General features: G+C 38.6%; 1 protein-coding gene across 1 annotated transcript; it reads left to right on the top strand.

Annotated features, from left to right (window-relative positions):
• Positions 1-151,568: 151,568 nt before the first annotated feature.
• PDLIM5 (PDZ and LIM domain 5) lies at positions 151,569-391,005 on the top strand. Its single transcript, XM_052641597.1, has 18 exons — positions 151,569-151,686; positions 155,049-155,186; positions 221,532-221,683; positions 281,104-281,146; positions 282,769-283,187; positions 290,207-290,221; positions 292,783-292,800; positions 293,110-293,282; positions 293,642-293,678; positions 315,571-315,687; positions 317,924-318,064; positions 318,798-318,929; positions 327,299-327,483; positions 355,629-355,803; positions 366,578-366,758; positions 370,765-370,885; positions 388,835-388,950; positions 390,916-391,005. The coding sequence occupies exons 2-18, from the start codon at positions 155,091-155,093 to the stop codon at positions 391,003-391,005; spliced, it is 2,211 nt and encodes a 736-aa protein (XP_052497557.1). The 5' UTR covers positions 151,569-151,686; positions 155,049-155,090.
• The last annotated feature ends 119,959 nt before the right edge of the window (positions 391,006-510,964 follow it).

The raw sequence follows: 510,964 nt of genomic DNA, 5'->3' as shown, positions 1-510,964 counted from the left end.
GGGTACGTGCAAGAGGCATGTAAACCAGCATGTCAATTTGTCATGCTGTGATTCCACCCCCTCACCCCACCCCCGCCCGTTGCTTTTTCCTGAAGGAAGGGAAGACTAGGGGAAATACTGCTCTCTTCTCTTACTGCATCCATGCTGCTGAGTTCTATTGTGTTGCTTCGACATACAAACAGACGCCATATTGGGGACTTCTGTTGGGATGGGATGATGGTGAGCATATTTCTTTATTCCCTCTGCAGGGGAGCTAAGAAGAAAGACACAAATGTTTCTTATATTTCAGGAAGTTTGCTAAAACAGGCTATATTGGTTAAATGGAGGTCGTCGTAATTTTGTGAGTTTTTTATGATTTGTACAATTTCATTTCTATTAGCTATAAACATTTAGTAATTTTAACCACTAATAGTAGAATGTATTGCAATCTTATAGTGATTAGGCAACTGAAACACATTTTCATTTGAAGTTCCATTCTTCCACTTATTTTCTGTGTGCCTTTGGGTGAGTTAACATAGTAGTATCTCCAAATTTCAAAGTCCACTTTTTATAAATAGAGATACTAATATAGATTTGGAGATTTAATGCAGTAACACATGTAAAGCGTTTAGCACAAAGCTAGACACTGAAGTTTTAGCTGTTAATAGCTTTGAATTCATTCTACTCAAGAATAAACACCATGATTACAGCACACAAAAATTTAATTAAATAGAAATAATAAATAGCATTTATTTATTTAAAGTACTGAGCTTAAAGAGTTTATTCTCTACTAAGGAAGTCTTTCAGAGATATGAATGGAATATTAGATAAAAAGTTGGCTGAATTTGGAATGCAAAGTTCCATCTGAAATCACTTCACATAAAAGATAAAACATAGATCATAAAAATCTAGATTGTCTAGCTCATGTCTTGAGTCCATGTGATCTCAAGTGTCTCTCTGTGGGGATGCTGATGGGGAACGACGGTCTGCTTGTTTATCTAGACGCCTTCTGGATCCAGGAAACAGTGATGGCAATTCCTAGCATATCTATCTCTCTAGGCCCAGGTTTTTTCATACCTTGGTGCTGTGGAGGTGGCACTCCTTGTAAGAGACAGAGTCACCGTAACAGTCCGTGTCCTGTCCACCTCCATTAGCTAGTCGAGTCCCCACCCAGGTGAAATGTGGCGCATACCACACATCAGCATGTGAGGGAATGTTCCCTAAAGAATTCACTAGAGTAAACTAATGAAAATTCCAAGGTTTACAGCCCCAGATTCCTTTGGGATGAAATATGCATATAGGATATCCACATTTGGGGCACTAAATGAAGTGCCCATCAGAACAGTGAGGTTGTTTTTCAAGTTTCTTGGAAATATCGAGCTCAGAAATAGTGGAAAATACATGAGAACAAAAAAATAGTGGATAAAAATGTAAAGTAATACATATCCTTCTGAAAAAAATTTTACATAATTAAAATAAAGGGTCCACTTTTATGCAGGATACAAAATGTAATTGTTAGGATTCCTTCGTCTATTTGTTTAAAATCTCAAAAAAACAAAAATAGCTTTTAGAGTGGAACTGTTGTTCTTAATTGGAGGTTTTATTTGAAAAGCATTTCTTGTTGGGGTCCTTTAATTGGACCAGAAGCTGGTGATCCAGAGTAAACGATAAGAAAGTGAAAGAAGGAAAGAGGCTAATATTCCCTGGGTTACGCAGCCAGCTTCTGCCCTCCAGGGAATCAGCCAGAAATAGAGAGAAGGACACGGGGACCCAAGTCTCTGGTGGAACAAGGGTGCTCTATTGAATTCTGTGTGAGTATATATACTGTATTACAAGGTAGCTTCTTCAGATAAAGATCAAAAGACCAGGTTTTACAAGTTACCAAGGAAACAAGGAGCAATAGAGGCCATAAGGCCAAAAGGCAATCCATATCAAAAGAGGGTCATAAATAATCCCTTTCTCCATATGGAAAGGCTAATTTAGGAAATCCTATGCAAGCATCCAGTTTCTATGATCTCAGTCCTGGGAGTGGCTTGCCACTCCTCTCCTCCTGACAGTAACTGATAAGGAACAGAGGGCTCAAGCAAGATAGGAAACAGCACACAGGAATCCTAAACATTCAACATTCTCTGACAATTTCCTGCTGTTTAATTGATTTTTATGCTATTGGTCAGTGCTCCTGAGGAAATTATGAACTTATAAACATTATCTGTGTATATAGATTCATATTTGTCCATAGGATCAACATTTTAAATTAAATATAATCTTTACTCATTTGGTCAAATGCCACATAATTCTACATGAAAATGAGGAGGTTGTTAATTCTGCAAAATCAAACTATTTTACATTGTATTTAATTCAAGTAAAGAAGACATTTAAAAATTCCTAGCATGAATTGGTAGCTGTCTATATTTCTCTGCAAATATATCTTTACATCTAAAATTTGGCACAGGCCCATGGACATCTGACAAATGCTTATCTTGCTTTCAAGAACATGCTTTCAACAGTCATAACTCATTAATGAAGCTTTACTTTAACATCACATTTCTGTAGTTACTTGCATAGTTATATTTTCTACCAAGCAAAAGTCTGGTTTCTTAATTTTTACAGTTATAAAAATAAGACTTTTATTTTTTAAGATATATGTGCACATTTTACAACAGAAAACCAGTAAGTACTAAAGATAAAAACTGTTGGAAGCATACACTGACTCTAAAAATCCTTTCTATATCTTATAAGCTTTTGCAGAAAAAGTATCAAAAGGAATTCCAAGTAAATGTTTTCATGGCCAATGAAAACATAAGGAAATATACAATAAAATCTAAAATAGAAGAACATATTTTTTCCCTGATAGCATTTAGCAGTATATCTGTAACAATATACTGTTGATATGCGAGAAGAGATACCCCGTGTCCAAGGCCAGGGCGGCGGCCGGGAGGAGCTACCCCACGCTCGAGGTCAGGGGCGGGGGCCGAGAGGAGCAACCCCACGTCCAAGGAGTGGTGTCCGCGGGCATGGAAGGGCCTAAAGGAGCTACTCCGCGTTCAAGTCAGGAGGGGTGGCAATGAGGAGATACCCATCGCCCAAGGTAAGGAGCAGTGGCTGTGCTTTGCTGGAGCAGCCGTGAAGAGATAACCCACGTCTAAGGTAAGAGAAACCCAAGTGAGATGGTAGGTGTTGCAAGAGGGCATCAGAGGGCAGACACACTGTAACCATACTCAGAGAAAACTAGTCAAATGAATCACACTAGGACCGCAGCCTTGTCTAACTCAATGAAGCTAAGCCATGCCTGTGGGGCCACCTAAGACGGGCAGGTCATGGTGGAGAGGTCTGATAGAATGTGGTCCACTGGAGAAGGGAATGGCAAACCACTTCAGTATTCTTGCCTTGAGAACCCCATGAACAGTAAGAAAAGGCAAAATGGTAGGATCCTGAAAGAGGAACTCCCCAGGTCAGTAAGTGCCCAATATACTACTGGAGATCAGTGGAGAAATAACTCCAGAAAGAATGAAGGGATGGAGCCAAAGCAAAAACAATACCCAGTTGTGGATATGACTGGTGATAGAAGCAAGATCCGATGCTGTAAAAAGCAATATTACATAGGAACCTGGAATGTCAGGTCCATGAATCAAGGCAAATCGGAAGTGGTCAAACAAGAGATGGCAAGAGTGAACGTTGACATTCGAGGATTCAGCGAACTAAAATAGATTGGAATGGGTGAATTTAACTCAGATGATTATTATATCTACTACCGTGGGCAAGAATCCCTTAGAAGAAATGGAGTAGCCATCATGGTCAACAAAAGAGTCCGAAATGCAGTACTTGGATGCAATCTAAAAACTGATAGAATGATCTCTGTTCGTTTCCAAGGCAAACCATTCAATATCACAGTAATCCAAGTCTATGCCCCAACCAGTAACACTGAAGAAGCTGAAGTTGAACAGTTCTATGAAGACCTACAAGACCTTTTAGAACTAACACCCCAAAAGATGTCCTTTTCATTATAGGGGAATGGAATGCAAAAGTAGGAAGTCAAGAACACCTGGAATAACAGGTAAATTTGACCTTGGAATGCGGAATGAAGCAGGGCAAAGACTAATAGAGTTTTGCCAAGAAAATGCACTGGTCATAGCAAACACCCTCTTCCAACAACACAAGAGAAGACTCTACACATGGACATCACCAGATGGTCAACACCGAAATCAGATTGATTATATTCTTTGGAGCCAAAGATGGAGAAGCTCTATACAGTCAGCAAAAACAAGACCAGGAGCTGACTGTGGCTCAGATCATGAACTCCTTATTACCAAAATCAGACTGAAATTGAAGAAAGTAGGGAAAACCGCTAGACCATTCAGATATGACCTAAATCAAATCCCTTATGATTATACTGTGAAAGTGAGAAATAGATTTAAGGGCCTACATCTGATAGATAGAGTGCCTGATGAACTATGGAATGAGGTTCGTGACATTGTACAGGAGACAGGGATCAAGACCATCCCCAAGGAAAAGAAATACAAAAAAGCAAAATGGCTGTCTGGAGAGGCCTTACAAATAGCTGTGAAAAGAAGAGAGGCGAAAAGCAAAGGAGAAAAGGAAAGATATAAGCATCTGAATGCAGAGTTCCAAAGAATAGCAAGAAGAGATAAGAAAGCCTTCCTCAGTGATCAATGCAAAGAAATAGTGGAAAATAACAGAATGGGAAAGACTAGAGATCCCTTCAAGAAAATTAGAGGTACCAAGGGAACATTTCATGCAAAGATGGGCTCGATAAAGGACAGAAATGGTCTGGACCTAACAGAAGCAGAAGATATTAAGAAGAGGTGGCAAGAATACACAGAAGAATTGTACATAAAAGATCTTCATGACCAAGATAACCACGATGGTATGATCACTCACCTAGAGCCAGACATCCTGGAATGTGAAGTCAAGTGGGCCTTAGAAAGCATCACTAAGAACAAAGCTAGTGGAGGTGATGGAATTCCAGTTGAGCTATTTCAAATCCTGAAAGATGATGCTGTGAAAGTGCTGCACTCAATATGCCAGCAAATTAGGAAAACTCAGCAGTGGCACAGGACTGGAAAAGGTCAGTTTTCATTCCAATCCCAAAGAAAGGCAATGCCAAAGAATGCTCAAACTACTGCACAATTGCACTCATCTCACATGCTAGTAAAGTAATGCTCAGAATTCTCCAAGCCAGGCTTCAGCAATACAAGAACCATGAACTTCCAGATGTTCAAGCTGGTTTTAGAAAAGACAGAGGAACCAGAGATCAAATTGCCAACAACCACTGGATCATGGAAAAAGCAAGAGAGTTCCAGAAAAACATCTATTTCTGCTTTGTTGACTATGCCAAAGCCTTTGACTGTGTGGATCACAAGAAACCGTGGAAGATTCTGAAAGAGATGGGAATACCAGACCACCTGACCTGCCTCTTGAGAAACCTGTATGCAGGTCAGGAAGCAACAGTTAAAACTGGACATGGAACAACAGACTGGTTCCAAATAGGAAAAGGAGTACATCAAGGCTGTATATTGTCCCTCTGCTTATTTAACTTATATGCAGAGTACATCATGAGAAACGCTGGGCTGGAAGAACCACAAGCTGGAATCAAGATTGCCGGGAGAAATATCAATCACCTCAGATATGCAGATGACACCACCCTTATGGCAGAAAGTGAATAGGAGCTAAAAAGCCTCTTGATGAAAGTGAAAGAGGAGAGTGAAAAAGTTGGCTTAAAGCTCAACATTCAGAAAACCAAGATCATGGCATCCGGTCCCATCACTTCATGGGAAATAGATGGGGAAACAGTGGAACCAGTGTCAAACTTTATTTTTTTGGGCTCCAAAATCACTGCAGATGGTGATTGCAGCCATGAAATTAAAAGACGCTTACTCCTTGGAAGAAAAGTTATGACCAACCTAGATAGCGTATTGAGAAGCAGAGACATTACTTTGTCAACAAAGGTCTGTCTAGTCAAGGCTATGGTTTTTCCAGTGGTCATGTATGGATGTGAGAGTTGGACTGTGAAGAAAGCTGAGCACTGAAGAATTGATGCTTTTGAACTGTGGTGTTGGAGAAGACTCTTGAGAGTCCCTTGGACTGCAAGGAGATCCAACCAGTCCATTCTGAAGGAGATCAGCCCTGGGTGTTCTTTGGAAGGAATGATGCTAAAGCTGAAACTCCAATACTTTGGACACCTGATGTGAAGAGTTGACTCATTGGGAAAGACTCTGATGCTGGGAGGGATTGGGGGCAGGAGGAGAAGGGGACGACCGAGGATGAGATGGCTGGATGGCATCACTGACTCGATGGTCGTAAGTCTGAGTGAACTCCGGGTGTTGGTGATGGACAGGGAGGCCTGGCGTGCTGTGATTATGGGGTCGCAAAGAGTCGGACATGACTGAGCGACTGAACTGAACTGAACTGTAACAATAATCTCACTTTGCTAAAGCCTTTATTTCATAAGGATAATGAACTAAAAGGATGAACTTAAAACACATCCCTCCCCCCCCTCCCCCCACCCCCACCAAGGGATGCAGTGAGGATCAAGTTCAGGGTAGAGAAGGTGATGGAAGGGAGTGAATGGTTGTTTAGTGAGCCAACCACTTCCTATCTGAATGCCCCTAGGCAAGTTAGTGTTTCTGGCTTTACTTTCCTTATCTGTAAGATGGTGATGAAAATACTGTGTGTAAAGTACCAATGAGATCAAACCAGTTAATCTTAACTCACCCCTGAATACTCATTGGAATTATTGATGCTGAAGTTGAACTCCAACACTTTGTTTGGCCACCTGCTGTGAACAGCTAACTTATTGAGAAAGACCCTGATGCTGGGAAAGATTGAGGGCAGGAGAAGAAGAGGGTGACAGAGAATGAGATGGATGGTGTCACCGATTCCATGGACAAGAACTTGGGCAAACTCTGGGAGATGGTGAGGGACAGGGAAGCCAGGTGTGCCAGGTGTGCTACATGGGATTGCAAAGAGTTGGACGTGACTTGGTTACTGAACAATAAAAGTACCACCAATACAGTGCTCAGTGCATGGTATTTACTGAAAAAAAAAGAAAAGAAAAAGGAGGAGGGTGAGAATAGTTAAGAGAGAGGGATGGTTCCCCCTAGCAGTGGGGAAGAGTCCGGCTTTGTGTGATTCAACTGGCCTCAAATCCTCCAGATCGTGTTCTTTGGTAAAACCTATTCTGCTACAGGGACATAAAAAGTGAAAGTTATATAAAAAGAAGATACAAAGTTAGAATCAAGAGTGAGAGAAACTTTGCCTAGACCAAATGAACAGAAATGAAATGCAGTGAGCAGGATCTGGAATTCTGCTGGCAGCATTGGGCAGCCTAGACCTTAGCTTTTTTCAGAAAGAAAAAGTGAATGATTAGTCATTCAGTTGTGGCCAACTCTTTGTGACCCCATGGACTGTAGCCAGCCAGACTCCTCTATCCATGGAATTCTCCAGGCAAGAATACTGGAGTGGATTGCCATGCCCTCCTCCAGGGGATCTTCCCCTCAAGGGATCGAACCCAGGTCTCCTGCATTGCAGGCAGATTCTTTACCATTTACCACTGGGAAAGCCCCCAGGATATTTTTCAGAATAAAAGGGAATAAAATCCTCTACACAGGATGGGAGGTTGGAGGAACCTGCTTGAAACATAGGTAAGGAGTGGAAAGGAAGAGACAAAATTGTCCTTCTTTGCAAGCAAATGATTACCCATATTCAAAATCCAAGAGACTCTAGAGGTAAACCTGATCCTAAACTTCAAATGGAAATTCAAAGGACTAAAATAGTCCCCTAAAATTTACGAGAATAGAGGCGAGAACTTGACCTACCAGATAGCAAGACATATAAAAAGCCGTGTAACTACGGTAATGTGATGTTTGTTCAGGACTAGATATAGGGAGATGCATAGAGTCTGGAGACAGAACCTCAGATATATGACAGACAAGATATTACAGTGGGCTTCATAACAGGAGTAGGCTAAAATGTTTGGGAGACAAAAGAGGAAAGATACACCTAATTAGACCCTGACTTCACATGATACATAGAAATAACACCCAGGTGTCTTATAGACTTGAATATGATTTAATGGGCCTGTGCAAATCCAGTGTCATGCTGGTCACTTATTTCCTGTTAGCTTCGTCTCTGAGCCCTGTCATAGTCATTCTGCGTTAGGGGAAGCTGCATTTATTTCCTGAAATGATTTAGAAACAAGAAGGAAAACGTTTGATCATCCTTAAGGGTCTCCTGTACACCTAGAAACTAACCGCTACTTTTCTCCCACTCCGCACCAAGTCATGAGAAATTCCTGATTCGGCAGATAAACAAAAAGCTTACTTCAGCTTCTTTTTTAAAAATAAGATATAAAGATTCTTAAAGAACACAGGGGTGGATGACTAACTAATACCCTGGATAGGTATTAGTTACCCACATAAAAACTCATATGAATGTAGCCATTAGGTGCAAAGAAAATACAGCTTTTGCTATTTGCTAAACTTGTTTAGAAATTAAATACTTTACATAGAAAATAGTAGTGCTTTTGAAAAATTCTACACAGGGTATTTCTTTCTCCTAGGTTGGTAGCTCTTTTTTACTTTATGTAACACTGATACATTTCAGCCGAATGACAACAAAATAACAGAAATGTTTAATCCCAGAAGCAATTTTCATGCAGTCATTGAAAATACAAACTATCTTTATAAACCCATTTAATTTTAACTAAGTCTTTATTCTAATCTGTATATTGCTGTAAGAGTACAGTAAAACAGAGTCTCAAAAATTCTAATGTCTCTGCTAGAAAAATGACATCCAAATTCAACTCTCCGGCAAAGGAGGCTAAGATTCAAGTATTTTGTTAAGCACTTTAAAGATTTAAACAGATTATTTGAAAATGGGATAGAATTTGGAGAGTAATTTTGATGGATTGTCGCTTACAAATAAAGAATTAACAATTTTACAGTTCAATCTGAAAACAGGGCATAAGACAGACATGTATAGAATATGACAGTAATTAAAATAAGCCTAAAATGGAGAGTGAAGATTATAGCATTTCTAATCTCTGTACAGTTCAGTCATATCACTTACTTGGGCTGTGTCTCTGTGGAGTTTCTAGTATCTTCTATGCTCTTGTATGATTGCATTTGGGTTTATATGATGAGTAAGATCAAGCCACAGTGATCGAGATCATCGGTCACAAGCCAATGAGAGAAGTGACTTACTTCCATCTAAGTCTCTTCCTTCATTTGTTAGATGAAATGTGCCCGCCTAAAAGTTATTCTTGGCATTTTATAGGATCTCTTGTATAAATAGCCCGAGTTATTTGCATACAGTTAGTAAAGTCAAAGTTATAGGTGTCTATTGCTACATGTTCATTTATTTTTGTCTTTTTTTTTTAATAACAAAAGAAAAAGAATCATAGGTCTGAAGAGAAAAAGAAAATTTGAGAGAGAGTAAACCCTCTTTACAGATATATACACAACTTGCTCCTTACCTCACTAGCTCTCCTTGGTGAGTCCTCCACTAGTCCTTGGCTGACCACCTCCTCCCCAGAACCCTCCTCAAACAACCTCATCCTTTACCTACTCATCACAGTGTCTGACAACACAGTGTATTTAATCTGTTTGTATTCATCCTCCCCCAGTGCTATGTAAGCTCCATGAACAGCATGTCATTGTGTTAGTTTACTGTTGTGTCCTCAGTATCCCACAGGAGTGCACACCATAAGCACTGATGTGCATTTGATGGATGAATGTCCCAGTGTATATTTCCCCACAAGTCATTTTTTAATTTTTTTAATTTTTTTCAAGTCATTTGTTTAAAGAGGCTCTCTAAATTCTCATTGCTCGTAGTATATTTCACTTGCACTGTTATAAGGGCTGAAACTAAATCCCCCTAACCAAGGTCCTTGACTGAGTTTGTAATTAATCTCTTGGTTTAAAACTGTATTCCACTTCTTGTCCCCTCTGACCTCAATATTGTCCTAACAGAACACTCACCAACCAGAGTCAGATGATTTAAGATTGCTGTTGTTGATAATATTTTCAATATACCAAGATGGCTGTTATCACTATCATAGTTCAGTTCAGTTCAGTCGCTCAGTCGTGTCTGACTCTTTGCATCGCCATGGACTGCAGCATGCCAGGCTTCCCTGTCCATCACCAACTCCCAGAGCTTACTCAAACTCATGTCCATTGAGTCGGTGATGCCATCCAGCTATCTCATCCTCTGTCATCCTTTTCTCCCACCTTCAATCTTTCCCAGCATCAGGGTGTTTTCAAATGAGTCAGTTCTTTGCATCAGGTGGCCAAAGTATTGGAGTTTCAGCTTCAGCACCAGTCCTTCCAATGAATATCCAAGACTGATTTCCTGAATATTAGGATGGACTGACTGGATCTCCTTGCTCTCCAAGGGACTCTCAAGAGTCTTCTCCACAACACAGTTCAAAAGCATCAGTTCTTCAGTGCTCAACTTTCTTTGTAGTCCAACTCTCACATCCATACATGACTACTGGAAAAACCATAGCTTTGTTGTAAAAGCTATGTTTACAACCGAAACTTTGTTGGCAAAGTAATGTCTCTGCTTTTGAATATGCTATCTAGGTTGGTCATAACTTTTCTTCCAAGGAGCAAATATCTTTTAATTTCATGGCTGCAGTCACCATCTGCAGCAATTTTGGAGCCCCCAAAAGTAAAGTCTGTCACTGTTTCCACTGTTTCCCCATCTATTTGCCATGAAATGATGGGACTGGATGCCATGATTTTAGTTTTCTGAATGTTGAGCTTTAAGCCAACTTTTTCACTCTCCTCTTTCACTTTCATCAAGAGACTCTTTAGTTCTTCTTCACGCTCTGCCATAAGTGTGGTGTCATCTTCGTATCTGAGGTTATTGATATTTCTCCCAGCAATCTTGATTCCATCTTGTGCTGCATCCAATCCAGCATTTCTCATGATGTACTCTGAATATAAGTTAAATAAGCTATCGTAATTAATCCACAAATCCAGGTTGTTTCTCAAAGGCAAGGTGAGCTAACAGACCCCCAAGCATGGACCACTTGGCCAGAGACATCCTGTGACTCCCAAAACTACAGTTAAGAAACGTCACAGGAGTGTCACCAACCAATAATTAATCCCAGCTTTTTGGTTCTTTCCCCTAAAAAATAAAAGCCTAACGAAAGACCAAGCTGGAGTAGATCTGAGGCTTGCCTCCCACTCCCTTGCTTGATGTCCTGCAATAAAGCCTTCCTTTCCTGCAAACTCCCACTGTCAGAGTTTGGCTTTCCATGCTGTGTGTACATGAGCCGTTCGCTTGGTTTCAGGATCATTTTGTTTAAAGTAAAACTGGAGGGAAAGATTTCCCTATGGCAACTACAAATTGGCAATTGCCATCTACAGCTACAGGGATTAAGTCATGTGCTGCTTCTGGAGGTGACTTTCAACTCTCCCCTGAAAGGAACTCAAGCTGGAGAGCAGAAACAAGGCACTTTCTTCTCTGGGAATACTGGAAGGACAGGTCTTCAGATAGATTCTTTTTATCTCCTCATATCCGGAAAAGCACTAACATCCTTCTTGGCAGTGACTACTCCTTGTGAATAGCAGTAACGTTCACAAGACTAGCAGAAAGTTTCTGCAAAAAATATGTGCTTGATCACATGTACTCTCCCTTCATCAAAATCACACATATGCTGACCTTCCCCCTCTACCTCTTTGGAGTAATTTCCTAGAGCTATCTGTGTCTCCCAGATTATAATCCTCATTTTGCCCCAAATAAAACTTCACTCACAACTCTCACATATACATTTTTTTTAAGTCCCCACCTATGTCTTGTTGATGAATCTTAAACAGATTAGTAACAAATGCCTAAATGTTTTAGAAATTTATTTTTTCAGTCTTTAGCTCAGAAATTAATTCCAGCTACAATATTAGAACAGCTCAGTGAAAAGGTACAGTGAAATAAATACCTGTCAGGATATTATTGAACCTGAAGATTATCCATGAAACATATTAATGACAGTCTAGTTTTTAACTTTCAGAAGGCAACAATAGCAACCTATCAATCATTTAACATTTCCTATTTCTAACTGCTTTAAACTTTGAAAAGTGTTTTAATATCCATTTATTATAAACATATAAATGAAAATATATATATATATATATATGTGCATGCATGCTTAGTCATGTCCAACTATTTGTGAACTCATAGACTGTGACCTGCCAATATATATTAACCTACAAAAAGTCTAATTAAGAAGACACAAGTACAGGACTTCTCTGGTGGTCCAGGGGTTAAGGATCCTCATTTCCATGCAGGGGTTGCCAGTTTGATCCCTTGTTGGGTAACTAAGATCTCACATGCTTCAGGGCAGCTAAGCCTGTGCACCATACCTAGAGAAGAAGCCACATGCCACAAATGAAGAGCCCATGCATAGCAGGCAAAGACCCAGTGCAGCCCCCCCGACCAAAAAAACACACACACACACACGCAAGTACAGCCCGTTACTGCCAAAATGATATATGTCACTCAAAATCAAGTGCAAATGGAATGGAAGCAGTCCAAAATCAACACATTGCATTAATTACCTTTCACTGAGTTTTAGCTTACATTTTTAAAAAATCTTTTTGTCCTCACCTTGATTATTTTTAATCCCCATTTCAGAGATAAAGAAACAGAGATGCAGGTGGATTAGATAAATTGGCCAGGAATTTGGAATGGGACAAGCTAGAATGAAAGCCTAGGCCTTCTGATGACACATTTAATATTCTTTCCCTACATAATGCTTCAGTAGAAAAAAAAATTAAACATGCAAAAATGATAACACTTTGCTCATTTTCTGGAACGATTTTTTGCTTTACAACCCATTCTGCTTGGCTGGCTTGGCTGGCAGAGAACAAATCATCAGTCAGGGGAGGGGTAGCCATTTGCTCCTTGGTCACTGATCAACACAAGCTGTCGTAGAGGTGGCCCGCTGCCTTTGTGTGTGTAGCATTCATACTAGCGGCTCCCTGCTGCTTCTCTGCCTCCTTATCCTCATTCTGCCCAAATGTGACAGTTTAGTCACTTACAATGCCACCTGAGGTTCCGGCTGCCCACCAACCAACACAACTATCCCTTCAATGTGGTCTTGCCACCTCCTGGGCAGCACAACAGGACCCTAGTGCCCTTCTGCTCAGGAACCACAGGTTTCCCCCCCTCTCTTCTGTCCCCAACCCAGGTGTGAATACTGCAAAATCTCCTACTACCAACTGTAGGGCTTGGGCAAGTTATTAACCTGTCCGTGCCTCAACCCCTTTGTCTTTAGATGAAAATTCACTCCAACAAATATTTATTGAGTACTTAATCTCTGCCAAGTGCTCTTCTGGGTAATAAGAGAGAAAGCGGTAAACAAAAGAAGACAAAAATCATCACCGTTGCAGAGCATTCTTATGATAGTAGTAGTAACTCCCTCATAGGGTTTTGAAAGCATTTAATGAGTACATAGTGCTTCCAAAAGTGCCTGATGTACAGTTAGAGATCTGTGAGTATTAGCAGTTGTTAATATCATTAGCAAGAGTCTGAAGAGGGGATCACTCTCCTTCAAGAGTCTATGCTGACGAATTCTTGCATTCTCTGTAGTTAGGTTTTGGAACTAAGAGCCGGGATAGAAAAGCAGTTGCAGGGCAACTTTTATTTTTCATGTTGCTTCATCCTCTCCTGAGGAGAATGAACACAAAGTCAACTCTCTGTCTGAATAGAGGGAAGGGAAATGTGAGAAACGCAAGATGAAAACCCTGTGTGGATCACGATCGCACAGCTCCCTGCCCCCAGCGGGGTGATTATTTCTTGATGCCAGGTGCCCGTTATGGACACCCTGAGCATCTAGATTGGACTGCATGAGTAACTGTGAATAACTGTGGCAATTTGTTACACTTTGTCCACACAATCATTAGAAGGACTATTATAATTTGACTGTATCTTCCTTTCCTCTATTACTCCCAAGTTGGGAGCCAACTGACAAAATTATCAAGTTCCTAACTGCTGTTCAAAACCCAGTGTTAACTCAGTCCAATTTTTCCTTGTTTTCCTCATCCTCCAGCCTGCACAGTAGTGTGGTCTTTCAAGGCACTGAGGAGACTTCTGGTCTGGAGCCCTGGTGTTGGAATTTCAGCTCACCTGCTTTCCAGCTCTGGAATCTTAAGCAGATCCTCACCCTCTCTCAGCGTGTTTCCTCTTCTGTAAAACAAATGGTGATGATAAAAAGTCATTCTTATCAGAGTAGAAAAGATTAAACAGGTTAATATATTCAAGTAACTCTGCATTGCTTAGCAAGTGGTTACTGGTTGGTAAGTTTGAGTGATTATTACATATTTCTTCAATAATGGAAAAATAAATATAATATTATAAAAATAGCTCACATGTTAGTTCCTTCTTATTTTTTTTATTTTGGTAAAGGGGAAGTGGTCAGTCAAACCCATTTCTACTTTTCTAGCTGCACTGTTGATGGAAAAAGAAGGAAGTCTCCAGGAGAACCCACAGAGCTTCCTTCTCTACTTCTAAAGCTTTCTGGTATATTTTACTTAATCAAACAATTTCCTTTTCATAGTCAGTTATTTGAGAATCTGAAAACATCTAAAACTGAAGTATTTAAACCTAGGATTAAGAAAGCAGGAAATGAAGAATATGTTTCTTTTTCTGCTCCTAACCTATTTGGGTAATTGAAATGTGCTTGCAAATTTTTAGTATCTGTGTTTTCCCAGATTTCAACAGGGACAGCACTATTTTTCTTACCTGATGCTTCAGTTACTGTGAAGAATAATACAGTAATTATCACCAAGAATGTGAGTAAATGTTTTTCTACCTAGACTTTTGGCTGAAAGAGGATTCCCAGATATAAGAAAATAATATAAATAGATAATATTTGTTGATTCCTTCCTGTGGGCCAGGCATTGAACAAAGGGCTTGCCGTGTATTGTCTCATGCAATGCCCACAAAGTGACATCATAACTAATTACATAACTTGAGTGTGGTTACATTACTGACAAAGGCTTGTCATGAAAGCATTTCTAGATGTAAAATTCCTTAAATATTTGAATCTTATTCATGAGGTTTCGTGTTTACTCTTCTATCAAGAATGAGGAAAATAGACATCAAAACCGAGTAAGTTAACTTGTTTTTCAAGAATTTTCCAGATTCAATTACTGTCCCCTGCGTATCATCACAACATACACTATAGGAGGAAAGGCCATGCATTAAACCCCACCTCTGCCTTCACCCTGTCCTGTTTCCATCTCCTCTAAGAATGTCAGTCCTAGGAAAAGAAGAGTTAGCCGTGTGACCTCCAAATTCACTTTCTGCTCTATTATTCAACGACATAATTTTCCCTGAAGACATTTCCTCTGTCTTGCATAAACAGCAAGTCCAAAGGGACAAAGTTCATGGACTGTAGATTACAATGGCACAAGCTATTTGTCCTCAAATTTAGCAACATAGACAAGATACTCAGATCAAAGGAAGGTCACCCTCTCTGATAATCCCAGGTCACAGGATGGGAAGGACTGCCTCTTTAGAGGCACTGAAGTAATACACACAGGAGTGTAATTTAGAAAGAATGTTTTGGTGAGAGTAAACCCTTTTCTAGAAGTTAGTATGCAGCAAGCAACCCAAGCTGTATCTATTAAAATGATTTGTATATTTGAATTTTTAAAATATATTTTGAAAACATATTAATGCAAAGAAGTGTGTTTTTCCCGTGAAATTTAGCAAAATGAAATTTTGGAAAAGAATGCATCCAAAAATTTCCAGGACTCTGTAACAAACTGACTAATAATAGCAAACGCTGGTATTTGTGCTAATCAGTTACCTAGTACTAATGTTTTAATTTGTCAAATTCTCAAAGCAGCAGAGCCAATATTTTAGCACATTTTAGTTAATGTGCTTTCAGAGTCTTTGTTATTAATCACTACAATAGATGGCCTCATAAATATATCACTAGGCTGAATTAAATAATAAAACTATATGATAAATATATTTCTATATTATTATTTAATATAAATATAAATCTGTTTCTAATATATTTATATTTATATTAATTAAATAAATTTTATAAATATTTATGTGTATCTTACTTATGCATTTGTTTGTTATTTATGGTTTGTTTGTTATTTATATTTCTTACTCTACCAGGCTTCTGTCATTTGCTGACACTGTTTCTTAGGATTATTTAACTATACATTAACCTGGCCATACATATCAAACAAATTTCTGATCTAAATTCTTTCTCCTAAGCTTTTTTTTTTTTTACCATTTCATTCTAGAAACTGATTTTGCATGCCTTTGTATCAAGCGTGTAGGATTTCTAGCAGAATCTTTCAGACTGGCTTGCATTGCAAATAGGAAATTGCTTAGAACAAAGGAAATCTTGGTTTTGCTGACACAACTAACATCTGCTGTCCTGTCCCTACAAAGGAAACAGAATTCTCCAGTGAAAGGAGAATTCTAAGTGATGACTACAGAAATTAGATGAAGCTTCAATTCTTGGAACATAGACTTATACAAGAATATGAAAATAAACACCATTGCTATAAGCAAAGGAACAATGGTTTTCATCTACAGCAAATTAACAGATCCAGAAAACAATGAATAAAGTTATGCTAAAAATTATTTTTCTGGTCTCCAAAATAGTTTTGCTACATAAGTACTTCAGTCCTTCATGAGCTGGAGCCATATGGAGAGAAAACATCATTGTTTTCATCAAGTTGCTAAATGCTGAGACCTAGCCCACGAAGCAGAGAAGGCAACCCACTCCAGTACTCTTGCCTGGAAAATCCCATGGATGGAGGAGCCTGTAGGCTGTAGTCCATGGGGTCGCTAAGAGTCAGACATGATTGAGTGACTTCACTTTCACTTTTCACTTTCATGCATTGGAGAAGGAAATGACAACCCACTCCAGTGTTCTTGCAAGGAGAATCCCAGGGACGGGGGAGCCTGGTGGGCTGCCGTCTATGGGGTTGCATAGAGTCGGACACGACTGAAGTGACTTAGCAGCAACAGCAGCAGCCCATGAAGGCTGGAAATGGTATGTTTCCTGGCAGTATGTACGTCTTGTTAATATAAATAGTTTCAATAGCTTGTAGCAAGTTACAGGCTTCAATTAGCATGAACCACTGTAGTCTAGAGGAAAAGATCCCGAATTGTCTCTAAAGCCTGGGGTTTGTAAGAATTTTTATAAAGGGCTTCCCAGGTAGCTCAGTGGTAAAGAATCTGCCCGCCAAGCAAAAGATGTGGGTTCAGTCCTGGGTCAGGAAGATCCCCTGGAGAAGGACATGGTAGTCCACTCCAGTATTCTTGTCTGGGAAATCACAGGACAGAGGAGCCTGTTGGGCTGCTGTCCATGGAGTCACAAAGATTCAGACACAACTTAGCGACTAAATAACAACAATATAAATGGTAAAAAAAAAAAAAAAGGACATCTGTAGATTGGTGTCGCAACCAAAAGAAGATAAAAAGTGTAATTCTGAGAAGAATTGAATTCTTCCTAAATATTATACGGTCCCTATGGCCCATGTAAGAATGTCAGACACCACTATGCTGTGATCACAATGTTTTTGTCTAATTGCTTGTGGGAGTGGTTTTGACCATTTGGCTATTCACGTCCTTCCTCAAAATCCATCTGTTTTCCTCTCAAATTTCTATTCCTTTCAAAGAGGGCAAGCCTCAATCAAACACTTCTGTTTAATCAAGAAAAAAAGCATAAAGAAATGAGTAATTAACATGAGATTATCATCCAGTTAACATTTACACAACCAAAATGTTGGAGAAGGAAATGACAACCCACTCCAGTACTCTTGCCTGGAAAATCCTGTGGACAGAAGAGCCTGGTAGGCTACAGTCGATGGGGTTGCAAAGAGTCAGACACAACTGAGCGACTTCACTTCACTCACTTCACTTCATACTTTATCACTGGAGAAGGAAATGACAATCCACTCCAGTATTCTTGCCTGGAGAATCTCATGGACAGAGAAGCCTGCCAGGCCATGGTCCATGGGGTCGCAGAGAGTCGGACACGACTGAAGTGACTGAGCATGCACCCATGCAACCAACTTATATTGAACACTAGTACCAGCACCATGAGATTTCTCTTAGAAAGATACTTTTTTATAACACGTGCTTTTGGGTGTCTCATAAACATTGTAAAAGAAAAAACTTCGTAAGACAATTTTCAGTTTTCCATCACTCTTAGATAAAAAAGATGCTTTGATAGACAGGTGCAAATATTCTCTTTGCCATGCAAATTTATCCTCCTACTGCTTATGCTATTTGTTAAAAGGACCCAGTTTTCTATAACTGATGCAACACTTGGAAAGAGGATTTGCCAAACAACTGATAATAATTTTGTGATTTGTTTGGCAAGTAGTATTTTCAGTATGCTCTAATAAATTTATATGTTGTTTTTTTAGTGGTTCATGAAATATTGAGTGACCTAATTCCATTTCCCGAAAGACTGGACTAAGGAGCAGATTTTAGGTTAATGGAGACTTGCTAATTGCAGGCGTTTGGTAAGGCTCAATTTGAATAGAGAAGCTTTCTTTTCTATAAATAAATAGAAATTCATATGAAACTATTTGTTATATTGACTTAAACTTCAATAGGCTGCTATGTTTTCGTAAGTGTTCAGAATCAAATCTTTGTCTTTTATATCTTTGAATGTAGCGGTGCTTATACCTCAATTTTAACGTTCTCCTTGTTTTCCAGTTTAAAAGAGCAGATAAGAAATAAGTGCTCCGACCACAGCAAAGTCTCTTCAGTTACACAGCTCAAGCAAAATGGGGCTCAGATGAATATCAGCTACCAAGATTAAGTCGCTGTTCATGGTTCATTCTTTCAGTTTTAGAAAACACCAAGTATTATAGTCTTTTTTAAAAAAGAAAAATCAAAGTCATCTTTTATCTTTTACTGAAGTCACCGGCAACTTTTAACACCCTATGAATTTCTCAAAGTGAAGTTTGAACTTAAAGCCAGTTGACTGTTAAATTTTAGTTCTTACTCTGTATCCTATGCATTAAGCCCTATTTATAAATTCAAAGAATAAGGATAGAAAAACTCCTAAAAATGTGCTTTAAAAAAAAAAAAACAATAAGTGTTCCACTACCATCGTAAAAGAAAGAAAATACTTTTTAAAAAAGTGTTGAAGCTTTTTTGTGCATTATCTTGAAAGTTGTATAATGGATAGGCTCAAATTAAATGTATGGATTGATCTCCTTTTCAGGAACTGAAAAATCACAATTCTTATACATCCTTTACTTGGAGTTTTTAAAATTGTTTTCTCTTTTTCATTATTCACATCTTTAGTTTGAATCCTATGTTTCAATTTCCATACTTGTTCTTTCAAGCAGCTGGTTAAGCATGACATAATAGCAACATATGTTTGTATCCCCATACCACACTAAATGACGGTGTAAGTATACAAAAGGTGTATTCAGAAAGGACAAAGAGATGAAGGGAGTCAAGCATACAGAAAACATTTCAAAAAAGATTTTGGCAGACAAAAAGTAAGTTGGAGGAGTGGCACTTGATTAAATCCATTTCGTAGCTCAGTCAGTAAAGAATCAGCCTGCAATGCAGGAGACATGGGTTCAATGCTGGGTAGGGAAGATCCCCTGGAGAAGAAAATGGCAACCCACTCCAGTATTCTTGCCTGGAAAATCCCATGGACAGAGGAGCTTGGTGAGCTACATTTTATGGGGTCGCAAGAGTCAGATACAACTTAGTGACTAAACCACCACCACCAGTCATAGTTACGAACCAAGTTTCCTAAGGGTGGGGAGGAGGACATATACTGAAAAGACATCATCCCAGTAAAACTGAAGAACCCGTAAGGCACTAGGAACACAGAACCCACAGAAGTGTACTTGAGATTCAGGGCAGAAAAAAAGGAGATTGGTCAAAAGTCAGCAGGGAAAGCATTAGATTGCTAGTTGCCTTATTCTTTCTCAACCACCAGTGCCCATCAACCAACCCTTCTATCTTTAAAAAAAAAAAAGAAAAGGAGGGGAAAAAATGTGGGGAAACAGAGACTGTGCAAGGTACGAGATATAAAATCAAGTATTCTAAGTATTAAATTATTTTCTTATATATAACTTTGGAAAATAATTTCCAAAAAATTAAAGTGAGAATATTGCAATCAACTGGAGTATTTAGTATGTTTCTTTCATGATAGCAATAGTTGTAGGGCTGTTTAAGGCACATGGCAGACCTGTAATGGAGATCTTATTAGACCTATTATGGAGATAAGAAAATTAAGCCTTACAGGAATTAAGGAAGCAATTTATCCAAGGTCAAACAGCTATTAGGTAGTGGTCCTAGTACTCAGACTCAGTGCTGTTGATTATAACCCTTATGCTCATACTGCTATCCCTAAATTCTTCGAAAAATTTTGATTTACAATCACTCTGAACAAAGGGAAGACTGTTTGGGATAAGGAAATAAATTTAGTGGATTGTCCCCTATAAATTTTGTTGTTGATGCTGTTTAGTCACTAAGTAATTAGAAGTTCCAAATTTGCCACCAGGGAAGCCCTCCTGCAAATTTAGAACTTCTAATTGCTTAGTTGTTTAATTAGATTGATGAACTTGAAATGTTAGGTGAAGGTGGTGAAGTCACTCAGTCGTGTCCAACTCTTGCGACCCCATGGACTTCTCCAGGCTTCTCTGTCCATGGGATTCTCCAGGCAAGCATACTGGAGTGGGTTACCATATCCTTCTCCAGGGGATCTTCCTGACCCATGGATTGAACCCGGGTCTCCCGCATTGGAGGCAGACGCTTTAACCTCTGAGCCACCAGGTTAAGACTGGTATAAATACTTTTAAGTATTATGTTTTCTCTGAAGCAGCAAATAAACAAAATGAAATTTAGAAATGAAAATTAAACTGAACAACGTGAGTCAATCCTACCCATAGTTTCTTATCTTTTTTTCTGTTAGTCATTTCCTCTGACGCTTGTTTTCTCTCTGCCTAGTGAGTTCTAAACTCATCCTCTGATGGAAATTTTCCTGTGGTGAACAGTTGAGACCAAAGTACCTAATGTGATTTATACCCATTTAAATATTAGCTTAATATTTTTTTTTTGCATTCTCTACCAACCTCTGTCAGGTTGCTCACATATCAATTTGCATGTTCACATATTGATTCTGCACAGGAAGAGTTGGGCAGACCATCCTCCAGGAGAGCTGAGCTGAGGTGGGGTATGGAGAATTGAGTAGAGTAGGCGAAAACGTGGATTTGTGGGCTGATCTGGAAGGAAACTCTTTACAGCATATCTTTTGTCCATCTGCTTCATCCAGCATTTTTAGGCAGGCTGAATAAAATGAAAAGTCTATCCAGAATAATAGTAAACATGGGGGAAATCTGTGTGGTAAAATGCTTTGTGAAGATCATATGCTAATGGAGGAGAGGCAGTGCAGTGCAGTTCTGCCTACCTGGCATAAGTCAGGTGAGGTTACGGATGAGCTGAGGCCCTTGACCTTGTTCCACCCTCCTTAGCTTGTTCACAGCAACAGGGAAGCTGTTCCTCCACCAACCCACTGCATGCTTGCCCAACTGGGAAGACCTCAAAATTATGAGCCTGGTTGGATTACCTCAGGTCATTTTGTACTGGAAACTTCAGGACAATGCTCAATCATCAATTACACTGGACATCTTTTCCTTCCACTCCAATTTCATAATGTCTGCTAAACAGACTTCTGATAAAGTATATCTTCAAGTACTAAGGTTTGCAAGCTCTGGGTAAAAGGCTGTAAAAGTCAACCTTTTCAAAGACCTACAAATGAAACACCAAAAGCTTGTTAAAATGAATTGCCTGATAACCTTTCTCTTTACATTTTTTTCGGCTTTAACTGTATTTTTAATCTCACTTTTTCCTTCCTGTAGAGATTTTTTTTTAATGTTTCACAGTAAAAGCACATTTTGGTGCATAAAACAAATTCATGGTGGTGGTGGAAATTTGTTACTTTATTGGTAAATTTAATATACTCTGTCACTGTGCAAAATTTGTGGTTTTATGCCATGGATGAAATGATCAATTTAGCTACTCTGCCATGTATATAGTGATAATATTTTGAGGCAAAAGGAAAAGACCAAAAATTTTTCTTCAATTTGTTTGGCTATTTTTCTTTGCTCCAGTAGTAAATATTTCGTACATAATTTTTTGCATCATCTCTTTGTTAATTTTTAGTAGAGGAATTGTTGAGTAACTGGTTATGTGCATTTTAAGTGATAATACCAATTGTAGACTGATATCTAGAAAAGTTGCACAAACTAATTCTCCAGTTAATAGGACTTTATGCTAATTATTTTATTCTTTTTCACTCTTATGAGTAAAAACATCTCATAGCTATTATTGTTTTGTTTTTCACTTTTAAATCTTTTTCTTTTTGTAAAATGAAACACATGTACAGAAAACCACACAGAAAAATATGGGCATCTGAGTGCATTATTATAAGGTAATGCATGCACATGCAGTTACTCAGTCATGTTCAACTCTTTGCAACCCCATGGACACTCCATAGCACGCAAGGCTCTTCTGTCCATGGGATTTTCCAGGCAAGGACCCTGGACTGTGTTGCCATTTCCTCCTCTAGGAGATCTTCCTGACCCAGGGATCAAACCCTGACTCCTGCATCTCCAGGATTGGCAGGTGAATTCTTTACCACTGAGCCATCTAGGAGGCCTTTTATAAGGTAAATGTGATCCTAACCTTTTCATACTGTTCATGGAGTTCTTAAGGCAAGAATACTGAAGTGGTTTGCCATTCCCTTCTCCAGTGGACCTCATTTTGTCATAACTCTCCACTATGACCCGTCCATCTTGGGTGGCCCTACACAAAATGGCTCACAGTTTCTCACAAGGCCATGTGATCAGATTGGTTAGTTTTCTGTGGCTGTTGTTTTCATTCTGTCTGCCCTTTGATAGAGAAGAGTAAGAGGCTTATGGAAGCTCCCTGATGGGAGAGACTGAGGGGGAAACTGGGTCTTATGCTGATGGGTAGGACCATGTTCAGTAAATCTTTAATCTAACTTTCTATTTAGGGGCAGGGCTATATTCCCTCCCTGTTGTTTGACTTGAGGCCAAACTATGGTGGAGATAATGAAGATAATGGTGACCTCTTTCAAAAGGTCCCATGCGGGCACTTCAATAAGTCCCATGCAAAAGCAAAGGAAACTATAAGGAAGGTGAAAAGACAAACCCTCAGAATGGGAGAAAATAATAGCAAATGAAACAACTGACAAAGGATTAATTCCCCGAATATACAAGCAGCTCATACAACTCAATACCAGAAAAACAAATAGCCCAATCAAAAAGTGCCAAAAAAAATACCTAGACAGACATTTCTTCAAAGAAGTCATAATAGATGGCTAACAAACATGAAAAGATGCTCAACATTGCTCATTATTAGAGAAACGCAAATCAAAACTACAATGAGATATCATCTCACACCAGTCAGAATGGCCCTCATCAAAAAGTCTACAAAAAAAAAAATACTGGAAAGGGTGTGGAGAAAAGGGAACACTCTTGCACTGTGGGTGGGAATGTAAATTGATACAGCCATTGTGGAAGATAGTTTGGAGATTCCTTAAAAAACTAGGAATAAAACCACCATAAGACCCAGCAATCCCACTCCTAGGCATATACCCCGAGGAAAGAAAAATTGAAAGAGAAACATGTATCCCATTGTTCAATGCAGCACTATTTACAATAGCTAGACCATGGAAGCAACCTAGATGTCCATCGACAGATGAATGGATAAAGAAGTTGTGGTGCATATACACAATAGAATACTACTCAACCATAAAAAGGAACACATTTGAGTCAGTTCTAATGAGGTGGATGAACCTAGAACCTATTATACAGAGTGAAGTGAGTCAGAAAGAGAAAGATAAATACTATATTCTAACACATATATATGGAGTCTAGAAAAATGGTACTGAAGAATTTACTTATAGGGCAACAAGGGAGAAACAGATGTAGAGAATAGACTTATGAACATGGGGAGAGGGGAGGTGAGGGTGACATGTATGGAAAGAGTAACATGGAAACTTACATTACCATATGTAAAATAGATAGCCAATTGGAATTTGCTGTATAAACTCAAACAGGGGCTCTGTATCAACCTAGAGGGGTGGGATGGGGAGGGAGATGGGAGGAAGTTTCAAAAGGGAGGGAATATATATATACCTATGGCTGATTCATGTTGAGGTTTGACAGAAAACAGCAAAATTCTGTAAAGCAATTCTCCTTCAATAAAAAATAAATTAGAAAAAAAAGGAAGGTCCCATGCAGGCACCGCTGCACTCAGTACCCCCAACCCTGCAGCAGGCTACTGCCGACCCACACCTCTGCCAGAGACTACTGGACACTCACGGGCAAGTCTGGGTCAGTCTCTTGTGGGGTCACTGCTCCTTTCTCCTGGTGCATACAAGGTTTTGTTTGTGCCCTCCAAGAGTCTGTTTCCCCAGTCCTATGTAAGTTCTGTGGTGGGGTTAATGGCCACCTCCTCTAAGAGGGCTTATGCCATACCCAGGTCTGCTGCACCCAGAGCCCCTGCCCCTGCAGCAGTCCACTGCTGACCCGTACCTCTTCAGGAGACACTCAAACACAGTTCTGTCTCAGTCTCTGTGGGGTCTCTGAGCCCTGGGGGCGGGGGGTGGGGGGGGGCACAAGGTTTGTTAGAGCCCTGTGAGCGTCTCTGGCGAGGATGGGGTTTGACTCTAAACAGAATTTCTCCCCTCCTACCATCTTGCTGGGGCTTCTCCTTTGCCCTTGGATGTGGGTATCTTTTATTGGTGGTATCCAAAATTCTCCTGTCGACAGTTGTTCAGCAGTGAATTGTAATTTTGGAGTTCTTGCAGGAGAAGATGAGTGCATGTCTTTCTACTCCACCGTCTCCTATGTCCAGACACATGATCCAAGGGTGCTTTTGTCAGATCTGGCACCCCCACGCCAACTCCTCTGACTCATTTGAAAAGACCATGATGCTGAGCATGATTGAAGGTGGGAGGAGAAGGGGATGACAGAGGACGGGATAGTTGGGTGGCATCACCAACTCTATTGACATGAGTTTAATAAGCTCTGGGAGTTGGTGATGGACAAGGGAAGCCTGGCGTGCTGCAGTCCATGGGATTGCAAACAGTTGGACACCACTGAGTGACTGAACTGAACTGAACTGATCCTAAGTACTAAGTACACATCAAGTAATAGAACTTTATCAGTCATCTCCTGAAATTCCCCCTCAGTGTACTCATTCCCTTCAAAAGTAACCACTATCCTTACTTTTTAAACTAATCCATCTTTGCTTATGTTTGTGGCTTTATTATCCAATGAGGCATGTCTAAGAACTATCACGTAGCCTTGCCCATTTTAAAAAATTGACTTTTTTTGTTTCAATTTTATTTTACTTATGTTTTATTGAAATAGTTGGTTTATAACATTATATAGGTTTCATGCGGGCAATATTATATTTCTACCTGTATACACTGCAGCATGCTCACCATCAAAAATTTAGTTTCCACCCATTACCATACAGTTGATCCCGTTTACCTATTTTTCCCTCCTCTCAACCCCTTTTCCACTGGTAAATACTACTCTATTCTCTGTATCCAGATGTTTGTGTTTGGTTTGCCTTATTCATTTATACTACACATATAAGTGGCATCATACATACAGTATTTGTCTTTCTTCATCTGACTTACTTCACTTGACATAATAATCAAGATCCATTCATGTTGCTAAAAATGGCAAAATTTCATCTTTTTTATGACTGAGTAGAATTCCACTGTATATATGTACCACATTTTCTTCACTCTTTTCATCAATTGATTGACACTTAGATTGTTTCCATATCTTGGACTATTGTAAAGAATTCTATAATGAACATAGAGGTGCTTATATCTTTTCAAACTGATGTTTTTATTTTCTTCAGATAAACACTCAGAAGTAGAATAGATGGTTCATACAGTAGTTTGTATTTTTAATTTTTTAAGAATCTCCATAATGTTTTCCACTGTGGCTACACCAGTTCATACTCCCACCAACAGTGTTTCAGGGTCTCACTTTTTCTCCATCCTCTCCAAATTTGTTATTCCTTGCTTTTTTATAATAGCCAATAGGCATGAGGTGATATCTCACTGTGGTTTTGGTTTGCATTTCCCTAATGATTAGCAATATTGAACATCTTTCACGTGCCTGTTGGCCACCTATATGTCTTCTTTAGAAAAATATCTATTCAGGTCTCCTGCCCAATTAAAGTTTCTTCTGTTGCTGTTGAGTTTATGAGTTCTTTATATATTTCGGATATTAACCCCTTATTGGAAATGTAACTTGCAAATATCTTCTCTTTTTTGGTGATTTGTCTTTTGGTTTTGTTGATGGTTTTCTTTGATGTGCAGAAGATTTTTGTGTTCCTCTGCTCCTGTGCTCTTCCACATATGAACGCATATGAATGTAGCTGTTAAGTACAAAAGAAAATAAAGCTTTTGATATTTGCTAAACTTGTGCTCCTGTGTTCTGCCATAAGATCATGCCCTGCATAGCCAGTGGTCCCAGAGTGAAAACACAGAAAGCCTAAAGCAGAGCTACTCCAGCTGCCCTGTAGACTTGTGAATGAGGATCCTAAAATGCTGTTTTAAGCCTCTGAGAATTTGTTATGCAGCATTATGGCAGCACTAGCTGACTAATACAGTGCTGTGAGGTTTTTCTCTAAATATCAATGTGATCCTGTCTGCAAATTACAAGAGGGGAAGAAATTTTAAAATAAAATAACATGTAGAAAATAGACTGCTTTTTTTCAATAAACGTATTCCAGGAGCATTTTGCCCATAAATAGTTGCCAAAGTTGGCAAGAGAAATAACAGCTTCCAATAAACCAGCCAATGAAGCAGAGTGCACAAGAGGTAAAGTCAGAATAATTAATATTTCTTCAAGAAATATCTAATAGTTACTATATTAGGGTCTATCAAGAAACAGAACCAATAGGGTTCATATATATACATATATATGTATGTATGTATTTAAAGAGATTTATTAGAAGCAGTTGGCTCATTCGATTATACATGTCTGCAAAGTCCAAGATCTTCAGGGTGGGCTGGCAGGCTAGAGACCCAGGAGAGCTGATGCTGCAATTCCAGTTCAGAGGCCACCTGTTGGAGAACCAGGAAGAGCCAGTGCTGCACATGAAGTCCAAAGGCCACCTGCTGGAGAATTCTCTTTTGCTCAAGAAAGCTGGTCTTTTTTTTATTAGACTTTTCCACTGATTGAATGAACCCAACATACTATGTAAGGCAAACTACTTAAAGTTTACCAACATAAATGTTAATCTCATCCAAAACCTCTCAGCTTCACAGAAACCCAGAATAATGTTTATCCAAATATCTAGGCATCCTGTTGCCCAGTTAAACTGACACATAAAATTAACCATTACAGTCATTTTGAGATTAATATTGACCATACAGCTAAACTTGGCATTTTGAGATCAACATGAATCCAGTGTAACCAGGGTAAACAGCAAGACTAGTCAGATACAAGTACATTGAAGTCATCCAGAAAAGAGACAGAGCCAGTCAGAGTCCAATCAGGAGGCCTCACACCAGTTATTTTAACAGAGAGAACTTAATAAAAATATTTGTTAGTGGTTGAGGAACTGAAAAGGCAAAAATATTACCTTAAAATACCATGGAGTTAGCATATGCAGGAAGTAGTTACCACTTCTGGCCTGGAGGAATAAAGGGAAAGAGGTTATTTAAACATAGAAGCTTGAAGCAAATGCCCATGTTGCTGAAACTCAGACCCTTAAACTCACAGAGCTGGAACATACCAGATCTCTAAGTGAGGGGATAGGGGAGGGGGATACCAGGGGTTAGCACTAGGGTTAGTGTTCTTGAGGGGGCACAGTGAGGTTGGGGCTGTGAGTGTTAAAAAAAAAACTGGGGCCTGGAATCAATGGCTACTACTGGAATGTACTTCCACTTTGAGGGTGAAGTGTTGCTACAGGACACTCAGAGATACAGCCAACAAGAAGAAACAGGAAAGAATAAGTCTCTCCTTCCTTTTCCAGCTGAGGTCTGCCTCTAGCACCCTGTCTTGGCAGAGCCGAATAGACCGCTAGCAAGCCAAGGAGAAAGGTGATTCAACCAACACCAGTCCACTTCCAGCCTAGTAAAGAAAGGTAGATTTGTGGCTGGAAGACATTAGCTTAATAACAGGGCACAGAGTTCCTAATGGCTGTGACCTCCAAAGTGGGGTAGATGCATCCAGGGAGATGAAAAGACAATCCATTAGGAAATGGAAAGAAATCTATTTGTATTTTATATTCTGAAAAAATAAGAAAGAAAAAACAAGCTTTGTTAATTGTAAACCGCAGATTGATAGTGAAAGTTATGTTTGAGAACATTAATATGGAGGAAGATGAAAACAAAAAATTTAGCTAAGAGGGAAAAACCTAAATAAAACATCAGGAAGGAAACTTGTCTGGCTAAAATGCAGCGTACTTATACTTACTTGTGCAGTGGCAAGGAAGAGGACCTAATAGCAGTAACTAAGAATCTTTTTATACAAGTAAGACATGTTTGTACTAGTGGACTCTAAAAGAAAATGAAATAGGCTTTGTGGATTCCTAGTGCCAATAGTAACATTAAGCTTGTATGAAAGAAGGACCCTCCCTATTTGTTTGTGGGATGTCACATGGCTCTAGTGCTCAGAAAACTGAAATATACACTATGCATTGGCCAGACCCAAGATTTTTCAAACACAGAAGCATGAGGACAAGCTCTTTTGTCAAGGGCACCACCATGCCTGCATTCTCCCATTGTTAACCACAGCAATGAGAATAAAGAGACACTCTCTCAAGTTGCTTATGCCACAGACAGCAGCAACACGAAAGCTAGCTCAGAAGACCTGGAGTGGATTTTTTCTTATACACAAATGAGACACATTTTAAGGACATCTACAAAAAACTGCAGGAGATACATGGAGAGGGAGACTAACAAAATGGTCAGACAGGCGACGCACTGAGCATCTTACATTTTCATAATTAATGCTTATGTGACTCATTTGTACCCTTATGTTGGTGGAATCAAGAGACGTGTGTTGGCGGGGGGAGGATTTATTCTTCCATTCTAGAAATATTTCTTGAGTGCCTTCTGTGTGACCGGCACTCTTCCAGAAATCAGTGGTACAGGAATGAACAAGATCAATAGATCCCATCCCTCAAGAATTACAGACCTAAGGGACCCTCTAATACAGCAGTGGCCTGGAATGTCAATTTCCTGATACACTTAAGCTCTGTAGATGTTAGAGTTCATGTTATCTAAGAATTTTCAATCTCTATGAACTTGCCCCCAAATTAGATTCAGAGTCAAGATACTCTCACCAAATCTACAACCAATTCAGTGATATTATAATGTTTGTCCCAAGCTAAGCTCAAAGCACAAAGCTTTTCTCCAACTCAAGGAATCTTATATTAACTTTATTAATTCTACTGTATGCAGGTCAGGAAGCAACAGTTAGAACTGGACATGGAACAACAGACTGGTTCCAAATAGGAAAAGGAGTACGTCAAGGCTGTATATTGACACCCTGCTTATTTAATTTATATGCAGAATACATCATGAGAAGTACTGGGCTGGAGGAAGCACGGCTGGAATCAAGATTGCCAGGGGAAATATCAATAACCTCAGATATGCAGATGACACCACTCTTAAGGCAGAAAGCAAAGAAGAACTAAAGAGCCTCTTGATGAAAGTGAAAGAGGAGAGTAAAAAAGTTGGCTTAAAGCTCAACATTCAGAAAATGAAGATCATGGGATCTGGTCCCATCACTTCATGACAAATAGATGGGGAAACAGTGGAAACAGTGACTGACTTTATTTTTCTGGGCTCCAAAATCAGTGCAGATGGTGATTGCAGCCATGAAATTAAAAGACGCTTGCTCCTTGGAAGGAGCATAAAAAGCAGAGACATTACTTTGTCAACAAAGGTCGATCTAGTCAAGGCTATGGTTTTTCCAGTATGTATGGATGTGAGAGTTGAACTACTAAAAAAGCTGAGTGCCGAAGAATTGATGCTTTGGAACTGTGGTGTTGGAGAAGACTCTTGAGAGTCCCTTGGACAGCAAGGAGATCCAACCAGTGCATTCTAAAGGAGATCAGTCCTGGGTGTCCATTGGAAGAACTGATGTTGAAGCTGAAACTCCAATACTTTGGCCACCTGATGCAAAGAGCTGACTCATTTGAAAGACCCTGATGCTGGGAAAGATTGAGGGCAGGAGGAGAAGGGGACGACGGAGGATGAGATGATTGGATGGTATCACCGATTCAATGGACATGAGTTTGGGTGAACTCTGGGAGTTGGTGATGGACAGGGAGGCCTGGAGTGCTGCAGTTCATGGGGCTGCAAAGAGTTGGATATGACTGAGCAACTGAACTAAACTGAACTGAACTCTACACATAATACGTAGTGACCGGCTATCATCATGAAATGAAAGATGTGATTATCTAGGTTGGTAATAGAGATGGAGACTGAATTCTTCACATTAAGCCATTGGTTTCTCTTTTTCTCAGTTTCTTCAGATGTAGCTTTAAAAAATAGGACCACTATGATAGCAGGTCTAAAAATTATTCAATAAAGTGGAATAGTGATCACTCATGTGCATAATTGAGATAACTATTTTTACACCATGGAATTCTTACACTGCTTGATGTTGGATGAAAATATAATCCAAGGTAACATTCTGCTCATCAGGACAGCTTTACATTTATCCCCAGTAGGGCTGTTTCAAGGATTAGAAAACTAAAGACCAGAATTAGCAAATGAACAAATTGAACTTGTAGGTAAACTCATATGCACATTCTTTTAAGGACCTATGAAGTAATCAAAAGTTTCTTTTAAAAAAATTTTAGGGAATCCATTTGTAAAAGCCATACCTGTATGTATTCTAAAGCTACTCATCCTTTAAAATGATGAAAACTTTCTGAAGATGGATGGTGTTGAGGTTGCTCAACAATGTGAATGTACTTAAGCCACAGAACTGTACACTTAAACGCTGCTAAAATGGTAAATTTTATGTATATATACTTTAATGTAATAAGAAATACTTTAAAAATTCCTCCTGAATAAAACCAAAGTTGAAAATATTCTCCAAACTGAGTCTGAACTTTCATCACATGTTATTTGGTTTGACTCTTGAGTGACTACTATACCCGGAGTTCTTAGGTTCCTGCCAAAGTCTTTCTGTGTGTCTTTGGCTTGGTTTTGAAGGATAACATTTATTGGCTACATAAAATATAACTCATGTCCTTACTGATTAATTAAAATAAATGAATAAATACATTGTCCAAATTGAGCTCAGTTTTGAGTTTAAAGTTATAGCCTTAGCTCCAAGAAAATGCCTATTGCCTTTCTAGCATATGTATTCAATCTTTACGTTTATATTTGCCAAACAATTCCTCCAGAGATACCATGTGACTACTTTTAATTGAAACACGTTGGAGCTCTTTATCTGGTGTCCAAATCTTACATAAATATATTTGTATGGAAAACTGTTTAACGATTCAATATCCATATTCAGGCCAAGGTATGTACACAGCTCAAATGATTTTCAGTTCTAGTTCATTGGGATCAATGCTCAACACAGAGTTGATGGTCCTATGAACCAGGAGATTATTGTCAAATACATAGTGCATAATTCTTAAACCAACTAGCTATATGTTTTTAATATAAAACTGCTGACTCCAATCTTTATCTGTCTCCAGAATGTTGTTTTCTAAGATTTTTTCATGGTAGGCCATAAGGTATTCTACAGAGAGTCTAGGTTAATATATTGCTGAAAGTTTTTGGTTTGACTTTGTTCTTATTTGAATAATTTTGTTATGAACAATTTTTTTCATATAAATTTATTTATTTTAATTGGAGGCTAATTAAAATATTGTATTGGTTTTGCCATACATCAACATGAATCCACCACGGGTGCTGAAACGTATAATATCGTATATGAAATGAATCACCAGTCCAGATTTGATGCATGATACAGGGTGCTTGGGGCTGGTGCACTGGGATGACCCAGAGGGATGGTACAGGGAGGGAAGAGGGACAGGGGTTCAGGATGCGGAACATGTTATGAACAATTTAATACAATTCTAGTTGGTTATAGATATTTTTATTAATGTAAATGTATGTTTAATTCTTATTATAATAAACTGATTACTTCCAACTAAATTTGAAAAGCTTGTTGCAGAAGTAATGTTTCAATTCTCCATCAGTAATACTAATCTGAAGGGTCCCCTTTTTTTCCAGTTATACTCTTCTCTAGTGTAGCTTATGGCAAACATACAACTTGTGGCATGCTATGCAGAATGCCACTACTAATGATGATTGTGGTCAATATTTCAATCAGATTGAACCTGTGTCTCCTGCATCTCCTGCCCTGGCAGGCGGATTCTTTACTGCTGAGCCACCAGAAAAATCCCAGGACTACCTAATGATCTCCTATTAAATAGATTAATTCTTCAGAATACCAAGTTTGGCTTTTTGTTTTGAAATGCAGAGTCTGTATTTTGTGGTTTGATTAAGTTACTGTCCTTTATTTCCTCTTAACATCTATAGCTTGGGCTTCCCAGGGGGCTCAGTGATAAAGAATTCACACACCAATGCAGAAGATGCAGGACACGCAGTTTCAATCTCTGGTTTGGGAAGATGCCCTGGACCAGGAAATGGCAACCCACTCCAGTATTCTTGTCTGGAGAATTCCATGGACAGAGGAGCCTGGCAGGCTACTGTCCATGGGGTCTCAAAAGAATCGGACATGACTTAGTGACTAAAACAACAACAAATAACTACAGTTTACATAAATGATTGGCACCAAGAATTTTATAAGCACTTCGTATGAATTAATTTATTTAATCCTCACAATATCACTATAAGAGTATGTTTTATTATTATTATACCTATTTGATAAATAAAGAAAATGAAGCTCAGAACTTCTCTATATTCTTACAGCTAATAGTTGAAAGAGTCAGAATTTGAATCCAGGAAGCCTGTCTTTAAAAGCATTGCTTTTAATCCCTAAATTATAACATAAGCACATCCTGTTAAATTTCCTGCCTGCATCTAGCTTCCTTTCTTGACTTTACCTCTTTGTACCTTATGCTCATACATTATAAGAGTCATGGTTGGTTTTTTTTGGTTTCGTTTTGGCCTTTACAATACTTATTTTAGTTAGTGAAAATTGTTTGCAAAGGGCAGACGAGTGTCCTTGATTCCACTGTTTTGCTTTGAGTTGCTGGGTCTTGGTCTTATCGATTGTGACTGGCAATCAATAAGGATTGCCCAAGTGGCTTTGTAATATGAAAATCGACTTTTTCAGAAATGAATAAGGTAAAAGATATCACAAATGGATTTTTAAAGGATTCTCTGTGGAATTATTGTGACCCCATGTAAATAAAACCTAGATGAACACCTTAATAAAGACAATAAAAGCTGGCATCCAGCATCATTCATAATTTGTCAATGGTGAGGTGAGAGTTGATAGCAAGGCTGAGAGTAGAGGCTACTACTTCTGACTTCCCATTTAGTGCTCTTTTCATTCTGACCACAAGAATTCAGTCTAACTGTGGGTACAGGAAAGTAAAAAGAAAGTTACAAGATGGGGAATGTGTTAGAGGTGAGCACATGGAAAATGGAATCCAAATGGAGAGACTCGAAAATGTTTCCCAAAGGAAATGATATAGAACTTTAGAGTTGACCTGGCAAAGGGAAGAGGGAATGTTCTGAGCAGTGACAACAGTGATATATAAAAATATTAGGTGTGGCTTCCCTGATAGCTCAGTTGGTAAAGAATCCACCTACAATGCAGGAGACCCCGGTTCAATTCCAGGGTCAGGAAGATCTTCTGGAGAGGGATAGGCTACCCACTCCAGTATTCTTGGGCTTCCCTTGTGGCTCAGCTGGTAAAAAATCAACCTGCAATGCAGGAGACCTGGGTTTGATCCCTGGGTTGGGAAGATCCCCTGGAGAAGGGAGAGGCCACCCACTCCAGTATTCTGGCCTGAAGAATTCCGTGGACTGCATAGTCCATGGGGTTGCAAAGAGTCAGACATGACTGAGCGACTTTCACTTTCAGGTCTGTGAAAGTGGAAGACTTGTTCAGAGATGTCTGGGTAAGCTAAAGTGTGGGAAAGAGGAGGCTAGTTAAAGAAAGGAGAGAAGGTAAGTGTCCACTATGCCATACTAAAGAATTAACATCCTAGCCAAACTTTTGGGGATGGCATTGAAGGATTTTATACAAACAAGTGTTATGATTAGATTTGCATTTTAGAAAGAATACCCTGGCAGGAACATCTAATTGACTTGGGAGTGGGGAGAAAAGACTGTAAAGACTCTTGGCAGGATGCAAAGAGACAAGAGGAACCTTGTGATGCAATAGAGAGAGAAAAGCAAATTCCAGAGACAATGGTGAGAAAATAGTGATACTTTCAAAAACACATGCCATATGTGTCTGTTGTATGACACCAAGTCAAAAATGCAAAATGAGGAACACCCTAGGAGGGTTGCCTCGGAGAGGTGAGTTGGCTGGAACATCTCAGTAGAGACATGTAGTTGATATATGGCCCTTTGTCCCTGGGGCTCCGAGGTCAAAAGAGAGCTAAATTGTGATGATGTCCAATCATCCACTCATTAAATGTCTAGTGAGCCTTTACAAATGCCAGATACTGTGATAGGCTCTGGAATTCAGAGGGGTTTTAAATCAAGCCCATCTTCATCTCCCAGGTATTTTGTTTATGGAGAAGACGAGGGACTTGAGAGGAGTTCAGGGAAGGAAAGAATGATGTCATTGTGTCCAGAGCATAGTAGTCAGTTCTCTCTAGGATAAGTTGATTTGGTGTAGTGTTGTGAAGCTGTGTTTCCTTTTCTCTTTTGCCTCTCGCTTCTCTTCTATTCACAGCTATTTGTAAGGCCTCCTCAGACAGCCATTTTCCCTTTTTGCATTTCTTTTCCTTGGGGATGGTCTTGATCCCTGCCTTCTGGACAATGTCACGAACTTCCATCCAAGTTCTTCAGGCATTCTATCTATCAGATCTATTCCCTTGAATCTATTTGTCACTTCCATTATATAATAATAAGGGATTTGATGTAGGTCATACCTGAATGGTCTAGTGGTTTTCCCTACTTTCTCCAATTTAAGTCTGAATTTTGCAATAAGGAGTTCACGATCGGAGCCACAGTCAGCTCCCAGTCTTGTTTTTGTTGACTGTATAGAACTTCTCCATCTTTGGCTGCAAAGAATATAATCAATCTGATTTCGGTGTTGACCATCTGGTGATGTCCATGTGTAGAGTCTTCTCTTGTGTTGTTGGAAGAGGGTGTTTGCTATGACCAGTGCATTTTCTTGGCAAAACTCTATTAGCCTTTGCCCTGCTTCCTTCTGTATTACAAGGCCAAATTTGCCTGTTACTCCAGGTATTTCTTGACTTCCTACTTTTGCATTCCAGTCCCCTATAATGAAAAGGACATCTTTTTGGGGTGTTAGTTCTAGAAGGTCTTTCAGGTCTTCCTAGAACTGTTCAACTTCAGCTTCTTCAGCATTGCTGGTCAGGGCATAGACTTGGATTACTGTGATATTGAATGGTCTGCCTTGGAAACGAACAGAGATCATTCTGTCGTTTTTGAGACTGCATCCAAGTACTGCATTTCGGACTCTTTTGCTGACCATTATGGCTACTCCATTTCTTCTAAGGGATTCTTGCCCACAGTAGTAGATATAATGGTCATCTGAGTTAAATTCACCTATTCCAGTCCATTTTAGTTTGCTGATTCCTAAAATGTCAGTGTTCACTCTTGCCATCTCCTGTTTGACCACTTCCAATTTGCCTTGATTCATGGACCTAACATTCCAGGTTCCTATGCAATATTGCTCTTTACAGCATTGGACTTTACTTCCATCACCAGTTACATCCACAACTGGGTGTTGTTTTTGCTTTGGTTCCATCTCTCCATTCCTTCTGGAGTTATTTATCCACTGATCTCCAGTAGCCTTTTGGGCACCTACCGACCTGGAGGGTTCATCTGTCAGTGCCCTATCTTTTTGCCTTTTCATACTGTTCATGGGGTTCTCAAGGCAAGAATACTGAAGTGGTTTGCCATTCCCTTCTCCAGGAGACCACGTTTTATCAGAACTCTCCACCATGACCCATCTCTCTTGGGTAGCCCTGCATGGCATGGCTCACAGTTTCACTGAGTTAGACAAGGCTGTGGTCCATGTGATCAGATCGGTTAGTTTTCTGTGATTGTGGTTCTCATTCTGTCTGCCCTCTGATAGCGAAGGATAAGAGGCTTATGGAAGCGTCCTGATGGGAGAGACTGACTGAGGGGGAAATTGGGTCTTACTCTGATGGATGGGGCCATGTTCAGTGAATCTTTAATCCAATTTTCTGTTGATGGGTGCAGCTGTATTCTCTCCCTGTTATTTACCTGGGGCCAACTATGGTAGAAGAAATGAAGATAATGGTGACTTCCTTCAAAAGGTCCCATGCATTCACTGCTGCACTCAGTGCCCCCAGCCCTGCAACCGGAGACACCTGGACACTAATAGGCAAGTCTGGGGCAGTCTCTCGTGGGATCACTGCTCCTTTCTCCTGGGTCCTGGAGTGCATGAGATTCTGTTTGTGCCTGCCAATAGTCTGTTTCCCAGTCCTGTGTAAGTTCTGGTGGCTCTATGGTGGGCTTAATGGTGATCTCCTCCAAGAAGGCTTATGCCATACCCAGGTCTGCTGCACCCAGAGCCCGTGCCCCTGAGGCAGTCCATTGCTGACCCGTATCTCCACAGGAGATATTCAAACACAGTTCTGTCTCAGTGTCTGTGTGGTCTCTGGGTCCTGGTGTGCACAGGGTTTGTTTGAGCCCTCTGAACCTTTCTGATGGGTATGGGGTTTGATTCTAAATGCAATTTTGCCCCTCCTACCATCTTGCTGGGGTTTCTCCTTTGGTCTTGGATGTGGGATATTTCCTCACAATCGCTGCCACTCCTGCTCCCGCTCCCATGCAGTGCAGCTGAAAGGCAAAGGAGAAAAGGAAAGATATAAGCATCTGAATGCAAAATTCCAAAGAATAGCAAGGAGAGATAAGAAAGCCTTCCTCAGTGATCAATGCAAAGAAATAGAGGAAAACAATAGAATGGGAAAGACTAGAGATCTCTTCAAGAAAATTAGAGACACCAAGGGAACATTTCATGCAAAGATAGGCACAATAAAGGACGGAAATGGTATGGACCTAACAGAAGCAGAAGATATTAAGAAGAGGTGGCAAGAATACACAGAAGAACTGTACAAAAAAGATCTTCATGACCCAGATAATCATGATGGTGTGATCACTCATCTAGAGCCAGACATCTTGGAATGTGAAGTCAAGTGGGCCTTAGGAAGCACCACTACAAACAAAACTAGTGAAGGTGATGGAATTCCAGTTGAGCTGTTTCAAATCCTAAAAGATAATGCTGTACTCAATATGCCAGCAAATTTGGAAAACTCAGCAGTGGCTACAGGACTGGAAAAGGTCAGTTTTCATTCCAATCCCAAAGAAAGGCAATGCCAAAGAATGCTCAAACTACCACACAGTTGCACTCATCCCACACACTAGTAAAGTAATGCTCAAAATTCTCCAAACCAGGCTTCAGCAATACATGAACCATGAACTTCCAGATGTTCAAACTGGTTTTAGAAAAGGCAGAGGAACCAGAGACCAAATTGCCAACATCCACTGGATCATTGAAAAAGCTAGAGTTCCAGGAAAAAAAAAAAAAAAAAAAGCCAAAGCCTTTGACTGTGTGGATCACAATAAGCTGTGGAAGATTCTGAGAGAGATGGGAATACCAGACCACCTGATCTGCCTCCTGAGAAATCTGTATGCAGGTCAGGAAGCAATAGTTAGAACGGGACATGGAACAATAGACTGGTTCCAAATAGGGAAAGGAGTACATCAAGGCTGTATATTGTCACTCTGCTTATTTAACTTATATACAGAGCACATCATGAGAAACACTGGGCTGGAAGAAGCACAAGCTGGAATCAAGATTGCTGGGAGAAATATCAATAACCTCAGATATGCAGATGACACTATCCTTATGGCAAAAAACAAAGAACTAAAGAGCCTCTTGATAAAAGTGAATGAGAAGAGTGAAAAGATTGGCTTATACATTCAGAAAACTAAGATCATGGCATCTGATCCCATCACTTTATGACAAATAGATGGGGTAACAGTGGAAACAGTGACAGACTTTATTTTGGGGGCTCCAAAATCACTGCAGATGGTGACTGCAACCATGAAATTAAAAGGCACTTACTCCTTGGAAGAAAAGTTATAACCAACCTAGACAGCATATTAAAAAGCTGAGATATTACTTTGCCAACAAAGGTCCATCTAGTCAAAGCTATGGTTTTTCCAGTAGTGATGTATAGATGTGAGAGTTGGACTGTAAAGGAAGCTGAGTGCCGAAGAATTGATGCTTTTGAATTGTGGTGTTGGAAAAGATGCTAGAGAGTCTCTTGGACAGCAAGGAGATCCAACCAGTCCATCCTAAAGGGAATCAATTCTGAATATTCATTGAAAGGACTGATACTGAAGCTGAAATGCCAATGCTTTGGCCACCTGATGCGAAGAACTGACTCATTTGAAAAGACCCTGATGCTGGGAAAGATTGAAGGCAGGAGGAGAAGGGTACGACAGAGGATGGAATGGTTGGATGGCATCACTGACTCAATGGACATAAGTTTGAGTAAACTCTGGGAGTTGGTGATGGACAGGGAGGCCTGGCATGCTGCATTCCATGGGGTCACAGAGAGTCAGACTTGGCTGAGCGACTGAACTGAACTGTGAAGCCATTCTCAGTCCTTAAAAAAAGAATGTGCATAGATGGCAAAGCACTAACTTGCTCAGAAGCTTTCTTTGGCAATGAGTAATGCTCATTTTGGGTTTGGATAAATTCATGGTGAGTTTATCCAAACTACTGGAGAAGGAAATGGCAACCCACTGCAGTATTCTTGCCTGGAAAATCCCATGGACAGAGGAGCCTGGAAGTCTCCTCTGTCCATGGGGTCGCAAAGAGTCGGACACGACTGAGTGACTTCACTTATCCAAACTACTGTTTCAGGAATAATAACAGTATTGACTATCTACTGCATAAGTGAAACAATCCAATTGTCTCGGTATTTCAAATGTATTTTCTCAGTTAATCTTCCCAATGACCCCAGAAAGTTAGTTTACACATGACAGAATCAAAGCACAGAAAAAGTCACTTGCCCAAGGTTACCGATTAGAAAATGACTGATCCAGAATTCAGGCATGCAGATTCTGTGGCTGCTTATAGGAGAAATAAGTGGCTTTAGCAACATGGATGGACCTAGGGAGTGTCATACTGAGTGAAGTCAGTCAGACAAAGAAGGAGAAATATTACATGGCATCCCTTATATGTGGGATCTAAAAAGAAATGATACAAATGAATTTACTTGCAAAACAGACTCACTGACTTTGAGAACAGGCTTATGGTTGCCAGCAAGGAAGGGAGAGAGAACGAGGGATGGGATAGCTAAAGAGTTTGGGATAAGCATGTACACACGGCTATATTCAAAATAGATAACCAATAAGGACCTCCTGAATAGCACATGAAACTGCTCAATGTTATGTGGCAGCCTGGATAGGAGGAGGGTTTGGGGGAGAATGGATACAAATATATGTATGACTGAGTCCCTTCACTATTTGCCCGAAACTATCACAACATTGTTTGTTAATTGGCTATACCCCAATGCAAAATAAAAAGGCTTTTAAAAAATAAAAAATAAGTGGCTTTAGAATAGATAACAAAATGCTTTTCTATCATTATGTCTTAATGTTCACTTTTATTACTTTCCTCTTTAAAAAATTATTATGGGATTAATTTTTTTGCAGATGGTTATTATGGTTTTGGCTGGATAAGCACACCATACCCCCTCCTTTTATTCATGTGGACTGCCAGAATTTGGTAAAGTCCTTACGTCCTCATGTCTGCATGGAGAACTTATAGGATCTCTCTAACAAGAAATACCGTTTACAAAGATAATCAACTTTTTATGAAGAATTGGTTAAAAGATATCAATCCTCTGGATTCAGAAGACCAGTGAATCCAATGAAGAATATATAAAAAGAAATACACTTCCTTAGAACATTCTGGCTGAGAAAAATATCATAATGAAAAAGTTCTCATTCATTAAAGAAATATCATTGAGCACTTCCTCCTGGGTAAGTACTGTGCTAGGCTCGAGAGATAAAAACACAAATAAAATATGATCTGTCCACATGCTAGGAGGAAATAATGATTAAAGCATTCACCTCTGGATCCCAATAAAGAAAACCCACTCATAGAACACACAGAGAGCACAATCCTTAAATGGTGAAATTTGGGGGGGGGGGGGGGAATCATACTTACGTTACTTAGCTAATGCATACAATAATCACTTCGTTTTATTTCCAAAATAAGGGCCATTATTAGATCCTTAAAAGCTTTTTAAATTTTTTATCATTGATTTTCTGGGTAGTTCAGAAATCTTGTTTATAGGTTCAGTCTTTTGTATAACACACCCTTAGCTTTTAGACCCTGCATCTACATGTTTGAGTGTACTTAATTGATTGAGAATCGTTGACATTGTGTGTGTGTGCATTCTGGAAAGTAAATTATCTTCTTAATTTCCTTGGTTGTGCTTGCTTTTGTTCATTCTTAGCCCTTCAAAATCCTTAATGACTAACCAAGAATGTGACCACCCTCATTGTTACCCTATTAAACATGTTTACTCAAGCCAAGACCTCTTTCACTGGCCCCTTTTTCTTTTATCTTTTTTAAAGAAATCAATTTTAGAGGCATTTCCTTTTAGTATCTTTATTTTCTCTTATCTCTCCACCTCGAACTCTTCTATCAATTTTGGCTTTTCTCCCAGAGAAAAGACAGAGATCTTTAGCAACACACATGGTCTCTGAGCACCATGGCAATAAAAGCAAAGCAACCTTCCATCTCTCCTGGGGAAAGGAGCATCATAATGTGGAAGGGGGACCAACACTGTGATGCTGAACATGTATTTATTTACCTTACTGTGATTCTGTGAGGACAAATATGGTAAACTTCTCCTTAATCTACTGACTTGTGGTGGTTTAATCACTAAGTCATGACTGACTCTAGCGATCCCATGGACTGTAGCCTGCCAGCTCCTCTATCCATGGAATTCTCCAGGCAAGAATACTGGAGTCAGTTGCCATTTCCTTTGCCAGAGGATCTTCCTGACCCAAGAATCGAACCCAGGTCTCCTGCTTTGCAGGAAGATTCTTGACCAACTAAGCTATGAGGGAAAACTAGCTTCACCGTCTCATAGGTTAAACAAAGTACATCATTTTGTTCGTACAGTAATCTTTTTATATGTCTTAGGTTCATAATTGACCACGTGACTCTGCGCACTTAGTGTGGCAATTTTATTGTATTTTGATATCTTTCTTCTGAGAACTATAAACTGAATAATATTTACCTAACTTAACTCCCCAAAGACAGAAAATAGTTTATAAAAACTATAAAATCCTAAAGTGAAAGTGAAGTCAGTCAGTCATGTCCGACTCTTTGTGACCCCATGGACTGCAGCCCACCAGGCTCCTCCATCCATGGGATTTTCCAGGCAAGAGTACTGGAGTGGGTTGCCATTTCCTTCTCCAGAGGATCTTCCCGACCGAGGGATTGAACCCGGGTCTCCCACACTGTAGGCAGACGCTTTTACCGTCTGAGCCACCAGGGAAGTCCTAACTGGTTCATAAAACATTCCACCTTCACCTTTCTTGAAGTTAACATCTTTAAAATGCCTATGTGTTGATATTTTCAGAGGTGGAGGTAACTGTGAGTTAAAAAGAGGAGGGCATGGAAGACAAATGCATTTACCCTTTGTTTTCTCTTCCCAGCACCACCTGTGAGATGGCACAACCATAACAGCCCCTGGTCCTGGCAATGCAGCTCTACTGCACGTGAGAGCTATGCCCTGCTCATAAATAACTGGTACCAACAAACCAGAACTGTGTATGATCCTATGAAAGGCATGTCTAGACTTCTGAGAACTAGTAAGACAGAAGTCAAAGTCCCGCTGTAAAAGTGTGACTCAAGAGACATCCTCAGACTTATGTCAGCTCTTGATGCTAAACCTATTGACCTCAGTTTCTGTACCTGTGAGATGAGAAAGGCACTAACTAGACCCTGCTTTCTAGAGTTGTAAGGATTAGATGATGCAAGTAAAAGCACGTAAGTCAGTGCCTGGCATAAGGTAAATACTCTGTAAATTAGCACTGGCCACTATTAGCTGCAACGGCCTTACTTTCTGGCTTGCAAGAACTATATGAATGACAGGTTACTGCTTCTGTCTGACTAAATAGTGCCAGGCAGTTTAAGATCTCTGCATTTCCTCAGAGGAGAAAAAATTGAGAATCTCCTGACTTAAAGTACTTCAAAAGGAACAGTAACAGGAAATCTTATAAATGAATGTGAAACATAGTACATAGAAACAAAAAAAAAAAATTACTAAATTTTCTGTAAGGAGTTTCATTCTCTTAGTCTGGACCACAGTACACTGGCAAAAGCAATTATAATATGAAAGTGAAATTAATATTCAATTAATTTACTCTGTTCCAGACTTGCTGACCATCAATTTTTTTAAGTTCTGTTTGAACAAGCTGGTCAACTGTTTTTGGCCATGACTGTGAAGTGCAATTAATTTTTCAACATAAATTATTTGGGGGTCATGATTTTTCAAACACGGTTAGAGAAGTTACTTCATTAACATAACATAACTGATAGAAAAGACCCTGATGCCAGGAAAGATTGAAGGTGGTGTTATGCCTAGTGTCTGAGTCCCCAAAACTGAGAGAATAAGACATCCACAGCAATGCAAAAGCATAAAGGGGTTTATTGCTAGCTCAACCTAGGGCTCAAGTCTCATCCAGCACAGTGGAGTCTTGACGGAGCCCTGAGCTCTGAATCACATCTACTTTTATATAGACGGTTTTTTGTTCCTGTAACAGCATAGCTGATTGGTTAAACCGTACGCGTGCACGGGACTTTTAAACATCACATCCCTATCCTGATTGGCTCAGGTCTGGCGCGGGCGGGGGGGCTACAGGGATTTTTTTCTGATTGGTCGAGCTACACCGCCTGTGGGAGTTCCCAGTGCCTCAGCTTTCCTAGAGACTAAACCTCAGGCCTAGCCTGCCCCTTAGAGCCTGTCCTGGCTTCAGTTTGGTCCTAACATTTTCCCCTGTCTTCAGCTACATAGAGGAATATTTTTTTTATTTTGGGGCAGGGCCTGATACTGTTGCCTCAGTACTATCAGTTGGACGGTATTGACGCGGTCTTTTACAAAGGCAACAAGCTTAGTTATTATGCAGGGACCAAAAGTAAGTATTAATAGTAGCACTATTAGAGGGCCCACCAGGGTGGAAATTAGCATTGTTAACCACAGGGACTGTTGGAACCAGGACTCAAATCAATTTTGAGACATTTTTTTCTTTTTGATTTAGCCCTTCTCTTATCTTGGCCAGGGACTCCCTGATTACCCCTGAGTGATTCACATAAAAACAACGTTCTTCCCCTAACACAGCACATAGGCCCCCTGAGAGACTTCATTATCAAGATACTTTTTGGGAACTGGGGTGGAGGTCTCTTTTTTCTGTAACTTCTTCCTGCTGTGCATGGGCGTAGGCCTGCCTAGCAGAGCAGAAGTCTCTCTACCTAATCTAAGTTGGGGGTTTTTACATCTGAAACCAGCTTTTACCCTTGTAGTTGCAGCAATTTAGTTGGCCCCTCTCACAGATGAAATAGACAAGGGCCAAACAAGAGACCTAACAGGATGGTCATCTCTGGTCCCCGGAAACAGAAGGCAACATTTGGGGTGAGGGTTACAGGGTTTGTGACCCCTTTTGATTGGTTGGTGGTGAGGCAAGAGAGCAGTGCTCCAAGAATCTTGTGTTTAGTCTGAAGTTACCATCTTCTACCTGGGTGGGGGCTCAAAGACATTGTTATGCATATTTTTTTGAGTAAGAACCAGGACTCTGTCTGGAGGCTGTACCAAACTTTGATTGTTTCTGTTTTTGTATCTCCTCCCTTCCCTGATTAGCAATTGTTTTAATCCATGCTTTGGAATTTAGGGAAGGCCAAGGAGGCTGAACAAAGTCTATATCTTACAGATAAGAAATGGAGAACACAGAGCAGATCTGTACTCCAGAGCCCCACAGAGTCCTGCTCAGTTTTAATTTTAGGGAACTAGGCAACAATGACTATGATAACTTTCTGTCAAAATGGGGCATAGGACTGCCCCAGCTTGGAGCAATACAAGCTCTAATCTGAAAGTACACCCATAGCATCACCTAGTTATTTTTCAGGATATCTGAACCGTTGCTACTCTATTTTGACTTTTAATTGTAAATTTTTTTAATAGCCAAAGCAGATTTTACCGTTAATGACATCAGTGTTTCTCTAGATATGAGAAGATGCAAGAATTGGGACTCATAAAATCTTCTCCTGAAAAGATCTAACTATCTGATGGCCTGTTCTGCCAGTTTTTCCCAGAGCGCAGAGTGTCTCATTCCTGATTTTCACCCTGAACTTTTTTCAGGGGAGTTGAGAGTCAGCAGTTGCAGCGGCCATGATTTAATTTTTGTAGATGCAGATAGCAAGTGTCAGTCTTCAGTTGGCAGAGCCCCTTTTTGCTCATAAACTTGACCATGATTATGAGGGGGGGAGGCACTTCATGACCATTTTATCCCATGGTGCTGAGAATGTCCATTCTCAGGTTTGGCAAAGATTTTGTTGACAGGCCACTCAATGTGCTATTACTGGATTAGGCCATAAAACAGTATCTACAATTCTCTGGACCACTTGTCTTATTAGCTTTTTGGTCCAGGAAAATATTTCCTCTTGTTTTTTGCCATATCTAGAGTTACACTGTTACCATTATCGATCTTATATGGGACTATATATTATTCTATTAGAGGCCTCATACACACATATGACAGTGTAAGAAACAGCAATTTTGTAAGACAGGGGAAATACAAATAACATAGCCAGCAGTATTAGTAAAGTCACAAGTAAGACTTATGTTAAGAACTTCCATTAGATGTAGCCCAGTATATCCTCAGGTCATCTGACTTAGTCTGTCCTGTAGAATCTTTATCTTCCAGGGAAATTATATATTGGCACCATCTATAAGGCACATAGCCCAGTTTTTTAGTGTTACTAGACTGATTGTCATTAGTATGATTTACTTATTTATTTATTTTTTTTTAACAGAGGAGACTTTAAATCTAAATTATTATAGCCTGGTATTATCTATATAAATCTATCCCATAATTGTGGGAGATTTTTCCCTTCTTTGTGGAAACTTTTCTTGTTCTGATTGAGCTTGGGTAGTAGAAAAAAGCTCAAATTTATAGCCAGAGTCAGAGCAGGCATTATTAATTGGCCCAGTGAGGGGATCTTATCTAGTAATACCATAGTGACCTGAATATGACTATAATTTTTAAGTAAATTTTCTCAGGGCCAGCCAGTTAGAGTCTGGTAGTAGAGAAATTTACCAAGGTAACCCAGAACTAGACACAGGTAATTGGCCACAAACCCAACAATTGGATTGATTTTTAAAACTATTATAGGATCAGGCCTATGATAGAAAAGCATTTGACTTATATGCAAAGGTCTAAGAAGTCAAGAAAACATAAATGATCATACGAATCAGGTCCAGCATCTCGGGGAAGCTGTCTACCTCTGATGTCGTCGTCTTCTCATCCTGGTGTAGTGTAGTTTTTTCTGATAAAAAAGTCTTTCTATCCATGTTGGAGACAGTCTCTTAAATTATGTCTTTTTCTAGTCTTGGTTGCAGGTCATGAGGCATCTGATCTTTATCTGAAGATAGATTACTGAGATAAGCTTTAGAAACAAACTTAGGGTGTTTTTCAAGAATTTAATTAAATTTTACATCAATATCACATAACATCAAAGAACTATCTAAGAGATGAGTCTTACTAGATGCAGACCTCCATTAACAAACTGGGATTTAACGTTTTGAAATATCTTTTTCTCCTCATAGTTACCTTTATTTTTATCAAATATAACCAAATTAAGGCTAGTTTATTTGCAAAATAGGTCTGTTTTTACTGATTTTGGTCTGATGATTTTTATCACCATAACTGATTATAGGCTTTTTATTTTGCTGAAATATTTATAGAGTCTCAGACTGAACTTTTACAATAAAACAGGGCTGGGAAACTCACACCAAAGGCTTATCACAGATTCTGCCTAACAAATCTAGGTGAATTTTTCCCTTTTTAAGGTCTCAAAATTTTTTTGAGATTTTTGTATCCGTGAGATAACCTTCCTAACTCATTTGATGAACTTACTGGAAACCTAAGAACTTCTAATTTTTAGAGGAGTCAGAAAATATAATTGTTTTGTTTATAATGTTTAATTTTACCAAAGTATTGTCATAATTAGTTTGAGAGGAAGATTTTTTTCTACTCCCTGAAAACATAAGATTTAAACCCATAATTTTTCAGATAGAAACCATAAAAGTTATAAGCATATTTACTGGTTTATTTAGCCCTTTTGCTAACTTTTGTGAAGTCATCAGGTTTTTCATTAAAATACCAGGACATATCAGAATGTTAAAAACTCCATATAATTTTTAGGATATCTGTATTAGTTAATTTATCATACATTATAACGTGAGCAGATTTATTACTCATTTGATAATCTTTTCCATGTAATTTAACCAACCAAATAAACACAGTTTAATATCTCTCCTTGGGATGTTCCAGGGGCCCTCTGAAGCACCCCAAAGTTAGCTAGAGATATAAAAGCTCATATCTCATTTATATTTTTAGAAGTTTCTTCACTTGAGGTAATTTCCTTGTTGACAAACTTGTAACAGATATAATATTTAACTTATATTAATCTTAGGTACAATGAAAATATTTTACTTAACGTTAATTATTTTAAGACATGTCTATATTAGATAGGTCAACAAACAAACATTAATATCAGGTAGTTAACATTGAATATTTCCCAGTTCACATGAACCTGGAATTTATTGTTTAATTTAGAATTACTTGATTTGTAAGCGCTTATCCCCTTTTTCTTTAAGCCAAATAAATAGAGCTCATATACATATTAACAAAAATATTACCAAGACATATTTAGACAGACACAGTGCAAGATCTAGCTTTAAGTCTTTTTTTTTTTTCCTTTTTCCTCAGTGTCAGGAGTTGGAGATGGTCTAGATAAGTGTTCCTGAGAGCCCTGCTCTCAAGGCACAGGGAAAGAAAATCAAGTTCTAACAAAATGGCGGCAGTCTAAACCACATGGTGGCCAGACAAAGCAAAATTTCTTTCTCCAGGGGATCTTCTCGACCCAGAGATCGAACCCAGGTCTCCCATATTGCAGGCAGACGCTTTAACCTCAGCTCCACCACAGAAGCCCTTAAATACAAAAATATAGTCTCTCAGGAAACCTCCTCTAGAGACACAGAACTTCAGATCTAAGTACTAACATCAAAGATTTTAAGGGAGGAAAGGAAGCCAGGTTGAAAGAAGAAGGGGGAGGAGGCAGGAGAGGGGGGCAAAAGGGGTGGCCTTATAAACTTCTCCTGCCACCTACAGATACCCAGGCATTACAGGACTTTTCCCTGGGCCTCCAGAGAAGGGAGGACTGGAACTCGGCCCTACCAGAAATCAGAACCAGAATTCGAGTTTTTTGCCAAGAGGAGGTGATCAGTCTCCAATCCTCAGCTCAGGCTGAAGGCCCTTCGACCAGATTCTTGCATCCAGGACCAGGGGAGGGACTAGAAAAACAGGGAAGGATAGGAAGGGTTAAGGAGAGGAAAGAGAGAGGGAAGGGGAGAGAGGTCAATAAAGTCTCTTGTTCTTTACCAGTCAGGGCACTCTGGCCAGTTGTCCACGTCAGGAGGAGACCAGGGATAAAAGGGTCCTGGTTGCGGCCACTGGGTCTGGTCCATTGGCAGGCAAGCTGGCCCCTGAGTACCCCAAGTGGTCAGGATGTCAGTCTCAGCTTTTTCACCAATAACGATAGATTTTGCACCCTAGATTTGAAATCAGAAAAATGGTCAGTCATAAGGGACAAAGGAGTAGAAGTCGCTTGCCTCATGATTACAGAGAAGAACACAGGAGACAAAATGAGCACACAGAGAGCAGAGACAATGCCGGCACTCACACAGACATGACAAACAGATAACAAATACACATCAGCTGAGAACACGGCACCAGGTCTTCCTGGGCCCCCCTGAAACTTTTTTTCCCTCAAGGTAATCTTACCAACAAGGCGTCCACAGAGCCAGCCGCCTCCCCAGCACGATGCCAGGCCTTGGCCTTACGCTGGTCTTAACCAGAGAACAGAGCCAGCCGCCTCCCCAGCATGATGCCGGGCCTCGGCCTTATGCTGGTCTTAACCAGAACTAACACCGGTGTTTAGATATCTCTCCTCCTAGTGAGGAAACCCCTTCTGCCGGGAGAGTGTTATTCTTCCCAGTTAACGGGATCCCTGACGAGCCTTAAACCTCGCATCCCTTTCCGGATTGGCTCAGGTCTGGTGCGGGCGGGGGGCTACAGGGATTTTTTTCTGATTGGTCGAGCTACACCGCCTGTGGGAGTTCCCAGTGCCTCAGCTTTCCTAGAGACTAAACCTCAGGCCTAGCCTGCCCCTTAGAGCCTGTCCTGGCTTCAGTTTGGTCCTAACAGTGGGAGGAGAAGGGGACAACAGAGGATGAGATGTTTGGATGGCATCATCAACTTGATGGACATGAGTTTGAGTAAGCTCTGGAGTTGGTGATGGACCGGGAATCCTGGCATGCAGTCCGTGGGGTTGCAAAGAGTCAGACACAACTGAGCAACTGAACTGAACTGACTGAACCGGTGATAATTCCAACTGCCAATCAGACTTTTTAGGTTTGTTAGAATTACCATCAAGCTATATTTGAAGACACAGAGAAAGCTGTGCTAAGCATTAAGTTAGCTCATTAGAAACCAGTCTTCCTGCCTCCAGTATTGCTCCTTCAGATTCATTGTAAATTTTACAATTAATCTTTATAAATAGTAATATAATCACATTACTCTTTGGCTCAAAACGTTTAGGAGTTCTTTATTGTCTACAAAAAGGTAAAACAATTTACTATAGCAGTGATCTCCAAGATTTTTTCACAATTAACTATGCCTAAAGAGGGGCTTCGCAGGTGGTGCTACTGGTAAAGAACCTGCCTGTCTATGCAAAAGATAGATGTAAGGGATGAGGGTTCAATCCCTGGGTTGGGGAGATCCCCTAGAGGAGGGCATGGCAACCCACTCCAGTAGTCTTGCCTGGAGAATCCCAGGGACAGAGGAGCCTGGTGGGCTACAGTCCATAGGGTGGCAAAGAGTGGGACATGACTGAAGCAACTTAGCACCCACGCACACATGCCTAAAGAGAATTAAGCATGTAAATATGTATTTCCTCCATATAAAACTACCTAAATATAATTATCTAATATCTTAAAATATAATTATCTCTTAGCATGCAGTTTATGGCTAATCATAATAGCTTAAATTCATGTCTCAAATATGCTTACTGATTGTTTGACTAATTTTATTAGACTACCTCTTCCTCTCGTATCCAATTAGATTATTGTTTGCTTTTTACTCCCTAACATAGTTGTCAAAGAAGGGCAGGAGAAGAGCCAACTGTGTAACTTTCTTTTTGTCTGCCCACTCTTGCATTTTAATATTTTTTTTTAATTTATAGTTCCTTTTAGGAGAATCTTTTAATTTAGAATAGTCTAAAGTATATAATCCATCAGTTTACATAAACATGCATACAATGTACAACATGCAAAAACTTTAAGATCTGGTCTCTGAGGTAAAATACCCAACCTTGACTTTTATTTCTGGAAATATGGCAGTGTTAGGCTCAGAGAAACCCTTCTTGGTAGGACAAACCTCACAATATTGTATAAAATATTTTTCAAAAAGGACTACTGATTAATGCCGTCAGAGGAATGAAGTACTCTTCAGAGGCCAAAAACAACAAGAAGGTGGGAAGTGAGCCCTGGGTTTTAATGGACTCATGAGGTAAAGAGACAAAACTGGGGTCCTGACAGGGTAGATATTTAGATCTGAGAACTTGGCATGAAATCTGGACACTTAAAAGACAATATTCTAATTAGGTGACATAGGAAAAATTAACCCTACTCACAGAGAGATGTACCTGGCACATTCAGTTCTAACAATTCTTAATCTTTAGCCTACACTCATCTTTGTACCCCCAACACACTCTCAAAAAATGTTGCTTTAGAGCAATTCCAGGTAGTTGTGCTCTCTGAAGGAAAGGAAATTAAACTTAGTTGTCAAAGAAATCTCACATGTAAAACTCCAAGGAAAATCGGCTCACAATAAAACAAATAGTAAATACACATGAAAACAAGGTACTGTGAATGAGAGTCAAAGAAACAACAAACCACTGTTCTCACTTCTTAAAAGCTACAGATATTAGAATTGATAATAAAGGAGAATTAAAATAAGTATGTTTCAAGATATAAAATAATTCAAACTTTGATGAAAGAACACATGATTACCAAAGTTGATTAAGCAAATTTGTGAAAAGTATCAAAATAAATTTCAAAAAATGAAAAATACACTATTGACATTAGAAACTCAATGTTTTGGGTACATGGCAGACTGGAAATGGCTGAAATAAAATGAGTAAACTGGGAGATGGTAGTGCTAAAAAAATTACAAAAATGTAAACTAGAGACACACCAATATAAAGGGAAAAGATCAGGAATGTGGAAGATAGAGAAAACCCTAAACACATTTAATGAAGGTTCCACACACAAAAAATATAGAGAGAATAGAGGGATCTTAGAGATGATGGCTGAAAATTTTTCCAGAAATTATATAAGATATCAATCCTCAGGATTCAGAAGGTCAATGAATCCAATGAAGAATACTATTAATAAAAAGAAATACACTCCCTGAAAGCATGGTAGTGAAATTTCAGAATACCAAAGGCAAGCTCTTAAAAGTAACCAGAATATCTTAACATACAGATCCTCTGAGTCCTCAGCTACAATAATGGAAGCCAGATGACAGTGAAGTTACATTTGGCTCTTTTCAACTAAGTTAATACTCTGCCCTTATGCAGCATTTGAAAGTTTGTCATAATCACTGAAGTGTGACTGGCAAGTTACTTGTCTTGTGCCTCAATTTTCTTGTTATTTGGGATTGAGACTATTTGTCTCATCAGATTATTGTGATGATTGTGTGTGTTAAATGTATAGAAACCACCTCATAACAAAGCTTGGCACATAGTAAGTGCAATGGAAGTATAACTATTGTAGCACCCTGGAGCTAATATCCTGTAATGCAAAAGGGAATTAAGACAATGAAGAACTGCCTGACCCAAATTTCTAAGAAAGTCCTCCATTGAAAAACACTGAAAACCAATCCAACTTCTTCTTAACACTAGCCCCATTATTTTCTTCATCTCACCTTCCAAAATCCTATGTTCTGGCTCCTCTTTGAATTCACTTATTCACCCAACAAATAGTTACAGAAAGCAATACTTAGGAGACTAGAACTAATCTATGTATTGTCTTATGATTATATATTGGGCTTCTCAGGTGGCACTAGTGGTAAAGAACCCGCCTGCCAATAGAGGTAGATGCTGTGACAAGAGTTTGATCCCTGGATGGGAATGCCCCTGGAGAAGGGCATGGTAACCTACTCCATTCTTGCCTGGAGAATCCCGTGGACAGAGGAGCCTGGCAGGCTACAGTCCATGGGGTCGCAAAGAGTTGGTTGTGGATTGAAGTGACTTAGCACCCATGCATGCATCATTACATATCACTGCAAATTCCCTGTGTGGCAAGGACTGACTGCTAAGTTGCTTCAGTCGTGTCCAACTCTTTGCAACCTCCTAGACAGTAGTCTACCAGTCTCCTCTCTCAATGGCATTCTCCAGGCAATAATAAAGAATTAGGTTAACATTTCCTTCTCCAGGGGAACTTCCCCACCCAGGGATCAAACCGGAGTCTCCTGTGTCTCCTGCATTGGCAGGCAGTTTCTGCTAACAGTCTTCCCTGTGGCTTAGTGGTAAAGAGTCTGCCTGCCAATGCAGGAGACCCATGTTAGATCCCTGGGTTGGGGAAGATCCCCTGGAGAAGAACATGGCAACCGGCTCCAGTATTCTTGCCTGGAAAATTCCAAGGACAGAGGAACCTGGCGGGCTAGAGCCTAGGGGTCTGAAAGAGTCAGACACAAATTAGTGACTCAGTTCAGTTCAGTCCCTCAGTTGTGTCTGACTCTTTGTGACCCCAAGAATTGCAGCATGCCAGGCCTCCCTGTCCATCACCAACTCCCGGAGTTCACTCAGATTCACATCCATCGAGTCAGTGATGCCATCCAGCCATCTCATCCTCTGTCGTCCCCTTTTCCTCCTGCCCACAATCCCTCCCAGCATCAAAGTCTTTTCCAATGAGTCAACTCTTCGCATGAGGTGGCCAAAGTACTGGAGTTTCAGCTTTAGCATCATATCATTCCTTCCAAAGAAATCCCAGGGTTGATGTCCTTCAGAATGGACTGGTTGGATCTCCTTGCAGTCCAAGGGACTCTCAAGAGTCTTCTCCAACACCACAGTTCAAAAGCATCAATTCTTCGGCGCTCAGCTTTCTTCACAGTCCAACTCTCACATCCCTACATGACTACTGGAAAAACCATAGCCTTGACCAGACAGACCTTAGTCGGCCAAGTAATGTCTCTGCTTTTGAATATGCTATCTAGGTTGGTCATAACTTCTCTTCCAAGGAGTAAGCGTGTTTTAATTTCATGGCTGCAGTCACCATCTGCAGTGATTTTGGAGCCCAAAAAATAAAGTCTGACACTGTTTCCATTGTTTCCCCATCTATTTCCCATGAAGTGATGGGACCAGATGCCACGATCTTTGTTTTCTAAATGTTGAGTTTTAAGCCAACATTTTCACTCTCCTCTTTCACTTTCATCAAGAGGCTTTTTAGTTCCTCTTCACTTTCCGCCATAAGGGTGGTGTCATCTGCATATCTGAGGTTATTGATATTTCTCCCAGCAATCTTGATTCCAGCTTGTGCTTCTTCCAGTCCAGCGTTTCTCATGATGTACTCTGCATAGAAGTTAAATAAGCAGGGTGACAATATACAGCCTTGATGTACTCCTTTTCCTATTTGGAACCAGTCTGTTGACCCATGTCCAGTTCTAACTGTTGTTTCCTGACCTGCATACAGGTTTCTCAAGAGGCAGGTCAGGTGGTCTGGCATTCCCATCTCTCTCAGAATTTTCCATAGTTTATTGTGATCCACACAGTCAAAGGCTTTGGCATCATCAATAAAGCAGAAATAGATGTTTTTCTGGAACTCTCTTGCTTTTTCCATGATCCAGCAGATGTTGGCAATTTGATCTCTTATTCCTCTGCCTTTTCTAAAACCGGCTTGAACATCAGGGAGTTCATGGTTCACATATTGCTGAAGCCTGGTTTGGATAATTTTGAGCATTACTTTACTAGCATGTGAGATGAGTGCAATTGTGCAGTAGTTTGAGCATTCTTTGGCATTGCCTTTCTTTGGGATTGGAATGAAAACTGATCTTTTCCAGTCCTGTGGCCACTGCTGAGTTTTCCAAATTTGCTGGCATATTAAGTGCAGCACTTTCACAGCATCATCTTTCAGGATTTGAAATAGCTCAACTGGAATGCCATCACCTCCACTAGCTTTGTTCGTAGTGATGCTTTCTAAGGCCCACTTGACTTCACTTTCCAGGATGTCTGGCTCTAGGTGAGTGATCACACCATCGTGATTATCCGGGTCGTGAAGATCATTTTTGTACAGTTCTTCTGTGTATTCTTGCCACCTCTTCTTAATATCTTCTGCTTCTGTTAGGTCCATACCATTTCTGTCCTTTATCGAGCCAGTGAATAAACAACAACAAATATGTTAAATGTAGAGGTAGTAAAATATCACTTTGTAAATATCTTTTTGCTCAAATTCATAGGAAGTACTGTCTTGGGGAATGTTGTGTGTTAAAATGTAACAGGGTGCAGCCAAGCACAGCCCTTATCACCGGGCTGTGGCTGTGCTCCGTTATCCCCCACACCCTTAACAGGCAGCAGTTACCAAAAGGCAATTAGTGCTCAGCCATTGGTCCATGCCACCATGGCCCCTCCCCCAAGCGACCCACTGGCAATGAGTGACCATTAGTGTTTGATTTTCAGTCAAGTATCAGTGGAGTGCGGAATGGCGGTCCTCAAGTGGAGAGTCAGGTAAGAGGTGAATCTTGGCCTTCTCCCCCGAGGCCCTCCAGCTTACCTGGCCTTGTGTCAGCAGGTGAGCTGGAGGACCCAGGGAACAGGCTGGGGGCTGTGTCCCTCAGGGCTCCAGAACCCTTACGGAAGCCACCCACTGGCTGGGCCGCTGCCTTGAGGCAGGAGTGAACCTCTCCCCCATCCTTGTCTCTGTGACCTAATAGCAGCTGTCAGTCGCCTGGGTAGCAGTCTGCAGGACCTAGCCGCCCACCCCTCCATTGCTTGGGTGGCTTGAGGAGCCTGAGGACCAGTTGGGTTGGGCTTCTTGCTCCCTCAGTGATGACAGCTAGGCAGGTCTGGGGACCTGGCCCTGAGGGATCCACTAGCTGAGATCTGCCTCCTCTTAGCCCTGACCGGGGAACTCTGAGGGGAAAGATTGTGCCTTGGGACCCTTCCATTTCTTTTCAGAAGAGTAACCTTCAGAGAGTAACCTTCATTTGGTAGAGAGGTACAGGAGCATTGTTATCTGACCATGCTGCTGCTGCTGCTGCTAAGTCGCTTCAGTCGTGTCCAACTCTGTGCGACCCTATACCCGACCTCAAAAACAAAGGATCTGACACCAGAAAGTGCAACAACTCCGCACACCCCTCCCTCACCTTTCCTAGCAAAGGGCTTTGCTGAAAGCTTTCGGGGAGTTTGGGGTTTTTAAGGCATCTCCTTGCAGGGCCCTGTAATAAACCTTTCTCAGTTTCAAATTGATATTTTGGTACTCTTTGGCCTCACTGTGCATTGGGCACATGGACTTGAGTTTCAATAACAAAACCACCTCTGTGAACAGTGTACTATTGTCAAGTACTTGTTCAGTGGTTTGAAGGAGGTGGGAGGGAAAGAATTACAAAAGGTAATATGCTAACATGCTCGTACCTGGACATTTTCAGACAAAACCAGTTTTTGTATGTTATGTGCATTGTATTTTGCTGTGTATATAGTGTACATACAGAGAAGGCACTGGCACTCCACTCCAGTACTCTTGCCTGGAAAATCCCATTGACGGAGGAGACTGGTAGGCTGCAGTCCATGGGGTCGCTAAGAGTTGGACACGACTGAGCGACTTCACTTTCGGTTTTCACTTTCATGCATTGAAGAAGGAAATGGCAACCCACTCCAGTGTTCTTGCCTGGAGACTCCCAGGGACAGGGGAGCCTGGTGGGCTGCCGTCTATGGGGTCACACAGAGTCAGATATGACTGAAGCGACTTAGCAGCAGCAGCATAGTGTACATAATGGACAAATGAGTCCAAACTTTGTAACATCTAGTCTCTAGATGTTAAAGAGACTGTTAGGGTATGAAAAAGTGGTAAAATTAGCACATTTTGTACACATTGTGTTGAAATTCATAGGAAAGTTTGTCTTCTGTAAATGACTTTTGGATGTGAATTTGTTCAACCACCTCTAAGCATTACACATGCCTATTCTGTCTATTGTAGAGAGAAACAAGTGAGGGAAGTAGTTCAGGCCAAAATGGTCATATTTAGTAGATACCTCAGATTTCAACCATTGTTGTTGTTATTTCCTTACTAAGTCATGTCTGATTCTTTGCAAGTCCAGGAACTGTAGCCCACCAGGGTCCTCTGTCCATAGGATTCTCCAGGAAAGAACACTGGAGTGAGTTACTATTTCCTTCTCCAGGGAATCTTCCCAACCCAGAGATCAAACCTGTGTCTCCTGCATCACAGGCAGATTCTTTAATGCTGAGCCACCAAGGACACCCATAACCATTGTTACATGTGTGCAAATTTATTTAACAGTGTTTTGTACATATTGGACAAGTAAGTTCTTGTGAAATATCTAGCCTTTCTAGATATTTAAAAGTGCTTGATGTATTTAAAAGTAGAAGTAGCAAAATAATGCTTCTTGTAAATAGCTTTTAAAAATGAATGAGAGGGATATCCCTTGTGGTCCAGTGGTTAAGACTCTGTGCTTACAGTACAGGGACTGCAGGTTTGATTTCTGGTTGGGGGACCAAGACCCCATATGCTGTGTGGCCAGAAAGAGAAAAAAAAAAGTTGAGAAATATTTTCTTTGGAAATGGAATAATTAAACCTCCTCTCTGAACAATATACTCTGTATTTGTTCATTGGGCTGAGGGAGGTGGGAGGGAAGATTGCAAAAGAGATTTTACTAGTGTGAACTAGAACATTTCAGCTAATCCATTAGTCTATATGTTGCATATATTTCCTTTAACTTTACTGTATATGTTATGTATATATTGGACAAATAGGTCCTGATTTCATAATATTTAGTCTCTAGATATTAAAGAGGTTGCCAGTGTATGACAAAAGTAATTGGCAAGCTAACACATTTTGTATACTTTGTGTTAAAATTCAATGAAAGGCCATCTCCAAAAAGGACATTTGGAAGTGAAATTGTAAATCATATCTAAGTGACACATGTACCTGTACTTGCCCACTGTTGGATGGATAGCAAAGAGGAGGAACTGGGAAAAATGAAGGGTTCTAAACTAGAATATCCCTTTGTAGAAGACACTTTCAGATATAACCATTGTTACATGTATGTAGTTTATTCAACTACTCTATATATAGTGGACAAACAAGTCCTTATTTGAAACTTCTAGTCTTTCTAGATGTTTACAAATACACAAAATATGTTAAAAGTAGAGGTGGTGAAATAACATGTTTTCTAGATAAATCCTTTTCTTTTTAAAAAAATTAATTAATTTTAATTGGAGGCTAATTACTTTACAATATTGTGGTGGTTTTTGCCATACATGCACATGAATCAGCCATGGGTGTACATGTGTTCCCCATCCTGAACCCCCCTCTCACCTCCCTCCCCATCCCATCCCTCAGGGTCATCTCAATGCACCAGCCCTGAGAACCCTGTCTCATGCATCGAACCTGGACTGGCAATCTGTTTCACATATGATAATATACATGTTTCAATGCTATTCTCTCAAATCATCCCACCCTCGCCTTCTCCCACAGAGTCCAAAAGTCTGTTCTTTACATCTGTATCTCTTTTGCTGTCTCACACATAAGGTTATCATTACCATCTTTCTAAATTCCATATATATGTGTTAATATACTGTATTGGTGTTTTTCTTTCTGACTTACTTCACTCTGCATAATAGGCTACAGTTTCATCTACCTCATTAGAACTGATTCAAATGCATTCTTTTTAATAGCTGAGTAATACTCCATTGTGTATATGTACCACAGCTTTCTTATCCACTTGTCTGCCGATGGATATCTAGGTTGCTTCCATGTCCTGGCTATTGTAAACAGTGCTGCGATGAACATTGGGGTACATGTGTCTCTTTCAGTTCTGGTTTCCTTGCTGTGTATGCCCAGCAGTGGGATTGCTGGGTCATAAGGCAGTTCTATTGCCAGTTTTTTAAGGAATCTCCACACTGTTCTCCATCGTGGCTGTACTAGTTTGCATTCCCACCAACAGTGTAAGAGGGTTCCCTTTTCTCCACACCCTCTCCAGCATTTGTTGTTTGTAGACTTTTTCATAGCAGCCATTCTGAATGATGTGAGTTGGTACCTCATTGTGGTTTTGATTTGCATTTCTCTGATAATGAGTGATGTTGAGCATCTTTTCATGTGTTTGTTAGCCATCCGTATGTCTTCTTTGGAGAAATGTCTGTATAGTTCTTTGGCCCATTTTTTTATTGTAGTGTTTATTTTTCTGGAATAGAGCTTCAGGAGCTGCTTGTTTATTTTAGAGATTAATTCTTTGTCAGTTGCTTCATTTGCTATTATTTTTTCCCATTCTGAAGGCTGTCTTTTCACCTTGTTTATAGTTTTCTTCACTGCACAAAAGCTTTTAAGTTTAATTAGGTCCCTTTTGTTTATTTTTGCTTTTATTTCCTTTACTCTGGGAGGTGGGTCATAGAGGATTCTGCTGTGATTTATGATGGGAAGCATTTTGCCTATGTTTTCTTCTAGGAGTTTTATAGTTTCTGTCCTTACATTTAGATCTTTAATCCATTTTGAGTTTATTTTTGTGTGTGATGTTAGAAAGTGTTCTAGTTTCATTCTTTTACAAGTAGTTGACCAGTTTTCCCAGCACCACTTGTTAAAGAGATTGTCTTTTCTCCATTGTATATTCTTGCCTCCTTTGTCAAAGATAAGGTGTCCATAGGTGCATGGATTTATCTCTGGGCTTTCTATTTTGTTCCGTTGACCTATATTTCTGTTTTGTGCCAGTACCACACTGTGTTGATGACTGTAGCTTTGTAGTATAGTCTGAAGTCAGGCAGGTTGATTCCTCCAGTTCCATTCTTCTTTCTCAAGATTGCTTTGGCTATTCGAGGTTTTTTGTATTTCTGTACAAATTGTGAAATTCTTTGTACTAGTTCTGTGAAAAATACCGCTGGTAGCTTGATAGGGATTGCATTGAATCTATAGATTGCTTTGGGTAGTATACTCATTTTCACTATATTGATTCTTCTGATCCATGAACATGGTATATTTCTCCATCTATTTGTATCATCTTTGATTTCTTTCATCACTGTTTTATAGTTTCCTATATATAGGTTTTGTTTCTTTAGGTAGATTTATTCCTGAGTATTTTATTCTTTTCGTTGCAGTGGTGAATGGAATTGTTTCCTTAATTTCTCTTTCTGTTTTCTCATTGTTAGTGTATAGGAATGCAAGGGATTTCTGTGTTAATTTTATATCCTGCAACTTTACTATATTCATTGATTAGCTCTATTAATTTTCTGGTGAAGTCTTTAGGGTTTTCTATGTAGAGGATCATGTCATCTGCAAACAGTGAGTGTTTTACTTCTTCTTTTCCAATCTGGATTCCTTTTATTTCTTTTTCTTTTCTGATTGCTATGGCTAAAACTTCCAAAACTATGTTGAATAGTAGTGGTGAGAGTGGGCACCCTTGTCTTGTTCCTGACTTAAGGGGAATTTTTCACCATTGACAATAATGTTTGCTGTGGGTTTGTCATATATAGCTTTTATTATGTTGAGGTATGTCCCTTCTATGCCTGCTTTCTGGAGGGTTTTTATCATAAATGGGGCTTCTCTTGTAGCTCAGCTGGTAAAGTAGCCGCCTGCAAGGTGGGAGACCAGGGTTCGATCCCTGAGTTGGGAAGATCCCCTGGAGAAGGGAAAGGGTACCCACTCCAGTATTCTGGCCTGGAGAATTCCATGCACTGTATAGTCCATGGGGTCACAAAGAGTCAGACACGACTGAGTGACTTTCACTTCACTTTATTGTAAATGGATGTTGAATTTTGCCAGAGGCTTCGTTTGCATCTGTTGAGATAATCATATGGTTTTTATCTTTCAATTTGTTAATGTGGTGTATCACATTGATTGATTTGTGAATATTGAAGAATCCTTGCATCCCTGGATAAAGCATACTTGGTCATGGTATATGACCTTTTTAATATGTTTTTGGATTCTGTTTGCTAGAATTTGGTTAAGGAATTTTGCATCTATGTTCATCAGTGATATTGGCCTGTAGTTTTCTTTTTTTGTGTCATCTTTGTCAGGTTTTGGTATTAGGGTGATGCTGGCCTCATAGAATGAGTTTGGAAGTTTACCTTCCTCTGCAATTTTCTGGAAGAGTTTGAGTAGGATAGGTGTTAGCTCTTCTCTAAATTTTTGGTAGAATTCAGCTGTGTTCAGTAGAGTTCTGTCCTGGGCTTTTGTTTGCTGGAAGATTTCTGATTACAGTTTCTATTTCCGTGCTTGTGATGGATCTGTTAAGATTTTCTGTTTCATCCTGGTTCAGTTTTGGAAAGTTATATTTTTCTAAGAATTTGTCCATTTCTTCCAAGTTGTCCATTTTATTGGCATATCGTTGCTGATAGTAGTCTCTTATGATCCTTTGTATTTCTGTGCTGTCTGTTGTGATTTCTCCATTTTCATTTCTAATTTTGTTGATGAATCTGGCTAATGATTTTATTTATCTTCTCAAAGAACCAGCTTTTAGCTTTATTGATTTTGGCTATGGTCTCCTGTGTTTCTTTTGCATTTATTTCTGCCCTAATTCTTGTGATTTCTTTCCTTCTGCTAACCCTGGGGTTCTTCATTTCTTCTTTTTCTAGTTGCTTTAGGTGTAGAGTTAGGTTATTTATTTGATTTTTCTCTTGTTTTTTGAGGTAAGCTTGTATTGCTATGAACCTTCTCCCTAGAACTGCTTTTACTGAACCCCATAGGTTTTGGGTTGTTGTGTTTTCACTTTCATTCATTTCTATGCACATTTTGATTTCTTTTTTAATTTCTTCTGTGATTTTTGGTTATTCAGAAGTATGTTGTTTAGCCTCCATATGTTTGTATTTTTCATAATTTTTTCCTGTAGTTGACATCTAATCTTACCACATTGTGATCAGAAAAGATGCTTGAGATGATTTCAGTTTTTTGAATTTACCAAGGCTAGATTATGGCCCAGGATGTGATCTATCCTGGAGAAGGTTCCGTGTGCACTTGAGAAAAAGGTGAAATTTATTGTTTTGGAATGAAATGTCTTATAGATATCAATTAGGTCTAACTGGTTCATTGTATCATTTAGAACTTGTGCTTCTTTGCTAATTTTCTGTGTAGTTGATCTATCCATAGGTGTGAGTGGGGTATTAAAGTCTCCCACTATTATTGTGTTGTTGTTAATTTCACCTTTCTTACTTGTTAGTATTTGCCTTACATATTACAGTGCTCCTACATTGGGTGCATATATATCTATAATTGTTATATCTTCTTCTTGGATTGATCCTTTGATTATTATGTAGTGTCCTTCTTTGTCTCTTTTCTTGGCCTTTATTTCAAAGTCTATTTTACCTGATATGAGTATTGCTACTCTTGCTTTCTTTTGGTCTCCATTTGTGTGAAATATACTTTTCCAGCCCTACATTTTCAGTCAGTATGTGTCCCTTGTTTTGAGATGGGTCTCTTGTAAAGAGCATATATAGGGGTCTTATTTTTGTATCCATTCAGTCAGTCTTTGTCATTTGGTTGGGCCATTCAACCCATTTACATTTAAGGTAATTATTGATAAGTATGATCCCATTGCCATTTACTTTGATGTTTTGGGTTCGAGTTTATAAACGTTTTCTGTGTTTCCTGTCTAGAGAAGATCCTGTAGCATTTGTTGAAGATCTGGTTTGGTGGTGCTAAATTCTCTCAGCTTTTGCTTGTCTGTAAAGCTTTTGATTTCTCCTTCATATTTGAATGAATCCTTGCTGGGTACAGTAATCTGGGTTGTAGGTTTTTCTCTTTCATCACTTTAAGTATGTCCTGCCATTCCCTTCTGGTCTCAGGAGTTTCTATTGAAAGATCAGCTGTTATCTTTATGGGAATCCCCCTGTGTCTTATTTGATGTTTTTCCCTTGCTGCTTTTAATGTTTGTTCTTTGTGTTTGATCTTTGTTAATTTGATTAATATGTGTCTTGGGGTGTTTCACCTTGGATTTATCCTGTTTGGGACTCTCAAGTTTTCTTGGACTTGGGTGGCTATTTCCTTCCCCGTTTTAGGGAAGTTTTCAACTATTATCTCCTCAAGTATTTTCTTATGGCCTTTCTTTTTGTCTTCTTCTTCTGGGACTCCTATGATTCGAATGTTGGGGTGTTTGACATTGTCCCAGAGGTCTCTGAGGTTGTCCTCATTTCTTTTAATTATTTTTTCCTCTCTGCATTTATTTCCACCATTCTATCTTCTACCTCACTTATCCTATCTTCTCCCTCAGTCATTCTACTGTTGGTTCCCTCCAGAGTGCTTTTGATCTCAGTTATTGCTTTATTCATTAACCCTTTTTAATTTCTTCTAGGTCCTTGTTAAACTTTCCTTGCATCTTCTCAATCCTTGTCTCCAGACTATTTATCTGTAACTCCAGTTTGTTTTCAAGATTTTGGATCATTTTTACTATCATTATTCTGAATTCTCTTTCAGGTAGACTCCCTATCTCCTCCTCTTTTGTTTGGTTTGGTGGGCATTTATCCTGTTCCTTTACCTGCTGACTATTTTTCTGCCTTTTCATCTTGTTTATATTGTTGTGTTTGGAGTGGCCTTTCTGTATTCTGACAGTTTGTGATTCCTCTTTATTGTGGAGATTCCTCCCTGTGGGTGGGGTTGGACAAGTGGCTTGTCAAAGTTTCCTGGTTAGGGAAGCTTGTGTTGGTGTTCTGGTGGGTGGAGCTGGATTGCTTCTCTTTGGAGTGCAATGAAGTGTCCAGTAGTGAGTTTTGAGGTGTCCATGGGTTTGGTGTGACTTTTGGCTGCCTGTGTTTTAATGCTCAGGGTTATGTTCCTGCGTTGTTGGAGAATTAGCTTGGTATGTCTTGCTCTGAAACTTGTTGGCTCTTGGGTGGAGTTTGGTTTCAGTGTAGATATGCAGGCTTTTGGATGACCTCTTGTCAATTAATGTTCCTTGAAGTCAGGAGTTTTCTGGTGTCCTCAAGTTTTGGATTTAAGCCTCCTGCCTCTGGCTTTCAGTCTTATTCTTACAGTAACTTCAAGACTTCTCCATCCATACAGCACTGATGATAAAACATCTAGGTTAATGGTGAAAAGATTCTTCACAGTGAGGGACACTCAGAGAGGTTCACAGAGTTACATGGAGAAGAGGGAAGAGGGAGATAGAGGTGACCAGAAGGAGAAGTGGGGGAATCAAAAGGGGAGAGCGCAATCTAGCCAGTAATCAATTCCCTATGTGCTCTCCACAGGCTGTAACACTCAGAGAGGTTCATGGAGTTACATAGAGAAGAGGGAGAGAGGAGATAGAGGTGACCAGGAGGAGAGGAGGGGGAGTCAATAGGAAAGAGACCAATCTAGCCAGTAATCAGTTCCCTAAGTGTTCTCCACAGCCCAGAACACCCAAAGAGATTCACAGAGTTAAGTAGAGAAGAGAAGGAGGTGAGAGGAGATAGAGGTGACCTGGGGGAGAAAAAGGAGAGTCAAAAGGGGAGAGAAAAATCAAGCCAGTAATCACACTCCTAGGTAAAAATGGGTACTGATGATTGGATTCTTAAGGTACAAAATTGATAATAAATACCAAAAAGCAAAGATTAAAAGTCTAGAGTAGTGGTTAGACTCTCAAAAATACAATATTAAAAAAAAAAATTGAAAAAATTATAAAATATATATATATGAAATTTGCTTTAAAAATAGGGTCTTTTTTTCCAAGGTAATAGTAGGTCTTAAAAATGAAAATTAAAGGCATAAAAAGAAATATTAAAAAAAATTTTTAATGATAATAGTAAAATATATCTAGGAATTTCTCTGGAGCTGTTGAAGGCAGTGTAGGGTCATTTCAGTTTCAGATAGTTCCTTGTTTCAGCTTATACTTCTTCTCAAGGTCTATAGGCCCCTTCCAATGTAGTCAGTGCTAACTACAGGGTTTTAGTCTGGTGTCCCTGTCACTTCCAGAGTGGTTCCTTCTTCTTTGTTTATCTTGGCTCCCTCTGTTTGCAAGTCTCTTCAGTGTCTAATTTCTGCCCTAACACAAGGGGGTGAACGGTGGTCACTTATTTAGGCTCACTTGTTCAATTGTGCTGTGCGGAGGGAGGAACACTGCAAACAAATATCATTGGCGTGTGTGGGGAGTGCTCGCAATGTCTGGGCCACACTGGGTTTGCCCCCGCTCATGGCGTGTGTGCTTTCCTGGTCTGCATTGCTCAGGCTCCAGGTTTCTGTGCAGGGGAACTTTCTAAAGCAGGCCCTGGGTTGTGTGCACTTCCCAGGTCTAATCCACTCAGGTTCAGGTTCTGGAGTACTCCACAAAGGCATAGACTTGGTTGGCCCTCGTTTTGTGCCCTTCCCAGGTCCGAGCAGTTCAGGCGACCAGGTGCTTGGTGAGCACACTCTCCCCAGGTAGGCAGGGCGTCTTATCACCTCCCCTGTCCCAGCCGCTCGGTTTCCTTGGTGCGCTGTGAGAGCACTGTCTCAGGTGTGCCACGTGTCTCCTCTGGGGAGCTGATCTCTGGCTGCGACCCTCCTGGCATATGTCAACCGTCCAGGATCCCAGAAATACTTGGTTAGCAACTGGGAGCCTGCTTGCAGTTTGGTGGAGGATGCAGTCTCTGGTGCCAAGATTGCCCCTTGCCTTCCGGCTCTGGCTGTTATCCGCCTGCCTCTCTGCCTCCGGTGGGGGGAGGGGCCAGTCCACAGCCGGCTAGCTCTCCTCTGGTATTCGCTCAGTCCTGTGTTCTGTGAGTGGGTCAGGTTGTCCCTTAGAGCTTTTCAAGGGAAATTTCTCTCTCTTCTCTCTCTCTCTCTCTCTCTTTTTTTTTTCCTCTCTCTGACTATCCCAGTTTGGGTTGCAATCTCACACTGTCCTCAGATTGTCCTCTAAACTCCCTCAGATTGTCCTCAGGGCATTCAGGCCTGGTCCCTACCCTAAGCACGCAGCCCAAGCCTCCCTGTTTAAGCCCCTGCTTGCTGCTGCTGGACCCGAGCGACTGGGCTACTTCTCTGTTGGGAGTTGCAATTAGATGCGTAATCTATTGGGGTTTTTTTCCACTCCTGGTTATGTTGCCCTCTGAGATTCCAAAACTCCCCACAGACCTGCCAGTGAGAGGGTTTCCTGGTGTTTGGAAACTTCTCCTCCTTCACGACTCCCTCCCCAGGATGGGTCTCTGTCCCTAACTCTTCTCTCTTTCTTTTTATCTTTTATATTTTGTCCTACCTCCTTTCGAAGAGAATGGGCTGCCTTTCCGGGTGCCTGGTGTCCTCTGCCAGCGTTCAGAAGTTGTTTTGTGGAATTTGCTCAGTGTTCAAATGATCTTTTGATGAATTTGTGGGGGAGAAAATGGTCTCCCTGTCCTACTCCTTCATCATCTTCGATAAATCCTTTTAAAATTCTAAAAGACAGGAAATAGTCTTTTAAAAATAGAATGATCAAAATGATCAAACCACATCTCTGAGCAGTACTCATTATTTTATTTGTGCTGGTTCAGGGAGAAAGGAAAAAGTACAAAGGGCTTTATTCCAGTATGTTTGTAGTTGGCAAAATTAACCATTGTCCCGTATATCGCTGCATTTTGTTTTACTTAGCTGTGTGTGCTGCTGCTGCGAAGTTACTTCAGTCATGTCCTGTGTGACCCCATAAATGGCAGCCCACCAGGCTCCCCCATCCCTGGGATTCTCCAGGCAAGAAGACTGGAGTGGGTTGCCATTTCCTTCTCCAGTGCATGAAAGTGAAAAGTGAAAGTGAAGTCGTGTCCGATTCTTCGCGACCTCAGGGGCTTGCAGCCTACCAGGCTCCTCAGTCCATGGGATTTTCCAGGCAAGAGTACTGGAGTGGGTTGCCATTGCCTTCTCCGTTAGCTGTGTACATAGTGTACAAAAAGGACAATCATCCAAATTTACAGCATCTAGTCTTTCTAGATGTGAAAGAGATCGTGCCAGTGTGTGACAAAAATAGCAAACAAATACATTGTGTACACTCTGTATTAAAATTCATAGGAAAGACTTATGAAAACTGGAGGAAATGAAATTGATAAAGTCCCCCTCCAAGTGTTATAGATGCATATTACGTTTGTCCACTGGGTTGATGATAGAGAAGGGAAAGTGTTCTCGCCAGAGTGCTCCTGTTTAGAAGACACTCTGAGTTTATCGCTCTTGTGTGCTGTTTATTCAGTGTTACTAGGTGCATATATAGTGTACAAACTTAAATCCTTATTTGAAACATCTAGCCTTTCTAGATATGTAAAAGTACACAAACTATGTTGAAAGTAGAGAGTTAAACTAACAACTTCTAAGTGTTTTTTCTAATAATTCATAGGAATGGTTTTATTTGAGAAACTGAATTGTTAAATTTGAGTCTTGGAGAGTAAGTTGGCTGGTCACCTGGTGGTGGGGGAGGAGAAGGGAACAGGAAAGAAAGTGAAAAAAGAAGGGTTCTGTGTCCATCAGTATTTAGACAAGTTCAGATTTTCTAACCATTTTTCTACTGGTGTGTTTTAGTTAAAATTGTTGTGTAGTAAAGAATGAGCAAGTCCTAATGCCCAAAGTATATTTAAAGTAGAGATAGTAAAATAATCCCTTACTGTCGTTTTGTTGGTTTTTAGGAAAGGCTGTGTCTTGAAGTATCTGTACATCTTGGAGCTAGAAATTTACTTAGTTGCTGAAATGCTGGAGAAGAGGTAAGAAGGGTGAAGGGAAGGGCTCTTAGCTAATATCTCCATATCTAGAAGACAGTTTTAGGCTATAACCATAGTTCTGTATGTGTGTTTTAGTAAAGTACCTATATTTTTTGTGGACAAAGTTCATTCTTTATTTTGCAGGATCTAAGCTTTCTAAATGTCCTGAGGTGAAACTGTGTGAGAAAAAATAGAGCTAGTGAATTAACCAATTTGTAAATATTTTTGTTATAATTTCTAAAAAAAAGAAAAAGCAGCGTCTTGGACGTGGAATTTTTAAATTGTGTCTGACAAATGTACGTCAGAACTTATTCATTAGGTTGACAGCAGAGAGGGAGAAGGAAGTATGAAAGTTGGGATATATGTGGAAATGTTCATATTTATATTTTGATGATAACCATTGATGTGTGTGCATCTCTCAGCTATACTATAGGAATACATTTTTAAGTAATTCAGTGAAACCATACCTCCTTGCTAATACTTTAATAGTTTAGATCAGATAATGAATCCCCCGAGAAGCATTATACTTTGTGTACTCTATTGCTTCATGTCTCATTTTTTAATTGAACATTAAGGGAACATAACATTTTAATCATAATGATGCCAATATCTTTATCTAGAGACCTGTTGCTATTTATGTCTTTTCTGAAACTTTTGTTGCCAAGAAAGGCAGGATTACATTTTTTTTCCTTCCAGATAGAGTTGGTATAGTATATTCTAGCTTTTCAAAATTCTTGCTTCTCAGAGCTTTGGGACTTTGAAATGGTAAATATTCATGATGTTGAAAAAGCATGATACATAGCTGTATGATCTTAATGACTTAAAAATGCATGTATAGCTGTATAAATACACATGAGAGCTAGGAGGACGCAACAAATGGTATCCTGCTTGTGATTATGGTGACTTTGTTTCTTACTTCTTCTGTTTTTTGGTTTCCTATTGTGCACATATTAAGAAATAAATGATATTTTGTTGTTGTTCAGTCACTGAGTCCTGTCCAACTCCTTGCAATCCCATGAACTGCCACATGCCAGGCTTCCCTGTCCTTCACCGTCTCTCTGAGCGAGCTCAGAGAGTCACTGCCCATTGACTCAATGCCCATTGAGTCAGCGATGCCATCAACCATCTCATACTCTTTCACCCCCTTCTCTTGCCCTCAATCTTTCCCAGCATCAGGGTCTTTTCCAATGAGTTGGCTCATCACATCAGGTGGCCAAAATATTGAAGCTTCAGCATCAGTCCTTCCAATGAATATTCAGGGTTGATTTCCTTTAGGATTGACTGGTTTGATCTTGCTGTCCAAGGGACTCTCAAGAGTCTTTCAAGCACCACAGTTTGAAAGCATCAGTTCTCTGGTGCTCAGCCTTCTTTATGGCCCAACACTCACATCCGTACATGACTACTGGAAAAACCATAGCGCTGTCTATACAGACCTTTGTAGTCAAAGTGATGTCTCTGCTTTTTAATATGCTGTCTAGGTTTGCCATTGATTTTTCTTCCAAGGAGCAAGCGTCTTTTAATTTCACGGCTGTAGTCACTGTCTGCAGTGATTTTTGGAGCCCCCAAAATAAAATCTATCACTGTGTCCACTTTTCCCCCATCTATTTGCCATGAAGAAGTGTTATTTTAAAAACTTTTTTAAAAGAACCTATTTTATAGCACAGAGAACTCTAGTAAGTGCTCTGTGGTAACCCAAATGGGAAGGAAATTCAAAAGAGAGGGGATATATGTACACCTCTAGCTGATTCACTTTGCTGTACAGTAGAAACTAACACAACATTGTAATGCAACTATACTCCAATAAAAATTTTTAAAGAGAGACAGAGAGAAGTAAGCTTAGAATAGAGAACAGTGCCTGGTATATATAGGTCTGTATAAATATTTGTTAAGACAATGAAGGAAGGAAAGAAATAATGTACAAGATAACTTAACCATTTCTCATTTTATCTGAAGTGATTATTCTAATCCATCTACAACTCTTAATTTTACTAGTTATGCTCCTTTTTGGGCTTAAAGAGACTTTTTTCTGCCTCTTATTTATTTTACTCATAGTCTAAGGAAATACAAGACCACTTAGTAATAATATGTTGGCTATTCAGGTACTGTTCAAAATGGAGTGAAGTAATATGGCGTATATTTCAGTGGAACATTTGAAACTGTTCCTCAGACATCTCCTTTTGGCGTTTCACCATTGGAATTAGCATAAAAGCTATTTGGCAGAATAGGATGGAGGCCCTATATGATGCCAGAGATCTTAGACTTGGCAATGGACACCCTGCAGCCAGATGAGCCTGGTAGTGGAACAGGGAGAAGGACAAGTCAGACTATTGGAGAGTGGCTTCCTTTCTTGCTTAGCCCTCACCCATCTCTTGCCATAGACTCTGTAGGGGAGTGGTGCTGGGAGAATAGGCAGGAAGAACCTGGCCTCAAGGAAATGCAGGTGGGAGGGTCAAGAGAGAGCAGGAAAAGGTCTCAAGATCAACAGCTGGAAGGAAACGAGAATATCTCTCAGCATTTTAAGGCAAGTTGTCCTACACAAACCACTATTTTTAAGTTAAGCTTAAATACTTTGAGGACCTGCTGTACATGTTTTAATGCTAATACATATGATTAAATGTTTTTAATGTAAGTTTTACAGTTAAATTGGTTCTAAGAAAGAGAAAATAAACCAAGCCCTTAAGTTTATATTAAATCGGTTTACATTAGAAAACCATGTATTCATTTATTGTTATTTTTCTTAGTTTCTCCAAGATTCCTTTGAAAATAAGCACTGTTGTAAGCACATGGGTTTATCCAGGGAGACAGTTAGAAACCTAGTTTTAAACATATGGCAAAACAAATACATAAGAGTATTTGAAAATGCATTTTTCCAATCACAAATATTCTTGCCAATGCTTGGGAAAATACAAAAGAAATTTTTATAGCTCTCTGGTGGTGCTTTAAGACAAGAAAATACTTAAAATTATTTTTCTCCTCAGCACTTTATTTACAACCTTTATTCTTTTCTATAAAGGAAAACATTTTTATGAGACGGTAGCTTTTTACTGAAGAAATATCTTTTCTTATATATCACACTATTCAAATAAACCTACGTTCTGCTTTTTAAGTGCTCTTCAGCTCAGTCCATTTCAGTTTAGTCGCTCAGTTGTGTCCGACTCTTTGTGACACCATGAATCGCAACACGCCAGGCCTCCCTGTCCATCACCAACACCCAGAGTTCACTCAGACTCACGCCCATCGAGTCTGTGATGCCATCCAGCCATCTCATCCTCTGTTGTCCCCTTCTCCTCCTGCCCCCAATCCCTCCCAGCATCAGAGTCTCTTCCAATGGGTCAACTTTTCTCATGAGGTGGCCAAAGTACTGGAGCTTCAGCTTTAGCATCATTCCTTCCAAAGAAATCCCAGGGTTGATCTCCTTCAGAATGGACTGGTTGGATCTCCTTGCAGTCCCAGGGACTCTCAAGAGTCTTCTCCACAGTTCACCACAGTTCAAAAGCATCAATTCTTTGGCGCTCAGCCCTCTTCACAGTCCAACTCTCACATCCATACATGACCACTGGAAAAACCATAGCCTTGACTAGACGGACCTTAGTCAGCAAAGTAATGTCTCTGCTTTTGAATATGCTATTTAGGTTGGTCATCACTTTTCTTCCAAGGAGTAAGCATCTTTTAATTTCATGGCTGCAATCACCATCTGCAATGATTTTAGAGCCCCCCAAAACAAAATCTGACACTGTTTCCACTGTTTCCCCATCTATTTCCCATGAAGTGATGGGACTGGATGCCATGATCTTCATTTTCTGAATGTCGAGCTTTAAGCCAACATTTTTGCTTTCCTCTTTCACTTTCATCAAGAGGCTTTTTAGTTCCTCTTCACTTTCTGCCATAAGGGTGGTGTCATCTGCATATCTGAGGTTATTGATATTTCTCCTGGCAATCTTGAATCCAGCTTGTGTTTCTTCCAGTCCAGCGTTTCTCATGATGTACTCTGCATATAAGTTAAATAAGCAGGGGGACAATATACAGCCTTGATGTACTCTTTTCCTATTTGGAACCAGTCTGTTGTTCCATGTCCAGTTCTAACTGTGGCTTCCTCACCTGCATACAGATTTCTCAAGAGGCAGGTCAGGTGGTCTGGTATTCCCATCTCTTTCAGAATTGTCCACAGTTTATTGTGATCCACACAGTCAAAGGCTTTGGCATAGTCAACAAAGCAGAAATAGATGTTTTTCTGGAACTCTCTTGCTTTTTCGATGATCCAGCAAATGTTGGCAAGTTGATCTCTGGTTCCTCTGCCTTTTCTAAAATCAGTTTGAACATCAGGAAGTTCACGGTTCACGTATTGCTGAAGCCTGGCTTGGACAATTTTGAGCATTACTTTACTAGCATGTGAGATGAGTGCAACTGCGCGGTAGTTTGAGCATTCTTTGGCATTGCCTTTCTTTGGGATTGGAATGAAAACTGACCTTTTTCAGTCCTGTGGCCACTGCTGAGTTTTCCTAATTTGCTGGCATATTGAGTGCAGCACTTTCACAGCATCATCTTTCAGGATTTGAAATAGCTCAACTCGAATTCCATCACCTCCATTAGCTTTGTTCGTAGTGATGCTCTCTAAGGCCCACTTGACTTCACATTCCAGGATGTCTGGCTCTAGATGAGTAGTCACACCATCGTGATTATCTGGGTCATGAATCTCTTTTTTGTACAGTTCTGTGTATTCTTGCCACCTCTTCTTAATATCTTCTGCTTCTGTTAGGTCCATACCATTTTTGTCCTTTATCGAGCCCATCTTTGAATGAAATGTTCCCTTGGTATCTCTAATTTTCTTGGAGAGATCTCTAGTCTTTCCCATTCTGTTCTTTTCTTCTATTTGTTTGTATTGATCTCTGAAGAAGGCTTTCTTATCTCTTCTTGCTATTCTCTGGAACTCTGCATTCAGATGCTTATATCTTTCCTTTTCTCCTTTGTTTTTCACCTCTCTTCTTTTCACAGCTATTTGTAAGGCCTCCCCAGACAGCCATTTTGCTTTTTTGCCTTTCTTTTCCATGGGAATGGTCTTGATCCCTGTCTCCTTTACAATGTCACGAACCTCATTCCATAGTTCATCAGGCACTCTATCTATCAGATCTAGGCCCTTAAATCTATTTCTCACTTCCACTGTATAATCATAAGGGATTTGATGTAGATCATACCTGAATGGTCTAGCGTTTTTCCCCACTTTCTTCAATTTAAGTCTGAATTTGGCAATAAGGAGTTCATTATCTGAGCCACAGTCAGCTCCTCATCTTGTTTTTGCTGACTGTATAGAGCTTCTCCATCTTTGGCTCCAAAGAATATAATCAAGCTGATTTCGGTGTTGACCATCTGATGATGTCCCTCTGTAGAGTCTTCTCTTGTGTTGTTGGAAGAGGGTGTCTGCTATGACCAGTGCATTTTCTTGGCAAAACTCTATTAGTCTTTGCCCTGCTTCATTCCGCATTCCAAGGCCAAATTTGCCTGTTACTCCAGGTGTTTCTTGACTTCCTACTTTTGCATTCCAGTCCCCTATGATGAAAAGGACATCTTTTTTGGGTGTTAGTTCTAAAAGGTCTTGTAGGTCTTCATAGAACCGTTCAACTTCAGCTTCTTCAGCATTACTGGTTGGGGCATAGACTTGGATTACTGTGATATTGAATGGTCTGCCTTGGAAATGAACAGAGATCATTCTGTCGTTTTTGAGACTGCATCCAAGTACTGCATTTCAGACTCTTTTGCTGACCATTATGGCTACTCCATTTCTTCTGAGGGATTCCTTCCCGCAGTAGTAGATATAATGGTCATCTGAGTTAAATTCACCCAATCCAGTCCATTTTAGTTCCCTGATTCCTAGAACGTCAACGTTCACTCTTGCCATCTCTTGTTTGACTACTTCCAATTTGCCTTGATTCATGGACCTGACATTCCAGGTTCCTATGCAATATTGCTCTTTACAGCATTGGACCTTGCTTCTATCACCAGTCACATCCACAGCTGGGTATTGTTTTTGCTTTGGCTCCATCCCTTCATTCTTTCTGGAGTTATTTCTCCACTGATCTCCAGTAGTGTGTTAGGTACCTACTGACCTGGGGAAGTTCCTCTTTCAGTATCCTATCATTTTGCCATTTCATACTCTTACGTGCTCTTAGTATCAAAGTAATCTTTATAATTTTCCTGGGAACTCTTGACAAAACACTTTTTTTTTAATGGTAAGAGATGCTGGGGATTGAAAATAAAACACTTTATAATATAAAGATCTTTAAATATGTCATAGAATTGTGTTTTTACAAATTTCATATTGTCTTTTTCTGAACTGAAAGCTTCAGATCAAGTTTACAAGGAGCCCATGTGCTCACCACCACATTTTAGGATATAGAGAGATTTCTTTATAAATCTTTCAGAATCCTTGGTTTTAGAATTATGAATATAGATGATGTACTTCAAGACTGACCATTGGAGAATGAGGCTTCCTTGAAGCAAGGTAATAGAAGGTGGGCAAGAGTTAGATTAGAACAATGACATTCAATTTCTAACCCACATGACAGACCATAGGAGGTTTTGAAATTAAGTAAGGAGTCTATCAAACTCAAACTTTATTGAGAATAAAATGTCTTGCAAACATATATATTAACAATTCTCAGATTTGTGTAGATGCTCTTAAAAGTAGTAAAATGTCCTAGTGTTGCTGAACTCATGGTGATTCTTGCCATAATCTGCCCCCATCAGTTACTTTGAAGTGAAATGTGCATTTAGACCCTTACCAGACCCTCCTAGAGGAGGAATTGTTTTGGGTGAGGATAGAGATGTCCTGGCATACCCAGAAGTCTCTGTTTTAATTGAAGCAAATAGTCTCTGCTAGATATTCTCCATTTATCAGTGAGAGTTGTCATCCTTTCCTTCTACAGAGCAACATCACCTTGGTAATAGCTGCAGAAGTTGAGTTCTCAGTCAAGTTATAGATTGGTGGTTCAGCTCTACCCATGGATAAGCTTCCCTGATGGTGATTATCTATATCACTTAAATTCTAAATGGCCTTGCTTTAGTCTGTGTCATAAGCTCTAACAACCTGTTGGGATACCCAAGCACTTCAGTTTGTACTAATGCCTATGTTGATGTTTGCTTGAACTGTATTTGAGGACTGTTGAAGCCTACAGGCTTTCCTGGAAGAGTAAATCTGTGTTGTCAGCCATTACTGCTGGGGCAAGTTTCTTTGAATCTGTCCTGCTCTGAAAGATGGGTTTATTGCCATCCTTGATTTAATGTCCAGCCAAGCAAGTGCCATACAGTGTCATAAAAGTTCAAGAATAAACATCCAATGAAAATGTTATCTAAAGGGTAATATAGTTATCCACTTAGAAAAAGAAGGTCCTTTCCTTTCTGGAGAGCTCCAATTTGTCTTCTGTTTCATTTGTCCTCTGCTTTAATTGAACTAAGCATTCATCTTGAATATATTACACTGTAACAGGTTGTTTTTTTTTTTGCCAGATGGAATATTAATGAATCAAATTGTTTAAATTTTCAGTAATCTGTATCGGTAATCTGAAAACTAGGGCAAAGGAAGACTTCTTATGTGGGAGTGAACACAGAAAGTTTTTAAGGGCATCAATTTCCTTATTCTCAACTTTCATATGTATTTTTCCTTAAAAGTGATCTGCCTCAAGGAATCATGCCAATTTTCCTCTCCCACTTTCCCTGTCACAGTGTAAAAGTGAGGTGAACAGTTCAGCCATACTGAATTTTGCTATGTACATTGTGCCAGGGTGTAAAAATCTCTGACAGTGCCAAATACAGGAAAGGCCCAAAATATTGCTGTCAATGAAGCCTCATTTGAGCAAAGCACCATAAATCCATAGTAGAAATTTATATATCCTGGTTTTATACATATTTCTATGCATGGTGTTAGAAACCGTGGTTTGGCCCATGTTGGAATGTTCTGAATTTATATATATTGTAGAGTAGGAGTAGATGACTTTTTTGTTTAATGATAATTCCTTTTCTCTCCCCTAGTTATAGGCAACAAAAGTATATTTCCTCGGAGGAGCAGTACAGTGAAAAAATAAAAAAAGAGTATCAGTAATGCATACCAAAGGTGCCAGCACCTTATTTCATCCAGCCAGTGAATTCATTTTTTTTCTTTTTTTTTAAAAAACTTTTCTCCTCCAACGATCTTGTGCTTCAGCCTACTTTAGCCGTTAACTTTCAGGATCATAGACTAGACCTTGTCATTTCCGGTAACAGCAATGTCTCCACAGTCTCCTGCCACCATAGAAGTTCACCCACCAGTAAATGTAACCAGATAGCCTGCTTTCTCATCTGATAGTACTGATGGCTATCATGCTATTGTGGAAAACCAATTCTTCCACTTGGACATAGCTCCTATCCTCTGTCTCCCTACTCAAGATCTGAAACTATTAATAGCAATTCCACCCCTTTCCACATCATCAATTTTTCACACGCCACAAAAAAATCTAATCATTATCCAAACAGATTAAGGCTTTTTTCCTTTCTTCAAAATATACACTTACAACTTCACTTACTCTGAAAACCACTATTCTTTTTTTTTTTTTTTTTTTTTGCTCTTGTTTCTAATAAAACTCCTCAAAAATTGTTTATACTCGCTTCCCCTGATTCCTCTTCTCCAATTCTCTCCTTAACCTATGAAGTGCCACAAAGTTAGGTGTCACTCAACATTATACCAAAAGCTTATTATAAAGTTCATTAATGGCTTTCACAGTTACTGAATCCAGTGATCAGTTCTGCTTCATTTTCCTTGATCTATCAGCAGGATTTAAAATGGTAGTTGGTTAATCTTTCTTCCTTAATATAAGTTTTCCTCTTGGCTAAATACAGTCTTGTTGTTCTCTCTCTCACTGCTCTCTCTTTTCCAGTCTCCTTTGTTTTCTCTTCTTCCTTCACTCCAACCTCTAAATGTTGGTCTGTCATGTGGTCCAGTCTCTGATCTTCAGCTGTTCTCAATACACACCCTTTGTGATCTCATTCAACTTCATGGCCTTAAATAACATAGTCCATCATATTACCAAGGACTCTTGATTGTCCATTGCCATTCTCTCCTGAACTCCAGACATGCCTACAAATTTTATGTTGTACATATTTATTTATATCGAACTCCAAGCCATCCTCTACTCCTTCCTTTCTCTCATGTTGCACATTCAATGCATCTAGCGATCTCGTGACTGCCTTCTAACAAGTGCATGATCAGATCACTTCTCAGTAGCCTTTTCTGAGACACCATCATTTGCCACTTCAGTTGTTCAATAGCCTTCTTAGAAGTCTCCCCACTTCTACCTTTGCTGTTAGTCTATTCTCAACAAAGTAACCAGAATGATCCTTTAACATTTTTTTAAATTTATTTATCTACTTTAATTGGAGGACAATCACTTCACAGCACTGTGGTGGCCACCACCACACATCAACACGTGATCCTTTAAAAATTTTTGTATCTTAATGAGATGATGGGTGTTCTCTAAATTTACTGTGATAACTACTTCCTGACGTATGTAAGTCAAATTATTATGTAGTACACCTTAAATATATACAGAGCTGTATGTCAATTGTATCTCAGTAAAATAGGAAGAAACACTGTAGTTTAGGTCATGTTATTCCTGTCTTAAAACCCTCTAATGCCCTCTCCCTTCATCTTAACCCAGAGCTAAAACCAAAGTCCTTATAAAGGCTGCAAAGTCCCTTCAGGATCTGGCCTCCAATTGCTTGAATTCCTCTACTACTATCTTTGCTCTCACTCCTTACCATATTCCAGAAACACTGGCACCCTTGAACCTGCCCAGCAAGCTCCTATATTAGGGTCTACGCATAAGCTGTTTCCTTTGTCTAGAATGATTTTCCCCTCTTTCAGTGCATTGTTCAAATCTTCTTAATATTACCAGCTTCCTAATGTTTCCCTTTACTTTTGTGTTCCTGGCCTCCATTTTTCTGTTTTTTGCATAACACACATCACCTTCATATGTACTGTTTAATTTTGTTGTTATGTTTACTGTCTGTTTCTAAACTGTCAGCTCCTTTGAAGGCAGGAACTTGGGTTCTTGTTTACTGATGGATTGTAAAAACATAGAACACCTGTCTATAGAACCTGCTCAAAAAATATTTGTTGAATAAATAAATAGAAATCCTTTAGGGGATGTGCAAGCAAACAACTTTTAAAACCATTGCTATGAATGATTTTCTATTTCATAATAGAGCTATAAGTCCAAATGAGACATGTCTGAATGAGAATCTTGTAACCTCAAATTATGATTTCATGTTTTAATAAGTCAACAGTGTTAAGTTTGAAAACTGTTTTAAGTCATTTTGTGAAATGTAGGTCTGAATGAACTAAGAGACACAGACTATTTTTCAACTCAGAGCAATGAGAAACTGTTACCTAATTCACGATCACCTTAAAACAGAACATTCTCTGTAAGTCTGCCTTTGGAATAGAACAGAGAACTTCCATGGAAAGTCTCATATTCTGTGGTAACATGTTTTTTAAAGACAAAATTAAGAATTGATTTATTGCCTTGATTTTAAAATACCTGTCTGTGGTATTTTTTTATTAATTGTAAATTCTGTCAATAAGAGCCAATGCAGCGCCTGTCTTTCTAAAAAAGAAAGAGGCTCTTTAGAAATTATAAAGTTAAGAGATTTTTGCCTCTTCTTTCCAAATGCTCCTTAGAAACTGTAAGTTTAAAAAGTTCAACATTCCTTCCCTCCAACGAGCTAAATCTAATCATTGAAAAATCAATTGGCAAACACCTTAGGAACAAAAGAATAATAAGCAGCACGATTTTGTGAAAAAAATAGCCTGCGGGACCAGTCTAACTCTTTTGCAGACAAGGAGGACAGAACTAGTTAGAATAGGTATAATTTATCTTGACTTGAATAGGATCACTGAGAGAATGGAAATTATGACCCCAGGAAAATACAATCTGGCATGAATGTCAACTCCTTTCAGTGATTTTTCTAGTCAGATTATAAATGTGTTTTCTGCACGTACTGCTTTTCGTGGTTATGGTAAGAATTTTGTTGACAACAGCTTGTAGCCGCGGTTTGGTGGCACACAGCAGGAGTGAGATGCTCCAACAAAACCCTGCACAACAGGCCAGCATCACCAAAGCCAAATGGCTAAAGCTCACAGTGGGCCATTTCAGATCTGTCTACAGAAGGCAAAGAAAATCATGCTTGAGGAGCAAACTCAGTGCAGCTGTGATGCAGATAACCCCCTAAACGGAATGTGTGCATGTGTTGCTCCCGCAGATTGCCTAACTATTATTTTTGTCTGATGGAAATATTTTCCTAGGGAAAATAAGAATAGTTCTCAAAGGTACCACTAACCTAGAAGCTATATATTTTATAGTATTTATGTCAAATCTAGTTGTTGTTTTTTCATATTTTATTTGATGATCACCTTTTTAATGAAATATAGAGCATATATTTAAAATCATTAATAATTTGAATAATAATAATAAGACATTTGCCATGAAAATAAGATATTTTGTCCTAACCAGAAAAAATGGAATTCCATTTAAAGATTCATATTCATAAAGTGACCCAAATACAGAAGAAGAAAAAATACACTATATTTAAGAATGTATGGCATAGCTAAAAAGAAGATAGTAATCATAGAGAACACAGTGACTAATGATGTATTAGAATTGCATATTATTTTTAAGTGGATACAATACAGGATCTTAAGGGCTTAGTTGTAACAGAGAAAAGACATTGCTCCCAACCTCTGGCACATATATTAAAGTGTCTTGTACACATGAAAAACTTTGAATTCACAGACATGAATTAAAATGATTAAAGATCTGCCAACAGGTGATATGAGGACAGATTAAATGAATGGAATCATTATGCAGTAGAAGGGAAGACTGTGGAATGACCTCAGCCCTCTAATTTATAAAGGAATATTATGCAGATGGTGAGCAGCTGTTATCCATCTCACTGAGGGCTGAATCAGAGGAAATGGGTCTAAATTTTGGCTTGTGGGATTTAGGTTAAACATGAAGAATAGTTTCCTGACTGCAAAGGCTGTAAAGTGCTGAACAAATTCCTGAGAGGCATTATAGAGTCTCCTTCCTTGGATATCTCTTAAGAATGTGAAGTGTTTTGCCATCTTCCTGCAGTGAGTGCAGTGAGAGTCTGCAGAGAATGTTAAAGAACTCAAAATCCTTTATGAGTTAATACAATTAGATGTATGTTTCCACCCAAGCAGATATCCATGTGTTTTTGTTGCAGGGGGAAGTTTTCATTTTTGTTTTGTTTTGCTTTTTGAGAAGTAATGTCTTAGTAGTTGAGAATTTTACTCACACCAGTACATTTTTCTCGTTTCCCTCTACTTCATTTAAAATATATGTGGCTCCTTTTCACTGATGTCAAAAAACAATTCAGCCTTTTAAGACCTTCTAGACAATTAAATACTGCCTTATTCATCACTCAAAAGGAGATATTATAAGATCTGACAGTTTTTACCCCAATATTTTTATCACCCTATAGCCGGAGCACTATTTCAAGGAGACCCTAGATCAGTTTATTTTCAGATAGTAAATCTATTGGTTTGGCAAAAAAAATGTTGAAAATCCCAAATGAACTTTTTGGCTAATCCAATATTTCAACTGCCAACCAAACAGGACTGAAAGTGACCACAGTATTCTAAGAACAATGGTGTTTTATCTTCATTTTCATGTATTTAAGCCTTTATTTTTCATTCAAAAGAAAAAATAAAAACAGTTTTATGTCCCTGGCATAAGAACTTAGCTCTGACCATCTGCTCTTATAGGAGTAAATCAGACAAGGTAAGCATGAGCCTTATTGTTCATGTATGTACACACAGAGAAAATTAAACATGTAATGTCCAATTCCAAATTTCCTAATGAGACAATATACATTGGCTATAGTTGTCACTGTTTTTACAAATGAGTTTTTATATAATTTATGCCTGGTAGGCTGCAGTCCATGGGGTCTCGAAGAGTTGGACACGACTGAGCAACTTCACTTTCACTTTTCACTTTCATGCATTGGAGAAGGAAATGGCAACCCACTCCAGTGTTCTTGCCTGGAGAATCCCAGGGACGGAGGAGCCTGGTGGGCTGCCGTCTATGGGGTCGCACAGAGTCGGACACGACTGAAGCGACTTAGCAGCAGCAGCAGCGGCATGCCATTAATGACGGACAATTTTTGCCTCTGTAAAAATCTCATGGTTAATATTGGCTAGTAGAACTTTCCATACCTATTACCTTATTAATGTCTTTGAGAACCTAGTAAGTTCCTATTTTATTAAGTGTACTCCAAGTAAGTCAAATAAATCACCCAAAGTCACATGGTTGGTAATTGGAGAAGTCAGAACTACATCTCAGAAACTCTGAATTTACCTGGAACTCCTTGTCTCAGAGAATATATTCTCTACCCATTAAATTTTACAAAACTTACGCTACTTCTTTCTTCCTCTTCCCTCCTTTTCCTTGCCTCTCTTTCCAATCAGAAGACCACAGTATCAATTCTGTCATAATCCCGCCAAAGATACCCGAGTTTAATTACTAGGAAAGACTTTTTATATGCAGGATATTTTACAACATAACAGGATTTTTACAACATAACTTAATATTCAAAAGTGCCCATGCCATGAAAGTCGAGGAAAAATCAGGGGTAGCTCCAGATTAAATTTTATTATTTATTTGGCTGTGCTGGGTCTTCATTGTTGCGCACAGGTTTTTGCTAGTTGCGGCTCGTGGGCTCTAAAATACAGGCTTACTATCTGTACCTAACAGGCTTAGTTGCCCTGAGGTGAGTGGAATCTTCCCAGACCCAGGGATTGAACCCATGTCTCTTGCATTGGCAAGTGGATTCTTAACCACTAGACCAGCAGGGAAGTCCCCAGATTGAAAGAAACTAGAGAGATACAATAACCAATATAATGTACGATTCTGGGCTGCATGTTTTGCTATTAATGGCATTATTAAGTTAAAGTGTTTAGATATCTGAAGGGGGAAAGAGGCTCTTTGTGAATATAGATATACCACTAGCGCTCAATTATATTTCCTCAGAGATATCTAAATGCCTCTGTTATATGTCACAAGTGGGAGTCAGAATTTAATACAATGTGTATAATATCTATTCTTTTCATGAAAGTTTATATAGTTAATGGCCTTGGGAGATAGAAGTAGGGTTTCTTCTGGAGCAAAGAAGAAGGCATGTTTTCTGCTCATTAAAAAAGATTCAGGTTGTTTTCCTGAAACACAACCCATGGCATACGCAGGTGTCATCTGACCCTCTTTGACTAGTCCTGTAAAAATTGAGGCTCGGGGACCAGCACAAAACCTGCTAATTCTCTGGCTACTGTTACAGACGTGAACAATACACTGTCCTTCATCTCTGATCCAGCGTCTGTGTCTTCTACCAGCATGAAACTGTTAGGTTAACTTGCAAAGTAGGGAAAATCTCATACCCTTCGCAGCTTTTTAACCTCCTCTGCACCTGTATAAGCTGATTTGTTGTTAACCACTATCAACCATGCCACACAAAACAACAGAGGGGAGGAAGAGAGGGAAAAATGTAATTGGTTATGTATACACACAATATAAACATGATAAGACAAGATGAAATATGGATGACTACTACAACTTCCCATTTCTGCAACTGACCAATGGACAAAACTTATAAGGTTTTTTCCCAATATTCATTTTACATTCTTCTTTCCCTTGGTTGCATTCAGTTGGTCTAAGTTCTTTATTAATCAAATGTGATGACTCAATAATATATTGTGGTCTATTTATACAATGGAATACATGCCTCAAAATTCATGAACCTCACAGATATAAATGTTAATAATAAAGGAAGTCACAGAAGAATGAATATAGTATGGTATCATTTATACCAAACTAAGCATTATATTTTTACTACTGTACAGTACATAGAACTCTGCTCAGCGTTATGTGGTAGCCTGGATGGCAGGCGAGTTTGGGGGAGAATACATACATGTATACGGTATGGCTGAGTCCCCTTGCTGTTCACCTGAAACTGTCACAACATTGTTAATTGACTATACCCCAATACAAAATAAAAAGTTAAAAAAATATTTTAGGGGTAGTGTATATGAAGCAAAACTCTAGTGACAAGAAAGGAATTGACAAAAATTATAAACATGCAAATCAGAATGTCATTACCTTTGGCAAAATGGAACCTTCACATAAGCTTCACGAAACAGATAATGTTCTATTTGGTGGAATAGGTAGTATGCATAGATATTTATTTTATAGTATATGTATCTGTTGGACAAGTGAGTAATATTCAAAGCCTTTCTTTCTGCCCCTAGCTACAGAAAATCAAGGTAAACCAATAGCTTCTTTTAATGTTCTTGCCATTTTCTTCCCCTCTTCTCTCTTTGACTACATTAATAAATACATAAAATTAAATCTAAAAATAATACAGTGGCTTCCCTCGTGGCCCAATGGTTAAGAACCTGCCTTTCAATGCAAGGAACATTGGTTTGATCCCTGGTACAGGAAGATCCTGCCTGCCACAGAGCCGCTGAGCCCATGTTCCACAACTACTGAGACCAAGCCCTGGAGCCCACAGGCTGCCACTACTCAGCCCACCAGGCTGTAACTACTGAGGTCCACACACCTAGAGCCTGTGCTCCATAACAAGAGAAACCACTGCAATAAGCCTGCACACCAGTTGTGGAGAGAGCAGCCCCCACTAGCGGCAACAAAAACCCAATGCAGCCAATAAATACATAATTTTTTTTTTAAGCAACAAGTCCAAGCCAACTTCTCAATATAGATCTGGAGCACATTTGTTATCTCCTTGAAAGAACTGTTGATCTATTTCAGTGTTTTACTTGTTTGTCCCTTCATGGGTAACTTCTTCACCAGGTAGTAAACAGCTTTCAGATGATCACTATTAATGTATAAACAAAATAAGTAGAAATGACAGGAAGCTATCTTGGGGTAACCATTAAAATATAAATAGAATAAGTAGTGATGACAGGAACTTGGGTCCAAATCCTAGATTGTCCTCACCGTTTGTATTTTTGTTTCCTTCTTCCTCTTTTTGACACAGAGCCACCTGCTGGCGGTAGGGTGCTAGTTAACCCTGAACTATACGACAATGCACTTGGATTCCCGCGCGCAGGAAAAGGAAAGTTGATGAGGCTTTACCTCAAACAGTTCTATGAATTGTACCAATATATAATTGTGCCAATATTAATGATACTGAAATTGGTAATATTAAAACGTGCCATGTATTTGAGGAAAGGGTATTTGTTTAAGCTGAGAAAGATGAGATCAAATTGAAATGTTGATGAGAAAACCTCATTAAGAGTAGTGGTTGAAGACACAGGTGAAGAGGGAGAATCCATTCTGTAAGGTTCTTTTATTTAAAAAATTCTTTTTTATTTTGGCTGCACTGGGTCTTCGCTGCTGCAGCCTTTCTCTAGTTGCGGACAGCAGGGGCTACTCTAGCTGTGGTGCTCAGGCTTCTCATTGCAGGGGCTTCCCTTGCTATGGAGCACAGGCTCTAAGCGCATAGGATTCAGTAGTTGTGGCACAGGGGTTTAGTTGCACCACAGTGAAAGGTTGTTGCTGAACCACAAAAAGACGCCGGGATTCTTGGCCTCTAGGAGAGAAGAATTCAATTCGGGGCCAGAGACGAGGCTTGATCGCTCAGAGCTTTTGTGTAATAAAGTTTTATTAAAGTATAAAGGAGCTAGAGAAAGCTTCTGACATAGGCATCAGAAGGGGGCAGAAAGAGTGCCCCTCTGCTAGTGTTGGCCATGGAGTTATATACTCTCTGATTAGTTATCCTTCTTTCTTTTCTTTGAAGTCGCTCAGTCGTGTCCGACTCTTTGCGACCCGTGGACTGTAGCCCACCAGACTCCTCAATCCATGGGATTCTCCAGGCAAGAATACTGGAGTGGGTTGCCATTTCCTTCTCCAGGGGATCTTCCCGACCCAGGGATCGAACCCAGGTCTCCCGCATTGCAGGCAGACACTTTAACCTCTGAGCCACCCTATTACAGTGAATCAAAAGGATGTCTGGAGGTTGTAAAGACCTCACTAGACCTAGTCCCATAATTTACATTTTAAGATAACAGGATTAGCCAGAAGGTTTTTTCCAAAGACTGTCCTCAAGCAGGATACATTGTTGTTGTATAACCCTAAGGAATGTAGAGGAAAAAAATGTTTGTCCTTTCTTCCTCCTTGAGAATTCCAGACCCCTCTCTCCTTGGGGACCCCTGGACTTCTTATCAACCTGCCTAGGAATTGTCTCTCTCAACAGCATGTGGAATCTTCCCAAACCAGGGATCAAACCCATGTCACCTGCATTCCTATCCACTGTACCACCAGGAGAGTCCCTGTAAGGTGTTTGAAAGGCAAGAAAAGACAGATTCTTGGACACAGATGGGAAAATGGCCAAGAGGAGAGAAAAAAAGTCTCCTCAGATGCACCAGGAAAAATGCAGACAGGGAGAGGGGCAAGAGTTGTGCAGTAACAGGGAGTTGACTGTTTTCATACTAGGAGGTGAAGATGGGATAATAGGCATTTAGGAGACTGAGAAATGTGAAATAGTTAAGCAAACATGAAAGCAAGTTGCTTAGAGAAACGCGCTAGGATTTCTGGGCCATTCTGAGAGCCCAGTTGAAGTTGGTGATCACAAATTTCTGGTGGTACTATTTTCCCCCCCTACAATTGTTCTGTTTTACAGATAAATATATGGAAAAAGTAAAGAGTTGGATCACACCAGAAGGATTTTTTGCCAGGCAGAAGAGATAAGACAGTTTATGGCATTGGCAAAATTGATAATTCTTAAAATTATCAACCATGGAAAGTAAACTGAATGGGAAGGAAATGAAGCCTAGAGGGACTGGTCTCTTATTGGAGAGTCCAAAGACATCAAGGAATTGCCAAGGTGGAAGTAATTTAAGCAGCAAGTCAGAAATATGAGAGATGGGGTTGTGGTTGCTCAAAATCTAAGTCATTGATTTGGAATATCAATGATTTTGTTGATTAAAAGATTCAGTGTGACCGTGGGAAGAGGTACTTGAGGTGGAGTAGAAAAGGCCATAGAGATGAGGAGGGTAAGGAAATGAAAGGCCAGAGTCTTGAAAGAACACTGAATATTAAAGCCACCTACAATGATGGCAGGAACTGGAACCGAGAAAAGAATGTGAGTCTGATGCCAAAGTGTTTGATGAACAATGGAGAATGGTCAAGAGACAGATAACAGTGACAAAACGATCAGGTCATAAGTGTGTATGCCTCAAAGGAGTAAGGTTACTGTGAGACAGGGGGTGGATAATGATCTTGAAGATGTAATGAGAAGACAGGACTCAAATCTTACCTCAGTAAAGTTTATAAGGACTGGAAGAATCACACCCGCTGCTCCACTGGGCTGCTAGGGAACACTGGAGTTGCAATAAGTCAGGTGGAGACAATGCTTGGAGAAAAAGGGTCTGTGCTAATGACAGAGCGGCAGTTTCAGGGTTGCATAATAGCAGAGGTAGGAGATGACGATGGAATGAAGGGCAAATAACTTACCGTCAATCGTCTGCTTAGAGTTCTCATCTTTCCTGAAGGAGTTTCTCAGATTGCAGAACTAAATTGAGACTGTTTCTATTAAACATTTACTGTTACTGAAATAAGAATGTATTGCTCTCTAGACACTAGTTAGTTCACATGAAACACAGAAGTCCAGCAAGTCTAGACTACAGTTTCCTTATTTATACAATGGACATAATTATTATCCCACAGATTAGTCATCACGTAACAGAATATAATGCCTTCCTTGGTGGCTCAGTGTGTAAAGAGACCACTTGCAATGAAGGAGATGCAGGTTTGATCCCTGGGTTGGGAGGATCCCCTGGAGAAGGATATGGCAACCTGCTCCAGTATTCTTCCTAGGAAATCCATGGACAGAAGAGCCTGGGCTACAGTCAATGGAGTCACAAGAATCAGACATGACTTAGTAACTGAACCACCACCACCATACATACCCACAAATATAGCATCATTAAAAATAATTGTTCAGTTGCCAAGTTGTGTCTGATTCTTTGTTACCCCATGGACAGCAGCATGCCAGGCTTTCCTGTACTACACTACCTTCTGGAGTTTGCTCAAGTTCATGTCCACTGATTTGGTGATGCTAGTCAACCATCTCATCCTCTGCCCCCTTCTCCTTTTGCCTTCAATCTTTCCCAGCATCAAGGTCTTTTCCAGTGAGTCAGCTCTTCACATCAGGTGGCCAAAGTATTGGATTCAGCCTCAGCCTCAGTCCTTCCAATGAATATTCAGGATTGATTTCCTTTAGGATGGACTGGTTGGATCTCCTTGCAGTCCAAGGGACTCTCAAGAGTCTTCTCCAGCACCACAGTTCAAAAGCCTCAATTCTTTGGCCCTCAGCCTTCTTTTTTTTTTTTTAATTTTCATACTGTATTGGTTTTGCCATACATTGACATGAATCCGCCACAGGTGTACATGAGTTCCCAACCCTGAACCCCCCTCCCACCTTCCTCCCCATATCATCCCTCTGGGTCATGCCAGTGCACCAGCCCCAAGCATCCTGTATCCTGTATCAAACCTAGACTAGCGATCCATTTCTTACATGATAGTATACATGTTTCAATGCCATTCTCCCAAATCATCCCACCCTCTCCCTGTCCCACAGAGTCCAAAAGTCTGTTCTTTACATCTGTGTCTCTTTTGCTGTCTCGCATACAGGGTCATCATTACCGTCTTTCTAAATTCCATATATATGTGTTAGTATACTGTATTGGTGTTTTTCTTTCTGGCTTACTTCACTCTGTATAATAGGCTCCAGTTTCATCCACCTCATTAGAACTGATTCAAATGTATTCTTTTTAATGGCTGAGTAATACTCCATTGTGTATATGTACCACAGCTTTCTTATCCATTCATCTGCTGATGGACATCTAGGTTGCTTCCATGTCCTGGCTATTATAAACAGTGCTGTGATGAACATTGGGGTACATGTGTCTCTTTCAATTCTGGTTTCCTCGGTGTGTATGCCCAGCAGTGGGATTGCTGGGTCATAAGACAGTTCTATCTCCAGTTTTTTAAGGAATCTCCACACTGGTCTCCATAGTGGCTGTACTAGTTTGCATTCCCACCAACAGTGTAAGAGGGTTCCCTTTTCTCCACACCCTCTCCAGCATGTATTGCTTGTAGACTTTTGGATCACAGCCATTCTGACTGGTGTGAAATGGTACCTCATTGTGGTCTTGATTTGCATTTCTCTGATAATGAGTGATGTTGAGCATCTTTTCATGTGTCTGTTAGCCATCTGTATGTCTTCTTTGGAGAAATGTCTATTTAGTTGGCCCTCAGCCTTCTTCATGGTCCAATTCTCCCATCCATACATGACCACTGGAAAACTACATCTTTGACTGTAAAGACCTCTGTTGGCAAAGTGATATCTTTGCTTTTCAGTATGCTATCTGGGTGTGTCATAGCTTTCTTCCAAGAAGCGTCTTCTAATTTCATGACTGCAGTCACCATCTGCACTAATTTTGGAGCCCAAGAAAAGAAACTCTTGTCACTGCTTCTACATTTTCCCCTTCTATTTGCCATGAAATGAGGGGACTGGATGCCATGATCTTAGTTTTTTAAATTTCGAAAGCCAGCTTTTTCACTCTCCTCTTTCACTTTGCAAAATCAATTAACATTTTGCAAAAATAATGCATAAAAAGAATATAAAATGAAAAAACTCAAGGCAAGAAAAAGTAGGATAGTGAGATGAAGGCAAGGATGAAGCTAATTACTGGAAATCTTAAGTTCTTACTCAAATGCTGGAGTTCATCTACAAAATTCCTTGATTTTCTAGAAGTAAATAGGATGAATTCAAAATACAGTGTCCATGAAATTTGAATATTCTGGTTGATCAGGTCAAGTACAACTTTTCCTAGCACTGTCTCTCACAAGATCTTCTTAAACAGAATATTCATGTAGTTAGAACTTTAAACAATATCCTATCAATCAATGCCATGACAGGAAAACTTTGTATATGATGTTACCGTCACATAAGAATTGATTACTAGAAATTAAGTTGCTCCCACAATATAAAGAGAAATACTTTGTTATGGAACTCAAGCCTTTAGATTAGCTTTCCTTAGTTATGAGGAAATTATTTTTAGCTTTTTTATAAAAATAGATTTTTAACTTTGAGAAGGAAAGAAATGTGTATAAAAGAATTGAAGAGGTAGATTGAAGGAGTGAGAAGGCTACAACACAGTTAAACAATCTCTCATATGGGATTTAAACTTTTCAAAAAACTCATCATTATTTAAAACTAGGAAGTATCCTTCTGAAATTGCATTACATATATAATCTTGTTTAGTCCCCACTAGTGAACGCCTATAGGGATCACACGAATATTACCTGCTGTTGATTCTCTGTCTCTGCTTTCCTGCACATTTTGCAGACTGTTAGCCTGGACAGAAATTTTAACACCCCAGAACTGGCTTGCTTACAATATTAGATCTCTTTTCCCAGTACCATTTACTTAATCAGGTTCCTCTGATGCTCTGTTCAGCACACACTAATCTGCCTCTTCCTGATGTAGTAAAAGACCAGCTTCTGAAGTAAGAGAGCAGGGAAATTGTATGGTACATTCCTGTGTGTGTTGTGTATTGTGTGTGCATGTGTCTACACTGTAGCTGTCTAGCTCATAGGAAGGAGGAGTTCAATATAGTAAATAATTGAATTTTAATCTTTAAAGAAATGGAAGTGGTTGAAGACATTTTATTCCTGGTTTAGGAAAACACCTGCATAAATATCTTTGCTGTTTTCTAATTACACAGAAAATTATTGTGTATGAAAATCTACTAATCTTCACCTAATTGTGCTCACTTATGGCTAACCAGAAAATCTTAGAGGCATATATAGAAATATTACAATTGATTGATAGAAATGCTGCCTTAGATCGTTACTAGGAAAAAAACTTATTTGAGAATCAGAAGATTTGGGTTCTAATGAAAGTTTATCTTAATATTTCTGAATCTGTCTCCTTATCTATAAAATAGAACTTATGCTGATTACTTTTGTCAATAGAATTGTTGTTAAAATCAAAACACAAAAATAATTTGCAAGTTATGTTATGAAGCCTAAATAAAAGGCATAAGGAAAAGCAGTGCTAATAATGCATTTTCTAAAGCACTTGTCTTTAGGACATTAAAATTTACTTCACTAGTAGAAAAAAGATGAAACAAATTCATTGTAATTAGTTACAAAATAGAACGAAGAAATCAAGAAAATATAAACAGATTTAAATACTAGAAATTGTTTCAATTCTCTATCCATTTATAATATCTGTCTAGCTACTTAAGACTTACATTCACTCAACAAATATTTATGGAATAGTTACTATTTGAAACTCCAGGGATTGGTAGTTTGAAGTTTGCCCCTCATACCTACAAACAAAAGTTTTACAGAGACATAGTTAAAGAAACATATTACAACCATGTGGCTGCATGAGGTCCAAAGCTTAATCTTCATAAAACCAACAAATGCCTTTCTTCAATGCATTACATTAGCTTTTCACGCCTGTAGTTTGTGGTTAGTAACAAGAGAAGTATGAATCAATATCAGACTCCTGAATTTACAGCTTTTGGATCATGTTGTGATCCTTATAGTTAGCATCACTTGGCATTTCTTCAGTGTTATGAGTTCCAGTTATATTTATTATAAAGGTTTATGAAAGTCTTCCATTCTTAAACTTAAGTTTAAAAATTCCTTTCTGATGTCTGAATATCCAAGTATTATCTGTATGTTAGCTAAGATTTAGTCTGGAAAACAGCGATTTTATTTTGAATAACAATGGATAATAAATTTATTCTCTTTTCCAAAATGTTATGTAGGTTCATGCTTCGAAGAAAGATTTTTGGTATTAAAAACAGTAAGGAGATTGGCATTACCATTTAAAACCTACAGCTTCCCTTTTGGGCTTAAGCTACATTTGGAGAAAAGAAACTATAAAATAGAAAATCATTGAGGTTTTGCTATAGTTACTCAGTTGCTAAGTCATGTCTGACTCTTTGTGACCCCATGAACTGCACCATGCCAGGCTTCCCTGTACTTCACTATCTCCTGGAGTTTGCTCAAACATATTCATTGAGTCAGTGATGCCATCCAACCATCTTATCCATTGTCACTCCCTTCTCCTGCCCTCAATCTTTTCCATAATCAGGGTCTTTTCCAATGAGTAAGCTTTTTGTATTGGGTGGCCAAAATATTGGAGCTTCAACTTCGCCATCAGTCCATCCAATGAATATTCAGGATTGAGGTTTAGTTATATCATATTACTGGAAAAACATGAAACATATAAGTCTAACTTTGGGCATATTATACTCTATTTTCATAAACCTAGTATTATTTTTATTGTTTAAATAATCTCAATGATCCATCATTTATATACATACACACACACATATATATATAAGTAATAGAGTTCTAGTCAACAGCATTCACATTTTCATATTCCACAGTAACAAAATAGCTGAATGGTTTTGACTAAATACACTTCTACTGAATATAAAAATAGATATAAAGTTTAATTTGTATTTCTCTGTCATTTGAAACAAAGTCTGTTATGAAAATATTCAAGCAGCTATGTTTTCTATGACCATAAAGATGGAGCTAGCATCTGCTGATCCTTACCTGGTATACCTAATATTACATGTAACATTTTGGATAGAAGACATAGAAATAACATTTTCTTATATTCCAGGCACTAACTTTTCCCTTTAATGAACACCCACTCCAGTACTCTTGCCTGGAAAATTCCATGGATGTAGGAGCCTGGTGAGCTACAGTCCATGGGATCGCAAAGAGTCAGACATGACTGAGCAACTTCGCTTTTCTTGCTCCTAAAAGACACGCTTGATCAGGAGATGTGCTGACTTAGCTGTCTCTGGTCTACATCTTGCTATTTGTCTTACGGTTTTGGTGACCCTTCCCAGTCTTCTGGTTTAATGTTGGCAATGGACACAATTTTTCTTTTGATTACATCAGGGCCTTTATAAGGAACGTTGCTGCTGCTGCTTAGACACTTCAGTCATGTCCAACTCTGTGCAACCCTACGGACTGCAGCCAGCCAGGCTCCTCTGTCCATGGGATTCTCTAGGCAAGAATACTGGAGTGGGTCACCGTGCCCTCCTCCAGAGGATCTTCCTGACCCAGGGATCGAACCCAGGTCTCCTGCATTGCAGGCAGATTCTTTACCACTGAGCCACCACGGAAGCTCTCATAAGGATATTCTGCATCTAATCTATCATTCTCTTGGAACCCAAGAAGATACAGTTGTTTTAAATATGCCTTTAAGAAGAGTTATTTTTTCAAGACACTGATTATATTTCTCTTTTGGGCGTTTTCTACTAAATAAAATAATGAGTATGCCTTATACTTTCAAAACAAGTGTTGCATTTCTATAAAATAGAATTAAATAAAACTTTACATGTAAATTGAACTAATTTATTTTTCTAATTATCCCTATTAATGGCTTGGCTTGTCCCTCAAAATATAAAGCTTTTGTAGAAAAATCTAATAAAAAAGAAGTGGCAGTAAAAATTTTGAAAAGATTTATTAAAATAGCAATAAGATGATACAGACTCTACTTAGTGAGTACTTTGTATAGAATTAGATGAGCATAAATAAGAAACTAGAAAGGCTGCACATTTGCTTCATTATGCTAAAGTGATTGGAAATTTTATTTCTTGCTTCTCTTTAGGGAAAGTAATTTATTATTTTCCACATATTTACATTTCAAAAAGTGGAAATTATGTATCACTAGAATATAATTGGCTTTATCCTGCATAAGATATCAAACCCATAGGAGTCTGCAATATGTATTCTTTACTTGCCAGTACATGCTTGTCTATGACATATTCAAGAAATATTTGTTATATGAATGAATGAAAAACATAATCCAGAGACCAACTTGACCTTTTAAAGATTTATATAATTGAGATGAATAGAACACATATTCTTTAATTTATAGGATGGCATTCTAAGCCCTGAAGAATGTAAACAGATTTAAAGAGGATAATAGATAACCTCTTTCTTCTTAAGTAATATAAAATATTAAAACTGAACAATTAATGATCCAGGCTGCAAGGAGGAAAAAAATTCCCTGAATAACAGATACAAGGATGTGCTAATTTTCATTTTTGTTGTTGTTGTTGTTTAGTCGCTAAGTCATGTCTGACTCTTTTGCAACCTCATGGACTGTAACCTGCCAGTCTCCTCTGTCCGTGGGATTTCCCAGGAAGAGTACTGGAGGGGGTTGCTGTTTTCCGCTCCAGGGGGTCTTCCTGACTCAGGGATCAATCCACGTCTCCTGCATTGGCAAGCGGATTCTTTACCACTGAGCCAACAGGGAAGCCCCAATTTTCATTTATTTAGAGGTTTGCAATTATTTAGAAGTTTCTATTTAGTAAGTAAGAGAAGATAATTTGCCTTTGCCAGTTTCTAAGTATATATATGATTGGTTAGTTGAAAGTGATAAGCAAGGAGAAGAGAAGTTAGTGAAGAGCCCACTCCTCATTCATTAAGTTTATATACAAGCCTAGAACTTAAGACTTTCACTTAAACCCTAACTAACATAAGCCCCATCTGTCATTTCTGGTTGTTGTCTCTGTTCTGTTCTATAAATAGGAAGAAACTAGGACATACCTCATCACTTCCAACCAGTGACAGGATGGAGTGCTAAGCAATGGAGCTAAACCAGGGGTAGTTAAGTATGTGGTATCTGGGCTCAGTCAGAAAAGGTAAAATGTATTTTTAAATAACGAGCATTATGACCCAATTATCTCATTTATACAAGGGGAACAAATCACAAAACCATATAAGAAGCTGGATTTTTGAGCATTTCAAGATAAATTGTTTTTCTCCTCTACTGCAATTCAAGTTATAGGATAAATATTTTTAAAATAAAAATGAGAAACTATTTTTTTTTCTTAAGGGAGCTTTCCTCTTTGTTTAATGACTCTGATTTATTCTTTACATGCATTGGATTTGTCTATGTTAAAGAAATTCTCATGTCAGTAGGTCTTGATCATGATTTTGTTAACAGATACTAAGTAATGATTCCAGTACTTTTAGGGTCATTTACTTTTGCACTTAAGCATACTGTGTAGATGGAGAATGAACAAGGAGATTATATCTTGGCTGTGGACTTATCTTCCATCAGTAATGAAAAGTTAGAGCATACTTTCAAAAACAATTCTATTTCAACCAGAGTTTTCCCTCTTTGATTCTTACTTAACCAATACTTTGGTTAACGGCCAATGTGTTTATCTCTTATTCCCAAAATTGTCAATTGCAGCAAAGCTCAACATTCCTATGTTTTAATTCAATGCTTCTATTTAAGAGTATCTAGGGAAAAGGCCACTATTTTTAACTAAGCCCAATCCAGAAGCAACATAAAATGAGTTTGACTTTTAAGCTATACTTCTTACTAAAATCAATAATTTGGAAAAAAATGTTTAAATCATTGCCTAAAATGCCTAAAGAAAATATTCACCCTCTTAAAGCATTTGGAACTAAGCATTTGGAGTTTAATTTCAGATTGTTTTGCTTGTTGTCATTTATATTTCAATAAAACAGTATCTTTAACAATTTGTAAATAAAGATTGAAGTTCCTCTTTTTAAAATTTCCCTTAAATAATAAATATATCAAATAAGTCTGCAGCATTCCAGAAGTTTTCCAGAAAATGAAGGTTTTTCTTATTTGTACATATACACAAGAGTAAAGAAGTCAAAGAATTTCAGATAAATTTTAACTGGGGTCATTGTGTTAAATTCCTAGGGATTCCATGGTTTAGTCTGCAGAGAAAAAGACTCTGAACATTTAGGAAATCAGTAAATGGTTTGAGTTTCAGTTCTGGATCACCTACCCAAAGGAAAAAAAAATTTAGTGTAATCTCTCCTCTTTTATCATTTATTAATTGCAAACAGCTCTTCACTGCAGCGAGACATACTCTTAGAGTGGAATGGTAGGAATATCTCTACACTACTTCTAGGAATAATATTGGAAAGCACTTGTTTTTAGAATCTACTGGTAAATTTTGTATTTGTTACAAGATCTGGTAAGCCTTAAAATCCCCAAGTTTATTTCTGGCCACTCAGTCTACAGCATTCACTGAGCATGGCCTGCTGTTTCTTCTCCAATCCTTCATCACATACTAAAGAACAAATTCCTTAGGATAATGAATGATGACAGCAGAGGTGATAGAGTGACTGTCAGCTTATTCTTAGTGTCCAACAGACCTTCCATTTTAAACAATAGTGACTTACATCTTATATAAGTAAAAATGTTTACTTGGTGAGCAGTAGCTCTTACCTCTTTTTTTCTTACTTTTTATTTTGAATAAAAATTCCAAACATATAAAAAGGTATAAGAGTAGTATAATGAATCCCATTTTACCCTTCACCTAAGACTCACCAGATTCTTGGCAACTTGCCATACTCTGTTTTCTCTGTCTCTCTGTCTCATCCCCTTCTTGCTTCTCTCTACATATATACTTTTTAGTACTGGTAAATTTAGTACCAGTATTTTTACTGAATCATTCTCTTATATAACCATAATGTAATTATAAAATTGAGGACATTTTGCCTTGATAAATTGCTATCATCAAATATGTAATCCATATTGAGATTTTGCCAATTGTCTCAGTAACATTCTTTATAGAAATTTTAAAAAAATCTAAATTCCAATCCAAGATTACACTTCTCATGAATTTTGTATTTTAAAACATTTATCCTACCTAAAATTAGAAAATGCAAGTGATGTTGTTTGTAAGGACTGGTAATTTCATCCTTATGGTACCAACAAAACAATATTAAAATTATTAAGGGAAAATTTTAATCAAATTGTCTATGCAATATCAATTAGCTAAAATACTGAAGATTTCAGAAAAGACTTCATGGTTCTTGCTGTCAAGTAATTCACAGTATAGATGCTGCAGAAGATCTAATACTCAACTAAAAATGGACTGATAAAGAACTATTGTATCCAGCAGCTTTTGCTTCAACACAAGCTACCCTTAAAAGTAATGATTTAGGACAACAATCTTTTTTTTTTTTTTTTAACTAGCAGTTCCGTGAGTTGGCAGTGCCTATTGGCCAGTTCTTCTGTTGGTTTCGCTTGGGTTCAATCACGCAGCTGCAACAGGTTGGTTGGGTTGGTTAGGGGCTGGTGGCTCTAGGGCAGTCACACTCATATGTCTGGCAGTTGATACTGGCTTTCGGTTGGTATTGACCCTGAAACAGGGAGCAAGGATGACTGGGGCCACATGTCTCCACCAAGATAGCTTAAGCTCGCTCACATGGTTGGTCTTGGGATTCCAAAGAGCACCAAGAGAAGGCAAGCCCCAATGCACAACATTTTTCAAATCTTTTCTTTCATTGCCCTTGCTGACTGCCTCTTTGGCCAAATTATGTCAAATGACTAAGTCCAGGGTTATTATATGACAGTCTCTCCAAGGCCATGGATACAAAGAGGCATGGATAAATCAGGGTCATCCCTGCAAAATCTATCCCAAAAGTATAAAATTTGATTAGAGTGAAATTGATAAACAATAGTTGGATCTCCTTGCAGTCCAAGGGACTCTCAAGAGTCTTCTCCAACACCACAGTTCAAAAGCATCAATTCTTCGGCACTCAGCCTTCTTCACAGTTCAACTCTCACATCCATACATGACCACTGGAAAAACCATAGCCTCGACTAGATGGACCTTTGTTGGCAAAGTAATGTCTCTGCTTTTGAATATGCTATCTAGGTTGGTCATAACTTTTCTTCCAAGGAGTAAGCGTCTTTTAATTTCATGGCTAGAGTCACCATCTGCAGTGATTTTGGAGCCCAAAAAAATGAAGTCTGACACTGTTTCCACTGTTTCCCCATCTATTTCCCATGAAGTGGTGGGACCAGATGCCATGATCTTTGTTTTCTGAATGTTGAGCTTTAAGCCAACTTTTTCGCTCTCCTCTTTCACTTTCATCAAGAGGCTTTTTAGTTCCTCTTCACTTTCTGCCATAAGGGTTGTGTCATCTGCATATCTGAGGTTATTGATATTTCTCCCAGCAATCTTGATTCCAGCTTGTGTTTCTTCCAGTCCAGCGTTTGGGCAGGAGGAGAAGGAGATGACAGAGGATGAGATGGCTGGATGACATCACTGACTCAATGGACGTGAGTCTGAGTGAACTCCGGGAGTTGGTGATGGACTGGGAGGCCAGACGTGCTGCAGTTCACAGGGTCGCAAAGAGTCGGACACAACTGAGCAACTGAACTGAACTGAACTGATGAACAATATTATGGAATAAGTTTTATTTTGTAATTGCCTTATTATTTTAAATGTACTAAATGTCAGTCAAAATGTACCATAGGAATTATGATACAAAATTATTATGGTTAGAATAGTTTAAGAAGATGTCAAGGATAGAATGACTTGTAATGTCTCTCAAAGAATGGAAAAGAATTCGATACATAGGGAGAAATTTATGGACAAAGGGTTTGGAGTGGGTAAATGAGAAATATAACAAAGCTGTAGAACTTACAAAGAACATGACATATTTGTCAGATAGTGAAGGAACAAACTTGAGTAGATGGCCCATCAGAAAAAATAGAAAATAAAACCTAGGTGAATTCAGCATATACTATGAATGGGAGCATTGAAAGCCATAATTTAGAATTGTTGTAGTTCCATAACATCAATAATATTTTAAGAAGAAACGTTTAGTAACAAATTAAGATGGGTGAGGTCAGGGTGTGCTATAAAAATGAGATACACTTTTATTATAATAATCCAAATTAGAGGCTTCCCTGGTGGCTCAGTGATAAAGACTCCACCTGCCAGTGTAGGAGACACAGATCGGATTCCTGATTCAGGAAGATCCCACATACTGCAGAGCAGCTAAGCCCCTGAACCACAGCTATTGAGCCTATGCCCTTGAGCCCGCAAGCTGCAACTGCTGAGCCTGTGCCACAGCTACTGGAGCCCACATGCCCGAGAGCCTGTGCACCACAAGAAGGGAGGCCCCCACGAGGAGAGGCCTATGCACCGCAACTTCAGAAAGGCCCACCAGGCAACAAGGACCTAGCAAAGCCCAAAGAAAATGAATTATAAAAATAATCCAAATTAAAGTAATGACATTGAGAATAAAGAGACTGGGACAAATCTCGGAGACTTGTTAAATGAGAAGAAAGAAAGGTATGAATTTGAGACATATTTCATATAGAAAACAGTGGGATTTTTAAGCTTAGGTTTAGACTCAATATCTCTTTCCTTTCCCATTCCCCTTTCTTCTATACTGTAGTCTTACATATATTTAAAATGAGCTAAAATATAATCTTTAATATTTTGCCCCACTTTGTCCAGCTGTTCTCAGTACAACTTCCAAAGTTTCCTGTTGACAACTCTGTGATTAAGTTGACATCATTAAACTTTGATATCCAGAAAAGAGCACAATATCTCATATATACCTTCCCAGGACAGAGAACAATATTGATATGAAAATCAAACTTTATATTAATGCAATTAATGTCTTCATTGGTTATTTTTCCTGTGATATCATATGATCTGTTCATACTTATCCTATAAAATCAACTAAGTTCTTCAGAAATTTTATATGAGAGCATTCAAAGTCATGTTATCTTCTAAATCAATATTTTTACAGGTATGCTAAAAAATAGTCTTAATTAAAAAAACTTTATGCCTGTTACAATTTAAAAGAGACTCATTCTACACATTGACAAACTTTAAAAAATCCTTAGGAATAATTTTTAACTATAAGAGTACCTTTCATCAGTATTATCTGACTGCTTTTACATAGTGCTGTAACATGTGGGTCCACAATCAAATGCAATGCTGAGTATAAATTATATCCTTTTACTTATGTGATAGGAATTTACTGAACATGGTTATAGAAACATTTATTAAGTGAAGAGGAACTAAAAAGCCTCTTGATGATGGTGAAAGAGGAGAGTTAAAAAACTGGCTTAAAACTCAACATTCAAAAAACAAAGATCATGGCATCCAGTCCCATCACTTCCTGGCAAATTGAAATGGAAAAAGTGGAAGCAGTGACAGATTTTATTTTCCTAGGCTCCAAAATCACTGCATTCATGAAGTTAAAAGATGCTTGCTCCTTGGAAGAAAAGCTATGACGAACCTAGGCAACATATTAAAAAGCAGTCACATCACTTGCTGACAAAGGTCTGTATAGTCAAAGCTATGGTTTTCCAGTAGTCATATATGGAATGTGAGAGTTGGATCTTAAAGAAGGCTGAAGAATTGATGCTTTAGAATTGTGATGCTGGGGAGGACCCTTGAGAATCTTTTGTCCAGCAAAGAGATCAAACCAGTCCGAAAGGAAATCAGTCCTGAATATTCATTGGAAGGACTGATGCTGAAGCTGAAGCTCCAATACTTTGGCCACCTGACATGAAGAACTGACTCACTGGAAAAGACCCTGATGCTGGGAAAGATTGAAGGCAGAAGGAGAAGGGGATGACAAGATGAGATGGTTAGACAGCATCACCAACTCAATGGACATGAATTTGAGCTCGCCCCAGGAGATAGAGGAAGACCGAAGATCCTGGCCTGCTGCAGTCCACAGGGTTGCAAACAGTCGGACATGACTTAGTGACTGAACAGCAACAACAATAAGACCTCCACTTCTGTTCTTAGCAACTTTATCCCTAGAGAGCAAGGAATCTGAAATCAGCAAGTATAAATGTACTAGGAGGTTGTATGTTTTCTGGATACTCATGCACGAGACAATGTGCTCACTACTAAGTATGGCATTAGGGTGACAATTAGTCCTATATTGTCCTTTTATTGACCTGGAAGAGTGAAAACTATTGACAATGGCTTACCAGCCTTTTGTCTTCTTACAAGCAAAGCAACAATTTAATATAACGGTTTAAGAACATGTTTAAATAGAGACACAGCTAGGACTGTGTCCTCATTCTCTCCCATCACACATAAACCTGTGTCAATTTTTGTAACACTGGCATCCTCTCCATTATAACTTTCTTTTAAAAAATTTTGCTAAAAGTTGAAAATCTTCTCAGTGACCAGTGAGTCAAGTATGTAAGATCACAGAATTGCTTTTCTAGTAAATAAAACATTATTACTCTTTGGCTTTATTGTAAAAAAAAAAAAAAAAATTCATGTTTGTACATCAGTATCAGTTCAGTCACTCAGTGTTTGACTCTTTGCGACCCCACGGACTGCAGCAAGCCAGGCTTCCCTGTCCATCACCAACTCCTGGAGGTTGCTCAAACTGACATCCATCGAGTTGGTGATGCCATCCAACCATCTCATCCTCTCTTGCCCTCTTCTCCTCCTGCCTTCAATCTTTCCCAGCATCAGGGTCATTTCTAATGTGTCAGTTCTTTGCATCAGGTGGCCAAAGTATTGGAGCTTCAGCTTCAGCATCAGTCCTTCCAATGAATATTTAGGATATGATTTCCTTTAGGATTGACTGGTTGGATCTCCTTGCAGTCCAAAGGACTCTCAAGAGTCTTCTCCAACACCACAATTCAAAGGCATCTATTCTTCAGCACTCAGCTTTCTTTATGGCACTCAGCTTTCTTTCTATGTGTTTGTTTTATCCTCTCCTATATTAAACGTTTCTTCAGGGTAAGGATTATCTCATACTTTTTTATGAATAATTTTTTTGTGTGTAAATGGTTTTGTAGTAGATATTCAAGAAATGTTTTTTGTTAAATGCAAAAATTTATGACAGCAACAGCAAAACCCAACTATATGTAGATGAATATATACGTGTGCCTTTAACCTGGGGAGATAAAATCTCTTAGGATTTGAAGATGAGAATGGTAATAGATTGCAAACTTCTGTTTTCTATCTTTCTGTTGTGGGTTTTTTTTTTTTTTTTTTGAGGTGCTCTGATTGACTAAGACGAAACTGGAAACTTCTTAGCAAAGTGTCTAGGGTACTTGAGGTGAGAGAGAGCGAGAACCACTAACCACTAGAGGGCGGTAGCCACCTCGCTTGCCATAACTAGCTTCACTGGAGCCTCTTAAAGCTGTGTGTGGTGTGTGTGCCCAGTGGCTCAGTTATGTTTGACTCTCTGCAACCCTATGGACTATAGCCTAGGCTCCTCTGTCTATGGAATTTTTAAGGCAAGAATACTGGAGTGGGTTGCCATTTCCTTCTCCAGGGGATCTTCCTGACCCAGAGACTGAACCTGCGTCTCCTACGTCTCCTGCTTTGGCAGGCGGATGCTTTACCATTGTGCCACCTAGAAAACCCCAACTCTTATACTTATAGCAGTTTAATATTGCTTCTAGCTAGTACTTTATCATTTTTTACCTCTTACAGCAAATAGGTGTTATCTAGTTTCACTAACTTTAAAGTACCAGTGATTTAGAGGTATATAATACCTGGAATCTGTTGTTTTTGTTATTATTTGGCCCAATAACTTAGAAATAGGGTGGCATCTTGGATTTGGGAGAGAAATCACTTCTTACACTAAGCTTTATTCTTACAAGTAAAATTTAGTCTGTGGCGTGTAGAATGCTGGTTAAGGTTGCTTTTTCTCAAGGTATGCTTTGCTCTTTTTTTTATCTTACAGGCAGCTGCAGCAAGAAACCTCCTTTGCCAAAAATATCTCTCCACCAGCCTGTCTACCTGAAATCCATTAAGACTGGATCCTAACCTTTTCACAGTGAAGGTCCTTTACAAGCAAAATTTCATTGACCTCTATGTGATACTTCTTAAACTCTTAAGATCAGTAGACTAAACAAATATATACATATGTTGTTGGTGGTGTTTGGTTGCTAAGTCATGTCCATTGCTGTTGTGACCTCCTGGATGGTAGCCCACCAGGCTCCTCTGTGCAAGGCATTTCCCAGGCATGAATACTGGAGTGGGCTGCCATCTCCTTCTCCAGGGGATCTTCCTGACCCAAGCATTGAACCATGTCTCCTGCATTGGCAGGTGGTTTTTTACCTCTTAGCCACTAATGTTGTTAATACCTTTTGACAAATTAAGATTATATTAGCCACAATAGTGGCTAATAGTACATTTAACAGATAGCAGTACAAATACATAAAACATATTATTTAATCAGCCAACGGCTAAGACTCTTTGCCTAAACAAGTTCATGAACCTCTCGAAGGAAATTCACAGTGTATCCCTCACCTACAGCATAAAGTCTGTAGGTCTGAAAGAAAAGAATCATTGAATTTATGTGTTATCCTGCCAAACCTCCACTTTTAAGCTGGAATATCATATTTTCTGGTTAGAATTTTTTTAACCTTATCAACTCTTGGAAATGGACAATGTGTATCTTCCTCTATACAATTAAGAAATTCCACAATTCCTGGCATTCATCAGTTAAGACACCTGACATAAGTGTGTCTGTAGCTCCCTACATGTGTTCTCCCTGTGAAGATTTGTTAGGATTAAAGTTTTTAAAATATCAATGGCATTTTGATCTCTCAAAGACGTCAGTTCCAAATACAGTTTGTTTGTATGACCCAAGCAACTTTTTTTGGTGTCCTACTGAGTACATAGCCTGCATTCTGAGCTCAACTGTCTTGTGAGTTTTGACATCATAGATGAGGTATCTCCTGGCAGTGTGAAAAGAGTATCTGGCACCACGTGGCTAGCCCTGCAGACTGCCAAGGTTCTCCAGCTCATGTTAGCTGACAGTGAAACGCCACCAGTCATTTCTGGCAAAAGTCAAATTACATCTTTTATAAAAGTAGCTCACTGAACACTGCTTTTGTTTCTCATTGAAATCTCTTACTCAAAGGACATTTTAATCAAATCAATTATGTAATCACACATTTATGTTTGTTTAATTATCATCAGAGAAAGGAGCCAAGTATAATAAAGATCATATATGGTACTCAATTAAAGAAAACAAACTTACTCAAACAATAGCAGTCAATTCCTACTACAATGATGAAGCCATCATATAATATCTGTGAAGTCGCTCAGTCGTGTCTGACTCTTTGCGACCCCATGGACTGTAGCCTATCAGGCTCCTCTGTCCATGGGATTTTCCAGGCAAGAGTGCTGGAGTGGATTGCCATTTCCTTCTCCAGGGGATCTTCCTGACCCAAGAATCGAAATCCGGTCTCCCGCATTGCAGGCAGACGCTTTACCATCTGAGCCACCAGGGAATATAATATGAAGAGCTTAATTATACTTTTCTATGCCTCAAGGTTATTTTACTGTAAAACAGAAGTGATTATTCTTACTCTTGTCAAATATTCTTACTGTTGTCAAATATAGAGGAAGGGGTCTATGTGTTAAAACCTAAGAGAGAAAGAAGCTTGTTCAAAACTATGACAGTGTTTTCCTCCATTTTCAAAAGCCCTCTTTGGAGACAGTAACCACAGTCTTTCACATGTGGTAGTGTACTTAGTCAGACAATTCTGGGGTGCACATGCATTTGTGGGCCCTTGGCAATAGATAGGACATTCTGGAATTTGAGGCCGATAGGTTGGGAAATACTGATCCCGGATGACCTTCATTTCTGAGGTCCAAAGAGATTAACCAATTTGTACAAAATGACACAATTAACTAAAGCTAGAGCTATAGAGCTAAAATACAAATCTTTCTATCTTTGTCTCATGCAATTTCCACCATCCTGGAGCTACAGAGGAAAGTAAAGTTATGAAAGAAGATTCCTCTGGTAATTCAGAGATCTGTATTTTCAGACAAATCTACCAGCCAAGAGCACTACTATAGTTTTTATCTGGAAACTCAGAAGGGTGCTCAGGAAACTTATAAATAGAATGGTTACAAATGGTTTGATGTCGGCCTTAAGACATAAATAATATTTAGCAGGTGTCAAACCAAAGCCTTGTTCCATTTGATATTTTCATCAGTGACCTAGATAAGACATTGGCAATCCAGACAGCCAAAATCTCTCAAAGGAATTTTACATGTTAGGAAGCCTTCTAGTGTCTCCTGCCCACAAATTGTTACTTCTCTTCTCCCATAATCAATTCCCATTTCACTCCCATGGCTCAACTGATCTCACCTAGGGGTTAAATTGTTTAATTAATTACTACCAAACTATGAACAACTACTATAACAGCTCTTCTAAATGTCTTGCTGCTGCTGCTGCTGCTGCTGCTGCTAAGTCGCTTCAGTCGTGTCCGACTCAGACCCCATAGACGGCAGCCCAACAGGCTCCCCCGTCCCTGGGATTCTCCAGGCAAGAACACTGGAGTGGGTTGCCATTTCCAGCATTCTAATAGTAGTAGTGGGTAGAGATAAACACCTCTGTGCTGTGTACTGGCTAGAACATTTCTTCTTGCCAAATATAACCATAATTCCTCTAAACTTAACGTTTTTGGAAAATTCTTGAAAAATTCCAGATCAGAACACTTTCTCTTGTTGAGGCTGAACTAGACTTCTAAACCCTTCTTAATGTGATTCTCCATAGCAAGTGATCAATGGCCATGATAAACACAGGCAAGGAAAATTAGTTGCCATTTCTGAGCTATATAATGTGAGTATATTCCTGGTAGAGAATGGTATTTTATACTTGTCTAAAACCCCCACCCCTATAGCTCATTGTATTTTTTATTTTATTTTACTTTACAATACTGTATTGGTTTTGCCATACATTGACATGAATCTGCCATGGGTACACATGAGTTCCCAATCCTGAACCCCCCTCCCCTTATAGTTTATTTTAAAAATAAATTCTTTTGTTTGTTTGTTTTGTTTATGCTCTCCAGTTCTTGTTACTTACAGTGCTGAAGATTAAAGAAAAATAACATGGCAGCAGCTTTGATTTATATTAAAGAGAAAGCAGATCCTTCTTCAGGGCCACTGAGATCTAAAAATTATTCCTGGAAGTAACCAAAATACTTGCAGTGGTGTGAAATCATGTAAAGTGAAGTTTTAGCCATATATAGTGCATTCCTAATGAATACGCTATTAATACTATTTTTTTAGATGACACCAATTTGAGGGGAAATAATCCACAAACAAGTGTTTACAAATGAGGCTACTTAGGAGCAACCACAAGTATCTGACAGGTCATTAAAGTAAACTATCTCATACAGAGTTTGCTGTTAAAAATATTTCAGTGATGTATTTTTACAGGCAGGCGAGGGAAAATGTCCATAAATAGCACTAGGAAGTTCAGCCAAGAACTTAAGTTGCCAACCAAAGTATTAAATTGACCATCATTAGAAATATTTCAAATTTAGTTAATACTTAAAAGGCAAACGTAGTAAGAAACTGAATTATTGTAGTTTTTAAGTTTGTGGCATTACCTGGTCTGTTACGTTGTATTTTTCTAATTTTTCCATTTTCCCCCGATTTTCACATCATATGATTTTCTTCATCCCAAATTCTATTTTCATTCAGTTCTGAATTAGTTGCTTTATTTCTTTTCTGTTCCAAAGTATAGATTTTTTTTTTTTTAAACCTTATGCCACCAACTTTCCCTTCTGCATTTCAAATCTTCACTGGCAGTCAATTTCTTTTTAAGGAAAAACTCTTAAAGGGGTGTGGTGGTTTAGGAGGCAGAACTTCACCTTTCTGACACTGGCAATCCATATCAATAAGATGCCCTTCATCCTGACTCCCCTGAGTGTCAAAGCTGTTGGCATCTGACCATGAACTATGACTTGGCTGCTATGATCTCTATTCTAACTCAGGTTTGTGAAGTTTCACAATTTTTTCCCTTGAGAACAGCCAATGCTGAGCTGGCACAATACAAGCAAGCACAGATCTTTGAAGAGCACACTACTTAAGTCCATATAAGGAATGCGGTCCTTGGTTACGGCAGCTCCCCCCAATTCAGTAGCAACCATGGGAGCGAGGGAGAGGCTTTGGAACCTCTCTCTGAGAGCCTTCTCTCACGTCAGTTTGAGAAAAAGCTAGAAGGAAACATCTCAGACATTTCTGACAACATTTCTGAAAGACAGTCTGATTCATGGTGACTTCTAAACTTACTAAAAATGAGAAACATTTATATACACAAAAGAACCATTTAATTGAACAGTTACCTGCCTGGCTATAAATTTACAAATTAGAAAGTTTCTTCAATCAAAATCTTAGGTGTTTCAGCTCCCTCCTGTGATGAATTTAGAAGAATCACTTTATTATCCCTTCATTAATGCCTGGGCTTGCAAATGAAACAACAGACAAAAGAAAAGAGTGGAAGCTCAGAATCAGGATCAGGGCTTCACTTGAACCAGCTTCCTAGGCTTTTTGATTTTTAAAAGCTACTTCATATGGATTTTCTTTAGACACAGACAGTATTTCCCCATGTCTAAAACTGTACATTCTTGTCCTCACTAACGAATCTTCAACATATTAAACTTGCAGCTTCTAGCTTACATTTCTCCGGGAGGAGGTGTGCCTCCACCCTCACATTTCTTTCCTAGTTACTTAGCTAACAATTTTAGGGAATACGTTGAATTTTAATGTAAAAACACCCTTCTCCAAATTCTTCCTACAAATAACTGGGGTCGTTTCTTCTGATGCTCTACCACTGAAAGCTACAATAGAGGTTAAGTGTTGACCAAAGGCCCCTTTTCCTGTTTTCCTCACAGTTATCGATGTTTCTAATTCTTCCTGGGAATTTCAGTGTAAACAACAAAGAGTTTGCAGGGATTTTCATAACATGTTCCTTGAAACCTTGGAGTCGCATAAACATCTCTAGGCTTATGTAGAGGGATGCAGAATGATCACAGCTGGATTTAATTTATTTTCCTTTTTTTTTTTTTTCCCCCTGTAGCCTAACTTAACAGGATTGAGGTTTAGGGACATGGAAAATGAGCCTTATGATTTGGCAACACTGCTCAAATGACTGAAACTCGGTTGAAGAAGACCATTTCACGACTCACTGCCAGTTGTTTTGGGACACAGTTGCTATCTTAGAGTGAGTTACGTGAATCTTTAAAACACAGTAAGGACAAGTAACTGGTTTGCTTTTGGCAAAGCTTAATCATTTATTACAGATGACAGAAGTGAAACTAGTGAGGCTCCTCAGTGTTGCTTCTGTTCTTTATGTTTGCCTTTGGCAAGTATATCAAAGGTTAATTTTAACTAATCCTTTGGAATTTTAATTGCCCTTAAAGGTACTACCAGTTGATAAGAAAATGGTACTGTCGGTTGTGAATGCAGCTTGTTTCACACGCAAAACACGCCTGGCAAACAATACTGGGAACTGAGCCAAGAAATGTCACTTCTCTCACTTTATGCTTCCATAATAAGTCTCCATCCCCAAATGCTTTCCCTGGTTCCATCCTCTGACTAATCCACCCACTCCAAGTCTTTCCTGTTTACACTGTGGAAGAATGGTATTTTTAAAAAACACGCCTTAGCAAAACAACCCAACAGAGCTTTGCACATAGGGACACATAATAAATGTCATTTTGAAAATCTTTTGGAATGGATATTCTTTTATGAATGTCATAGATCATGGAAAGAAATAACTCAAAGCTAAACCCAGCAACTGACTCTCCATGATGAAATTGCTCCTCTCAGAGATCTGGAACTCGAGTGTAAGATTTAAACTCTTGAAGATTTTACCTTAACTAACACACAGGTTACTGAATCCTAGGTTACACTGAAGCACTACCAGCACTTCAGAAAAGTTGGTCTTGATTCGTCAGAACATTTGACTTAGTTTGTGGAATTGATCCTCCCCCAATCTGGGTTACTGAACTCCCTAGGAGACATTATTAGGCATGAGCAGGAGTTTATAAAAAGTAACTATTCACTCACAGAGTAGTTGTCAATCATTTCCTTTATTAAAAAAAAAAAAGAACTGCCTTCAACTAAGAAGTCCAGAAATATCTTTATGTGATAGTACCTGAAAAAGAGTCAATTTAGAGTTAATTTTACTTTCTTCCCTTTGTGGAAATTTCAGAAACCATTATACCTTTTTAAAACCATCATGTAGGTCTTCATAAATCAGGACTGGTTTGGATGTTTCTTTAGAGGCATTGATATGATTGTTTTCATTTTCTCCCTACGGAGGAAGCAGTCTTCATCCTGTGGTTTCAGCAAACATTTAGAGAGACTCAAATAACTTGTCTTGTTCTCCATATCCAGCTTAACTCCAGTACAGCAAGATATTACCATCTCTGAAGCAAGCTGACCTTGGCAAACACACACTTGGTTGTATTAGTGTCAGTACCCACCCAATCGAATACTCCATCATCATATTTGATAGTTCCATGACTGTCCTGATGTTATTCCATAACGAGACCTCAAAGTAACTGTCCCAGTTGGATTTTGCCTCTCTTACCTTTGTGGTTGCCACAGTCTGTTGGTTCTCTTTATAGGCATCTCTTTGACTGGGAGCAGTTACTTTTACAAGCCTTCGTAATTCACCACTTAACTATTATAATCTCTTGACCCTCAGCTTCTCTCCCCTTTAATTACCCTGGATGCTACTTGTCTCATAGTAATATGTAAGAAAACAATTTCATATATTAAGTAATTAGCATCAACTAACCTTTGTTCCCTTTGTTCTTACTCTCTGACACTCAAACATCAGGGGCCAGGGGTTGGCTGGTAAGGTCTGAGCACTTCTGTTTCATCCCAGGCTGCTCATCCCAGAGAAGGAGCCATAGGAGGAAAATGGTCTCTGGGGTCACGCCAGAGGTGGTTCACTCAATAGCATGAATCAATAGCACAGACCAGTGACAGTGCTGGGACAGGAGGGAGCATCACCAGGAGCCTGCTCAAAGAAACGAGGGGACAGATGCAATCAGAGTAAGGTCTCAAAACTTGAGCTCAGGCTCCAGCGAAATCAAACAGTAGGATGAAACAAGGGGTGAACCAAAAGCAGAAAAAGGTCGGGTGAAGTTTAAAAGAACAGCCAGCTACCCATATTAATATCCTGCACTTTATAGCAATGCTAGACTTTGGGTCACTGCCGCCCACTTACCCAGGATACTTACCCCAAGGAATTTTGTTCTTCTCCCCACCTCTTTCTTTCCCCCCTCTCCCTCCTCTTTATTATGCTGATCTACCCACTTGTCTGCCTTTTTTTTTTCAACTTTCTGTTTGCTTTACTCATTCTCCTTACTGTACATAAACAAACCCAAAATTCAGTTTTGCCAACAGGTTAGCTCTTCTGAGATGGAGAGGAGGAGAGAAGGGTGGGAATCCTTGTTCCCCTCTAATACCATGAGGAATTCTTGTCCCCACTCTACTATGATAATGTCTAGGATTATTTTCTATCTCTTTATTAATTTATTAAGTCACATTTATTAACTCATTTCAATTGGGATAATATTATTTGAAAAAAATGAACATATTTTACTCTTCTTACTTTTCTTTGTGTTCTCTTGATGGCAGTTAATAACTACTCCATGCTGGTTAATCAATATATGTATAAGATATATTCATATTATGATTGTGTTAAAACCTTTTAACATAAGTTTTATTATATGTGCCACTTAGAAAAATGGGTGAAGCAAGTGAAAACTATGGGTTTGTGTATGAAACTGAAAAAAATCAAGTAGAAAAGGAAAAATATGCAAAGCAATGATTTTTAAGAATTTTGTTTCAGTGAATTTTGTGTAATATAGTGTATTATTGGTGAGCTCCTACTATGTGCTAATTATTCTTCTAGGTATTTTACATGTGAAATCTCATTTCATTTAATCTTTACAACAATAAAAACAGTACAAGTAAGGACTTAAGTTATTATCCCTAATTTGCTCATCAAAAATCAGAAGCACTTAGCATTGGCTTGTCCAGGGTCACCCAGGGAATAAGTTTGGAGACAGGATTCTGACACAGGCACTTTGACACTTAGACCATGTTATAACTTTCCATGGGACCATAATCACGTGAACATTCCTTTTTGATAAACACACCCACACACACACCTTAATAGTTCTGTTTGTCTGAGGAACCCTGATTAACACAATACTGCATCTATGTGTTTCTGTGAAGAACTGAGGTTCTTTTTTGAGATCCTTGGATTTTCTCATGAGGAAACTATTTCATAATTATTCCTTTAAAGTGTAAAGACATTATTTACATTACCTTTATGATATAACTTAATGCTTGAGATGAAAGGTCTTAGATGTTCACAGAAACAATGTCTTTGAACTTCAGTTTTCAAGTTGTCAACCTCAATACTTAGCAGTTGAGCAATGGATATTCACGTTTCAATTTAGTCACATAATGTACACTCTGGAAACCCAATTTTAGTACTTATCTGTTGTGACCTAAATCTACTAAAATAAAGAAATAATTTAGTGTCTTTAGCTGCCAATATACACAGTCCATTTTAAAAGGAAAAGTTCTCTTTTCATTCACTATGTCCTTCCTCTAAAATGGTTCATCTATTTGTCTGTATTTTGAGTTTGCTCCTTGTCCCAAATGGAAATATTGTGCTCAGTTTTTTCCTTCTTGTGCAAGTCTCAACTATTCCCACCCACTTTGCAGTTTTTATTTCCAGGCTTGATTGCCGCATGATATTTGTAGTTAGTTTTTCAAATTAGATATCTTTTACTTGGGAGTTGTGCATTCATGCAGATACTTAATCAAAAATACAATCTCAGAAATGCAATTGTACCGGTAATTGATCAATACAATACAAGTGGAAATAGCATCTCCAATTTCAACAACCTACGATTCATTTCTTTTTGTAGTTATTTCAAGGTAATCAGCTTCTACTGATAAGGAAGCTTTGACATGGAATTTGCTTTTCCATGGTGAGCGTTCTGAAGTCCAAATTAAATAAAAGACATGTTATTTCCTTTACATTATGGCCCATTAAAGATTGCTGTTTGGAACATAATGACTAGATAAACCCCAACCAAAAAATTTAAAAATGGAACTCTTCAAGATTTTAAGATAATATATTTATGGTTTCCTAAAGTTATTTCTCTAAAATAATAGTTGATTTGGTCGATCTCTAAAACAACAATTGAATGGATCTTTTGAACTGTGGTGCTGGAGAAGACCCTTGAGAGTCCCTTGGACTGCAAGGATATCAAACCAGTCAATCCTAAAGGAAACCAGTCCTGAATATTCATTGGAAAGACTGATGCTGAAGCTGAAACTCCAATACTTTGGCCACCTGATGCGAAGAACTGACTCATTGGAAAAGACCCTGATGCTGGGAAAGATTGAGGCAGGAGGAAAAGGGGGTGACAGAGGATGAGATGGTTGGATGGCACCACTGACTCAATAGACATGAGTTTGAGCAAGCTCCGAGAGTTGGTGATGGACAGGGAAGCCTGGTGTCCTGCAATCCATGGGGTCTCAAAGACATGAACATGACTGAAAGACTGAACTGAACTAAAAACTATAATACTCATAAATAGGGAAACTCATTAGCTTTGTTTACTCTCATTTTTGTGTTTTTTAAATGAAATAAAATAGATTTTAAAACATTTAGATCTCCTCCTCTCATAACAGAAGGTATTCAAAGTGAAAGAATTTCTTGACAGTATAAAGTAGAGGTTAAAACAATTAGACTCAGTCAATAGAATTATTTTAATTTCTTTAATGCCTAAAAATGTAGAAAGAAATAAAATCTTGTTTCTATGCTGCTAAATAGCAACATCCAGGGTGGTTGATCCCATCTTGGACTGGTGAGTTTTTTTAATCTTATACTCACTTGTCTGAACTACCTTATAAAATTGTAAACATATGCAACTGTTTAATTGATAGTTGAAAATAGATGAGCTCTATTTCAATAAAAATATAATTATTAAAATTTTAAAAATCTACTTAATTGCTAATTTATATGAATGAGTCCACAGTTATTTGGGGAAGGGATATCTTATTCAGCCTTACTAATTATCATGTACTACAAAGGAATCCAAATTACATAATTTTCTATTGTTACTAGTTGATTAATTTAGCATTTCAGTCTCTCCATATGGGAGTTGCAGAAAATTTGAGTTCAATATCTAGGATATAATTTTCAGTGTGCTCTTTCTTTCTTTCTGTAATATACTTCTGTAACATATATATATGACAAAATGTATATATTTGTATATGTTATATATGTAATATATATAATAAATATATTTCTGTAATATATATCCATGTGATTCCTTTATAATTTATTCATATTCTCTCATTTTCTCCCTCCAACCTCTTTCCTCCCAACCCCTGAAAGGAAAAAAGTCACATCCTGAACTTAACCTTATCTACAAAGCATATCTTTTCAAAACTGTGTTTTCCTTCTGGTGTGATATGTTTACTTTATAACCTATGTAACTAAGTTGTTTTTCACTTGCAAGTCCCAAGGAATAGTTAGATAAAAACTTATAACAACATTTAAAAGCACTTATGTGCATGTATGTGTGTGCCAAGTATAAGGCTGTAATTTTTCTTCTAAGTTGTCTTCTGTGGTGTTCAGTATGAGTAAGAAAGTGGCTTACAAATTACTCTAGTTCATTAGCTTAGAACTTGATGTCTCTTCTAGTTACTGAGGAATGGATCCAATATTGAAAATGAAATGAGCCTTTTACTATGTAATTAAGAGAAACACACAGATGCTTGATATTACAAAAGCAGTTTTTAAATGTGGGACCAGAGGCCTAGACACAAAGCTCAATTGGTGAGAGAGTTTAGAAAAATATTAGGACCGCTTAACTCTAATTTGGAGTTTTCAAACATCCCATAGGATTTTAATCTTAAACACGAGGTGCATTGGCATACCATTTGTAAGATAAGACACATTAGTAGTAATGTAACTTAAAGGGGGAGGCACAGAAAAAAACACTCTTCTCTCTGGTTATCTCTTCTCTGACAAGATTAGGAGGGCCTTTGGGGACTTAAATTATCCTCTGCCTTGAACCACAAGACAGATTGCAAACCACAGGATTATGAATATATATGAATTTTCCTGTTTATTTTAAAATTGATAATACCTAGGGGTTTCTATGGAAAGGAAGATTTTATTTCTTTACATTATTAATGATTCATCTAAAATTAACCCTGTTATAATTTGTGTAGAAAATATTCTTGTATATCTTCAGTAAGTAATGATTAATAAAAACATTTTAAACTACAATTGTTCTTTGTATGTGCTAAGTCATTATAGATGTGCCTGACTCTTTGGGACCCCATGGACTGTAGCTCACCAGGCACCTCTGTCCATGGGATTCTGCAGGCAAGAATACTGGAGCGGATCTTCCCCACCCAGGGATCGAATTTGTGTCTCCTACATCTCCTGCATTGGCAAGTGGGTTCTTTACCATGAGCGCAACCTGGGAAGCCCACAATTACTCAAGTGATGGCATGTCTGAGGTATAATAGATCGCTTTTTAAGCAAGATAAATTCTCCCCAAAACCAGTATCTAACATGAGGGGTTTTGTTTTTATTTTCTTGCTCACATAAAGTCAAAACAGGAATTTCTGAGGTGAATAACTTTACTGCAAGTGCTAATTCGGTTCCTTCCTTCCTGTGGCTTTGCCATCTTCCATATGTGACTTTCAGGGACACTCCAATAGATGGAAAAACACAGTGGGTTGTGTATGGGAGGTTTGCATGACCTGGGCCTAGTAGTGGTACTTACCTCTTCCTCTCATTTTCTACTGGTAAACAGTCACATGTAACTTGAAGGAGGCTGAGAAATAGTCTAACCATGTGATCAGAAAAAAGAGGAAAGACCAGGTTTGGTGCTATGGCTTGGTATTCTGGAGATGAGCACTATAGAAATGTAAACAGCTATTCGGTAATGAAAAACTATTAACCACTTGCACGGTTAAGTCACCATTATCCTTTTCTTAAAAATTTTTATTGGAGTATAGTTGATTTAAAGTCTTCTGTTAGTTTCTACCGTATAGAAAAGTGAATCAGATTATTTTACCCTGTAGACCATTACAGAGTATTGAGAAGAGTTCCCTGTGCTGTGCAGTAGGTCCTTATCAGTTATCTGTTTTATGTTTTATAGCAGCATGTATATATCAATCCCAGTCTCCCAGCTTATCCCTCTCTCCCCTTTCCCTCCTGTAACCATAAGTCACCATTATCTTTGATTCTCTTTACTTATTCTTGTTAATGCTCTCATCTTTTGCAGCACTTAATTTTTGCTTTTTAAACACTAAGAGGGAACCACATACTAATTTCAAAATAATGAAATGCACAAGGACCATGCATATGTGTGCAGGTTTATATATTTGAGCTTTTCAGAGTTTCACAAAGAGTATAAAGACCTGTTTTGTATTTTATCTGTGTAGGTTTTATTTTATAGCCATAAAAGGATGCATGGGATTTAGGCTTCTTAATGTGATGGAGTAACGGGGACCAAACTTACTTTCCATCTTAACTAAGAAATGAACACTCTATATGAAACAATGTCTTTCAACATTGGACAACTGGCAGAGTAACATTGTCATCTTTGATAGTGGAAAACAAACAAAGAGAGCTCTATAACTGCCTCAGACTAAGGTCTGAAAGAATTTTCCAAACCATAGCACAGGGAATGAAACCCAAGGAGAGCTCAGAGTTCTCAATTCATCGAAGAGACAGGGATTAGAGTTCTGGGAGGTCAAGGCAGTTAAATTTACAAGACAGAAGTCAGCTGCACAGAGGAAGAGAAAGCTCCAGAGATATGCAGAAAGCTTTCCTGAACTTTTTGGCTGGGTACTGATCTGCACATGTGTGAGAGATACTACTTACTCATAGCTTGGGACAGAACCATCAGGAGGCAGCAAACTAAATAATTCCTGTGATTTAGACAGAGTTGGGTACAGTTTGTGTTCCCACCAGCCAGAGCAGAAAAACCTTTTAATATATAGACACTGGAGAGAGTGATTGGAAACATATCACCTTAGGCATAGAACACACACTAAAAGCTGCTCTAGACACACCCTAACAAGGTTTTAAAGCAAGCTAGAAAGGATTAAATTAATTCCCAGTAATTTAACCGAGTCTCAGAGCAAATTACTATTTAAAAGAATTCAACTACATTTAACTCCCATCAATGTAAAATTCTTAGTGTTCAGAATTCAATAAAAAATTACTAGGCATGCAAAGAGGCAGGAAAAGGGACCTATAACCAGACCTATAACCAGGAGAAGATTCAGTCAATAGAAACAGGCCAGAAATAAGAGAGATGATGGAATTAGGAGATAAGAAAATTAAAATATATTTTCTATATGTTCAAGGAGGTAAAAGAAAACATGAACATGATGCAGAGAGAAGTGTGGGAAATTTTTAAAGATCCACATAAAATTTCTAGAGGCAAAATATATAATATATGAGTAGAAATTTTACTAGATGTGATTAAAAAGAAATTAGACCCTGCAGGGAAATATTTGCGAACTTGAAGACGCAGCAATAGAAATTACCCAAAATGACAAACACAGAGGGAAAAAAGATCAGAAAATAATGAACAGAGCAACATGACAGGAAGGACAGTATCAAGTGTTCTGACATACATGTATGTAGAGTGCCGGAGTGGGTAGAGAAGCACAAAAAACTGAAGGAGCAAGGGCTGAGAAATTTCCATAGTTCATTAAAATATAAGCGCATGGATTGAAGGATATAAACAAAACCCAAGTAAAATAAACACGAAGAAAACCACTCCAAAACACATCATAAATGCCTAGATGACAAGACTGATGAAGATAAAAATCTTAAAGGCAGCCTGAGAGAGAGGAGGGAAAAAAAGAAAATTCAGGATGACAAAAAAAGGACTACAGAAACTTATTGTCAGAAACTATGCAAACCAGAGGACATGGAACAACATCTTTAAAATACTGAAAAAGGAAAAAACAAAACCCTGCCAACCTGGGATTGATATTCAGTGAAAGCCTCTTTCAAAAATAAAGGTGAAATGCAGACAAATAAAAACTTAAAATTCATTATCAGTAGACCTACTCTACAAAAAAAATGTTACAGAACAAAGGAAAAATAATACCAGATGGAAATGTGGACCCACACAAAAAATAAAGATACTCAGACATGGGCAAAAAATGTGAAATTATAAAAAAATATATTTTTCTTATATTTTAAAATCCCTTTTGAAGACTATTGACTGTTTAAAGCAAAAAATAATAATAGTGCATTCTAGAGTGTATAATATATACAAAAGTAAGGTATATGACAAAAATAGCACAGAAGGGGAGGGGAAATGGAAGAATATTATTAATTACTTATGTGTGAAGGATATATTATTATTGGAAGAGCACTGTGATAAGTTTTAAAATATGCATATTATAGATACTTGGAGAAGCCATGAGGAAATAAAGCAGAAAGCTTAGGCTAATAAACCAGTAGATCAGTACAGTTATTTGCTCAGTCGTGTCTGACTCTTTGAGACCTCATAGACTGCAGCACGCCAGGCCTCCCTGTCCTTCACCAACTCCCAGAGTTTACTCATACTCATGCCCATTGAGTAGGTGATAACATCCAACCATCTCATCCTCTGTCATCCCCTTCTCCTCCTGCCCCCAATCCCTCCCAGCATCTGGTCCTTTCAAATAAGTCAGCTCTTCACAAGAGGTGACCAAAGTATTGGAGTTTCAACTTCAACATCAGTCCTTCCAGTGAACACCCAGGACTGATCGCCTTTAGGATGGACTGGTTGGATCTCCTTGCAGTCCAGGGGACTCTCAAGAGTCTTCTCCAACACCACAGTTCAAAAGCATCAATTCTTCGGCACTCAGCTTTCTTCACAGTCCAACTCTCACATCCGTACGTGACTACTGGAAAAACCATAGCCTTGACTAGATGGACCTTTGTTGGCGAAGTAATGTCTCTGCTTTTTAATATGCTAAGTTGATCATAACTTTCCTCCCAAGGAGTAAGCGTCTTTTAATTTCATGGCTGCAGTCACCATCTGCAGTGATTTTGGAGCCCCCCAAACCAAATAAAGTCTGCCTCTGTTTCCACTGTTTCTCCATCTACTTGCCATGAAGTGATGGGACTGGGTGCCATGATCTTTGTTTTCTGAATGTTGAGCTTTAAACCAAGTTTTTCACTCTCTTCTTTCACTTTCATCAAGAGGCTCTTTAGTTCTTCTTCCCTTTCTGCCATAAGGGTGGTGTCATCTGCATATCTGAGGTTATTGATATTTCTCCCGGCAAACTTGATTTCAGGTTATGCTTCATCCAGCCCACTGCTTCTCATGATGTTCTCTGCATATAAGTTAAATAAGCAGGGTGACAATATACAGCCTTGACGTACTCCTTTTCCTATTTGAAACCAGTCTGTTGTTCCATATCCAGTTCTGACTGTTGCTTCCTGACCTGCATACAGGTTTCTCAAGAGGCAGGTCAGGTGGTCTGGTATTCTCAACTCTTTCAGAATTTTCCACAGTTATTGTGATCCACACAGTCAAAGGCTTTGGCATAGTCAATAAAGCAGAAATAGATGTTTTTCTGGAACTCTCTTGCTTTTTCAGTGATCCAGTGGATGTTGGCAATTTGATCTCTGGTTCTTCTGCCTTTTCTAAAACCAGCTTAAAACATCTGGAAGTTCATAGTTCACGTATTGTTGAAGCCTGGCTTGGTGAATTTTGAGCATTACTTTGCTTTCGTGTGACATGAGTGCAATTGTGTGGTAGTTTGAGCATTCTTTGGCATTCTTTGGCATTCTTTGTGATTGGAATGAAAACTGACTTTTTTCAGTCCCTTGGCCACTGCTGAGTTTTCCAAATTTGCTGGCTTATTGAGTTCAGCACTTTCACAGCATCATCTTTTAGGATTTGAAATAACTGGAATTCCATCACCTCCACTAGCTTTGTTCGTAATAATGCCTCCTAAGGCCCACTTGAGGCATCACATTCCAGGATGTCTGGCTCTATGTTAGTGATCACACCATCGTGATTATCTTGGTTGTGAAGATCTTTTTTGTACAATTCTTCTGTGTATTTTTGCCACCTCCTCTTAATATCTTCTGCTTCTGTTAGGTCCATATTATTTCTGTCCTGTATTGTGCCCATCTTTGCATGAAATGTTCCCTTGGTATCTCTAATTTTCTTGAAGAGATCTCTGGTCTTTCCCACTCTATTGTTTCCCTTTATTTCTTTTTTTTTTTCTTTTTTATCTTTTTATTTTTTTATTTTAATTTTAAAATCTTTAATTCTTACATGTGTTCCCAAACATGAACCCCCCTCCCACCTCCCTCCCCATAACATCTCTGTGGGTCATCCCCATGCACCAGCCCCAAGCATGCTGTATCCTGCATCAGACATAGACTGGCGATTCAATTCTTACATGATAGTATACATGATAGAATGCCATTCTCCCAAATCATCCCACCCTCTCCCTCTCCCTCTGAGTCCAAAAGTCTGTTATACACAGCTGTGTCTTTTTTCCTGTCTTGCATACAGGGTCATCATTGCCATCTTTCTAAATACCGTATATATGTGTTAGTATACTATATTGGTGTTTTTCTTTCTGGCTTACTTCACTCTGTATAATCGGCTCCAGTTTCATCCATCTCATCAGAACTGAATCAAATGAATTCTTTTTAACGGCTGAGTAATACTCCACTGTGTATATGTACCACTGCTTTCCTATCCATTCATCTGCTGATGGACATCTAGGTTGTTTCCATGTCCTGGCTATTATAAACAGTGCTGGGATGAACATTGGGGTACATGTGTCTCTTTCAATTCTGGTTTCCTCGGTGTGTATGCCCAGCAGTGGGATTGCTGGGTCATAAGGTAGTTCTATTTGCAATTTTTTAAGGAATCTCCACACTGTTCTCCATCGTGGCTGTACTGGTTTGCATTCCCACCAACAGTGTAGGAGGGTTCCCTTTTCTCCACACCCTCTCCAGCATTTATTGCTTGCAGATTTTTGGATCACAGCCATTCTGACTGGTGTGAAGTGGTACTTCATTGTGGTTTTGATTTGCATTTCTCTAATAATGAGTGATGTTGAGCATCTTTTCATGTGTTTGTTAGCCATCCGTATGTCTTCTTTGGAGAAATGTCTATTTAGTTCTTTGGCCCATTTTTTGATTGGGTCGTTTATTTTTCTGGAATTGAGCTGCATAAGTTGCTTGTATATTTTTGAGATTAGTTGTTTGTCAGTTGCTTCATTTGCTATTATTTTCTCCCATTCAGAAGGCTGTCTTTTCACCTTGCTTATAGTTTCCTTTGTTGTGCAGAAGCTTTTAATTTTAATTAGATCCCATTTGTTTAGTTTTGCTTTTATTTCCAGAATTCTGGGAGGTGGATCATAGAAGATCCTGCTGTGATTTATGTCTGAGAGTGTTTTGCCTATGTTCTCCTCTAGGAGTTTTATAGTTTCTGGTCTTACATTTAGATCTTTAATCCATTTTGAGTTTATTTTTGTGTGCGGTGTTAGAAAGTGATCTAGTTTCATTCTTTTACAAGTGGTTGACCAGTTTTCCCAACACCACTTGTTAAAGAGATTGTCTTTACTCCATTGTATATTCTTGCCTCCTTTGTCAAAGATAAGGTGTCCATAGGTGCATGGATTTATCTCTGGGCTTTCTATTTTGTTCCATTGATCTATATTTCTGTCTTTGTGCCAGTACCATACTGTCTTGATAACTGTGGCTTTGTAGTAGAGCCTGAAGTCAGGCAAGTTGATTCCTCCAGTTCCATTCTTCTTTCTCAAGATTGCTTTGGCAATTCGAGGTTTTTTGTATTTCGATACAAATCTTGAAATTATTTGTTCTAGTTCTGTGAAAAATATGGCTGGTAGCTTGATAGGGATTGCATTGAATTTGTAAATTGCTTTGGGTGGTATACTCATTTTCACTATATTGATTCTTCTGACCCATGAACATGGTATATTTCTTTGCATTGATTGCTGAGGAAGGCTTTCTTATCTTTCCTTGCTATTCTTTGGAACTCTGCATTCAAATGGGTATATCTTTCCTTTTCTCCTTTGCTTTTTGCTTCTCTTCCTTTCACAGCTATTTGTAAGGCCTTCCCAGACAGCCAGTTTGCTTTTTTGCATTTCTTTTTCTCAGGGATGGTCTTGCTCCCTGTCTCCTGTACAATGTCATGAACCTCTGTTGATAGTTCATCAGGCACTCTCTTTATCATATATAGTCCCTTAAATCTATTTCTCACTTCCACTGTATAGTCATAAGGGATTTGATTTAGGTCATACCTGAACAGCCTAGTGGTTTTCCCTACTTTCTTTAATTTAAGGCCAAATTTAGCAATAAGGAGTTCATGATCTGAGCCACAGTCAGCTCCTGGTCTTGTTTTTGCTGACTGTATAGAGCTTCTCCATCTTTGGCTACAAAGAATATAATCAATCTGATTTTGGTGTTGACCATCTGGTGATGTCCACGTGCGAGTTTTCGCTTGTGTTGTTGGAAGAGGGTGTTTGCTCTGAGCAGTGCATTTTCTTGGCAAAACTCTATTAGCCTTTGCTTTGCTTCATTCTGTACTCCAGGACCAAATTTGCCTGTTACTCCAGGTGTTTCTTGACTTCCTACTTTTGCATTCTAGTCCCCTATAATAAAAAAGACATCTTTTGGGGGGTGTTAGTCCTAGAAGGCCTTGTAGGTCTTCATAGAACTGTTCAGCTTCAGCTTCTTCAGCATTGCTGGTCTGGGCATAGACTTGGATTACTGTGATATTGAATGCTTTGCCTTGGAAATGAACAGAGATCATTCTGTCATTTTTGAGATTGCATCCAAGTACTGCATTTCAGACTCTTTTGTTGACTATGATGGCTACTCCATTTCTTCTAAGGGATTCTTGCCCACAGTAGTAGATATAATGGTCATGTGAGTTAAATTCACCCATTCCAGTCCATTTTAGTTCACTGATTCCTAAAATGTTGATGTTAACTCTTGCCATCTCCTGTTTGACCACTCCCAGTTTGCCTTGATTCATGGACCTAACATTCCAGGTTCCTATGCAATATTGCTTTTTACAGCATCGGACCTTGCTTCCATCACCAGTTACACCCACATCTGGGTGTTGTTTTTGTTTTGGTTCCATCTCTCCATTCTTTCTGGAGTTATTTCTCCATTGATCTCCAGTAGCATATTGGGCACCCACTGACCTGGGAAGTTCATCTTTCAGTGTTCTATCTTTTTGCCTTTTCATACTGTTCATGGAGTTATCAAACCAGTAGTCAGGACAAAATCGAATGCTAAAAATAATTACTCCAAAAGGGTTCAGAATAAGGACAGAGGATGGGGTGAAAGAGCTGGAAACACATGGGCAAAATAAAAAATAAATAGTAAGGTGTAGATTAGTAATAGTAGATTTAAATCCAACTCTCAGCAACCCTACATTTTGGTATCTACCCAAATGAAATAAAAGACATGTGCACACAAAAATTTGTAAGCACCTTTTTATAAGTTTATATAAGCTAAACAACTCAAATACTCATGAACTTGTGAATGAATGAATAGAACATAGTATATCCATATAACGAGATACAGCAATAAAAAGGAGCAAATGACTTAAATCATGCAAAGACATGGATGAATCTTAATATATTATGCTAAGAGAAAGAAGTCATCCACAAAAACACTATACTCTGTATGATTCCATTTATATGAAGTTCTAGAAAAGGCAAAAATATAGTAACAGAAAGCAGACTAGTGGTTGCCAGAAGCTGGAAGGTCAGGAAGAGGAATGACCGCAAAAGGGTGAACCTTTTGGACAGTGCTGGAGTTGATTACAGCTTGACTGTGATGAAGATTTCACAACTGTGTACATTTGTCAAGGCTTGTTGAATTGTACTTTCAAAATTGTCCCTCAATAAAGCTGACATTAAAGTGAATTAATGATTTGATGATCTCATTTTAAAAATAGCAAGTTGACATTATAAGTGAGCTAGTGAATGCCCTTGAAATAAGACCCCACTGTGGAGAGAAGGATAATTCATTGGAAGAATGTGAGGGGTGAAGATCAGTAGAATAGCCCATATTCCAGGAATCCTGGGACTGAGTTTATTAATAGAGACTCTAATCCTTTCTCTATAGGAGTCTGTTAAAATCAACCTGAGAGCTTTGGCTACTTTCTTATCTAAACAGAAAGAATGACTTCATGACAGCTACTATTCTAACTGATTTCATGTCAGAAGCATCAGGTAATATGGCAAGTTGGAAAACTCTTGTATTTGCTACCTAGCTTCAAAGAACAAACAAACAGGCTTCATTTGACTAATCGAGGCCAACTGGTTTTGGTCTTAAGCAGGCACTGGATTAGGACAGATGACAAATGCTTTTGAGATAGATGCGTATAAGCCATTTTAGAGCCTGAGGCAGGGCATATCATGCTACAAGTAGAGCAGCATAAGGCATAGCTGGGGAAAGAAAGCAAACTTTAAACTAAGAGCAAGTTGATGTTGATGCCAAATGTCACATTAGAAGAGAGGGCCAAAGATGCACCTGTCTGCTTCTAAGGCTCATTAAAGATTTTGGAGGTTGGATAGTTTAAAAATCTCTCTAAGCAGCTAAATGCTATTGATTTTTCATTCTGTTTACTATATAATCTCTCTTTTAACTACTTAATTCTTACTGATATATTCAAACTTTTAAAATAAAAGTAATACATGAACAAGATTTTTTTAAAGACTTGAACAAGCATAGAAATGCATTTTTTAAAAAATGGAAGCATCTCTTCCCAATACCCAAGTCTATTCCCTTCTAGAAACATAAGTAATGTTAAAATCTCCTAATTTTTGTGTAAATCTGATCTTTATGCTGTGGCACTTAGGAGTTTGAGATTTCTTTTTTTCTAATACTTATACATATTTATATCATCAGTCTAACTCTGATTTTCCCTTAAAAACCTTTGATCTTCCATTTACCTTGATCTGACTCTACACCTCAGTTAACAGTCTCCTCATTCAAGGCAAAAATATAAGATTCCTCTTTATTCCTTTTTATCTTAAATATTACACTCCAGGTACTTCCCTGGTGGTTCAGTGGTTAAGACTTCATGCTTAACAATGCAGAGGCCATAGGTTTGATGCAAGAGTACTGGAGTGGGTTGATCCCTGTCAGGGAACTAAAATTCGGCATGCTGAAAAATATGGCCTAAATAAAAAATCACATTACATATTTAAGCCACTAGCAAATATCTTCATATCCACTTCTAAGTTATTGCAGTCTTTCACAACTTCTTACTACATCTTACCACATCTAGATTCAAGCCATCATCCTCTCCTAACTAGTTTCCCTGAGTCTACTTTTACCTTTTAAATTCTGGGCGATTTATGGAATTATGTCCTACCCTATTAGAAACCCTCCAATGACATTCTGGACACTGGAATGAAATCTAGACTTCGTGGGCTACAAAGCCTGCTAACTTGCCTTTGGCTCCTTCCCTGATCTCACCTGTCTCCCTCTAATACACTTCACTCCCATAAAACCTGCTTCCTTGCTGATTTGAAAACAAATTCAATGCATTTTGTTCTCAAGATCTTTTTGTTTGTTTTCTGCCTTTAATTTTACCTGAAATGCTCTTCCTCATATATTTGTGTGGCTCATTCAACATTCTGCTTAAATATCACTCCTTCCAAAAGCTCTTATCCTGAAACACCATCCCATTCCATCATGTCATTACTCAATTATCCTCACCTGCTTTATCAGTCTTTATGGCATTTATCGCCACTTGAAATACTGTATGTACCTATTTTATTGCCTTTCAGACACACTAAAATATTAACTCTAGAGGGAAACAGACTTAGTTTTTTTTTTCAGATTTTATTTTATTTTTTTACTTTAAAATATGGTATTGGTTTTGCCATACAACAACATGAATCTGCCACAGGTGTATATGTGTTCCCAATCCTGAACCCCCCTCCCACCTCCCTCCCCATATCATCTCTCTGGGTCATGCCAGTGCACCAGCCCCAAGCATCCTGTATCCTGCATCGAACCTAGATTGGTGATTCATTTCTTATATGATATTATACGTTTCAATGCCATTCTCCCAAATCATCCCACCCTCGCCCTCTCCCGCAGAGTCCAAAAGACTGTTCTATACATCTGTGTCTCTTTTGCTGTCTCACATACAGGGTTATCATTACCATCTTTTTAAATTCCGTATATATGTGTTAGTATACTGTATTGGTGTTTTTCTTTCTGGCTCACTTCACTCTATATAATAGGCTCCAGTTTCATCCACCTCATTAGAACTGATTCACATGTATTCTTTTTAATGGCTGGGTAATACTCCATTGTGTATATGTACCACAGCTTTCTTATCCATTTGTCTGCTGATGGACATCTAGGTTGCTTCCATGTCCTGGCTGTTATAAACAGTGCTGTGATGAACATTGGGGTACACGTGTCTCTTTCAATTCTGATTTCCTTGGTGTGTAAGCCAAGCAGTGGGATTGCTGGGTCATAAGGCAGTTCAATTTCCAGTTTTTTAAGGAATCTCCACACTGGTCTCCATCGTGGCTGTACTAGTTTGCATTCCCACCAACAGTGTAAGAGGGTTCCCTTTTCTCCACACCCTCTCCAGCATTTATTGCTTGTAGACTTTTGGATCACAGCCATTCTGACTGGCATGAGATGGTGCCTCATTGTGGTTTTGATTTGCATTTCTCTGATAATGAGTGATGTTGAGCATCTTTTCGTCTTTGTTAGCCATCTGTATGTCTTCTTTGGAGAAATGTCTATTTAGTTCTTTGGCCCATTTTTTGATTGGGTCGTTTATTTTTCTGGAATTGAGCTGCATAAGTTGCTTGTATATTTTTGAGATTAGTTGTTTGTCAGTTGCTTCATTTGCTATTATTTTCTTCCATTCAGAAGGCTGTCTTTTCACCTTGCTTATAGTTTCCTTTGTTGTGCAGAAGCTTTTAATTTTAATTAGATCCCATTTGTTTAGTTTTGCTTTTATTTCCAATATTCTGGGAGGTGGGTCATAGAGGATCCTGCTGTGATGTATGTCGGAGAGGGTTTGTCTATGTTCTCCTCTAGGAGTTTTATAGTTTCTGGTCTTACGTTTAGATCTTTAATCCCTTTTGAGTTTATTTTTGTGTATGGTGTTAGAAAGTGTTCTAGTTTCATTCTTTTACAAGTAGTTGACCAGTTTTCCCAGCACCACTTGTTAAAGAGATTGTCTTTAATCCACTGTGTATTCTTGCCTCCTTTGTCAAAGATAAGGTGTCCATAGGTGCATGGATTTATCTCTGGGCTTTCTATTTTGTTCCATTGATCTATATTTCTGTCTTTGTGCCAGTACCATACTGTCTTGATAACTGTGGCTTTGTAGTAGAGCCTGAAGTCAGGCAGATTGATTCCTCCCATTCCATTCTTCTTTCTCAAGATTGCTTTGGCTATTTGAGGGTTTTTGTATTTCCATACAAATTGTGAGATTATTTGTTCTAGCCCTGTGAAAAATACCGCTGGTAGCTTGGTAGGGATTGCATTGAATCTGTAGATTGCCTTGGGTAGTATACTCATTTGCACTATATTGATTCTTCCGATCCATGAACATGGTATATTTCTCCATCTATTAGTGTCCTCTTTGATTTCTTTCACCAGTGTTTTATAGTTTTCTATATATAGGTCTTTAGTTTCTTTAGGTAGATATATTCCTAAGTATTTTATTCTTTTCATTGCAATGGTGAATGGAATTGTTTCCTTAATTTCTCTTGCTATTTTCTCATTATTAGCGTATAGGAATGCAAGGGATTTCTGTGTCTTGATTTTATATCCTGCAACTTTACTATATTCATTGATTAGCTCTAGTAATTTTCTGGTGGAGTCTTAAGGGTTTTCTATGTAGAGGATCATGTCATCTGCAAACTGTGAGAGTTTTACTTCTTCTTTTCCAATTTGGATTCCTTTTATTTCTTTTTCTGCTCTGATTGCTGTGGCCAAAACTTCCAGAACTATGTTGAATAGTAGTGGTGAAAGTGGGCACACTTGTCTTGTTCCTGACTTTAGGGGAAATGCTTTCAATTTTTCACCATTGAGGATAATGTTTGCGGTGGGTTTGTCATATATAGCTTTTATTATGTTGAGGTATGTTCCTTCTATTCCTGCTTTCTGAAGAGTTTTTATCATAAATGGATGTTGAATTTTGTCAAAGGCCTTCTCTGCATCTATTGAGATAATCATATGGCTTTTATTTTTCAATTTGTTAATGTGGTGTATTACATTGATTGATTTGCAGATATTGAAGAATCCTTGCATCCCTGCAATAAAGCCCACTTGGTCATGGTGTATGATCTTTTTAAAGTGTTGTTGGATTCTGATTGCTAGAATTTTGTTGAGGATTTTTGCATCTATGTCCATCAGTGATATTGGCCTGTAGTTTTCTTTTTTTGTGGCATCTTTATCAGGTTTTGGTATTAGGGTGATGGTGGCCTCATAGAATGAGTTTGGAAGTTTACCTTCCACTGCAATTTTCTGGAAGAGTTTGAGTAGGATAGGTGTTAGCTCTTCTCGAAATTTTTGGTAGAATTCAGCTGTGAAGCCATTTGGACCTGGGCTTTTGTTTGCTGGAAGATTTCTGATTACAGTTTCAATTTCCGTGCTTGTGATGGGTCTGTTAAGATTTTCTATTTCTTCCTGGTTCACTTTTGGGACGTTGTACTTTTCTAAGAATTTGTCCATTTCTTCCATGTTGTCCATTTAATTGGCATATAATTGGTGATAGTAGTCTCTTATGATCCTTTGTATTTCTGTGTTGTCTGTTGTGATCTCTCCATTTTTATTTCTAATTTTATTGATTTGATTTTTCTCCCTTTGTTTCTTGATGAGTCTGGCTAATGGTTTGTCAATTTTATTTATCCTTTCAAAGAACCAGCTTTTGGCTTTGTTGATTTTTGCTATGGTCTCTTTTGTTTCTTTTGCATTTATTTCTGCCCTAATTTTTAAGATTTCTTTCCTTCTACTAACCCTGGGGTTCTCCATTTCTTCCTTCTCTAGTTGCTTTAGGTGTAGAGTTAGGTTATTTATTTGACTTTTTTCTTGTTTCTTGAGGTATGCCTGTATTGCTATGAACTCTCCCCTTAGCACTGCTTTTACAGTGTCCCACAGGTTTTGGGTTGTTGTGTTTTCATTTTCATTCATTTCTATGCATATTTTGATTTCTTTTTTGATTTCTTCTGTGATCTGTTGGTTATTCAGAAGCGTGTTGTTCAGCCTCCATATGTTGGAAATTTTAATAGTTTTTCTCCTGTAATTGAGATCTAATCTTATTGCATTATGGTCAGAAAAGATGCTTGGAATGATTTCAGTTTTTTTGAATTTACCAAGGCTAAATTTATGGCCCGGGATGTGATCTATCCTGGAGAATGTTCCGTGAGCACTTGAGAAAAAGGTGAAATTCATTGTTTTGGGGTGAAATGTCCTATATATATCAATTAGATCTAACTGGTCTATTGTATCATTTAAAGTTTGTGTTTCTTTGTTAATTTTCTGTTTAGTTGATCTATCAATAGGTGTGAGTGGGTTATTAAAGTCTCCCACTATTATTGTGTTATTGTTAATTTCCCCTTTCATACTTGTTAGCATTTGTCTTACATATTGTGGAGCTCCTATGTTGGTGCATATATATTTATAATTGTTATATCTTCTTGGATTGATCCTTTGATCATTATGTAGTGGCCTTCTTTGTCTCTTTTCACAGCCTTTGTTTTAAAGTCTATTTTATCTGATATGAATATAGCTACTCCAGCTTTCTTTTGGTCTCCATTTGCGTGGAATATCTTTTTCCAGCCCTTCACTTTCAGTCTGTATGTGTCCCTTGTTTTGAGGTGGGTCTTTTGTAGACAACATATATAGGGGTCTTGTTTTTTTATCCATTCAGCCAGTCTTTGTCTTTTGGTTGGGGCATTCAACCCATTTATGTTTAAGGTAATTATTGATAATTATGACCTTGTTGCCATTTACTTTATTGTTTTGGGTTTGGGTTTATACACCCTTTTTGTGTTTCCTGTCTAGAGAATATCCTTTAGCATTTGTTGGATAGCTGGTTTGGTGGTGCTGAATTCTCTCAGCTTTTGCTTGTCTGTAAAGCTTTTGATTTCTCTTTCTAATTTGAATGGGATCCTTGCTGGGTACAGTAATCTGGGCTGTAGGTTATTTTCTTTCATCACTTTAAGTATGTCTTGCCATTCCCTCCTGGCCTGAAGAGTTTCTATTGAAAGATCAGCTGTTATCCTTTTGGGAAAGCCCTTGTGTGTTATTTGTTGTTTTTCCCTTGCTGCTTTTAATATTTGTTCTTTGAGTTTGATCTTTGTTAATTTGATTAATATGTGTCTTGGGGTGTTTTGCCTTGGGTTTATCCTGTTTGGGACTCTGTAGGTTTCTTGAACTTGGGTGATTATTTCCTTCCCCATTTTAGGGAAGTTTTCAACTATTATCTCTTCAAGTATTTTCTCGTGGTCTTTCTTTTTGTCTTCTTCTTCTGGGACTCCTATGATTCGAATGTTGGAGAGTTTAATATTGTCCTGGAGGTCTCTGAAACTGTCCTCATTTCTTTTAATTCGTTTTTCTTTTTTCCTCTCTGATTCAATTATTTCTACCATTCTATCTTCTATTTCACTAATCCTATCTTCTGCCCCCATTATTCTACTATTTGTTGCCTCCAGAGTGATTTTGATCTCATTTATTGCATTATTCATTATATATTGACTCTTTTTTATTTCTTCTAGGTCCTTGTTAAACCTTTATTGCATCTTCTCAATCCTTGTCTCTAGGCTATTTATCTGTGATTCCATTTTTATTTCAAGATTTTGGATCATTTTCACTATCATTATTCAGAATTCTTTATCAGGTAGATTTCTTATCTCTTCCTCTTTTGTTTGGTTTGGTGGGCATTTCTCCTGTTCCTTTACCTGCTGGGTATCCTCTGTCTCTTCATCTTGTTTATATTGCTGCGTTTGGGGTGGCCTTTCTGTATTCTGGCAGTTTGTGGAGTTCTCTTTATTGTGGAGTTTCCTCACTGTGGGTGGGGTTGTATCAGTGGCTTGTCAAGGTTTCTTGGTTAGGGAAGCTTGTGTCGGTGTTCTAGTGGGTGGAGCTGGATTTCTTCTCTCTGAAGTGCAATGAAGTGTCCAGTAATGAGTTATGAGATTTCAATAGCTTTGGAGTTACTTTGGGCAGCCTGTATATTGAAGCTCAGGGCTGTGTTCCTGTGTTGCTGGAGAATTTGCACGGTATGTCTTGCTCTGAAACTTGTCGGCCCTTGGGTGGTGCTTGGTTTCAGTGTAGGTATGGAGGCTTTTGATGAGCTGCTATTGATTAATGTTCCCTGGAGTCAGGAGTTCTCTGATGTTCTTAGGATTTGGACTTAAGCCTCCTGCTTCTGGTTTTCAGTCTTATTTTTACAGTAGTCTCAAGACTTCTCCTTCTATACAGCACCATTGATAAAACATAAAAGATGAAAAGTTTCCACAGTGAGGGACACCCAGAGAGGTTCACAGAGTTTCATGGAGAAGAGAAGAGGGAGGAGGGAGTTAGAGGTGACCTGAATGAGATGAGGTGGAATTAAAAGAGGAGGGAGCAAGCTAGCCAGTAATCATTTCTTTATGTGTGCTGCACAGTCTGGACCACTCAGAAATGTTCATGGAGTTATACAGAGAAGAGAAGAGGGAGGAAGGAGACAGAGGTGGCCAGGAGGATAAAAGGGGGGAATGAAAAGGAGAGAGACAGATCCAGCCTGTAATCAGTTCCCTAAGTGTTCTTCACTGTCTGGAACATGCAGAAATTCACAAAGTTGGGTAGAGAAGAGAAGGGTAGGGAGGAGATAGAGGCGACCTGGTGGAGAAAAAGGAGAGTCCAAAGGAGGAGAGAGCAGTCAAACCAGTAATCTCGCTCCCAAGTGAAAATGGGTACTGAAGATTGGGTTTTTAAAGGTACAAAATTGATAACAAATACCAAAAAGCAAAGATTAAAAATCTAGAGTAGAGGTTGAATTTTCAAAAATACAATGTTAAAGAAAAGAAGAAGAAGAAGAAAAAAAAGTCACAAAAGTTATTTTAAAATATATATATGTATGAAGTTTGCTTTAAAAATAGGGTCTTTTTTTTTGAAAAGTAATAGTAGGTTATAAAAATGAAAGTTAAAGGAGTAATAGAGAACTTAAAATGTTTAAAAAGTCTAAAAAAAGGAAAAAAAAAAGAATGATCGTAAAAATAGTACAGATATATCTAGGACTTTCTCTGGTGTTGTTGTGAGCAGTGTGGGGTCAGTTCATTTTCGGATAGTTCCTTGGTCCGGCTTATATTTCTCAAGATCTATAGGCCCCTTCCTATGTAGTTGGTACTAACTACAGGGTTTTAATGTATTGCACCTGTCACTTCCAAGGCGGTTCCCTCTGTTTAGCTTTTTCTGTTTGCTGGTCTCTTCAGTGTCTGATTTCCACCCTGACACAAGGGGGGCGGTAGGGGGCACTTTTTTAGGCTCACTTGTTCAGTTGCGCTGTGGGGAGGGAGGGACACTGCAAACAAATAACACTGGCATGTGCTCGCAGTGTCTCACCACACTGGGCCTGCCCCCGCTCACAGCGCACACAGCCCAGGCTCTAGGTTGCTCCGCTGGGGACCTTCTGAGGCCGGCCCTGGGCTGCATGCACCTCCCTTGTCTAAGCCGCTCAGGCTCAGGCACTCAGGTAGTCCTCAGAGGCTCAGACTTGGTTGGGCCTGTGTTTTGTGCCCTTCCCAGGTCCGAGTAGCTCAGGTGTTTGGCGAGCGCTGTTACTACAACTTATCGCCTCTCCCGTCCCTGCTGCTCAGTTTTCTGGGTGTACAACTGGTGCACCTTCTTGGGTGGATGGTGACTGTCCAGAACCCCAAGAAGTCTTAGTTAGCAAAGAAGCCTGCTTGCAGTTTGGTAGATAATGTCTCTCTGGGGCTGTGATTGCCCCCTTCCGGCGCTTCCGGCTCTGGCTGCCTGTCACCAGAGGGGGATGGTCTGCAGCCGGCTAATTCTGTTCTGTCCTTTGTTCTGTGCACGGTCCTGGTAGTGTCTTGTGTTAGAGCTTTTCACGTGGTAGCTATCTGACAGTCTGGTTTGCTAGCCCAAGTTAGTTAGCTCTGGTTACCCTCGGGGCATTTGGGCTGATCCTTAAAAAGCAATGCAGCCTGCACCTCCCTGCCCAGCCCCCGCTTGCTAGTGGCGGATGCAGGCATCTGCGCTGCTTCTCCACTGGGGGAGTTACCATTGGGCTTGTAATCTGGTGGTTTTAATTATTTATTTATTTTTCCTCCCTGTTATGTTGCCCTCTGTGCTTCCAAGGCTCACCACAGACTCGGCAGTGAGAGTGTTTCCTGGTGTTTGGAAACTTCTCTCTTTTTAAGACTCTCTTCCCGGGATGGAGCTCCGTCCCTACCTCTTTTGTCTCTTTTTTTGTCTTTTGTATTTTTTCTACCTCCTTTCAAAGACAATGGGCTGCTTTTCTAGGTGCCTGATGTCCTCTGCCGGCATTCAGAAGTTGTTTTGTAGAATTTACTCAGCGTTTAAAGGTTCTTTTGATGAATTTGTGGGGGAGAAAGTGGTCTCCCTGTCCTATTCCTCCGCCATCTTAGGACCACCCCTTAGTTTGTTTTTAATAATAGTTACATCCCTCCAGAGAATGATGTCTGTCATAGAACCAACAATAAATGTTTTTTGAATGGATGAATGAACCCTCAGCATTTTAGCTATCTAGATAGTTTTATGAAGTGCTTCCTGCTTCATTAATCTATAATAGTCATTACTGTGATCACCAAGCACAGATCAATTCAAAGTATCTGTCGTATTTTTTTTTTCTATCTGAAAGGCAAAAAAAAAAAAAAAGAATCAAGTCCTTTGCTGGCTTTTTTTTTTTAAATATATGATCAATAATCAGACACATTAGACTGGAGATTAGTTACATCTTCAGAATCTTTGCTTCCAGATAAAGAAAAAATTTAGAAATAGTGTTAATATTTGTGTATTTCAGAGACTAGTTATTTGATCTTTTCTTGTAGAACTACATCTCATTTCTCAGGAAATCTCAACAGATGTCACCCAGTGAAGACTGGATCCATCAGCATTAATCATACATTCATTTGCTGTAGACACTATTTTGGCTTTCACAAGTCTTCAGGGTTGCAGTGTTCTATATTAAGCTGTATCACTCTGATCCAGCTGATTCTGGAATACTGCCAACATGAGGGATATCTTCAGAGGCCTTTTAAATTAATTATTTATTTGGCTGCACCAGGTATTAGTTGTGGCATGCAGGATCTCTTAGTAGTGGCATGCAAACTCTTAGTTTTGGCATGTAGGATCTAGTTCCCTGACCAGGGATCAAACCTAGGTAGGCCCCCTGCCCTGGGAGCACAGAGTCTCAGCCAACTGCACCACCAGGGAAGTCCCTTCAAAGGCCTTTTAAAAATTTCAGAGTAGAACTGTGTTCTCTAAGAGTACATGTTCTTTATGATGGAGGTGATGATCTTTCCCAGCTTTGAACAATCTTGTTAATATATGGTTTTCATGTATTTATATCTATAAGAGTACAAAACACAGCTAAGAAAGAAAAATTTGAACCACTATTCTCTCAGTTTAAACAAATGAGATATGAGAGTCAAAGCACCCACAATTTGCTCCCTCAGAATATGTATTAATGACAACTTAATCCATTTCTCTGGTCCCATCATACATTAGGGACTTCCTTGGTGGCTCAGATGGTAAAGCGTCTGCCTACAATGCAGGAGACCTGGGTTCAATCCCTGGGTCGGGAAGATCTCCTGGAGAAGGAAATGGCAACCCACTCCAGATTTCTTGCATGGAAAATCCCATGGATGAAGGAACCTGGTAGGCTACAGTCCATGGGGTTGCAAAGAGTCAGACACGACTGAGTGACATCACTTTCACTTTCATCATACATTTGACAGGAGAGTATCTAGTAATCAAGTAAAAAAAGCCAGTTAAGGGGAAAATTTTACTCTGTTCATGGTTTCCAGTGAAACATAGATTACATTAAAATAAATATAGAGTATCAGTCTAAAATATCACTGTCTGCCTTAATGAAAACATGTCTTGATTTGAATGTTGTCTGTAGGTTTCACACACTCCAGTGGTCCTCAATAAGGAAAACAATGTAAGTCTCAAATATGCTAGTAATTTAATCTAGTAATCAGTTATTGACATAAATCTATAATAGTTGAAACCCCCAGGAAGTGACTAGAACAGAAAGAATGGACTCACCAAAAACTAGATTGTAAAACTTGAGTTTAAAATGTGATGAAATCTGTCTAAAGTGCTGAAGGTGATGGTACTAATGGGAAAAAAGGGGGACATAGTTGAAAAATTCATGGGGATTCTTCATAATAGGCTTAAAATTTAGTTAAAACATACCAGAATATTTTCCAGATATAATTGTTATGGTCTTCCCAGGTGGCGCTACTGGTAAAGAACCAGCCTGCCAATGCAGGAGACATAAGAGATGCAGGTTTGATTCCTGAGTTGGGAAGATCGTCTGGAAAAGGAAATGGCAGCCTACTCCAGTATTCTTGCCTGGAGAATCCCATGGACAGATAAGACTGGTGGGCTACAGTCCATAGGGTAGCAAAGAGTCAGACACAACTGAAGAGACTTAGCACATATACATGCATATATAGTTGTTATATTTGTGGAATTGTCAATTGATCCAAATAATAATAGGTTTTATTAGAGCTATTTACTTCTTTAGTCCTCTCATTTGTAATGAGGTCAGCTTGGATGTCTTCTTTAATCCATCTTTCTCTTAGTAGCAACATATGCAGACTGTTCTTTAACTGGGAAAAGATTCTAGGGTTTTGATGAAACCGTAATAAAACTAAGGGCATCTCCCTGAGCTAAGCATGCAATAGGCACTCAGTGAATCAGATTTTCTTTCATCTTTATATGCCATCTTGTCTAATTTCTAAAATGATGCTTGCTTTCAGGTTTGGATTGTGTATTGTATTGACTTATATTATTTAATAGTTGCTAGACAGGACTATGAAATAAATAAAACATATAGAAAAGCTTTTACCTTTGAGTATCTGTTACTGCACATACAGCCTTCATTAAGAACTTGTTTATAATTTTCAAGGGAAATAAAAGGAAAAATGTGAGTTGTGGAGTGGTAGAGTTGTAATTAAAGGATTGTTGGCAGTGTTATTTTGGAGAACAAAAGTAATTCCAAATCAAAAATAAGGAATAATTTCATACAGAAAAACCCTCTTGCTACTTTCCACTATCGAGCACATTACCTCTCTCTCAACAAGATTATACTTGTTGATATCCTTTGATATCAAGATTTTATCTCAAGGGATCTCACAGTTTACAAAGATCAAGTAGTGGGTACCACTTGGAATTCTTGGACAGATCCCCAAGAAAGGAATCAGTCTGAAGGATAAAGAAAACTTTGATTGTATTTACTATTGTTTATTTAGGAACCTATGAGCAAATATGAAATCTGCTTCTTCTGTGTAAATGTAATTGCACTATAAACTAATTTGTATAAACCAATCACCACTGATGTATTTTGATACGTAACCGTGAAAAAATACACTACACGGGACTTGCCTGGCTGTCCAGTGGTTGCGATTCTGCACTACCAATGCAACAGGCAATCCCTGGTTGAGGAACTAAGATCCCACATACCTTGCTTCATGATGAAGAAAATATAAAACAAAACACAACACTTTCCTTGGTTCCTAATTGCCTCCTTGGTTCTCCTTATAACCTCATACCCTGTTACTTTTTTCCTATCCTTGCACTCTCAGGAAAAAACAAAAAGGAAAAATATTTATTTTTTTGAAGAAATTCAGATACCAATTTATTTCTTGTGAGGAGTTTTTACTTTACCTTTTAATTAAAGAAATGGATTGAGGGTGGACAGGAACATTAGTGCTCTAAGTCTGAGGGAGTTAGGACATCAATTATGGAATCACACATACCTGGATCGGAATCCCTTTTCTACTATTTACAAACATTTACCATAGGTAAATGACTTAACCTCTCTGAGCCTTGGATTTTTCATCTATAAAGTGGAGAAAATAATAGCATCAGAAAGTAATAACATGGGGCTAAGAGAATTAAATGATGTAATAAATATAAAAACTCTTGGCACAAGGCATATTGTATTACATGATAAATGCTAGTTAGCAGTTTTTCTGTTATCCACAATGGTTCCTATTCTTTTCTTCCTTACCAACATCTTATGGCAAAAATTTTCAAATATATAGAAAAACTGAAAAAATTTTACAGTGAACACCCATATATGTTCCACCTTTATGCTGCAATTAATATTTAACTATACTTGCTCTATCACATATCTATTTATTTCTCCAGGCTTCTATCCATTTAGCAATCCATCTGTTCTGGTTACTGTGGCATAATAAACTCTCTAAAGTTTAGTGACTTACAGAAACAGTCATTTTATTATACTCATGGATTTTGTGAGTTAGGAATTCAGATAGGGCATTGTGGGGGTGGCCTGTCATTGCTCTACCATGTCTGAGGCCTCAGCTAGGAAGGCTTGATGGCTGGAGGCTGAAATCATCTGGAAGTACCTTCACTTACAAGTCTGGGGGTTGCCAGCATCAGATATATTTCTTTTTATTGAAGTATATTTGATTTACAATATTGTTTTAGTTTCTTGTGTACAGCAAAGTGACTCAGATATATATATATAAAACTGAATCATTTTTCATATTCTTTTCCATTGTGGCTTATTATAGGATATTAATGTAGTTTCCCTATGCTATACAGTAGGATATTGTTGCTCATCCATTTTACACATAATAGCTCACCTCTGCTAACCCCCAAATAAACTGGAAAATTCTGAAAGAGATGGGAATACCAGACCACCTAACCTGCCTCTTGAGAAACCTATATGCAGGTCAGGAAGCAACAGTTAGAACTGGACATGGAACAACAGACTGGTTCCAAATAGGAAAAGGAGTACGTCAAGGCTGTATATTGTCACCCTGCTTATTTAACTTCTATGCAGAGTACATCATGAGAAACGCTGGGCTGGAAGAAGCACAAGCTGGAATCCAGATTGCCGGGAGAAATCTCAACAACCTCAGATATGCAGATGACACCACCCTTATGGCAGAAAATGAAGAGGAACTAAAAAGCCTCTTGATGAAAGTGAGAGAGGAGAGTGAAAAAGTTGGCTTAAAGCTCAACATTCAGAAAACGAAGATCACGGCATCTGGTCCCATCACTTCATGGGAAATAGATGGGGAAACAGTGGAAACAGTCTCAGACTTTATTTTGGGGGGCTCCAAAATAACTGTGGATGGTGACTGCAGCCACGAAACTAAAAGATGCTTACTCCTTGGAAGGAAAGTTATGACCAACCTAGATAGCATATTGAAAAGCAGAGACATTACTTGGCCAACAAAGGTCCGTCTAGTCAAGGCTATGGTTTTCCCAGTGGTCACATATGGATGTGAAAGTTGGACTGTGAAGAAAGCTGAATGCCGAAGAACTGATGCTTTTGAACTGTAATGTTGAGAAGACTCTTGAGAGTCCCTTGGACTGCAAGGAGATCCAACTAGTCCATCCTAAATGAGTTCAGTCCTGGGTGTTCTTTGGAAGGACTGATGTTGAAGCTGAAACTCCAATACTTTGGCCACCTCATGCGAAGAGTTGACTCACTGGAAAAGACTTTGATGCTGAGAGGGATTGGGGGCAGGAGGAGAAGGGGACGACAGAGGATGAGATGGCTGGATGGCATCACTGACTTGATGGACATGAGTTTGAGTGAACTCCGGGAGTTGGTGATGGAAAGGGAGGCCTGGCGTGTTGCAATTCCTGGTGTCGCAAAGAGTCGGACACGACTGAGTGACTGAACTGAACTGAACTGAACCCCCAAATCCAAATCCTTCCCATGCCCATTGGCAACCACAAGTCTGTTCTGTGTCTGTGAGCCTGTTTCATAAATGAGTTCATTTATGTCATATTTTAGATTCCATGTATAATCAATATCATATGGTGTTTGTCTTTCTCTTTTTGACATACTTCACTTAGTATGATAATCTCTAGGCCGTTCATGTGGCTGCAAACAGCATTATTTCATTTTTTTTATTATGGCTAAGCAGTATTCCATCGTATATGTATACCACATCTCTCAGATACCATATTGAGTAGTTATCTATGTAATACATGGGCATGTGAATGAAATATTTGGAATCTTTTAGACTTATAGACATAAAAGCCAACGTTCTACAATTAGGATTTGTTAAATGAGAATCAAAGTGGAAAAATCTGACAATAAATAATAATTAGGGGAAGTGGGCATTTCCCTTCCCCACCTCCCCCTGGTGCTGGTATAATGTTAATGAAAAAACAAGAGATAAATCAACTATATTTAAATAACAAACAAACAAACAAACAAAAAACAGAAGGAGAAATTAGTCTTTGGAAAAAAAGGATAATATTTTCTTTGCATTTTTATTTCCTAAATTCATATATCAGCAAACTTCAACCACTAGCTGGGTAGCCTTGGACAAGACACTTAATCTTTCTAAACTTTTGAGTCCTCATGAGAAGTGGTTTAAAATTGTTGCTACCTCATACGGTTATTGTGAGAATATGCACACAAAACACTTAACCTAGTGCATTGTGAACAGTAGCACAGAAGAAAGAGTACATTATTATGTGTTATTCTTCTTAAGTTAGATAAGCAAAACGTCATGCAGTTATTCAGAGAAACACACTTTTCCCCTTTCTATTGCTCTATCCCATGAGAGAAATTCACTTACTATATAAATATTTATTGAACACCTACTCTGTGCCAATCCCTGTGATAGGTGCTGGGGATATATTAGTGCTTAAGGCAAATTCTACCCTCATGGTGCTTATGGTCTGGAAGGCAACAGTGACACTAAGAAGTGATTACTCAAATTACTGTGTAACTACTGTCATAACAAGGGCTGTAAGGGGAAAGTGCGGAAGCTTTACCCTTTTTTTTTTAAACTTTACTGTATAAAGTATTTATTTACTGTATAAATGCAGTATGCAGGGGTGGATAACTTACTCTGAAGAGTCAGAGGCTGACCCAGGAAAGTGACTTCTACGGTGAGATCTAGTCAACAAGACAGATTTGTAGGTTTGGCACTCACAGGAAACAGTGAAGTCATTCAAATGTATAAGTAAAGTCACAAAAAGATCTCAGTTCAGCTGAAGATTTTTTATTTAAAAGTGATAGAAATTTCCTGAGGCTTCTTACAGTTAGAAACGATTATTATGGGATACTACTAGATTATTAGACTCAATATAAATATTAAGAACATTTAGTAAAATACATTTAAGTGGATTAATGTGTTACAAAGTCAGGTGTTGTGTACTAAAAAGCTAGAATTTTAAAAATCAACCTTGCTAAACTTCAAGTTTCTAAGATGCAGTATGGCAGTGGATAAGGTTTTATTTGCCTTGAGGAGTTATTTTATTTGTTTGTATTTTTAGGCATCGTGAAGTGGAAAGAACTTTGACGTCAGGAGGCCTGGGTTTTATTTCTGACATTTGCTCACTGGGGAGCCATAGGCAAGGCATTTAAACTACAGTTTCCTTTTTTGTAAAAGGAGATATTAGTTACAGAAGCATGACGGAAGCTTAGCAGAGGAGCACTGCTAGCCCAGGAGACGACGTGTTGGTATGGATTGGGGTCAAAAGGTTCCTGAAACCCTGTTCTTCTTTCACCTAAACACATGTTTGCTCCTTTTTTTCTGGCTTTGTGACAGGAAAGGGTCAGGTGTCTCATTACCTTAAGATTGAAAGGAAAAAGAGAGATAAGATTAGCAGCTTTTGGTAACAGTATTGGAACGAATAACTAATAAGAGCAAAAGTTAAGAGTAAAGAGAACATGAAGGGAATTGAAAAATGATCACTGCAGCTACATGGGAGTCTTTTAACTTCTGAGTGGTGCTTGGAGTAGAAATAATCACACTACCATGAGAACCAACCAAACTATTCTTATTCTCTCAGAATGTTTTCTTCTCCATCTTGCTCTTCTTCCTAAGCAACTTTCTGCCTTCCCCCATCCTACATTTTCTTCTTCAGTTTCCTTATCACTTCTTTGTTCTCTTTGCTTTCTCTCTTATACTCTTTTCCCTACTCCTTCTTCTTTCCCCTATTGTTTCATCCCACAAAAACATAATCATTAATGAAAACTCAGTGAAGCAAAAATGCATTTCAGTAAAAACTTTAAAAATTATAATCAGTTGTTATAACTGCATGAAAGTGAAAGTGTTAGTCGTGCAGTTGTGTTAGACTCTGTGACTCCATAGACTGTAGCCCACTAGGCTCCTCTGTCCATGGAGTTCTCCAGGCTGGAATACTGGAGTGGGTTGCCATGCACTCTTCCAGGGGATCTTCCTGACCCAGGGGTGGAACCTGGGTGTCCCACATGGCAGGCAGATTCTTTACCATGAGTCACCAGGTGAGCCGTTACCACTGCCTAGTACAACAGCAAACTTGTCAAACAAGTAACATTGAAAGGTCATTCCTCAAGTAGCCCACCCAGTACACCAGCAAGTCTCCATTTGAAACATAGTATCCTCGCACTCAGAGCTTCCCAGGTGACTCAGTGGTAAAGAAGTGGTGGAGGAGATGCAGGAGGAGACACAGGAGATGCAGTTCAGCAATGCAGCAATGCAGGAGACACAGGAGATGCAGTTCAGTCCCTGGGGTGGGAAGATCTCCTGGAGGAGAACATGGCAACTAGTTTCAGGAAATCCTATAGACAGAGGAGCCTGGCAGGGGTTGGGGGAGGCTACAGTCCATGGGGTCACAAAGAGTGAGACACAACTTAGTGACTGAGCACGCAGGCGTCCTCCCAGTCACATGGTGGCACTTACACGTTTTTTAAGGGAACAAAATGTGATGAGTAAGCATTGCATTTATGCCCAATGTGTAGGCCTCTCTGAGCTGAATATATTATGCTCTGATATTGTCAGATAATGTTATTGTCATTTTGCAGGTGGGCCCTTCAAAGAAATTATTTGTCAATCCAATCCAAAGAGTGGTTATAGTTATATAGATAAAATAAACACAGGCAAACAAATCTGACGGGAAAAAAAAAAGAATAGATTGCCTTAAATTTTTTGGAACTCACCAGGGTATTTTTTATCTTCAAAAACCAAGAAGCAAATTATTTTTGGTGAAATAATTTATATACAATATTATGTTTATTGATACATAAAAGTAACCAAATGTCATTATTTTGAAAATGGTACTGCTACAGCCCAGAAAATTCCTCAGCATCTCCACCATTTATTACTACAGAGTCTACTAGCCAACCGTTTTGGAACAGATTGGCAGAGAAGGAAACTGCTCTTTTTAAATACCAGAGTCCTCACAGGTACATTGGCGTGCTCTCCAATATTATTCTTTGGGCTGGAGTTGATTTTGAAAAATTCTTGTGAGTATATAGATAGGCTGTTTGATCGAGTCAAATTCTTCCAGATTACTTAGAGTTGGGTTAGAAAGGAAGCCACTTAGAACAAATGAAAGAAGTCCAAAATTTCTGGCTCTGTTAACTAAAGTGTCTCATTTGTTACTTAATATGAGAGAGAGAGCTAAAGAGACAAAAATTCCAAACGGGGAGCTCTTAAAATCATTTCGATTCTCAACCCTTTGATAAGGAGGAGTTAAGGTAGTAATAATAAACTTGTAGCATGTGCATGCACAAAGGAGAAACAGAGAGTATGTTTTATTGCTCTTAGAAATAAATATTACGAGAATCAGCATGCTTGCATAAAGATGAGAAAAAAATTTTGTGTGTGTGTTTGAGTTGAAAACGTAAGCAGAACTTTCATTCTTAAGCGAACCATCCTCTAGAGACTGGATTATAGGATAGTTTTTCTTTAACAATCCCAGAAAAAGCCAGAATCCTTTCTTTGGAAGCTGGAAAAACAGGAAAAATCTGTATTTGTGTTTTGCCAGTAGTGAAGTCTAAATGACCTGAGGGATGGTAGATAGCTCACCCAGGAGTCAATAGTTTTCAAGTAGACTGCTTCCTAAACGTCAGGAAGACCTTAATTTAAAATGTTCCTCAAGTAGGTAAAATAGAAGCTTAGAAATTGGTATCTTCAGAGTGAAGTGTTTTAGTAATGGGGAAAAAGTGGAAATGAAACACTTAAATGAGGAAAAGTTTGAAGGCAAACCCTTGTTAGTTACTCTCCCACCCTGTGCTGGGGAGGATGTGTTACTAGCATCCTAACTGACCCACTGAAGTAGTCCCCAGCAAAAGTCCATCTGGTTACTCCAATAGGGTGAGTTTCTCTTTAACTTCATCCACCTCATCTTACTCTGATCCTATTCTTGTTTGCAAATTTCTAACCTAAATTTTATTTTTTCAGTTAGACTTTTCTGGAAGTGAAATGCCCTGAACCTTTCAGATTGCTTCACAAATATCCTTTATTTTAAACTGATAAATTGAAATCTGTGTTTTTCATTAGCTTCTAGTGAGCTTTAGTATTAGCATGAATGTTTCCTGAAAGTCTGTTCATTCTTTTGCTGTGCTCGTTTCTCAGTCGTATCTGAACCTTTGTGGCCTTATGGACTGTAGCCTGCCAGGCTGCTCTGTCTGTGGGATTTTCCAGGGAAGAATACTGGAGTGGGTTGACATTTCCTACTCCAGAGGGTCTTTTTGATCCAGGGATCCAACTCACATCTCTTACGTCTCCTGCATTGGCAGGTGGTTTCTTTACCTCTAGTGCCACCTGGGAAGCCCTATATTCATTCTGCTGTTGGTCTAATAAAAGTGAATTTCTGAACATGCTTGGCTTTCATTGATGGCGATCTCATAAAGATGTATTTACCCTGAGAATTTAAATCTGAAAAAACCTGCCAATTGTTTTCTAACTCTTTAAGAGCAACATAGATGAACTAAAACCCACATTCCTTCACTGAACCTGGAAAATAGTTTGTGAAATCTTGCCACCGGCTTCCCCCGTGGCTCAGTGATTAAAAAAACAATCTGCCTGCAATGCAGAAGACCCGAGTTCAGTCCCTAGATCAGGAAGATCCCCAGAGGAGGAAATGGCTACCACTGTAGTATTCTTGCCCGGCGAATCCCATGGACAGAGAAGCCTGGTGGCCTACAGTCTACAGGGTCGCAAAGAGTCAGACATGACTGAAGCAACTGAGCATGCAGGCATGTCATGTATAAAACTTATTTTTTGTTTAAAATTATGAGTTAAACTTTAAAATTACATTATTGATGATGATCATTGAGGCTGGGTAATGGATCCACTGGGAGTTCATTAACTTATCCTTTCTATTTTGTGTATATTTAAAAATTCTTCGATAAATATTAAAACAGAAACAAGCAAAAAGACATCTCAGGAGATTTAAAATTCATCTTCAAAGAACTTTCTGGAATTGAGGTAATGTGATTTGTTCACTGCCTGGATTTCCAGTGTATTTGTCTCCACAACAAGCCGAACTCGAGCTCAGGTTGCTGGGGCAATGCTATCAGGTGTCTACCAGCTCAGCCTCTGCCGCTCCTTTGCCAGAAGGTACTATATTTGGATCTATGTGTAACACTTGACACTTTGGCTCAAGTTGTAATGAATCAACTCATTTCTTTTCTAAGAGGGTTTGGAGACTTGTTTGCTCCTGCTGAACATATTGAAATATCTGTGAAATCGTCAAGATTTTGATTTTCCTAGGCATGATTCTGCTTTGTTTTAAAATAATAGACATCCTTCTTGTACTCTAAGGCTTCGTGTTCCCTTATATACCAACAGGATCTCTTGTTCAAAATTGATACATGTCTTTGTCTTTACCAGAAACACATAAGTGTTTCAGAGACTAAGTTCTGAAATAATGACACTAATTATTATGGTGAATATATGAATTATATGTAATTCATATATCATGTAATATATCAATTTAGTATAAAATTTAAAATATTATAAATTTAATAAACAGTATAAATAATATATTTTAAAAGAATTATAAAATTATATTAAATATAACAATAAGGCTATAAGAAGTTTTCAAGTAATCTGACCAGATAGAAAACTAGAAATGCCTTATTTATTTCTCTTTAAGATTTAATCCTACATAGAAAGGCTTATCAACCTATTACATTTCATTAAAGGAAATATTCAGTTGATGTTCATTTGAAAATTTTGCCTCATTTATCTCACTGATGTATTCATTTTGCCTATGTTTTTGTAGTACTTTTTGTCATATTACTTTAATAATACAATATGTTGTCTTTGTTTAAAAAAATTAGCAATATTTTCCTTTAATGTTTTATGTAGCTTTGATTAAGACTATTCTTTTAAAATTGATTAAGATGTATTTATATCAAATTTGGAAAACTCAGCAGTGGGCGCAGGACTGGAAAAGGTCAGTTTTCATTTCAGGCCCAAAGAAAAGCAATGCCAAAGAATGTTCAGACTACAACACAATCGCACTCATCTCGCATGCTAGTAAAGTAATCCTCAAAATTCTCCAACCCAGGCTTCAGCAATACATGAACTGTGAACTTCCAGATGTTCAAGCTGGTTTTAGAAAAGGCAGAGGAACAAGAGATCAAATTCTCAACATCCACTGGATCATTGAAAAAGCAAGAGAGTTCCAAAAAACATCTATTTCTGCTTTATTGACTATGCCAAAGCCTTTGACTGTGTGGATCACAATAAACTATAGAAAATTCTGAAAGAGATGGGAATACCAGACTACCTGACCTGACTCTTGAGAAACCTGTATGCAGGTCAAGAAGCAACAGTTAGAACTGGACATGGAACAACACACCGGTTCCAAATATAAAAAGGAGCACATCAAGGCTGTATATTGTCACCCTGCGTATTTAACTTATATGCAGAGTACATCATGAGAAGCTCTGGGCTGGATGAAGCACAAGCTGGAATCAAGATCTCTGGGAGAAATATCAATAACCTCAGATATGCAGATGACACCACCCTTATGGCAGAAAGGGAAGAAGAACTAAAGACCCTCTTGATGAAAGTGAAAGAGGAGAGTGAAAAAGTTAGCTTAAAGCTCCACATTCAGAAAACTAAAATCATGGCATTTGGTCCCACCACTTCATGGCAAATAGATTGGGAAACAATAGAAACAGCGGCTGACTTTATTTTGGGGGGAGTCCAAAATCACTGCAGATGGTGACTGCAGCCATGAAATTAAAATACGCTTACTCCTTGGAAGGAAAGTTATGACCAACCTAGACAGCATATTTAAAAAGCAGAGACATTACTTTGCTAACAAAGGTCTGCCTAGTCAAGGCTGTTGTTTTCCCAGTGGTCATGTATGGATGTGAGATTTGGACTGTGAAGAAAGCTGAGCACCAAAGAATTGATGCTTTTAAACTGTGGTGTTGGAGAAGACTCTTGAGAGTCTCTTGGACTGCAAGGAGATCCAACCAGTCCATCCTAAAGGCGGTCAGTCCTGAGTGTTCATTGTAAGGACTGATAGTGAAGCTGAAACTCCAATACTTTTGGCTACCTGATGTGAAGAGCTGACTCGTTTGAAAAGACCCTGATGCTGGGAAAGATTGAAGGCAGGAGGAGAAGGGGACGACAGAGGATGAGATGGCTGGATGCCATCACCGACTCAATGGACATGAGTTTGGGTGGACTCCGGGAGTTGGTGATGGACAGGGAGGACTGGCGTTCCGCAATCCATGGGGTCGCAAAGAGTCAGACATGACTGAGCGACTGAAATGAACTGAACTAATATCAAATACCTTGGTTAAATAAAAAATTAAATATTAAAAATATCTAAAAGTTTTGCTTTATCTAAACCAAATCTGTGAATATTTTGTTTTTCAGATTTAATTTGGATGTTTGAATTTGTATTGATGGTATAACCATATACATGTTCTCAAATTTTCCTTCCAAGTAGATTTTCATAGAGAAGACCAAATATTCTGATGTGATTATAATTTGATTTTTTTCTCTATTTTTCACATACAGAAAGATATATTATTATTTTGAGGCCCTTTTCTGTAGGGAAAGCTATGAAATAGAAATAATGGTTTCAGACTAAAATATTTGAAGAACATTTTTCCTATGATCAAATTTAAAGTTTTATCTCTTAATCCTGAAGTTTTTTATTTCAATCTTTCTATTTTATTTTAGCTTATTCACCTAATTCTCAGTTATACAAAGACATATAAATCATCAAGTTTACAATTGAATTAGACCCATATTGAGCTGAATCGGACTTGCTTGAAAAGATATTTTCAGAGATACAAATTATCACAATATATTCTGTAAAAGTACCCACTTATTTTAGTTAAGTACATGTGCTCTATAGCCAAAGTTTTGGTCTCAAAATTCAGCTCTGCTCTGAGGATGAAATATGTAAAAAGGATTCAGAAGAATATCTGGCCACTGAAAGTGAAAGTTGCTCAGTCATGTTCGACTCTTTGTGACCCCAAGGCTTCGCCAGGCCAGAATACTGGAGGAGGTAGCCTTTCCCTTCTCCAGGGGATTTTCCCAACTCAGGGATTGAACCCAGGCTTCCCACATTTCAGGCAGATTCTTTACCTGCTGAGCCACCAGGGAAGCCCAAGAATACTGGAGTGGGTGGACTATCCCTTCTCCAGGGGATCTTCCCAACCCAGGAATTGAACCTTGGTCTCCTGCACTGCAGGCAGATTCTTTACCTGCTGAGCTATGAGGGAAGCCCATATAGCTGCTGCTGCTGCGAAGTCACTTCAGTCGTGTCCGACGCTGTGCAACCCCATAGACGGCAGCCCACCAGGCTCCCCGTCCCTGGGATTCTCCAGGCAAGAACACTGGAGTGGGTTGCCATTTCCTTCTCCAATGCATGAAAGTGAAAAGTGAAAGTGAAGTCGCTCAGTCGTGTCTGACTCTTCGAGACCCCATGGACTGCAAGCCCACCAGGCTCCTCCTACTAGTAAGTATTTTATAAGTAAGAATTATTACTCATGATTTAAATATTTTGGAAAGACATTTGGTCCTGGAGAAGGAAATGACAACCCACTGCAGTATTTTTGCCTGGTAAATCGCATGGACAGAGGAGCCTCGAGGGCTATAGACCGCGGGGTCACAAAGAGTCTCAGTGACTAAACAACAACCTGTACAAAAAAAAAAGAAAAGACGTTTGTTATGTATATATAACAAATGTATGTGGCAATGTTATGTGTATTAACACAATGTTTCTATAATTATAACAATTTGTATAAACAATGCGTATTAATGTATGTCAGTGTTATGTATAATAATGTATATAAAAATCATTACTCTTAATTTCAGTTTATTATAGAAGCGTTAGTTGGTCTGCTGCTGCTAAGTCGCTTCAGTCGTGTCCGGCTCTGTGCGACCCCATAGACGGCAGCCCACCAGGCTCCCCGTCCCTGGGATTCTCCAGGCAAGAACACTGGAGTGGGTCAGTCATGTCCAAATTTTTTCCACCCCATGGACTGTTGCCCACCAGGCTCCTCTGTCCATGGGATTCTCCAGGCAAGAACACTGGAGTGGGTAGCCATTCCCTTCCCCAGGGTTGAACCTGGGTCTCCAGCACTGCAGGCAGATTCTTTACCAACTGAGCCACTAGGAAAGCCTTTAATATAAATGTAAAATGTTTTCAGAAAAGAATTTAAAAGTACAAAAGTGAATATGAGTAAAATAAAATTATAAAGAGTTTCACTACTCAGAGGTAACCATTGATAGCATTCACATCTAGACTTTTTCTGTAAATTTTAAAATGTAAATTTAATGTCTAAGGTAATAATGCTCAAGTAAAAATGGATGGATTTTGTTATCAAAAAACTACAGTTATTTTGCTAAAGTTTTTCAATTGTGAGAAGGAGCAGGCATCAAACTTTGGCTAAAGAATAATTTAAAAATATGCTGTCATATGAAATAATGAGATTATGAAAATATTTAAAGATTCCATTTTCACATCTCATAGATTAAAAAAATACATCTTGTTCGCTTTCTTCGTTAGTTAACCTTTTCACAGCTGGCAGAAAATGGCTTTGAGGAATTTCCTAGAATTAGTTTAACGAAATTAAATGCCAATAAATGTATGCACATTACATGCTGACTGAATTTGATGTGATGTGTACTACATCTTCGGTAGAATTAAGTATAGTTTTGGTTTATGTTATTGATCCATATTTGTTTCCTCATATGTTTCTATATCTTAAAAATAATTCTAAGCTATAATCAGATTTTTGATGAATTGATTCATCATTCTTAGTACAGCATCTCTTACACTTTGGCTAGGAATGACATGCCTTAATACATTCCACTATGACTACACATGTGGATATCTTCCAATGAAAATATTACTTTCTTTGCTTTTCCCAGAGTATGTAAATGAATTTTAAAAACATTTAGTAGAGGTACTGTCTTTTGGGTGGAGAGATTTTACTGTAAATAAAGTTTGTTAGAGATTTTCCCCAAGGATCTCTCCAATCCAAATACCATTTGCTTAAATGACCTTATTTGTACACTAGTCTTGTTAATAATTATGTCTTCATAGCTCTACCATTGATGGAGCGACACATGGAAAAGCCTGAGAAATTCTAAACCCAGATAATGTGAAAAACTGCTTAATGGCTAAGTAAAGATTACATTGGTGGATTGGGACAAAACTATACTTAAAGAAATTGAGATTTATAAACCAATTAAATTTAAATTAATTTGAGGCTAATATAAGCTTATATTTTATGGTGAACTTGGTCAATTCATGTAGTTTTATAAAAACATATATGAGTTGCCTTATTCTCACTGCTGCTGCTAAGTCACCTCAGTCATGTCCGACTCTGTGCTACCTCATAGACAGCAGCCCACCAGACTCCTCCATCCATGGGAGTTTCCAGGCAAGAGTACTGGAGTGGGTTGCCATTGTCTTCTCCGCTTATTCTCACTATGTATATATTAAATGTTCTCTAAAAATCTGAAATTTAGAAAATTTAAAGAAAAAAATTAACAGCCTCATAATCCCATCTTCTAAAGATAACCAATGTATATACTTCACTATATATACATAGATGAGATCTTGATTTAATAAGTATTTTATTTGTGATAAATAATTGTGATTGTTACTAGCTCTTTTACTGATTACAAAGTTGACAATATACAAATAAAATATTAATTTCCAGATTTTAAGTGACTGTGAGTCATCACACATATTAATCTAATGGGAATGCTTCTAAAAAACAGAAAATGCCTAATTCAAAAAGTCATCAATTAAATCCCAAAACCAAATCTAGTATTTTCCCCCAAATGAGTTTGCTTTTAAAATCACTTATATCAGCAGAATATGGGACATGGTAAATGGTCAAGAAATAAGCATGCATAGCATTTTAATGATTTATCCAGGGTGAGTGATGATAGAAATCACCAGCAAGATATCAGTCAGGACCCTGAGACAAAACAGATTGTACCCTCAAAGGTATTTAATTTAAAATAATTTAACAAAGGGGCTCTGTTTAGAGGTGTAAACATACTGTATTCTCCAAAAATGACCTAATATATTTTATAAATAAAATCTAAATTTTCTTTCTTCACATTTTCCTTAACTTTTTTAGTATAAAACTGTGAGATGTTTATACATGGATAGCTGACCATTTTAAAATTTCTCTCTTTTTGGTTTCCTAACACACTGCGTTTTAATTGTTTTTACATGAATGTAAATTTGGAAACAGGGAAATGAGGCAACAAGGTCTTGCCTCCCAGGCTGGGGAGATTGCTTTCTTGGCACTGCCAACTAATTGGGAAGCTATGCTCCAGGCCCATTTCTTACTTTCTTGACTTTCTTCAAATAATGTTTTCTTCAGACACCAAGTTTCTTTTGTTGTTGTTGTTCTTTTTAATTCTGGCTGCATAGGATCTTGGTTGCGCTATGTGGGCTCTCTTAGTTGCAGCACGCAAGATTAGTTGCTCTATGGCACATGGGATCTTACTTCCCTGGGGCTGCTGCTGCTGCTGAGTCGCTTCAGTCGTGTCCGACTCTGTGCGACCCCATAGATGGCAGCCCACCAGGCTCCGCCGTCCCTGGGATTCTCCAGGCAAGAACACTGGAGTGGGTTGCCATTTCCTTCTCCAATGCATGAAAATGAAAAGTGAAAGCAAAGTCGCTCAGTCCTGTCCGACTTTTTGCGACTCCATGCCAGGGATCAAGCCTGCACCGCCTGCTTTGGATGGCAGATTCTTAACCACTGGACCACCAGGGACATCCCCAGACATGAAGTTTTTCCAGTGATTGACCTACATGTTTTTTTCTCATTTATCTCCAAATCACATATTGGTTTATCTTTCTGACTACTCCAGACTCCTCAAAGAATTGATTTTCTCTGGGCAAAACCTCAGACTAGCTAAACCTGGATCTGATCATGAGGACTATTCCTCCCCTTTTGAAATCTCAAACTTGGAGCTCCTGAGTACTTTTTTTAGTATCCTTACTATCTATTCTTCTTACTGATACCCCTCACTGACCAATTGGATCTTTTTTGCTTACTTCAAATTGTCAGTGAAATGCATAGTCACTTCACAAACTTGGCCACTCTTCCTTCATTAATCAGTATGTTATTAATACTACCCCCCCCAAACCCAGACTTGAAACTTGGGAGCTATTTTTAAAAAGTTTAAACTTCTTTATAACATCTTCCTCAAGCACACGTTTACTCAGTTACCTAAGCTTCATGGACATTAGGGTTCTTAGAGTCCTTCTCATCCATTAACTTCTTTCCACTCTCTGTGGCTGTTTTAGTTCTGGCCCTTCTCCCAGGACTCTGCAGTAAGCTTTAGAATGACAGTATGCCTCTCTCCCTAGATTACCAAATGTTTCTTTAGGTATTAGAATAGTTAATACTTCTTCTCCATCCCAGATTTTAAACATTAAATACTCATACCTATGAGTGGTTTATTTACCTTTCAGAATTAGGACTTAGAAGATATTGACTTAGAGTAATATAGGAACTTTTTAAATACTGGCACTTTATAGTTTATTGGGTGTAAAAACTCATCATGGCCATGCCATCTTGTAATTTAAAGTTTCTGTTATTTTTGAAGTACTGCAAGAGGAATTCTGAGTCATATATTGGATAATTAAAATGTTAGAGCAAACATTTATACATGGAGGTAAATACTGTGTTGAGATGGAATATTCTTAAAAACTCTTCCTGCTAAATTAATCTTTTGATCTAATTTCCTTTTCTAATTTTAGCTTTTTGTGTACTGGTTTTGAAAGAGTGAGGCTGTTAATATGGGTTTTTTTTTTTTTTTTGTGGTGAGTGCTTTGTTGCTTAGCCCATAGTGTTAATGCGGTTAAGGACATTGGTCTGATTTCCCAATGGTTCAGTAATCTTCCTGTAGTCTGTAGTCACGGACTGTCCTCCAAACCATGACCAACCATTTCATAGATATTAGTCATGAGGGAGACAGAAAAGGGGAATCAGGATGGCTCAGTGTCAATTCATTCTAAAACAAATTAAGGCACATGCCCTACCAGACGCATGGTTCAGAAGTTTTGCCTTCTCTTATTTAAAAGTAATTCAGCCTTTATTCAGGGTTTCCCAGGTGGCGCTACCATAATTTGCTACGGATTACGCCTCTATGGCCCTCAACAGTGTTAGTTGCTATAGTTTTCCATCTTCTTTCTCTGGTCTTTATGTTGGATGGTTTACTGAATTTACTGAGATGCAGTGTGTTGAGATGAAAAGGATGTAGTTTTTCGAGTCAGACCCCTCTGCTCTACTTCTATCACTAATTAGTTGTATGCCCTTGGTTAAATTTCTGAATCTCCAACTTCCTATTTCTTTCTTTGAAAAAAATAACTATATGGTTATAAGAATTAAATAATATACATAAGTCAAGAAATAGTATATGCATAATAAATGCTAAAGTTCTCTATTTATCTTTTGTGATACATAAAATCTAATCAGCCAGGAAAGTTTTATATGGTTACCAGTTATTTAATACTTTCTTGGTGCCAAGCATGCCATATATATATATATGTGTGTGTGTGTGTGTGTGTGTGTGTAGTTTATATATGTGTGTATGTAGTTTATATATATAATATTTATATGTAGTTATATATATATAATCTCTACTTCTCATGATAACTTCAAAAGGTAATTTATAATTATTTCTTTTAAATGAAGAAACTGAGATGAGTTGCTATCTGGGGTGCATGGTTATCACCAAAGCACAGTTTACAGTAAATTGTGGGTACAGAGATATTTCTAGGGAAGTGATTTTTAAGTATTATAGTTGAATGACTACCTAGATATGGAAAAAAAAACATCCAGGTAATTATTTCACAAAAAATTTTTTGTTGGTGAAAAAAGCAGACTCTTGGGGCCCATTGGCAAGGATCCTGGGTCTGGAGGCCAGGAAGTTACAGTTTTAACAAGCTGCCTGTGCCATTTTGATGCAGTTGGCACTTTGGAGAACACTTGGATAAATATCAGCCTATGTATTCTACTTGAATTTTCCCCAACACCCCAGACTTTAAACTGTGGCAGGAGGAGGAAGAGGATTCAGAGGTAGGCTATCATCCATAGGCTAACACTGATTTGCATAGGTAGGTAACACTCCCAGCTCTTCACCACCTCAAGATGCTTATCTTCTAGCGATACCTCTACACATTGTCTGCATTTCTTGATGTCTTTAGTCAACCTGGTTTCATTCAGGATCAAATTAATTGTATTAGCAGCAAACAGATGAGGAGGAGCAGAGAGAGGACCCTTACAGGGTAATTCTAGCCATTACCCTGTGGAAGTGTTACCAGCCGCAATCTCTTGAAACCTCAGTTTTCTTGACTATAAATGGGATGACATTTGTCTTATAAAGTTAGAAGAATTATTAAGTGTAGTAAGAGTTATTACATTAAGTGTAGTAAAAATTTTTACACTGCCTAGCGTATGGGAGGTGTTTGTAAGTGGCAGCTATTGTTACTATTTATTTTTTTATATATTTTGGGAAGGAGATGTCAAACATGACAACAAATATTAAAGCACTCTGTAAACCAGTTCACACTAGCATACCGTTACCTCCACTATAATCTTTCAGAGAATGTGATGAAAACTATGGACTAGTGCTGTCCAATGAAAATATAATAATGTCAGTCAACATTGGTAATGCAAAATATCTTAGTATCCACATTAAAAAACAGCAAAATTAAGTTTAATTGTATGTTTAACAAATATAAAAATTTTACTTCAACATGTAATCAACATAAAATTATTAATGACATTTTATATTATCTTTGTCATAATAAGTCTTCAAAATCCATTTCCATTGTAGCACAATTTGGACACGACGTTTTCAGTGATAAAGAGAAATGTACTCCTATCCAAACACTAAAGTTGTTTTTAACGGAGGCATGTTACCCTACTTCAGTTTTTAAATTTAAATTAAACTTACATAAAACAAAAAATTCAGTGCTTCAGTCGCAGTAAATAAATTTCAAATGTTCAGTAGCTACATGTGATAAGTGGTTACCGGTTTGGACAGAGCAGTTTGGGGTGTTCTCTAGAATTTTGTTTGCACTTCTTGGGGACCCACGGACTCCATCAGCCTTGCTTTATAAGTCCCATGGTTAAGAACTGTCCTTTTCACATGTTATAAGCCAATTTACAGTTCAAAACAAGCCTAAAAGTTACTTTCTCTTATGTTCACTGAACGTTATTCAAATTTGCTCATGAATAAATCCCTTGGGCTAAATCAAGCACCTTTATAGAAACTGGAATGTGGACTATTGATCTGGACTTAGAAAAAATAAGCTGAGGTTATAATGGTTGTCTTCTGGTTTTAACTTCTAGGCATTAAAGTTGTTGATTTTCCCTTTCCTAACAGGTCAACTTTAAAGTCTTCACTTCTCCGGGCACATAAAGCTTGTTCAAAAAACCAGGCAGTGGCCGCTGAGCTTGCATAGATAGGGATTTATCCAAAGCCCTCTCCTATTTTTAGCCAAAAGCAACTGCTTGCCAATTCAGTTTCTGCAGAGAAAAACGCATCCACGACAAAACAAACAGGCAGAGCGGACCTTTGTCAGGTACTGCTCAAAACCCCCTGAGACTGGTCCCACCGAAATTCCGTACTGCAATTGTCTTTCCGCAGCAGCTTCGGCTCGCTGCAGTTAGCCCCCGCGCTAGGTTCACCCGCAGCCTTCTCTCAGCTCGCCGCAGCCCTGCGGGTCCGGGGCGTGGCCAGGAGAGGAGGGGGCGTGCCCTGGCTCGGGGGCGGGGCCGGTGTGTGTGTGCGTGTGTGTGTGTGTGTGTGTGTGTGTGTGTGTTGCGGCTGGCGGGGTGGGGGCGGGATCCAGGAGGCGGAAGTTCCCGCGGGCCGTGGGGAAGGCACAAGCACCGCGAGTCACTTGTCAGCGCTCGTCTGATTCGGAGGCATCGCGGCGCCGGACCAGAGGTGAGTGGCCGCCTTCATGGGATGCGCGTCTCGGAACCCGGGTAGGGAGGAGGGAAAGAAGGAATCGCCGTGCACTGAGAGCATGGCGAGAAGTCCTGCTTAGGGAGAGACGGTGGTGCGCCTAGCGCTGGGAAGCTTCTCAGGTGTTTGCTGGACGCGGATCTGCGGAGGTGGAGAGTGGCGTGGGAAGAGGACTACCAGGGAAACGGCGGCGCGGAAGCGGGCTCCAGGCCAGAGAACGGGCACTGGACCCGGGACGGGCTGGGACTAGGACGGCTGAGGCAGGGGCTCAGGAGTCGGGCGAGGGCGGGCCACCATGCGGGTGCCGAGCGCCTTTGGGCACACACCTTAGAGTCTGGGGATACTCGCGTCCTGCGCAGTCTCCTGGAGGTGTGGAGAGGAAGCGGGGCTAACTTTTATTTGCGCTCACTCTACTGAGAAGCATTTATTTCACACTCCCCGCTCCCCCCCCCCCCCCCCCCACATTTAGGATTGTGTAACCTGTTAAGGGAATAAAGTTTGTTTAATAAACAGATATGAGTCCAGAAGTTAAAGCTTGTTTAAAAAACAGATCTGTCGTAAACGCCGGATTTATTAATGCTTGCGTACTTGTTGGGGCTTTTTTAGGCTGTGCCTCTAATTCGTTTGACAATAAGTGGAAAAAGGAAGGGCGTATGGATAGGGCAGAGCTTGGAAAGAAAATTGGTGGCTGCGCTGGGCAGGGCAGGTCTAGGGTGTGATCGCCAGATCCTATCCCAAGTCCGCCTTCCTGACCACGAGGACATTGGAACCCGCCTGCCTCGGAAACAGCCGGCTCGGGAACCTTATTTGGCAAACAGGGCTAGACGTGAACCTCTTTGCTGGAAAACTGTCTCGTCGGCTAGTTTCATCCGCTGCTTGTGGCTTTAATTCTTCCACTCTACCTCCACAGTCTTTCATTCTGGCTAAGAAAAGAATCTTAAGATACATCTTTAATTTCAGACCCAACTCTGAGCAATTCATCACGAATTCTTCTTTCCAGTCTTCCCATCCACTGAAGAAGTTAGAAGTGTGGGAAATACCAAGCTTCCTTGAGTGAAGACATTGTTTGGACTTTCCCTAAAAGAAAATCCAACACTATACAGAAGTTCCAACATTTTCTACTTATTTGAAGGAAGAAAGGCTGCTCAATATTTCCTGCCTCGTTGGTAATTTAGGAAGAGTTTGGGCACTAATAACCAGACCTGGAAAAGGCCAACAATATAACTGTTGCTTTGATTTCTGACTGTTTCAAGTCACATGAAACTGGCAAAGGGAGGGAAATGGCACTGACTGGAAATGAACTGACACTGGTTCTATAGTGTGGCTGTGAACTTGCCAGTTCTAGAGATTTTAATAACAAATGAGGGAAAGCAGGAAAGGAACTCCCAAGTAAAGAGAGTTACAGGTACATGAGTTAATATATGAATTAAATACATTTTCTTGTAGGGAACAATGGGATTAGGAAAGTTGAACCTAACTTTCACGTTCTTCTTTTGATGAAAATTTAAAGATGAAAAAAGAGGGATGGGCATATTGTCTGTGAAATATCTGTTGGCTTTATATACTTTTGATAAATATTGTGTGCCATCATCCAAATAGTCCTTCTCTACAAGTTCTCAGAAACGCTTTTATTATAGGGAGAAAGCAATTAAATTATGTATATGGGGTGGTTTAGTCGCTAAGTCCTGTCGTGTCCCGCTCTTGAGACCCCATGGATTGTGGCTCCTTATTGCCTCCTTCATGTTCATTTTTCACCTGTATCTAATAGTTTGATGTCTGGTTTGGCCTTTTCATCTTTTTGTTGCCTAGTAGTTCAGTGAACTACTATGCCTGGGGAGAAGCTTTCTCTTTTTTTTCTGGTAGATGTAGTGCAGATTTTCACTGAATTTTCTTAGACTTAGACTTATTTGAAAATTTTGCCTCATTTTCCCTATAGGAGAAGATGGAATCTGCCTGCTTTTAATACACCCAGTTGTTCAAATATCTGTATTTGCCACTATTAATTGATGTGACGAAGTAGAAATTTTGAATATGTTAAAAAATGAAATATTTTAGGACAGGTAATGATTTGGTTAAACAACAGAGATTTTTCCAAGGAAGTGAGTCTTAAGCAGCTTTTTTTTTTTAAGTGTGGTTTTAAATTATTTATTGTTATATTATTAATATTTTAAAGAAAATCATACATTTCTTAGTATTACATTTTAGAAAATCCCTATTCCTCCTAATTTCTCCCACATAATCACCATAACAACCAATACCAAGCTCTGAATAATGCTTTTTTTCCTTTAGTTTTTCTTTGTTATATAAAAGTACATGGTACCATGAGAGTCATGTTGAGCTCCCTTCGAGCAAAACATACAAAAAAGAAAGGATCGAAGCACTGATTCTTTTCTAAAGCTCTGATTCCCTTTCATGCAATAAGATTAACCCTATATTCCTACCATGTTTAGTCAGTCTTATACACTGTGTGGTAAATGCTCACTCCACTTTGCCTGATGAGGTGTGTATGTAAAACAAAAAGCAGGTTCTGACTCAAATATCACTGTGCTAGAATATTGCCACCCACTCCAGTACTCTTGCCTGGAAAATGCTGTGGATAGAGGAGTCTGGCAGGCTACACACAGTCCATTGGATTGCAAAAGAGTTGGACATGACTTAGCAACTAAACCACCACCACCAGAGTATTGCCCATCATTGCCTGTCTGAAGGAAAAGTGAATAATTTAAGTGTGGAAAATACCATGTTCCTATATGAGAAAATGCAAGTTGTGGTTTATGATTAGAGAAAATAGTTTTTATGCATCAGGAAACAACTTCTCATTTTAAAGAATTTATTGTTTGGAAAGCATGAATGAGAGTCTACCATTTGCAGTTCTCTTCATATGTTAAAATAACTTAGAATTTAGGTAAGTGAAATGGACTCTTGCCAATTGCAGGCAAAGAGGTTGGGGAAAATCATTTTGAATTAAACCTGAAATTCAGTTTTGTTCTTTTTTTCATATAAAACAAAGTATTGTAAGGTACCTTGAGTTAAAGTTTGTAGGCAAGAAGCCACAAATTGTATTCTAGCAAGTTGTAAGACTGATCAAATGTCTAGAAATATACTCTGATATGGAATTTTTAGACTATGGAAATTGGCATAAGTTTAGAGATTGCATATTAGCTCATAGATTCCTTTTCCTAGACTGAAATGAGAACTTAATATAAACTTACTCTGCATATCCCCTCTTTCCCCCTAAACAAAATACTGAGGATAATTTAGTTGGGTTTATATTCAATACATTTAAATATGTAATAGCTTTTCAGATAAACATCTTTGTTAACCATCTGATTTTCTTTCAGTTTCTTTCATTTTGAGGGATTGGATTTTGCGTCATTAGAACCATGAGCAACTACAATGTGTCCTTGGTTGGCCCAGCTCCCTGGGGTTTCCGGCTGCAAGGTGGCAAGGATTTCAACATGCCTTTGACAATCTCAAGTGTAAGCAAACTTTACAGATTTTGTTGTAGATGTTCACTCAATGCATAATCCTAGAAACATCAGGGCTGAGTTGTTGAAATCTCTGAATGTCCTGTGCTCTACTTAATAGAATTGCTTATGGAATATGATCTGAGCAGATTTAGTTAATTGTAGTAAAGGGTCCGCTGGGGAAAGAAATTGGATAATTGATTTCAATTAAGCATATTTTCCTCCCTCTTAATACAAAAAATGGAAAGCGTTTAACTGGGGGACAGATTCCAAATCTTTGAACTGTCACTGATCTGGACCTTAGATTCTTCATATATAATGGAAGGTTTTAACTGTGGGATGTTCACTGTGGGATGTTGCTTTCAGCTCCAAAAGCTGTTTATTAGAAACTGTTGATCAGTTTTGGGTAAAATAACTGTTTTGGTGTTATTTCCTCAACTTGCTCTCTGATGAAGGTGATAGCCTACAGTAAAATGGCCAAAAGCTACTTACCTTTGAAGAGGAAATGAAGGGCTTGAATCTCCAACTATTGGGTTGGCCAAAATTTTCGTCGGGGGTTTTCCATAAGATGGTACAGAATAGATAGTCAATCTTTAAATAATTGAGATTTGACTGTTTACCTCATTATGGATTTAGTTTGAATATATTCTGTATATATATTTTAAAGATACGTTTCATGATACTGATACTTATGAGGGGAGCAGTAATAGCTTTCATTTATTGAGGCTGGACTGGGTATCAGGCACTATTTCACTTTCATCTCCAACTAGGTAATGTTTGCTATTAATTAGTTGTATGACATTTAAAGGATTTTTTGTATATTCAAATAAATATGAATATGTGTTCCATTTTTACTTGCATAGTAGCATAATATACACACTGTTCCACACATTCCTTTTTTTCTCAACAGCTTACCATGGAGAATTTTCCTGATTAGTATGTAGAGTTTTTCATCTTATTTTTACCAGATGTGTAGAATTCTGTTGTAGGGAAGTATCATTTATTCAGGCAATCCCCTATTGAAGTGCATTTGTACTGTTTCTAGTATTACTTTTACAAGTAATGCTGCAGTGGATATCATATATACATGATTCAGTGGATATCATATATACATGATTATATATGTAATTTTTGATAGGTTGTGCCAATATGCACTTTTGTGCAATACATGAAAAAAAACCTATCCCCCAAACAGCATTACCAGCAAACTTTTGGACTTTTGCCAAGTTCTTTACCTTCCTCGTCTTAGGTAATTCTCACACCAGGCTGTGACATAGTGGTATTATTCTCCTTATATAGAACTGTGCTGTGAGCTCCCATGGCTAATGTGGAAGAGCTGGCTTTCAAGCACGTATATTCTGCTGCCTGCTCAATAAGCTTTATCATAAATTTAGGTAGATTCTTTCTCTAGTTAGATATTTAGAGGGTTACCTTTTGGTTTAATTATATATGTACTTGTGTATAAATATATATATATATATATATATATATATACACACACACTGCTTCTTACAGTATTATATACTACTTGATTTTGAAAGATTGAAAATAAGTTTGTAGCACTTATGTATCTCAATTAAAATGCTTAATCCAGTTTAGTAATGAAGTTTTCCTTGTTTTGGGGCTTTTAATTTTTAAATAGCTATCTTTATCTCTAAATTCCATCTTGATTTCAGCTACTCAGGTTTTAGAAGGAAACACATGTATGTAATCCAGTCTGCAAGTTTTAAGGTTTGCATGATTGGATGGAATTTTAACTGTAAAACATCCTTGTGAAAATGTGTCTTGTGATTTATTCCTGTTTGAGGGGAGCAGTGTCTTTTTGCCTCCTACCAAAGAGCTATTATGCAGAAAGGAACAATATTTGAATATTGTCTTTTTTCACATTCTGTTAACATCATTTTATATTACTTTTGAATATCCTCATTTGTGATAATGGACTAAAGAAAATTGTGGTTTAAATACTCCTATTTTTCGCTAAAAAAAAAATCCAGAGACAAATGAACACCTAATGGAACATACTTTGTTGTTTGATTATGGACATGCACATGGAGTATGGAGACATTGTGGTGCCATACCTTTAAAACAGTTGTCTGTGCTTGTTTTCTGGCTGGCAGTCTGAGCTCCATGTTGTGATGCTGATATAACAGAACACTGTGTACATACATATGTGCCCTCTCTTGGCACAGAAGAAATGCTTTCCTTGTGTAGACAGAGTGCTAATTAAAGGGTTTTGAACATACTGATTAAAAGAGACTATGGTAACAAAGCTGCTGAGTTATTTCTGTTCTCTTACAAAAGTCTCTGCCATCTCCTGTGACCTTTTTGGGTCTTGTGCAGTGGGGCATGCAATTCATTCTGGACTGGAGAGGATGGAGGGGGAGGGGGAGGAGAGGGAATGTTGGCGCAACTTTGCTGTTAGGCTGTTGGCCTTTCATTGTAGTTATTTTTAACCCCTTGTGTGGGTTCAAACATGTGCAGTAACATTGCCTAATAAACATGGGTGCCTAATAACTAATTTATATTGTGGTAGTAAGATGATTAATGTTATACCTCATCTTAATTAGTTCTCTGGTTATATTTATTCTGCCTTCATTATGTAAAATTATTGGGATAAATTTCAGTAGTCACCAGATTATTTAATTAATAGTATCAAGAAGCAATTAAAACCTGAAAGCATGCCTTAAAACATATAATTTAGTGATTCTCTTGATAATGTATGGAATTCTTAACAAGGTCTGGCATGATAATTGCTCAGTTATCTTTTACAATAATATGAAATTTAAAAGAAAAAATTTATTTAGAGACTTGAAACATCAAATCCCCCATGATTGTAGGGAACAGTTGCATATTTTTATCTGTTGAAAATGAAAAATGAAAAAATGTGCAAGTTTGTGCTTAGCTAGGAACCTGCATCTATATAGAGTTCAAAAGTATACAGTTTTTCCTCTGGTCATGTATTATTATGTATGTATACATTATTATGTATGTACTTCAAAGTGCTATTTATGGCTTCCTTGTAATATTGGAACTCAGATATCAAATGTATTTGAGATACAGAAGTCATTGGCTGGGACTTGAACCTTCTGTTTTCTTAAGACTTTGTTGTTATCAGCGTAGGAATATATTGACTATGACTTGTTTCTTAAAGCATACAAACTATAAAATTTTAGCATTATACTCAGATTTTGTTTTCCATCTCTTTTGTATGAGTTTTGCATACTTCTTTAGTTGGTAGGTTTCTAAGGTAAGATTGGTAATTCTTGCAGACTTTTTGAAAAGATCCTCAAATTGCTGTAACTGCCTGATTACATATCATTGTCTTCAATTTCCTATCCTTAAAGTGGTGTGTCGGCTACTGGAGTTTGTAGGCTGTCTTTTTATGACCCTATATTTATGAAATTGCCTTGAAGCCATGGAATGTAGGGATGGTTTCATTGTAGCAGTGTGGGTTTGTTGGTCTTTGCCAATATATTTTATAAGAAGAAATAGGAGACTTGTTGCACAATTCAAGGCTGTATTTTGGCAAGTTGCTGACCCTCACCATGGAATTGCAAGAAGGATAGTGTATTTGTGAATAACATTTTAACTACAGCATCCTAAAATTCAAACACTCTGCTCGTTATTTTCTGATATATGATATTAGAATTTTCCCTTAACTCTCAATATTTGGATTTCCTGTAGGTTATCTCCCTATTTTTTATAAACACATCTATGGTGTTTCTTTAACAGATAAAATGAGGTCAGACATTTCAGTACCCAAGTAATAGAGATTTTGATTCCAAGAGTTAGGGGAGGATCAGTTGTCACCAGGTCAGACAAGATTTTAGTTGGTTTTGAAAAGCAGAAGAAATGTATCATTTCTTGGAGTATGGAGCCCTGTTGAGGAGTATTATTGATACATAGAACAGAGAAAGAACAGTGAAAATGCTTTGCTGTGAACTCATTCATTCAATAGTTAAAGGGACATTTCGTGGAAGCCGTAGAGGAAGAGAGGAAGTATTGGGGAGTACAAAGGTTGGGGAGAAAAATAGAGTACTAGACAATGTCATAAGACCTGTCACAAGACCGTATTTGATGAAATGACAGAGATACAGAAAAGCGTTTCTTGGTTTCAGTGGACACAGACCTTCTGTGTTTGTTTAGGGTAGAGAAATTACCTACAGGAGAAATTAATTGAATTGGTCCTTGAAGGATGAACTTTCAATACCTCAGAGTAAGTGTTTCTCTGTGTTGGTTTTCAGTGCCAGTGAAAAAAATGAAGACTTATTTTGCTATTGCTTGACTCTGGGTGAAACTGTGAATAAAGCTGAGTGATCCTCCAGACAGGCCAGCTGCAGAGTTCCCTCCAAGAGGCGGGTAGAAAGAGACTTTCAGTCCTCAAGCTGAAATGAGAGAACCATCCTACCTTGAATAAATGGGTCCATTGTTAATGTTAAGCTGTTGAGTATTTTCTTTTACATTCCCTTCCAACTACCCTGTCATTGTGCCAAGTTAGAAAGTTAATAATTTAGCTTGCTTAACTGCATAATGTATATTTCACATGTATGTTCACCCTTTGCTTTAAAATATTAATTACCTTATGTGGAAGACTCAGAGACTTGCCTTTACTACATGGCAGTTTTCTGTCATTGGTGATTGCAAGGGTCAAGAATCTCAAGATAATTCTGAAGATTTTTTTCTGGTCTGTTATTTGTAAAAAATGAAAATCTTAATCAGTTTTATTGTTAAGTTAGTAGTTAGAGAAAAAAGGCTTTATTTTTTTTTTTTTAGTTTTTAATGAATATTGGGTATTTTAGAAAGTTATTTGTTAACATAGGAATTTTACTGCTATGCAGGATTTTTGTATCCGATAGAAGAAACAATATCATAGAGATTGAATCAAGTAAGAATAACACTTTAGACCTAAGTAAAGGAAATTTTCATACAAGATACTCATTTACTCATGAGTTAGGTCTAATATTTACTTACTTAAACTGAGAATAACCAAAGCCTATAGACTCATTTTCAGTCATTTTTGAGAATTTTCAATGCAGAGAGCTTGTCTTTATGATGGTTGCTGATTAGGCTGGAGGGTGAATATACAGTTAACCATATACCTTTGTCTGAAACATCCTGTTTGTAGTAGTTCTTACCCAGATTCCCGTGTACTGCAAGGCCCTTCATGACCTTTCCCCCCAGTTACAACTTCACAGAAGAGAAATCTGATATGACTTCATCAATCTAGAAACACCCATTGCTCTGGCTGACAAGGGGTAGCTTCTTTGGCATCTTAGAAGAGATGATTGCGTTTCAGCTTTAGGAGATGAGACTCCAGGCCTTTTAATTTTTAAGATGAAGAAATACTGAGTATATGATATAAAACTTCACAAAACAAGATCCTCACATGTGAAACATTAATATATGTGTTGCTGCTGCTGCTGCTGATTTACAAATAAATGACACAATAATGGGACTGAAAAGAAAACACCAGTTTAAGAAAGTAATGAGCAGTGACTGTGGTGGTCCCTCATTTAGGTATTCTGGGTACAGAGTCACAGTATAGCCCTGCTGGGAATTCAGATTTGTGTTTTAATTACAGAGTAGGAAAATCACTTTTGTAGCACAGGCTTTTTTTTTTAAAGGTAATAAAATATTTAGCTATGGACAGAACAGACAATATTGAATGAGTGTTTAAAGTCAGATTTGGAAGAATTCTTTATAGTATTAAAATGGAATCTCTCAAATCATCAGTTCCCTATTTTCTGTCTCCTTCTTATCATTTCTTTCTTGTGGCTTAAGTGGAGTTATCTTTCCTCTGTCAATACTCAGTTTTCTTTTACAGCTGAGATTGTTACCCGTTTTGTGTGATTATTACTGGAACAAAGTTCATCAACCCCACTGGCACTTAGTCCACCCAGAAGAGTTTAAGCAGTTGCAGCAGGTGTCCCTGTCCAGCTTGAATGCAGGACAGTGAAATGAACTGGGAGACTTGACGGGACGAAATGAAAAAGAACAAGTCAGATGGAAAGTGCAAAGAAAGAGGCAGTTTTAAAAAGGTCACAGTGGGAACAGTTATTTCCTGGATCAAATACGGTACTCAAGAAATCTTAACCCTTCACTCTTTCCTCCCTTTTAAAGTTTAATTAATTTATGCTTTTCTTTAGGTAAGACATTCATGTGAGCTGAAAGTCAAATGACTCATTAGAGTTTAGAGGAAAAAGCCTCCTGTTGCCCTGTCATTCATTCCCTTTGCCTGCAAGCAGCCAGTGTTCGCAGCTCCTTGTGTGTAGTGTCAGGGGTAATCTATACAGATGTGTGAAAGTACATATATATCCTCACTACCCTCCTTGTCAACACAAATAGTGTCCTTCTTTTGGCATTTTGCCTTTTTTAGCTTTACCCCAAATCAGTAAATATGTCTTCATTCTTTTTGTATAGCTGCATTGTATTTGGATTTATCATAATTTATTTAGCCAGTTCCTATGGATGGACAATTCTGTTGTTTCTAATCTTTTTCTTTTAGTAATACTGTGGTGTGATTTTTGTATCTGTATCTATATCTATTTATTTTAGGCACGTATATGAATATATCTGTGAGAAAGATTCCTAGAAATGGAATTGCTGAGTCAAAGGGTTGTCTACATTTTCACTGATACTGCCAAATATCTCTGTGGAGACACTCCTACCCACAATATGAGAACGCCAGTTTCCTCATACCTGTGCTAGCACATGTTTGACAGACTTTGAACTTTTCCAATCAGATGGGCCTATTTCCATCTTTCTCTTTTTTTTTACAGAGCTTAATCACCAGTATTCTACAGAGGATTCTGTATGTTTTTAAGTGGCTCATTTTTTCCCCCATTTGTGTGAGAATATACAGGATGAAAATGTGCTGATTTTCTTTAAGTTATTTCATTAACTTTGGAGGGATGCTGTTTATTTGAATTTTTTCATTTAGAGCTCTGATGAATAATTATCCTTTTATCACTTGCTTCCTATTTCCAAATGAATTTCCTTTCTCTGTTAACATATTATTCCAAATACATGGTGAAATAATTTTTTGTCTTTTGTGAAATAGCTTTTGGCATAGTACCCAGTGATAGACTTTCTAAAAAATTGAGCAAACTACATTGAATAGATTTCAGGTTGTTACTTTGGAGTTTTTCCAGTAGCTTGATATATTGTGGAATATCAAATGCTACTCTTCTCTATCTCTTTTTAAAGGATGTGACAGAGAGACTGACCATAATGAGGTATTTGGCCTGGTCCCTGGACATAGTAAAATTCAGCCTTAGGACCCTCACTGTTTTCATATCAACCATTATTAGCCAGTGGAGTATAACAAGTCACAACAGTTTCTAATGTTTCATAGCATAGTGAGTCAGGCATTGTGAAGGCATTCTAGTATGGCACAATGTGTTTCTTTGTTTTACCTGAGTGAAGCAGCAGAGAATAAGTGTTGGTAACCTTGATGACAAGAAGAGTCGGGATGCCAGGGCTGTTTGTATTTTATATGCTGAAAGTTGAGGGAAGTAGGAATTTCCTTTTAGTCTGTTGCTGCAAAATTTTAAATATGATGAGAAGGGTTTGGAACTACATAAGAATGTGTACCATTTGTTATTTGAATTCTGTGACTTGTTAACCATTTTCCTAGGATTCAGAAATTGATTTAACAGGGATCCCTGTTCTTCATGATAATTATCTTGGGTGAAATTTGATTGACCAAAAGAAAGTGCTTTTTTTTTTTTAAATAGTATTAATAACTGAGTTCCATTTACTGTTGATTCTGTCAGGGGCTTAAGTGTTGTGATTGGTTCCATTAAGTATCCAGTTGTTAGACCAGTATTTCTCTAATGATTTCTGAGACATTAAACTTGTGGAGATGGTAAAATTTAAAAGTTTAGTCAGGTTGTAAAATGCTAGCTAGAGGAGGTTGTACATATATTCTGAAAGTATTTTCTTCTTAAGATACTGGAGGACAAATATCCTTTAGAAAGCAAATGCATTATTCCTTAACTAGCAACCCTTAGAGATAGATGTTCTGGAAAGAGAAATTTGTATATACATACAAGCATTGTTACACATGTAATTTTCATGACTGTGGACAGTCTCCTGAAGTATCTCCATGGTGCTGACTTCCAAAATATTCTAGGAATGGTTCTTTTGATCTTTTTAAGTTAGACATTTCTGTTTATATGTACATTTATTCATTCTGGTAGACTCTAGTTAGTTGATATCCAGTTCTCAGAGTGGCACTTTGATAGTTTCACAGACGAAGGTATTTCTGAACTTCATCACTGGCTTGTTCCCACCTAGGCTCTTTCCTCATCTTCAGCTTGGCCTCTTGCCCAGGCAGGAATTCGGAAATCCTGCATTTACTGTTTCACTGCCGTATTTAAGAACTGCAGGGCTTCCTGTTACTTATTGCTTAACTCCTCTGCCTGCCATTCAGGCTGCGTGTCAGTGGGCCCATTTAACAGAACTGAGTTTATAGTCCAGAATGTTTTGAACCCTGAAGTCCTTAGTCTCTTTATTCTTCATGCGCAATACCTTTGTTTCTTAGCTCTGAAGCCCTACCCATCCATTAAGGCACATTTGTATACCAGGTGAATGTTTGACTGCTCCAACTCACTGGGTCTCCTTTCTTTCCTATATTAAATAATGATGAATATGCATTAACATTTATTGCCCTGTGTTACTGTCTAAGCCTTGCTGTAGATATTTTGCACGTTTGATTATTTAATCCTCTTAACAACCCTCTGTGTGTGTGTGTGTGTGTGTGTGTGTGTTAGTCGCTCAGTTGTGCCCGGCTCTTTGCGACCCCATGGACTGCAGCCCACCAGGCTACTCTGTCCCTGAGATTCTCTAGGCAAGAATACTGGGGTGGGTTGCCATTTCCTTCTCCAGGGGATCTTCCCAACCCAGGGATTGAACCCAGGTCTCCTGCACTGCAGGCAGATTCTTTACCGACTGAGCTACAAGGGAAGCCCCTAACAACCCTCTGAGGAAGTATAATTTAAAATCTCTGATCTTCAGATGAGAAACAAAAGTTAAATCACATGCCCAAAGTAGCACAGCCAGTAATCGGTTAGGCTTAGGATTTGGAACCAGATACACTGAGTAGAAGTAATACTGTGATGGTTTTAACCAGCGTACTCTGTTTTCTGGGAATAGATAACAGCTTTCAGTACTGACAGCCAACTTTGTGTGTATGTCTCTTAAAGAGAGAATACATGCTATAAAATCAAAGACTTGTATAAATGGGGGTAACAGATTATATTTTAAAAATATTATTTTCTAAACTGATCATTAATATCATCAGTGAGATTTTTCAAATGTAGCTTCTAGACCCAGACTTTGAATTCAGGATGTTTAGGGATTCTCAAATGCTTTATGGATGTTTCTCATGTACCATTGAATCACATTTTGTATACTCATGTTTGGGAACCAAATGTAGCTTTTATTTTATTTTGTAAAAATATTTTTAGTATGGATCTTTTGTTATTTAGATCACTTCAACAAAAAGATTAAGGCTAAATTGCAGTGAAATTGCCACCAACTAAATAATGTGGCAGATCTGCTTGTCTCCAAATCATAGCCTTCACTTTTTTCAGAGTTCAGTTACCATAGGTCAAATCCTTTTTTGGAAATAAATGTCAGTTTTAATACTACATGATATCAGGTTTTAGTTCTGTTTATGATGCTGAAAGTATCTTTGTGACAAAAAGATTCGGAGCACCTTGAAGTTGGTACATTACTTATAATATTTTAATACTATACAATTTAATAATGAATGTTAAGTTTACCAAAGACTTCTGGAGGAATCTTTGGTAAATTTAACCAAGTATGTAACAAGTATACTTGGGTTTTTTCATGCCTCGTTGTTAAGCTAAAGTGGTAACATAGAAGTTAAAGGAATCCAGGATAGTCTTTTTAAAGCCAAAAGCCAGAGATGAGTTGTCATGTTATGTTTCGTAGCAGCACAGTTCAAGTATATATAAATAGGTCATATACTTTGTTAAGTTGTGAACCCTCTCACCTGGAAAAAAATCCTATAACTCTGGGTCTTATTTACTCAAAATCATGTTAAAATTCCCAGTATATGTTCAGTGATTGTTGACTGATGATTATAATGATGATGGGGACAAATGGAAAGCCTAGTTGCAATCACAATAATTTCTTCTAGAATTGTTTTGTTAATGAATATGATTGATAGTTATTATTAACTGGTGAAACATTTTGGTTTTCTTTGGTTTTAATGCTGTCAGGTTTTGTTTCTACAAAATGCCCCAGAGGTTTCTTAATGTAATAGCCCTCTGCCTCCCTATATAGGGTCTTTCTGTGTGTCAGCCTGTATTTGTTTTCTCTGTATTTGACCCAGTGGTTCTATTTCTGTCCCTTAGTGTCATGCATAACAAAGGAAAACCCTTGCTCACATTATAGCTTTCTAGGTGACTGAGTTATATGTCCCTTTAAGTCTTGTGGATATTCCGTTGGAAACCATTTCTTCCAATGTTTCTTTCTTGACAGTTGCCTCTCTTCACAACCTTGAGCATTTGCCTTTAAAAGTAGTTCAGGTTTTAGATGTCTCTTATGTGTGAATCCCAGAACTGAGCCCCACACCTAAGATACAGTAAGGCAAATGCAAAAGTATAGTTATTAAGTAAGGAAACGGATTTTTATGACTGGATAGTGCAGAGTTTAGAACTGCTTTGGGCAGTGGGCTTGATAGAATTTTCACTATTTTCTCCGTATTCTTTCGTACTGTTTGAAATGTATTCGTGTCTTTTGTCTAAAAAGTGAAAGAAAGGTAAATTGGCCTATAGTTTGGTGTTGTGCAAACTCAGACTTGCCTGGACATATATGGAGCTTAGGAGAGCCTAAAAAAGGAGCAGGTGTGTGTGTGTGTATGTGTGTGCACGTGCTGTTTACATGAAAAACCAAGGGACTTCATGGGAAGGAATTTAAGAAACATGTAATTGAGGCATATTCAAAGCTTAATCCTTGGAGATTTTATTACTATTATTTATTATTTTTTAGGCGAGGTGGGTAAATTTTTGTAGCCCAGAGTACAGTCCTCTTGGTATTATGTTCTGGTGCTGCCTTTTTCCTGAATGACTCATGCCAGAACCCTAAGAGGAGAAGGTGTTAACTAACACATGTTTGTTGATCTCCTACTGTGTACCAGGCTGGGGCAGAGAGGGTGGTTCTCTATTTCCTGACAGAAAGGTGCATAGAACAAGATACGGAATATATGAAGAAGCTTGGAAGTAGAAGAGGACATATATGGAATGAAACTTGGGAAAGGACCATGATAATATGTGTGTTGACCATACAGCCTAGGCAGGGTAGCAGGGAACTTCTGCATTAGGATCTGTAGAATCCCTAGAGGACACAGAAGTAACAGTAGTAGCCAGAATTTGCTATCCTACCTCAAGGCATGGAGCCATTTATTTAGTATCATTATTGAACACCTAACGTATGCTCAGTACTGGTCTAAGAGCTGAAAGTACACAAAACAGAGTCATTATTGTTGTGAACCTTATAGGCTAGTAAAAGAGACTGTTAACTCTCAAGTGTATAGATAAATGAGCAGTGTAACTTAATAAGGTGGTGTGCTAGGGAATAAGTGAAAGTGAAAGTCATTCAGTCATGTCCAACTCTTTGCAACCCCATGGACTATACAGTCCGTGAAATTCCCCAGGTCAGAATACCTTTCCCATCTCCAGGGAATCTTCCCAACCCAGGGATTGAACCCAGGGTCTCCCACATTGCAGGTGGATTCTTAACCAGCTGAGCCATGATGGACGCCCAGGGAATAATTGGGGAATAGTAAAGGGGGAAGGGTCTTACTTTAAGTTCAGCAGTCAAGACAGGCTCCCCTGCCTGAGGAAGCAGGATTGACTTAAGAGTAGGAAGCCAGTCATGGGAAGACGAAGGAGAACAGCTTTGTAGGCCTAGAGAACAGTAAGTGCAAAGGCCTGGAGACAGGAAGGATGTTGGTGTGTTCAAGGAGAAGAAAAGGAGGCCAGTGTGGCAGGAGTGCAGTGAGCAAGAAGGCAAGGGGAATGAGATGGGGGTGGGGAGGGGAGCCTAGTGTCAGAATGAGAGATGAGAAGTTTAACATCAAGATTGCTGGGAGAAATATCAATAACCTCAGATATGCAAATGACCCTCCCGCCTTATGGCAGAAAGTGAAGAGGAACTAAAAAGCCTCTTGATGAAAGTGAAAGAGGAGAGTGAAAAGGTTGGCTTAAAGTTCAACATTCAGAAAACGAAGATCATGGCATCTGGTCCCATTACTTCATGGGAAATAGATGGGGAAACAGTGGAAACAGTGTCAGACTTTATTGTTTTGGGCTCCAGAATCACTGCACATGGTGATTGCAGCCATGAAATTAAAAGGTGCTTACTCCTTGGAAGGAAAATTATGACCAACCTAGATAGCATAGGCTGTATACTGTCACCCTGCTTATTTAACTTATATGCAGAGTACATCATGAGAAACGCTGGGCTGGAAGAAGCACAAGCTGGAATCAAGATTGCCGGGAGAAATATCAATAACCTCAGATATGCAGATGACACTACCCTTATGGCAGAAAGTGAAGAGGAACTAAAAAGCCTCTTGATGAAAGTGAAAGAGGAGAGTGAAAAAGTTGGCTTAAAGCTCAACATTCAGAAAACGAAGATCACGGCATCTGGTCCCATCACTTCATGGGAAATAGATGGGGAAACAGTGGAAACAGTGTCAGATTTTATTTTTTTTGGGCTCCAAAATCACTGCAGATGGTGATTGCAGCCATGAAATTAAAAGACGCTTACTCCTTGGAAGGAAAGTTATGACCAACCTAGATAGCGTATTATAAAGCAGAGACATTACTTTGCCAACAAAGGTCTGTCTCGTCAAGGCTATGGTTTTTCCTGTGGCCATGTATGGATGTGAGAGTTGGACTGTGAAGAAAGCTGAGCGCCAGAGAATTGATGCTTTTGAACTGTGGTGTTGGAGAAGACTCTTGAGAGTCCCTTGGACTGCAAGGAGATCCAACCAGTCCATTCTAAAGGAGATCAGCCCTGGGAGTTCTTTGGAAGGAATGATGCTAAAGCTGAAACTCTAGTACTTTGGCCACCTCATGCGAAGAGTCTGTCTCATTGGAAAAGACTTTGATGCTGGGAGGGATTGGGGGCAGGAGGAGAAGGGGACGACGGAGGATGAGATGGCTGGATGGCATCACCGACTCGATGGATGTGAGTCTGAGTGAACTCTGGGAGTTGGTGATGGACAGGGAGGCCTGGTGTGCTGCGATTCATGGGGTTGCAAAGAGTTGGACAGGACTGAGCGACTGAACTGAACTGAACTGAACTGAACATTGTGCGGAGAGATGACATTTGGGGTGATGGGACAGCGGGGATTTAAGAGGGATTCTGATTCCTCTGGATTGGTGCTGAGCTAGGCTCCTGTTAGTGGGCTCCTGTTACTGTGATTTTACCGTATCTGAAAGCTAGTGTGTTTTAAAACAGGTTTTGATAGAAATTTCAGGGGAAAATTCCAAAGATTTTTTTAAGCAAAGAAATAACCGTATAACCTTCCAATGTGGTTACTTGGAAATATCTCATGTTATATTATGCTCATTTGGAAAAATTGTTTATGTTATAACAAATACATTATTGTTTTCTCATTGTTATTTGCACACTGATGACAGTTTTCCTATTTTGTGCTCTTTTATTATTATCACTGTAAGAAGCAGCTTGTTTCCCAGATGGCTTCTGTTTTCATTTCCTTGTGATGTTATGACCTTTTCTACTTTAATAAGGAAATGTTGCATACTGATTCAGGAGTTGTTTACAAATTATGCTGGTAACACTTTTGTTACAGTCTGCCTCAAAGATAAAGTGAGTGTTAGGGTATTTATTCTAAGACAGATATGTTGAGCTGAGAAAGATTTTAATAGTGTCTATTTTTAAAAAGAATATTTTAGTCTGTTGGTTAATATGCCCAATGCCAAAAATTATGTTTTGTAGCCCTTTTATTATTTCAAGTGGAGGGAGTTCATGAAAGTTAATGTTTCTCATTTCTGAACCTTTCGGAGAGGTCACATGACAGGATTAACATCTCCTAAGAGAAGGCTGACAGTTGATACCTAACTAAATTCAGATTTTCATGTCTTAAATGCATTGTTAATGGATAAAAGTGCTGTCACTATCATGTAGCTATAGGTCTGCATTGATCATAATGTCTTAGCAAATGATGAAACTTCGTACTTCATATTTAAGGTCGACTTTTTGTAAATTCAGGGGAAAATGAGCCTTGTTATGAGTTTTGGGGTATATTTGCAAAATAATACTTTACAACCAACTTAAATCTGTGTTACATTAGGTATAACAAAATAATATACTGATGTAAATATCATTGTAGATTTTATCTTAAGATTGAAAATAATCTAATAGTAATTAGAGGCAGAGGAACCAGAGATCAAATTGCCAGCATTTTTTGGATCATAGAGAAAGCAAAGGAACTCCAGAAAAACTTCTGCTCCTTTGACTGGGAGAAAGCCTTTAACTGTATGAGTCACAGCAAACTATGGAAAGTTCTTAAAGAAATGGGAATACCAGACCACCCACCTGTCTGCTGAGAAACTTGTATATGGGTCAAGACACAACAGTTAGAACCTTGTGTGGAACAACTGACTGGGTCAAATTGTGAAAGGAGTACAACAGGACTATGTATTGTCACCCTGTTTATTTAACTTATGTACAGAGTACATCATATGAAATGCCAGGCTGGATGAGTCACAAACTGCAATCAAGATTGCAGGGAAGAAATACCAATAACTTCAGATGTGCAGATGATACTACTCTGATGAGAGAAAGCGAAGAGGAACTAAAGAGCCTCTTGATGAGGGCGATAGAGGAGAGTGAAAAAGCTGGCTTAAAACTCAACATTCAAAAACTAAGATTATGGCATCTGGCCCCATTCTTGGAAAACAGAAGGGGAGAAAGTAAAAGCAGTGACACATTTTCTTTTCTTGACCTCCAGTGTCACTGCAGATGGTGACTGTAGCCGTGGAATTAGAAGATGCTTGCTTCTTGAAGGCTATGAGAAACCTCAACTGCATATTAAAAGGAAGACACATCATTTTGCCTATAATATAAAGGTCCATATAGTCAAAGCTATTCTTTTTCCAGTAGTCATGTATGTATATGAAAGTTGGACCATAAGGAAGGCTGAGCACTGAAGAATTGAGGCTTTCAAACTGTGGTGCTGGAGAAGACTTTTAAGAGTCCCTTGAACTTCAAGGAAATCAAACCAGTCAATCCTAAAGGAAATCAGTCCTGAATATTCATTGGAAGGACTGATGCTGAAGCTCCAATACTTTGGCCACCTGATGTGAAGAGCTGACTTATTGGAAAAGACTTTGATGCTGGGAAGGACTGAAGGCAAAAGAAGAGGGCAGCAGAGGATGAGATGGTTAGATAGTATCACTGACTCAAAGGACATGAACTTGAGCAAAATCTGGGAGATAGTAGAGGACAGGAAAGTCTGATGTGCTGCAGTCCATGGTGTCTCAGGGAGTCAGACATGACTTAGCTACCGAATAACAGCAACAACAATAGTAATTAATTTCCAGCCTTAAAGAACACTAGAGGCAGTTGTGATTATATCATGATGCTTGGTCAAGCATCCGTGACTGTTTAATTACCAAAGCTAATGGAGTAGTTTTTTTTTTTTTTTTTTCCTTAACTGCAATCCTTTGGGGTTTTGGCTTTGCTGGTGGCTCAGACCTAAAGAATCTGCCAGGGAGGTACTGGAGACCAGGGTTCAATCCCTGGGTTGGGAAGATCCCCTGAAGAAGGGCATGGCTACCTACTCCAGTATTCCTGCCTGGAGAATTCCATGGACAGAGGAGCCAGGTGAACTGCAAAGAGTCGGACACAACTGAGCGACTAATGCACTCTTTGGTGTTTATATGATCTCCCAAAATGTAATTTTTTTAATTTTTGTGGACAATGTTGTACATACTGTTTTGTGTAGTTAATACCAGTGCAGGTTCTGGAGCACAGTGCCTGGGTTTGAATTCTGGCTCTGTAATTTACCAGCTGTACACATCTGGGCAAATTACTTGACTGTGTCCCAGGTCCTGTCAAATGGGGGAAAAGTAATATTTACATCATAGGGTTGTTGAATTGAATAAATTAATACCTGTAAAGTGCCTGGCACATAGTAAGAACTCAGTGAAGTTTGTCTAATAATAGCAGAGATTATCTTATATTAATAACTATTTACTAGTAATATCTGGTTGAAGCAGTTTTGACACTATTATTGAAATAATGTTTCTAGATCCATCACTTCTTAGATAACATCATCTTCCAAATCAATTCTGGTTTTCTTTTTCATAGATTTTTTATAGAAGATTCTTTAGAAGCATTCTTTCTAGTACCTATCTATACACACACACACACACACACACACACACACACACACACACAAGCTTTGAATTATTTCATGAAACATTTTTTGTAGAAGGTTCGTAATAAATAATTGTTGAATGAATAGCCCATTTCCTTCTTCCATCTGTTTTGGTCTGCCATACACTGTCAAAGAGATCTGAAAGGACGGTGAGCACCAGTAATAACCTCCAATTAGACGTTCTTCCCTTAGTGATTGCCTTTCACTATGGCTTTTTTAAAAATTCTTTTAAAGAGACATGATAAGCTATATTGCTGATGAGATACAGTTACTCTAGAGAATAATGTTCTCTCCAGTGGAAGATGTTGTTGTTTACTTGCTGAGTTGTGTCCAATGCATTGACTTTAGCCCTCCAGGCTCCTCTGTCAGTGGGATTTCCCAGGGAAGAATACTGGAGTGGGTTGCCATTTCCTTCTCGAGGGGATCTTCCCTTTCAAGGGATTGAACCCATGACTTCTGCACTGGAAGGCAGATTCTTTACCCCTGAGCCACTAGGAAAGCCCTCCAGTGAAGGACAGATTTGATTATAAGAGAGAATATGTAGTGGAATGTAGACGAGATAAGGTTAGCAGTGTTTCTGCCATTTGTACCATCTGTTTCTAAGAGTGCTGGCATATCATCAGCCTTTGTGTATTAGTCTCTTTGCTCCTTACCTGGCCCTCCTGCTTTTCTGACCATAGCCAGCTGGACCTGGGTTGAGTGCCAGACCATCTATATATAGGTGGTATAGCCATCTAATAGACAAAGTTGGATGATTTTATATGTGGTCATACTATTTACAAGCCTTATGAGTTTTATGAAATATAAAATTTAACTATTCTGAAATTCAGCCATACAAATAAATGTAAATCATTGCTATTCATTCATTAACTTATTTACCTACTCCATAAATACCTATTGAACATTGTTATATGCCAGGCATTGTCCTAGACCTATATGCCTTCTAGGTACTTGTATCCCTTCCTACATGCTAGGCACTGGGGAAACAGTGCTGTGAATAAAGCAAAGTCTGCCCTCCCAGACTGATGTTTTAGGGAAGTGAAGAACAGACAATAAGTAAATAAAAATAGTTGGTGATAAATAGTATGGGGCCAAGCGAAGGAGTATAGGGAAAAGGAGTGATGGTTGAATTACTGATTTATAGAAGATGAGGAAATAAGGCCTCATAGGTAAGGTGACATTGAACAGAGACTTGGGTGAAGTAGGGGGAGGAGCATTTTGGACAAAGGGTAAAGGCTACAACATGGACATGTGCTTTGCATGTTTCAGAAATAGCAGTATTTGAGAGGCTGGAGTAGACTGAGGGGGAGAGTGGTAGAAGATGATTTTAGAGAGTTGAAGGTAGTTATTTTCTAAGATCAATTGGTATTAAAATCTACAGCAGGTTAGTTGATAGGACAGTGGCATTTTGCTGCTAGTTTAAAATAAGACCTTGTCAACAAAACGAAAGCTTTTTTTTTTTTGTGGTTTGGTTTTGGAACATAGTACTGTGGTACACAGTAAATATTTTCTCTGAATTCTGATTGCAGTGTTATTTTATTCAGGATTGATACTAATTTTAATGCTATTTAAGGTTTAAGAGGTTGTAAATATTGATATTTGTACCCTTAGTACTATTGTATATGTGTCTGCTTAGTCGCTAAGTCCTGTTTGACTCTCTGCGACCCCATGTAGCCTGTCAGTCCCCTCTGTCCATGGCATTTTTCAGGCAAGAATACTGGAGTGGTTTGCCATTTCCTCCTCCAGGGGATCTTTCCAAACCCCGGGATTGAACCCTCATCTCCTGCGTCTCCTGCATTGTCAGGCAGATTCTTTACCACTGAGGCACGTAGTTATAAACAGGAAATAGGGTCATATTTCATATATAGTTCAGTGATAGTAACTTTTGTCAAATCGTGATTGATTGCTCATCAATTTCATTGCCTTCACTCTTACAAGAATACTTAGTTGGAAAGATAAGGTGAAACAAAAAATTATTTTTGTCGTTTCTCTCCAAGATTTTGGTTTTACCCTTATTTTTCAGCTTTATAACAGAGATTGAGAAATTTTGGTATCTGTTGGGTAATCATTAACAGGCTGGTTATTAAAGGCATGTTAGTACGTAAAATGATTCAGTGTACTTAGGAATTTGTCAAATAATATTTGAAATCGCCTTTTAAGATTTACTTTCAGAAACATTTCCTGGGAAGCTTTCGTCTCATTACAATGGATGATCATTAAAACATTTCATTTACACATGGCAGGAATGACCTTTTGAAGTTAGCTCGCTGCCCAGGTGTGTGGGTAATCATTGCCTAGTTGTTTTCACTTCTGTTACAGTCACTAGGCTGTGTTTCTGTTGAAATTTAAAATAAAAATAGCTAAATATTTTCTTGGGGATGGTCTGTTTTCACACAGGTGCTTTATTATCATCACTGTTAGGCTTCATTGTTTTAAGACTTAAGTTTTATTATTGTAGACAGTTACTTGTTATCCCAGTTAAAAACCAAGTTACAGATTTTGTAATCAGTTGTTTTACCTTTTGTATCAGTGAAGCCCCACCCTTTTTTAGTTTGTCTAAAGGAGGTGCAAGAAATGTTATAAATAGAAAATTTCCAAGAAGATTGCTGTATTAAAGGACAGGTTTATTCTAATGGAGAGCTGCATTCTAAACTAATGGTAAAGTCCCAGATTAATCCAGGTAATTTATTTTTCTAGAGTATGAAGGATGAATGTGTTTGATATTTTAGTATTAACTGATTAACATTTTGCTGCAAATACACCAAATAATGCAAAGCTTACATATACGTAAGGAATCGAGTGTCCTGTTTTAGCTCTGGTGGTCTGGAATCATTCCCCTTGTTTCCTTTATAGTTTTGTAGCACATGTTATTTTTGATTGGATATTATTTGTAATTCTGATATTTTGAACATTTTAGTGTAGTGGATAAGAGTGTCACTTTGTATTTTAGGTAGCTCAAACCACTTCCCACTTCTTACTGCCTAAAAATATAGTCTGGGGAATTGTTGTGATGAATTGTTATGTTTTAATTAAAGGTTGTTCTCTGTTATTGTCTCTTTTATTTGTAGAGATTAATTTATCACAGTCTGATTTTCAAGGGGAAATTTTTTTGTTTACTTTTGATTATAAAAATTTATATATACATTCTAGTTAAAAATGCATAGTTAATGAAGAAAAAGCCAAAACCAAAATACCTCACCAAACTTGAAATCCAGCTACCTAGAAAACTGTGGACATTTTCATAAGTATTCTTAAAAACAGACACTTTACCAACATTCTTCATGAACAGTCCATCTCTGATCTTCATCCACCATCAATATATAAAGACTTTTATCATCTTTGCATTTGGTTGTATCTTGTTTGAGTGCCATACTTAAACATTTTGGGTTTTTATGTTGCTAATAAAAGATGCAGTGAGGGTAGGGAGAAACAGGATAGCATGGTGTGTCCAACAGTATGGACTCTGGAGCCTGTCATTATGTGTTTGAATCCCAGTTCTTAACGTTTTCTGCTCTGTGACCTTGAGCGAATCACAAAGCTTCTCTGAGTCTCTTCTTTCTCATTTGTGAACTGAGATTGTTAAGAGTGTACTTACATTATTAGATTAGTGTGAAGGTTGGGTTCGTGGCTTTTAAGTAGTTGAAAGTGAAAGTGAAGGTCACTCAGTCGTGTCTGACTCTTTGTGACCCCATGTCCATGGAATTCTCTAGACCAGAATACTGGAGTGGGTAGCCTTTCCCTTCTCCAGGGGATCTTCCCAACCCAGGGATTGAACCCAGGTCTTCCACGTTGCCGGCAGGTTCTTTACCAGCAGAGCCATAGATACTTGAAATACCTGACAAAGAGTGCATGCAATATAAATATAAACTATTTTTGCTATTAGTAGGGATATTATGGTTGTTACATTTTAGGGAGAGGTAGATTTCAAATGGTTTTAGATCTTTAGTCTAGGCATCAGCACATATCCTCTCGCCAGTTCCCTATCTCTTCAAAAGCCTGTGCATGGTATTATTAGGTATCTTTTGGATGGAGGAGGATGAGGGGAGGGTGATTAGAAAGGAGGTTTTGAGTTTCAGAGACCTGGATAGAATTATTGTTGGCAGTTATCCATGCTTTTCTAGCCATACTGCCTTTATCTTGGGTGGCCTTTGACTAGAGCTCCTCTAGGTAGAGCCAGCTGTACTTGCTGTATCTTGGAATCTAGGGAATAGTTTTAGAGATTCTCAATCCAGAGCCAGTAAAAAGCAACTTAAGTTAATATGAGTTAGTGAATTTTGGCATGTAGTCTAGCCTGGAGATGCACTTACTGACCATTTTCTTTATTTTTGTGTTTTAAGTCTTCTTAAAGCAGCTTCCCTGGTGGCTCAAACAGTAAAGAATCTACGTGTAATGCGGGAGACCTGGGTTGGGAAGTTCTCCTGGAGGAGGGCATGGCAACCCACTCCAGGATTCTTGCCTGGAGAATCCCCATGGACAGAGCAGCCTGGTGGGCTACAGTCCATAGGGTCACCAAGAGTCACAAGACTAAACAACTAAGCACCACACACAGCACATTCTTTTTCTTTTTTTTTTTTTTTGCTTTACAATACTGTATTGGTTTTGCCACACATCAACATGAATCTGCCATGGTGTACATGTGTTCCCCATCCTGAACCCCCCCTCCCACCTTCCTCCCCATCCCATCCCTCTGGGTCATCCCAGTGCACCAGCCCCGAGCATCTTGTATCATGCATCAAACCTGGACTGGTGATTTGTTTCACATATGATATTATACATATTTCAATGCCATTCTCCCAAATCATCCCACCCTCTCCCTCTCCCGCAGAGTCCAAAAGACTGTTCTATACATCTGTGTCTCTTTTGCTGTCTCACATACAGGGTTATAATTACCATCTTTCTAAATTCCATATATATGTGTTAGTATACTGTATTGGTGTTTTTCTTTCTGGCTTACTTCACTCTGTATAATAGGCTCCAGTTTCATCCACCTCATTAGAACTGATTCACATGTATTCTTTTTAATGGCTGAGTAATACTCCATTGTGTATATGAACCACAGCTTTCTTATCCATTTGTCTGCTGATGGACATCTAGGTTGCTTCTATGTCCTGGCTATTGTAAACAGTGCTGGGATGAACATTGGGGTACACGTGTCTCTTTCAATTCTGGTTTCCTTGGTGTGTATGCCCAGCAGTAGGATTGCTGGGTCATAAGGCAGTTCTATTTGCAGTTTTTTAAGGAATCTCCACACTGTTCTTCATCGTGGCTGTACTAGTTTGCATTCCCACCAACAGTGTAAGAGGGTTCCCTTTTCTGCACACCCTCTCCAGCATTTATTGCTTGTAGACTTTTGGATCACAGCCATTCTGACTGGCATGAGATGGTACCTCATTGTGGTTTTGGTTTGCATTTCTCTGATAATGAGTGATGTTGAGCATCTTTTCATGTGTTTGTTAGCCATCCGTATGTCTTCTTTGGAGAAATGTCTGTTTAGATCTTTGGCTCATTTTTTGATTGGGTCGTTTATTTTTCTGGATTGAGCTGCAGGAATTGCTGGTATATTTTTGAGATTAGTTGTTTGTCAGTTGCTTCATTTGCTATTATTTTCTCCCATTCTGAAGGCTGTCTTTTCACCTTGCTTATAGTTTCCTTTGTTGTGCAGAAGCTTTTAATTAGGTCCCATTTGTTTATTTTTGTTTTTATTTCCAATATTCTGGGAGGTGGGTCATAGAGCTGCTGTGATTTATGTCGGAGAGTGTTTTGCCTATGTTCTCCTCTAGGAATTTTATGGTTTCTGGTCTTACGTTTAGATCTTTAATCCCTTTTGAGTTTATTTTTGTGTATGGTGTTAGAAAGTGTTCTAGTTTCATTCTTTTACAAGTGGTTGACCAGTTTTCCCAGCACCACTTGTTAAAGAGATTGTCTTTTCTCCATTGTATATTGCCTCCTTTGTCAAAGATAAGGTGTCCATAGGTGTGTGGATTTATCTCTGGGCTTTCTGTTTTGTTCCATTGATCTATATTTCTGTCTTTGCACACAGCACATTCTTAAAGCATTAATATGCCAGGTGTTATGTGAAAGAGTCTTCTTTTGGAATTTGCCTTTTTGACTTCCCCATTATGTAATTTTTTTTTAAGGTTGAAATTGGAGAAAAAGAGTGAAACTGAGATTTCTGTTCAGTAGTTTTTCATATTAAAAAGGTTTTTATAAATGACCTGGAATAGATGAAATGTAATGAAACAAAAATTTAAGAAAATTTGGCCTGTAGGTTCATGGATTTGTAAAATTTTATTTTAGTGTAGTCTTCTATGAACCTCCTTAAAATCAATGAAAAGTTATTAATCACATGATCATTTTTTGTGGTAAGTATACATTTAAAGTAATATTTGATTTATAACTACTAATTTTTATGTATATTTCACTTTTGATAGCAAGTTATGCATGTAAGAAGTTAAACTTACTGGGACCTGTAGAATATGGGTTAGTGTAGTATCATAATTATGTAGTCAGCCCTCATTTCTGGGGATTCCATATTTGCAAGTTCTGTGGGTTCTACCAACTGTGAATTTAAAATATTTGAAAAAAAATTCCAGTAAGTTCCAAAAAGCAGAACTTGAATTTGCCACATTGGCAGCTATTTACATGGCATTTACATTGTATTTACAACTATTTACCTAGCATTTACTTTATGTTAGGTGTTATAAGCACATGATTATTATAAGTAATCTAGAGATGATTTGAATTATATGGCAGATGTGCAAATACTATACTGTTTTATATAAGGAACTCAAGCATCCTTGAATTTTATATTTGCAGGGGCTCCTGGAGCCAATCTCAACCCCCTTCTTCCTAAGGGATGATGATTATACCAGGTGACAGCAAAGCTCAGTCTGGCTGGCTGATTAGAAGTGTTCGGCTGTGATCAGAAATATTAGGGCACTGGCTGAGATTTATAGTATCAGTGATTTCTAGAGACAGTGAGATCTTTTATTCTGTAAAACACACCCAAACCGCTCTTTCAATATACTTTTTTTGGGGTTACACTTTTCTTACTCAGTTTCCTTCCCATTATTGGTTAGTCAGAATGGCCCTTTAAGAGAGTTTGATGAGGATGTCTTTGTATATTGGATTGTTTTCAAGGCAAACCATGGTGAGAAGTGAAATTGTTCTTAGATTATCTTATATTAAGATAATGAAAAGGTATAAATAAAATATTCTGTCATATCTTGTGATGCTTTTCACATACAAGCTATTTATCTACTCTTACCTATATCATCATCAATTTATGGTATTTGTGTTTGCTTTTATTCTAATTTTTTAGTTTTGGTAGAAATATGGTGACAGAGTTGTTATCAGTCTAATTTTCAAGCTTCTGAATAAAACTTCCCACTGCCTTTCACCAACTTTTGAATTTTTCTTCTTCCTGGAGAAAATATCATTAGGAGGAAGGGGAAAAAGGGAAAAGTTGAGAGTTTGAGAGGAGGCTAGAGCTAAAGATTACTTCATAGTGCATTACTAAATCAGAAACCATCTTTTTATTTTATTCATTCTTTAAAACACTACTTCTTTTATTTAATGCGATGACTTTTTAGGTAAATGTGGGCCACAGAGAATATACCTTAGTGTTAGAATCATTAGTGTTGAGTAATTCTGGATCATGGGTAATGTATAATCTCAGTTTTCTGGTTTAATATGTTTTTTTTTTTCTTCCTAAAAAGTAAGCATTACTTGTTATATTGAAAGGTCTTGATTTTAGGAACCAAATGAGGCAGAATCCACTTAGGAAGATAAAAACACTCTAGGTATTCTTTTATTATTTTGGCAGCTTGGCATGTGGAATCTTAGTTCCTGACCAGGGATTAAAGCTGTGCCCACTGCAGTGGAAGTGTGGAGTTCTAACCACTGGACTGCCAGGGAGTTCCCACTATAGGAATTTTGAATAGGACATTTTATTTCATGGAATTGGTAAATCGGTTTTGGTAGAGTAGAGAAGCCCACACTATGGTGGGGAATTCTAGAGATGAGCAACAGCAGGAAACCACTGGCGTCTTTAGGACAGAGAGAGACAGTGGGAAGATGCGGTGTCACCAAGCCAGCCTGGATGTTGGGACCATGTGGCACGGGTTAAGAACCCCTCAGAGGGCTCAGGCCCAGAGCTGGGACCGCACAACCTGGGGCAAAGAACTGGAGGTGGAACCATAGCGTGGATGTAGAAAGAGGAGAAATACCAAGGCTTCTCTTCTGCCCTCCAGGCCTCTGCCTTTGCCTCTCTTATTGGTGGACTCTATCCAGAAGCCAGAGCAAGGGAGCCCAGGACTGCAGTTCCCTGTCATACAGAGGGGGACAAAGAAGGGCAGGACATTGATTTGAGAACAAATAGACAAATGATCAGTGGAGATTATACCAAAAAATGTATTCTGCCCCCCGCCCCCAAATGCTGTGAGTGCTTTTCATATTCTGAGACAATGCACCTCCTCCATGGCCCAGGATCCTTGTACTATAAGATGGATATAATTATGATGTATATGGTGTCAGTTTGCAGGAAACATTTATATTTAGTTGTATTAAACTGTTAATTACATTTGCTGCATATATTTCTGCCAGTCTCTTTCATTTTTGTTGTACATATATATGAGAGAGAGAAATTTATCATTTTCATTTGTTCACATCTTTTCTATTTTTCTTTTTCAAAGAGTAGGCAGTTAGTTCCCTTGAGATATTTAAGAAGTATTCTATCCTGTCATCTGCTTTTTCTAGGTTTTCAACATTTTAAAACTCTGTAATCCATCTGGAATTAATTTTTGTGTGGGCTTGATATTTATTTTAATGTCAGTTAAGATAGTTGCTTCATTTTTAAAGATTACCTGTGCTTGGATCAAGGCTATGGTTTTTCCTGTGGTCATGTATAGATGTGAGAGTTGGACCGTGAAGAAGGCTGAGCACCAAAGAATTGATGCATTTGAGCTGTGGTGTTGGAGAAGGTTCTTGAGAGCCCCTTGGACTGCAAGGAGATCCAACCAGTCCATTCTGAAGGAAATCAACCCTGGGATTTCTTTGGAAGGAATGATGCTAAAGCTGAAGCTCCAGTACTTTGGCCACCTCATGAGAAGAGTTGACTCATTGGAAAAGACTCTGATGCTGGGAGGGATTGGGGGCAGGAGGAGAAGGGGACGACCGAGGATGAGATGGCTGGGTGGCATCACCGACTCGATGGTCGTGAGTCTGAGTGAACTCCGGGTGATGGTGATGAACAGGGAGGCCTGGCGTGCTGCGATTCATGGGGTCGCAAAGAGTCGGACACGACTGAGTGACTGAACTGAACTGAACTGTGCTTGGAGAGCCTTGATACTTTCTCTTTAAATTGTCTTGTTTATGTTGGCTTTCTTTAAATTTGGTAGATACTGATCTACAGTTATATTCTAGATTTTATTTGAAGTGTCATCCTTGCTGATTTTTAAATTTATTGACTGTAAAATGTACGTCTATATTTAATCATCTTTTAAGTGGCTAGCCAAAGACTTTTTAAATTAAAAAAAAAATCTTAAAATGTCAGGTTGAGATTGCTCTTTTAATTGTGCTTAGTTACTCAGTTGTGTCTTGATTCTTTGTGACCCCATGGACTGGAGCCCACCAGGCTCCTCTATCCATGGGATTTTTCAGGGAGGAAATACTGGAGTGGGTTGGCATTTCCTTCTCTAGGGGGTCTTCCCGACACAGGGATTGAACCCAGAGTCTTTTAATGTTAACTGACAAATAGGTACCAGTTCAGTATTGATTCATGTGTCTTTGTTAATTGCTTTTTATGTGCAGGTCCATAGAAGACTGTCATAATTTTCACTTTTTATTTAGTTTTGTCATGGGAGGGTAAAGTGACTGGCTCAAGTAATAATTGTCTAAAGTGTCTTGAACTTGGCTTTTTACATTAATTGCTGTAATCATATCAACGTGGTATTTGTGGTATGGAACATTGTCTAAATTTAGTAGACAAGGAAGTAAAAGTATGAAGTGAGAAGAAGGGTAGGGTACTTAATTATTAACTCCTTACATTTTTTCTAGATAAATTATTGACTTATCATGAGGATATTGGAACTCTGAAAATCTCTAAGTAAGAGATCATTAATTATTTTATTTGCTTCTGAAATGTAGTATATTATTATTAAGTATTTGTGTAGTGACAGAATGGTTAACTTAGCATTAAAAAAAATTGAGTTATAAGGGAGGATGAATGAGGAGAGAGAATATGTTTAAAATGTATTATTTCTTCAGAATAGATTCTGAAAAAACAAACCCCTCATGTTTGGTTTTGAAGTAAGAGGTTTTTGCTTTCAATTCCTTCATGATCACAGTTTTAAATTTTGGTGTAATTGGTATTAATCAAAAACTTATATAAATGTGAATTTTTAATGTGGAGCTTTTCAACTTTATAAATAAACAGAATATCATGAGAATATCTGTCACCGAGGTTCAACTAAGCATGCGGTCAATTTCATTTTATCTGTTTTCTCATTGACTTCAACTGAGCATGTCATCAATTTCATTTTATCTATATTCTCATTGACTTCTCCTCTTACTTCCAGATTCTTTTGAATCAAATCCTAGTTATATCATTTCATCCAAATATTTCAGTATGTATCTCAAAAACTAAGAACTTTTGAAAAAACATAACCAACAATATCTTTATGATACCTAAAAAGTTGACAGTGATTTCCCTTTATCAGCAAAGCTTTTATTTCCGTGATTGTCATCCACAAGTATATATGTGTGTCTGAATAGTAATTATTATTTTTTTTAACACTCTGTTTGAATCAAGATCCAGATAAGGTCCATTCTTTGGGATCGGTTTTCTGTGTTTCTTATATCTGCTTTAATCTGTACACTCCTCTTCCATATTCTTTTTTTTTTTTTTTGCTTTCAATTTTATGCTAAAAAAGCTGAATCATTTGTCTTACATAAAACATTTTTTTTGAGAGAAACTTTACTGTAGAAAAGTAGAGCTGGTTCGACATGTTTTACAGATTTGTCTTTAGTGTACCTACCGTGTTGATGATTTTTTGCTATATTCCAAGTTTACTTGTCTTCTCTGGTGGCTCAGATGGTAAAGAATCTGCGTGCAATGCAGGAGACCCGGGTTTGATCCCTGGGTCAGGAAAATCACCTGGAGAAGGGAATGGCAAACCACTCCAGTATTCTTGCCTGGAGAATCCCATGGACAGAGGAGCCTGACTGGTGGGCTACAGTCCATGAGGTTGCAAAGAGTTGGACACGACTGAAGTGACTTAGCATGCACAGGTTTACTTACTATTTTCATGATTGTTGCCTTGCTTTTAAAACCAGAATTCATAATTTATTCTTATTCTATTTATTCACATTTATGGAATCATGGTTTTAATGTCTTTGTTATATTTTAAAATACTTGTTAAGGTCAGTGTTAACTCTCATGGATAAAACTCCTCATTCGTATATCATCAAAAATCATGTTAAAAAAAAATCATGTTGAATACCACAATTTAGGAAACATCGCTTTAGTACTGTTTTTCTCCTATTCCCTCCACTCACTTTCTGGGTTGAGATCTAGGTTACCCCAGGACGGACCAGTTTGAAACCTTAGATGCATTTCTTGCCTGTGTCCAGAGACAAGGTACATTCTGTGCAAAGTGTGATTTTACCAGCGTGCTGCTAGTGAGTTGTGTTACCAATCTGAGATGATGGTCTAGACAGCTCAGCATTTTCAGGTTCAAATTCCCTTATGTGTGAGCTATAATTTTACAGAGGAAGACAAAAAAATAAAATGCAGGAAACTGCTTCTGGATTTTCACTGAAATCTTCAGTTTATTACTGATAAATGGAATTAGGTGATGGTGGAAAACATTTTTCTTTCTCTTGAATTGGATTTAACTTTTAGGGAAAGTTAAATTTGAGTATCATAAATTAAGAAGAAAGCACAGTTATATATTTTTTTTGAATTTTCTAAAAAATTTGTGGCTAAGGCATTGTAGTAAAATAATTTGGATATATTAGCCTTGGGAAAATAGAATTTATTAATTTAATTTGTGTAGATTGCTACATTTAACTCTTCTGTATTTAAAGATTATCCTTATTTATGTGTCAAAATAATGAGTTGTAAATAACTTGCAAAGCTTTTTCATTCATATCCTTAGTTGTATCTCATGTTACCTTACAACGAGTTATTTAACAAACTAGGAAGTTGAGGGACACCCAGAGAAATCATATGATTTGCCCCTAGACACACAGCTGGTCAGAGTACACACTGAGAACCCTGTTAAGATCTGTCTTATACCATAATGAAAGGCTACGGGATTTGAAATCATGTTCTGGATCTTGTACTATTTATAAGCTAAATTATATAGACTTGGATAATTTCAAATCACTAAGTAACATTCTAATTATCAGTTGGGATAATTTGCTGTAGAACTTGGGAACAAAGTTGAAAAAATATGTAATTTTTTACATATTACATTGCATTACATTACATATTGCATTAAAAAGCAATATAAAATTTTTTAATTTACAAAATGTTTTGAGTTCATTATAATGACATTTTCCATCTTAGTAATATAATCTTTAATATGGATTTGTTGCCTTTTTAAAGTTTTCCTAGAAGTCTAAGTAATAAAACAATAACTGGAAGGCATTCATATATGTTTTTTAATACAATTTATTTCCTCTGGATTTCCTTTTTCTATAATTGGGAAATTCAGTGTACATTTCATTCATTTCATGAATTTTGAAAGGCTCTGGGGATACAAAAATGTATAAGATATTTCATTTCACAGTCATGTGAGGTATACATACTTAAGAAAACAAATGAATTTCAACAGAGCATGAAGATGTTTTATTAGAAGATGAAAGAGTGCCATGAAAGTTTTGGGGAGGGATTAGTTATAATTGTATGATATTACGTACAGGACAAGACTTATATTTCTGTTATTTATCTAGGCACAAGGAGTTTATGCCCATAGGGAGCTGTTGGACAATAAATTATAATAAGTAGCTTTGTTGAAACCTCATGTGGTTAGTCAGATGAGGACTTTCCCCCGCCCCAGCTGGGAGTACCTCTGCTATTAAGAGGAGGGGTGTCATGAAGGAAGGAAGTGGAAAGGGAATAAGAAGCTGATGTTTTGAGAACAGAATCACAAGGTGAATACATGCCTTAATGGGCATCTCCTACTTGATAGATGGACAGAAGAAGATACAAATCTCTACTTCTGTCTGTTTGAACGTGGCCAAATTCTATTTCTCTCTTGTTCATCTGTCTTTGCTAGTTTCCACGTTTATTTCTCTTAGTCTTAACCATTTAGTCATGATAGCACTGTAGGATTACAACCATAATATGTCTCCTTTTGGTTATATATTATTGTTGTGCTAGGACTGTGTCATCAAGGGATGTAATAAAATATTCTGCAAACAAGCATTTGTTTCACACACTGCATGACCAATATATATGCAGTTGGGAAATTATGTGATTAAAGTGAGGTGAACTAGTGCATACCTGTTATGTTTAAGGAATGATATAACCTCTTCTGTCTCTTAAAAGGGGTTCCCTGGTGGCTCAGATGGTAAAGAATCTGCCTGCAATGCAGAAGACCCAGGTTTGATCCCTGGGTCGGGAAGATCCCCTGGAGAAGGATATGGCTATCCACTCCAGTATTCTTGATGTAGAATCCCATGGAAAGAAGAGCCTGGAGGGCTCCAGTCCATGGGGTAGCAAAGAATCATAAACCATGTGATAGCTGTGTGGTAAAAAGCGACTAGATTATTAATCTGGGCTAAGGATGGTAGGAGGTCTCAAAGGCCTTCCTCACAGTCAGGAAGGCAGAATTGGGGAGTCATTGTGCTAATCTAGATTGCTTAGATTCACCTCTCAGGTGAACCCTATACATTGAAGTTCTGCCACCTTGATGTTAGTTCTTATGCTCCAGCCATTCAGGGCAGATCTGTAGGTTACTACCTAAGTATCTAGCTTAGCACTAGCATTTCTTTCCTTAAAAATAATTTTGATTAAAAATTTTTTTTGTATTTGGAAATATAACCAAATAGTAAAGGGTACTATTCAGTAAGGATCTTTTTGCTTTTGATAACTTTGGTAAAGCTTGCATGGCATTTCCAGATAAAAACACTATCCTTGTAGCATGAACATTGTAGGAGATAAAAGAAAAATCTTTTGTGAGTAGGATAGGTTGTAATGTTAGACATCATGGTAAGCTAGGGGGAAACTGTGAGATGACTTTTCTCATAAGAAACTTTTGGGTGATACACACCGCCATTTGCCTGTTTCGTACTTTTCATCAACACTTTTCCATTCCATAAGTGCTTTTTGGGGTGGCAGTGTACCCAGCTGAGAGATTGATCTCTGTAGACTCATTGCAGCTGAGTCTCAGTGGATGTTTATTAGAGTACGTTTCCATTTGCCCTCCATTCCCCACTGATTTTCTTCTTCTCATTCGGAAAGTGGACATGGGGCTTCGACTTGCTTGCTGTTATTTGTAGCAGTTAAAAAGTAGATGAAGTCTGTGTATGTGGGTGGCTGAGGAGAAAGCAAGCCTTCATTTTCTTGAGCTCCGAAATCACTGCAGATGGTGACGGCAGCCATGAAATTAAAAGACGCTTCCTCCTTGGAAGAAAAGCTGTGACCAACCTAGACAGCATATTAAAAAGCAGAGACATTACTTTGCCGACTAAGGTCTGTCTGGTCAAGGCTATGGTTTTTCCAGCAGTCATGTGTGGATGTGAGAGTGGGACTATAAAGAAAGCTGAGCACCAAAGAATTGATGCTTTTGAACTGTGGTGTTGGAGAAGACTCTTGAGAGTCCCTTGGACTGCAAGGAGATCAAACCAGTCCATCCTACAGGAAATCAGTCCTGAATATTCATTGGAAGAACTAATGCTGAAGCTCCAATACTTTGGTCTCCTGATGCAGAGAACTGACATTGGAAAAGACCGTGATGCTGGGAAAGATTGAAGGCAGGAGAAGGGGGCAACAGAGGATGAGATGGTTGGATGGCATCACTGACTCGATGGATACAAGTTTGAGCAAGCTCCGAGAGTTGGTGATGGGCAGGGAGGCCTGGCGTGCTGCAGTCCATGGGGTCGCAAAGAGTCGAACATAATTGAGCAACTGAACTGAACTGAGGAGAAAGAATGGGAGCCTGGGGCAGTGGTGGTTTTGGATTCCCACCTTTACACTTCTCTTTTGTTGTTTAATTCCTAAGTCGAGTCTGACTCTTTGCGACCTGTGGACTGCAGCCCGCCAGGCTCCTCTGTTCATAGAATTCTCCAGGCAAGAATACTGGAGTGTGTTGCCATTTCCTTCTCCAGTACTCTTTACATGAAGAAAATAACTATTTCCTTTTTATTGAAACCACTGTAGAAGTATTTTCTGGTCTGTGCTGCGGAATATAATCCTAACTTTGCAGCATAAGTAACATTTTGTTTCGCTTTTACACCAGGACCTTTGTTGCTAAAAGCTGTTAGTACCTGCCAGATACAGATTTTGTCAGTGAACTTCAACTAGAGTAGAATTTGACTAGCTAGGGTGGATAGGTTATGAGAAAAAGAGCATGTATTTCAATGTAGTTTGAAATTACTATTTCATCAAGAGTCATGTGATTCAAGACCATTCTCCTTCTGAATAGGATGTTGAAGTAAATTTTGAATCTGGGTGAGTTCTTGCGGTTTGTTTTTTGTAAGTTGTTTGCAGCTTTCCTACCTCTTGCAGCCTGGCCATTCCTTAAAAGACAGAGCCTCTAAGATGATGGCACATGGACATACCCCCAAAGTGGCTGTTTCTCCTTGCTGATTTTAGGCTGTCAGTGCCCTTCTAAAAATTCTTTGGGAATGGAGACTTTATCGTGCTTCAGATGGTCAGGAATCGCATCATGCACTGTGAATAACACGAGTTATTCCCATAGTGTGGTGGGAGTATTTAGATTTTCCTTTGGGTACTTGAGGATGTATGTTTCTTAAACCACAGAGAGTATAGCGGAGTCTCTGGAACAGTGTTTCTTGGCCCACTTGTATCAGAATTACCTGAAGCTGTTGATAAAAGTACACATTTCTGTGCCTCACTCTAGACTTACTGAATTAAAATCTGTGGGAGTATAGAGTAGGAATTTGTGTTTTTAATGAGCAGTATGATTTCAGGATGCAGATATTTGAGAGATACTGTTTTCAGGCCTTCCTAGATTCCCCCAACCCACTCCAGTGTTCTTGCCTGGAGAATCCCAGGGACGGGGGAGCCTGGTGGGCTGCTGTCTGTGGGGTCTCACAGAGTTGGACATGACTGAAGTGACTCAGCAGCAGCAGCAGCAGCAGCAGATTCCCCCAACCTTCTGTAACAAGTCCCTCGATTTGTATGTTTGTATTAAGAAGCTGAATTAACCTGTTCCATTGGTGAGTGCACCCTTCACTCTGGGCATTTGTTGTCGATGCCTTCCAGCTTGTGGGATGGTGGCTCTCCCATCTGTGTGAAATCAACTTTTCCATTGGTTTTTCCTGAGTGTTTAATGTTTGACAGAACATATCTTTGTCTTGGAGTAATTGATACTATTCTTGAATTGAAATCAACTTTTGTCTACAGATAGCCAGGGAGCTGTTTTTCCTTTAATGGTGCTTATCTGACTTGCAAGACTTCTCTGGTGGCTCAGACAGTAAAGAATCTGCCTGCTATGCAGGAGACTTGGGTTCAATCCCTGAGTTGGGAAGAGGGCATGGCAACACACTCCAGTATTCTTGCCTGAAGAATCCCCATGGACAGAGGAGCCTGGCAGGCTACAGTCCATCTAGTTGCAAAGAGTCGGACACAACTGAGTGACTAAGCACAGCCTGCACATCTGACTTGGAAGATTCCTGTCCAATCAGAATGAATTTTTCCAGAAATTCCTATTACCTTCATTTTATTGAGGCAACCTTTGTTTTCTTTTCTTTCATAGGTGTTAATTTTTTAGTCACTCTTGCCCAAAGTCCTTTAGAAATGGAAATTTTTAACAGTTGGTGCGGTCCTTAAAAAACTTACTTATACCCTTGAATTGTTTTGAAAAAATGGCAGTGTCCGTTCTTAATCATATTTTGGCCATTAAATGCATACTATAAGTAGCCATGAAAAAAAGTTTTTTTTTAACATCAAAAGTCTTACTTTTTTGTACAAAAATTTCACTTCCAGGCAAATTTATAAGCAAGCAAAACTTTTCCCTAAACTTGAATCTGTACATCTATAAAATAAAACACTTAACACCTTTTAACGTGTTTGTACTTTTTGAGTTGGTTCTTTAGCCATGGCAAGTTCAGTTTAGCGAGTAGGTGTTTCTGAGACCTCCTGTTTGAGCATGTGTTTTGCGTTCCCCCTTACCAACCCCTTCCTTATTGAGCTGTTTCAGTTCTCATAAAAGGCTTTACCCTTTGCTGAAGCAAATGCAATAAAGGATTTGCCTCAGGGGCAATTATTTCTCCATGAGTTCAGGTGGAGTAAGAGTACTAAGGAAGTGAAGTAAACAGAGTACAGCTTATCTCCTTTTATGGAAAGTAGTTTTGCAGGAAGAATTACTTTGTACACCACCCACGGAGGGTGAGGCAGTTCAGAAGATGCCTCTTTTGGAGTGGTCATGACCTGTGTGTTTTCTGCTGTTTATGAAATGCAAGTAGCCTAGAAGATTTGGCAGTTCTTCAGTCTCGGATAGTATGTGGGCTCTTTTTAGTCCTGGGGGAATAGAGTGGTTGATGGAAAGTAGTTATCCTAGCAGCTGTGAGGCAGGCACTCGTCAGCCTGGGACACTCTGTTCCTGGTTCTAGAATTTTACAGGCCGATTGGGAATGTTTGATCATCTTAGGTTACGTGACATGCAGTTCCTATGAATGCATATGCATGTAAGTTAAACATACTTTAGGTAGACACTTGTGTATGAATGGTAAACATCACATAAATGGTGAAGTCAGTCTACAGTTTGATAATCAGGTAGTTAAAATTTACTGCTTTTGTGGTTTTCATCATGATATGAACCTTACTAATTAGGTGTAGAGTGTCAAGAATGTTGACTAGTATTTGGTAACATCTTTTAAAACATGTATTGTTATCTAAAAGTTAAAGTTTAATGCCATTTGTAAAATATTCAAATAATATAAAAGTATACAGGATATAAAGTAAAGTTTCCTGTGTCTTATATCCTCCGTTCTTCCCAGGTGTAATCTTTCTGGCTTTCTACTCTTTTTTTCTATGTTCTAATGTTCATCACCTTCCTCCACTAATACACATTGCTATGCAACTTTCCTTTTTCCTTTAATACATATCATGGATATGTTTCTAGGCCAGTACATATAGATATTTATTATTGATGTCCTTGATTTATACATCATTGTTTTTGAATTGTTTTTTATATACAGATTTTAAAAATAAATGTTTGCTTATTTATTTTCACCTGATACATATCTTTATGTGGCTGTTAATAACAGAAAAAAATTAAATATAAAGAGTATATAATCTTACTGATGAGTGTTATGATGAGTTTTATGAAGATTTCCCATTAAAATTAATTAAACAATTGGAAAATGGCCTAAACGTTTTTGTCAATAAGCAAACTATAAAATATTGTAAACTCTGTTTATGAATATTTTTCTGTATATTTGGTTCTGTGTAAACAGTACTGTGTAAAATGGTTTTTAGATTTTTTTAAAAAATTTTTGAAACTTTGACATCTTCTAATATGCATTCCATTCAGTTTTTCTCAAAAATATGTAACTAATGCATTGTATCTCTGAAAAGGTTTATTTAGAGATTTATAAATAAATTAGCTAGAATTACAGTCCATATGCTATGTATTATTTATCCATATTGCTTAAAATTCCTAACCATATCCTTCCATATAACAGTGGATAAAAAGTTAGTGAGACGACCCAGAGGAGTAAATGGTCAAAATTATTTTGTATATTGCATATATTGTCTTTCTAGAATTTCTCTTTAGTTTGATATTTATAATTCTACTTTATGGAGGCAGCTATTAAAATAAGTCAGTGTTTCTGATAATTGTGCAAATGGTAAGTGGCAGCAGAAGCCAATTTAGGATTGAAAAAAAATATGGTCCAAATGTGAGAATCTGAGAGATGATTCGTGATGATGCAGGTAGGTAAATGATTCTTTAAGACTAGCATTTTACTGAATAGCCAATATTGCAGTGTTAAATAATTCAGTAAGTTAATTTGGTTCTATCTGGAAGAAGGTAGGAGTGGATTCTAAGTATACCTTTCAGTTCTGTGTTTGGTTCTTTTTGTATTATATGTGAAAATAAATTTTGTACTAGAATATTAAATGACCATATACCATTGTTATTTATACAAGTTTATCTTTCAGGAGCTCTTTATTCTTCATGTCTGTCACAAAGCAGCACTATCTATTCCCAGTGGGAATTTTTATACACTAGGGTGAACTTTGCTTGTGTTCACTAACAGAGATTCTTGATATTTTGATCTAAGGGTGTGGCCATGTGGAAAATGCAGTGATCATCACCTTATTTGGAATAAAAGCCAGAAATGGATTCTGACCTTGGTTTAATTGGCATCTAATATTTGCATTTGAGACAAGAAACAAGCCTCTTTCAAGCTCTTTAGCTCATTGGATGTTTGATTAGATCTTCTTTCTGACAGGTCAGTTTATTTCTCTTCCTTGGTTCTTGTCTCATCGCAACAAAATTTTGCAGCGATGGACTAAAGAGTTTAAAACAACAAACAAGTTACAGCTCAATTCAGCTCAAGCAGACAGATCTTTTATTGGACACTCCCAAGACATGGGAGCAGGGTGATCCCAAGTGACTCATTGTCCTCCTAGTCCTTCTTGGCCTCCTCCTTTTTATGCCTCTTATCTCTTCCTTTTGGTTGTACCCTGTGCAAAATAGGGCTTATACCCATCCCCAGTCAAGAAAGGGAAATGCAAATGGGCATACACTCAAGGTCGATTGACAATTACAAGTTACAGAACAACAGGCTCTGTTGTATATGTCTTCCCATAGTTTAGTCTGTTATAATCAGATGTAAATATATGTAGATTACGTATGAACCCTTAATGGGCTCCTAGCTGCCTAAGGTTGCTTGGAGAAGCCCCTGTAGTTGGTTTGTAGGCACTGTGTGCCTATGGCACATATCCAGGAGTTGAAAATGTCTCTGTGGTTATTTTTGTAAAAGTGAATCTGTGAGCTTTCTTGCTCGTGCCTAACTTCCTCCCTAACAATTCCATACCTTCTTAATTCTGACATTGATTTTGATATTTTAGGATTCAGTTGCTCAGTCGTGTCCAACTCTTTGCAACCCCATGAATCGCAGCACGCCAGGCCTCCCTGTCCATCACCAACTCCCGGAGTTCACTCAGACTCACGTCCATCAAGTCGGTGATGCCACCCAGCCATCTCATCCTCTGTCGTCCCCTTCTCCTTCTGCCCCCAATCCCTGCCAGCATCAGAGTCTTTTCCAGTGAGTCAACTCTTCGCATGAGGTGGCCAAAGTATTGGAGTTTCAGCTTTAGCATCAGTCCTTCCAATGAACACCCAGGGCTGGTCTCCTTTAGAATGGACTGGTTGGATCTCCTTGCAGTCCAAGGGACTCTCAAGAGTCTTCTCCAACACCACAGTTCAAAAGCATCAATTCTTCAGCACTCAGCTTTCTTCACAGTCCAACTCTCACTTCCATACATGACTGCTGGAAAAACCATAGCCTTGACGAGACAGACCTTTGTTGGCAAAGTAATGTCTCTGCTTTTCAATATGCTGTCTAGGTTGGTCATAACTTTTCTCCTAAGGAGTAAGCTTCTTTTAATTTCTTGGCTGCAGTCACCATCTGCAGTGATTTTGGAGCCCCCTAAAAATAAAATCTGACACTGCTTCCACTGTTTCCCCATCTATTTCCCATGAAGTGATGGGACCAGATGCCATGATCTTCATTTTCTGAATGTTGAGCTTTAAGCCAACTTTTTCAGTCTCCACTTTCACTTTCATCAAGAGGCTTTTTAGTTTCTCTTCACTTTCTGGCATAAGGGTGGTGTCATCTGCATATCTGAGGTTATTGATGTTTCTCCCGGCAATCTTGATTCCAGCTTGTGTTTCTTCCAGTCCAGCGTTTCTCATGATGTACTCCACATATAAGTTAAATAAGCAGGGGGACAATATACAGCCTTGACGTACTCCTTTTCCTATTTGGAACCAGTCTATTGTTCCACGTCCAGTTTTAACTGTTGCTTCCTGACCTGCATATAGTTTTCTCAAGAGGCAGGTGAGGTGGTCTGGTACTCCCATCTCTTTCAGAAATTTCCACAGTTTATTGTGATCCACACAGTCAAAGGCTTTGGCATAGTCAATAAAGCAGAAGTAGATGTTTTTTCTGGAACTCTCTTGCTTTTTTGATGATCCAGCGGATGTTGGCAATTTGATCTCTGGTTCCTCTGCCTTTTCTAAAACCAGCTTGAACATCTGGAAGTTCATGGTTCAAGTATTGCTGAAGTCTGGCTTGGAGAATTTTGAGCATTATTTTACTAGCGTGTGAGATGAGTGCAATTGTGTGGTAGTTTGAGCATTCTTTGGCATTGCCTTTCTTTGGGATTGGAATGAAAACTGACCTTTTCCAGTCCTGTGGAAAAGGGTTAGTATGATTTTAGGGTTAGTATGATCATATGAAATTCCTGGGACTGGTTCATACTGAAGTCCTGGGACAATTTCCTTTTGTTTTGGACTGAGAACAAACTGGATATTGAATAATCTCTTCAGAATGTATTTTCAGTGTTTGCTGACCTGCAGAACACATCACTTGCATATTATATTGCTATTCCTTTATGCCTTTGGAAGTTTTCGGTGACAACCAGGGGTCATAATCTTTACAACTGAGATGCAGACACTGTGCTTTACTCTTTCATAGCATCAGTAAGATGAATATCCATTTCATCATCTCTGTCTCATTTAAGTTAGAGGTTTCTCATGCCAGAATCAGATAAGAGAAAGAAAATAATTTTTACAGTATGATATAGAGCTTTAACCTACTTTAAAATATGCTCTAAAAATAATTACATAATTGTCAATATTGATGTATTCTTTTCGGCTTTCAGAACCTGAACTAATTCCAGAGGAGTTGTTTAGTTTTAAGAGTTGCTTTCCCCCTCCCCCATTTCCCATTGGCAGAGTACATCATGAGGAATGCTGGGCTGGAAGAATCATAAGCTGGAATCAAGATTGCTGGGAGAAATATCATTAACCTCAGATATGCAGATGACACGACCGTTATGGCAGAAAGTGAAGAGAAACTGAAAAGCCTCTTGATGAAAGTGAAAGAGGAGACTGAAAAAGTCGGCTTAAAGCTCAACATTCAGAAAACGAAGATCATGGCATCTGGTCCCATCACTTCATGGGAAATAGATGGGGAAACAGTAGAAGCAGTGTCAGATTTCATGTTTTTGGGCTCCAAAATCACTGCAGATGGTGATTGCAGCCATGAAACTAAAAGATGCTTACTCCTTGGAAGGAAAGTTATGACCAACCTAGATAGCATATTGAAAAGCAGAGACATTACTTTGCCAACAAAGGTCAGTCTAGTTAAGGCTATGGTTTTTCCAGTGGTCATGTATGGAAGTGAGAGTTGGACTGTGAAGAACGCTGAGTGCCGAAGAATTGATGCTTTTGAACTGTGGTGTTGGAGAAGACTCTTGAGGGTCCCTGGGACTGCAAGGAGATCCAACCAGTCCGTCCTAAAGGAGATCAGCCCTGGGTGTTCATTGGAAGGACTGATGCTAAAGCTGAAACTCCAATACTTTGGCCACCTCATGCGAAGAGTTGACTCATTGGAAAAGACTCTGATGCTGGCAGGGATTGGGGGCAGAAGGAGAAGGGGACGACAGAGGATGAGATGGCTGGGTGGCATCACCGACTCGATGGACCTGAGTTTGAGTAAGCTCCGGGAATTGGTAATGACAGGGGGGCCTGTTCTGCTGCGATTCATGGGGTCGCAAAGAGTTGGACACGACTAAGCGACTGAACTGAACTGAACTGTGCTTTCTTACCGAGTAGGAGTTTAACTTATTTTTGGTGATTTACAGACAGTATTCAAATACATCTTTGTGTTTTCATGATGGAAAGAAAAAAGAAAGATAGCCTTATAATCCCAATAGAAAGTATATACTACCAAAATACTATTTTCTGTGCATATAAATGTTTATTTTAAAATGCAGAAATGGAATCACTGTGTGTTGTAGCCTAAATTTTTAGATTTATTGATGTTTAGTTGGCATGCAATATACTGCTCATATTTAAATTGTGAATTTTCTTTTTAAATTGTAAAATTTAATAAGCTTGGACATATTTATACACTGCTAAAACTACTGTCACCACAATCAAGAGAATGATCACAATATATTGATCACTCCTATAGATTTCTTGGAAACTCTTTTGGTCCCTTCCCTCCACTTCCCCCACCCTCATCTCCTCATCCCAAGCAACCATTGGTATGCTTTCCATCACTATAGATTAGTGTGTGTTTTCCAGAATTTTATATAAATAGAACTCTATAATATACATTTTTTAATGTGAATTTTTTCACTCAGCATGATAATTTTGGGGATTCATGCATTCTGTAGCTAACAGTAGTTCATTACCTTATATTACTGAGTAGTATATCTTTGTGTAGATACAGCACTGTTTATTTGCCTGCTGTTGGATGTTTGGATTATTTCCCAATTTCTGTTAATTTGCCAAGAAAGCTGCAGTGAACATTCATCTACAAGTCATCATTAAGGTGTGTGCTCTCATTTTTCTTGGTTAAGTACCTAGCAGTGAAATGACTAGATTATCTGGAAGGTATATGTTTAACTTTTTAAGAAGTTTCCAAACCGTTTTTCCTAATCGGTTGTACCATTTTACGTTTCCACTAGCAGTGTATGAGCGTTCAGTTTTTGTGCATCCTCACCAACACTTTGGTACGGTCAGTGTTTTTAATTTTAGCCATTCTAATAGGTATGTAGTATCTTTTTGTTAAATCAAGGATGAATTGTTAGGGTCTTCAACATTGTAGTGTACTCTTTAAGTCTTTTTTTTTTTAACTGAAATGAAATTCACTTAACAAAAGTAACCATGTTAAGGTGAAAAATTCAGTTGCAGTTTAGTACATTCATAGTATTGTGTGACTACCACCTTTATCTAGTTTCAAAACTTTCCATTATCCCAAGAGGAAATCCCATCCCCATTAACTAGTTACTCTCCATTTCCCTTTCCCCTCAGCCCTTGGCAACTACCAATATGCTTTCTGTCTCCTACATTTACCTAGTCTGAATATTTCATATGAGTGGAATGATACGATGTGTGATCTTTGGTGTTCAGCTTTTTGAAGTTACTGTGGTGCTTTTGAGGTGCATCCATACTAGCAGATACTAGCACTTCATTCCTTCTTATTTTGGAATAGTCGGTTGTATGGCTGTATCACATATTTTTTATCCATTCATCAGTTGATGGGTATTTAGGTTGTTTTTAATTTTTGGCTCTTGTGAATGTAGATGCTGTAAACATTCACGTACACGTTTTTGTGTGGACATATGTTTTCATTGCTTTGGGTATATACCTGTGAGTGGAATTACTGGGTCATATGGTAAATCCATGTTTAACCATTTGAGGAGCTGTGAGACTGTTTTCCAAAGAGGCCGCACAGTTTTCTTTCCTACCAGCTGAGTTATAAGGGCTCCACTTCTCCACATTCTAGTCGACACTTGTGATTGTCTGCAGTCATCTTAAGTGGGTGTGAACTGGTGTCACTGTTGCTTTGATTTGCATTTCCTTGATGGGTAGTGCTTTATGGACATTGGAAGCACAAGTGTTTTTAATCTTGATGAAGTCCAGTTTATATATTTTTCCTTTTATTGTATCTTAAGTGTGACATCTAAGAAAGCTTTGCCAAATTCAGAGTCTCGAAGATTTACTCCAGTATTTTCTTCCAAGAGTTTCATAGTTTTAGCTCTTGCACTTGAGTTGATGATCTGTTTTGAGTTTATTTTTGTGTGTGGTGTAAGTCCAGTTTCATTCTTTTGCATGTGGATATGCAGTTGTGGAAAACTGTCTTTTGGTTTTAATTTATCTCCTTAATGACTGATGATGCTGAGTATCTTTTTTAAATTAAAATTCTTTCCAGCTTTACTGAAATATAATTGGCATATAACATGTCAGTTTAAAAAGTGCAATATATATTAAAGAATATAATGTATATATTTTGAAATGATCACCACGATAAATTTAATTAACACACCCATCACTTCACCTAATTGTGATTTTTTTTTTGTAGTGAGAACATTTAAATTCTACTGCTCTAGCAACTTTCAAGTACATAATACAGTATTGTTAACTGTAGTCACCATGATGTATATTAGATCCCCAGAGCCATTTCATCTTATAACTGTATTGAGTATCTTTTGTTTGCTTTTTTGCCATCTGTGTATTTTCTTTAGTGATATATCTTCTACTTTTTCATTTACTATGTCATGGACTGAAATCTAAGTATATAGATCATTCAGTTATTGACATAGAAAGAGATCTAATTTCATAATCCTTTTAATGATGGAATAGTATTTAATTTCATGAATATATTATAATTTTTAAACTTTATACCATGAAGGTGGTTATTTACTATTAAAAAAGCTATTGCCCTGTACTCTTATTTAACAGAAGTAAGTACTTAGAAGTCTAAGTACTGGGGCCAAATGTTTATGTATTCTTAAGGTTTTTGATAATTATTGCTAAATTGCCCTCAAGGAAGATCATACTCCAACAGCGGGAGAATTTGAAGGGGTTAGAGAAAACTGTGGAAGCATAGATCTTTACTAGATCACACTTATTTCTTGACTAACTTTCATGTCTCTGAGAACATTGTAGCTTTTTTTTCCTTCTGATTCATATTTCTTAATATTGCTGAGATTCAGAGCTGCATTACTTGGTGCATATCTGCTCTGTGTATCTGTAAATTCCCCATCTTTTAAGGCTGAAGCTAATGTGGCCCTCCTCGATGAAATCTTCCAGCACCAGAGTGTAAATTTATTCTAAGCATGTACTACATTTTATATATCCGTCTTCGAATTACAGAACCTCCCACTGTGCCTGGCATCAGTACTGACTAGTTAAATTATCCATGGATCAAATCAGCTTTCTTCTCTATGTTATATTCTATGGTGTATTTTTCATATTAATGCTAATTTCAATTTAAATAGTTTATTGGTCTGGTTATATCCCTAACTTCTAGCATTAAATGACAGATCCAAGTTGTGTCTGAAATCTAGATGTCATCAACACATATGTTAAAATAACTTTTTGTGTCTTTCACAATTTTGTGATCTCAAATGCACAACTATATAAGCCTGATTGTTTTTAATGTCTAGAATTACAGAATGAAACATTTTGTTAAACTTTAGCTCAAGATTTTTTAAAAAAGATTTTTCCATTAAGTTGCAGTAACTATAAGTATGGTTCAGTTAAGATTGTGTTATAAGTTGACTTCAACAACATCTATTAGGTAGCCGGCCAAAATTAAAATGGAACTTAGTTATTTTTTTCAAAAAATGTTTATCTGTTGCCTTTAGACTTACAGATTTGTCCATCAAGCAGTGAAGACATGTTTCATATAACTAGATATCTAGGAAATTTTAAAAAATCAGAATCTTCTTAAAGAGTCGGACACAACTGACTGACTGAACTGAACTAATGTTAAATTGAAATGTATTACTTACTTTTATGTAAAAGCAGAAATGACTATTCTGCTGCCAATATTAGAATTCTTGTAGAAGTCCTACAGAATTGATGAATATGTAAGAGGACATTTTTATGAAGATCAGTGCAGGCTGTTTTTCAAAGAAAGTCTAGGGAAGTATTTTTGCAACTTGAACAGCACTAATGCAGCAATTTGAGCTATTTGGGGGTTTGGCCAGCACACTGATGCCCAGAAAATGTCTGGGCTGACTCCTTGCCAGATGCACATTTGACCTAATAAAGGAGAAACTAAAGTGACTGACTGTTGACTGCCAATTTCAGTTTCCGTTGGACTTAATTCTAAAAACTAGAGCATAAATAGATAACAGTCTACAAATTCAATTAGTAGAGGAAATGCAGATTTATCTAGAATTATATTTCTTATTGTAGTATAGTTCTGTAAATTTTTATTGATGGTAGTAAATAAAAAGGCATTGAAGTTTGAGTCTTTCTGATTTCAGAAGGTTTATGCCTAGCAGGTGTGACACTTTCAAGCTCACACCAAATGAGTGAGCTGTGATTTAAGAATTGCTTAAGACTGTCCTCCTGCGTAGGTTTCTGTCCCAGAAGACCGCTTTATAGACCCACTGTGAAGGGACGGTGTGGTCAGTGGCTCAGTCATGTCTGACTCTTTGTGGCCCCATGGATTGCAGCCCACCAGGCTCCTCTGCCTATGGAATTTTCCAGGAAAGAATACTGGAGTGGGGTGCCATTCCCTACTACAGGGGATCTTCCCAACCCAGGGATCGAACCTGCATCTCTTGCATCTCATCTCATGCAGTTGCAGGCAGACTCTTTACCACTAGTACCATCTGGCAAGCCTATGCTTTGTGTTTGAGTCTTTGTCGTATGTGTTATTTCCCTCAAAGAGAGGTATTGTCAATGGCTTTAGTTGAATTAAATTTAAATTAAAATTTTAAATTAAATTATCTAAATTAAATTTGATGATGATTTTGCATTCCTGGTGATAGTGCTGAACATTATGAGAGCATGTCTTAACAAAAATGTATTTACTGTCAGTAAAATGTTTCTGTTTAGTATTTTAAAGTGGAAAAGATATTTTTTTTACCTTACTAGTAATGACTACCTTTTATTTAAAAAAGTGAAAATAGTAATTCACACACTTAATACCAGTATCCTAATGGAAGTTAAAAAGTAAAGGAACAGTTTATTCCCAATGAACTGTATAAAAGATAATATAATGATGATAGAAATATGATTACCAGTTATACAAAATTCATTTTGAAAAAGTCAAATTGACTGTGCTGATTTGTTAACATACCTTTTTGAGGACTTTAACATTTCTATTAGAGAGAGAAAGTGGGAAAAGCATCTTAGTACATTACTCTGGAATTCAGGCTGATGTGACTTGTCTGTAGAGCGTCACAGAGATTTACGTAGAGATGGTGAAACAACTTCGTTTAATAGAGTGGGCACTCTTTTGTGTTAACTGTGTATGTTATTGCAGCACAGGAGAATGTGTATGCAGAGGGCCGTCGTCCAGTGTCAGATCACAGGTTGTGAATCACTGTTTGCCAGCAGCACTTTTCTCTTCCAAGCTGCCAGACTGAGGGTAGAGCTACATGCTGTGACAGAGTTTTAACTTGCTCAATAGCCTGAGAGCAGAAACTACGTCCATTGTTCTGTTATTGGAGAATCCTTGGAGAACTATTTGCCACTGCTTAGTGAAACCTAGATGTTCAGCCAGTAATCCAAATGAGGAGTGACCTGGCCTTTGAGGTCAGGGCTAAGCACTGAGAAATCAAATGCTTGTGTGCTTTAAAAAGCAGGCTCGTTTGGATTGTTCCTGCAGAAAGATATTATAGTTACCTTTATTCCTCACTCAAATTCAGTCAGGAAATTTAAAATTGAGTACGCCAGTGAGTGATTTCAGAGGTCTTTTTGCTCATGACTAAAAATGAAAATAAAATACATTTATCAGAGATGCTTTTGTGTTTTCATATTTTCATTGACTTTTTATTTTATTATTGTAGTAAAATGTTGTGTATGTAGTAAACTATTGTGTATGTATTCCCAGCTCAGGATCTTCACTCATGCTGATCACTTTTTGGCATTCTTTCTGCCTAGTTAACCCCTGGGCTTTCTGAGTCACCTAGTTGACCCCTAGACTGGTGGAGATACCTGTATTCTCTCTCATAATGCCTTGCTTTAAAAAAAGGTACGACACTTATGAGAATTATATTTAAGTACTGTAGTTATGATAATTATTTAATTAGTGTCTACTTTCTATGCTAACTTCACCAAGGCAGATACTGTATTTTTCCTGTTCACTGTGGTATTGCCTATTTCCCACTGCTTTCTTGGTGTATAAATGGATATGTACAGAATAAATGAATATATGGCTTGCATCTACTGCGAGATGAGGAAGGGGAAACTGAAGCAGGAGGGAAGATCTCTGAATAATACATAAAGTTTTGAGTGTTTTTTTTTCCCCTCTTCAGCTATTTTGGAAATAGGTTCTTCACTTCTTAGTGTGTGACTCATCACAAAATGCTTATGTTTTTGATCAAAGCTCTTTCCACTTAATTATGTCTAATATTTTACTCTCATTTAGCAGTTAGCTAAAACAGCTGTAAAAGCTGTTAATGGTATAAATACCGAGAGAAGAAACTTTACTCATAGGTTTTTAATTGCAAATTATTTCATGGACTTGTTTAGGATTGAGCATTATGGTCTACTTGAGTAGGTAAAGGTGAATGAGAGCTTGAACACTGTAAAAATGATTTGAGATAAGATTGATTAGAGCAAATGTTAACCAAAATGTATATAATAGATGTTTCTGGAAAAAGTGAAGCTACATTCCAAAGTAAGTGAAACTATCTGTATAGAAGATAAAAAGGTAGAAGTGATATTTTGGACACTCAAGCTTTTATATGCCATAGAATAAGTTATAGCAACTGAAATTATATTTATTTTTTAATTTTTTTAATTTACTTCTACTAATTTTGAAAATATAACATATAAAGGAAAAAAATCATTAAGTTGCTCATAGTCACGTCTAATCCCTCCTGGTAATTCCTGTTGACCCTTAGAAAAAAATACTTTATAAATTTTTAAAAAAAAAATTAATTCTTTCAGATATCATATTATTTAAGACACAAAAATTGGTCTTTGATGTTCTAATACAGTATTATTCAAAGTAGTGTTCTAGAGAGTTGTCAGTTTGTGGTAACATAAGTTCAGAAATTGAGAGTATTTAGAAATTTTTATAGCATTTTGAGTTAGTAATTTTATGTCTGTTGGGTCTAACTAAAAATTTGGTGCTTATATTTTATATATTTTTAAAATTATTTTTCTGATAATTTGTTGTATTTTTATGAAAGTATTGATTTGAAACAGATTGGAGGTGTAAAAAAACTGGCTCTTTGCAAATCTTTTGAGGAGCCATGCTCTATGTTAATTTATTGATCATTTATATTTCATTGATCAGTCGTATTCCTTTCTTAATAGCCTCCTTAGAGAGAAAGTCCAGTCATCATTCATCAAGGGCTCCCGAGACAATCATACCAAAATTAAAATGTTGGGAGGAAATGGTATTCCCCTGTCTTGGAAGGCAGGAACTGGGCAGGCCACCTCCTCTGCTCCCCAGATGAGCCTGTGCGTTGGACTCTGGAGTGAGCTTAGTTCAGTAGGAGAACTGCAGGGATTTTAAAATAAATTGGGGGCCAGGAAGGCGGTGGTGATCCTGTCTTTTTCCGCCACTTTCCCTCTCTTCCTTTACTTCCACTTTCCCTCTCTTCCTTTACTTCCTCTGGATGGCTAGAAATTTTGATGGAGGGGTGTGTGTGTGTGTGTGTGTGTGTGTGTGTGTGTGTGATGTATGGCTGCCTGTTGAATGTGTGTGTGTTTGTGTGCGATGTATTGTTGTTGGTTACCAGGGTAGCAGTGTAGAGCTAAGCTTTAAGGGAGAGAGATTTCCCTCCTGCTTTATCTGGTCTAGTTTATCTGAATAGTAGGGACAGAGGAGGGATTTAGGAAGTACTCCCAGAGTGCAACCTGTGCATTTGGCTGGAGTGTGCCCTGTGTTATCTCAGGAGGGAGAGTGGCAGATGATGTGCCAGGTGGGAGGGCAGCCCAGCAGGGTCACAGGATGGACTTGGGAATCACACTGCCTGGGTTCCCGCCTCAGCAGGGTGACCTGTCCTTGCTCTGTGACCTTAGACTAGTAACTTAAGCTCTCTGTGTCTTAGTTTCCTCTCTTATAGATTAAGAATGCTAGTACTTGATCGCATCTTTGTGAGGCTAAATAAATGAATGCCCTCTAACTCTGCACCGTTGCTTCCCCTTTCCTCCTACTCCTCTTCTGTATTATTAGCATCAAGCCTGTACCAGGCAACATTGTTGCAATAGATTTCTGTTGGTGTTGCCGCTGGTGCAGGAGGGGCACATAGCCAGATTTCTACCTTCCTAGTTTACCATTTTGAAAGTTTTGTTGTTGATTTTTAAATCAACAGACAGAAGTTTGTGATAGTGACTATCTTTGTGTTTTCAAGATTGGAGGTGTTAGATGTCAGATATTTCTGAAATTATTTTCTGTATCTCCATGGAACCAATAGTCACAAAACAGGCATAGGAAAATATATTGTTAGAGTGGCAAGACACCTTGCCTTACACAATTCAAACTCTCTTCTCTCCCCCACCACTTATTTTCTTAAATAGCTCAATAGACTCGAGACAGATGTGCTCAGGGTGGGTATACTTGTTTTGAAAATAACTTTCTTGAGTGTTAATTCAGTATTTAAATTATTACTACAAGAGGATTGCTTAACCTTTCTTTAGCCAGTAGAATTTTTAATTAAGATGGCTATTTTCCACTGATCTCTCCCCAGATAATATTGTTTTATAATAGCCTTTCATCATATATCAATAGAAGGAAGATGTTTTTGATGGTACAACTTCACATTGCAACAAAAATAGCAGTAATATTATCCAGGTTATATGTGAATATATTTTAGAGATCTGCCAAGTTTCTCCTCTAGGTGTTTGTATCTGTCACTTGGCCACCAGAAGGAATTTGTTTCTTACCAATTAAACGACTCAGACTCTGATGATAATCCTGTTTTAAGAGGCCCAAACATCTGATTACGTGTACCTGTTTCGATATCTGAGACTTGCTTCTCATCTGTCAAACCCTCAAGGAAAGTTATTAAAACAGCTAACTCCAGACTGCTTGGTGTTCTCCCCCTTTTATGCTTTTACTCTTGTTTGTTTCTGTGAGCTCCTAAGCTGCAGGTTGTGACTTTGGCTTTCTAACATCTAGTTACTTAATATGAGAGTTTATATTTATTGTATATGGAATGATAGGAAATTAGCTGCATTTAGCTCACACAGCGTCTCTTTATTCCTATTTGAAGTGATTACTGTTACATCATTATGGGACAATTTAAATATCCAGAGTAGGGATGATACACAGTCCCCTGTATATCAGTCAGTTCTTTCTGGCCTAAGAGACCTCCTCCACTCTTGGTTCTTCCATTTACCAGTATCATCACAGTTTAACAGAATGTTATTTTACTTCTTTTTGAAATTATTTTGAAGCTATGATTATTATTTATTTTGATAATATATCAATAAATTCAGTTTCTCTGAGCTCTAGCTAGATTGAGACTCATATATCATTTAGCATCTGCTGTGGTAACACAAAAAAAAATTTGCAATCTGATTGAGATGACTGATGTGTAATGAGAACCAGGACTTCATGATTAGGTTACTCTCATGGAGAAAGACCATTTACAGTGTGTGACTAAAATTGTGTAATGGTTTCTTGCATCTGGCTATTTACTCACCAGTAATTTATTGTGTACTTTGCTTCTCCTTTTCAGATTCATATATCTCTTGTGTAGTACCCATGGCATGTGGCTGTCTACCTTACACTTAGACATACCCGGGAATAGAAATGTTATTACTTTGCAAGGAAATCATCTTATTCTGGAATGTTCTAAATGTTTTCAGGTCCTTATCTGTGCTGAGAACTGAAACTTCTCTTTTTGGAACATGCACCTGTAGACTCTTGTTCCTGCCTAGAGGATTTTTAGATTCTTGGGTCATCACTCAGACCTTATAAATCAGAATCTCTTGTAATGAGTCTCTATAACCTACACTTTAAAACAGTGCCCTGAGAGATTTTGATCAGCCAAAAAGGCAGGAGTCACTGCTTTGTAAAACATAGTAATTCTAATATACTATTATATACACTCAGTCTTTTCAATACCATCTATTTTTTTCATAAGTAATTCCTGGTATGATGTAACTTCTGGATCTTGTACTTTTCTGAATGTGGTTATTTCTTCATTCCTGAATTATACATAATATTCCTTATACCATCTAAACATACAAAGTGCAATAGGTCTAACACTTTCCCTATAGTGGATAGTAATTTTTTTGTTATGCAGTTCAAGATTATGTGCATCCTAATGGCAGAAAGCGAAGAGGAACTAAGGAGCATCTTGACGAAGGTGAAAGAGGAGGATGAAAAACCTGGCTTAAAACTCAGCTTCAAAAAACTAAGATCATGACATTGGGTCCCATCACTTCATGGAAAATAGGTGGGGAAAAAATGGAAACAGTGACAGACTTTATTTTCTTGGATTCCAAAATTACAGTGGATGATGACTGCAGCCATGAAATTAAAAGATGCTTGCTCCTTGGAAGAAAAGCTATGACAAACCTAGGCGGCATATTAAAAAGCAGTAACATTACTCTGCTGACAAAGGTATGTCTAGTCAAAACTACGGTTTTTCCAGTAATTGTGAATGGATGTGAGAGTTGGACCATAAAGAAGGCTGAGCACCAGAGATTTGATGCTTTTGAACTGTGGTGTTGGAGAAGACTCTTAAGAGTCCCTTGGACTGCAAGGAGATCCAGCCAGTCCATTCTAAAGGAGATCAATTCTGGGTGTCCTTTGGAAGGACTGATGGTAAAGCTGAATCTTCAATAACTTGATGCAAAGAGCCGACTCACTGGAAAAGACCCTGATGCTGGGAAAGATTGAGGACAAGAGGAGAAGGGGGCGACAGGGGATGAGATGGTTGGATGGCATCATCAACTCAGTGGACAACTCAATCAATGAACATGCTGCTGCTGCTGCTGCTGCTAAGTCACTTCAGTCGTGTCCGACTCTGTGCAACCCCACAGATGGCAGCCCACCAGGCTCCTCTGTTCCTGGGATTCTCCAGGCAAGAATACTGGAGTGGGTTGCCATTTCCTTCTCCCTCAATAGACATGAGTTTGAGTAAACTCCGAGAGATGGTGAGGGGCAAGGGAGCCCGGAGTGCCACAGTCTATGGGGTTGCAGAGAGCGGGAGATGACTGAGCAACTGAACAGCAACCAAGACTATGTTACTACTTAAAAATAAGAAAACCCCTAACAAACTGTGACTTTGTTGACTCAAAGTTGTGACATGGCCTTCTAAAATCTCACTGCTTTTATTTTTCTCAGCTCCTTGCTAAGCCTTCCAAATTCTATTGAATTTCTCTTATAATTTTTTTTTTTTGCTTTTGAATACTGGGTTATAGATTTATTCTTGTACATTTCTGTATCTTCACGTTAAGAAAGAGCTTTTAAGTCTTGTTTCCACAATCCAGCATACTACTCTTCTTTCTACCTGTTTTTTTTAAACATTTATGAATTGGTATACACACTTATTAGGTCTATAAAAGGTTGCTGGAAACAAATATTCAATTGGCTCGAAGAAATGGAGCTAGTGTTATTGGTTCTTTTAAATTTTTATTGAAGTTTAGTTGATTTGGTATTTGTTAGTTTCACGTGTACAGCAAAGTGAATCAGTTGTGCATATTCATATATCTACTCATTTTTAGATTTTTTTTCCCCCATATAGGCCATTACAGAGTATTGAGCAGAGTTCCCTGTGCTATACAGTAGGTCCTTATTAGTTATCTATTTTATATATAGTAGTGTGTGTATGTTAATTCCAGTCTCCCAGTTTACCCCTGCCCCTTCCTTATCCCCTGGTAACCATAAGCTTGTTTTCTACACATTGATTCTTTTTTTATTTGAAGTCTAGTTGACTTACAATGTTACATTAGTTTCAGTTGTACAGCACAGTGATTTGATATTTTGTAAGCATTACATTAATACTTAAAAAGTTTGAGCAAGCTCTAGGAGTTGGCAAAAGACAACGAAGCCTGGCATGCTGCAGCCCATGGGTCACGAAGAGTTGGGCACAACTGAGTGACTGAACAGCAATAGCTTCACATACCATGCAAAGTTATGACAGTGTTATCATAAACTGTGTCCCCATCCTATACGTTACATCCCCATGACTTATTTCTTTTATAACTGGTATTTTGTAGCTTTTAGTCACCATCAGCCATTTTGCCCATCTTCCTACGCCCATCCCCTCTTGCAGTGACTCATTTATTCTCTGTATTTATGAGTCTGTTTCAGTCTTATTTTATTTGTTCACTAGTTTTGTTTTTTAGATTCCACATATAAGTGAAAACATATGTACAGTATTTGGCTTTCTCTGTTTAACTTATTCACTTAGCACAGTACCCTCTTGGTTCATCCATGTTGTTGCAAATGGAAAGTAATAATCTATTTTATGTACACACACACACACAGACACACACACACACACACACACACACACACACGCCCACCCCACTTCTCCTTTATCCATTAATCTATTGATGGACATATTTTGGCTACTGTAAACAATGCTGCAATGAACATGGGGATGCATATATGTTTTCAAATCAGTGTTTTCATTTTCCTTGGATAAATAGTCAAAAGTGGAATTACTGGATTGTGTAATAGTTATGTTCTTAATGTTTTGAGAAGCCTCCATACTGTTTTCCATTGTACGTTTGCCACTTTATTTACGTTCCCACCAGCAGTACATGAGGATTACCTTTTCTCCACATCCCCACTAATAATACCTGTCCTTCTCAAACTGCTCCAACAAATTGCTATTGACATTTTTTATGATTGTGGAGTAATTATCAGGTGAAAATCAGAAAGAGTTCATTCATTTCATCAAATACCTAAATAAAGTTTTAGATTTTGAGTGAAGAAAATAATTATAATTGTTTCAACTAGGTCTGGGTCATGTCTGTCAGTTTTTAGCATTTTTGTGTGTTTTATATGCTTTAAGGAGGAACATTTTTGGTTTGAGAATTGCTTTGGTGGGGCAGAATGCCTAGTGTGTCTCCATCACTTGTTGCCTCCATACAAAATAAAAGAACAAAAAAACCCCACTTATTCAAAATATCTTTACTCTTGAAACTTGCTGTAACTCTTCAGAGAATTCTCAGTAAAAAATTGTTTCCATCCTATTGTTTTCTTGCTGGAACCATTTTTGTTCATGAAGTGTGCCTTTGATTGAAGAATCTGTTGCAAGGAATATGTTTCTTACCTGTTTCTGAGTTATTAGACATCATATTTGAGCTCATTGGTTTCTAGTTTAAGTCTACAATGTTGAATAGTGTTGCTGGGGAACTTAGTGGACTAGTTTACAGGTTTTTGCTCCTGGAGGAAGAGTTTTCTAACTCAAATAATATTGTAACGTAGTGTGCTATTTTCCATCTTGCTTGGAAGTTGGGGACATGGCTTACAATAATTGTCAGTGAAGAATAACAACTAACCAGAGGGTTGCCAGATAGATTTTCTTGGAAATGTATTCTTAATATTTAACTTTTTGAGTGGATATTTGCACATATGGAGGTAATGTTAAGGCAAATGTGTTTTGGAAGAGATGGAAGAGCAAACGTTGTTTTTTTCATTTGCTCTCTTTGTCATTTTGCATGTGGAATGGAAACTTTTGTAAAACTTGTAAAAAAAAGTGCCTAGCATAGTGCCTGGCATGTGGTGAATAGTCAATATACGATAGTCTTGTAAGTATTATGTTAATTACACATACTTTTAACAGTTAATGATATAACTCTGTTACCTCCCCTTTCCTGTCCCCTTTCCTCCACATAGTTTCTCTCTGTCACACGCATCACACACACACACACACACACACACAGGCATGCATGCAGTGTATCTTATGTCCTGGTATATATCATGTACTCACTATTTGTTGAAAGAATGGAATTTTTGTTAATTCTTGTTAATAATCTAACTCAAAGACTTTTAAGCAATACATTGATCTTCTATCATTCAGTAGTGGTAGCATTGATATTTTTGATTTATACAGATTTTTAACCTCTACCTCCACCTTTCTAGATTTACCAGAAAATTCTTCCTTTCTTTAACAATAATGGCTCAGTCTTAATCCTTATCTTTAAGTGACCCTGGGCTCTTACTCTGAAGTCCTGATGGAGTATGCAGGAAACAGGTGAAGATGGCACAGCAGACAGTGTGCTTGAGGCGTATTCAACAGGCAGACCAGACCATAGTCCCCTCCACTTGCTCTCTCCCACCTCTGTGCAGACTGCACCGCTGGGAACAGTGACACTGCTTACTAGACTTTCCCTGACTGCTGTCAACACTATGCCCTCTGCCAAGTCGCATGTTGCCCAGAGCTAAGACACAGATAGTATTCCAGTCGCACTGGAACAAGAATCCTTCAGTGTTGCTCTAATTTCTTTTAGTTTAAAAAAGGAAAAAAAAAAAATAGTGGTGCTGACATGAGAGCATTTCCTTTCCATGTCTAGCTGCTGTTTATGATCATGTGTTTGCTTTCTGTGGAGGGAATAAAACATCTAGGGTAAATCAGTGTTTTGTGACATCAGACCTGCTAGAAGTGATATACCATCATATGGTGCTATCTCCATAAAAGCCAACGGTGCAAGCTGGATAACTGGGCTAGAAAAATAAACCTGGGATGGTAGGAAAGACACAGGAGACCCATAAAGGGGTGTTGATGGCAGTTCTGACCTAGACAAAGTGAGATGGAAGGAAAGGATTCCCAGGATTTTTTGTTTCCCTCAACAAATCCCAAGAAGGGTAAATAAAATAATTTCATGTACAGAAATGTTAAATCCCTGGGTCTAAGCATTGATGACTCTTAGTTCTGAAAGGCTACAACTGCACAAAGGAAGCTGAGATTGCACTTTCAGAGATGGAAATGGGGTGAAGACTTACCCGTCTTCTTTAAGGGATGAGATAAAGTGCATGGTAGAAAAAGCCCAGAAAGGAACCAGGAGTTGACAGGCATGGATTTCTTGGAAACAGTACGGTATCCAGGAGTGATAGTTGTAAATGTAAGCAGTCTTCTAAGAAGACCCACATGAGTTGATGTGGAAGCAACTTGTGGGCTTCAATTCTTCTGAAGTTATTTATCGTCACATACTGTTTTGTCTCTTGTATGCCTGACATTTGATTAGTTTATCTGCATGTTTATATGTTGATTTTCTCTTTGCTGTTGACTGAAGTGAAGTTCCATGAGGGCAAGGACTCATTTTGTTTGTTGTATCACCACGTCTAGAATAGCCTGGCACACGGTAGATACCTGGCAAGTATTTGTTAAATGATGGAATAAATGAGTATTTGCTTTCCCCATTAATCTAATAATTTATTCTTGTTGTCATTAGCATCTACTCCATACGTCCTCACTCAGTAGATGTATGATGAATGAATGAAGGCATAATTCAGCATTATATGCCAGAGGGCTCAACTGCTGCCAGAGGGCTCAACTGCTACCAGTGGGAAGAAGATTCTTGTTGAGATTAATGCATTCTAAAAGAAAAACTCATTTGGGATCGGAAAAAGTAGATAAAACTAGATTCTCTTCTCTCCTAATTAGCTCCAAAATCGAGCCTTTTGAGTTTTTGTTGTTGACACAGTTTCAGGTTTTTGAAAAGCACCCATGTTTGCCATTTTAGTGTTTTATAATAGAGAAATAAGAGTAGAGAATAATATGTATGAAGTAATTGGAGAAAAACACAAAATTTATTTTAGTGCCTGAGTAATGGATACTAATTGTAATGACTTTAGACTAATGAGAGGTTGTAAAGTCTTTGTAAATATTTATTATGGTTTATAGGTGAAAGGGACCCTAGATCATTTGATCCAACTCTCTTTACAGCTGAGCAGAATGAGGCCAGAGGGATAAGTGATTTGCCAAAGGTCACAGGGTTTGTTAGTGGTAAAATTAGAATTATCCTCAGGTTTCTTTTTACAAAACTAAGGATTGCAAGGGTGTGGATAATGGACACTATCATACAAAGTTTGCAGAATTGTAAATGTCTGCAGATATTCTTGCTGCCAGTCTAGAGTCATGGATCAAACATTTTAATGTGCATGCTGCTGCTGCTGCTAAGTCACTTCATTTGTGTCCGACTCTGTGCGACCCCATAGACAGCTGCCCACCAGGCTCCCCCGTCTCTGGGATTCTCCAGGCGAGAACACTGGAGTGGGTTGCCATTTCCTTCTCCAATGCATGAAAGTGAAAAGTGAAAGTGAAGTCGCTCAGTCATGTCTGACTCTTAGCGACCCCATGGACTGCAGCCTACCAGTCTCCTCCATCCATGGGATTTTCCAGGCAAGAGTACTGGAGTGGGGTGCCATTGCCTTCTCCGTTAATGTGCATACCTGTTTAGAAATGATTCCTAAAGAAAAAGTCAGATAAATGTGCCAAAATAAAGGTAACAGTATTATTAATTACTTTAACATGAGCCCCCAAGGTAGAAATAGGTTGAATTATTAAATAATAGCCTATTTACAAAATACCTTTGATTTCCTGTGTGGTGACTCATCAGATGTTTATTGTGTGTTACGTTTAAGTCTTGGTACGATGAACTTGAAATAAAAGATATAGTCCTTGCCTAGAAGGAGCATCCTTGCTGATCTGCTCACCTGCCAACTGTCAGTTATAGATTGAAATGAAATAAGGTTAGAAATGAAGAGTAAGTAGCTAGGAACTGTCATAGTTGGACAGAACAATTTTATATCTGTTGAGTTAGATGATAAATAATTTTGTCTTTTATTTTGAGTGACTTCTTTTGAGTTTGTTTTTTAAGTACTTTATTGTAGATTACAGAAGAATTGGTAAAGGCAAATGTGGGTGGGAGGGGACTTCCCCATAAGTGGTGTCCTCCACCACAGATGGTTCAAGGAGCATTGCTTTCTGGAGAGCTGCATACAGGTGGGAAAAGTGAAATAATAGAAACCAGTAGATGAGGGGAAGGGCCATGCCTGTTCTGAGAATTCAGTATTGAAGGTAGTGCCTCATTGAAATAGACCCTTATTAAATGCTAGTGATTTATGCTATGAAGATTTTAAAAGTTTAAAAGCGAGTCCTCATTTTTTTAAGCTACGCTTACCTGCCATTTAGACTTCCCTGGTGGCTCAGGCAGTAAAGAATCCACCTGCAAAGAGGGAGACCTGGGTTTGATCCCTGGGTCAGGAAGATCCCCTGGAAAAGGGAATGGCAACCCACTCCAGTATGCATGTCTGGGAGATCCCCATGGACAAAGGAGACTAGCGGACTACAGTCCATGGGATCTCAAGAGTTGGACACGACGGAGTGACTAACTCTTTAACTTACCTGCCATTAGCACATGAAATCATGATTTTGCACCACTTTGCATAAATATTAATAATTCTGTTCTGAGTTATTAAATTTTCTTGATGCTGAGAGATTTTTTTGTTTTGTTTTGAAACATGTTTAGTTTATGGGTTTTGAAAGCTTGTAATTTGTTTCCCCTGTCATTGAAATATGCCAACTCTGGTGGTTTAGGAACCACACTTTGAGAAACACTGTTCTAAGGTTTCATTAAATCATTAGTTCTTAACATTTGGTCTTAGTTGCCTTTGAGAATTTGGGGAAAACCGTGGACCAATCTCAGTGGAAAATACATGTATACTTACACACAGTTTGCATACAATTTTGAGGGCGAGTCATCTCATCATTGAAAAGAACCTTATGAGAAGGGAGGGTTGAAATGTGTGAATTTCAGTTAATCTGTTCTCAGGTAAATTTAGAGTTGACTAAAACGGTTTTGAACCTTTATAGCTCTCTGTGCCATTTCTTACTGTGTTCCTTATTATTGTAGAGTGGACTACATAGAAACATTAATTTCTCTGTAAGTAACAAATTTGTTTGATTTGGAGATGTTTGTGGCTGTACTGTTTTTTAACAAACCACCATGCTTTTCACATTTCTGGTAGAATTATATTCGCACGTTAACTACAAAGCGCAGGACTTTTAAAAATACATATGGATTAACTGTAAAATGAAAATGCTTTGTGGCATATTAATAGTGAATTACAGTTTAAGAAGGCATGTTTCTGTTTTGTTAGGTCACTCTGTAGAGAATAATAAAGATATTATTTCAATTAGGAAGGAATCATTGTGGACATACATTTAGACTGGTAAAACAAACATGTTCGAACTAGGTGGCTCAGTGGCTACAAGGAAAGAGGCGTAATCACTTCCTTTCTTCCATTTGGTTTTGTAAGGCATAATGACACATACTTTGAGGTATTCTCTTCATTGCTACCATATAAGGTGGATTCTCAGACTTTTGGGTAAAATTGATTACAGTTTGACTCATAAGCCAAAATAGAGTCCATGGTTAAAATAACCAGTGCTCACAGAGTCACGATTTTATAGACTTAAGAGAGACATCAGTGATTGCTTGCTTTATTTCTAACCTGCAAAAAGCAAAATCATTTTATTGCAAACAAAAGATATTAAAGTGGGGTATGTTCATATTACACGTTCAGGCTGGAGACTGACATTTTGTATGTTGTTGAGTTGCATTTGTAGGCTGGTTGAGGCGCCAACACTGAACACTGTAACAATAAACGGTGCAAGACAGAACATCTTTGAGTGCTGAGTAATGCAGAGCAGATTAGCAAGACAGGAGTGGTAGTGAATAAACTGGGATTTGAAAAAAAAAAGGGTACTTCTCAAATGTTCTGCTCACTTGAGTGGCTGAAAACTCAGACCATTTTTGTTTATTTGTGATATTTCTTGGTGATTGAGTAGCATTCGTAATTTGGCAGGAAGGCAAGTTCTGCGAATTCTCATTTGGAGTTGTGTTCATTCAGTCTTAGGTTTTTATGGGGCATGGTAGTGTAAAGAATCACATTCTCAGTATTCTGGAAAGCATGTGGGAGATAAATAGCTGGGTAGTTTCAACCATAGGTTTCTATCTGGATTCAGATTATTTATTCTAAGTTGGTACTACCAGAAAATAGATTTTAAAGCAAACTTAAATATTGTCCACTAATTAGGTATTTTTTGAAATGAGATTTTTCTCTATGCTTTCTTCTGTCTCATGAAGATCCTTTGGTCAGATTGATATAATTTTTTTCTTAGTATACGTATTTCTCTGAATTTTGGTAATGGCACTTAGAGAAACAATAGCTTTTATTTTCCCAGGATTTAGTTCCCATGGCTTTTGGACATGGGAAATTTCTGTTAGTGTTTCCTTCTCTAGCTGTCATATTTATGTTCCTTATTAACATTTACTAGCCTGATGGCATTCCTGTCATACCCATGGTTTTAAGGTCACATATTTCCAAACATTCCGTATTTGTTGAAAATATGCAGAAGGTTGAAATTGGCACATTGGCGATAATTCAATAGATAGGTACCTATTTCCTACTTGTTTGTTACCTGTAGCATGTAATAGGATCAATACCAAAGTAAATTTCTTTTGAATCAGCATAAATTGTTGTCAGTAAGCAACTGACTTATGTTATCTGTACTGTAAAATGATCTTTGTAATATTCTTGGGCACATATATTTTCAAAAAGTCATTTTTATTGCTGGCACTTACTTTCTGAGGTTTGTAACTACTGACTTATTTTCAAGGGAAGACAAGTAAGAGATTTTTTCGTATATATTGAAAATTCCCTATGATTTGGAAGGATACTTTTCATTAGAGAATTCTAAGGTAGTACTGGAGTCACTGCTGTAGTTATACATTTTGCCTTTTTATGAAAAATCTTTGTGCAATGTAGCAGCTGTATTAAATGTGCATTTTATAGAGAAATCTTAGGTAGGTAGATTTATTTAAAATGTTACCGGCCATGTTGGCTTCTGATTTTTAAAAATGAAAGCTCTATAATGCTTTCTTTGTTTTGTTTGTTTTTTTACTAAGAATTCAATGATTGGTTTGTTTCTATGATATACTCTTAAGAGGTGATAGATACGGGGAAGGATTAGTTTAACAGGTATATCTATAATGCCTAACAATCCCAAGTAGTTTACTGCTTTGTGGATAAAACAGGTTTCTCTTCAGTTTATCTTGGAGGTTCTCATCTAAGTGATATGCTCTCTTGAGATAATATTTAATTTTGATGTGCTTTTCTAAGGGTGTGGTGCTACTTTCTTCTTCTGTTAAAAAGTTTAAAGAAGAAATACTGTTGGAACTACAAATTTGTATAGAGGCTAAGCATTTGGGAAAAGTTTAGTTGTAAATTTTACTTGAGTCCAATAAAGTTAATGACACGTTTAATGGCATACGTAAATATTACCCTGAGTTAATTGGCTCTGCATCATAGCTATTAATTATAGTCGTGTAGGTTATTTTATCATAATTGCTCAAATCAAAGTATAAGACCTTCTTGCTCTTCAATTACTATTTTGCTATTGTATTCAATTTGCATATTATTTTGTACAAATGCAGTGATGTACAACACACTCAGAGAGAAGGCCTGGGCCCCAAACCTGGGGCATCTCATAACTTTCTTCGTTCATGTCCTTGGTTCTTTGTTCTGCCTTCTTCCCAGCGCCCTCCCTTGTTATGTGTTCTTTTGTTTGCTTTCCTTCCTCTCCTTCCCTGACCCCTAACTCAAGATTTCTTCACCAGTATCACCTTATTGATTCTTGTTCTTTGGCCTTTTGGTACAGTGCCAGACTGTCCTGGGTGCTGATCATGAGGCCACCATCCTGGGGGAATAGAGTTTGAAAAATTCAGACTTGAATAGTAGTGAGCAAGCAGGGAGGGCCTGTGAGCAGGGGTTCTGATTCAGGGTTGTATCAAGCTCTTGGCTAAGTGAAGAGAAAATTTAGGCTTAGAGAAGCAGAGGGAAGAGAAGAGGGGTGTTTGGTCTTCCTTTAAGTAGGAAAGGGAAAAGGAAGCCTGACTGATCAGCTTGAAAAGTTGTCTTCCCTGCCTTGTAGGTCCTTGACGTAGGTGTCCAGCACATGTGAACTGGTGGCATACTATGATAATGACAGTGAGCATTTACTGTGCAGGCTGTGTACTGTGTGTGTGTGTTAGCCACTCAGCTGTGTCTGACTCTTTGCCACCCCATGGACTGTAGCCCACCAGCCTTCTCTGTCCATGAATTCTCCAGGCAAGAATACTGGAGCGGGTAGCCATTCTCTTCGCCAGGGGATCCTCTCGACCCAGGAATCGGATCTTCATCTCCTGTATCACAGGCAGATTCTTTACCATCTTAGCCACCAGGGAAACCCATGTGCTGTGCTGGTGCTTCATTTAATCTGCTCAGTAGCTCTGTGAGGCAAGTGAAATCCTAGTCCCCATTTTCAGGAAGAAATATCTGAAGCCTAGAGAAGCCTCGTAAACTCATGGTGCACACTTAATAGAGGACCAAGCATAGTATGAACTCATGTTTGCTTAACTTCAGAATCTTTTCTTGAAACTGTGTTCTTGCTGTGGAGTTCTCTTTTCCCATCTGCCAAGCAGAGTAAAACCGCCTGATAGTGGTGAGGGATGATGATGGGTCTCCCAGGATCCTTCACTTATTGTTGGTGCTCAGTAAATAGTTGTATTTACTTTTTCTGGGTCATCTCTTTCTTAGGACAGAAAGAGACTATGTGAGAGGAGCTATCCATCTAAAACAGCTGAAGAAAATTTACTTTTGAGTATTTCCCAGTCACAGCAAGATGAGGGAAGCCCAAGTCTGTGATGCCATTTTCTCTTACATCTTCCTTCTCACATCACACACACATGGCTGCACATGAACGCACAGACACACAGTCACACATACACAAACAGTCTGTCCATCTGCTTACTGAAGACTGGGCTATCTTTCAAGAGAGGACTTCTTATAATCCATAATTAAGAAGGTTAAAGTGTAGCCCTAGGGCTGAGGTTTAGATCCAAGTGCAGCTGATTAACATTAGATGCTTTCTTATCTGAGTTAATGGGGAAGCTCAGTACAGATCCCATTCTCTCTTGAAGAGCAGGTAGTTATCCTGCTTTCTGCATCAGTAAAGCGAAGCTCAGAGGTTGTTCCAACATTTGCAGCCATGTCTGCTTACAACTTAAGTGAGACCACAAAGCAGTGTTTTTAAAGAAGCATACAGCTACAATTAAGTTTATGGAAAATTGGACAACGGTACTGAAAAATGTATTTAAAGATCAAAAGAGAAGCATTTGTTTGTGATTAATTTGATTTATTCTGGACTGGACCCAGGAGCCTCCCTTGACTGCTTCCTTCCTACACATTGTGCATTTATGAAATACACACATACTTATAGCTGTCCTATAATATGGACAAGATTTATTGGTGACAGAAAGTTGTTACTGACTGCCTCGAACAAATGCAAGCTATTTAGACTTGCCACAACAAAGAAGAAATGAACTATGCAAATAACAAGTGACCTTGTAGTCTTTTCTTAGCTGCTCACAATTTATAATAGTGATACATCCTACCCAATTAAGGGGGAAGTTTCATCTTTCCATTGAGTGGCTGCCTTGAGGAAGTAGTTCTGGGGATAAATTAAAGGTCATGGGAGTTTTCAATGAGATGCCATCTTTAACAAGTTTTACATTTGTTCCTATGCATTGGGCCTTTTCCACTGGCATTAGTTTAGGCTCTTTCTGCTCTTTAATAGTCAGTAGAAAGCCTAGATATTGAATAATATAGATTTTGAGATTTAGAAAATACGTTCATGTCAGAAACTCAAAATAATTAATATTACTAAGCTCCAAAAAACTGTAGGCAAAAAGGAGTTTGACAGTTTAAATAACATGAAAAGTACAGATGGCAGTGGACATCTGTTTACATTTCTGACAACTGAGAAAGGTTTGAGATTAAATACAATTAAATTCTTTCTAAGCTGAAACTCCATGACTTTGGCCACCTGATATGAAATGCCGACTCACTGGAAAATTTCCTGATGCTGGAAAAGATTGATGACAAGAGAAGGGAGCGGCAGAGGATGAAATGAATGGATGGCATCACTGACTCAATAGACATGAGTTTGAACAAACTCCGGAAAATAGTGAACAGGGAAGCCTAGTGTACTGCAGTCCATGGGGTCACAAAGAGTCGGACACAGCTTAGCGATTGTACGACAACAGCACTTAAAGTTACTAAGGGGAGTTGTGACATTTCTTTGGAAATTCTAGGGAAAATATATTAGCTATGTATCCGAAATGTGTTTACTTGGTTCTGTTGGAAATGTAGTTTGATTTTTGACTTTTCTTAGCTTAGCTCAGCCTAATGTTCAACTGAAGATTCTCATTTTCAGATTAAAATTATTTTTTTCTCTTTGATGAATTAAGTATATTTCATCAGAATTTAGCATATTAATCTGATGGATGGATTTATTGATTCCTTATTTACTATTATTTGATCAGATATTTGTCTGATACCTACAATATTCAAGGCTCTTGAGAAGACATAGTGTAAAATATGATCCCTGAGGAGCTTGTTTGGAAGTTGTAAACAGGTTGACTACAGAATATAAATTGCTTGTATATCAGGCTTCAACTTTATTCTCCATTGTAGGAAGCAGAAAATATTTGCAGCCTTTTCACCCTCATTTTATAAATAGTTAACATGATGGAACTCTTCAGTGTGAGATGGTAGTTGGGCCACCATTATGGAAATAAGATGAAGGAAATGACATGGAATTTGGAGAGTTCAGCCTCCACATTTCTTGGGTTAGTCATCTGAGATCAAGAGAAAATGATAACAGATAACATTTATTAAGCTATTATCTCATATAATCTTTATAAAACCCTACAAGTAAGTCCCATGGAAAGCAGTGGCATTGCTATTATAGCTTTAGGAATTGTTTTCTTGGAAATGTCCTTCATAATTTAAACAGTTTAGTTCTGTGCAGGAGAGAGTAACAGTTAGTATTTGTTATTTAATTAAATAATTAATATTTATAATTAATAAAAATACTGAGTATTAAAAGACATTTCACACCTATTATTCAATACAGTAAAGCTGTAGTATTTAATTTAGGTATTATTTTTAAAGACTTTTTCTTACTCTTGACACATACACATTTTAATAAATGTTTCTGTCTATATAGTATTTTAAAATATACTTAATAAAATTGTATCTTAATTTTTTTCTTCTTGATCCTTGATCCTGGAATTCAAATTAGATTCATTTAATTTTTATTGAATTTTGGTATTACTTTGTCAGTCATATAGTATATAATAAAATGCGTGTCTATATGTATGTATGTATATATATATACATGTGTATGTAATATAGCTATGTTGATAAATTAGATATGTGTTAAATTTTAATGCTTTACTACTCTGGAAATTTTATTTCTTTATTGTCCGCATTTCATTAATTTTTGTTACCTTTAAATATCTGGACAACTGAGAGGAGTTGTTTGTTTACATTAGTACAATGATGAAAACAAAATCACTATAGTTGACCCTTGAACTCTTAGAGATTAAGGGCACTGACTCTCTGTGAAATTGAAAATCTGCCTGTAATTTATAGTCTGTTCTCTGTATATATAGTTTGGTTCCTCCGTATCTATGGTTCTGCATCCCTGGATTCAACCAGCCATGGATTGTGTAGTACTGTTGTATTCACTATTGAAAAAAATCCTCATATAAGTGGACCCATGCAGTTCAAACTCATGTTGATCAACTGTCAACTCTATGTACTACATTTATATTATAATAGAGAATATTTCATTGAAAGGCTTGAAATCTTTTTTTATACTTTGTATCTGTTGGATTTTATATGTGTGCTGTGTGTGGTAAGTTGCTGCAGTCATGTCCCGTCTTTGAGACTCCATGGACTATAGCCTGCCAGGCTCCTCTGTCCATGGAATTCTGCAGGCAAGAATACTGGCATGGGTTGCCATTTCCTACTCTAGGGGATTTTCCTGACCCAGGGATCGAACCTGAGTCTCTTATATCAACTCCTGCATTGGCAGGCAGGTTCTTTGCCACTAGCGTCATCTGGGAAGCCTAGACTTTACATATCCTGGCTCAAATAGATATTTTTTCTTACTAATTTCAAGAACTTTGTCCATCATTTGATAGTTATATGTTAAATGAAATAGATTTCAAATTGGAAATTTTAGTTCTTCCTGACTGCACAGTTTATAACAAACGATAGATTTTGCCCGTGTTAGATGACAAATGGCATCCATTCATTCAGCATGTATTTTATGACGGTCTGTAGTATCAGGCACACTTCTAGCTTTAGGACAGTGGGAGAGAAACACAGGCATGGGCCTGCCCGGATGGATCTAATAGTCAATACTGTTTCCTTGATTTTAGATCCAAATAGTTGTTCTTGTACACTAGGATTTATCTGCCTTGATCATTATTTTTAAGGAAAGAATTAGAGAATTGATGGTAATCAAAACCTACGGAACATACAGTATTCATTTGTATTATTGCTTTGCTTCCAAATTATGAATTCCAGCACTCAGCCATTGTTCAGTTTGCTGAGGGATGTTTTTCTTTGAATCGAATCGTAATTTTAGAAAAATGTGCACTAAAACAGTTAGTTTTTAAAAAGTTGTGGTAAAATATACTTATCATAAAAGACATTTTAGCCATTTTTAAAGTGCACAATTCATTAATTGCTTTTACACTGTTGTGTTCGTAAAGAACCCACCTGCTAATGCAGGAAATGTAAGAGATGTGGATTCGATCCCTGGGTTGGGAAGATCCCCTGGAGGAGGGCACGGCAACCCACTCCAGTATTCTTGCCTGGAGAATCCCATGGACACAGGAGCCTGGTGGGCTATAGTCCATAGGGTTGCACAGAGCTGGACATGACTGAGCGACTTAGCACCGCAGCACTCCACTAACCAGTGTTGTGCAGCCATCACTACTATTCATTTCCAGAATTTTTGTTCATCCCAAATAGAAACTCTGCTTAAGATCTTTACTTCTAACTTTTAGAGAAAGTGGGCTTCTCTGGTGGCTCAGTGGTAAAGAATCCGCCTGTCAGACAGATGTAGGTTCTATCCCTGGGTCAGAAAGATTTCTTGGAGAAGGAAATGGCAACCCACTCCAGTATTCTTGCCTGGTAACTCCCATGGGCAGAGGAGCCTGGCAGGCTATAGTCTGTGAGGTCACAAAGAGTCAGATAAGATTTAGGGACTAAACAACAACAGTATTAGAGAAATTACAATACCAACATTAGAGAAATACTGCTTATTTTCTTCCTTTTTCTCTTCCTTTTTCGGGTCTAGTCTCAAGAATATGAGTTCTTCCAGCAACCCATATTTAGTGCGATCTACTACTTGTATTTAACTGAATTCTGAGCTTGTCTTTTTAATTAGAATGGTTCCTTTTGATTTGAACTTTTGGAGCAATGAAATAGATCCATGTGAAGTTTGAAGGAGATCAAACTAAATGTAAACATGCATAACGTTTCGTAAGGAAGGGAAGAAAGATTGGGAATTAAAGACTGTGGTACACAATCAAGTCTGACAGTCTCAGACACAACTGGTTTTCTTCCCCTCCTGCTAAATGCCTGGAACAAGAAGCCCGTCCAGCATAAAAGATATTTGGGCCTGTGATCTGAAAGAGTTCAGTCCCTCAAACACTGGTCACAAGTTGGACTCAACAGGAAGGATTTTTTAGTACGTCCTCCATCTGTATTTATCTTTGTGCTGAAACAAAAATACAGCTGTTTAAGAGTTTTAAAACTTATTTCTGAAAGAGTATTAAATACCTTATTCAGATTACTTTTTTCCCCCTAAAATGTGGTTTCCTTGGCTACTTCTCTTCCTCATTTGTAACAATCACACACTCCTGTTACACAATAAAGAAATGGAGAAATTACCAAAGACTCTCAGACAATTATTTTAGAGTTTTAGACAGCAAATAAAAATTTAAGAAAATAAGTATGAAAGTCATTTGAATTTTTACTTTACCTGTTAAGTAAGAAAATTTTTATTACTTTGTCTAGTAGTATATGAGTATATATTTCTTTTGATATGACAACAGCATAATTTTCATCTGTGTTTATTTTTAAAGAATGACAGTCCTAATGAAATATATTTTTTACAGCTAAAAGATGGTGGAAAAGCATCCCAGGCAAACGTAAGAATAGGTGACGTGGTTCTCAGCATTGATGGAATAAGTGCCCATGGCATGACTCATCTGGAAGCCCAGAACAAGATTAAGGGTTGTACAGACTCTTTGAATATGACTCTGCAAAGGTAAATTTTTTTCATTTGGTTCTGATAGAGAAAACAACACTGACGAATGTGTTTTCGTGTGTCTGATTCATGTTGTTAACTAAGAAGCAGTTTCTACTGCTGTTGTTTCAGGGAAATAAATAAGAAATAGAATGACTTTTAAATTGGGTATTGAGCAGTATGAGAACTGGTGAAAGCTTTGGTTATAAGCCATGTATTTGCATACTCATAACTATTGTGTGTATAGTTTCAGAGAGTTTAAGAATTTCTGCAATTTCTCAGTAGAATGCAGCCTAAGGATTCTTGTTATAGGGTAAAACTCTTGACCTTAATATTCTAGACAGTGTATTAAAAGGTATTTTTAAAAAAATTTGGCTCTTCTTTTACCGTGTTTTTTGCCTTTTTACCCCTGGATGGAAAAATATAATTTTAATATATTTATTTGAGGTCCAGATTTTTTGAACTTAGTTTGGTTTCAATTTTAAAATAGCTAAACATCTTGTTGATTGTATTATATCAGGTCTTTTCAGCATCCCAACATTTGACCTGTATTGAGACCACCTGAATCGCTTCTTAGAAATACTGCTAGGAAACTTGTACAGCCACTATGGAGAACAGTGTGGAGATTTCTTAAAAAACTGGAAATAGAACTGCCATACGACCCAGCAATCCCACTGCTGGGCATACACACCGAGGAAACCAGAATTGAAAGAGATGCGTGTACCCCAGTGTTCATCACAGCACTGTTTACAATAGCCAGGACATGGAGGCAACCTAGATGTCCATTGGCAGATGAATGGATAAGAAAGCTGTGGTACATATACAAAATGGAATATTACTCAGCCATTAAAAAGAATGCATTTGAATCAGTTCTGATGAGGTGGATGAAACTGGAGCCTATTATACAGAGTGAAGTAAGTCAGAAAGAAAAACACCAATACAGTATATTAATGCATACATATGGAATTTAGAAAGATGGTAATGATGACCCTATATGTAAGACAGCAGAAGAGACACAGATGTAAAGAATAGATTTTTGGACTCTGTGGGAGAAGGCGAGAGTGGGATGATTTGCGAGAATAGTGTTGAAACATGTATATTATCATATGTGAAATAGATCACCAGTCCAGGTTCAATGCATGACACAGGGTGCCCAGGGCTGGTGTACTGGGATGACCCTGAGGGATGGGGTGGGGAGGGAGGTTCAGGATGGAGAACTCATGTACACCCATGGCTGATTCATGTGAAGGTATGGTAAAAACCACCACAATATTGTAAAGTAATTAGCCTCCAATTAAAATAAATAAATAAAAAAGAAAAAAAATACTGCTAAGAATCAGACTATCTGGAAGTAAGGACCGAGAATTATATATTAACCAGTTTTCTGTGATTATTATGAAATACAAGGTTAGGACCACTTCAGTGTCTTGGGTTGAGGGGAAAGTAGGGGAAAGAGAGAAGAGGAGGGTTCTTGAATGAGGGCTGTGAAGCTGTACATTTATAAGGAAGGTTTACCAGGTGGTCATGAAGGGTTTTAAGCAAGTCTTGCTTTTGATAATTATATTAATGGAAAGGTTCTCTGTTCTATAAAATTTGGAAAATGCCGTTTCTCATGTCGTTGTCATCGTTTAGTCGGTAAGTCATGTGCAACCCTCTTGTGACCCCATGGACTGTGCCCACCAGGCTACCCTGTCCATGGAATTTCCCAGGCAAAAATACTGGAGTGGGCTACCATTTCCTTCTCCAAAACATCTCATAGTCTTCCATAAATTGTTTTTATTATGAGTCTTTATGAGGGGAATAATGTATGCTATATCTTCCTATTATTTTTAACAATGAAACCTTTTTATTCTTGGAGTCTCTCCTGGAAGGATTTAAAGGATATATAGAAGATAAATTATATGTAATTTTCTGGATGAGTATCAGTTTTGTCTTAAAAGTGAATAGGAGAAATCTAGAAAAACTTAGAGATTACTCTGCTGTATCATGACTTTCTGACCAGTTCCCATTTGGGGGCGTGTGTGTGTATCTGTCTGTATGTCTGTATGTCTTTGTGTATTTCTATGTGTGAAATTCCTTTCAGTGGGACTGTTGAATCAAAGTTAATGTGTATTTAAATTTTGAAAGCTAGTAGCTGTACATTTCAGTGGATACAAAAGTAATCAATGAGAAAAAATAACCTTGCTAAAAAGTTCTATTTTGATAGTCTTTGTTCTATATATTGAGACATGTAACACAAACATTGTTACTAATTAAGAGAAAATAGGCATTTTTACTAAGTATGAATTTTGAAAGGGAACCAAGAAGTTAAGAAACTTAATGTGTCATGAGATATCAACACAACAAAGCAAGGATGTTGTTAGGTTGTTTCTCCTATTCACAAGTGAAAGTTTATGTGTGGTATAAACTTTTTTTTCTGGGCTGTATATGGTTTCTTTCATAGTAGCCTACTTGTTTTCATATTGTGCTCACTGTTTTATGACCTAGTACAGTATCTTATTTTCTGTTGAAAAGACTTCTAGGTTCCACGAGAGTAGATGAAAACCAGATGTTACCCTGTTTGGATGGGTTTCTAGTTTGAGTAATCTGCTACTAATTTTAATATAGATTCTTTTAAGCTACTTAAATGCAGAATCTCACAAGCCAACTTGTTGCAAAGGATATATGGATATTCAGAGACCCACAATATGATAGAGAATTTTAGAGTCCTGTTTTTCATTGTTATTGTTCTCAATTTTTTAAACACGTCTTGTGTTAGGTTATGTCAGCCTGAAAGAGATTTGCATTTAAGAGAAGTCATGGTATAACCCTCACAATGCTACTGAAGAAATACTTTTTGCTTTTTTATGAAAAAAATAAAACTTTGAAGAGTTATCTCTAATCTTTCGCTATACTAAGGCCATTTTATTCCTAAGTTCTCTTTCTTATATCAAAGCAAACATTTTTTTCCCACTCATTTATGAATTTGAACAACAACATCCTTACTCGGCTTCCAGTCACCTTACCCTCTTTATTCCATCTCTCACCCACTAGTCTGCTCAGGATTCTCCTTCCAAACTGAACAACCTACAACAGTGCTTTCTCTGATTTCTTCATGACTGTCTAGTACTCTCCTTTACAGACTTGTCTTTAGTCTGGTTTCCCTAGAAGCAGAACCTGAGATGGGATTTATGTACAAGTGATTTATCAAGAGAGTTGTTTCATATGATGCTTACAAGGGAGTGGATGAAGCAGGACTGGGAAGAAGAAACTGAGATGAGCAAGGATATGGTTTCAGGGATGTCTATCTTCAGCTTGCCCCAGGAGAAAGCTTGGGAACAACATTGTACCATGGAGTGAGTCTTGTCTTGAGGGAACTGGGTTTTTGTCCCCTCTCCCCTGCATTTGTTAGTCATTGGCCACCATTGTCCTGGAAGTGTGTGTGTGTGTGTATGTGTGTGTGTGTGTGTGTATGCAGGGGAGGGCTAGGAGCTTCTGTGGCTTCCACAGAAAGTTGCTGTGTGAACCATTAGCAATATAGGGAGCACCTTGGAGCTGAATGTACCAAACCAGTAGACTGGTTCCAGAGGACCCACGCTGGGTGCCAGCATCATGTGCTGTGAGGTTGCATCCAGACTGAAGACCTCTGCTCAGAGAATTAGGCTCTCTGTGACCCAGGCCCAATCTGGTTGTCCTCCTCAGATCATCAGTACTCATCAGAAGATGCTATCTTTCCATTTAAGACAGGTTTCTTACTGTCCCTCACATGCCTTTTTTCCCTCTTACAAACTTGGCTTCATATGGAATGCCCTCCCATATCTTCACTGCCAGTGAGTGCCTCCACATCCTCAGATGCCATACTGAAGCTCATCATCCCCCCATAGTCTTTTCTAACTTTCAGTTTGTTCGTTCCCCCCACCCCAAACTCCTGTGACAAGTTTATACTGTTTGACTTAGCATTTAATTATATACTAGATATAACCAGGACTGTCAAGACAGATTCCATGAATCATATACAAGTAACCCTAATTGGTTAATAGTCATACTTTATAATGCCTATATAATTAACTGACTGCTTCCGTACATTAGTTCTATTTCACCAACTAGACTCTTTGAAAGCAAAGACCACATTTATTTGCACTGTCAGTGTTTGACAACATCTTGCAGAGATGGCAGGAATACACAGAAGAACTGTACAAAAAAGATCTTCAAGACCAAAATAATCACGATGATGTGATCACTCACCTAGAGCCAGACATCCTGGAATGTGAAGTCAAGTGGGCCTTAGAAAGCATCACTATGAACAAAGCTAGTGGAGGTGATGGAATTCCAGTTGAGCTGTTTCAAATCCTGAAAGATGATGCTGTGAAAGTGCTGCACTCAATATGCCAGCAAATTTGGAAAACTCAGCAGTGGCCACAGGACTGGAAAAGGTCAGTTTTCATTCCAATCCCAAAGAAAGGCAATGCCAAAGAATGCTCAAACTACTGCACAATTGCACTCATCTCACACGCTAGTAAAGTAATGCTCAAAATTCTCTAAGCCAGGCTTCAGCAATACGTGATCCGTGAACTTCCAGATGTTCAAGCTGGTTTTAGAAAAGGCAGAGGAACCAGAGATCAAATTGCCAACGTCAGCTGGATCGCGAAAAAGCAAGAGAGTTCCAGAAAAACATCTATTTCTGCTTTATTGACTATGCCAAAGCCTTTGACTGTGTGGATCACAATAAACTTGGAAAATTCTGAAAGAGATGGGAATACCAGACCACCTCACCTGCCTCTTGAGAAACCTGTATGCAGGTCAAGAAGCAACAGTTAGAACTGGACGTGGAACAACAGACTGGTTCCAAATAGTAAAAGGAATATGTCAAGGCTGTATATTGTCCTGCTGCTTATTTAACTTATATGCAGAGTACATCATGAGAAACGCTGGACTGGAAGAAGCACAAGCTGGAATCCAGATTGCTGGGAAAAATATCAATAACCTCAGATATGCAGATGACACCACCCTTATGGCAGAAAGTGAAGAGGAACTAAAAAGCCTCTTGATGAAAGTGAAAGAGGAGAGTGAAAAAGTTGGCTTAAAGCTCAACATTCAGAAAATGAAGATCATGGCATCTGGTCCCATCACTTCATGGGATAGATGGGGAAACAGTGGAAACAGTGTCTGACTTTTGGGCTCCAAAATCACTGTAGATGGTGACTGCAGCCATGAAATTAAAAGACACTTACTCCTTGGAAGGAAAGTTATGACCAACCTAGATAGCATATTGAAAAGCAGAGACGTTACTTTGCCAACAAAGGTCCATCTAGTCAAGGCTATGATTTTTCCAGTAGTCATGTATGGATGTGAGAGTTGGACTGTGAAGAAGGCTGAGCACCGAAGAATTAATGTTTTTGAACTATGGTGTTGGAGAAGACTCTTGAGAGTCCCTTGGACTGCAAGGAGATCCAACCAGTCCATTCTGAAGGAGATCAGTCCTGGGATTTCTTTGGAAGGACTGATGCTAACGCTGAAAGTCCAGTACTTTGGCCACCTCATGCGAAGAGTTGACTCATTGGAAAAGACTCTGATGCTGGGAGGGATTGGGAGCAGGAGGAGAAGGGGACGACAGAGGATGAGATATCTGGATGGCAACACTGATTCAATGGACGTGAGTCTGAGTGAACTCCGGGAGTTGGTGATGGACAGGGAGGCCTGGCGTGCTGTGATTCATGGGGTCACAAAGAGTCGGACTCGACTGAGCAACTGAACTGAACTGAACTGCATAGTTTGGAGTTTTCAGTGTCATTTGATTGGTACCAGCATTATATTTCTCAAACTTGGCATTATTTATTTATTCCACAAGTATATTGTGAGCCATTATTATATGCCAGGCACTGTTATAGATGCTAAGAACACTGAGCAGTGAGCAAAGCAAGCAAAATCCCTGTTCTCATAGTGCTGATCTTCTGGTGAGCAGAGACAGACAATAAACAAGTAAAAGTGTGTCATATATTGCATGATGATATACTATGTCATGGAGAAAATCAAAGCATGTAGTGGGCATAGGGAACACAGGAGCGGAAAATTGCAATTTAAAATAGAGGTGGTCAGGAGAGCCTCAGTGAGAAAATTATTGGATACCTTGATCATGAGTGCCCCAGGCAGAGGGAAAGTTGGTGCAATGGCCCTGTCAGGAGGCCAGAGGGCTTGGAGAGAGTGAATGAAGGCAGAAGGGTCAGAAGTGAGGTCAGAGAGGTAGTAGGAAGTTCATGGAGATGAGTCAGGTCTTGTAGGACCTGTGGGTCACTCTAATGTTTGTAATCAAGTTTAAGTTTTCCAGAAGTCTCAAACAAACCCTGTGCGTACCAGGACCCAGACCCCACAGAGACTGAGACAGAACTGTGTTTGAGTGTCTCCTGTGGAGGTACAGGTCAGCAGTGGACTGCTGCAGGGGCAGGGGCTCTGGGTGCAGCAGACCTGGGTATGGCATAAGCCCTCTTGGAGGAGGTGGCCATTAACCCCACCATACAGCCACCAGAACTTACACAGGACTGGGGAAACAGACTCTTGGAGGGTACAAACAAATCTTGTGTGCACCAGGACCCAGGAGAAAGGAGCAGTGACCTCACAAGAGACTGACCCAGACTTGCATGTGAATGTCTAGGAGTCTCCAGCAGAGGTGTGGGTCAGCCGTGGGCTGCTGCAGGGTTGGGGGCACTGAGTGCAGCAGTGTGTGCATGGGACCTTTTGAGGGAGACTGCCATTATCTCCATTGCCTCCACCATAGTTTGGCCTTGGGTCAAATAACAGGGAGGGAATACAGTCCCACCCATCAACAGAAAGTTGGATTAAAGATTTACTGAGCATGGCCCTGCCCCTCAGAACAAGACCCAGTTTCCCCCTCAGTCAGTTTCTCCCATCAGGAAGCTTTCATAAGCCTCTTATCCTTCTCCATCTGAGAGCAGACAGACTGAAAACCACAGTCACAGGAAACTAACCAATCTGATCACATGGACCACAGCCTTGTCTAACTCAATGAAACTATGAGCCATGCTGTGTAGGGCCACCTGAGACAGATGGGTCATGGTGGAGAGTTCCCTTGCTGTCCAAGGGACTCTCAAGAGTCTTCTCCAACACCACAGTTCAAAAGCCTTAATTCTTTGGCCCAGTAATAAAGCTCATATGCTATTTCCATTGATATCCTAAAATAATAAGATGACTCATTATATTCTAGTATCTAATGAATATAAAGGTGTGAAAGATTTCATTTCAGTTTGTCTTTTACCTTTGCATAGGATTAGAAAATATTTTTCCCCCTGAAACTGGCACTGATTCTAAGAGCACTAGAAACTAGACAATGAAAAATTATATTTCAGATTATTTTTCCTCTTGTGAGAATCAGGCAAATTGTATTGTGCTGTTTTTAACCATCAAGTGCTTTTTGCCTATGTGTTTGATTCATATCAAAGTGGATCATTTAAAAAATTATGTTATTTTAGCTAATAAAAGAAAAAAAACATTTTCTGAAGCTTCGATGTCAAATAACTCTATGAGCTATATTAGAGTTGGAGGCTATGAATAAAATTTTTAACTATTTCACATTACTTCAGTAATTCTTTGCATAACATAGATAAACTTGCTACTGACTTACTGTGTGAATTGGGATAAATTGCTAAATTTCTGGGCCTTAATTTTCTTGACCATAAAATGAGGTCATGAATATTTCTATGTTCCCTAAATTCTGTTTCTTGTTCTGGTTTTTCAACTGTAAATGGGTAAGTTCCCTAGAGCTTGCTATTAGATCAAACTAACTTAAGTTTGCTTGTTTTGGCTGAGAGAATCGGGAAACTGGACTTTTTTCTTTGGAGTTATCTTAAACTCTGCCAGGTTAGCAAAGTCACTTGTACTACCCTGCCGACTTTAAGGTGAAAGGTAGGTCAGACAGATATTCAAACAGCACTTAATCATAAAAAAATACTTATATACATTTTCCCCTATTTTATATTTTAAAATTAATCCTCTCAGAATCACAGAAAATATATATAACTTTTCTAATCTTCCTTGTTTTTTTGTTTTTACATTATTAGTAGTGGCATGTTTGTGGGTTTGTTTACTTATTTACTTTGGTTCCTTAGACTTCATTTAGTATATAGCTTGTTATGATTGGAAGTGAAAGATCTAGAAGGGTTGAGTACTGAAAAATATTGATGTATTCTGTTACTTCCTCTGCCTTTTTCCTCATCCTTCAAACAACAAAAAAATTGTCAGACGTCCAAAAAAATTGTCAGACGTCCAGTAACTACTACTAATGAATGACACATTGGGATAATTTAATAGGCACATTGAATTACAAGAAAAGAGAAGTAGCTTTGGTACCACACTGAAGCTGTTAGCCATCTTTTGTTTCATTTTAATGGATTGCTTAACATCCTATTACTGTTAAATTTAATGAGTTCAGCTCTGTTCTTTCACTCTGAGCATAGAGACAAGATTTTTAAGTTTTTTTTTTAAATCCAAGTTTTCAGTTCTGTTGGATATTTCAATTCGTGTGAATTAAAAGGCATTTAGTTTGACTATCTTTTCTTTTAGTTGGAGCTGCACATTATCCCACCCACCTCAGGTTCCCTTTTTGCCTTTGGTGTTGCACATGCGTTTTGTTTCTTTCTTTCTTTTCGGCTGTGCTGGGTCTTTGTTGCTGCAGGGGCTTCTCTCTAGTTGCAGAGAACAGGGGCAACTCTGCATTGCAGTACCCGGGTTTCCCATCGCTGTGGCTTCTCTGGTTGTGGAGCTCAATACCCGGGTTTCCCATCGCTGTGGCTTCTGTTGTGGAGCTCAGTACCCGGGTTTCCCATCGCTGTGGCTTCTCTGGTTGTGGAGCCCAGTACCCGGGTTTCCCATCGCTGTGGCTTCTCTGGTTGTGGAGCCCAGTACCCGGGTTTCCCATCGCTGTGGCTTCTCTGGTTGTGGAGCCCAGTACCCGGGTTTCCCATCGCTGTGGCTTCTCTGGTTGTGGAGCTCAGTACCCGGGTTTCCCATCGCTGTGGCTTCTCTGGTTGTGGAGCTCAGTACCCGGGTTTCCCATCGCTGTGGCTTCTCTGGTTGTGGAGCTCAGTACCCGGGTTTCCCATCGCTGTGGCTTCTCTGGTTGTGGAGCCCAGTACCCGGGTTTCCCATCGCTGTGGCTTCTCTGGTTGTGGAGCCCAGTACCCGGGTTTCCCATCGCTGTGGCTTCTCTGGTTGTGGAGCCCAGTACCCGGGTTTCCCATCGCTGTGGCTTCTCTGGTTGTGGAGCTCAGTACCCGGGTTTCCCATCGCTGTGGCTTCTCTGGTTGTGGAGCCCAGTACCCGGGTTTCCCATCGCTGTGGCTTCTCTGGTTGTGACTCCTGGCCTCTACAGAGCACAGGCTCTGTGGTTGTGCTGAATGGGCTTAGTTGCTCGTCGGTATGTGGGATTTTCCTGGACCAGGGATGGAGCCCCTGTCCTCTACATTGGCAGGTGAATTCTTTACCACTGAGCCGCCAGGGAAGCCCTTCGTATGCTTTTTGAATGTGTTTTCTGCAATTTAGATTTTACTGTTTTTATGGTCATTTATATTGGTTTTAATTTCTTTTTTAAATTTTGTTTGGAGTGTAACATTTGCAGGACTGTGATTAAACTTTCCTCTACCTCATCATTAAAAATAGAAGTGCTGCTTAGGAAAGGGGGTGAGGGCAAGCAAACCATTGGCATCTCTTTTGCGCAGATCTTTTCACATATATCATTAAATCCTCCCGTCCGTCCACTGAGGAGTGAGTTAATATACCCATTTTCCAGATGGTTTATTTCATGGTATCAAGAGTTTATGTGACTCGCTTAACAAACTTAGGTCATGTCAAAGACTGTGCCCGCTCTAGTTTTTTTATACTGGGACTTGGTGACTATGGTCACCTAATAAAATGTGATAAGATAGGATTCAGTTGGGGTAACTCTTTGACTCTTTCAAATGAAAACAACAGTGTTCCTTTTCACTCTCACCTTTTTCTGTTCTGTTGTAAATAGTATGCATAAATTATTTCCTATATGCTTCTTAGATCCTGTGTGGTAGAACAAAACTAAAAGAGATAAAGGAGGCTAAATAGGTTGGTGCGTCACTAGACAGGAACATTCATTTGTACTGACTTGTATATGTAAGTTGGCCTGTCCTAAATCAGAATATCATCTTTCTTTTTCTCTCTCAAGTTTATCAGCCTGTTGACTATATTTGCTAAATTATTTATGTATTAATACCTCTTCAACAGGCTTCTTTATGTATCCCATGAATAACTCAGGTTTCAGGAATTTTTAAAAAAAATATGTTTTGAAGACTTTTTGCTTAGTCTGATACTGACAGGAAGAGATACGATAACTGTCAATTAAGAAATCCATCAGCAGACATGAAAGAGAAATAGCTCTATTCTCTTCATTTCAGTAGGGATAAAGACTGTTGCAAATGAAGTCTCAAGTTAGTGCATCTCTTTTGATAGTAGCAATTTGACGGTAGCAGATTTGGTAAATATGAATTCATCAGGGTGTATTTTGCATTTTGAAATTCTTACCTGAACTTTGCCTCTTGAAAGCAGGAAGTTATTTTTAAGCGTAAAAGTCTTATTTACTTTTCTGAAGGAAAAAAATTACTTCAGTAATAATTCTAAGAAATAATACATTAAAAGACCTGTTTAAAGCTTCATGGTAAGTTTTTAATTTATAGAATATTTCATATGTGCAGAATTTCAAAACAAGGCCATGAAGTAGAGATATAAAGAAGGGGACTGGTAATAAAACTGGCTTTGGTTTGGTATGAACCGTGATCCCACCGCTTCCTAGCTGTGTGACCTTAGGCTTATTACTGAGTTCAGTTAAGCATTTGTAAATAGGCATAGCATTGTAATAACTGCCTTCTAGAGTTCTTATAACGGAGAAGGAAATGGCAACCCACTCCAGTGTTCCTGCCTGGAGAATCCCAGGGACGGGGGAGCCTGGTGGGCTGCCGTCTATGGGGTCGCACACGACTGAAGTGACTTAGCAGCAGCAGCAGAGCTCTTACAAAGATTAGATGAAAAACACATGTAAAGAACCTAGAACATGACAGAGATAAGTTTTGTCTCCTTTCTTCCTGTTTCTCACTTCAGTGTGAGTAACTATTAATACAGTATCCATTGTAAGGTTACTTCCAGGAGGTCATATTTATTTTGTTTCTTAGCAACAAAATGGGTGTGACTAGAGGGAAATAGGGAGAAAATGAGAGGGCAGTCCGGTAAATAGTTATCTTCGAAAGTCAGAAAGATGATGACGCCAAGTGTTAGAAGAAAGGATTCTTTAGTTACGTGAGTGGTTTTTGATCATACAGCTGTAATTAAAGCTTTTTAAAAGCATGTGGGTATATAAACATTATGCTGAGTGCCAGCTAACTACTGCTTTGGTTGAAAAATTGTCTCAACCAATAATTTATGGCAGCGAAGAGAAATCAGTATACACCTCGACTTGTTTATTTGGCTAATTCCTCTTGTTATCCTTATAGGGATAACGCAGATGTAATTCCTTTTTATTGTGAGTTAACCCAGAAAGACAAGCAAAATAATTTTTCTTTCTGTCACTCAACCAAATTCATGTGTATTCCCTTTAATTTCCTGAGTAACATTAAAATCAAGTTAAATTGCAAACTTTTGGACTGTGTTTTTATGATACTTGAAATAATTTTCTAAGTTTTCATCAACACTATCATTACTTAAGTTTAGTTGGAAAATTTCATAATGTTCCAAATTTTTGAAAATTATACTTTTCTGTATTTACTATGATCAGAAGCCATAAAGGGTAGATATAAAGAGAATGATTTATGATTTATGCCTTTAAAGAACTTGTATCTATTTTTTAAGACATTCATGGAGATAAGAGACAGAGGTGCTACATAGATTCAAAGAGGGCAAGACCCAATTGAAATGAAAAGGCTTCCTGGAGGTGCTGAATCCTGGGCAAGACCTTGATGAGAAGGCCATCTCGTGGAGGCCAGTCCCCAGACATCTGTTGGGAGGAGCACGTGGGCCACTTTGCAGTGGAAATAGGAATAAAAGTTAGATTCGAATAGTGCTTTGCAGATTTTTAGACATTGAGATATTAACAGTTTTGTTTAGAAAAGTGACAGTTTCAGAATAATGTTTAGTGAGACTGCTTGGAAAAAGGTGGAGAGAGAAACAGGGAGACTGATCAGGCAATGTCGGGCTTGGAATGGAAAACAGAGGAGAAATGTAAGAAATGAGAACTTGTGAACAGTGATTCTGAAAGCCACAATAACAGTGTGGATGTGAAGAAAGAGGAAAGAACCAAAGACTGCTCAGGTGTCCAGCCTGCTTTGCCCGGGCTCCATTCTCCTTTCACCTTCTCCCTTTTCCTCTCCTCTCTGGAGTCTGCTTCTGCTGCTGTCAGGTCTCTGAAACTATGTTCTCACAGGTTCCTGAGACTCAAAACTGAGCTCTATACTTCCTTCTCAGCAATTAGCATCTCCTGCCATTTAAATTGATGAAGGGCCTGCCATTACCCATTACCCAGCTCAGAAAGACTTATTCCTTGTCTGAACCTGCCACATGCGTCTCTACTCTCTGTTCAGCGCAGTTTATATAGGTCTCAAAACAGATGGGGCTTCCCTGATAACTCAGTTGGTAAAGAATCTGCCTGCAGTGCAGGAGACCCTGGTTCGATTCCTGGGTCGGGAAGATCTGCTGGAGAAGGAATGGGCTACCTACCCACTCCAGTATTCTTGGGCTTCCCTTGTGGCTCAGCTGGTAAAGAATCTGCCTGCAATGTGGGAGACCTGGGTTCGATTCCTGGATCGGGAAGATCCCCTGGAGAAGGGAATGGCAACCCTCTCCAGTATTCGTGCCTGGAGAATCCTGTGGCCAGAGGAGCCCGGTGGGCTACAGTTCATGGGGTCACAAAGAGTCGGACAGGACTGAGTGACTACCAGCCAACCAAAACAGACTAGGAATAGAATAAATTAGCATAGCCACAGGGTGTGGTGGAGAAGAGAGGCTCAGCTCCTAGTCACAACGCCAGTGTCTCAAACAGAAAGGCTGAAGATCCATCTGTTTGGCATACACTGAGTCAGACACGACTGAGCGACTGAACTGAATGGAACATTTGCTGTGCTGATCACTGTGAATAGAAAGGAAGTCTTCACACCTGCCCTCAAGGAGTTCATAGAGGGGAGCACTGATTTCTAACCTTAAATAAAGACCTATTTTTTCATTGTCAAATATTTCTTGGGTAATCCTTCCCTTACTACCTTAAGGTAATAATTGTAAACTGCACATTTTAGAATATCGTATTGTGGTTTTAAATGAACAGGAAGGTTTTTTAATTTTATGTTCAAGAATCTACATTTCTTTAAAAATCCGAATATATACATGATTTAAATAGATTAAGCAGACTTTAAACAGTGTTTAGTACCCAGACAAATTCATGAATCATTTGGGAAAATTTAGAATTGCATGCCCTTTACCTCCAGCTGCTTTGTGTGTGATTCACAGATTGTGAACCACTGGTCAAGAAACATTTAAGCCATCTGGAAGTAGAGAAAGAGGAGCAGAGATGTCCACAGGGAAGGCGAGACTCAGGAGAGGCTGGGGAGGGAAACAAAGACAGACACAGACAGCAGGACTGTTGAAGGAGTGGAGTAACAGGAGACGATTCTCCTGGTCACATCGACTTCTGGGAGATTAAAAAAAGATCATGGTTCCACAGCATTGGATTCTACCACATTTACCTTCATTTTCATTTTAAGAAAAAAGCTAATTTCAGAGTTTAAAAGGAGGGAGCATATAATACTTCCTTGTGTAAAAAGAAAATAGCTAAGAAAGATGTAACATGCACCCTAAGTGGCAAGAATATCACAGCCAACTTTTGAAGGGAAGAAATAATGTTCTGTTTTTACACCCTCTAGTGCCTATCACCATGACTTGGACATAGAAGATAGTAAATAGTTACTGCCGCGAATTGTAGAGATTGCTGCTTTTAAAATTATAATAGTTTTTTTGTTACTTTTGCCTGGTAAATTTAGAAATAATTCTTAAAGTTTTATTAGTGAGACAGTGACTAACTGCTCATTCTTGTGTTTTGATGGCAATAGTCTCTTTGGAATTCCAAATAAACTTTGCCTTCCACAGCATTGAGAGCTTTTGAAAGGACTGAAATTCAAGTCATTCCCAACTGTCTCCAGTGGCTGTTGTTGCTATTTAAGGGCTCAAAGGCTGAAATAGCTTAGGCTTTATATGAGTTGGGAAGTAAATGGGAGTGATGGACTGTGCAGAACACAAGCATAGAGTATTAATACTGTTCAGCTTTGCAGCTTACTTTTTCTTTCATGTATTTCAAAGGCTGTATTGTCCTAGTAAACTAGCTTTATAAATAGATTTCTAAATGTTGCTAGACCCAATAATTTGTTTTATCAGCTATGCTTCCTAGTAGCAGTCTTTTTCTGAAATTTAAAGCATGTAAAATAAACTTTCATTCGTCTGTTTTTTGTATGTATGCATTTTAATTTATTGTGTAATATAGTAAGAATTCCTTTCTGTACTACAATAAAAATCCATAGACGATAATCTTGAATTCAGCGACCTCTCTTACAATTGAGTCTGCCTTTATCTTGCCTCCTTTGGCTGAAGTTTATAGCACTCTTTTCCTGTGCAGTTCATCCTGTTACAATGAGTATGAGGGGCTTTCCAGGTTCTTTTGTTTTACTGGAATTTTGTTCTATAGACTGTGTTTTGAAATAATGGATTATTTATTTGTACAGAATGTTTTTGTTATCCTGAAGATGCATCTGATTACTGAGTGACTCTTAAAACTAAGAGAAGTATTTTTGTATGGAAGATAAACTATTTAACTGCCTCTTTCAAACTGGATTTTAATCTCCTTGAGACATTGAAATATAGAACAATAGAAATACCTCTTTTCCAGATTCCATGGATTCTATAATGTTTACGTAGATTTCATTTTCTAATGAGAAACTTGTTCGCTTAGTAAGGCAAAGAATTATCTCCAAGGGATCAAAGTAAATTGTTTCTTTATTGAAACTTTCAAACTTTACTGTGATATTTTTCATCTGCACATGTAATTTTTGTTGCTGTATAGTTTTTACAGTTGGAATTTGTATTATACAGAAGAGTATTTATTTTTAGTAATCGATTATATTGGTGATAGCAATATCTGTGTTTCCAAGGACTTCAGATAATAGTTTTTCTTCTGAATTAGTTGATGGAAAAAGTGTTAAAGTTGCTGTGGATGCCATTGCTGATAGCAGCATTGTTTACAGTTGCCAGGGTATGGAAGCAGCCTAAGTGTCCATCGGCAGCTAAGTGGATAAAGAAGACGCAGCGTATGTACACGGTGGAACACTACTCAGTCACAGAAAGAATGACATTTTTGCCATTTGCAGCAACATGGATGGACTTGGACTTATGCTAAGCTAAATAAGTCCAAGAAAGATAGACACTGTATGATATCACTTATAAGCGGAATAAAAAAAAATGAACTCATGAACTAGTGAAAAAAACAAAGAAGTAGGCACACAAATACAGAGACACACTGGGGCTTACTCGTGGGAGAAGAAAAGGCAGAGCAACAGTATACAGTAGGGGATCACAAAGGATTGTCATGGATTACATGAAATCATGCGTGTGAAGCTTTTGAAAACTGTAAAGCATTAGAGTATGAGAAAGTAAAATAAAATACCAAACACTTAAAAAAAAGTTCCTAGGTATGCAATTTCAGTCTTATTTCTTAGTACGTAGTAGGAATTTAGTAAGTAAAGCATATTAAAAAAAAAAGAAACCGAGATTTTAAATTCTTACTCCAACAAGTTACTGAGCTAAGAACTTTATAAACTTTAGTCATTTAATTGTCACAGCTGTTATTGTGGCAGATATTGATATTAACCCTCCACTTTACAGGGAAATAAAAACTTCAAACTCACACAAGTTGTAAGCAAGCCAGAAGTCAAGCTCAAATCTGTTTTCCTAATATGATGATTTTTCTACATTGTCACACTGACTCTTTAAACAAAGGAATTAAAAAATATTTTCATTGTATAGTTATTGTAGTATCTGTTGTCTAAAAGTTCATTTTACTTTTTCAAATACACCACAGTAAGAATTTTTGCCATTGAATTTGCTCCATAGCAAGTGCAGAAACAGGCAGTGATGGAGACATTTGTTTAATATTCCAGTAAATTTCAAATCCCATTGAAAATACTAGCAAGTAGTCAATGCTTTCTGAAAAATTTTCTTTTTAGAAGCTCAGAAAATAGTCTAGCAGTAATACTACCTCATCCTTTAGCAGCTCTAATGTATACATTCTCTGGATAAATCAAAGTAGCATTAATAATAAAGCTATAGAACAGTTTTTCAGTTGAATTAAAATGCATGACTAAGTTCAAGTATAGAGACAGACTTCATAGATTCATAGCATTTTAAGAGTTTGAAGCAGCTACAGCTGTCAACCTGTGGAGCTCTTCTTAGTCCACCTACACCATTTGTCTCTATTTGTACTTTAAAATTTCTTTGTGATCTGTAAAAAAATACCTGTAGTGACCACTCTTCGACACTGGATTGGATTAGTACAGCAGAGGAGGGTCACAGAGGCCAGCCTGTGAGCTGAACCTTCTCACTCCAACACTTGTCACCTGGCTCTACTCTTTCCTCCTTCTGTTTTGTGGCCCAAGTATTCAAAAGAGTGTTCTTTTAGGCATCTCATCAGTATCCTAACCCAGGTGTGGGAAGTATGCTGGATTTTATCTCATCAGTATCTTAACCCAGGTATGGGAAGTATGTTGGATTTAGTAAAAAAGTGTTTCTGGGAAATACCATAACTGTTAACGAAGCCAACATGTTTCGTCTTTTCCCCTACTTTCTTTAAGTTGCTCATCTTCCTGCATTTCTTTCTTTACAGCCTTAAAATCCCTCCTCTTGACTCTGAGGGGCCCAGATGTTCTCCCTGAATTAGACATATAGAATTCTCAGCACTGGGCCTTCACTAGCTCCCACCTACATGTACACCTGTGAAGAATATATTATTCTACATGTGTACACATAGTCTACATGTCTGAAGCATGAATAATCCATATGCAACTGAATTATAGAAATAAGAAAACTTTATGTTAGTTTCACTGGACATAGAGACCTTAAAAATACTAAAGCACAGCTGCCTCCCCCACTCTGTCACTCACTTCCCTGCAACACACACACACACACACACAATCACAGGTGGGATGACTGGTGATGGCAGGAAGGAGCAGAGTAGCATTGTTCCATCACCCGAAGTTTTGAATTCTGAAAAGGAAGAATTGTTTAAACTGAAGGCAGTGAGAGAGTTTGCAGAGATATCCCAGAGAAGAGAGATCCTAGTTCAGAGTGATTCCATGATTAGAATACAGGGCAAGTTATAGGTTGGTGCAGAAAGAACTTTGTTTTCCCAAGAATCAGATGAGATGGGCTGTCCTTAAAAGCCCTGTAAACACTTTAGCAAGATGTGAATGAGTGACAAGATGAACCGAGCTTTTCTGTAACTTGTACATCTGCACGTGTATCTAGATATAATATAGAATTCATAGCCCCAGTTCCTCTGTAGTGTGGAAAACTGCATGTGTACTTTAGGCTGCTGACTGAATGTTTTGGCTAAAGAAGACTTTAATGGAGAATGGAGAAATGTCAGGGAAGATTGGGGCCCCTGAGGCCATGATGTATGGGAGAGAAGGCACCCTCTTTTTCTCCCTCCCTTTCTTCCTTTCTTCTGAAAGCATGTTTATTATGCTAGAATCAGGGACTGGGTAGAGGGAAAAAATGTACCTCTTAGTTCAAGAAGCCCCTAATAGGAAGGAACAGAACAGAGTTAGAGGGTTGAGATTATTCTAAAAGGTTCCCAGTTGTCATAAGTCACATTCTGAATCTTGGTTCTTAGTTAATGGGAAACTGTGGAAGAGTGACTTGGGAATAACAGGTTTTAAAACAATACTTCCTGAGCAGATACTGTGTGTCAGGGCATTCTTTTAAATGCTTTATGTGTAATTCGTTTACTCCTGTCAAGATTTCTGTGAGACATGGATGCAGTTATTCTTCTTCTGTTAGATATAAGGAAATGGAGGGAAACTATGCCTGCAGTCAAATATGGGGTTAGGGCCTAGGTATTGGGGCTGTGTGTAGTGTGTATAAGGCCTGGGGAGGAGGAGACAACGTAGGAGACTGCGTCACAGGTGTACATGTAGGTGGGAGCTAGTGAAGGCCCAGTGCTGAGAATTCTTTTGATGGTGAGGCCAGAAAGTTCTAGAACTGGTTGGGTAAGTTTCTGGTGAGCAGCCTTGCTGATTCCGGTCTTCCTGCTTCCTTGCTCTTGCTTCTGTCTCCCATTTAGGATTCATTCTGTTGCTTTTCTTTTGGTTTTCTTCTCTCCCATTAATAATGCTTATTTACTCATAATTTTAACAAATATTTGTCAGTTTTTTAGTTGGTGTGAGGCTACATTAATTACTGTGCAGTTACAGAAAAGAAAAAAAATAGAGAAACATAGTCCCTGTCTTAACTGGCTGTATTCAGATGAGATAAGTGCAGAACTTGTCATTCAAGTCGGTGTGAGAGAGGCCATGAGAATGATACAAACTTCTGGTCAGACATGCTCATGTGTATACTTCATCTTCCATTCGTATTTCTCAAGTGACTTGAGAGAGCTTCATCTGGTCTGGTGAGATCTGCCGCTCCCTGGCATCTCAAAGGTCAGAGCTGGGCCCCTCATGGGGCCATTACATAGTCTATTTTTAGAGGTATAGACTACTTACTGTCCCTGACAAACACAAGCCCTTCCCAACTTTCCCAATATTTTGGCCTGAGAGAAAAAAAATTCTCATTCATGGAAAACCTCTTCTTATCTGCTACTGAACTGCAGGTTCCTAAGGGCAGAGGCCAGGCCTCTCTTGTTTGTAATCCATTCTGACCTTCCTTGTATAGATTTGGCCCATGATGTGTGCTGAAATATTTGTTGAACACTGCGTCTGAGGGTGAAACTTTTACCAAGACTTAGGAAAGTGCTGCCCCTTTACCTCTGTCCTCAGGTGTGACAGGTTTCCTGGGCAGAGCAGAGGACTGCTGTTCTCCACTGCTTGCTAAGTGAATGGAGTCAAGGAGATAGTGTTTGGGGTCTTAATGGGGTCTTGCATTTTTAAAGGGTTTGCATTTACTTCTCATTTTGTTCACCAAGTCTTTGTAGGCCATGGCCCTGCAGAGAAGGGAGGTTTCAGTGGTGAGGGAAGGTTTGGGGGGCCCAGTGCATTTCATGGGCTGTTTAAGTGACTGTGTGTCTTTTCCGGTTAGAAGTCATTGTATTTAATATCGGTACACTGACTGAAGCAGTATTTCACTTGTTGGGCAATGAGTGGTTTTCCTTTTCTTTGTTAAGCCATTCACTCTGTTTTTATAATTCCGTCTAGTCCCAGTGAATTCAGATTCCTTTTATTTCATCTATTTAATAGATTGGGAGTGAATAGCATGTTATTAAGGCTACTGGTAAATTTAGCTTTAGCCTAAATTAGTGATATAAGTGAGAAAATCATTTAAAAGTTACTTGTCTTTCTTTGAAACAGAGCTTAATGATTACAGTTGCTAATTTTTAAAATATATTTACTGGGGTACCAAGTACACTTTGGCAATTCATTTCATAGTGAGAAAAGAGATTTGGGGTGTTTTTCTGGAAAACATCAAACATCTCTGGAAAAATTCAAAACAGATATTTGCATGTAGAATAGCTATCTTTCACATATATTCATTCATTAGTAGTAATCACTAATATTTACTGTATACTTACAGATTAAGGTGCTTTGAATACACTCATGCATCAGATCTTTTCAGCAGTCATTTTTGGTCCTGTATGTAATAGTTTCTGGTAGCTGATATGACAGATTACCAAAAACTGCGTGGCTTAAAACAACAGAAATTCATTCTCTCACTGTTCTGGAGGCTGGGAGTCTGAAATCAAAGCGGCGGAAGGACTGCAATCCCTTTGGAAGCTCCAGGGGGTAATCGTTCCTGGCTTCTGCCACCTTCCAGTGGCTGTTTGCATTCCTCGTGGCTGCATCACTCCAGTCCCTGCTTCGTGGTCATTTTCTCTCCTCCTCTGCATGTCTGTGTCTTCTACTTTCTGTCTCTTACAGGAGATTTGCCGTTGGATAGAGGGTCTACTTGGGTAGTACAGGATGATCGCATAGCAAGACCTTTAGCTTAATTACATTTGAAAAGACCCCTTTTCTAAATACGTAGCAGTCACAGGGTCTGGGTGTTAGTGTATGGACTTATCTTTTCGAGGACCACCATTCAATCCATTACAGTTGCATACTCTTATTCCCCACATTTTCCAGGGCGGCACTGATTGAGCAGGGGTTAATCTGTTGTGACCAGAAGCTGTGCCTTTCCACCACCACCCTGAGCTGTCAACGCTAATTTATTCTGCTTAGTCTGTAGATAGTCTGTTTTGAGGCATTACCTGTATGATAGCTACTCCTTTATTTAATTAGGAATTAATTTTGAAATTTTAATTATTTCTAAATTTTTAATTATTTAATTAGAAACATTTTTTCCTACTTGTTGCATAGTGTCTGTTTTGGGATGTTTATGCATAGGATTCATTGATGAATTCTCTTGAAAAAGATGGGAGTTACTGTGCCATGGTTAACTCCAGCAGAACAAAAGCAGCATGGACTACCTTTTCTGATTCAGTGAGACCAACCAGAAACATCAGAGTTCTAATCCTGACTTCATTGCTTCCTAACTTCAGGACTATGAGCAATTTACTTCAGGTCTTAAAGCCTCAGTTTCAGTTCAGTTCAGTTCTGTCGCTCAGTCGTGTCCAACTCTTTGTGACCCCATGAGTTGCAGCACACCAGGTCTCCCTGTCTATCACCAACTCCCGGAGTTCACTCAAACTCACGTCCATTGAGTCGGTGATGCCATCCAGCCATCTCATCCTCTGTCGTCCCCTTCTCCTCCTTTCCCCAGTCCCTCCCAGCATCAAAGTCTTTTCCATTGAGTCAACTCTTCTCATGAGATGGCCAAAGTACTGGAGTTTCAGCTTTAGCATCATTCCCTCCAAAGAACACCCAGGACTGATCTTTAGAATTGACTGGTTGGATCTCCTTGCAGTCCAAGGGACTCTCAAGAGTCTTCTCCAACACCACAGTTCAAAAGCATCAATTCTTCGGCGCTCAGCTTTCTTCACAGTCCAACTCTCACATCCATACATGACCACTGGAAAAACCATAGCCTTGGCTAGACGGACCTTTGTTGTCAAAGTAATGTCTCTGCTTTTGAATATGCTGTCTAGGTTGGTCATAACTTTCCTTCCAAAGAGTAAGCGTCTTTTAATTTCATGGCTGCAGTCACCATCTGCAGTGATTTTGGAGCCCCCCAAAATAAAGTCTGACACTGTTTCCACTGTTTCCTCATCTATTTCCCATGAAGTGATGGGACCAGATGCCATGATCTTAATCACATCTACAGCTGGGTGTTGTTTTTGCTTTGGCTCCATCCCTTCATTCTTTGTGGAGTTATTTCTCCACTGATCTCCAGTAGCATATTGGGCACCTACCAACCTGGGGAGTTCCTCTTTCAGTATCCTATCATTTTGCCTTTTCATACTGTTCATGGAGTTCTCAAGGCAAGAATACTGAAGTGGTTTGCCATTCCCTTCTTCAGTGGACCACATTCTGTCAGGTCTCTCCACCATGACCTGCCCATCTTGGGTGGCCCCACAGGGCATGGCTTAGTTTCATTGAGTTAGACAAGGCTGTGGTCATAGTGTGATTAGATTGACTAGTTTTCTATGAGTATGGTTTCAGTGGGTCTGCCCTCCGATGCCCTCTTGCAATATGTACCATCTTACTTGGGTTTCTCTTACCTTGGACGTGGGGTTATTTACTCATAAATAGGAACCTCTATTTTGTAGAATAGTTAGATTAGTTGAAAAATTAAACCTCAGTATTTAATAAGTAGTTTGCCAAATCAGGGCTTCCCCATGGCTCACACTGTAAAGAATCTGCCTGCAATGCAAGATACCTGATTTCAGTCCCTGGGTTGGGAAGATCTTTTGGAGAAAGAAATGGCAACCCACTCCAGTATTCTTGCCTGGGAAATTCCATGGACAGAGGAGCCTGGGGGCTACAGTCCACGGTGTTGGACACAGCTTAGTGGCTGTATTTCATTTCATTTCATTGCCAAATCAACTGTACTTCAATTAAAATTAGTTTACCTACATTAAGCATATGTTTTTTAAAACTATAATTGCAATGTATAGGAATGTTTTATTTAGTCCTCTTTGCTTTTAATAAAAGTCATGATTTTTGTTTTTGTTTATTTTTATAGATTTTTTAAAAATTAATTCTTATTGGAGTAGAGCTGTGTTACAAGTGGGTGTTGGTTTCTGCTGTATAGCAAAGTGAATCAGTTATGCATATATCCACTCTTTTTTTAGATTCCCTTCCCATTGAGGTCACCACAGAGTGTTGAGTAGAGTTTCCTGTGGTATACAGTAGTTTCTCATTAGTTATCTACTTTATAGTAGTATATATATCAATCCTAATTTCCAGTTCATCCCACTGCCCGTTCCTCCCATTGTTAACCATAAGTTTGTTTTCTAGATCTGTGTCTCTCTTCCTGCTTTGCAGATAAGTTCATCCATACCATTTTTGTAGATTCCACACATATGTGTTAAGGGATTTGTTTTTCTCTTTATGACTTACTTCACTCCGTATGACTATCTCTAGGTCCATCCATGTTGCTGTAAATGGCATTATCCCATTCTTTTTTATGATTGAATAATATTCCATTGTATATACGGACCACATCTTTATCCTTTCTGTTGATGAACGTTTAGGTTGCTTCCGTGTCCTGGCTGTTGTAAACAGTGCTGCAGTGAACATTGGGGTACATGTGTCTTTCGGAATTATCATTTTCTCTGGATATATGAAGAAGACTGAGTGCCAAAGAATTGATGCTTCCAAACTGTGGTGTTGGAGAAGACTCTTGAGAGTCCCTTGGACAGCAAGGCGATCAAACCAGTCAGTCCTAAAATCAATCCTGAATATTCATTGCAAGGACTGATGCTGAAGCTGAAACTCCAATACTTTGGCCACCTGATGTGAAGAGCCAACTCATTGGAAAAGACTCTGATGCTGGGGAAGCTAGAAGGCAGGAGAAGGGGATGACAGAGGATAAGATGGTTGGATGGCATCACTGACTCAATGAACATGAGTTTGCACGAGCTCTGGGAAATGGTGAAGGACAGGAAAGCCTGATGTGCTGCAGTCCATGGGGTCGCAAAGAGTCTGACATGACTGAGCTGCTGAGCAATGACAACACCCGGATATATGCCCAGGAATGGGATTGCTGGGTCATGTTAGTTCTGTTTTTAATTTCTTAAGGAATGTGCGTACTCTTCTGCATAGTAGCTATACCAGTGTACATTCCCACCAATAGTGTGGGAAGGTTCCATTTTCTCCACATCCTATTCAGCATGTATTGTTTGTTGACTTTTTGATGGTGGCCATTCTGACTGGAGTGAGATAATACCTCATTGTAGTTTTGGTTTGCATTTCCCTAATAATTAGTGATGTTGAGCATCTTTTCATGTGTTTTTTGGCCATCTGTATAGTCTTTTTGCAGAAATGTCTGTTTAGGTCTTCCGCCCATTTTTTGATTAAGTTGTTTGTTGATGTTGAGCTGCCTGAGTTGTTTGTATATTTTGGATATTAATCCCTTGTCAGTTGCTTCATTTGCAAATACTTTCTCCCATTCTGTGGGTTGTCTTTTTATTCTGTTTATGGTTTCCTTTGCTGTGGAAAACCTTTTAAGTTTAATTAGGTCCCATTGTTTGTTTTCATTTTTATTTTCATTAGTCTAGGCAGTGAATTGAAGATGATCTTCCTGTGATTTATGTTAAAAAGTTGTTCTGCCTGTGTTTGCCATCAGGAGTTTTATAATATCTGGCCTTACCTGTAGGTCTTTAAGCCATTTTGAGTTTATTTTTGTGTATAGTTTTAAGGAGTGTCCTAGTTTCATTCTTTTACAAAATGTAGTTGTCCAGTTTTCCCAGCACCACTTATTGAAGAGACTGTCTTTTCTCCATTGTATATTCTTGCCTCCTTTGTCATAGATTAGGCGACCAAAAGCTATACTTTTAAAATAGTTCTCTATATTACAAATGATGGAGCTTACTTTAAAAAAAATTTTTTTTGGCTATAGCCTGTGTCTTTTGGGATTTTAGTTTCCCAACCAGGGATTGAACCCCAGCTCTCAGCAGTAAAAGCAATCATCAGCATCTTTGATTATCCATGTGCATATATAGTATATTTTTAAAAGCCTAGATAATATTTGCTTTGCCTATTTGTGGCATCTCCCTCAGTACACTTTGGTTTTATTGTTTATGCTTTTTTAAAAAGATCGTTCCTCTTACTCTGTTCCTGACACACATACCATAAAGGGAAAAATTCTAAGAAAGAATGTTCCTGAGATCACAATACTGGATTATTGTACTCTCAGCATTTTGTGAGTGCTAGCTTCTTCCTAAGGAAACATTCTTGTTAAGGTTGGAGGTCAGTGTTTCTTTTTAAGAGTCTTTAATGTTCCAATTCTAAACAATTCCTAGATGGGAAACAGGACCATCTTTTACTTATTGCCCTTTTAAGTAGATATTTATTGAGAATACTGGATGCTGAATAAAACAAACAGCCCCAGTCTAGTTGTCCTTACTTATTCTTGTTTTTCACAGTTGCATAAGCCTGTTTGATAATAAGGTCCAGTTGTGCAGATATGTTTTTAATCTATTTTTCTGACTTTTTTGTCTTTTCAATATTGTCTTCTCTTACCCTACTAAATTCCTGACAACTGAGACATTTTCAAAAATATATGTTTCGCAAAACAGCATTTTTTGAAATATGTCTTATTTTTTGGTACTTTACAAAAACTTGTTAGACTGTAGTCTTAACATAATCTGTCTGGAATAGAACTGTGATTCAGAGAATGCAAGACAGTTGAGTAGTATTTGTAAAATATTTGTTTTCCACTTTTGTGCAGATAATAATATGTGCAAATAATAATAGATGCAAAGTTTTTGACCATTGGTATTTATGATGCTTGCTTCCAGAAGAGTGTATTATCACAGAGCTAATGGAGTGGTGGGTTTTTAAAAATTATTCTGACCCAAATGATACTGCATTACTCATGGTGCTCTTGCTGATAATCTTTTCCTGGAGTAGAACGTGGTTTGTTCCTAGCACAGCCCATTTAAAGATGCTCACCAGCTCCTTCTCACATAGGTGTGCATCCATGTGCACACACCCGTGTTTCTGTCCAGAGCAGAATGGTTTCAAGGTGGAAGTAGCAATGTAGAAAAAGAAGTTCCACTTAGAGAAGTATATGTAAGTAGCAGTTCCTCTTTGCACTTACTTCTTTTTTAAATTGATATCAAACAAAAGCTACAGGCATACCTTGGAAATACCGTCAGTTTGGCTCTAGAGCACCACAGTAAAGTGAGTATCACAATAAAGTGAGGAACATGAAGTTTTCGATTTCTCAGTGAATATAATTCTCAGTGAATATAAAATTTATATTCACACTGTTTTGTAGTCTGTTAGGTGTACAATAGCATTATGTCCAGAAAGCAATGTACATACCTTAATTAAAAAGAACTTTATTGCCAAAATATGGAAACTTTCATGTGAGCTTTCAGGGAATCATAGTAGTAACATTAAAGTTCATAGATTACCATGACAAATATAATAATAATGAAGAAGTTTGAAATATTGTGAGAATTGCCAAAATGTGATGCAGAGACTAGAAAGGGGCAAATGCTGTTGGAAAAATGTACCAATAGGGCTTGATGTATGCAGGGTTGTGACAAACCTTCAATTTGTAAAAAAAAAAAATCACAATAAAGTGAAGTGCGGTAAATGCGAGACAGGATCTGCCTGTATCTGGAAAGCTTTTGGAGTTTACTCTGAAAAGGTTCCAGGTGTATTGTTTTTCTGTACTTTTACTCTTAGGAAATACATTAATGTGTTTAATATTTACCGATATTAAGTATAAATGAAAACTTCTGTTATCAATAGAAAATGTCTGAAATATAGGTGTTCTTGATTTTTTTTAGCATCTCATCTATAATTTGAAGTAACTCTTGAAGTATAAAGCTAAATTTAATCTATGGGAATAAGTATGAAAGCATCAGGCACGTAAAATTTTTAAACTATAATGTTTTGGGATCTATTATACATACATAATATATATATAACTTATAATATTTATTTAATTATATTCAACCCTAGCATTCCTTTTGGCAATAGGTCATTTCTTTTTCAAATCTAAATATGTAATGGATTTGCTGCTGCTAAGTCGCTTCAGTTGTGTCCGACTCTGTGCGACCCCAGAGACAGCAGCCCACCAGGCTCCCCCGTCCCTGGGATTCTCCAGGCAAGAACACTGGAGTAGGTTACCATTTCCTTCTCCAATGCATGAAAGTGAAAAGTGAAAGTGAAGTCGCTCAGTCATGTCTGACTCTTCATGACCCCATGGACTGCAGCCTACCAGGCTCCTCCATCCATGGGATTTTCCAGGCAAGAGTACTGGAGTGGGGTGCCATTGCCTTCTCTGTAATGGATTTAACATATTTAAAATTGCATTTGGGTTATATTGTGGTTATCTCAATTAGCATCATAACATAAAGTTTTATAGTAACTGTTAGTAATTTTAAGCTTAAGGAAGAAAAGCATTTTTCTATAGTTAGTGGTAAACTTAAGTTATCTTTAAAACCTCAAGGCGTAGCTAATTCTGAATAACTAGATTTTCTAGATACATGGACATTAAATACCTCAATTCTTTAAAATGTTTACTGTAAAATTTTCAAAAAAGTCTTTCAAAATGATTTCTTTGTGTATTAGTTTCTTATTGTGGCTATAACAAACTACCACAAGCGTAGTGGCTTAAAAAAGTCACAGATGTATTGTCTTCCAATTCTGGAGGTCAGAAGTCCCAGTGGGTCTCTCTGAGCTGAAATCAGAGTGTTGGCAGGGTTGCCGGGTTTCTGGAGGCTCTAGGGGCGAATCTGTTCTCTTGTTTTCAGTCTTCTGGGGGTTGCCTGCTTTCTTTGGCTCCCATTATTTCCATCTTTCAAGGCAACAGACACTACAGAGCCTCCCACCTCACATCTAGCACTGACTCTTAGCCTTCCTCTTCCATATTTAAGGACCCTTGTCATTACATCCGGCCCCCTGGATAATCCTGGATAATCTCCCTATTTTGAAGTCAGCTGATAAACAGTTTAAACTTCACCTTACGAGTACCTTAATTCCCATTGCCATGTAATTTAGCATTGTTAACAGGGGACACCTTTGGATTGTCCATTTGGGCCATTATTCTGCCCACCACATTTTGCTTTCTTCACTTCAGCTGCTCAGTTGTGTCCTGCTCTTTGCAACCCCACGGACTGCATCACGCCAGGCTTCCCTGTCTATCCCCAACTCCTGAAGCTTGCTCAGACTCACATCCATCGAGTCGGTGATGCCATCCAACCATCTCCTCCTGTGTCATCCCCTTCTCCTGCCTTCAATCTTTCCCAGCATCAGGGTCTTTTCCATGAGTCATTTCTTTGCATAAGATGGCCAAAGTGTTGGAGTTTCAGCTTCAACATCAGTCCTTGCAATGAATATTCAGGACTGATTTTCTTTAGGATGGACTGGTTGGATCTCCTTGCAGTCCAAGGGACTCTCAAGAGTCTTCTTCGACACCACAGTTCAAAACCATCAATTATTCGGCACTCAGCTTTCTTTATAGTCCAACTCTCACATCCATACATGACTACTGGAAAAACCGTAGTTTTGACTAGATGGAACTTTGTTGGGAAAGTAATGTCTCTGCTGTTTAATATGCTGTCTAGGTCGGTCATAGCTTTTCTTCCAAGGAGCAAGTGTCTTTTAATTTAGGCTTTAGTGTCTTTTAAAATAGTCTGCCACTGTTACCATTGTTTCCTACCTATTTGCCATGAAGTGATGGGACCAGATGCCATGATCTTAGGTTTCTGAATGTTGAGCTTTAAGCCAACTTTCTCACTCTCCTCTTTCACTTTCATCAAGAGGCTCTTTAGTTCTTCTTCACTTTCTGCCATAAGTATGGTGTCATCTGCATATCTGAGGTTATTGATATTTCTCCTGGAAATCTTGATTCCAAATTGTGCTTTATCCAGCCTGGCATTTCGCATGATATAAGAAGGCATTTTTGCCTTCTTTAAGTGTTGAATAATGTGTGAAGAGTTGACTAATTATGTAGATTGCCTGAGACAGGAGGTCTGACTGATTTATCTTATCACCATCTACTGCCTTAGAGTGATTAAAAGTTGCTTCCAGGCTTCCTCAGCTTGGTTGGCGGGCCTTCTCTGTGGTTCATTGGTACTTTTTGTAGGTTGACTGTACTTCTGCAAACATGGTAGGGATTTTTTCCTACCAGAGTCACTAAGGGGTACTGTTGGGATACAGATCAGTGTTTGTTGGGATATTAATCAGTGTTTGGACACCCCTTCTTGTTCCTGAGAGTAACAATGCTATTAAATAATCTTTCAGTTCAAAAAGCCCGTTCCCATCCTTATTGTCACATCTCTCAACATTACCCCACTTGATGTATTTGACATCTGGTTTCTTAGCTGATCAGTTTTTTAAGGCGTCTGATCTTTATCAGATTCTAGTCTTACCCTGGTCTTTTTGCTGTCTGCTGCACCCTTTGTTCTTCATTTTTTTTTCCTTTGTATACAAGAGTACATTTTTTTTTTTTAAGTTGAAGAAATGGAAGTTTGAGTAACTTGCGCAAGGTTACACATCAGTGGCTGATTAAGGGTTTGACCCTAAGGTTACTTATTCCAGGAGAGCCCAGACTTATGGCTTCACTAAATTGCGATCCCACATTCATTCCAAACCCTGAGCTTTTTCTTTTGAAATCCGTTTATCATGACTTTTTAATAAAGAAGGCCTTGCAACTAGAAAAGAGAACCTTAATAATTTCATTTATCACCAGGAAGATAGAAATAAGATGGACTGATACTTTCACTCTGCCTTACCCGTTTTGAAGGCTGAAATATGAAATCTGAGGGATGATGCCTATGTTTTAGTAGATTCAGTAGAAACAGTTCATACACCCCCAGTTCTCAACTTGGGAAGAGATAAGGAATGGGGCTGTTTTTGTGACAGCCTTATAAGGGAAGATAAGAGAGGAAATAAAGGGGTGAACCAAAAGACATCAGATATGAAGTGCCTGTTTACTCCCTGTGAGTCACTCACATTATTCTAGTTAAAAACATGTTAGGAATTCATCTAATCTTCTTCAGGGCACACCCACTTCCCTCTAAGCCCAGTATAGTTCACAGATAAATTGGTCTTTCTCAGCTCACCACTTTTTGCTATGCAGTTACCTTGCCAGCGGAGATTTGACGCCCTGCAGCTGGCCAAACTTCCTATTCTCAGTTTCTTCCTTATATAAATGAGTACCTGACTAACAAGTACTTTATCTAATCCTAAATGTTCCATTGCTTTGGCAGGATTCCTGTAAGCTGAAAAAGCCAACTAAGGTACTAAGTACATAGTGATGGCCACTTTGTCCTCTAAGTCATGTTTTGCTTTATTTGACTACTCATTATTTCCTCCGTCCTTGGTTTCCACAAGTGATTATTTGCAGAAAGCATCCATTTTATGTATATCTGCTCTCTGTCCTAAAGTTTGGGATACTATATGCAGAGTTAATTTTCCTTCATTTGCATGCCTATCCTCTATTTGGGCCAATATAATGCCTGAAGTTTCATATTAGGAGATTCTATACAGAGTATATTAAAGAAGGGAAAGAAAAGTGAAAGTGTTAGTCAGTTGTGTCCGACTCTTTGCGACCACACGGACTGTAGCCCACCAGGCTCCTCTGTCCACGGAATTCTCCAGGTAAGAATACTGGAATGGCTAGCCTTTCACTTCAAAGGATCTTCCTGACGTAGGAATCAAACCCAGGTTTTCTGCATTGCAGGTGAATTATTTACCATCTGAGCCAGTAGGGAAGCCCACAGAGTGTATAGTTAGTTGCTAAATGACTTCTGTATTCCTTAATTTCTTTTCTTCTTTTCTTCCCCTCTCTCTCTCCTTAATTTCTATCTTACTTTATGCATTCTTTTCTCTTGTTAGATTACATGTTTGTATGCATTCCCAGAAAAGGACCTTGATGGACATGACCTCTGACAGTTGGAACTTATATTTTAACATATTTACATTTGTTTAGTTTTTAATTTTTCTTTTACAAGGAGAGAATGCATAATAATTATTCTCTATATTGAAAAACGTACTAGAAATCAGGATCCATAATTGGAGACTGTACTAGAAATAAGGATTCACGCTGTTTGCTTCTATTGTCAACTTGGCAGATCTAGAAATCTTTTGTGCCTTATTGATTAAACCATAAGAATGTTTGGAGTTACTTGAGCTTTGGCATCTCAATAGTTCAAAATATTTAAGTCATTATTCTTGAAAGTAGCTACTGCCTCTAGAAAAAATGTTTAAAGCTGTATATATGAAAATTTGGAGCTGGGAATGTTCAGTTAAAATGTCTTGGCTATAACAAATTACTACTATCTGAATCTCCTGGATAAATGAGTTATTCTCTCTAGCTGAGTGTCAGAGCTGAAGTTTATCTGAATAGCATTTACTTGGTTTCTGTATTAGAAAATGCATGATTTGGCTCTTCTAGGAGATCAGAATATTTTTATAAACAGCATTTGTTGTAAGGGGCCAAAGATGTCATTGTAAGTAGTGACATGCCATAATAAAAAAGTTACTATTTAAAAAAAAAAAAGATTAGCAGAGGAGAAAGTGTTTCCCTGATAGCTCAGTTGATAAAGAATCTGCCTGCAATGCAGGAGACCCCAGTTCCATTCCTGGGTCGGGAAGATCTGCTGGAGAAGGGATAGGCTACCCACTCCAGTATTCTTGGTCTTCCCTTGTGGCTCAGCTGATGAAGAATCTGCCTGCAATGTGAGAGACCTGGGTTCGCTCCCTGGATTGGGAAGATCCCCTGGAGAAGAGAAAGGTCACCCACTCCAGTATTCTGGCCTGGAGAGTCCCATGGACTGTAGTCCATGGGGTCGCAAAGAATCGGACAGGACTGAGTGCCTTTCACTCACTTACTCTCACTCAGCAGAGTAGAAAGCAGGCACTTTCTTGTTCTCTTACTCTTCTGTGTCATGCAGTGTGACAAGAGGAAGAATTCTAGCTGACCTTTATTTATTCGAGTGCTTGCAAGTTTTCCTCAGGCTTCATGAAGACGTTGCATCATCTTCTGTCTTTGACATATGACCATATCACAAAGATCTTGAGCGTTTTTTCACTTTCTTCTTTATAAACAGAAGTTTATATGAAGTTCGAACTGAACCCTCTAGTTTGAACTGAATTCTGAGTAGTAGGCTCATTAACCGTTTGTAATACTCTGAGAGTTTTGTATTTTATCTGTATGACAGATCAGTTCTTGAATGAACTTTTCTAATAACATTCACCTTGCTACTGGGTGCATAGGAAGTGGTGAAAATCAGAACAAGAGCCAGGTATGAGAACACCTGTCACATAATTAATAGTATCTAAATCATTGTTCTACTGTTTTATGTATATTAACTCATATAACACTCACAGCAGCTTTCCTGTGAAGTACATGGTAGTCTTATTCAGTACTTTATGTATGAGCCAAGTAAAGCACAGAACGATTAGGTAACTTGCCTTGAAACCATCCTTTTAGTAAATGACAGTGCCATGCTGGGTCTCCTCCTGTCATAGCCTACCCTTAGTTTAACAGATACATCTTTAGTGTGACATTTTGGTTCTCTTAGGGACTGCTGAAATCTAAATGACTGTCAGCTTAGCTCCCTCCTGTCACCTATCTCTACTCACCTCTTCCTTCACACACACACATCCCTCACACCCTGCAAAAATACCCTATGGCCAAAGTGTTAACTGTGCTACTAAATTTAGATTGTACTTTTACTCACTGTTCTATTTTCTGATTCTTTTCTCTGAAGTCAGCATTGTATAAAAGCTGTAAACCCGTAAGCACACCCTCTCTTTTGGCACAACGAATGAAGCAATCACTTTCCCCAGCCACATTTACTTGCTCTGTTAGTCAGAAGTGGCCTCTTTATTACTGAAGAAGGGATGTTTTGCCAGCTTCTTTCCTCATTTATTCTTAACCACTTATTAGGCATCCCTGGGCCAAGTTCTTTACAACTCTTAGGAGAATGGAGATTGGTGAATTACAGCATGATCAGAGGCTTGGAGTCTAGAATACCATGATTCTAAAATTCTTCAGTAAATCTTCAGGAAAATGATAATGATACTGGTGCTAGTGGTAAAGAACCCAGCTACCAGTGCAGGAGACATAAGAGACACGGGTTCAGTCCCTGGGATGGGAAGATCCCCTGGAGGAGGGCATAGCAATGCACGCCAGTATTCTTGCCTGGAGAACCCCTATGGACAGAGACGCCCAGTGGGCTACAGTTTATAGGGTCACAAAGAGTTGGACACAACTAAAGTGACTTAGCATACACACACCAGTACCTCATGTCTTTAAAATGGTTTGCAGAATATAAACCTTCTATTTATATGCTTGCTTGCTGAAGTCAGTGATACAATATCTATCTGGCATATACACAAATATGCTCATATTAATTTTATAATCATATAGTATTATAAAATTATATAAGGATTGAATAGAATTGTCATCTGAACACATTTTCTTCATTTGGTTATTTAGAAGATTTGATTTAAGACATCTCTAATCTTAAATATCATTTTTGTCCTAATCTGTGATTACATATGAATTTTATTTCTATATGAAACATATTTTATTCTCACCTTTTGGATTCAGAACTACAACATTTCAGAAAGATTTATGTATTATCTATTTAGTAGAAACCTTTCAATTACTTTCTAGTATATAAAGACTAAATGAATCACAGAAGATAAGGAATTTGAAAGACTTGTTAGCAGTCCTTTAAATGTGCTGTTGTCCTTGTAAACTCATTTTAAGCTCTGTTTGTTGTCACACACAGAAGGAGGAAGGGAACAATGTGGCTTTGGCTGGAGCTTATCACTGCTCAGAATAACTTTGGTGTATTATCTTTAGTGGCATTTTAGCTTCGTTGGCCCACTTCAAAATATCCATCAGAGACACCGAAGATTGACTTAAACTTTGAAGACTTGTGGCTCCACACAAATCTAATTTTGGAACCCTCAAAGTTTGGAATTTAGAAACTCTAATTTTGAAATTCTGCCATATCTGACAACAGTTCTTTCTATTTGAGGGGCAAAGGGGAATAGTTCTGATCTTTGTAATTAATGACTTTAAAAATTACCTCTCTTATTAAAAATTACCCACCAAAAATATTTTGGCATTTTATTTGTACAAGAATTACTAGAAAGAAGTCCATGAAAATAGTGTGTAACCTTTCTTGAAAATACATTCTACCTGAACTATGAAATCAAGATCCTTATCAGAATAAAATTAAATATAGAAAGGACTAAGAGAAGAAATGCCAACAAAAGCAGAAAGAATAGAAACTCGAACTTTAAACATGCCTGTTTAAAAATTCAAATGAAAGAGCAAACAGTTGAGATACTTGAGTTTAGAAAATTTTAAAGAACGAAGGGGGAGGTTGCCCTACAGTAAATCACAATGTAAAGACAAGCGCAGTGAGGCTGCAAAGTCATTTTAATTTTTTTAAAAATTGTTCTCAGCTTCTGTTGGAAAAGGTCATTCTCATCTCAGACTTTTCTGGCTAGTCTGTCTCTGGCTCAGTTAAATCCACAAGTGCCCCCTGCCGTGAAACTAGTTCATTTATTAATTAGCATTTATTTAGTAAATTTATTGTGTACCTGTTTCGTGTCAACCATTCTGCTGAAAGCTAAGGAGAGAAAAAACGATAATCTGAGTGAAGGCTAGTGGATTTACTATTTGCACAGAGCCGCATGAGCTGCTTATATTCAAGGTCGCCTAGTGAATTTATGAGTGTGCAGTATATCAAAGGGTAACCCTTAGCTCCTCCAAAATTAAGGTCCTGAAACTTTATTGAACTTATTATTGAACTTAAAAAGCTCGAGGCAGATTACTGGGTTCCATCCCCAGAGATTTTGATGCTAGAATGAAGTTTCTCTCCCTCCAGAGCCCATGTAGTTAACCTCTGGCCCTTACTGCTTGTTTATTTATCTCCCCCAGTAAATGTTAAAATCCTTGAAAAAAGAATTCGTTTCTTATTCAGCTCCGTAATATCTCCTACAGACCTGTTGTTGTTGCTTAGTCACTAAGTCATGTCCGACTCTTGGGACCCCGTGGACTGTAGCCCCGCAGGCTCTTCTGTCCATGGGATTCTCCAGGCAAGAATGCTGGAGTGGGTTGCCATTCCCTTCTCCAGGGGATCTTCTTACGAACCCAGGGGTCAAACTCATGTCTTCTGCATTGGCTGGCGGATTACCACTGAGCCACTAGGGAAGCCCCTACAAGCCTGTAACAGAGTCTTAGTACACAAGAGGGGCTAAAATATGCGTAAGCGTGAGGAATTAATTCCAGGTAACGGTTTACCTAACCAGCCTCTATGTCCAGTGTATGACCCATAAAGGAAAAACTGAAACCAGCTGAGGTCAGCTCAGAAAGGAAAGTCTTCCAGTGCAGCTGCAATGTAAATTGTTCTCTAAGAGGATATGGACGAGTGGAAGAAGCTTCCTTTCTTTTTGCTTTAGGAAATGACATTCATTCTCTGAAGAAGGACTGATTGACTTTTTTTTTTTTTTTTACCAATATATGGACTGATTATTTCTTGTATATTAAATAGGCAAAGGTATTGTTAAGTTCACTTAAATAAGGTAGATTTTCTTGGCTCTACCAAATGATTTTAAAGCTTGCTAAAGCAATCCTTAGGAGCTGCCTGTTGGCTCACAAGAGTTTGCTTTTCTAGCTGAGAGGACGTGGGCATGGATGCATGTTTGTTTTACTGCTGTGAAAAGCACATACTTTGGAGATTCTTTATGTATTATCTCAGTTCACTATTTTCAGAATCTGAGGAGCTCAGTATCCTTTATAAGTCATATATTCTGTTTAGTGGCAACTGTTCCATCACAGTGTAAGATATACTCTAGTATAATTTAAAGATACCACAAGTTGTCAGGTTGAGTGGCTGAGAGATTTGTTTAAAGAAATGTGGACAACGTTCTTGTGGTTGGGAAAAATAGGGATAAAATGAAATTATTGTTTAAAAGCTGTTTTTAAAGCTCTGTTATGAAATGGATTATATCTAAGACTTAGAGTCTGTTTTTGAAATAAAAATTAGAACAGACTACATTCTTTTTTTTGAGCTTTATGATGTTTTATGTTATTTTTTAAGCCTTTTATTTTTTATTGGAGTCTAGCCAGTTAACTAACAAACAGTGTTGTGATGGTTTCAGGTGGACAGCAAAACCACTCAACCATACATACATATATGTATGCATTCTCCTCCAAATCCCCTTTCCATCCAGGATGCCACATAAAATTGAACAACCCTGTGCTTTACAGTAGGTCCTTGTTAGCTGTCCATTTTAAATATAGTAGTGTGTACTTGTTGATTTCAAACTCCTTAACTATCCCTTTCTTCCACCCTTCCCCCCTGGTAACCATAGTTCATTCTCTAAGTCTAGAACAGACTAAATTCTAACTCCGCAAGTCTCTTCTAAGTAGGAGTCATGTAAAGAGACAGTATTAACTTCTGATTATGCATTTTGTAACCTCAGTAGAATGTTTGTTGACTAAGTGAATGAAAATAGATATAAAGGTCTTAAATATGACAAAGTTTTCTCTAAAGGTGAAATCTCATTTTAATGTATAAAGTTTTCCCTAAGCAAAATAAATAAGTAAAATAGAGAACATAGAGAAGGAAAAGATTTCTTTCCCTCCGATTTTGCTTCATAAAACAGTGGATATTTGCTATGGGCTAAACAATGATTGCTCGAGTTTCATATGGTGTAAATAGGAAAAAAGTCCCACTGAGGAAACTTGAGGCCCTCTCGGTGACATGGTCATAGAGTCTAGGAAGGGCGGGGCAGCAGTGGGTAACTTTGGGTCATCTGGTTTACCTAGTGCTTCTGGAGCAGAAGGAGAGTAGCTGAAAATGTAGTGAAGGTATGTATGTTGGTAGATATGGGTTTTTTTGTTTTTTAGTAAACAATTTTCTTATGTGATATTTGAAAATATTAGGTATAAATTCACTCTTTATATATATTCCTAATGTTTCTACCTTATTTTACATTTTGAATCACCAAATATATTTTTAAAACTTTATTTTTAATAAAAATGTTTTATGTAAATAGTATAAGAATTTAAAAGGCTCAGTTACAGAAAAACTCTCCAGCAGTCCCTTTTTTGCACTTCCACCTATCTGTTCTCTTGTATCAGAGGCAATCAATTATTTCTTTTGGTATTTACCTTTGTATTTCTAAATAATCTTCAAATGCTGGCTCTTGAATCATCCGTTTTAATTATTATTCACTAACTTCTTTCAGTAGGTAAGAATTTTACCTTACTTCTAGCTCTGTTTTTCTAGCTAATTTGTCAATATCATTATTTTGGGAAGATCATTTAGAAATATATTTTAAAAAATCTGTATCCAGTCTTCTCATTCATAGAATATAAATGCTCAGTTTTGGAGAATTCAGTGTATCAATTCAACAAGAACACCAATAGTGTCCCACAGAGACCACTTTCAGGTACTGTGGGTCCTAAAGGAGCATGTGAACTATGGCCCTCCCACTCTGTGAGTTAGCTTGGTGTGCTGGGCCAGTGACTTCAGACTCTTCGTTTCCATATATATACACATATATACATTTAGCATTTCAGAGAGTATATATAGATGTGGCATTGGAGGATAAATGGATTAAGTAAGTTTGTGGGAAATGGGAAAATATTTTCAGAAAACAATTTTCTAAAAAAAAAAACACCCTTCTTTCACATTATATATTTATCTATATTGTTCCACAAGGTTATCTCCACAGATAATGTCTTCACAGTCACATTCTCTTTGCTAGAGATGAGATATTCATCTTCCCTTTTATTATTGGACTTAGCATCTCTCTATCATCTTTATACAGTTTTCACCATTTGATTACCTAAAGTTAGTTAATTGCTTTTCTGTATCCCTTAATGTGGGTACATGATGTGTAATCCCTTTAGAGTCCATATTCTATTAAGAGATTACAAAATCATTTGAGTTTAAGTGGCTTTCAAATTAGTGCTGTTGTGTTCCTTGGTCTCTGTTATCTTTTATTTCAAGCACTTTTCTCTTTAAGAAAGTATTTAGTGGCTTCTTCCTATTTCCAAAATAGTTATACCTTTCTTGAAAATCATTTGGAAGATGCAGAAAATGAGAAACTCATGTGCCATCCAAAGAAGACAAACATATTCGGTATGTGCTCCTCTAGTCAGACTGTCTGCACACGCAGATAATGCCTTCTCTTAACACATGCTTCAGGAATATAGAGGTGAACAAGATTGATGTGGTACCCGCCATCATGGACCTGCTACGCTGGCCAGTAAAATAATCAACATATATTAACATAATTCTTTAATTGTAATTTTGACAAATGCTCATGGTATAGGAACACAGTTTTTTAAAATTGAAGTATAGTACTTATCATATAAAGGGCTTCCCTGGTGGTGCAGAAGTTAAAGCGTCTGCCTGCAATGTGGGAGACCTGGGTTCGATCCCTGGGTCGGGAAGATCCCCTGGAGAAGGAAATGGCAACCCACTCCAGTATTCTTGCCTGGAGAATCCCATGGACGGAGGAGCTTGGTGGGCTACAGTCCACGGGTCACAAAGAGTCGGACACGACTGAGCGACTTCACTTCACTTCACTTATCATATTATATTAATGTTGGGTATATAGCATAGTGATTCAGAGAACACAGTTTTAAGAAAGGGCCTAGCATTATCAAATTTGTGAGCAGGTTTTGTCATTAAAAAAATTATTGTCACAATATGTAATTAAATGCCTCTGTAACATGCCACATTATATATATTTAGTCTCCAGTGTTTGTAAATTTGTCAAATGTTACTTCTCTTTAGGAGATATTATAGAATTGTGCCCTAGTAGAATTGAATATTAGAGAAGGAAATGGCAACCCACTCCAGTGTTCTTGCTTGGAGAATCCCAGGGACGGGGGAGCCTGGTGGGCTGCCGTCTATGGGGTCGCACAGTCAGACACAACTGAAGCGACTTAGCAGCAGCATCAGGAGCAGAATTGAATATTAGTGTGAAGAATCCTCCTGTTTTTTACTTTTTCTTTCATATAATAAACTTTTTCATTTGAATCTTTTATTTCAGTCACTGCTGAAGTGCCGGGGTAGTGGGATACACTGCTTACACTGAATCTGCCTATGGAAGTATCAGATAATAACGGTGAAGTAGATTTATTTTATAAATACATGGAACTGCCATACAAATTCTAGACTGTTTTATTTGCTGGCTACGAGTTATAGGTATCATGCTAGATGGTTTACATATATGACATCAACTAATGGAACAACAGACTGGTTCCAAATAGGAAAAGGAGTACGTCAAGGCTGTATATTGTCACCCTGCTTATTTAACTTATATGCAGAGTACATCATGAGAAACACTGGACTGGAAGAAACACAAGCTGGAATCAAGTTTGCCAGGAGAAATATCAGTAACCTCAGATATGCGGATGACACCACCCTTATGGCAGAAAGTGAAGAGGAACTCAAAAGCCTCTTGATGAAAGTGAAAGAGGAGAGTGAAAAAGTTGGCTTAAAGCTCAACATTGAGAAAATGAAGATCATGGCATCCAGTCCCATCACTTCATGGGAAATAGATGGGGAAACAGTGGAAACAGTGTCAGACTTTATTTTTTGGGCTCCAAAATCACTGCAGATGGTGACTGTAGCCATGAAATTAAAAGACGCTTACTCCTTGGAAGAAAAGTTATGACCAACCTAGATAGCATATTCAAAAGGAGAGACATTACTTTGCCGACTAAGGTCTGTCTAGTCAAGGCTATGGTTTTTCCTGTGGTCATGTATGGATGTGAGAGTTGGACTGTGAAGAAGGCTGAGTGCCGAAGAATTGATGCTTTTGAAGTGTGGTGTTGGAGAAGACTCTTGAGAGTCCCTTGGACTGCAAGGAGATCCAACCAGTCCATTCTGAAGGAGATCAGCCCTGGGATTTCCTTGGAAGGAATGATGCTAAAGCTGAAGCTCCAGTACTTTGGCCACCTCATGCGAAGAGTTAACTCATTGGAAAAGACTCTGATGCTGGGAGGGATTGGGGGCAGGAGGAGAAAGGGATGACAGAGGATGAGATGGCTGGATGGCATCACTGACTCGATGGATGTGAATCTGAGTGAACTCCGGAAGTTGGTGATGGACAGGGAGGCCTGGCGTGCTGCGATTCATGGTGTTGCAAAGAGTCGGACATGACTGAGCGACTGAACTGAACTGAACTGAACTGAATCCTCCTTCTTGTAACGATCTCAACTGGTTTTTTTTTTGTGCAAGTCTGCTCTACCTTGATGAGTGTGCCTTCTAAAAAACTGGTTTCTTAAAACCATATGCCTCAGTGTTCCAGCACGTTTAACTGCTAGTCTCTTTTCTTCAGAACTAATGTTAAGACACACAATTTGACTAGAAGGTGCAGTGAGTCGTGCTGTATCTTGTTTTCATAGAAGTACCAAAGCAGAAGCATACGCCCTATCTGCTTTGGTGTAGGTTGCCTAGAAAACAGGAGATTGGTGAGGTGCTAAATTGCAATTTTATGTGACGGACAGCTGAAAACAAGGCCATGTGTGAGAGCAGCCAAACCCTTCGATTTTGTGCATGTCAAAACGGGAACAAAGATTATAATGCAAATTTTAATTCCCTTAAATATGGACCCCAACATTAATTGAGGTATGCAGCTCACACATAGCCGTGGGTGTGGCCTGTGAACAGAGCTGCAAACTCTGATCTATAATTTTTATTTATTTTTTGCCCTGTGTGATGGGGCCTTTGGGTTTGTAACCCTTGATGCAAATGAAAGAGAAGAACACACACAGCAACATACATATTTTTTGGCTTTGGTGTTTGCAGCATCAGAATTTTTTGTTCGTAGAACCTTAGTACTTGGAAGCACTTGTGGAAAAAGTTGAATATGCTGGATTTTTTTTCTTGGGGATTGGGAGCAGAGCATGCTCTCTGGCCAGTCTGTGGTGTTTGTCATCTGTGCAGACTCTATTGCTGATCACAGTGATGATTTCAGAGGCATCCAAGGCCTGCACTGTCCCCCTTACGTGACCTCTGCAGGCAGGTGCACATAATCACCTGCCGTGGTGAGCCTCAGTATTGTACCTTGTGTTCAGGGAAGTGTGCGAGAGGATTGCAGAAAAGGAGAGTCATTGACCTCACCTTTCTCCTCCATCTAACTTTACAAGAACCGATGTATCATCACCAAGCCCTGCATTGTTGTCAGGTGAAAGAACTGTTTAGAAAATCAGTAGACCTTAGTTTCATTCTGGGATTTAGAGATGACTGTATATTATGGCTGATTTGGAAGTGAGTTCTCTCTCCCATTGCTTCCAGAACTCCCCCAATACTTTCTCATTCTTATGGCAGCCAAGAATGGACATTTTCTCAAATGGGACCTGTGAACTGGCTTTCACAAAACTATATTGTGTTTAATGTTAGACTCTTACAAAATCCCAGAGCCTGGAAGATTACAAAATTTATGTTCAGCTTTCATGTCATGGAGAATGATAAATATCATGGCTGACACTATAAGAGTGTGTATTTGTGGGGCAAGCACTATTCTAAATATGTTGCAGACATTTTTCCTTTAGTTTTCACAAAGCCCTGTAAGATGGATTAGTATTGTTATTGTTCTTAACTTACATGTGAAGAAACTAAGAGAGAGTGCCTAAGTAACTTGTTGTAGTTCAAATAACTACTGAATGGAGGAATTAGTGTTACTTGAAAACCAAGTTTGCCTCTTGCTCAAGCCAAAAGACGCAACTAAGCCAAAGATCTGGAGAAGGAAGAATTTATGACTTGCAGCAAGTAAGGAGAACACTGGGGATCTTTATCAAAGCAGTGTTTCCCTGAACAGCAAAATCGGGGACCTTTTAAGCTAAGCGTGCATGCAGATTCATGAAGGGGCTCTGAACAGAGGAGAATTCAGCATAGAATTGGGGCAGCAGTTGCCAAGCTTTAGTTGACTGAAGTCATGAGGGTCAGAAAAGGTCCACATCACCCTCCCTTAGGTTCTCACCAGTCTGGGGTTTTAGCATCTGTACCTGGGTTAGGTCCTTGGTTCCTGCAGAACTCAAAGATATGTTATCAGATGATTATGCGCTTTGGAGAAGGAAATGGCAACCCACTCCAGTATTCTTGCCTGGAGAATGCTGTGGACAGAGGAGCCTGGTGGGCTGCTGTCCATGGGGTCGAATGGAGTTCAACATGACTGAAACGACTTTGCATGCATGCATGCATTGGAGAGGGAAATGGCAACCCACTCCAGTATTCTTGCCTGGAGAATCCCAGGGACGGAGGAGCCTGGTGTGCTGCCGTCTATGGGGTCGCACAGAATCGGACACGACTGAAGTGACGTAGCAGCAGCAGCAGCATGCACATCCCTTGAGAAGGAACTAGGACATTGTTTTGTCATTGAACTAGTGTTTCTTGACAGCTTTTCATTGTTCTTGAATTCTCATAATTCCTTTACGGTCATTAATTACTGAGATCTTTCAAGAGCAAGCATTGTGGCCGGGCTGAGATCACAAAACAGGTTGGGCCAAAAATGGCTTCTCTTATGTAAAGAAAACCCTGCCTTGTTCTCTTTCTGGGAACTCCCTAAGATTTTATTCTGGGACATCTGCTTTCAACTCTGTGAGATATTAGACATTCTAGGGGCTATATTGCTTATTAAAGTGACCAGGCTAAGAATTTTTAAAATTGACTTATGGTTTGCTTGTCTTTGAGGCCAGTATTAGTGTTGTGTTGGGCTTATTTGCCAGTCTGTCCTGAGTCTCACATCTTGTTATAAGTAATAAGTGCTTAAGAGAAATAAAAGAATTAGCTAATGTAGAGTTTTTCTGAAAGAATAAGAACACTGTATGATGCAAGCTGTGTTACAGAGGTGTTCATGTTCCCCTGAGCTTGAAGGCACCTTGCAGGCAATTGGCCTCATCTTCTCCTACGAAAGAACCTCTGTGACAGTGTCATAGGTCCCGTGTGAACATCACCGCTGGACAGCCCTTTCCAGTTAGATGGCTCGAATTAAGAGAAAGTCCTTTTCACTAAAAGCTCACGATCAGTATTTAACAAGAACATTTTAGAAAAGCAGCCAAAAGAATTAAATATCAGAATAGTTATGGAAGAAAAGAAGGATTGTTGTCTTGAAAGGAATTACGAACTTTGCTATCAGTTGCAAAAATGCATTTTTCTTTATTATAAATGGTTTTCTAAGGATCACAGTATAGAGCGCACTGTGTGTTTGTTTCTGAGTTGGTTCTAATCTTTTGTGAGGTCTCAGGTCCTTCCGTGAATCTTTGAAAAGAGGAAGTAAATATGACAGGAATCTCCTATTTCTATTCTCTAGAGACTTTTTAGGGGATGCTTAACATCGTGTGTGCATGCTAAGTCATTTCAGTCATGTCCGATTCTGTGACTCTATGGACTGTAGCCTGCCAGGCTCCTCTGTCTGTGGGATTCTCCAGGCAAGAATACTGGAGTGAGTTGCCATTTCCTACTCCAGGGGATGTTCCTGACCCAGGAGTCGAACTGGTGTCTCTTGTCTCTCTTTAATTGGCAGACGGGTTCTTAACCACTGACACCACCTGGGAAGCCCTGTGCTTAACGCCAGTGGAAGGGAAACAGTGAGGATGTATTTTTCTCTCACTAAAAAGCCAAATGCATTTCAAATTGCTTGTCTTGAGAGTTAAGTATTGGTGTTTGGCTTCTCTAAATTTTCACACATTTTCAAATAGGGAAAACGTTCATCATCCAGTTTAGCTTTTAAGATGTCGCTGTTGGAACAATATAATACATATGGTAGCCTATGGTGAGCAGTTCTGTTCTTTTCAGTGATTGTAATTGTGTCAAAAGCAAATTTGGTGAGATGGAGCTTTAAGACATGTCCGAGCCAGACTCATGTTAATTGTTGTAGCTACATCTGTTTATTTTGTGCCTTTAAGGATATTATTGAATGCAATCCTTTCCACAAGTTAAAACTAGCCTGATATTGTTTTGTGAATTGGCTGTTTCAGTTCAATGAGTATTTTTGTGTGGCCTCTGTTAGACAACCATCATGTTTATTATCAAGCGTCCAAACCCTTCTGAGTTCTCTGCCGTCCTTCCCCTCCCCCTCCCCACCTGCCCCTAGTCAAGAGATTCAAAATACTATTCATCAAACTGAGGCTCATATGCATTCAGTTTGAGTCAGGGCCAGCATCTCCCCTACCCCTTTTTTGTTTTGTAAATAAAATGGACTGCAACAGAATATATTATAATGGATTGCATGTGAAACTACGTGCTTTTATTGGTTCAGATTTGTACCAGTTAGGTCATGAAATAAAGTATACTTTTCACTCTGTATTGTGATGAAAAGTTTGAAAACAGTGGTCTGCTTTGGTGCTACTCAGTTTGCAACCCCTGGACACTGGTGCCAGTCCGTTTATTCCTGGTCTACAGTGGGATACGTACTGAAATTGAGAAGAAGCATTTATAAGTTTTTGTAGCAATTTGACATTGTCAGTTTTCAAGGGTTTTGGTCAGTGGATTTGTCCCATTGAAAGGTGTAGAACAGTTTGGGTGTTGTTGAACTTGCATGATGAGACACATATATTTTGAGTTGTTTCCTGTTAAGCACTATTTGAGGATATTTTTATATGTGAGATTCACAGCATGGTGGAGAGAATGAATTGTCACAGGATAATAAGCTTATTACCTTTTTGTAACATAGGCTGGATGTGCTTCTAATTTGCTAGAGTTTCAAATTTTCTTCCTGTAATGACAGCTGTATTAGAGAATATACAATGTTTTATAATCTCTTTGCTTAAAAAAAAACTTTGTTAACACTGGACAACTTTGAAATTCTAATATAGGTAAATTTTACAACAATATCCATTAAATCATCAGTCATAAATATATGCAATACATCCTTATTTTATAAGCAAAGTTTAGTTTCTATAAACAGAAATAAAGTTTCTGGAATAAAAGAAACAACTGACTGTGTTCCAGTCCTTTCTTTGTGATAGAATAATTGTGAAGTTAATCACAAATAAGAATTTTAAAAGATGAACGAATACTTGAACACTTATCAGCTTTAAATTTTCCTTTTTTCAGATTTAGATATTATTGTCATATAGGCTACTTTGAATTAATTTAATAAGATTCAGTGATGAGGATGATTGTACTTCTGAACTGATAAGTGTGAAATTTAGGGCTCATCTTAAAGTTATTAAGGATTGATCTGGCTTATCTATGACGAAAATAGCCACATTTGATCATTAATTTTTAAATTCCTAGACTCTGAGTACTCCAGATTTTTAAGAAACCTAAACCCACCCCAAGTTATTTTTTAAGTGTTAAATAAATGGAAAAACCTAAGTTTAGACTATAAAGAATGAAAGGTTTTCATTTCTGTGCTTTCCGCGAGACAGCAGCCTGACTTTGTTTTCCTAATAAGGCTGTGCTAAATGTTGGAATGCTTATCCCCTTGAATTTTACTGAAATACCTAAAAATACTCACTTTACCGAAAAATTTCACAATTTAATTTGTTTAGCCTAGACAAGAATAGAAAAAGTGATGTATCTAGAAAAAGTTCGTGGCAAAATTAAGCCTCCAGTATTAACATAGGGCAAGAGAGCATATAGAAGTCAGCCTCAAAGAGCATTATCTTACGCTTTGGATGTTTGAAGAACAAATTAGTTATTTTGTTCTTTTCCATCTGTATTCTGTTTGTCTTTATAGATGTAAGACCTGGGGCAAGTTTTAGTTCCTCTCCCTCCTCCTTCCTTAAGCAAGTAGTAGCTCATATGATTCAAGCATACTTATGGGCTACTTTGTTGGCTTGGCGCTGTGTTGAGATTTACTCTTCTTTGATGTGAGATTTGGATTTAGCTTTCTTATAAAATGATGTACTATATTTAGGAATATGTTTTCATCTGACTTAGAGAGGTAAAAAGACAAGGTCCTTATAGTGGTGTGAAGTAGCTTGTGTGTTCTGCCTCCTAGTTGGCTTTCTGACTCTCTCTCACTGCTCTTTCTGTTTTTACTCTCATTCCAGCCCATTGGCACATTCCTGCCTCCAAGATTTAACACTTGCTATATTATGGTCTGCCTGGAATTCTCTGCTTCAGGTCTCTGCTCAGATTTCATCTTATAGAGACCTACTCTAGCTCCTTCATATAAAATAATGTATCCCCGCCCCTGTTTTCGGAGAAGGGAATGGCAACCCACCCCAGTATTCTTGCCTGGAGAAACCCATGGACGGAGAGCCTGGCGGGCTGCAGTCCATAGGGTCACAAAGAGTTGAACACAACTGAGGTGACTTAGCATGTCCCTGTTTTGCTTTACTATACTGCATTACATCATTGCCATGTGACTTACCTTGCTTGTTTATGTTTAGCCTGCTTCTTCCAAGTAGAAGGTAAGCAACTTCAGAGTAGGGATCTTGTCTGTATTATTCATAGCTGTTGTGCCATCTCCTACAGCAGAACCTGCTCTTTAGGGGGCTCAACAAGTATTTGGGGGAATTAATTAATCAATGAAATAATCAATAAAAAGATATAACACGGGTATTGCCCTGCACTTGAAGTGACATTAGGTGTAATACATATAGGTCAGGAATGAGAAGGTGCTGCTGCTGCTGCTAAGTCACTTCAGTTGTGTCCGACTCTGTGCGACCCCATAGACGGCAGCCCACCGTCTATGGCAAGAAAGCCCACCCTCCAGGCAAGAACACTGGAGTGGGTTGCCATTTCCTTCTCCAGAGAAGGTGCTAGGTTAAAGTAATTTATGGTCATAGAGACGCCCATAGTAATTACAACAGATCAGTAGGGTAAACAGAAGTTAGGTTCTGACCATAACATAAGAGTATGTGTTTGTTTATAAAAGTATAGGCTGATTCAAAAAGAATTAAACACTATTAAAAATGTATTACTCAGTGACTAGGAATATATGAATATATGTTCAGTTCAGTCACTCAGTAGTGTCCGACTCTTTGTGACCCCATAGATTGCAGCATGCCAGGCTTCCCTGTCCATCGCCAACTCTCAGAGCTTGCTCAAACTCATGTCTGTCAAGTCAGTGATACCATCCAACTATCTCATCCTCTGTTGTCCCTTTCTCCTCCTGCCTTCAATCTTTCCTATCATCAGGGTCTTTTCCAGTGAGTCAGTTCTTTGCATCAGGTGGCCAAATTATTGGAGTTTCAGCTTCAACATCAGTCCTTGCAATGAATATTCAGGACTGATATCCTTTAGGATTGACTGGTTGGATCTCTTTGCAGTCCAAGAGACTCTCAAGAGTCTTCTCCGACACCACATTTTAAAAGCATTAATTATTAGGTACTCAGCCATCTTTATAGTCCAACTCTCACATCCATACATGACTACTGGAAAAACGATAGCTATGACTAGATGGACCTTTGTTGGGAAAGTAGTCTCTGCTTTTTAATATGCTGTCTAGGTTTGTCATAGCTTTTCTTCCAAGGAGCAAGTGTCTTTTAATTTCATGGCTGCAGTCACCATCTGCAGTGATTTTGGAGCCCCCCAATATAAAGTCTGTCTTCCCCATCTATTGTTTCCCCATCTATTTGCCATCAATATATGTAGCTAAACCAAACTGAAAAGGAGGCATCATAGTTATTTCTGTAATCTTGCACGTGCATCACAGGGCACTCGTCAGACTGGCTGTCTCACTCATTCAGGGATACTGGTAGCACATCATCATCAGTAGGTGTAATGGGGACTATGATGCCAGTCCTTTATTTTCTCAAGTACACCAGGAAGAAGAGATAGAATTGTAAGGTTCTTGATACATACCCACAAGGAGATATGTATCTAGGGATCTGCATGGCCCCTGCCCCAGAAGCCAGCTGCTATTTTAATCAGAAACCCAGTTTAGTTTAGCACCCAGGTTAGTGATGTTTTTTAAGGAACCTCCAGCTCTATCCTGCTGGGAAATGAAGTTTAGAGAATTCCTATGAGAAAAATAGTCCTCTTTCTCTGGAAAAATATGGAAGAATGGACTGAAGGCACTTGTTTCTTTGTTTTTTCATGTTTATAAACCCTTAACTGGGAATTTTCTGAAGAACTTAAACTTTTTTTTAATGTGTGTATTGTTCAAGCTGTAAAATGCGTCCTTTCTATAGATCAAGAATCAGATAGGTAGATAGATATCTATATATATATATCATCTACCTCTGTGTATCTGTATGTTAACTAAATATCTATACGTATATGTGTGGTTTACCATGAGTAACTTCTGTTTTTATATGAATTAAAACAAAGATGGCATTCTGTAAATAACATGATTGAAAATAGAATAGTTTTTAGTTAGTAGAAAATTAACAGTTATTCATTGTTGGGAAGCATTTCTCTCTGTAGTTCTTCACCAAAGTTACTTTTGTGGCTTTCACTTTGATATTATTCCTAGAAGGCAGACTGTTGGAGTTGCATTTAAAGCATCTGGAAGCATCTTGGGTTCAAATCTTGGCTCTACCATTTTACAGTTCTAAGTTATGGTCAAATTATTGAACTAAGTTGAGTTGCTTCTTCCTGTAATTAAAATGAGAACAATATTATTTTCTTAGAACAAATAAATGAGGTAATTTATTTTAATGGGCAAAATGAAATTATTGGCATTTGGTATGTATTCACTTAAGTGATATTTTCTTATTAATTTCTAGTTTGTTGTTTTCTCTTGAAACATACCCCAGTAGATAATTTGGCTTGGCTCTGACAGTATATAATCCAAACGGAGTAATTTCCAGAAATCCAGGCTCGCATTTTCTGCATGAGGGGTAGGAAATTAATGCCTGTCACTGCTTACTTTGTGCCAGTCACTGCTAGGTGTGTTACATGCATGACCTCATTCCACCCTCAGAACAGTTTTATAGGGGAAGAATTACTGTCCTTGTGCTAACAAAGAAACTATAGCTATTTAATTTTGTTGGTGGCACAGACTTGCAAACTTTATTTAGTGTTTCACTTGGTTTTCAAAGTATTCCTCTATCAATGAAGAGCTTGATAAGAGAAAAGGCTGAGTATGAAAGATAGAAGGATCTCTCTGTCTCTTTAAGGCCCTAAGCTTTTCCTAAAAGGAAGAAAAAAAAAATAGGTAGACAAACATCAGGGTATGAATTGTGCCTGCTTATGCTGCTGAACTCCAATACTTTGGCCACTTGATGTGAAGAACTGACTCATTGGAAAAGACCCTGATGCTAGGAAAGATTGAAGGTGGGATGACAGAGGATGAGATGGTTGGATGGCATCACTGATTTCATGGACATGAGTTTGAGCAAGCTCTGAGAGTTGGTGATGGACAGGGAAGCCTGGCATGGTGCAGTCCATGGGGTTTCAAAGAGTCGGACACGACTGAGCTCCTGAACTGAACTGAATTGATGCTGCTTTTATTGCTGTTCTTCAGCATCTGACCCTATGTATTGCTAGATGTCTGTGAAAATCCATGTGTGCATATGATTTGTTATTGATTCCTTCTCTCTTAATGAATTTTAAGAGATTTTTAAGAGAATTCTTTCTCTAAATGGGCTTAATGAATTTTAAGCGCATTTTTTTTTAATTTAAATTTTACTTTATTTTGCTTTACAATACTGTATTGGTTTTGCCATACATTGACATGAATCAGCCATGGGTGTACATGAGTTCCCAATCCTGAACCCCCCTCCCACCTCCCAACCCCATATCATCTCTCTTGATCATCCCCGTGCACCAGCCCCAAGCATCCTGTATCCTGTATCGAACATAGACTGGCGATTCGTTTCTTACCTGATAGTATACATGTTTCAGTGCCATTCTCCCAAATCATCCCACCCTCTCCCTCCCCCCCAGAGTCCAAAAGTCCGTTCTATACACCTGTGTCTCTTTTTTTAAGCGCATTTGTTAAGGGTATTAATAATGTCATGAAAAAGCCAAGAATAAATGGAATAAATGTATAAATGGAATTCCTAATGTTTCACAGGTGGGTTATTTGCTTTGAAAATCCTATTAGTTTCTTATTAGTAATGAACTACTTACTATTTTGATAAAAATTTGTTTTCTCTACTTGATTGGAGCTGGAAGAGAAGGTATATTGGATAAAACTAATTACCGTTGTGCCATAAGGAAGATAGAAACCTAGTAGGTTTTGAGTGAATGAAACTCTGCTACAGATTGCTTGTATATATCAGTCCTGAAAGTATTATAATCATGTCTGATATGAAATAAAATATGGAATTTTGGTGAAAAATTGGAAAAGAAGGAAATTATACTCTTCAGCTTCTCTCACAGAGAGCATGGGGTACCTTTTTTTTTCCTAAGAAAGAAAAAATAAACACCATTACATTACTAACACAGTTGCATTTGTAATACATGGAAGCAGAAGGTGAGAGAGAGGTCTTTAGTAGACTTTGTCATGTATTAGCAAAGGAACTGAGGTGCAAAGTTAAAAATAATACTTAAAATGTCACCCTTAATCCAAGAATATTAAACCTGTCCCTTCTCCAAGCTTCAATATCAGTGTCCTGTGGTGTGAATTTTACTTGAATGGGTGGTTTGGAAGTTTGGATGGATCATTCAGTGGCAAGTAGTATGAAGGTTTGAAGTAGAGGAATTAAGAGGGATTGAAAGGTGGTGTCTTGCAGAAAGAATAATGAGAAGCTCAACTCTCATATCTTATGCCAATCAGTGTCTGAACAGATTGTAATTCGAGGTTTTCCTTTATACAAAATGATTATGAGGTTTAGACTCCAAAAGAGCCACGGTCATGTAGGATTATTTCCTAGAATGTTTGTTATAGTCAAAACCATGAAATAATCTAAACTAGGGGTTAGCGAACTATGGCCTGCAGTCTATCCCCCTGCCTGTTTTCATAAATGAAGCTTTATTGGAGCACAGTCATGCTCACTCACATTTTGTCTGAATCATCTTTCTTGCTATCATGGCAGAACAGAGTAGTTGAATCTGCATCCTGTGGCCCACAAAGTTTAAAATATTGACTATCTCACCCTTTCCAGAAAAGTTTGCTGTTTTTTAACAATGGGGCATACAAACTAGCCTCCTTGTATTATATAAACCCTTTATTGAAATAGTATTTTTACTTGATAAAAATTTTATTTTTAATAAGAATGAATTATCCTGAACACTGAAATGCCTTTTATTGAAACGTGAACATACCTGTGATGTTATATAATCTCTTCAACTTTCTTGTTTATAAAAATTATTTTATAAACACTAGTTAGAAAAGTGCATTTTCCCCCTTAACTGATGCTGAAATTATTTGGAGTGTGGACATGAGACACAGTAAACAGATAAAACTTTCTTCACTGATAAAAATGCTTTTGTGGAAATAAATATAGTGTTAAAAAAATAAATTTTTTCCATCTAGAATCAAGTAGAATAAAGGGAAATTTTGCATTTATCACTGTGTGAAACTCTTATATATTGACTTATATGCCTCTTCCAGCTCAAAATTATTGAAGGCTGGGCAGATGAAAGGGTGATCTCAAGTGAAGGATATCAAGTAATATATAAAACTCTCACCCAAACTAGTTATTTAAACTGACCAGTATTCAGTTTGCAATTCTAAAGATCTTAATAGCATTAAATTGGTGAACTTCAACCATAGAAAATAGAGCAGCACATCATGAGATGAAGAAATATTTGTCAATTTGCTGATTCCTGCTATGTGAGATGGATATATCAGAGGAAGGATAATGTAGATATTGGCATTAAACTTTTTAGTGATCCAAGTTCTTTAATGTTTATAGACTTTATTTCTGAAACTTAAGCAATACATTGTGTATAAGGCCTTTAATTTAGTGTGGAGCTCCTAATAAGACCTCAATAAATGTAATGTTGACTGTGATCCTCTCATTATTTGTATAATAGGAAATTATGTTGTCATTTTAAGTTCAGCCTAATGCTCCTTTCTCTCACAAGCCCCTTATATTCCTTCTTGAAAATGCTGTAAGCGATCTGGTCAGGGAAGCTCAGTAGAAGTCCTTTCCTTCCCTTCCTTGCTCCCTCAGTCCCTCCCTGCCTCCTTTGTGGCTTGATTTAGAACTTGGTTGCTGAAAATTTCTTCTCAAGCCCCATCAACTCTTGTAACCACCTGAAAGGAATCTTTACAACAAAAGTCATTTCCTTACACAGAGAGGTAATTATTAATATCAAGTGGTAATTGCCTGTTGTGAATTTCTCAGTGCCCCTTGAGTCAAGCCTCAGCAGAGGAGGCCTCAGGTACTCAGAGGGCTTCTCTCTTTTCCTTCTTTGTCTACTAAGTCTGTTGGACTTTGGGTTATTATTTCTGTCTCTCTGTATTTAGTACTCATAGTAATAGAGAGGGGCTTCCCTGGTGGTTCAGATGGTAATAGAGAAAATGCAAAGAGAGAGAAAGGAACTGAGACTATGGGTATGATGATGAATACATGTGTATGTGCTGAGTATAATCTTTTATAAGCTGAAAGGTATTGTGTTAATAATACGCTGCATGCGTGCATGCCCAGTTGTGTCTGATTCTTTGCAACCTCATGGACTGTAGCTGGCCAGGCTCCGCTGTCTATAAAATTTTCCAGACAAGAATACCAGAGGGGGTTGCCATTTCCTCCTCCTGGGGATCTTTGCAACCCAGGGATTGAACCTGTGTCTCCTCCGTAGGCAGGTGGACTCTTTACCACCGAGCCGCCTGGGAAGCCCTGATACATAGCTACTACTGTAAATACAGCACACTGATATATAGCTGTTTTGTACTTTTGTTTGTAGAAAAAATAATCCTTACATGTTCTCAAATCATTGGGAAAAAAACCACTGATGCATTGCCATAAATGATTTAAATGTTTAAGGTTTGAGTTTTAGGAAAGCCGACTAACTAGAAGTACAATTAAATGTGGGGAAATGGTTTAAAGAGACATCCCTCTACACACTTGAGTGCTCACTTTTTTCCCCTCTGGAGTTGCTTTGTTATTGCAAATTGACAACTTTGCAATTAAAGTGATTAATGATGTGCCCTAGTGTTTATGGGTCCTGAGGTCAGTGAGCCCAAAGATGGCCGTGCTGTGGGAAACTTAGCTAGAGCTCATCTCACGGAAGATGAACTGAAATTCCTTCTCTTTTCTGTATGATTGTTTATGAATTAAGTGTATTAGATATGGTTGAAGGCATCACCAAGACATAATAAGTAATGTGAGTAATCTTTATCAGTCCAGTTCTGTTGCATAATTCCTTATTTTAAAACACTAATGTGAACATTCACTGGTGACTTTTATTAGCTAAAAAAGTTTTACTTTATACAGCAGTATGAGAAAATTCATTGAGTGTTCATCCAGTGAAGTTTTTCATGATCCCTTTGATTTAATCTTTATTAGATCTATTGATTATTTTTGGTATTATTTTTCCTATACATTATTTTAACCAGGGCATCAGAATTCTGATTTCAAATACAACATTGTAACTTGGAACTCCTTTCAACCATTCAGCCAGAAGTTCTGAAACTGGTTGTAATGCTTCAGGGATTTTTATTTTGGATACTGCGCTTATAAAAATCAATCAGCTTTCAAAATAGATTGTTCTAACCACACTGTGGGCTTTGTTCTTGGATTCCACGAGCTGAGCATAGTACAGGGCCAAGGCACTAGCCTCTCTCCCCGTCGTGGCTTACTGCCCTACAGAAGTGTCGCACCAAGGGAAGAGAGAACAATAAGTGGATTGTTGGGTCCATGGCACCGAGCCATTGCCAGGATCTCTGCTGGTTTCAGACACACACACTGCACAAAAGTGACTTGTGACGATCACTGTGGTTGAACGGGAGATCTATATATTACACCATTGCTTATTTCCCAGGATTTGAACAGAAAAATGTAGAAATAATTATTAGCAATTATACATCAGTTTTTAAAACTGTGTCTTTACAAAACTGTTTGCTTATAAGTAATCTACAACATTTCTAAAGTAAAGGAGCAGATTCTCAGTATAATACTGTTCTTAAAAGAAAGGCAACTATAAAAATTTCAATTTGGGGAAGTAATTTCCTTATTCATTTTTTAGGACTTTCTCCTCAGGGAATATGGAAAATGTATATTTCAGTTTGGTGGAGGAAATGAGATTTTCCTCCTTAAACATTGATTAAATTATGCTCAGGAGTATTTAGGTATCTTCAGTTCAGTTTAGTCGCTCAGTCGTGTCTGACTCTGCAATCCCATGAATCGCAGCACGCCAGGCCTCCCTCTCCATCACCAACTCCTGGAGTTCACTCAGACTCACGTCCATCGAGGCCGTGATGCCATCCAGATATCTCATCCTCTGTCGTCCCCTTCTCCTCCTGCCCTCAATCCCTCCCAGCATCAGAGTCTTTTCCAATGAGTCAACTCTTCGCATGAGGTGGCCAAAGTACTGGAGTTTCAGCTTTAGCATCATTCCTTCCAAAGAAATCCCAGGGCTGATCTCCTTCAGGATGGACTGGTTGGATCTCCTTGCAGTCCAAGGGACTCTCAAGAGTCTTTTCCAACACCACAGTTCAAAAGCATCAATTCTTCAGCGTTCAGCTTTCTTTATAGTCCAACTCTCACATCCATACATGACTACTGGAAAAACCGCACCTTTGACTAGACTGACCTTTGTTGGCAGAGTAATGTCTCTGCTTTTTAATATGCTGTCCAGGTTAGTCATAACTTTTCTTCCAAGGAGCAAGCGTCTTTTAATTTCCTGGCTGCAGTCACAATCTGCAGTGATTTTGGAGCCCCAAAAATAAATTCTCTCACTGTTTCCATTGTTTTCCCATTCATTTGCCATGAAGTGATGAGACTGGATGTCATTATCTTAGTTTTCTGGATGTTGAGTTTTAAGCCAACTTTTCCACTCTCCTCTTTTACTTTTATCAAGAGGCTCTTTAGTTTTTCTTTGCTTTATGTCGTAAGGGAGGTGTCGTCTGCATATCTGAGGTTATTGATATTTCTCCCAGCAATCTTGATTCCACCTTGTGTTCATCCAGCCCGACATTTCCCATGATGTACCCTGATAACTCAGTTGGTAAAAAATCTGCCTGCAATGCAGGAGACCCCAGTTCTATTTCCTAGGTTGGGAAGATCCACTGGAGAAGGGATAGGCTACTCACTCCAGTATTGTTGGGCTTCCGTTGTGGCTCAGCTGGTAAAGAATCCACCTGCAGACCTGGGTTCCATCCCTGGGTTGGAAAGATCCTCTGGAGAAGGAAAAGGCTACCCACTCCAGTATTCTGGCCTGGAGAATTCAGTCCAGAATACAGTCCATGGGTTTGCAAAGAGTCAGACACGACTTAGTGACTTTCACTTTCGCTTTCACTCTACATATAAGTTAAATAAGCAGGGTGACAACATATGGCCTTGACACATTCCTTTCCCGATTTGGAACCAGTCTGTTGTTCCATGTCCAGTTCTAACTGTTGCTTCCTGACCTGCATACAAGTTTCTCAAGAGGCAGGTCAGGTGGTCTGGTATTCCCATCTCTTTCAGAATTTTCCACAGTTAATTGTGATCCACACAGTCAAAGGCTTTGGCATAGTCAATAAAGAAGAAGTAGATGTTTTTCTGGAATTCTCTTGCTTTTTCCATGATCCAGCACATGTTGGCAATTTAATCTTTGGTTCCTCTGCCTTTTCTAAATCCAGCTTCACATCTGGAAATTTTTGGTTCAGGTTCTGTTGAAGCCTGGCTTGGAGAATTTTGCACATTTCTTTGCTAGCGTCTGAGATGAGTTCAATTGTACAGTAGTTTGAGCATTCTTTGGCATTGCCTTTCTTTGGGATTGAAATGAAAACTGACCTTTTCCGTCCTGTGGCCACTACTGAGTTTTCCAAATTTGCTGGCATTTTGAGTGCAGCACTTTCATAGCATCATCTTTTAGGATTTGAAACAGCTCAACTGGAATTCCATCACCTCCACTAGCTTTTTTCACAGTGATACTTTCTAAGACCTCCTTGACTTCGTTTTCCAGGATGTCTCGTTCTAGGTGAGTGATCCCACCATTGTGGTTATCCGGGTCATGAAGTTCTTTTTTGTACAGTTCTTCTGTGTATTCTTACAACCTCTTCGCAATATCTTCTGCTTCTGTTAGGTCTTTACCGTTTCTGTCCTTTATTGTGCCCATGTTTGCATGAAATGTTCCCTTGGTAGCTCTAATTTTCTTGAAGAGATCTCTAGTCTTTCTCATTCTGTTGTTTTCTTCTATTTCTTTGCTTTGATCACTGAGGAAGGCTTTCTTATCTCTCCTTGCTATTCTTTGGAACTCTGCATTCAAGTGGGTGTTCCGTTTCTCATTTGCCTTTTGCTTCTCTTCTTTTCTCAGCTATTTGTAAGGCCTCCTCAGATGGCCATTTTTTCATTTTGCATTTCATTTTCTTGGGAAAGGTCTTGATCACTGCCTCCTATACAATATAGGGAATGAATATATTTATCCATAAGGTCATCTTCTTATTTTAGATTAGTTCCTTACAATAGATTCAAAGAAATTGATTTAAGAAGTCAAGAGGCCTGAGATTTCTTCAAGTCTTTTTATATATAAATGCCAAATTATTTTCCATAAGAGCTGTAATATTATGTCATCCTTCCAACAAAGTACAGAGTATCCTCACAATCGTTATGTATTAATATGTTTAAAAATCTTGACACTATTGAAAATAAAAGATGTTGTAACATTTTATTTCGCTATTTTGTTATAGTGAAGTTTGATTTTTTAAAAACTGGTGTTACACTATTGATTAATTTTTCAGATTTCATTTGTCATGCTTTCAAAATTTCCCAAACCACAATAGTTTTAGTGTTGTAAGAGTGTGTAATCACACTTAAATGTAAGATTTATGTACTCTATTGATCTTTAAAAATGTAACTTATGTATGATTTTATATATGTATTCTGTGCATTAAAAATGGTTTTCCTAATATTTTTAATGTGGGCCAGTTGACTTGTTCTGTTAATTAAAAAAAATAATATACTAAAATGAAGGCCATTTTAACAGAAATACTCAAAAAATTACATGGCTTAAACTGTGAGCTCCTGTAAATATTCAAACAGAGGTCAAACATATATCTGATTGGCATGGGATAGAGTAACTCTAAGGCTTTCTTAATAGATCAGTTGATAAAGAATCTGCCTGCAATCCAGTATTCTTGGGCTTCCCTTGTGGACCACCTGGTAAAGAATCCACCTGCAATCCAGGAGACCTGGGTTTGATCCCTGGGTCGGAAAGATCCCCTGGAGAAGGGAAAGGCTACCTAATCCAGTTTTCTAGCCTGGAGAATTCCATGGACTGTATAGTCCATGGGGTTGCAAAGAGTTGGACATGACTGAGCGACTTACATTTCACTTCAAGGAACCTGCTAAGTTTTAATGATTCTATGATTCATTTGGTAATTATTTAAGTATTTAAACTAGCATAACTAATTTTTATTGCATGTAGTGTCAGCTCTTTCATTTGATTTTTAATTATAAGCCAGTCTTTTTTTTTTCCACCTACAACATAATGCTTGTGATTTTCATGTGTAATGGACTCGATCCTGGAATTTTGAGGACAGGTTTTCCTCTTTTCTTTGACTGCTTTTCTTATTTCATGTCATTGTACTTGTGGGCCTTTATCAGAAGGTGAGCAGGCCAGATATTAAAGATTCAGTTTAAATTTTTTTGTGAATCCTGTATTTTAAGAAGTAGTTTTGTAGAACTTTCAATCCAGAAAATATGGGAAGACTCGTTATTCTTTAAGTTCTGAACAGATTAAGAGGTTGGACTCCACAAAGTTAGTGAAAACTAACCATCCTGGGGTTTTTGTTGTTGTTTCTTATGCTATTCAAGTAAGAACTAACACCCAGAAAAAACTAAGGGGTTTGTTTTCATAGACATGGGATATATACATTTTATTCTTCTTGGAAACCACTTTAATCTATTCAGGTTAAACATCATCTTTTGTTTATATTGTTTTTGTGTTACTAGAAGAGCTCCATATACCTTCAAGTGTCCAGATGAAAAAGGATTCTGTCCTCTCTGTTATGGCAAAATTTCAGTCATGTCTTGGGTGGTTTTAATAAGTAGATCCTTTGTGAATGCATCTTACTGTGAAATTTCAGTGAAAGAAAGATTCCACTGTTCTGTTCTTGAGCTTGTTTCCTTTGCTTGTTATAATAACCCTAAAAGCTAAAAGAGAAATTGTCTGATTGATAGCACACATGGAAAGTTGTGCAATTGCAGAGTGTAATTCTACATACCAGTAACCGAATGTTAGCATCCATTGTTGTCTCTCATTATGTTAGTTATTCAGTCCGTGCTTGCCCTGGCTAACCAAATTAGTTGTTATTGGAAAATTCAGTTGCTCCTAAAAATGTTGATCAGAGTTCATTACTAGGTTATGCCTGTAGAGACCAAATATCCTATGTTAGCTTCTCTGTAAATAAAATGATCTCATGATTTGCAGCTTAAAATTTACCACTTATTATTTACCTACTGTGGTTACATTGCTTGAATTCTGCACTTGCTGTCTTATCCTCAGGCTTGTGTGATGTAAGAGGAGTTAGACTGCTTCTGACATTATTAAACCTAATGTATACCTTCAGTTCAGTTCAGTTCAGTCGCTCAGTCATGTCCCTTAATGCTGGGAAAATAGCTTTAAGTCATTAGGAGCTCTCCAATCATTTACTGTCCTTGACTGCAGCCAGTGTATTGTAATACATAAGGATGGTTGGCTTTAGCTCCATTTTAGAAGTAATTTACTTTAACTCTGAAGTTCCTCCTGTGAAGAATGGGGATAATGATTGCCGCTGCTTTGGTTATTTGTCATGATTATAAGAGATAATTGCTCCGAGTCAATTATTGTTACTATTAGTCCATGCTAACCAAACTGACAGTAATAATACAAAAAAGTATAGATTAAAAATAATGAATTTGTATATGAGAATAGTTTTGTGCATGGATTTTTGTCCTCTTTTCATCTTTCTATGCTCAGTGCTGATAACCTGTTATTAATACATGCCAGGCCATGCTGATATAGAGACTCAAGTAGGCCATGATCATTGCCTTCACTGAAATTGTAGCCTAGTGGAAGAACTTACAGTTTGGTTTTAGCAGAACAGATCCATTAACCTGCACTTAAAATATAAATACAAAATTAATACTCAGTGAGCCAGTTCAACCAGAATTTATTTAGTATCTTCACACAAAGATCCACGTGTTCTTTGGGCATATTCATGGATAATAAGAGAGAAGGCAGATACTGTTGGACAAAGAGATCAGTTATTTGTTTCAGGAACTACAGAAAGTCATGTTTATTTTACTTTACTCTTTTTGGTGAGGGATAGCCTTAATTTAAAGGTTTCAGTTCAGTTCAGTTGCTCAGTCGTGTCCGACTCTTTGCGACCCCATGAATCACAGCACGCCAGGCCTCCCTGTCCATCACCATCTCCCGGAGTTCACTCAGACTCACGTCCATCGAGGCCGTGATGCCATCCAGCCGTCTCATCCTCTGTCGTCCCCTTCTCCTCCTGCCCCCAATCCCTCCCAGCATCAGACTCTTTTCCAGTGAGTCAACTCTTCGCATGAGGTGGCCAAAGTACTGGAGCTTCAGCTTTAGCATCATTCCTTCCAAAGAAATCCCAGGGTTGATCTCCTTCAGAATGGACTGGTTGGATCTCCTTGCAGTCCAAGGGACTCTCAAGAGTCTTCTCCAACACCACAGTTCAAAAGCATTAATTCTTCGGCGCTCAGCCTTCTTCACAGTCCAACTCTCACATCCATACATGACCACAGGAAAAACCATAGCCTTGACTAGACGGACCTTAGTCGGCAAAGTAATGTCTCTGCTTTTGAATATGCTATCTAGGTTGGTCATAACTTTTCTTCCAAGGAGTAATTTAAAGGTTAATCATGGGTTAATTAGCAAACAGGATTGATGTTTGTCTTTCCTCATTTGAATGTGTGGAGAACTATTCAATACTTAGTGTATGAGTTATTGGATCTTACAGCATTTGAGTTTCATGAGCTAATTAGTAGGTTGTGAACAGTTAAAAGCATGAATTATGAAACTATAAATTCTGATGATTTAGTATATTAAGGTACATAATCATAAAAATTTCATTAATAATTTTGCAAAAATTCATGTTTTCTTCCTTTTTCTGTTTTTTCCTCAGAGCATCTGCTACACCCAAGCTTGAACCAGTTCCTGTTCAAAAGGTGTGTTTCTAATCCAGCATTACTGGGGTAATATTTGATTGTCCCTCCTGAACCACTCTAACTTCCATTCCTGTCTCCAACCATACTGACAATTTATAGTTCTCATACAGTTTTTCCTCACAGTTCTTTAAAGATGATGAGGGATAGTGAAAATCAACACATAACAGAATTATCATGTAATTATTCCTTATTATTTAAACAATATAATTATTCCTTATTATTTAAATAGTATTTCCAGTGTCATGTATTATTGGTAACTCACATCCAGATGTCTTACCTTCACTTTTAATTTGCCTCTTTATTCAAATAATCTAAACAGATTAAATAAGTGGTTACAAAAATGAATGTCACAGTAAGTCTTTAATGACAGTTTAATGGTAATACTAAATTACATTTTTAAACTATATTTTCAGCGTATTCTTGGATTAGGTTTTTGGCAAGTACCCTATTTTATATATATATATATGTCTTCAAATTGTCCCAAAGCATTATTCATTTACATCTGGTTTTGTGCTTTGGGGGGATTTCTCCTTAATTTTACTTGTGCCTTTTTAGTGAATTTGCTCATATTGATTCCCTGAGGCATTAAGTTACTTTATCCCCCTCAGCTTTAGTATTTCTATAAGATTAGATTAGTTTTTCTTCCTTTAAGTTAAACATAATAGAGCTACCATTGTGTACTTTTTATAGAATTCGATTGTTTTTCTTTTGAGATGATAAGGACTTATTCTTGAATATCATAGAAGATTAAGCTGGGTTTATTTTTAAATTCACACTTACTTTGCAATAGGGGTTTGCAAACACAAATTCTGTTAATTTTAGGTGGAATTGATCTTAGTTGTTATTTTTTTCTTTGATATCTGTGAAGAAACATTTAAGATCTTTTTTTTTTCCTCATGTTACTTTTGAATATTTATTTTGGAAAAGGGAAGAATTTTATTCCATCTTTAGTGATATCTCACAACATTCCAGAGAGAGAAACAGGTGGAATGTAGAAAAGGGAAAGGATTGATTGATTTTGTTTCATTTGTTTTGTGTTATAAGGAGCAATTTCTTGAATCAAAATAATTAGAATGTTCACATTTCTGAATCAGATGGAAATGAACATTCCTTCTTTTTTTTTGATTGAAGAATTAGAAATGTCCAGCTGCTTCTGCATGAATCAAATAATTGAACTCTGGAGAGTAATTAAACGTGTTTAAAAGATGGAATTGTAGTTGAGACTCTGGATATTTTAAAATAAATGTTTTGATTAGTGATGTTCTGTTTACTGTGGGGTATTAAAAATTTTTCCTTTGGAATATGTCTAAATTGACCCTTACGTTGGCCTTTAGGCTTTTTGATAACTTTCCTAATCTATTTCCTAAATATTTTGAACTCCTTTCATTTTTTAAAAAACATTTATTTACTCAGTATGTGCATCTGTGTTATGCATGTTGAGACCAGTTAGCATGCATGCTAATATTTTATCAGCTCATTATTTTTATCTGGAAACATGTAAAGTTTGGCCTGCTAACATAATTGTGTTTGTCTTTTTACAAACTAGCTGTGTGTTCTTTTCAGTGGATCTATTTTGCATGTCTTTGCCGTGTTTTGTGTATGTTTATTTTTATTTTACATAGGGAGAACCTAAAGAAGTAGTTAAACCTGTGCCCATTCCATCTCCTGCTGTGTCCAAAGTCACTTCCACAACCAACATGGCCTACAATAAGGCCCCGCGGCCCTTTGGTTCTGTGTCTTCACCAAAAGTCACATCCATCCCATCACCATCGTCTGCCTTCACCCCAGCCCACGCGACCACTTCATCACATGCTTCCCCTCCACCCGTGGCCGCTGTCACTTCTCCCCCATTCGCTGCATCTGGACCGCATGCTAATACCAATCTTAGTGCTGACCAGCGGTCATCTGCGCTGAACGCTGGTAAACCTGCAGTTAATGTCCCACGGCAGCCCACAGTCACCAGCGTGTGTGCCGAGACTGCCCAGGAGCTAGCGGAGGGACAGAGAAGAGGATCCCAGGGTGACAGTAAACAGCAAAATGGGTAGGTGGCCGCGGGTGCTTTCTGCTCTTATCAAACTCTTCTTTCAGGCAGTTTCCAGGCAGCACTTAATCTCCACCCACCCCCAAATCAGCTGTTCTCTGAGAAAAGGGAAATGAAGTTTCATCTGCTTAATTAACATGTAATGTAGCTTTATGTTATATACAATACAGCACTCTCTGCAAGGCAATTATAGGTTAATCCAAACCTAATTATGCATCTTGACCTGTTATGAATCATGTAACGGACTCTGTAACTCTTTTTCTCTAAGTCTGGAACAACGTGGAGCAGCTGGCCCTTATAATGCAAGGCAAATCTTGAATCTTTCTTTCTCAATTTTTCCATTCTTTTATGAGTCACCAAAAGTTGAAATAGAATGGTTGCAGTTATGTCAGCTTATGTATCTCATGCTAAAGAGAGAGGAAATGAGAAGCTTTTAAGAAGCTTATTTCTAGGAAGTATTCTGAAGACAGAAAACAAATTTAGTTTTGACTCATGTCTATGTATGATGCATTAGCTTAGGTCAGCTAGCTAAGCCACATTCTTTTCAGATAAACTTACACTGAAATTTAGTCTTTAAAAGCAAACAGTAATGAGAGGACAGTAACATTCACGGATGCTTAAAAACATCAGAAGCAAATTAGAGAATACTTTCATTGTAAACATTTTTCTAAAATGAATAGATTTAAAGCAGTGGACACTAAATATATAATGTTATAATAACTTTCTGAGAATCCATTCCTTATAATTTTCCTCTTTTTTTGTGGCACAGATTTTTTAAAAATTGAAGTCTGTTTTCAGTAGCCATCATTTATAGATGGTTATTTTATTTTTGGAATCCAGTGACTATCCTTTAAATCAAAGTCATTTCTGTAAAGTCATTTTGATCAGATTTATTGTGACAAAAGTGTCTTTTAAAAGGAAATAATCTGCATGCGTGATTGTTTTTAACCAATGTCAGTTCCCAGGAAAATATAATTAAAATAATTGTGTAGTTAGGTCCTTTCTGAGATAATCCCTTCTGAATGTTAATTCATGTAATGAAGGGGCTGTGCTTTCATAGGACTGTTCCCATGGCAACTTGGGGGCTTTGAAAAAGAAGGTGGCAGGGTTCCAGGCTGCTGCTGAGAGAAAGGAGCAAGTCTAGAAGGACAGCTCCTGGGCCCTATGTGTGGTTTTGTGGTTGTGGGTGACTTTTGAAAGTTTTGATGTATACACTGAGGAAAACTAGTACCTTTCAAAGAAAGTTATTTCTCTCATATGAGGAAGATAAATAGTATGTAGTGTTGAGGTGCATTTGGTTGTCATTTTTCGGATTTGTCTATTTTAAGATAATAGATTTTAGAGTAACCAAAGTAGATATCTTGAAAAGACAGATGTGTGTGTGCTGAATTGTGTCTAACTCTTTGCAACCCACCAGGTTGCAGGACTGTAGCCCACCAGGCTCCTCTGTCCGTGGGATTTCCCAGGCAAGAGTACTGGAGAGGGTTGTTATCTTCTTCTCCAGGGGATCTTCCCAGTATAGGGATCGAGACTGTGTCTCCTGCATTGTAGGCAGATTCTTTACTGCTGACCCATCTGGGAAGCCCCCTGAAAAGACAGATGCTGCCTATCAAATCCTAGTCTCATGGAAGACTAAAAGCAGAAGTTTATTTTGTTTGTTAAATTCCAGGTTCAGTAGGAAAAAAATACTTCTTTTGAAGGAAGTGTTTAAGTTAAAATCTTTTCTCCTTCCTAACATTTCATAAAATTTTATAAGGAAGGCTTCTTAATAGAAATTGTAGAAATAAAAGCAAAACTGAGGTTACAGAAAACTATTATATTGCAAACACTAAGTTGAAACTTTGTGTTTTATGGGTATAGCTTTGGTGATTCCTGAAATGACTTGTTTTCAACTTTGTAGGCAGTGATATAGTTGCAGGGACTTTACAGTGGTTTCTTAGTCAATTGACATGTAGTTATTGAGCACACGTCTGGTGTCCTGCACTGTCCAAGATTCAGGACAAAAGGGACTATTACATGTTTTGCATCATTAACAAGCAAGTTACTGCTTTGCATTTGTAAATTGATTGCATTTAAAAGTAGCTTAATTTCGGGTGTTGACCCGATGTGTTAGCACAATGAAAACTTGATTACTATGAAAACAAAAGTGTGGTGTTTGTGAAATTCTGTAGACAAATTTGCAGTGCTCTTTCTGCTGTTTCTCTTACTACATTTAGATCAGAGAAATCAAAAACTAAAGCTCACATTTTACTATTTACTAGTCAGTGATGTCATTTTGAAAAGCAGATGTTTTGTGGTATTAATGAATATATTTCCTGCATCAGGTGTCAGACTCTTTTCCTGAAATCACTGTCAGCCTTTTTACTAAATGTGTGATTATTGAATTTTCCATATTTTTATAGTGTTACAAATGATTGCAAAAAATGTCTATCACAGTTGAGAGTTGCTACTTTTTATTACTCTTTATTTTAAAACCTAATTGCCAGTAACCAAAAATTTAGGAGTTTAGAAGGATGTAAAGTTAAATGGATAGATTATGTTTTTATTCAAAGCAGGAGGACTATTAGTTTTTATAGGTGTCCCACTAAAATTTATTTAGTTTTATAATAAACATAAGACACAACAAGTGCTTATGAATTATGCATCATTACTGAGAAATAGTTATCCTAATAGTATGAAATCTAACAACTATGTTGATATTTTTGGAATATCAATAATACTATGCTAGCACTCCTGTTCCTTCTTACAAATAATAATGGAACGAGGCACTTTTTAGAAATTTATAGTCCATCTTCTTCATATATGAATTTGTAGTCTTGGCTTATTATTTTCTTTATTACTCTCCTTACTCTACTTTGAGGGAAAGCCACAGCTTCCCGGGTGGCTCAGAGGTTAAAGCGTCTGCCTGCAATGTGGGAGACCCGGGTTTGATCCCTGGGTTGGGAAGATCCCCTGGAGAAGGAAATGGCAACCCACTCCAGTACTCTTGCCTGGAGAATCCCATGGAGGGAAGAGCCTGGTAGGCCACAGTCCACGGGGTTGCAAAGAGTCGGACACGACTGAGCTAATTCACTTTTCACTTACTCTATTTAGAGCAAAATGGAGTTTTATATTCCAAACTGGAAGGGAATCTATTTTGCATCAAGTAGTTTAAGTGATTTGCCTTTTTCCTTTCCATATGCTTTTGCATTATAATGTGCCACTGCTTTCAAGAGGTAAGTCTTTCATACATTCTTTATTAATTTTAATTTCATTGGACTGCAGTCTCTTCTAACAGTTCGTATGTGGTATTTTGATGAACCTGGCCTTGAAAGATACCAAATATGCTATGGTAGTAATATTTTTAAATGCTTTTCTCTTTGCAGAAAACAAAAGTGACAAAGTTAGTATCCACATTACTGGAGAGGAAATATGGTGATTTATATATGCGTAAACAGCATGAATGCCCGATCTTTGCAAAATTAAGTTAAATTTTGCAAAAGAGCTGTAATTTAAAATAACCACATTTAGTCTTTTCAATAAGTTTTGTTTGCATTGCTATGTTGTGGTGAATTGCTTTATGGTAATAAATAGTAGTGTTTAACTTTTGTCATGAAGTATATGTGGGGTTTGCTGTGTAACAGTTTAAAAGAGGTTATGTTGCAGGTAATCTGTAGCAGTCAAGACTGTTAGACGAGAAAGACAGAAGAGAAAGCATAAATACATGTGCCACTAGTGAATAGTCTATATTATAAAACTGAGTTGACTTCCAAATTCATATCAAAACCCAGTATTTCCCCAGTAAAATCTCTAAGAACCTTTTTGATTTTTCAGCCAGTGTTGCTGAAAGACGTAGAACGTTATGTATGCAGTTGTGTGTCATTGGCTGATAGAAGGTCTGTACACCTTTGCAATTAGTTAAATGTCACAGGTGTTTGGCATAGTCATTGGAAATCACCACGTCAAAACTTTGTGTCTGTTGGTATTGATGATAAACTAGTGATTGCTAGCTTTAAAGTCGATAAAAATCACATTAGACAAGAACTTAATTTTGTGTTATGATTATTCTGAGCATATGCTGAAATTTTCTTATCATACTCTAGAGTAGAACTGAAAATATGGAATATCTTAGACACACTTGAGGGAATTAGCTATTGACTAATAATAATAATTATTATTATTATTAAATTAGAGAACTTTATTCTAGTGTGGTTATGATCTCACTAATTGAATAGGGCTTCCCTTGTGGCTCAGCTGGTAAAGAATCCGCCCACAATGTGGGAGACCTAGGTTCTATCCCTGGGCTGGGAAGATCCCCTGGAGAAGGGAAAGGCTACCCACTCCAGTATTTTGGCATTGAGAATTCCATGGACTGTATAGTCCATGGAATCGCAAAGAGTTGGACATGACTGAGCGACTTTCACTTCACGTCAAGGAACATGTTCCAGTCATATAAGAATATTATACACCAGTGCACTAGAGAAACATCCCCAAACCCTGATTTATTGATTGTCTACTTCAAGTTAAATTCTTGTTACACAAAGGCTTTCACTAGTTATAAGATTCCAGTGTAATAATTTGACTTGTAAGGGGGGAAAATGGGACTTGAAAAAATAACCAAATGTATATTTTTTAAAATTCAAGGATAATATTCATTAAATTACTAAATATTACTATGCATTGTGCTATATGCTTTTAACTACAGTATATGATTGAATTCTCATTTAAACTTTGAACCTTGAGAAGTTACTTAATTTTCTAAGCATGCAGCTTGTAAGTGATAGAGCTAAGATGGGAGCCTAGGGATTTTTGAAGCCAAATTTTGGTGTGTCTTGCTCTGTCACCTGTTGTGACCTGAACTTATTTCTGTTACTTTGAATTAGTGTTTGTTTTTAATGGTTATAGTTTTGATAAATTGAGTGACTTGAAACTACATAAATGAATAATGTGCATAAACTACAGTTGGGTTTAATGGTCCTTTTTTTATATAGACCAGCTGGAGGATCTATTCTAACAACAAATTTCTATTTGTATAGTTATCAAAGTGCTTTCAAGAGCATGTAAACATATGCCCCTATAGGAAGTCTGAAAGATAGAGAAGTATCCATTGGATAGACATATCTCTATCCAAAGATAGAGAATGTAGTCTGTTTCACTGTTGAGGGAAAAGAAGCTCCTGGGGGTTGCAGCTTGTCCAGGCATAGAGGGAGTGGGCAGCATAGTCAGGATGAAAAGCCATGTCAGTCTGATTGCCCCATCGGCACAGATGCCACTGTGTTGTATGATGGGCTATTCCACTTGGACACACTGTTAAAATTCATGAAAATACCTTTTCAGCATATTAAAATTGGCATCTTTAGACTTTAACCAATCAACCCTCTTCTGCTTACCCCTCACCACATTATAGAATGCCTCCACCCCTACAACTTCATTTTGACATAAAACTTCTTTCTCAAACTTTGCAATGTTCAAATATATTTCTAAGATTTTATTCTGGTCAGAGGAGGTTTTTTTGCAGAACTGTTTCTCTACTATTTGAAGTGTCAAGGCAGAGGAGAGAGTACCTTTCATTGAATAATAGGGCTTAGAGAAGAGTGAATACTCGTAAATTACTGAGATTAACTTAATCCCGTGTCTCACCCCCCACTCAGCAAAACTCAGCCCTCTGTTGAGTTTATGACACTGACTTTGATGTGGAAATACAGCTTAGCTTCACTGTACAGTCTTAGCTTTCAAAGTGGTAGGCATTTTTTCTTACTACATTTATAATGAATTTTTACATACTCTGACTAAACTTTGTTGTAGTAGAATTGATTCAACAATGTGTTGAGAAACTATATAGAGTTAATACTTGTCTTCTTTATATATAATGGAATGTGAATATATTTGTTTTTAATGATCCGATACTTAATAGGCTATGTAAATGAATTTTATTTTCCCTCTTTAGATGTTATTAACCTAGTTCTTTTACCATATATCAGACATGTCTTTCTGGGCAGTAATTATGCTGCTGCTAATATAGTACTCTGGAGTTCCTACAAATCACTTCTAAACTTCCTGGGATTTGCTTGTGCATGAGGGCTGTGGTAATAACAGACAGGGGAGAGTATGAAAATTGAGTAATAGCCCATTATTAATGACCCACTGCTTCATATGTTTTTCATCAGAATCACTACATATTAAAAAATAGGAGGAAATGTTCAATAGTGTATCATTCCCTTGTAATGTATGGTTCAGAATAATTCATCTGAGAAGACTATACTTGTTAATATATACTTGTTATATTATGTGAGAATGAAAGATTTTCTCTTAGTCTGCTCTGATTTTTAAAGTGATTTTAAAATGATCTGTTTCTACATCTGACATCTAATTTATATTTTAATCTCTGACTTTTGTTAGCCACATTGTAGGATAAAATAAATTTTGTAGAAACCTAGAAAAAAATATTTGAGGCTTCCTGGTAGCTCAGTGGTAAAGAATCTGCCTGCAATGCAGGAGATGCAGGTTTGATACCTGGGTCAGCAAAATCCCTTGGAGAAAGAAATGGCAACCCACTCCAGTATTCTTGCCTGGGAAATCCCATGGACAGAGGAGCCTGGCAGGCTACAGTCCATGGGGTTGCCAAAGAATCAGACACGACTTAGCAACTAAACAACAACAACCAGGAAAATATTTTAAATATTAGATCTTTCTCTCTTGGTATTAGTAACTTGAGGCTTGATCTAGCATTAATACACAAATTATTTTTCAGTGTTTTTGGAAACAAGCAGCATAGATAAAATGTAATTATCCAAATAATAACAATGTAATAGAATTTCAGCTAACACTTGTTCATTTTTGTTTGTCTGCCTTTTACATAATTATTTTGAAGCATGATGTTTGGTGTAACATCTTAATTTTCATGTAAATTCAGTGTTTTGAATTCTATTTCATTTTCTTCTTCTTTTTTTGGCCTCATCTATGTTTTCCATCATCCTGGGAACTTCAATGTCTTTTCCCCTCTATCACATCTCTTTTTGTGTGTATTATTCCTCCTTCAGTAACCCTGGCACCGTGTAAGTACCTAATCAGTGGTTTCTTTCTAATTTTCATCATTGTCTCTGTAACTTTTCATCTGGCTTTCAACTTAACACCATCAGCAAATTTTATTAGTGTCTTCTCATTGCTTAGCATTTTCAGATATGCTGAGGAAACTAGGAAACTTGCTTTTCACGTCAGAGAACTTCATACGAATTAGTGGGTGTGTTTAGAAAACCCACACTTCTGCAGTGGGAAAACTTGTCTAAATTTTCAGGAAGATGGATAGGTATTACAGACAGCAGATACTGGAGTCAGAGATGTAGGTGGGGCCTCCCTTGTTTAATATTTTTTTTTAAATTTGAATAAACTTGCTACTTTTAATGTCTATTTTGAAATAAATTATTTGCTCTTGATAGTATGTTCTATCCCAAATGAATTTAAAAAATAAAATTCATATTATTCCCTTACTTAATCATAATCATAAGAGTCTAGAGTATCAAAGCCAGTAAATGTTTAGAAACTTTCTATCACTCGGCATAGAACGTAAGCTGTGGTGAATGTCACAGAGTCTAAGATGTGCTATACTTTTTCAAGTGTGTCGTAGCTAAAAAATATTCTTAAGTGGTGTGATTTTATTAATCTTAGTGTCCTAGTTAGACATTTTTTCCTTTTGTATTTTTATAATCCAAACCTTTTATAGAGGATAAAATACCTGCAAGCTGGCACCATTTAAGAATAAACAACACTTACTGATTATAGAGAAATTTAAAACTATAAGTTTAGTAGCTTAAAAATAGTTTTTCAAATAATTGCATAAGATAAAGTGTTGTCTTTTAGGAATCTGTCAAAGACAATGTATTTATGAAATAATATTTTTTTCTAATTTAAAAAATTATTTATAAAAGAACTAGGAGATTTTATTCACTATTAGTAAAAGGTATTTCAGGTATTTCACTTCCAGGTTATTGAAATTTTATCATAAATAATTTGAATTACTATTAAACATAATCATTAAATATTAATAGTATTAAAATACTATTATTAGTATTATATATAAATACTATTCTGTTATGTATATACAGATGATTTATATACATCTATAAATATATATTCCTATAGCCCACTAGGCTCCTCTGTCCACGGAATTCTCCAGGCAAGAATGTTGGAATGGGTAGCCATTCCCTTCCCAACCCAGGGATTGAACCAGGGTCTCCTGCATTGCAGGCAGATTTGTTACCGTCTGAGCCACCAGGGAAACCCTAGATGATTTATGGTCTTAGAATATGCATTGCAGATAATTTTTCTAGTAATCATAAAAGAACACCATTATGTGATTACTTTTTGTTACCTACTCCAGGAAACATTTTACCTACTTTACCTATCTTATTATTTCTCAAAACAATCCTTTAAGGTAGATAAAATCCCCATATCTTAGAAGGGAAATATTGAAACTTGGAAAAGTTAAATGACGTGCATAAAATATACACTGAGTAGAAGATGTATGCTTAGAACTATTGTCTGACTGCACAGCTCGTGTTAACGTTATTTCTGTCTTCTCACTGGGGCAGAAATGTGTACTGTGACAGGTTTTGATTGTATCCCTGTTAAAATGACAGCAGTCGTGTGACATTCCAATAGTAGTAGGATTTTCTAGCAGTGAGTTAATCTAACAAGCGTTTCCATGCATATCTGACACTCTGAGGATGCCTTCTCTGCTTGGATCTTGTGCTGGGTGTCTGCAAGTCCATACTCTGGTTCCTGTTTCTCTTCTGAATTGAAACTCGAAATTCATTAGTATTTATCCTATTTTGCCTGGAGATGTTGAGAAGGGGGAGTATTTATAAAGTTACCTAGATCTTAAAGTGTTATAATAATGTACATTGTAAATTCCTTAATATTTATGCTTTCTTGATAGAAAAATGAATATTCTTAGCAAACTCAAGGTTCTTGAACTCTCTAGTTTGCAAATCCCTTTCATATATATTATTTCATTTAACCCTGAAGACAGTGCTACTTTGTTCATGATATTTTTATTTTATAAATGAAAAAATTGAGACTCAGTGAGATTGACTTGTCCAAAATTATGTATTTGAAAAGTCACAGAGCCACAGTTTGTATCTTGGTCTTTTGATAAATATTTCATTTGTTTCCATTTCATTTGTGTAACACTACATCTCTTCTGATTGATGATCCTGCACCTAACTTTGTTTAGGTGAGGGATATCTGTACATATAAATGAGAATACTATAGAAAATAACAGTTCTGATCCTTTTCAAAATTGTGTTTGGAATTGCTGATTTGGCCTGTACTAAATTATTCCTGGCTCTTGGGGGGCCTAGTGATGAAATGATCATTTAATTTTGTGAAAGCCAACGCATTTTAGCAGCATATGGGGTATTTAACCATGCTTGGGAATATGATTCATATCTGTTTTGTTAGCCAGAAGATGAATAATACAAGTAATTTTGAATTGTTTGATTTTAATTACTGTGGACTTTGCAATTTCTTATTATTTTCCTTCTTTTCTTATTCTTTTCTTTTCCTTTTCTTTATGTTGGAAATCTCTCTTCTGCTGCCTTCTTCTGTCAATTAAAAGGAAAATCCCACCCAAACGGTAACCTTTATGTTGAATAGACATTTATACTATAATTTTATGTTATCATATAAGTACCTTTTTTTTTAAACTTAAGCCTAGTATACTTTTTAAAAGGATGCTTTTTTTTTTTAAAGAAAAATACGTGAATATGCCTGAAAAACATGACTGAGCGCACACATGTATGTCACACATACTTGAGAAAAGCAAAATATACAAAAGGAACATTGAGGCTTAAATGTATAACTTGTAAATAATATGGGAGAGCATACTCTAGCCTTAATGTAATTAAAAATATTTTAATCTTTTTTTTCTTCTTCTTAACCCTAGCCCACCAAGAAAACACATTATGGATCGTAATACCGAGTTTTATCACATACCTACTCACAGTGATGCCAGCAAGAAGAGGCTGATTGAGGATACTGAAGACTGGCGTCCGAGGACTGGAACAACTCAGTCTCGTTCTTTCCGCATCCTTGCTCAGATCACTGGGACTGAACATCGTAAGTGAATAGCTACGGATTCTAATGGATGAGTATCTTTTTGCCACAGAGAGTAGCATTTAGACTGCTGGACAGTCACTGGGAAATAGTAATATTCCTGAAATCATTTGCCTTTAAATTATGCCCAGTGGTATTGTAAATAAACAGCCAGCCCAGAAGAGTTATGTTAAAAAAGTGTAGAAATATTAATAGTTGTAGTACTGACTATAGTACAGTCAACAACAGTATAGTGAATAAGGAACTTCTTAGTGGCTCTGGTAACTTAACCATTTGGTATTAATTGATAAAGGTAATTGCTTAAAAAAAACGTTAAAGTTAAAAAAGCTAACTGATATTGGACATTGCTTATTTTATTTCAGTGAAAGAGTCGGAAGCTGAAAATACAAAGAAGGCAAAGTAAGTGGTGCATTTTTTGGTAAATTGAATGCTTTCCTTTTATGAATGGTCTCTGTTTTTGTTTTTCACCTTTTCAAAGGAATAGTATGGCATTTTGTCTTTACAACTAGGGGCTTAACTTGGGTGCCTTTTGTGGTACTTAAATACACGATTTAGAGGTTTTTAATTTAGTTGATAATGTCTGAGTTTTTTGTCTGCGGCCTGTTTTCTTCAGTATTGAAGTAAGTGGGCAGAAGGGTATATTTGGGGGTGCTTTGCTAACACTGCAGATCTCTGTGAATGAGTTCATGTGTCTTGCAGTTGCTTCATTTGGGGAACAAAGACTGAAGTTTCCAAGAGGGCTCTATAAATTAATTTCCCTATTTCTAAAAATGCTCTACCCTTAAAATCTTTGCTATTAAATCAAACAGCTCTGTGAGATTAAGCTTTTAGAAGGCATGTTTTCTGCATGGTGATCTTAAATGTAGAACCTTTTCTTTCTCTTTCTTACAACTCTTCTATCAATCTCTTTTTCTTTTTTCTTTTCTTTTTATTTCCACAGGGAAAAGATACCCCTTCACGTCTTTAGTCCCAAATACACAAAATTACGTGACTGGCACCATGAAGTTTCAGCACGTGCTCTTAACGTACAGTGATTTCTGAGGCTTGCCCCCCTTCCCCCAGCAGGCAGCACATACCTTTTCATTCACTTGTTCTTTTTCTCCAACTTCTTAGCCAAATCTGTATTAAATTTGCCTTATGAAAGAAAAAATAGAACCTTTCTATACTTTTCTAACCATTTCCTGCTATTTCAAAAACGAGGAGGATAAACATGTTTTGTGCAATTTGGTATCCCACAAATGTTAAACCAAGAGAGAACAGTAAGGAGCTAGATTGATTCAATGGATTTACATGTGTTTTTATGGGAGTAACCTTGGAAAAGGAATTCTTTTCGTAAGTGAAGTTGGGTTGGTTGGTTGAAGCAGAAGTGGATGAGCAAATAATGTCCTTGTGTAATTGGGAAAATGCTTTCTTTATGTTATTACATTTCCCAAGGTTACTTTGAAGTTCATTATTATGTAATGTTCAAAGTAGGTTGTAAACACTTCTAGGTAAGCAAATACAGAGGCAAGATAAAATAGAAATGACTTTATTAGAATAAATAGAGTTTGTTATAATTTGGGTATGTTTTAAAGGAAGAGCTATTGAGGATGGCTGTCTGAAGAGCAGGAGGCCCAGATTTGGCTCCTAAAAAAAGGAAAGAAGAGAATTCTGCTTCTATTTGCAGTGGGGAAATAAAGTACTCTTTTGGTTTGGTTAGTTTAAAAATCCTATTTTCTACCAAAGGAAGTATCTCTAAGCTGGTGGATATGTTTAGGGTATAAACAACTTCTAGATATTAACTAGTAACATGTAGACAAGATAGCTTTGCTGTATTTCTAAAACAGGGTAATGAACATAAAATAAACTGCAATATGAATGATTCTTTACGTGACATCAGAGAAATAGTTTCCTTAGTGATATAAATAATTGTGCATTGTTGCTCTCTCTAGGAATCTCTGTTTTGGGAGATACATGCACGCTAAATATCTGACCAGAAATGCTTTCTATCTTGTAATATAATGTATTATACATTAGATTAAATTCAGTAATGAATGCATTTTGAAGTTTGGAAAAGTATTGTAATAAAGTTGCCTTTAACTTAGCTTTGTAGTTGTTTTCTGTTTCCTTGAAGTCAGTAACAAACCCTCTAGACTTTACGGTACCACTTGGGTAAAATAAATACTTCTCTTGATATTTAATTTGGAATATGTTTTTTTAATTTTGTGAATTTGCTAAAATGTGAGCATAGAATATGACAGAGATACATATTTTTCTGATCATTGTTACATTATTTTATATAACATCTTCTGTGAGAAGCACGTAAGAATAGGTTGGGGCACAACATAGAATTAGGCTTTGTGCGAAAATTATTACTGAAGCATCTTTGTCTTCAGTCAAGGTTCCATTTTTATTTTTCCAGGTTTTCTTGATTTTAGTGTCATTGTAGGATAGGGAAACTGCCTCATAATTTGGAGAAACTAACATTAATTTCAGTTAGTGATTACTGTTTAAAATTTGGCATGCCAAATGTGCTTTTAAAAATAATTCTAGGATTTATCTGTGTTCATTTGTACTACAATACTTTTCTTTCTTTTAATTGTATCAGTTCTTCAGATACTGCTTATGATTTTATGTTTCTGACATCAGTCCCAGTTGCTACTGTGTCTCTGGCTTCTATAAGAAAACCTATTTTCTTAGACCATGTTTTTATATACCCTATAATTCTTCACTAATCTCAGGAGATGATGCTTGAAAAAAAATCAAGTTCTCGTGAAAATAAATGGTCTTGGCTAGAGTAAACATGGTATCTTACAAGAATCAGATTTCTAGAATAAACTTCAGAGTTGGGAGAAAGAGCTACTAGAAAGAGAGTTTTAGGTAAATGAAATAATTTTCCCTTAATAAAAAAAAGAGAACATATATATGTAAAACCATATAACTTGAAATAGGTGCCATTGAAAATTAGAGTTTTAATACCATACCTAATTAAAAATAAAATACTTAATGTCTCATTGAAACCATAGATTTAGATAAATGGAATGATCCATGAGTATGTGGGTAAATGTTCAGCCAGGATCGCAAAGGACATTCTGTTTGACCCTGTCAGAGGTTGAATTCCTGTGCTCAGTTAATCTCCTGGGACATCTTATATTCCAAGCTTAAAAGCTAGCCAAAAATTATAAAAACGTCCTGCAAAAATATTGTTGTAAGTCTAGTGACCTAATTTATAGCTTGTTTTTGTTTGCCTCTCTTCAACAGACTTTCTTTATCAACAGGCTTGTTTTTCATGTAAAATTGGAAATGTTACTTTTAAGAATTTTCACCATTTTTTTCTTTTAGTATTTTAACAGCCAGAAGATAAAATGACTCCCACATAGTCAATCTTTTTTGTTGTTGTTACCTTGAAAAACAATTATTTGTGGTAACAGAAACCTACTCATTTTGTACATTCTTATGCCCTTTAGGAAAACTCAGATAAAACAGCCCTAGAGAGCTTGTTTAATAAAAGTTGTGATGTTAAGAGAGTTTTCTTTTATTCATGTTTTTGTTTTTCAGAAATGTGGGATGAATTGATTTCCCCAAATAATTTTGCAATAGTTGTAGTTGCCGGTGTATATTTAGAATATTATAAATTTCAAATATTTATTTGTTGCCTACTTTCATTCTTTCATATGAGTAGTTACTGAATACTTGAATCCCGGGAACTGCTATGTGCTAGGGATTCAGGAGTCAATAGCAGATAAATATGTAAACAAGATCATCTGTGATAATTGAGTTACCAAGATAGTAAGTTAATTTAAAGGAAATCTGGTTTAGGCAGGGTGGGATCACTTAAATTGTGTGGATGAACAGGGGAGCCTGGCAAAGTGACTTGAGCGCCTTATCACACATGTACACATTGAGGAGATGACCTTAATGTCATTGCCTGAAGGGGAAAAAGGGGTCAACCAGGTGATATTATGACTTGGGATGAGCGCTCAAGACAGAGGAAACAAATGTGAGAACCCCAAAGTGGAAGGAAGCATAGCAAGTATACAAAACAGAAAGAATAGAGTGGCCAGAATGTGGTATGTGACGGGGGAAGCATGGTACAAAACATAACTCTTAATCCATATAGACAAATGAATTATGTTCCCAATACTGTCCACAGCATTTTAAATGGGAATTTTAAAGGTGATTATCATACCTGAACACTTTGAAGTAAAATTAGAAAATGAAGAATCAGGGAGGTAATCAACTTTCTAAATAAAGTTTGCTCCACATACTTAGTGCCAGCCTTGATCAATGTAATGCATTTCCCATTGAGATCTATTGAAGATGAAAAAAGGGAGACATTAATGTATATTGTAACATATTTGTAGAGAACAGAATGCCCCAGAACACACATAAAGTCACTTAAAAACAAAACTTTTATGTATAGAAATATGGCATATAATGCTCTGTTCATAATTTAGTGATGAATTTGACAGTTTAGTCCTCTGTGAAAAACTGTCTTGGTTTTCACATATCACCGCAGGCGCAGACATCCCTTGTTCCCAGCCTTCCTGGAGCTGCCCACCTGCAGTGAAGTGATTGGGGGGAGGGTGGGGAGGAAGCCTGGCCGTTGCAGCACAGGTAGGGCTGAACTGGAGGGTGCCTGCTGGCTCTGTTACATCTCAGGGTGAACCTCGCTTGTATCTGTTCTGTTTATTGTGGTTCTGGTCTTCACCTTCTCATCGTTCATTCTGGGGCACTTCTCATTGCTTCTCCTTACATCACAGACCAGATTACAAACACCATTTAGGGAAATCATTAGTGAAAGATCAGTTTAGGGCAGCCTGAAACATGTGGAATTCAAAAGAAAGATATGTTTACTTTTCTCTGCCTTGAGGAAAGGATGTCTGTTTGCCAACTGCATCAGAAATACCCTGGGAGTAATAAGCAGGTAAAGGTATTTTTATTATAAATAACTTTTATTTCCTACCTTAGTGTTTGTAGTGTTTTATTTTTTATCCTTGAAATAAAGCAGGTTTACTGGCAAAAAAAAAAAAAAAGGAGACAGTAATCAGATATAATCAGGGCTATATGAATGAATTAATGAATAAGCTTCAAAACAAAAAAGATTAACTCTGAATAAATGTGATAAGATCTTATAACTAATAAACAGTACTTAATAAATTTTTTATATTATAATTTTCCATATGGAACATTTTAGAATCAAATATATTCACCACATAATACATTTTATTTGAACACTTCTGCTGTTTCCTTTACGTCTTTAAAGTGTGAAAGTCGCTTGGTCGTATCCGACTCTTTGCAACCCCATGGATTATACAGTCTATGGAGTTCTCTAGGCCAGAATACTGGAGTGGGTAGCCTTCCCTTGTCCAGGGGATCTTCCCAACCCAAGGATCAAATCCCGGTCTCCTGCATTACAGGCAGATTCTTTATCAGGTGAGCCACAAGGGACATCTTTAAAAATTTACCTCTAATTCTTCTCTCCAGGGAGGGATACTGCAGCTGAGTGGCCTTTGGAAATGTATGAGATAAACAGAGATCTCACAAGGACATCAGGGTGCTACTGGGGGGCCAAGGGAAGAAGTGTCTTCTAATGCTCTGAATAATTCCGCAGAACCAAGCATCATCTTCCCAAAAGACCAGTGGAATGCCACTGAGAGCGGTGGGGCCGAGTGCAAATGCTTCTCTTCTGAGATCTTCTTATTCCACCTGCCGCTCTAGCCACAGGTTCTAACCCACAGTGCCCCCCCCCCCCCCCGCCCAACTTCCTTTTCTAATTTGTGTTACAGATATTTGTCTACATATCCTACATCTCCAACTAAAATTTGAGCTCCTTGAATACAGAAGTCTTCAGTTCAGTTCAGTTCAGTCGCTCAGTCGTGTCCGACTCTTTGCAACCCCATGAATCGCAGCACACCAGGCCTCCCTGTCCATCACCAACTCCCGGAGTTCACTGAAACTCATGTCCATTGAGTCGGTGATGCCATCCAGCCATCTCATCCTCTGTCATCCCCTTCTCCTCCTGCCCCCAATCCCTCCCAGCATCAGAGTCTTTTCCATGAGTCAACTCTTCGCATGAGGTGGCCAAAGTACTGGAGTTTCAGCTTTAGCATCATTCCTTCCAAAGAACACCCAGGGCTGATCTCCTTTAGAATGGACTGGTTGGGTCTCCTTGCAGTCCATGGGACTCTCAAGAGTCTTCTCCAACACCACAGTTCAAAAGCATCAGTTCTTTGGCGCTCAGCTTTTTTCACAGTCCAAATCTCACATCCATACAAAAGTCTTAGTGAAACATAAATTGAAGGGAAAAGGCATTTTAATAGGCACGCTGTTTCTTCCTAGACATTTATACATAAATGTATATGTAAATATAAATACTTAAGTATATAAATATAGTTGCTCTCTGAACAGTATAAGGGGTTAGGAGTGCCAACCTCTTGTACAGTCAAAAATACACAGATAACTTTACAGTTAGCCCTCCTTTTCTGTGGTTCTGCATTCTTGGATTCAGCCAAGATGGATTGGGTAGTACTACAGTATGTATTTAGTTAAAAAAAAAAAAATCCACTTGTAAGTGGACCAGTGCAGTCCAGATTCATGTGTTCAGGGGGCAACTGTATATAAATATATAAATTCTATTTGCAAGTGGGTGTTCACAGTGTAAACTTCATCTCTAGTGAACTACTTAGTCAGCTGAGGCTGCCATAATAAGATATCCAGACTTGATGACTTAAACAACAAAAATTAATTTTCTCACACTTTTAAAAGCTAGAAGTCCAAGACCAAGGTGCTAGCAGGGTAGGTTTCTGTTGAGGCATGCCATGTCTGGCTGAAAGCCAGCCAGCTTGTCTCTGTGTCCTCACATGGCCTTTCCTCTAGGGACTAGCAAAAAGCGCGAGCCATGGAACTCTTGTGTTCCTTTAAGGAGACCAGTTGTCTTGGATTAGAACCTCAACCATTATGACCTCATTTAACCTTGCTGCTGCTGCTGCTGCTGCTAAGTCACTTCAGTCGTGTCCGACTCTGTGCAACCCCACAGACGGCAGCCCACCAGGCTCCCCCGTCCCTGGGCTTCTCCAGGCAAGAACACTGGAGTGGGTTGCCATTTCCTTCTCCAATGTATGAAAGTGAAAAGTGAAAGTGAAGTCGCTCAGTCGTGTCCGACTGTTAGCGACCCCATGGACTGCGGCCCACCAGGCTCCTCTGTCCATGGGATTTTCCAGGCAAGAGTGCTGGAGTGGGGTGCCATTGCCTTCTCCACATTTAACCTTAATTACCTGCTTATAAACCCTGTCTCAAAAATACTGTTGCATTAGGTTTTAGGGCTTCAACATGAATTTAGAGGAAAGACACAATTCAGTCCATAATACACACCAGCTGCCTTTCTGTACTAATATTCATTTTGACAAACTAGCATTTAGAAAAAGCTATTCTAAAGTAGAGTGACTGACTTAGACCCAGTTGGAAGTACTGTTGTTACCTCTGCTGTGGCGCCTCCTTTTCTGATTGGCATGCAAAGTGTTTGTCTCCATGTCCTATATCCATAACTGGAGTGTAAGCTCCTTGAACACGAGCTTTTTGTGTTCTTCACCACCCCCATATTTGGCTCTAATTAGCAATAACTAATGGTACCAATTATATATAATTGCATATTACTCCAATTCTCTGTTAAGTTGTAGAGAAATTGTTTGCAACTGGTTTTACATAACTTTTAATTGAGTGAAAATTCAGAATAAGGTCAAAGCTTCATAAAAATATCAAGGAATTAATATCTATAGTGAGGATAAGAGAGAGCCATACCTAAGGTACTTGGAAGGAGGATTGTTTTGCTATGGGCAATCTAACTGGCAAAAGTTAATGCTCTTCCCTTGCTATTATCTGTTGAATAGCTGTGGAAGATATTAAATGAACATTTGTTTGTTAATCCATGTTCCTTTCCGGTTTTGGTCTGTTTTAACATGAATACCTGTGACTCCTGTGAGGTGACAATACATGACTAATGTTAGAAATAGGCATATGAAATGCTTAGTACTCTGATTGGAAAAGCCAACAGAAATTTTATCATTACTAAAGAAATGTTTCAAGTTAAAAGTATAATCTAAAATACTGACCTCCATATTATCAGACGTACTGAAAGCTAATATTAATATGTCACTGACCATAATAGAGAATTATTGAAGGCCATAGAAAATTTTATTTAAAGTTAATTCTTTTAGAAACATATACCTAAAATACATCGTGTCAAGCACCATACAAAGGGTGATGTTTCTTGACTCACTATTTTCTCAGTTTCTACTATATGTAGTAAAATATTTATCTAATAATTTTAAATTTTTAATGCATGTATAGAAGATCCCCTGGAGAAGGGAATGGCTACCTCCATTATTCTTGCCTGGAGAACTCCATGGACAGAGGAGCCTGCCAGGCTACAGTCCATGGAGTTGTAAAGATTCCAACATGAGTGAGTGACTAATACTTTCACTTTCATCGGTCTGTATAAATAAGTATAAAGTAGTATTTTGAGGGCTTCCCTCCTAGCTCAGTCGGTGAAGTATCTGCCTGCAGTGCAGGAGACCCAGGTTCTATTCCTGGATCAGGAAGATCCCTTGGAGAAGTATTTTTGCCTGGAGAATCCCATGGACAAAGGAGCTGGGTGGGTTACAGTCCATGGGATCACAAGAGTCAGACACGACTTAGCAACTAAACCACCAAACCACCACCAAGGTGGTATTTTAGTTTAGCAAAAACGATTTCTAAAATTATCATGACCCAAACATACTTTCATTAGTCTGTTTTTTCTCTCTCTCTGTTCAAGTAATGGTGGGTTCTGATTTTTCACAGATTATGGTGAAGAATTAATGTGTGATGTAGTTTCCCAATTTCCAAAGACTTAAATGTACTCACCAGGGGAAGAGTGACTGCCTTTCCCTTTAGCTAGAAAACAGTTCAAACTCCAGTCACCAGTTACATTACACAAAACTGAAGTGGTTATGGGGGGGAAAAATCTTCTCGGCTGTCCCTTGGCACTCACTAATGTCCCTGTGATCTTCAGTTGAAGGCCATCAGAACAGATGTTACTTCTTGAACAGAAACTTGTCACCTTTGTACATTCATTGAACATTTAGACAGCAGAACCTACATAAATTTTTCCCAACAGGCTCAATTTACAGCAAGTTTTTCAAACATTTTAGGTTGTTCACAGATATTCACAGGATCCGCATAAAACAGATTTTTAAAAATTTATTTATTTATTTAGCCTCTCGGCTTGTGGGATCTTAGTTCCCTGATCAGGGATTAAACCCCAGCCCTCGGCAGTGAAAGTGTAAAAATAGATTAATGAGAAAACACAGTTTGCTAACCTGTGCATGTCTTCATTATTGCTGTTTTCACAAATATACTGGACTCTGTTGTGTATTCTTATTAGGACATGTGTCATTTGAGTAAATTGCCTAAAATTATTATTTAAAAGCTACACAAAGAAATTAGGAATCATTTCCTTGGCTCATAATCTCACATGTTTTCATGAGGTTAAAATCAGGTTTGTCCCAAAACACAGAACACAAAGACTTTCACAGCACAGTCTAATTTTTAAAAGCAAAAATAGAACGTTAATAACCAGATAGAATTGCTTAGCTGATAATATTATCATATGCATTCCTGCAAAGTATTGTGTTAACCTGGAAAAAAAGGCCACAGGTTCAAAAATGGGTATATAACCAAATAATGATTATTGTCTATTGCAAAATATGGGATGTTTGTAATTTATCCCCTTTCCTGTTCTACTGGTTGATTATATTGTCCTATGGGCTTCGCTGGTGGCTCAGACAGTAAGGAACCCACCTGCAATGTGGGAGACCTGGGTCAGGAAGATCCCCTGGAGGAGGGCATGGCAACCCACACCAGTATTCTTGCCTGGAGAATCCCATGGATAGAGGAACCTGGCGGGCTACAGTCCATGGGGTTGCAAAGGGTCAGACGTGACTAAATGGCTAAGCACAGCACAGCACCCAGGCTAACAGTGGTTTGATGACTATAATGTAAAGTCGCCATCTATTGAGCATAAGTAATTACTACACTTGAGCTCCTTGTGAGAAAAGTGTATTATTGAAGCAAGAAACATAGTTCCTATGTACTCTGTTTTCACACACGGATTGTTTAATTTTCTGTTTCATTATGGAAATACTTGGATACTTTTTCCAAATTTAACTGTGAAGGCTAATACTTATGAAGTTGTTTCATGAAAATCAGTGTTTGTAATAAGCAAACATTGACTTTCAAAGTACAGAATATGCACTAAGTTCTTTAGAAGTTTTATCAGACTAGCAGTGCTTCTATTATGATGCTGTTTTGATATATTCTTTTCTTTTAACCTTAAATATTTCAAAATTATTTTATTGAGTTAAACGAAAAAGTAAAAGGAACTTATTTTCTTAACTAAAATTCAGTGTTGAAGACACTTCCTATAGCTTCCTTTTTTTAATTCAAAAGAAATTATAATTTAAAAAGATTAATTGGGGGTAATGGTAATAGTCTTCCCCATGATGGAAGACTTAATTTTCTATCTTTGACTGCCATTCAGTTTTACATCTTTCTATCACATTGAAAGTTTCAAAACCCCAAGTTTTTCTACCTTTATGTGAAGGTGTGTTTATTATGATGGTGAAGTGAAAGTCGCTTAGTCGTGTCTGACTCTTTGCGACCCCATGGACTATACATATTCAGTCCCTGGAATTCTCCAGACCAGAATACTGGAGTGGGTAGCCATTCCCTTCTCCAGGGGATCTTCCCAACCCAGGATCAAACCTAGGTCTCCCGCATTACAAGCAGATTCTTTACTGTCTGAACCACCAGGGAAGCCCAAGAATACTGGAATGGGTATGTGTTAGTCGCTCACTTATGTCCAACTCTTTGTGACCCCCATGGACTGTGGCCTGCCAGGCTTCTCTGCCATGGAATTCTCCAGACAAGACTATTGGAATGGGTAACGTAGCCCTTCTCCAGTGGATCTTCGTGACCCGGAAATCAAACTGGTGTCTCTTGCATTGCAGGCAGATTCTTTACCAGCTGAGCTACCAGGGATTTTATAAAAGGAAATTGAAATAATTTATTGCATAGTATAGCATAAAACATTTGATAGGTATGGACATTCAGATGTCTTAATTTTCTTCTTCCTAGTCAAATTAAAGAACTCTGTTTTCAAGTTACATTATTCTTATGAGCAGTCTTTATCATCTATATTTTCTCTGTTGTGTTTCTCTATTTTTATATCTATTAGTAGGTATGTATTGAGTGCTGCTTCTTTGTCCAGTTTTGATATGTGTTCATCTCCCAGATACATCTAATCAAATCCTTCTGAAGAGTCTGTAATCATTTCTTTAAAGTTATGTTCAAGCTAGGATAACACCTCATCAATATTTGAGTTAGTGTTACATATGTATTTTATCTTTTCACATAATTTATTACCCTAATATCCTAATAATTCTAGGATAGGAATAAATTTTTGAGGATAAATTTCTGAAAGATTTTAATGGCTTCAGGTAGTTGTATATCACTGTTCAGATAATGGGTAAATTGGAAGTTTTGATACAAAGAAGCAAGACTTTTAAGTGAACTTGGTACTCAAACTTATCCTTTGCTTACAACAATAGAATCAAATATCTCTTTTAATATCATCACATCTCTTGGCAGTGATACAAGTAGGGATATTGAAGCAGTACCACATGCATGTTAAGAAAATGTACATACACATAATAGTCATTTAAATGTGAAAGATAAAACAACCAGACAGTGTTAATTTAAGAGATTTTTAAAAGTTTAAAATATATATATATAAAACAAGATGTTGTCAAGGATTATTATTAAAATAATAAATGCTGGTTGTTGAAAGATATTAACAGGCAAACAAAAATCACTCAAACTCAGAAATAAATACTGGAGAAGTTTATGTTTATTTACCTTCTGGAGAAGATTGAAGCCCAGGTAGAAAGTTTTTCTTAATGTACTCCCTGAAATGGGCTTAAAACTCAGCATTCAAAAACCTAAGGACATGGCACCATCACTTCATGGCATATAGATGGGGAGACAATGGAAACAGGGACAGACTTTCTTTTCTTGGGCTCCAAAATCACTGCAGATAGTGAATGCAGTCACAAAGGGTAAAAGTCACTTGCTCCTTGGAAGAAAAGCTATGACAAACTGAGACAGCATATCAAAAAGCAGAGACATTACTTTACCGACAAAGGTCTGTCTAGTCAAAGCTATGGTTTTTCCAGTAGTCATGTATGCATGTGAGAGTTGGACCATAAGAAAAGCTGACTGCCAAAGAATTGATGCTTTTAAACTGTGGTGTGGTGTTGGAGAAGACTCTTGAGAGTCCCTTGGACTGCAAGGAGATCCAACCAGTCCATCCTAAAGGAAATCAGCCCTGAATATTCACTGGAAGGACTGATGCTGAAGCTAAAGCTCCAATACTTCTGCAACCTAATGAGAAGAACTGATTGATTAGAAAAGACCCTGATGCTGGGAAAGATTGAAGGCAGGAGGAGAAAGGGACGACAGGATGAGGTGGTTGGATGGTGTATCACTGACTCAATGGACATGAGTTTGAGCAAGCTCCAGGAGATGGTGAAGGACAGGGAAGCCTGGCATGCTGCAGTCCTTGGGGTCACAAAGAGTTGGACACAACTGAGTGACTGAACAGCAAATAAGCTATAAATCACTGAGAGAAAAAGACTAAGTATTTAGAGAACTTATAGATGAGATTTGCTAAGTAATATAATTTTTTTTTTTTTAAGTCTGGAGAACGGAGAAGAAAGTAGAAGACCAGGAACAGAAAATATGGTGCTAGGTTTTAAAAACGAAAAAGGTCAGCTTCTAAACTATAAATTAGTTTGAACTCGAGGTCACCTGAAAAAAAAGGCCTGGAAAGCATTCTTAAAAACCATCTAGTGAGCACTGAGACGAGGAGGGCAGGATTGCTGTGACCCAGAATTAAGTTCTAAAGAAACAGATCACACCCTACTAACCCATTTTGGATAGATTGGGGGAGATCTTAATTTTAACAGTTATCAAAAGCTTTTATGATCCTCTTGAATTTAATGATAAAATGAGGCTAATGATTATCAAGTAGATTCATAACAGGTTGAAGGAGTTTAATGAAAGGACATTGTTTGGAGATGAGTCAGTGGCTTGGATGAAGACCCCTTCTACAGCTGACTGCCTTAATTTGTAGCTAATATGAAGCAGGAAGCTATAGCAAGTATGTTTCATAACCAGATCCTCCTCAATAATATATTGGCCATGTAGGAAAATGGACCAAGTCTAGATTTTTTTTTTTAAAGGAAGGAAAGAAATTTGATATGGTTATGTGCAGTTTAGATCAAATTATTTGCTCTTCTTGAACATATTGGGAAGAGTGGGATAAAGTTATCAGAAACAAATATCTGAAGAACTAGGGATTTTGGAGGAAAATGAACCCAAGATGACTTTGCCACATCACATGGCCTCTAAAATTATAAGCAAATAATAGTTCTATTCTGTGCTAGTAAACTCTCATGTGCCTATTATGTTTAATGTTTATTATGTTTGGTCTTTGACAGTTATATAGCTAATCCCAAAAAAATCAACTGAAAAATCATGGGACATTTAAGCAGTCTTTGGGTCAGAGGCAGTGATATAAGTGCTTGGTTTTAGCTGATAATATGAGCTAGTTCCTTGACTAAAATCCATAGCCCCATCTTCTTCCACAAACACTCTCCCTTAGGCTCAGGCCTCACAGATGGCTGTGGAGATTGATAAGCAACTGAGTAAATAAATGCCAGGGCATTTATTGCCTTGTGTATAACATTAAGGGGTTTAGATTCTTGTCACAAATAAGAAACCAAATATAGGATTTTAATCATGGGAGTAACATCTGATGTCAGTTTTTAAAAGATCATTCCGAATACTATGGAAACTTAATTATAAAGGAGAAATAATGAAAACAGAAGGCTAGTTCTGTGTGTTTTCTTAATTCAGGCGAGAGGTGATAGTCACTCAGGCCATGAAAGTTCTCATAGAGCTGTAGAGACTTGAACTGGTTTATATTTTAGAGGAAGAACTGGCAGGGGTTTAGAAATAAGGGGGTTGTTGATGGATAATGGAAAATTGCCGAGTCAGTGAATTTGGTAAGCATTAATTCAGTTGGTAAAAGTCAGTGAAATTGCCGAATCAACTCAGTACAGTAAAAAGGCTAAGGGAGTCAAAATGTAGAGGAGTGAGTTGCGGAAAAGGGTGTTTAAAATAGAGATTTTAGACATGTTAGACTTGCTGATGAAAAAGTAAAGGTTATGAATTCTGGAGTGCGAGGTTGTGGCATTCCAGGCCAGTGACCTAACTGTAGAGGGATTATCACTGAACTGAAGAAGTTAGAGAATGCAGCAGTCTGATTATTTAGTGACTCAGCATGATAACATTGAGGTCATCAGGAAGATTGTTGGAATGGGGTAAAGAGAAAGACAGTGAGCCCGGGGCTAAAGCCGACAGTGGGCAGGGTTAAGGCCAGACAGTGAGTAGGTGTGGAGTCAGCGGTGCAGTCTAATGACCCAGGCCCCGAAGCACTCAGCATATTGCAGGATCAAAGATGATTGATGGTGTGAAAAGGAAGGAGAGGGACACTTGCTCCATCTCTAGGTTTATAAACTTATGCAGTATGAGGAAAAAGGGACTTCTGGGGGACAGCAGGAACATCTAGAATGGCAGGGGGTTTGTGAGGTCTGAGAGGTGTGGGAAATGGATCAGACCAGGAGACACAGAACAGTGAAGAGATGAGAGTTCAGAAGATGATGGATGGATGACTCAGTAGGTAGTATTTGTGGCAGGTAAATAGAGATGGGAAGTATGGTGGACTTGATCCTTGGGGTCTGTTACGGAAAAGTGGACATTAGACCACAAATACCATGAGAACAGGAAATTACAGTGGGCAGCATGCATGGTGTGAAATGGGACTTCGAATAAGATTTTGTGGCTGAATGAACGATTGGATGCAATGAATGATTGAATGGGAGAGCTCAGGATGTGTGATCCAGAATATTTAGCCAGAGAGCATGTGGCCAGTGGCTTCTGTTCTCTAATGCTGGAAGAACATTCTCGCTAGACGTGGGGCGGTATAGTGACTTTCCCAGGATACCTGGTTTCTCCAAGGACTCATACTGGGTGGCTGTTGAACACGGCATTCAGAAAGATTTATTTATATTTTCAAATAGATAACAGATTGACTCAACACTATTGAATCATACATTATTTTAATCTGGATTTGGAAAAATACTTTCATCATAAATTCTTTTTATAATATTAGGATTATTTTATGACTACAAAATGGCATATTTTTGCCCCATACAAGAAATTGATCCTAACTATATAGTAGAAATCATTGAAGTCACTAATAGGGATGATTCAGTGATGAAATTGATGATGTGCAGTGAGAGGAGCTAAGGTTAGTGCAAAGTACCTTGCTGTTAGTGAGGGAGATGGACTTTTATCAGGAATAGTTACAAGTGATTTTTAAGTTGGTATTATACCTTAACATCTTTATATTATATTGGTATTTTTATAGACATTGTGTAAATATATACTCACTCTTTATCTATGTTATCTTTAGACCCCATGCTATATTTTCTCTAAAGAGATCAAGAAATACAGATAACTAAAGACTTCAAAATCCTAAAGGATAGTGCTGTCAACGTGTTGCATTCAATATGTCAGTAAATCCGGAAGACCCAGCAGTGGCCACAGGGCTGGAAAAGGTTAATCCTCTTCCCAGTTCCCAAGAAAGGTAGTACTAAAGAATGCTAAGCTTCGGACAGTCGCACTCATCCCCCATGCTAGTGAGGTCATGCTTAAGATGTTGCATGCTAGGCTTCGGCGTTATGTGAACCAAGAACTTGCAGTTGTCCAAGGTGGGTTTAGAAAAAGAAGAGAAACCAGAGATCAAACTGCCCACATTCGCTGGATCATAGAGAAAGCAAAGGAATTCCAGAAAAACATCTATCTCTGTTTCATTGATTACGCTAAAGCTTTTGACTGTGTGGATCATAACAAACTGGGGAAAGCTCTTAAAGGATGGAAATACCAGACCACCTTACCTGTCTCCTGAGAAACCTGTATACGGGTCAAGAAGCACCTGTTAGAACCCTTTATAGAAGAAATGGATGGAGGTCAGGATGGAGAAAAGAGTACGACAGGGCTGTCTGCTGTCACCCTGTTTGTTTAACCTATACGCTGACTACATCATGAGAAATGCTGGGCTGGATGAGTTACATGCTGGAATCAAGATACACGGGAGAAACAGCAACAACCTCAGATATGCGATGATGCCATTCTAATGGCAGAAAGTGAAGAGGAACTAAAGAGCCTCTTGATGAGGGTGAAGGAGGAGAGTGAAAGAGCCAGCTTAAAACTAAATATTAAAAAACCTAACATCACGGCATCTGGCCACATTACTTCCTGGCAAATAGAAGGGGAAAAGGTGGAAGTAGTGACAGGTTTCCTCTTCCTGGGCTCTAAAATCACTGCGGATGGTGACTGCAGCCATGAAATTAGAAGATAATTGCTTCTTGGCAGGAAAGCTATAACAAATATAACAGTGTGTTGAAAAGCAGAGACATTACTCTGCCAACTAAGGTCTGTAAAATCAAGGCTATGGTCTTTCCCAGTGGTCAGGTATGGTTAATGAGAGCTGTACCAGAAAGAAGGCAAAAAGTCAGAGAATTAATGCCTTCGAACTGTGGTGCTAGAGAAGACACCTGAATATCTCTTGTAAAGCAAGGAGATCAAGCCAGTTAATCTTAAGGGAAATCAACCCTGAATACTTGTTGGAAGGACTGGTGCTGAAGCTGAAGCTCTGGTATTTTGGTCATCTGATGCGAACAGCTGACTCATTGGAAAAGTCCCTGATGCCGGGAAAGGTTGAGGGCAGAAGAAAAAGAGGGTGTCAGAGGGTGAGATGGCTCGATGGCATCACTGATGCAATGGACATGAACTTGGGCAGACTCCGGGATATGGTGAGGGACAGGAAGGCCTGGCATGCTGCAGTCCATGGGGTCGCAAAGAGTCAGACACAACTGGGTGACTGAACACAACAAAAAGAGTTCACATAATACTAAGACTGGACATTTAATAATGTATCATCCATTACAGAAAAGCAAGATCAGAGGAATGCATGAAAGCTAGGGCAGAATTTGAAAGGTGCAGAAGAAAACTCTGCTTCATACGCTGTGGTGATGTAAATGGGAAGGAAATCCAAAAAGGAGGGGTATGAGTATATACATAGCTGATTCACTTGGCTGTACAGCAGAAACTACTACAACATTGTGAAGCAACTAAACCCCATTAAAAAGAGAGAGAGAGAGAATGAGATAAAACAACAAAGAACAAATTCTTTCCCCATGCAAATAAGTTCCAGTTCTTTCAAGGCCTCCATTTATATTTCCTTCTTTTCCTTGTTTCAGTAAAGTACAAAGCTCCAAGTAAAATTTCTTTGACCCAGTTTCTTTTATTTGCCCTCACAAAAATATAAACCTCATTTTGAATGGTGTTATTCTTTATTTCATAATCTTCTTTTAACTTCTGACAGTCAGTCCCCTCAGCCCCTCCATGTGCAAATCAAGGGTGCCCTATTTTCTTATTTTTAAATTATTTTCAAGATGAAATTTATAATAAATGTAGAATTAACAGGCTCAAATAATGTTTTTAGGCTGATTAAAAAAAAGGCAGTTGAAATTAATAAATTTAGCTTGTGATAAAAGGTGTCAGAAATTTCCACCTGAGGTTTTGTTAATTTAACTTACCAGAGGGGAAATCGTAATTACAAATGAATGCATATTTGTTGTTGGGAAGCTGGCAGAAGATTCCCATTTTTCCTGATGACAGATAGTTTCCTTGGCTAAAATAAATAAGTTTGCTCCTCCAGTGAACCCCAAAAGTACAGAATGCAGCTACAGTGCTGGTATAGCTCACTTTTTTTTTTTCCATTTTCTGCTTTCACAGTATTCTGTGAATGCTTGCCTTGTAGAAGACTGAATATACTAGCAACAATTTATTGTCATTTTCCTCTTTTACCTGCTATAAAATATATATGTAAGGCTTCTGATTTTTTTTTTCTTAATGAAAACCTACCATGTGGGGATTAATAAATCATTCTGTCTGATTATTTTGTGACATTCATGTGGAGAGTGAGGAGGATTGAAATCTGTGTTTGGAGACTGAAAGTTTTCATACTGTGAGGGAAAGTTTCTGTATTCCTTTTCAAGGTTAGTCTTTGTGAAGACTTTATTCTTATATAGTTTGGATGTCATTCCATCAAAATATGGATGAGCCAAATTAACATTTTGATACTTTGTAACTGAGCTGCATTTTAACATCCTTCCACCAGAAATAACTAGTGAAATAGTACTAAAAACAGGTAAGTGTATTAGATAAGGTCGGAGCACAGAAGATGGAAGAGAAGTGGTCAGTTGGATCCTATGATGAGACTAAATGAAATTAGGAATGCACCCCAAAAGACAAGACTGTATGATTCCACCTGTGTGAGGTATCTACAGTGGTCAAATTCACAGAAACAGAAATAGAATGGTGGTTACCAGGAGCTAGGGGGAATTGGGGAAAGGAAAGTTGTTATTTAATCAGTATATAGTTTTAGATTTATAAGATGAAAAAGCCATGGAGCTCTGGAAATCTGTTTCACAACAGTAGCTAGACCTAACATTACTAAACTATACACTTAAAAATGGTGAAGATGGTACTTTTTTTTTCTTTTTTTACAGTTGAAGTGTAGTTGACTTACAGTGTTGTGTTTCAGGTATACAGCAAAGTGATTCAATTATTCTTTTTCAGATTATTTTCTATCATAGTTAGGACTGTAAATTTTATGTTTGTTTGTCTTTTTTAACCACAATAAAAAGAAAGTGAGGAAATTGTCAATCAAATTTAGCCACAGAGAGGTCATTCAGGGCCTCAGCAAGAAAATGGTTTTCTGGAGGTTGGAGAGTGAGCCCACTTGAGGCAGTGGAAGAGGGGCAGGCTGCTGAGGAAATGGAGACTATGTAAGTAAAATTACTTCATAGCGTTTGGATGTTAAGGTACATGGGGGAAATAGAAGGTGAAGGTGTTTTCCTTGTTACTGTTGTTTTAAGAGAAACTATAGCAGTTTTGAATGGGGATGCAAAGCCTGTAGGGGGCACATAGAAAATGTGAGAGAAATTGATTGAGGCCAGAGATTGATTGAGGCTGCTGAGAAAAGGGGAGGAGCTAGAGTCTACAGCATAAGGAATTAGCGATTTGAGAGTTGCCAGGACTGGTAGATAGAGTTCCCCTGGCTGCTCCTACAGGTATGGTCAGGTTGGTAAGTTAATGAGATGGGCAACCTCACTCCTGCTTTGCCTGAGCAGACGGTTTACATGGGTCCCCACTGAAAAGCGCAGAAAGGCCCAGTACAGAGATTACACAAAGAAAGGCACAATTGCAAAGAAAGATAATGCACAAATAGCTCTTTGTTCATTTTCCCTGAGAAAAGCAGGCTAAAAGTCTGCAAGCCCAACTCTCCAGACATATCTGGGAAGTGTTCATACCTCTCTCTAGTGAGAAATGACAAGTGACTTAAGTAACAGACCGAGCCAAAAGTCTTGCTGCTCAGAGGTGCTATTAATTAGAGCTTTTTCCAACCCTAAAAAGAATATATATTGGGGAATGACAGAATGAGAATAGATATTGATGTCTGTTCCGTACTAAATGAGATAGTTTAAAATTTTCTTAAGTCTATTATTTTCAGACATTGGCTAAGCAAAGGAATAGATAATCAGTGTGTGTAACACATGGGAAACCTCCTGAGTACATTTGTTTGGAAACTTAGAAATCTGGCTTTAAAGGGTATTTTATGAGTTATATGAACCTTATTTTCAAATGGTATTCATTTTTCCTGTCAACAGAGTTTGTGGAGGTGTTGGAAAACTCAACTCCTTCAATTCACTGTGTTTTCCTTACCTGTCCTCATTATGTATTATATATTAATTATATATTATATATTAATATATAGGTATTGATATGTCTTACATACTATGTAGTATATACATTATGTACCAATATATAGGTATTGATAATATTTTATTTTTTCTAGGATATTGATAATTCTTTATGTTTTAAAGGACATTTGAAAAGTTTTTTTTGGAGTTCTAGTCATTTCTTTGAGGTTGTTCTTGTATCAGTTCTTAAACAGTAATACCTGTTTCACCTGAATTGGGAAACAGTCTCAAGAAGGTACGAGATATATTCTGTGGAAAAAACTCACTATAGATATAGTGAGTTTGTACGTGAAAACAATAAATTTCTCCAATGCATTTATTCAACAGATACTTATTTGTTGTTTTCTACGTTGTAAGCACTTTGTTTTACTTACACCAGCGAACGTAACTGTCCCTGACCTCAGGGAGCTTCTAATCTAGTGAGGGAGTCCAGATTCAAACAAATACCCACATAAATTGTATAATTAATATAATAACAAATTATGTGAAGAAAAAGTACAAGGTGGTATAAAACCATATGACACAGGCCGCATTTAGGTAATTTGGGAAATTAGGGAGACCTCCCTGAGGAGGTGACATTTAAACTGAGGCCAGAAGGATACTTAAGAACTAGTGTGATGAAGGTGTGGCAGAGAGCTGGGTATAGAAAGTGAGAGGTAATAGACTGCACAGTGGCCTTGAGGTGGGAAGAGGGTTTAAGAAGAGATGGGAGACCGCTGGACTGGAGCAAGCCAGACAGAGAGAAGGCTCTGTAAGAAAGGCTGGTGAGCAGGGAGCCTAGGATCTCAGCCATCCATGGAGCAGTGCTGGCAGCATCCAAGAACCAGACAGGGTCAGATTTATGTTCTTAAGAATTCACTCTGATAGCTGTGTGGGGACATTAGTCTCTGTGACGGGGGGTCAACAAACTTTCTCTCTAAGACATGAGGTAGTAAATATACTAGATTTTGTGAGTCATGTGGGTCTGTTGCAGCTACCCAGCTCTCCATGTTTTATGGAAGTAGCCGTAGACGTTATGTGAGTGACTGAACCTGGCTGTGTTCTCGGAAACTTATTTATAGATGCTGACATTTGAGTTTCATATAGATTTTACGTGTTGTGAAATAGTCTTTTTTTTTACTTTTTAAATCATTTAAAGATATGAAAGCCATTGTTAGTTCCCAGGCCGCGTGAAGATAGGAGGCAGGCTGACTTTGACCTGGGAGCTGTGGTTTGCTGACCCCTGTTATAGCACTTCTTTTCTTTCTTGTTTAACTTTTTTTACTCTGCCTCTTAAATGATGTTTACTTCTACCTTGACATTTTTCTTAAGTTATCTACACTTTTTTCTAACACTCTGTTAAAGATATGACCAGTACTAAATAAAAAATGGGAATATAACCTCTTCTATTTTTATCTTAGTGTTACATTTTCCATTTGAAAATCAATAGACATGACTGATCCATTCTACTTTTTTCCACAGGCTTTTTAAAAAATGAATAATTTTTTGTTTTTCCTGTTTATTTTTTTTTTCCCAAAGTGTTATACTTGGTGCTTTCTTCTTTCAGGCCTTACACTGAATTTTTTCATCTTCTCTTTACCTGGTAATAACTCTTAAATTTAATTCTGACATTCAAAAGAAAAAATGGTAAAGACATCAGGAAAACAAAATGCATCATATTCAAACAACACAATTGCTTGCAAACGTTTGTTTCTGATTAGATGAAATAGTTTCTTTACATCAAGGTAAATGACATCCGTATTATTTCAGATCTGCAAATAATTATTCTGACTTGAAGGGAAATTCCTAGTTGCTTTTGTGTATTGTGCTATTCAGCCCCACAGGATGCTAGAAAGCCTAAGGTTTTAGAAAGAGTACATACAGACTTGGTTCAACATCCATCTGAGCCTTACTAGGTATATGATATGATATGATATTATATGATATGATATTGGGCAACTTAATTTCTTGGAGCTGAAGTTTCTCTGAAGCGTGCAAAATACATAGTCAGTGATGGAAATTCCCACCCACCTTTCTTCCCCGTGTAAGCATGATAGTTTATCACATAAAAGTTGCTGTGTTAAAAAATGGCCTATATTTGGTGATGGTGAGGGTGTTTGGTGTTAGTTTTAACCTTCTACAGATATAAAGTTTAAAAAAAAAATCTAGCGGTATTCCAAAATGGAACCAATGTGCTTTTAAGGTGGTATACACGATTAAAGTCTGTACTTTTCATTAATATTTCCTCTGCCTTGTTTATTTTACTTCTGAAAACTCAGGTTTGACAGTTCTCTGGAAGACCTACCTCAGAGTGGACCTCACCCACCTACAACTGCTCAGGTTTTACATATTGGTGGCCAAGTAGCCACAGTTTCTAAAGTAACTACGTATTCTAGGTAGAGTTTTTTCCTCTTGTCTGTCTAAATTTTAATGCTGGTGGTGATAGGTACTAAAACTGTTTGACTATTAATAAAAAGGAAAAGCTGATCATAGATTACAGAACTGACATCTCTAATATATAGACAGAGCTTGGCACTCAGCCTTGGTGGAACACTGCTTTACACTACTTTTAAATTTTTCATTTTTTGTTTGGATTCTGAGTTCTAGTTTAGAGTCAGGAAATCTGTGCCTTTTCTTTGTTCACTGTGCTTTGGAAAGTCATCTTTCTTGAGTTTGTCATAAGTCTATTGAATTAGAGCATTCCCATCTAAAAAAGAACTGATAGAAATTTTATGTTCTAGGTGCCCAGATATATTCTAATTGTATTGAGGTTAATTTTCCTAAGATTTTGAAGGACTCTGCTCATACTCAATCTTTTTATACTATTATTTGTGATACAATATGATGAAAGAAATTCATTATAGCTTCCTTGTCTTCTTATAGAAGAAGGATAATTTAGCTGATTGATTTTTTTAGATGACTTTTTTGTAGACTTCAGTGTCTCATTATTTGCCATTATTTCCCTGAAATAGAAGCCATTGTCTCAAAGATGCAGAGTAATTGAAAAACTCAAAGTTGAGTCAGTTGTAACTGTATTCTTCCACTTTGTATGACACTCATATTCTTCTGCTCTGCTGCTTATCGCATTTTTCTTTTCTTTTCCTCAGACCCCATTTTTTCTTTTCTAGCCATTCACCACAGTTAAAACATATCTACACAGTTCAATTAAATTACAGACTTACCAAAAATTATACTTAAGCAATTCTCTCTCTGTGTGTGTATATATATATATAGATAGATAGATAAATGACTTACCACGGTTTTCTTAATTTGTCTTCTAATGTTGTATAAAATTATAGCCAGTGGAACTAAGAATAATGAATTATCAAATTCTTCTAGAAGGGAGAAGAGGAGACAGGGAGAAGAGACTTATATCAACCCTCACAGTTTTGGGCATCAGAGCTCTTATTCGCTTGAGTTGAGTTTGGTACATGATTATATTGTGTTAGAGGTGGCCACTGTCACCAGTTTTGGAAAAGGCAGTCATAGTATAGTGAGGCTATTCATTAAGAACTTATATGCGTAATTAAAGCAGAGAGACATAGATTTCATCCCATGCATTTTAAACTTTCTTTTTACCTAATAAAAAAAAGAAGTTCTCAATTCCAGCTTGATAACCAGAGTTGAGAGAAGGGCATGGCAACCCACTCCAGTATTCTTGCCTGGAGAATCACCACGGACAGGGGAGCCTGAAGGGCTACATACAGTCCATAGGGTCGCAAAGAATCAGACACGGCTGAGAGACTAAGCAACAGCAGCAACCAGATTTGAAAATCATTACAGTCCTAACGATGGAATGTTAATTCCTATCTAGGCATATGACCTTTTCTAAAAGACCGAAGGAAACTATTACTTTAAATAATTGGAATTTTGAAGGTAAAATTTCATAGCAGCATTTTTGAATCTTTACAGAGCTAACTGAAAATAGAAATACAGAGCATCATTAGAGAAGGTGATCTTTTAGTCATATTCACCGTAACTACTGTTTATTTCTGCAAAGGTGTTTGCCCTCTCCAAATAGTTTTACTCTCAATATTTAAAAGTTATTTCTTGTCTGTATTAATATGTATTGTAGCTTCTGAATAAGCAGGCGATTGTACCTGCTTCTCTTGAAAACTCGAGTCTCATTAAAACGTCAGGCTCTGGGTGTATATCATCTCTAAGGTGTTTATCAATTCTACATTCTCGTTATGTAGAAGCTTTTTGGAAAAGTTGGTGTAACATTCCTTCTTTTTCTGCTTATTGAAATTCACCCTTCATGTTTGGATTTATTTTCTACTTAGTTTTTGACAAAAAGGAAGTTGTTGACAAATCAGTCTTCAAATTTCTATTGTTATATGATACTGATTTCACTTTAAGCAGGATTAGAGACTGTGAGCTTAGAAACATTCAAAAATGTTTGTATAGTATTTAACCCAGTTTTATGGAGGATTATGTATCAGATTTTAATTTCTGAGAGAAATCATAGTAACAGTAAATAAAGGATCTGAGCTCCTTTTACACTTGTGACATGTCACACCTTTAAAAGTCTAAGTATTAACATGGCATGGTTGCTATCTTATCTTTATTATGCTACCCCTTCTCACTTTCCTTTTTGCTCCTCTTCTCTGTTTTTCTGCTGACCGATTTAAGCAGCTCCACAAGAAATGTGGCAACCAGTCCTTTGGAAGCTTCTCGAAGCTTGTCTACCTTGTCTTCTCCTGCTAGATACAGTGCTGCCGTTCTGAGCAGCGCAGCCGCTACTGTGTCTGCTGTTCTTGCTGCAAAAACCAGGTAGAGCTGCATGTACGGTGTGCATCTGATGTGAACCCAGCGCTTTTCACTGTCTTACAACTCACCGCTGGGAAAGCATTCCCATTGGAATCAGCCACAGCCCTGTTAGGAGATCTTCATTGTATTGGGGACATTTTTTTCTAGGTTGTGGCTATATCCCACAGAGTTTATTACTGATTTTTCCTAAAATAATCCTTTTATCTCTTTCCATTACCACCCTTTATCTGTGATACTTCTCAGTTGTGTGGATTGTTGCATGTTGTGTGCCTATTGACTTTTGAGTGTTTATCATTTTTATGAAACAGAATTCTGAAACGGAATCAAGCATAAATAGGTATTTTAGATTTCTGTTGGTTTTACCTTCTCCCACAAGCTGGTTATGGTTGAAGTTGATCTAAAGCCTAACTATTCTAATGTCTGTTCATCCTGTAGAAAGACTAAACCTTTTTATTGTTGTAGGGTTTTGTTTTTACATAATTTCTAGTAGTTTTTATAGCTTTTGATGCTTTCCAAAGGATTGCCTTGATCAACTTTGATGAGAATTTACTCAATTCTGTATTAATGAGTAGAATAACATAATAGACACTTCATCCTCTTTCTGCTGCTTTGTTCTGTATCTGTCCCTCTCTCTCTCTTTGGGAATGTTTCAAATCACAGACTATAAAAACTACATACTTCCTGCTATCAGTAGTGTGATTTTTCGACTTAAAATTCTTTCTGAATGCTCACCCAGGCTCTCCAGTCCCGAAAAATATCACTCACTCCTGGATGCACTTTGCATCAGCCCTGTATCCAAGCCTTTAGCTTTTTCGTATCTCCAGCCCTTGAGGAAATCAACTGGCTCTGTCCATGTTAAGAAGACCAGGTACGGGGAGAGTGGATGTCATAACGGGGGGCTTGCTGTGAAAGGTACTGCTTTCTCTGACACTGAAGCACTGTATTAACAGCCCAAATGAGAAATCCTAGAGCTGTTTTGTGTCCAGTTTCAAATTAGCTATAATTTCAATGCAGCAATAATGCACGAGCACATTATTTTGTATGATTATTAACTTGACTTTTAATCCTTTGTGACATCTCTTATTAGCACACTTGATATTTGGTATGAAATAGGACCCTGTTTTTTATTGCATGGATATTGCTATATGAGAAGAATTGTTTAATAAGATATACCTTTATACTTTTCAAAAATATGAAAAAGAATAATAATTGCTTTTGATTGGCTACTATCTTATAGTTCTTAGATATGAGAGTTTTACTTTGTCAGACAACTTAGTTTTCACCATATCTGGGAAGTGCTGAAATGCAAAAATGAATTTTTCTCCCAGACTTAACAATTATGCTAAAAATTATTAGGTATAATGTAAAAATAAAAAAAATCCCAAATGTTTCCTAAAGGTATAATCTTAATGAAATGACTATATTGTTTCTGAAAGAACATAAAATTAATGGCAGAGAGTATGACTGGTAATTCATAAAAGCCTGATGTGACCTGTTGATCATATGTTTGTGTCCTACCAACAGTGTTATGGATGTGCTCAATATACTTAATTACAGACATCCCTTGGAGATATTACAGGTTTGGTTCCAAACCACTGCCATAAAGTAAATAGTGCAATAAAGCAAGTCACACACTTTATTTGTTTTCCAGTACATATAAAAGTTATATTTACCCTATATTTATTCCATTAAGTGTACAATAGCATTATGTCTAAAAAATTAATGTATATACCTTAATTTAAAACTACGTTATTGCTTAAAGATGCTGACCATTATCAGAACCTTCAGAGAGTCATAAACTTTTTGCAGTGGTAATACCAAAGATCACTGATCACAGATCACTATAACAAATGTAATAATAATGAAAAATTCTGAAATCTTGTGAGAGTTACCAAAATATGACACAAGGTGGGCAGCAAATGCATTTGCATAAATGATGCTGATAGACTTGCTTGATACAAGGTTGCCACAAACCTTCAGTTTGTGAAAAGAAACACAGTATGTATGAAGCACAGTGAAGTACAATTAAATAAGCTCTGTGTAACTCTGGATAACTTTTAAGGGAGATGTTTGAACAGGGGGAAGACATATCATTGTACATTTTGATCTAAGGAAAAAAATACCCAAAATTATTTGTGGAATTGTGATCGTTAAGTGAGCAGAAATATAACATTGTTAGGGCTAAGTTTATACAAAGACAGGTGCTGACTACCCTTGGAATAAAAATTCCTTTGAGAACACAATAGAATCTCTAAATCCTCTATTGCTTTCTTTCTGTCCTTATTTTTAACTAAATGGCTTATGGTATGTTTTGGCTGACATCAGATGGAGATGGAATGAGGAAAAGCACTGGTTATGAGAAAATACCCCGTTTCTCCATTTGTGCCATGCTCATTCAGCTTTTGATTTTTTATTCCAGTAAGTTATTTTGTTCTCACTGTTGAACAGAAAAAGAACAACATAAAAATCGTTATATACCTTGTTTGAAGAATTAATGTTTTTCATTTATCATTGCAAAACAGAACAGTTTTATAATTTTTTGGTATGTAGTTGTTACGTGGTAAGTCAGTCTGTTTTTAAGCAGGAAAAGTTACTCTAAAAAAAAAATGCATCCCTGATTTCCTTTCAAATCAGGCTCCTTATTGTTTAAATGAACTTTTTTTTTTTTTCTAAATATGCCTGCAGTTATGAACTGACTGTCCATGGACCTACTTCTAGAGGAAGTGTTAGTAGTAATTTTCATTACTTTTTATTAACAGTTGTAGACACAAGCTAAATATGTTTGATATCCAGAGAAGGAAAATGGTTCTCGACAAGGTAAGCTAGCTGGCATTCTGCAAAGCAAAAGTGCAGGGTTTCCTGAAGAGACCTTCCCACCTCAGTGAGAAGTGTACTAGAAAGGGCAGTGGGATAATGTCAGAGGTATTTTATCTCTGATTTTTGCTTTTGTTTAACAGTAATCTTTAAAATTAAAACAGAAGTCTGTATAGTCAAAGCTATGGCTTTTCCAGTAGTCATGTATGGATATGAGAGTTGGACCATAAAGAAGGCTGAACGCCGAAGGATTGATGCTTTTGAACTGTGGTGTTGGAGAAGACTCTTAAGAGTCCCTTGGACTGCAAGGAGATCAAACCAGTCAGTCCTGAAGGAGATCAATCCTGGATATTCAATGGAAGGACTGATGCTAAAGCTGAAGCTCCAACACTTTGGGCACCCGATGTGAAGAGCTGACTCATTGGAAAAGACCCTGATGCTGGGAAAGATTGAAGACAGGAAGAGAAGGAGAGGACAGAGGACAGGATGGTTGGACGGCATCACCGACTCGATGGACATGAGTTTGAGCAAGCTCCGGGAGATGGTGAAGGACCGGGAAGCCTGGCGTGCTGCAGTCCATGGGGTCACAAAGGGTCAGACACAAGTGAGCGACTAAATAGCAACAAATCTTTAAAATTATAATAAAGCGTAGTACAATACAAGACTTGTCTCTCCATTATAGTATTTATATTTAATGTGTTGAATTTTAATACAAAAAGTTTAAGAATTTTGCTTAGGAAAATACAAAAAGTTTTCTTGTAAACAGAATTCTGGAACAAAGGAGACTCGTGATGGCTCTATATGTCTCGATCCTTTTATAAAGTTCTTAAAGAATTAAGAATTCTTAATAGCATTCTATAAGAATACTTATAATTATGACCTTCCAGAAATACTCCTTTCTTACCACTTCAGAATGTGTGTATTCATTCCTATATCAATTTTTGTAAGACTTTAGCTAAAAACTGCTTAGTTTAAACATTGATGTTTAAAATCTGTGATGTACAGTTGGCTTTTAAAAAATTTAAACATGTAATTATGATAATTAGAATAAAAGTTACCTAAGATTATTCTTTGAGCAGAGATTCTCTTTTGAAAATAGACTTGAAATTTCCAACTCTTCCCCATCTGCAGCTGAAATTTATTTGTTATAATAGTTAAACAAATGTGGGGAAAGAATGTAAATTTAAGATAAATCAGGTTGCTGACACTGAAAATTAACTTTTCTTCCTTTTTCTTTTATCCTCATTAGCTCAGTTTTGAAACCTTTGCTCTATCAGTATACATTTTTCTCCATTTTAAGGTTTTGAAATATGAAACAGAATCTGGTATTCTTCAGATGGAAGTCATATTAATTTTAACATTTCATTTCAGCGCTTGTTTATTTGGCAGACTAGTGAAAATGATCATGTTTGATGCTGAGCTTGGTATTAATCAACATTGCTAATGGATTTGCTCTGGTTTTCTTACTAGGATCTTTTAGAAAGCAGTTTAATTTGTTTAGAATTTAGGTATACCTTAAACCATTTAAGTTTAGAAAAAATGTACATGAGTCATGATTTTATATACCAATCTATGTGTTCATGACTGTTATATTAATGTTAGTCATTAGTTTGAAATGTTTTGCTGCTAGTGATTATTGATGGCATTTTCCCCAAATATAGAATTATATAGCTGATGGCCTTATTAATTTTGTAATCTTTACATAATGTTCATATATTTCTTTAAGTAATAAGTAATAGTTAAATATTAGAAAAAAAAAGATGTTTGATTTTTAGGGGCTTGGACATCATATATTTAAACATGATTGTCTAGAGAAAACTTAATTTTTTCCCATTAATACATTAAATATTTTAAGTTAATAGAGATCTATTCTAGAGATTTTTTCAGCTCTGCTAATCAATCCTGATATAAATAGAACTCCCTTGCTTATAACTTAGATTTTTAAAATTCTTTATAATCTGCACACCCTTTGTATCTAAAGAGTACTATTTAAGATTTAAAATCTCAGTCTTTGGGAGAAAATATATATAGAACTGTGTACAAAGATTACAAAAAATATGAAAACATTTTTTGCTTATGAGATACTGTGTGTCATTTAAAACTGAGTTGAAGAGGCAAGATTATACCTGACCTCAAAATCTTGGATCAGAACTATCTACAAACTACATTTAGAAGCAAAATCACTAGTGCAGATGAAGGATGTTTACTTGCTAAATGTGCTTATCTCTAGATGTCTGAGCTACATATTACGGGATATGGCATTTCTGGAGCATACAGTCTGTGCTCAGCAGTGTGTTCAGTACTTGATGTGTGTTAGATCTGTTATCTCATTGTATTTCATTTAATCCTAGCAATAACCTTGGAATAACATAGCATTTTTTTGAAGTAGGTTGAGTCACGCTAGTAAAGTAATGCTCAAAATTCTCCAAGCCAGGCTTTAGCAATACGTGAACCGTGAACTTCCAGATGTTCAAGCTGGTTTTAGAAAAGGCAGAAGAACCAGAGATCAAATTGCCAACATCCGCTGGATCTTGGAAAAAGCAAGAGAGTTCCAGAAAAACATCTATTTCTGCTTTATTGACTATGCCAAAGCCTTTGACTGTGTGGATCACAATAAACTGTGGAAAATTCTGAAAGAGATGGGAATACCAGACCACCTGACCTGCCTCTTGAGAAATCTGTATGCAGGTCGGGAAGCAAGTGTTAGAACTGGACATGGAACAACAGACTGGTTCCAAATAGGAAAAGGAGTATGTCAAGGCTGTATATTGTCACCCTGCTTATTTAACTTCTATGCAGAGTACATCATGAGAAACGCTGGGCTAGAGGAAGCACAGGCTGGAATCAAGATTGCTGGGAGAAATATCAATAACCTCAGAAATGCAGATGACACCACCCTTATGGCAGAAAGTGAAGAGGAACTAAAGAGCCCCTTGATGAAAGTGAAAGAGGAGAGTGAAAAAGTTGGCTTAAAGCTCAACATTCAGAAAACTAAGATCATGGCACCCAGTCCCATCACTTCATGGCAAATAGATGGGGAAACAGTGTCAGATTTCATTTTTGGGGGGCTCCAAAATCACTGCAGATGGTGATTGTAGCCATGAAATTAAAAGATGCTTACTCTTTGGAAAGAAAGTTATGACCAACCTAGATAGCATATTCAAAAGCAGAGACATTACTTTGTCAGCAAAGGTCCATCTATTCAAGGCTATGGTTTTTCCAGTAGTCATGTATGGATGTGAGAGTTAGACTATGAAGAAAGCTGAGCACAGAGGAATTGATGCTTTTGAACTGTGGTGTTGGAGAAGACTCTTGAGAGTCCCTTGGACTGCAAGGAGATCCAACCAGTCCATCCTAAAGGAGACCAGTCCTGGATGTTCATTGGAAGAACTGATGTTGAAGCTGAAATTCCAATACTTTGGCCACCTGATGCAAAGAGCTGACTCATTTGAAAAGACCCTGATGCTGGGAAAGATTGAGAGCAGGAGGAGAAAAGGGTGACAGAGGTTGAGATGGTTGAATGGCACCACCGACTCAATGGACATGAGTTTGGGTAGACTCTGGGAGTTGGTGATGGACAGGGAGGCCTGGCTTGCTGCAGTTCATCGGATCGCAAAGAGCTGGACACAACTGAGTGACTGAACTGAACTGTGTCACAGTGTTTCAGGTATACAATATAAGTGAATCGCTTTACTGTATGCCTGAAACAATGTAAGTCAACAATATTATATTTTTCATATTCTGTTCCATTATAGGTTATTACAAGATATTGAGTATAATTCCCTGCTATACAGTAGGCCCTTGTTTATCTATTTTATATACAGTAATATGTATCTGTTAATCCCAAATTCCTAATTTATCCCCCCTGTCCCCTTTAGTAACCCATAAGTTTGTTTTCTATATCTGTGAGTCTACTTCTTTCTTGTAAATAAGTTCACTTTTGTGTTTTTTTTTTAGATTCCACATGTGAGTGATGGCATATAATATTTGTCATTCTCTGTGTGGCTCAGTATATAAGTGCATCCTTGTGGCTGTAAATGGCATTATCTCATTCTTTTCATGGCTGAGTGATGTTCCATTGTATATGTGTACCACATCTTCTTTATTCATGGGAATCCATCCTGTTGATGGACACTTAGGTTGCTTCCATGTTTTGGCTATTATAAATAGTGCTGCTATAAACACTGGGGTGTGTGTATCTTTTTGAATTAGAGTTTTTGTAAAATAAAAAAAATCTGACCATCAGAAATCTTTTAAAAGGTACTTAATGCTTAAGTTTGGTTTCCATTAATATTCTTTATTGTGTCTTTACTGACAATTGTGTTCAGCACTGCCATTAGGTAAACTGTCTTTCATTTTTTATTTATGATAAAATTATTAAACTGCCTAAGTTTTTCATGTATTTTTTACCATCAAGCAGATTTGAGTTTTCATTATACTCATTAGAAATGATAGAAGAAGGTGATGGCTCTGCTACACTTGAATGTGAGGGAACAATAATAGGGAATAGTATTTCAAGATAGTTAAAATAGCTCTAGTGTGATTTTTCAAAACTACTTGTTGTCAGAAGTGCCCTAAACCCACCGTCAGGTTTGGATGACTCATGGGAGGACTTGGCAGAACTTAGTCTGTAGTAGCGCTCGTGATTGAGGGTCGTTACAGTGAAAGAACGCAAAGCAGAATCCGCGCGGAGAAAGGTGCATGGGGCAAGTCAAGAAGAAAGGAGGCTCAAGTTTCCAAACCTCCCTGTGAGGTCACCCATGATGTGTGGATGCCTACTGCAAGGACTTACAAGACATGCAAAGTGTTCTCTACCAGAGAAGCTATTTAGAAACCAAGTTCCTGAGACGGGTTTCGTTGGGGCTCATCACATAGGCAATGCTGTGCCTCGTTCGTACCCAGTCTCCAGCTTGCAGAAGGACAGCAGGTGTTTATCATAAACCACACTGTAGATAAAGTTTAGGTGCAGTGAGCACTCTTTATCTTTTAGAGGAACTTTTATATGACTGTAGGGAACTGTTGACCAGCCAAGTTCCCAAAAGCCGGTCACAGGGCAGCCTTGCAGCAGCCTTGTAAAGGGTAGGTAGCGTCAGCCTGTTCTGTTAGGCTGTGCAGGGTTCAAGAGGCCTTGGGGAAGTTAGGTATTCTTAGTCATTTACAGTAATATGGTGGGCATGATTGCAGTTGAAACTTCAGCCTAACAGTATAACTAAGGGTATTTATTTTGTCTAGCTGTTGATTTCAGGTATTGAAGGAATTGAGTCTCTGTGCATAGAATTATTTAGTAAGTGGTAGCTCAGTTTCTGTTGAAAAGCCAGTAGGATGTATTATTGTTGTTATCATTGTTACCATTTTTATTATACTTCATTTGAGAGAAACTGTTTATAGTATTACACCATTCCAGAAGTGCCTACTTTATAATTTGGGCTACCTAGAATTATTTTTTTAATGATGATATATAAGTATAAATAACAAATGACTGGGATAATAAAAGCCATATCATCTTCTATATCAAACTGGAACCAGCATAAATAAGACCTCCGGTTAAGCAAATAGCTCTGATTGAGAGAGGACAGTGGCAGACTTGTCTCTTGTTTTCTTGTATCATGAAGAAATCTGCTGTGTTAGACTGCAGATATTGTCTCCTGTTTTCCACTATGTACCACAGTGTCTGGCACGTATTATAGTAGGTGCTTAAGTATTTACTGAAAGAATGTGTAACTGAGCGAGTGTATGAGTGAAACAAGTGACTGGTGAGATGTCAGGGAAACTTGATCCCTAAGATACCAGAAGAATGTGGTAAAGAAAAGGCTGCTTCTGCCATTTCATACAGATTATCAAGGATTCTCCAATAGTTAATTGTTGTATTCTACATGACCCTTCTGGAATGTTGAGATAGAGGAAATTAGCTTCTTATTTAAAAGATTTGGCTGTGTAACTTTTCCAGTGCCTAGTTTCTCAGGTTTGGGCTTCCCTGGGGGCTCAGTGGTAGAGAATTTGCCTGCCAGTGCAGAAGAGGTGGTTTGATCCCTGGGCCAGGAAGATCTCCTGGAGGAGATGGCAACCCACTCCAGTTCTCTTGCTGGGATAATCCCATGGACAGAGGAGTCTGGGTTGCAGTACACAGAGTTGCGAAAGGGTCAGACATGGCTTAGCAACTAAATGACAAAAAGAACAATTTCTCAGAGTGGACCTTTTAAAGGGAATTTCCAAAGATTGAACAAATGCACCCTGATTGTTTTCCTTTCCTTTTCTTTTTCCTGTTTTAAAGAGAGTCAGTCCCCTGTCATGGTATTAGAGTTTTCTTTAAAATATCATATTTTTGTTTTCCTTTAGAGATTTAATAGGCCAAGAAAAGGACAAATCACTACTAAGTTAGATTACTACCACTTTACCAAAAACGTCTCCTCCTTTTCTCTCCAGCAATGCCCAGGAGCCTTCTCAGCAGCCTGCCCCATCAGCAGGTGCAGCTTGGAGCTCCCCCGAGAGGCCGGGAAGCCCAGGCTCGGCCAGACCAGGGGTGGCTGGGCTCACCACTGCTGCCGCCTTCAAGCCTCTGGGGTCCAGTGGGATCAAGTCATCAAACTGGCAACGGCCCAGCCAAGCAGGTACTTCACCAAAGAAATCTCTTGCTTTTTTGCATTTAAGTGTAACTATGAAAATGTGTTCTGGGATATATTTCAGCTAGAATTCACTGCTGAAAGCCTTCTCAATCATTCGAGATTTACGAAAGACTGGGAAGAGTAGTTGCAGCTATCTTTTCTTCTGAAGTGTCTGATTAACATTCTGTGTGTGTGTGACACAGTTGCCACTTGCTCTTTATAATTATAGAATTGAGAGCATTTCCTGGTTTTCCAGATTACCCACAAAGCATGGGTTGATTTGTAAATTTGGGGTCTTATTAACAAACTATGTTGTCTGAAGGTTAGCCTTGGACATACAACTTCCTGGTTTTGATCATATATACAGAATAACAGGGACAGATACATTTGCTGCCATCAGTTATCGAAGAAAGAGTCTTTTACTTCCTGTCGTTGGGCTCCATCTGGAAACCTGACTTTACATTCACTTCTATAGATAAATAGCTTTAAATAAAGTCACTTAACCTTGACCCTCAGTTTTCTGATCTGCAAAATGGAAGACTAAATACTTCTCCCAACATGAGTGAAAGTTATGGTTATAGGATGAAAGTGCCACTTTAAGATGGGACTACACTTAAATGTTGCTGATCCCACCCTCAGTCTTCATCTCTTCGCACTCTTGACACTCTCCTAGATGATATGTCATCAAGATTCCCTTTACTACCCAGCCACTGGTAATTTACTTCCTATCAGGCTTCCGTGATAGGAAAGAATCTGCCTGCAGTGCCAGAGACCCTGGTTCGATTCCTGGGTCAGGAAGATCCTCTGGAGAAGGGACAGGCTACCCACTTCAGTATTCTTGAGCTTCCCTTGTGGCTCAGTTGGTAAAGAGGCCACCTGCAATCCGGGAGACCTGGGATTGATCCCTGGGTTGGGAGGACCCCCTGGAGAAGGGAAAGGCTACGCACTCCAGTATTCTGGCCTAGAGAATCACATGGACTGTATAGCCCTTGGGGTCGCAAAGAGTCAGACTTGACAAAATGACTTTCACTTCACTTCTCACCCTCAACCTTGTTGACCTCCAAGTGGCACCTCCAACACTATGTGTCTGAGAAAACCCTAACTGTCTCTGGGGATGATAACCAGGCACCAGAGTGAGAGTGAAAGCTTGAGACTCCGTTCCCATGCTCTCACAGGAACTAACACCCAATGATTCCATCTCTTCCTGAGTATTTCCCAGATTTCTTTTCTCCTCTTTGTGGTCACAGCAGCTGTCTTGGTCCAGGCCCTGGTCTTTGCAGACGGCTCCTAATCAATTTCCCCATCTCCTCACCCTGGAAGTCTGTCCTCCTTAATGCAAGGGATATTTCTGAAACTCATTTGCCCACCATTACTCCCCTGCTGCAAAGGCTGGACTGTTTCCCCCTTCCTTCACTAATCATGAAGACCTTTTCCCTCTGACCTCTGCTAACTTTTCAGTCTCATCTCCTGCTGCTCACACTTTGTAACTGCTCTGGTTTTACTAAAACTTCTTCAGTTACTGAGACTTGCCATGTTAATTTGCTTTTGAAAGTTCAGGTTCCTCTGCAAAGAAGATACTTTTTTAACTTATCCCTTGTATATTTCTAGTCTTCCTTCATCAGTTTTGGGAGGGGTATTAATTGAATATACAAGGGGCTGCTTTGGAAAATATGATAACTTTATAACTTTCTATATAAAAATAGGTCATTTATTATTTTTTTTAGTTGATAAGAGTGGAAAGAATGAATTTTTAGTTAATTAGGAATCCATCTTTGTTTCATATTTTCCATAACATTTAAATATATTAACGCTAACTTCATTTATTGTAAGTAAATTATCTTTAATAAATTACTAATTATTTATATAGTTAAAATTTATTTCTTAGTGTCATTTGCATGTTTTTGAATTACCATTACTAATTTTTAAAGCTAAAAGCATTGTGTGGAAGAAAGAGGAAAGGCCGTTACGCATGACCTGGACTATTTTGTTTGCTTGTTTATTATTATTACCTTAATTTAAACAAAGGTTTTTTAATTTGACCGAGCTGCCCAGCAGGTAGGATCTTAGTTCCCCAGCCAGGGATCAAACCTGTGCCCCCTGCAGTGGAAGAGCAGGGTCCTCACCACTTGACTGCCAGGAGATCCCCTGATCGAGACTATTTTAAACAAAAGACTATTTTATTACTTTTGAAAACTTAAAAGATTTAAAATAATATCATTAGCAAGACCTGTTTTCTTGGAAAAAATGCTGACACCTCAGCCCTCAGTTCAGTTCAGTTCAGCCGCTCAGTCGTGTTCAACTCTTTGCAACCCCGTGAATAGCAGCACGCCAGGCCTTCCTGTCCATCACAAACTCCCGGAGTTCACCCAAACTCCTGTCCATCGAGTTGGTGATGCCATCCAGCCATCTCATCCTCTGTCATCCCCTTCTCCTCCTGCTCCCAACCCCTCCCAGCATCAGGATCTTTTCCATTGAGTCAACTCTTCACATGAGGTGGCCGAAGTACTGGAATTTCAGCTTTAGCATCAGTCCCTCCAATGAACACCCAGGACTGATCTCCTTTAGAATGGACTGGGTGGATCTCCTTGCAGTCCAAGGGCCCTATACATTTTAAATTATTTCCACTTATTTAGAACTTATCTATAACAATGAAGAATTGCTGTATTTATTTTATATATGGTTGAATACAAAAAGTAACTTTCACAAAAAATTTGGGGGGAATAGTAATTGGAAGCAAACAGGAGAATGTTTCCTAAAAGAGCAAGGAAAAGACTAAATTTCAGAGGCAGAACTGAAAGGAGGGTACAGAGCATACGTGCTGTGAAGTGCAGGAAGGTATGTGTACCGCTTTTGGAAAATCAGAAACGGGGGGCAAAATACTGCTCAGCCTGTTAGAATAAAAAGAAAACTTCCAATTGATGTCAAACTCTTGGAGGATACACTACAGTAAAATTACCACAAGGGGGCGATAGAATCCTTTTTTTCTCTCATTCTAATACAATTTAATAATCAAAACAGGCAAACAAATATAATCATGATTCAAATGGTTAGTATTTAAATTATTAACCCTTTTACAGAAAGTGTAACTGAATTTAATCTGATCAAAACTATAACAGGGTAGAAAACTGTATGTTATATGGTATAAAGCATTAATTCTTATTAAAAGGAAGTATATTTTGCCATTGTGAAGTGTTAGTTGAATTACATCTTGATGCTTAAATCAGAAAATATTTGCAGAACTCCTGCTGTTTATCTTGCTCTAGGTACTATACTGGCACTTAGTGAGTTTATGTTATGTTAAAGTTATTTATTTTATGTTGCTTTGTAAAAATTGTAAAATAAATACAAAATTCCTAGCCACTCAGGTTCTTTTATTGTACTCTAACAGTATACCGTATTTCAAACAAAATAAAACAATACCTCAGAGTCTACTCTTAGTCGCTAATAAATAGTTTCAAGGACTTCCTTATGCAGATGTTTCCCATTTGTTCTTTTGATTTAGAAGGTTTTAACTGTCACATTTGACTGTGTGGATCAGGACAAACTGGAAAGCTCTTAGAGAGATGGGAATACCAGACCCTCTTACCTGTCTCCTGAGAAACCTGTTTGCAGGGCAAGAAGCAGCAGTTAGAACCCTATATGGAACAACTGATTGGTTCAAGGTCAAGAAAGGAGTACAACAGGGCCGTCTGCTGTCACCCTGTTTGTTTAACCTATATGCTGAGCACATTGTGAGAAATGCTGGGCTGGATAAGTTACAAGACGAAATCGAGATAGGTGGGAGAAATATCAACAGCCTCAGATATGCAGATGATACCACTCTACTCTTGTTGAGGGTAAAGGAGGAGAGTGAAAGAGCCGGCTTAAAACTAATATTAAAAAAACTAAGATCGTGGCATCCTGCCCCGTTACTGCATGGCAAATAGAAGGGGAAAAGGAGGAAGTAGAGATTTCCTCTTCTTGGGCTCTAAAATCACTGTGGACAGTGACTGCAGCCATGAAATCAGAAGACAGTTGCTTCTTGGCAGGAAAGCGGTGACAAGCCTAGACAGTGTGTTGAAAAGCAGAGACATTACTCTGCCAACTAAGGTCCGTATAGTCAAGGCTATGGTCTTCCCAGTGGTATCGTTACTGTTGTGAGAGCTGGACTGTAAAAAAAGGCAGAATGCCAAAGAATTGATGCTTTTGCACTGTGGTACTGGAGAAGACTCCTGAAAGTCCCTTGGACTGCAAGGAGATCAAGCCAGTCTTAAGGGAGATCAACCCTAAATATTCACTGGAAGGACTGATGCTGAAGCTCCAGTATTATGGTCATCTGATGCGAACAGCTGACTCATTGGAAAAGTCCTTGATGCTGGGAAAGAGTGAGGGCAGAAGGAGAAGAGGGCATCAGAGGATGAGATGGCTGGACGGCATGACTGTCAGTGAACATGAACTTGGACAAATTCTGGGAGATGGTGAGGGACAGGGAGGCCTGGTGTGCTGCAGCCCATGGGGTCACAAAGAGTCGGACACGACTAGGTGATTGAACAACAAACATTGTCGCATGATGTGTTCTTAATGTTCTTCACTACTGACCTGTGAAAAGGACGGTTTCCACCAAAGGTTGCAAAAGCTTCAGAGGCAAGTCACTGCACTCCTTTGGGCTCAGATACGGCATTAGCAGGTGGCATTGCTTCTCTCACACTGAGAATGTCAGGTGTCTTTTTCTTGATAGTTCAGAGCTGTGCTCTAGTGAGGGTTAAGAAAAGAGGAAAAAAAGATTTTTTAATCCCCCTACCCTCCCACCATCACCAAAGAGTTCCTATCACCAGTGATGTCATTTTAAAATAATTCCTACAATGGGGTAGGAAGGATGGGATCAGAATCACTAAAATGCAGTCTGTGGCCCATTTAGTTGATAGTGAAACAGTTTAATGGATCATAGCCAGTATTTTCATTTAAAAATGAAATAGAATAGAAAAATTGAGAATATTTTACTATATGAAGTATTTTAACATATTATGGGTAGGTATCATGGTATGAGAATGTGGTTTTAGTTTACATATATATGTATATATGTGTATATGTATGTACATAATTATATACAAACATGTATTTTGGATCAGCAGATAAAGTGTACAACAGGAAAAGTGTATTTCTTATTTTTTTTATAGTTAAGAAAAAGTTTGAAAGTCATATATTTAAAGAAGTATTTTAGTCATGAGTTTTGAAATGATAACCAAAAAGAAGAAAAAAGATTGTATTGAAAGGGTAATTGAATTTTTATGCCTCACTAGTGTATTCTGAACCTGTCATGGGTTTCTATAATACTACCTCCATTAACATTCTGACTTTAAATCTTAGATCATTTCACTTATGGTATAATGTAGCCTGTGTTATCCAGAAGTCTTTCAAGAAGACAGTAAAGCATTAAGTGTTAGTTGCTCAGTCATGTCCAACTCTTTGTGACCCCATATACTGTAGCCTGCCAAGCTCCTCTGTCCATGGAATTCTCCAGGCAAGAATACTGGAGTGGGTAGCCATTCCCTTCTCCAGGGGATCTTCCCAACCCAGGGATCGAACCTGGATCTTCTGCATTGCAGGCAGATTCTTTACCATCTGAGCCACCAACGAAGTCCATAGGGTGTTGTTCGGTGAGTCACGTTTAACTCTTTTTGACCCCATGGACTGTAACTCACCAGGCTCTTCCGTCCAGTTGATAAATAGGAACTAGGTGTGTATGTAACAGCATTATGGTTTAGACTGGTCTTCTTCGTTTTCTCCGGCATATTCTTTAACGTACATCACCATACATAAACAAGCTTGCCAGTGACTGACAAAGAAATAAATATTTTAGGATGCAAAATGCTAAAGAGTTCATAGTCTGCATGAAAGTATCAAGACACAAAAGAAAGGTGGGCCCATGATGGAGTTTCTGTGTAAGCTAGCAGTGCTGCTGTCTGCTCGCCCTGTACGTCGGGGTACTTCCAGAATTCAGGTGCAGCAGTCCCTTTAGAACTGTTCACTGATCTGTGAAGAGACATAAAAGGTGAGGTTCTTGATATTTTTCAGAATTGAAGATTGGTACTTTTTACACTAATATTTTAATGCATGCATGTATTTGTATGTCTGATAGGTATTTTAATGCTCAAAACCTTCATACTGTATATGAATAAGTGGTTAGGTAGATATTCTTAAAACCTTCATAAAGGTAATGGTGTGAGTTTAAAATATGTTCCTGTGTTTATGTAGGTGCCCTAATTTGCTGTGTAATATTTTTTCTAGATTCCGTTTAGGTTATAAATACAAGATTGCATGCTGAGTCGCTCAGTCGTGTCTCACTCCTTGCAACCCTGTGGACTGTAGCCCACAAGGCTCCTTTGTCCATGGGATTTTCCAGGCAAGAATACTGGAGTGGGTTGCCACTTACTCCTCCAGGGAATAGATACCAGATTAGGTAAATTTAATTCCTTTGATGCAAGTGTGTGTGTGTGTGTGTGTGTGTGTATCTATCTTACTGTCTTACCAAATATAGTCAGGTGTTTTTTCATAAATCCAGTCTTAGTTATGAAGGACTAAATGATGCACATCAGTTTTCTAACTTCAATTATTTGCAAAATGAGAATGACCAGTTCCTTAGAATACAAGCAGTGCTTTCTTAGATTGGGCCACTGTTCATCACTGTTTATTGACGGGAAGGCCCTGAAGTATAGGAGTTCCTGCCCTCTGCTGTAGGAATTTCACAAGACCAAAGATATTCCCCAGGTAGAGAATTCTGGGGCTTTGGTTTCTTTATCTATTAAAAGAAGAGTCTAAAAAGGTCCCCTGTAGCATTGTTGGGAAGTTCAAATGATATATATGGAAGTGTTTGGTACATAGAGGGCACTCAAGAAAGGGTAAGTTTTTAGCCTTTTATTCCTTTTAATGATAGTATTTCAAACTTACACTGTTACCATCTAGTAAAACACTTCTCCTCATGTGACTTCCTTGCTTAAAAATGTTTTGGGAGCTCTGCCACCCACTAAATGTTTGGCTTCTTACCAGGGCTTACAGTCCTCTCACACCTCGTGCCAGCCTCGCCTCCAGCCACAGTATGTAATATTGTTCCTCATGGCCCCTCCAGTCCAGTCACACTCCAGTTCATGAGTTCATCCTGTTGCTTGGACACACACCTCAGTGCTTTGTACAAGAGGCTCTTTTTATTTGCAATGCTTCCTACCCTTTTACCCCTGAAAAACTTTTCTTCACTCTTTAAGACCAGGTATCATCTCCTTTGTGAACCTTTGTTGAACCCTGGAAATAGTTGCCTGTTCTTTCTCTGTGTTCTACAAAGTTTTGATCATGGCTCTATTATAGCATTCCCGTTTATTTTGATTATTTACATATGTGCATTTTATCATCATTTTTAGGTCCCCTAAAGGACAGGGATCGGGTCTTACTAATCTTTGTTTTACAGCACAAAACCAGTAGCTGGCATGTACCGTCTCTAGGCCCTCGGTAAATGTTAGAGTGATGAGTGGCGGACAGGTTAGTTTGTCTTATTTTAGACATCTTCCTATGATGTGAGGGATTCTCCAGACATTGTTCTTTCCTCCTAGTGGGGGTTAGCCGCTCAGTCGTGTCTACTCTTTGCAATCCCATGGGCTGTAGCCTGCCAGGCTCCTCTGTCCATGGGTTCTCTTAGGCAGGAATACTGGAGTGGGTTGCCATTTCCTTCTCCACGGGGTCTTCCTGATCCAGGGATCAACCCAGGTCTCCTGCATCACAGGCAGATTCTTTACTGCCTGAGCCACCAGGGAACCTATTCTTTCCTCCTACCAGACTTGAAATTCCCACAACAGTCCTTGAACAAAGGTGGACATGCTGCCTGCCATAGGCTGCCAGTAAACACTGTACAAATCCATAAAGGAGAAGGTGCTCCATTGTCCTTGTCGCTTTAGACTTCCAGAAGGCTTCAAAGTTTTGAACATAAACAATACTGTAATTAGTACTCTGTTATTATTTTCCAGTGATTAAAAAGTGTAATAGATTTATAGCCATATATTAGGAATTTTTACTCAAAAAATTTAGAATTTTATGGCATATAGGGTACCAAGCATTGGAGTGCAGAGGAAATATTAGAGGTATTCACCCACCGTGTCACTGTGGATGAATTAACTTCGATGCAAAATACCAGTAACAGAAATCAATTTAAAAAAAAAAGAAAAACAAGATCCAAAGAGTGAAATCCATTTACAAGATCCAGGTCAGAAGATTTGGAGGTCTAGATTGATGTAAAGGGGAGAAAGAGACCAATAAAGTTCCGGTGACACAGTCCTAAGGTGAGGTAAACATTTGTTTATACTGGAGTCATATTTTATGCAAGAACACAGTGTTCATGTTTGTGCCTATAGTAAGATCATATGAGTCGATGCCCCTTGAATATTTTTAGGAAGAGGCCAAGTTGGAGGGGGAACAACATATTCAAAAGCTCTTAGAGAACTTGGCTTCTTGGCAGGACAAATAGCTCAGTACTTCTAGGACAGTACAGTGGCCAGGGAAGAAAGTTGGATGGGTTAGTGGGGTGGCCAGTCAGAAAGGGCTTTGAAAGTAAAAGAATGCAGACTGATGCCACAAGAAAGCTATTACTAGATTTGTAAGTTGGAAAATAACTAATCAGATTTGCATTATTAAGAGATCATGATAGTGTTAATGTGTTTAAAAGATTATTATGACCTCAATGTAGAGATTAAGACTGGAATCTTAGAGACTGTTGAGAGGTTGTTGAGGTGATCCAGTGTAGGGGTGGTGATAATGAATATCACCCTGAGCTTTGGCAGTATAAACCCAGAGAATTCCAACAGCAAGAGAATGTAGAGTGCTTACATGTAAACCTGCCTGGGAAGTAAGTTCTAACCAGTGCTCCCATAAGAAGCTTTATTCTTTATAGAATATTCACATATCCTCAGTTAAAACCCTGGTAGAGAATTGTACTCAGCTTGAAGAGACTGTACTTCATCCTAAGTCAGACTACAGCACAAAAATTTGGGTGAATATGTCTTTATGTTATGTGTGTAGTTACAAAATATAATTCTGAATGGATTACATGTTGTATTGTACTTGAGAAATAAGTTAGAGTTAACTTCCATAATAGAGCTAGTCTGTTTTTGCAGCATTTCCTCACGTGAGTGCGTTGACTTCCCCTAAATCAGCATTTTCTAAACATTGGGTATTTTTTGTTTATTTGTAGTTGCAAATATGAGATTGGTGACTTTGGCATGATCCTGACGGCATTGCTTACCTTTGTAGGAAGCCCTTGCACTACATGTTGTCAGGGAAATAAACGTTGTAAACTGGAAAAGGGGTTTCTTCCAAGATAGCCCTTTTTCTTCTTTTTAGAAGAAAAATTCTATAGAGTCCCATTGATCAAAAATTAAATACTCATGTTCTTATTTGTATGTAGTTCAGAAAGCTTTAACTCCATAAATAGACTTTTCAATTATTTTTCATACAGGTTTTTTTCCTCCTTTCACACTTTCAAAATGTGTTGATCTTGAGAGTGTTTGTAATAATACTTCAGTATATTAACATTTTGATGTTTTTAATAAATAAATTGTAATTTATTTAAAAATCATTGAAATGTACAGTCTTGGCTAATACTCTAATCACCATTTTCTATAGAAAGCAATGTGACCTCATTTCATACAGCCATTGAAAATTAAAAACTTTGCTATGCTTTCTTTCACAGTGGTTCGTGTTGTCTGGCTCTGCTGAAAATTTTCCTTTTTCTGTTTTCATTAGTAGTTCGTATAGCATTTTAGAATAATGCCCCATTCGTGCTTTAATTAAACACAACTCCCTGTTTATTATTCTGTTCCCTGATGTTGGCAAGGAATTATTGGATTTCTTTTTTTTTTTTTAAATCATTAAATGCGTCCAGTGGAGACAGACATTCTACAGAGGAAAGTGAAGGTGTTTAGTGACTATTATGATGAAGTACTCAATACACTGGGCTTCCCAGGTGGCTCAGTGGTAAACAATCCGTCTGCCAAGCAGGAGACGCTGGCTCAGTCCCTGGGTCGGGAAGATCCCCTGGAGAAGGACATGGCAACCCATTCCAGTACTCTTGCCTGGAGAATCCCATGGATGGAGGAGCCTGGTGGGCTCCAGGCCATAGAGTCAGACACCGCTGAAGTGAGTGAACGCGTAGCGCACTGACATCCTTAACCTTTGGTGTTCTGTATTGAACAGATGTCTCCCTGTGTCTGCTCATAGCATCATTCCCTTTATAAGTACCAAGGACAGTTTTCTCCTGTCCAAAAGCAGAGGTTCTTGTGAAGCCTTTCGCCAAGTCAAAATCGTGTACAGTGAAGAGTTTGCCTTTTTTTGTAAAAGTGAAAGTTGAATTTCTGTTGGGTTAGTGAAAATGGGTACCAGTGCAGGTCTTCCGTAAAAGTAAACTGATGTTAAAACAAACTTTCTAAAAGCTGGAGATAGCTGTAATATGTATATAGACTTTTTACTAGTGAGTTGCTTTTTTTCTTCATGAAGCAGTTTTAATATATGTAGTAAAGGCAAGGCTTATAATCGACAATGAGATGTAAAAATTAGTGGTTCTTTTTAAAAATATGGATTATGTTTTGAAGCAATACAGTGAAAGTAAGCTATAAATTGAAAAATTGGGATAATTAGAATATCTTTTAGTGACACAGTAAATTTAGTCAAATGAAAAAGGGAAAGAGACACAAACTTGCTTTCTAAATGAATATTTAGTTAATTTTAGCTTCTGTCACATTCTGGGGACTGATGGGGAGTATTCATTGTCCCCATCGGCCATTTGGAACTCGAGTATAGTTGGTAGACTCAAAGGGAGCAACGTCCTCTTTCAGTAGTAAAATGGTGGGTATCATTGATTAACATGAATAGTAATAATAATGTTTTTATAATACTTTCAGCTTTAAAAGTATCTTATTAGTCAGGATTATAGTAATAGAATGTCATTAAATTTTTAATGGGCCATTATTTTCCCAGTGAGGTGACAGAGTCTGAGAAATGTCGAAAGAGTTGTTTAGAGTCCTGTAGTGATTTGAACCCAGTTATTTTGATTCAATTCAATTGCCTGTATCACAAGATAACATCAGTGACTATATTTAGGGAGAACTGGGTGTTCTTTGGAAGGACTGATGCTAAAGCTGAAACTCCAATACTTTGGCCACCTCATGCAAAGAGTTGACTCTTTGGAAAACACCCTGATGCTGGGAGGGATTGGGGGCAGGAGGAGAAGGGGACGACCGAGGATGAAATGGCTGGATGGCATCACCGACTCGATGGACATGAGTTTGGGTGAACTCCGGGAGTTGGTGATGGACAGGGAGGCCTGGCGTGCTGCAATTCATGGGGTCACAAAGAGTCGAACATGACTGAGCGACTGAACTGAACTGAACTGAACTCTCTTAGGGATAGTCTAGAAAGGATTCTTACCCTGCATTGGGTGGATAAAGTAGGTAACTAGCAGTTACTAAGATCTGTTTCAAGTAACATTTTCATTGCCTCTCCACTTCATTTCAAAAAATTTAGCTAGGATTCTAGTTAACATGACCCTTTATCATACCTTGCCTCTGCTTTATGCAACATTTTAGTAATTTAAAAGAAAAGTTTCTTTATTCACTATGGACAGAGCTTTGGGGAGATCTGATGTATTCTTTTTTTTTTTTTTTTTCAAGGAAGACTTGAATGTATTTGTGAGATCTGATTAGATCAAAAACTGAATGATGTGCATCTCAGTTATAAGTGGATATAAATTCTATATTTTACTTGAAGTCTAAAGGAGATAGGAGTGAGAAAGGAAATTACTGTTTCTTCAACAATCCCAAATTTCATTGTGGGCTTTACGCTGCAGTAATAAATCGCGATAACTAGATTTACTTAGCTAAGATGGATAGATTTATTGGTTCCATTTTAAAATTTTGATATGAATAAGTAAACTGCTACCAGTTGCGTATGTTTCATCTCTTCTAATAATGTTCTATTGCCATCTGCTCCCCTTTATTTTGACGTCATTAAACAGTCCACTGCCATAACGGCCTGCTGGAGCTGTCCATTGTCAAAACCACAGTATGAAGCATGTAAATATGCTCTATGTAACAGATATATATTTTTGTTTAGAATTATGTTTTTAAAATTTATTTATTTTTTATTGAAGGATAATTACTTTACAGGGTTTTGTTGGTTTCTGCTAAACATCGACATGAGTCAGCCATAGGTATACACATGTTTTTATATAGGAAAAAATAAAAGTAGCAGCCATACACTGCCCTCTCTCTTTTCTTTTAAATGTTCTTTTATTGAAATTTATTTCCATGTTGGAAGCTTCCCAGTGCTGTTTCAAGTACACTGTGGTGAAGGCTCTTTTTTCCCATTTCCTCTCATCCTGAGATTAAAATATTACATCTTTAATAAGGGAAGATACCTGGATTTATTCACATATGCTTTTCACAAAGAATTACTATTTCCTAAGTCAGAAAAGAAAAGACAAATACCATATGACATCACTTATATGTGGAATCTAAAATATGATACAAATGAACTGACCTAGGAAACAACAGACTCACAGATACAGAAATCAGACTTTTGGTTACCAGTGGGGGCCGAGAGTGGGAGAAGGAACGATTGGGAGTTTGGGATTAGGAGATGCAAGCTAGTATATGTAGAGTGGATAAGCAACAAGGTCCTACTATTGTATAGCATGAGGAGCTATACTCAGTATCCTGTGACAAACTGTAATGGAGTGGAATGTATATGTGTGTATGTGTATATATGTATAATTTTGCTGTACAGAAGAAATGAACACAACACAAATCAATTATACTTCAATAATATTTTTAAAAAGAATTATTACTTCTTATTAATTAATGCATATGGTTTAAACCAGGAGATAGCAAGCTGTGGCCACTGACCGCATCCGGCCCACCACCTGTCTTTGTAAATAGTTCTGTTGGAGCACAGACATGCTCGTTCATTTACATGTCCATGGCTCCTTTCGCGTTCCAGTTATAGAATTGAGTAGTTGCAAGATAAACTATATGGCCCAAAACTAAGCTGGATAATTCTACATAGCAGATACAAACTTTGTTGGGGTCATGAGCACCCTTGATAGGCCCTAATCCTAAAGTGCTCTGTTCACTTTGCTTGTGACCATCACCCCTAAGAAGCGGGTTACTTCTTTTGGGCGCCAGTTTCTTTTTCTTGGGTGTATCTTTCATATCAGAAGAGTTCCTAGGTCTAAAACATTCGATGTGCTCAGTAGGTAGCTGCTGAATGAGTGTATACTTTATTTTTTTTAACCATGTTAGGACTTTACATCAGAGTACAAAAATCACATTAATGAAGCGTTTCTTACACATTCAAGGATCTAGAAGTAAAACACTTTACTTAGACTACCTTGTTTAACTCTCTCACACTTTGAGTTAGTTGTTATTTTTGCTGTTTTACAAATGAAGAAACTAAGACCCAAAATGATGGCATTTCTAAGTTTATACAACTAGAAGTTTAAAAAACAAGGATCCCAAGTGTATTTTAACATTAGACATTGTGCTTGAGATACTGTTTCCTCCAGGATAAAATAGCCTGTCAGTGTTCTCTGCTTTTAAATGATATGAAATTCAAACATAAATTTGGAAAAGGAAATGAGGTTTTGTTTATTTTAGAGATCTAATGACTTTAAGAAGAGTTCCCCATGTCAAACAATACTAAACATGTCACTAATGAAGAGTACAAGTTATCTGAAACTAAAAGCTGGGATACTCGTTACATTTCTATTACTACTACAAATTCTCTGTGATATCTTTCTCAATTAAATTTTCTTTCCCTTTCTGCTTCAGTTGTTTGCTAACCTTAAAAGAATTCTATTTATCAGTTCAGTTCAGTTCAGTTTAGTCGCTCAGTCATGTCCGACTCTTTGCGACGCCATGAATCGCAGCACGCCAGGCCTCCCTGTCCACCACCATCTCCCGGAGTTCACTCAGACTCACGTCCATCAAGTCCATGATGCCATCCAGCCATCTCATCCTGGGTCGTCCCCTTCTCCTCCTGCCCCCAATCTTTCCCAGCATTAGACTCTTTTCCAGTGAGTCAACTCTTCGCACGAGGTGGCCAAAGTACTGGAGCTTCAGCTTTAGCATCATTCCTTCCAAAGAAATCCCAGGGTTGATCTCCTTCAGAATGGACTGGTTGGATCTCCTTGCAGTCCAAGGGACTCTCAAGAGTCTTCTCCAACACCACAGTTCAAACGCATCAATTCTTCAGCGCTCAGCCTTCTTCACAGTCCAACTCTTACATCCATACATGACCACAGGAAAAACCATAGCCTTGACTAGGCGGACCTTAGTCGGCAAAGTAATATCTCTGCTTTTGAATATACTATCTAGGTTGGTCACAACTTTTCTTCCAAGGAGTAAGCGTCCTTTAGTTTCATGGCTGCAGTCACCATCTGCAGTGATTTTGGAGCCCCAAAAAATAAAGTCTGACACTGTTTCTACTGTTTCCCCATCTATTTGCCATGAAGTGATGGGACCAGATGCCATCATCTTCGTTTTCTGAATGTTGAGCTTTAAGCTCTGGAGATCAGTGGAGAAATAACTCCAGAAAGAATGAAGGGATGGAGCCAAAGCAAAAATAATACAAAACAGTTGTGGATGTGACTGGTGATAGAAGCAAGATCCGATGCTGTAAAGAGGAATATTGCATAGGAACCTGGAAGGTCAAGTCCGTAAATCAAGGCAAATTGGAAGTGGTCAAACGAGATGCCAAGGGTGAACGTCGACATTCTAGGAATCAGCAAACTAAAATGGACTGGAATGGGTGAATTTAACTCAGATGACCATTATATCTACTACTGCAGGCAGGAATCCCTCAGAAGAAATGGAGTAGCTATTATGGTCAACAAAAGAGCTCAAAATGCAGTACTTGGATGCAATCTAAAAAACGACAGAAGTGATCTCTGTTCGTCTCCAAGGCAAACCTTCGATATCACAGTTATCCAAGTCTATGCCCCAACCAGTAACACTGAAGAAACTGAAGTTGAGTGGTTTTATGAAGACCTACAAGATCTTTTAGAACTAATATCCAAAAAAGATGTCCTTTTCATTATAGGGTACTGGAATGCAAAAGTAGGAAGTCAAGACACACCTGGAGTAACAGGCAAATTTGGCCTTGGAATGCAGAATGAAGCAGGGCAAAGACTAACAGAGTTTTGCCAAAAAAATGCACTGGTCATAGCAGACACCCTCTTCCAACAACACAAGAGAAGACTCTACACATGGACATCACCAGATGGTCAACACTGAAATCAGATTGTTATATTCTTTACAGCCAAAGATGGAGAAGCTGTATACAGTCAACAAAAACAAGACCGGGAGCTGACTGTGGCTCAGATCATGAACTCTTTATTGCCAAATTCAGACTTTAATTGAAGAAAGTAGGGAAAACCGCTAGACCATTCAGATATGACCTAAATCAAATCGCTAATGATTATACAGTGGAAGTGAGAAATAGATTTAAGGGCCTATATCTGATAGAGTGCCTGATGAACTATGGAATGAGGTTCATGACATTGTACAGGAGACAGGGATCAAGACCATCCCCAAGGAAAATAAATGCAAAAAAGCAAAATGGCTGTCTGGGGAGGCCTTACAAAGAGCTGTGAAAAGAAGAGAGGTGAAAAGCAAAGGAGAAAAGGAAAGATATAAGCATCTGAATGCAGAGTTCCAAAGAATAGCAAGAAGAGATAAGAAAGCCTTCTTCAGCGATCAATGCAAAGAAATAGAGGAAAACAGCAGAATGGGAAAGACTAGAGATCTCTTCAAGAAAATTAGAGATACCAAGGGAACATTTCATGCAAAGATGAGCTCGATAAAGGACAGAAATGGTCTGGACCTAACAGAAGCAGGAGATATTAAGAAGAGGTGGCAAGAATACATGGAAGAACTGTACAAAAAAGATCTTCACGACCCAGATAATCATGATGATGTGATCACTAATCTAGAGCCAGACATCTTGGAATGTGAAGTCAAGTGGGCCTTAGAAAGCATCACTACCAACAAAGCTAGTGGAGGTGATGGAATTCCAGTTGAGGTGTTTTAAATTCTATTTATATAATCACTCAAATCCGAGGTAGCTTTCTCCTTGATTTCTGAGACTAGGTTGCTTTCTCACATATGTAAATAGATGAAAGTTGGTGGGAAAATGGTGAAACCCATGCTCGTTTGCATTTCACATTACTTTGGAAATAACGTGAGAACTCCAGATATAATGTGAGTACAAATAATTTTAAGATATGTCCTTATGATTTTCTCATTCAAATATGAACAAAAATCTACAAATTTAATATTTTAGATAAACCCGTAGCTTACAGAGGTCTGAATGAGTTTAACAGTGATCCTCTTCTGTATCCTGAGGTCATGAATCAGGCTTCAGATTTGTCTGATTTTGTCTATTTTATCTGATTTTGTTCTTTTTCTTTATTCACCCCTCTATCCTCTTCAGCATGAAGCACATTAAGCACCCAAGATTATATATAGCATGAGCTTGTCTTCCCATTATAAAATTTGAAATTAGAACAGTGGTATTGAGATCATTCAGGACACTCTATAAGTGATAAATAATTTGTTGGCAAAACATATTTTATCTGCAGTATTTTATATTTTGTCTTTATCTGCAGGTTACAGACTCGGTTTGTTTTATTTGCAGCTTTAACCAAATAGAAGTTTTCAATGTAAGGTTAGTAGGGAGAAAAAGGCAAGTCTGTATATCTCGAATTTTGATGATGTGTAATTCAAAAACTAAAAAAGAAGAGAAAATCTAATTCAAGTCGCCACACTCACTTTAATTAAGACACTTGAGATCCAGTTTAATCTGGGTTCTTAAGAGTTGAAAGGCTGGTTGCTAATGGAAGAAACTAACCTCCTGAAGTTGCAGAAATATTTGATACTTAGCCTTGGGCGCACCTGTTCCAATTCTTTATCACATACATACCAACATTCTCCACTGCTTAGGGACATGATAATAGTTTAATCTGTCCAATTTTGCTTTTAATCATTGAATTTAAGTTTGATTTCGCTTAATAAAAGTTGTGCAAACCTCTCTAGAATGTACTTTCCTCTGATCCTAGATCTTGGCTCAACTTTAAACCTTTTCTATTTCTACTGGATATGATTTCATGCCTGGATTATGAAGAGTAGGCTGTTGTTTATGCTTTCAGCATAAGGGGCTTGACAGACAAAACGCACAGATTCTACATTTCTCATGACCACCATCTGTTTGAGGCAGTTGGGGAAGGGACAGAGCATGTGTTTGCCTGCTATGATGATATGCAAGTGTGTTACCGTTGCTGCTGCTCAGTTTAGTATGTGTAAAATTGCTGCCATACCTTTGTGAGCACATTCTCTGAGATGTTGAATTACAGTACTTCATCTCCTCGAGAGAGTCAGAGTGTCACTGTGCTGTAGCCCAGTTATTTATATGAGGGCAACGTTAGCCGCATTGTTTATAACAGGAATACCCCTTGTGGAAGGGCCAGTTGTTTTTCACACCATAAACCTCACATATGACTTCTCTCTGTCTTTTCCAGGCTGTAAACATTTGTCTTGTTTCTTTTGAGGGATAGTAGTAATATTCTTGATATCGGCCTTATTTCTGACTCACTGAGAATGAAATATTATAGGATACTTAAAACATATTTTATGGTTATTTGCAGATTTACTACCGTGACTTTCTCTGTTGTTTTAATTCGGATGTAGTAGTGGAAATATTTACATCAGTAGAGTTTGCACAAATGGATTCAGCACTTAATGCTTCACGCTTCTTTGTCCTTAGCAAAAGCGTTAGATTTATAATTATATTTCCCTTTCTGAAGTGACTTATATAAATTCTCTGAAATATTTCTCAAAACATTGAAGAATCAAGCTTTATATCCATATGTTATATTTCAGGAACTTTGCAGCCATTAATTATAATGGCTGGAAAGGATGTGCAGCCAGGTGGAGGAAAAGAAAGTTAGATCTCTGTGGGAAATATATCTTTTACAGAATACATGAAGGGCTTAAAAGTGATAATCTAAGATGTGAAGTGTACCAGGGCAAATAAAAAATAATGCTTTCATACATTATTCCAAAATTTATCCTAGCAAGCTTATTAAGGAAATTGAAATAGCAGAAATTAATCACCTCAGTTATCACTGTCCCCTTCTTCTCAACTGGTGTAGAAGTTAGTACTTCCAGGTTTAGATGCATTCAAGAAGATCTGCTTTCATATTTTCATGGGTCAAGGTAGTGCCTGGCAAAGAGCTTGGCACACAAGCATGTGGTCAATATGTGATGAAGGAGTGCGTGGGGTCGTAGGCTCTGGAGTCGTCCAGAAATGATTTTGGATCCCATATATTCTCTACTCTGCTTCTCTGGCTTCCATGGTGTACTCTCCTGGTTCTTGCTCCTGCCTCTCTCTCTGTTCCCAGAGTATTTCTGTTATTTGTCTTATACCTTAGGAGCTCTTCTAATTCATGCTACTCTTTCCCTGAACAATCTCAGTAATTCCCACAGCCTCAGTTGCCATCAGTATGCTGATAACTCTTGAATAGGTCTAGATCAGATCTTTTTCCTGAGTTCATATATTCAGTAGACTGTCTATACTTAGATAAACCACAAGAACCTCCAACTCAAAAACAAACAAAAAAAAGGCCTTAGCTCTATGAAAGAAAGGACAAAATATGTTGTATCCTCTACTGGGTACCTTCATGTAATGTAGTGCCTGCCACACTGACTGTCTATAATTATCTTTGTGACTGACTGAATATCTATAGTTAAACTCATTATCTTTCCATCATTCTAGCACTGACCCCACTATAACATAACTGACTGATTTCTGGTCTGTTCAGTTCAGTTGCTCAGTCGTGTCTGACTCTGCGACCCCATGCACTGCAGCACACCAGGCCTCCCTGTCCATCACCAACTCCCAGAGTTTACTCGAACTCATGTGCATTGAGTCGGTGATGCCATCCAACCATCTCATCCTCTGTCGTCCCCTTCTCCTCCCGCCTTCAATCTTTCTCAGCATCAGGGTCTTTTCAAATGAATCAGTTCTTCTGGCCTGTAACCTTTAAACTCAGGGAGGGCAGAAATCATGTGTGTCTTGTCTGTAGCAGTAAAGCCCAGTGCATTATTTGATACCTAATGCTGCTGCTGCTGCTAAGTCACTTCAGTCGTGTCCCATTCTGTGCGACCCCATAGACAGCAGCCCACCAGGCTCCCCCATCCCTGGGATTCTCCAGGCAAGAACACTGGAGTGGGTTGCCATCGCCTTTTCCTGATACATAATAGTTAAATTCAAAAAACATTTGCTTCATTTTATTGCTATGCATGAAAGAAAAATGTTAGTCACTCAGTTGCGCCTGACTCTTCATGATCCCATGGACTATAGCCTGCCAAGTTCCTCTGTCCATGGAATTCTCCAAGCAAGAATACTGGAGTGGGTAGCCATTCCCTTCTCCAAGGTATCTTCCCAACCCAGGGATCAAACCTGGGTCTGCTGCATTGCAGGTGGATTATTTACCATCTGAACCACAGGGAATGTCTTCAGGCAGATCACTTACCCTTTCTGAGCTTTGTATTCCTGATCCATCAAGCAGTAATAATAATACCTTATATTGTTTTTGTAAATAAATGATTCAGTTTAATAGGTATAAAACTTTTCTTTAGCTTTTTACTATAGAAAAAGTTCAAATACACACACGAACATACAACTGGAGACTTAGTTTCTTCTATAGGTATTTTGCAAGGAGTAGGGAGGGAGTTGGAAGGAATTATAGACTAAAAAATTTAAGAGACACCAAATGTAGTATGTGGATCTTTCTTATTTGGATCTTGATTAATACTGTGTTGGGGTGTATGTGGTAAGTAGAATAATGTCCCCACAAAGATGTCCATGTCCTAATATCCAGAACCTGCGAATATGTTGTATTTCATGTCACAGGGGAATTTGGGATGCTGATGGAATTACAGTTGTTCATTAGCTGAGCTTAAAATAAAATAATTATCCTGGTGGGCCCATTGTAATCACCAGGACCTTTAAAAGTGGAAGAGGGAAGCAAAGAGAGAATCTAGAGTGCTGTAGTGTAAGAAGGACTCAATCTGCTGGTTTTGAGATGGCGTGAGAGGGCCCTGAACCGTGGAATTTGGACAGCTCTAAAAGATGGAAAAAGCGAGGAAATGGATTTTCCCTAGGGCTTTTAGGAAGCAACAGCCCTGCCATCACCTTGAGTCTGGCCTGATATCCTTGGAGGAGAACTGTAAAACAGTGCACCTGTGCTGTGTGTAAGCCAGTCCACGTTTAGCCATATGTTGCAGCAGTGAGAGGAAGCTATAGAGGATAATCAGAAGCAAACTGGAAACTTAATTATTTGATGAGGTTAAGGAAATTTTTGTTTTATTTTAGATGTGATAATGGTATTATTGGGTAGATTTTTTAAAAGAGTACTCTAGAAGTGAGGTTGAAATATTATGAAATAAAGGATTGATCTTGAATTTGCTTCAAATAGTTCAGAGACAGCAGAGGAATGAATAGGATCTAGCTGAAACATGATTGCCTATCAGGTGATAAATTGTAAAGCTAGATTTTTTCCTCTTTACTACATTTTACAGGTTTTTCAAATAAATGAATTGTTTCCTTAGCATCCTCTAAAGGTGATCAATGTGGTTTTTTAAATTACAAAACCATTGTGATCGCGTGTAAATTTATTTGAAGTATTTCAGTCTTTGTAGTTATTATTAATGCTCAGAAGGTCTCATCTGCTTCAAGTCACTTGATACAACTCTAGTTCTTTGCTAGCATTTTAGCTTTCTGACAAAATATTCTAGACTTTCCATGTTGACTTTTTTTGTCCCAATCCTAGAAACAGTAGTTTCTCTAAGGAGTCTGTTTCCTTTCCATGGGAAGACAGTAATTTTGGTGCTGGAGTCATTCTTGAAACAAAGATTTGTTAAGCAAAATGCCAGCAACTGTTCTAGGTGCTAGAGATACAGCAGTGAATAAATTAGACAGCATCTCTGGCCTCAAGGTATGGAGAGAGAGGTAATAAAAAGCAATAAGAAGAATATAAATTCATTAGATGGGGATGATAAACTGGTTAAGGAGTATGGGAATGCTGGCTTGAAGGGAGAGTGTTGCTCCTTTATATAGGGTGATCAGAAAGAGCCACATTGGTAAAATGACCTCTGAGCAGAGGACGGGAAGGAAATGAGGGAGGAAGCCATGGAAACACCTGGGGAAAATATTTCCAGGCAGAGGGAATAGAAACTACAAAGGGCCTGACTCAGAAGCACACTGGCCATTTATAGAAATAGTTAGGAAGACAGGAGGTAGTAAGGAGAGCCAACCAGTCCATCCTAAAGGAGATCAGTCCTGGTGTTCATTGGAAGGACTGATGTTGAAGCTGAAACTCCAGTACTTTGGCCACCTGATGCAAAGAGCTGACTCATTTGAAAAGACCCTGGTGCTGGGAAAGATTGAAGATGGGAGGAGAAGGGGATGACAGAGGATGAGATGGTTGGATGGCATCACCAGCTCAATGGACATGAGTTTGGGTGAGCTCCAGGAGTTGGTGATGGACAGGGAGACCTGGTGTGCTGCATTCCATGGGGTTGCAAAGAGTCAGACACGAATGACCGACTGAACTGAACTGAAGGAACACAGTGTGCCCCGTGGCTAGTGAGCAAAGGAAGAGTGCCGGATCAGGCCAGAGAGGTAGCTGGAGTCAGAGTCGGTAGGACCTTTGGTTTCAGTTCTGAGTTAGAAATGAGTTGTTGGAGCAGAGGAGTAGCTTGAGATGAGCCAGTTTAGTTTTCCTTGGCTTCCATGTTTTGGGAAGGACAGAGCAAGAGCTCAGGCCATTGCTGCAATAAGCCAAACAAGAGATAATGACTGCTTGAACTGGGACATACTCTGGATGTGGTAAGAAGTTAGGTTATGTATTTCTCATATTGTTGTGGGCAGTTCATCTTTCAACACCAACTTGCTCTCCTATTGAATGATATGTTCAGCAGTTCGAAAGCACTATGTTTAGTAAGAGAAACCTACCTTGAAAGACAACAGCAACATCTGTTTGTTTGGGGGGATTTTGTCCCCCAGCCCCAGTTGACTTATGTTAAGTTTCCAAATAAAGTCTGACATAATGTAGTATTTTTTCACCTAATAGATGCCAGTAATAAGATTTTACTGGTAGTTGAATGATTTGACTTGAACCAGAGGAATTAACAGATGAATTTCATGTTTATTCAGGTACAGCCTGGCCAGGTATTTAATGTGTACATTATAATCTTCACTATTTGTTTTTAAGAATATTGGTTTAGAGCTAACAGCTTTTTTTGAACAGAGATAGAAAGCAAAAATGTCATGTAACCTACCTTATTACAGTTGGAAACATCTGGGTTTTCAGAGAGTTCACACATTGAACTACCTGGAGTTCTGAAGGTCTTAATCTGTGTTTTCTCTCCAGAAACTCTTTTTATATAAACAAGTGCCTTTTAGTGAGCTTAGGTATATTTGAACCACATAGTAAATAATTAGATACTTTCTAATTCCATATATATTACATAGTCTTTTTTAATATTATACAAATCCCCAGTTATATTCTTATGTGCCTCATTACTGAGGATTTACTTAGATCAACTTGAGAAATCACTTGGTTAGGACCTTACAATGGCTAGAAAAGAAAATGAAAACTCAGGATAAGAGTGCTTAAAACTTGTTTTAACTGATTTGCTAAATAATTCAAACTTGAATCATGTGCTTGGGGAAGAATGCAGTTAAGATCTTTCTAGAGTAAAGAGTTTTCACTTTATCTTTCCAAGTGATATATCACAGAGATTTCCCCAATAACAGGAGGTATGTTTTCTACTAAATTAATGAAGGCGGGAGGAGAAGGGGACGACAGAGGATGAGATGGTTGGATGGCATCACCGACTCAATGCACATGAGTTCGAGTAAACTCTGGGAGTTGGTGATGTGGTTCAATTTTTTAAAATTCTTTATCTCCAATTTATTATCTGTAGTCTAAAAGAGATGACTTCATTTCTTTGCAGTAAAGTAAGACTCACGATTAGTAAGTCAGTTTATTTGCTTTTTTAAAAAGTATTGCCCCTTGGACCTCTCAGATATATGCCTATGACAGATATTTTAAAAATGAGAAACTTAACATTTTGTGTGTTAGTTTTACTTTACTTGATTAATTTGACAATTTACATATTAAATACTGAGAAAGTATTCTAGTGTGCTGCTGGGTTTTCCAACTAATTTACATTAACTTATTTAATGTTAGTCTTTGTAATCTTAGGCTTGACTATCATAGTGCTGAAAATAAAGCTTAGAATGTATTTCATTCCAAATCTTTAGAAAACTCATAAGTAAGCACTCTAAAGTTAATAAAAGACATCTCATTAACACTGTTAGTTTGGAGAATAGCTACTGGCTTTAAATTTCTAGATGAGTTTTATGGTGCTGAAATATATTTGATACAAAAGAAAAAAATTAACTTTTAAACTTGATTCCATTGGGTAGAGATCAGCCACAAAACAAGCCTAATTTAATGGAAGTCATTCAAGATTAAGGTTAAAAAGGAAAGCTTGAGTCGAAAACTAACCTCCTTTTAATGTTCTCATTGTGACTCACTCATTATTCAGTTTAAGTCACTTACATTTTTGTGACTTAGATTTCTAGATTATGAAATGGAGCTAATTCGGAGCTCCCATTTAATACTTTTATTAGAACTTAAAAGAAAAATCTGGTTTTATTACAGATCAGTAGATTGAGATCTTTAAACTGCTATCCCTAAAGAGATGTATATTTTTTCCTGCATAAAATTGATTTTTATGGCAGGGTCAATAAATTTGAGATATTTTGGTCTCTGCACTCCTCATGGAAGACTGTTTTTGTCTGTGTGGCAGTGCAGTTTTCTACAGAATTTTAAAGGAAGCTGGACTCATTTGTGGTGCTTCCCCTTTTCCAAAACCTCACCTTCTCACACCTTCCTCTCCCCAATAAGCCAGATGAGCAGAGGCCAGGGGGTTGGTACTTGATGGCTCAAAAGTTGCCTACTTCTGTGCTGGAGTAGTGAGAAATTCAGTCTGAAGAATGAAACATCACTTTATTCATATGGGAAATAACTGTTTTTTGGAAATGTTTGGGGCTTGGTAATTAATAAGCTTGTGTAGCTTTGTGTGCGGGCCAGTGTACTAGCAAACGCAGCAAGAAAACAGAGGTGTGAGAATTTCTGTCTCATCCAAAGTGCCTAAAATAGAGCAGTAACAAAAAAGCAAGGCTTTCTTCCCAAGGAAGGTACAGCAGTGAGCTTAGAGCCTGTTTATATGCGTTTAAGACACAGTCACATGTTTCGTGTTCAAAAATGGCTCCTCATGGTAAATAACTTAGTTCCTCCATGTATCTTCTCCCTGAGGCATGGGCCAGATGGATTATGTCCCATTTTACAATGACCGATGGAAAATTACTACACTCTTTTATTGCTAAAAATGCCTCAGTGACTCCGTACTTTAGGGCTTATGCATAGATAATGTGATAAAATAAAGGCATATGGTAGATGAAAGGGTTTGACTCCCTTTGAGGTCTGATTTTGAGATTTTTCAATTGGTAACTTTCCCACTGTTTGAAATCCTGAACCTAATCCACATTTTAAAACTATCGCAATCCTGTTCTTTAAAAAGGCAAAATGAAAGTGATTTAGAACCTTCCCTTTTTTGTTTACTTGATTAAATATTAATTTTTTGCCTTCTGTTTTTAAGGCAGTTTTCTGGTAATGTTAGAAAGAAGTTGATAAAAAGTTCTCATTCACCGAGTTTATCATTGACATAGGAAGAAAAAGATATTATAGGATATTGATAAATAGCAAATATATTACATAGATGGGCGTGTTAAATATGTTAAGAGGGATGAGAGAACACTTCTGGCTGGGATGGTCAGGGAATAATGGGGAAGAAAACAGAATTTCTATGAGCCTTGCAGAATGGGAAAACCATGAATAGCTGTGGAGAAAGGGACATTTCACTGGCCATGGGTCAAAGAAGCAGGGCCCAGCCCAGCACATTCAGGGAAGGGACAATGAGCAGACAATTGCATAGTGTTTAAGAGCACAGATTCTGGAACCAGACCGCCTGCTTTAGGGTTGCCCTTTATTTGTTGTGTGATGTTAGGCTGGCTTCTTAACCTCTCTTTGCCTCAGCTAGAGTAAAAACATGGTACTGATCATGCCTACATCATAGGGCTGTTGTAAGGATTTGAGAATAGTGCCTTCAGGTAAGGATGGCACAAGTTAAATGTTAAATAAAGATAATTGAGTTTGTTGATAATATGGGTATTTGGCTGAGTGTAAAAGACAAGATTGTAAACAAGACTGGCATGAACTCATGGAGGGACTAGACTGTCAGTGGTATATGCAGCTTGCAGGGGAGAGTTATGAAAGCTTTGTAAGCCAGAAAATACGAGCGGAGTAGTGTATTTGGAAAAATAATCTAGCAGATTAGCTTGAAAAAGAGATGGCAGCAGACAGACTTGTTAGGAGATGTATAATTGTCCAGACTTCAGGAATTCAAGTGTTAGTCGCTCAGTCATGTCCAACTGTTTGTGACCCCATGGACTGTAGCCCACCAGGCTCCTCAATCCATGGGATTCTCCAGGCAAGAATACTGGAGTGGGTTGCCATGCTCTTCTCCAGGGGATCTTCCCAACCCAGGAATCAAACCCAGGTCTCCCACGTTATAGGTGCATTCTTTACCGTCTGGGCCAGCAGGGAAGCCCAGGACTCAAATGCCAAAGCATGGGTTTGCATTAATGAACAGACCTTGAACACATTTCCAGTGACCAGCTGTTAGGGTCTGGGAAATGACAGAAATAGAGGAGCCAGAGGACCATTCCTGAGTAATGGGAGAATTCAGACACCTCGGATTTCTCAGGATGAGCCTGTAATGTATCCTAGCAGATGAAACCCATGTTGTGTATTTTGAAGCCAATGACAAGAAGACGATTTGGCATTGAAAATGCTTATCTGCATTTCTCCGAGAGGAGCCGGGCCTGCATACAGAAATTGAAAGAGAGTTGTGTTGTATACGTTAGAGAACAGGAAGAAAGGATATTCTTTCCACAGTATGGATTACAGTATGGATATTGCAGTAACTTTTTCCCATTGCTGTAAGAGAAAGTGGAAGTTAGGAAACAAGGAAGAACGTCTACGGTATGGGTATTACAGTAATTTTCTTTCCTATTCTGTAAGAGAAAGTGTGAGTCTAAATCATGTTCCTAGTTCAGTTGAATCCCTTGAAACAGGGACACTAGTTGAGCTCCCAGCCTGTAAAATGCCATTTCACAGCTCAGGTGCCAGGCAGAGCACTGGAGATGTGCTAGCTGTTTATAAATGCCGACTTTCTGGATCATTACAAATAGGCTTTATTTTCATGAGAAAGAATTAGTCTTTCAGTTATCCTAATTAAGTTTGTCCAATTCTAACCACGCCTTTAATGTGAATCCCGTTGATATACACACATACATATATAACTGTACACACATACATACATACACCCTGTTATTTTGTATTATTTATATGCTTTCTTAAAAATTGTTCCTTTTAAACCATTAGAATTTATAAGCCTTGTCTCTTCTACCATGTTTTAATTGCCTGTGGGTGAAGAACAGGCCTTCTGTTGGTTTTAATCCTTTACAGTTGTTGCAGTTGTTCATTTATGTATTGATTCCAGTTTATTCATTCATTCATTCTGGACACTGTGTTAGTTGCTGGGGCAAGGAACAAAACCTAGTCCCTGCCCTCAGGGAGCATTTTCTGTAAAGTCATTCACAGAAAATCATGGGAACATGGAAAGAGACATGACTCTGGATTACGTGGAGGGGCAGTGGGGAGGTACAGTGGAGAGATTGTCCCTTCTTCTTACAGTGGGGAGAGGTAGCTGGGGAAGACTTTAGAGCAGTTGACTCCTGGGCTGCATTGTACCGAGTAGAGTTTGCTAGGTGAACAGGGGAAAGCAGAGATGAGAGTGAGGGCAGGCTGTGAATGGACAGATGCCTCACAGGGACAGTGAGGCAGTCTGGTATTCACTGTAGTAAAGAGAAAGGCAGAGGATGGTGACAAATGAGGCTGCAGGGAAAGTGGAGACCACTGGAGGACCTATATGTGGCGCTTAGAAGCTTGGACTACACTCGCTGATGGAAGAAGAGGAAGATCCTTGGAATGATTTATGCAGAGTTCTGATCAAGTAAGATTTCAGTCCTCAGTGGTGGCAGAAGGATAAGACATTTGGTGGTTAGTCCAGGTGGGAGGTCTTGAGGACATAAACCAGGACAGTATTTCAGGGATAGATATGAGGGGGAAAAATCAGGAACCAGGAATGAAGCTTCAGCAGAACCCATCATAACCACAGACGAGGGAGAGGAAAGCCCTAGGATGACTCTTTTGTATCTCCCTTATATGACCGGTGACCAATTTCACAGTATTCTTAGGCAATACAGGACAGGAGAGAATATAGGGAGTTCACTGGCATCTGTAATGTACCTCTGATACATTTTGAGTTAAATATGATTAATGGTTAGCAGAGACATCTGGATGACTAGAAACACTTCACCATCCGTATTCGATATTAACCATATCTCCTCTGGAAAGCATTCTCTCCCGTCATCTATCATAACTCTTTCACTGGATTACAGTCGTTGAATTTTTCTATTTAACTCTGTAGTTTCAGTCCAGCATTTGATCCATAATCTTTCCATAAAGTGTGAGTGAATGAGTGAAGAAATGAGTGGATGGATTACTTTTTAGAGTGAAGTGCTTTATTGAGGAGGGGAGGGGCTTCCCAGGTGGCGCTAGTGGTAAAGAATCCGCCTGCCAGTGCAGGAGACCAAAGAGATGTGGGTTTGATCCCTGGGTCGGGAAGATCCCCTGGAGGAGGAACTGGCAACTCACTCCAGTACTCTTGCTTGAAAAGTTCCATGGACAGAGGAGCCTGGCAGGCTCCAGTGCATGGGGTCACTGAGTCCGACATGACTGAGCATGCGTGCATGCATTTGATTATTAGGAAAAGCTTATATTTGGTTTATTCTCATTCTGATTCCCTTGTTTTAACTCCTAGCACCTTCCACTGGAAGAGTCGTAAGCAGTGGGCCATCCACAGGAGCTGTGGCACCAGCTAACTCAGCCAGAGGGCAGCCTCAGCCCAGTGACGAGGACACTTTGGTGCAAAGGGCCGAGCATATTCCCGCAGGGAAACGAACTCCGATGTGCGCCCACTGCAACCAGGTTATCAGGTTGGTCATTTGATTTAAAGTTTTTATTGAGAAGGCTTAGTCCCAATGTTGATTTTTTTTTTAATATTTTGAAAGATTAGAAATTTTATTAATGAGAATATTTATTTCTATGTAATAGTTATTGTGGAGGTAGATACATTAGACATATTTGTTAGACCCTATTTTAATAAAAAGTAATTCTGGGCTCTGTGAAAATATGACTAAAAATACCAATTTAGTCAGTTATTCATTCCTATCAGAACTAAGAAAAATAATGATTAATGTGGCATTTCAGAGAATAATGAAATATTAAGAATCAAAGGGACCCCATAGAACTTCATTATTTCACAAATTAGAAAAGTGAGGACTCTCATTTAGATGAAAAGTAACTAATGATGTAAAATAAAGAATTTTGAGCCCTAGAGAAAAGATTGCATTTTCACACTAAGCCTTGAAAGATATAATTACCTTCGGATCTATTCATAAATGTTTTGCTTTTTGTATTAGGTCATAACATGCTTCTTTAAAATATTTTTGATCCAAATGTATTTTATTGTTTCTTGAATTCCAAAAAGCAGAAAAGGCTAAGCTCTTAAGTGAATGTACTACACTAGCACTTATTAAACCTCAGCGTTTCTGAACAAGTAACTTTTAAAATGTTATGAGGTTTAGGTGTGAATGTTAATACAGGGATCCCACCAGAGGACCTTGCTGCCTCTATGAGTTGCTTGCTGGCTGTAACAGATGATTACTTGAAATGTCTGCTCAAGCTCCCTCCTCGTTTTTAGTTTACCCTGTTTTGTAGTAGTTGAAACAACAATGTCTCTAAAGTTGAATGAGGTTAAGACTTACTTGCATTTTCCCCTCTTTTCTTACATAGTTATTGCTTAGGGTAATGTTTCTAGTTACTACTAAAAATGGAGCTCAGGGAGTCTCAATATCTTATTTAAGAACCAAATATAAATACCCTTCCCCTTAACCCACTATTAAATAATAAATGTGTCAGGAACACAACACAGAGTACGTGATTTTTTTTTAAAGTAGCTTTTGCCTCTTAAAGGTAGTCCACGTTCATTGTAACATTTCCAAACTATAGGAAAACAGAAAGCAAAAATAAAAATTCATATATAATTACACCTCCCAGGATACCCACTATTAGTATTTTAGTTCACAGTTTAAAACACACTTACAAATACACAAGGACAGATACTGTTTTCTAGAAATGGAAGCATAACGTGCTATTTTATAAGCTGTTATTTTTCAATTAGTTTGTATTTTCCACAGTGAGTACCTGTTGTATGAGAATTAACCAGCAGCCGTGGCAGGAGTAATAATGGTTGTGGTGAGAAGGAGGAAATCTGTAGCGGTTTTTGAAGTCTAGTGTAATATCTGACACACTAAAGGCATTTGGTGAATGTCTAACCTGAACAGATCATACATGACTCTAGACCCACTCATCATTTGGTCATAGTATCTTTATGGTTACAGTCTTTTTTTTTTTTTAAGTACCACTATCAATGGGTCTTACAGAAATACTTAAACTAGTACAGAATCTAGTGTGCTACTGCTTTTTCTCAATAAATAAATCAGTATTTCAAATTATTAACTCTATGTAACGTTACATTTTTAGAGTTAATGTTAATAAAAATAAGTTTTTACTTATAACATTGTTTCTATAAGTTATGACACTTTGCAGTGTCAGTATCGCTTACCAAACCTAGGAGGCATCAGATCAAGTGACGTTCTCTTGGACACCTGTTTTAGAAACAGGCTGCAGTTGCAGGCTTGACACTCTCAGTATAGAATATTGTAACCTGGCAGTTTAAGATTATTTGTAATTTAAATTTGTTTTATTTGTTTTCTGCAGTGTCATTTATATTATGTTTTTTATAATTTATATTTTTTATATTTATTTTCTAAATGTTTCAAATTTTCAAAAACATTTTTAAATAAATGCAAACTAAGGCAAATTTTATGTTTTATTGTTTTCTTAGAAAAAATTTTGGACGGTTTCAGAAACTTTGATCTCTGATATTAATACTGAGCTGATTATCTCTTATTGAACATGTTTTTAGCTTAAAACTCCATAGATCATCTTCATCTAATGTTAATATTTTTGGTTTATTTGAATCTGGGAAAGATTATGAATGTTTTTACTAAATTGTAACAATCTATCTAATAATTATTATTTCATGGCAAATAATGGGGAAACAGTGGAAATAGTGTCAGACTTTATTTTGGGGGGCTCCAGAATCACTGCAGATGGTGATGGCAGCCATGAAATTAAAAGACGCGCTTACTCCTTGGAAGGAAAGTTATGACCAACCTAGACAGTGTATTAAAAAGCAGAGACATTGCTTTGTCAACAAAGGTCCATCTAGTCAAGGCTATGGTTTTTCCAGTAGTCATGTATGGATGTGAGAGTTGGACTGTGAAGAAAGCTGAGCACTGAAGAATTGATGCTTTTGAACTGTGGTGTTGGAGAAGACTCTTGAGAGTCCCTTGGACTGCAAGGAGATCCAACCAGTCCATCCTAAAGGAGGGATCAGTCCTGGGTGTTCATTGGAAGGACTGATATTGAAGCTGAAACTCCATTACTTTGGCCACCTCATGGGAAGAGTTGACTCATTTGAAAAGGCCCTGATGCTGGGAAAGATTGAGGGCATGAGAAGAAGGGGACCACAGAGGATGAGATGGTTGGATGGCATCACCAACTCAACGGACATGGGTTCGGGTGGACTCTGGCAATTGGTGATGGACAGGGAGGCCTGGCGTGCTGCGGTTCATGCAGTTGCAAAGAGTTGGGCACAACTGAGTGACTGAACTGAACTGAGGCAAAACTTTGATTAGCTAGTTGCTTTTTACGGATGGATAGATTGTTACATTTTGGGAAATTCTACTGAAGATCTGATTAAGTTTGCTCTAGAACGTTTCCAATCCATTTATGATAGAAGTACCATTTTTTGATTCATACAGGTGAACAGATTAACTATTTGGAATGTTGATATAATAGAACAGAAAATCAGAATACTAGTACAGCCAAAGCCGTATTTAATTTCTCTGATAGAATAGGCTTATGAAAATACTAGCTTATTTTTGGAGTGTTATATCTAGTGACATTAAAAATCCACTTGTGTTATATGGAGTTAAACGGACCATTCGCATTTAGCTGCTCAGCATTTTGATGAAAGAAATAAGGGATTCATGGTGCTTGAATTTGTCCTTGATATGGAATGCTTTAAAAACAAAAAAAAAAGAGCCACGATGCTATTGTCCCATCTTTGCTTACAGTCCAGCACCAGAAAATCACATTGAGACAACTCATTGTTTCTTCTGGTGGCAGAGAAAACTTTAACAGTATTGATTTGTTTCTTACTTGTTTTCAAACTTTTCTCATAAGGAGGGCCATCTCAGTTACCCTGGAGAGAAGCCAGCAGAGTTTTTGCCTTAGCATCCATTTCTATCTCTGAGAACTCCATTATTAATAGGTTTTATTTATCTTCCCTTCTGGTTAAGATTTTACTTGAAGATAAAAGACTTCTTGACTTAATGTGTTAGTCCCTCAATTTACGGAAACAGCAAAGACATAGATCTTATGAGCAAGGCGTAGACCAAGATTTCAGACCTATTATAGGGGAAAAATGGGAAGAAGAAAATGTTCAGCATTTATGTAATATAATAATATGGTGCCGTTATCATCCTGTTTTTGGATCATAATTGTTTTATGTATTCTTGAGTGCATGCTTGGTCGTTCAGTTGTATGCGACCCTTTGGACTGTAGCCTGCCAGGCTCCGCTGTCCATGGAAATTTCCAGGCAAGAATACTGGAGCAGGTTGCCATTTCCTGCTCCAGGGAATCTCAACCCAGGGATTAAACCCACGCCTTCTGCATCTCCTGCATTAGTAGGCGGATTCTTTACTACTCAGCCACCCAGGAAGCCCTTAATGTATTCTTAGCATCTGCCAAATACTGTATTATCATTTTACTTGAATTCTTATTAAATTCTCATAACCTTATAAGGCAGTTACTATAATTGCCTCAGTTTCACAGATGAGAAAACCAAGGCACAGAAAGCTTACATATTTACTGAAGTTACATAGATAGTAAATGGTAAAACCTGCATTTGAGCCCAGATCTGTGTAACTTTATATTCGTGCTTTTAACTTAGGAAAATGTTATAGTATTATATTATGATAACTAAGAACTATACAACTTAAATGAAGGTCTTTAAAATACATACCAAGATATATTAATGTGTTTCCATTTCAGTTCAGTCACTCAGTTGTGTCTGACTCTCTGCGACCTCATGAACTGCAGCAGACCAGGCCTCCCTGTCCATCACCAACTCCCAGAGTTTACCCAGACTCATGTCTATTGAGTCAGTGATGCCATCCAACCATCTCATCCTCTGTCATCCCCTTTCTCCTCCCACTCTCAATCTTTCCTAACATCAGGGTCTTTTCCAAAGAGTCAGCTCTTCTCATCAGGTGGCCAAAGTATTGGAGTTTCAACTTCAACATCAGTCCTTCCAGTGAACACCCAGGACTGATCTCTTTTAGGATGGACTGGTTGGATCTCCTTGCAGTCCAAGAAACTCTCAAGAGTCTTCTCCAACACCACAGTTCAAAAGCATCAATTCTTTGGCACTCAGCTTTCTTTATAGTCCAACTCTCACATCCATACATGACTGCTGAAAAACTATAGCCTTGACTAGACAGACTTTTGTTGACAAAGTAATGTCTCTGCTTTTGAATATGCTGTCTAGGTTGGTCATAACTTTCCTTCCAAGGAGTAAGCATTTTTGAATTTCATGGCTGCAATCACCATCTGCAGTGATTTTGGAGCCCCAAAAAATTGTTGGCCACTATTTCCACTGTTCCCCCATCTATTTCCCATGAAGTGATGGGACCAGATGCCATGAGCTTAGCTTTCTGAATGTTGAGCTTTAAGCCAACTTTTTCACTCTCCTTTTTCACTTTCATCAAGAGGCTCTTTAGTTCTTCCTCGCTTTCTGCCATAACGGTGGTGTCATCTGCATATCTGAGGTTATTGATATTTCTCCCAGCAATCTTGATTCCAGCTTGCGCTTCCTCCAGCCCAGCATTTCTCATGATGTACTCTGCATATAAGTTAAATAAGGAAAGTAACAATATACAGCCTTGATGTACTCCTTTTCCTATTTGGAACCCGTCTGTCATTCCATGTCCAGTTCTAACTGTTGCTTCCTGACCTGCATACAGGTTTCTCAAGAGGCAGGTCAGGTGGTCTGGTATTCCCATCTCTTTCAGAATTTTCCACAGTTTATTGTGATCCACACAGTCAAAGGCTTTGGCATAGTCAATAAAGCAGAAATAGATGTTTTTCTGGAACTCTCTTGCTTTTTCCATGATCCAGTAGATGTTGGCAATTTGATCTCTGGTTCCTCTGCCTTTTCTAAAACCAGCTTGAACATCTGGAAGTTCATGGTTCACATATTGTAATATGTATAAATTGTGTGACTACATATACATGTAACCCCATATATACTACTGTATAAATCAGGAAAAAAGAAACAACTTAAGCAGACCTGCCATATCTTAAGAGTGTGGCAGTGTACTCTTCTTTATAATGTTAGAGTGGGTGAGTGAGAAAGAAGTGAGTAAATAACAGATTGAACAGTTACGAGTTCTTATGTCCCCTCCAAATGACTTTGTACCATGAACATACATTCTTAGACTCATAGAGATGATCCAGGGAGTGAGGGGTTTACTTTTCCAGTTTCTCATCTAATGTGGAAATATTGTCATTCTATAAGCAGTGCTCACTGAGTATTTTATGGGCCACTTCCTGTAGATACCAGTGATACAGAAATCAAAGACATACTCCATTTCTTTAAGGAGGTTGCTCTTATAAACTGAGTTGAGTCCCTTCCCAAATTTATATGTTGAAACCCTAACCCCCAGTATTTCAGACTGTATTTGGAGATAGGGCCTTTAAGAGGTAAGATGAGGTCATTAGAATGGATACTAAGCCAGTATCACTGGTGTTCTTAGTAAGAAGAGGTCAGGACACAGACACACACAGAAAGAAGACCAGATGAAGATGGGCACCTAGAGGCCAAAGAGAGAAGCCTTAGAAGAAATTAGCCCTGCCAGCGCCCTAAGTTTAGACTTCTAGCTTCCAGAATCGAGCAAATAATGCCTGCTGTTTAAGCCACCCTATCTGTGGTGCTTTCTTAAGGCAGTTCTAGCAAATGAATACAGTTATACTAGACAAGCAGAACAACAGCTGTATGAGTGTGGTAAGGCTTAACAGATATACATCCAGAGCCTGTTGGTGCAAAGAGTAGAGATGGGGATTATCTAGCTTTAACAGCCAGTTACTTTTATTTGAAAGAAATTGCCAGCAATAAAGTTCAGTAGTCTACTTATAAAGCAGTACTTGTATACAAGAAATATACGTTGAAAGCTTACAAAGTGTTAGCTAATGGTAAGGTGGGCTTCCCTAGTGGCTCAGGAATAATCAACTACCAGTGCAGGAGATGTGGGTTCAGTCCCTGGGTCGGGAAGATCCCCTGGAGAAGGAAATGGCAACCCACTCCAGTATTCTTGCCTGGAGAATTCCATGGACAGAGGAGACCAGTGGGCTACAGTCCATGAGGTCGCAAAAGTTGGACACGACTGAGCAATTGAGCACATGCGTTACGTATGAGAGTTGTTAAGAGAATAAATCCTGAGTTCTCATCACAAGAAATAATTTTTCCCCTATTTCTTTAATTCTGTATCTATATGAGATGGTACCTGTTGTGGTAAACAAAAAAAGAAGCATTTGTATTCAACCCATATCCCTACTAGCTTGTACCTGTTGAAATTTACAGTTTCTTTCATCTTTCTGACTAAGCTGTTCTTTTTCTCTGAATTCTTACCTACCTTTGCTTTCTTTTTTTGGCATAAGTATCACACCAAGAAGATGAACACACCGCAGCTCTTCTCTCTCAGCCAGTCAGTGCTCCAGCTCAGTCCCCTCCCTTCCCTTGTCAGTCAGCAGGCATTCAGTGAGGCTCACGGTTGCAGAGGACTCTGGGAGGGAACCGAATCCTTCATTCCACTGTGCAGTTAGCTAAGCCTTTCGTTCCAGTTCCCAGATGGAAACCCAATCCTACCTAGGACAAGAAGAACGTATTCAGTGTTAATCCTGTGTTAATGAATTTGTTAAATTAGTCTCTGCTGACACAGAGACGAGCGGACTTTGTCATATGTAAGAAATTTTATTATTTATACATAACTTCAAGGGCACTGACAGGGAAGATGCTCTTTCAGCTTAGCCAAGGAGAATCTGTAGGAGCCTGTCCATATTAGAATGGAGGTGTGGCAGGAGCGGGGTCACTGTCAACTCACTTTTTAAAGGTGCAGAAGGATTTTCTCTAGTGTCGTTAAGATCATTCACTGTTAAGATTTGATAAAGAAACTTAAGTAAATACCTTAAGATGACCCTTTTGATGCACTGTTTATTTATAGTGGACACTATCTCAGAAGGCTTTCAAAAAGACTCTTTAAGAATAGCTGCAATGTAAGAAAACCTTCTAAAACATATAAAAGGAAGCAAAAGAAGAATGAAAATCATGGATGGGGCTTTTAAAAATGAAGAGTGGAAAGAAGTTTGTCATTGAGTCTGGACAGTAATGACATGCGTACACCCTTGCCTATGGTTAGGATTTGGCTATGAGCCTGCTGTGCTAAGTCGCTTCAGTCCTGTCTGACTCTTTGTGACCCTGTGGACTGTAGCCCACCAGGCTGCTCTATCCATGGGATTCTCCAGGCATGAATACTGGAAAGAGTTGCTCTGCCCTCCTCCAGGGGATCTTCCCGACCCAGGGATCAAACCCGTATCTCTTAACGTCTCCTTGTATGATCTAACAAACAGCACTTTCCACAGCTGCTTCCAGGAAGAGTGGGAGTGGACTTTGTGGGGCTGTCTCCTCTCCCAAGTGTCAGTGAAGACTGAAGGTGTCACGCCCCGCGCCCATCATTACAGAACCGTCCTGTGCAGTGGGCCAGGCCCAGTCTGCTCAAATTCACAGAATGGAGTTGTATGCTGGTCTGAAGTGATCTCAATACATATCTTGGAAAGTCTAGGAAATAGTTGTATGTTCCTCAATTGGCTGTTCTCAAATGTCTTTTTTTACCCCCTCAGGTGAAGTTTGTTAAATATTTGGTAGCACTGATAGGCTTGTTTCAAGAGGAAAACTTTCTTCCAAGTGCATACTAATATTTACACTTCAACAGAATGTGGAAATCGAGGTTCAACTGACTTGTTTTGCGAACTGAGAAATCAGATAAAGATACAATAAGGATACTGGCCTCAAGGGGCCATCCACCCTTCTGGATGAGCTGAAGATGTGCCCTGATACATACTACCTAGTAAATAGGTTTGAATCTGCTTTAAGGTCTAGACAAATGGTAGCATAAAACCTTGAAGTTCCACCATCCTCTGCTTCTGTGTTATGGTCATAGTCAATTTAGCATGGCAGATTTTTCAGACAAACATAATAAGATACCCACCTGGGGAAAAGTGCAGTGCACTCCTAAAACTTGGTCGCTTTGTGCCTGTCCTTTGAGCTTTTGACTCCTTGGCTTATCTTTGAAGGTAAACTACTTGCCAGATATATATTGAGAAAATGAATGAAGTGTTAAGTAGAACTGTTTATAAACCAGTTGAAAATAGAGGGAAAACCTACCAAAAGTGCCATATTCTGTTACATAGTAAGTGATCTATAGATCTTTTATTTTCTGGTGAGAATTAATTAACAAAAGGCAATCCCTACTAGTGGTAACAAAAATGATACCCTAAAGTTTAAAAATAATAACAATACTAAACTACTTTTCTCAAGTGTTGAAAGTTGCTTATGCAAAATGGCATCATAATAGCAATAAGAAACAAGGCTCAGACGGTAAAGTGTCTGCCTGCAACGCGGGAGACCTGGGTTCAATCCCTGGGTCGGGAAGATCTCCTGGAGAAGGAAATGGCAACCCACTCCAGTACTCTTGCCTGGAAAATTCCATGGACTGAGGAGCCTAGTAGGCTGCAGTCCATGGGGTTGCAAAGAGTTGGGGTCACAAAGAGTTAGGGTCACAGAGAGTCAGGGTCACAGAGAGTTGGACACGACTGAGCAACTTCACTTCACTAGCAAGAAGTAGGGTAAAAAATGGGGCTTCCCTGGTGGCTTGGATGGTAAAGAATCCACCTGCAATGCAGGAGACCCATGTTTGATCTCTGAGTCAGGAAGATCCCCTGGAGAAGGGAATGGCAATGTACTCCCAGTATTCTTGCCTGAAGAATCCCATGACAGTGGGCTGGTCAGCTATAATCCATGAGGTCACAAAGAGTCCGACACAATTGAGCGACTGAGCACACACACACGGTAAAAATTACTTTGTTACACCCCACAGAACACATTTTAATCATTCATCAAAAGCCTTTCAACTTGCTTGATTCTCAGAGAATTAGGTGCTAGTTCTGAGAAAACAATATATTTGCAAAGAATTTCCCAGCAGGAGATAGTTACTGAATACAAAGGTTATTGTCAAAGGCTAAAAAATGTTTTAACTTTGTGATGCTCATTGCTGTGACTTTTCCCATTAATTGTCTGCCTAAAGGTCGAATATCCAATGCTTACTAAGAATTAGTTACCCTGTGGTCACTCAGTGATGATAATTGATGGTAATGTAATCAGAGGCAGAATATCAGTTGACTAGAGCCATGTAATAGAAATCAGGAAGTTCAGCCTCTGGCCTTCATTCAGTCAATGATTTTATGATATATGTCATATCTTTGAACATTCTGTATCTCAGCTTCTCCATCTGTTAAACTGAGTTCGTAATAACTGTCCTGGTCTGTCTCACAGGAATGTTGCATGGACAAATTAGATAAGTGTAAAAGTGCCTTGGAGGTAAAGCCTCTCTATGAGTAAAGATTAGTGTGATGTAGCTACTGAAAAGTGTGTTGCTGAACCTAGAATAGTTAATCTCCGCAGGCTTCATGACTAGATAAAGCTTCATAATGGATTCCTGTCAGGCGAACGAAACCCATCTTATCAGTTCATGGCTGTATAGTATTTAATGGAAAAGAAATCTCTTTACAAACATTTTCTTACCTTGATACAAATGTGCATTAAAAATCGGTCATGTTTGAATTAAATAAAACCTTTCTAAGTAGCTTTAAGTCACTTCTAATATCCAGTTTATAATTTCCGTATTCTTTTTGGAGGGTGAAGATTTGATATGTTTAATAAAGTTGTGAAAAAATAAGTATATGAAACAATGTATGGGGAAGAGAAATTGACTAGAATTTTTTTTTTCCCCAGTAATAAATGTTACTGTTTTTAAGACTCTGACATTACCAAATTGAGATTTTAAAAATTTTATTTTATAGAAATCTCAAGCTCTCATTTCTGCCTAACCCATATATGTTTCCCGGGTTACTTCTTTTTCTGTCACAGTTAATATTCTCATTATCAGTTGTTATCATGACACACTCAGTCATTGCAGCTCAGAAGACCTAATTACCAGATCCCTTGAAGACAGAAAACCAGGGCCTTTCTTGAAGGAGTTCCTAAAGTGCTTATTCCTCTCGCCGGTCCTTTTCACTTCAGTGCACAGAGAGTCCTGTGTAAATTGCCAGCACCCATGTGTTAAGTCCTTGAGAAGGAGAATTGAGCAAGTATTTAATTGTTTGGACATTGCAAAGAAGAGTTCCTATTCAAGCTAACTAGAAACTTTTATTCCAGAGCCAACTTGATCTCTTTTCTTTTGGCAGGGGACCATTCCTAGTGGCATTGGGGAAATCTTGGCACCCAGAAGAATTTAACTGTGCTCACTGCAAAAATACGATGGCCTACATTGGATTTGTAGAGGAACAGGGAGCCCTGTATTGTGAGCTCTGCTATGAGAAATTCTTTGCTCCTGAATGTGGTCGATGCCAAAGGAAGATCCTTGGAGTGAGTATTGGAAACTTTTTCACTCTGAGTGAGTTTTAAAGCAGAACAATTTTTTGGTATGAAACCCTTCCATCATTTTTACTTTTTATTTTCTTCTTGCTGATCTCCTCTCTGCTTTCATCACTATTTATTTTTGTAAAGCAAAACTAAATAGACCTCTGTAGAAGTATATTGGACTCATGGGGTTAAGTTGTCTTTGGTTTTGTCTTACTGAGTGCTGGGTTGTCTGGTAAAAGTCTAGCCACTGTGGGGAAAAAATAATTTACTGTGGGTGTGCTGCCTCAACAGGACCCTGTTTGCTCAGGAATGAAGAGGTCACACAGGACCACACACATCTGAGTTCTCAGAACTGACACCTTCACTGTTTTAAATTAAATTCCATCGCTTTTATAAGAGCAGCATTTCCCATTTGTCAGGGTTCAAGCACGGGACACAGATTTCATGAAATATATAAAACATGAGGCTTATAAGTGATACATTTTTCTTGAATTCATATAATGTTTAAAAATATAACCTCGGGTTTATGAGGGTATACATGTGATAGAAAAATAATCAAACCACACCTTTTTTTTTTTTTTTTTTTACAAAAAGGTAGTAATTTAGGATTCAGATACATAGTAAATAATGGTGAATGAATGAATTTTCTATTCTGGAATACCCAATTTGCAATTGTGAAGTAAGGGTAAGGGATTTCCTATGGGTGACCAGCAGTTGAAATTTTACTTTAGAAGTAGCCAAGGTGACTGGACTCATACGAAACACCTACATACAACTCATACAAAATTTGGAAATTACATTGCTGAGTTCTAATATTCCCAATATGACAGTATAATAATGAAGCTCTAATTTATTCCCATTGAGAGAAAAGAGTATGAAACAGTGATAGATTTTATTTTCTTGGTTTTGAAAATCACTGTGGATAGTGACTGTAGCCATGAAATTGAAAGATGCTTGCTGCTTGGAAATAAAAGCTATGACAAACATAGGCAGCATATTAAAAAGCAGAAAAAAACACTTTGCTGACAAAGGTCCCTATAGCCAAAGCTATGGCAATTATGTACAGATGAGAGAGTTGGACCACAGAGAATTCTGAGTGCCAAAGAATTGATGCTTTTGAATTGTGGTGCTAGAAAGACTCTTCAGAGTCCCTTGGCCAGCAAGGAGATCAAACCAGTTAAAGGAAATCAACCCTGAATATTCATTGGAAGGACTGATGCTGAAGCTGAAACTCCAGTATTTGGCCACCTAACGTGAAGAATCGACTCATTGGAAAAGACCCTGATGCTGGGAAAGGGTGAGGGCAGGAGGAGAAGAGGACAGCAGAGGATGAGATGGTTGGATGGCATCACTGACTCAACAGACATGAGTTTGAGCAAACTCCGGGAGATAGTGAAGGATAGGGAAGCCTGGTGTGCTATAGTTTGTGGTGTTGCAAAGAGTCGGACACAACTTAGTGAATGGACAACAGCAACAAATTTTAGAATACATCTTTAAATGAGTCTAAAACTTTCAAGACACTTTAAAATTATAAATATACTATGTGAAATATTTCTGTATTATTAATTTGTACAATATGTAGAGAGGAAAACAGGAGGATAATTCAGGCTATACCTTTTTAAATGAAAATAAGTAGACTCCATTAGTACAGTTTTATTATATAAAAGTGTCCTATGGATTCTAGAATGATTAATAAAACAAAATCAAGTAAGAGTTTTAGCACCAAATGAGGTTCTAAGAAATGAAATCTTCAGCTCGTTGCTTTAAACATACACCAGAACTTTACTAAAGGGACAAGTTTTCTGGATTGTGTTTTAGTTGTTTGATAATCTTACGTTATGGTCTGCCTCTTGAGAAACCTATATGTAGGTCAGGAAGCAACAGTTAGAACTGGACATGGAACAACAGACTGGTTCCAAATAGGAAAAGGAGTACGTCAAGGCTGTATATCGTCACCCTGCTTATTTAACTTATATGAAGAGTACATCATGAGAAACGCTGGGTTGGAGGAAGCACAAGCTGGAATCAAGATTGCTGGGAGAGGTATCAATAACCTCAGATATGCAGATGACACCACCGTATGGCAGAAAGTGAAGAGGAGCTAAAGAGCCTCTTGATGAAAGTGAAAGAGGAGAGTGAAAAAGTTGGCTTAAAGCTCAACATTCAGAAAACGAAGATCACGGCATCTGGTCCCATCACTTCATGGCAAATAGGTGGGGAAACAGTGGAAACAGTGGCTGACTTTATTTTTCTGGGCTCCAAAATCACTGCAAATGGTGATTGCAGCCATGAAATTAAAAGACGCTTACTCCTTGGAAGGAAAGTTATGACCAACCTAGACAGCATATTCAAAAGCAGAGACATTACTTTGTCAACAAAGGTCTGTCTAGTCAAGGCTATAGTTTTTCCAGTAGTCATGTATGGATGTGAGAGTTGGACTATAAAGAAAGCTGAGTGCCGAAGAATTGATGCTTTTGAACTGTGGTGTTGGAGAAGATTCTTGAGTCCCTTGGACTGCAAGGAGGTGAAACTAGTCAATGTGAAAGGAAATCAGTCCTGAATATCCATTGGAAGGACTGATGCTGAACCTAAAACTCCAATACTTTGGCCACCTGATGCGAAAAACTGACTCCTTACAGAAGACCCTGATGCTGGGAAAGATTGAAGGCAGGAGAAAAAGGGGATGACAGGGGATGAGATGGTTGTATGGCATCACTGACTTGATGGACATGAGTTTGAGTAAGTTCCAGGAGTTGGTGATGGACAGGGAAGCCTGGCATGCTGAAGTCCGTGGGGTTGCAAAGAGTTGGACACAACTGAGGGACTGAACTGAACTGAACCTGTTGAAGATGGGATAGTAATCTGTCTCAGGATATAAAATTGAGTAGATACTAGAAGCCTTGGTTATTATTTGGTTGAATGTTTCACTTGTTGTCCATGCTCGTAGTGATCTCTTTGGGTCTAGATAACTGTTGCTTTTTCCCATTGTTCTTCAGTAGTGAACTGGGGCATTTTCTATGGCTAATGACTTCACGGTATCATTTTATTTTGACAGTTTTTTATTAGAAAATGTTTCACTCCACAGCAATTAAAAAATACAAAAATGTAAAGAATAAAATTTAAATGACCTATATATTTATCAGTCCCAGATAGATCCTCTTAACCTGTAGGATGTGTTTTCTTCCAGTTTGCTCCTGATAAGTAATTCATTTACAGAACTGTAACCATACTACTTATAGCTTCCCATTTTTGTGATAATGATTATGGAAAGAGTAAGTTCCTGTATTACTAACTACTCTTCAAAAATGATTTCTAATAGCTCCATCTCTTTCTCTCAATTCAGAGAAATGATTCTTTGCAAAGCAAAATTCTCAAACTTTCTTTTACTAATTAAAATCTGGTCCAAGTCTTTGACATTTGGTATTTATAACCATAGGACTGTTGTTGACTAGAATCCATGTTCTATGGTTCAAATTTTAGACACTCATTTGAATATGTGCTTAGTATAGGCATAGCTGATTTTCAAGATCATAAACGTGTTAAACATGATTGGATTACATTGATTAAGTTGTTGCTTCCAACAGGGGACAATGTATAGGTTTGTTTTAGTTTTTAAATGTTTTTCCCTTCCTTCATGACATTTTCAAGATAATATTGTGAAACCATTACAAGTTAACATTTCCTGACACCCTTTGAGGGAAAGCAGTAGTATAGCAAACGCTTATGAAAGACTTACTTTTATTCACCACATTTATATGTTTAAATAACACTAATCATTCTTTAAATAAGTTTATTGTTGTGTAGTTGTGAAAAACATATATTTTATATAGTGCATCAGTTTAGATGATCTGTGAGTCTGTCCTTAAATATCTCCAATTCCTTAGATGAAAAGCTTAGGCAAAGACAAAGCATGTATGTCTACTCTGGGGTCAATTTAAAAGGACTGTATTGGTACAGCTGGTAAAATATGTACCATCTTTCTTTACATCCAATTACCTTTCTGTAACAGGAAGTCATCAATGCTTTGAAACAAACTTGGCATGTTTCCTGTTTTGTGTGTGTGGCCTGTGGAAAGCCTATTCGTAATAATGTTTTTCACTTGGAGGATGGTGAGCCCTACTGTGAGACTGGTAAGATCTTTAAGCTCATAGTTTCTTAAGTTGTAAATGAATATAAAACCCCTATATTGCTATCAATTTGAAAGAAAATGCTAAGCAAAATAGTATAGTTTTACTAAAGGTTTTATGAGCACCTAATGTTACTGTAAATATATAGCCAAAAAGTGTATAAAATTTTTATAGACTTTGTCAAAATCAGATATTACCAATTTCATTAAGAAAAATATATGTATAGGCAGTTACTTAGACTATTTTTCTTGAACCTCCTATAAGTTATGGATATAAGTCATATGGGATTGTATAGCTTAAAGCCTTCTTATACACTCCACTAGTGGATTTTGAGTGATTATAAACATGAGAAATGTTCAACTTTTGAATAGGATATTGATACGCTCTTGAAGGCAACTGCCTTGACAACAAATTGGAATCCTTTGTTATGTTTACTGAATGGCAAGGTTAATCATGGTTTGCTCCCTTGGTGAGAATATTTTTTAGAAAACAAGCTCTAAGTATTAATGCCAATCTACTACATTTGTGCTGATACCTAAACTCTAAACACTTCCTTTTCCTTCCCAAAAGTTGTAAGTGAGCTGTCATAGCACTTATTTATTAATGTTATTCTCACTTAGATATTACTATAAAACATACATCTTTCAAAAAATAAAATATTTTCCCTTTATTATGCCTCCACTTAGTACCACTGCATTTCCCCATGGGGTTTTATTGTAGTTCTGCTTTGCAGTTCAAAGGGTGGTACTGGACGAAGGGAATATTCCACAATACTCAAGTTAAAGAAGCAGTAAGCTTCTAATTTGAGGCTGTTGACCACGACTTGACCCTTTGCCCAATCTAATTAGTAAATTCTAACAGTTCTATCCCCAGTGGATATTGAATTGATCCATTTCTCTCACCTCAACTGTCCCCACTAAATCCAGTTCACTCTTATCCTTTGCCTGGGCATTATAATTGCCAGCTAAAATGGTTTATCTTCTTTCCCCCAACCCTCAGATAGCTGTAGTAATATTTTTTTGAATGTGAATCAGATTGTGCTTGATACCTTATGGCTTCCACTAGAGGAAAAACTATGGCCTACTGAGGATCTGTGTTGTTTCTGAACCTACTGAGATCTCCTGCCTCAAGGCCTTTGTACTTGTCTCTTTTGACTGGAATTTTCTTTCCCAGGTTTTCTGAAATGGTTCTTCCCCCTCTTTTATTTTCAAGTCTCAGCTCAGGTATTATCTCCTCATGGAGGCCTTTCCTAACCCCTTCTGTAATATAGTGTTAAACACCTCCCCCAATTATTCTCTATTGCATCACCCTTGTCTTTCCTTTATGATCCTTATCACAATCTGAAGTTGTTTGCTATCATTTATTTTTAAAACATAATTGATGACATCCTGATCCCAGTGAGAATATAAGCCCCATGTGGAGAACAACCACATCTGTCTTCGACAACATTGTGCCTCTAACCAGCACCTAAACCAGCACCCAGCACACAGTAGGACTCTGTGGGTGTGTGCTGAGCAGATGGCACCAAGGAGTATTGAGGATTGCTGAGAAAGGTGACTCAAGTTGCAGATGGCAGCTTACTTTCTCCTCTAGCCCAGATGGGATTAGAAGTGTCAAAGAGTGAACCATGAGTGAAAACACATAGTATGGATGGCGGAGGAACAGGACGGGGAGACCACTTTCTCCCCCACAAATCATCAAAAGAATATTTAAAAACGCTGAGTAAATTCCACAAAACAACTTATGAATGCCAGCAGAGGACATCAGGCACCCAGAAAAGCAGCTCATTGTCTTCAAAAAGAGGTAGGAAAAAATATAAAAGACAAAAAAAGAGACAAAAAGGTAGGGAGGGAGCTCCGTCCCAGGAAGAGAGTCTTAAAAAGAGAGAAGTTTCCAAACACCAGGAAACACTCTCACTGCCGAGTCTGTGGAGAGCCTTGGAAGCACAGAGGGCAACATAACAGGGAGCAAAAATAAATAATTAAAACCCACAGGTTACAGGCCCAACGGTAACGTCCCCAGTGGAGACGCAGCGCAGACGCCTGCGTCCGCCACTAGCAAGCGGGAGCTGGGCAGGGAGGCGCGGGCTGCATTGCTTTTTAAGGATCCAGCCCGAATGCCCTGAGGGTAACCAGAGCGAACTAACTTGGGCTAGCAAACCAGACTGTCGGATAGCTACCACGGGAAAAGCTCTAACATAAGACACTGCCAGGACCTTACACAGAACAAAGGACGGAACAGAATTAGCCAGCTGCAGACCATGCCCCTCTGGTGACAGGCAGCCAGAGCTGGAAGTGCCGGAAGGGGGGCAATCGCAGCCCTAGAGAGACATTATCTACCAAACTGCAAGCAGGTTTCTTTGCTAACTAAGACTTCTTGGGGTTCTGGACAGTCATCATCCGCCTGAGAAGGTGCGCCAGTTATACACCCAGAAAACTGAGCAGCAAGGACGGAAGAGGCGATAAGTTGCAGCGACCACACTCGTCAAACACCTGAGCTACTCGGACCTGGGAAGGGCACAAAACGCAGGCCCAACCGAGTCTGTGCTTCTGAGGACTACCTGAGTGCCTGAGCCTGAGCGGCTTAGACAAGGGAGGTGCATGCAGCCCAGGGCCGGCCTCAGACAGTTCCCAGTGGAGCAACCTAGAGCCTGAGCAGTGTGCGCCGTGAGCGGGGCAGGCCCAGTGTGGCGGAGACACTGCGAGCACACGCCAGTGTTATTTGTTTGCAGCATCCCTCCCTCCCCACAGCGTGACTGAACAACTGAGCCTAAAAAAGTGCCCACCACCACCCCCTAGTGTCAGGGCGGAAATCAGACACTGAAGAGACCAGCAAACAGAAGAAGCTAAACAGAGGGAACCGCCTTGGAAGTGAGAGGTGCAATACGTTAAAACCCTGTAGTTAGTACCGACTACATAGGAAGGGGCCTATAGATCTTGAGAAATATAAGCCGGACCAAGGAACTACCCGAAAATGAACTGACCCCACACTGCCCACAACAACACCAGAGAAAGTCCTAGATATATCTGTACTGTTCTTATGATCATTCTTTTTAACTTAAAAAAATTTTTAAGTCCTCTGTTACTCCTTTAATTTTCATTTTTATAACCTACTATTACTTTTCAAAAGAAAAGACCCTATTTTTAAAGCAAACTTCAGATATATATATTTTTTTTTTTAATAATTCTTGACTTTTTTTTTTCTTCTTCTTTTCTTTAATATTGTACTTTTGAAAATCCAACCTCTACTCTAGATTTTTAATCTTTGCTTTTTGGTATTTGTTATCAATTTTGTACCTTCAAAAACCCAATCTTCACTACCCATTTTTACTTGAGCAAGAATACTGGCTTGACTGCTCTCTCCTCCTTTGGACTCTCCTTTTCCTCCACCAGGTTGCCTCTGTCTCCTCCCTCCCCCTTCTCTTCTCTACCCAACTCTGTGAATCTCTGCATGTTCCAGATGGTGGAGAACACTTAGGGAACTGATTACTGGCTGGATCTGTCTCCTTTTCATTCCCCCTTTTATCCTCCTGGCCACCTCTGTCTCCTTCCTCCCTCTTCTTTTCTCTGTATAACTCCATGAACATCTCTGAGCAGTCCAGACTGTGGAGTGCACATAAAGAAGTGATTACTGACTAGCTTGCTCTCTCCTCTTTTGATTCCACCTCATCTCATTTGGGTCACCTCTAACTCCCTCCTCCCTCTTCTCTTCTCCATGTAACTCTGTGAACCTCTCTGGGTGTCCCTCACTGAAAGATGAAACTTTTCATCTTTATGTTTTATCAACGGTGCTATATAGAAGGAGAAGTCTTGAGACTACTGTAAAACTAAGACTGAAAACCAGAAGCAGGAGGCGTAAGTCCAAATCCTGAGAACATCAGAGAACTCCTGACTCCAGGGAACATTAATTGATAAGAGCTCATCAAACGCCTCCATACCTACACTGAAACCAAGCACCACCCAAGGGCCGACAAGTTCCAGAGGAAGATATACCACGCAAATTCTCCAGCAACACAGGAACACAGCCCTGAGCTTCAATATACAGGCTGCCTAAAGTTACTCCAAAACCACTGACATCTCATAACTCATTACTGGACGCTTCATTGCACTCCAGAGAGAAGAAATCCAGCTCCACCCACCAGAACACTGACACAAGCTTCCCTAACCAAGAAACCTTGACAAGCCACTGATACAACCTCACCCACAGCGAGGAAACTCCACAATAAAGAGAACTCCACAAACTGCCAGAATACAGAAAGGCCATCCCAAACGCAGCAATATAAACAAGATGAAAAGACAGAGGAATACCCAGCAGGTAAAGGAACAGGATAAATGCCCACCAAACCAAAAAAAAAAAAAAAAAAAAAAGAGGAAGAGATAGGGAATCTACCTGATAAAGAATTCCAAATAATGATAGTGAAAATGACCCAAAAACTTGAAATAAAAATGGAATCACAGATAAATAGCCTGGAGTCAAGGATTGAGAAGATGCAAGTAAGGTTTAACAAGGAAGAAGAAATAAAAACAGTCAATAGAAGAAATAAAAAGGAGTCAGTATATAATGAATACTGCAATAAATGAGATCAAACACACTCTGGAGGCAACAAATAGTAGAATTAACAGAGGCAGAAGATAGGATTAGTGAAGTAGAAGATAGAATGGTAGAAATAATTGAATCAGAGATGAAAAAAGAAAAACAAATTAAAAGAAATGAGGACAACCTCAGAGACCTCCAGGATGATATGAAATGCTCCAACATTCGAATTATAGGAGTCACAGAAGAAGAAGACAAAAAGAAAGACCATGAGAAAATCCTTGAGGAGATAATAGTGGAAAACTTCCCTAAAATGGGGAAGGAAATAATCACCCAAGTCCAAGAAAACCAGAGAGTCCCAAACAGGATAAACCCAAGGCAAAACACTCCAAGACACATATTAATCAAATTAACAAAGATCAAACACAAAGAACAAATATTAAAAGCAGCAAGGGAAAAACAACAAATAACACACAAGGGGATTCCCATAAGGATAACAGCTGATCTTTTAATAGAAACTCTTCAGGCCAGGAAGGAATGGCAAGACATACTTAAAGTGATGAAAGAAAATAACCTACAGCCCAGATTACTGTACCCAGCAAGGATCTCATTCAAATATGAAGGAGAAATCAAAAGCTTTACAGACAAGTAAAAGCTGAGAGAATTCAGCACCACCAAACCAGCTCTCCAACAAATGCTAAAGGATATTCTCTGGACAGGAAACACAAAAAAGGGTGTATAAACGAGAACCCAAAACAATAAAGTAAATGGCAATGGAATCATACTTATTAATAATTACCTTAAATGGGTTGAACGCCCCAACCAAAAGACAAAGACTGGCTGAATGGATACAAAAACAAAACCCCTACATATGTTGTCTACAAGAGACCCACCTTAAAACAAGGGACACATACAGACTGAAAGTGAAGGGCTGGAAAAAGATATATCACGCAAATAGAGACCAAAAGAAAGCAGGAGTGGCAATACTCATATCTGATAAAATAGACTTTAAAACAAAGGCTGTGAAAAGAGACAAAGAAGGCCACTACATAATGATCAAAGGATCAATCCAAGAAGATATAACAATTATAAATATATATGCACCCAACATAGGAGCACTGCAATATGTAAGACAAATGCTAACAAGTATGAAAGGGGAAATTAAAAATAACACAATAATAGTGGGAGACTTTAATACCCCACTCACACCTATGGATAGATCAACTAAACAGAAAATTAACAAAGAAACGCAAACTTTAAATGATACATTAGACCAGTTAGACCTAATTGATATCTATAGGACATTTCATCCTAAAACAATGAATTTCACCTTTTCCTCAAGTGCTCATGGAACCTTCTCCAGGATAGATCACATCTTGGGCCATAAATCTAGCCTTGGTAAATTCAAAAAAGTTGAAATCATTCCAAGCATCTTTTCTGACCATAATGCAATAAGTTTAGATCTCAATTACAGGAGAAAAACTATTTAAAATTCCAATATATGGAGGCTGAACAACACGCTTCTGAATAACCAACAAATCACAGAAGAAATCAAAATATGCATAGAAATGAATGAAAATGAAAACACAACAACCCAAAACCTGTGGGACACTGTAAAAGCAGTGCTAAGGGGAAAGTTCATAGCAATACAGGCATACCTCAAGAAACAAGAAATAAGTCAAATAAAAAACCTAATTACACACCTAAAGCAACTAGAAAAAGAAGAAATGGAGAACCCCAGAGTTAGTAGAAGGAAAGAAATCTTAAAAATTAGGGCATAAATAAATGCAAAAGAAACAAAAGAGACCATTGCAAAAATCAACAAAGCCAAAAGCTGGTTCTTTGAAAGGATAAATAAAATTGACAAACTATTAGCCAGACTCATCAAGAAACAAAGGGAGAAAAATCAAATCAATAAAATTAGAAATGAAAATGGAGAGATCACAACGGACAACACAGAAATACAAAGGATCATAAGAGACTACTGTCAGCAATTATATGCCAATAAAATTGACAATGTGGAAGCAATGGACAAATTCTTAGAAAAGTACAACGTCCCAAAAGTGAACCAGGAAGAAATAGAAAATCTTAACAGACCCATCAAAAGCACAGAAATTGAAACTGTAATCAGAAATCTTCCAGCAAACAGAAGCCCAGGTCCAGACGGCTTCACAGCTGAATTCTACCAAAAACTTAGAAAAGAGCTAACACCTATCCTACTCAAACTCTTCCAGAAAATTGCAGAGGAGGGTAAACTTCCAAACTCATTCTATGAGGCCACCATCATCCTAATACCAAAACCTGAAAAAGATACTACAAAAAAAGAAAACTATAGGCCAATATCACTGATGAACATAGATGCAAAAATCCTTAACAAAATTCTAGCAATCAGAATCCAACAACACATTAAAAAGATCATACACCATGACCAAGTGGGCTTTATCCCAGGGATGCAAGGATTCTTCAATATCCGCAAATCAATCAATGTAATTCACCAGATTAACAAATTGAAAAATAAAAGCCATATGATTATCTCAATAGATGCAGAGAAGGCCTTTGACAAAATTCAACATCCATTTATGATAAAAACTCTCCAGAAAGCAGGAATAGAAGGAACATACCTCAACATAATAAAAGCTATATATGACAAACCCACAGCAAACATTATGCTCAATGGTGAAAAATTGAAAGCATTTCCGCTAAAGTCAGGAAAAAGACAAAGATGCCCACTTTGACCACTACTATTCAAGAAAGTTCTGGAAGTTTTGGCCACAGCAATGAGAGCAGAAAAAGAAATAAAAGGAATCCAAATTGGAAAAGAAGAAGTAAAACTCTCACTGTTTGCAGATGACATGATCCTCTACATAGAAAACCCTAAAGACTCCACCAGAAAATTACTAGAGCTAATCAATGAATATGGTAAAGTTGCAGGATATTAAATCAACACACAGAAATCCCTTGCATTCCTATACACTAATAATGAGAAAGTAGAAAACGAAATTAAGGAAACAATTCCATTCACCATTGCAACGAAAAGAATAAAATACTTAGGAATATATCTACCTAAAGAAACTAAAGACCTATATATAGAAAACTATAGAACACTGGTGAAAGAAATCAAAGAGGACACTAATAGATGGAGAAATATACCATGTTCATGGATCGGAAGAATCAATATAGTGAAAATTAGTATACTACCCAAAGCAATCTACAGATTCAGTGCAATCCCTATCAAGCTACCGGCGGTATTTTTCACAGAGCTAGAACAAATAATTTCACAATTTGTATGGAAATACAAAAAACCTCGAATAGCCAAAGCAGTCTTGCAAAAGAAGAATGGAACTGGAGGAATCAACCTGCCTGACTTCAGGCTCTACTACAAAGCCACAGTCATCAAGACAGTATGTTACTGGCACAAAGACAGAAATACAGATCAATGGAACAAAATAGAAAGCCCAGAGATAAATCCACACACCTATGGACACCTTATCTTTGACAAAGAAGGCAAGAATATACAATGAATTAAAGACAATCTCTTTAACAAATGGTGCTGGGAAAACTGGTCAACCACTTGTAAAAGAATGAAACTAGATCGCTTTTTAACACCGCACACAAAAATAAACTCAAAATGGATTAAAGATCTAAACATAAGACCAGAAACTATAAAACTCCTAGAGGAGAACATAGGCAAAACACTCTCCGACATACATCACAGCAGGATCCTCTATGACCCACCTCCCAGAATACTAGAAATAAAAACAAAAATAAGGGGGGCAGTCCTAAGATGGCGGAGGAATAGGACGGGAAGACCACCTTCTCCCTCACAAATTCCTCAAAAGAACATTTCAGTGCTGAGCAAACTCCACAAAACAACTTCTGTAGGCTGGAAGAGGACATCAGGCAACCAGAATAGCAGACCATTGTCTTCAAAAACAGGTAGGAAAAAATATAAAAGACAAAAAAGGAGACAAAGGAGGTGGGGAGGGAGCTCCGTCCGGGGAAGGGAAGCCCGTCCCGGGAATGGAATTTTAAGAAGAGAGGTTTCCAAACACCAGGAAACACTCTCCCTGCCGAGTCTGTGGCGAGCCTTGGAAATACAGAGGGCAACGTAACAGGAAGGGAAAAATAAATAAATAATTAAAACCAAGAGATTACAAGCCCAACAGTAACTCCCCCAGCGGAAAAGCAGCACAGACGCCTGCATCCACCACTAGGAAGTGGGGCCAGGGCAGGGAAGCGTGGGAGGCACGGGCTGCAGTGCTTTGTAAGAATCAGGCAGGGACACCCCACGCGCAACCAGAACGATCTAACTTGGGCTAGCAAACCAGACTGTGGGATAGCTACCACGCGAAAAGCTCGAACATAAGACACCGCCAGGACGGAGCACAGAACAAAGGACAGAACAGAAAAAGCTGGCTGCAGACCATCCCCCGCCAGGGACAGGCAGCCAGAGCCATAAGGACTGGAAAGGGGCAATTGCAGCCCCGGAGAAACTTTACTTACCAAACTGCAAACAGGCTTCTTTGCTAAGACTTCTGGGGGTGCTGGACAGTCACCATCTGCCTCACAAGGGGCGCCAGCGGTCCACCCAGAAAACTGAGCAGCAGAGGCAGAAAAGGCGACAAGTCGCAGCAATCACGCTCGCCAAACTCCTGAGCTACTCGGACCCGGGAAGGGCACAAAACGCAGTCCCAACTGAATCTGTGCCTCTGAGGGCTACCTGAGCACCGAACCTGAGCGGCTTAGACCGGGGAAGTGCACGCAGCCTAGGGCCGGCCCCAGACGGTTCCCGACTGAGCATCGTAGAGCCAGAGCGGTTTCTACGCCGCGAGAAGTGACAGGTCCAGCGGGGCTGAGACACTGTGTGCCCACAACAGCGCTATTTGCAGCATCCCCCCTCCCCACAGCGCAACTGAACTAGTGAGCCTAAAAAACCAGCAAACAGAAGAAGTTAAACAGAGGGAACCGCCTTGGAAGTGACCCCACACTGCCCACAACATCAGAGAAGGGCCAGATATATTTTTACTATTTTTAAAATCATTCCTTTTTTTTTTCTTTTATTTTTTCTAACTTTTTTTTTTAATAGTTAAGTCTTCTATTTCTCCTCTAATTTTTATTTCTATAACCTATTATTAGTATTAAAAAAAAAAGACTCTTTTTTTTTTTTTTTTTTTTAAGGCAAACACCATATATAGTCTTTGGGTGGTTATTGGTGTGTGTTTTTTTTTTTAATAATTCTTGTGGCTTTTTTTTTTCTTTTTTTTTCTTTTTTCCTTTTTCCTTCTGCTTCTTTTCTTTAATATTGTATTTTTGAAAATCCAACCTCTACTCTAGATTTTTAATCTTTGCTCTTTGGTTTTTGTTGTCAATTTTGTACATTTAAAAACCCAAACTTCACTACCCAATTTTACCTGAGAGCGAGATTACTGGCTTGACCACTCTCTCCTCCTTTGGACTCTCCTTTTTCTCCACCAGGTGGCCTCTGTCTCTTTTCTCCCCCATCTCTTCTCTATCCAACTCTGTGAATCTCTGTGTGTTCCAGACAGTGGAGAACACTGAAGGAACTGGTTACTGGCAGGATTTGTCTCTCTCCTTCTCATTCCTCTCTCTTTTCCTCCTGGCCACCTCTGTCTACTTACTCCCTCTCCTCTTCCCTGTATAACTCCGTAAATACCTCTGAGCGGTCCATACTATGGAGCTCACATAAGGAAGGGACTGCTGGCTAGCTTGCTCTCTCCTCTTTTGATCTCACCGCATCTCATTCCAGTCACCTCTAACTACCGCCTCCCTCTTCTCTTCTCCTTGTAACTCAGTGAACCTCTCTGAGTGTCCCTCAATGTGGAGAAACTTTTCATCTTTAACCTAGATGTTTTATCATCGGTGCTGTATAGATGGAGAAGTCTAGAGGCTACTGTAAAAATAAAACTGAAAACCAGAAGCAGGAGGCTTAAGTCCAAAGCCTGAAAACATCAGAGAACTCCTGAATTCAGGGAACATTAAGCAATAGGAGCTCATCAAATGCCTCCATACCTACACTGAAACCAAGCTCCACCCAAGGACCAACAAGTTCCAGAACAAGACATACCACGCAAATTCTCCAGCAACACAGGAACACACCCCTGAGGTTCAATATACAGGCAGCTCAAAGTTACTCCAAAGCCTTTGACATCTCATAACCCATTACTGGTCACTCCACTGCACTCCAGAGAGAAGAAACCCAGCTCCAACCACCAGAACGCCAACACAAGCCTCCCTACCCAGGCAGCCTAGACAAGCCACTGATACAACCCCACTCACAGTGAGGAAGCTCCATAATAAAGAGAATTCCACAAATTACCAGAATATAAAAAGGCCACCCCAAACGCAGCAATATAATCAAGATGAAGAGACAGAGGAATACTCAGCAGGTAAAGGAACAGGAGAGTTGCCCACCAAACCAAACAAAAGAGGAAGAGGTAGGGAATCTACCTGAGAAAGAATTCCGAATATTGATAGTGAAAATGATCCAAAATCTTGAAATCAAAATGGAATCACAGATAAATAGCCTAGAGACAAGGATTGAGAAGATGCAAGTAAGGTTTAACAAGGACCTAGAAGAAATAAAAAAGAGTCAGTATATAATGAATAACGCAATAAATAAAATCAGAAACACTCTGGAGGCAACAAATAGCAGAATAACAGAGGCAGAAGATAGGATTAGTGAAATAGAAGATAGAATGGTAGAAATAAATGAATCAGAGAGGAAACAAGAAAAACGAATTAAAAGAAATGAGGACAATCTCAGAGACCTCCAGGATGATATGAAATGCTCCAACATTCGAATTATAGGAATCCCAGAAGAAGAAGACAAAAAGAAAGACCATGAGAAAATCCTTGAGGAGATAATAGTTGAAAACTTCCCTAAAATGGGGAAGGAAATAATCACCCAAGTCCAAGAAACCCAGAGAGTTCCAAATAGGATACACCCAAGGCGAAACACCCCAAGACACATATTAATCAAATTAACAAAGATCAAACACAAAGAACAAATATTAAAAGCAGCAAGGGGAAAACAACAAATAACACACAAGGGGATTCCCATAAGGATAACAGCTGATCTTTTAATAGAAACTCTTCAGGCCAGGAGGGAATGGCAAGACATACTTTAAGTGATGAAAGAAAACAACCTACAGCCCAGATTACTGTACCCAGCAAGGATCTCATTCAAATACGAAGGAGAAATCAAAAGCTTTACAGACAAGTAAAAGCTGAGAGAATTCAGCACCACCAAACCAGCTCTCCAACAAATGCTAAAGGATAGTCTCTAGACAAGAAACACAAAAAGGGTGTATAAACCCGAACCCCAAACAATAAAGTAAATGGTAACAGGATCATACTTATCAATAATTACCTTAAACGTAAATGGGTTGAATGCCCCAACCAAAAGGCAAAGACTGGCTGAATGGATACAAAAACAAGACCCCTCTATATGCTGCTTACAAGAGACCCACCTTAAAACAGGGGACACATACAGACTGAAAATGAAGGGCTGGAAAAAGATATATCACGCAAATAGAGACCAAAAGAAAGCAGGAGTGGCAATACTCATATCCGATAAAATAGACTTTAAAACAAAGGCTGTGAAAAGAGACAAAGAAGGCCACTACATAATGATCAAAGGATCAATCCAAGAAGAAGATATAACAATTATAAATATATATGCACCCAATATAGGAGCACCGCAATATGTAAGACAAATACTAACAAGTATGAAAGGGGAAGTCAACAATAACACAATAATAGTGGGAGACTTTAATACCCCACTCACACCTATGGACAGATCAACTAAACAGAAAATCAACAAAGAAACGCAAACTTTAAATGATACATTAGACCAGTTAGACCTAATTGATATCTATAGGACATTTCACCCCAAAACAATGAATTTTACCTTTTTCTCAAGTGCTCATGGAACATTCTCCAGGATAGATCACATCCTGGGCATAAATCTAAACTTGATAAATTCAAAAAAATCGAAATCATTCCAAGCATCTTTTCTGACCATAATGCATTAAGATTAGATCTCAATTACAGGAGAAAAACTATTAAAAATTCCAACATATGGAGGTTGAACAACACACTTCTGAATAACGAACAAATCACAGAAGAAATAAAAAAGAAATCAAAATATGCATAGAAACTAATGAAAATGAAAACACAACAACCCAAAACCTGTGGGACACTATAAAAGCAGTGCTAAGAGGAAAGTTCATAGCAATACAGGCATACTTCAAGAAACAAGAAATAAGTCAAATAAATAACCTAACTCTACACCTAAAGCAACTAGAGAAGGAAGAATTGGAGAACCCCAGAGTTAGTAGAAGGAAAGAAATCTTAAAAATTAGGGCATAAATAAATGCAAAAGAAACAAAAGAGACCATTGCAAAAATCAACAAAGCCAAAAGCTGGTTCTTTGAAAGGATAAATAAAATTGACAAACCATTAGCCAGACTCATCAAGAAGCAAAGAGAGAAAAATCAAATCAATAAAATTAGAAATGAAAATGGAGAGATCACAACGGACAACACAGAAATACAAAGGATCATAAGAGACTACTATCAGCAGTTATATGCCAATAAAATGGACAACTTGGAAGAAATGGACAAATTCTTAGAAAAGTACAATTTTCCAAAACTGAACCAGGAAGAAGTAGAAACTCTTAACAGACCATCACAAGCACGGAAATTGAAACTGTAATCAGAAGTCTTCCAGCAAACAAAAGCCCAGGTCCAGACGGCTTCACAGCTGAATTCTACCAAAAATTTAGAGAAGAGCTAATACCTATCCTACTCAAACTCTTCCAGAAAATTGCAGAGGAAGGTAAACTTCCAAACTCATTCTATGAGGCCACCATCACCCTAATACCAAAACCTGACAAAGATGCCACAAAAAAAGAAAACTATAGGCCAATATCACTGATGAACATAGATGCAAAAATCCTCAACAAAATTCTAGCAATCAGAATCCAACAATACATTAAAAAGATCATACACCATGACCAAGTGGGCTTTATCCCAGGGATGCAAGGATTCTTCAATATCCGCAAATCAATCAATGTAATTCACCAGATTAACAAATTGAAAAATAAAAGCCATATGATTATCTCAATAGATGCAGAGAAGGCCTTTGACAAAATTCAACATCCATTTATGATAAAAACTCTCCAGAAAGCAGGAATAGAAGGAACATACCTCAACATAATAAAAGCTATATATGACAAACCCACCGCAAACATTATCCTCAATGGTGAAAAATTGAAAGCATTTCCCCTAAAGTCAGGAACAAGACAAGGGTGTCCACTTTCACTGCTACTATTCAACATAGTTCTGGAAGTTTTGGCCACAGCAATGAGAGCAGAAAAAGAAATAAAAGGAATCCAAATTGGAAAAGAGTAAAACTCTCACAGTTTGCAGATGACATGATCCTCTACATAGAAAACCCTAAAGACTCCACCAGAAAATTACTAGAGCTAATCAATGAATATAGTAAAGTTGCAGGATATTAAATCAACACACAGAAATCCCTTGCATTCCTATACACTAATAATGAGAAAGTAGAAAACGAAATTAAGGAAACAATTCCATTCACCATTGCAACAAAAAGAATAAAATACTTAGGAATATATCTACCTAAAGAAACTAAAGACCTATATATAGAAAACTATAGAACACTGGTGAAAGAAATCAAAGAGGACACTAATAGATGGAGAAATATACCATGTTCATGGATCGGAAGAATCAATATAGTGAAAATTAGTATACTACCCAAAGCAATCTACAAATTCAGTGCAATCCCTATCAAGCTACCGGTGGTATTTTTCACAGAGCTAGAACAAATAATTTCACAATTTGTATGGAAATACAAAAAACCTCGAATAGCCAAAGCAGTCTTGCAAAAGAAGAATGGAACTGGAGGAATCAACCTGCCTGACTTCAGGCTCTACTACAAAGCCACAGTCATCAAGACAGTATGTTACTGGCACAAAGACAGAAATATAGATCAATGGAACAAAATAGAAAGCCCAGAGATAAATCCACACACATATGGACAGCTTATCTTTGACAAAGGAGGCAAGAATATACAATGGAGTAAAGACAATCTCTTTAACAAGTGGTGCTGGGAAAACTGGTCAACCACTTGTAAAAGAATGAAACTAGATCACTTTTTAACACCGCACACAAAAATAAACTCAAAATGGATTAAAGATCTAAATGTAAGACCAGAAACTATAAAACTCCTAGAGGAGAACATAGGCAAAACACTCTCCGACATAAATCAGAGCAGGATCCTCTATGATCCACCTCCCAGAATTCTGGAAATAAAAGCAAAAATAAACAAATGGGATCTAATTAAAATTAAAAGCTTCTACACAACAAAGGAAACTATAAGCAAGGTGAAAAGACAGCCTTCTGAATGGGAGAAAATAATAGCAAATGAAGCAACTGACAAACAACTAATCTCAAAAATATACAAGCAACTTATGCAGCTCAATTCCAGAAAAGTAAACGACCCAATCAAAAAATGGGCCAAAGAACTGAATAGACATTTCTCCAAAGAAGACATATGGATGGCTAACAAACACATGAAAAGATGCTCAACATCACTCATTATTAGAGAAATGCAAATCAAAACCACAATGAGGTACCACTTCACACCAGTCAGAATGGCTGCGATCCAAAAATCTGCAAGCAATAAATGCTGGAGAGGGTGTGGAGAAAATTAACCCTCCTACACTGTTGGTGGGAATGCAAACTAGTACAGCCACTTTGGAGAACAGTGTGGAGATTCCTTTAAAAATTGCAAATAGAACTACCTTATGACCCAGCAATCCCACTGCTGGGCATACACACCGAAGAAACCAGAATTGAAAAAGACACATGTACCCCAATGTTCATCGCAGCACTGTTTATAATAGCCAGGACATGGAAACAACCTAGATGTCCATCAGCAGATGAATGGATAAGAAAGCTATGGTACATATACACAATGGAGTATTACTCAGCCGTTAAGAAGAATACATTTGAATCAGTTCTGATGAGATGGATGAAACAGAGTGAAGTAAGCCAGAAAGAAAAACACCAATGCAGTATACTAACACATATATATGGAATTTAGAAAGATGGCAATGACGACCCTGTATGCAAAAACAGCAAAAAAGACACAGATGTGTATAACGGACTTTTGGACTCTGAGGGAGAGGGAGAGGGTGGGATGATTTGGGAGAATGGAATTGTAACATGTATACTATCATGTAAGAATCGAATCGCCAGTCTATGTCCGACACAGGATACAGCATGCTTGGGGCTGGTGCACAGTGATGACCCAGAGAGATGTTATGGGGAGGGAGGTGGGAGGGGGGTTCATGTTTGGGAACGCATGTACACCCATGGGGATTCATGTCAATGTATGGCAAAACCATACAGTATTGTAAAGTAAAATAAAGTAAAAATAAAAGAAAAAAGAAATGAAAAAATAAACCAAAAATAAACAAATGGGATCTAATTAAAATTAAAAACTTCTGCACAACAAAGGAAACGATAAGCAAGGTGAAAAGACAGCCTTCAGAATGGGAGAAAATAATAGCAAATGAAGCAAATGACAAACAGCTAATCTCAAAAATATACAAGCAACTCCTGCAGCTCAATTCCAGAAAAATAAACGACCCAATCAAAAAATGGGCCAAAGAACTAAACAGACATTTCTCCAAAGAAGACATACAGATGGCTAACAAACACATGAAAGATGCTCAACATCACTCATTATCAGAGAAATGCAAATCCAAACCACAATGAGGTACCATTTCACACCAGTCAGAATGGCTGCGATCCAGAAGTCTACAAGCAATAAAGGCTGGTGAGGGTGTAGAGAAAGGGAACCCTCTTATACTGTTGGTGGGAATGCAAACTAGTACAGCCACGATGGAGAACAATGTGGAGATTCCTTAAAAAACTGGAAATAGAACTGCCTTATGACCCAGCAATCCCACTGCTGGGCATACACACCAAGGAAACCAGAATTGAAAGAGACACGTGTACCCCAGTGTTCATTGCAGCACTGTTTACAATAGCCAGGACATGGAAGCAACCTAGATGTCCATCAGCAAATGAATGGATAAGAAAGCTGTGGTACATATACACAATGGAGTATTACTCAGCCATTAAAAAGAATACATTTGAATCAGTTCTAATGAGGTGGGTGAAACTGGACCTGATTATACAGAGTAAAGTAAGCCAGAAAGAAAAATACCAATACAGTATACTAACACATATATATGGAATTTATAAAGATGGTAACAATAACTCTGTATGCGAGACAGCAAAAGAGACACAGATGTATAGAACAGTCTTTTGCACTCTGTGGGAGAGGGAGAGGGTGTGATGATTTGGGAGAATGGCATTGAAACATGTATAATATCATATAAGAAACGAATCACCAGTCTAGGTTCGATGCGGGATACAGGATGCTTGGGGCTGGTGCACTGGGATGACCCAGAGAGATGGTATGGGAAGGGAGGTGGGAGGGGGGTTTAGGATTGGGAACACGTGTACACCCGTGGCAGATTCATGTTGATGTATGGCAAAACCAATACAGTATTGTAAAGTAAAATAAAGTAGAGTAAAAAAAATTCCCTTTGCAAAGAGAAAAAAAAAGAAAACACATAGTAAGGGTAGCTGCATAAAAGAAAATTCCCAATAAGTTCTAATTTAGTAATGATAAACATCTTGTCAAAACTGCTTTCTCCAGAAGGAAGACATTAAAACTTTATAACTGTGTCAAGTAAGAGGTGTTCTCTGGATAAGGAATTTTAGCATGAAGTCGTAAAATGGGAAGGAAAATATAGCAGAAGAAAAAAATGGCTAATATTGTTGTGATACAATCCAGCTAGGAACTCAGTCACAGCATTTATTCATGAAGGTTTCCTGTGACTTTTTTTTCTTCCTTACCAAGTAGATTTGCTGTGAAATTTTGCAGGAAAGAAGGTTTTTTCTTACGTTTTTCATGATTTATGTTCATTAGTCTTATTGTTTCTAGTTATTGGACCTTCTCATTTATTATATTGAAACAATATGCTTATTGATAACTTATCAGAGAACAGTGATCTTCATATACTTTTGGGCCTTTAATAAGTGGGACAGAACTGAGAAGTAACATATGGAAAAATATAATAAAGAATGTTAAGTTGTATATATAATGTTTTCTAAGGGTAAACTGAAATAAATTACACATAATGCTCAGGTCAGGTGTTATGCCATTTGAACATTTTTGTATATATCTTTATCATCTCATTTAATTCTCATTTTGTTGCTGCTCTCTGAAAGCTCTCATTCTACATCTTTGTCATGTTTCAATTACGTCTGCCCCACCCCTACCCCAATACAGATTATTATGCCCTCTTTGGTACTATATGCCGTGGATGTGAATTTCCCATAGAAGCTGGCGACATGTTCCTGGAAGCTCTGGGGTATACCTGGCATGACACTTGTTTTGTATGCTCAGTAAGTAAACTCCTGTTTCCCATTCAGAGGAGCACAGTATGGCCAGTTCTAGCCTGAGCACTAAATGGATATAACGGTTTTTCTAGCTATCAGTCTCTCAAACCTAGAAATGTTTTACAGTGGTTTTGAAAGTCAGGTTCATTAAAATTTTTGGTACTTTTCAAAATTATTTGGCACAAAAAAAGGTGCTTAAGCCTTTATTTTTTATTTTATTTTTTTAATTTTAAAATCTTTAATTCTTACAAGCCTTTAGAAAAATATTCTTAATATATTTTTGTTTATAAGGAGAAGATTTGAATTTCTTAAAAACAGTAAGATTATTTTACATTTTTTAAACTATGTTTTATTGGAGTGTCTTTAGTAATTTATGAAAACAGGTAGTTCTTAAAATAGAAGTAAACTTTCATTAATATCTGTTAGTGACTCAATAACTGGAAGTAAACTATATGTTGATCCATTTCCTTCCTTAGCAATAGTCTATGAATATTCTTTTCTTTTTGAGACTAAAATAAACTTGTAGTAATATATTTACCTGTCTCATTTCATATTATAGTATTTTTGGTTTTATTTTTATTGATAAATATTGATTCAGCGTTAACTTTAACCTAAGATATATATTTTTTTAATTTAGAAGTAAATATTTAATAAAGGTACTCTATTCAGATGGTTGACTTTTTTAAAATTATATTTAATATTTTTAATAGTTTTTAATAACATTGTATGAAGGGGGAAATGACTAGTTAATTGAAGTCACATAATTTCCCTAAACGTTAGTATTGAACCCTGTCTTGTTTACTTCATCCGTCTCTTCAGTTCAGTTCAGATCCAGACGTCATGATCTTAGACGTCATAAAATCTGTAAAAAGCAGTGATTTTAGCAGATTTGCCTCCCCTGTTCTCTGGAAGATCTGCTCAGGAGCATTGTTGTTGTTTTTAGTCACTCAGGCATGTCTGACTCTTTGCAACCCCATGGACTGTAACTCGCCAGGCTCCTTTGTCCGTGGGATTTTCCAGGCAACAATACTGGAGTGGGTTGCCATTTCCTTCTCCAGGGGATATTTCGGATTCAGGGATCAAATCCGCATCTCCTGCATTAGCAGGCGGATTCTTTACCACCGAGCCACCTGGGAAGCCCACTCAGGAGCATTAAAATTAGCAAAGACAGTGGGAAAGATAAGAAGACATAAATGTGAATAGCTAACTGACAGTATAACATCCAGCAGCCAGATCTGGACTACAGTTTTCTTAATAAGAAACAAACAAGAAAAGAGACAAAGAAATGAATTTAAAAGAACTCTCAGGTATTCTCTGGTGGTTCAGACAGTAAAGAATCCGCCTGCAATGCAGGAGACCTGGGTTCGATCCCTGGGTTGGGAAAATGCCCTGGAGAAGGAAATGGAAACCCACCCCAGTATTCTTGCTTGGAGAATCCCCATGGACAAGGAGCCCGGCGGGCTACAGTCCATGGGTTTGCAAAGAATCAGACATGATTGAAGTGACAAAGCATAGCACACTTGGGTTTTCTGTGCTTGTATACTTAGGGGCCTAGATATGTGTGTGGCAAAGCACCTGTGTTGGATTTTTTTGGTTTGTTTTCCTTAATGCCTTGGGTCTCTACAACAGGAGGCAGGTTTAAAACATTGATTAGAATTTGAGAATAGAAATTATGTTTAATGTGACCGCTTTATGTGTTAATTTTTTCACTATGGCCAAATATTCATTCCCAATTAAGAAAAATAATGATCAATAAGTTTAAATAAACTAAAATGCATTCCAGAGAAAAGTCATTCTTCATGCATTTGAAAGATGACATGGAATGTTATAGTAATCGTGAAATGTTAGGAGGTCTGACACAACCAACTGAAGTGTTTTGTCATACTATCCAGTGGGTGAAGAATCATTTTCCCCTTTTTAGGCATAGTTGACAAGATAATGACATTCTCTCAAATAATGCTTCTTTTTCAGGTATGTTGTGAAAGTTTGGAAGGTCAGACCTTTTTCTCTAAGAAGGACAAGCCACTTTGCAAGAAACATGCTCATTCTGTGAATTTTTAAAAGTCAACTGTCCAGGGGAAGAGAAGAAATTTGAAGAGAAAGAGGAAATTTTAAATTACCAATTAATTTTTAGATTTAATATTTATATGAAGTTTTGAAAAATAATAGTGGCCCTCAGGGGATAAATTCCAAGCTTTGAAAACCAAGTCTCTGAGGAAATATTTGGCTTCATAAAGTAAAGAAACAGTTTGGTGTTATTGCTTTTTTCCCTGTATTTTCTGCCCATAAAGTAACTTTTATAAAAATCAATTTCCTGGTTGACTATTAAATTCATCTTAGAATAAATTAGTGAAGAATTAAATTTTAGAATAAAAACCTTCAACTTCTATGCTGAAATAACTAAACTTTCCATGTTAGGTAGTTTTGAGTAAATCTATAAAAAGACAATGAAATGCCTTACACTTAAATGAAACATTGTGTTATTCTTAAAAAAAAAAAAAAAGCATTTATCTTTAAAACAGTAAATAGGAGTTTAAACAGAGAATTTTATCAATAGTAGGTGTCAGGTTTTTTAAACTGTATTTTTTTGTTGTTGTTGTCTTTACAGTTGATCATTCCAATAGGAAAGGCCAATGAAATTTTGATCAAAACATGTCTTGTCAATAGGAGATGTTATATTTTTGTCTGATTTCCCTCCACCCCCAAAAAGCTACCACATAGCTTATAAATTTCAATTTTTTGCCTATTATTAGAATATGACCATTTTCTATTAATTGTGTATGTTTCACCACCTATGTCAGTCAAACTATTTTTTTTCCCTTCCCTTAAGCTGAGGTAAAGAGCTTGTTGAATAACTTTGGACTCTGAAAGTTGTCTCTCTCTTTAAAGAGAATAAATAGAAAAGAATGTGGTTGGGAGTGATGGTAAATCAAAAGATTGGATCAGAAATTTTTTTTAAAATTCCCCCTTTTTAGACAGTGAGTCAATTTGATCAGTTCATGTTATACTATTGACTGATGAAGGTTTGAAAGTTCTCTTTGCAGAATAATTTTTTTTTGTTCAGTTCTACATTAGAAAAATAAAATATTGGTTTGGGGATATGATAGAAATTTAGATTTTTTTTTTCTTTTAGTAGTTCTTTTTCAATAATAAATGAACCACTTCTAAAAGTAATCATGAAGTTTGGAAAGCTTTTGTTCACAGAGGTTTGATAGTATAGAGAGGAACATGATTAATTACTCAGACCAGCTTGTTCTTTGTTTTCTTCATTTTAGGGAAAAAAATTATGTAGATACCACGTAAAGATAGAAATAATTGTGGTAAGAGCATGAATCCTGTTGATATTTGCCCAGTGAGAAGAGATTATGGCGTTTGATAGTTTTTTTGTTTGTTTCCAGAATGGACAAAAGCCCATGATCACACTAAGTTATCACTTGGATTTGTTTGGGGAAGGGTGCTTTTATAGTCGAGACTGAGCCCCACCCCCTGCCCGACTCATCCATCACTTGAGACTTCACTTTCATTGTGTGCATGTTTGTTAGAGAGCAGGGTATTAGGCTACAGTATTTGTTTAACCTCCCTAATAACTGTTCAAGGTGTCTGTCCTGAAAGCTGCTAATTCATGGTCTAGCAGACTTACATTATATGCAGATAGTAATTAAGTGGGAATAAAAAGAATAAACTGGGATAAAATAAAAAGAATAAACTGGGAATAAAAAGAATGAGAAGTGTGGCGCAAAGTAGCAAACTGAATGCTTCACCAGTGGCAACCCAGAACTGTCCCCTTGCCCTGCATCTTGTAGGGACGCAGGGAGTTTATTCTGTTGTGTTTTAAAAGCTGGAACTGAATCGTGCCATATTTCCCATTGCTGCTGAAACCACCCATAGAAGACACGCTGCATTGTCACGTATCTTAGTGTCAGTCCTTTGCTTTACATGACATAAAATACGTTGGTGGTTTTGTTTTAGTGTGATAGAGATTTTTTTGTTGTTTTTCAGTTTTGCTTTTACATGGTAAAGAGTCTGCCTGCAGTGCGGGAGACTCGCATCCCTAAACTCGTATCCCTAGGTCCGGAAGATCGCCTGGAGAAGGAAATGGCAACCCACTCCTGTATTCTTCCCTGGAAAACCCCATGGACATAGGGGCCTGGCAGGCTACAGCCCATGGGGTCACTAAGAGTCAGACACGACTGAGTGAGTTCACTTTACAGATTATATGCCAAGAGAGTATTTGATAAGTCAGTGGCATTGGAATGGCATTTGGGTATTTTGTTCAAAGAATTTTATTTGATCTGGATTTCTTATAAAGTTATATTAAGGATTTTGCTTTTATTACACTTTTCTTTCTGCATGTTATTCATGGAGCATAATGTTGCATTTCTCTAAATTTTATCCCTAAAAGGATAATGTCACTTCCTAACGTCATTTGTCTTTGGCCTTTGGCTTTGTCTTTTGTCCTTTGCTTCTATGGCAAAGCCTTCTTTTGTCTATTCTTAAAACAGTTAATCCTGTGAGATAAATACTGACTATAACCCAGAAGAATCTCTGTATTTTATAGTGGGGAATGCCATATTTAATACACTAGCATTAATCTTTTAATAACTGGCAGAGCACTTTATTCTTCTAGTGAGCTCCCAGAATATTTATTTTTCTGATTATAAATATTCCATGTCAGTAGCATTTTTGAATTGTTACCTCCTTATTGTAGAGCATTACTTTTAGTCTCTCTCGATGTATATTTTGGAATGTTGTGCTTAGAATAATACAGATTAAAATCACAGTATATGATTCTAAAACATCCCCTACTTGGTTTCCCAGTTTCTAAATGCACAGCATGTCTATAAGGACAAAATGTTGCTCACTGAAGTAGCTGTCTAAAAATAATGCCCCCTACATGTGCTTGTAGCATTCGTATTTCCTATTGATTCAAGTTACAGTTAGCAACTAAAATTAAAACCTGATCATTGGTCACTGTGCAAAAGACAAGTAGAAATTAGAGTTTAAATCTTCAAAACAGCATTATGTTTAAAAATGATTATAACAAAAACGGTATTCATGGTACCATTTTCAAGGACTACTACTATAGAAAATACTCTTCCCTGTTCAAGTGTGAATCTAGAGTTATGTTAACATTTTGGTAATATTTGGGGTTTAGTTATTGCTATTGAAAGGAGAGGCTTTTCAGACTTAAGGGAAGGGAAAACACACTGAATCATTTCACACAATTTGATGTGTCTTCAGTTTGTCCTCCTTCAACCCCCAGATGTTTTAAGGTTATGGGTTTGGATTCTCAATATATCATTTACTGGATGTATTAGTCTCTATCTTCTGTTTCTCTGCATTTTTCAGTTTGTATATGTCTGTGCTATTTTGCTTTTGGATACATTTTCTCGTTAAAAACCACATGAGAAATATAATCAATATATAAACCTTAATGTGCACATAATAAATAAATGGCTGCAGTGATACAAACAAGTTGTCTTGGTTTTTTTTGGGGGGGACAAGAGGTTTCTATTAAGTCATCAAGGGAAAAAATAATATTCAGAGGATAGGCTGATTCTCAGGAGCATTCCTCCTTTATGGTATTTGCCTATCAGAATGTCCCAGAAACATAATATATTTGAAAATATTGTCACAATTATTTTATTTTAATCCATATTTATGCTTTGCATGTAGCATGTACACAATAAATGGTATGAATAGATAAGTAAGCTCTATTGTCTTTCTTTTAAAAAAATACTTGTTGTTGGGACTTCCTTGGTGGTCCAGTGGTTAAGAATTCGCCTTGCAATGCAGGAGACATGGGTTTACTCCCTGGTTGGGGAACTAAAATCCCACAAGCTGCCGAGCAGCTAAGCCTGCAACAGCAGCTGAGCCCGCACACTTTGGAGTCCACGTGCCACAACAGGCGAGCCCACATGCTGCAACCGCCAGAGCCGGTGTGACACAGGTAGGTCCACGTGCCACAACTGCTGAAGCCCACACATTCTGTAGTCCATGTGCCACGACTGGAGAGTCCATGCCCCACGACAAAAGATTGCACACGACGCAGCATAGGTCCCACACGCTGCACTAAGAACCGACACAGCCAAATAATTTTTAAACGCTTTAAATTTATTGTTGAAATCATTTATTGGAATACCCTGTCATATCAAACATTATATTGTGTCATATATTCAAACAACATCAGTCATGTGCATTTTCATGCCTTTCATTGACGAGGGTACATGACTTCATTCTTAACTCATCCTGATCTCATTAACTAACTTTTCTGTAACTAGGTAGGCTTACCTATTCCTTGTTTGTTTATTGCTTTAAGATTTTTTTCCAACTGTATAAAGTTGAGAAGAATGTTTCTGTTGCAGGCTGTCTATTGGAAATAAAAGACAAATTCAAGTCTATTTGCTCACAGTATATTAAACTGCAGAAGCCAAACTTATAAGAGCATCAAGTCTGCATGTGACATTTTAATAGCTGCTGTTTGGTTTCTATCAATCACGTCATTGCACATTAAAATACACCGACAAAATAAGAGATCTGTCATTCCTTCATTAAGAAACAGTAATCCAGTACAAGATTTATAGGCTTAAGACTCAACAGTGTGTGTTCACAATAAATCCCCATTCAGTGCTCAAATAAGAACAAGCCTCCCTGTCGTTCAGTGTTTTCTGCTCAAAATGTCCCCCATATAAGATTATCAAAGGTTTTCTTACAGAACTACATATAAAATCTTTTTTTGCCAGAAAAGCTTAATTTAGGTTGGCGGTTTCCCTTTTTGAGTCCTCTCAGACAAGATCTTGGTTATATCAGAAACACATAGGACCTGATGTATTATTAGTGGGCCTGGTGTTAATTAGGGAGAATTACCAGAAATAGTTTGCTTCATGGGAATTTGTTACAGAATCACACTTGACTGATGGCAGAATAGGAGTTGCTGAGAGAGAGCAGCTCCCACTCATAACCACTAATTAATAAGGTGCCAAAATTCTGCAGAGGAGGTTTCATCCCCGGTGTGGGAGCCTCAGAGGGAAAATGGTTCCTTTGCAGCATTTAAAATTTTAAAGAGGAAAGGGACTAGGACACATGGCTACCCCACAGAAATCCCAAGACTGATACAGGTTTGTGTTGTATTTATGAATGAGAGCATTTAACTCAGGAAGCACCAAATCCAAAAGTCTGTGAAAGAGTACCTTTCCCCGCCAAAGTCAAAAGTAGCCTGTGTGTTAATCATACTAAGGAGATATGGACAGTGTTTTCAATGTGGCAAGTGTCTGATTGGCTTGGCTACTCATTTCATGAAGAATAGAATTTAGAACCAACTATTTGTCTATAGTAGTATATCACTCAACTTCTTAGTCCATGATATAGAAGCTAACTGAGTAGGTGGCAAGATTGCATCAATGATTAATAAGAAAGTTTGGCTTCCACACCTTAAACACAAAGTTGGGGGAAAGTAAGGTGTGTTTAGTGATTGGCACTAATGGCAAAACACTGGGGGAGCCCTATTAAAATGAAGGTTTGCCAGGAAGGAATTTTTTTCCTGTGTCTGTAACTGTTAATCATATATAATAAAGCTCGGAACGTTTGCTTAATGTAAAAGAAGAAAACATTTCCATATGAGAAAAGCACAGATCACTGACCTCAGGTAGAAAAATAACACAGTTGAGAATTCCCAGAGTATAATTTGTCAATTTCTCTTCAGCTCCCAAAGAAAATGACTTCTGTGCCAGCTCCATGAATTGTTCTCTAATGCATCCGTGTTTCAGAGGACAAAGTTTTCTGTTTAATAACTGGGTTCCAAATTAGGTTTTCATCTTTGTGTTCTAAATTGTCACATTTGCTCTCTACTTCCAATATACTTAAGTTTTTTATTTTTCTCTAAGTCTATAGTGACTATAGTTGTGTAGACACACTTGCTTAAAAATAGCATTGTTTGCTTAAGGCATTTTAGTAGACTGTAGTAATCTTCAGAGGTGTCTTGACTTTTTCCCCCCCTAGTGTATCACTGATATATCAAACTGTTCCCTTGGTAAGTAGGAAAGTAAACTAATTCCAATGAGTTTTCTACCAATATTAATTTTTGTATTTTGAAATGAAAAGCAGAAGAATCCATGGTGTTTTTTCAAGTATGAAATTTAAAATATAAGTTAAATTAATTCTGGCTTTATCAGCTGAAACTTACCGTTTATTCTGCTCTGTTAAATTATTGTTCTACTGCTCGATAATTTTTCCAGTACTATTATAAATACTTCAAATAAAAATGAATTTAATGAAAAAGATGAGAGGCACTGAAGTGAAACCAATACTTATGCCTGGAAAGATACAAATCAACAATCTGAATCTATAGTTTTCTTATGCCCGAATCAGAGAGTTGTAGATGATCTTTAACAAGGTATCAACATAATATAGATGTTCAGACTATAAATTAGATTTGGAGGGAGGAATGTATTTGATTAGTTCTGATGGATCAGACTGGGTCCCTTCAGGAGACAAATATTACACAGTAACTTAGGAGAAGCTTAATGCAAGGAATTATTAGGTATGAAAGGAAAATAACTGAAAATATAAAGAGAAGTCTAAAGGGTAACCTAGGACTGAGAGAGAGGCCCCAAGGAAGGAAAACCTTAAAAGAAGGCCCCCATTCCATGGCTGGAAGTCAGACCTTGTTGAACAAAGTGTGGCTGCAGCCCACAATAGCAGAGAAGTTCTCTGGGCCAGAGCTGGTCATCAGTTGCCCAGAACAAGGAAACAACCCTCTGAATACAGAAGCCAAGATTGGTAGGGCAGTGTTAAAGGGTGTTGGAATCCTGCTGTGGGGGCAAGGCCTGAAAAAAATGGAGGGGGCTGTGGCAAGGTGGTCACTAGGGTCAGGCCAGGGAAGTGAGGTCACTGAGGGACTGTGTGCTGAGGGTGCACGGCTGAGGCAGAGTCCACCAGATGCCCACACACAGTGAGTGGACCCTGCAGCTGGAGGAAGACAAACCAAAACGCAGCACCTGAAACCAGAAAAGAAGCCCCCTGACTTCTTCAGGATTCCTTCAGTTTCCTTAGCTGACACAGCTTCATGCCATGCTCACTGGAAAGGAGAAATGTTTGAAGAGTCCAGTGCACTATCACGGAGCAGGTACTGAAGGGTGATTTGGAACTAAAAATCAATAAACTGATAATTGGCATGTATGAGTATGATAGAAAACTAGACTTTCAGCTAAATTGAAACTTACATTGTCCAGAACATCAGTGCCTATTCTCGACGAATCAGAAGGCAGAACAGGATATTCTAACTTCTTTCTTTATTGTCAAAATCCTCTGATAATTACTATACCGTCAGTTTACAAAGTAAACATATTGGCAGACTCTTTTTTCAAGAGCTGCAATCTAAATATGCAGTACAACTGAACAACTCTGAATATTTCATAGATTTAGTTGGTACAGCAGAGTTGGACACTGAGCAACTGAGCATGCATATCCTAAGATAAAACCAAAAGTTTTTTAATGAATTAATTTTATTATACTAGCATATGGCTTAAACGAGTAAAATATTCTTAAATTAAGGTTTGTGTTCAATGGAATTTCAGTTAATAGACGTTTTCCTGTATAAACCTAAACCCCTATCAAATATTAACAGAAAAAGTTGATTATTTCCCTATTAGCAAAGAAATTAATATTTCCCTCTTCACAATAAACCATGAAAGATCAAGCCCAGTGGATCTATAATAATGACATTTATTTGTATAGTCATTGTAACTTGCATGGCATATTATCCCTTATATGAAGGTACACCAATACTCTCTAAGTTTCTAATAATTGGATAAACTGCGAATCAAGTACTTTTAATTTGCATATTAGAGATGAGAAAATGACAACTCAGAGAAATTATTCTCTAACAACAGAGAGAGACGAAGACATTTTTAAAGATTAGGGAGAAAATGTATTATTTCATCCACATTCCTTTAGAGTTCCTCTTACTAACAAGGGAGAATGCCAATATATTCCATTAGTAAGGACAGTTTTGCGAATTACTTAATTTTGATAGAATGTGTAAAACTTAAAAGCCATATCCATCTGACTTATACAGTTGCCTGCCACGCAGATGTCAATATTTGGGAGGTTTGCAACTGGACCATCTGTTCTTAAGGGTATTGTGATGCGGTAGCCCCCTCTGCAAGGCACCATTTGCTGCTCTGTGTGCTGCTTCATTTCAGAGAAGCACAGGAATAAGGAGAGTAAATTATGTTAGTCGGAAGTGGAGGAAACACCCAATGTGATACCAAACAAATCAGAAGGCTATAGGAAATGCAATTTGCATTGCTTTCACACTCAGAGGTCAGTAATAACTTATTTATAACATCTTGGGAAACAGGTCAGAGTGGTTGACACCCAGTTCATTGTTAACTTTGCAGTGTGATGAAGTTAGTTCCAGGCCATGAGTAAAGAATGGAAGGTGGTAAAGGTGAGAACTTGGTAAGAAACTGCATATACATCCAATTATGCCGACAAGGTTACCTAAGATTCTCATTTGAAATAAAATCTCTCTGCTATTTGGTAATGGCAGGCACCACTGCTAAGTCCACTGAAGCATAGCTGGAAAATCCAGCTGCCCTCACATCTGTTTTGCATGACCTTTCAATCATCAGCAAATACTTTTGCCTCTAGGAATGGAGGACTGGGTAGGATATGGCTATGTGACTTTCTAAGCTATCACTATGGAAAGCATATTGAAACAAAATTCACGCATGCCATGTACTGTACCCAGAAATTAGAGACTTGTCTAGATGGTGTTAAGGTTTTGACCCATCTAGAGTGCTCACACCTGCTTCTTACATTCATGTTGTTAATCCTTTGTTCACAAAATGAGACATGTTATGAAATATGTGAATGGACTTCTCTGGCATAAGTCTTAAATGTTTAGGCTCTTAAACTGGTTCAAACTAAAATAACATTCATGAAATAGTGTCTTATAGACTTCTAATGATCATATTTATTATATGCAGAAGCCTGTGTGATTTGACCTGACTCTCCTTCCATGAGAGCCCTGACTTGATTACAGTACTTGAGTTCTTGGTTGTAACAAAATGTTCTGAAAATAAGAAAAGAAGGGAAAAAATGACTAAAGAATCCCTTCAAAGGATTGTCATGAAGTTTACTCTTACACTAATAAAATTTCATTCTCACACTAATGTAATGAGAAACCAGTGGAATAGGTGCAAGAACACAGTTTGGTTTTTATCAAGACCAACTTTAGCTGTTGTCAAAGAGAAGGAGTTATACTGAACAGGGTAGTTATCCATAAATATTTGAATCGAGCGTTTAAAGAGAGGGAACTTGTTTAGGAGGAATATTGGAGGTGCTGGCATTTGATAAGTCTCTCTGAGCTGAACTTTGATTACCCCGGGATGAACTTAGGGCTTCCCTGGTGGCTTAGGTGATAAAGAATCCTCCTGCAATGTGAGAGATCTGGGTTTGATTCCTGGGTCAGGAAGGTCCCCCGAAGGAGGGCATGGCAACCCACTCCAGTGTTCTTGCCTGGAGAATCCCATGGACAGAGGAGCCTGGTGAGCTATAGTCCATAAGATCGTGAAGAGTCAGACAAGACTGAGCGACTAAATACAGAACAGATTGAACGTATTTGTAGGATTGCCACAGGCAGGCTAATAATTTGGATAAATCAACAGTATTGCTTTTTAAAATTTTATTCAATATTTATATGGAGGGAAGGTTGAGTACTTTGTTCAGGGAGAAGAGTGGGTCCAGGATCCCTAGAGATCAACTTTCTAGGATGCTCTGATCTACTTCACTCTGCCCCATACTTGCCCACCCTGCTCAGCAAAGCAGCCCTCAGCCAGGACTAGCTGGTGTTGTTCCAGTGTCTCCCTAAGGAGTCAGTCCCTGACACTGTGCTACTTATTAAAGTATCTCATTCAACCCCATGAAGTTCTCTCCCCTAAAATCACCCCCCAAAATCACAGTTTTCTCCCCCTCACAATGTTTCCAGTGATGTTCAGAACTTTTCATGGATGGGCGCTCTGGGCAACTGGCCAGCAGAACAGCTTTTTAAACTGGTGTTCCCTCCACTGAGGAACCACTGATCTTGGAAAAGCTATAGAATTTGGTTGCGTCTATAAGAGAAGAGTGAAAAGTTGGCTTAAAGCTCAACATTCAGAAAACGAAGATCATGGCATCTGGTCCCATCACTTCATGGGAAACAGATAGGGAAACAGCGGAAACAGTGTCAGACTTTATTTTGGGGGGCTCCAAAATCACTGCAGATGGTGATTGCAGCCATGAAATTAAAAGACGCTTACTGCTTGGAAGGAAAGTTATGACCAACCTAGATAGCATGTTGAAAAGCAGAGACATTACTTTGCCAACAAAGGTCCATCTAGTCAAGGCTGTGGTTTTTCCAGTAGTCATGTATGGATGTGAGTGTTGGACTGTGAAGAAAGCTGAGTGCCAAAGAATTGATGCTTTTGAACTGTGGTGTTGGAGAAGACTCTTGAGAGTCCCTTGGACTGCAAGGAGATCCAACCAGTCCATTCTGAAGGAGATCAGCCCTGGGATTTCCTTGGAAGGAATGATGCTAAAGCTGAAACTCCAGTACTTTGGCCACCTCATGCGAAGAGTTGACTCATTAGAAAAGACTCTGACACTGGGAGGGATTGGGGGCAGGAGGAGAAGGGGACGACAGAGGATGAGATGGCTGGATGGCATCACCGACTTGATGGACGTGAGTTTGGGTAAACTCTGGGAGTCGGTGATGGACAGGGGGGCCTGGTGTGCTGCAGTTCATGGGGTCGCAAAGAGTCAGACACGACTGAGCTACTGAAATGAACTGAACTGAACTGATGCTTTATTTTTTCCCTACTAGTGTGTCCTATATCTTGGAGAATGATTATTCTCCAATGTCTTGGAGAGTTGTTGAGACACATATGGGATAGTACATGTGAAAATACCAGAGCTACAATCCAGTCTTTTTTTCGAGGAAACAGTAATCGATATTACTCAAACTACAAATTCACATTTTTAGTCCTTTGTCCAGAAAATGAGATGTATTTTGTAATATCTGGATGGACCACTATAGCTTAAATCTCAAGTGTTCTCAAATAGGTTTGAAACTTGCCATCAACTATCTCAGAGACTCACAATGCACATTTAAACATCTTGCTGTGAAAAAGAAAAAGAATTAATAGTTTAAACTATGTTTTACTTAAATATATTTGACCATGAACACTTTTACTTAAAAACACTTTTATGTATCCTACATAATACAATTTGGGAAATACTGGCTCATCTTTTTTCTTTTTTTGGGTGCATACCCTTAGTCATGAAATCAAACGTCTCTTCTTACTCCTTGGAAGAAAAGTTATGACCAACCTAAACAGGATATTAAAAAGCAGAGACATTACTTTGCCAACAAAGATCCATCTAGCCAGGCTATGGTTTTTCCAGTACTCGTGTGTGGATGTGAGAGTTGGACTATAAAGAAAGCTGAGCGCGGAAGAACTGATGCTTTTGAACTGTGGTGTTGGAGAAGACTCTTGAGAGTCCCTTGGACTGCAAGGAGATCCAACCAGTCCATCCTAAAGGAAATCAGTCCTGAATATTCATTGGAAGGGCTGATGTTGAAGTTGAAACTCCAATACTTTGGCCATCAGACTCTTCGAACTGACTCATTTGAAAAGACCCTGATTTGGGGAAAGATTGAAGGCAGGAGAAGGGGACAATAGAGGATGAGATGGTTGGATGGCATCACTGACTCAATGGACATGAGTTTGAGTAAACTCTGGGAGTTGGTGATGAACAGGGAGGCCTGGCCTGCTGCAGTCCATGGGGTTGCAAAGAGTCGGACACGACTGAGCAACTGAACTGAACTGAACCCTTAGTCATGCTTGCCTTCACATTTTAAACCAGCGGTTCTCAAAATTCTGTGCATATTAGAATCTTCTGGAGGGTCTGACTCCTGGAGTTTCTGACTCAGGTCTGGAGCTGGTGAATATCTTTATTTCTGCCAAGTTCCAGGTGAAGCTGATTCTCACCACCTGAAGACCAGTCTATGAGTAGCACCTGTTCTAAATCTCGGACCCACGCTTCTCGCGTTAATATGCAAATGCCCCGAGGACCTTGTGCCTGAGCCCGCCCTCAGAGATTCTGATTGGGTAAGACTGGGATGGAGTCAATAACCTCGCATTTCTGAGCGGCTCTGACGGTATTGCTGGCCCGCAGACCACTCTTGAAGGAGGTGTTCTCGCACTTGGACCTCTTTGAAGGTGAGGGACCTTAAGAGAATACAGGTAGAAACCAGCGGTTTTGTTTTTTTTTTTTTTCCTTTCTCTTGTGTCTAAGACCCCAGACACCCACTTCAGTTTCTGAAAATTAGATATGTTAGGAAAGTATGCCCTACTCTGGGAATCCTGCAAGTTTCTTTTACCCTTTTTTCTTCGCAGGATTTTACGGCACTTGTGGAAAGCAGGGCGGAGACGGCAGATCCTACGCAGACCTGGCTTTTGGCCGAAACAGAACACTTTAATGCCCCAGTGAGTGTGCAGCCTGGCGAGTAAGTGAGGAGTTAAATTAAATCTCAAATGGTAGAGGTTTCTCCCATCATTCCATATCGGGAGTGTTAATTTTCCTAACCTTTAAAGATAAACTTCATGAGAAGGTGAGGGACTGGGGTGCGGCAATTGGTAATAAATGAGCACGCAGGGAGCCAGGTGTAATGCGTTTGGGTGTTTGGTTTAGTTGATTACTCTCTCTGATGCTGGAAATTGGCCTGAGTCCAAATCCTGACTAGACCGTCCTTCTCTATAAGAATTAACTAGGTCAGTGGCTCCTACATTTTTATTGTTTTAGTAGCTCCTCTGAACCAACTTCAGAAGCTTACATATAGAATAGCCCACAGGTAAGCGTTTCACACGTTAATTTCTTAGTTTTTCTTTCTTTCTTTCTTTTTCTTTTTTTTTAGTAAAAGATACTTTTAATTCACAAAACCACCAAAGAAACTCTGGGCTCCTCATGTTTTCAGGAACAGGGTTTGTTAAGTCAGTTAACCAGAAAGTCGCCTAAATTTCTTCTGTTGAAACATTCAAGGACCTGTGAGGATTGCGGATTTGCTCTGGTTGATACACATCCATTGACATTATCTGCAATGACTTTGACTTCTAAAGAGTAGTTTGTTTTTAATCATGATTCATGTCTTCAGTGCTTCCCTCTCTCCTAAACTAACAACCAGCATTGTTTGTTGTTGTTAGTTTTTTTTAAATTTTCAAACTATTGAAAACTACTTGGTCTGGGGGTGGGGGGTGCGGAGAAAAGATTGTCTGCAGCCGCTCAGGGAGGTCTGGGAGTTGCTCTGTTTTCTTAGCTGTGCTGTGCAAATGAACTGAAGGTTTAACACTTAGGTGCTGTTTGAAGATATAATACAACAGAGCCCAGAGGAGGGAGTCTGGGATGGCCATTGCCGGCCTGGCCCAAGGCCCCTCGGTACAGCTGCTCTGGGGGCTGCAAAGCTAGAATTTGTTGCCATGGCTTAGACCTAAACAAACCCCTGCCTGTTCTGGTATGTAGATTATGTTCTTCCAGGACAGCCCTGCTCACTCATTTTTCGTCCATCTGTGGGACACGTGGGTTTCAATCATTCCTTCACCATCTCCCATTCTAAAGCTGCAGTTTGTTATATGATATAGTGCCTTGTCACTTAGCAGCAGACGCCACGGTGCTGGAATCAGCCTGTTCCTCCAGCTTTTCCCCAGCTATACTGGAACCTCTGTCCTCAGGGACCTTGCTGTGGGACCACCTTGCAGGCGTTAATACTTTTCCCACTAAACCCACTTGGCCAGAGGCCAGCCTGAATGCTGTTCTCAGTGGAGTAATTGAGATTCCAGAATACCTTTAGGTTAGTTTGGAGGCAAGAGAGCACAGTATTTCTTCCCTCTTCCATCAGGGTCATCCTCTTTTAATTTCCCATTTCTCCCTCCCCATCTCAGTGTGCGTCTCTCTCTCTCTCTGTCCACCCTCTGGAAAATGACTCTTCTCTTGGTTTTTTCGAGTACAGTGATATTTGGCCTGATTTTTTATTTCCCTCCATTTCAGAGGACTCAGAAGCAATTTTAAGAACCAGAAGTTCTCCTGGGAGACAGCAAAATAACATTTCTTCTAATTCCATGCAACATTGTACGGAGCAAGAAGATAACATACATGTTTTCTTATAAATATAAAGTGTAAGAGCAAGTGAAGATTATAAAACTTACAAAAAGCACAGATACTATTAACTAGAATAACTGTGCACGTGGTTTCCCTGTATTAGTAACAACAGTGTTACTACATTGTTTCCGTGGCAATTAAAAGAAAGGTGGTATGTGATCTGTATGCTGCTGCTAAGTCGCGTCAGTCATGTCCGACTCTCTGCGACCCCATAGACGGCAGCCCAACAGGCTCCTCTGTCCCTGGGAGTCTCCAGGCAAGAACATTGGAGTGGGTTGCCATTTCCTTCTCCAATGTGATCTGTATGGTCAGAGTGAAAAGATGCAGATACATGTCATGAGGAATGCTCTTGGCCCTGGGTTCTTGAAAGAACTTGTATTGATCCTTGGTCCATTTTGTTACCCAAGTCTCTTGCATATGTTTTCAGTCTTGAAATGAGTAGAACCATCATTTCTATGAAGTCGTGATTTTATCAGCTCTAAGAGCAAAATTACGGAGCCTGGTAGGCTGCAGTCCATGGGGTCCCTAAGAGTCAGGCATGACTGAGTGACTTCACTTTCACTTTTCACTTTCATGCATTGGAGAAGGAAATGGCAGCCCACTCCAGTGTTCTTGCCTGGAGAATCCCAGGGACGGCAGAGCCTGATGGGCTGCCGTCTATGGGGTCGCACAGAGTCTGACACGACTGAAGTGACTTAGCAGCAGCAGCAAGAGCAAAATATGAAATTTCATCCCAGAAAACATTCTTGCAGGGGAGTTTAATATGGTCTATATACATTGATGCCTCCTCCACCCTGTCACACATGTGTTTATGGAACAAACATATATTGGAGCACCTAGCACTTACTGGGTATTTAGCACACACAAGTGTCTTCCCTCCAAAAGCTGACATTCAGTCAGAAGAGGCACAATGGACAAGGTAGCAATTGAATGGATAGAATAACAGATAGTGGAGCAAAATAAAGAAGAGGGAAAGGCAGATTAGGTGTGGGTAAACCAGACAGAAAGGGAGGAAGGGAGTCACATGGATCTTTGGAAGAAGATTGGTCCAGGCAAAGGAAAAATCTTGCCATGTTCAGAGAACAGTGAAGAGCCATTGTGGGAGCGAGTGGGGGAGAGAGGGGTCTGGGGAGGAGGATAGAAGTGGATTGGGAGGCCCCAGAAGGGGGACCTGGGCTTTTATTTGAGTGGTAGATAGTTAACAAGTCCTTTAAGATGGCATCTATCCCCCCTCCCCCCCTCCCCCCCTCCCCTGCTCCCCTGACTCCTCTATCCCTGCTTGTGAGGCAGGTCATTGGCAAGTGGAGGACCACATTCCAGTGTCTGAGTGAAGTCACAAGTGTCTGCAGCGTTACTAACCACCTTTGACTTTTACTATGATTTGCTCACAGGGCAGGGCTTCCTGAATACTCTATTTTTGGCTTGTACAAGAAATTATGTAGTTCTCATCTTGATGAAATTTCACAAGTCTGGACTCGCTCTAATTTCCGTAATACTGAATTTAGGAGTCTCCAATTTTCCTTTTGTTCCTTGCTGTTTCTGGGCCTGGAGGAAGCTCTTTCTCACGGGGCTACCACACTGTGAGATGAGCCTTCCATGACCATCTGCTCAAATTGGCCCTTAAGCACAGGGAAGGGGTTTATCCTCAATTCCTTCAGGGCCAGGGTGATGGGGAAGTAGGTGAAATAACTGATGATGAGTTGCTGAAGGTCCAGGAGGTTAAATAGATGTACCTGCATCCACAGGTGAAGGGAATAGCCTCTGCCTTCTCATGACCCCTCAAAAGAGGTGTTATGGAACTTCATTTGGAATCATAAGACTCTTGTATTTTGTTTTTCACTGATTACCTCTTAAAGTGTTGCTAATCACTGTTCTAGAAACTTACGAAACTTTGGGGAAATCAGTGTAATGTCCACCGCCAAACAATTTTTGTCCAGGGAAAATAACTGTCAGGACCAGTTTAAAGGTAAAAGGGAGTCCCCTAAACAAATCTTGAATGTATGCATGTTAAGAGTATGAGGACTTAAAGACTGCTTTGGTATTGTACTTGGTCGGTGGTGGAGGCTCTGAACTGGTGGTGTGGCTTGTTTAGCAGTGTTGAAAAGGTGGCTTCGTTGGCTGCCTCTTCCACCCTGCCCTCTGCTCTGTCATCTTGAGTTACTGTCAGCTGGACAACATTCAACTCATTCTGCAAACTGCTTTCTGCCCACACAACAGAGTTTTAAAATCTTTACAGACAGTTCCCTCTACACACACATAACAATGTTCTATACTCCGGACATTTGTGTGTGTTCCTTCCGAAATCCAGGAACATTGTGTGCGACTGCCAATTTGTGTGGCTTGTTTTATGAGCTTCAGATTACACACCGTTGACACTATCACTTATCCCAAGTAGAAAGGCTCATTGGTATCGCATCCTCCATTGCCACCCTCTTTGACCAATCAGTCATCAGGATGATTCCCGCAAACACGTCTCTCTCATTCTGTTTCCAGATCACCACCTCTGTGTGACATCATGGGAACTTAGTGCAAATAAATCTCCAGAGAAACCTGTCCTGGACAGATATTGAAATGGATTGCCACAGAAGAGCATTACTTATCTCCTTAGAGAGCAGGGTTTATCACTAAAACAGGGCTTTGACATAAAACACTGCTGGGGCTTCCACCATACCTCAGTGTAGCCAAAGCATTTCACCATCCAGTCTGGACACAGCCCAGAGCAAGATGAGACAGAATCTTATTAGCAGCTCTGAACTAGGACCATGTTTGGAGGACAAGAGGAAGTAGCTGTGACAATACATTCTAATTATTATTGATACTATTGATGTTCAACCAGCAGGGTAGGAGAGGTTCCTAGCTGTGGCTGTTGAAATTTGGTCCTTGTCAATATTAAAAAAGTCAGCTGTTAAAACAGATACCTCTCTTCCCAATCTCTGAATTACCCTGAGTGAAAGTTTATATCACTGCAGTGGGAGTGTATGGTGTTATATAGGATGATGCTTAGGACTGATCAAACTCTGAAACCTATAGAATTTCTGAGCATGTCCTCTTTTCAAATAATTTCAATCTTTCTGAGGTTGTAATTTGAGAATGGGTGTTATTTTCAAGGCCTTCTCTTAAATCCAGAATGAGACAAAGGAACAACAGACAAAAATTAGGAGATAGAGTGGTGGCAAAACCGAATATTCGTGGAGGATAAGGCCAAGAAGTCACTCCACATTTAGCTAGTCTGCAGGGACTGCCTAAGAAAGTGGGATAGTCAGGCCTTAACATTTTTACAAAATCCTGGAGAATGGGTGCAGACAATACAGGACTGAAAGTGAAAGTCACTCAGTCGTGTCTGACTCTCTGTGACCCCGTGGACTGTATAGTCCATGGAATTCTCCTGCTCAGAATACTGGAGTGGGTAGCTTTTCCCTTCTCCGGGGGATTTTCCCAAACCAGGGATTGAAACTAGGTCTCCCGCATTGCAGGCAGATCTTTACCAGCTGAGTACAGGACTGAGATGTAGCCAAAGATACTCCTAGCCTAGAAGGAATAGGGAAGCGGGAGGCAGTATTAAACAATCAGAAAGTAAGAATTGGCGAGTTTATTTTAAAACTAGAGGAAACTGAGGTTCAAAATAGGTTATTATTTTTCACAAGGTAGCAAATTACAGAATCAAAACTTTCATGGCAGTCTGTCTTCAAAGCCTCTGTGCCCTTCCTTGTCTGTCAGAAGTATTGAACTCACTTGCTCATTCCAAGAACACAATAAAGAGAATGTTTGGGGCCCAGTAGAAGGCAGGGTAGGAGAAGGCAATGGCAACCCACTCCAGCACTCTTGCCTGGAAAATCCCATGGACGGAGAAGCCTGGTGGGCTGCAGTCCATGGGGTCACTAAAAGTCTGATGCAACTGAGCGACTTCATTTTCACTTTTCCCGTTCATGCATTGGAAAAGGAAATGGCAACCACTCCAGTGTTCTTGCCTAGAGAATCCCAGGGAGGGGGTAGCCTGGTGGGCTGCTGTCTATGGGGTCACACAGAGTCAGACGCAACTGAAGCGACTTAGCAGAAGCAGAAGTCAGGGTTATATGAGAGTCTTGATCAGAATTTTTACCCTTTATGTCAGAAATGGGAAATAAATAAGCAGTCTACGTGCCAGTTGGAATCCTTATGTGGCCATCAGGTTAAAAATTTTAAATCTAGCTGCTGCTGCTTAGTTGCTCAATCGTGTCCAACTCTTTGCAAGCCCATGGACTGTAGCCTGCCAGGCTCCCCTGTCCATAGGATTTCTCAGGCAAGAACACTGGAGTAGGTTGCCATTTCCTTCTCCAAGGGGTCTTCTCAATCCAGGGAGTGAACCCACATCTCCTCCTTGGCAGGTGAATTCTTTACCACTGAGCCACCTGGGAAGCAAATGTAGTTGCCCACTGTAAACTCTAGAGGTTATATACCCAGAAGTCAGAGTTCTGTCTTGGCTCTAAAGACATAGCGGCTTTTGGCCTTCCAGGTGAGAAGATGCTGGATTCAAGTGGCTGCTGTCCATTCTTTCTCAGTTTCTCCTGTGGCCCTGCAGGCTCTTCACTTATCTTCGACATCTGCCTGACCTGGCAACCACTTGAGTGGCCCCTGATATAATAACGAAGAGCCATGGAGGGCTCTGAGTTGGAGAATAACATGATTAAAGAATTTTAAGAAGCAGGAGAAAAGAAAAATTGAAAATAGGTGAAAATAGATCTTCAAATTTGGTGCATATGGCACTTTATACAGCTGCTGGTGGTCATTAATATCACCATCTTCCATTCAAATCTCCCCACTGAACAAGCTGTTCTGAGGAGTACAGTATTATTTGTTAGTCTTGGGAGGTACACTAGCAGCTGAGTTCAACCCTTGTTTTACAGATGAGGACAGAAAGCCCTATATAGGAAACGCGATGTCACCCACAGTTGTTTAGCATAAGAGCTGTTCTCTGAATATATATGAGAAAATCCATTTATTCAAAATGATAGAAAATGATGCAGAGTATCAGATCTTGAGTAAGTCTCATTGGAACTATACATTTCATAATGAGCCTGCTTCTTTTTTAATCTTTCATGTTTCTTTATAACCCGTCTCAGTGGATTCTGTGGTGGGCTGTGGCTCTCTGCAAACCTGTTTGCCTTGAGATTGTGTCTGAGAACATAGGGAGGATATAGGCACCCTCCCCTCTTCCCTACCGCCATTCTTTGACAGAGGGTATGTCAGCTTTATCTATGTCAGAGCAAACCAGTGGCCTGGAAAATAGAAACTACAGCCAGTCTTTGGTCTGGTGCCTTTAGATTTTATGTAGCATTCACATTTCAAAAAAAAGAAAAAGAAAAAAAAACCCTGAGATTCAGAGGGTTCCAATTTTTAAACTTCTCGCAGATTGACAACTCTCATTTCCTTATGGAAGTCATTACATAAAAGAACATTTTAACATCAAAGATGAAAGACATGATCTCAGAATAACCAACAACTTTTCCTCAGTAAAACTTCTTTGCAATCTAGCCCTGACATATATGTAAAAACAAATGTGTATATGTACTTGTTATATATATAAAGTTATCTGATCTTGCTCTGAATGAGTGAACATTTTAACAGAGTCTGGTATTTGGGAACATTTGTTTTAAACAGCACCCACCTACAAATTGAAATACTTTATGGCCACTGTGACTGAATTTTGATTATTTCTTTGTTTTTATGTTAAGCCATCTGCCAAGGTTTTTTTTTTTTAATCTGAAAGAGCCTATAAAAGCCATGCTCAGAGCATTTCTCTGTTTGTAGAAATTGATGCATACATTTATAGTCTGAGCTCTGTGCCATTCCTGAGTATACTCCAAAACCTTGCAGAAAAGGAGCTATCTGCCCTGTGTTCTCGAATTCACAGTTCTGCCTGATTGTTGTTTGATTCCTTCTGATATAAGCTGTGCTGTTGAGGTGAATTTTGCTTGCTGGTGGTCATGGGTAAGGCAATTACAAAGTCTGACATTATTCTTGGAATGGTTTTAAGCAAAATATCATAGTTCATCAAAACCTGTCTGCAGAATGCCAACAAGTTAATAGTCATTTATGTACAGAAGAAAAAAGTTATGGCTGCCAGACCACCTTCATGTGGGAGATTTGGCCATAATTTTAAATATCCATTGTGAGAATTATATTATGTGTAAGGAAATCAGCATCCTGCAGTTTTACTAGTAGGCCTAAAAGGGCCTAATGTACAAGAAGTGTAAACAGGGCAGGCAACTAAGGCATCTCCAAAACTTCTGGTGCCTTCTACAAGGCTTTTGGAAAGAGCAGCATTCCTAACACTTTTTTTTTTTTTTTAAATACAGAATGGTGTTGTGGGGTCCTGAGTGTTTTAAACTCTTTTCTACAAGATTTGAACATTTCTATGTGCTGAGTATCTCTCTGGACCATCTAACAAAAGCTTTGAAAGACCCCATGAGTTGTAGCTACTGAGGAAGCTGAAGTTCACTGAGATGGTAACTGGCACAGATTCTCAGTCTATAGGCTAGACTGTATCTGGCCGTTGTATCAAATCAAAAGGCACCATCCTAAGGGTAGATAAATTACAAAAGGTACTCCACTGAGCACCGGAGTTACAGAAAGGTGCCTGTCCGTCTATGTCCCTATAGCCCACCAACAGGGATTCAGCTAAGACTTCTTAGGAATGTGGGTATTATCTTTGTAACAAAGAGATGCCACTTCCTCAAAGCAAACACAGTCTTGCACCAGAGCATAAGGCTTTGGGAGCAGTGGACTGAGTTATAGCTCCACTGACTCCAGTCTGTCTGGCCTAGCTTCTGCTGCAGCTTTGTTTTTGTTTTTTTGATTGGAGGATAATTGCTTTACAATGTTGTGTTGACACATTATATCAATTCTTCCAGTTAGACCACATGGCAAGTAGAGGGCTTGGGAGTCAAACCTGGGTAGCATGATGCTAGAGGCACATGCTTAGGTGCAATTTTCCCTTTCTTATCTTTAATACGGAGTTCAGGCCAGTGGGAAGATACCTCTGTCATTCATGCTGAGGTCCCCAGAATCATTTCTCCTTTCTTCCCATCATATTCCATTTACCTAGGTTGTGTATACATGCACATCCCCAGTGAATGAGAAATAAGCACTGCCCTCAAAGAATTCATGTTCTAGAGGCATCACAATTTCCCAAGTAATTAAATGAGTTGCTAGCACCAGTGGCAGGTGCAGGTAGAGGGAACATAAAAGGAGCCATGAGCACACAGGGCAGGGGCCTGACCCTGACTCGACATCAAAAGACTTCTGGGAGCAGCTGTGGCTAAGCTGGGGACTTGGGAAGGAAGAACAGGAATCCACCAAGAGAAGGATATGGATACGAGCAGTGGGTATGACAAAGGCAGGCTATGGAAGGAAGCAGGACACAGACCTCAGAGGACTTCTGGGCCACGTCAAGGAGTTTATACCTTATCCCAGGGCTAAGGGAAACCACTGAATGTTTTTAAGCAGAAACATGTCTTCTAAAATAATAATCCTGTATGTTCACATGGTCATATTTTGAAATGACTTTACAGCTTTGCTTTTACTCTGTTGGTTGTTGTTCAGTTGCTCAGTCATGTCTGACTCTTTGCAACCCCATGGACTGCAGCATGGCAGGCTTCCCTGCCTTTTACCATCTCCCAGAGTTTTCTCAAATTCATGTCCATTGAGTCGGTGATGCCATCCAACCATCTCATCCTCTGTCAGCCCCTTCTCCCCCTGCCTTCTATCTTTCCCAGCATCAGGATCTTTTGTAATGAGCTGGCTCTTTGCTTCAGTGGCTAAACTGTTGGAGCTTCACATTATGTACTAAGATCTCATCTGGTTTTCAGTGTTTTTGAAAACGGTTTGAAATTAGTTCCTAGTTTTTCCCCAAGGGCTAAGTGACTTATCCTTTGTCTCCAGACTAGGTTTGGCCCATCACTGTCTTCATCACAGCATTTAGCATGATTACATCGACACATGTATTCCCATAGTGCTTTGTTTGCTGCCTCCTGTGTCTGAATGTAAGCTCTGTGTAGACAGGACCTTGTCTGTCTTGTTCACATAATACATTATCCAGCCAACACTTATGTGATGAATTAATATCCCACGTCGAGGGGCCATTCTACTCCCTGATATTTAGTGGCTCCCCAGCACTCCGGTACTCTTGCCTGCAAAATTCCATGGATGGAGGGGCTTGGTAGGCTACAGTCATGGGATCGCAAAGAGTCGGACATGACTGAGCAACTTCACTGGTTCAGCATCTTCAGTCCTTGTGAGCTGGTGCCTGAGACATGAATTGTGAACCCCTTGTCACTGAGAGTTTAGTTGTGCATGGTTAAAACTGTGTAGTGTAGCCTTTCCAAAAATTGACATTACATTGTCATTGTAGTTCCCTCTAGGAAGCCCATTCATGGAAACCATGAATTCATGCGTGATTTCCGTGAATGGGCTTCCTAAAGAATGAAGTAGAAGTTACTGGAGGTTACCACCAGTCTCTGAAAACTAAGGCTTTGGTTACTTTAGCAGAGGGATGCCCAACATCATCCTGTTTGGGAGCACCCTAGAACTGAGGTCTTCACAGCTCATGATTTCTTAATATCTCTTTACATCTCATGTTGTGGGTCAGTGCAAAAAAAGTTTGTGTGTTTCTGGAGAAGGCAATGGCACCCCACTCCAGTACTCTTGCCTGGAAAATCCCATGGATGGAGGAGCCTGGTAGGCTGCAGTCCATGGGGTCGCTAAGAGTCAGACTCGACTGAGCGACTTCACTTTCACTTTTCCCTTTCATGCATTGGAGAAGGAAATGGCAACCCACTCCAGTGTTCTTGCCTGGAGAATCCCAGGGACAGGGGAGCCTGGTGGGCTGCCGTCTGTGGGGTCGCACAGAGTCGGACACGACTGAAGCGACTTAGCAGCAGCAGCAGACATTGACTCAGGTTCTGAATTAATCATGATCAGATAGTTGTTCTCTTTAGCCTATGTGTTTTTTCCTTTCTCTGGTATAACAAATTATCACAAAATTTAAAATAGTACAACTTTATTACCTTACATTTGTGAAGTTATAAGTTATTACATTGTAATATATAATATACATTCTTTGTCTGGCACAGAACTCCTAAAACACTTCAAATTTCCTTAAAGGTATCTTCTGTTATGTTAATGAGGGGGCTTTCGGAAGGCACTTAGGGAGGAGGATGCTGTTTGCCTAGGGAACGAGCTGTTGAAACTTTCACCCCCACCTCCCTTCACCCAGACCTCTCAGGAGAGAAGAGCTAGAGAGAGAATCTAATCACCAGTAGCCAATGATTTAATCAGCCATGCCTCTGTTGTGAAGCTTCCATAAAACCTCAGAAGGATAGGATTCTGAGAGCTTCCAGGTTGGTGAAGACAAAGATTTGGGGAGAGTGATGTGCCCAGAGAAGACATGGAAGCTCCATGCCTTCCCTCCACACATCCTTGTCCTACATATCTCTTCTATCTGGCTGTTCCTGAGGTATGCTGCTACTGCTGAGTCGCTTCAGTCATGTCCGACTTTGTGCGACCCCACAGATGGCAGCCCACCAGGCTCCCCTGTCCCTGGGATTCTCCAGGCAAGAACACTGGAGTGGGGTGCCATTGCCTTCTCCGTCCTGAGGTATAGCCTTCTATAATAAACCCATAATCTAGTAAGTAAACTGTTTCTCTGAATTCTGTGAGCCACTCTAGCAAGCTCATTGAACCCAAGGAGGGGATTGTTGGAACCTCCAATCTGTAGCTGGTCAGTCAGAAGCACAGACAACCCAATCTTATTTGGCATCTAAAGTTGGGGGCATGGGTACACTCTTATAGAACTGAGCCCTGAACTTCTGGAAACCGGTGCTATTTTCAGATAGTGTTAGAGTTGAGTTGAATTGTAGGATGCCCAGCAGATGTTGGAGAATTGCTTGGTGGCATGGGGAATAAAATACACATGCATCATAATTGATATTGGTACAGTCGAAGTTCAAAATATATCTTAGCTAGAAGCACAGGTTAGGCAGGGCTATGTTATACATCTGGAGGCCCTAGGGAAGAAGTCATTTCTTGTGTTTTTCAGCTTTAGGTGGCTGCCTGTAATTGATCGCTGTGATAATCTCTCCAGGACGTATCTTCTCACACTTTTGTCTCTGTCTTTAATGCATAAGGATCCTTGTGATTACACTAAGCCCACCTTCATAATCCAGGCTAATCTTTCGATTTCAAGATCTAGTCCCTTTGCTGTGTAGATACCACGTTCCTAGGTTTTAAGGATTAGGATTTTAAGGACATCTTTAGAGGATTATTCTCTGCCTACCTCAGCTGCTATATGGTGCATTCACCCAACTGGTATAGGAAGGAACGATAAGTCAGATGAGACCTAATTCCAGTTCACTTCTCCCACTTACAGAAATACAGTCTTAGGAAAGTTATTTCATTTGTTTAAGCCTCAGTTTCCTTATCTGTCAAGTGGGAAAGATATTGTCTCACCTCAAAGAGTCACGAAGTTTATAGACAATTGTACAGGTATTATTTACTGCCTCTATCTAGGAAACACTTAAAATGTTGGAAGTTATCATTATTACCTTGTTTTTCTTGAGAGGGCATCTCTGATAGCACATAAGTGTTTTTGACTTGGAGATTTTTCAGAGGTTTATCATGGTATGTCATCATTCTTATAAAGATTTTTGTTAACTTGAAATGTTACTGTTTTCATAAATGGAAGTTATAAAATACTCAACAGTAAGTTCAGAAATAGTCACTGAGAGCAATACAGACTTTGAAAAACAGCTTTCAATTCCAACAAGAAATTAATTTAGAGACTGGGTATGCCCTCAGAAATATTTTAAAAGTACATCACTCCAATTTCAGTGGGTTCAAGGATCCGATCAGCCTTGGGCACCTTGTGGGCTTTGTCTGCTTTCCTCTCTTTGAGCCTTGACAGAAATTGCTTCGGGACTCTTACTAGAAATCATCATGACATATTGAGGGCTAGCATTGTAAATTAGACTGTGCACACCCTGCTCGCCTCTAAAACTAAATTCCCATAGAATAAGACTCATTTCCTGCTGCTGCTTTCCCAACTGACTTTTGGATAATCAATTTCCTATAAATTCAAAATGAGATGCCAATTTGCCATAAAATTTCTAAAAAGATCCTCAACAGCTGCCTGAGCTTGCCTTGAGGCAAGGTTCTATTACACCCTTTCATTTCCTTTCTCCTACTTCCTGAACAGCAAGTCTGCCTGCTGCAGTGAGAGCTCTGTTCTCTGCTGACAATGGGCATTGTCTCTACACAAAAAGCTGAGGTCTATGAACATATTTTGAAAAACTTGAGTAGGAAAACAGTATGAGAATGGTAAATTCCCCTCTCCTCCAGCACACATGTTCACACATACATACCGATACATACACGCATATACTCAGGAATTTATGAAGAATCCTTTGAATCTCGGTGCAGAAGTGAATTGCCAGAATGAAAGAAACAATGTCTTTGTTGAGGCCATTTCTAGAGGCCCTGAGCTTTGGACAAGGACAATTCTTGGCTCATACTTGTGCCATAGAATTAGAAATCAAAAGTACAATTGTTGAGTAATGAAGTTGTTTCTTAAAAGAATGCCAGAAATTCTGCATTCAAAGGTTGTCACCCTTGCACTTAAAGGTATTGAGTTCAGTAGATATTGTTAAATGACCAGAGTTTTCACCCATGAGAAGTGTTAAACACTATGATTACATAATAAATGTAGCTTATTGCTTTTTACAGAATAGGTGATTCCTGAAATACTTTGTGAATTAGATTTTTTACAATTAAGTTGTTAATGAAGTCCTAAAGGATCTAATCATTTAAAATCTCCTTGCAGTGAATCTTTTTATATAACCAATATGTTTTATAAAACAGTAATTGGAGTAGTGTTGACACAAGGATAGACAGACAAATCAATTGAACCAAACAGAAGGTCCAGATTCAAATCCATGAACACATGAAAATTGGATCCATAGCAGAGGTGTCTTTGCAGATCAGCCAGAGGAAGTCATCTTTTCAAATAACAATGCTATTATTGGTTGGCCATATACAGGGAAAATTGGATTTCTATTTCTATAAAACACAAATTTCAAGTGTATAAAGATGGAAGTGTGAAAAGTAGATGTTCAAAAGTGCTAGTGTCGTAGCCACACATTCTGGGAAACAAACTCACTCAGAAGGACAATGCAGATAGTGGAGTGCAGTTTATTACACCGGCGGGCCCAAGGCAGAGTCTCCTCTTAGCCAAGGACACCGACCAGCGTTTGTGAAAATCTTTTATAACCCATGTGTACGTGTCTGAACCCACCACTCCAAATTCCTTGAGACTTACATAAACCAAGGATAATACAATCCCAATAACCCCATCATTCATGTGCTATGTGCTCATACAGTCAAACAATTAGTCAATAATCAATAAACCCGAGGTTATACTCCAATAGATACAGAAAAATTTATGGCCTGTCTGGAGGAAGGGGTGATTAGTGTGTGTTTTCTCTTAGGCGATGAGTAACCTAGATATGATCTTCAAGGTTCCCCTGTCTGGAGGGGGTCTTATCCTTCTGTTTTCATAGGCACTAAACACAGAGTTCAGAGTCCATTGGAAAGGTGGCCGAGCATGATCAGCATGAACAGGCCTAAGATGGAATCCAGGCCCTATGAATTCCTTCACTAGAATAAAACAGAGACAGTTTATTACTTGGATGTAACAGAGTTTTAAAATATCACACATATATACACACATAAAGGAACTGCTGCTGCTGCTGCTAAGTCGCATCAGTTGTGTCCAACTCTGTGCGACCACATAGATGGCAGCCCACCAGGCTCCCCGGTCCCTGGGATTCTCCAGGCAAGAACACTGGAGTGGGCTGCTATTTCCTTCTCCAATGCATGAAAGTGAAAAGTGAAAGTGAAGTCGCTCAGTCGTGTCCAATTTTCGCTACTCCAGTGTCCTCCGTCCATGGGATTTTCCAGGCAAGAGTACCGGAGTGGGCTGCCATTGCCTTCTCCACATAAAGGAAAATATTAATAAAATATCTTCCATTAAAATACAAAAGCCTAGTTTTGTCTAAGACCATTTTTAAAAGGTAAAAAAATAAGCCACAGTCATGGAGAAGATATTTGCAAGGCAAAACTCAGCAAATCAATTACAAGCAGTGTATTTAATAGATAATAGGTGTGTACTAGAAACAAAACATGTAAATAATACTATAAAATATGAAATTAGGGGCTAAATATTTTTAAATGCTGGAGTTCTCTATAACTTGATATATATGAACTAGGTGAAAATTAAATTCTGTGATATGTTCCAAGGCATATGAAACATGAATGCTGAATAGTAGTTATGAGCATTTTATAATATTTTTTCAAATTTACAGAAAAATCACAAGTTAACTTTAATAGTTGCTATTAACCTCCTATGTGTTTTATCTGTGTAGGCTCAAATTATTTCTTTCGACACAGGTCTACCTTATTCTCTTGAATTTCTAAACACAAGATTGAACAAAACTGATTGAGAACTTGCAAAACCACAATTTTATCATTAATGCTGCTGCTACTGCTAAGTCGCTTCAGTCGTGTCTGACTCTATGCGACCCCATAGGCGGCAGCCCACCAGGCTCCCCCATCCCTGGGATTCTCCAGGCAAGAACACTGGAGTGGGTTGCCATTTCCTTCTCCAATGCGTGAAAGGGAAAAGTGAAAGTGAAGTCACTCAGTCGAGTCTAACTCTTAGCGACCCCTTGGACTGCAGCCTACCAGGCTCCTCCGTCCATGGGATTTTCTAGGCAAGAGTACTGGAGTGGGGTGCCATTGCCTTCTCCTTATCATTAATAATTATAACTTTAAAAAATTTCTTTCTATGTGCTTAGCATTGTGCTAAGAACTTCAAATGAATTATCCCTTTTATTTCCTACAAACCTATGAGATAGGTACTGTTTTTAACAACCCTATTTTACAGATGAAAAAACAGAAACCCATGGACTATGTAATTTGCTTGCAATGGAATATCTAGTGAGTATTATTATTTAAATGATTTTGGTATGTTAGTGACTCAGTTGTGTCCGACTCTTTGTGACCCCTTGGACTATAGCCCACCAGCCTCCTCTGTTCATGGAATTCTCCAGGCAAGAATACTGGAGTGGGTTGCCATTTTCTTCTCCAGATTTTTGTATAGAAGATATAAAAACTTCCATTATTACACTCCTCTCTGACATCCTTAAGTGAAAGAACTAAGAGCAACAGTGAAATAATTATTGTTTTCTCTAAACATTTGCTTGCTAATTTGATATATTCTGTTTGCATAACTGCTGATAAGTCTTTAAATCACATTAAAACTTGTGATTTAAAAAATGAGGAAAATTTTTTAAAGTAATATTTTCTAGTTTCAAATAACTAATAGATGGACTCTTACAGAAAGTTCCTATTTAGATAACTTCTCTGAAAGAGAAGAAACTGGGATGGAAGATAATGTCTTATCCTACCATGCTGTGACTTCTTCAGGTGGGCAAACAAATTGAGTCCTTTTAACACAGGTCATTTGCAAAAAAGGAAAAGAGATGTTTAATGAGATGTACTAGACAGAGAAAAATGAAGGAAATGCCATGTACCTCTCATCCCCATTTATTCTTTCTGGACTGAGGTTCAGCTCATACACCCCAAGAGGTGGCACCTACTCCTAAATTGAGGTTAGTTCATGCTGGTTTGAAAACAATCATTGCATATAAATCTTCTATAGGCTCAAGCTTGGTTTCTGTTTACTTCATCTGGAAAGGCCATTAGGAAAACATTTGCATATAATGGAACTGAACTATAAATGGAACTCTTAAAAGACATCAGCATATTGTGAAAACTATATAGATGTTGAAGTGCTTTTTATTCTGTGCTATTTAAATTGTGAATTGTATTTCGAAGTAATTAAAAGAATAGCAGACAGAATCAAGGAACATGCTTAAGTGTCTGTTTTGTAGATGCAATTAGAAAACATCTTTTATTAAAAACAAGCACTAGCAAGTGGTAAGTTCAGGATTCAAGTCTAGAAAGCCTGACTCCAGAGCTTATCTAAGTTGGATGGATGCAAAGAAAAGTTAATCAAAAGACCTGCCCCTTCTGATGGTAGAAACTGGTTCTATTTCTTCTTTTTGTTTTTAAATTGAAATGTGGTTGATTTACAGTGTTATGTTAATTACTGCTGTACAGCAAAGTAATTCAGTTCTACATATATATATATATACACACATTCTTTTTCATATTCCTTTCTCTTATGGTTTATCATTGGATATTGAATATAGTTCCCTATGTTATTCAGTAGGACCTTGGTGCTTATCCTTTCTATATATACTAGTTTGCATCTGCTAATCCCAACATCCCACTCTCCCACCTTGACCACCACAATCTATTCTCTCTGAACTTGGCTGTATGAGTTCTATTATTTCTATATACCTATTTCTACACACTCTGTGCCCTTCTGAGAACACCTGTTGGAAAACTGAGATTCCATGTGTATTCTAACAATAAAGCCCTCCTTAATTGAGTTCTTTTAGAGAAATCTTTCACACTGTGAATATTTGAATAAATGACTGTCCTCTTTAACATTTCATAAGTTGATCACATAAATTAATACATTTTTGATTCACAAATTAGATTCACATTGTTCACAACATGATTTGATTTTCTTTACCTCATTAAGAATACAAATTTCTAACTTTAAAGCAAATACATTGTGCATCATATTCAAAAGTTTGTTTTAAAGAATAAAAATTTTCCCTAGTTCAATTTTATCTTGAATTAAAACATCCTATCTTCAACCCTTGTTTTCTGCTTATCGTATACAACAATGCAAGTAGGTATAATGTGCAGAACATCAAATACACTTATTTTCTCATCCGTGACTAAACCATTTTTATTCGATAAGTCTGTCCTGTAAAATTTTCTCTTTTTCTTTAATTGTGGGAACTTTGGTACTATTGGCTCTTGATCTAATGCTTATAAGAGAATATTTAATGGTTGGTGGCAGTTTTATTGCCCCTTAAACATTTAATTGGTTTTCTGCATAATTTTTCAGTGTGTTCTTATTTGTTTACATTTTTACACTTTTTGGTATAAAACTGAAAACTTATGGTATTGAATTTTATGACATTGGCAGAATTCCTCCTCCACAGTTGTAGTATATACTTATTTCCACTTTATGTACTCTTATTTCTAGGGGCCAAAATATGAACTTAACAGTGCAACATGGCCTTGATCCAAAAGTTTATATTTAGATCATTATTACAAATCAAAAACTTTTTCTTCTTTAAACTAATAAGATTGTAGTTTCCTTTTCTTAATTTTCATTTATTATAAGTACACTGGAAAAATTTGGAGCTACATTTTATTATAATTTTTTAAAGTTCAATGTAAGTTTGATCAGTTTTGTTTTACTTGCTGAAGTATGTTCTAATAGAAATGGCACCAGGGTGGAAGTCAGGAAATTCAGATTCTAGTCATAACACCGCCATTCGTTTAGATGCTCTGTGATCCTGAGCCTTAGTTTGGACGAGATCGGAGATTTCCAAATTTCTTTAGGCTAACACTCTGTTTAAACAAAATCTTAACAATATTAAAATCAGAACACAGTATCTGAGAGTGTGATTTTTTATGTGTGTGTGTGACTTTATAATCCTAGAACAGTACAATTTACTTGATGAAGGAAATAAGTCCTGCAAGCAACTAAGGAGAGGTTTTTCAATTGTTTTAAATGACTAGTTTTCCATTCGTGGCGATTTATTTTAGAAGCACAGAAATTAGAAGTTTAGAAAGTAAAGTCAATTTTCACAGCTCTATTTATAAAAACTTTCTATTAGTCTGTATCCCCCAGTTATTCTACTGGTATTTATATTAACAATTTAGTAAAATTAAATTCAACAGAAGCAGTTTTCAAAAGTCCACACTTTAAATAGGGCAAAAACCAGAAAGATGATACTGTAAAAAGTTTTTACTCTCATATTTAGACTTTATATAAAGTGAACAAACATAAGTTTTTGTTCTTAAATTACATGTATGAGAAAGTTCATTATCATTTCTTCTGTCTTTTGGGAAATGCTCCCAAGGAACCTGTCTGCATCTCACAGTTGATTTCGGAAGGCCATTTCATGCACAACTCAGAACCCACTGTCAAGAGACAGAATGACATAACTGTTTTACAGAAAAACTGAGAATGAATGCCCACTTTATCTTTTGCTCACGCTCTCTGAAGTCGAGCTGTGACCAGCCCCCCTCATATCATTGGCGCCCCCGCTTTGGCCCATCTAGCCCCAGTCTCCGCTTGCCTCCATAGCCATTCCCACGAGGAGGCCCTGGGGCTGCTGCTTCCTCTGGGAACAGCTCCCCTGATCCCGTGCAGGTCGCCAGGAGAATCTTGCCAGACTCTCAGCCACAAACCTCTTTACTCCCCTCTCCTGCTCTTAATTTCATAGCAAGTCTTGTAGGTTTTTGGTGCCTCCTTTGTTCTAGTTGTTCAGCCTATCCTTTTTCTCTGATTTGTTTTGCTGCTCCAAGCCCTTGACTCAGCCTCCCTCTCACCCAGGACTCCAGACGACTTTATTGTCCTTGACTTGATCTTGGCCAGCACAGCCCCAAGATTTCCCTCAGTTCAGTTCAGTCACTCAGTCGTGTCTGACTCTTAGCGACCCCTTCGACTGAAGCACGACAGGCTTCCCTGTCCATCGCCGACTCCCGGAGCTTGCTCAAACTCATGTCCATCGAGTCGGTGATGCCATCCAACCATCCTGTCCTCTGTCGTCCCCTTCTCCTCCTGCCTTCAATCTTTCCTAGCATCAGGGTCTTTTCCAGTAAGTCAGTTCTTCCCATCAAGTGGCCAAAATACTGGAGCTTCTGCTTCAGTATCAGTCTTTCCAATAAATATTCAGGATTGATTTCCTTTAGGATGGACTGATTTGATCTCCTTGCAGTCCACGGGACTCTCAAGAGTCTTCTCCAACACCACAGTTCAAAACCATCAGTTCTTCAGTGTTCAACCTTCTTTATGGTCCAATTCTCACATGCTTACATGACTACTGGAAAAACCATAGCTTTGACTAGATGGAGATTATTGGCAAAGTAATGTCTCTGTTTTCCGATATGCTGTCTAGGTTGGTCATAGCTTTTCTTCCAAGGAGCAAGCGTCTTTTAATTTCATGGCTGCAGTCACTGTCTGCAGTGATTTTTGAGTCCCTCAAAACAAAATCTCTCACTGTTTCCATTGTTTCCCCATCTATTTGCCATGAAGTGATGGGACCAGATGCCATAATCTTAGTTTTCTGAATATTGAGTTTTTAGCCAACTTTTTCACTCTCCTCTTTCACTTTCATCAAGAGGCTTTTTAGTTCCTCTTCACTTTCTTCCATAAGTGTGGTGTCATCTGCATGTCTGAGCTTGTTGATATTTCTCCCGGCAATCTTGATTCCAGCTGTGCTTCATCCAGCCCAGCATTTCACATGATGCACTCTGCATATAAGTTAAATTAGCAAGGTGACAATATACAGTCTTGACATACTCCTTTTCTTATTTGGAACCAGTCTGTTCTTTGTCCGGTTCTAACTGTTGCTTCTTGATCTGCATACAGATTTCTCAGGGGATAGGTAAGGTGGTCTGGTATTCTCATCTCTTTCAGAATTTTCCACAGTTTGTTGTGATCTACACAGTCAAAGGCTTTGGCATAATTGGAACTCTCTTGCTTTTTTGATGATACAACAGATGTTGGCAATTTAATTCCTGATTGTTCTGCCTTTTCTAAATCCAGCTTGAACATTTGCAGGTTTTTGGTTCAGGTACTGTTGAAGCCTTGCTTGGAGAATTTTGAGCATTACTTTGCTAGTGAGTGAGATGAGTGCAATTGTGCGGTAGTTTGAGCATTCTTTGGCATTGCCCTTTTTTGGGACTGGAATGAAAACTGACCTTTTCCAGTCCTGTGGCCACTGCTGAGTTTTCCAAATTTGCTGGCATATTGAGTGCAGCACTTTCACAGCATCATCTTTTAGGACTTGAAATAGCTCAGCTGGAATTCCATCACCTCCACTAGCTTTGTTCGTAGTGATGCTTTCTAAGGCCCACTTGACTTCAGACTCCAGGATGTCTGGCTCTAGGTGAGTGATCACATCATTGTGTTTATCTGGGTCATTAAGATCTATTTTGTACAGTTCTTCTGTGTATTCTTGCCACCTCTTCTCAATATCTTCTGCTTCTGGTAGGTCTATACTCTTTCTGTCTTTTATTGAGCCCATCTTTGCATGAAATGTTCCCTTGGTATTGCTAATTTTGTTGAAGAGATCTCTAGTTTTTCCCATTCTATTGTTTTCCTCTATTTCTTTGCATTGATCACTGAGGAAGGCTTTTTATCTCTCCTTGCTATTTTTTGGAACTCTGCATTCAGATTGGTATATTTTTCCTTTTCTCCTTTGCCTTTCACTTCTCTTCTTTTCTCAGCTATTTGTAAGGCCTGCTTAGACGGTAAAGCGTCTGTCTACAATGCAGGAGACCTGGGTTCAATCTCTGGGTCGGGAAGATCCCCTGGAGAAGGAAATGGCAATCCACTCCAGTACTATTGCTTGGAAAATCCCATGGACAGAGGAGCTTGGTAGGCTACAGTCCATGGGGTCGCAAAGAGTCGGACACGACTGAGTGACTTCACTTTCACTTTCACTTTCCTCAGACAACCATTTTGCCTTTTTGCATTTCTTTTTCTTGGGGATGGTCTTGATCACTGCCTCCTGTACAGTGTCATAAACCTTGTCCTTAGTTCTTCAAGCACTCTATCAGATCTAATCCCTTGAATCTATTGGTCACTTTTACTGTATAATCATTAGGGATTTGATTTGGGTCAACCTGAATGGTCTAGTGGTTTTCCCTACTTTCTCCAATTTAAGGCTTAATTTGGCAATAAGGAGTACATGATCTGAGCCACAGTCAGCTCCCGGTCTTGTTTTTACTGTCTGTATAGAGCTTGTCCATCTTTGGCTGCAAAGAATATAATGAGTCTGATTTCGGTGTTGACCATCTGGTGATGTCCATGTATAGGGTCTTCTCTTGTGTTGTTGGAAGAGGGTGTTTGCTGTGACCAATGCATTTGTTCTCTGGGCAAAACTCTGTTATCCTTTGCCCTGCTTCATTTTGCACTCTAGGGCCAAACTTGCTTATACTCCATGTGTCCTTTGACTTCCTACTTTTGCATTCCAGTCCCCTGTGATGAAAAGGACTTTTTTTTTTTTTTTTTTTGGTGTTAGTTCTAGAAGTTCTTGTAGGTCCTCATATAACCATTCAACTTCAGTTTTTTTCGGCATTAGTGGTTGGGGCATATAGACTTGGGTTACTGTGATTGCAGGACTTCCTAGGAGTCCCAGCTGAAGTCTAGTGTCCCACTGAATCAGAGTCCCTTATAATCATGACATCACTTAATTCTAGACAAAAAATCAATTTATATTTTAAAGTCATTTTGTATTGATTAATTCTTTTAGTCCAAAGGACAGAAGACCCTTCCCGCCACACAGTTGTTTTCATCTTTTTTCCCTTTTTGGTCTCAATCATCTAAAATTCTAAAAAAAAAAAACCTTGCTTTTCAAAGACAATCTGATACAGATCCTTTCGGATGAAGTTGGCCAATACTCAGGTAACAGTTTTGAACCCTATTTTATGTGTATGCTGAATTAATTAAACATATTTTTATTCTTGATGAACTGACAAATACTTCATACACAGTTGTAGGATTGAAAGTATCTTGGGATTTATGTAGGTAGGCAAACATCTAAAAATGCTAGAGTATTCTTTCATTGTTTGATAAAAACATTTATCAGGCATTTACAGTCTATAGGATTCCATAGGGAAATGTTTGCAACTTAATGAGCAGATCAAGATAATAAAAGCTCCTACAAACAAGTATATTTCCTTCCCTACACAGTTATTATATGTTTATTTTTCTTCTTGCAGTAAGGACAAAATCCTGTTTAAATATACTGTTTTCGCTAAATTGTGAAGTATTTTATGGTATAATTCCACATAAAAGCTTCAGTTCTTACACCGTAAAATATAGTATTATACCTTAAATCCTAAACATTCTTGCTTGTGAGCTGAAAATTAAGAACCGGGATCCAGTCAAGCCCTTCCAATTGCTTTTGGAACAGGTGCTGGGGCAAAGCTGTGAAAACAGAAAGCTGAGCGCCAGGAATTCCCATGGCCTTCAAAAATGGAACTGACAAAACCAAAGGGTGGTCCAACAGTCACTGCCAAATGACATAGCTCACTCTAATCACTGTATATTTTGAGAGCAAATGCAGTGGAATAACGAAACTTTTTTCCCTTATTTTTGTATTTTGGAAAATAGGAACTAGGACAGTTGTGAGAATTTTCTATGTTGTAAAGAGAAATTATAGGGAGGGTCTGAAACTGGTTTTTCATTAGGAAAGCAAATGAAAGGCACAGGTCCCACTGCTGGAAACCCTGAGTCTCCCAGGACCTCACTTCCGGTTCCTGGGAGTCCTTCCCAGCCAAGCACAATTCTGGGAGAACTCAGGGACTGGCGTCTCCATGTGCTCTCCACATCTGCCATCTCCCTGGGGACTGCTGCCCCCTTCTGGTGCCACAGCCTTCTGGGTATTGCGCTCTCTCCCCCATGCTACTGGAGCCGTTGGGGTCTCAAAGCTGCAGGGGCTCATTGTTAAGAAGCCCCCAGTCTTGTTTCGCTCCTTTGACCTGTCAGATAACATCTTTGGGACTCAATCTCCTTGTCTGAATTCAGGATAAATAACAGGCCCCATCCACACAAAACATCTAAGTGAACGTGATAACTCAACATGCACTACTTTACAGGGTCCAATAAAGGAATGTGTACGAATATGCTTCAAGAAGCAGAAATCTAAGATGTAAAGCTTGATATCTTAATTTGCACTGTGAACTGCCAGTTAATATAGTAAGATGTGCTTAGAAGTTTGAAAGTGAGAGTGATCATGAGCGCAAAAAAGGTATTAAGATAAAATAATTGTTTGAGTTAAGACCAAAATAAAATGAGAGAATATCAAGTAGAAAATGGACAAGACATCAAAAGTGTGAGGTGAGCTCTAATGCCCTGTATGTACAGGTTGTCCAGTTACAAACAGCACACCCAAATTTGGATGACGCTACTGGAGTGAGGAAAGTAGACAGCCATGGGGAGCTAGGAGTGTGAGCAAAGGAGCTCTTAAGAGGCAAGAATTTATCAGTGATAAGCACATTGTAAACTCCTGAAACAGGAGTCAATTTCATCTGTTTATTGTACTTCACCTTGTACAGACAGGTGCTTCACTGGGTGTAATAATGCTTTTTTCTACTAAAATTAAGTTTTAGATTTTACAAAGTAAAAAGACATACACCTCTGACAATCTTAAGAAAAAGAAAAGAAATCATTCATTGGAAAGAAATGAACAGCTCACAGATCTAAGGAAGAACTGAAGGGTGAGATTTGGTTGCAGGAATGATGGGAGAGTCTCTTCAGAGCACCATTAGTGGCAATCAAAGTGCAGAACACTGGTCAAATTCAAACTTCTTTCCTCCTGCCTGGGGTAAACTGGAAAGGAGAAACAGCCCAGAGACCTTGTTTGTTTAAATTGCATGATTTCTTTTAATTTTTCATTTAGGAATAGTTTAGACTTAACAGAAAACTTGCATAAATAGTACAGAGAGTTTCTGTATACCCGTCACCCTACTTTCCCTAATGTTAGGATCTTGTATAACTGTAGGGCAGTGATCAAACCAAGAAATTGGCATTGATGCAATACTAATAACTGCAAACCTTATTCGGGTTTCACCAGTTTACTCAGAAATGTGTTTTACCTGTACAAAATTCTGTCTAGGCCTGGACTATCTATCATTTCTCCTTGGTTTCCTCCAGTCTGTGATGGTTTCTCAGTCAGTCCTTGTGTATCATGACCTTGACATTATTGAAAAGTGTGGTCAGTTATTTTGTAGACTGTCTTGAAATTGAGTTTGGCTTTTTCTTTTTTTTTAGTTTGAAGCAAAGAAAGGTTTATTGTAGGTGACTCATGCTCAAAACTCCCTCAACTATCTGGCATTTTATAGGAAAGCTTGTGGTGGCTCAGACAATAAAGGATCTGCCTGCAATGTGAGAGACCTGGGTTCAGTCCCTAGCCTGGGAAGATTCCCTGGAGAAGGGATGGGCAATCCACTCCAAAATTCTTGCATGGAGAGTTCTATGGACAGAGGAGCCTGGCAGGCTACAGTCTACAGGGTCGCAGAGAGTCAGATGTGAGTAAAAGAAAGTGACTAACACTTTCAGTTTTCGTGTATCCTTGGTAGGAGTGATGTTGTTCCCTTCTGGGTGTATCACATCAGTTTATATGGCACTAACTTATCTTCTTAATGGTGATCTTTGTGACTTTGTTTAATGTGGCATCTGCCAGGCTTCTTTACTATAGTTATTTTTCTCTTTGTTATTAAAAAATGTCTTGTGAGGAGATACTTTCTAAGGATGCAGATATGCTATGTCTCATTATACTTTTGCTCACTAAATATGACATCTGTTGATGGTTCTTAAAACAATGCTTGCCTAGTGGTGATATTTTTGTTCCTCTTATTCCTTCTCAATTAAGAATCCCATGATTTCTTAATCGGTACTTGATTGGAGCATGATCATGATACCCATATTTAGGAAAACAGTATTTCTTACTAAGATGTGGTTATAGAAATCCAGGTTGAACTATTGAGACTTCATGCAGTTAATTGCCTCCAGTGCCTAATCAATTGTTAAATACTCCCCAACTGATTTAGCCTTATGAGATTCCATTTTAAGTATCACATAGAAATTGGGAATTTTAGATTACTATTTTGTGACAATTAAAAGACTTACAGCTAAGGTAATTTGGTATATTGAGATAAAAATCATAGAATTAGAAAACTCTTGACTGAAAAAATCTGAGTTGAATCAGATGCTTGTTTAAATGAGTTAATTGTTCAGTTTTGGTTATGGTGTAGGAGGAAATATATTTAAAATGTATGTAAATAGATATAAAAAGGATATAGTCCCTTTAAGAAACCAGAGTGCCAAATGTAGGAAATATTCCAAGAAACAACTCTCAGGGTAGGGCAATCTTTTACATCATTTGCCACAATTTTGATAAAAGCAGAAAGTGCACAGAGGCTCCGAGCTCTAGCCTCTAAGTCAGGAACAGCCCTGGGGGAGAAAAATTAAGAGCCTAGAGTAACTAGAAGGTGTTAAGGAGGCAATAAAATCTTTTCCTCTACATGGCAGCCAGGAACTGGCTGAAGGAGAAAGTGCCAGGGGCGATGAAAAGGTCCAATAACTTGAACCTGTGGCATTGTTTCAGATAACAAAGTTTGGTTGGTACAACTGGTAAACACTGTGCATACAATGAAGTAAATATTCCTAACTTATAGAGTTATGGGGGAAATGAAATAAACCATATTTAAAGATGGCTGGTGTACAGTAAACAGTGAATAAATAGTATTCATTTTCACAACAAACATCCATTGAGTTTCCATGTACTTTTACACTTAACCATTTTTGACCTTAGGTTTTTTATTTTAATAGCTATAAAAATGATCATACTAACAACCTTTAAGTGCCTTTTCAATTTAAAATGCTATGAACACACTGCCATAGATGGATAATTTTAAACAAAAGTGCACATTTCACTTTTATTAAGGCCTAACTGCCTTCATTTATTTATTTGGTAAGTACTGGCTATATAGCAAGCACTATGTAAAGGGAACATTTCATGCAAAGATGGGCTCGATAAAGGACAGAAATGGTATGGACCTAACAGAAGCAGAAGATATTAAGAAGAGGTGGCAAGAATACACAGAAGAACTGTACAAAAAAGATCTTCACGACCCAGATAATCATGATGGTGTGATCACTCACCTAGAGCCAGACATCCTGGAATGTGAAGTCAAGTGGGCCTTGGAAAGCATCACTATGAACAAAGCTAGTGGAGGTGATGGAATTCCAGTTGAGCTCTTTCAAATCCTGAAAGATGATTGCTGTGAAAGTGCTGCACTCAATATGCCAGCCAATTTGGAAAACTCAGCAGTGGCCACAGGACTGGAAAAGGTCACTTTTCATTCCAATCCCAAAGAAAGGCAATGCCAAGGATTGCTCAAACTACCGCACAATTGCACTCATCTCACATGCTAGTAGAGTAATGCTCAAAATTCTCCAAGCCAGGCTTCAGCAATATGTGAACCGTGAACTTCCTGATGTACAAGCTGGTTTTAGAAAAGGCGGAGGAACCAGAGATCAAATTGCCAACATCTGCTGGATCATGGAAAAAGCAAGAGAGTTCCGGAAAAACATCTATTTCTGCTTTATTGACTATGCCAAAGCCTTTGACTGTGTGGATCACAATAAACTGTGGACGATTCTGAGAGAGATGGGAATACCAGACCACCTGACCTGCCTCTTGAGAAATCTGTATGCAGGTCAGGAAGCAACAGCTGGAACTGGACATGGAACAACAGACTGGTTCCAAATAGGAAAAGGAGTACGTCAAGGCTGTATACTGTCCCCCTGCTTATTTAATTTCTATGCAGAGTACATCATGAGAAACACTGGACTGGAAGAAACAAGCTGGAATCAAGATTGCTGGGAGAAATATCAATAACCTCAGATATGCAGATGACACCACCCTTATGGCAGAAAGTGAAGAGGAGCTAAAAAGCCTCTTGATGAAAGTGAGAGAGGAGAGTGAAAAAGTTGGCTTAAAGCTCAACATTCAGAAAACAAAGATCATGGCATCCAGTCCCATCACTTCACAGGAAATAGATGGAGAAACAGTGGAAACAGTGTCAGATTTTATTTTTTGGGGCTCCAAAATCAGTGCAGATGGTGACTGCAGCCATGAAATTAAAAGATGCTTACTCCTTGGAAGAAAAGTTATGACCAACCTAGATAACATATTCAAGAGTAGAGACATTACTTTGCCGACTCAGGTCCGCCTAGTCAAGGATATGGTTTTTCCAGTGGTCATGTATGGATGTGAGAGTTGGACTGTGAAGAAGGCAGAGCACCAAAGAATTGATGCTTTTGAACTGTGGTGTTGGAGAAGACTCTTGAGAGTCCCTTGGACTGCAAGGAGATCTAACCAGTCTGTTCTAAAGGAGATCAGTCCTGGGTGTTCTTTGGAAGGAATGATGCTGAAGCTGAAACTCCAGTACTTTGGCCACCTCATGCTTAGAGTTGACTCATTGGAGAAGACTCTGCTGCTGGGAGGGATTGGGGGCAGGAGGAGAAGGGGATGACAGAAGATGAGATGGCTGGATGGCATCACTGACTCGATGGACGTGAGTGTGAGTGAACTGCAGGAGTTGGTAATGGACAGGGAGGCCTGGCGTGCTGCGATTCATGGGGTCGCAAAGAGTTGGACACGACTGAGTGGCTGAACTGAACTGATGCTAAGGACTAGAACCCTTAAATAAATAGCAGTCATTCCCTGACTTATTTCAGCCTCACATTCTGTTCTGACAGATGACTATGCAAACTGTTAATATGTAATATGGTAGAATAGTGGAAGAAAGGGTAGTGCTTCCTGTAGGAGCAAAGGCTGCCCCTGGAAGTGAAGACAGGAGAACTGTTCTGTGCAGAGCAAGAAGAAATTTATCAAGCAGAGAACAGTGCATAATGTAGAAGAATTGTTTGAATAAAGATATGAAAGTATGGAAGTGTGTGGTTTTTAGCAATGAGTACAGTATTATACTTTGGGTGGAGAAGAAAGTGATTGAATATGAGTCAAGTTGGGACAAGACTAGAGCTTGACTTCTATAAGCAACAGGAAGCCATTGTTACTTGGGTCACATGACACATCACTGTTTTACGATGTATTTGTCAGCAGGGTAGAAAATGAAATTAGAATGACTGGAGGCTGAGAAAACAGTTTAAAAGACAATTCAGGTAAGAAGCAATGATTTCAAGTAGGGCAGGAATCAGGTATAGAAGGGGAAGAGATGCCATAAATATTTTGAAACTAATGGTAGCCTCTAGGAGTTGCATAAAGGAGATCCAACTAGTCCATTCTGAAGGAGATCAGCCCTGGGATTTCTTTGGAGGGAATGATGCTGAAGCTGAGACTCCAGTACTTTGGCCACGTCATGCGAAGAGTTGACTCATTGGAAAAAACTCTGATGCTGGGAGGGATTGGGGGCAGGAGGAGAAGGGGACGACAGAGGATGAGATAGCTGGATGGCATCAGACTCGATGGACGTGAGTCTGAGTGAACTCTGGGAGATGGTGATGGACAGGGAGGCCTGGCGTGCTGCGATTCATGAGGTCGCACAGAGTCAGACACGACTGAGCAACTCTACTGAACTGAACATGGCCATCAAAGTATTTATACTAACCTTTTCATTGAAAATATCTACAAATGTCAGTATGCCTGTGAATTTTTAAGCATCAAAATGCAGAAAAAAGTAAGAAAACATCAAGCCAAAAATCTATGTAAAAGGCAGTAACCAGATAGGTTCAGCACAGCAGCTCTGCTTACCTAACAATTTATCGAGGCTTTGGGGAGCGTGAAGGGCAGAAGACAGAGCCCTTTTAATGTGAAGCTGGGAAGTCTAACAGATAAATTCCTTTGGGACCTCAAAGGCTTATGCCACATGTATAGGATATAAGGCTGAACTAATAATAAACTCTCCAAGTTTCTTACATTTCCCTAACATCAGAAGATTGTTAAGAATTACAAGGAAAATTGTTGGACAAAGCAGGGTGTTGGGGAAAAAAAAAATAATGCAATTCTTTAAGTTACAATCACAAGCTTGTCCTAAAAGTATTTGATAGGTAAAATACACATTTCCTGGGAGGCCCCCAAAAGTTTAACCTAAAGAGTTACAGGATTGGTAGTACCCTAGTACCCTAGTATACTTGAGTGAAGTAGATATCAATCCCCTATAGAGAAACCCACCTACAAAGTAAGCCTCAAAGGTTTTCCACAATTATTCAAAGGAAAAGCGTGTATGTGTGTCATACATGTCTGGCTCTTTGTGACCCTAAGGGCTATAGCTAGGCTTCTCCATGGGGATTCTCCAGACAAGAATACTGGAGTGGGTTGCCATGCCCTTCTCCAGGGGATCTTCCCAACCCAGGGATCGAACGCAGGTCTCCCACATTGCAGGTGGATTCTTTACCATCTGAGACACCAGGAAATAAAGATAAGCACACAGGAAACAAGATACCATGGGCATGTACCAGCAGAAACAACAGGCAGCAAAAGCAGACCTATATAAATGTTAATATGAGACAGATTTTGGTATAAATTTCCATTTTAAAACAAACTATGTTGAAGGAAAGAAAGACAAACCTAAAAATACCTGAACAGAAAACTAATATTAGCAGATTTTGGTTGGTTGGTCAGTCACTAAGTCATGTTCAACTCTTTGCAACCCCATGGACTGTAGCCTGCCAGGCTCCGCTGTCCATATAGTTCTCCAGGCAAGAATACTGGAGTGGGTTGCCATTTCCTTCTCCAGGGGATCTTCCTGGATCAGGCACTTATCCATGTCTCCTGCGCTGGCAGGCAGATTCTTACCCCACTGAGCTACCAGGGAAGCAAAAAAAGTTAAAGTTAACCAAATAAAACTAGACAAATGATAATTGAGTTAAAAACTCAGATAACTTTAACTGCAACTACAGCTGAAAACATAATTAGTGAAATTAAGGGTCAGGAAAGGCCTGTTAAGAACCAGAGTTTACAAAAATCTAGGGCAAGAGTAGTAAGATGGAATAAGCTTGCATGTCAGAAAACAAAGAAGGCCAGGGATCTGGAACATGGTGAAGGAGAAAGTGGTAGAAGTTGAGACCAAAGAAGGAGATGGGGGCCAGAACACATAGAACTTCATGTGCCAAGGGAATTACTGCCATGTGGAGCTGTATATTATAAAACGTGATGGGAACCATTGGAAAAGAGATTTTAAAGCAAAGTCTGAATTACCTTTTAATAATAACATTCTGTTTATATTGTGTGTAGAAAAAGAGGACTATTTAGAATCCTATTGCAATAGTCTTAGATGATGGTTATACTGATCAAGATAGAAGCAAAGAGAAATTGGAATGTGATTTATGGTGGGAGACTAGGAGACAGTTCTTTCTGAGTTTTAGTTTTCTGCATGTCTTGCAAGAAGAGTCACTAATGGTTTTTGCTCTGGACTATCTTTTCTGGTTTGTATCCCTGTGTAGGATATAATCTTGGAGAATAGATAGTCTTCCAGTGGAAAAAGGGCAGGCATGCTTACTGGAGTTTTCCAAGTTGAAAGCAAAGTGCTGTGTTTGTAAGTGTTACTTGGCCCTCCTTACATTACCCTGTGGGAACTGGAGCTTCAGGTAAGAAAATGCCAACATTCTGGCTATTTGTCGTTGTTCAGTTGCTCGGATTTGTCCAGCTCTTTGTGACCCCATGGACTGCAGCACACCAGGCTTCCCTCTCCATCACTATCTCTGGGAGTCTGCTCAAACTCCTGTCCATTCAAGTTGATGATGCCATCCAACTGTCTTATCCTTTGTTACCCCCTTCTCCTGCCCTCAATCTTTCCCAGCATGAGGGTCTTTTCAGATGAGTCAGCTCTTCCCATCAGGTGGCCAAAATATTGGAGCTTCAGCATCAATCCTTCCAATGAATACTCAGGATTGATTTCCTTTAGAGTTGACTGGTTGGATTTCCTTGCAGTCCAAAGGACTCTCAAGAGTCTTCAGCAGCACCACAATTTGGAAGAATCAATTCTTCAGTGCCCAGCCTTCTTTATGGTCCAATTTTCACATTCATACATAACTACTGAAGAAATGATAACTTTGATTATATGGACCTTTGTCAGCAAAGTGATGTCTCTGCTTTTTAATATGCTATCCAGCTTTTCTTCCATGGAGCAAGCATCTTTTAATTTCAAGGTTGTAGTCACCGTCTGCAGTGATTTTGGAGCCCAAGAAAATAAAATCTGTCATTGTTTCCATTTCTCCCCCATCTATTTGCCATGAAGTGAAGGGACTGGATGTCATGATCTTAGTTTTTGAAGTTTAGTTTTAAGCCAGTTTTTTAATTCTCCTCTTTCACCTTCATCAAGAGGCTCTTTAGTTCCTCTTTGCTTTCTACCATAAGTGTGGTGTCATCTGCATATCTGAGGTTATTGATATTTCTCCTGGCAATCTTGATTCCAGCTTGTGCTTCATCCAGCCCGGCATTTTGCATGATATACTCTGCATGTAAGTTAAATAAACAGGTGACACTATACAGCCTTGATGTACTCCTTTTCCAATTTTGAACCAGTCCACTGTTCCGTGTTCGGTTCTTACTGTTGCTTTTTGACCTGCGTACAGGTTTCTCAGGAGGCAGGTAAGGTGATCTGGTATTCTGATCTTTTTAAGAATTTGCCATAGTTTGTTGTGATTCATACACTCAAAAGTTTTAGCATAGTCAATGAAGCAGAAGTAGATATTTTTCAGGAATTATCTTCCTTATTCTATGATCCAGTGGATGTTGGCAATTTGGCTATAGTTATTGGTTAAAACTCCTTTGTCTCTAACTCAAAACTCATGTCTTCTTCAAGCATCCATAAAACTGAAGCAGGTTAACTTGATAGCTTGCAAGTAGACTTCAGTACTAGAAGTGTGCTGGAATGCTACATTGGATATCAAATTACTTAAAAAAGGGAGAGCATTAGAAAATCCCAGTTTCATGAACTAAGGCATGCAGGGGCAAGGAAAGTCAGACAAGGAAACTCAAACTTAGAAGTAAATGTAGGTTTATAAGAGGTTGATCAATGAGGTAAAATGTCAAAGAGGTGAACATGTTGTGTAATTTTATTTGGCAGTGAATAATGAAAATGGAGAGCCAGAGGCATACAACTGGGACACCCACTGTAGGAATAATGTGGGGCTAGAGTTTCGACCTAGGGGCACTAACCTTGCTGTAGGTGAAAAAAGAGTGTTGATATTTCCCTTCACTAGAAGGGGAGGCAGATTATGGCTGAGGTTGTTTAAGTACTTATTATCTGCTTCAAATCTGAATTAATCTTAAAACTAAGGGTGAAATGGGCAGATCATTTGTGGGATATAAGAAAGCTATAGGTGTTAGAGGTCAAAGCAGAGTCAGAAAAGCCCTTTTGGATTCCATCTTTTTGCATAAATGTCTTTCATGTTCCTTAGCATTGCATTTTACAAATCTTCCAAATTTGCTTCTTGTTTCTACCTTTCACATGTTGTAAACACTTGATAAAGACTATGACCTGAGCCCCTTTTGACTATTGCCAAGGCATATTTCCAGAGAAGGCAATGGCACCCCACTCCAGTACTCCTGCCTGGAAAATCTGATGGACAGAGGAGCCTGGTAGGCTGCAGTCCATGGGGTCACTAAGAGTCACACTTGACTGAGCGACTTCACTTTCACTTTTCACTTTCATGCATTGGAGAAGGAAATGGCAACGCACTCCAGTGTTCTTGCCTGGAGAATCCTAGGGACAGGGGAGCCTGGTGGGCTGCTGTCTATGGGGTCACACAGAGTCAGACATGACTGAAGTGACTTAGCAGTAGCAAAGCATATTTCCCTTATAAAAACTATTTCTTAAATAAGTTATCAGTTAATTTTGTTAGGAATACTTTCAACAAGCAGTAATAAGAATTACCCAACTAACTGTGGCTTAAGTGGTAGAGACATTTGATTATTTCACACAGTAGGAACAGTGAAGGTAGGCAGGTTTCAGGAATAAATGTCTATATTATCAGTGACTCTGGTTCTTTTTCCCCTCTAGTCTGCCACCTTCTATCATGATAACAATTTGGCTTTTATTGTTCCTCATTCAACTGGTTCAAAGCAGGAAGAGAGGTAGAAGGCCCTGGCCTCATGAGACTGGATAGAAAATGTGTTTTTCAGAAGTAATGAGCTGTGGTTAACATCTCTTTGGCTAGAACTGGATCTATACATGTTAGCCCAAACTGGGTCACATGCCTGTGCAGACCAATCACTAGCAAAAGGAAAGGGATTACCATGATTGACTTAGGCCAGCATATCTCAGATGTCACTGCACACTGATCACACTGGGAGCCTTAAAAACACTGATGCCTGGGTCTTACCTCCAGAAATTCTGATGCAATTGTTCTGGGTGTGACCCAGGCATCAGGTTTGTTTGTTTCAGTTTCCCAGGTGATTCTATGTGCAGCCAAGGTTGACAACTACTACTGAATAGTTAAAATGCCAATTATGATCCTTTTGGGTTGGCGTAGGGGCCTAAGTTTACAAGTTCAAGGGATCTCAGCTGCCAACCGAATGAAACTGAGGTAGAAAAATGGCTGCTGGTAGCCTCAGATTCACATTTTTTTTTCAGTCCAGCCAACCCAGTGGGAAAAGGTCTCTTCCTTTTCCAGTATTTCCAGTAAAAGTTCAGAATTGAGTCCCACAGGGCTGTCGTTGGGTCTCTGCCATCCTCAAACTAATCCTTATGGCCAAAAGGATAGGAAGCACAAGGAGACTGCACGTGCCAGAAATAGAAATCACACCAACAGAACCAAGTAGACTGAGTAGAAAAGGGGAAGAGGTTATTCCCCCAAAGGACCATGTAGGTGCTGGTACCAGAAAAGGAGGAAGGAAAAACCAGAGGTGCATTTGTGTTCAATATACTGAATTTATTGAATGAATGAGTGGAAGAATGATCCTCATTTTTTCCATTCCTAAGCAAGCAAAGGCAATAATTAGTACACTGCACTCTCATTTAGTCTGAGTTCTGTTCTTCAGAGGAACTCCACTGATGGTCAACATAAGGATCTTTGAAATATAGTTTCATGTATTTAGGATTATTTCTATTCTCATGCTGTGAACTAACTTCCACTAAATGGATAATGAGGAGAGATGTGTAGAAGATACACACATTCAATAGGAAATAAAATTGAGTCTTTTGGCCCAAATTCACCACTGTGATCATTACAGTGGCAATTTTGCATATTTAATTTTCAAATACGTGCTATTAGAGAATAGCATACATGATTATCATCACGATGGTGTGATCACTCATCTAGAGCCAGACATCCTGGAATGTGAGGTCAAGTGGGCCTTAGAAAGCATCACTATGAACAAAGCTAGTGGACGTGATGGAATTTCAGTTGAGCTGTTTCAAATCCTGAAAGATGATGCTGTGAAAGTGCTGCACTCAATATGCCAGCCAATTTGGAAAACTCAGCAGTGGCCACAGGACTGGAAAAGGTCACTTTTCACTCTAATCCCAAAGAAAGGCAATGCCAAAGAATGCTCCAACTACCGCACATTTGCACTCATCTCACATGCTAGTAAAGTAATGCTCAAAATTCTCCAAGCCAGACTTCAGTAATACATAAACCGTGAGCTTCCTGATGTTCAAGCTGGGTTTAAACAAGGCAGAGGAACCAGAGATCAAAATGCCAACATCTGCTGGGTCATGGAAAAAGCAAGAGAGTTCCAGAAAAGCATCTATTTCTGCTTTATTGACTATGCCAAAGCCTTTGTGTGGATCACAATAAACTTGGAAAATTCTGAAAGAGATGGGAATACCAGACCACCTAACCTGCCTCTTGAGAAACCTGTATGCAGGTCCAGAAGCAACAGTTAGAACTGGACATGGAACAACAGACTGGTTCCAAATAGGAAAAGGAGTACGTCAAGGCTGTATATTGTCACCCTGCTTATTTAACTTCTATGCAGAGTACATCATGAGAAACGCTGGGCTGGAAGAAGCACAAGCTGGAATCAAGATTGCTGGGAGAAATATCAATCACCTCAGATATGGAGATGACACCACCCTTATGGCAGAAAGTGAAGAGAAACTAAAAAGCCTCTTGATGAAAGTGAAAGAGGAGAGTGAAAAAGTTGGCTTAAAGCTCAACATTCAGAAAACAAAGATCATGGCATCTGGTCCCATCACTTCTTGGGAAATAGATGGAGAAACAGTGGAAACAGTGTCAGATTTTATTTTTTTGGGCTCCAAAATCAGTGCAGATGGTGACTGCAGCCATGAAATTAAAAGACGTTTACTCCTTGGAAGGAAAGTTATGACCAACCTAGATAGTATATTCAAAAGCAGAGACATTACTTTGCCGACTAAGGTCCATCTAGTCAAGGCTATGGTTTATCCTGCAGTCATGTATGGAGGTGAGAGTTGGACTGTGAAGAAGGATGAGCACCGAAGAATTGATGCTTTTGAACTGTGGTGTTGGAGAAGACTCTTGAGAGTCCCTTGGACTGCAAGGAGATCCAACCAGTCCATTCTGAAGGAGATCAGCCCTGGAATTTCCTTGGAAGGAATGATGCTAAAGCTGAAACTCCAGTACTTTGGCCACCTCCTGAGAACGGTTGACTCATTGGAAAAGACTCTGATGCTGGGAGGGATTGGGGGCAGGAGGAGAACGGGATGACAGAGGATGAGATGGCTGGATGGCATCACGGACTCGACGGACGTGAATCTGAACTCTGGGAGTTGGTGATGGACAGGGAGGCCTGGCGTGCTGCGATTCGTGGGGTCGCAAAGAGTTGGACACGACTGAACGACTGAACTTAATACATGATTATCAAATCATCAAAATTAAGGTTTCTTCACCTGAAAATAGTTGTTCAACTAAATCAAAGCATGGCTTTATTGCTAACAGTGTATTAAAAACAACAAGCAAAACCCCGAAGTAGGTATTATTGTGGCTTGTTAGCTTGGCTTTGTAGTCACTTTGAGTATTAGCATACACCAAGTTACAACCTTAGCTGGTGCTGTAGGATATCAGAGAACACATGATGAAGAGTCAAAAAGAAATGTTAGGAGGCCAGAAGCAGTTCATTCAACCTATATCCTGACTCTTGACTTTCTACTTATGGATTAATCATTAGCTTCATGGTAATTATTTTCCAAAGGATATTAAAACACCAATTTCCATAGCCACCCTTACATGAGAGGGCAGTGAGGTGCTTCTTACAAACTGCCAGGAAGGGAGAATGGGGGAATCTTAGTTCCTGGACCAGAGATTGAATCCAGCCCAGCTGTGAAAGTGCTGTGTCCTAACCACTGGACTGTCAGGGAACTCCCTGTTTTATATGCCCAGGTTTATAATGTTATCATTTTGTTCTACAGAACACATGCCCATTCTTATTAAATCTGTTTAAATTTATTTAGTGCTTCCCTCAGCTCTTATCAAAACTTTCTTATTACTATATTCTATACTTTGATTCAATTCTTAAAGGCTGGATTTTATTGTCAAGTAATTTTTTTTTTCCAGCAGGGCTCATAGGGCTCTATTACGTTTCTTTATCTTTGAGAATTATGACTGTTGTATTTATATTTAAATATTTTGGCTAACTATGGTAATTATGGGTCATCCTTTTCCTTAGAACTTGGCAAATATTGCTTCATTGACTTCTAGCATTAAACCTTGTTATAAATTAGATTGAGTCTAGAGTAATTTTCCCTCTGAATAGAAAATCTGTAAATATATATTTTTTGATATGTGATCTGAAGCCCTATAACTTAGGTGTATGTCAGAATGGGTACTTAAAATTTCTGTATCAAACTTCCCTGAAATACAGTTTGTATCCTGGAAATATTGTTTTTCCCTTCACTTTAGAGACATTTTCTTATATATATTCTCCCTGAATATATCTTTTTTTTCCTCTGGGCTCTTTGCTTCAGAGATCTTGATTATCCTTATTTTGGAATTGATTTCAGTTTTAGTCTCTGAAGCTATTAAATTTGTATCACTTCAACTGCCGTATTTTTAAACTGAAGTATAGTCGATTTACTGTGTGTTAATATCTACTGAACTACAACGTGAATCAACTCTTAGTATACTCCCTCCCCCATAAGCCTCCCTCCTTCCTGTCGCCCATCCCACCCATCTAGGCCATCACAGAGCACTGGGTTGAGTGTCCTCTGCTGTACATCTGTGTCCCACGAGTTATCTGTTTCAAACATGGTAAAATATATCAACGCATTTATAGCATTTATATATATATCAATGCTACTCTCAATTCGTCCCAGCCTCACCTTCCCCTGCTGTGTCCACAAGTCCATTCTTTATGTCTAAATCTCTATCCCTGCCCTGGAAATGAGTTCATATATTCTTTTTCATTTTGTCTTTTCCATTTCTTTTCATCTCACTTTGTTGTATAATCACATTTTTAAGTTCTTTAAGTGGTTTGTCTTTTGAATGGTTTGCTCCCATCCTTTTGCTCGGCTTTTCTGGTGGGTTTTCATTGCTTCTTACCATTTTACCGTTTGCAAGTTGCAGAGCTGTGCGGTTTCTTTTTGTATTGTTCATGCCTGAGTGACTCTCCATTCTGTTTGCTCTGCTACTGTGAAGAGTGATTTCTTAACTCTTTCTACAGTATTTGAGGGTTTGTGGGTTTTTTCCCCCACTTCATACCTACAGCTTGAGATTCTATATGTCCTTAACCTACCCACCCCCAGCTTTTTTTTTCTGTGTACTAAAGAGTGGTGGGGAATGAGAGTAGTGTGCAGGCTGTCAGATGACCTGGGGTCTTGTGCTTTTTTCCTGAGATTTTATTACATATCCGGTTCGAGAGTTCACTTGTTAATTAGGACTCAATACCATTCACACTGGGGAGTTGTTCTGGGCTTTGCGTCCCATTCTGTTTCACCCATTTCTCCCCTTTAGTTCTTTTCCACTATTCGTCAAATGAGGAATAGGATAATAAAACCAACTCAATTTCCTTTTCTCCATATTTGGAGGTATTTTGTGGGAATTCTCAGGCTTTTGTGAACCCACCATCATAGTTTCTGGAAAACTGAGGGCTGGATTCTTAGCCAAGTTACATCTTTCATTCTTGTTTCATTTCAAAATAGTTTCTTACTGTAATAGATTATGCCTCTTTCCCTATTTGGTGGTTTGAATTTTTCTTTTTGTGGATTTTACTTTTTTAAACTATAAAAGGCAACTTAAGTAGAGTGCATAATGCATGAACTCTGGAGTCACACTGCCTGGCTTCAGATCTCTGTCACTTGCTCATTCTCAGATTTGGAATCAGGTAAAGAGCTTCCATGGTGTTAGTTTCCCAGTCTGTAGTATCTTTCTCAAAAAATTTATTAATATTTGTTAACACAAGTAAAGCTCTTAAAACAGTCTCTGGCATATAATGAGCACTTAATGTTAGGTAATCTTTTTATTTTTATTATGGCTAACTTTGTTAAATATTCAGCCATGGAGAGTTCTTCCCAGTCCACCCTCTTAAACCAAAATTCTCTGATTCTGTTCTTCAGGTCAACGTTTCCTAAAATTTTGAATCTATAATATACATGTTGCCTGTCTAATGTGCTCAGTGAGGCTGTTCTGTTTCCATTAGTCTGGACTCTCCATTTATAAATGCAAATCAGATAAACATGCCAATTTTTTCTCTTTCATCTTGTCCTTTTCTCAAATCTTTGACTTTTAGGAGCTTATTAAGTACTTACCAATTATCTGGTGCTTACAAGGCACTGATCATTGCTTCTAAATAAGGATACCTAAGAACTGTTTCACACTTAGGTTTGGCTCAGAGGTTAAAGCGTCTGCCTGCAATGCGGGAGACCTAGGTTTGATCCCTGGGTCGGGAAGATCCCCTGGAGAAGGAAATGGCAACCCACTCCAGTACTCTTGCCTGGAGAATCCCAGGGACAGAGGAGCTTGATGGGCTACAGTCCATGGGGTCGCAAAGAGTTGGACATGACTGAGTGACTTCATTTTCACTTTCAAGGGTTATTTAAGAGTCCATGCCATTCTTTCATATATTGGGCATCCTGAAAAAAAAAAGTTTAACTTGCTATCTAGACATTGTCTTTTATTCTTGCATAAGTTAACATGGTATATTTTAAAATATTTATTTTTGGTTTTATACTTCAAAATATCTGATTTCTGCCAATGATTCACAAATAGTGGGTCCTATGTATGGATGTGAGAGTTGGACTATGAAGAGAGCTGAGAGCCAAAGAACTGATGCTTTTGAACTGTGGTGTTGGAGAAGACTCTTGGGAGTCCCTTGGACTGCAAGGAGATCCAACCAGTCCATTCTGAAGGACATCAGCTCTGGGATTTCTTCGGAGGGAATCATGCTAAAGCTGAAACTCCAGTACTTTGGCCACCTCATGTGAAGAGTTGACTCATTGGAAAAGACTCTGATGCTGGGAGGAATTGGGGGCAGAAGGAGAAGGGGACGACCAAGGATGAGATGGCTGGATGGCATCACTGACTCAATGGACGCGAGTCTGAGTGAACTCCGGGAGATGAACTCCGGGAGATGGTGATGGACAGGGAGGCCTGGCGTGCTGCGATTCATGGGGTTGCAAAGAGTCGGACATGACTGAGAAACGGAACTGAACTGACCAACTGGTTACATGTAAGTGGTAATATTGATTCCTCTTGGCGGCTGGGCCGAGCCTGAAAAGCTGGAACAACCTGCCCTCAACATTCTCCACTTAGCTCTACAATAGTGATCATTTTCTGTGTGTGCCACAATATGGAATGTGTTGAAAGGAATGATACTCTGCACAATTAAGTTGCAATAAAAAGTTAAGACATCCCCCCCACCTCCCCGCCCCGCCATATGGACCCATGCACCATCAGCTTAGAGGGCAAATGATGGGTTTGAGAAAGTCCACAAAACCCCTAGAATTGAGTGCAAAGTTTGTGTGTTCTTCTGAGGTAAGGCTATATAACTCTTAAAAAATCTCGGAATTTTTCAGAATGCAATTTGAGATTCAGAATCATCTGAAAAAAGCTTTATCAAAGATATGGACTCCCAGGACTCATCTTACTGAATATAAATGACTAAAGTAAAATCCTTTACTTGTCCAGGATATTTGAAAATTTTTTCTCTACAAATGTCATTTTTTTTTTAAGTTGAGGCTGAACATAGTGCTTGTGGCAAAACTGGGGAAAAATTATGCTTTGTGTTTGACAGTAAGTTCTGGATTGATAATGTAAAGAGGTGATCATAAGTTGATAAGATCATCTGCTTTACTGACAAGAGTTTATATGTAGAAGAGATAAAAATGGCCTTTAATTCTTCACAGATTATATCACACATAGGATGTGTTCTCTCTCAGAAACTTTCTTTTATATTGCAGTTTTAATTGAGATAATTGTAGATTGATGTGCACTTGTAAGAAATAATAGAGGAGTCTCATGTAGCCCTTACCTAGTTTCCCTCAATGGTAATGTTTTGCAGAACTCTAGTATAAATTCAGTTCAGTTCAATTGCTCAGTCGTGTCTGACTCTTTGAACCACATGAACCACTCTTTGGACCCCATGAACCACAGCACGCCAGGCCTCCCTGTCCATCACCAACTCCCGGAGTTCACCCAAACCCATGTCCATTGAGTCGGTGATACCATCCAACTATCTCATCTTCTGTCATTCCCTTCTCCTCCTGCCCTCAATCTTTCCCAGCATCAGGGTCTTTTCAAATGAGTCAGCTCTCCGCATCAGGTGGCCAAAGTATCGGAGTTTCAGCTTCAACATCAGTTCCTCCAGAGAAGACCCAGGACTGACCTCCTTTAGGATGGACTAGTTGGATCTCCTTGCAGTCCAAGGGACTCTCAAGAGTCTTCTCCAACACCACAGTTCAAAAGCTTCAATTCTTTGGTGCTCAGCTTTCTTTATAGCCCAACTCTCACATCCATACATGACCACTGGAAAAACCATAGCCTTGACTAGACGGACCTTTGTTGACAAAGTAATGTCTCTGCTTTTTAATATGCTGTCTAGGTTGGTCATAACTTATATGTATATATTGCAAAATTATTATCAGAATAAATTCAGTTAGCATACATCATCCCACATAGTTACAAATTGTTTTTCTTGTGATGAGACCTTTTAAGACCTATTCTCTTAGCAACTTTCAAGTATATAATACAGTGTTGATAACTATGGTCACCATGCTCTACATTACATCCCCATGACTCATTTATCTTATAACTGGGATTTTATACATTTTGACCACCTTTGCTCATTTTGCCCACACCCACCTCTGGCAGTCATCAATCTGTTCTCTGTAAATATGAATTCAGTTTTTTAGATTCCACATATAATTGTCAGAAACTTTGAAAATTATAGGAAACTAATTTCAGATCCTATAAAAATAACTTTGTCTTAGTCAAAGCTGCTTACTGATGGAATGGGCCATTTTGCAGAGCACTAAGTTTCCATTTCGCTGTAGAGGGATTGAACATAAGGACAACTGTAGAGGGAATTCACACATAGGCATATTGAGATTCCACTGTTTTAATAATCTACCTTGCCCTGCCACTCCAATATTTTAAAATGTTTTTTACAAAAGTAACATACTTATTGCAGAAAATTTAAAAATTAGAGACCAACAGGAAAAAATAGAAAAAAAATTTAATCCTATGCCATTCATAGGTAATTACTGCTAGCATTTTAAAGTCTTCTAGTCTTTTTTACAGACATAGTAATATAAATATATAGAAACATTTTTACAAAATACAATTATATTGTGCCTAATGTCATAAATTATTTTTTCACTTAAATATACTGTTAGTAACTTTCATAGAATACAGTTTTTAACATCTACCTATTTCATTTTATGGATAGTCATACTCTATGACTTTTTTATACTGAATGTTTAGATTTTTCTTTTTCTAAGACAACATTACAATATACATCTATATAGTCAAAGCTTTGTGTATATTTGTATTGTCTACTGCTGCACTAAAATATTATCCCACACTTAATAGTTTAAAGCAACAAGCATTTATTATATTCTTGTTTTCTGAGTCAGAAATTAGAGACATACTGGGTTTTTTTTTGGCCCACAGTCTTTCATAGGTCATCAGGATGTCAGCCAAGGTTGTAGTAATCTGAAGTCATTTTTTAAAACTGTCCAATACAGTGTCATTAACTATAATCACTGTGTTGTATATTAGATCCCTAGAACTTATTCATCTTATAACTTGAATTTTGACTGTTTAACCAACATCACTCCTTCCTCTCCACCCCAGGCCCTGGTAACTACCATTCTGATCTCTGTTTCTGGGGGCTTGGCTTTTTTAGATTCCACATATAAGTGAAATCATACAGTATTTGTCTTTCTCTGAGTTATTTCACTTAGCATACTATCCTCAAGATCCATCCATGTTGTCACAAATGACAGAATGCCCTTTTTTAGTGGTTGAATAATATTCCATCAAACATCTTCTTTATTCATTTATCCATCCACTGCAAGATGTTTCCCTATCTCTGCTATTGTGAATAATACTTCAGTGAATATCGGAGGGCAGATATCGCTTTGCTATCTTGTTTTCATGTCCTTTAGATATATACCCAGAAGTGTGACTGATGTATCGCACTGTATCTCTAGCTTCAGTTTTTTGAGGAAGGTCCACAGTGTTTTCCATAGTGGCTGCAGCAATGTACATTCTCACCAACACTGCAAAAGAGTTCCCTGTTCTCCACAGAAATTTTCTAACACTTGTTATCTCTTGTCTTTTTGATGACAGTTATTCTAACATGTATGAGGTATATCTCATTGTGGTCTTGATTTGCCTTTCCCTGATGATTAGTGATGTTGAACACCTTTTTATGTACCTGTTGGCCATTTGTATAATTTTTTAAGAAATTGTCCATTCACTTCCTCTGCCCATTTTAAAATGGAGTGGTTTGGTTTTTTTGCTATTGAGTTGTGAGTTCTTTATACTTTTGGGGTATTAACCCCTTATAAGATACAATAGATTTCCTTCTGGTTTTGTTGATAGCTTCCTTTGCTGTGCAGAAGCTTTTTAGTTAGATGTGGTCTTGTTGCTTGCTTTTGCTTTTGTTGCCTTTTCTTTTGGTGTCAATCCCAAAAATTCATTGCTAAGACTGATGTCAAGGAGTTTAGCCCCTACATTTTCTTCTAGGATTTTTATGTTTCAGATCTTATGTCCAAGTCTTTAGCCCATTTTGAACTGAATTTTTGGTTTTGCTGCAACACATGGTATGTGGGATCTTAGTTCCCTGACCAGGAATGGAATCTAGGACCATGGCAGTGAAAGCACTAAGTCTTAAACACTGGACCAGAAAATACCTGAGTTGACTTTTGTTGTGTGGTGTTGGATAGGGGTCCAATTTCATTCTTTTGCACATGGCTGTTCAGTTTTCCCAGGGCCGCTTATTGAAGAATCATCTGCTATCTTGTCAGAAGCTGAATGCTGACTTTCATGGCTCCCTCTCACGGCCAACAGGTTAGTCAACTTGGGTTTGGGCAGTAGGTCATGTGGGCTCCTCCACAGGCTGCTGGAGAGTTCCTCCAATATGGCAGCTGACTTTCTGCCCCAAAGCAATTGATTTGGTAGAAAGCCAGACAGAGGCTGTTCTCCTTGTGAGTTAGCCTTAGAATTCATATGGCAGTCCTTCTACCACGCTATTTCTGTTAGCTGTGTCTTCACTGAATTTGGCTTATCTTCAAGAAGAGAGGCATAAGGTTCTATCTTTTGAAGGGAGGAATGTTAAAAAAAAAAAGTTTTTTATAAACATGTTATAAAAATCACCACACCAACTAACCTTAAAATAAATTCCTAAAGAAGGGACTTGAGGGATCAAAGGATACGGAACCTGTTAAGGTGTATATGTATTTCTAAATTGCCTTTCAGACAATTTGTATTAATTTTACTCACATATGAGTTCCTGTTTTCCTGAACCTTAGCAAACACTGAGCATTCTCTTTAAAGCAGGGCCTCTGCTTGCCCAAAGGGTGCCTTTATAAGAATTAGAAAATGGTGCCCCTTTTCTGGACAGGCACAGGGCCCCTCCAAGGTACATGGCTTGGCAAGAGGAGTGCCCACTGGATGTTAGCTTCCTTGGCCTCTTGGGCTGGATGCCCTTGTGTCGGCCACAACATGCATAATCATACTCTGTGGCCCTGTTGAAGATTTCCCTTTTTCTCCTAAAATACAAATTTGTCTTTTTCTACTCATTAGATCTGATTTTGCTTCTCATTCTAATCAGCAAAGAATTGCACTAATTTACAGTTTGAATTTATTATGTATACCTGAGAACTGTGGTGTTGGAAGACTCTTGAGAGTCCCTTGGACTGCAAGGAGATCCAACCAGTCCATTCTGAAGGAGATCAGCCCTGGGATTTCCTTGGAAGGAATGATGCTAAAGCTGAAACTCCAGTACTTTGGTCACCTCATGCGAAGAGTTGACTCATTGGAAAAGACTCTGATGCTGGGAGGGATTGGGGGCAGGAGGAGAAGGGGACGACAGAGGATGAGATGGCTGGATGGCATCACCAACTCGATGGAAGTGAGTCTGAGTGAACTCCGGGAGTTGGTGATGGACAGGGAGGCCTTGCGTGCTGCGATTCATGGGGTTGCAAAGAGTCAGACACGACTGAGCGACTGAACTGAGAATGATAAAAATTTACTTTCTTAACAAGTTATTCTATACATGTTTTATTAAACTGGTCTGGGTTTCTTATCCCTGCTTGGCCTGTCTCTCACCATCCTCCAAAATGGGGATTGGACTGTCACTGTATTAGGGCAAAATTGTTTGTAGGTGTGATTTCAGTTTGTAATCATACAGGCAAGCATATAAAATGTTAGCTAGGAAAGTTAAGTATGTAATTATAAGCATCATTTGCCCTTGACCATATTCACAGCTTTGGCCTTTTTTCTTTTTTTTTTTTTTTTACACTTTCATTTCCTGTAAGGGGAGATGTGATAAACCACAAAATTGGCCATGAATCCTACACCTGCTCCAACTAGCCATTTGGATCCTGGCACTTATTTTTCATAAGAATATACAAACATATTTATGCCAGTTTACTGAAGAATACAGGAGCCTATTCACATGTTCTGTTAGAAGAAAATGTTGAAATTACAATTTTTATGCTGCCTAAAGCAGGCTATAACTACCATCCATTTTAATATACCTCTTTCTGTTCTTGTATATCAGGCATCAATTTCTGAGTAGTTTTTTACTGCTCAACTATCACTCATCTTATGTCCTTTTAAGACTGAAAATTTTCTTCATTAACTAGTAAAAGAAGCATTTGATAATTAAAGGTTTGGGAACCTTGACTAATATAAATGTGGATGATACTGTTCAACAATTTGACTGTTTTAACTAACAACAGTGGTGGTCTTTTTACATTAAATTGAGTATTCCACTTAATCATAAACAGTAAAGTGGTTTATGTAGTTACTAGAGTTGAAGCCAGAAATATAGCTGCTGTTTTTTTCCCTAAATATTTGGGTGTGATATTATCATATCTGATTCCTCACTAAATCTATGCTTGGTGGTAGGTTTAGGAAGCAACAAGAGCTTGGATTTACTTCCACAGGCCTCATGGGAAGGATAATTGGAACATTACTTAAAATGTAATTGCTTTTCCATAAAAAAATCTAAACATTTCACTTTTCCAGGTATCTAAGCACTGAAATTTTTTTTTTTTTCGTTGTTGTCACAAATGGTAGGATTTACTTATTTTTTTTTTTTAATTTTAAAATCTTTAATTCTTACATGTGTTCCCAAACATGAACCCCCCTCCCACCTCCCTCCCCATAACATCTCTGTGGGTCATCCCCATGCACCAAAAAGTGACAGTCGCTAACGCTTACCAAAATATACTCTTTATATCAAATAAAAATGAGTTCCACTAGAAAGCAAACAACCTCACTCATAAAAAATTTGTGTGAGTGGTTACTTCTAAATAGATATGTGATATAATGTTCATGAAGATGAACAAATTCTAATATGACAAAAACAGCCTACTAGTGGCTTAGAGTCCATTCTGAAATAGTTCCATTTGATCATTTGATCAAGCAAGACTATTTTAACTTCATGGCAGTCTCTGCTCTCAATATCCTCTTTATCATATTGTCAGAAATATTTTTGCCTCTAAAATGTTCCTGTCCTTTCTAAGTTGTCAACCTGGATTTTACATCAGTAGAGAGAATGGTGTGAGAAAAAGCTTTCAGTGGGCCAAGGGTTTTGCTTAAATCAATTTCTGTTAAAGTGCTTTCCCATTTATCACCTCTGAAAGGATGTTTAACAAAGGCCCTCTGACGTAACTTTTGTCAGAGTACCAGGTAAACTGCTGCTTAAACATTAGCTTGGTCTTGAGACTGAGTCTTGGAGAGGGAGGGGCAGTCTTCACACCTCAGTCTATATGAGGAAATGAATTTATTTGTGGAGTTGTTAGCTGCTTGTCCTAAAATCTGTCGCTTGGAACTTAACAGTTTCATGTCCAGGGTGAGAATTCCCATGTGAAGCATGATCTAGGGGATTATGATACTTAAAGCTTAAAAAAAATAGATGAGTGGATTGCTGGAAACATCCTTTCCAATGCAGCAATATAAAAGGTTTTATGTGTACTGTGAACCTGGAATATTTGGATCTTGTGGGGGAAAGTTGACTTTGCTGGCAGAATGTCCTGATTTTTTTTTTTTTTTTTTCGCTTGTTTTTATGTTGTGTTGGTTTGTAGCATTGAAGCTGGACTTGAAAGTAAAATAGAGATTTTTATATTTGTGGAGATTAAGTCACTTCTATGAGGCATTTTCATAGGTTTAATTACATTCATGTAAGTGAATCAGAGTCCTAGGACAAAACAAGAATATTTAACAGAAAATGACACTTGTATTAAATAATTTAATATTTACGGTAAAGTTGTTTTGAGGGTAAAGTGTGTCTGAATTAGTCCCTCCCTTCTCAACAACACCTTTTGGGCGATGACATTTTTGTGAATAGACCAAATTAAAGGTAGGCAATAAGTTGCAACACAAAAGCAAAGATTACGCCTCCACCAAACCTGGCCGAACCACCAATGTTTATTGGAACTTTTTCTTTTTCTAATACCACTTGGAATTTGGAAGGAGAGAGAAAATCTTTTCTGTTGTATCACTTATGCTAGATGTAGTCAGGTGAAAAAAGAGCACCCAAGGGGATTTTAATATTTATTTCGGTTTAAATGAAAATATGAATAGGGTGAGAAAAACCTGAATATGTTTGTGTGCTCTCCCTTCTCCACCTCAGATGTGGCTGCTCAAAATGAGGGATGCATAGGATGGGATGCTGTATGGAGGGAAGTCTGCCATTATGGACAAAACTTCCAGGGTGAACTGCCTTGACTTTTTTGATGTTTCTGGAAAAGACTCCCTGAGAAATACATAGCACAGAATTCTGTCTCATTAGGTGCTCAGTAAGTTTTTATTTTTCTTTTGAAATAAATTATAACCCTAGACTTGCCCAGTGGCTCAGTGGTCAAGAATCCACCTGCAGTGCAGGAGATGCAGGTTTGATGCCTGGGTCAGGAAGGTTCCCTGGAGCAGGCCATGCAGCCCACTCCAGTATTCTTGCCTGGAGAATCCCATGGACAGAGGAGCCTGGTGGGCTACAGTCCATAGTGTCGAAAACAGTGGGACCAGCTGAAGCAACTGAGCACACATAACCCAAGATCTTCTAGGCCCCAACTGTTACGCTGAAGGCAATGACTTGTTCTGTATGCTAGTTACAGGACCTTCAAGCTCCTTGAATGTTTCATACAGGGATTTCTGGGAGTCTGAAAGGAGCATCTTTTTGAGTTGAAAAGCAGACCGCAGGTTAGAAACTTCTTGAGAGGCTCAACATGGCAGTGCTAGCTTTCTGACCTTCCGTACAGGGCCACTGGGAGGTCTGTGTAGGACCATAAAGGTCATGCTCTCCACAACCTCAGGGAGCACGATTTCCACATGCTCCAAAGTGAATGGCACTGCCTGGAATTGTGTGCAATTCTTTGCTTGCTCTCCTACAAGGCTTTGCTTGCATTACCTCTGAGTATCCAAAAAGTGGTGCTATATTTCATAGAGCTCACGATGTGCCAATGGCATGTGTTAGTGCAGAAATGCAGAATGCACCCTTTCCTTCTCTGCTCTGACATGCTCGGACACCTGAGCCCTGGAGTAGCACTGCTTGTGTCCTCTACCTTCTGTTAACAGCAGCTGTAGCTTCTGGAGACAGCCTCATGCTATACATCAAGTGCAGTGGGACCAAGATTTGAGGAGGATGAATAGCTGACCCCTTCTCCTAGTCCTGACTCTCTGTGCCCATGAAAAACTTTCACTCAACTCTTAGGGACCCTAACACATCTATTTATTAAGCATGCTTGTCTTGTTTGATTTTGTGCTGGGAATCAGGTGTGGAAGCTTGCTAGAGTTTGAGTATATGAATAAATTCATGAATGACTGGATTTTAGTATCCATACATATGTCTCTATTTATTAAATTGGGTTTATGATGAGGAAAATCTGTATGTGGTATTAGTCGCCATAGTGGAGTTTGAACCTGAGATCTCTCATCAGGGTCTGTTGGAAAGATAAATTAGTCATTCCTGTGTTTTTCTTTTTAAATTTATTTAGACCCTCTCTGTATGATGTAATGGGAAAAGCTTTGAGGCTGATACAGAATCCTCACTAAACTTCCCAATAAACAAGCCACTAAATGGACAATAGGAGACAGCCTAACACATCCTGGAGAGGAATTCTAATAATTTCATGGTTCTGCTTGGTTTGCTTTAAATGATGCGTACTACTAATCACCAGGGCATCTTTAACATAAATAACTTACTGTTAATTTTAAAACAAAACCTTGGTTACCCTTAAGCCACACAGGAAATTGTGGTTTTCTGTTCCAGGATGAATTAACAGTTCAAAGCACCCTGTTTCCAGGGTCTATAACTCCCTGATGCAACATGTCAGAGCCTCTAGCCAGAATGCAGTGATCTACGTACCTCTTCAGCCCAAGGTCCTGCATCCAGAGTCTAGGGATGCAGCTTATGGAGGATACAAAGGTGGTGGTGGTGTTGTTTTTTCCTTTTCCTTTGCTGTGTGGTCTATTTTTAAGTATGGCAGTTTTAGCCAGTCTCAACTACTTCTTTAATGTCCCCCAGTTAGCATGGGATACACTGATTGGATTGTTGGAAACGTTGTGAAAGTACTCTCTGTTACTGATGGAAAGAAATCTAAACTCCTCAAGCTGCTAACCAGGCCCTCAACCACATGACCCCAGCATACCTTCCACACTGTTTCCTAACATCTCTAGCTGTGTAGACTATGCCCCAGCCTACAACAAGTGCAGCACCGTTGCCCGTATACATCATCCAGTGCAATTTCGTGATGGTGTGCAAGCCATTCCATCTGACTAGAACTTTCTGCCTCCTTTCTACAGTCACCTTCATTCTTAACAACTGGCCATCTCTGGGGCTGTTTACATATGATCAGTTTCTCCTGCCTTCAGGCATTTGGTAGGAGTGCTCTTCCCCCATCCTGTTTTAATTTAGGTGTGGTCATGTGACTTTTTCCTTCCAATATGTTGTGAGCAGATGTGCTGGGCTACCAGAAATCTCCTGGTAGAAGTTGAGAGGAATGAGAGGTCCTGAATCCAGCCCCCGCCCCCCTGTCCCACCATTCCTCCTCCCTGCTGCAGCTCTCAGAAAGGTACCTATTGAGATGAAGACTCTGTCATCTGGTCCCCTAGTGACTATGTTGGACAGTGCTTCCCAGCTAACTAGACCTTGATGTCTAATATGAATGAGATATTAATGTTTGCATCTGTGTTAACAGAAATATTTGTGGTGGTGTTTTCCATGGCTTAGCCTTGCCTACCCTGGCTAATAATCATTACCAAATTGAATTGTTTATCTTAGCTTATCTAAGAACTAAGATTTGCTGTTGCCCACCTCTCCTGAAAAACCACATTGATCACAACTCTCTTGGGCTTTCATGATGCCTTAGACATAACTTCATCATTACACTTGTCACAGTACATGGTAAGTTTTATTTACATGGCTGTGTTCCTTCATCCTTTGAATTACCAAGGAAAAGACTATATCTTAGTTACCATTACTATCTTCCCCTGCATTCTAACTTTTCTCATTTTCTGACTCACTGCTTGGCACTTGATTGATATATATATATATTTTTTGAATGTTGCCTGTTGGTCCTTATATTTTTGGCATAGTTGCAAGAGATGTTTATAGCAAGTACCAACTCAATTTATAGATGTATCATGAAGGTTCTTAAAGAATGAGATTTTTCTTTAAAAATCATGAGATGTTAATGTGTTTTTATTTATTTATTTTTTCTTCTTTTTTTTTTAAAAATTTTTATTTTTACTTTATTTTACTTTACAGTACTGCATTGGTTTTGCCATACATTGACATGAATCCACCACGGGTTATTTAATGACCATTTTAAAATAAATGAGAAAAGGACAGTGGGAAAACCGACTTGCCTTTTATGATTAGAAGAGTGCTTTTTAAACAGCTCAAACAGGGAAAATAAGTTCAAGTTATCTGGCCAAGATTTTTTTGCTGTTCATATGAAGTCGAGAATGTTAAGTTTATTTAAATATGGATTTTGTCCTAAATTAATTTCACAGGAGGAGAGTCAATCATTTTATTGGTAAAGTTCGCAATCAGCACCAAAATCCACATATCATATAATCAAGGTATTTTTAACTCAAGTCACATTGTTAATCCTCAGTATTGTGTGTTTGCTTATGTTTCAGTCATTCAGTAAATATATATTGATTGCCCCCATTGTGTCTGACACTGTGCTAGGCACTAGATACAGTGAGTGAATAAAACACAATCCCTAACACTAGGGAGCTGATAGCTTAGTTGGACGATAGAAAAGGTAATTATAATACAATATAGTATGGACCATAACACACACAGGGCATTATTTATAAACACAGAAGCATTCTTACAGCCTGAAGAGTCTAAATCAGAGTGATATGATCACATTCACAATTCTGCTATTTCACTCTGGTTGCAAGATAGTTTTGTTTTTGTTGCTGTGTTGTATGAAGCGCCTGACTTTATGCAATGCTGGTAAAATGGACAAGAGGTAAAGCTGAAAATCTTCATCTTTGGGTTGAGGTAGGAGTAAGGAACAGAGAAGGTGATGGCACCCCACTCCAGTACTCTTGCCTGGAAAATCCCATGGACGGAGGAGCCTGGAAGGGTGCAGTCCATGGGGTTGCTGAGGGTCGGACACGACTGAGCGACTTCACTTTCACTTTTCACTTTCATGCATTAAAGAAGGAAATGGCAACCCACTCCAGTGTTCTTTCCTGGAGAATCCCAGGGACGGGGAAGCCTGGTGGTCTGCCGTCTCTAGGGTCGCACAGAGTCAGACACGACTGAAGTGACTTAGCAGCAGCAGCAGAAGCAAGGAAAGGGAGAAGTCAGAAATGATATCCAGGTGCTGTCTCATGGGATTGGGGGTATAATAAGACCACATGAGTAGAAACACATTAAGATAAAAGTTAATGAAACCATTTTGACATACTGAGTTTGAGGTATGCGTGGTTATATCCAGGCACTAAAGCCTGCAGAAGGTAAATGATACAGTTCTGAGCTTGAGATACATCTGTGCTGGAGATGTGGATTTGAGTTCCCAGCATTCAGTGTGTCCTCAGAGAAGTAAGGAATGGCAAAGAAATCCAGAGAATTGAGGCATAGAGTGGAGCCATGGTTCTCATCAAGGGAGAAGGAGGCTAATGCCTAAAAGAGGGACAGTTTCAGCCATCACAATGGTTGGTAGTGCTCTTGGCATTTATTGTCCTACAAAGAAAGGACCGTTCTACACAATAAAGAATAGTACATGGTTCTTTGGATGTCCTGCTGGACACTGATGCAGGTAAAAACTTGTTCTGAGCCTAGAAATTGACCCCATTTTATATGTAAGTAAGTTTTTCATGCTTTCCCTCTCTCTCTCTCTCCACACACACACACACACGCACGCACGCACGCGCACACACACACACGCACGCTAGTTGCTCAGTTGTGTCTAACTCTTTGTGATCCCATGAACTGTAGCCCACCAGGCTCCTCTGTCCATGGAATTCTCCAGGCAAGAATACTGGAATGGGTTGCCATTTCCTTCTCCAGGGGATCTTCCTAACCCAGGGATTGAAACTGAAGTCTCCACATTGCAGGCAGATTCTTCACCACCTGAACGACCAGGGAAGTCCTGGTGGAATGCTTTCAATATACAGTTTTATTTTTTAGCCTCCAGAAATGTAACACCCAATAATTATACTTATGTTTGGAATTTTACCAAGAGTTGTTACCATTTTAGAAAATCATACAGTTGAAGATATCAATCACAGTATTTGAGTTATACAGCTATATCAATCTACATTGTAATTGTCACAATTGGTAATGAAAGATACAGAGTTAGGGATCTGCTTACTTAATTATGGCTTATAATGCTATTGAATCAAAGTATTTAATATTGGAATATGTTCTAATTTAATATAAATTCTCATTTATATTAGAATATATTATTCTACTTAATGTTTTTACATATGTGTTATGAAGATATACTATATTTAGCTTCAGGATCCTAAATGGGGCATTACATGATTATAGAGAAGGGGCTTTGGGGCCGAGGGAGTTGGTGAGCTATTTCCAAAACCTGTAAAGGCCTCCAAAGCACTGTGCTTCTTTCTCAGTGGTGGCAGATAAAAGAAATAACTTTTATTTTTGAGATAATTTCCTTACATGACCTTAAAAAAGAGTGACTGATGCTGCAGACTTCTGAAGCTTCATAGGGATTATCTCCCATCCTCTGGGGTTTATCCCATCTCGTAAGATAGAGACTTCTGCCTCATGTTTAAGGAGGGTTAGGAGTGCCAGCCTTCAAAGGAGAGGAGTGGGCCACTTTTACTGGCCCAAAGGGCCTGTAGAATCTGAAATTTCAAAGGCCTTGAGTGCACTGGCTGAGATATTTCTATCTCAAGTCTCATCCTTCCCCATCAGGGCACTGTAATTGAGCTCACTTGTCAAACTTGAGAATTCATGCTTCTGGACTTCACTGTTCCTAACTAAATTTAAAGCCTGGTCCTTAGTGTCTTCTGTTCTCCAGCTGCAAGAGGTAAACTGCTTCATATGCTGCCAAGGAAGGTCTCCTAATCACTTTTAAAATTGGTGATTCGTCACCATTGTGCTTATTGTCATTGTCTAATGCATCAATAACACCCAGCAATAGCCATCTAATTCTGTGATCATTAAGTCACTATCTCCCCCATAGTGCTGAAATGCCCGAGATCACACCCCCCTTCAGTGCATTGCCTTCCACTGGCATCCTGTACTCCTTCACTGCTGGTGAATGATTGCATTGCTCCAGTATGCCAAGGGCTTGAGTATTCCACCTCTGATCCCCCTCCATGGCTCTATTATAGAATTGTTCTTAGGACACTTCCAGTTTTAAGCCCTAGGTTGGATTTCCTGGAAACAGATTCTGAGACATAGTTTTGCGAGTAGCAGGTTTATTGGGGACTATTTTATGGGCTTCTCCGGTGGCTCAGTGGTAAAGAATCTGCCAGTCAATGCAGGAGATTTGGGTTTGAGCCCTACGTCAGGAAGATCCCCTGGAGGAGGAAATGGCAACCCACTCCAGTATTCTTGCCTGGAGAATCCCAGGGACCGAGGATGGGGCACAGCCCATGGGATTGCAAAGAGGTGGACATGACTGAGTAACTGAGCACACACATTTCTGGAATAGCACCTGTCAGAAACTGAAGAAGTTGTGATTAGGGAAAGACAACAGTTGTGTCAGAGGCCCTAGCTGACCTCACAGGGAGCTCCACAGGTGGGATGTCCTTCAGAATTTTCCCACAGTGAAGCCAGGGGCCCAAAGGACTGTAAAATACCACCTTAACTAGTGTTTAAATCCCTGAGGATGGGATGTGACCTTGGATGAGGCAACTACCTCTGCTCAAAAGTAGTTCCCCTAGAGGAATGCCATTGTGATCCATAGGCCAAATTATTATTGTTAAATTATTAGCTGCAGCATTGGGGGAGGGCAGGGACAGGTGCCTTGGTCCTAAGGGGTTGATCTGGGTTTTGCAGCACAATACAGTACAGTTCAGAAGTGCTATTTCAGAGGTAGTAAGAGAGGGAAGGGACAAAAGGATTTCAAGGAGGGAAAGATGAACAGGTTCATATCGCTCCCTGCTCTCCTTTTCATTGTTGTTGTTCAGTTGCTAAGTCATGTCTGACTCTCTGCAGCCCCATGGACCTGCAGCATGCCTGGGTCCTGTCCTTCACTGCCATATTTCATTGCCACTTTCTAATTCAACCAAGAGGTAGGGGAACAAGCACTAGCTTTGGAGTCAGGCCTGTTTTCAGATTAGAGTCTGCAACTTGCTTGCTGTGTGACCTTAGCAAGGTATTTAAACTTTAGTTCTTTCATATGCAAAATGAGGCTAAGGTTGCCCCCTTTCACATGGGGTTATCATGAAGATTAATAGTTAACATTTCTTGCATTCTTAGTATAGACTGGGTGCTCTTTTTGGTATTTCATTTGCTAACCCTGCCAGGGAGGAATGATTACTAGTCATCTCCCAGATGAATAGACTGAAGCACAAAGATGGTCAATACCTTGCCTAAGAGTTTCAAAACCAGTATGTGACAGAGTGGGAAATTTGAATACCCATCATCAACTTTATATACTTGATCTTTGATTATTGTCCTGTACCACTTGCTTTCTTTAAGTGAAATGTTTTATTAAAAGAACTCATGGGTATAGAGGACCTGTCACAAATTAGGCACTCAATAAATGTTAGTTTCTTTCCAGTTACCTTTTGGATGGATTTCTGGAATTGTCTATCTAGATTGCTCTTCTGGTTCTGTTCTCTCAGGCCTCATGTGAGTCTGCATTCAAATGTTCATGAAAGCACTGTGTTTTATTCGTGCTGTGCTCATATAGTGTGTGTGTGTGTGTGTGTGTGTGTTGCAAAATAGATCCTCAGTTTTTTAAAATGAAAGAACAAATGACACTGGATATTTAAAAAAATAGTTTCTAGAAATATTGTAACATTATTATGGTGGTTCCACTACCAAGTGCATTTGTCAAAACTTATTGCATTATACACTTAAATGGGTAAATTTTATTATATGTAAATTATGCTTCAATAAAGCAGATTGAAAAATAGTTTCAACTCTTAGTAAAATGAAAAAGAAGCTCCCTGGAATACATTTAATCACTATGGGATACTGAGACGAGTTCTCTATCACCAGAAAGGGACTCTAGTACAATTAGGTCATCCATTGTAGAAAGATTAAGTTTCTAGTTCAACCAAGATAATGTAACAACTTGGCTCAATGTTTCTTTAATTGATTTACTCTTTCCTCTCTGCTGCTTCTGTTATTCTGAGAATACTTTGAGTAAATTTTAATTTTAAACATGAGTTACCAAATTTCTTATGAAATTGGACCTCTATGGCACTGTCATATTGACCATATCCATAAAGCACAATGGCCAGGAAATGGCATATTGGTTTACAATCCCAAATAGTCACATATAGTAATCTCAATGAGCCATGTTAGCATGGGCAGAAATTCCATATTAATGATATGAAGTCTAGAGTAAGAAGACACGTTCAGATGGTGGTTTTAATTTTCTGAGGGTTGGGGAGAAGTGTTTTAGCAAGCATATTTATGTCATTTTCTTAAGTTGTCAAGCCCTAGAAATTTATTGTGGCTACAAAAAATATCTTTTATAAATACGTCATTATAAATACAAAAAAGATGTTAAAATAATCAGATACAAGAATAAATCTTGACAGTTTCTATTTGCAGGGCTTCTCTTGTGGCTTATGTGGTAAAGAATCTGCCTGCAATGCAAGAGGGGCCAGCTTTGATCCCTGGGTTGGGAAGATACCTTGGAGAAAGGAAAGGCTACCCACTCCAGTATTCTGGCCTAGAGAAGTCCATGGACTCGATAGCCCAGGGGGTGGCAGAGTTGGACACGACTGAGCGACTTTCACTTTCACTTTTATTTGCAACAGCAACTTGGTTTTCAGAGTATTAAGTCCTGCTATTTCTTTTCATATTGGGTCTTTCAAAAAGCCATAGAATTGAGCGAAAACTTTCTTAAAATTATTGAAAAATGTATCATAGTATACTGAATTCTTGGTTTGTTGGTATCTCCCATGTTTTTTCTTATTTTTAAGCAGCAGAACTACATATATTTCATCTTTGTTTTCCTAGCCATAGTATAGTGCTAAGCATGAATTCATGCTTGTTCACTAACTGCAGGTGAATGTAGTGGGCTGTCAGGTGTTATTTCAAGGCACACTGAAGACCACGTGGTCACCTCTTCGCAGTGGAGAAGCCAGGTTATTGCTGAAGAGGCTTTAGAAATATCAGGCAGATAAATACAGCTAATTGAAAACAAAACTGAGGTCTGGAGAGGTGGTGGCAATTTGTTAAAGGGTTATCTAGCAGAACCAGATCTAGAATTTAGGACTTCTGAATTCTAGTTCATTTATCTTTCAAATAGCTGATATCGGCCCTATGGGTTTTTAAAATGATCAGACAAGCATTCACTCATTCAACAGTAAACAAATACTTAATTACCCTCCTATATGTCAGATACTGCCCTAAATATTTGGGATAAAATAGTAAAAGGTACCTATACTCTACTCTAGTGAAAGAGTTGGGAAGGAGAAACAAATACAAATATGCAAATGAACAATTACTAAAGATCACTTTATTACAAAAATAATGATTGCAGCAAGCATGTATTACTTACTCAGTTAATTGCTACGTGTTCCAGACACTGTGCTGATGCTCAGAGAACCTCATTCGGTCCTCACTGGAGCTCTTAAGCAGTTACTGCTTATCTGTATTTTAAGGGTGAGAGAGGGAAGGTCCCTCAGGATGGATAAATTCCAAAGCACTTAGTTTGTTCGATGTCCTCCCCAGGTGGTATAGGCAGGCCCTGGGCTGGTGCTGGAAGTCTCAGTGGAGAGGAGGACTGCTGTCTGGGGCTCCAGAGAGTGAATATTCTCTTAAGCCACCAACTGTCCTCTGCCCTCAGTCCAGAGACCTCGTGTTTTTGCCCTTTCCACAGAGCAAACTTCAGTTTTAGTCCTTATTTTCTTTGCCAGGATGAGGAAAGAACAGTCACCTGGTTGAGTGGTACAAGTATAAGGGGTGGAAACTGGGAAGCAAGCTGCTTCCTAAAGTGACTCTGAACCAGTCTTCCTTACTGAGGCTTCCTCCTCCCATCACCTGTGCTGCCCCAGATAATAGTACACGTAAGATAAATTGTGATCTTTACATTTCAATATTTGGTATGTCTGATTATTTTTATTAGCTATTGGAAGTTAATATTTAGAACATTTATGTTGTAACAGAAATAGAATTACTATGGTAAAAGAACATGACAATTTTCAAGATTATTGGTATTGTTTGCACTTTCATATTTTCCTAAAGATAGTATGGGCTTCCCTGGTAGCTGAGCTGGTAAAAAGTCCGCCTGCAATGTAGCAGACCCCAGTTCAATTCCTGGGTCAGGACAATCCCCTGGACAAGGGAATGGCTACCTACTCCAGTACATTCTGGCCTAGAGAAGTCCATGGAATCTATAGTCCATGGGGTCACAAAGAGTTTGACACAACTGAGTGATTTTCACTTTCACAAAGATGTTGTTACCTATTCTGAAAATAATCTCTGTTTTGTGTTCACATTTAAGTTTTAATCTATCTGGATTTTGTGATTAAGTAAATTTCTTCGTTCTTTCTTTAATTCAATCTTTCTCTGTCTCTCCCCTGTTTCTTTTTTCCTTTCCATCTGTCTGACTTATAGCCTTGACAGCATTTGCTATAAATCTATCTTTTCCTCAGTATTTTCAGTGCAAATTCTATTTAAAATCATGTTTCCACAAATGTATAGGTTTGTTTCCTAATTCTCTCATTCTGTTCTGTAGTTTCCTTTTGTATAATTGCGCTGCATTAGGTCCCGTAGTTCTATATTAATATTAGTTACCTAGTAGAATAACCCCCCACTGCCCACTCCTCAACTAGTTGTTTTTTCTTTATAGTTACTTGGCTCTTTTCACCTCCATATAAATTCAGAAATGGCATGTCAAGTTCATGAAGTCTCATATTTTGAGTATTGATTAAATGGTGGTACTAACCTGCCTGCCATGGCAGGAGACATAAGAGACACAGGTTCGATCCCTGAGTTGGGAAGATGCCCTGGAGAAGAGGATGGATACCCACTCCAGTATTCTTGCCTGTGGAATCCCATGGACAGAGGAGCCTGGCAGGCTACAGTCCACAGGGTCACAAAGAGTCGGACATGACTGAAGCGACTGTGAGCATGCATGCACGTAGATTTGTATTTAACCTATAGATTAAAAATGAACATCTTTGTGATTCTGAAGCAATCTATGATCATGGTATTTTTCTGTATTCCTTAATATCATACCAGAAATCCCTATGGTATCCTTTGTAAAGATTTCTTAAAGATTTATTTCTAGGTACTTTGTTTTTTGATCATATCATAACTCTTTGTGACTCTTTTTGATGGTATCATAATGGTATCTTTAAAAAATTGTATTTCTATTTGTTTGCTGGCATATAGGAGTATAATTGACTTTTATATATATTTTGTATCCACCAGTCTTATTAATCTGTGACTTTTAATAATTAAAGATTCTTTTGCATTTTTTATGTAGGCAATGATAGCATCTGTGAAAAATTGTACATTCCATTCTTTTCCTTCTAATTCTTATCCTTTTGCTTTTTTCTATTGCCTTATTTTGCTGGCTTGGACCTCTTCTGGGTATGTTTAAAAATTTGCCTTTCATATAAATATCTAAAATTTAGGGACTGGTTATGTGAAATCAATGAACTGACTACCATCTGATTGATTAAGGATTACCTGTCATTAACTTGGCGGCCCCTATCTAAAGAGAACATAGTAAATCAATTCAGACATAGCTCATGAAACCACATAACCCTTACCTTTTCTGAATCTAGAAAGCTGTATAATTATTTAATGGTTGGCTTCCCTAACAAACCGTAAGAAGAGGAAGGAGCGGGATGCTTTTCTGTTCATCATTGTTTTCTCCAAAGTCTAGCATATTTCTGGCACAGAATGAACCTCTAATAAATAGATAATGTATGTAAGAAGTCTTTTTGAGGCTGGTAATTAGACTTTCAGCTTCATTGGCTACATGAAGGCTGTAGATTTATCCCACACTGATTGTCTTTATTCATGCTGCTCAAAATGATGTTGTTGGGCCAGCAGGATCCCCATCATCTTGGAGTCTGTTAGAAGTACAAAACCGCAAACCCTACCCCAAATCTACTGTATCTGCATTTTAACAAGATCCCCAGGCAATTTGTAGGCTTTTAGTGTGGGAAGCCTTGATCTATGTGATGCCTGCTGGCTTACCTGATCTAGGATCCTTTCAGAAGTTTAATCCCTATAGTTTTAGGCTGTGTCTGACTCTTTCCTGAGGAGGTCTGAAAATCCTCCTGCAACCAGTCACTCTGCCATCTTTCATGCATGCTAGTAGTCCTTGGAATTAAGTTAAAGCTCTTGTTTTCCTGTTCAAAAGACAAGGATTTCCTTCAGGAGCACAGTCAACGCCAGACAGAGATGATGCTTTTAGACAGGCCTGAAAACTTCCCCTTTTTATATCCATCAAGAAAATGCTGGGAATATTTGGCAGATACTATGTTCAAACTCATCATTGTCTGTGTGATTCCACCTCTTTGAAAAGCATTAATTTTTGCAGTAAGTGGTAGAATGTTAGCAGTCTTTCTTGTGTGCTTGAAAATAATGTGTGTGCTACATTTGTTGAGTGCAAAGTTCTATGTATGTTTATTAGATCATGCTTTCAAGCTGTCACATTCATATTCCAGGCAGCAGTGAGGAGGATGGCAAAAAATTGGTGTCTCCAAACTTTGCTACTTTTAAGAAGTCTTTCTAAAAGCCTCACACAACACTTTAATGTATATTGCAGGGAGCAGGAATTAGTCATATACCAGTATGTAGCTGTGTGGGAGGCAGGAAAATGCAGGATTTATTCTGGGTGGCAGTATGCCCAGTTAGCAATTGGGGTTTCATTCCAAAGAAGAAAGATATTTGTATTCATAGACGAGTAATAGTACTTGCTATATATAGGACAGAAATTCTCTCACCTCATTAATACAATATTTATGTTTCTGTTTTTTGCTACTTGAAACCTGGCTCTTCTAGAAGACACTGCTTCTGCAATAGTCCTCTTGTATCAGTTCAGTTCACATGCTCAGTCATGTCTGACTCTTTGTGACCCCATGGACTGCAGCACGCCAGGCTTCCCTGTTCATCACCAACTCCTGGAGCTTACTCAAACTTGCATCCATTGAGTTGGTGATGCCATCCAACTATCTCACCCTCTGTCAACACCTTCTCCTCCTGCCTTCAACTTTTCCCAGCATCAGGGTCTTTTCAAATGAGTCAGTTCTCTGCATCAGGTGGCCAAATTATTGGAGTTTCAGCTTCAGCATCAGTCCTTCCAATGAATATTCAGGACTGATTTCCTTTAGGATGGACTGGTTGGATCTCCATGCTGTCCAAATGACTCTCAAGAGTCTTCTCCAACACCATAGCTCAAAAGAATCAATTCTTTGGTGCTCAGTTTTCTTTAATCCAACACTAACATACATACATGACTACTGGAAAAACCACAGCTTAGACTAGACGGACCTTTGTTGGCAAAGTAATGTCTCAGCTTTTTAATATGCTGTCTAGGTTGGTCATTGGAGAAGGAAATGGCAACCCACTCCAATATTCTTGCCTGGAGAATCCCAGGGACAGAGGAGCCTGGTGGGTTCCCATCTGTGGGGTTGTACAGAGTTGGACACAACTGAAGTGACTTTGCATTAGCGGCTAGGTTAGTCATAGCTTTTCTTCCAAGGAGCAAGCATCTTTTAATTTCATGGCTGCAGTCAGCACCTGCAATGATTTTGGAGCCCCCCAAAATAAAGTCTGTCACTATTTCCATTGTTTCCCAGTCTATTTCCCATGAAGTGATGGGACCACATGCCATGATCTTCGTGTTCCGAATGTTGAGTTTTAAGCCAACTTTTTCACTCTCCTCTTTCACTTTCATCAAGAGGCTTTTTAGTTCTTCGCTTTCTTCCATAAGTGTGGTGTCATCTGCCTATCTGAGGTTATTGATATTTCTCCTGGCAATCTTGATTCCAGCTTGTGCTACTTCCAGCCCAGTGTTTCTCATGATGTACTCTGCATTTAAGTTAATTAAGCAGGGGGACAATACACAGCCTTGACATACTCCTTTTCCTATTTGGAATCAGTTGGTTGTTCCATGTCCAGTTCTAACTGTTGCTTCTTGAAGTACATACAGATTTCTCAGGAGGCGGGTCAGATGGTTTTGTATTCCCATCTTTTTCAGAATTTTCCACAGTTTATTGTGATCCACACAGTCAAAGGCTTTGGCATAGTCAATAAGACAGAAGTAGATGTTTTCCTCTGGAACTCTCTTTCTTTTTCGATGATCCAATGGATGTTGGCAAGTTGATCTCTGGTTCCTCTGCCTTTTCTAAATCCAGCATGAACATATGGAAGTTCGCGGTTCATGTACTGTTGAAGCCTGGCTTGGAGAATTTTGAGCATTACTTTGCTAGCGAGTGAGATGAGTGCAATTTGAACATTCTTTGGCATTGCCTTTCTTTGGGATTGGAATGAAAACTGACCTTTTCCAGTCCTGTGGCCACTGCTGAGCTTTCCAAATTTGCTGGCATATTGAGTGCAGCACTTTCACAGCATCATCTTTCAGGATTTGAAACAGCTCAACTGGAATTCCATCACCTCCACTAGCTTTGTTCGTAGTGATCCTTTCTAAGGCCCACTTGACCTCACATTCCAGGATGTCTGGCTCTAGGTGAGTGATCACACCATCGTGATTGTATGGGTTATGAAGATCTTTTTTTGTACAGTTCTTCTGTGTATTCTTGCCACCTCTTCTTAATACCTTCTGCTGCTTTTAGGTCCATTCCATTTCTGTCCTTTATTATGCCCATCTTTGCATGAAATGTTCCCTTGGTAACTCTAATTTTCCTGAAGAGATCTCTAGTCATTCCTATTCTATCTTTTTCCCTACATTTCTTTACATTGATCACTGAGGAAAGCTTTTTTATCTCTCCTTGCTATTCTTTGGAACTCTGCATTCAAATGGATATATGTTTTCTCCTTTGCCTTTCGCTTCTCCTCTTTTCTCAGCTATTTGTAAGGCCTCCTCAGACAACCATTTTACCTTTTTGCATTTCTTTTTCTTGGGGATGGTCTTGATCACTGCCTCCTGTACAATGTCACGAACCTCCGTCCGTAGTTCTTCAGCCACTCTGTCTGTCAGATCTAATCCCTTGAATCTATTTGTCACTTCTACTGTATAGTCGTAAGGGATTTGATTTAGGTCAACCTGAATGGTCCATCATGAGAAACACTGGACTGGAAGAAACACAAGCTGGAATCAAGACTGCTGGGAGAAATATCAATAACCTCAGATATGCAGATGACACCACCCTTATGGCAGAAAATGAAGAGGAGCTAAAAAGCCTCTTGATGAAAGAGAAAGAGGAGAGTGAAAAAGTTGGCTTAAAGCTCAACATTCAGAAAACGAAGATTATGGCATCCAGTCCCATCACTTCATGGGAAATAGATGGGGAAACAGTGGAAACAGTGTCAGACTTTATTTTTGGGGGGCTCCAAAATCACTGCAGATGGTGATTACAGCCATGAAATTAAGAGATGCTTACTCCTTGGAAGAAAAGTTATGACCAACCTAGATAGTATATTCAAAAGCAGAGACATTACTTTGCCGACTAAGGTCCGTCTAGTCAAGGCTATGGTTTTTCCTGTGGTCATGTATAGATGTGAGAGTTGGACTGTGAAGCAGGCTGAGCACCGAAGAATTGATGCTTTTGAACTGCGGTGTTGGAGAAGACTCTTGAGAATCCCTTGGACTGCAAGGAGATCCAACCAGTCGATTCTGAAGAAGATCAACCCTGGGATTTCTTTGGAAGGAATGATGCTAAAGCTGAAACTCCAGTACTTTGGCCACCTCATGAGAAGAGTTGACTCATTGGAAAAGACTCTGACACTGGGAGGGATTGGGGGCAGGAGGAGAAGGGGACGACAGAGGATGAGATGGCTGGATGGCATCATGAACTCAATGGACGTGAGTCTGAGTGAACTCCGGGAGATGGTGATGAATAGGGAGGGCCTGGTGTGCTGTGATTCATGGGGTCGCAAAGAGTCAGACACGACTAAGCAACTGAACTGAACTGAATGGTCCAGTGGTTTTCCCTACTTTCTTCAATTTAAAGCCTAATTTTGCAATAAGTTCATGATCTGAGCCACAGTCAGCTCCCGGTCTTGTTTTTGCTGACTGTATAGAGCTTGTCCATCTTTGGCTGCAAAGAATATAATCATTCTGATTTCGGTATTGACCATCTGGTGATGTCCATGTGTAGAGTCTTCTCTTGTGTTACTGGAAGAGGGTGTTTGCTATGACCAGTGCGTTCTCTTGGCAGAACTCTATTAGCCTTTGCCCTGCTTCATTCTGTACTCCAAGGCCAAATTTGCCTGTTACTCCAAGTTTTTCTTGACTTCCTACTTTTGCATTCCAGTCCCCTATAATGAAAAGGACATCTGTTTTGGATGTTAGTTCTAGAAGGTCTTGTGGATCTTCACAGAACTGTTCCACTTCAGCTTCTTCAGCGTTACTGGTCAGGGTATAGACTTGGATTACTGGGATATTGAATGGTTTGCCTTGGAAACAAACACATCATTCTGTCATTTTTGAGATGGCATCCAAGTACTGCATTTCAGACTCTCTTGTTGGCTATGATGGCTACTCCATTTCTTCTAAGGGATTCTTGCCCACAGTAGAAGATATAATGGTCATCTGAGTTAAATTCACCCATTCCAGTTCATTTTAGTTCACTGATTCATGAAATGTTGTCATTCACTCTTGCCATCTCCTGTTTGACCACTTCCACTTTGCCTTGATTGATGGATCTAACATTCCAAGTTCCTATGCAATATTGCTCTTTATAGCATTGGACTTTACTTCCATCACCAGTCATACTCACAGCTGGGTGTTGTTTTTGCTTTGGCTCCGTCTCTCCATTCTTTCTGGAGTTATTTCTCCAGTGATCTCCAGTAGCATATTGGGCAACTATTGACCTGGGGAGTTCATCTTTCAGAGTCTATCTTTTTCCTTTTCATACCGTTCATGGGGTTCTCAAGGCAAGAATACTGCAGTATTGTTTGTTTGCCAGAGTAGTTTGCCATTACCTCTCCAGTGGACCATGTTTTGCCAGCATTCTCCACCATGACCTGGCTGGCTTGGGTGGCCCTACACAGCATGGCTCATTGTTTCATTGAGTTAGACAAGGCTGTGGTCCATATGATCAGATTGGTTAGTTTTCTGTGATTGTGATTCTCATTCTGTTTGCCCTCTGATGGAGAAGGATAAGAGGCTTATGGAAGCTTCCTGATGGGAGAGACTGACTGAGGGGAAAACTGGGTCTTCTTCTCATAGGCGGGGTCATGCTCAGTAAATCTTTAATCCAACTTTCTGTTAATGGGCAGGACTGTGTTCCCTCCCTCTTATTTGACCTGAGGCCAAACTACAGTGGAGGTAATGAAGATAATGGTGACTTCCTTCAAAAGGTCCCATGCATTGATTGCTGCACTCAATGCCCCCAACCCTGAAGCAGGCCACTGCCAACCCAGGCCCCCACCAGGCACTCATGGGCAAGTCTGGGTCAGTCTCTTGTGGGGTCACTGGTCCTTTCTCCTGGGTCCTGGTGCACACAAGGTTTTGTTTGTACCCTCCAAGAGTCTGTTTCCCCAGTCCTGTGTAAGTTCTGGCAGCTCTATGGTGGGGTTAATAGCGACCTTCTCCAAGAGGGCTTATGTCATACCCAGGTCTGTTGCACCCAGAGCCCCTGCCTCTGCAGTGGTCCACTGATGACCCGTACTTCCTCAGGAGATGCTTCAAACACAGTCCTCTTGTATAAATACTACTTTCTTTCCTAAATACCACCTACCAAGGGACTGGAGGTATGACCTGAACTGCTCTCATTTCGGTAAACTGTTGCAAGATCACTCATTAATTCTACCCCCACCCCCGCCCCTTACCTTTTTAAAGACCTCTTGTCACTTGAGCCATGTACTACTGAGCTACATCAGACTTCCTGTCAGTCACTGTCAAGGTCAGTTTCCCAATGACTGCCGTATTCACTAAGGAGTTGAGTTCCTGGGTCTTCCTTTCCACTCCTATTGTGATCCATCATCTCTTTTGACTTAATGTTCACAGTGGACATTAAGGGAACAGGGGCTTCCCTGGTGGCTCAGAGGTTAAAGCGTCTGCCTGCAATGCAGGAGACCTGGGTTTGATCCCTGGGTCGGGAAGATTCCCTGGAGAAGGAAATGGCAACCCACGCCAGTATTCTTGCCTGGAGAATGTCATGGATGGAGGAACCTGGTGGACTATAGTCCATGGGGTCGCAAAGAGTCAGACACGACTGAGCAACTTCACTTTCACTTCACAGTGAATAGTAGTTTTCAAAGGGATCCTGGGTTTCTTTGAGACCTTTCCAGGGGTCCAAGAGGGCAAAACCATTTTTATAATAATTTGAAGATGTTATTCTTCTTTTCACTGTCATTGTTTCACAAGGACACAGTAGAACTTTCCAGAGGCTACATGGTGTGTGATATTGCAACATACAATGTATCCACAGCAATGAGACTCCAGCTGTCTCCTATTAAGCCAGAAATTCATACAAAACAAAACAATGCTACTTTTCTCTCTTTTAAGGTTATTTTTCATAAATATGTTAGCATGTATTGGTTGGCTTTGAAGTGAATTAATAAAATTTTTGGTTTAAAATTTGAGTTTAAATTTATCACACGTGAATATACATGATCAAAATCTTTTTAGGGTTCTAAAAACTCTAAGACTGTAAAGGTTTCCTGAGATCAAAAAGTGCTGACGCAGCTTCCCCCCCACCTCCCCCCCCCCCCAAAAAAAGCCAATCCAGTATTTCAGCCTCTGAATTCTTTGCCTTTACTGAAAGCACATTTATCTCGTATGCATAACGTTCAGAACAAGGGGCAATGATTTGTGTCTGATCTTCACATTCAACTGTCCAGTACAGCAACTTCCTTTTTAATGTCTCCAATTAGATGTCCCATGGGCACCCTTGGGCTCATTGTGTCAAAGCTAAATTTCATCACTTCCTCACCAAACGAGTTCTTCTTCCACTTTTACTGTTTCAGAAAAATGGCATCATGACCCACCCATTGCCTTAAACTAGAAGCCTTAAACTAGTCTTCCGTGTCTCTTTCCTCCAAACTCATTTACTAATTTTATATCATTTCTATTGCCTATGTGTGTTCATCTTTATTTTTAAATTTTTTATTTTAATTGAAATATATTTGACATATTGTCAAAGTTTAAGGGATATAGCATGTTTATTTGATATACTTAATATATTGCCATACAGTTACCCTTGTGGTGTTACCTAACACCTCTGTCATGTATACAATTATCATTTCTTTTTTTGTGATGGGAATCTTTAAAGTCTTGTCTTTTAGCAGGTTTGTTTATAATACAGTACTGTGGTCTATAATCACTTTGTTTTGCATTAGATGCCCAGGATTTATTTATCTACTAGTTGCACCTTTGTATCCTTATGAATATCTCTCCTATTTCCCTAATTGCCAGCTCCTTTTTTACTCTCTTTTCATGAGCTTAGCTTTTTTAGATTCTATACATAAGTGATATCATACAGTGGAAATCTTGCCATTTGTGACAACAGGATGGACCTTGGGGCATTATGCTAAGGAATGAGTCAAACAGAGAAAGACACTTCCAGATTCTTACTGACTCCTGAATCTGTCTACTCGCCTCCAATCCCATTGTCACTACCTTTGGTAAGTTCACCATCATCGCAAATTCTGACTGCTGTGACAGACTGCCAGTTGTCTCCTTGTTCCCATCAAGTCTGTCGTCCACATCTCACTCAAGTTGTTGTTCTGAAATAATTCTTGTCACATCACTTCCTCATTGGCAGTCTTTTATTTCCCATTCACCTCAAGGTAAAATATAAACTTCATAAGGTAATGATCATTTTGTGAGCATACATTATTTCCTCAAGACAACTCCATAAAGTAGATACTATTGTGACTTGAAATAAAAGTAAAAGTTGCTCAGTCCTGTCAGACTCTTTGTGACCCCATGGATTATACAGTCCATAGAATTCTTCAGGCCAGAATACTGAAGTGGGTAGCCTTTCCCTTCTCAAAGGGCTCTTCCCAACCCAGGGATCGAACCCAGGTCTCCTGCATTGCAGGCAGATTCTTTACCAGCTGAGCCCACCAGGACTTAATATTGTAACTTATCATCCCCTTTTAAGATAAAGAAACTAAAGCATAGAAAGGTTATGTAACAAGTCCAACATATCAGTTAGTGAAACAGACCCACTGTGAGTTATGGGATAAGAGGTTTATTAAAGTATAATGAGATGTCTCAGTGTGTCTGCCTTCTGATGCCCTCTTGCAACACCTATTGTCTTACTTGGGTTTCTCTTACCTTGGACGTGGGATATCTCTTCACGGCTGCTCCATCAAAGCACAGCTGCTGCTCCTTACCTTGCACGAGGGATATCTCCTCACCTCGCCCCTCCTGACCTTGAACATGGAATAGCTCCTCTAGGCCCTCCTGCGCTCGTGCAGCCACCGCTCCTTGGACGTGGGGTTGCTTCTCCTGGCTACCGCCCCTGGCCTTGGGCATGGGGTAGCTCCTCTCGGCTGATTCTGTGCTGTCGCAGCCTGGCACTCTTGGCTGCCGCCCCTGACCTTGGATGTGGGGTAGCTCCTCTTGGCTACCACCCCTTGGGCATGGGTTTCTCCCAGCTTTTGCCCCTGACCTCGGACTTTGGGTAGGTCCTCTCGGCTGTGCTACGTGCACCAGTTGCAGCCATACAGTCGAATCACAGCCTTGTCTAACTCAAACTAAGCCATGCCCGTGGGGCCACCCAAGACGGGTGGGTCATGGTGGAGAGGTCGGATAGAGTGTGGTCCACTGGAGAAGGGAATGGCAAACCACTTCAGTATTCTTGCCTTGAGAACAGCATGAACAGTATGGAAAGGCAAAATGATAGGATACTGAAAGAGGAAATCCCCAAGTCAGTTCAGTTCAGTTCAGTCGCTCAGTCATGTCCGACTCTGCGTCCCCATGAATTGCAGCACGTCAGGCCTCCCTGTTCATCACCATCCCCCGGAGTTCACTCAGACTCACGTCCATCGAGTCAGTGATGCCATCCAGCCATCTCATCCTCTGTCGTCCCCTTCTCCTCCTGCCCACCATCCCTCCCAGCATCAGAGTCTTTTCCAATGAGTCAACTCTTCTCATGAGGTGGCCAAAGTACTGGAGTTTCAGCTTTAGCATCATTCCTTCCAAAGAAATCCCACGGTTGGTCTCCTTCAGAATGGACTGGTTGGATCTCCTTGCAGTCCAAGGGACTCTCAAGAGTCTTCTCCAACACCACAGTTCAAAAGCATCAATTATTCGGCACTCAGCTTTCTTCACAGTCCAACTCTCACCTCCATACATGACCACAGGAAAAACCATAGCCTTGACTAGACGGAACTTAGTCGGCAAAGTAATGTCTCTGCTTTTGAATATACTATCTAGGTTGGTCATAACTTTTCTTCCAAGGAGTAAGCGTCTTTTAATTTCATGGGGGCAATCACCATCTGCAATGATTTAGGAGCCCCCAAAAATAAAGTCTGACACTGTTTCCACTGTTTCCCCATCTATTACCCATGAAGTGATGGGACCAAATGCCATGATCTTCGTTTTCTGAATGTTGAGCTTTAAGCCAACTTTTTCACTCTCCTCTTTCACTTTCATCAAGAGGCTTTTTAGCTCCTCTTCACTTTCTGCCATAAGGGTGGAGTCATCTGCATATCTGAGGTTATTGATATTTCTCCCTGCAATCTTGATTCCAGCTTGTGTTTCTTCTAGTCCAGCGTTTCTCATGATGTACTCTGCATAGAAGTTAAATAAGCAGGGGGACAATATACAGCCTTGATGTACTCCTTTTCCTATTTGGAACCAGTCCGTTGTTCCATGTCCAGTTCTAACTGTTGCTTCCTGACCTGCATACAGATTTCTTAAGAGGCAGGTGAGGTGGTCTGGTATTCCAATCTCTTTCAGAATTTTCCACAGTTGATTGTGATCCACACAGTCAAAGGCTTTGGCATAGTCAATAACCCCAGGTCAGTAGGTGCCCAATATGCTACTGGAGATCACTGGAGAAATAACTCTAGAAAGAATGAAGGTATGAAGCCAAAGCAAAACCAAAACCCAGCTGTGGATGTGACTAGTGATAGAAGCAAATCCGATGCTGTAAAGAGCAATATTGCATAGGAACTTGGAATGTCAGGTCCATGAATCAAGGCAAATTGGAAGTGGTCAAACAAGAGATGGCAAGAGTGAATGTCAACATTCTAGGAATCAGCATACTAAAATGGACTGGAATGGGTGATTTTAACTCAGATGACCATTATATCTACTACTGCGGGCAGGAATCCCTCAGAAGAAATGGAGTAGCCATCATGGTCCACAAAAGAGTCTGAAATGCAGTACATGGATGCAATCTCAAAAATGACAGAATGATCTCTGTTTGTTTCCAAGGTAAACCATTCAATATCACAGTAATCCAAGTCTATGCCCCAACCAGTAATGCTGAAGAAGCTGAAGTTGAACGATTCTATGAAGACTTACAAGACCTTTTAGAACTAACACCCTCAAAATATGTCCTTTTCATTATAGGGGACTGGAATGCAAAAGTAGGAAGTCAAGAAACACCTGGAGTAACAGGCAAATTTGGCCTTGGAATATGGAATGAAGCAGGGCAAAGACTAATAGAGTTTTGCCAAGAAAAGGCACTGGTCATAGCAAACACCCTCTTCCAACAACACAAGAGAAGACTGTACACATGGACATCACAGGTGGTCAACACTGAAATCAGATGGATTAAATTCTTTGCAGCCAAAGATGGACAAGCTCTATACAGTCAACAAAAACAAGACCAGGAGCTGACTGTGACTCAGACCATGAATTCCTTATTGCCAAATTCAGACTTAAATTGAAGAAAGTAGGAAAAACCACTAGACCATTCAGGTATGACCTAAATCAAATCCCTTATGATTATGCAGTGGAGGTGAGAAATAGACTTAAGGGACTAAATCTGATAGAGTAGCTGATGAACTATAGACTCAGGTTTGTGACACTGTACAGGAGACAGGGATCAAGACCATCCCCATGGAAAAGAAATGCAAAAAAGCAAAATGGCTGTCTGGGGAGGCCTTACAAATAGCTGTGAAAAGAAGAGAAGCAAAAAGGAGAAAAGGAAAGATATAAGCCCCTGAATACAGAGTTCCAAAGAATAGCAAGAAGAGATAAGAAAGCCTTCCTCAGCGATCAATGCAAAGAAATAGGAAAACAACAGAATGGGAAAGACTAGAGGTCTCTTCAAGAAAATTAGAGATATCAACAACAACAAAAAAGAAAATTAGAGATACCAAGGGAAAATTTCATGCAAAGATGGGCTCAATAAAGGACAGAAATGGTATGGACCTAACAGAAGCAGAAGATATTAAGAAGAGGTGGCAAAAACATACAGAAGAACTGTACAAAAAAGATCTTCAAGACCGAGATAATCACGATGGTATGATCACTCACCTAGAGCCAGACATCCTGGAATGTGAAGTCAAGTGGGCCTTAGAAAGCATCACTATGAACAAAGCTAGTGGAGGTGATGGAATTCCAGTGGAGCTGTTTCAAATCCTGAAAGCTGATGCTGTGAAAGGGCTGCACTCAATATGCAAGCAAATTTGGAAAACTCAGTAGTGGCCGCAGGACTGGAAAAGGTCAGTTTTCATTCCAATCCCAAAGAAAGGCAATGCCAAAGAATTCTCAAACTGCCGCACAATTGCACTCATCTCACATGCTAGTAAAGTAATGCTCACAATTCTCCAAGCCAGGCTTCAGCAATACGTGAACCGTGAACTTCCAGATGTTCAAGCTGGTTTTAGAAAAGGCAGAGGAACCAGAGATCAAATCGCCAACATCTGCTGGATCATGGAAAAAGCAAGAGATTTCCAGAAAAACATCTATTTCTGCTTTGTTGACTATGCCAAAGCCTTTGACTGTGTGGATCACAATCAACTGTGGAAAATTCTGAAAGAGATGGGAATACCAGACCACCTGACCTGCCTCTTAAGAAATCTGTATGCAGGTCAGGAAGCAACAGTTAGAACTGGACATGGAACAACAGACTGGTTCCAAATAGGAAAAGGAGCACGTCAAGGCTGTATATTGTCCCCCTGCTTATTTAACTTATATGCAGAGTTCAGTTCAGTTCAGTCGCTCAGTCATGTCCGACTCTGCGTCCCCATGAATTGCAGCACGTCAGGCCTCCCTGTTCATCACCATCCCCCGGAGTTCAGACTCACGTCCATCGAGTCAGTGATGCCATCCAGCCATCTCATCCTCTGTCGTCCCCTTCTCCTCCTGCCCACCATCCCTCCCAGCATCAGAGTCTTTTCCAATGAGTCAACTCTTCGCATGAGGTGGCCAAAGTACTGGAGTTTCAGCTTTAGCATCATTCCTTCCAAAGAAACCCCAGGGCTGATCTCCTTCAGAATGGACTGGTTGGATCTCCTTGCAGTCCAAGGGACTCTCAAGAGTCTTTTCCAACACCACAGTTCAAAAGCATCAATTCTTCGGCACTCAGCTTTCTTCACAGTCCAACTCTCATCTCCATACATGACCACAGGAAAAACCATAGCCTTGACTAGACGGACCTTAGTCGGCAAAGTAATGTCTCTGCTTTTGAATATACTATCTATGTTGGTCATAACTTTTCTTCCAAGGAGTAAGCGTCTCTTAATTTCATGGGTGCAGTCACCATCTGCACTGATTTTAGAGCCCCCAGAAATAAAGTCTGACACTGTTTCCACTGTTTCCCCATCTATTTCCCATAAAGTGATGGGACTGGATGCCATAATCTTCGTTTTCTGAATGTTGAGCTTTAAGTAAACTTTTTCACTCTCCTCTTTCACTTTCATCAAGAGGCTTTTTAGTTCCTCTTCACTTTCTGCCATAAGGGTGGAGTCATCTGCATATCGGAGGTTACTGAGATTTCTCCCAGCAATCTTGATTCCAGCTTGTGTTTCTTCCAGTCCAGCGTTTCTCATGATGTATTCTGCATAGAAGTTAAATAAGCAGGGGGACAATATACAGCCTTGACGTACTCCTTTTCCTATTTGGAACCAGTCTGTTGTTCCATGTCCAGTTCTAACTGTTGCTTCCTGACCTGCATACAGATTTCTTAAGAGGCAGGTGAGGTGGTCTGGTATTCCCATCTCTTTCAGAATTTTCCACAGTTTATTGTGATCCACACAGTCAAAGGCTTTAGCATAGTCAACAAAGCGAAATAGATTTTTTTCTGGAACTCTCTTGCCTTTTCCATGATCCAGCAGATGTTGGCGATTTGATCTCTGGTTCCTCTGCCTTTTCTAAAACCATTGAACATCAGGAAGTTCACGGTTCACATATTACTGAAGCCTGGCTTGGAGAATTTGAGCATTACTTTACTAGAGTGTGAGATGAATGCAATTGTGCGGCAGTTTGAGAATTCTTTGGCATTGCCTTTCTTTGGGATTGGAATGAAAACTGACCTTTTCCAGTCCTGTGGCCACTGCTGAGTTTTCCAAATTTGCTTGCATATTGAGTGCAGCCCTTTCACAGCATCATCTTTCAGGATTTGAAATAGCTCAACTGGAATTCCATCACCTCCACTAGCTTTGTTTGTAGTTCATCATGAGAGATACTGGCCAGTAATAACAGAACTATCCAGTAATGAAAAATATGAAGTACGATTCTCAAGTTAACCATGTTAATACTGGAATGGTTAAGCACCCTGAAAATCACCAAAGCTTGTAAATTCTTGAACCAGGGTTTGGACCGAAGCAGCCTGCCTCAACTTCTGTGCTGGTCCACCTCTTGTGGCTTTCCTGTTCTTGTTCCTGATTCCTTTGGTTTCACAGGTGCCTGCTGTACATCCTCTACTTCAGCCACATTGACCTACCTCTGGTTCCCTAAGTTTGGGATGATTTTTAACTTTAGGGCCTATGCACCAGAACACTCTGCCTTTCCCTCGCCTTTGTGTGGCCAAGTGTTATTTTAACTTTTGGGTCTCAGCTAAGCTGTCACTGACTAGAATGACTTCCTTATCCTCTAAAGACTGGCTTAAGTACTCCCTGGGAGATAGGATCTAATGCTTGATGTTATCTTAGGACTACTTGACACACACCCTCTACCATGGCAGAGGCCTATATGTCTTTCAGTTTGCTGTATACCTAACACAGTGGCTAATAATCCATGAGTAAATAGTCACACCTTTGAGTAACTTATTCACTAAATTCCCTCCCTGGACTATAAACTCAATTGAGATAGGTTTTTGTCTTGCCTAATATAACCTCAGCATACAGCATAATGTCTATTTGTTTAATATATGTTGAATTAATGAGGCCAAAAAATAACTGCAGAGGTTTACAATTCAGATAATCAATTGAATATGTTCTCTTCTTGGTAAATTAATAGAATATTCTTTAGCTTAGATGATTAGACTCATTAATCACTCTGTTCATCTTTATGAATACAGTTACTAAGGTAAAATTATACTATGCAGTTCTAGTTATTTGTTCAGGTTTTAGTGATACCACAGTAAAACCGACTTCTTTAAAAGAGCTAAAGGTCGCCAAGTGTAAGGATGATAAGCGTGTGAATAAATTGTTATTAGAGAATGACAGAAACACTCTGACTTCTTTGAACATTTTGCTGATGATCCTGATAGACTTGATTACTGGAAGAAGGAATCTAACAGTTCTGCTTGCTCATGAATTCTGATAAAGTCCAGAGAGTGAAGTAATCATGGTGTTTCTTCAGGAGGAGCCTGCCCTCCAGATGTAGGATAGAAAGGTAGAGTTACTAATGTGTTTTCTATGAAAATACACTGGCTTCAGTAGGAAAACCAAAGTGAAAGAATATGCTGCACATTAAAGTGAATCCTAAATCTTATAAATCCCTCTATAAGAAAAAAAACATGGAGGAGGAAGTTACATGAGCTAGAATATGACCTAGGAAAAGATATGTAATGTATATTTAATGGTCATGGTGGTATGCCACAGGTGAAGGATACTAGCATTTCTAGAGGTGAAATCAACAGTATCAGCTGCCTAACCCAAACTTTAGGAGCAGATAAGTCTTTGAAAGATAAAGGAGAAAGTTTTAAATAGCATGTCATAAAAGTTTTACTTCTTTTAACAAAAATGTTGATCAGTGCAACTAGAAGTGTTAATTAGCAAGTTTATGAATCTGGGTTCTGTTTATATTCTCTTATGAAGCACAATTATTTGTTAGCATAAGATTTATTCCTTGATGATGAATGCTAACAAGCTCGAGTATCGGCTGAGTTTGGGTAAAACATGAGATGTTTACAATATGCACACAATTGTGGAAATTCAGATGTAGGACTTTTAAACAAATGATTACAGTTAAAGTAGAAGTGCAAATAGAGCTATAATTCATGACAAGTCAATTCTTTTTCCTGCCATAGTCGCGTTTTTCATCTTCCTAGTAACACCCATCGGAGAAGTCAATGGCACCCCACTCCAGTACTCTTGCCTGGAAAATTCCATGGACTGAGGAGCCTGGTGGGCTACAGTCCATGGGGTCTCAAAGAGTCGGACACGACTGAGCAACTTCACTTTCACTTTTCCCTTTCATGCATTGGAGAAGGAAATAGCAACCCACTCCAGTGTTCTTGCCTGGAGAATCCCAGGGACAGGGGAGCCTACTGGGCTGTCGTCTATGGGGACTCACAGAATCAGACACGAATGAAGTGACTTAGCAGCAGCAGCAGTAACACCCATATGATTGCAACAAAATAGATAGGACTAAGGAGCTGACTGTGGCTCAGATCTTGAACTCCTCATTATCAAATTCAGACTCAAATTGAAGAAACTAGGGAAAACCACTAGACCATTCAGGTATGACCTAAATCAAATCCCTTATGATTATACAGTGGAAGTGAGAAATAGATTTAAGGGCCTAGATCTGATAGATAGAGTGCCTGATGAACTATGGACTCAGGTTTGTGACATTGTACAGGAGACAGGGATCAAGACCATCCCCATGGAAAAGAAATGCAAAAAAGCAAAATGGCTGTCTGGGGAGGCCTTACAAATAGCTGTGAAAAGAAGAGAGGTGAAAAGCAAAGGAGAAAAGGAAAGATATAAGCATCTGAATGCAGAGTTCCAAAGAATAGCAAGAAGAGATAAGAAAGCCTTCCTCAGCTATCAGTGCAAAGAAATACAGGAAAACAACAGAATGGGAAAGACTAGAGATCTCTTCAAGAAAATTAGAGATACCAACAACAACAAAAAAGAAAATTAGAGATACCAAGGGAAAATTTCATGCAAAGATGGGCTCGATAAAGGACAGAAATGATATGGACCTAACAGAAGCAGAAGATATTAAGAAGAGGTGGCAAGAATACACAGAAGAACTTTACAAAAAAGATCTTCATGACCCAGATAATCATGATGATGTGATCACTAATCTAGAGCCAGACATCCTGGAATGTGAAGTCAAGTGGGCCTTAGAAAGCATCACTATGAACAAAGCTAGTGGAAGTGATGGAATTCCAGTGGAGCTGTTTCAAATCCTGAAAGCTGATGCTGTGAAAGGGCTGCACTCAATATGCAAGCAAATTTGGAAAACTCAGCAGTGGCCACAGGACTGGAAAAGGTCAGTTTTCATTCCAATCCCAAAGAAAGGCAATGCCAAAGATTTCTCAAACTGCCGCACAATTGCACTCATCTCACATGCTAGTAAAGTAATGCTCACAATTCTCCAAGCCAGGCTTCAGCAATACGTGAACCGTGAACTTCCAGATGTTCAAGCTGGTTTTAGAAAAGGCAGAGGAACCAGAGATCAAATCGCCAACATCTGCTGGATCATGGAAAAAGCAAGAGATTTCCAGAAAAACATCTATTTCTGCTTTGTTGACTATGCCAAAGCCTTTGACTGTGTGGATCACAATCAACTGTGGAAAATTCTGAAAGAGATGGGAATACCAGACCACCTGACCTGCCTCTTGAGAAATCTGTATGCAGGTCAGGAAGCAACAGTTAGAACTGGACATGGAACAACAGACTGGTTCCAAATAGGAAAAGGAGCACGTCAAGGCTGTATATTGTCCCCCTGCTTATTTAACTTCTATGCAGAATACATCATGAGAAACGCTGGGCTGGAAGAAACACAAGCTGGAATCAAGATTGCCTGGAGAAATATCAATAACCTCAGATATGCAGATGACTCCACCCTTATGGCAGAAAGTGAAGAGGAACTAAAAAGCCTCTTGATGAAAGTGAAAGAGGAGAGCGAAAAAGTTGGCTTAAAGCTCAACACTCAGAAAACGAAGATCATGGCATGTGGTCCCATCACTTTATGGGAAATAGATGGGGAAACTGGAAACTGTGTCCGACTTTACTTTTTGGGGCTCCAAAATCACTGCAGATGATGACTGCAGCCATGAAATTAAAAGACGCTTACTCCTTGGAAGAAAAGTTATGACCAACCTAGATAGCATATCAAAAGCAGAGACATTACTTTGCCGACTAAGATCCGTCTAGTCAAGGCTATGGTTTTTCCTGTGGTCGTGTATGGATGTGAGAGTTGGACTGCAAAGAAGGCAGAGCACTGAAGAATTGATGCTTTTGAAGTGTGGTGTTGGAGAAGACTCTTGAGAGTCCCTTGGACTGCAAGGAGATCCAACAAGTCCATTTTGAAGGAGACCAGCTGTGGGATTTCTTTGGAAGGAATGATGCTAAAGCTGAAACTCCAGTACTTTGGCCACCTCATGAGAAGAGTTGACTCATTGGAAAAGACTCTGCTGCTGGGAGGGATTGGGGGCAGGAGGAGAAGGGGACGACAGAGGATGAGATGGCTGGATGGCATCACAGACTCGATGGACGTGAGTCTGAGTGAACTCCGGGAGTTGGTGATGGACAGGGAGGCCTGGCGTGCTGTGATTCATGGGGTCGCAAAGAGTCGGACATGAGTGAGCAAATGAACTGAACTGAAAGCGTTTGGTAAGACCTTGCTTTGCAAGAAAATAAAAAAAAAAATAGACAAGACATTAAGACAAAAAGTATTGAGTTGCTGTTTAATCAATTCCCTATACTTTCAGGAGTACAAAGCTAGGCTATTGGAAATTGAACTATTTGAATCTTCTTTTGTTTCCAAATCTGTTATACATTTATTGACAAATTCTAGTATGCATTATGTAGATTAGACCCCAGGCCTAAGTGTTTTCTTGGGAATTAGGTTTAAAGAAATGGAGATCTTGGTAGCAGGGCTTTCCATCTGTTACTATAATCAAGACCTGTATCATATGTTAGGATTGTGTGGAATATACTTTAACCTGGTTATGGCTATGTAGAAATGAATGCTGCTTCTTAATAACAGAGTAAAATTCAGGAATCTTCAATTCAGAAGTCCATTATTCAAAGGTATACTCAAATAATATCTTCAAATTGTTATCTATTAATTAGAACTAAAGCGACAAAAAAATGGTAAGAAATTCTGAGATTGTCTTTGGTATAATAGATAATAAAGCTTGTATGTGATTAAATTAATTTTGATAACTCCTGGGTGCATCACACATGCACCCTAGTCTGTCATACTCCGATTGCCATGTCGTCCTCCAGTGTGAAGGTCATTAAAACAATAATACTCTTAATCATCTATATGGGAGAAGTATCTAAAAGAAAAACCATGAAGTGGATATATGAATATGTATAACTGATTCACTTTCTTGTACACCTGAAACTAATACAACATTGTAAATCAGCTATACTCCAATAAAAATAAAAAAAATTAAAAACCCCCAAAACAATCAACATCCAAATTGTAGACAACTGGAAAAAGTGAAAGAATATAGTTAAGAAAAACAATAGCATCCACTAAAACAGTATCTTGGTTAATACGTTGAGTACCTTTATATTAATTTTATATATATTGCACACTTATATGTCCTCAGAATACTGTACTAAACACAACTGTGAAGTTACTAAATATAGAAATATGAATGTCAGTCATTTTGAGATTGTGGTGAGTTGCAGATATAGTAGTTCTTGTGAAGTGTTCTGTTGTATAATCTGGAAGTCACTAAACGCTCTCGTAGTCATTCACTTTTTGGTCAGTTGCCTCAGGTGCTTTCTGTTTAAAAACGTACAGTGACTTGGGCAGCATAAGGTGGCAGCTTTATTAGTGAGTAGCCTTTCTCCAAGTGGTTTTTTCATCACTCAGGGGAAACAGTCTTTATGAGTGTTAACACCATTCAAACTATTATCTTTGGTTTTTATTTATGAACAGCAGACTATAGTCACCCAATGTACCAGGCTTCTTGTCAACTTTGAGACCTCTCTCTGTCTTGCAGAGCTAATACTTGAAGTCTGAAAGATGTGTCCTTATTTCAGAATTCATGTTATAACATCATTACAGCTTAACTTCATTTATCTTTTTCATTATGACATACCTTCACACATACCTTCAACACATATAGATCAGAAAAATCAGTATGATGCTAAGTTGAGACTAGAAATATGTGATTTATCTTTGTATTCATTACTCCTTGGAAGAAAAGTTATGACCAACCTAAATAGCATACTAAAACGCAGAGACATTACTTTGCCAACAAAGGTCCATCTAGTCAAGGCTGTGGTTTTTCCTGTGGTCATGTATGGATGCGAGAGTTGGACTGTGAAGAAAGCTGAGTGCCGAAGAATTGATGCTTTTGAACTGTGGTGTTGAGAAGACTCTTGAGAGTCCCTTGGACTGCAAGGAGATCCAACCAGTCCATTTTAAAGGAGATCAGTCCTGGGTGTTCTTTGGAAGGAATGATGCTAAAGCTGAAACTCCAGTACTTTGGCCACCTCATGAGAAGAGTTGACTCATTGGAAAAGACCCTGATGCTGGGAGGGATTGGGGGCAGGAGGAGAAGGGGATGACCGAGGATGAGATGGCTGGATGGCATCACTGACTCGATGGATGTGAGTTTGAACTCTGGGAGGTGGTGATGGGCAGGGAGGCCTGGTATGCTGCAGTTCATGGGGTCGCAAAGAGTCGGACACAACTGAGCAACTGAACTGAACATGTAAAATACTGATTAATATGATACAAGTACGCTAAATGCTGAGAACACCAAAATATATAGTCCTGACCTCAAAAAGTCAAGGGCTTCCCTTGTGGTTCAGCTGGTAAAGAATTTACCTGCAATGTAGGAGACTTCGGTTCGATCCCTGGGTTGGGGAGATTGGAAGGGAAGGTCTACCCATTCCAAATTTCTGGCCTGGAGATTTCCATGGACTGAATAGTCTATGGGGTCTCACAGAGTCAGACACAACCGAGCAACTGTGACTTTCAAGAAGTTTAGCAACTTGTAGAGAAAGATAAAATAAAAGCTTAACATTCAATATAATTTCAGTGCTTTAAAACATTTAATAAAATGAAAGAGGATCCTAAGTTAAAATCTTTCCTCAGTCCCTATTAATGTTGGAATTTTAATCAAGCATAAAAACGGCGTCTTTAACAGCAAATGATGTTGAAGGTGCTGTGTTTTCTGCTTGGTAGTCTTCTCATAAACATTTCATGATCCGTGATACCACATCCAAAGGCAATGGCAGTGAAGTAACTTTAATACAGTAAAACGGTAAAATACCTGCAGTCATTAACCGTTTACCTCTTTTTGGTCCCCAAAGCAGAACAGCATTCTAAAGTAAGTCCATGGTTCTAGAAAGATCTTACTAACAGCAATGAGAACTAAACAGATTCAGTTAGAAGTATTTTACTCAACCCATGCATCAGCTTGCACTTTTAACTTTTGTGACAGTATTTAGAAGATCTGGGGTAGAGGGTGTTCTGGTTAAAAATGTGAGCTCTTTATCCTAAAAAATATGGATTTAAATATTCATTCCAAGGTATGCTAGCTCTATATCTTAGCAAGTTAATTGCTTAAAACCTCAATTTTGGACTTCCCTGGCAGTCCAGTTGTTAAGATTTCCAGCTTCCAATGCATGGAGTGCGGGTTCAACCCCTGCTAGGGGAACCAAGATCCCACATGCTGTGTGGCACAGCCAAAAAACAGAAAAAGAAAAAAAAAACACACACACACAAAACCCGCACACCCAATTTTCTTCATCTGTAAAGTAATGGCAATAATAGTGTCCATGATTAAATGAGATAAATTGCTATAGTACCTGGTACATAATAAACAATGAACAAGTAATAGCCATTATTTATACTATACTATTTGGAAAAGGCAATGGCACCCCACTCCAGTACTCTTGCCTGGAAAATCCCATGGACGGAGGAGCTTGGTGGGCTGCAGTCCATGGGGTCACTAAGAGTCAGACATGACTGAGTGACGTCACTTTCACTTTTCACTTTCATGCATTGGAGAAGGGAATGGCAACCCACTCCAGTGTTCTTGCCTGGAGAATCCCAGGGACAGGGGAGCCTGGTGGGCTGCTGTCTATGGGGTCGCACAGAGTCAGACACGACTGAAGCGACTTAGCAGCAGCAGCATACTATACTATTACTGTTCTTGTTTCACCTCATCTCTAATTTTATTTGACCTATAATAGGAGCATGTATGACAGAAGAATTTATCTGCTTTTATATTTCCACAAGAACATTTGGTGGGTGCAACAGTAATGTTATAAAATTGATGCATGTTTTAATGTTATATTTATTCATTCCACATATATTAATCAAATGCTGAATATGTTCCAGGTTACTAATTATGTGTTTGCATCCCAAAGGATCTCCTATTTATATCAGAAAGTATCATGAAACACTCTGTGTTCAGATATGAGTGCTCTGAAAATCTGGTAACATTCTCAGTAAATCATCAGATTTGCTGGCTGTTTCTTACCATTTAGAGATGATAGTGGTTATGGACTGAATGTGTGTGTCCTCCCAAAATTCAGATGTTGAATCTTAACCCTTAATGGTAGTAAGAGGTTGGATCTTTGGAAGGTAATTAAGTCAGGAGGGTGAAGCCTTCATGAATGGGATTAGTGCCTTAATGAGGTAAATGAAGAGTTTTCCAGGTGGCTCAGTGGTGAAGAATTCATCTACCTTTTCAAGAGACTTGGGAGATGAGGGTTCAATCCCTGGGGTTGGGAAGATCCCCTGGAGGAGGGCATGGCAATCCAGTCCAGTATTCTTGCCTGGAGAATCCCATGAACAGAGAAGCCTGGCAGGCTGTAGTTCTTGGAGTTACAAAGAGTTGGATGTGACTGAGCATGCACACACACATGAAGGGACCAGAGCTTGCTCTCTTTTCTTTGCTATGTGAGAACACAGTAAGTCAGTCATCTGCAACCTGGAAAAGAGCCCTTACCAGATCTCAGCATTGCTAGCTCCCTGATCTCAGACTCCTAGCCTCTAGAACTCTGAGAAAGAAAATGTTGTTTAAGCCACTCAGTCTGTGATATTTTTGTTTTAACACCCTGATTGGGCTAAGATAATCATCTCTGAATTCCTGAGCAAGGACTGAAGAAACTTTGCCCTTGAGACAGTCACTCCCACACCTAGATGAACTTCCATCATCTGGGCTCTCCCCATCCGACACCCAATCCAAATTGCAGATTGGTCTGCGCATCGCTTGCCCCATATCTTACAGTAAATAAACTTGTTTCTTTCCTTCTTTTGAAAATCTTTTCCTATTTTTAATTCTGTTTTGTTTTTAGAAATCCCTAACAAAACGGCGTATATCCTACTTCCCATATAACCCATGTGTGGGATGTTAATTGTTATTTCAAAACCTTTGAGTGGCTGGTACAGTTGGTAATCTATGTATGGTTCTAAAATCTGCCCTCATGAGTCTAACATAATTGTGAGATTTCATAGTTTCGTCTTCCTTTAACAGCAAAGATACATGGAACATCTATTATTACTAGACACTGTACTATGTTAAGAATATTAAAAGGTATAAAATATGAGAGTGGTGGTGCCAAAGCTTGAGAAGATGTGACTAATATGCCTGGGGAAATAAAAACGTTTTGTGGGGAAAAAAAAAGACGTTTGACTGGGACCTAGAAGGTGAACCTCAGATGAGGAAGGGATAGCGGTCAGGGGGCCTGATGATACACCAGGCGGGAGAGATGGTGGGAAGTGAGAAGATACTTGACAAGCAGCCTTTGAGGCTGGAGTGTTTGGCAAGAGGTGTGGCTGGCATGGGATGCTGAGGTCAGGCTGTGATGAGCCCTGAAGTTTCTACTGGGATGCATACTTTGTAGGCAAAGGAGAATCCCACCATTTTGTAAGCAAGTGCGTCACAAGATCATCCACATTTCATGTGTTCAGACTTAATATCTAGCTCAACTTAATGAATAGTGCTACTCGACAAAATCACAAATCCTGCGTGCTAAAACAGAATTCTGCCAAAAGAAAAGAGATATTTTATAATTGTATTTATTTTTGACCGTGCTGGGTCTTTGTTGCTGCGTGGACTCTTGTATAGTTGCCGAGCGCGGACCTCTCCTTGCAGCAGCTCCCCTTTGTTGTGGAGCACCGGCTGCAGGGCACAGGGCTTCAGTTGTAGCACATGGGCTCAATAGTTGCAGCTCCCAGACTCTCAAGCACAGATTCATTCAATAGTTGTGGCTCAAAGGCTTAGTTGCTCTGTGGCATGTGGGATCTTCTCGGATCAGGGATCAAACCCGAGTTTCCTGCATTGGCAGGCAGATTCTTTACACTGAGCCACCAGGGAAGCCCTGAAAAGAGATATTTTAGAATGTAATTTTTTCTTGTTTCCTCCTTGACCTTTTGCTTCCTCATTCTTGCTATTTTTTGTTACTTGGAGGGCCGGTCCTCTTTAGTCCCCTTTAGTCCTTTCCTCCTTAAACTTCAGTTCTGTCATTTTCCTTTCCATTAATAGCAGTGTGAAATTTCCAGGATTTATTGAAGACTGCCAAGGAAAGCTATGGCTTTATCCTGCAGTATGCCCTAGAAATAATCAACCTAGCTATTTTATTTTGTGGTATAGAAATCTGAATAGCTTTCAGTGTTGCAGTATTGATGTCTTCACATTATGTGATTTCAAAGCATCAAAATTCTTGTAATTAGTAATGTTAATAAGAACTTCGTAAAGTGCCATCTTTTAGTTCACGGGGTTATATTCAGTATTGTTCTGACATTAACACAGTGTTAAATCTTTATGAATTTATTGACATGTAAGGCATAAAACTCTGAATTCCTGGAACAAGGTTAAACTTCTTCACTAGCTTAAAGCAATTTTGTTTATTGGAGAATATATGATGGAAAGAATAGGCTTTCAGGTAGTTTAATTTCAGGTAGTTTAATTGGAGATTTGCTCTTCGTATGTTTTCATTTCCTAACTTTCCTTTTGTCTAGTATAAAAGGAAATAGTTGCTGTGTATTTCATCCTGAGATACACACTGTAAATATACTGTGAGTCATGAAAACACCAAGAGGTTCCAAGGCTGGCAAATCACTTTAGAAGGAAAAAGCCATTGGGAACATGAGGCTCCAAAGAAGCAGATGTAAAAATTTTTATAGTTTCATTGCAGAATTTTTTCCTAATTTTCCAGTTTTAGGAATTGTGTAGGTGTATGGGTCAGAGTGGTTCAGAAAGAAAAGATGCTCAGGCTGTAGAAATTTTTAAAAATTGAAATGCAATAACATTGTATTCAAATCCAATTTCAAAGGGATTAATTTATATCAGGCCCTGGATAATTTGGCAGCATATAAATAGGTATATATTATATCTGCTTTTATTAAGAAAAATTGGAACAATGCTGACAGTAAAAGAAAGCAAAATCATTTTAGCATTTCTACTTCAGATTTTTTTCATGGTTTATTTCTGTTTCAATTGAGAAATTCTATTTTTCTTGAACTTACATAGTAGACAAAATGAATTTAGTTCTAGTTATAGAACTTGAATCTGCTTTTTTTCCGGTATGTAATCACAGTTGTTTTAAATAAATAACATAAAGAGAACAGCAGAAAATAGAGTAGATGTTTCAGGATACAGTATGGAAGTAATCTGTGTATTTTAATTGTGACATTATCACAGACATGCATCAGTGAATTATCAACATATTCATTCATATTAATTTTAAAGTTATTTAATAGCCATTTCAGTACTGTGAGCCTTAGTACTTATGTGAATTATATATGTCATATTTATATTGTATTTGTGTTAATATTTTAAGTTATTAACCTCACTACATTACATACAGACTTGGAAAATAGAGAGGGGTCTTAGAGATTTTTGACTTTCCTTCCTACCCACTGTAGGAACCTTTTCCACAATATTCCATCTCTGCCTCAGCCTGAATGCTTATGATGGGACTCTCACTACATTATGGTTCAATCTGCTATACCATGTGAAAACTTCTGACTTGTGCTAAATACACTCATATCTAGCTAGCAAAAGTGGCTGTGTTTTAAAAAAAAACATGTGGTTGCAGAGAGCAGTGAAAGACAAGAAAGGGATCCTCAGGAAGTTTACAATTTGGCAGCTGGCCTAGCCAAAGGCTTTAAATGCTGACCCAGAGAGTGACATTTCAAAAGCCACATACCCTATTGCTTCCCACGTTCCTGGCATCGTCAGCTTTTAGCCCAGGTGCTAGTTTCTAAGAAGCTTGGGAAACTGTTTAACAAAATATAAAGGACTCAAGTACTTTACTTTTCCATCCGTTCTAGGATCTGAGTCACAGCTTATCTAACATTCAAGATCTTTAGGCATTTTTGTCTCATATCTGTTCATTGGATACTTAAAAATGTGCTTGCTCACTGCTAGAGTAGTTTAGTAATGCTGAATAAGCCTGAGTTGCTGTAGCGACATTGCCTGGGTTCATTGGTAGCATGGCCTTTAGCATGCTATCTAACTTCTCTGTGACTCAGTTTCCTCATTTGTAAAATTGGGAAGAAAATAGTACCTACCTTGTTATGAGACTGCAGTGTGTTCATATGTATAAAGTGCTTCACAGTATGCCCAGCACAGTAATTAATAAATTGGGCTTCTATTATAGAAGCTATACATGTTGCCAGCATTTACATTTTTAAGTTAGGTTTAAATACTCCAACTGAGAGATTTAATCTCTTATTTTGTGTATGTAGTCTCTGCATTAGTAGTGGATTCTAAGACGACCACAGTAGTATGAATCATAGGGAAAGAAAAAGATTTCTTTTTCTGGAATATTTCTTTCATCTAATTCCTAAAATAAGAAAGAGACTATGTTATGCCACATCTAGGGAGAAATAACTTAAAAGCACACACTCCAGAATGTTACTTATGATGGTATACCTATCTTAGGATAAAATAATAATGGTCAGATCCCTTATAGTTTTGGAAGAGGGGGAAATGGAAGAGGTAAAGATGTGGAAGCAGCGAAATCCATGAAGAGGAAACAGTTGAGGAAAAGGGAGGCTGAGATCACAGAAACAAGCTTAGCAAATCACTTTCTCACGTGTATCCTATTCAGTTGCATGTAAATTCCGCAAATAGGTGTGAGTCCAGCCGAGCTGGGTAAATGTCTTATTCAGTGGGAAATAAGCCAGCAAATTCTATGAGCGTTCTTGCTTTTGCTGCCCTGGGGTCCTCTTCTGCGATCCTGGGAACTTTTCCTTTACCTTCACATGTGGATGAAAAGAGAAACTGTGCTTTTGCTTAGATTTGTCATTGCACCAAACAGCCTTTCCTTCCTCTTCTCCTCAACAGCTTTTCCCTGAGTGGTTCCTGTTGCCTTTAAGAAGACCACCAGCCCAGGTTGCAAGGCCAAGGAATATGCTTCTACAGCTCAGTGTACTTGAGAAAAAGTATTTTTCCAAGTCTGCTGGTGATCTTGGTAGCCACATCACTGTCTTGGTTTGGATCTTTACTCTTTACACAGCAGACTCCTAACTGGTTCTGTGCTTCCATTTCTCCTTCTCTAGGTACTTCAAAATGATCTTCTGAAAGTCCCAGTCCACTATTTAATTCCTTGGTTTAAAAATCTTCATTGCTTCCACATCACCTCACAAGGAAAAATCTATTTCATTGGCATATCTGACCAGGTCATTCCTGAACACTGAGGTTTATCTCTTGTACCTTCTCATAACTTGCAGCACTGAGCTACCAGCTGTTCCCTAAATATACTATGCTTTTTCATTCTGTTCCCTTTACTTAGAATGCTTATTCTCTTTCTAACTGCTTTTTGGTCTCTGAAGATCCTTCAGGGACCTGATAAAATGTGGCTGTTCCGTGCAGTTTTTCCGGCCATTCCCAAGCAGAATAGTTCCTTTTTCTGTGTTCCAATCGATGTACATTCATATACTAATTACTGTATTTCTCTTAGACTATTCTAATTTAAAAAATATGTATGTATGTATGTTGTCTCTTATAGGTTTCAAGAAGGGACAGACAGAATTTAAAATCTGAGACACCAGTGCATGGCATACCATGGGTACTCAGTGAAAGTAGATTGTTGAGTAGCTTATACCCCAGATTCCTCATCCCTGCCTATTGAAATGCTACCTTCCAAGGTGTACTTCAGTTTCCTTGACTGTCCTCTCTGATTCTCTCTCACCCAGAGTGCTTTTTAAAATTTTTTAAAATTTCTTCATTCCTCTGATTTGGAATTTTAAAAATATGTTATTTAATATGTCTTCCCTACCCAGAGATGCTTATACTCTTTGTATTAGTGTGTTACGTCCAGTATACTGATGCTTACAAGGATATTTGCTGAATAGATTTAAGTCAGTTCTTAGCACAGCTTCTGAAAAGCTGTACTGCAACCCACACACTCTCTGCTCCAAAACTTCTTTAATGTCTCATTTATTTCACAGTAGTTTGTGAGGATTGAAACTCTAAGAGGTAAAATAGTCAAATTAAAGTTACCAGTAATTCACACAGTAGAGGGGATCGATTCAATCAGATTTATTTCCTCTTTAAACCTAGTTAATGTCAGAAGATGGAGATGATAAGAAATTAGAGGACACTGAGGAAGGTAATTTAGGAGCACAGAGAATTTGGTAAGGGTAAAATATGTAGATTCTACCTTGGGATTTTGGGGAGAGTAAGATGATTACTTGTACTAAGGGCTAGAATGTAGGTTGCGTAAGAGGGGTGAGATGGTGCCAATGACAAATGTTTTGGAAAATTTCTAGTGTTATACTAAACAGAACTTTCCTTTCAGTCTGGCATCGAGAAACCAGAACACAGGTTAGTCCTGATAATATCATGGTCCAGATATGTACTGGGGGCAAATAGACTTCTGTGGGGACATTAACATGTCTTTGGGGAAAATATCTCTACATTTTACAGGCTCATCAGTACATGCCTGGATGACCACCTGCTCTTGAGTGGGAGTTGCATAAAATGTATTTATATATAGTTGAATTTCTTCTAAGCTCAAAGGATTGTATTTAATGTTTAGCTTAAAATCATTAAATGGGAATAATTTAAGAAAAGGGAGGAGGTGAAAAGAAAATGGTAGGCTAAGAATTAGACAATAGAGACAGATATGAAAAAAGTTGGAAAACTACATCAGAGTGCAATGGTATTAAATGATTTGAATCACACACTTGGTGCCTAGAGAGGGTTTATCAATATATATGGAAGATGGAACAATTTTACAAAAGGAGGACATTAATTCTGGAGGGTAAATAACTGAAAGGCACGGGGAGGAAAAAAGTATTTGGAAGTTATTAGATGTCTCCCTGGAAAATACTGTGGACAAAATAGCTGATTTTAAAAAGTTAACTCTTATCCCCAAGTTTCCTGAAAGACTAGCTTAATTTATATTTATATTTACCTCCTTAGAAAATATTTCAACACTTAAAGATTTAGCAAGGAAATCACAAAGTAAAGAAATTACATACTTTCCTGAAATAAACATGCTGATTGTAAAATTTCATTAAATACAAATGGAAGATGTTTCCTTTTTCTTTTTTTGTGTGTGAGAATCTCAAAATATTTGAAGAAAGGAAATGTTTCTTTTCCCTAGGAGGCCCACCTGTTTCAGGGTTCTTACACTCCTCGTCCAAAACTGCAGGCATAATTTGCCGTCTAAGTGTATTTTTTACGAGGTGTGTTAAAGTTTTTATCAACTTCTCCAAAGTGTCAATGGCCTTGATGAGTTTCAGTCCACTGCGCTAGACAGTTTTGGGAGCCCCTTCCAAGCTCTCAGTGTACAGTAATCCCACCTTTGTTCCTCAAACCTGTTTTTTTTTTTTTGAAACCCCTTCTTACACATGACCGAGAAAGCATCTGTGATTGAAACTGAGGTGAGGCTCTAAGAGGCAGACCGAGCTGGAAAGTGCCCCGCCTCGATTCAGGGGATGCGGGGCGGTAGAAGGGCGGGAGGCAGCCGGCTTCCCAAGTCCGCTCGCCCTTCCAGACACAGGCGGCGGCGCTGGGGCAGCTCCAAGTGCGTCGAGAAGAGTAATCCCTCCGCTAAGTACTTGGCTCTCAGGCTCCAATCACTAGTGGGAGCTGGAGAGGGCAAGTGAAAAAAAAAAAAAAAATTCCAGAGGCAGCAGAGGAGCTAGAGGGAAAAAAAAAGTCCCGCGGCGGCGGCAGAGCGGCCACGGCGGCCAGAAGTTGACGGCGCGGCCGTGCGCGGGGCGCGGAGTGGGCGCGGGCCTGCGGGGCGCCGGGACCGCGGGGCGGCGGCGCCGAGGACGCCAGTGCCGGGGCGCGGCGGCGGGTAAGGCGCGCGCGGGCAGAGGGCTGGAGGGCGGGCGCCCGGCTCGCGTGCGGGGGGCCGTGGAGCCGGGCCGGCGCGATCAGGCGGGCTGAAGGCGGTGCGGGACGGGCCGCACCCGGGCGCAGGGCTGGGCGGGCTCGCCGATGAGGGGAGAGCGAGCCGCACGCCGTGGGGGCGGCGGCCGCCCAGGGGGCTTTGTGCGCCGGCGGCTCTGCCGGGATCCCCGGCTCCAGTGCCTCAGTCCGGGGGCAGAGGCGGCTGCGGGTGGGACACGTGCTCGGGGTCGGGAAGGAGGGACGCACCGAGGCGGGGAGTCGGGACCTGTGCGCCCAGGGAGCGGAGGGATGGGGGGCGGGAGGGCAACCCGGGAGTCGGGGAGACCGGAGGAACCTAGCCGCCGCTGGAGGCGCCGAGCCCGCCGAGACTGGACTTGGGGGCCCCAGCTCCGTGTGGAGCCACCTGCCCCGGCTGCCTCCCGAGACCCAGCCTGCGGCGGGAGAAAGTGCGCAGCGGGCCGGTCCTTTCGCCTGAGACCTGGCGACGCTGCCTCTGGTGCCCCTCTTCCTGTCTGTGGCTCTCTCTCGCAAGTTCTCAATGTTTCTCTGCCTTCTTCCTTCCATTCTGTTTCTTTCTTCCTCTCCCCACCCACACTCTCTTTTCCCCTGTTTCTTTCTTGTCCTCGTCTTTTCTGTTTCTCAGTGTGTCCCTCCCTATCGCTTTATCTTCCACCCAGCCTCCCACACTTTTGTCTCTCTCATTTAGAGGCTGACTTTCTGCCCTTGTCTCACTCTCTCCTCTCCGCACCCATCCATCTACTGGTCCGTTTCTATCAGGGCTCCGTATTTCTGTCAGTCCCTTGCGGTGTTAGGATTATTTGACACTAGAGAAGATCCTCTGGAAGTTCTGTGTGTGATGCCTTATTCCTTTTGAGCCGTACCTCTTCATCTGGGTCTTGGACCCTTCGAATTTGTTCTCCATGGAATGAGAACACTGGTTTCCTTGAGTTATTAGGAATTGTTCTTAGTTTCCTTTTCACCAAGGAGAGGTCAGTAACAGAGAAGCCACAAAGGTGCCAATGAAGCAAAACAGGAGAGAGCTGCTTACTGCCCCTGACATATAAAGAGAATGTATCAGATGTATCCACAGCAAAGCAGATCCACCTGAGAAAAGGCTCCTAGATTCTGGAAAGAAACACAAGAGGCTCCATCAGTAATGAGAGGAGTTAGCTAACAAGTATTTGAAAATAATTTGAAAGAGCGCTTAAGGAAATTTCTCCCTCTCCTAAATTGTTGCCAACTAATAACTGTTTTTCTTACATACTTTTTTTAGGATCCTAGTGACAGCTCTCCTAATTATTGTTTTGGGAAAATCATGGGAAATGTCCTGTGTCAACTGAGACATTTGTCTTTAAGAAAATATTCAGTCTTTGTACTCTTATACCTCTTTACACTCTAGTGATCAAGAAGAATTATTTCTAACTGCAAAGAAAATAGAAAAGGATTTGTCAGTCATTTTAAAACACGAGACATTCCAGAGATCAATAATTTCTTTGGAAAACTTTCACTACAAGGATGTTTTGAAGGATATTACATCTTAGTGAAATATGCAAGTTATTACACACTTAGATCATTGTATGATGCAAAAAAAAAAAAAAAGATTGCGTGCTATAAGCAAATCATAGCAGTGATGGTGTTTTTTTTTTATGGGAAACATAGCTGGAAATTAATTGCTCTGATTTTCACTGTTTTCTTTAGTCATGCATAATGTACCTTTGTTTTTAGCAAAATATGGCCTAGGGCTACAAAACTTGATACAGTGTGTTATTTGTCCAATCTGAATTACCATTCAGAAAAACCACCTTTTCCTTTTGGTCACAAGATATGAGTTGATACGATCTCATTACTCATGTGCTGGGGTCTGTTGATGAATTTTAATGGCACTGACTTGTGATTTTAAATCAAAATGTTAGTTTTTGGTGAGTTAAAGTCTTGATTTATGTCACGTTAGTGAATCATCACTATTTATAGGGGCTTTGCCACCTTGTCTGCCAGGTGCTACACAGCGTTTAGCCTGGGCAGGGTTGTCTGAAATTGCCTGTTAGATTCGTGTTCCTGAGTGACGTGCTGCCTCTACTCATGGTGTGTTCATATTTGCCCTTCAGAATGTTCTAGTTGTTAATGATTTATCAAAAAGAAATTGACTTATTTTTTTCTTCATAAACTTTGAAAACTGAGATGGCCTGATAACTTATTTTTGCTACAGTAAATACTGATTATATTATTTACTTAAAAGAATAAGGCAGTTTAAAATGTAATTTTTGGGGGGGGGGGATACATATAGTGCCCTTCACTTTTCCTCAGCACTCATACTTATCATTTAAATCTAAAATCAGTTTTCATCTACTCCAACCTAGAACAGCCTTCCCTAATGTTTTTAAGCCACCTTATCTCTGCCTCTCTGAGATGGGATATGGTCCTTTTCTTAGTTTCTCTGGGTTTCAGATGGCCCAGCACAGTACCTGCCACATGACACTCAAAAAATCCTTCAAGAATGATTTGTTCTCTTCCAATTTGTCTCTAACTTGTGATGCTTACATTTTGTAGATGCGGTAGCTCCAGGGAAATACGTTAGCATGGTATAATAGAGCATAGACTGAGTGTTGAAAGAGTCTTCAAGAGCATCTCATCATACGTTAATATTAACGTTGAAGCCGACAAGGCCCAAACAATTTGAAAACCGTGCTCAGAACTAGACAGTGAAGTCACATGGGCCATAGAACTGAGACCTTACATTCACTGTGCCACAGCTTTTTTTTTTTTTAACTGGACTCATGCCTGGCTTCTTCCACTTAAAATGAGTATATCTGTCTGTCATTAGAAGCAGTTACTTAAACTCTGAAGATTCTTTCTCAGGCAAACCAATGAGTCATGTCTGAAATGTATCAATTTGCAATAACTTACAATCATACTCTACATATGCATGAACGTAATATCTTTTAGAAAGTTGCCTAAGTGCTCTTAGGTGTTAAGCATTATTTTGGGTGCTGTGTCAGCTAGTGCAGACTGATTATTTCTACCTGCAAAGAAGATTTAAGCTCTCTGGACTTTAACTGTCTCCTCTGTAACTTCCAGTGTGTATGTTGAAGAGGGCTGGGGAGAAAAGAAAGGAAGTTTGGACCAGATTAAGGGCTCTTTTTGAAGTCTCTTCAGAGATCACCAGTTGAACTCCCAGAACAACTGCAGATTCATCTGTTTTACATATCAGACTTCTCTGTGAGCTTTTGTTTGAAAGAAGACTAACACAGTTTAAAAAAAAATCTTGAAGACCGCTTCACTTGATGTTTTCCAATCTTCCTTCAAGTTCTTGAATTTAATGATCAAGATCATTTCTGGGTTTTAATTCTGGGCATCTGAAGGATGGTTGATAAAAGTGTTAAGAGTAGAAGGAGAAACTGCGTTTGCCCAAAGGATACTAATTTCAGGTTCCCATATGCCAAATGTGATGTGATGGCAGAAATTGAAGTAGAAGTGTTGCAGTATATAGAGGCAGGCCAGAATTCAGGGAGAGGAAGGGGCCAGAGCTAGACAGAGAGATTTAAAAGTCACTCACATGGAATTAATAATTAAAATTAAGGAAAATGGAAACTTTTTAGAGGTAGTCTGGAGAGAAAAATGAAGATTTGGAGTGGAAAAGAGGGACATTTTATATTACTTCTGATTATTTTTAAAGCTCATCTTTAGTATTAAGAGAAAAAAGCCCTTTGCTGTCCACCTGAAACTATCACAACATTGTTAATTGGCTATACTCCAATATAAAATAAAAATTAAAAAGGTAATTCCTGGTTTACATTCAGCAATAATCTGTTTTCATGAATTTTAGAACATCCACATATATGCTAATTATCTTAATTACATTCATTTTTACTTAAATGTTTGTGCCTGTCATTGTTGTGTACTTCAGGACATTGCAGCCAAAAGAGACATGAGACCCTTGCTGTCATTGAACTCTCATTGTAGAGAGTGAAAACAATGAATTATAAACAAGCACAAAAGATAATTTTCAGTGGTGTAAATTGCCATTATGAAAATAAGGCAGGGTAATATGATAGTTTAGTGACCGGGGCTGCTTCGTGTGAGGTGGTCAAGGAAGGCCTCTTTAAGGATGTTTCTGAACAGGAAAGAGCCAGCGCAGTGAAGATCTGGGAGAACTTCTGTCAGTGAACTTCTGGGAATCATAAGACTTTCACTATAGCAGCAGCAGGCTGGGCGCCCTGGCAGTCAGGGGAAATGGTAGAAATGAGGTCAGAGAGATTGCCAGGCTGGTGTTAGAAAGTATGCATTTTATTCAAAGTACATTTTATTGACCTACCCAGGAGGGTTTTAAACAGAATTGAATGAATGTGACTTAGCATGTCTGTCTGTAGTGTGAGCAAGCATATCTGAAGATGATGCAGAGAGCTGTGAGAAAGATCTGGCTGAGTTTGGTGGTTTGGCCAAGGGTGGAACCCTGAGAGATTGATCAGACATTGTTCTTATCACTGAGTAAGAGTCTCTGGGTTGAATCATGAGTCATAATGTGTGGTCTCCATCCACTCATCACTCTCCCGCCCCCACTGTTGATCTATACTGCAGCAGTCCACTGGTTCAGTAGTTGCTTTTTCTTTGAAATTGCAGACCTCAGCACCTCACAGTTCCCACATGTCACCTCTTTGAAAAATGTCAGTTGCTCAGTCATATCTGACTCTGCGACTCCATGACCCCCAGACTTCTCTGCCCATGGGATTCTCCAGGCAAGACTACTGGAGTGGGTTGCCATTCCCTTCTCCAGGAGATCTTCCCAACCCAGGGACTGAACCCAAGTCTCCCACGTTGCGGGCAGTTTCTTTACCATCTGAGCCACCAGGAAAACTTCATGTCTTCTCTTTATCTTCCTTCAAATATGTCTTGGGCTGGAAGCAAGGTTTTTGGCTCCAAGGCTGCAGAATGCCTTGGGAGGTGTCATGGCGAGGTTCTTTCAGACTCAATGTGAGCCTTGGACTCTACCTGGGGTTGCTCGGCTAACCTCTCTTCACTTCAGTATACATTAAGTTTGTGTTCCAGTTACAAATGAAAGGAAGCAAGTTGGAATTTCTCTGATCATGTTAGTGTGTCATATTTTTCTACCCCTCAGCTTTGAAAACTTTGTCTGCTTCTTGAAAGACTTCACTGTGAAGTCCACATTTTAGATTTGGGTCTCACCTGTCATATCCCAGCCTTTGCAAAGAGCATACAGTAAACATTCAGTAAATATGTGTGGAATGCCATTGAATGCAATCTACTAGAGATGCCTAGTTTTGATTCCGCTGACTTTATTTTTCCTGTCTTTCAAGTATATGGCTGCATGTGCCTTCAGTTTACAAGGTAATAAGTAGCAAGTTTGGAAATGATTTTTCTGCAGTTTGCATTTACTTAGTGGCTGAAGGAAAAGAGATACAATCCAATATATCTCTGTATAAGATTTCTTGCCTGGCTGTCTTAAGATAAACATTTTAGTCATTTTTATAGCAGTTAGATAGATACGGGTTAAAACAAGTACAGACACGTCTGTCATTCGTTAATTTGTTGATTTATGAGTCTGAGGTGATTCCAAGGAGGTCTGTAATGATGGTGCCTTTGTCTAAATTAATTTCTTGATAGAAATCAGTGAGTTTTATCTAACTAAAAGAGTTTACAACCATCTGTAAAAGGTATTAAATTATCATCAGTTTCTTTTCTGGAAACAAGCTACTGTTCTGCTGTTGTCCAATAAGCATTTAGCCACACTGGTACACATAACGGGGGATTATCCCTAAATCCTTTTGTTAACAAGTGTGTTCTGCTCAGATGGGTTTACAGGCAAGTTGGTTGTTTGTATCTAGCAATTCTGCTTCACTGTTTCTTTAGATCCTTTTCAGTTAAGCTGTCTCTTCTGTATCTGAATGTTCTCTCTTCCTGTCTAACTTCATTTTGCTAAAACCTCTTGCTTTATACCCACTGGCTTCTGTGTGAAGTGCCTTCTGTCTGCCTCTCCAGGTCTGCTCTCAACCCTTGTACTTTATGTCCTCTGTCCAGGATGATACCTGGCTGGACTGCGTTGATTTCCAGATGGCTTATGTCACTGGAGACCTCCGGAGACGGATTAGAGGGACAAGGGTAGAGAAACGGGTATTGATTCTTTGGTTTGCTCCAAGTTGATGGATCAGCTTGGGCTGCCTGTGTCTCTGCTCATACTGTCACTTCTGCTCTTCAGCTAGTCTTCTGTGTCAGTTTCTTCCTCAGGACTCCAGTAATCTCTGGAGTTAGCTCCCCTGATTTATTGCACTATCCTTCAGGTTCTTTTACACTGCACCTATACCTTATTAAATTGTTTGCAAATAAATCCTCTTCAATTTTTCAGAAATTTGTAATGATTAAGGTCCTGTTTTCTGTTGATTTAGCTTCTGAAAAGCTGCCTCCTTTTCAGAGCCTTCTTCAATTGATAAGAGCAGTCAACTCCCCTTACCTTGTTGGACACCTGCTTTCCACCAAATTTACTTGCTTCTTCTATCCATGCAACAGTGGCACAGAAAACTTACACTGTTCTTATATAAATACTTTGCTCTCAACCAGTTTATTGGCTTCACTTCTTTGCTTTATAGTCTGTAAATTTTCACATAGGTGCTTTGGTTTCACTCACTCTTTTATTCATTTATTAACATGGTACATACTTAAAGAGTTGCTACTTAGAACAATGCACTGTGCTCAGCATAGGTACAAAAAGGCAGATGTTTGTCTTTACTTGGGTTGAAGACTGGGGAGGAGTCAAGAAGTAAAAAACTAAACATTACATTTATAAATCAAGTTTGCAATTTATTCAGTGACCACAGAGAGGGAAAACAGTCTAACCAAATTTCTCTTGTTTAGCAATTCTTAAAATTTTTAGGTCGAACACCATGGCAAGTTATTTCTATCTCATCACATATTCAGTGAGAGATTGGAGTTCGAAGCATTCAGATACACAGTTTACATATACTAGTGTATTTTACTTGATTGCATTGTTTTCATGATATGTTCTAATGGAATAGAGGTTTTTGGGATGTCAGGTTGTATAGCTCAAGAAGGGTCGCGTGGGTGGCAGCCTAGCCTACTGCTGAACTGTGAGGACTCTGGAGTTTGCCTTTTTCTGTCACTTAATAGATGTGTGGCCTTGAACAAGTTGCTGAACCTTCGGTGTTTCAGCTTCATCATCTGTAAGATGGAAATGGCAATAATAGTGATTATGTCCTCGGTTTGAGGATTAGAATAGTGAGTATTTGTATAGTGTTTAGAACAATGTTAGGTACATAATAAACACCACAGAGGCATTCAATAAGTAAATAAATGATCAGAGAAGTCTGGGAGTTGCTGATATGTTTAAACTGAAGCCTTGTGTGAGCCTTAATTATGCTAATGTGCATGGCGACCATCCCCACAAGGGGTGTTTTGACCTTGGGGCTTATATTTTTCCCTGCATGTATCATTGGACGAATGTTCCTCAGAACAAACTTTTGGAAAAATTGATACAAATAATTGGCTAAATATTTCACCAATCTGTTGTGTCCTGAGAGATGAGACTTGTTCCTCTACCTGTCACACTTGTTATAGAGTGGGAATCCAGTTCTTGTTCCCCTCCCTTTCCCCCTTTTTCTTTTTAAAGGTAAAATGAATGTTTTTCTTCATTACCGAGAGAAAGACTTTCTGCTTGTATAGATAGATGTAAGTATACTCAGGGCCACTGGGGCTCACAGAGCCAAGGTTTACAGTCTTCTGAAAATCTACTAATTGTTTTATTTTTCTAATAAAGAATGCATATTCCTTGAAGTGAACTTGGGAAGTACAGAGAATTCTAACAGTTAAAACCACTCTTTTCTACCACACAGATAGCTTATTAACTTTTGGGGTCTTTTTTTCTTTTCTTTATATGATTAAGAGTATAGTATAATATGATTTTGTATCTTGCCTTTCTTTTTCACTTTGCTTTATGTATTATTCTCAATCCCAGATGCGTAATGACTTCTGGCCTTCAGATGATTGGTAATCTACATCTCAAAAGAGCTTCCTTCCTTACCTCCCCAGATCTGTGGGCAGAGACAATATGAAAATAAAATGGTGTATCTAGAACGAGCTTCTTATTTTAAGTATTCTCGGAAATTGGAACCACCTGGTAAGCAGCTGGCAGTTCTGTTTCAAGAGACCTGGAGTAGGTGACCTCAGGTTGCTTCATTTATGAGTCGTTCCAGTATTCTAGCCGGCAGCCAGATGGATGCACCAGAACCCATGACCAGTCTGCTTTGGAGGCAGTACTTAGTCATCCTGAGTGCCTGAGTGAACTTATATAATGTTGAGATTAACTCGGAAAAGTTATGCAGGGAAACCTGAATTATTCCGGGATAAATTTAACCGTTACTCAATTTTTAAATGATACTTTCTTCCTTCCATTGCATGTTTGAGTTGTAGGATTCTAATAATATACTAATGTGTGGTTCTCTATTTTATCTTGTCTTGTAATTTTATAGTTTAAGTGAGAAACAATGTTGCATCTGTATGTCAGTACATAGTGTAAAGATGTAAAAAATACTAAATGTTGTAAGTTTTACTCTGTATACTTTATAAGTGAGGGATGCTGTTGTCGTTAAAATATGTCTGTTCAGTAAGTCCTTTTCCATTCAAAATATTTCAACAGTTTTGAATCTTTATCTCAAGATTAAATCAATCATGCTTTTAAACACTTATCTTTAACATCTGTAGCAAATGAAAATGTTTAAATTCTTTCTGAAGAAGAAAACCATGCTATACTGTTTAATTGAATTAAATTAGCTTTTCATGGAAATTTACCTAGGAGCTGTTTCTGGAACCAATTTGGAAAATGATCTTTGTGTTCTGTGGCATTTATGTTTGATTATGTTTTTTTTAGTAATTCTCCGTGGATGTGATTCACTCCTTGCTTCAGTCATCAAACTCTTCCAATTTTTGTAGGCAAATTAGGCATTTCCTACTCCATAATTATGCATATTTGTGGAATAATGTATGCTTGCTTGTTCAGTAAAGACTATGTGAGCAATTCCTAATCATATAACTTAAAATTATCTAAATTTTTAAAATCATTTTTAGCATTCCATAGAGTATGTTAAAGCTGAGATAAAACAGTCATATATAAATTAACTTCTTCCAAATATGTCTTCCAGTTTGTCTTGACACCTTTTACTAAGAAAAGCAGGTATTATTGTTTCTGAAAATAGAAAATCTAAAACTTCTTGTAAATACAGTCTGTACTTTAAGCACATCAAAGATGTGCCTACATTTTCTGCATTCTCTTAGATTGTTACTTCACAGAGTCATGAAGAATTTGAAAATTGCTCAGAAAAACTGAAGTTTCAGATTCTTCTAACTGTAAAATTTATCCTTTGGCATCAAGAGCATGGCAGTGTGTTTTATATGCTTGAACCAGGACTATGACGTAATACCTTCATTTCTTGAATACTTCCTGCTTAGCAGTTTAAAGATATTTAAAGCATATTTAACTGAAAAAAACAAAACAAAAACAACAGCAAAAAACCTTTGCCAGTATCTGCAGTGATCTGTGTGTTGGAATCGCAGCTCTTCGTCTCCTCAGGTCTGTGAGTACACCAGTGCTCATTTCTGTTCTCTTGTACTCTCCACCATCCCAGTCATGCCTCCCCTCTTTACTTTTTCTCAGTTTTGCACTTGATTTGAAAACACTGTTTTCTCTACTTTTCCTGAGCCAGAGGGGATTAAAACATTCTCATTTCTATGATCCTTAATCTCCATAGAGTATTTTCACGACCCTTCCTGACTATTCTATCCTCTGACTGACTGGAGTTTTGACTGAGTTAGTATAATTGGAATGATGACTTGGTATTCTGTAGACATAATCTTAAAATACTTTAATAATATTATGGAAATGATAGTAATAGCAAGATGAATTTTTATTTTATGAAATTACTAATTATGTAATTTCACTTATACTATTTTTATGAAATGACCATGCTTGAAACATTGAAAGAAATGGATTCTAATGGCTAAAGTTAAAAATGGCACAAACATATGAAATGTATTGCTAGATATGACTTGAATCTAGACAGTTTTCATTCCTTTATGCATTTCTATGATATAATGCACTTATAGATGTTTGTATAGGTTTTTATCAGATACTGTCTAGCTCCTCTTTTATTTGAGATTTTATGTATTTATAATTGTGATTTGAAAGGTGTTATTAAGCATTCTAAGATGTTTTTCTAATAACTTACTAGCATGCAGCTGACTTACTGTGAGACCATAGATTCCTTTTTTGGCTCATTTCTTCTAAACCTGAAGGTATAATGCAGTTTAACAATAATATTTTACATCTTCAGTTTGTGAATAATGTCTTTCTTACGAATGGAATTGTTAAATATTTATGCGATATGAATAAACTTCATGCCATATGTGTCAGAGATAACCTGAGTCTTACTCTAAGGGGAAAGATGTTTAAAATCATGGATGATACACTATCAAAAAATAAGCACAGAGCATAAACAGAAGTAACATGGGAAAGACAGGATGAAAAGTCGATGAGCACATCAGTGAGGTGCCACGGTGAGTGAGTCTGTTGTTCTGTCTTTAGGCAATGCCACTGGGGACTGTGTTAGGGAAGGTATGACTGGTGTTCCATGATTTAACTTTTAAAATTTTGTATTATATCGGATATCTTAGTTTTCCTCAAGACACACCAGTGCTCTCTTTTTGGAACTTAGGAGAATTTTTCAGTTTAACTCCTTGACTTTATATTTGAGTTCTAGTTGAATTGACAGCTGCAGTTCTTTAGCCCTGTATGTCTTGTCCATATTCTCTGTCGGTATACAGAGCCTGTTGAGTTTTGACGTGCACACTGTTTCCTTGTAAGCATCACCTGTCCAGACTGAAAGAGTGCTCATCTATCTTGTTTTTCTTCACGGGGCTGTCCTGTGGTCCACTTGATCATTTATTTTTATTCACTTGGATTTTCCTCAGTTTCTAGATCTTTATTTCCCCTTCTTTCTTTGTAAAATTAGAATTATAATTTTTCGTCCTTCAGTAGGTAGTGGAATGTTAGACTAGATCTGTGTGTAGTGTTTTAAGTGAAAATGAACTGTGGGTTTAAATTGGAGGGAAAAGCATGTTTTTTGTTCTTGAGTGACGTCAGGCCCATTGTTAGCTTTGTTGGCTGTGGGAACACAGTGACTTCTGTGCTCCAATTTATGCTATCTAAGGCCCATTTATCCTAAGAAGTACAGTCTCTATGCTTCCTCCCTTACATGTCTAACCCTATAGTTTTCTACTTTAAATCTTATTTGATGTCTTCCTCCTACTAACTCATGAAGTTTCAGAAACCTTGTAGGTTATCCCACTGACTTGGCATCTCACATACTGGAAAAACTTAGTATCTTATGAAATCCTGGAAAATTTTATCTACATTTCCTCTCCTACATCATTTATAAAGATGTTCAATAAGACCACTTCTAGCACCTTCCCTATTTATAGTTTTCTTGCCAAAATAATGTCTTTTTTTTTCTTTTTTTACGGTCATCTTTGTTTCTCCAGTTGAAAGTTCATCTATCCTATGATGACTCAGTTCTAATAACTTTTGTGGTAGTACCTTGTCAAGAGATTTTTTTTTTTTTAAATAGGGCGGATTATATCCACTAGTTTCTCCCTTGAGGCTCCATACAGCTTTTAGTAGTCCAAGACATGATTAGCCCTAAAAAAAGTCAAAGCTAGCTCCCCACCTCCTTACCATTGTTTGCTAAACTCTTTGGTGACCTTATGCTTCAGCATATATTGACCTCATAAATTTGCCAAATTGCCAAGGAATAATTATAACATTATATTGGGAGAATTTAAAGGGCTGAGGATAAAGGAGATGAAGTTTTAGCATTAATGTGGATGGCTGAAATACAGTTATATATAAGCAGGCAAAAGATAGAGGTTACTGTGTTTGAGTCGTTCGTTATGTTCCAGGAAGTGAGCTAATAAATAAGCTCATCATGGTTAAGATAGTGATTGCCAGCTCCATTTTGCAGATGAAGGAACTTAAGACATAGTGAGGTTCGGCAGTTGTTAGTGGGGGATTCTAATATAGGGCTGTCTGATTTTAAATCTGTACTTCAATATTGGAGGGCTCTTAGCGCCAGACATGTGCTAGTTATTGATGGTACAAAGATGAGCAGAGATAAGCCCATGTGGTCCAAGAGCTTCGAAAGACTCTTGGAAGAAGGAAGAGACTTGTGCACAGTTGTAAGAGAGAAAATTGCATGTGGAAGATGTTGTGCGCAAACTTAACACATTTTTACTTAAACTGACTTGCATTTGATCCACATTTTTCTGTGTTGTGCTTTTTTTTTTGTGAGGGAGCGGGGAGGGACATGAAATCATTAACATGGGTTAAATGTAGTGACATGTTTTAGTGGATTTTGGAAACCAAATAGCTCAGGTAGTTTGCTGAGAATATACAGATACAAATGATGAAAATTATTTAAAATTGATCAGTTTATCTGAAATGACATTAATAAACAAATTATTTTGAAAGAACCACCATAATATAAACCTAATAATAAACTTGAATTTGGGGGCTTGGCAAAAATCTGCTTATTTGGAGGGACCAGAAATTTTCCACTAAAAATACAATAAAAACCTTTGAGTAGAGTTTGATCTTGAAATCACTTTTTCTAACATTGAAATGGACTCTAGATCATCTGTAATAGGGATATCACATATATTTTGTCTCTATTTTTATTAGACTGTGTTGGAATGAAAATGAAATTAATACAGTGGTTTTCAAAGAATCATAAAACCTCTTCTTTATTTTAAGTGTAATACCTTTATTTTTTGCATGTTTAAATGAAAGGGGTCTGCTGGCTGTGGCCATAAAGCTTAGCTGAGGTAGAGTTGTTAAAGAAATCTTTAGTTTCCAAAATAACTAATTGAAAAATATTTTACATGGAACAAAAGTGCTGTGGGGAGAGCAAACTTTAAAATGGATTTAGGCATTAAAAGTGAAATGGTAAATTTAAAAGTTAATATTATAAATATTATATATAAGTTAAGTCCTCACATTTTTGCTAGTCTGGTAATCACCATTTGATTTTCCAAAGGCATGTATAGGTCACAAAAACATTAAGTTATAGTATAATTTGTAACAAAGAGAAAGCTTCCTTAGTGACTCTTTATATTCCAAAATATAATTTTTCCATTATGGAAAATTATATCTATGTTGAACATAAATAATCAGATATTTGCTTCACTAATGATCCAGATTATTTTAAAATCATGTTACTGGATTTAACGATGCGACCTCTGTTCTGTGACCTTGTGTATTCTGGAGGCTTGTTATGCATGTCAAGGGTATTTCCTTTTATTTGTTTTAATTTTACCTGCCACTGAAATCATTGAATAACCCTTCATAATTTTATTATGAAACCATATAATAAGGAAGGACTAGTTGATTATTTTTTACTTTAACTTTCATAATCTCATATAGTTCAAATCTTCTTTGTGTTCTCATTTCTCAGGTCAGATAATTCATGTTTTGCAGTTTCTCATCACAGTAATGGATGAGATAGGGTAATATGTTTCAATACATTTATTATTATTTTAGCATTTTAATTCTGTTCTCTGTTTCAAGGCGAGAGAAGCAAGTAGTATTTTGAAAATAGCACACAATTGGGAGACAAGAAAGGCCATAATTAGTTTTGTAACCTGAGACTGATCAGTTAAATAAAAGATTGGCCAAGCTCTCTAAGGTCTTTCTGGCTTGAAATGCTATGATTGTATAACTGAGATGGGCAAATGTTATCATGGTTAATAATTACACTGTGACATTAGGTTTCTTAAGAGCAAGACACTGTAGCTAATACCCTCTTTGTGTCTTTTTTTTTTTTTTCTTTAGGTGATTTTTGAAATTTCTGAGACAAAACAGTGTTCACAAAAGTTCTTTCCAAACCTAGTCACCTTTGGTATTTTATAATTCTTCAAATGAGAGACTGATACTTATAAATCATAGAATTATACTGTGTACCATTTTATATACTTTTATAAATAAACCCTTGGAAAGTGAAAGTGAAGTCACTCAGTCGTGTCCGACTCTTTGCGACCCTATGAACTGTAGTCCACCAGGCTCCTCGGTCCATGGGATTTTCCAGGGATGAATACTGCAGTGGGTTGCCATTTCCTTCTCCAGGGGATCTTCCCGACCCAGAAATTGAACCCGGGTCTCCCACACTGCAGGCAGACACTTTACCATCTGAGCCACCAGGGAAGCCCAAATAATTTTTGTTAATAGGAAGTGACTCTGCAATCAGTACTGTTGTAATACATTCTTTGAATTATTTTCTAAGAACTTTGAAGCAATTGTTGAAAATAGTTTTGTTCAGAAATCAGATTCAGTTTAAAAGTTGACTGTACTGGATTATGGGCTTTCCAGGTAGAGCTGTGGTAAAGGAGACACAGGTTCCAATCTCTGGGTCAGGAGGATCCCCTGGGGTAGGAAATGGCAACCCACTCCAATATTCTTGTCTGGAAAATTCCATGAACAGAGAAACCTGGTGGGCTACAGTCCATGGTGTAGCAAAGAGTTGGCGCAACTGAACAATTAATTGGGCACACACACTCGTTCTGGCTCATAGTGGGTAATTTCACTAGAGATAAAATATGCAGAGAGAATAGCATTGAAACGTGTGTATTACCATATGTGGAATAGATCACTGGTCCAAGTTCAATGCATGAAACAGGGCACTCAAGGCCAGTGCACTGGGACAACCCTGAGGGATGGGATGGGGAGGGAGGAGGGAGCGGGGTTCAGGATGGGGGACACATGTTCACCCATGGCTGATTCATGTCAGTGTATGGCAAACCCACCACCATATTGTAAAGTAATTAGCCTCCAATTAAAATAAATAAATTGAAAAAAAGAAAAAAATATGCAGAACATCCCAGCAATATGATGAATTTGATTTGGTGATTATAACTTTTCACTGTTAAGAGATTGTTTGTATGTGCCTTTTAGTTAACTGTTTCTGTAATGCCGCGTACTAAGTAATCTCTTTTAGAGCCCTTTTAAATATAAAAACAGGACTGAACTGGGTTTAAGATGTTGTGCAGATAACCTGGTTCTCCTTATGGGAAGTTAATCCCCATACTATTCTTTCTAAAATATTCTTTCTTTATATTGTTCCAGGATTGGCTTAGTATGCAGATGCCTTTAAGTGTCTAGGCAACTTGATATATTTTTATTATTTTCAAGTTGATTAGTAATTTCCTTTTAAGAACTATAGTTTCATACAACAATCATCTGTTATTTTTATATGTTTGAAGGTTTCAGTGATATATTCTAGATTATCCATAACAAGTTTTTAATCCCAGCCCACTTCTGTGCAACCTGTCTGTATAGTACGTCTATATGTGTTGAAAGGGTCTATGCTAAAGAAAGATATACTTACCAAATAAAGTAAAATAGGATGAGGAAATTATGCTTACCCAGTAAAATAAGACAGAGGACAAGATGGTTGGATGGCCTCACTGACTCAATGGACATGAGTTTGAGCAAGCTCTGGGAGATGGTGAAGGACAGGGGAAGCCTGGCATGCTGCAGTCCATGGGGCTGAAAAGAGTTAAACAGGACTGAGCGACTGAACAAAGTAAAATAAAATTGAGGAAACAAATAATCACAGCCCCTAAAGTTCATCCTGGAGCATTTGCTGTTGATATAAAGCAGGAAGCCTCCATTGAAAACTGTAGAGTTGTCTGTTTTACATGAATTGTTTGCTCTTACGAGATAAGGGAAATAAGATAAGGAAAAAGTTGAAGTTCTTAAGTAATGCTGAAAATGTTTTGTCCATAGTGAATGCATTAGAATTCATGATGCTAAAGTTCCTGAATCAAAAATGAGAAAGTGTGAAGCAGAGTAAGGGAAATTCCCTTTATGTGGACTCTTTCTTGGAAGTTGGATTGAAAATGAAAAAATAGTAAAAAATCACAGCTAACATATATCACTTTACATATGAATTTCTCACACTGATGCTGTTCTAGCATCTTTCCTTCTGGCAAACAGCTTCATTTTCAGAAGAGAGTCTATTAACACCATCTCCCTGGACTCATGTATGTACATCAATGCATAGAATTAATGTATTCTATTAATACATACCCCCTGGAAGTAACTTTCCTTCCATTACTTTGTACCCTCTTCTATTCTAAATATTCTGCACTGCATCAGTTTGTAATTACTAGTTTCCTGGATTGTTAGTGTAATTGGCATCCTCACCAAAAGCTGCCTTGTTTCTCTATTTTCCTCATATTTCACAATATGGAATATAGCCCACAAAAGATGCTAGGTCAGTGTTGATTGATTGATTGCCTTCCCCAATTTGTTTCTTTATTTCCATGTAGTTATGGAAATTTTCCCTTTGAGAATATGTGAGGATCCTTAGGGTTTTTAAAAATTTACCATTTGTTTAATTTATAAATACATTCTAGGACATGAAATGGGAAAAAATTCTCTTCCGTATTTTGACTAAAACCAACATAGATGCTCTGCAGTGGACTCTGCAGTCAGATACCAGGTTTGTATTCTGGCTGTTCCATTCAGTGCTCTCATCTGTAAAATGGGGATAGTAGGAGAGGGACTCGGTAGGGATGCTGTGCTGATTAAATGAAGTACCCAGAACTCTGCTTGGCATACAGTAGTTGTTCAATGAATGTTTAGTCTTGTCCTTTATTTTAGATGTCTTTAAGTGGTAGGCACTCAGCCTACTTTGGGAGGTACCTATATAGACTCTTCTATGAAAATGGAATGAAGAATGTTTACAGAATTAATAGATCAATTCTTAATTTAAAAAATTATTTATTTTGCTGCAGCACAACATTGTGGGGATCTTAGTTCCCTGACCAGGATTGGAACCTGTGCCCCATGCAGTGGAAGCACAGTCTTAACCACTGGACCACCAGGGAGTATCCTAATTGATCAATTTTAACGAGAAACAATTTTCTTACAAAATGTTTCCAAATGCAAAACTTTAAGTCACAGATACTCATTAAAATAAGTGCTTAGTTAGAAACAAGAAGCTCTTAGAAACAAAGTTATTTCCTTCCCTTTTTATTCAATTTGGGATACTTACATCTCTATTTCGAATACTTCTAAAAAAGAAAAAGTCTGTGTAATGAAATAAGGGGATAAATTGCATCCATTTATTAATTTGAGTGACATTTTCCCTTGGATGAACTATGAAAGTCTGGTTAAGTTTAGCACTAATGGAGCTTGAAGAGATGTCAGTATTAAGCAAGTGTTTAGTTGCATGACCTGATCAGTTTACACTATTGCAGAACCTTAATTAAAGTTTTATTAAACTGTGCAAACTATGGTCCAGTTTGGATTTGAAAGTAGATAGACATCTGTTTCAAATATTATTACCACAGTTAGAAATTAATAGCTTTTTTCTGAAAGTCTCAAAGTTGCCCTTTTGAAACTGTTGTTTCTGTCTCCCCACCATTCTCTGTACTAAAATATTTTTTTGAGATATTAAGATGATTTTAAAAATCACATTCATAATCTATATAATATCTATAGAACAGAAAAGCAGGGCAGTGTTTGGAAATACTTTATTGAACTAAAAAACAAGACTCCTCTGTTTTATGTTAAAAGCAAATTTCTGTAGTGATGCATCAGAGGCATTGAAACCAGCTTTTTGATTGGGGACCTTTTGTGCCTTCTCCCCCGCCCCCCCCCGTCTTTCTGTTTTTTCTTTATGAAATGAAGGCTAATTCTAGTTAAATTTGGTGTTTGGTGTCAGTTTGATCATTGACAGTAAGCAAAGGTGCCCTATTTTTTTTCTTTGCCTCAGTGACGTTAGAAAATTCTTCAGCAAATGTACTTCTTCAGTTGGTTGTATATATGATTTATCCTTCGTTCTGGAAAGGAGTCTTCATATCATTTCATTCAGAGTATTTAATGCTATCTAGATAAAAAAACATCAGAATTTAAATTTTCTTTTAAACCTTGCTCACATGATATGACAGAAAACAATGCTTGTGATATCTCTCAGTTAAGAATTCATTCATTT

Source organism: Budorcas taxicolor, chromosome 6, assembly GCF_023091745.1.
Source record: "Budorcas taxicolor isolate Tak-1 chromosome 6, Takin1.1, whole genome shotgun sequence".
Classification (NCBI taxonomy): Eukaryota; Metazoa; Chordata; class Mammalia; order Artiodactyla; family Bovidae; genus Budorcas; species Budorcas taxicolor.
The sequence above is the reverse complement of the archived record's forward strand: the minus strand, read 5'-3'. Positions and strand labels throughout refer to the sequence as shown.

Excerpts from the sequence above, each read along its gene's own strand:
- PDLIM5 (XM_052641597.1), top strand. The coding sequence starts at position 155,091 with ATGAGCAACTACAATGTGTCCTTGGTTGGCCCAGCTCCCTGGGGTTTC. Across the intron at positions 293,679-315,570 it reads GAAAATACAAAGAAGGCAAA|GTTTGACAGTTCTCTGGAAG; the intron begins GTAAGTGGTGCA and ends CTGAAAACTCAG. Across the intron at positions 318,065-318,797 it reads GTTCTTGCTGCAAAAACCAG|GCTCTCCAGTCCCGAAAAAT; the intron begins GTAGAGCTGCAT and ends ATGCTCACCCAG.